The 573667-nt window shown below is 37.7% G+C and overlaps 14 protein-coding genes and 1 long non-coding RNA gene across 30 annotated transcripts; 10 read left to right on the top strand and 5 right to left on the bottom strand.

The window, feature by feature from the left end:
- Positions 1 to 105413: 105413 nt before the first annotated feature.
- On the bottom strand, positions 105414 to 119400 carry sdhaf3 (succinate dehydrogenase complex assembly factor 3). Of its 2 annotated transcripts, none has more exons than XM_049476425.1 (3): positions 119164 to 119400; positions 118873 to 119051; positions 105414 to 105702 (listed from the first exon to the last, which is right to left on the bottom strand). In XM_049476425.1, the coding sequence occupies exons 2-3, from the start codon at positions 119047 to 119049 to the stop codon at positions 105508 to 105510; spliced, it is 372 nt and encodes a 123-aa protein (XP_049332382.1). In that variant the 5' UTR covers positions 119050 to 119051; positions 119164 to 119400; the 3' UTR covers positions 105414 to 105507. The 2 variants fall into 2 exon arrangements, with proteins under 2 accessions (XP_049332382.1, XP_049332383.1); XM_049476426.1 differs by having other exon boundaries at positions 119310 to 119395.
- Positions 119401 to 122550: 3150 nt separating this feature from the next.
- Positions 122551 to 141479, top strand: c1galt1a (core 1 synthase, glycoprotein-N-acetylgalactosamine 3-beta-galactosyltransferase 1a). Of its 2 annotated transcripts, XM_022683089.2 has the most exons (5): positions 122599 to 122642; positions 123377 to 123421; positions 123716 to 123879; positions 138591 to 139249; positions 140906 to 141479. In XM_022683089.2, exons 3-5 carry the CDS (start codon positions 123741 to 123743, stop codon positions 141056 to 141058), a joined length of 951 nt encoding a protein of 316 aa, XP_022538810.2. In that variant the 5' UTR covers positions 122599 to 122642; positions 123377 to 123421; positions 123716 to 123740; the 3' UTR covers positions 141059 to 141479. The 2 variants fall into 2 exon arrangements, with proteins under 2 accessions (XP_007236516.3, XP_022538810.2); XM_007236454.3 differs by lacking the exon at positions 123377 to 123421 and having other exon boundaries at positions 122551 to 122642.
- A 576-nt stretch (positions 141480 to 142055) lies between these two features.
- Positions 142056 to 177732, bottom strand: col28a1a (collagen, type XXVIII, alpha 1a). The gene is made up of 35 exons (XM_007236460.4): positions 177594 to 177732; positions 176605 to 176752; positions 173500 to 174062; positions 171438 to 171458; positions 170448 to 170507; positions 168424 to 168477; positions 168267 to 168311; positions 168152 to 168178; positions 166802 to 166846; positions 164521 to 164565; positions 160894 to 160947; positions 160725 to 160793; positions 160551 to 160619; positions 158819 to 158887; positions 158651 to 158719; positions 157237 to 157305; positions 157031 to 157099; positions 156883 to 156951; positions 155465 to 155536; positions 153777 to 153845; positions 152678 to 152749; positions 151907 to 151975; positions 151625 to 151693; positions 148669 to 148737; positions 148503 to 148571; positions 148317 to 148385; positions 148147 to 148215; positions 147983 to 148051; positions 147707 to 147787; positions 147435 to 147470; positions 147307 to 147343; positions 145587 to 146141; positions 144099 to 144256; positions 143191 to 143479; positions 142056 to 142504 (listed from the first exon to the last, which is right to left on the bottom strand). The coding sequence occupies exons 2-35, from the start codon at positions 176723 to 176725 to the stop codon at positions 142332 to 142334; spliced, it is 3543 nt and encodes a 1180-aa protein (XP_007236522.3). The 5' UTR covers positions 176726 to 176752; positions 177594 to 177732; the 3' UTR covers positions 142056 to 142331.
- A 7053-nt stretch (positions 177733 to 184785) lies between these two features.
- rpa3 (replication protein A3) lies at positions 184786 to 188773 on the bottom strand. The gene is made up of 4 exons (XM_049476424.1): positions 188529 to 188773; positions 186752 to 186826; positions 185119 to 185230; positions 184786 to 185027 (listed from the first exon to the last, which is right to left on the bottom strand). Exons 1-4 carry the CDS (start codon positions 188625 to 188627, stop codon positions 184948 to 184950), a joined length of 366 nt encoding a protein of 121 aa, XP_049332381.1. The 5' UTR covers positions 188628 to 188773; the 3' UTR covers positions 184786 to 184947.
- A 1347-nt stretch (positions 188774 to 190120) lies between these two features.
- Positions 190121 to 215839, top strand: umad1 (UBAP1-MVB12-associated (UMA) domain containing 1). Of its 2 annotated transcripts, XM_015602235.3 has the most exons (4): positions 190121 to 190338; positions 190563 to 190648; positions 202855 to 202940; positions 212936 to 215839. In XM_015602235.3, the coding sequence occupies exons 2-4, from the start codon at positions 190567 to 190569 to the stop codon at positions 213212 to 213214; spliced, it is 447 nt and encodes a 148-aa protein (XP_015457721.1). In that variant the 5' UTR covers positions 190121 to 190338; positions 190563 to 190566; the 3' UTR covers positions 213215 to 215839. The 2 variants fall into 2 exon arrangements, with proteins under 2 accessions (XP_015457721.1, XP_015457722.1); XM_015602236.3 differs by lacking the exons at positions 190121 to 190338; positions 190563 to 190648 and adding an exon at positions 200806 to 201137.
- Positions 215840 to 217674: 1835 nt separating this feature from the next.
- Positions 217675 to 279701, top strand: glcci1a (glucocorticoid induced 1a). 4 transcript variants are annotated; one of them, XM_049476423.1, is made up of 8 exons: positions 217675 to 218619; positions 244384 to 244535; positions 260794 to 260889; positions 268211 to 268357; positions 269745 to 269903; positions 270683 to 270893; positions 271171 to 271291; positions 272730 to 279701. In XM_049476423.1, exons 1-8 carry the CDS (start codon positions 218103 to 218105, stop codon positions 273055 to 273057), a joined length of 1731 nt encoding a protein of 576 aa, XP_049332380.1. In that variant the 5' UTR covers positions 217675 to 218102; the 3' UTR covers positions 273058 to 279701. The 4 variants fall into 4 exon arrangements, with proteins under 4 accessions (XP_049332380.1, XP_049332379.1, XP_007236518.3 ...); XM_049476422.1 differs by having other exon boundaries at positions 268208 to 268357; XM_007236456.3 differs by having other exon boundaries at positions 244381 to 244535.
- Positions 279702 to 299290: 19589 nt separating this feature from the next.
- On the top strand, positions 299291 to 407088 carry rims3 (regulating synaptic membrane exocytosis 3). Of its 9 annotated transcripts, XR_007438499.1 has the most exons (9): positions 299291 to 299480; positions 324577 to 324859; positions 388899 to 389040; positions 390343 to 390455; positions 391804 to 391905; positions 394362 to 394501; positions 394816 to 405300; positions 405400 to 405432; positions 405499 to 405688. XR_007438499.1 is itself a non-coding variant. In XM_007236457.4 (7 exons), the coding sequence occupies exons 2-7, from the start codon at positions 324610 to 324612 to the stop codon at positions 395026 to 395028; spliced, it is 960 nt and encodes a 319-aa protein (XP_007236519.3). In that variant the 5' UTR covers positions 299291 to 299480; positions 324577 to 324609; the 3' UTR covers positions 395029 to 407088. The 9 variants fall into 9 exon arrangements, 1 of the variants encoding a protein (XP_007236519.3); XR_007438501.1 differs by lacking the exon at positions 405400 to 405432 and having other exon boundaries at positions 394816 to 405135; XR_007438500.1 differs by having other exon boundaries at positions 394816 to 405135; positions 405400 to 405688.
- On the top strand, positions 370028 to 371067 carry LOC125799520 (uncharacterized). Its single transcript, XR_007438502.1, has 3 exons — positions 370028 to 370101; positions 370132 to 370221; positions 370252 to 371067. It is a non-coding gene; the product is annotated as an uncharacterized LOC125799520 (long non-coding RNA).
- A 2883-nt stretch (positions 407089 to 409971) lies between the features above and the next one.
- Positions 409972 to 466238, top strand: ptp4a3a (protein tyrosine phosphatase 4A3a). Of its 2 annotated transcripts, none has more exons than XM_015602237.3 (6): positions 409972 to 410091; positions 445093 to 445618; positions 449421 to 449513; positions 456269 to 456399; positions 463278 to 463352; positions 465090 to 466238. In XM_015602237.3, exons 2-6 carry the CDS (start codon positions 445514 to 445516, stop codon positions 465205 to 465207), a joined length of 522 nt encoding a protein of 173 aa, XP_015457723.1. In that variant the 5' UTR covers positions 409972 to 410091; positions 445093 to 445513; the 3' UTR covers positions 465208 to 466238. The 2 variants fall into 2 exon arrangements, with proteins under 2 accessions (XP_015457723.1, XP_015457724.1); XM_015602238.3 differs by having other exon boundaries at positions 409985 to 410091; positions 445096 to 445618.
- An 11452-nt stretch (positions 466239 to 477690) lies between these two features.
- LOC103032085 (CD209 antigen-like protein C) lies at positions 477691 to 482057 on the top strand. The gene is made up of 8 exons (XM_049476419.1): positions 477691 to 477897; positions 478759 to 478896; positions 478980 to 479057; positions 479249 to 479332; positions 479464 to 479535; positions 481045 to 481199; positions 481371 to 481492; positions 481602 to 482057. Exons 1-8 carry the CDS (start codon positions 477816 to 477818, stop codon positions 481765 to 481767), a joined length of 897 nt encoding a protein of 298 aa, XP_049332376.1. The 5' UTR covers positions 477691 to 477815; the 3' UTR covers positions 481768 to 482057.
- A 6686-nt stretch (positions 482058 to 488743) lies between these two features.
- Positions 488744 to 492383, bottom strand: LOC111195557 (cyclin-dependent kinase 5 activator 1-like). The gene is made up of 2 exons (XM_022683434.2): positions 492267 to 492383; positions 488744 to 491241 (listed from the first exon to the last, which is right to left on the bottom strand). The coding sequence occupies exon 2, from the start codon at positions 491007 to 491009 to the stop codon at positions 490377 to 490379; it is 633 nt and encodes a 210-aa protein (XP_022539155.2). The 5' UTR covers positions 491010 to 491241; positions 492267 to 492383; the 3' UTR covers positions 488744 to 490376.
- A 5766-nt stretch (positions 492384 to 498149) lies between these two features.
- LOC107197126 (CD209 antigen-like protein E) lies at positions 498150 to 502188 on the top strand. The gene is made up of 8 exons (XM_049476421.1): positions 498150 to 498286; positions 499063 to 499200; positions 499279 to 499368; positions 499528 to 499611; positions 499692 to 499760; positions 501128 to 501282; positions 501546 to 501655; positions 501785 to 502188. The coding sequence occupies exons 1-8, from the start codon at positions 498211 to 498213 to the stop codon at positions 501945 to 501947; spliced, it is 885 nt and encodes a 294-aa protein (XP_049332378.1). The 5' UTR covers positions 498150 to 498210; the 3' UTR covers positions 501948 to 502188.
- A 21892-nt stretch (positions 502189 to 524080) lies between these two features.
- LOC125799518 (C-type lectin domain family 6 member A-like) lies at positions 524081 to 529556 on the top strand. The gene is made up of 8 exons (XM_049476420.1): positions 524081 to 524224; positions 526568 to 526705; positions 526807 to 526896; positions 526973 to 527056; positions 527160 to 527231; positions 528481 to 528635; positions 528804 to 528913; positions 529043 to 529556. The coding sequence occupies exons 1-8, from the start codon at positions 524143 to 524145 to the stop codon at positions 529203 to 529205; spliced, it is 894 nt and encodes a 297-aa protein (XP_049332377.1). The 5' UTR covers positions 524081 to 524142; the 3' UTR covers positions 529206 to 529556.
- Positions 529557 to 542879: 13323 nt separating this feature from the next.
- Positions 542880 to 560018, top strand: LOC103022032 (C-type lectin domain family 4 member F-like). The gene is made up of 8 exons (XM_049476418.1): positions 542880 to 543001; positions 546908 to 547045; positions 547131 to 547220; positions 547297 to 547380; positions 547485 to 547556; positions 548808 to 548962; positions 559328 to 559437; positions 559545 to 560018. The coding sequence occupies exons 1-8, from the start codon at positions 542914 to 542916 to the stop codon at positions 559705 to 559707; spliced, it is 900 nt and encodes a 299-aa protein (XP_049332375.1). The 5' UTR covers positions 542880 to 542913; the 3' UTR covers positions 559708 to 560018.
- Positions 560019 to 566231: 6213 nt separating this feature from the next.
- Positions 566232 to 569313, bottom strand: LOC111195567 (C-type lectin domain family 4 member E-like). Its single transcript, XM_049475297.1, has 4 exons — positions 569104 to 569313; positions 568774 to 568928; positions 567027 to 567139; positions 566232 to 566913 (listed from the first exon to the last, which is right to left on the bottom strand). Exons 1-4 carry the CDS (start codon positions 569294 to 569296, stop codon positions 566751 to 566753), a joined length of 624 nt encoding a protein of 207 aa, XP_049331254.1. The 5' UTR covers positions 569297 to 569313; the 3' UTR covers positions 566232 to 566750.
- Positions 569314 to 573667: the final 4354 nt, after the last annotated feature.

Here is a 573667-nt window from a genome sequence, read left to right as displayed (position 1 = left end):
TATCGAAAAGCAGTGTGTAAGACTGGTGGAGGAAAACATGCCAATGCATGAAAACTGTGAATAAAAAACAGGGTTATTCCACCAAATATTATTATTTATTATCAATCTATTATTATCTATGATCCGGGTAAACATTCCAGCATCTTCTGAGACTTAAGACGTGAGGATGCCACATGTTTTGGGACTGGTGATAATAACATAAGACTGACAAACTGACTGCAAAATGAAGGCATTCATAAAGATACTGGAAAAAAAATGCATGCACCCTCTTAACCCTCTCAATTGCTGTGCAGCTGTTATTCTCTAGACGTTAATATTATTAAATAATTTATATTAGTTTATCAATTATTCAGTATTAACACTCAATGTTTTTTTGAGGTATGATATGGAAGAACAAACTTTGGTTCCCTAAAAAAACATGGCCCAGTTTACCAATAGCATATTAACTTTAAGAACAGCTTAACACAGTAAAAGACAGCTCATTATGATGCTTGCTTGACCAAGAAGCTTTTGAGAAATCCACCCTACAGTATGTTGGTTGCAGGTCTGAGGTGCAAACATACTCCACTTTACCAATTTAAATGTGTATTTTTTTCACACTTCATATACTTCACTCTATACTGCAATACTGCATGTTTTTTTATTGAACAAAATTTGTTCTTCTATGGCAGGGGTGTCAAACCTTATCTCCAAAGGGTCAGTGAGGTTACAGGTTTCTTTTGAAGCAACCGGCAGCACACCTGATGCCACTTGTTTAATCAATAGGTCAGTTTTATTATAATGGTCACATGTGCTTCTGCTTGGCTAGTACGAAAATCTGCAGCCACATAGATTTGCTGTAGCTCAGAGTAACACCCCTGTTTTATCCCTGCTAAAAAAAATTCCAGCTCAGGAAAAGCTGGTCATTCAGAAAGACATGCCAAATGCTGGTTGGCAAGGTCGTTTCTCTAGCTTTTGACCAGCATAGAGTGGGTTTATTCTGGATGACCAGCTGGTCTTTAGTTGGATATTTTTTGTCTACCAAGAATTACTCAGTATCTACTATGGATTATTCAGTATCTACTATGGATTATTCAGCATCCACTACACACCTGATCCCATTTCTTCAACTAATTGTTGAGTTTTCAAATAGCTAATAAAATATGTGCTTCTGCTTGGAATGAAAACATGCTGCCATACCAGCAATTTGCAGTTTGACACTTCTCTGTTCTATGGCACTGCTTATTAAACATATAAAGTTCTCTATGATTTTTTTTCTTATTGACTACAACACAATAAACGTAACATTTGCTGTGTTAATTAAAAACTAAATGCCGAATTGTTAAGTTTCTATTGTTAAATACTTGGCATCTATCCAGTTTTCATTACAAATCATTCAATAATTGTTGTGATTGATTTAGTATCCTATATGATCGAACATAAATGATTCAGTTCAATCTATTATAAACTGTTTAGCATCTACTTCTTTTTTCCAGTATATCTGCAATTAACTGTTCAGTTGTTACTGTAAATTATATAGTAAATTCTCGAATTCTAGGGTTTCAGTATATATTCAATATATATTTAATTTATTCGATTTTTAGGTTGTTTTTTGCTGAACACATATGAGCTGAAAGCATTTGCTGTTTTGTTTTTATATCACAGGAGGTTCATCTCACCTGTACAGTGTGATAGAGCTGTCAGCTTGTAGTGGCTTTGATACAGCTGTAAATAATGTTTGAGGAGAAGAGGTCGGTGACCTGCGGAGATAGCTGATTTCCATTAGAAAAGAGACTGCTGCTCAACAGGCATATCCCCAGCTCAGTGATGTCCCTGTATTTAATCATGTCTTAATGCTATATGCTAATGTTATTTCACTGTAGAGTAGCCCAGCACTTCTGATGCAGCCATTAATGTCATTATTCTAATGAAGGATGGGTCTCTTGAGATGAAGTTTGATTATTCCACTCTTGAAGTACTTGCATAGGTTTCAGAGATCTATAGATATAAAACAAAACAGTACTGAATGACATATGTCAGTGTATTTCATAGAATTAAATATTTGTTGCTTAAATATGGTTCAGTTTGCACAAAAAGAATATGATTTTATTATCTTTGACTTGTAACAACAGCGGAACCTTTTGATTGTTTTATGCCAAAATTTTTTTTTAAGTTATTTAGAATATATGCACTATATAATAGAACATTTTTACACAAAATCACACACTATTTAAACAGTCACAGAGCTTTTATATTTTACATTTAACATATTTCTTTATCTGTTTATTTAGCAGGACAGCATCAAAGCAGGAGAGAGCAAGAAGAGAGTCAGGTTGAGGCAACAGCAAAGCAAACATCAGGGAAACAAAAGGAAGAAATACAGAGATGTAAGAATGAATGGATTAATTAAAATCTTAATTAACTTATATAGCCCCTTTTCTAGAAACCCAAGGACATTTTACACTTTACACATACTACACACACACACACACACACACACACACACACACACATATTACTCAACACTCTTCCACACAGGGTTACATTCAATACAAGCACATTCCTGATTGTAGAAATAGATCCCAATGACAGGTCACTCCATGTATTGTGAGTAACAGGATTATTATATCTGGATTAGAGCAAGTAACATAAGGTGTAAATGCACCCCAGACACATATACTAAAAAAATACTAACACAAATCTGATTACTCAAACCCCTTCATGTGGTGATATGAGATGCATTTGAGACACATGATATAGCAGTGTAAACACATCTTTCTCTCTGAGACCCGCTTAACAACCAAAACTCCTCTCAATGCAATTATAACACCTGTAATAATGTCAGCACAATGAGCAAATTGGCATGTTTTGTCCCACACAGCAATCCGATTACAGTCTGACTGAGCAAACACATATTTGGGTACCAAGTGTACAGTGTATTCTTTGACATATTTGACCAAGTGTATTTATACCCCTTGAAATTTTTCACATTTTGTCACTTTACAACCACAAACTTAAATGTATTTTAATGATATTTTAAGTAATAGACCAACACAAAATAGCACACAATTGTGAAGTGGAACGAAAATGATACTTGTTTTTTAAAATTTTAATAAAATAAAAATCTGAAAAGTGAAGAGTCTTTTGCAGCCTTATCACTACCCAGTCACATGATACTAGTCACATGAAATTACCTGTTGTAAACAGGGTCAGAAAGGAAACAGAACAAAACAAAGCATTTAAAAAAAAAAAAATTGGCAAAAGCTCATACAAAAATGTTTTTAGACTAGCCACTAACAGGAAGGTTAAGTTGGAAAGCTTTGTGAGCAAATTTCTTTCGCCCGCAGTGCACTTTTAATTGGACGAATACAAGACACTGTAGTGCCAAACCATTCATAGATGTATGGAGGAGTATTTTATAAGATTAATTTTTTGTACTTCTGGTGAGCACTTTATCTGCTGCATTGTAAATGATTTGTAGCTTCATTAAAAAATTCTCTGAGTATCTGGCCACGAGCACATTTCTGTAGTCCAGCATTGAGACTGAAAATGCACGTTTTTAATTTCTCAACTATTGTCTCTAAGGTCTTGACGACTAACGGGAGGTATGTGCATGTAAGATCTTAGAAGCATCAAGATGGGTAAAAATGGGTGTAACCGATGCTAGTTTTTCAGATTTTTCGGGGTTAAACATGCTAAGATGCTTAAAAGTAGTTTAAAGACATAATTAAGAAGACCTTCATCAAATACACTCATCATCAAAAAGTAGCTTCACCCAAAAGAAAGTGTCATCCTGTAGTAATCCATCTCATCATCTCATGCAGGTAATATTTCTGTAGATTTGGTAGTAGAGGGGGATAGATCTGATGATGTGGTCGGCCACGGCATAAAATCTGTCTGATCAGTCTGACCATCTGCATTTACCGCTTTGTTGCGTCAACACATTATAATGAATCCCATTCATTTCAATGGGAAGCATTGGTTCCGTCAGATGCAGCACTGCAGTACATCATGGGTCCAGTGCAACAAGTTTGGGGAATGTGGTGCAACAAAAAGTGGAGCTGAGTCAAACTATATGCAAAATAAATTCTATCTAATCAGAAGAGAGCAGGTGTTTGTTTGATGTGTGTCCTCAGTGCAATGTATGAAACAAATGTTCCATATTAAAATGCTTCGCTGAAGCTGCAGAAGAAAAATTACTGCCGTTTCAGAGTTCCCTGTTCTTTATGATCCATTTCTGCCAAATTACAGGAATCAGAACTCAGATCAGCGTGGCGAAAAGTTGCAGAGATTGTTGGGGTCTCTGGTGGGTTTTGAAAATATTATAAAACGCTGGAAAAAAATTAAAGGCCACTTGACACTATTTATAGGTATATGTTTGTGTAAAATGAGCATTGTTGTTTTATTCTATAAACTACAGACAACGTTTCTTCCAAATTCCACATAAACATATTTTCATTTAGAGCATTTATTTGCAGAAAATGAGAAATGGCTGAAATAACAAAAACAAATCAAGCAGTTCAGCTTGGTTTGATGACTTGTGATCACCCATCTTCCATCTTGATTACATTCCAGAGGTTTTTAATTTGGTAAAATCATTTTTTTGTATATCGTTTAATTAGAAAAAAAATATATGCTGCTCATTAGATAGTGTTATGGAGCTCAATCTATCTATTAATCTTTAAAGATAATAACAGCAAAAGTGTGAATATTACCCTCCGGTAAAGGAACTGATGCACCAGTAAAGGTCAAAGGTGCTGGATTTGCAATGCTAATCATCCTGGTCATCAGTGATAGATTGATAGGACCCAGGGCCTAGTGGTCTGGTTTAAATGACTCATTTACACAAGCGCGACTACTCATTCAATTAGAGGAGCGGAGAGCCAGAAAATCACGATGAAAGAAAGAGCGATGAAAAAAAGACCAGAGGAAGAATCGATGTGGAGGAAAACTGAATTAAGCAGAATTAAGAGTGCACTGGTGGGCAAATGTGACGGAGAGTTAAGCAAGATGGAGATGCAAAACACTGTCGAGCCTGAAGTACATTTACAGTACCAACCTGTTTATTACAACCCCAGTTTTGATGAACCTCCAGGGCTTCATGAATGCTCAATTTCTGACTATAAGACAGTATTTATTGGATATTTTTGGATGGTGGACTCACTCTCCATGTAGAAGCTTTACACTGACATGTGTAAAAACCTCAGATACACCACACTTCACACTGAAACTCTTGTACCAGCACTACACACACCAGTACTATTAACACTACTGTGCCAGTGTTCCTGCTGTGCAAAGAATATTTTACCACCTGAATAAAATCTGCTCAGCACCATTCCTATGGTCAGAAACTGACAAACGATGAATAGGTTGAGAGGGGCTGATAAATTATGCAGCCGTACATGAACATCCTGGACCTTAATGTAGGAGGACGTGGTAACAAACTAGCCTGTGGAGTGCAGCTACAAGGTAGGTGTTTCTTATGAAGAGGCAACTGAGTGCACAAACCTTAAAATAAGCCCAAATCAAAGCTTCCGTACACTGTGCAGTGCAACCTGTCAGAAGGTGTTGTTTATATTCAGGTCAATCTGTAGGAAAATCACAGGGAATGAATTAAGAGTGCAGCTTCATCGTTCAGGCTAAATTAGCACCATTTCAGAGAGCTCTAGACTCTCTTTAGGTTATGATAACACTCATCCTGAGTGGAATTAAAACACTCGTACATTTCTACATGGTTTAAGAAAAGCAGGATTTTGAAGTGGTAAAGGCTGCTGTCTGTAGATGTCATTGCAGGTATTTATTTCCTAAAAAAATTGAACCTAACACATGCAGCCATTAATTCTCTGTTTTTGCCCAACAAGCTGAAAATACAACAGGAAAAGCCAAAATAGTACAAAACAATGTGTTACACCCATTAGCCCATGTTTGTCATGTTTTTTCTTTTCTTGGTCTTTTCTTTTTCTGTATTGTATTCTTGCTTATGTGTGGTTGCTTGTTACTCAGCCCCCTTGTTATCTTCCCCAGGTGTTCCTTGTCTGTGTACATTATATACCCCGTGTTTTCCTTTGTTCACTATAGAGCTTTTTTTTTACCTTTGTTGTTTGCTTTACCCACAGTTGTGTTTTGTTTGTTCCCACCGAGTTGCAGATTTGTTAACTTTAGTTTGTTTGATTTAATTTTTGGGCCCTATTTTAGCAATTTATAGGCAAGACGTCAATTGTGCACCATGCAGCTAGATATAGGGCTTGTTGGTGTGTCTTTATCAATAAAAAATATGCCTTGCGCAGCTCAATATGCACAGAAGGCATGAACCAATTCTCTTAATCTATCATGGGTTTGTTTTAGAAGTAACGTGAACCTTTCCTTAGGTGTCCTCTGACTTAGGTGCATTTGTATTTTAACAGGGCAGGGCATCTCAGAAGAGGAGGGTGACCTGCACGTTCACGATGTGAGGGTGTGTCAGCAGCTAATTTAAGGGAACAGCAATGTTATTTTATTTTGCATTCTGTTTATTGTTAATGTAACATGTGTTACATTAATGTGTGTGTTTAACAAGTGAGCGTGTACGCCGCACCTGTGTGGCTAAGAAGATAGGTATGGACGGGTGTCGATTGATTGTTGTCAGGGTTTGAATCAGTCAGTGGCACATCTGTGTTTTCGGACGCTAAAATAGCAACACGCCACGCCCATCAGTGTAGATATATTCCTAAACTCCGACACTATTTTTTTTTTTTAAGTTTTGAAAATAGACGGTTGACGGGGTGTATGATAGCAATGAGCATTACGGTGCACCTTGCGCAGGGTGTAAGGTAGGGCCCCTTATCTATTAGTCCCTGCTAGTCCTTTGTTGTTTGTTTTATATTCATTGTTTTTTTTTTTGTTTTATAGTTTTTTGTAGATTTTTTTTTTTTTTTTATATCATTATGAATGTCAATAAAACCAACTTACACTTGCATCCTGCCTCCAACTTGTTACATAATGTAATGACTAAATTTAAAATAAAATTTTAACTTGATTGTCATTTAGATTATACAGCAAGAAGCGCATAGCTAAATGAGATTTTGTTTCCTCAAAGTGCAAATATAACAAAATACATACACTCTAGACATTTCCTAATTCCTAATTTTAGATAGGAATTTTATTATACAGTTATACAGGAGTTCTGGGTGGTTTCAGCAGATGAGACATGAACCCGGAGCCCCCTTGCAGAGCAATGACTGAGCATGAGTTAGAGGAGATAGAGGAGCTGGGGCTGTTGTGGGCGGTGAATTTTAATTACAAGAAGGTGAGTGGTGAGGAGGTGAGGAGCAGTTTTATAGGGTGTTTAATATTTAAGACGAAGGGTTTGGATGTTTTCTTTCTACTTAACTTTAGATTGATTGCTGTGAAAACCACACTAATGTGTTGTAACAAACCTATCTTCTACACTCTTATTTTACAATAGAATAAAACACACTTTTTTCCACCCTATGGTGGACTTAGCTTAGCTTAGCTCTGGTTGGCTGTTTTATGTAACTGCAATTGTTCACAAAAGCCAATTAGCATAGCATAGCAATGTTTTGTTTTTAGCAGAGGTGTCAAGCAGGGAAGTACAAATACTTTGTTACCTCATTTAAGCAGACATTTTGGTTATCTATACTTTAATGAAGTAATTCATTTTTAAACTTTCCAAGCAACGATTTACTTCTACTCCTTACAATTATCTGAAATTTCTCCTCCTTACATTTTAAAAATAGCCTTGTTACTCCCATTTCATTCCAGCTTGTTTTTATTACGTCTTTTTCTCATAAAAATCGCTCCATCCAGAGTGAATTAGATTGTGGTTGGATGAGAAGTACAAACATTTACCATTCCGACACCCTACTGGTTTATATGATACATCACGCCTTATATATTTGCAATGTACTGAAATGTATTTATTTTTAATGGGCATATATGCATCCTAAACACTTGGCTCAGCTTGAGTTGATACTTCAGCTTCTACAGAGGTATTTTAAGCTCTAGTATCTATACTTTTACCTAAGTGATGAATTTAAATACTTTTGAAAACTTTGGTTTTTAGCACTGTAACAAGAACATTGTCTGTAATCATTTTTGTAATTATTCCCAAGTTAGCTATAGTGTTTCTGTACTTTTGACTTTTTTTGCATTTAGCTGAAAACATTTGAATTGAGTTGAATTGAGTGTGCTTTTAGCTTAGCACTGAGTTGTGTAACTGGGTAAAATTGTACTTTAGTTCTTGAATATAGGGATTGGACTGTGGAAACAAGAATCTAAAAACACAACACTACGTAAGAATACAAACTGAGAAAGAGCCATTATCACATCGGTGGGAATTTGCCAAGCAAAAATTAGTATCTTTCAATATTTTTATCTAAACTGTGAATGGTGCAGGATTTTGGCATTTTATTCAAATAGATGATCAACACCTGCCGGCAATGCAATGTGAATAATCATGCAATTATACAACAAACAACTTGATTGCAAGATCAGAAGTCAATGTTTTGGCAGTCGAACCAAACGCTACAATTATGAACACAAAGCCAGCCTTCTTTTCACCATGTTTAAAATGCCCCTATGATTAAAGCAAAGTCCACACTCATCATTTTGTATTGTTTATTATTGGTTATTTGTGTTGATATCATTTTAAAACAAGTTCTGAAATGACCAACTGACAAATCTTATAATCTACTAGAGGGTGGTGTAAGAAAAACAAGTTCAAAGAAACTGATCAAGCATCTCGTCTGTTTGGACATCAATAGGTATTATTATTCATCCATCTACCAGATGACTGGAGTACTTTCGGCGCTTTCAGTGCTTTTCTCAGCACAGTTAAATTGGTGGGCCCTGTACTGTAATTTGTAGCAAAGGCAGAGGAGCTGCAGTCTGAAACTATATGAATACTTCAAAGAATGGAGATCCTACAGCTGCACGAAGAGAGTGATTTTTTTTGGACATTTTAAGTAAATAAATCTATTTTGTAGACAAGATCATAAAGATTGCTTTTTAAAAGCAGCAGGTAGAAGCAGCTGAAATACAGGATAAATCACATGAACAGCACAAGCAAAACGTTTTAAGTATAAGATCAGACAGCATACATGTTTTTTTTTCACAAAATCATAAAGTCAGTTGACTAATTTGGTAACATTATTATTTATTATTTGTTTTGAAAAATGCATTTTGTGATGGATAAATATAATAAGAAATCATTAACCAAAAATCCAGCCTTTTTATTTATATTGTTTATATGTATTTTATTTAAAAACCTCTAGAATGTAATCAAGAGGGAGACATATGGTCAAAAACCATCAAAGCTGAACTGGTTAAATGTTTGAGTCAGGAGTGGCAAAAGGTCAAACAAAAGCAGTGTGTAAGACTGGCGGAGCCAGTTTTGATATTTTGGCCATTTCTCATTTTCTTCAAATAGATGCACTAAATAACAATATTTGTATTTGAAATATGGGAGAAATATTGTAGTAGAGTAGTATATCAGACAGCATACATGTTGTATACAAATTTTTTTACAAAATCATAAAGTCAGTTGACTAACTAAATCATAAAGTAAGTTGACTAATGCATCACCGTGTACTTACAATTTGGTAATTCTATTATTTTTTTTTTTTTTTTATTGTGCTGAATGAATATAATGAGAAATCATTAGCCACAGACTTTTTATTTATATTGTCTATATGTATTGAAAAACTTATGAAATTTACTCAGAAGAAAGATGGATGGTCAAAAGCCATCAAACTTGGCTAAACTGCTTAAAGTTTTGAGCCAGAAGTGGCATAAGGTCATCCAAAAGCAGTGTGTAAGACTGATGGAGAGCAAGCCAAGGTGCTCCTCTTGAGGTAAAACATTAGCATTGTTTCTAAATGAATATGAACTTTTTTTCTTTGTAGTATTTAAGGTCTAAAAGCTCTGCATCTTTTTTTATTTCTCATTATGTGCTAATAAATGCTCTAAATGGCAATATTTATATGTGGAATATGGGAAATGTTGTGATATATACTAATACATGGTAAAATCAGAAAAACTGATCATTTTCAAGTGATCTATTATTTTTTTCAGGAGCTGTATATACAGAAAATAAATACATGGCTAATGCATCAATCAAAATAGAAGCCTAAATAAATAAAAAAACATGAACAATAAACAAATTCAAACAACAAGTTTCAAAGCTAAGAGAAAGGAGCTAACAGCGAGAGACTGAAACAGACAGGCAAAACACAGTATATAGCGCTTTGTATAAAATGGACAGGTTGGAAATACTTACATATACGCAGATTTACTGAATGAAAGGTTAAACAAAGTTTAAAAGATTTAAGAAACACATATTTGTTGCTCTGCAATGTGAACAAAGTGAAGTGATATGTAAAACTACGCAGGATAATAATGCACTAACAGTAAATCCTGTTTAATGATCATATAACATGAACTCCCATAAGTGCAGGATGCAGGAAGCTGTATTACTACCTACTCTAAATTCAGCCAACTCCTCTACTACTATTATACGGCCAATTTAAAGGCTAATTCAGTACATCCAACCCCTCCTCATGCTCTCTGCTCTCATGCCATGTCTGGAGTAGTAATAGGGGTCAAAAGGTCTCTGCTCACACCCACCTCCTGAACTACAATCAGTGCCAAAGGATGTTACTAAACACAATTACTCAGTGTAATTCACTGCCCCTTAAAACTGGATTGGGTGAACAGTGCAGTCTTCTGAGAAGACAAGGACTGAACCGTATAGTTGTTTATTATGAGCATGATATTGGCCTTTGTAATGCTTATGTAAGAGTGCGTCTAGCAAGAGCGCTCTCTAATCAATCACAGCACATTTGCATTTTCTTTGCATTCGTGCAATTCAGCAGACATTCGTATCTGAACATCTCCCTAATTAGTGTGAATAGGTTTGAGATAAGATAATGCTAGAAAAAAGATTCAGTACTGATTCCTAGATCCAAGAACACAGTATCTGATGGTGAGGATACATGTACTGTACTGCACCTGATACCTATACCCAATGCAGGATGCAGAAAAAAAATAAAACTAAGTACAGTCATAAACGCAGTCATTTTGTGCAGAATTCGTGTATAATTAGGCACTCTTGAAAGAGATGGGCCTTTTTGCAATTGAAGAGAGTGAGGTACCCTAAGTCTAAGCTGTTTGAAAACATAGGACAAGTTTAAAAGGTAAAACCCTCTGCGCCTACATACAAGAACAAAAAGTACAAAGCTATATAACAAATCTTATAAAGGCTATAAGGCTTATAAGGGCTGTATCTTATATTGAGGTACAACAGAGAAACTTTCAAAAAGACTTTTTTATACCCATGTTTTTTATGCCAGTAAACATTATAAAGATTATAAACATTATTATCAACTGAATATGTGTCAAGAACATGATGATCCGCTTAGAGGGAGCAAAATTGGCCCTGCTCCCTCCGGGTGGGTAGATGGCGCTCTCTCCCCACATCACTCCTAGGGTAATATCCACAGCACAGGGCACATCTGTGAGCTGATGGACCGGAACCGAGTCGCTGCGCTGTCCTCCAAGTGCGTTGGCTGCTAGGCAACGCTGCATCAGCAGCAGCTCAAAAAGAAATGGTGGCTGACTTCACATGTTTCGTAGGAAGCATGTGTTAGTCTTCACCCTCCTGGTGTGTTTGGCCATTACTAGTGATAGGGGGAGTCCTAATGAGTGAGTTGGGTAATTGGCTGTGTAAATTGGGGAGAAAATGGGAAAAATTAGAGAAAAAAAAAAAAAAAAAGAACATGATCAAAAATTGTCTGACTTTCAAATGAAAAATGTATAATTAAAATATATATTGTTTGTTAGTACAGTGATACAGAATACAGAATGTACCTTTTGGCTGGTTAAATAGTACAAAATCTGTGCTTCCTGCTGTTCGGAAAGACTGTGTACTTTAGAGGGAACACATCTGACCCTGTGAAGACCAATATTATACTTTAAAGGGTACAATTATGAACGTATACCATTGAGTACAAGAAAGTCCTTCTATAGTACCTCTGTTTTTTATGTGTATAGAGAAATGTCTGGATTCCTGCCTTCCACACATTTTACACATTTCAATTTTTAGCTAAGTAGTCCACCATCATGATCAAATGCTCGCAGAAATAAAAGGTAGACACCAGATTTGTGAGTGTCAAAGGAGGTTTGTGACAATAACAGAGTGGCTAGTGTGAACAGAACAGACATGGGCCAAGCTCACGACCTTAACCATAAACACAAGTAAGGTCAAAAGCCAGAAAAGTAATCAAACCAGATGACAAACCCAAAGGGCAAAACCAACAAGGATAAACAATAAATAGCAAATATTAATACCAGGCTGACACAACATCTGAAATAACAAGTGAGATCATTCTGAAATAGAAAGGTTGGCAATACTTCGCAAAAAGTAAGAGAGCAAATAGAGATGTATTTAAATACAGACATGTCTGCAATCAGCTGAACGGATTCTTAACCTCAGGAGTATCCATGATTGGTTGATGGTAGGCACATGACAGAGACCTCTGAGGGAGCGTAGTCAGTAGATTTTACAGAGAGAGTAGAGAGGCCAAAAAGTGTTATAGGAGGCCAACCAGGAGCAGCAGTTATATGCAGTTTTTGCAGCTGAAATATTCACCAAGTTAATGTCAAAATATGGTTGGAGGACAAGACCACAGTGAGGACTTGAAGTTCTAGGGATGTGCTGCTGTAGCTGGTGATCTATCTCAATTTTCTTGATCTCTATGATACAGTAAAACTACAAGCTCTAAATTCTCTAGAGTTGGTGGTCTACCATCCATGGTAGGATGTCAGGCATACATGCCAAGAGAGTGTTGGAATGTGGGAAATAAATCTTGAGTTTAGTAGAGGTTATGTTAGTAAAAGAGTGGCAGTTTAATCAATGATCACATAATGCCAGCAGGTTGAAGGGTATTTTGAGGGAGATAAAAATAACACAAATGTGGAATATTACTTACCGTTTATTGCGTAGCCCTACACAATGTCCTGACAAATTTCCATTATGCTCTCCATTTCAGTGGGAGGTAATTCTTAAAAAAACAAAAACAAAAAAAACATTTCAGAGGAGTCAGACAAGTCAAACGAGCACTGGATATTAATCTACACAGATTTCTCTCTCAAAAGCTGTTTATTTGGGTGAGGAAAGCACTTCCGTTTATTTACAGCAAGCTTAGATTCCCAGATTTCCACTAGACTAGAGCATTAGCATTATCCGCTAACCGCTAGCGCTACAATGAAGAACCCTGAGTGTTCTGGTAACCCAGTGGTTCATCCCACATAGGTTGTTTTAACAAGGTAAACACAGACTACAGTCCGATATATTTGCCTCTGAACAGCAAAAGAACTAGCGCTGTGGTTAGTGGCTAATGCTAATGCTGCTCCAGCAGTGCTGGCCGGGGTTAGAAGCAGGGTACAGGCTGATAATACTCACCTCTAAATGGAAAAAGAGCTAGTGCTTAGCACGGTTACATGAGGTGCACTGGATTATAAGGCGCCTTTTTTCGAAAAATTAAAGGATTTTAAGCGCGCCTTATAGTGCGAAAAATACAGTAACCTAAATAGGAGGTTCATATGTATTGAGCCCTGTTAGATTTTCCTTCCCTTTACTATAAATCTACTAATGCTATTAATCATAAACATTCTCATATACTGTACGTTTCACACTAAAAGTACCAAACCATTCAAGCAATATAATGTTTCAACCATGTGATAGCACTGAATTTTAATTACACTTCCCTGACTTTCATATCTCCTATGCAGGCATACGTCACTGTCTTTTGCAGTTGTGTACATCATTCAACGTCTTCACAAAGTTCCGTTTTTTGCCAATCGATCGCAGCACTGAGTGACTTTGAGTTGGCACGAAGTTTTGTTTCAGGCTGGTTCATGACATACCTACACTGAAAGCATCCAAACAATTCTGAAAACAATTCGTCCTTTGTCTCTGGACAATCATGTTTTTCAGACACAATGTCCTTTACTGGCTTTCTTTGACTCATTTTAGTGAATGGCTCACTGGCTTGTGCCTTTTATTCTGTACGCCCTCTGGGAGAAGCAAAGGAGCACCAGTTTTCATTCAGCCCCCTGGACAGTGCCACTTAGCCTGGTTTTAATTAAGACGGTCCACTTTAATAGCATTGCTTGTGGCGGCACAGTGGCAGCACACTGTGCCAAGTGTAATGAGTGTCTTGGCACAGATTCACATATCCTTTCTTCTGCTCTCTGCCTTCAGTACTGTAGCAATGCCACGCGAACCACCGAGGACTGTGACCACCAGTGACGACGGTTTTGTTTATATTTTTAGCCACTGCAATACAGGTGTGTGAAAAGATCCTCAGTGACAGATGTTGAATGTGTCTAATTTGTTTGGCATCAAAGAGATTCAAAAAGAGAGGAGCATAGTCTAACACAGTTTATGTTCTATGCTGATAGACGCTGGGTGGTCTAAGAAGTTCCTCTACAGTTCTAAAAAGTTGGACAAGTTTTTGGACCTAATATGTTTTTTTTTTTGTATTACAATTGAAGGAAACATTAATAAACAATTAATATAATATATATATAAACTTTAATTTTTTTATTTTTTATTTATGCATGTCTCATGTTTGATCTGCTGAAATCATTCTACACTGCAAACCCACAATTAGTTTGAACTCTTATGAATAAAGTCTGTTTTACTGTATGTAAAATTTGATATTTCCAAACATTATTCAACCACTTCAAGTTAGATAAACATTTGTGGCCAGGTATACAATCAAATTGAATATTTGAGTTGAATCAACTTATTAAAATGAAATAAAAATAGTTAAGTCTGTTACCATTTGCAGCTTATTTTCCATTGACTTCTAATACTTGGTGTGTTCTCCACTTTACTCTAGTTTTTGACACTCACTGTCAGTGTGTTGTCATTCCCCCAGGCTAATTTAGGTAAACTTTTAGATCATATATTATTTTAGATATATTGCCTTAATGTTGTAGGCTGTAAAACCAAGCTAAGCTGTTGACTCTGTGTTGGCTGTGTTCTATACCATTCTCTCTTTAGAATTTTTAGCAGTATTTTAAATCTATAGTTTAGTTAAATTAAAGTAGAATTATTGTAAAAAGCAATTATTTTTTTTTTATTGTTTGAATAAAGCAAAAATAAAAATAAATTGAACTAAGTTAAATTAGATTTTAGTATATATTACTTCAAATGTAAGGCAACCGGTTTGCTCTAATTATCTAGGTTTAGAGTATATGGCATGGGTGCCATTTTGCAGCTTAACTGCCTCTCTTCTCTCTACAATCAGTACTGTAGCAATAGAATGCGACCACCGGTTACTTTTTACTTTCAGACACTGAAATACAGGTGTGTGAAAGGCCCTCTAAGGCAGATGCTGAATCTTTTACTGATCAAAAACTCAAACTCTGAGCAAAAATGATTTTATTTATTTATTTTTTTTAAATCTAGTTCATCAAGGTACCAAAAGTAGTTATTTTGTGGTATCACTCATAGAACTGTAAGTGCATAAAGATATCATCTTCACCAGACTTTCAGGATTGAAGCTCAAAGAGACTAAAAGGGACCTTAAAACACTGCTGCGCTCAGAACTAGAACATTGGTGTACAGACCAGTAATGAGTTTATCAGTGATCGTTACAGATATGTGTGAAAAGATTCCCAAAGCAGCATTTTTAAAAAGCCTAAGTGCTCTGCGCTGGTTTATCATTTGCAAATGTAATTTCCCTTTCACTGATAAACAAACCCGAATGAGTCTATCATGAGGCTTTTCTTTTGCATAATTTGCCATAGCTGTGTTCTCTGGGTATTTTAGGAGTTTTGATGAGCCTTGTCACTAATTCACTGAATCATTCTGGTTAGCATATGCTTCAGAGATATTATTTACCTTTAAATCATATGTAAACTTAGCTAAATATGACAGTTTAACCTCTTAAATGCATATTTTGTAATTACATGTAAAGCAATGCAAACTGGCTCAGTTATTTCCAGAACATATTGCAGAAAAAACAGGAACCACTGGTGATTCTGTGGAATTTAAGAAGTTAATGTGAGATTTGTGAGTATTATTTATTTATTAATTTTCTCAGCTCCAGGTACATCATGTACATGAGTATTATATCATTAAAGGAGCTGTTTCTTTAGTTTACATTGGATTATGCTAGGTTAATATTGCTAACAAACGGTAAACTTCAGAACTGAAAACAGATTTCAGAAAGCACTCTCTGCAAAGTCTCTGAAACAGCTTAAATCACATTCAATTCATTTGTTTTGTGACAGATTAGCATGTTTTAGAACATGTCTTAACTTATGTCAGTCTATAAATATATAATAAAAAACTTTTCCTAAACTTGGTGACAGTCTACGATTAGTGATTTGTTAGCAATGTTAGCTTAGCATCCTCCATCTATCAATCAATATAGTCCTTGTGAAAGTTTACTTTGAAATATTTATTTCCAAGGTTAAACATTAAGATCCTATGATATGATTTTGTTAGTTTAGCTCCTGATTTATTGTTGGTCACAGTTGTAAATTTTAGGCTTAAGCAATTTATTGTACATAATATGGATTCAATGAGACAATAACAGAGTACAACATAATTTAATTGCTATGCTGATTAATACTAGTATTTCCTCTACAGTTCTCTAAAGCTAAACCAACTACATTTTCATTCAAAACTTGTTGAATAGAAGTTCCTAAATAGTTCTTGTCCTTGATGTACAGTTCGGAAACCTTAAAAACGCTTTTCTCTGTTCTGAACTACTAAAACATTCTTATGGAAATTAAAAGTGATTCTTTTGCATAAATACCATCTTTTCAGCGTAATTTCCATATATTGAAAATTTTTAAATTGTAGCTTTGTATGTATAACTATATATGCCCATCAAAAAATATTTTTTTAACTATTTTAAAACAGTGATATAAATTTAATCTAATTCAAATTAAACATTCAAGAGACTTTTAAAAGTCTGTTTAAAAGTAAAGTAAGTTTAATGCATTGTCTTATTTGTCCTTGAGTCATTGTTTCAATAAAATAGCATCACTTTTACTCGAATACGGGCTGAAGCTACTCCTCTGTCCCTGAGGATGTGATATGATGTCATTGTCCCCTGCTCAAGTGGAGGCCTGCGTGATTAAATAAAGTCACCGGCTTTTAATGCAGGGAGGGACTATTTTGCTGTCCTGAATGGAGAACACCATCAATCACGTCCAAACTAACTGCGCAGGAGATCCTTCCGACATTACTGCCTCAGCAAGAGTGGGGTGGGGATTGTGCGTGTGTGTGTGTGCGTGTGTGTGTGTGTGTGTGTGTGTGTGCGTCCGTAGTTCTGTCTGCAAGTAAGACTGTGTGGAGCTTATTTCCTGAATGGGGGCGCAGGGGAGGGTGTGTCTGCATCTCTGTCTCATCCTGCAGCTATAGGGGATTGGCTCATTACTCTTATTTGCGTCATTAGGAGAGGGGGGGGAACCAAGGGTAGACACTAATACGGACCAATTACGTACTCTATGAAAAAACAGGGGTGACATCAGGATGTTCCCGACCTTTTGAACAAGATCGTGCAGTACGACACGACATAGATTTGATGTGGAAGAAATATTTCTAAAATGTTAACTCTAGCTCTACTGGCCACTTGGCCACGCCTTGGTGGTATGCCGTTAGAGACTGTAGCTGGGGTTGGGCATTAAATTTTACAATTGTCAATAGTAGTCAGTAGAATGCTAAAAAACTGCATGGATTATAGTCTGACCAATATATAGATTATGCAACATATTTTATAGTAAGCATAGACAATTTAACAAGCATTGAATGGTTAATACATAAACATTACAAAAAGAGGTCTTTAGTAATATGTATCTAAGAAAAAAATGATAGCTTCATAATTTGTGTACATTTTATTATGGTTTTGCAATACAATGCAATGAATGCTCGGGTGTAGCACTTTAAAAAAAAAATAAAATAAAATGTGCTTTGAGTGATCCCAAAGAAAAAAAAAACTTTATTCTATTAGATCCATGAGTGAAAAAGAGATTTATGAGTATGTATAACCTTTTTAAGGTTTAAAAAACCCTTTTGCAAAATGTAAATGTTCTCTACCAATGTTTTTTTTTTTTTTTTTTTTTTTTTTACCAGCGTTGTGTATAACTCTTAAAAGACTCTCATAACTGTGGCCTTCAAACTGAAGCACATCACTTGTAAATACAATTCTCTACAGATCCACACATAGAAAGATTCTTCCGGGAGCCGAATCTGTTTTTTTTCTGGCTCTGTAAAAAATAACTCAAATAACTCCACAATGTTCCCTATACACATTGGTATTCAGTAAAAAAGTGATTGTTTCCCAAAGACGTCTAAGCCCATTCCAAACGCAAAAGATTGGACAGGACATTGTTTTACTTCTTATTGATAGATATTTTTATAAGTCCATTTTTTAATGGTGTAGGAAAAATGCATTTTTAAACACGTCCTTGCTTTTGTTAAAAAAATTGTTCTTGAGATATTTTACCTTCACATTTGAAAAGCATTGAGAAGTGAGAGCTCTCACAGATATTAGGCCTTTTGTAATAAGCTTGAGCCATTCGCCATTCGTCATTCGCCATGTGTAAACAAACATCTTGCACAAGGCTGTTGAGGCAACCTGAATATTTCTATCATTCCCTACATTCATATGTCAAATGACAGCACTCAGTATGGAGAATGTTTTCAATATTCCAGCACCAGTCATAACTCCAGCCTTGACCTCTAAAAAAAAAAAAGTCTGAAAGGCTCTTTAAAAATCAAAAGCTTGCAAAACGTTGCATCTGTAAAAAAAAAAATAAATAAATAAACTACACAGTTTTCTTTTCATGTGACTACATGTGACTAAATACACAATCACATAGGTATTTTTGGCTTTGAGTGAAGGTGACTTTTCTTCATGGATATTCTATTGTATGTGTAATGGGATTTCAATTAATATTCATAATCATCTCACCATCATATATCATTATCGTTCATTATCAGTTCATTAGCGTTCATTATCAGTGTTGCCAACTTAGCGACTTTGTCGCTATATTTAGCGACTATTCAGACCCCCTAGTGACTTAATTTTTTTAAGCAACTAGTGACAAATCTAGTGATTTTTTGTGGTGTTATTGGAGACATTTTTGCTCTTCGGTTACAGTTCTCAGCGAACAGTACGTGCTGCAGTGAGCCCCGTTTCATAACACTAACAGTGCAGTCTCTCACAGTCAGAGCACACCCACAGTGCTCCACGTCCAAACTGCAAATCAACTGCGCATGCCCACAGCCGCCGACTGACTGACCCCGCCCCATATTTATGGAGCAGGATGTAAATATAAATGCGTCTTCAGTGTAACACGAAAAGAAATCACTGAATTTAACTCACACAGTCCCATTCACAAACGTTGGCTGTCACTCACCTCATTCGCAGTGTCTGCCTCTTTTTGAAAAGCTAAACATCTAGCTAGCTAATTGTGGAAGAGGTTTGAAACTAAAGAAAACTTTAAAAAAACCCAAACAAACAAACAAACAAACAAACAACCCTTTGCCGTTCCCAAGCCTGGATAAAGGAGGAGGGTTGAAGGTAGGAAAGCAGCTCATGCTAACTGCTACTCTTAGGCTAACATTTAACAACACTGCAAAAAAACTGATTTATGTAATCTACGTAAAAATGATTTATACAAGCATTAAAGTCATATAGTTATTTTGAGAAGTGACTCAAATGCAATGTTGTTCATTTGTTCACAGTTCATTTGTAGTTCTAACATATTTAGGATGTTTTTTACTCACATTTTTCTCTACCACAACTTATTCCTTTACAGCTCCAAAACATGTGATATGCAAATTAGGGGATGGGGCCATTTAGCGACTTCTAGCGACTTTAAGGACAGCCATTTCCTTACTCATGAGTTGGCAACACTATTCATTATATCTAGGTAAAAATTATAACCTTAAGTTAATAAAATGTAAGTCAGTGGTCTCACATTAGACACAACTAATCAAAGAAGGACCGCCTTAAGTTGTGTCTGTCGTGGAGCAAACATGCAGGTTTATCTATCTAAACTGTTAGCATGTGTAACTAACATTCCATTCGCAAGCAAATTAATAAACTGCAATTTTACTGTAGAAACGATACACTTACTGTAAAGTAGAAAGATATGGAAGTTAAGGCGATGATTTTAGTGAGGTGTAAATATATACAATAATAGTGCTAAACTGCCTGTGAGAAAACCGAATTAATTTGACATGTATTTTGTCAAAAATAAGATCATGATAAAAAGAATGAATATATGGTTACAATCATATTATTCACTTACATATTGTTGCTGTCCAATGAAAAAGAGCAAGTTGCAAAACAGCAACTTTACAGGGGATAGAAAAAAACCTTGTAAACTTTCAATGGAAGTCAATGTAAAAAAAAGTTTATTGTAGGTAATTTTAAAGAGTTCCCATTGGTTCATTCATGTAAGGGATATATATTATCTGTTCAAATTATGTACTAAAATAAAAATCGACAAAAATGGAGATAAGTGTCTTTCATAGGACAGCGATGATATGGTCTTTCTCACATCCAATAGGATTATTTGCTTACATTTATTGAAAGAGAGATAGAAAGAGAGAGAGAGAGATAGAGAGAGAGAGCATAGGCAGCACCTGACTTGTTTCAGCGTAGAGCAGATAACTGTCAGGTAATGTTTACATTTCTGTATTTCTCCCACCGTTTAGGTTGATTTCCCTTCCTCAACATTAAATTTGTAATTTATTTAAAAGCACAGGTCTTTCTGCACCACCTGAAAGCAAATGTTTCAGATGTTTCAGTGTTTCGTGTGTGGACTGGTCAGTGAGTCAACAGACAGTGGACATATTTATTCGATTACTGCAGTTGTTTTTACAGAATACAAAATGTCATTTTGAAAACTGCATTTAAAAAATTGTTTTTTTTTTTGTTGTTGTTTTTTTTGCAGAACTTGTGTCCTGACAAAGTCACAGCCTCTAAACAAAAGGTTTCTATATTATTTTTTTCATTATAGGACTATTAGTACATGCAGCAAAATCCTCCCAATGACTCTTAAATTATTTCTTAATTCAGATGATCCAGTGATGTGTACATAAAAATAAAACGTGAAAGACGTTTGTGAATGTGCAGAATGTTTTCTTTTTCTTCAATCAACAAATAGTCTTTACATAATATCACATTTTTTTACCAATTAATGTTTTAGCCTATAACCATCCAAGCTAAGAATATAAGCTAAGAATATAAACTAATCTTTTAATTCACTATAAATGATTAATATGATTCATTTTTAAGGTCTAATTATGTTTTAGAAAAGTTTATTATTTGGAGTGTGTATGCCGCATTGATTTAATATAAAGTTTAAGAAAACAAAGTATAAAATGTAAGTAGTCAGTATTAGGTTAAGGTTAAAGAAACACGACTTCAAGCATGTCCTGTTGAAAATATGATATCCAAGCTGCAGTGAAATCATATGCTGCGGCGGGTCATTTCAGTTGAAAAGCCTTTTTTGTAAATGTAAAGTGTAAATAAGGTTTTGGTGTTAGGTGACACTGACATTTACATTTGACAAGAATGAGCTTCCCCTGCTTTGACCCCTACGGCGTCCCTTCCTTTATTTCCAATTTGAATTCACCCAGGCATCGTCATCATAAAAGAGAACGTGTTGCATGTGAAGATCTTTGATCAGTGCTCTTTTGTGTAAGCACACACTGTTGCTACACATTACCTATGTTCCTGTAAGGCTGCGTTCACATTACAAGCCACATTGCTCAAATCTGATTTTTTTGCTCAGATCGGATTTTGACTGATCACATTCAAAAACTCCTCACATGCGCACATTGATACGTGTATGAATGTCAACTTCTTCACCAACAGCAAAAAACTTTATATTTGATATATCTGGTGCTGAAAGCGCTCCTGTTCCTTCCACAGCTCCAAAGGAGGCTCACAGTCTAACAACTACACTACCCAGAACACACCACCCGCTGACATCACACACACACCTGATCACATGACACATCACCTGTTTCCTCTGAAAAGTCCGGAATACTGATTACCTGCACTATAAAGGAGCACACCACACACACACCTGTTCCGAGTATTGTTGGTTCTTGCTCATTACAAAGCATTTCTGATATCTTGTCTTTGCCATTTTTGTGTATGACCTTGCTTTTTGTTTTCTCGACGCCGATTTTTGCCTTTGCCTCTGATTTTGGATTTTTCGTGTTTGACTTGGACTGTGCATCACTTCTGCCTCTTGGATTATCTCTGCTGCTGGGTATCTCGTGTATGAACTCTGGACTGTTTCATGGTTATGGTATGGTTTTGTCTACGTGGTTCCTGTTAACGGTGATTACCTTATTTTCTGTATTGACCAACGTAATACCTCTGTTTACTTTTAATAAACGGTTTTACAGTATCTGTACATGTCTGCGTTCTGTGCCCACCATGACACGTAGCTTTCTAAAGGTAAAATAGATGCGTTAGCAGCTCATATGTGGAACATCTTTTGCTGGAGTGGAGAGTAAACAGCTGGTCTGATGTACATGCTCAGGTCGAGGAGGAGAAAAAAGGCCAGACAGTTTGCTTTTGCTGTTTTTACAGCTATAGCTGCACAGCTGCACCAAGAGATGTGTGGGTACGAGAGAGAAGCATGCGTTAACGCAAAAATACGCATGTATGTGGTTTGAATACGTATCCGATTTGGGACGGATTTGACATGTTTACACAGCCATGAAAAAAAACTGATCTAAGCCACATTGAGAAAAAAATCCGATTTGAGTCACTTTAGCCTGGTAATGTAAAAGTAGCCTAAAGCACCACATGGTTGTCAGTATACCTATACATTGTAAAACAGCCATTTGTACTACAGCACAACACTCTCTGGACACTTTTTTTTTTTGAGATGCAGCATTACATTACATTACATTACATTACATCACATTTGGCAGACGCTTTTGTCCAAAGCGACTTACAATGCAGCAGTGTTGCAGTTCTTGTGAAATCTGTGAAAATATTGTAGAGCTGATACCTTCCTCAGGAAATGTAAGAAAAAAGTACCAAACCTTTAGATTACAATGTTTTTTTCTGTTAATTTTGCTTCCACTCTCTGTTTATACTGAACTGAGCATCTTCAACAGGAAGAAAACATTTTGGTATGGCAGTGTGCATAGCAGAGAAACAAGATTTTCCAAGGAAAAAACCCTAATGAAATAAACAAAACGTCCCAACGTTGGATATGTCACAGAAGCGAGTGATATGGAATTAATAACACGTGAAATTACAGATAGGATCATGTGAAACAAAACCTTTCGTGCTGATAAAGCAAAGCATATGCAACACAATTTTGCAGGAAATGATGTCACCATAGTGAGTATATTATTACAAAATGCTTTGATGGAAACAATATGCTAGGCATCAAAAATCACAAACATTTTCTCATGCATTTTCATTTTCATCACGACTGCTCAGCCTTATACTGTATATCAGCACCACATAAACTTCTGAGAACACTACAACATTACTGAAACTGCTGTACTGAGAACAGACCACCGCCATAGTAATATCTGGACAGTGGTCAGAAACTGTAACCTAATATTTGAATAAGGTGGAAAGAGGGACAGAATGATCAAATGAGCCACAGCAGATGGATTACAATTTGTAATTGTATACCTTTATAGTGGAGCTGATAAAGTGTTCTGTGAGAGGAGGTATACGGTAGATGTTTATAACAAATGTGTGAGTTTTTTTTTTTTTTTTTTACTATGTCACAGGTAATATGTCACAAAACAAAGCAGCTCAGAATTTGAGGTTAAAGAAGTTTGGCCCTCGTTCACATTTTTCTTCTTTGAGTTACAGAATACAAGAATCTTCAACAATGATAAAATGCCACCCAAAGCTTGCGTAATATATAATTGCCGGGCAATTTTCTATTCAGACAATGCAGCAGAGACAAATTACCAGTTATAAAGTGACTAATATATGGCTTACTTTTTTAACTAAAAAAAAGCCTTTTAAAAAAGCTATTCTCAGATCCAGAGAAAGACACTAAATGATTCAAGCGGTTAAGCAGGTCATATTTTACATAATAGTACACGAAACTGAACTGTAGTGTAGTTACACAACATGTGTACAATCAGGGTCTGAGTTTTCAAATGCATAAAATAGATTGCATATTTATTAAATGAAAATATTTTCAATTGAATTAAAAATAAATTCAGTTGAATGTGTATTGGATCTGATAGTTCTGATATATGTCACTTTTTTCTTTAAATACTAAGGGCCCTATTTTGGAGATCTATAGACGAGCCGTCAACAGTGCACCACACAGCTAGATTTAGGGTATCGATGTTTCTTTGGTATCGTGAGGATGCAAAAAAGTACGCCTTGCACAACTTAAAACGCGCAAAAGGCATAACCTAATTATCTTAATTAATCATGGGTGTTTTTTGGGTATATTGGGAAATAAACCAATCAGCGTGTCATTCCCTTTAAGAACCAGGTGTGCTCTGACTTTAGCACATTCGTATCTTAACAGCAAAGCGTACTGTGCACCTAAGCAGGTAATTTAAGGTAATGTTATTTTATTTTGTATTCTGTTTATTTTTTATATAAAAGCTCGATTTTCATGCTGCAGCACATCCTTGTGTGTGTGTAAGGAGTGGGGGTTTATGCAAGCTGAGCATGTACCTCACAGACAGTGCATCTGTGTAGCTAAGATAGGAATGGATGGTTGACTATTAACTAGGGGTGTGACGAGACACTAATACCACAAGACGAGACGAGATACGATATTGGGTTCACGATAACGAGACGAGACGAGATTTAAAAATAAAATTTTAAAGAAAACTTTTTTTTTTTGGACAAATCATATACCACAAACTTAACAGACTGGTTTCTCTCACACATTGATTTTATAAGGAATAGAAATAAGAATAAAAAATAGAAATACAACTTTTCTAGGTCTTATATAGTGCAAACAATAAGTGCAAACTACAACCAGTCATATTAAGACTATGGTTTGTGTTTTTTTCCTCCTAAATCTCTTGTAATTTAACTATGCATAACCATAACCAGTCATATTAAGACTTAGCTTGAAGTGTAAACAGAGACAGAACATGTTTTTTTAAATACAGTACAGAGTTAAGGGATTAGTACAACTGCCTATGAAACAGTGGTAACGCTTTCTTTTACAGTACCCTAAGTTCTAGGTATTAACTAGGTAATAGTGAGGTACAAACTCGGAAGTACTAAGTAATTATCTTTGGTAACAAGATGGTAAGTACCAGGAAAGTCTTGCCTAATTACACTGAAACGTCTAGGTATTAATCAGGTAATAGTGAGGTACAAACTCGGAAGTACTAATTAATTATTTTGGGTAACAAGATGGTAAGTACCAGAAAAGTCTTGCCTAATTACACTGAAATGGAACTAGGTAATAAACAGGTACATGGGTGGTACAAAGTCCAAAGTACTAGGTAATTATGTTGGTTAACAAGATGGTAAGAACCAGACAGTTCAATTTAATTACACTGAAATATCTCACAGGTTCTAGGTAATAACCAGGTAAGTGTGAGGTACTAACCCCAGTAACATGATGATAAGTACCAATACTGTTCATTTTAATCAGTCTCTATTTATTTGACTGAGAAATCCCTAAAAATGAATTTAAGGTTTATAGAGTGGAATTCTTCACTAGGAAGACAGCACAGGAATGGAATACTTGGCCATATGTTTAAAGACATTAGAGCATGTTACAAGGTTTAAGGGTGAAAAAGTATACCATAAGAATAAAGTGTGTATTTACCCCCTTTTTAAACATAATTTGTAGAATAAGGTCTTACATGTTAAATATATATATATATATTTAACTTATATATATATATTAAAACTGCTTAAAAATCAGGGTTATTAAAACTACCAAATATTGATTTCTGAAATCTTAAAACATTATTATAGTTGTTTCTAAATTAATATTAACTGCTTTTGTTTGCATTATTTGAGATCTGAAAGCACTAAAGCATCTTTTTCATTATTTTGACCATTTCTCATTTTCTGCTCTAAATTACAATATTTTTATTTAGTATTTGGGAGAAATGTTGTCAGTAGTTTATAGAATAAAATAACAGTGTTCATTTTACTCAAACATGTACCTATACATAGTAAGATCAGAGAAATAGAAAATTTGAAGTGGCTTGGAAGGGTCAATGGGGCGAAGGCAAGCTCCTGCCCGCAAGCTGCTTACCCCAATAAAAGCTGTCCTCAGCTTTCATTGTATATATATAAGTTCAGTAATGCATGCTTGGTTGTGTCAAAAAAGAGATAAATAATAAACAGTAAACAGTTCTGTTTTGTTTTGAAGTTGTATGTTGTTCTTTTTGAAGTGCTTATTTGTTGAACTACATGGTAAGAACTGAGTAAAACCAGAGAAATAAGCTCTGCTCTCTTTTACAGTCCTTTTACTCCTTTATTAAGCAGAAAGTTCTGTTAGTTACACAGTGTTTTACATGGTACTTACAGAAAGTTGTGTCACATTTAAGTAGTTATTATATATATTTTAATATATATATATATATATATATATATATATATATATATATATATATATATATATAATAACTACTTAAATGTGACACAACTTTCTGTAAGTACCATGTAATATATATTCTTTTGGGTTTCTGAATGGGTTTTTGTATGTGAAACGTGAAACATCCAGTCCTGTAGGGGGAGCAGTGCCAGGGGGCGGGCGCTAGGCTGTGGCTTAGGTGAGCAACAGGAGATGGGTCTCAGATTCAGCTGAGAACTCACACTGGGAACACCGTGTCTTCTCTGTATCCAGGTGGGGAAATATGTGGAACTGTGCAAGTATAAATGTTTCCAAAGCACTATAAGAGGGATATTTGAGTGTATATGTTCGTTAAAAGGTTTTGCTGTGTAATATGAGCCGCTATGGTCTTGTGTGTTGGTGGACGCTCAGCATCGGGGAGCATTCACTCCCGCGGCCCGCTAGCCGCGCGCCTGGCCGGCGCTCTTGCCTTTGCCACTAGCATTAGCCACTGCCCCCGCTAACAGCGCGCCTTACCGGCTCCGCGCTGTTATTCCTCTCGCTCTTTCGGTCGCTAACTTCGCTCTATAACCGTGTTTAAGCCTGTAATTATCTCTCGTGTGTTCGCGCTCTAGTTTTAGCTATTTTCGCTCGGTAATTGTGCCCGTGTGTCGCTGTTTCTCAAAGTAGCTCGGGCTAATTTCGCGCCTTCATTCCTATTGTTTCTCTATACATTTACGCTAGCATTAGCAGTCGCTGTTAGTTAAATACATGTTTATTAAAAGTCAAGTCAATTTTATTCTCTTTTTAAGAGCCAGTTTGGCCTTGTTAAAGTAAATATAGAGCATCTGCCAACCACAATAATGAGTTATTACAGCTAGATAAGCTACAGTTTAAGGTTTCTCTAAGTAATCATGTTTTTATACACTTTGTTCAAGTTTTATACTTTGGTCAATTCTATACACTCTATGCAGATACAAATATTAGAAACTCTGCTTAAAATGAGATTTAAAAGCACTAAGATGTAGTTAGTGTGCTCAGTAAAAGTTAAAGGTGTTTTTGGTAATGTAGTGTGTTAATATGAAAGAAGTTTGAGTATTGGTATATGTATGCATATGTAAATGTATTAATATAGAGTAGTATTTTTATATTCATATATATATATATATATATTTTTTTTTTTTTTTTTTTTGTAGAAACAGTATTAAGGGGGTTTGCTGATTAAAAAGTAAAGGTAATATGTACTGTGATATACAGAGTTTTGTTAACTGAAAAAAAGTAAAAAAAGGATTCTCTGTGAATGTATGTAAAATGCAGATGAGATGCAATGTGTATGTGAAACTGCAAAAGAAAGAGAAAAGAGACCAAAGTAAAAGTGGTTTAGTTTGTGTATGTTGTTAAATAAAGAGATTAAGCTGAGAACTCACTGGAAACACCGTCTCACTGTGTCTTCTCTGTATCCTGTATTCAGCTGATCTAGGCCCTGCTCACCCGGGGTCGCAAACTGTTATAGCCTAACCCACGCCTGGGGAGTGTAACAGTTAGTGTTTTTACATGGTACTTACAGTAGGATGTTCTACAGAGGGTTATTTGTTGAACTACATGGTAAGAACTGAGTAAAACCAGAGAAATAAGCTCTGCTTTCTTTTACAGTCCTTTTACTCCTTTATTAAGCAGAAAGTTCTGTTAGTTACACAGTGTTTTACATGGTACTTACAGTAGGATGTTCTACAGAGGGTTATTTGTTGAACTACACGGTAAGAACTGAGTAAAACCAGAGAAATAAGCTCTGCTTTCTTTTACAGTCCTTTTACACATTTATTAAGCAGAAAGTTCTGTTAGTTACACAGTGTTTTATATGGTACTTACAGTAGGATGTTCTACAGAGGGTTATTTGTTGAACTACACGGTAAGAACTGAGTAAAACCAGAGAAATAAGCTCTGCTTTCTTTTACAGTCCTTTTACACATTTATTAAGCAGAAAGTTCTGTTAGTTACACAGTGTTTTATATGGTACTTACAGTAGGATGTTCTACAGAGGGTTATTTGTTGAACTACATGGTAAGAACTGAGTAAAACCAGAGAAATAAGCTCTGCTTTCTTTTACAGTCCTTTTACACATTTATTAAGCAGAAAGTTCTGTTAGTTACACAGTGTTTTATATGGTACTTACAGTAGGATGTTCTACAGAGGGTTATTTGTTGAACTACACGGTAAGAACTGAGTAAAACCAGAGAAATAAGCTCTGCTTTCTTTTACAGTCCTTTTACACATTTATTAAGCAGAAAGTTCTGTTAGTTACACAGTGTTTTATATGGTACTTACAGTAGGATGTTCTACAGAGGGTTATTTGTTGAACTACATGGTAAGAACTGAGTAAAACCAGAGAAATAAGCTCTGCTTTCTTTTACAGTCCTTTTACTCCTTTATTAAGCAGAAAGTTCTGTTAGTTACACAGTGTTTTACATGGTACTTACAGTAGGATGTTCTACAGAGGGTTATTTGTTGAACTACACGGTAAGAACTGAGTAAAACCAGAGAAATAAGCTCTGCTTTCTTTTACAGTCCTTTTACTCCTTTATTAAGCAGAAAGTTCTGTTAGTTACACAGTGTTTTATATGGTACTTACAGAAGGATGTTCTACAGAGGGTTATTTGTTGAACTAAATGGTAAGAACTCAGTAAAGAGAAATAAGCTATTTCTTCTCTGTTATCAGGTATTGACCTTTTATTTTCAAATCAAATAAATAGAGACTGATTAAAATGAACAGTATTGGTACTTATCATCATGTTACTGGGGTTAGTACCTCACACTTACCTGGTTATTACCTAGAACCTGCGAGATATTTCAGTGTAAGGAAACTGTATTGGTACTTATCATCATGTTACTGGAGTTAGTACCTCACACTTACCTGGTTATTACCTAGAACCTGCGAGATATTTCAGTGTAAGGAAACTGTATTGGTACTTATCATCATGTTACTGGGGTTAGTACCTCACACTTACCTGGTTATTACCTAGAACCTGCGAGATATTTCAGTGTAAGGAAACTGTATTGGTACTTATCATCATGTTACTGGGGTTAGTACCTCACACTTACCTGGTTATTACCTAGAACCTGCGAGATATTTCAGTGTAAGGAAACTGTATTGGTACTTATCATCATGTTACTGGGGTTAGTACCTCACACTTACCTGGTTATTACCTAGAACCTGCGAGATATTTCAGTGTAAGGAAACTGTATTGGTACTTATCATCATGTTACTGGGGTTAGTACCTCACACTTACCTGGTTATTACCTAGAACCTGTGAGACATTTCAGTGTAATTAAATTGAACTGTCCTTGTTCTTACCATCTTGTTAACCAACATAATTACCTAGTACTTTAGAGTTTGTACCACCCATGTACCTGTTTATTACCTAGTTCCATTTCAGTGTAATTAGGCAAGACTGTCCTGGTGCTTACCATCTTGTTACCCAAAATAATTACTTAGTACTTCCGAGTTTGTACCTCACTATTACCTGGTTAATACCTAGATATTTCAGTGTAATTAGGCAAGACTTTCCTGGTACTTACCGTCTCGTTACCAAAAATAATTACTTAGTACTTCCGAGTTTGTACCTCATTATTACCTGGTTAATACCTAGACATTTCAGTGTAATTAGGCAAGACTTTCCTGGTACTTACCATCTCGTTACCCAAAATAATTACTTAGTACTTCCGAGTTTGTACCTCACTATTACCTGGTTAATACCTAGATATTTCAGTGTAATTAGGCAAGACTTTCCTGGTACTTACCATCTCGTTACCAAAAATAATTACTTAATACTTCCGAGTTTGTACCTCACTATTACCTGGTTAATACCTAGAACTTAGGGTACTGTAAAAGAAAGCGTTACCGAAACGGTCACGTGTAGGATTTACTTACAGTATTTATATATGGTTTGTGTCTTGTTGGTCACTCTGTTACCCTTTATTGTTTTCACTGGAGCCAAAATGCAGCCAGACATACAACTTAAAAGTAGCAGAAGCATCTTCTATATCAGGGGTATTTAATTATATTAAATAATTAAGTGCTATATCCTGTAAGGTTGTTCACATTGAATGATGTAAAAATATAGAAGAAGAAGAAATGCCTCTCAGGACAGATTTTGTTTACATTTATCCCGTCTCTCTGTCGCGCTCGGCGTGACTAGTTTCCGCCCGTTCTCGTTTTTCCTATTTTTAAACTGAGATAATGATAATCAGTGGTGCGTGAAATAACAGCAATATGCGGAACTGAAATATAAATGTTTCATGTTAAGAGGAAATGTAGCAGAACAATATGAAATTAATTACAGATAATTTTTACTCTTTTTATTGGAAGCACATTGTAGTGTCTCACTTTAGCAATAATGACCATGCATTTCAATTTGCTTAATCAAAATTCCCTGCTTGGCTAGGCTGGACAGTCTTGCTTTTAGAATATTTTTCTACAGACACCCAGACATACAGACAGACACAAATTGACATCATTTTAATGCATATTACAAATACATGTTAAAGTAGAGTAAAAAGTGTACTTTTGAATTTATAATAAAAATGTCACACGTAAAGAAATCAAGCATTTGGTCAATTAGGGTGCTGACAAGTGTTATTCTGCTTGTGTTTAGTATATTATTATTATATGTTTATAACTTTATAAAGAGGGTTTTAATAATTCCTTATAATATCTGTTCATAAGAACATTGAATATACTATTAATAGGCATTTTAAAACCTGTCTTTATGATGTCACATACTTGTGTGTCACTATACTATAAGTACTTATGATTTATAACACAAACTGTCATTTATTGTCCTTGTAAGGTATTATGTATGCTATTTAATGCATTGTAAATGCACCCATAATGCATAAGGACTACAGGATTTATAGAAATATAGAAAGTTTAAAAAAAGGAATGCACTATTTGACCAATATTTTCCTTTTAATATATTTTTTATCGCAAAAAAAAAATGTTTTTACACTTGTTTGACATAATTTGAATCTAGTCTTAATCTTTTAAAGTTTTATGATAAATAGATCAATACAAAAGGTGTTGTAAAGAGGTAGAGTTGGTATACAGTGAATAGCTCTATTTGAGTAATATTATAATTTATATTATGGCAAGAACTACTCAACTAAATAAAGAAAAAAAATACCTTAAGAATACCTAAATGAAGGTCAGTCAATCCAAAAACAAAAAATCCAATTTTTTTTAAGTATCCTTAAGTGCAGTCGCAAATATGATCAAAATCATTACAATGAAACTGCAAGTTAACATCACCACAGATAAGAGCTGCCTAAATGCTTCACATTCTACAATTTTTTGTTTTACACTTTTAAGGTTACAACATGATTCCTTAAGGGTTCCTTCATAGTTATTTTGCTGTGCCACTGGCTGCAACACAATTCCAAAACATGATATCTCTATAGCCGTGCTCAACAGCTTAAAATGCTCCACTGAAAACCTCGGATGCTGATGTTTTTGGTGCAGAACCATGAGAAGGTAATACCTGTATAGAAGCTGCTGCACAGTAGAACAGTGCATCACCAGTCCAGAGTCTGCTAAATCATTATGTAGGCCTTTTGTAGTTAGTAAATGCAATTTACTGTACAAATTGCCCCCAAAGTTTTATATGACACCCTGTATAACTAATTTTCATGAACCTTGATCAGTTAGATGGGTAGATAGACAGGCAAGAAGGTTGTGTAATAATTTAATTTGGTCTGAGAGCTCCAGTCATTCCATAGAAAATGACTGCCCGAGTTTTTACAGTCTTATGGCCTTCACAGATAACTTTTATTTTTTTGTTCTTACTGCCAGAACATTCTGTTTTTTTGCTATTGGGAGGCAATGAGTATTCTAAGGAACTTAATACAATTTCTGTCTAAATAAATCCCATTCCTCAGCTCTAAAGCCTGTTTTTTTACTGCTACTGTATAATATTTTGTTCTTCTTCTGCATCAAATACTTCTACAATTCTTGTACTTTTTAATCTTCGTGTTTCTTCTATATTCCGGTTGTTTCTGCTATAAATCTGCTGCTGGCCTGATCACTTATACTGATAAGCACTTATACAATCAATGCAAATTGATTCTTCTTAATAAAAGGACTCTGCACATGCATCCTGCTCCAGGCCTCATTCTTACAGCTACACATGTGTCTGCAGACAGCCCCCATGAATGAAAGACACTAAGCAGAGGCATCAAGAATACTAAAGAGCACATGCTGCTGTAAAAAGACCTTCACCTTTAACATTACATTATCTTCTCCTCTAACTCAGCAAGACTGATGAATATATCAGCTCAGTTTCCTCTGCTTGCTTCTAGTGTACTGAAAAACATATGTATAGAATTTTGCTTTAAAAAAAAGACCGGTAACACTTTATAATACTGTTCCATAGTTAATAGGTAACTAAGAATGAACTAAGCAGTAACTAATTAATAGTGCTGCATTAACACCTAAATATTTTATATTAACTACCAGGGGTAGTGAATAATTACTCAGTAGATAGTACTGAACTAATATTTATAGTAGTTCATTATTAACTCCACAATAATTACTGATACTTACATATCTCCCAGAGAACTACTTACTAATAATGTCTCATTTATAATAACTATTCATTAATTACTACTCAAACATTAACATTAACTACTGAAAACCCTTACATGCCACCTGCGGAACTATAGATCTAAATCAGTCTACACAAACAATTATTTGATCAGTGGTGATATTAAAGGCATATTTGAAGCTAGTGACACCATTTGTAGTAGTAGTGTCAGTAATTGCCTTATTATCCTCATTATCTTCCAAATATTTGCAACATATAGTAAAATACTACAGTGTGTAGTAGTCTGCTTAACCCACATTTTGGAAAGGAAACTTAATATTATTACATAGGAGACATGAATTATATTCTCCAGAAGGCATCTAAGACTCTAAGACTGACTTTATTTTGTTTTAATGATCACTGCTTTAATTTTAAGCACCAACCTTATAAACGTTCATATTCAGCCTTGCAGTCTCACATACATTTTGAGTGCCCATTATTAGGGTAATTACGGTAATTCCACAGCTCCGGACCACTAGCCTCTATCAGTGTGTTTATCTGCTGCTGCAGGTTATTCTATCAGTGGTGATATTAAAGTCAGTGACATCACTTATCATATATTAACCTTACTTACTTACATAGTATCCTCAATATCTTCCCAATGTTAGACACACTGAAATGTGCAGTAGTCTGTTTAACCCCATTTTCGTAATGTTCTGTCAGTGTGTTACAGGTGTTTATTCTAAACCTGTGCTCTTCTTACATACAGCTTTACTGTAGGATGTGTCCTACATCCTTATTCTGGGGGAAATCATGTTTTAATGAATAAATATTTGTGTTAGATAACAGACTAGGTGTCCCTGTGTTCTTCATAGATAATTAATTAGGTGTCCCTGTCTTCTTTTGTTGTGAGTTAACAGCAGCACATGATAACTCATTACTAATAACTGAAGAGTTACTGTGTTCATCTTTAGGAGTTACTGCAAATCATATCACAGTATTATAAAGTGAGAAACATGGTAACTAATTACTAATTACTGAGGAGTTACTGTAGATCATGTCACAGTATTATAAAGTGAGAAACATGGTAACTAATTACTAATTACTGAGGAGTTACTGTAGATCATGTCACAGTATTATAACCCACCCAAGATAACACGCAGCGGCCGCTCCGGGTCCGTTAAATGGTGCTTTTGTGTTACTATTTGTCGTTTTTTCCGTTTATTTCCTGCAAATATGTGCATCGGAACACCCGTGCACATGTTCTACCACCGCCAGACCCTGCTACAGTGGAGAAATCAGCCAGAAAACACGCTACCGGACGAGGTTCTGCAGACGCTACTTGAGCTTAGCCTGCTAAGAGACCCAGGCCGCCAGCCCGCGGTGTTTCCTGACGCCGGAGCCCAGCGGAAGTGCCATCGCAAGCGGTGCAAGCGGAAGCGCGGAAAGAGAGCCGGGATCCGCGCGAGGCTAAAGGCTAGTCCTAGCCGGCCGGCTATACCATCGCTCTTTCTGGCAAACGTCTGTTCCCTTGACAATAAACTGGACTACATCCGACTCCAGCAAACAACCCAGCGTGAGTTCAGAGACTGCTGTGCTTTGGTTTTTGTGGAATCATGGCTGAACGACAACATTCCGGACAGCGCCATTCAGCTAGCCGGGCTAACCACGTTCAGAGCGGATAGGAGCGCGGCTCTATCCGGGAAGACCCGCGGTGGAGGCGTGTGTGTTTACATCAACACGGAATGGTGTAACAACACTGTGACTGTCGCCAAACACTGCTCTCCGCTGGTGGAGTTCCTGATAGTCAAGTGCAGACCTTTTTATTTAGTACGGGAGTTCTCCGCCGTGCTAATAGCTGCTGTCTACATCCCACCCAGCGCTAGCATTGGTGCTAATGCTAAAGAGGCTCTGTGTGAACTCTATCGGTCTATCAGCGATCTGCAGAACAAACACCCAGACGGACTGTTTATTATCGCCGGAGATTTCAACCACGCAAATCTCAAGTCAGTGCTCCCTAAATTCCATCAACATGTGGACTTTGCAACGAAAGGAGCGAGCGCGCTGGATCTTGTTTACACAAACATCCCCAGCGCGTACCGGGCGGAGCCCCGCCCCCACCTCGCTTTCTCGGACCACATGTGTGTTTGGCTGACTCCAATATACACCCCACTCATCAGACGCTCCAGACCAGTTCAGAAGCATGTGAAAACCTGGCCGGCAGGCTCCATCTCTGCCCTTCAGGACTGTTTTGAGTGCACTGCATGGGACATGTTTAGGGAGGCTGTTACTGAAGGCGATTCTGTTGATTTGGAGGAGTATGCAGCATCAGTCATTGGCTACATCAGCAAGTGTATTGATGATGTCACTGTCTCCAAGACCATCACTTCACATCACTCCCAAACCAGAAGCCTTGGATGACTGCTGAGGTACGTGCGCTGCTGAGGACCCGCGACTCCGCCTTCAGAGTGGGTGACAAGGTGGCCCTGAGGAGAGCGAGAGCCGACCTGTCAAGAGCCATCAGAGAGGCAAAGCGCGCACACGCCCAGAGAATCCACAGCCACTTCAAGGACACGGGTGACGTGCGGCGTATGTGGCAGGGCATCCAGGCAATCACCAACTACAGGACAATGCCACCGTCCTGTGAACGTGATGCCTCCCTCCCTGATGCCCTGAACAACTTTTATGCACGGTTTGAGGCACAAAACAACACGATGGCGAGAAAGACCATGCCCAAGCGGACGAGCAGGTGTTGTGCCTGACTGCAGTGGACGTGAGGAACACTCTGCGCAGAGTCAACCAACGGAAAGCTGCAGGACCAGACAACATCCCTGGCAGAGTGCTCAGGGAGTGCACAGACCAGCTAACAGATGTTCTCACGGACATCTTCAACATCTCCCTGTGCAGCGCCACTGTCCCAACGTGCCTCAAGTCCACCACCATCGTTCCCGTGGCGAAGAAGTCCACAGTGTCCTGCCTCAATGACTACCGTCCCGTTGCACTTACACCCATCATCATGAAGTGCTTCGAGAGGCTAGTCATGAGGAACATCAAGACACGACTGCCCTCTTCACTGGACCCCCTGCAGTTTGCGTATCGTCCCAATCGCTCCACGGACGATGCCATCACCACCACCCTTCATCTCTCCCTCACCCACCTGGAGAAGAAGGACACTTACGTCAGAATGCTGTTTATAGACTTCAGTTCAGCATTCAACACCATCATCCCACAGAACCTCATCAGGAAGCTAAGCTCGCTCGGCCTCAACACCCCTCTCTGCAACTGGATCCTGGACTTTCTGACGGGGAGACCCCAGTCAGTCCGGTTAGGGGGCAGCACCTCCAGCACCATCACACTGAACACTGGGGCCCCCCAGGGCAGTGTCCTGAGTCCTCTGCTGTTCACCCTGCTGACTCATGACTGTGCTGCAAAACACAGTTCTAACAGCTTTATCAAGTTCGCCGATGATACAACCGTACTGGGTCTCATCACCAAAGGCGACGAGTCAGCATACAGAGAGGAGGTGCAGCGGCTGACAGACTGGTGTACAGTCAACAACCTTCACCTGAATGTGGACAAGACAAAGGAAATGGTTGTTGACTTCAGGAGAGCACAACACACCCACTCTCCACTCAACATCGACGGGTCCTCTGTGGAGATTGTTAAGAGCACCAAGTTCCTTGGTGTCCACTTAGCAGATAACCTCACCTGGACCCTGAACACCAGCTCTACAGCCAAGAAAGCCCAGCAGCGTCTCTACTTCCTCCGGAAGCTGAGAAAGGCCCGTCTCCCTCCACCCATCCTCACACTCTTCTATAGAGGGACCATTGAGAGCATCCTGAGCAGCTGCATCACTGCCTGGTTTGGGACCTGCACCGTCTCTGACCGCAAGACCCTCCAGCGTATTGTGAGGACAGCTGAGAGGATCATCGGCGTCTCTCTCCCCTCCATCACGGACATTTACACCACCCGCAGCATCCGCAAAGCAACCAGCATTGTGAATGACCCCACCCATCCCTCACACAAACTGTTCTCCCTCCTGCCTTCGGGAAGAAGGTATCGCAGCATCCGGTCCAGCACGACCAGATTCTGCAACAGCTTCTACCCCCAAGCCATCAGACTCCTCAACTGCAGAGACTGAACTGATGGTTTTTCTGTACATACACACACACTCTTACCCCACTTACCCCAGAAAATGGAAAGCACTAAAAACCCTACTACCTCACTGGACTCTATTGCACACTGTGTAATAGAGGTAATTACTACCTCACTGGTCTTTTTTGCACACTTTTTGCACACTGCATAATTTGCACACTGTCTTGTTATTTATTATTCTTTGTCTGTATTGTGTTGTATTGTCTGTCTGCACTTTTGTACTGTTGCACTATTGTTCTGTCTACACTGTGTCTATGTGCACCATGGTCCCTGGAGGAACGTTGTTTCGTTTCACTGTGTACTCTGTATATAGCTGAAATGACAATAAAAACCACTTTGACTTTTGAAGTGAGAAACATGGTATCTAATTACTAATTACTGAGGAGTTACTGCAAATCATGTCACAGTATTATAAAGTGAGAAACATGGTAACTAATTACTAATTACTGAGGAGTTACTGCAAATCATGTCACAGTATTATAAAGTGAGAAACATGGTAACTAATTACTAATTACTGAGGAGTTACTGTAGATCATGTCACAGTATTATAAAGTGAGAAACATGGTAACTAATTACTAATTACTGAGGAGTTACTGTAGATCATGTCACAGTATTATAAAGTGAGAAACATGGTAACTAATTACTAATTACTGAGGAGTTACTGTAGATCATGTCACAGTATTATAAAGTGAGAAACATGGTAACTAATTACTAATTACTGAGGAGTTACTGTAGATCATGTCACAGTATTATAAAGTGAGAAACATGGTAACTAATTACTAATTACTGAGGAGTTACTGTAGATCATGTCACAGTATTATAAAGTGAGAAACATGGTAACTAATTACTAATTACTGAAGAGTTACTGTGTTCTTCTTTAGGAGTTTCGGCAAATCATGTCACAGTATTATAAAGTGAAACACATGGTAAATAATTACTAATAACTAGAGAGTTACTGCAGATCAGAACACAGTATTACAAAGGGAAATATACATTAATAATAATAATAATAACAATTAATAATAATAATAATAACACATTTAACCTAGTTAACTAACACACACACATTTAAACTAGCTAACACACACCCATTTAACCGAGCTAACTAACACACATTTCCCCTAGCTAACTAACAAACGCAATTAACCTAACTTAGCTAACACACATTTAACATAGCTAACACACACACAATTCCCCTAGCTAATTTAGCTAGCTAACTAACACACATTTAACCTAGCTAACTAACACACATAAACTATTTAAGTAAAATTAGCTAGCAAACGAACACACATAACCTAGCTAACTAACACATATTTAAACTAGCTAACTAACACACACATAACCTAGCTAACTTAGCCAGTTAACTAACACACATAACCTAGCTAACTTAGCCAGTTAACTAACACACACACATAACCTAGCTAACTTAGCCAGTTAACTAACACACACAGAACCTAGCTAACTTAGCCAGTTAACTAACACACACAGAACCTAGCTAACTTAGCCAACTAACTAACACACACATAACCTAGCTAACTTAGCTGGCTAAAGCTAACTACACACACAACTTAGCTAACTTAGCTAGCTGGCTTACACACATCCTAAAGCTGTTTAACAACCCACAAAGAGTCCTCCTCTGATCCGGGGGTAAAATCAGCTGGAAAAGATCTCAATATCTTGATTACTAGTTTATTTTCAATCAAATACAGAAATATGAAAGCAGCAGAGTTTCTCTTAATCCTCCTCCTCCAGCAGCAGCAGCAGCACAGCAGAGAATTTACACGAAGGACCAGGGGAGCTGCGTCCGCTGTGAAATTACCATAATTACCCTGATAGTGCGCAGTTCAAAAAAGTTTGTGAGACTGCAAAGGCTGAAGATGCACTTTTATAAGGCTGATACCTAATATTAAAGCATTGATTATTAAATTATTACAGTCTTACAGTCGTTCTTAGAGTCTTAGATGCCTTCTGGAGAACTTTAATTAATATCTCCTATGCAATAATATTACGTTATAATGTTTTTTTCTTCCACACTATTTTACTAGTATTTTACTATAAGTATTTTACTATATGTTGCTAATATTTGGAAGAAACTGAGGATAATAAGGTAATTAAGGTTACCACTACTACAAATGGTGTCACTTGCTTAATTCAAATATGATTTCAATTAATATGCATTTAACTTAAATATGCATTTAGATCTATAGTTCCCCAGGTTTTCAGTAATTAATGTTGATTTAAGCAGTAAGTAATGAATAGTTATTATAAAGGAGACATTATTAGTAAGTAGTTCTCTGGGAGATATGTAAGTCTCAGTAATTATTGTGGAGTTAATAGTGAACTACTATAATCATTAGTTCAGTACTATCTACTGAGTAATTATTCAGTACTCCCTGGTAGTTAATAGAAAATATGTAGGTGTTAATGCAGCACTATTAATTAGTTACTGCTTAGTTCCTGCTTAGTTACCTATTAACTATGGAACAGTATTATAAAATGTTACCAAAAGACCTATATCTGTCCGAGAAAGATTTTGCATTAAATATTTTGAAGAGTGATATTTGCGTTACAGTAGATACTCCGTGTAGCTTGAATACAAAAGCATTTACAGCATCAGAAGATGATCAGTTTAAAAAAGGTTTTAAAAGGTTAAAAAAAAGAATTCAGATTAAGAAATGGATTGAAAGTAATAAGCTATCATTCAGTTTAAGAAACAAGGTTTAGAATATTTGGTTCATGGAAATTTGGTCTGTTTTAAGATGTTTACTTATTAGGGAAGAGCTCAGTGTGGATTGTGGATGAGTGTGGAACTGAAGAGCTCTCTAGGGAGCTTGCTTGACATAATTGGCAGTTATGTGGTTTTATTTAGTTTGTGGGGGTTGTGTGTGTTTATGTGTTATATTTGATTGTTAAGTTTAGTTGAGGCAGTTTCACTCGTGGGGCATTATTCACCCTCCTGATGTTGGATGAGTGGATACGAGCCTCAGTCAGTGGAGCCACTATATCAAAAGAGAATCATTACTCCTTGACAGTGATTTCATGCTCTCTACCTCTTTACTACTTAATCCACACCAGTGATGTTTTAGTTTAATGGCTAGATAGTCCCTCTTTAAGAAATGTTTAGTTTAGAAATATGTCTGCTGAAATATGATCTGAAATCATCACAAATTCTGCATGTATTTAATTAGCAACATGTTAATTTTATTGGTATTATTTATACAAGATATTTAAAATATATTTGTAAAAAAAAAAAAGCATGTAAATCTTTGCCTTTTTTGCATGATAAGTAGAAAGATTTTTTGGCTCTTTTTGTCGGTGTGCCTCCTTGCAAAAACTGTTCTAATTTAATAAATTCCTTTAGCAGCATTTTCAAGATATAATCTTTCTCGAATTGACTTAGATCGAATATATAGATCTATCTATCTGCCCTATACCTGAGGTATCAAACCAGCCCCAAACCCTGATACTGCCAGACCCATGCTTAATAGTTAGTGGTTAGTGTGTTAAAAAGATTTTAATTTGAACCAAAATGTTAAACAAATGATCAAACTGCAATTAACATAAACATACAATATATATATATATATATATATATATATATATATATATATATATATATATATATATATATATATATTTGGAGTGCATTACATACAGAACACAGCATTCTTCTTATATTGTTCATCACTGGAACAAAATTGAGGTCTGAAAGGGTTAAGGTAGTCTCATGGTAGTCTCATGGTTCGATATAAAGGTTAAAGCTATTATTTCTTTGGACTCTTTATGCACTAGCTTGTGACTTTTGTTACTCTTAAATATTTTGGATACATACTTGTGACATTTTAAACAGGTTATGATTAAATCAACTTGTGTTTACTTCCATCAAAATTTTATGGTCTGTTTCATTGAAGAATTCCAGCCTGTGTTTGTGGACATGCCTTTATCACTATAAACACTGCTGTACTAGCTTCTATTTTATTATATTACTTTATATCCCTCTGTTCAAATATGTTCATTTTATTTATGTTTTAAAGCTGAAATATAATGACTCCAACAATGTGTGCTAAAGGAGACAGCTGCACTACAGATGAGGCAACACACAACCTGTACAATAAAACCAAATCATATTGTAGTTGGAAAACAAGAACTGAAATGATAAAATACAGTAATAATGTACTGTAATGTACAGCAATACTGCTATTATTGACGTTGAAATGATTTGTGAAAAATTATTTTGTGTGAAACCAGAAACACCAAGACAAACAAACATATGCTGTGTAAGACAGTGAGGCTATCCATGTAGTTTACATGATTATTACAGTAATCTGGAGTCTATTCTCTTACCGCCTCATAATAATGGCAGACTATAATTACAGAGCAGTGTTTGTTTTCTGTGCGACTACATCATCAACCAGGCAAAAAAAAATCCTTCTCATATCCGCAGCTATCAGCAGAAATGGTTATTTAATTTTGTTCTGCACACATTACAGCAAGACAGCAGCCCAGGTCATTTAGCTGAGGTACCAGAGATTTACACATGACTGGAACAAATGACATGTTTGAGGGTTTTCTTATTTTCTTTACTAACAGCAATATATGTTTTATGGCCTTGCTACTGAGAAACTCATGATTCAGCTCTCATTTAGGGTGTAACTGATTACAATTATTGACTTTGGCTGTGAGTCTGTTCAGTTTATGATACAACAGGCTAAGATACCAATAAAGACCAAGAGGACTTAGTTTCTGGTAGGATTATCTGCAGAGTTGTGGTCTTTTATAAAAGAGGTTAGAGAGTAACTGTATAAAGTAAGAGGTCAAACAGTGGAATGTGAGTGGAATCTAATGTAGACATGTTCTGACCATTCCCTGACATTATATATTAAATATGAATAATATATTATTAATGAACGTGCAGTGGTTTATGCATTATTAAATCACATGTGGTTGATATTAAACTGGACACTAGACTACACCCTTTAAACACAGGAGTACAGTTTTAGCTGTGTGACCTGCTTTAGTTCATGAATAAAGATAACAGTAGGTTACATGCTGTCAGAGACTATTATAGATTACTGAACAGCTCCACTTAGTTTGAACAGTTTGTATTATGATCCTTATTTGATATAAATTTTTAGCTATTATTAGCTACAATATTCTTAAAGCTTCAGCTTAAGACTAATGAAACAAACTTTAGGCTTCAAGTTTATTAACCATAAAAAAAATGCTCAGATTGTATTTTACCATATTCACATTAATTAATATTTATGATCTGTGTCTGTTTGTAACATGAGTGAATGTGAAATCTGCAAAATTGAAATTAATCAGGTTTATTGTCACAGCACATTAAGTTTACAGGTGAGTGAAAAAATGCAACAAATCCAAAAAATATAAGAATATGTAGAGACTTATACCATTTAAATGAGTATTATTTTAGTAATATTTTTAATAAAAATACAAAGACCTTGATCAGAAATAACATTTACACACGCAGCTAATGTTATAAACACTAAACTTACCCTATAAACATACAGTATTGCACTATTAACTATAAAATAAACATGTTTACGTTTCTGTTTACAGATAAGAACTGGATTAGACTGAAGTTGTGAGTGGGAAGAAAGCTCTTGGTGTGACTGTAAGTAAATTGCAGGCTGCATATGGGGCGAAGATTTAAAATATTTTGTAGCAAGACAGATTGGATAAGTTTTGATGCACTGTGGTGTTGGAAACTTTAGTTTAGTTATCCAGCAGTATTAGCATAAGCTGCTAACCGCACTAGCTCTTTGGTTGTCCAGAGGTATTATTGGCCTGTAGCCTATTGCTAACCCCGGCTAGCACTGTTAGAGTGGCATTAGCATTGCTCGCTAACTGCGCTAAGCACTAGCTCTTTTGCCACTTAGAGGTAAGTACCATCGGCCTGTAGCCTGTTGCTAATCTTGGCCAGCACTGCTAGAGTAGCATTAACATTACTTGCTAGCAGTAATGCTAATGCTCCAGCCTTAGTGGATATCTGGAAATTTAGGATTACTGTAAATAAATAGATATAGATATATAAATACATTTAACTCACCCAAATATACAGTTTTCAGGAGAGAAATCTGTGTAGATTAAGATACAGCGCTCATTTGACTTGTCTGAATTTTTTTTTTTAAGAATTACTCTTTTGTTTATTTAACTTAGTGAGGGCACCTGCTGGGTTAGAAGGAAAACATTACAACATGCCTGTGTTTCATAGAGTCCCATAAAATATGCCTTATAATCTGGTGTGCCTTGTGTATAAAAATAGACCAGAAAATAGACGTTTTTTTGATAGTGAACCTTGTAATTCGGTGTGCCTTATAGTGCAAAAATACAGTAAATTTGAGGTAAATTCTACATTAATGGTTCTACAAATGGATATTTGAGTGTTGCTATAGCAGAACCATGTTTAGCTCTTTTTTAGTAGGCTCAAACACCTCTAAAACGAGTCAGAGCTAACAATCAGCACATTGTGGTGCTGTTGTTTGGTCTGTATGTTTATATTAAAGGCAAGGTGCTAGACTAGTACTGTCTGTATGTGTATAAGGTATATGGCAATGTCCCACTCATAACTTGTCCTGTGTGTAGTCAACCAATCAGCCATAGTTATTTTTATTTTTTTTCTGAAGTAAACAAGCAGGTTCCGATTCAGGGGAGAGAAAAAGAGTTAAATAGGATTTCTTCAGTCGCAGAGAATGCAAATTGATTTGGATTTTTTCTCGGCTTTTCTCAATTATTCTTCCAAATATCTGCTGTAATAGAACTGAACTGACTGCTGTAGAAGCTGGATAATTCTTTAGGCCACTTCTGGTTAGTAAGAAACCGAGCAATTGCTTGTAAAATATTACTTTTAGCACTTGTTGATTAGATTCACATGTTATCCTCCAAGTTAAGCAATCAGGCAACAATTTACCTTTCTTGCTGCTGGTGCATGAGAATAAAAAATACAACAAAATGTTAACATACAGAAGTACATTTGTAACCAACAACAAAATAACTGAATGGCTTGGAAAATACATCAGAGAACTGTCAATTAATCCTCAAATGTGACCCAAACTGAAAGGACATCTGAGAAAATTCATCTTTTCCTGGACTGTGGGAGGGTTTTCCTGTGAAGCAATAAAAGTCAGGGTCACTTTAACACTAAAAACAATTTTGGGACTTTTCCTCCCAGGGCTATTTTCTTGCTTGATGGACAAAAACTCAGCTGGGCATTTAGTCTAATTAAACATGTAGATTAGTGCTGGAATGATGATGTCTCTGCGGAGGATAGGTATTATGCCTCTTTTGCTGCTGTACACCTGGCACTCCCCTCATTTCTGGAATATTTTGTGAATAACATTTACATTATTGAGAATTTCAGGTGTGCAGAGTAGATGTTTTAAATGAAGTTGATCCTAATTGCAATAGCTGGTGTGTGTCAGTGATAATGCACTCAAAGAGAAATAGAGTGTGGTCAAAGTTTTTAAAAAATGCATTCTAGTCTAAAAGCAAGCATTTTATATTAAATGTGTTTTCCTATAATATAAATACAGACATTCTGCCCACCAACAGAGTTTGCAGGTTTCCTGAATTGGCTAGCATTACCGCTACTGTGAGATGATTGGTTGGTGAGCTGATCCTGGAGATATAGGAAGAGCATGTTTAAAAGGCTTATAACTGAAGTTTAAAGCATTAAAAAATGATGTCTGTGGTGCTGAAATGTTTGATATAGTTTTGTGTTGAGGACATAAGCACAAATTTCAGTATAAAACTGATCAGACATTTATAAACTCTGATTTTGCTCAGTTGCTCCATATGAACCCATTCATGTTGGACTCATTGTTAGTGCGTATTTTCCTCTACAGAGATTATCTGGCATGGTTTGGTTAGTTCTTGTGTGTATAGCTCTGGCGTGTCTCGTGACGAAATGTGCTTCTGGAGAGCAGCCAAGTGAAGCCTGCTAAAGGTAAATACATATGATCAGTAAGATAAGTGTTGGCAATCAAGCTCCGGCAGTTAAAATGTTCAAACAAAATGCAGTCATACAGCCAAACAGTATTTGGGTGCCTCCATTACATCTCTGTTTCACTTTTGCTAAGCGTATTGATCCAGCATGCGTGATCAATAATCTGTCACTCGGCTGACCTTCATAAATTGAGGGAATCTATGATGACTGTGTTAGGGCAACGGTAGCACAGCATCTCTGTTTTCTCTGTTCTGCCTGCATTAAGATGATACACCTGTGCCAGCAAGCTGTCTTTGTCGCATTAATATTCAGCGCATCGATAGGCTAAGATACTGCCAATCATATGCTGTTGATCATACCCTTGATTGGACCTCCGTTCATTTGTTAATTAAATGGTGTTGCTCTGATGGATTGCTGCTGTAAATAATGATTTCTGCTTGGCTCTTAGCAGAAGGGAGGGATGTCTGTAATGGATTGATGCCCGGAAGACAATAAGCTTTTACATGAGCTGTAAACTGTCTGGTCTTTTGGCTCTTGTCTGAGCAGATTTCTGGACATTTGGAGCTGGTTGTATCTGGAAGAAAAATTAACTGGTATATCAATATAACAAAGATGCTTCTGAAGTAAGAATGCTGCAAGATCTATCCTGTACGTTTACTTGAACTACAACAAGGCTTCTCACAGTCAAGGAAAAAGAGATATATTAATTCAGATGGATTTTAAGTTGGGTCACATTGGCTTCTTTTTAAAAACATTAAAGCAAAAAAAGAACAGGGAGTGTTGTTGGTGCAGTTTTCCTTGATTTGAGAAAAGTATTTGACACAGTCCATCATACCATTTTACTAAACAAATTAATAACTTTCAACATATGTTTCCATTAGCAGTTAAATGGATAAAGTCTTTTTCAGAGAATAGAAAGCTATGTGTATGAATTCGTAACTCAACATCCAGATACCTGGATTATGAAGCTGAAGTTACCCAGTTTATATATTAATGAGCTTCCAAATATCTGTCCCCCTGGTGTAATTTGCCAAATGTATGCAGATGATACAGTTATCTATGTGAATGCAAATGATAAACAAACAGGCTACAAATTATTCACTGGTTGAGCAAATCTTGCCTACATCATTGATATACAGTCCCCTCCAAAAGTATTGTAAATCACTTTATGTATGCTGTAGACTAAAAACATCAACATATTGATATGACACAAAAAAAATCACATTTCAGCTATTTTCAGGTGTTTACAACTGAATCTATCTTGCCATAAATGTACCATTTATTTTTTATTGCCAAACAAGTTCTTAACCAATTGAGATGGAATAGAAACAAGCCTTGACAAATCTAGATAAAAAGAGTCACATTATCACCATCATTGTAATATTTTGGCTAGGTTTGGTCTTTAAAGCTGGGATAATTTGGTAAAGATTTCAAATTCAGTACTGGTCTTTTTGAAATGGTTTAGTGCCTTCAGTGCTAGAAATAAGAATATGTGTTTAAAGACACAAAAGGCGCTTTTCCACCAGCATGGTGCCGGTGCCAGGTTCCCGAAGGGTTCTTTGAGTTTCCACCGCAAAATCACAGGTTAGCACAGGAAGCAGCTTAATGAATAAACTGAATCAACAGTGCTCCACCGAGAAGAGCAGCACAAGTTTTAAAAGGAGCACGAATTCCGCTGTGCTGTTTTCAAATCGCCCCCCGACTTCTGTTGATGCCCACATTCACATACATAGTAAGTGACTCCTTAAAGCAGTGGAAACACAGGCCGGTTCTTAAAAGGTTCGCAGGAACCGGCTCCGGCACCGGCACTTTGTTGGTGGAAAAGAGGTAAAATAGGGTCGACTAGGTCCTCTATAAGAGGTGACTGCACTGTACCATTAAGGAAAAGTGTTTTTGGCCAAAGTGCTTTTTCCTTCCGTGCACCACATGACTGGAATACTCTTCTAGCTGGAGTAAAAAGGGTTAACATCTGATGGGTTGTTTTACAGAAGTAGCACACAGATTTGTCACCATGATGTTTGATTATATTTTATGTAACATGTAATGTATGTTTCACAACCTTCCCAGAGATTATAGATGAAAGTTAGCCAAATTGTCTAAATCTTGCACCTTTACATTATAAAAAGATGATGTTGATGAATGTGTATTGCCCCTGTTATTGAAATTAATTAATACAAATTTAAAAAATGTAAGTAACCTCTCTCTTTGTATGTTAGTATTCCATAAATACTGTAAGTATTTTAACAATCTTGGAATCCTGCGATCCTTGAAATGTTCACTAGCAGGAATGCAATTGGTAGAAATGAGCTGTAAACTGACTGGCTGTCTTTTGGCTCTTGTGTGAGCAGATTTCTGTAAATTTGGAGCTGGTGATATTAGATAGTTCAGAATGTTCAGAAGGTGAATGGGCCCATCGTGGAAATGTTTCTGAAGCAAGAATGATGTTGGATGCACGCTGCCTGGATTTTCACTACACTCCACCTACAGTAAAGCCTTATCCTCCGGCAAGGCCTAAAGGCAGCCATCCTAAAGTCTGAGCAATGCTATTTAGTCACGTAACTGTTTGCTATTTTTAATCCAGTTTGCAGAGCTCCCACATAATCTAATTCTTGCAGCACTTTGCGAAGGCCTCAGTTCATTCGGCCTGAGTGTTTTTGCATCCTCCTCTTTCATGAGCTGGTATATAACGAATGCTGTCAACGTAAATCACTTTTTGGTGCGGCTCGTTTTAAGCCGTGTGTGGAGAGCGAGTGGGAGAATTCTCATTACTTAGTGTGGACACCATGCAGCTGCTGCTACCTCACTGAAGTGACTCATTATTGGCTCGCGGAAGCGCGGAAAGCAAGCAGCTGCGTATTTTTTGATAAGGGACTTCTCCCCTCAGGTACCTTTGCTTCTCTGACAGTCATGTTTGTCAGAGACGTCCAGTTATGTCACCCACGACGAGAACAAAGTGGGCGAATAATAATGTTCCCAACCTCCTCTTAAAAGCGGACTTAATAATGCGAGTTCAGTTCCAACATGAAGCCATTTAGGGAACTTTCTGTCCACAGCTAATGATATCACTAAGACCGCACGCCGTAAGAGTCTCTGCGAATTTATTCGCCTGCACTAAACAAGCAGTCCTCTCTCTGCTCTGATGCAAAGATTAGACAGATTATGCAGAAATGTGGTGCGTTTTGTTCCAGAGGGAAACAGAGTCGTTGGCTCCATTAGCATCGAATACCATCTCCCCTCACTACTGGGTAATTACATTAGGAAATATTATTCATTTCTGGTACAGACACCCTCACACCCCCCACCCCCACCGCGCTTTCATTCTAGACAACTGCGCTTACACTTCCACACGATCCATAAAGCTTTTAAACTGTTAAATTTTCACTCGCATGATTGAAGATGTGTACTGCTTCTTGCTCAAGTGCATTCAAGTGCGGTTTTACACCACAATAATAATTCATGCTTTTTAAGCTTCAGCTATTACTGAGCTATTTATCCCAACAACAGCTCTAAAACACACTGATATGCCTGAGTCTGCAAGAAGTGGAGACTTTTAACTTTTTTTTTGTTTGTTTTCTACAGTGTTATAAAACAGCTCCTCCCCAGTGATTTTCAAGAGGATTTTGAGGAGAAACAAACAGAGTTTAAGCCAGTAGGTCATCTGGGTTTGGACGCTCAAGAGCATTTATGCAGTACTGACTTTTCCAGCCCTTTTCCCTCCCAGGGGTTCTGGGTGCCAAATGTATTAGGAACAGCCAAAATGCCTCTATATAGTACTGCAATTTAGTTGCAAATTTATTAGGTACAGTCAAAAGGCATCTATATAGCAGTGCAAGTGGTCTCTTTGGCTCTAACAGAATCTTTTTCATGTTTTTTTAGAGCCCATGATGAATGGATCATCTACCAGACAAAAAACATTTAAGCATCAGAATGAGAGCAAACTTTAAAGTTGTCATGGTTCTATTTAAAACCACTGCTTTTACCAAATAACCTCTATGTACTAACTTCTCACTGGTGGGCATGTTATCAGAAAAGTCCATAATATATGTGGACATAAGTGTAAGTAAAATTGAACAAGGATTTTTAATGTCAGTGTCTCCAACTCAGTTTAAAACACATAGGGATTAAAATGTGTTTGTATAGAGATTATTGACAACTGATTAAAAAAACAATTATTTTACTTTTAAGTAGAATGTGCTTTTGGTTATGTGTGTTTACTTCACAGAATATTGTTGTACCGTTTTGTACCCAGATCAGTTTTCATCTCCCATTCTTGTGCCCCTTGAAGAATGTTGGTTCTGGTTCTTCTTGCAGAAAATGACTGCTCACCTGCTCTAATGAACTGCAACCTTGGCGCAAGCTACAGTTGAGATTGGGGGTATGACTCTCTCTATTTAAGATCTGAACCCCCTCAAAAGGGGAAAAGCAATAGTTTAAGGGGGAGGGGGTGGCAAAACATTTATACACACTTCTTACCTATATTGTTAAACATTACAATAAATGTACAGTACTATGCCTGGAAAAATCTTGTAACACAAATTCGCACACCCCTAAGGTGGACCTTCTCAATTATTCTTACCTCTCATCTGCCTGCCTCACTTATATTATTGGTCACCTTATCATTTAGCATCAAATTTTCATTCCACCTTAAATGCTTCTGCAGTGACACAGACTTCAGGCTGCATATAATAAAGCACTTAACATCTAATGTAACGGTCACCTTTTTAAGGTGGAAGAAGTCAGAGCTGTTTGACACTCAGCAACCCAGGTTGCCTTTCTTACTACAAAGTTTGCATAGTGGGATATACACATACCTTTAAAAGTGACATTGACTTATAATATTACCTTAATTATGTAAATAATATTTCTAATTTAAAAGCTCCAATGGTATATAGGATTGTTTATAACCCTAAACATTTCACATACAAAATGCATATTATTTATCTGTGTCTGATAAGCAGTGTAGACATCAGCAATTACAGTAAAGTGTGCTGTCTTAGACATCTCATCTACAGTATATAGATTTTACTGAACTGATTCTACTCATGATTCCTTATCTTTCCATTCATCAGGTCAGTTGTTGAGTTGAGTGTTTATTGGATTTTTTGGAGCTCATTTGGACATTGATTTATATGGAAAGGCTGTAATACCACATCTGAAATAGCCGCCAAGGGAATCACATTTATTTTGGAGGGATTTAATGTTCTTTAAGTGAAAAACACATTAAATTACTTTTTAGAGCGGGGATAAGATTTATCAGCAGGATTTCGTTCAACACAACCTGTTTCAATGCCTTTAGATGGAGCTTTCTGAGGAACAATGAGTGAAGGATATAAGAAAATGTGGGGGGAAGCTTAGGGTGGGGAAAATGGCTCAGCACAAGTTGTTTACTTTTGTGGGGGAAGGGACAAGATGATATGTTTCCACTGGGTTTGTAGGGGTCATTGCCAATTGGATAAGAGCCTCTGGCCTTATGCCTCCACTGTGTGATGCTAATTTTGTTATTTAAATAAAAAATATATATTGCAGTTGTGCAGAGTTATATGGAGCCTCAAATATGGAAGAGACATGGAAGAAGCATAATGTATTACATGTTGTTTATTCAATAAATAATTTTTTAATGATTTAATCAAGATGAAAACAGAAACATTTTAAAGGGGTGATTGTAAAAAGTGCTTACAATGCCTGGTAAAGGGATGGAAGTAAAATTTCAACCTAAACATGATTAATCTAATGTGATTAATCTAATCATAATTATGACTTACTATCTCATAATTATGACTTACTATCTCATAATTATGACTTACTATCTCATAATTATGACTTAGTATCTCATAATCATGACTTTTTTATCTCATAATTATGAGATAAAAAAGTCATGATTATGAGATAGTAGGTCATATTTATGAGATAAAAAGTCATGATTATGAGATACTAAGTCATAATTATGAGATAGAAAGTCATAATTATGAGATAGTAAGTCATAATTATGACTTAGTATCTCATAATCATGACTTTTTTATCTCATAATTATGACTTTCTATCTCATAATTATGACTTTCTATCTCATAATTATGACTTAGTATCTCATAATCATGACTTTTTATCTCATAATCATGACTTACCATCTCATAATTATGACTTACTATCCCATAATTATGACTTTTTCTATCTCATAATTATGACTTAGTTGAGGACGTTTTTTTTTCTTCAGGTGGCGGAAATGGGCTTCCATAGAGTTCTAAGATCAGACTGTTTGTGTCCAATTATTTGTTTTTGTTTGCTTTGCCAAATGTTTCTAAATGAGAGTTGAAAAGTCTGATCTCAGAACTGTGCTCGTTGTCCACATGACAAGCTTTCTACACTTAAAAAAAACTGCCAAACTTTGTAACTGTTTGTGAAGAAAAAACACACACTGTTTCTTTGCTTTATTATGTATTGTTTGTATAATTTGTCCAACCATTAATATTTGTGGAATAGAAAGATATATAAAATACCTGGGTTTGCTGTTTCATTCATCATTTTGAAGAGGCACAGGTAAAAAGTGCCTGACTATTACAGCAGCGGATGATGACTTGAACATCTCAAAAGCTCAAATTCTTTTCTAAATCATTTGGCTCGTTTGATCTGATCTCCCAACAGTCCGACATTTCCCATCACTAGAAACATTTCCTTGGGCTCAACATCTCACAAACAAAACCCAGCCACAGTCCTTGCAAAGGCCTTAAAGAGCACCAGACAGGAAGTGTTGTGATGTCACCTCCTGCTATTTTGGAGGGAAACCTGTCAATAAAAGTCCCCCCCAAACATGCATAATAGTTTGCCCTTCACTGAAAGAAGACATGGATTGCATCCACCACAGCAAAACCATAGATAAGTATGTGTTCCTTCCATCTTATAGTAGTAGTTCAAAAATATAGGTGTACCTCAAATTAGGTTATTGTTGAAAAGTTACTTTATTTTAGTAATTTAGTTTAGTAATGTGATAATCCATCCAAAAATGGTTCTCCAAACAATCACTGGTTGTGGAAACTTCACACTAGACCTCAAGCAGCTTGGACTGTGTGTCTCTCCACTCTTCCACTCCACTGTGTTCTATTTAGTTTAAAGTGTTTTCCCTGAAAAATCTTACAGCCCTTCATGTTTCCCTCTGCTGACAACTTTTATGGAGATGTGGATTTCATTTTCCAGCAGCACTTTGCACATTGCCCACACTGCCAGAAGTATAAATTGGTCTTGGATGTAATCTAATTTTCTGAGACACAGATATATGGGCTTCCATTGCCTGTAATCCATAATCAACAATAAAATAATTTATTAAAAATTAAACTTACACTTTTCTGAGATGCACCTGTAGTTTGCTAATGCACATCTGTACAAAAATCTGGCCAATAAAATATCAAATATTCAAACTTAATTATTGTATTAATTCTAATTAATTCTAATTATTTTCTTTTCCTGCAGGTTTTACTCTCCTCCTCTTGGTGGTGAAACTAAAGCAACAAAACTGCTCAACAATAAAAAAGATTTTAACAAATGTGCCTATGTGTCTAAAATGTCCCTTTTTTATTTCATGTCTATATTAAGGTAAAGTGGCAGATCATAGTTCTGTCACAGACTCTTAAACACATTCTGTCCAGGAGGCCACAGATTCCTATCCTACTGTGTTCTAATCCTTGCAAGGGGCATGGCAAAAGTCATGGGGTATAATACTCATTTCTGTCTCATTTGTGTTTCCAAATGGCCAAAAAGGTCAGTTAATACAGGGAAAAATCTGAAGGCATATTGAGACTGTATCTCTGGGGTCCTAATTGTAGCTGTGTAAACTAACCCTGCTAAGTGAATTCTGTACTTTAGCCTGACATGTTTTCCCTGTAGCATACTGTACATAATGCTTCCTTTTATAATTAAAATGTTTACTGTGATCAGCTTGAACTACTTCATTCTACAATAAGCATGTTTTAGCACATTGTCTCAGCTTTATTAATATTAAGGGTCAATGTGCAGAAACACTGGTTTGATTACTGTCAAAACTCACTGATGTGATGAAAAAAGGGGGTAATTTTTATATATATATATATATATATATAATGTATATTTAACTACATAAAACTTCTTTTTCTGTTTTTTCTCCTGCTCTAAAAATAAATCTTTTTTACAATAATTATAGACCCCTACATGGACTTAATCAGAATTTCAACCTTGATGACCTAATGGATGAAACTGCGAGCAAAATGAGCTGCAATTTTCCAAAACACAGCTGTAATTTTCCAATTAAATGAGTAACAACACAAGTAACTGATATTTGATAAAATAGAGGGTATAGAGGTGCAATAATTGGACACTAAATGATTTCTTTTAGCCAATTAGATCTTGTCTGTTTTTTTTTAACCACTAAATATGCTCACTGCCAAAAAGAAAATAATGCACCAAGAAGAAGTTATGGAAAATGAATGATACTTGATACAAAATGAGAGGTGGTTGAGCATGGAGGCATAGCAGGTCCATATGGCACCCTGCAGGACACATGCCCATAGATGTTGCAGCTTGGCCTGTAGATCCTAAAGCTGGTCGCTCAGCTGGTCCGAAAAATGCCTGATTGGCAAAAATCTGGTGATCAGGCAGACCAAGGAAGTGGAAAGCAGTTTACAACACCACTGCAAATGAAGATGACTGTGGCTGCAGATGGCCTAGATTACGGGTAATTCATTAAAACAACCATCCTGCTTCTCTCATTTTAATTATGGCTGTCATTTGAGCTAAATGTCTTTGAGTACATTGTAGACACATGTCTAGCAGTCATAGATTTTTCACCAGGAGGTACACTACCCAAATGTAATTTCACTTTAAGTGTGTTGGAACTACACTGCCTGGCCAAAAAAGGTCGCACGCACTAATATTTTGTTGGACCGCCATTAGCTTTGATTGCATCATGCATTCACTGTGGCATTGACCACTGCACAAAGTCTTCTCCAGCACATCACAGGTTAAGGTCTGGACTCTGTGGTGAACACTCCATGTGTGAAAATGATGATCTCATGCTCCCTGAATCACTCTTTCACAATTCCAGCCCCATGAATCCTGACATTGTTATCTTGGAATATGCCCGTGTCATCAGGGAAGCAAAAAATCTATTGATGGAATAACGTGGTCTGTATTCAGTATATTCAGGTAGTCAGCTGACCTCATTCTTTCAGCACATACTGTTGTTGAACCTAAACCTGACCAACTGCAGCAACACCGGATCATTTACTTTTTTTTTGGCCAGGCAGTGTACAATGACATGTATTGCAATAATTAATTTGTTTCAATGTCAGCATTGATGTATTGATATTAATACTGATTGATTGACCTCTAATATTATACACGAAAACAAAATTATAAAAGAAAATAGCTTTCTAAAAGAGCTTTTGTTTTTCTGCATATGGTAAAGTGATGGTTTGGAAAGATACTTTTTTACAAGTCTACATCTGATTATATGCACTGTTTCTCTTCAAACTCATTGTAATCCCTAGTACAAATTGCTCATTAGATGAGACTTGTGGGTGACACCTCTGTCTTCCCTGCAGATGGTTTACTTTTGACAACAGATGGTATGTAAATAGATGTGACAGTTCACCAACGCGTTGTACCGTGCGGGTTGTGTACGACCCTCATCTGCTGGGAGGAGCTGTGTACGTCAAGAATTATGCTTTGTGTTTGGTAGTTATTGATTAGGTTTTTATAAAAAAAAAATCCTAAAAGCTCCTCAGCTGCTGTAGCACATTTAAGACCTAATATGAATCATTATGTTCAAGGCCGAGCTGTTCTTGAGTAAATATTGATTGTGCTCTTTGCACATGTGCATGTTTAGCTGTTTTCTGGCACCATATATATATATATATATATATATATATATATATATATATATATATATATATATATATATACGGGGCACATGATAAGTCATGACAAATAATTGTAGAAAATAAAAAACTAAATCAAAGTTTGTTTGTCACATGCATAGTCATACACTGTACAACTAGCAGTGAAATGCTTTGGTGACTGCCTGAATACGTAGAAAATATCTGACAAATAAGATCAAATGTAGAATGTAAATAGAATATATCAAATATAAGCTAAATCAAATATGTCAAATAACATAACAAGAAATAAAATGTACTTCCTGTATCATCAAATAAGAATTCGTCATTATTAAGAGTAGCTAGAAATGTTTGTAATGGCTTTTTTTTATAAGTTTAGCTGGTTCAGACTAGACAGTACTGTTTGTGCTTGTCTAGTTTCTTTAAAAGTTACTGTACTTTTCCTGTGAGTCATGATTTTTCCTTTCTGTCACTCAGTGACAGTAAATATGGTTAATGGTCAGTTCTGTTTAATCAAGCTTCTGGTAAGCAGAAGGGAAAGTTTCTAAATGTTCCAGGTTACTTAGAAGTAATAGAAGTAAGCAGAATGCCAAACTCTGTTGTTCTAAACATATATAAGTTCTTAATGCTTCTGTGATATTTCTGTGTCACATCTGACACCAAAGTCTCTTCTATTCCAACTGCACCTGTGTCTAACAGTGATCTCCCAGCTCTGGACTCTATTGTCCAGAATGCACCACACACTGACATCCCTTATTCATTTTCTCACATGACACCTCCCAGCAAACAATCACCTGAATACTGACTTCTTGGTCTGTTCACTCATTATATATACCCCTTCATTTCAAACACACTGCTGAGTATTTGATTGCTTCCGTCTGTCATTACAAAACGTTTCTCTTGCCTGTGCTTCTGTTTACTCTGTGTATGAACTTTTTTTTGTATCTACAACTCTAAAAGTCTGATACTATGTTTTGACCCAAACTGTCTCACTCTCTTTGGTACGTTTGCTAAATTATATTTTTGTTGTTTTTCTTGTCTTATTCCTTGCCAGGCCCTGACATTCTGTTTGGTTTCTAGAATAATCTATATAAATTTACAGATGTGGGTAGTGGCTACTTACTTCCTACATTAACTTAATTCTGTGTATTTACACAAAATGTTGCAAAATGTGTACTTTACCAATATGTTTTAAATTTATAACCATAAAGATAAATAGCTTTTTTATATTTTTTAATTAATTCTTACATTGAGACATTCTTTATATTCTTTAATTGGTCATACACCTCACTTTGCATTTTATTTTAGACCAAATGGGTCCAACTGATTTAATTTCTGACATATTTACAAATAATTCTTGTACATTCCAAGTTAATTTTGTTAACTTACTTTACTTATGTGTTAATTGAAGAAAATTAAGGAAAAAGAGCTACAGTTTCTGAGTTTTTCCTTTATTTCAGGGGTGTCAAACTCATTTTGGCCGAGGGCCACATTGGCATATTGGCTGTCCTCCGAGGGCCAGATGTAACTTATAAATATAAGAAAATGTAACCAAATGTAATATATGTAAATGAATGTAATTACTCCTTAATGTTAAATAACTCTCAATATATTATTTATTCAATCAAATATTACAGTTGCATGGAAAAAATGTTTGCTTGTTGCTCTATTAACATAAATCCTGTTATGAAATCCAAAAACTCCATCAATCAAGAACCAAACTATACAAGTGAATAGAAATGACATAAAATACAAGTTATATTAACTTTGATCAAAACGTTTGATACTGAAAAGAGGCTTAATTAATATAAAATCAAAAATTGTGAGCTGTGACAGATTTAGCATTTCCTCATCCAACCACTAGTGGGAGCTGCAGCAGCACAAGCCCACAGTCTTTACTGAGTCAGAGCTACAGCCCAGCCACGGGCTACAGGACTCAGCTGAGCCAGTCTGGAGCGTTTTTAAAATTTTAAGTTCTTCTGTGTATGAAATAAAATAACCCCACTAACCGGATAATACAGCTCTCTACAGTTCATATTTCAGCCCAAGCAGCTAACAGCAGCAGTTTAGAGCAGCCATCCCGGAGTCACTGCTCGGATTACATTATAAACAGGTCAGTTAGCGCGCTGCTAACCTCAGGATGTTTATAACTACGGAGTTTAGTGGACACACCACGGCTGCAAGGTTAGACTGTTGAAGAAATCAGTAAAGGCTGGTTAGATAAGTGATTCACCTCCTCGTCCTTTGCTGAGGTGAAACTGCGACTAGCGATGTCACAGTGATGTTTATTAACCTCATTAAAACAGATTTTATCAGCTATTGTCTTATAAATATTTACACATAATTTATATCTCTTCTAAAAAGCGTTTATTTTCGTCAGTAACACAAAATGCATACCGGTCTTTCGCCTTGAAGCACAGCCGTCCGTCTGCATCAACTTTTCTTTTTCTGGATATTATGGGATAAACATGTCTCAATTCCACCCGCGAAGTTACACCTTCCCTCCGGCAGGGTTTCCACATCAATGACTACACTGCCGTGTAGTGGCAGTAAGCCGTAACTTTGCGGGTAATACATTCGACAAGCATTGTGGGAAATGTATTTTTTGGTCAAAGAACGCTTCTGACCTATTTATTATAGACACTAAGATTTTACAAGCTCTCGCGGGCCACATAAAAAGACGTGGCGGGCCACATTTGGCCCGCGGGCCTTGTGTTTGACACATGTGCTTTATTTAAAATATTGCAGATCTTTTTAGTTTATACATGCAATTATCTACAGGAAAAAGTAATCCCTCCTAAATTAAATCAAATGTATTTATATAGCGCTATATTTTTTACAGCTGATGTTGTTGCAAAGCAGTTTACAGAAATGTGGTAGAAGCACAGAGAAACAGACAAAATGCTGAACATACAACCCCCCCCCCCCCCCCGCCCACCACCCCCCAGTGAGCAACAGAGGCAGTAAGCAAACTCCAAAAATTATTGGACAATCAGGTAATCCTTAAAAGGTCCTAACAAAGAAATTAGTCTTTAGTCCACCCAATCCTGGGACATGTGAGCGCCTGATTTAAACACACAAACACTAACATCAGGTAAATTACACCCATAAAATAATAAAATCACCCGAACATATGCCTCATATGCCATAACATTAATGACATCAATCAGCTCCCTGAAGCTCCCCAAAGTCCCATAAAACTCAGACAGCAGCAACACAATGAAAATCACATAAAAAAAATATTTAATATTTAATATTTATCACAGTTGAATGAGTTCGATATCCAGGCATTTTGAGCAAGGCCCTTAACCCTCTCTGCCCCAGGGGCACGGCAGCATGGCTGACCCTGCACTTTGACCCCAACCTTCTAAGATAGGATATGCAAAGCAGATTAGTTTTGTTGCACTGTAAGTGTGATGTCAATAAACCTTCGTACCTAGAAGACTCTAAGAACCCCCTCGCTTCCCAAAGGATTGCAGAGAGTGTATCTCTGTTTAAAGTGAATAGGTGTAGAATCTCACCTCGTCTTGTTGTTCTGCACACAAAACACAACAACGCAGCAACAGCTTTAAACAGTGATGAAGAGGGACTTTCCTATCTCGCGTGTGAGATGTGTCTGAAATACCATTAGTCTAATCCCAGAGAGGAGCGCTTCGGATTCAGCATGAATGATGAATCCATCAGGTGTCTGTCACAGGGGGGTTCCTGCTAATGTGTTTCTGGCTGGAATGTGTTTATGAAGGCATCAGGGCTGTACCTTTTAGCCATTCATTTAGTAGAAACAGCCACAGAGCATGAGACAAACTTCTAAACCATTTGGTTAATTTGGCTTTGCGCCAGACGCAGAGTGAGGTAATGTAACGAGAAAGAACATGAAGCAAATGTGCTTTGACATCATTTTACTTAAAAAAAAAAACATTGTTAAAATAACTGCAATGCTTCACTGACTTGTAATAGGGAGAAAAGCATCCATATCTCAGGGCGTTTTTATACCAGCACTGTTTGATTAAAACGAATTCTGGTCCATTTGTAACTTTAGTGCGGTTCGATTGAGCAGGTGTGAAAACAGCTATCGCACTCGGGTGCAGATCAAACAAACCAGAACGAGACCACCTAGAAGAGGTGGTCTCGGTCCAGTCCCAAACGAACTCTTAAACGTTGTGCTTTTGGTGAAAATGTGCTCCGGTCTCGATCCGACCCAGGACTATTAAATATAGTCCATTTATTTGAGCTAAACTGATGATAAGGCGCCGTTTAATCTGATATATTAGCCAGATAACACTAATTACCACAGCTATTAATAAACGCTGTGTCCATGCACACGCGCTCTGTGCTGTGTTCACTGCTCACAGCTGCGTGACTATGTTTACTATGTATACATCTGTGCTGCAAGTCCCATCACTGTGTTTGAAAGCGCAGCGTTTCAGCGCTCAGTGTTAAAGCACAGATATTCGCGCTGGAACACAGAATCTTCTCGCTATTTTTACTTTTTTCGTATGTATGTTTACTCCCACGCCAGACAGTTCTGACCAATCAGAGGACACAGCCTGCTCACGTGGCTTATTTGTGCGCATTTCGGTGCGATTACATTTATGTCTGTGTGAAACCAAACCAAACAGAGGGAGAAAACGCTCCAAGTATACGAACACATCAACTGATTCAGACCAAAGAAACAAACTACAGGTGTGAAAACGCCATAAGTTACTCAAGGCTTGGCATGAAGGCAGCTTTGTGAAACAGGCAGAATATCACTGTATCACATCAGTCCATATCCTACTTTGCTACTTTCACTCTAATCCCTGGTTCGGGGCTTTCAGCTTGTCCACAAATGCATGTGTAAAGTGAGTGTCCTTTAGTGGTGTCTGTAGAGGGAGCCCAGGAGCAAATTGTACCATTACTGTTGCTTTAAACTTTGTTATTTAAAGCTAGATTTAATTCACCTTTACACTACTACTCTACATACAGTCTGCAGATTACATTAAGTGTAATTGCTAACAATGCATACAGTCCTCCTAAGGAGTCTGAAAAATAAAATACATTAATAAACATATATTAATACCATTTATTTCTAAAAGTTTTATCACTTTCCTTATATTGAAAAAAGTAGATTGAAGTATAATAAGCATTAATATGTTATATTGCACTAAAGTGTTCTTGTAGCCACATTACTAATCAGTATATTTAAAGAGTGCTAAAATGGAACAACTTTTTTGTGCTTATTATATGATTGTACTTAACTGTACTCAAATGGAACTATTTTAAATATACTTAAGTAGCATTTAAACATAGTACTTTATGTATTTAACCCCATATATTAAATATGCTTACAGTAAAAGTAAAATACATTTAATGAATATCACAACTGTATATTAGGAATGTACTAAGAATTGATGTTTGATATATATTTACATTAGAGTACAAATATGCTTCCTGTCTTTTGTAAGTAGCACACTTCTAGTATAATTTGTTAAGTATAAAATATATATTTTAATATACTGTACTACAAATTTTGACGTTTTACAAATTTACTTTATTTTTTTATTAATTAGTAGAAGTAATTTAATTTACTTTCTAAAAAGTTACATAATACATTGTTCTTTAAGTGAACTACTATAACAGTTGTTTTTAACATGCTTTGCTAAAAATGTACAAAAAGAAATTTGGAAAAAAGTATTAAGTTTAAGTATTGAATTGCATTAAACTAAAAGTGCACTTCATAGTAGTCTATTTTTTAAAATACACTATATTTTAACATACTTTTTAAAAAGTATGATCAAAGTTTAGTATTTGATGAAAGCAATTTTTTTTATATATATTTTAAGTAAGTACATAAATATGTTAGTATATTTACAGCATACTTAGATATTTCTCAATATGTTTAAAGTACAATTAAGTATATATTTTTTTCACCAGGGTTGCATAAAGTGTTTATCACAAATTTCCTATTGATGAATGATCATCCAATGCAAATAAGTATAAAGGCTCCGAATGGATCTCTAAATGCATCTTAGCACTCTCTTAGATACAAAGTGTTAATTAGCAACCTGTGTTTAGTGTTACTATTTTAACACTAAGGTCAGAATAGCACAGCATTGCTCTGACACTGGGTGTGTAATCTTTGTGTTTAAGGTAACATGCAGTCTGAGACAGAAGTAACATAAAATGTGAAAACAATATGTTGTTTTTGGACAGAAGCAGCTTTAACCAAGGGAATTTAAGACAAATAGAGATCTATTTATTTCATAAATTCACCAATTTCAGAAAAGTACATTGTGCTGATTAGATTATCCATGGGCATTGAATCAGGTATATGGGAAACACTGAGGTCATTTTTCAGGCGTATGGTGTTGACACCACACTGCAGCTTAAAATTCCCATTAACTGAGTTCTTTACCAGGAAAATATCATTACCCTTCAGCTCCTACCTGGCAGCCTGCCTGAAACACACTTGTCTAAAAGCTCCCTTTTCCCCCTTAAGACTGAAATTGTGGAAGTAAACTACATTAAATGTTACTCTAACCCAGTCGTCCCCGTGACTCACTGTGCACGCTTCTTACCACAAGCATTACTTACAGATCTTTCACTTACATCCACGTCGACGCAGATATAATGCTTGATGTGGCAGAGACAAAAGACGTGGGTCTTTTCTCCATTTTGATGCCTGACTGGAGCAATAGCTACTTCTGCATTTATCAGAATCCTCGCTCTTCTCAGCACGCTGACGTATTTTGTCTTAACCCAATGAACATCAGGAAGACAACAGGAAGGCCTTGTCAGGCTGCTGAACTAAAGTGTCAAGTTCTCATCAAACAGAACAATAAGAGATTGCAGTTTTTACAGAGAGATTTTGAAGTGAGATGAGAACTTTGACAAGCTTTGCCTTCTAAAATCCTTTGGTTGAAGTGGCCAATGGAAGCTTTCCTCCTGCACTGTAAAAGAGAAAGACACAAATAGGTCATGTATACATTTAAAGCTGTATGTGCACAACATTTTAATTGTATAGTTGTTTTAAAGTACAGGATTTTTGCCCTGCTCCTTTTGAGACGCTTTAATAATGTAAAATCCTTAAAACATTTATGGCACTATCGAGGCTTGTTGCGATGCTCTTTGCTACCTTACACCCCAAAAATTTTCATGCCTTGTACCTGTGCCGTTAAAATAGCGTCGGAGTTTAGGAATGAATCTACATCAATGGTGCTCATTGAGCTCCATTGGCTACCAGTTGATGCTCGCATCAAATTCAAAGCTCCTACAATCGGCTACAAGGTGATGACAGAACATCTCCTTCCTACCTGCACTGATCACTCCTGAAAGCTTATGCTACCTCCCGGCCGCTGCGCTCCTCCAATGAACGTTTACCACACAAAGCAATCCAGACTGTTCTCATACAGAGTTCCCCACGCGAATGTCGTCTCCGCATGAAGTATGCCGAGGCCTTTACTCTCCTGACACCTCTAACTACCTTCCACTACCAGATCAGTAGAATCTCTCGCTATCTTTAATAAACTCCTGAAGACAGAGCTCTTCAAAGAGCACTTACTCTCCTAACACCTCTAACTAACTAACTACTTCTAACCTCATTTCCTTCTTCCCCTCCTTTACTTCTCTATCCAATTATTTCCCTTTGACCTCCTTTAAGCCCGATCTAAAGATGTTTTTACCTTTAACTTCCATTACTTTTGTACTTGACTATTGTAAGTCGCTTTGGACAAAAGCATCTGCCAAATGTAATGTAATATAACATGAATGGGCATGGTGGTCTGGAAGTGAGGTGTGTTCAGTTACATTTCTGGTGCGTTTCTATTTTGGCGGTGGAAAACACAAGTGATCCCCAACATTCTTTGCTCTCTGCAAGTTATTTTGCTGAATGCAATCAAATTACAACTTACAACAATGCTTCACAATCTAACAGAAAGCATTTCCTGCACAGTAGAGACAGTTCTGTAAACAAAAGTAGGATAAACTCTTTTTAAATAATGAATGATCAGGTGTCTCAATATTTTTTTGTCTTTATACATCAGGTCATTGTCTTCTTTTTGTACATTTATGTGACTTTGTGCTGGTAGAAATTTGACCTGTATTATAAAATTGTAAAAAAAAAAAAAAAAAAAAAAAAAAAAAAATTCTGGTAGCAGGGGGGCATGAAACTGTAAAAAGAAGATAATTTACAAAACAGTAATTACTATTTTAAAAAATCCTCTGGAACCTCCTCTTAGAGTTTTTGTTGATCAGAAAACAGTCCTATTAGATCAATTAGCCTATCAGACCCATTAGATCAAAATACATGAATTATCAGTTGAATATAAACCTCAAGACACTTTATTGTCACAATACTTCCAGAGAAAAGGGAATGTATTTGTAATGTAATGTGTTAGAAGTAATGTCACAGTGTAGATACTTGAGTACCCCTGACATACAGTATAAATATGCAAAGCAGTTTAATTTGCTGTTTTGCATCTCCTGTCCAGTGGGAGAAGAGGATATTCTGCATGTATAAACTGGGCTGGATCAGAAACGTCTTTTATCTACTTGCCTTAAAAGAGGCAGCTCAAAAACAGCCTGAGGGAACGAGTGTAACTTAACTGCCATAACCTTCCAATATGACTGCATAAAACAAACTGTGAGATCTTTCAGCTGCATGGAGAGGTTAGTTAAAAACTTCGTGAATGGGGTGATCCCAGTGGCATGGTGATATGTGCTATTCTGGGAGCCTCACTTTCTATGTGTTGGTCACATGGTCACCAGCTGGGAATCTGACTGGATAATAACAGCTCTTGTCTCGTTAGAAATAAAAGCTTTAATTTGCCCTCTTCTTGTTTTCGATACGAACTGCAGGATAGGCCCTTCATCAGTTCCTTAATAACTGGGTTTGCCTATGACCCTCATACACACACACACACACACACACACAAACACATACAAGATCCCCCTATACACACCATCCATCCACCCACTCACCCACTCAAACATGTAGACACACTTAACACACATCATAATGTTCCCGATAAACCAACTCACCATGAAACCGTGTGGGAAAAACTGCACAAATCATCTGGGTAAATTGGAATGTGTTAAACTAGATAACATGTCTGTCTCTGTGCAGCTGTGAAAATAGGAACGCTGCTTTCGTCACTGAGATGTTTTAAGTCACACTCCTCCTAAAATTTGCTTGGCCCTGAAATTTAGACTTCATGCTGGTGGAGGAGTTCTTATTTATGTTCCAAAATTAGGTTGATTTTACCCACATTTAAGCCAAAGACAGCTGTATGTGTAGCCTAGAGCTTAGAGCTTAAAATCTTTGCCCAAATCTGACCCGACCCGAGGCCTGACCCGAACTTGGGCCGGGTCGGACCGGGATTTCCCACCACTTTCCTTGAGCCGGGTCAGGTCAGGCTCAAGAAAATAATCTGTGACGTGTCTGTTTTTTAAAGTTATTTTTATTTTATATAAAGCTATGGCATGATAATTACAATAAAGGAAAGTAACAAATCAAACTGTGTTTTAAAAAAAAGTTGCACAAGTGTGCAGAGCACTCTCCACTTGCCCGTATTACATACTTGACTTGTAATTACACAACTCTGGGGCTCACACACACGTGAGCTCCTCCACTTGTGTAATTCTCCCTTTCAAATAATATATTTCATTTTAAGTCTATTTTATAATTTGCCCTTTCAAATAATATTTTTAGTTTTAAGTTAATTTAGGGTCAGGCTTGGACAGAACGTTCACTGTGTCATATTTCGTACAGGATACAGACACTCACAGGTACAAATAAAGTGGTTGTTTATTACAGGCTTGGATGATACAGTAGTAGTCGTAAACAAAAACAGTAGAGCGCCGGAAAACAGTAGCCACGTAGACAAAACCATACCATAAATGGGAGACAGTCCAGGGCTCATACACAAGAAAGCCAGCAGTAGAGATAATCCGAAATGCAGAAACGATAAACAGTCCTGGTCAAACACAGTAAATCCACAATCAAAGGTACAGGAAAAATCGGCGTTGATAAAAACAAATACAGAGATAGTAACGCTTTGTAAAGTGGATAAACCAAACAATACTCGGTACAGGTGTGTGCGTGGGAAGCCCTTAAATAGTGCAGGTAATCAGTACTCGGGACTTCCTGGAGGAAGCAGGTGATGTGTCACGTGATCGGGTGTGTGCGCGATGTCAGCGGGTGATGCGTTCTGGGTAGTGTAATTGTTTAACTGAGAACCTCCGTTAGAGCTGTGTGGGAGAAACTTTCAGCGCTTTCAGCACCAGACGTGACACACGGGATCATTAGACAGTAGTTTTTTTTTAATTTAGAGTATTCAGAGGTGAAATGAGTTTTATCTTTTTTCTCTTTCGAAGGCCCTGCATTTGTGTTCCCTTTTTTTTTGGGGGGGGGGGGGGGGGGGGGGGGTTGGGGGGGAGCCTTTATTTGCCAAATTGACAGTTACAATATCACAAAAAATTGCACATCATTTTATATTTTGCCTCCATCATGATCTGCTTTCTCTCACTCGCTGAACAAATCCCATCCGGGAGGGGGGAAAAACACTGCCCGCCCACACTAAAAACTGATTGGCTGTCTCACAGACTCTTTGCAGAGAACAGGCCAATCAGAACCCTCTCTATTTTCTCTCTCTCCTTCTCACACGCGATTAGAGAAAAAAAGTCTGTCGCCTGTATGCGCGTTTGGGGCGCTCGTTCTGAATTGCGGGAGATTATATGTGACTCGCGGGCATCAGGGAGCCGCTACTGAAATGTGGGAGACTCCCGCAGCTTCAGGGAGACTTGGTTTGTCTGCAGTAAGAGATATATCAAAAATAAAATCCAGAAAACTACATTGTATATATTATATACATTTATTTGCATTTTGCAGAGAGAAATAAGGATTTGATCCATTCGGCAAACAATAATTGGTAACACTTTATAATACTGTTCCATAGTTAATAGGTAACTAAGCAGGAATTAAGCAGTAACTAATAAATAGTGCTGCATTAACACCTAACTATTTTCTATTAACTACCAGGGAGTACTGAATAATTACTCAGTAGATAGTACTGAACTAATGATTATAGTAGTTCACTATTAACTCCACAATAAATACTGAGACTTACATATCTCCCAGAGAACTACTTACTAATAATGTCTCATTTATAATAACTATTCATTACTTACTGCTCAAATCAACATTAACTACTGAAAACTCTTACATCCCACCTGGATCTATAGATCTAAATCAGGCATATTTGAATTAAATGCATATTAATTGAAGGCATATTTGAATTAAGCAAGTGACACCATTTGTAGTAGTGGTAACCTTAATTACCTTATTATCCTCAGTTCCTTCCAAATATTAGCAACATATAGTAAAATACTACAGTGTGTATTACTCTGCTTAACCATCAATTTTTGGAAGAAAAAAACAACATTATAACGTAATATTATTGCATAGAAGACATTGATAAAAGTTCTCCAGAAGGCATCTAAGACTCTAAGAATGACTGTAAGACTGTAATAATGTAACAATCATTGCTTTAATATTAGGTATCAGCCTTATAAAAGTGTATCTTCAGCGTTTGCAGTCTCACAGAGATTTATTTTACTGCGCATTATTAGGATAATTACGGTAATTTCACAGCGGATGCAGCTCTCCTGGTCCTTCGTGTAAATTCTCTGCTGTGCTGCTGCTGCTGCTGGAGGAGGAGGATTAAGAGAGACTCTGCTGCTTTCATATTTCTGTATTTGATTGAAAATAAACTAGTAATCAAGATATTGAGATCTTTTCCAGCTGATTTTAACCCTGGATCAGAGGAGGACTCTTTGTGGGTTGTTAACCAGCTTTAGGATGTGTGTTAGCCAGCTAAGTTAGCTAAGTTGTGTGTGTAGTTAGCGTTAGCCAGCTAAATTAGCTAGGTTATGTGTGTGTTAGTTAACTGGCTAAGTTAGCTAGGTTTTGTGTGTGTTAGTTAACTGGCTAAGTTAGCTAAGTTGTGTGTGTTAGTTAACTGGCTAAGTTAACTAGGTTATGTGTGGGTTAGTTAGCTAGTTTAAATGTGTGTTAGTTAGCTAGGTTATGTGTGTTCGTTTGCTAGCTAAGTTAGCTAGGGGAAATGTGTGTGTGTTAGCTAGGTTAATTGTGTTAGCTATGTGTGTGTTAGTTAACTAGGTTAAATGTGTGTGTGTTAGTTAGCTAGGTTAAATGTGTGTTATTATTATTATTATTATTATTATTATTATTATTAATGTATATTTCCCTTTATAATACTGTGACATGATCTACAGTAACTCCTAGAGAAGAACACAGTAACTTCTCAGTCATTAGTAATGGGTTACCATGTGCTGCTGTTAACTCACGAAAAAAGAAGACAGGGACCCCTTATTAATTATCTATGAAGAACACAGGGATGCCTAGTTCGTTATCTAACACAAATATTTATTCATTTAAACATGATTTCCCCCAGAATAAGGATGTAGGACACAGCCTAGAGTAAAGCTGTATGTGAGCCATCACTTCTACTGAGCACATCTCCAGGAGGACTGAAGGAGCACAGGTTTAGAATAAACACCTGTAACACTGACAGAACATTACAAAAAATGGGGGTTAAGCAGACTGCTGCACATTTCAGTGTGTCTAACATTTGGAAGATATTGAGCATACTAAGGAAAGTAAGGTTAATATATGATAAGTGGTGTCACTGACTTTAATATCAGCACTGAATAACCTGCAGCAGCAGATTAACACACTGATAGAGGCTAGCGGTCCGGCGCTGTGGAATTACCGTAATTACCCTAATAATGGGCACTAAAAGTCTGTGAGACTGCAAGGCTAAATATGAACGTTTATAAGGTTGGTGCTGAAAATTAAAGCAGTGACCATTAAAACAAAATTGAGTACAGTCAGTCTTAGAGTCTTCTGGAGAACATAAATAATGTCTACTATGTACTATGGGTTTAAGCAGATTACGACACACTGTAGTATTTTACTATATGTTGCTAATTTTTGGTAGATAATGATGATAATAAGGTAATTAAGGTTACAAGGTTACTACTACTACTACAAATGGTGTCACTCAAATATGCCTTTAATATCACCACTGATATGAATTGTTTGTGTAGACTGATTTAGATCTATAGTTCCCCAGGTGGCATGTAAGGGTTTTCAGTAGTTAATGTTGATTTGAGCAGTAATTAATGAATAGTTTTTATAAAGGAGACATTATTAGTAAGTAGTTCTCTGGGAGATATGTAAGTCTCAGTAATTATTGTGGAGTTAATAGTGAACTACTATAATCATTAGTTCAGTACTATCTACTGAGTAATTATTTAGTATTCCCTGGTAGTTAATAGAAAATATTTAGGTGTTAATGCAGCACTATTAATTAGTTACTGCTTAGTTACTGCTTAGTTACCTATTAACTATGGAACAGTATTATAAAGTGTTACCCAATAATTAATACTTGGTGGCAAAACCCTTGTTGGCAAGCACAGCAGTCAGATGTTTTTTGTAGGCGAGGATGAGGTTTGCGTACATGTCAAAAGGAATTTTGGTCCACTTCTCTTTGCAGATAATCTCTAAATCATTAGGATTTTGAGGCTGTTGTTTTGCAGCTCTGAGCTCTCTCCATAAGTCCACAATATTAGATATTGACTGTTCATTTTTTTGTCAGTGGGCAAACTTACAAAATCAGCTCCGCGGTACAGTTAAAAAGCTCCGCGCGACAGTATGTGAGCTCCGCGGTACAGTTAAAAAGCTCTGCAATGCCGCTCTGCCTCTCCCTATTAGGCTACAGAGGGGTGTGCATGCTAAAATCTAGTGTAGTATCTTCTCTGCTTCTTACATAATTATAGCCTATCTAACGTTCCACACTTAACCTTGTGGCTGTGTTACATTGATGAGTGTTTTCCAGTTTTAACAATGTCTTTCTTTTAGAAATTAATTCAGGATTAGTTAACCATGCTAAAAATTAGCCATTCATTATTGTGGCACTGTCACTATGTTGCAAAAAGATTTAATAAGGAACCTAAGTTTATTGTTTTAAATAAATGTTCTGTTTAAATTGTCCTTTCATCTTTTTATTTTCTCACATAATTTAAACAAAATGTATAGGCCATGCGAATTGAAAAATTGTTCCAGAATCGAAAATCATTTCTGAATCGAATCATGACCCCAAAAATCGGAATCGAATCGAATCGCCAGACAATGAGAGATTCGCACCCCTACTAGTCAGTGAGCTAGTGAATTAGCAAAAACCACTGTACACCAAAAAAGGCTCAAATTGGCCTCAAACAGAAAGCTCCTAAACTGATCAATAAAGTGCTCCTGCTTAGGATTCCACTCACTTCCCTCTTCATCATCCCAGAGTGGAGAGCCATGGGGGATATGAGCGGCCCCTCCCTCCATCCACTGCTCTAGCGTTCACACTTAGTCGTCAGCAAGCTGTGCAATCCAACCCACTCCATCCAGATAAAAGATCAGGCGTTTTACAGCTTTCAGCTTTTCAGCTGCAATACAATCTCGATCCGTGGCAGATATTATCCAGACTAGCCATTTAAGCAGAATGTGAGGACTGCAGTAACACTGCACTAATATTGTATTTATGATAGTTATGGTTATGGCTTTGTTTATGGTTATCGTTTCTACTTTCCTGATTCAGAAAAAGAAAAGATCAGACTGAGACTCAGACTTCAGCAATAAAAAGAGAATAATAGATATACATTATTTCATACTTTACAGATGTTAAAAAAGAAATTGGGTGTAAAATGTATTGGTTTGTAGTGAAACATGATAATGAGTACGAACTTTTGTTGATTAGCCCACCTCCATTCATCCCCAGCATTCCGAAATATACAGCACTTTTTAGCCGTTGCTCCCAACAGGCTTACAGTGCTATTGATAGGGGCATAGTGTTGCACATGCAAAGAAATTGCTATTTTTATACCATTAACAAATTCAGAGTAGCTCCACACTCTGAAAAATCAAATAAGGCACAGAGAACTTTGAAAGTGCACAGGTAGTTTATTAAAAATACATAATCAGCTACCAGGATGATGGGATGACAGAAGGTCTGCTATTAAAAAACTGAAAGGTTGAGGTTTGGTACCTCAACTAACCCTCTGTGGCATGGTGTTGCTTTTAGGCAACAAAGCATTTTCTGTCCTTAAAATGTGTTTATTATTATTGTCTTTCTTACAGTATACTTACAGTATTTTTTTCTTTTCATTTGCCACAGGGCAACATTATGCAGTTACATATTAAGTCAGTACTAGATAGATGGCTAGATGGATAGATAGAAAGCACAGTAAGAAATATAAAACTGAAAAATGAACTATGCCTTATAAGATAAATAAAAAAAATGCTGCACCTATTACAGTGTATATAATATATACAATACAGTAATATATACAAGAATATAAAAAATACAAAACTATATATAGTATGAAAGAACAATAACCATTGATAGAAAGTAGTGCAGTAATACAGAATAAATTAAATATAAGGGATAGCAGGAGTCAGCAGGTACAACAATACTGAATAAAAATCTGTGCCAGTATTGTATTTAAGTTAAGTGTAAGTAGTGTCCAGGAGTGCAGATATATATGTTGTACAGCGAGTGAATATAGTACAGATAAAAATGGCTGTGGTTTAAAAAACATATAAGACTCATTTCACATCTGTCCTCCTCTCTCTTCCACTAGGAGGAGTTGAAGAGTCTGATGGCTCTCGGGACAAAGGATCTCTTGAGTCTTTTTCTAGAGCAGCTCTGTGACAGAAACCTGCCACCGAAACTGCTCTTATTGTCCATAAAGATGGTGTGCACTGGGTGACCATCATCATCCATGATGGAGAGCAGACTGTGCAGTGTCTTCCTCTCCGTCACTGTAACCAGCTCTAGTCCACTGTAGTCCAGCTCCACACCATATTGACAACCACTGGTTATAATAAACGTAGCTAACTTGTTAGGTGATGTTTGATGATGATTAATTCACACCAATTAAGACATTATTAAACATTACAACATTTTAATGCTTAAGAATATTGTAAATAAGGTTAATTATAAATTGAGACATTAGTTAAACATTTTAAATGATTAATAATGTCTTAACTAGTGTCAATTAATAATTAGTTGAGACATTCTGTTGTAAGTTCTGTAAACTTATGTCTTTACCAACATTTATTGTGGAACCAAAAGTAGTCATTTTATGGCAACATTCCAACAAACACTCTTTAACAGCTTTATTTTTTTTTAACTACTCAGTTCTCAGTCCAAGTTCTAGTCCTACCAGATACTCAGCGTAGGTTTGTGTTTCTCCTGCTTTCACACACCTGACTCAACTTCTCGGGTAATGATGAAACCCTTCATGAGCTCACTCCAGTGCCGAGTGTGTTAACAGTGGAAAAACAAAAACACTCATGTCATCACACACACACACTGAAAATTGCTATACGCAGTAATACAGTAGGTGTACACAATGTTGCCATAAGCAGAGACAGTAGTTGACAGCATATTTTCTGTTAAAATGGCTTCAAAAATGAATAAACTACAACTTTTAGTTGTCAAGGTGTAAGCTGTAGACTAAACACAACGACAATAGAATATTTTATTTTCCCATTTTGATCTGATTTCCATTCCCAGGCTGTGAAATTTCTTTTTCAGACAGACTTATTGTCCAATCATACTTTATACATATAATACAATATTCTCTTGGTATAGGAGTGTCATAAGATCACGGTAGGGATCAAGCTCCAATCTCTAAGGGATGTGATGGTGTTAAAATTTTACCCAGATATGATATGTTGCCCAGCAGGACTCATGATAGTGAAATTATAAACCTATAAACACTTAGAATTTTAATGATTAGCTGCTGTGACACTAGTGGAGTGTATTCGCAGTCTGGCAGTTCTTTTTAATAATCAGGGGAATTGGTTGTTCTGAAATTGCCCTGGTGTGTGCCTCTGTGTGTGTGAATGAGTTTGTCCATATGTGTAAATTCGTGTATGTCTGCAAACCTGGTACTCAGTCTTGGGTGAACCCTTGTAATGTTTTCTGCAGTCTCCAGGTGGACGGTTGTTTCCGGTTAAGAGTATGCTGTATGTACAGTGTATCATAAAATGAGTACACCCCTCACATTTCTGCAGAAATTTAAGTATATCTTCATGAGACAACACTGACAAAATGATACCTTGACACAATGAAAAGTAGTCTGTGTGCAGCTTATATAACAGTGTAAATTTAATATTAATTTAATTTAGTTTCCGGAGGGAGGAGATCATGCTCTGCTTCAGTATTTCATATTACATACTGGAGTTAATGTGTTCCTCAATGAAATGTAACTCCCCAAAACCTGCTGCATTTATGCAGCCCCAGACCATGGCATCCCCACCACCATGCTTGACTGTAGGCATGACAGACTTATCTTTATACTTCTCACCTGATTACCGCCAAACATACTTGAGGCCATCTGAACCAAACACATTAATCTTGGTCTCATCAGACCATAGGACATGGTTCCAGTAATCCATTCCCTTTGTTGACATGTCCTCAGCAAACTGTTTGCAGGCTTTCTTGTGTACAGATTTCAGAAGAGGCTCCTTCTAGGGTGACAGCCATGTAGACCAATTTTATGTAGTGTGTGGCGTATGGTCTGAGCAATGACAGGCTGACCCCCCTCCTATTCAATCTCTGCAGCAATGCTGACAGTGCTCAAAGACAGCATTTACATGTGAAGTGAGGTCTATTCTGAGTGGACCCTGCTCTTTTAAAACACTGCATGATCTTGGTCACTGTGCTGCAGCTCAGTTTCAGGGTGCTGGCAATCTTCTTGTAGCCTTGGCCATCTTCATGTAGCGCAACAAATCGTCTTCAAAGATCCTCAGAGAGTTCTTTGCCATGAGGTGCCATGTTGGAATTTTCAGTTCAAACCACTATACGAGAGTGTGAGAGCTGTACTACAAAACTGAACACACCTGCTCCCTATGCACACCTAAGACCTAGTAACACTAACAAGTCACAAGATATTTTGGAGGAAAAATTACAAGCATTGCTAATTTTGGACATTTAGGGGTGTAGTTTCTTAGGGGTGTTCTCACTTTTGTTGCCGGTAGTTTAGAAATAAATGGCTGTATATTGTGTTATTTCAAGGCAAGAATAAATTTACACTGTTGTATAAGCTGCACACAGACACAGAGGGGTGTCCTCACTTTTGTGTTACACCATAACTGTCTGCCAATTCTTGATCCAGTTTACTGTGGTATAAGTGCTGATTGTAAAATCTCCATGGGTTTTAGAAAGTTGTTATTTAAGTGTATCTTCTATTGCTTAATTCATTCATAATAAACTCCTATGAGTTTGTCAGTCACCGTCTGTGTTAGCTGCTTATCTTTGTATTTATTTTCCAAAAGACTGTTCACTTAAGATCTTTGGCACAGCATAAGTTTTGAATTAGCAAGAAAAGCAAGAGAAAACATACGATTGCATCTTCTTATTGCATTCATCTTTCATTGTCCATCTTTTCTAAATAAAATAGTTAAACACTGATATATCCAAGGTTTTTTAATCCTCTTGACAGAAACTGATATGTGTCACATATTGTTATATAATGAAGTCATTAAGCTTATTGCTTATTTCCTGATTGAAAGAATATTGTAATTGTTCACAAGATCATCTTAAAACATAAAAAAATGGAGATTTGGTACAATTTAGCAATATTACACTTTATCTCATTTCATGTCTAGCTACAGCTATGCCGTGCTGTGATATTTCCCTGAAGTGCTGTGCTGTCAGACTCTGACTCTCCGCAGTGGTCTCGTTTTGCTGCTTTGTGTATGCGTGTGTTCATCATGTGAGGTGGAGGAAGTCAATAATAAGAGCAGGAGCTTATTGTAGAATTCTCAGTGCAGCTGCAGTCATGCCGCGATCAAACTAAAGAGAACGCAAACTTCTCTCAGGTGGAGGGAGAGGTAATTAATCTCTGCAGATGTAAAGTGCCAGTCAGAATTTTAGTCATGCTGAGAAATGACACAGAATACAGAGTCCAGAGTGTCTGTTCTGACTATGGTTATCTAACATGAAGCAATGAAGTAACTAATTGTTTATCTGTTTCACTGTACATCTTACAGATAGTGTAATGTACAGTCATTCAGGGTTACCATGGTACAAACTATGCAAATACACCCTCAAATGTACAGTGGACATTATTTGGGGCAAAACAGAGGACACATAGGACCCCCCATGTAAGTGTCTGCCATGGTGAGGATGTTGTGTCCAGCGTGGGAACAGGGTAGGGGGTGTCTTCAGCTTGGCTCGAGTTGCAAAGATATTTAAAAATGCAAATGTGTCGTGGAAAATGTGTGTGATTTTACCAGTGATAACATGTACATGGAGGTACAAATAGAACAGTGATGGCAAGAAGGTGAAACATAAGACAGAAAAGATGCTTAAAAAGCTAAAAAAAATCCTAACATAGGTTGTATGTTGACTGTAAAAGCAAACCTTGTAAAATCCTACAGGAACACCCTTTTTACAGCCAAAAAAGGAAATGTTCATTGTATTGTTTTGTACAAATATGTGTCATCAAATATCAACATTGTTATCAAAACATAGGTGCTCTAAAACTTCTAAGACTCGCCCCCCACATTTTAACTTACTAAAGCTATTGCTGAGTTACTTCACATGGTGGCGCTAATTAAAGGAATAAGGTAAACATGTGGTGAACAATATCAGCTGTTAAATTCTGTGACACTTCCTAAATTTATTTAGTCTCGTAATATTATGTGTCAGGGTGGGTGCAGGGAGACGAGGAGGCGGACGCAATTGCAAACAAAAAGGGGATTTATTACAAAACAGACAACAAATACAAAATAAACATGGAATAATCTGAAAACAAGGCTGAGGAAACTGGGGAACACATGGACCACTAACAGACGTAAAAACGTACAAGGATCGACACCGGGGAAATGGAACACGGACCTTAAATAGAGGTGCACACACACAGGAAACATGAAACACCTGGGACGAAGGGGCGGAGTACCAAAGAACACAGGTGAGTGGAAAAACACAGGCAGAACACAGGGGCACGGGTCACGTGGGACAACACAGGCACGAGGACAGACAGGGAACAGGGCCAGGACCTTACATAACCCCCCCCCCTTAACGCGCAACTCCCGGGGCACGAAAAACGAAACCCCAGGAGCAGGTCAGGAGAGGGCGGAAAACAAAGAACAAGACAAGACAGAACTAGGACGGAGACCGGACAGGGAACTGGACATGAGACCGGACATGAAACGGGGGCAGGACCGGGAACGGACACTGGACGTGGGGCCGGGCAGGGAACGGAAACTGGACAGCAGACTGGACAGGAGACAGGGATGGACACTGGAACAGGGACTGGACAGGGGACACAAAGGGAGACGGAGACTGGACAGGTGACAGAGACTGGACATAAGGCTGTACTGGGGACTGGACACTGGACAGGACAGGAGACTGGGGCATGACACTGGACACAGACTGAGACTGGGACTGAACTGGGGATGTAAACGGAGACTGGACGAAAGACTGGACAGAGGGCTGGACAGTGGACAGAGACGTAGACTGGACAGGGGTCTGGACATTGGACAGGACAAAAGACTGGACAGGGGCTGGACAGTGGACAGAGACATAGACTGGACAGGGGTCTGGGCAGGGGGCTGAGACTGGACAGAGAAGCGGACAGGGGACAAGTATGGGAGAGTAGACAGGACAGGACTGGACAGGGGAACAGGGACCATAACAGTGACGGGGACAGAAACAAATACAGTGACTGGGACGGGAACAGAAAAACCACCGGGGACAGGAACTGGAACTGACACAGATACAGGGACCAGGACAGGGAGAGACAGGGGTACAAACATTGGTGGGTGCCCAGGACTGGCTAAAGTCTGTGTGGAAGTCCAGGGAGCCAGCCTGGGCATGGTACTGGGATTAAAGTCCGGGGGCCTCGGGGCAGGCCTGGAAACCCGGGGCCTGGGCCCAAACAATGTTCGGGGAGGTGCAGGTGCTTGGGCTGGAGCCGGAGCAGCTGGAACTGCTGGTGCTTGAGCTGGAGCAGCTGGAACTGCTGGTGCTTGAGCTGGAGCTGGAGCAGCTGGGACTGCTGGTGCTTTAGCTGGAGCTGGAGCAGCTGGGACTGCTGGTGCTTGAGCTGGAGCTGGAGCAGCTGGGACTGCTGGTGCTTGGGAGAGCGGCGCGGCCGCCACTGAAATCTCGGAGAGCGGCGCTGCCGCCGCTGCAGTCCGTGAGCGCGGCGCGGCCGCCGCTGAAGTGTCGGAGCACGGCGCGGCCGCCACTGTAGTCTGGGAGAGCGGCGCGGCCGCCGCTGAAATCTCGGAGAGCGGCGCTGCCGCCGCTGCAGTCTGTGACCGCGGCGCGGCCGCCGCTGAAGCCTCGGAGAGCGGCGCGGCCGCTGCTGCAGTGTCGGAGAGCGGCGCGGCCGCCGCTGAAGTCTCGGAGAGCGGCGCGGCCGCCGCTGAAATCTCGGAGAGCGGCGCTGCCGCCGCTGCAGTCTGTGAGCACGGCGCGGCCGCCGCTGTAGTCTGGGAGAGCGGCGCGGCCGCCGCTGAAGTCTCGGAGAGCGGTGCGGCCGCCGCTTGTATCATGGGGTGCAGCGTTTCAGACCTGGAAGCCGGCCGGGCTGGAGAGCTGGAAGCCGGCCGGGCTGGAGAGCTGGAAGCCGGCTGGGCTGGAGAGCTGGAAGCCGGCCGGGCTGGAGAGCTGGAAGCCGGCTGAGCTGGACAGCGTGGTGGAGCTAGCAGGCTAGCTAGCTTAGCTGGAGCTTCAGAGAGCGGCGCTGCCGCCGCCGCTGTCTCGGGGAGTGGCGAGGCCACCGCTGAAGTCTCGGGGAGCGGCTGAGCCACGGGAGTCACGGGGCGTGGAACCTCAGCCGCGTGCTTCTTGACGCGGGGGTCTCGGAGCGCGAATGAGTCGCGGGGGTCACATGGCGTGGTGTCTCGGTCGCGGGATTCTCGGAGCGCGGCATCTCGGCCGGGAAAGTCACCGAGCGCGGGTAGAGTACAGCCCCTGGGGGAAACGGCAATGGAGTACGGGCTGGTGCGGGGTAGAGCTCCTCTTCCTCCTCGGAGCTGCTGGGAGCGCAACCGAGGAAGTCCCACGGCTTCCGCTCCACGAGCCTCGGGTACTCGTAGGTTTCACCCAACCTGAGACGAGTCCCGAGGCTCCCCGCACACACCCGCAGCGCCCCCCCCCAAGCAAATCCTCCCCGGAAAAGGGATCCTCCTTCGGCTGGCGGGACCCCTTAGAACGTCTACCCCGAGGCCTGTGGCGTCCTTTAGGCCTCGGGGATTCCAACGCCGGGGTCCCGCATGCTGCATGGCGGATCGCCAACCTGGAGCCGGTCCACTTGTTTACTGCGTCCATATTAGGTCGATACTTCTGTCAGGGTGGGTGCAGGGAGACGAGGAGGCGGACGCAATTGCAAACAAAAAGGGGATTTATTACAAAACAGACAACAAATACAAAATAAACATGGAATAAACTGAAAACAAGGCTGAGGAAACTGGGGAACACATGGACCACTAACAGACGTAAAAACGTACAAGGATCGACACCGGGGAAATGGAACACGGACCTTAAATAGAGGTGCACACACAGGAAACATGAAACACCTGGGACGAAGGGGCGGAGTACCAAAGAACACAGGTGAGTGGAAAAACACAGGCAGAACACAGGGGCACGGGTCACGTGGGACAACACAGGCACGAGGACAGACAGGGAACAGGGCCAGGACCTTACATTATGGTTATCATGGGCAACATATTGTGAAATATCGTAGCATGAGATGCTTTGTGTTTTCCAACCTAAAGTTCAGAAAAAAAAGAAAAAAATCAAAGGTACAACAACGTCCATAAGATTCAGTTGTATATTTTAACGCTACATTGCCTTTGCACAGGCATTTTTTTATGTATTCATATATGTATGCATTTTACTGGAGCATTCAATGCACAGTTGATCCAAGAAAATGTATCTATATCTGAATTTTCCTGTTTAAGTCATTATTTATTCATTTATTTTACATTATTGTTTATATACTATTAAATACTTTATTAAGATAATACATTTATTAAATTGTTACATTGATGTTGCAGAGTAGGGTTACAGAGCAATGTGTGTATAGGCAATTTTATGTAATGTCACACAATTTATTTCATAATACAGATTTTGAATACAATTGGAATATTGTTGGTTTTCATTTACCCAATATTAGGAATGCACCAAATATTTAGCAACCAAAATTATTATGGACCAAATAATTTATACCAAACAATAATTGTATGAAGGAAATTAACAAATACCTGCAAAAAAGCATGTTTTTTTATGTGCATTCTTTACAACATCATTTATTCTTTTTATAGTCTTGCATCTTAATATATTTTTCACTTTTTTGGGGGCGAAAAAAAAGTTTTAAATATATTAAAATATTTTATAATTTCGCAATATACATTGAAAATGTATTGCAATCAATCATTTTTCCAGTAGCCCTATCACAGATTTCTCTAAACATTTATTTCAATTTATAAACATTCTTAAACATTTATAATTACACTTAGGCGTAAATTAATTTAGAATATTTGCAACAAATTTCAACTAATTATTAATTGACACTGGTTAAGACATTATTAATCTTTTTTTTTTTACCTAATGCTTCAATTCATTATTATCTACAGTATTAAATGTAGTCATGTTTAATACTATCATAACTAGTTTCAATTAATAATTAGTTGAGACATTACCTAACCATTTAACAATGTAATTATTACTGTTGTAAGAACTGCTAATTGAGATACCCTTATTGTAAAGCGTTATTCATGTATCAAAATGCTTCATACAGCATGAGCTGTATTCTTGTTACTGGATTCCAGTAAGTGATGAGGTAACACAGCATGGTTTCTTGGAAGCTGTAAAGATTGTGTTTATTCTAATAATATTAATAAATTTAATCTTAATCAAGGATGAATGCTGTTTTATCATGCTGCATCATGGTGCTTTTTACACGCTGCCATGGTCCCATGTCATACAAATGCCTTTTTTATTTGTTTGCTCCTGCCCTTCAAACAGCCACAGGTAATAGGAAATGTGGGATTTCCTAGATCCAAAGAGATTATCCTCTGCAGTATTGCTCTGAATAACCCCTTTTTAGGAGTGTGCAAACACGGCCAATGTTTACTGGACACAAGTGACCTAGATATAGATTACACACTGTGCAATTAAACAAGACAAATAAGTACAATTCATTACATTTCCACAGTGATAGTGATAAATGACCCAGCCCTTTAGGTAACATCTATATATGGGGTTCACACACCTTATAAACACTCCTTTATCAGGAAAGGTTAGATCCACATCTGTGTACATAAGTCAAAAGCTTGATCTGCATGGTCCTGCAGATCTTTACTCTTCCAAAAATTGGTCTGGGATTTGAAAGATGGCCACGGGGCATTAAGCTGTGTTTTCATTGGTCCAGCAGTTATTTCCTCTGGAATAACAGATCGATAATCTAGAGGCCTTTTAAACTCCCATTGGACTCATGCTGGCTAGGCCAAAAGGACCAGGCTGGACACAACTGACATTATCATTCCCTGATACCTAGAAAAACAGGCCATCTAGCATTTAATCTGACACAAATCAAGGTCTGAGTGTTTCAGGTTGAAGATTAACTGTAACTGAAAAAAGAGACACTTAATAAAAACAGCACATTCACCTACAGACCAGTTTATCTTTTTTAAAATAATCTGTCTCTTTCAGGTTAAATGAACTGATCAGATGAAGATAAAGGAGGTGATGGGGTGCTGGGGGGGAGCAAGGTTGTTATCCCAATGCTAAGGTGCAACTGGGAAGTATATATACTGTATTTTTCACACTTGAATGTGCACTTAAAGATTCTCTAATTTCCTAAAAAATCGACATTGAACCTTATGTACAAATTTTCCCAATCAGGTTGTAAGGAGAGGTAAAGCCACTCCGCTTAAAGTACAACTTTATAAAGCAGTTTCAGTGAAGCTGCTAACCACGCTAATGGCTCTTTCGGCGATCAGAGGTAAGTATATCCCACTGCAAAACAAGCTACGTGGAACAAAGTGCCCTGAGTTACCAGAACACTCTGGGTTTCTCTAAGGAGGATGTCATATTCCAAAATGTTGCTATTTCTTAAAAACCTTTATGATGATCAGGTGTGGAATCTAGTAGTCAGGTGACTGAATGTCAGAGCTGTTTCTCAGTGGTTGGAGTTGAACACATGAACAAAAGTACAGAGGAAGGTGGATTGTGGGAAATGGAGTCTCTAGAGTTACAGTAACAGGAACAATGGGGAGGCCTTAGAGCATGACACTCAATACAATTAATACAATTAATTACAATTAATTTATCTCTTGTCATTATTTTTAATCATTTGATTTAATTTATTAAAGTTCAGTGCCAATGTTGATTATGTAAGCTTCTTTATATTAATAGTTTTTAATTTATTAACTTGTACATTCACACAGTACAATAATACTATAACAGCTATATACATTAAGTATATATGTTTTTTATTTAGATTTATAGTACTAACAGGGACTTTGAACCTAAACTTTTCAACCACCTACACACTTGGGTTACTTTAGTATTACAATAAACCTGATTTGATTTGATTTAGTTTGATTTGAAGCCTGTAGGTTCCAATAATGTGTCTTTATACTGACCTGCTTTCTTTCACACATAAGAAAGAGCTCATCACTTCCACTCCAACCACTAATTTGACGCGTTCTAAGTCATGGATAACCGCATGGTTTCCTCTTTGTCCTTCAGCGTTAAGTCTGAATGATGCTTTTTTTCATGGCTAATTTCCACGTCCAGCTCCATCTATAGTTCATTTTCATGTCAGCAATGTGTAATTTCTATAACTTTCATATTCTTTTGTACCTAATCACACATTATATGGCCCTCATGTTGTTTTAGTCTGTTCTCTGATCGACCCATTTTTTTTTTTCGGTTCAGTTCATCTGGCGCATGCTCTTCTCTGGCATATTTTCTTCTTCAATTTTATTTAAGCATGTTCCATCTTCTCGTGTCCTTGAAGCAGAGCTTTTGTCCGTGTGTGCATGTCTAACATTGCAGCACTAGGTAAGGACAACTGGAGCTTTTTAGCATTTTGCAATACATAGCTGTTATTTGGGAGACCTTGGGGATCTATTTTAGCGATCTATAGGTGAACTGTTAATGGCAGACTGTGCAAACCGACTCAGTGCTCGAAACACACAAAAGGCAAATATTAATTCTCTTAATTAATCATTGGTGTGTTTTGGGCGTAATATGAAATTAACCAATTAGTGTTCCATTTATCATTCCCTCTAAGGCAGGTATGTTATGACTTTCCATGTTGACCTGGGCATTCACGCTGTGAAGGTGCACCAGCAGCTTATTTAAGGGAACAATAATGTGTTTTTTTTTCTTTATTCTGTTTATTGTTGAGAAAAAAGTTGAGTTTGCGCTCTGACCACCACGTCCATCGGTGTAAATATATATTCCTAAACGCTGACACTATTTTAACAGTGGGGCACAGGGTGTGAAAATAGACTGTTGATGGGGCGTAAGGTAGCAACGGGCATCACTTTGCGCCTTGCCAGGGGGTATGATAGGGCACAAAGTATCAGCACATTTGTAGTTTAGACAAATCTTACACTTTAAGTAAAAGTAACTCTCAAGCATGCATCTCCCTCTCTCTTTTTTCTCTTTCACCTGGGGAAGATAATGAGAGAGCTGTGTAACAAATAAAACACAGGCGGGAACAATCAATAGGTGGGGCTATACAAGAAAAACAAAAATACAGCCATATGCTAGAATTACATGGTGAACAAAAATATGAGAGCTGTGAGAAACACAGAAATTGACATCAGCAGGAAAAAAAAAACATTTTGTTTTCTGTAGAAATTTTGAGAAAATATGTATAATATGTAAATTAATTTAAACAGGGGTTCTAAACTTTTGCATACAACTGTACAACTGGAGGGTCTTCATCATAAAAGACCATTTAAGCATTGCTTCTTTGATAGTCTTTGTCAAGGTTGAAGAGTTGTCAAGGTTCTAACTGTTGTATTTACTTACAATTACTTTCAATTTCCTTGGACTTTGGATGTATAGTGTCAGTTTCCCAGGCATTGAGTAAGACTACTCAACTTTTGTACTTTAAATTTCTGGTGAAAGCAGGTTGAGATTTTATAGCGAAAGAAAAATAGAGTAAAAAAAACTATGCTTAATCCCTGTTTGGGAAACTGACCCTTTGTGTACATGTGTAAAACATGTTAAAGATCTTTTTGAAACATTTAAGTCAAAGTACTTGTGGATCATTTCTACTGATCAATTAATTATAGATTTCTGACAAAATACAATAGACAAAACAACTGCCAGATGAAAAAAAGCAATACAAGGTTTTTGTATCAGAGAACTCCAAAATTCCATACCACCAAATTGATTCTTCTGGACAGTTCATGGAGGTTTCTGTGGTTAAAGTCCTGGACACTGGGTTTATTGACACATACTCTATTCCAGAACAGGACTAATGTATGCAGATGTAACCGACAACTGCTAATGACATTATTTTTCCAAGCTTCACAGATTAATTAAGAGAAACACATGAATATTCATAAACACAGAATTGCACCTTCATGCCAATACACAGAACAGCAGTTGGTTGGGCACCTTGAAATGGCCTTTCACTGCAAGCCTATGAGAGAAGCATTCAAAATGAAGAAAGACGTTTTGTGCAGATCACCTCGGCCCCTGGAGAGGAACACAAGATGGGGAGGTTTTAATGAAAATTCGGTGTGAATATGGACTCAGGCTTGTCAACACAACAGCAGTCACAAAGGAGCATCTGGGCTTTCATTCTTTACTAGAAAAACAGCGGTTCTGTGTGACATGCTGCTATTTTCACAGGCCTCAGACATATATTAATTAACTTTTAACTTGATATACAAAGGGGTTGAGCTGTGGCTGTAGCCGTAGCCCTTTACTGACAGCTAATGCTAAATAAGCTGTTGTATTAGCATTAATTCGCATATATTATTGTTTATTGTGTGTTTTATTGAGCTGTCTATTGTTTTGTTTTATCTAGTAAACTGGATGTGCTTTGTGCTTGTGATTGACTATAGTTAGATGGTATGTATATTCGCAGTTAGCTTATTATTTAAGAAGCGTCAAACTGGATATACCTGGACATAGAGATGCCTTTTGTTTGGAGGTAATAAAGGCTTCTCATACATAAGTAAATAAATTAATTAATGAATATTAATTTGTACCCTATGGGGGGGAAAGTGGACAAAACAAAAGCAAAGTAACTGTAACTGTAACGGCTTCTGGAATACCCTCTATCTCAACTGACTCCAGGAACTCCCATTCACATAGTGCATGTGTTTCATACTGTCCAATTAAATTCTGCCTTTCTAGTCACCTGACTATTAACTGCTGTATTCACCTTTGTTTGCCCCTGTACTTTGTGAAGTATTGCCAACACACATGTCATTGCATACTGGTCATTTCCTGTCTGTTTAGGTTCTTTTTTTTTTTTTTTTTTTTCGTTATTCTGATTCTGGCTGCCATGTTTGATGATTGTCTGGTTTTAACAATTATGAATCCTTTTTTGGTTTTACAAAAGATGAGCTAGTCTTGAGTTGTCACTAGAGTACTTCTTATTTTTAAATAAAATATGTTCATATTTTTTTTTAATAGAAGCTATATCTTTTAATACGATTTGTAGTGGCATGTTTTGTTCCTGTATAATGCAAAACCGGTACTAAAAATCATAAACAAATACCCTTTTTACATTTTAGTCTCTTACACTTATACTCACTTATATCAAGAACCATCAGTGTATTATAATATGAGTGAAGACCATAAGACGGGGGTCTTACAGGAGGACAGGGGACCTATAAACCTGAGCTGGAAGACCAAAGCCCTCACTGATAAGTGGGCTATAAAGCTAGAACTGAGAGACATAACTAAGTTAAAGGAAAGATATGTGATCACATATATCAGTTTTAAAGTCACATTACAAATAATGATTCTATTAATCATATTGGTTAGAAAATGGTAAAATAAAAAATGTATTGTGTTACATTAACCCATATAACTGTCATGAGTGGATTAAGGATAAATATACGTAAAAAAAAAAAAAAAAAGAAAAAAAAAAAGAAAGGCTAACCAAGGTAGAGTTATGGCTTATAACTTAATTTTGAGTGATGGTCCATGTCGTTATTCCCTTCTACTCAGTACTATGTAAGCATTCATTCTCACTTCACCTCCCCATCTCTCTCTTTTTTCACCTTTATTGTTTCTTGCAGAGAGGCTTCAGCTGCATCCTGCATCCACAGAGAAGATGCCTTAAAACCTCAACACAGTAGTCCTCAGAGTTCCACTCTCCACTCCAGTACTAAGGGGCATGAGCCTTATTTGCTGCTAAATACTCCTTAGCATCTAAAACCTCAAGATTGTATACAGTTAGGCCCATAAATATTGAGACACCACACTGGAGTGTTTTGAAATGAAACAAATAAGATTGTAGACTTTACAGTTTAATTCAAGAGGATGAACAAAATGTCTTTTGAAGTATTTAGGTAAGGTAAGGTAAGTACTTTTTCTCATTTCAGTGGCTCAAAATCAATTAGACAAATGAACTTTATCATAAATAAAATATTATTGTTCCTTTTTTTTGATAATCTGTTGTAGGCAATGACTGCCTGAAGTCTGGAACCCATCGACATTACCAAACACTGGATTTCCTCCTTTTTAATGCTTTGCCAGACCTTTACTGCAGTCACTGCTTGTTTATGTGTCTTTCTACCTTCAGTTTCTACCTTTATTAAGTAAAATTCTGCTTGACAGGGTTCAGATCTGGTGACTGACCCGGCCACTGCAGAATATTCCACCTTTTCTTTCCACTCTCTTTTTTAAAAACTCATGGCCTGGGTTGCTTTCACAGTATGTTTTGGGTCACTGTCCATCTGTCCACAGTCCAATCAACATTGCTGCAAATCCCTGTACACTTCAAAATCCATCTTCCATCTTCAATATCTGTCTTCTATTTTCAATTAACACTAGTGGCCCAGTGCCATTGGAAGCCATGCACACCCATGCCACCACCATGTTTTACAGAAGATGTGGTGAGCTTTGTATCGAGCCATGCCAAGACTTCTCCATACTTTCTTCTTCCTATCATTATAAGCTATAGACTGATCTTAGTTTAGTCTGTTCAAAGAATGCTGTTCCAGAACCTGGGTGACTTCTTTAAAGTTTTTTTGGTAAAGTGTAATCTGGCCTTTCTATTAATGATGTACAGGTTGTGGTGAACCCTCTACTTTTGCTCTTATTAAGTCTGGTCTTTATAGTTGACTTAGATACTGAAACATCTGCTGCCAGGAGAGTGTTCTTCACTTGTGAAGGGGTTCTTTTTCAACATGGAAAGGTAAAAAGGGCTTTTTGAGTTCCCATGCTCACCACTGTGCTCTTTTTCACCAGTACCAAACTGTTGATTTGGCCATTCTTAACATTCCCACTCTCTTCCACTGATTTTCTTTTTTTTTTTTAGCCTAATTTTTTTTTACAAAGCCTCCTCATTTCAGGGGCTCAAAAGTATTGGATAATTTGTCCAATCACTTTTGAGCCCCTCAAATGAGAAGGCTTTGTAGAAAAATGACCGTAATTCCTAAATGAATTGAATAGTTTTGTTCAACCCCTTGAATTAAAAGTCTACACTTGAGTTTTATCTCATTAGTTTCATTTAAAATCCAGTGTGTCCAAATCATGAAGATTGTGTCACTGTACAAAAATGTGTGGGCTTAACTGTAAATCTGCAAAAAAGCCTCTCTCTAATTCTTACAGAATAAACTAAACCGCACCTTCTTACACCTTAGCCCATGTTTTTTTGTTTCCTGTTTTGCATCTTTGCTTATCTTCCTTAGTCTGCTTGTTTCTATAGCAATGTGCTCAGCAGTACATGGCTCTGTTTTGTTTCTGTGTTGACTCAAGCCCATTTTGATGTCATTGATGTTCCCACTCTTCTCATTTGTAACCCAACCCCCTCGTTATTTCTTGTCCGTGTCTGTGTATACATACCTCATGTCTTTCTTTGTTCTGTGTGAAGCTTTTGACCTCAGTCTTGCTTGTTTCTACCACAGACTCTACCACAGTGTTTGAGCATGCCTTGATGTTTGATCCACAGTCCAGTTGTGTTTGTTCCTGGTAAGTTTCTGGTTTGTTATCTTTAGTTTGTTTCAATCCGGTACACACCTTGTCGCAGAAGCCACTTGAACCTGCAGCAGGCCCACAGTAGTTTTATCTGTATTGGTGCATCTGCTTAACACACTGCCGTACAGTATTTTCTGCTGAAAGACATGCGTGTAAGTGTGTATGGGCGACGGGATTGGGATGTCATGGCCACTGATTGGCGTGTCAGTCAAAGGAGCGACTCCATTCTCCACACTGCCTACTCGCATTATACTCCTGATTACCGGAGCCCTGATTGATTCTCGGCTCCTCTCTCGAGGGGTGATCCTCCACTGACCTGAGGCTAAGCAGCCGTCACAAGACAAGGACGACAACTCTCTGAGGAAAAGGGTGTCATTAGAGTCACCGCACACAATGCACGACTAAAAGCAGTCAGGAGCTCGCAGTTACCAGGAGATAATTTACGGCTTTGTGTCTGTCTGATTAGAGGAACACTTAGCTAACTTCAAAATTAGGAGGAAATTAGTTGAGTTCTACTTCTGATATAGAAGATCAAAGACTCATCTGCATGAAATAATCCAGAAAATGTCATTTTTATTAAGCTTTAAATAGTCAGTCACCACCAGCCTTCCATTTCTTACATGTATGAGCAATCACAATGTATGAATTAAGTGGAATTATACAAGATGCTGCATGATCTGTTAAAGATCATTCGGGTTTTTTTCACAGCTTCAAAAGTAATTGGAAAGTTGATAGACGAGCAGTTTCATGGCCTGTTGTAGCCTGTTCCTTCATCATTTCACAACAAATAAAAAAGATAAAAAAAAGGTCTGGAGTTATGCTGAATTTGCATTTGTTAGCTCTTCGTAGATACTCTTACTATGCAGTCAAAATAGGTGTTGATTAATTTTTTATAAATCATCATTAGGGTAAAAAACTAAACGCCTTTATCAAAGAAAGAGAACAAATTATTCAGAGAGATAAAAAGACCCATAAGACCCATTTCTTAATATTGATACCAAGTTAAAAATGTAATTAGATAAATTCAGTAAGCAGCTCATTAGTGTTTTTTTTTTATATCATAATATCATACTATTATAGAAGTCAGGTCAAAACTAGTTGTATGGAGCGTAAAGCATTTAATTAAAGCTTTTTTTATTTTTCTCCCCTTTTCTCCCCAATTTACAAGGCCGATTACCCAGCCTACTTATTAGGACTCCCCCTATCACTAGTGATGCCCCAACACCAGGAGGTTGAAGACTAGCACATGCCTCCTCCGATACATGTGAAGTAAGCCTCTGGCTCTTCATCACAGCTCTGAGAAAAGCGCAGCGACTTGGTTCCGACACATTAGCTCACAGGCGCCTTGTGCTCAGAGACATCACCCTTTGGAGTGATGTGGGGAGAGAAAGATAGCACCATCTACCCAGTCAGAGAGAGCAAGGCCAATTGTGCTCTCTCAGGACTCTGGCAGCTGATGGCAAGCTACGTGCGCAAGATTTGAAGTTGCAAATTCCTGTCATAGTGGCAGCGCTTAGCTCGCTGGAACACTCAGAGCACAATTAAAGCATTTTATATGGATAAATAGTTGGAACATGATTTAGTTTTATCTCCAGCACTATCCCAGCACTTCTATATTGTGTAAATGTAGAGGTAGAGGTTAGACGAACATCTTTTAAATGGTCTGCGGTGTTATCTTTAAATCAAAACATCTTGGATAAGCAAGTTCAAGTCTTTATTGTGACTTACAAGACACACGAGTAGTTTAACCTCCCAGTTTCTTTTGTCTGGCTTGAGAAACAGCAGTGCTTGCTCTGCTTGTAAAACAGTAACAAATAACAACTAAATAAGTAACAGCGCCCCCTTTAGTGTAGGTGCTGCAATAGCTCTGGTTTCTCATGTTATCCTACTATACTACAGTCTGTGACACGTCGCCATGTGCTCTTTTGGGTTAAGAATGGCCAAAACAGTCTGATACATTCCTAAAAAGAAAAAATGCACTGGGCAACATCAAAATGTCTGGGAGGCCACACAAGATAACTAAAGTAGTAGGTAACTGATTTCAGTCCTTGATAAAGAAATTCCAAAGTCAAGTCAAGAAAACTCTTGAATGAAAACTGATTCCAAAGTTCCAACAAAATTTTCAACAGACACAAAACATGCAAAATCTAGTAGAAAGCTTTCCCAGAAGAGTGGAAGCTTCTATAGCTGCAAAGGGTTGGTTAACTCTGTATTAAAGTCTGTGGATTTAGAATAGGATGTCATTAAATCTTAGTTGGTGTCTCAATACCTTTGTCCACATAGTGTAAGTTGCCCTCCCATCTGCTTCCACATACAGTATGTACTCCATTTACCACAATTTTTCATTTTTCCCCTAAACCTTCTGTCATGTGTTCATTTTTAGCCAATTAGAGACACATACGTTCCCACATTCCCAGATACCTGACTATTAGATTCCTCTCTTCCACTCGCCTATTAATCGTTAAGCATCTGATATCTGATATAGGCTACCTGTCTGTTTGAACTCCAGCTAAGCAAAGTATTGCCAACCTTTTCATTGGAACCAAGGATTATCTCCTGTGTCTGTTATCAATCATTACAAACCCATTTCCTGTTTCTCTGTCTTATTTGTATTTGTTGTTTGGTTCTGACTTCTATTTTATATTTTGGCCCTGATCTGCTTTATGGTTTGTGGTTTATGTTAACAATAAGCTTCTCCCAAATCTATTTTGTTGCTTGAGCTTTGTTATTCATTCAAATTAAACCTGTCTATATAAAGAAAACCTGTAGATAATCTATGGTGATAGTGATCAAAACAAATACAGTGTGACTACGTTAATAAATATTGCATTTAATAGATTTTATGTCATATGTTATGTGGCTCATATGTGGTTAATATTTTATTGATATAGTCTAGCGTAATTATTCTAAAAGAGTGGCTGGGTCTTTGCAGGGTAAGATCTGCTGAGACCCAGACGGGGAGTGTATGTCTAGAAACAGAGTCATAACTGTACATGTAAAATGAGTTAAGTAATTTATTTCATTTTCTCTAGCCATATTCTCTAGTTATAGGCCAGTCTTCAAACTGAATGAAATGAAAGTGGCCCTACATTTCATTTAACAACAGAGGCAGTCTGAATAAGACCACATTAGAGCGGCGGCTCCACTAAGAAGCACGGCTAAATAATTAAGTTTAAATTATTGATGCTTTGGCCACCTACATTATGAACGTTACTGTGTGGCGTACTGTTGGAGGGGGAGATGAGAGTAATGAATGAGAATGGAATGGAATATGCCAGCTAATGCACCGCATTCAGAGAAAGAAAAGAAACCAGCGGGAAAAAGTCAATGTTTTAGTGGTTATGTGTGGAAGAGATATGATATGCAGATCTGCTAAACATCAAAAACCCTTGTTGCTGGAGTTTACAGGAAAAAGAGTATCTGTAGAGCAAGGCCAGAGGACCTAATAGAACCACATTTAGTTCCTTTAAATATAGTTATACAAAGGTTGTTGGTATTTTACAACCAATTTTAAATTCAATTAGTGGTGTAACTAGAATGTATGATAATAAATGAAATTTATTGTTAAATTAATGAATAAACTGTTATAATCTTAAACGTCTCCTTCCACTAAAATCAATTATTTCTTTTTTGTGAAATACTATAGATCTCTGAGTTGTATATCATCGCTGCACAGCAACGGTACAGGAGAGAGAAAAAAACCTTGTAAACTTTCAATGGAAGTCAATGTAAAAAAGAGTTCATTTCAGGTCATTTTGAAGAGTTTCTATTGGTCCGTTAATCAAGAAATGTTGGCACAGTGTAAGGGACAGTTTGTCTGTTCAAATTATGTAGTAAACTAAAAATCGACAAAAATGGAGATAAGTGTTTTTCATTGGACAGCGACGATATGCATGCTGCATATGAAACTGTTTCTCAGCCTCCACTGTCTGCAGTAGCTAAAAAAAAGAAAATCCTCAGAAATACGAGTTGATCAGAGAGACGTTATGGTGTCGACGTCAACCAGTGAGTTCATGGCCTCACCCACCTCGGCTCAGGACCGCCCACAGGCGGAGCTTACAGCTTTTATTTACAAAGCTAGTCAGCATTAGTGTACGTAACTGTAGGTTTAAATCGGATCTCCAGTTGATTCCACGTTTTACTGAGACTTTAAATAAACACTAGGGAAGCACGGTTTGACAAGTTAGCACAACTGGATAGAACACCGAGCAGAACACTGACCGTAAAAGCGAGTGCCTTTTGCGTCAGATTTTATGATACAGAGCAGACTCTGGGGCTTGGCATTAAGTAAAGTTTAAGGGTTAACTTTACCTAGCACTCAGTGCTATATCTTTTTATAGCTAAAGGCTGTATCTCTGAATACAGTCTGTAAAATAGACTGTTGGGGGAGGCAGCAGGTTGCATTTTCCATTGCAGTGCTATTAGCCAGTCAGAGACATTATATTTAAATATAGCCAAAACCTGTCTTTCTTCAGAGACCTATAATTCAGTGAACTAAAGCAGGGCTATACAGAAACACCTAAGCCCTTTTTTTTCCACAAAAAACGGCTCACATGGCATTCATTTACACTAGAGACCAAAACTAGACATTTTAAAATGAATAAAAAAACTTAGAATGAGACCTTTAAAATAAAAATTACCTTAAAATTGTTTATTTACTTGTAAAAACTATTTAGTGTGTTGAGTCATCACAGACCCCTTATGCTCTAAGATGTAGTACAGTAACTACAATTAAACAGTCAGAATTACGCTACTGTGTCCAAACCAGCCTCATTAAGGAACATTTTCCATTTCTGTTGAATCCAAAGTGTTTCAATAACAGGAAGAGCAGTTTCTAATTTTGAATTAAAAGCAGTCAAACTGAAGTACTTTTTTCTGCCTGGTCTGACTGTAGGTTCCGGCTGAGAGAAGCTGAACAGGGTCGCCTGGTTTTGGTTCGTATATAAATAGCTTCATGAAGAGTGTGCTCATTAGATATTTATAACTTTGTACTTACACGTCTTCTTCTTTCATCTTTTTTCTTGTGGGTATATGAATCAGTTATCATTTTATTCACCAGCTTCATGTGGCTCATTTAGAGTTGTTTGGTTGCTTTGCAGATCATTAACAAACTAAAAATATAGATAAGCAAGCCAACAATGAAAATGCATTTTTAATCATCGTACCACGCTTAATAACACTTTGAAAAGTGTGGACTATGGCCAGGATAATGGTTAGGATTAGACTTTGTTCTGAGGTTAGGATTAGAATTAGGGTATTGTTATGTTTTGAACTGAGGTTAAAGGACAAACTCGGTGTGAAATAGACTTCAGGTGTAGTGAAACACAATAACACTTATATTTACATTTACATTTATGGCATTTAGACAGAGCTACTTACAAGATTATTCATAGTACAGAGGTTGGCCAATGTAGTGTTAGCAGTCTTGCCCAAGGACACTTATTGTAGCACACCCAGTCACACCCAGGCCTGGAATTGAACCCCAGTCTCCCACATGATACCTCACTGGCAGGCAGTGGTGTTATCCACTGCACCACACCAACCACCCATTACCACATTCAGGGGTTGGACAATGAAACTGAAACACCTGTCATTTTAGTGTGGGAGGTTTCATGGCTTAATTGGAGCAGCCTGGTGGCCAATCTTCATTAATTGCACATTGCACCAGTAAGAGCAGAGTGTGAATGTTCAATTAGCAGGGTAAGAGCACAGTTTTGCTCAAAATATTGCAATGCACACAACATTATGGGCGACATACCAGAGTTCAAAAGAGGACAAATTGTTGGTGCACGTCTTGCTGGTGCATCTGTGACCACGGTATCCAGGGTAATGTCAGCATACCACCAAGAAGGATGAACCACATCCAACAGGATTAACTGTGGACGCAAGAGGAAGCTGACTGAAAGGGATGTTCACCTTTGTTCACTCCCAGCATTAATGACTTCATTTCAAGCTGGCGGCACCTGGAGAACTGCCTGAAGGTACTGTGTGTGTAAACAACTATCTGTGCACTTTAAATTGTCTCAGTGCCTCATTTCAAATGTCAGGGCCTAAGAAATCTAGCAATAAAGTGTGGAGTGGTAGGTTTCCCAAAAGTTTCGTAACGCTATAAACTTTGCAAACTCGTACTTAAGATTGATCATTAATTAAAGGGTGTTTCCTAAACCCTTACATAATTAATGTACTATGTGAAGTCACTCGCAAATTAGAGAAACAGCAGTTTATGGTTTTTAAATTGTAGTATGATTGTAACATTAACTTAGTCATTTTTGCTTATTTACTTAGTCATATGTCTTTACGAGTATTTTATCAATGCCTAAGTATATCTGTTTGCTAATTGAATTTCAGAATATGTATAATGATATTGATTACAATTGAAGTTTTTTAGACATAATCATGAATAAATATTGTATAATTGGCAGTGCAATTATTCTCTTTGCAAAACTCCTTGGGAAACACTCACAGAACTGGTTCAGTCTTTTCTCAGGTCATGCCTTAGTTTGTTAATTATTTGCTAAGATTGATAGTTTTCAGGAAACCCACTGCAGATCAGTAAGAGGAATCAACCTTGAAGGAAAAAACGAGTTCTTCATGTTTGAAAATGTAAATAAACAATAATAAAAATTTGCAACAAAACGTTTGGAGGAAAATTATGATTTTTTTTTCACTATATTTTGAAAGTTTCAAAAAAATATTTTAAAAATTCTATTACATTTACAATTAGATTTTTAATAACGATTTCTTATCAAACTTGAAACTTTTTTATGTAACACTTGAATAGAATTCCCCAGGATTTAGTTAGTATAAAATCAGGCACAACATTAACAAAAATTCTGACCTGTTGTTGAAGTATTTACTAGTTTAATTTTCTGCAGTTCTGCAACGGACAATTGGCATTGACTCCTTCGTTAAAATGGTAAAATAATGATCATTACCAGTCTTAAGTTATACTGACCAATGAAATGCAGCCAGACACAGAGATACAGGAACAGGAGTGGCCTGAGGGTTGACATAATGTTAATAGGCCTGAAAAATGGCATTCCTTCTTATTAAACTGTGGGTGGTGTTATATTTCAAATGTTGACATAATACTGTGAGAGAAAAAGAATAAATGCTGTGTTAAATGAAAGGGTTGTTTTATAGCACAGTGTGTATGTGGGTTGATGGGCACTTAACTTATCATAATATAACTTGGACATTTAAATACCACATGTAAATATACAGCTCTGGAAAAACAATTAAGAGAGCACTTCAACTACGGACAACATTTCTCCCAAATTTCAAATAAAAATATTGTATTTTAGAGCATTTATTCGCAGAAAATGAGAAATGGTTGAAATAGCAAAAAAGATGCAGAGCTTTCAGACCTCAAATAATGCAAAATTCATATTCATAAAGTTTTAAGAGTTCAGAAATCAAAATGGAATTGAATTGAATTGAATTGAAGCATCTTGGCATGTTCTCCTCCACCAGTCTTACACACTGCTTTTGGATAACTTTATGCCACTCAAGCAGTTTAGATTGGTTTGATGTTTGTGATCATCCATCTTCCTCTTGATTATATTCCAGAGGTTTTCAATTTGGTAAAATCAAAGAAACTCATCATTTTTAAGTGGTCTCTTCTTTTTTTCCAGAGCTGTATGAGCAAGATTTTTTTTTTATTAGGATGCCCAAATACCTTAATATCTGTAGAAACTGGAACTAAATCCACCTGAATTATTATTGCAGAGAAATGTTTAAAAAAGTATTTCATGTTGATGAAGAAAAAGAAAACACTATAAACAGAGTAAAATGAATGAATGTGCCATTTTTAATGCAATCATCCAGTATCACCTAAACATTCTACTCTTTTTAATTTCACATCAAATATCCGCTTTTATAATCAAATTAAATCCTCAGTCCAGAGCTAATATTTTGAATCAAGTCTTTTATCTATCTGATTCTGATATTGTTGAGCGTCTTTAGTGGAAAGGGTGGTCGTGTTCTCTGAATAATGTGGAGTGAGTCATCTCGCCTTTTCGCAGTGGATCGTGCTCCACAGTGTCAAACTGCAGTTCATCCTCCTATTCAGCAGACATGAGCTTCTGTAGCCCTGCTTTTCACACACACTGAATACAACTCGAGTACTTGGCAAATAGAAATGAGGCAGTCGTGATTCCACTGATCACATGGGGGAAAAAAGCAAAGCTGAACACTTTGTGTTTAAATGTTTTACTTGAACTTCAGAAGGAGTCAAATTAGGTTGCGTACAGTTATCTGAGGCTACAGGTATCTAAATTAACCACATTAATATTCACATAAATACACCTCATATCCTGCTTAATTTCTTGCCAAGGACAGATATTGTTGGCTTATATAGTATCGGTGAGTTCTACCAGCTTCAAAGTTTCTTTAACTCAGTGGAGAGATCAATGCAGAAATGATGAAACTGACTTTGATGAATTACACTGAAGTACACTCTTAACCCAGAATACACTCTGGCTGCGTCCCAATTGTGTACTATATTGTAATGTTAATAGTGTGGGTTTGGCAGTTTAGTACACAAAATATTACCGTATAACTAATTTTCATATGATAAACCTAAAGTAACCCTTACCTTACTTATGTAGAAATGTTGTCATTTATATTTTAGTGCAGTAATAATTTTTAAGCCGACTTTTTACTTGCATTTCTTACATTTTCACACCATATTATCTGAACTTTCTACTTTTTACATTTAAAAAATAGCCTTGTTACTTCTATTTCATTTCAGATTGTTAGTTTTTTTTTCGGCTTCTTATCATTAAAAAAAAAACGTATCCAGATAAATCTCTCCATCCGAATAGAGTGAATATGATTAGGGTTGGAAGCAGAGAGGTATAAATATATAACAACATATTGGTTTATATATATATCAAATAACTCAGGCTTTTTATTCAAATAAAAGTGTAAAGCACTGGTTTTCAAACTACTCAAAGTATAATAGTAAAAGTAAGGTAGGAGGGAAAATATTGTAGATCATAGATATTTAAGTAAATATCATTAAAGGGGACACATTGTGCCTCTTTTTACACAAGTGAGAATAGGTCTATGGGCTCTACAAAACATGATCATGACGTTTTCTGCACAAAGTCACCAGCTCTGTTCTTGCCAGTTTTAGTCTCTTTGAGAATGAGCCATTTAGGGGCTCTATTTTATGTAAATATGCTTTTACTGCCCAAACTATTTTTTACCACATGTTAAAGTGAGCTTATGAAAAATGGCAAAACACAAACAAAACAGTTCATGCTTAACTGCGATAAAACCATAAAATTACAAATTGGAGAGTAGGTAAAGATCCCTACCTCGGAAAAAGTCTGCTGGCTAATTCTTCTATGTAATGTCTGAGGTTCTCAACTAAAATGATCAGTTTCTTTAACTGATCTATTGGATGGGGATCTGCTTTGATAAGGAATGATGAAGAGGTGGTGCTAGGGTGAAGAGGTGGTGCTAGGGTGGTCCTATGCACGTTTCCTTATTGTGACATCATCATGAGAGCCCATAGAAGCACATCAATTCTGACACCAAAATATCACAACAACTTATTCACAGAAAACAAGATTTTTTTCATGATTGGAGTGTTTATAAAGGCAGTTAAGAATCAAGTAGAAATACAAAAGCAGTAGTATTTTGTCTTTGTTACATTTTATATTATATAAATATCCAACTCACCATATTTGCTTCTCTTTACATTAGGAGTTAAATCATCCTCTGTTGTGCCCAGGTGTCGAACGCCGCTTTGGTTTCTCTGAATGAGGTGATGAACAAGCCTTATGAATAATGGAATATGAAAACAGATTGACAAAATTGATTTGTCAGTAGCGTGCACTCATGTCCATTGACAGCCTTCCTCAAAATGACCAGGGACATTTTTACTGCTCCAGTCTGTATTTCTCTGCCATTTTTTACAGCTGACTTATTTCAGGATATTTCAGGAAGACAGAATTAGTGCCAGACTGATCGCTGTGTCAATCCACGTCCATGTTCATTTTCAAAAGAAGAGAAAAATCCAGTCACAGAACTACACAGTGTACCCACAGAGCTGCAGCTGCCGGAAGGAGCTTGATTAATATTTTTTATGGCAACAGTACAATAATAGAATAAAACAAGAATAAAAACATCTGTATGATTGTGTAAGAGTTCTATAAGATTTGCTTGAATTAAGTTTGTAATATATAAAATATACAAAACATCTTATCTTAACCATTTGCTGTGCTTTTCTGGAGGATGCTTATTATATCCAGTTCCCATTCAGCACACAGTTTATTAGTAAAAAAAAAAAAAAGTATACAAAATCATACGGATACCGATATTCACAGTGAATCATTCACAAAAAATAGATATTAATGAAGCTGGATATTAATATTTTCACAGGCCAATAGCATATTCTAACTAATGCCTTTGTATTGCTACTAATTGTACACAGCCAAACTATTACTTACTATTTCGTAACTTTCTGAGACTTTTACACTATATGATCTACAGTGGCGTGAAAAAGTATTTTGTTTTTGCTTTATATCATACTGACATTTCAGATTAACAAACACGTTTTAATATCAGACAAAGATAACCTGGTATATAAAAAACAGTTTAAAATAATTATTTCATTTATTATGAAAGAAAATCTATGTAAAAAACTTAATAACTTGGTTGTATTACCCTTGGCAGCAACATCTGCAATCAAGCATAACCAATAAATGGCAGAAATAAAGCAGTAATAGGGCAAATACTTTTTCACGCCACTGTATCGTTGTTTGGTGTCTATTATAGACTTTTTATGAAATTTAAATAATTTGTTTTTTGCAGCCTTATGATCATATAAAGATGTTTGATGTGAAAGTTACTGTATCAGACTGACTGATTTGATGTATAAAACGTATTGTATATATAACATATCCACACATATTTGTTACATAAGGGGTATATATTCCAACCATATATATTAACAAAAACAAAAATGCAGAGAGAAGATTAAAAACCTTTATTTTTTACATTAATCAAATTCAGGCAGTTTTGGACCATTTTTATTGATTCTTTCATTGTTTATTAACTTTGATACTGTGTCAAGAACATCTGTCAGATTGTGCAAAGAAATAATTGAAAAGACAAATATGGATATACAATTTGTTTTGCATGACAATATGGAGCTTGCTAGCAGAGGCGTGCAGACATAGACATCAGATGGTGCTAAAGCACCACCAACTCTACCCTTTATCAACCAAAGTGCCCTTTTGAAACTTCGTTTTTTTTTTTTATATATATATTATTATTATTAAGATTTTACTGAGGCCAGTTTGAAATGATCTTTTGAAAACCTAAGCGATTAAAAACGTGAGCAAGGCACACTGGATGCGCTGCAGCAGCAGTTCAGTTTAGCGAGTCTTCAGCACAGCACGCACGACAACAGATAAGCTTCTTCTCCCCCGTGTCCCACCAGCCAGGTAACATACACATCAAGTAAAATTGGACCGTTTGCCCTCTAAGCCCAGTGAAATCATTTTGTTGTGCAGTAAAATGTCTCATACAGCACCAAACTACTATGTATTTTATCAGTTGGTGGTGTAAAATTTTTCCATTGAAAACTCATGTTTAGGGAATGTTACAAATAAAAGTCAAATTTCATTTAACATGTGCGTGTAATTTTTTTATAATGAAGTGTTCCATGGGCGCTAAAAAGTGCCCTTTTTCCCCCTTGAGCACTTGCCCCCCAAAATGTCTGTGCACGCCACTGCCTGCTAGTAGTAGAGATTGGAGTATGTATGTTTATGCTAATAGCAGTCCACTTAGTTAGACCTATCAAACAAAATAAATGAACAGGTTCTCTGGAAATGGAAATTGATCTTTTTTTTAGTTTACAGCTTTTCAGGCTGGAACATCACTACTATCACTTTTTTTAAATCTAGTGAAAAGTCTGAAAGGGCATTCACCAGACACTGCAGACAGGGGGATCCTGCTCAAAACACAAGGGGTTTTCTGTATATCTTGTTCTGCAGACACAGGCCTGACACAAATGCCATGTAGCTGATGGTGGTTCAGGAAAACTAGGCATTCCTTGGGGTTTTCTTTGCATTCACACTGAAAGGTTACACCACAGATTACTGAATAACGTCCTTCTCACAAGATGTATAATATCCACATTGTCTGTAATCTGCATTCCACCACTTCTCTAGCTCCTGGTCCACCAATAGACCACTATTGATTAATGGAACAGGAGAATATTTTATTTCTGTATTCTGCTCCACAAGCATGGCATTGAATACCACTCTGTCTTTGGCCATCGATTTTTGTCCTTTCCCTTTTTGTTCCATTCTTCTTGGCTGTGAAAGCGTGGGCTGAAAGGTTACTACACATGCCCTGGTGTTTCATCTCTCCGGGGTCGTGTCCTCAGACAGAAGCCGAGAGATTACTCCTGCCTCTCCTCCGATTCTCTGTGGATGTGAGCTCTCTTTTCTCACCTGTCACCAGCCGTGCGGGAAGGAGACCTGCTGCTTTACTCACCGTGACTCCATTGATCTGGTGTATGTGTCTTTTTCAGTGAATTTTGTGCAATTTGTTGTCTTGTGTTACACTGTGTACGATTGGACATAGAGAAACACTTAAAGGAGAACTCCGGTGTAAAATTGTCTTTGGGAGTAGTAAAACATGATAAAAAGTACTTACCTTTGTTGAATAGCACCTCTGTTCTCTGGGCATAATTTGCCCCAATAAGTTGCTTTTTACACTGTTATCCAGGCTTAAAGTAGCTGCACACCTACTTGGTAGAATCTGAAGAGCCCTGACATTTAAATCGAGGCATTTAGAACTTTAAAAGTGCTGCCATCACTGTACTGGTAATGACAGACATATATACATAGACTCCGCATAGCCTGCCTCATATGGCAATGCAGACTCTATGTATATATGTCTGTCATTTACCAGTACAGTGATGGCGGCGCCTGGAGCTACTAAGAAGCACTATGGGATGTAAACAGTGTTTTTAATATGCTTCTTGTGCACTTTCAAAGTTATTAATGCCTCGATTTAAATGACAGGGCTCTCTAGATTCTACCAAGGAGGTGTGGAGCTACTTTGAGCCTGGATAAGAGAGCTGGGCAAAAAGCACAAAATTACTGTATCTCAGAAAGCTGTAGGAGAGTGGAGGAGGGCTAATTAACAAAGGTGGGTACTTTTAATCATGTTTTACTACACCCAAAAGTCAATTTTACACCAGAGTTCTCCTTTGAGCTCCTTTTAACCTAAATGTTACATCAGTAGGAAACAATTGTTTAACACAATTATTCTTTAGGTTTACATAAACGTAATAATGGAAACTAAACGCCACTGACAGTAGTTGAGAACAGGTAAATGCAATTATTAAAGTGATTACCCATTGGCTTCTGTTATAAACAGTATGCTTTCTGTTGTCTAAAATACAGTACGTGGTTAAACAGCCACCTCATGTATATCATTGCATATGCAAGATCAAGAAATACTAATTAGATCTAAAGATCGCTGGTTCGAATCTCCGTCATGCTGCTTGCCATCGGCAGCCGCAGTCCCGAGATAGTTGGCCTTGCTCTCTTTGGGTGGGTAGATGGCGTGCTTTCCCCAGATTACTCCCCAGGGTTGGTCAGCACAGGTGTCTGTGAGCTGATGTATCAGAACCGAGTTGCTGCCCTTTTCTCCGAGTGCGCTGTGATGCTACTTGGTAATGCTAACATTATCAGCAGTTTTAAAAGAGGCATGTGCTAGTCTTCACCCTCCTAGTGTTGGGGCATTGCTAGTGATGGAGGAGTCTAGCTGAGTGGATGGTGTAAACCGCTTATTTAATTGGGGAGAAAAGCAAGGTCAAATAAAAAAAAAAATAATACTGATTTAATGCACTTATTTTTGAATCTTCAATATATGCAAACGAGCTCATTTCTAATTTCCTTGCACTGTACTGTATCTCATTCAAGTAGTCTGGACTAAAATGTATCACTTGTCCTTGTCACTTTAGCATAAATGGTCCCAGGTAAACCAATATAGAATAAACAAGCAGATGTAGATGTAGATGTTTTTTGTTTTTTTTTGTGATGTCAAAAAACATCTATGAATTACAAAATTTGGTCATTTGAAAGAGGATACAGATACTTTTCACATGTAGATTGTTAATCAGAGGCTTGCATTTTTAATTAATATAATAGTCAAATATTATTTCATGATCCGCACAATACTTTAATTTACTGTAATTCTGAATTTTATATCTACAACCCCATTTATTCTACAACCCCAAATCAGAAAAAGCAGAACAGCATAGAATATGTTATTTAATATCTTTAAAAAAAATGCAGCATGTGGTTTTGCACTGTACTGTTGGGATATCTTGAAAGCAGCATATGTTTCTCCAAGATCTCAAATGTTCTTTTCTGTATTAATGCTGCTATCACAGAACTGTACTGACACAATTCCATACCATGAGGAATCCTGGCTTTAGGATTTCTGCTTTGAGGAAAAAAATGTCTGGATAATAGATGTTCCTTTTCATGTTTGATTCAAAGCTCACAGTGTATAATTTATTCTAAAAAAACATACCAAAAAGAATACAGATCCTTCTGACCCCAACACATTTTCACTGTGTGATGGTCCAGGTTAGATGCTGGACTTCTTCCTTTGAAGCTCTTCCATGTATTGAAATCTAACAGGCATACAGCTGTTTATGTGGTGGTGAATGAAAGCTTGTTACTGCAGCCGACCGCTTTCTCACCTACACATATTTTCACTGGAGCTTTTGAGAGCCAAACAGGACCATGAACACTGAAGTGCTATCAACAAAATCAACCACCTTCCCACTCAAGTGTATCTATTCAACATAATGACATAATTCTGCCGCTGCGGGCTGGGCGCACTGTTTAAAGTGGTAGCAATTATATGTGTGGAGCCTAGGTCACATCGGTTACCATGAGGTTTGAATCATATTGAGCGGTGGAGTGTATGCTGAGTCTCCTGTATGCACCCCCTTCATACCCACACCCACATCCACACATAGCAGCTCATTCATTTTGGAATAAAAAAAAATCCTCTAAATTGGTTTGTTTGCTTGAGTAAAGCAGGCATTAACCAGCGCAGTGTAGGTGAAAGCTCAGTGCAGTGTGGTCTGATCCTTTCTGACAGGTCTAACTAACAGTGTGAAGCTCTAAAGGCTGTGCATAGTATATATACGCACACAAAAAAGGGCAGACTAACAAGGTTTCATATTTCAGGCTCTTTTATAATTTAGTTAAAGTGTAAGAGTCTTTATTGATTTCAGCTTTTTTTTTTTCCTTTTGCTTCTTTGGAAAGTAAAGTGCGACTCCAGGGATTAGCATTAACTTCTTACCTGCCTTCTAAGACTACTTACCACAAAGCTACAGTGGATCTCATATTTCAGTTTTAAAAAAAACATGATTAAACTGGTGCATCTAAAAAAAAAAAAACTAGAATATCATTAAAAAGTTACTTTTTGTTATAGTAATTCAGACTCTCCAAACCACCAGTCCATCGGTAGGACCATAGAAAGAGTGGAGAGACAAACAGTCCAAGCTGCTTGAGGTCTACAGGTGCTGGTCAACGAATTAGAATAATTTGAAATAGTGCAATCATGAAATTCTTTGAATGCATTTTTTGTGCAGAAAGCAAATCAGGTGTTCACCGCACCTGTCCTACTCGTTAGACTAATCACAGAACTAGTTACCTGGAAAAAAATTTGCTCAGCTGAGCTTTCCAAAAGGCCCATTTAGGCCATTTAACAGTGACACTGTTGTTTTATTGAATTAGAATAATGGAGAAACCGTTTCATTGAATTAGAATAAATGCTCGAATTTTTGTTTTCTGTGAAGAGTATTCCCTGTGCAGTATAAAGTCAGGGTTGAGTAGAATTTCTAAGTTGTAAAATCAATCATGGGTAAGCAGCGCGACCTCTCAACCGGAATAGTGGCTCAAATTCAAGCCCTTCGCCGACAAGGCTTGACCCAAACTAAAATTGCTGAGCAGCTCAGCATCAGCCAGTCTTCCGTCTGCAAAGCTCTCAAGAAAAACTGCAGCAAGCGCACCAACTGTTCCGGCGTCCGAAAAACTTCTGCTCGCGACAACAAGCAGCTGAGAAAGATCGCAGTCAGCAACCGGTTCAAGTCCACTTCCGAGCTCACCGACTTGTGGAACAAGCAGACCGGCGCTGACGTCTCCAGATCAACCACTTACCGTCGTCTGCGCGAACTCGGCTTCAAATCTCGCGTTCCAGCAGTAAAACCGATGCTGAACAAGAAACAAATGGAGAAACGGCTGAAGTGGGCCAAAGAACACGGCGAGTGGACTGCTGAAGACTGGCAGAAAGTGGTCTTCAGTGACGAATCACGCTTCTGCATCTCCTTCGGTGACCAAGGTCCTCGTGTCTGGCGTCGTGGTGGCGAAACCTACAACCACGAGTGCGTGAAAAGATCCGTCAAGTTTCCCCAGAGCGTTATGGTCTGGGGATGCATGTCCGCTCGAGGTGTAGGGAAACTCTGCTTCCTCAAGAAGACTGTCAATGCTGCCGTATATCAAGATGTTCTGGAAACGTTCCTGATTCCGACTGTTGAGGAACAGTTCGGCGAAGAAGACTTCATATTTCAACAGGATCTAGCACCGGCTCATGCGGCAAAGTCGACCAAAGATTGGTTCACTAAAAAACAGCTTGAAGTTTTGGCATGGCCGGCCAACTCGCCTGACCTCAATGTCATTGAAAACCTTTGGGCCATCGTCAAGCGGAAAATTTCGCGACAGAAAGCCTACTACGCTGGACCAACTGAAGCAGAACATCGCCACTGCCTGGGAAGCTGTGAGTGCGGAAACTTGCGACAAGCTGGTCAAATCGATGCCGCGGAGACTTCAGGCAGTCATACAAGCCAAGGGGGCAGCCACAAAATACTGAGAAAGTGATGATTGTAATTATAATAAAAATTATTCTAATTCAATGAAACGGTTTCTCCATTATTCTAATTCAATAAAACAACAGTGTCACAGTTAAATGGCCTAAATGGGCCTTTTTGAAAGCTCAGCTGAGCAATGTTTTTTACAGGTAACGAGTTCTGTGATTAGTCTAACGAGTAGGACAGGTGCGGTGAACACCTGATTTGCTTTCTGCACAAAAAATGCATTCAAAGAATTTCATGATTGCACCATTTCAAATTATTCTAATTCGTTGACCAGCACCTGTAGTGTGAAGTTTCCACAATCAGCAATGGTTTGGAGAGCCATGTTATCTGCAGATTTCATTTTCCAGCAGGACTTGACACACTGCACACGCTGCCAAAAATACCAATTGGTCTTATATCATATTAAATTTTCTGAGAGACAGATTTATGGGTTTTCATGAGCTATAAGCCATAATAATCAATAATAAAATGAATAAACACTTAAAATAGATCACTCTGTGTCTAATACATCTATATAGTATACAAACTGAATTACTAAAATAAAATAACTTTTCAATTATATTCTATTTTTTGGAGATGCACCTGAAGTAATAAAAGGAAACAAAACTGACAGGAATTAACAACAAAAACACAAATTTTCCCACACACTCTCTAATGGGCACAAATATGCATATGCTCTTGCAATCTTAAAGGGAGCACATGTTGACCTAAGATCTCAGTGCATTGTTTGCATTAATTCTGCATCACAGAAGTGTACTGACTTTAGCCCATAGCGTGACAGAACCTGGCTATTGGACTTGCTGCCACAATACACTATTGTGTAATGGTTCAGAGCCAAGCAGTCAACATACAGTACCAGTCAAAAGTTTAGACACACATTTTATTTAATGTTTTTATTGGCTATGAAGGAACACATAAGGAATCATTTAGTAAACTTAAAAGTGTTAAACAAACAAAATACTCTGTAAAGCATTTAGTTGCTCTTATCTGAGGGGTTGTTGACTTGTGGTTTGTAAGGCTGGTAACTCTGATGAACTTATTGTCTATCTTTTCAGGGGTGGTCCTAATGAGAGCCAGAAATACAAGAAATTAACTCTTGACGAGTTCAGCACAGCTAAACGCCATTGCAGGTGACACTGCCTCATAAAGCTGACTGTGAAAATATAGCCAAGGTGTGCAAAACTGTCATCTAAGCAAGAGGTGCCAATTTCTGGTTTGTTTAACACTTTTTTTGTTTACTAAATAATTTAATGTTTTAATAGTATGGATAAATTTAGTAATAATCTACAATGCAAAAATAATAGTAAACAAATGATAAAATAATAAAAAAAGACGTTTGACAGGTACTTTACTTCTGTTCTGGACAGTACATATTTTAAGTTTTTGTTGTGAACGTACCTTTATATAGTAGCACTCTGTTTTTGCACAGTGGTGTGTGTGAATGTAAGCCCATATTATATACTCCATTTGAGTGATCGGACGTTGCAGGTGCTCAGTATAGGTTTGTGTCATTGTCCTTTACACACTGAAACTGTTTGTTTCTTGCACTGATGTCTTTGCCCTGTGCGTATCTATGTGATGTGTGTTTACTTGGTGTGTAATTTCCTGTCTTCAGCTGCTGCTGCACATAAATGTTCTCTTGGGAAGTTCAACCAATCATTTAATTATCTAATAAAAACTAATAATAACCATTATATTACAAATTATATTTTAATCTTGCCTCTCAATAATTACAAGACCCTTGCAACAATTAAGATATCAAACTAAAAATAACACTATTAAGGACGTTACTTGATTAGCGAGAAAAAAAACTGGAAAGAAATATCCGGGGAGATGAGGCCTTGAACTCGGCCCATGTGAGAACATTAATATAATTACACCTCCTTAATAGCAGCTGGGATGGGAAGGCGAACAGTACTTAAGTCCGAATATGTCCCACTGGGACAATTCCACTAAAGAGCTGAAGCCTCTGCACTAATTCACTCCTCCCTTTCAATATTGGGGGGAAAAAAGCTCACTTAAATGTTCTGGATATAAAAGTGTACATCATTTCAGCACGATCGCACAATTATTGATTGAACAATGGAAATAACCAAACATAGGCAAAATAAAAGTGTTGATGTATTTCATTCACATGGATATGATGAATAGATTTAAAAGCAGGTCAATTTTGTAAAGCACTTTTTTTAAGCAGTTTTTATTTTATGTTGGTGGGCTGTCCTCCTGGATGTGGAACTGTCGGTTGGGTTTGGTAGACTCCAGCATCAGCTCATACAGCTGGCCGATCTGTTCGTCCTGAAAGTCTTTCAGCTTCTGTTCAGGTAGGTCAGTCCCAAAAGCAAGCTTTTTGTTTCCAACTGCCTCCAGAACCTGGGTCTGTAGGGTATCTCTGTAGTTCTGCAAAGAGAGAAGATCACAGATCAGACCAGACAAGAGTAAGGGTTGGCAAAACAGCAAACATAACACCAAGTCTGGACTCATTTGCACAATAAATTATACATAATGTGTTTAAAAACGTTTTTGTTTAGTTGAAACAGAATATGATTGCACTGGTAAAAAAGTACTGGCACATTTAACTTTAAAACAGACTGTTTACTTCCTAAGGTTATTATTATATGGAGATCAGGTAAATTGTATAGTGTTAAATACCCCAGAAAACACTTAGTTGATATGTATGTGTGTATTTATTTATGTGGTATGTAAGTTTGTGTGTGTGTGTGCCAAATATGGATTGTGCTGGGTAAATGCTGTAGTGCTCGATGCAGTTCTCCAGGTGGATGGTCATTTCCGGTTGAGAGTATGCTGTGCACTAGTGGCTGCTGGCTGGTGTGTGAATGAGTGCTGAGTATAAATGGTTGTGTGTAAAAACATGATTTTAAAGCATCATTGGGTTTTTAGAAAGGCGCTATTTAAGTGTCACTCAATAAATGAATAAATTCATCCATTTATTTATTCATTCATATTAAATTATAAGAAAGATCAATGCAATCCTAACAATAATTTTAATAACAGTATTTCACAAATAAAGTACTTCAGAATAAACAAGAATCAGCAATTTTTTTATCAGCATTTTGTTTTTTTTCCCCAAAATTTAGCACCAACTACCCACCCAGATGGAACAAGGCCAATTGAGCAGTCAATCTACCTAATGTCAACTTCAGTACATTACATGTAGCTACGTTTAGCTACAGCAGATAGAACCTAGCGTAAATAACATAGCTACTCTCACCTAGAGTACATAACATCTAATATTTGCTACGGAACATCTAGCTATTTTCAGCTACAGCAGATAACATCTAGCTAATGCCAGCTACAGTACATAACATGTAGCTACAGCAGATCACATCTAGCTAACATCAGCTATAGCAGACATCTACCTGATGTCAGCTACAGTACATAACATGTAGCTACAGCAGATCACATCTAGCTAACATCAGCTATAGCAGATATCTACCTAGTACATAACATGTAGCTACTCTAAGCTACAGTACATAAGCTCTTGCTAATACTGGCTTCAGAACATCTAGCTATTCTCAGCTACAGCAGATCACATCTAGCTAATGCCAGCTGTAGCCGACATCTACCTTATGTCAGCTACAGTACATAACATGTAGCTACTCTCAGCTACAGCACATAACATCTCACTAATATTAGCTACAGAACATCAAACTATTCTCAGCTACAGTACATGTCATCTAGATAAAAGAACTCCTAGCTCATACAACCTAGAGAACATCAGCTTGAGTAGATGTTATTTAGCTAACGTCATGCCCTTACCAAGATGTTTCTGCCAATTCACTCATTTCCGAGTAGCAAAGTATTTACAGATTTAATTGCAAATAGAAGAACAACCACATTTAAAACTTCTGTAAAAACAAACCCAAACCATGAATCCAGCAAATGGCTCTATCTGGTCTATCTTTATAAGGTACTCTTTTTTGAACACTGAATATGCAAGTATATACGGTAATGTGATGAAGTTGGTCTTTTATTGAAAAGCAGTGTTTAATATGCACGTATATATATGTATTTTAAAATTATGGTTATTTATTACAATATATACTGAGACTGAATTTATGGTTCATTTAAAAAACAGTTATCGTAACAGGTTACTTGAGCACCGGTGTTCGTCACTCGCTCGTATAAGCACGTCACAAACACAGAGAATTCATTTTACAGAAACCAGTATTGATTTACCATAAAAGATTCCAGCTATATTTATTTATTTATTTAATGCTGATGGATTTTACTGCTTGCGCCATGAACTGCTGTGGCACATCGCAGGTCCTGAAGGTCATGTGGAGATGGTGTAGGTTTGTAGGGGTTCATCAAGGTATAATGGAGGTCAGAACAAAATGTAACCCCCTCCTCTTATGTCACTACTCCCTCAATTCAGCAATTACTACTCCCTACCAACCCCCACATCTATACTCTTTTACAAAGCACAGACTGTCCAAAGACATCAGCAGCATGCATTTGAGACTTCACCGTACGCTCAGAATACAGATGGGAGGCTTGCTTAAATCTTATGTATAAACTTTTAAGACCTTAGATATGTTAAAAACATTTATTTTTATAATATCCCAGCCAAACACCAATAAACAAAGTCTACAACGTTTATAGCTACCGGCATGATGAGTCCAGCAGACAGAGTGACGCCAATTATTGTCTCACTTAACCCAGACCTCAAATAGAAACGGCCGTGGCTTGAAAATTACACAGAATAGGCGTCAATCTAAAGCCTGTGTAATAAGCAGACAATAGCTAAGCATCTGTTTACAGTTCAGCTAAAATACCAAAGTCCTTAAAGGCAAGTCATGCGTGTATTTCCAATCATGCAAGACCAGCCTTCCATTTGTTTGAATGGGGAAAGACCAAAATACTGGAAACCAAACATCGAATTACCATTTTTCACATTTAAGAATATTTTTAAATCATTGATAAATGTGATAAAAACATCAATAAGGGTTCTATTTAATAAAGTGCTAAAAAATCTCAGCAAGCTGATTGGCTGTTTTTGCTGAAGTGCGGGACACTGTGATCGGCAATATGAAAACTTCCATTCCATTCCCGCCCGCGATGAAACGAAACCGACCCTAACCGAGCGGATCTCGGCTGCGCTCCTCTCTGCACCTAAAACCCGCCCGCGATGAAACGAAACCGACCCTAACAGAGCGGATCTCCGCTCCGCACCTAAAACCTCCCGCGATGAAACGAAACCGACCCTAACCTGCTCGTTTTCATCGCAGGACATTTTAGATGAAGAATGAGCGGATAGTTGAGGGAGGCAGGTCTAATTCAGTGGTTCGGCGTTCAAAGGTTTGATAAACTTCAGACTTCAGCTTGCTCCAAATTGTTCTGGAGAGTGGAGCCGACCGGCAACAGTAAGACATCCTTTCATCCACCTCAAGCAGATTCACTACACACAATATCTTCTTTATTCTGGCTAAAACAGTTTTGTAGTTTATGTTGTATCTAAGTTATTTATAGTTGTTATAGGTTTGTTTATTTGACAGGGATATCATGTTCCCTTTATATATATGAAGGCTTTTTGTATTCCCTATTCTGGTTGAAGCACTTTTGTTTTGATCTGTTAAATATGTTTACAAAAGAATAAGAAGCTCTGCCTCTGTTGTAATGTAAAGTTATTTATATTGGTGATGTGTATATAGGTTATAGGTTTATGTTTGACAGGGATGTCATGTTTTTATTTTGCTACATTCAAATAAAAGTGAGCATCGATTTATTCTGATCATTTTTTATTTATAAAGTATTATACAGTTTTTGTGAGAGGAGGCTTTAAAGACTTAAATTAAAAAATTCAGACAGTAGTGTACAGATTTCCATTGCTGGGATTCTTAGCAGTTTTTCTGAGGCCTTCAAAGTATTTATATCGATATCGAAATTATATCGTATCGAAATTAAGGAATATATTGTGATATAAATTTTGGCCATATCGTCCAGCACTAAGTATAACAATAAAGAAAATCTTACTAACTTTGCCAATTTACTGTCTAACTAACTTTCATGTCTGTTCAAATATTTGGAAAGTCAGACCAATATCACATTTAGAATAGCACTATTTATTGAAGATGCTCTAAATTAAACAATAACATAGCAATCATAACCTCTGATTACTGGCTGCAGTGTTGTATATTAATATTTGCTAAGTGGAGTCAATGATGTGTACAGAGACACTGTAGTAAAATGCCTAAGCCACGTGTATTACCGTTTATCATTCACTCAATATACAGCCCAGGAAAACGTCTGGACTATCAGTCATTGCAATGGACCAGTTAAAAATACAGGGCAATTACAGGTAGGGTACACCAAACTCATTCATAAAAATGCACACAAAACAGAAGGCTTTCATCCGTATAGTCATTCACGGAACATCTTCGAATTTGGATGCAATTCAATTTAGAAAGAAACAAGCCATTTGTCTGAGAGGCTTCCTCCCCTACATAATGTAATTACGCTGAACATTTGCCAAGCGGCTATATTTTAAGAACTGAAGGGATTGTTCAAAGGCAGGCTCTCCGGAGTTCATGAACTGAATATAAAGGATCAGCGTTTGTAGTGATGTAATCAAACAGCCCATTTTGTTCTTGTCTGGAGTACGCTGGCTTTCCCAAGGGCAAAGTACTTAAACAGCTCTTTCAAGTCCACGCCCTCACCACTAAGCACAAACATCTACACCAAAGGACCATCTACTGAAGAGACTGCTGTGCTGGTTTGGTAACATCCAACATCATGCTGGAAATAATTATTCTCAGGAGAGTTAGTCATTCTCTATTTTCATGCAATCTGAAAATAGTCTATAGTGTATTTATGTATTTTATCTACTCCTCGAGGTTCAGAAGAAGTTTGTTTATGCAGCTAATGAAAGGTTTTCGGTTGAAAAATCCTGTTTATGAAGATACATATTGGGATTTTTCCAACCTCTCAACATACACATATATAGATGCACAGCGCTTGCACAGTTCATGAAGTACTTTTGCTTTCTTAAATCAAAGTACATCACATATAGTTTTTAGTTGATGGTAGAAACACTCGCTAACTCACTCCAATTACAATCACTTTCGCACCAGCTGCTTCTGAATAAAAAAAAAAATAATTACATGTCCCTTATTAACAGTCAGAAATGAAAGCTTTAAAAATAACGATTTTTTTCTATTTGAAAAATTATCTGGGAATGAAAGAAAAACAAAATGAAGAGAGATTCATTGTTCACTTTGCAGGACAAATTCTCAATGACAATGCAAATGTTGCGAGTAAAAAGACTATTATTTTTACACCTTTGTAATTCCACACAACAAATTTATAAAGTTCTTAATTAAAGGGTAATCAGTATCAGGTTAATATCTGCAGATAACACTGCGGAAAAAAATATGAATAAATCTAATCCTGTTAAAAATCTATCCTGAAGGAGCACACAATCACACAGTATGACATTGTAATTTTAGCTGTTTTTCATCCTGTGGTGTAGTCGAGTGTTTGAATAGTCTGAGCAAATTAGTCTTCTGATAAATAGAAATGTTCATTTTGAAAATACCATTTCCATATCCACAGATTCTCAAGATTTTAAAAGGAAAGTATTTTTGCCACCACTAGTACTGATCATATATAAAAAAGAAATAATAAAATAAAAATGCTGTCAAACTGAAGATTTTTTTACTTGCTAGTTGCCAAAACATTTGCATTTAGTCGCCATAACTTTAATTGGCTAATACTTTAAGCCGATACATATTTTATATGCAGATATATTTGAAGATGTCTAGAAAAGCATAATCATATTTCACTATTTTAATACTTTAACATTTTAGCCATATAGTAATAAATATCATGCTGAATATATTTTAGGAATTTATATGCATATATACTGATTTTGGCCCTGGCACATATCACCAAGTCCATAAGAAAATGTTTTATTTTGCCTGTATCCTCAATATATTAGGAAATGAAGCAATGAACATGTTACTTAAGACTTTTGGCTCTAATTTGAGTGGTTTAAAAACATTTACCATTAACCATCTACTGTTCTTTTTAAATGTAGTCCCTCTTTTTAAACAGGTCCAAAACAAAAGTATCTGAAGAAATTACATTTTCATAATTATAAAAATATGTTTGTTTCGTTTTTTTGTTGTTGAATATATAAAGTCTTAAATAAATGATCACCACTTACTGAGATCTACCTTTCTTTAGATTCTTTGCCAGGCCTTTTAACATCTTTAGTTGCTGCCAATGAGTCTTTCTAACTTCAGTTTTGTCTTCACTAAGTGAAAATCATGCTTGATTGGGGTTAGGGTTGAGGTCAAGAAACTGATTTGACTCTTGGGTTGCCTTTGCCCAAGCATTTTTACAGTTTTTTGTTTTTATTCTAATATTACCTTCAGCAGCCAGATCATTAGATCAGATCAGATCAGATCCACACAAGTGACTTACATTTTACTGGCACACATACAGGCCAATGAAATTACAGATCCTCCATCACGTTCGACAGATTATATAAAATCAGATCATAGACCCTTATCTTCAAATCATGCATTTATCAGAACCAGGCAGGCTTATAAAAAAAATGTCTTCTAGCAGGCTAATATAGAAAAAAAAACTCCATATTTACATTATGAAGGCATATACCTTGAATGTGTTCTTGCATTGTTTACATGTGATGAAGAATTTTTCCTTCATTTAAAAAGAAAAATTTTGGCCCCTCAGTCTGCCGTGGTCATTCAGGCCTTTGTATTGCTGAGTTCTCCGGTACATTCTTTCTTTACAAGCATGTAATAAATTGTGAAATTGGTCACTCTTGAAATTTCTGCTATCTTTCCCCATCATGGCCACCTTCTTACATTCTTACCTTCTTGGACCATATATTGCATTTTTCTCTGAATAGCTTTCCCTCTAAACAACTTTTATCATTTTCTAAATTGTTCAAGATCTACTGTGGCAGTTTTGAAGCAGGAAAATTACAAAAATTGCCACTGTGTGGAAAAACATGAAACATGGTGTATTGTATTCAGCCTACACTTGCTATATTACAGTGATTTCAAATCAATCAATGATTGTATTTTGAAAGCAATAATTGGATGAATCTCACTGATTCTATAATCTCTCATAGTACACTGTATAACTTTGTATCTTAAATTTTATTGTAATTATCTGAATATACCACCTCAGGACAAATCAACAGACAACTGCTTGTTACAATAAACTACACATAGTGTACAAAAATCTTGCATCTGTTGAAAAGTTGGTTGTTGAGGTTTTATTGCAATTTATATATCTAGACAGAGCAAAGTTGTTCAAATGTTGTTCAATATATTTCGCTACATATGTATTAAATTAGGTGTTTGTTAAGTTAAGATGCAATAAGAACTTTAAGAATAGGCAGGACAGTCGATGAGGATGTGTTTTATCGTTAGCGGGATGTTTGTTGAAAGGTTAACATTATTTTATAAATTGTACTACATTATATTATTAAGTGTTTATGTAAAAAATAGAAACATATAACTACATCATGCACAAAATAAGGTTAGTAGGGGTGGGAATCGTTTACTATCTCACGATTCGATTCGATTCCGATTTTGGGGGCCACGATTCGATTCAAAATCGATTTTTGATTCAAAACGATTTGAATTATAAAAATTTCTGCTTCTGGCTTATGAATCTTATTGAAAAAAAAACCTCCATAATATACACTGGTCCTGGAGCAGGTAATGTGTTACAAAAACAATAAAATGTGCAGGAATGTGGGTCCTCAGTGACAGAGGAATCACTGGGATATCACAATGACGTTAATGAACAATAAATAAATAATAAATAACACTGCTTTATTACCAGGCTACTAGCGGTGGTGTGTAGGTGACGCTGCTGGGCTGATGTGATGATAGCAGTGGAGCGCTAAAGTTCAGGAGCAGCTGCTGATTAACTAGTTAATTTAAGGTCGTTGTATTTCTTCAGAAAGGGGGCAGGAGGTGGAGAAATTAATTCATATGGTCCATTCCTTAATTCCTCTGTGATGAGGAGCTGAAATTAGCTCTGATTAGCTTATTGTATTTTTCCGTTCCGCCTTAAATGCTGCAGCCCGCTGCCACCTGTAGCGTTATTTAAGGTGGAACTGGAAAGTTAGCTAGTTAGCTAGCTAACAGTTACTGAAACTAACTACTAGCGATCTTTTTTATGCTTGTTATGAAGCATTCTGCCATAAAACATTGAAACTACACGTTAATCTAATGTAATATAGGGCTTGTTCTGCCATCTTACCGGTGATTCTCAAACACCTACGCTCTGTGTGTGTCTGGAAGATCTCCGTTTGAAAGGACAAGCGCTATCCCCAGGGTTGCCAGGTCCAACAAAAATACCCAGCCCAAAATCCAAAGTCTAAAACCCGCCCCTCAGAATCGATTTTGGGACATTTTAAATCGATTCTGAATCGTAGTAAATGAGAATCAAGATTCTTATGTGAATCGATTTTTTGGCACACCTCTAAAGGTTAGGGTAGTAGTTTTTCAGTAGTATTTTTCTGAACCTCCAGACCGTTTGCTGCAGGTTCTTTAGAGTCCATTTAGCTGTCCCAATAAGTTAATGTTCCTTTCGCTTGTCTGAATCAGTAATGTGGTCAGTCACCCTGCTCCATTTCAAAAGGCCCCACCCAAACTTCTACATTAGTGGCCAAGAAGCTGATTCTTGCCTCTTCCCTTACCTCTATTTTTTATTTCTCATCCCTCTTTTCAAACCTGTGTCTCTCTCTATGTCTCCCTTTCCTTCACTCTTTCCTGCCATGCTTTACTCTCTCTTTTCCCTTCTCCTTTTTCCCCCCATTTTACTCTCAAGGGAAAGCTTGTCTATTGCAATGTGGCAAATTTATTAGGCGAGGAGAAGTCTCGTGGGCCCTCTGCAGTAACTGGATTAGGGCGAACACTCAGTGCTTCTAATCGCATTTCAAGACTCGCTCTGCGTCTGTGCCTGGCTCCACCGCCCTTCCGTACTTTTCCTTTTTTCCCTTTTCTTCCACGGAGTGCTCTGCAAACTGAGATGGTGGTGGTGATTCACCCGTTTCTTAATGAACGAAGAGGAGGAGTCCTGAGTGGCCACTTCGCCAGACCCTTACTAGAATCATTCCGGACCTAGTCTTCCTTTCAGTGACCACCTACAGATGTTTACATTCATGGACAGCAAGCCAATATGTTGCTTTAAACATACTCGTGAGTGACTCATTTCTACATTATTGTAGAAGTGTTGTATCCCCCCTTTTTTGACCCCCTCCATGTTACAAATCAGGTCTGAAAATCTAGCTAAAGAGGGAGAAAAAAGTGCTGTGCCAGCCGTGAACAATGCCTGTGCCATTTAGGCTTGAACAATGACTGTCTGGGAGATTGTCACAAGTAGCTATTTATGTGCCGTAACTGTGAAACTAATGGAGGAAATTGGGTGGAAAACTGAAACGTTCCTCCCATCCTGTCTCTTTCCCATTTATAGTGACAGAAGATACAAGGACCATGACTCCATGACTCTTCTTTTAAACAAACACCATCATTAGAGCAATTAGGAAAATCATTTACATCTACTGCCACGTCAAGGTCAATGTATTTCACATCTGAACATTTTGACTGATTTAGTACAATACATTGCCTTTTAACCTAAAAGAGCCCATGGCGATATGTGTGACAGACCCTTTAAAATCTGTGTAAAGTTCCTTACAGCACTCTGTCCATCATTTTAACTCATGAAGTTAATTTCACTAGTTCTTATACGATTTCTAGAACAAAATATAAAAGGTATAAAATAGAATACATGGATTACATTAGAATTTTAAATGTCCCCACACTAAGGTAAAAAAAAATAATGAGCTGCTTACTGGATTTATTTAATTTTAAAATTGGTCTGAGTCTGGGTTCTTATGGGTTAACATTAATTTTAACTAACACGGTTTGACTATTCTCTGATTGTAGACTGTGACCTGATTTTTTTTTTCAATGAAAATCTAGCTAGACTACTCTGGTACACCTGGTTTTGCTAACACTATTAGATGGCAATGATGCAAAACCTGTTCAAACTAGATGTGCACTCTGGTAAATGACTGTAAACATGATCCAGATGCCAGTAAAATTACAGTTTCCACTGATTTGGCCAGTTGGGTCTTAAAATGGTCTAGTGCTTATAGGACTGTGTTTTCTTTATTGATCACAGTTTTTCATAATGGTTATATATACAGTATACTGAACCTTTGATGTTATCAGTTTTATCTCACTAAGCGGCTATATTCATACTGCAGTGTACACTTTGTTTACATGTGTGATGTGGGTTACAGCAACTTGATCTACCTCGACACACTACACCTCACCACTGAACTCTTCACTGCAGGCAAAATCAACCAAATCACATCACTACATACTACATATTCTCAACAGACAGTACTAGCTGCACATTAATCCCACCTGTACATACTTGTATAAATTGTGTTTATTGTCTGTGTATATTGTAGTTTTTGCATTCGTGCAACTTGTTTTTGTTTTGCACTCATGTCCTTCTATCACTGCACAGAAGATCTAGCGAACAGGGTTTCAACTTTCAACTTTCAACTTTGTACAACCCAGTATCAATATAATGACAAAAAAAGTTGAATTGAAATGAATATGTAAATGTACAGTAATGTTTTATACCAAAAGATGGCATTACAATTGCCCCTTTGTTTCTTTCTCCTTTTGCTGATGCTCCCCCATTGAATAGCAGATGAAGAACAACATGATTTAGACAGTGACTGGGGTAATTTCCTCTTTTACAGAGATTATTCTGTTATTTTATTCATTTTTATTCATATTTTTCTGCCTCTTTTGCTGAGAAAATAAGATTAAATTACCTGTTGTTTTTTCAAAAACTCAGTGCTGCTCTGATCATTTTAGTGCTATTTGCATTCGCATCTCCCTCATGTCCAGGCAGAGGTCACTTCACAATGGAAAAGAGGGTTTCTGACCAATGCACCATGCTCTGTTTAGTGTGCACTTCTCCAGCCACCAAACAATGGAAGCGTCACACAATCATTTACTCAGTTTGGATGGTAGAACTCTAAATCCATCCTCTTTACACTGGGGAGAGCAAAACATGAGGAGGAAGAAAAAGTAAAATAGAAAAAACTACTGATATAGAGCATTATTTTATACACCTGCACAATACATTTTTTTTTTGTTTTTCTAAAAAGAATGTGTAATTGTTAGGGTTTTATAATTAAGGACAAGTAAAGGTTTTTATTACATAAACCCTACACAGCAACGCAGCTAACAATGTTAATAAACCCTGAACAAGGACCACATCCAGTCCACATCTAGCCTACATCTAAGCTACAGTTGGCAAAATGTTAATACTATATCTAGTAAACAATCAACAAAAAAATTGAAGTTGGTCACTTCTGATAGTTATCATTTAAAGGTGGCCAAGATGCCCTTGTCCGGGGTTTCCTCCTTTCCAGGATTTCCCTACAACTTTTTACATACATTTTGCAGGCCACTACTGTAATTAAAATGTCATTCATAGTCCCATAGTCCCATTTATATGTGAAAGCATTTCTTTTCTAAGTTTAAACTGCATATCATTATCCAAAATTACACATATCCAATCATCCTTATGTACAAAATATATATATATTTTTTTAATTGGAGTGTTGGTGGTATTCTAATATATTTCTAGGGAGTCTACATCAGTACAATGCAATTAATGAGCTGCGGCTTAAACAAACACAAGTTATAAGTCAAGTTATAACTGTAGCTCGAGTACAAGTAATCAGTGCAGCATCTGAAAGGTGTTGAAGGACATAATGTGGTGCATGGTGCCATCATGTGGCTAAAATAAACTTACTTCAATACTAAAATAAAGAAAAATGTCAGATACACAGCAGAATGTATGGAAACTGTATGTCTAGTGCCAGACAACATGCTCATGTGGGTCAGGGCTCACAAATGCGGTAGGCTATGTGGGCTATATGGGTTCCAGGTAGGCACTAACTCACAGTGGGTTTGTACAGACCTCCCCATGAGGCCCCATGAATACAATAGCACCTCAATCCCTCATGGGTCCTGTAATTTACAGTACTGTTTTTTTACAGTAATGTTTTAACAGATGGCATTATAATTGCCCCTTAGTTTCTTTCTCCTTCTGCTGAAGCTCTCCAAGAGAGAAACAGGTGAAGATCAATTTTTTTTAAACATGATTTGAAGAGGGACTGGGGTCATTTCCTCTTTATCAGAGGTTATTCTGTTATTTTACTCAATTTTATTTATATTTACTGAACATCCTCAGAGAGCCCCACAGCACAGTTTGTAATAATGTGTGATCATGTGACCTTATTTACAGAAAACAGATATGCTGCAATGTGTGTTTTTATCACGATAATAATAAAACACATAAATAAGCTGCTCGAAATATTAGAAAATAGAAAGAAAATGAACAAAAATAAATATTGCTTAACATAAAACAATTAATTGGTTAACAGCTTACAGCTGGTCTGCAGTAATGGACATAAACTGAACTTTGGAAAAGGACGCATAAAATGAGAAGGTTAAAAAAAGGTTAAAAAAAAGGTTAAAAAAGGGCTGAACAGATTGTGCAACTGCACTTGTTACTGCAGCATTTACACACAGCACATCCACACTTTTATCATAACTAGAAAAAAACACACAGAAACATAACTCTTTTCTTTCGAGAAATTAAAGAGGAAGTCAGAGAGAAATTAGTACAGTTTCCTATACATTCAAAAGTCTTGGAAACTGGAGAAAAGTGGAACAGGAAGAGTCAGGTCTGGCTGACCCACATGGCAACACATTCAGCTCAGTTTTACATAGACTAAAGCCCTTTCTGGAAGGGATTAGTTCCTCAGGGGGATGTCTGTGAAAAATATTTCACACTCCTACTCAGTGATAAAACTCTTGCATTTTTAGGCTTTTTTTCAGTCACGTGACATCGTGTTCAGTAGCTCCTCCATTTCCACTCGCTATTGTGTTTACGTGGATCTCCGTGGAAACCAACGCCCAAAGTGTAATTACAGTGCGTAGCTGTGGACAAAATGCAATTTATTAAACATGAGGTGACGAAACTCAGAGGTGTGCGTCCGGACAGGACTGAAATTACTGGAGGACCACGGAGCTCAGCGAAAAATATTAGGTAATTCAGCCTGTAATTTTCTCAGAGGATGTCTGAGAAAAACACGTACATGGTCGTTGCAGGACACCCTATAAAAGAGAAAATTACCACAGGACCCCCTGAGAAAGTAATCCCATCCAGATAGGGTTTAAGTCTTAGTTTCTGCAGTGAAGTGAAGAATTAGAGATCTGACAGGTGAAGTGCAGTAATTAAGTCACTGCTAAGATGATAATGATGAAAAAAATCAGCTTGTCTGGGCTATGCTTCACAGCTACTGGACTACTAAACAATAAGGGTGTTTATAAACTTTTATAAGGTATTTTATAAGGTATTCATATAAATTTCAATTTTTTTATAAATATTAACAAAGGGGTCTAAGCACTTAGAGGCTATTCAGGCCCCACGTGGGTGTGATATAATCTATAACCTTACCTCCCATTCCTTCATGAAGTGTTTGGCAGCTTCTGGAGAAGCAGATTTGTGTCTGTGGAACTCATCCTTCACATACTGATCTCCAATGGCTCTGAGGTCAATGGGCATGAAGCGATGCAGCAGCAGGATTCTTTTATAGAGAGAGCGGACCCTGGATACATGAGCTGGACTGGCCATAGCTGCGGGAGAAGAGTCGCTAGTAACCCAGATTCCCTTTATTCAGAGGTTTAGAGTGTAAACACTGTTAACTGACCGCAGTAGTACTGGTAGTACTGTGAGTACAGGGAGTACTAGCACATGTTAGCTTAGCAACAACTCTTCAAATGCCCTTCATAATCATTTAGCGGCTTTTCCAAAAGTGTAAAGACCAAGCGCAGCCATTAAAACAAGAAAATAAAGTCACGTGGGTACAAAAAACACATATACACATAAATTACCGGCTACAAAAAGACAGTCTCACGCAGGTTTACGCAAGTCGTGTCCTTGCTCACAAACAGAAGCAGAAGCTTCTCTACTGTTATTTTTGTTTTCCGCCGGTTTTCTGACACGACACGCCCTCCTTCGCTGCCATTGGCTAAAGGAGCCCTGCCTCCAGCGAGGTGATTGGCTGGTTAGACCACCATTTAGGAGAGCAATTTTTTTGCAAATTATTTTAGTAAAATATATATATAAAAAGTATGTTTTTTTCTTTAAAACATATGTTAACCTTTTTAACCTTTTTAAATATTAATAAAATAAATAAATGAAAATATGATCTAATTTGGTCTATATTTTGTCATGACACGATATACATTTTTCATTATTTCATTATTTTATTTATTTAAATTGTTTTTTTTTCTTGTTATATTATTTTTCTTTAATTTAATTTTGATTTTGATGTTTAGTGAGAAATGTCAAACTAATGTGCTTAGTTGCATTTGGTCTGTATTGTTTGATTGTATGATTATAGTACTTGACCCCATACTTGCACTATCATACCCACTTTAACTCCCCCCTACAACTGTGACTTTTAACAACTGTATGCACCCATTCAATTTACCACTATTTTTTATACCTCTATATTTGCACTTTTGTTCTATTTATACTTGTACTGTCATTCCCTCTTTAATCCTCTAATCACTATTGCACTGTTGTTTTGTGTCTCTTGTCTCACGTATGTCAATATCTGTGACCTTGTTGTATTGTACATTTAGTGTCTTTCATTCTTTTAAATGATATATAATCTTATTTTTTGTACTTGCTGTAACTTTGGGAAGGAGAGTAACGTAATTTCAATGTCCTGTATATATAAAGTACTAACAATAAAACTACTTGACTTGATAGCCAATCACAGAGCAGGTGGCGGACACCACCAACCAATCACATCACAGGAGACCAGGCTTCTCGGAATACGGGTGGATATAAGTAAGGTTCGCCTCGGTGGTGTTTTATATAAAGGACCTGGTTAAGCATTACTGCCCTCTTGTGGTCTAATGGTAACCACACATGATAATAATACTATTCTAGACTTTTAGATGTTTGGGGGATTAATTAAATAACAAAAAATATTTTTAGAATAACAAAAAATATATATTTTTGCTGAAAATACATTGGAACTGCCTGTTGCTGGAATACTATGAAACGTTGCTAGCTTAGCTAACAAGAAGATATAAAGGCTAAAACACCCAATTTTTTGGTCATAATTTGCATCAAAATATTTAAATATTAATATTAATTTTTACTTTTAGTGCTGTCCAGAGTAAGATAAAGTATCGCCTTGCCAGTGGGGAACAGGCCAGAATGCAAAAATAGTTTGGATTATATATTTTAAATAATCACTAATACAATACAATATCTAACAGCTAAAAACAGTAGTCTGATTCCTAATCACTGTCTGTAAAGACATTTGTCTGTAGGTCATACCTGTCAAGTTTTGGACTTAAAAATAAGGGAAATTTTCCATTCACCTGCTTCGAGTCGCCCACCAACCCAACCGAGGTTCAGAATCCCTTATATTTTAAGACAGGTTTACAATAAATCTAAAATAACCAACTGGGAACCTTTAACAAACTACAATTAGATTATCAGAATCTGACAGGTCTATCTTTGTTGACACTGAAATATTGTGGACATTCCTATATATGTAATTCTTATACTACAGCCTAAGTAAAACCCTTTTCTAGACATGTACATGAAATCATCAGCTTTTACAAAAAGGACATGGACCAGATATATTGCATAAGTAAATATTAGTCCAAAGGGGCCTAAACAATTAATATTTTTATTAATACTTCTTTCTATTGATCAATTCAGTTAATTTCAGCCCTCTTCACATTTTCTCTCTCTCCAGATCAACCATCTCTTCTGCCCCTTCTAAATAATAAATTACACCACAATACTCTAAAACTAGCCCCGAACTAATAAAATAAATACAGTTTCGTTCATTATAGCTTACAGTAGGCCTGCAATCCTAAATTAATAAACACAGTTTGAAAATGAAATAGTTATTGGCTAATCAGGGCAGGTTGAGCATCTAATTGTAGAAACAGCGTCATCATAGTTTACATGTTTAGCTCCGTTACCTCGCTGTTTATCCAGATATGCTTTAACGTCAGCTGCTCCGACTAGCTCTCACAGCGAGGAGGGCGGGGCTTTCCTACAATGCGCTCCGCAAAACCAGGAACCTGATTGGCTGTTTCACCTGAAAGGCGGGACTTTCTCCTTGAACTGGCACTACCATTGGTTAAGAGACACAGTGACCAGTGCCCTGTCGCCTCAATAATAAAGTTTTTTTTATATATATATATATATATAATACGGGAAATTTACGTGAAAATACTATTACGGGAGGACGGCGGGAAAGAGGAGTAAAATACGGTAGTTTCCCGGCCAAAACGGGAGACTTGACAGGTATGCTGTAGGTGGCATTAGTTCATGTACTTAAGTGAGCATGCTAAAGCTTAAAAAAGCGGGCTGCATCCCAATTATGTACTTTTCACATTTAATCTTAACAGTGTGAGTTAGGCAAGAGAGAACAAAACATATTAATGTACTAATCTGTTTTGTACTAACAGGAAGCTGTTGTCACAGTTGCGTGTTGTTTTAAAAGCATTACGTTTTTGCTGTATTTAAAGCAGCTGTGTATAAAAAAAAACTAGAGATCCAGACTTGAAAGTACTCTGTCAAAAATGTGACTTGAGATGAAGTTATAGTGTTTTTTAAACATCAAACTTAAGTAGAAGCACTAAAGTATTCAACACTTTTTTGTACTTAAGTATTGCAAGTAGTTTATTTTAGAATTTTCTACTCAAGTACTGAAAGTAAAAGTACAAGTATTGTGTTGTGTACTTATTACAGAAAGAAAGCAAAAGTTAATAAGGTGAATATCATATTATTTTTATATTATTTTAAATGTGTAGACTACAGCCAACTCACAACGTAGTGAAGTACAATAGTGAAGTAGTTTTACTTTGTTACTATACATCTCTGATTAAAAGTATTAAAATATTTTATTAACAAATGTAAATATTTAGCTACATGTGTTTGTTACTAGATTAAGTTATTGATGAGTAATGAAAATATGCATGTGTTGCCACAGCTCTGGAGGGCAGACCTTGTTTTACATATGGCAGGTTATTTGCTAAAGGTTTGTAAAGGCAGACTATGTAGACAAACCTTTTTTTACTTCCTCTAAGTACCTGCACTATGGGTTTGGCCACATTATAAACAGTCTTTGTGCCATGTCAGTCCTTCAGACGCCTGCCTCCTGGAGACATGTCTGTGAAAACCTGGTAAGTTTAACTGAGAAATTACACTTTCTTATTAAAAACATTTAGCTTAGTAATAGCTTTAGATTCTATTTGTTTTTTATTATATTATATTATTTTTTATGTATGCTTTATTACTTGTGTGCTGTAAATAACTTTTACCTCATTCAGGGGATGTGTGCAGTCATTTATAGCTTTCTTTTTTTTTAACACTGTTTGCTATATTATGTTGGGGTCAATCTGGAGTAAAGTGAACATGTGAAAGTAAATTATCTGTATGTAGTTAAAAACAAGACTTTACTCAGTTAAAAGTAAGAAATGGTTGTATATTTGTAAATCTTTATTTAGCTTACAAATTGCAAACTATATCGCAACCCATCAAGACCAAGGATTTTTATTTGAACAATCAAATAAGATGAGCATTGGATCAACAGTCATCAATCGATTAAGCAATTAATTAAATATTTGTTTTTTTTATTATAAAAAAGCTGAATTACATTGAATTGCGTTTTTTTCTAAGCTGATTTTTTTTTTGGTACATATGTTCTCTGAAGTCTGAGAACAAATTGTGTATAATTTTTCAAATTGACAAATTGTATTTTATTGTATAGTTTTGGTATAGTCTTATTAAATATACTGTTGTCTTCAAAAACCATGTATTTTCTTTTTTACATAATTTAAATTGTTCTTTATGCTGTATTCAAATTTTATATTAAATAGAAAAGCTACAAAATTACTAAATTAAAATATTTTTACAGTGACTATCATGGAAAGTAAAGTTCCTGGTTCAGCTGGTTGATCAGGTTAGCGCTTGACAATGCACATTATTCTAAAGATAAGTATATTGATAAAGCTCCCGAAAAGTCGCTTTACATTGTATGTACATGATTCCAGATACTGTAAATGCTCCTGTTGCTTCAATAGAAATTCAACAAATAAAAACCTTTAAAATATTAAAAACATGTTTAATCAGGAACCTGAGTTCTGTTAGATGTAAAAATATACTCATACACAAGTCACATAAAGACGATGACATATTACTAATGCTTGGTGATACTAATAACTAATACAAATATTTTGTTTTTGTTTTGTTTTAGGTCTCTTAGGTTTCTGGGTAAAACAATGAAACACTCATTCCCTAATTTCCTCTTCTTGGGTGGAATAGCGGCAGGATTTTTTATGCTAAATACTTCCATAAGTTTTTTGACAACTAATAAAGTAAATGAAATTCTATCTCCCATAACTCCTATTACAAATGTAGGTAAGTGACACATTCATTATCTTCTGCAACAGAAACTAATGGTTATCTACAGTCTGCACACCAATATACATGTCCCACACAGCATTTGTTCAGTTACCACAGACTGTAAAGTCTCCATGTGGTTAGAAACCTGCAGACTCAAAACACACATAATAAAAGTCAATGAGCAGTTATTTAAGCAAAACGTGAAAAGTTCAAAAACAGATAAGTGCTATTTAAACATAGCTTTATTTGTTTTTGCAAATTAACTTGTCATTGATATCTTCTGTTAATGTAAATGTTTAGCATAAATGTATCAATTCACCAAGTTCCTGCCTTAAATCTCTCATTTACAGAGCCTAGTGATGTTTTATTCAGTGATGTGAATACGGAATTGCTAATGCTGATAGTGCTGAGGATAGATTATTTTTTAATATTTAAAAAAATTGGGATTAAATCTCATAAATAACTTACTCTCTCTCTCTCTCTCTCTCTCTCTCTCTCTCTCTCTCTCTCTCTCTCTCTCTCTCTTCTTACACATGCACCTACACACTCACACGCACACAGCTGATCCTGTAAAGCATTCATTTCCTCATGCTGAACCTTAAGGAGAATCTTTCTTCTACCTCTTTTATATTTTAAAAATAGTAAAAAAAAAAAAAACAATAATAATAAAAAAAATAGTAAAAAATAAAAAAAAACATTGCATCATGCATGTAAATGTGTTTTATTTAAAACATAATTCTTGTCATGGTCATACGTGATATTTGGACAGTGACACTTATCTTAAGTTATCTTTTTACACCACCTTTGTGAATTTGAAATGAAGCAGTAAAGCTGTGATTACTGTCTGAAATTTCAGCTTTAATTCAAGGAGTTCAACCATTTGGAACTGCTTTTCATTGTTGCCAATGCATTCCTTCTTTTTAAAAGTATACCATATTGCTGAATAACCCATTCCTAAAGTGTTCCTGTCTCTCTGATATGTTTGATTGTTTGTTTGTTACTTTCAGAACCCTTTCTGTCCTTCCAAAATAGTTTCACCCAGAAGGAAGTGTCAGGTTGCAATGGTATTCGGAAAGAATGTAAAGGTTAGCAGGAAGAAAAAAATAAGAAAATTGTGACTGATATGGGAAAGTTTGAGCTACACATATAAAATATGTATAAAATATGTGTAATGCAACATAGCAGCCTATAGAGGTTCCTAATAATGTTGTGCAGCTTAAATATTCTGATGCAGGCTCTGAAAATACTGTAGTAGTGGTGGAACTTTTAATCGGGCATATGTCTTGCAATGTATGCGGATGAACAATGTCCTGTTGGAATAGCAGCACAAAGTTTAAACACTCACTATAAATTTATAGAGGTGTTTTGTTTTTGTGTTACTTAACTCGTCAATGCACTCCTTCTTTTTTAAAGTGTACCCAATTTGTGAATAACCCATTCATATAGTTCCCATGTCTCTATGATAGGTCTGATTCTTACTTTCAGTTTATTAACAATCCCATGGGAACAATCATTGGCATCATCACCTGTTATATCAACATAGTAGAAATTCTCATGAACAGCCGCCAAATGCAAATTTGGAATAACACTCAAGTCAGACCTTGTATCTGTATAATTCATGAAACATTAAAGCAGGGGTGTCCAAACTTTTTTTGTTGGGGGCCAGAAGGATAAATATATTTGAAGTCACGGGCCACACTCTGTAATAAAACAAATAATGAAATGTACCAATTTAAATAATACTTTTTTCCTGATTATTTCATTTACACACCATTTTACTTGACTTACTATCTTTATCTTTGACAGTGTTGTGTAAACTAAGATTTTTCAAATTGATGTTTAATTTCATGATGTCTCTTAATATTAAACTCCTTAATTGTTTTTCTGCGCTAGAAATGCGCACCCTCTCCGCTTTTAGACTCTTTGGCCCGTTTTTCTGCGCTAGAAATGCACAGCCTCTCCACCTTTTGACACCTAGTTCAAACTTTGAATCTCACATTATAAAAACCTCCTTAACAGCGGGCCAACTTTCATTCTATTTCTAAAATACCTCACGGGCCGCTCCAAAAAAGGAAACGGGCCGCAAATGTCCCGCGGGCCGTAGTTTGGACACCCTTGCATTAAAGGGTCTTTAGGTTCTTTAGGTTTCTGGAAAAAACTTTAAAATTCTTGCTCTCACGTTTTTTTCTTTTTAAGTGGAATAGCACTGGGAGTTTTTATACAAAATATTTCCTTTTTTTTCACAACAAAGCATATAATTGAGACCCTACTGTAGCGGGCTCAGTGGTTTAATACCTGGTGCTAATTGAGATGTTGAAATATTTTTTAATTGGGCGCCAGTTATTAAATTAATTTAATTAGATTAATTAATTAATTAATTAATTAATTAATTAATTAATTAATTAATTAATTAATTAATTAATTAATTAATTAATCAAATTAATTAATAACACAAGACATCTCAGGGTGTGGTTTCTACAGGTGACAGAAATTTTCATAACCAAGTTATCCAGAAAAACACACTGAAATGACAGGTTTTGTAAAATAAAAGTATTTATTAAATCACACAGATATGAGTAAATAATTCATTAAAAAGTCATAAATGTAGCCATTAGCTATCAAATCATAGTGTAGAATGATAAATGAGAAATAAAAGAACAAACACGTTATAATGCTGATATGAAAGGAATAAAGATTAATATAACTATTAAGTGAGTATTTCTAAATAAGGGTCTAAGGCATTTTAAGTCTACGAAACCAATTCTTATTTCCAACCAAGCCACTCAAAATGAGTCATCTATACTAAAGACGCTCTATTAAAGACCCGACCAAACCATGACCAACAGACACCATCTGCCGAAAGATTAAACCCAGCTCTGCCTTACTCTGAGTTGTTGAAGTGGGCCTTGGTGACATCCGCCTGGGTTGGTCGTCTGCTGCTTCACCCCGAAAAAGGATCACGTGAGCCTGTCTGCAGGGTGGTTTGACTTCCTGTGTCAGCACGGAGCCCCATGAGAACCCACAGGGAAATCCCTTCGCTCTCAGGTGGCTTGCTGGTGGCCTCCGGACCGCAGATTTCTGGGTTGGATCTGGCGGATCTCTTTTTCAGCTGTACTTTAGCTAAACTTAGATGGAATAATGCTTGGCTTCGTAGATTGTAAAATAACCTTAGATATTTTAACTAGGATAGCTAATATTAATATACTTGAAGATTAAATGCACTAGTCTAAGAAAACTAACTTAAGATGACTAAACTAACAGTCTATCCTTCCTCCATCTCTGGGCTCCCTAACCTCTCTCCTCTAACTGTTTTCCTCAACTCATCTTCTCCAACTCCTTCTCCCACTCCTTCTCTAACTGCTTCTCCTCCAACTGCTCTGACCTGAACTCCCAAAACTCAACTGGCAACTGAACTAAAACTGTGTCTGCCCAGTTTACTATTAGTCTCTGTGGCCTGTTTGGCCCCTGAGCTATGATTGGCCCTGTGGCCCAAATGTCTGTGTTTTGATTGGTCTAGGAGCAATTTCAAACTTTGGTGGGGATTCACAAAGGGCCATAAACCCCCCCCTCCTCACATGGTCAACATGCTTCAGCATTTTTCTAATAGATCAAACCAAAAGAAAACTCAATTAAACAGTGGATCAAAATACCTTTTTCAGCATATCAGTTTGTGAGGATAAATTCAGGAAACAAACAATCTTACAATTGAATCACAATAAATGTAATATATATATATTTTGCCCACAAACAGTTTTGTAATACTCAAGATAATCTTAGGAATACAATGATGGATGGTACTCTGTCAGAAAGAGATCAAGAGTCATGTTATTATTTAAACCCAATTAAATCACTTAAAAGATAATACATGGTTAAACCACTGATAACCAAATAAAGCTAAATTATCAAATGCTAGTTAAACCTTGTTGATTCAGACTTGAATGTGTAGGAGAATTTAATCAGGACACATCCAAACACATATACCATATACCAGACACATATACCATTATCTAGTAAACATTCTATAAAACACCTTTTTTATATAGTCAATATATATGTATTTTAAGCAAAATCTTCTCAGTGAGAAATTCCTCTTCTCTGCTGAGTGTTTAGATAAGCGGCTGGTCCTTGCCTGTCTGAATTTACGACGGTGGGGGAGGTTGGTGAACAGAGAGAGAGACACACTTACAAACGGTCAATGGAATTTCCAAGCTTAGAACATTTCTCTTAATTTCATTAATCTTATTTCTAAGTGATTGTAGAAATAACTAGGCACAAACCCCTAAATTGGTATAATATTTGGTGAATTAACAATTTCCAAGGAATTAATTAAGTTTTGACACTCTCTTAAGTCCCGTAGTCCCGTCCTTGTCCTGGTGATTGTGCTGTTGGCAAAACCACAATTGTGCACAGTTCCAGATGTTTAAACATTAACGGTCCTAAATCCAGATTTACGACTGACAGCGTCTGAAGGAATGTCAAAAAAGAATTTAAAAATGTTTACCCTGACTTGCATTTAGGGTTCTCGAGCGAGGCTGAGTGAAGAAATAGTCAGGAAATGTCATTTTGAAATTTAAGGCTGTTTGAAAAAGATAACTCCAAGGCTTTTAGAGTGTTCTGGGGGTTGAAGTTCCTTATAGACCATAAAGTGGGGGTAGTGTGTGTGTGTGTGTGTGTGTGTGTGTGTGTGTCCAAGCGATGCAGGAATCCTCTGTTTAATCCACTACATTCCCCCCCCATCGATCGATGGGCCACTGGACGTTGGGTCATCGGTCGATGTCAACGTGGATTTCTGTAGACAGAGCATGTTAGGGTACATCTTTCATGCAATTGGTGTCTTGTTGGTCATGCTTTCTTAAGACAATCTACTACAAGGTCGCTGACAGAGTTTTTGGTCTAAGGGATATACAATTTCTCTGATGATCAGTTTTTTGTTGTAGCTATTGGCTTTTGGTTCTGAATAAAATAGTTAATTTAATGTGATAGTGTGGCAACAAGCATATGAAAGGGTCACAAATAGTTTGCTAGCTATTTGTTCCTTTATAACTTTATCAAGACAACCTACCCATAAGGTATGCTTCAATAATTAGCCACTACTTAGTCAACAATTGAGAACAATATAGCGGAGCAAACGTAGTCAGAAGGGAAACAAAATATGTTTTGGGCACCTGAAGAGAGGAGAAAAAAAAAATTGGCACCCCCCCTTCTCCACGTATTTATTATACTGCTATGCTAATGGTTTGAAATGGTGATTCAAACTCTAGGTTTAACAAAATATCCAATTTGTTGTGGGTTATGCTACTCGGATAGGTGAGTTCCAGACAATGAATGTGTGGTACGTTCTCAATTTAACAATTGCGTCAGGCCAGAAAATGGTGGACAATGAACACTCAGTGTGTCTAAGTATTTGGCCCAGTATTATGATTTAACCTAGGGCATTATTGGTCCCGACTTGTCCCATGGGGCTTTTGCATAGTTTAATTGGGTTACAGTGAACTTGTTTGAGAATCAGTTTAATAAAACACTGACGATGCGGGATTTGGTTCCAGATGCGAGGCAGTTTGTCTGCCTTTGCCTGAGGACCAAACCAATGAGACCTGAGCTCGCGAATTGTTTTGCCAGTGCTGTGCTGGGACCTCACCAGTAGCTTGTCAGCAGTGTAGCACAATGGTTGGTATCCAAGCGTGCTTTTTCCCAGTTTTGGGTGTTTCCGCAGTTCACCGCTAGAACGGTGAGATATACCAACACCTGAGAAAGTGTGGTTCAGCGAAAAAGTTGTGGCCTGAGCCATTTCAATAGGGTCTGGGGGACGTCCCCCCCATCTGGCAAATGCACCTGCCACAGTGATGAGACGTTTGTTCCTTCGGACAAATTTCATGAGTCTTTCGACCCAATCCATTTGTGGAATTGGCCATATACCACACAGATCTTCTGAAGATTGGGGCTGAAAACACACTAGCCTTTTTCCAACAAGTGGCAGATATGTCAATTGTGGGAATGCTTGGTGTGTTTCCCCCATCATTTTGTGGTCCACCCATGGGTGATCGAGGGCCTGGGCTAGGCTCTCCCCCCCATGGCGCTGAGGCACCACGAATGAAGATGAAGCGTGTGTATCTGGGGCATAAACAAACAGGCCCTTGAGCATCCTGAAAGACGCACAGTAAGTGGCAAGTGGATCAAGGTGAAATGCCAGTGTTCTGAAAGAAGTGTTGTCACATGCACCAATTGTCATGTTAACTTTCCATTTGATCTGAGCATTCCGAAAAGCACATCCATCTGTGTAGATGGTGGGAATGTTTTTACATTCATAAGAATCCAAAGGACTGTGTTTGTCTGGAACCACTGGTGCAGGAACAAGAAGAGAACAATCCTTTTGGTGCACGAACAGAGGATCACAGTTAGTCCGTGGCAAGGAACCTGCAGGTGTTCTGTGAACAGCTGACTTGTCAGCCCATGGAACAAAGATTTCACCGTTGACCGTTGTGTTAAGAGTGAATGACTTTCCAGCTTTTGGGTTGTACTCATCTACAGCCGTAGAGGGAGTCAATGCCCATGAACAGGTGTTTTGTTTTAGAATCATGGTAGGGGATTCTGAGGATGGTGGTTTCAGAACCCTGACAGTGAGCTTCTCATTGATTCCCGTGGAATTTGAAGGTTCAATGAGCTTGTGTGGCTCAATGTTGCTAGCAACATGATAGCATTGAACTCTATCCTGTGCCTTAGGACAGGGCAGGGGTTCGCAAACCTGTGCCCAGATTCTACGATGCTGAAAGTCAATCAATGGTTTGAACCGGTCAAGGAGGTCTTTGCCAAAGAGCAATGGGACGTTCTCCAATGGAGAAATGTGAATTGGATGGGTGAGGCTCATTGGACCGATGGCAACGTGCACCAGGGCTGCAGAATGCAGAGTGATACCAGTGTGCGAATATGGTTGAAGGTGAAGAGCACACTTTTTCAGAGGTATCTTTTTGTTGTTTCGGCGGGCTGTCGCCCTCACCTGGTCAAAAAGTGAATTTGACATCAAAGAAATGTCTGACCCTGTGTCCAAAAGAGCTTCATACCCGAACACATCTTCCAGCCTGGTGGCTAGATAGAATTTTGGTGTTGAACCTTTCTCGGTTAAGAAACCCAAGAATTGTTTAGGTGGTGGGTCCTCCAGGCTGAGGGAAGGAGCTTCCTCAGTGTGGTTGTTTTCAGCGTCTGGCTGTACAACCCAGGCTGCATTGGGGTGGATGGATTTCGCACCCCCCCAAGCAGGTTGATCAGGAGCTTGGACAATTGGCAAGAATTCAGATTCAGCATTGTCCTGCTTGCGTATTTCGTCACGAAATTGTCTGAGCAGACTGCCGTCTTTAGTGCACAGGTTAGTTGGATATGTCTCATCCTTGTGCCCTTTAGGTGGACACCAACGTTTGTGGTGCTTTGGGCTCTTTCTCCTGAGCGGAGATTGAAGTTTGCTGGAGCTCTGTGCTCGAGCATGGTGCTGTGAGTGTTTGTCATTCCACTTGCGTTTTATCCTACCTTTCCTTCGATAGGAGGGCTTTTGGTCACTTTGCTGGGCCCAATGTAGGGACGAGCGACGCCAAGAGTGGAACACTCTCTGGTTTTTGTGGTTTAACTGGGTCTTAGGTGGCATTGGAGCCTTGTGTGCCCCTTTTTGCTTGACGTGGGAGGACTGCTCATTAATTATCAGGATGTCATTTGACTCTGATTTTTTATTAATGTTTTGTTGGAACTTAGCAAATCCTCTGAGAGCCAAATCACGCAGCTGCCGGCTTGTTAGCGTACGAGGGCAGGCTGCGACTCCAAAAGAGTGACTGGTGGAGGGATGGAGGTTTCTCACGAACAATGTTTTGAAAACTTCCTCTTCCTCCATTCCAGGCTCATTTCTATAGCCGAAATAAGCTAGCCTGAGGCGGTGATAGTACTGTAGGGGTGTTTCCTGGCGTCTCTGCTTAATTGCAAGAGCTGCAGCAAGGCCGGTTTGAACAAGGTTGTTGGAGAACTCATTCTCCAAAGCCTCGCAAAGAGCAGGATAGTCTCTCTTAACCTGGGGTGGTTGGCGCTCAATGAAACGTCCAACTTCCCGACTAGAGGACACCTTAATGAGGTAGATTTTATCATCTACCGTGGCCTTGGGGAAACGGCGTAAGAAGAAGTCAATGTCGCGAAGATACTGGTGGACATCATTAGAACCGTCCGGTTCTGGTTCAAAGCGTGGGATGTTACGCGCAATTTTGTCCAAGTCTCTATCAGAGGGTGCTTGAGGATGCACAGAGGTCCCATGTGGCTGGGAACGCTGAGTGAACCTTGGTTCTACTGGCGCTTCAGCACCTTTAAGGGAGACTAGAGGGATTGTATTTGTGGATGGTTGTTGCCTAGGATCCGGAACCCCAGGGGTTCCTGATTTACCAGCTGGATTGATGGGGGAGTCTCCCTCCATCATCAGCTCAAATGTTAACTCTGTTTGGTCTCGAGTTAATTTGACTGCATTGTTAGCATGTGCTAATTCAGTTTGTAGCTCAACCTGTCTTGCAATAGCATGTTTTAGTTTTTCCTGTGACTGAGCTGCAAGTTGGGTAGCTATGTTGGCTTCCTTTTGAAGCAGCTGCACTTCGGTTTTTAGGTCTCTTTGGTTCATTTCAGACTGTACAGTTTTGTTCTCTAGGTCTGCAACTCTATCATTTAAAGTCACAATCTCTGCTTGGAGATTTTGAATGGTTTTGGAGGAAGCAGCAAGTTGATCCTGTGACAACAGCAGTTGTTTCCACAGTATTAGGGAAATCGGATCCACTTGTTGCTTGCCCTCAAGGATTTTAGATACACACTCATTGAGGCTTTTGGCAATTAGTGCATGGAGACCCCCACTGTCCATTTGTTGGACTGGGATGGTAAGTCCTGGGGGTAGACCAGCTGTAAGCTCTAAAAGAGCTTTTTCGGTGGCACACATTTTGATTTACGTAAAGCCCGTGGAATCAAACAATTTTGATGACAAACAAGTTTATTTTATGTTCGAGTCAATTAGCATTGTGCCTTTCCTAAGAAGAAAATCTGTTAAAAGTGGGCGACCTAAGGTTACAATTAGTAGATTAATTTTAAAAGAATAGTTAGATTTGTTGTCAGTGATGCTAGTGAACAGTTTAATAACTGTAGGGCACTATACACAATGTCTAAATCTAAATATGGGTATAGTTATTAACTATGTACAGGATGGGAGAATTTAACTATGTATTAAGCACAGGTGTGCTGGGTATATGGTTGAGTAACTGATAACTGGATAAGTTTTTTTTTTTTTTTTTTTTTTTTTTTTTTTATGGTTAATCAATTAATTAATTTCAATTAGTTATTAATAATTGATCTTAATCGATCAATAATTAATCTTGATTTATTTGAAGATGGTTGAATTAAATTGAAAATAATTAATTAACAAAAATTTAATTAACTTTACTTAATCACATTGATTAAAATGACCAGTTAATTATTTTATGTTGTGATTAGTTACTCAATGGAGATAGCTATTTAGCTTGGTTCAATGTAACATAAAGAGTAATGTTTGAGAGAGCAGACCTGAAATTTTAAATTAAATTAGATTAAATGAATGCAGTTATTTGTTTACTTATTTACAAACCATTTAACCCAACCACAATGCAAATTCCCTTTATTAACTTAACAAAAAGTTTGTTTGAAATTGGCACCCTCTGGCGACAGAAACTCTAAATGCACTCTACAGGATGATAGCAATTACACAAATACAACACCAGGTGGCGACACAGCTATATGGCTAAGTGGCTCCCTCTGGTGGTCAAACAAATGAAATGCACCTTTCTGCACTGTATGCAGTTAACCAAATCAAACACCAGATGGCGATGTGGCAGTGTACCCCCCCTAGTGGTGAGGGGTAGTAAAACACCCTTTGAGTTTGAGTGTAAATAGTCAGGCTGTCCACCAGATGGTGGCAGAGGCCGACTGGTGGGAGTGGTCACGCCCACTGATGATGCCACGTTAAGGACCGCCCCTTGGGTCTGGGACCTGGTCAGCAGATTTGACTGACTCAGTCGACTGTGAATAGCAGAGGAGAAGGACACGGCTGTCCGAAAGTTTAACACAGCAGCAACACACTTCACAAGATGAGCAAAGAGGATTTACATCCTGGCGTGGTTAGTTTAATCACGCACACAATAAACTTCCTGCCACTCAGGGTGGTGTTACGTAAAAGTTAGCTACTCTTTTACGCACGTGGAAGTGTCCAGTACTGCAGGATTTTACGGATTTCGCGCAAAAACCGGCAGTTTTAACTGGAGCGCGGAGTCGATGAGCCGGAGATCCGCGACTCAGACCTGCGCGAAGGCCTTATCAGATCAACACTGGCAAAATATGTCTATTTTGCCGGAAACAGTTCGAACTTTATGTAAGTACACACGTATATACACGTATATACACCCGGGTTTAAGGTTGCCCACACACGGCGGTGTGTCAACCAAGCTTATTTTACAAATAAGAGTAATGTTTTCAAGAGCGCTCGCATACCACACACATAACTGTACACGTTATACAGACACACAGGGGACCGTGCGCGCGACGCGCACACACAGCGGGGGACTGGCCAGTCCTGAATTGTAAACAAAAACACGTGTGTTTCTAACACGCTGGGTTTATGCAGTTAACTCCAGCTAGGCCAGCTAGCCAGCAGCTAACGCATTTAATAATAACAACAAAATACACTTTATTCTGCAACTTACAGCGCTATTTTCTGGAACTGGTTATGAAATGTGTATATATTCTGGTCTCGCGGCGGAGAGCCAATAAGAATATAATCCTGCCCCACGTTGGGCGCCAATTTTGTAGCGGGCTCAGTGGTTTAATACCTGGTGCTAATTGAGATGTTGAAATATTTTTTAATTGGGCGCCAGTTATTAAATTAATTTAATTAGATTAATTAATTAATTAATTAATTAATCAAATTAATTAATAACACAAGACATCTCAGGGTGTGGTTTCTACAGGTGACAGAAATTTTCATAACCAAGTTATCCAGAAAAACACACTGAAATGACAGGTTTTGTAAAATAAAAGTATTTATTAAATCACACAGATATGAGTAAATAATTCATTAAAAAGTCATAAATGTAGCCATTAGCTATCAAATCATAGTGTAGAATGATAAATGAGAAATAAAAGAACAAACACGTTATAATGCTGATATGAAAGGAATAAAGATTAATATAACTATTAAGTGAGTATTTCTAAATAAGGGTCTAAGGCATTTTAAGTCTACGAAACCAATTCTTATTTCCAACCAAGCCACTCAAAATGAGTCATCTATACTAAAGACGCTCTATTAAAGACCCGACCAAACCATGACCAACAGACACCATCTGCCGAAAGATTAAACCCAGCTCTGCCTTACTCTGAGTTGTTGAAGTGGGCCTTGGTGACGTCCGCCTGGGTTGGTCGTCTGCTGCTTCACCCCGAAAAAGGATCACGTGAGCCTGTCTGCAGGGTGGTTTGACTTCCTGTGTCAGCACGGAGCCCCATGAGAACCCACAGGGAAATCCCTTCGCTCTCAGGTGGCTTGCTGGTGGCCTCCGGACCGCAGATTTCTGGGTTGGATCTGGCGGATCTCTTTTTCAGCTGTACTTTAGCTAAACTTAGATGGAATAATGCTTGGCTTCGTAGATTGTAAAATAACCTTAGATATTTTAACTAGGATAGCTAATATTAATATACTTGAAGATTAAATGCACTAGTCTAAGAAAACTAACTTAAGATGACTAAACTAACAGTCTATCCTTCCTCCATCTCTGGGCTCCCTAACCTCTCTCCTCTAACTGTTTTCCTCAACTCATCTTCTCCAACTCCTTCTCCCACTCCTTCTCTAACTGCTTCTCCTCCAACTGCTCTGACCTGAACTCCCAAAACTCAACTGGCAACTGAACTAAAACTGTGTCTGCCCAGTTTACTATTAGTCTCTGTGGCCTGTTTGGCCCCTGAGCTATGATTGGCCCTGTGGCCCAAATGTCTGTGTTTTGATTGGTCTAGGAGCAATTTCAAACTTTGGTGGGGATTCACAAAGGGCCATAAACCCCCCCTCCTCACATGGTCAACATGCTTCAGCATTTTTCTAATAGATCAAACCAAAAGAAAACTCAATTAAACAGTGGATCAAAATACCTTTTTCAGCATATCAGTTTGTGAGGATAAATTCAGGAAACAAACAATCTTACAATTGAATCACAATAAATGTAATATATATATATTTTGCCCACAAACAGTTTTGTAATACTCAAGATAATCTTAGGAATACAATGATGGATGGTACTCTGTCAGAAAGAGATCAAGAGTCATGTTATTATTTAAACCCAATTAAATCACTTAAAAGATAATACATGGTTAAACCACTGATAACCAAATAAAGCTAAATTATCAAATGCTAGTTAAACCTTGTTGATTCAGACTTGAATGTGTAGGAGAATTTAATCAGGACACATCCAAACACATATACCATATACCAGACACATATACCATTATCTAGTAAACATTCTATAAAACACCTTTTTTATATAGTCAATATATATGTATTTTAAGCAAAATCTTCTCAGTGAGAAATTCCTCTTCTCTGCTGAGTGTTTAGATAAGCGGCTGGTCCTTGCCTGTCTGAATTTACGACGGTGGGGGAGGTTGGTGAACAGAGAGAGAGACACACTTACAAACGGTCAATGGAATTTCCAAGCTTAGAACATTTCTCTTAATTTCATTAATCTTATTTCTAAGTGATTGTAGAAATAACTAGGCACAAACCCCTAAATTGGTATAATATTTGGTGAATTAACAATTTCCAAGGAATTAATTAAGTTTTGACACTCTCTTAAGTCCCGTAGTCCCGTCCTTGTCCTGGTGATTGTGCTGTTGGCAAAACCACAATTGTGCACAGTTCCAGATGTTTAAACATTAACGGTCCTAAATCCAGATTTACGACTGACAGCGTCTGAAGGAATGTCAAAAAAGAATTTAAAAATGTTTACCCTGACTTGCATTTAGGGTTCTCGAGCGAGGCTGAGTGAAGAAATAGTCAGGAAATGTCATTTTGAAATTTAAGGCTGTTTGAAAAAGATAACTCCAAGGCTTTTAGAGTGTTCTGGGGGTTGAAGTTCCTTATAGACCATAAAGTGGGGGTAGTGTGTGTGTGTGTGTGTGTGTGTGTCCAAGCGATGCAGGAATCCTCTGTTTAATCCACTACACTACTGAAATAGGAGCTTTTTACCACTACTATTACACATGGTCTACGTAAGTTACATAATTATTTATTTTCTGCAAAGGAAAGTGATCATTATCTACAATCTGCATACCAACAAGTAATACGTCAGCATTCCTTTTAGCTCCTTTTTATCATTTTATGTCATGAAACAATGAGGGAAATGGCAATATTTAACTTTTGTTTCCAATAGTCTAATTACTTACTTACTAACGAAGAGACTGTGACTAGGACTAAACTTCCTTAGGGATAAATGCCCTAAACTCTGCCATTATGATCGGGAAATCGCTGGTTTAAATCCTGGTCATGTAGCTTGCTATCAGCTACCAGAACCCTGAGAGAGCACAACTGGCCTTACTCTGGGTGGGTAGATGGTGCTCTCTCCCCACATCACTCCAAAGAGTGATGTCGATTAGCACAAGGCGTCTGTGATCTGATGTGTCAGAACCGAGTCGCTGCTCTTTCCTCCAAGTGTGCTGTGATGCTACTCTGCAATGATGCATCAGCAGCAGTTCAAAAAGAGGTGGCGGCTGACTTCACATGTATCGGATAGGCATGTGCTAGTCTTCACTCTCCTGGTGTTGGGGCATTACTATCAATAGGGGGAGTCCTAATTAGTGCGTTGAGTAATTGGCCGTGTAAATTGGGAGAAAAATAAGACACAAATTATAGAAAAAAATCAAAAGAAGCTAATAACCTACACTTTATTAATTCGCTTGCTTTATTTCTAAACTATTGAGGTGGTGGTGTACAGAAGCTACAAACATTGTGACGCTGTCTAAATACTAGTGAATATGGGGTGGATAACCCAAAGCTTTCTTAGCACAAACGTGATTTTTATGAGGTTGAACGAGCATCAGGATCATGATCTTAATGCTGAGATGCTTTATTAGTGTTTGTATTTTTTCTACACAAACAAATTTAAAATAGGAAAGTGTAGAACAGTCATGCTAAATGTCTAGCAATCTATCAAAAGTCAAAAGTAAATTTGCTTTCATTTGTATTTGCACTTCTCATCGTCTCATTCCAACTCTCGTCGTATTCAAATGCTTCTGAAATGTTGTTTGAAGTTGATATTTCCTTCCAGTAAGCAGCTATGTGCGTGTGTTTATGATAAAGGGTGAGGTATTTTACACCTCTATCCAAAATCTAACACGCCCCATTCATCATATTGATCTAGCTTTCCTGAAAGCATTAATTAGGTGTATTAGGAAGGATTGATTAGTGGATGTAGCTATAGTCTGATGGGAGGTAGCTCTTCAGGAGCAGGCTTAGTGAGCATTATCTTTAGGATTTATCCATTTCTGGTCTGTGTGTTTATCTGTATGTATTTTGTGATAAACTCTGATTGTAGGTCAGTGCTCCCTGTCCGTTTCCTGTGTGGGAGCAGAGTTTAAAAACAAAGATGTGGTCATAATATTTTTGTTCAAAACATGTTTTGTTTTCTAACATGTTGTTCTTTTTTTATTTCATATAGACATAAGCGTTGCCACAAATCTCACCCAGAGAGTCAGGCTGTTATGTTGGATTTTAACAGCACCCCAGTTCCTGGAATCTAGAGCCAAGCATGTCAATGCTGCCTGGGCCAAACGCTGCAATATAGTGCTGTACATGAGCTCAGAGAATTCAGACTTCCCTACAGTGAAGCTCAATGTGTCTGAGGGCCGAGATCAACTCTACTGGAAAACCATCCGGGCCTTCCAGTACCTCCACCAACATCACCTGGATGATGCGGACTGGTTCCTCAAAGCAGATGATGACACGTTTGTTGTTCCTGAGAACCTGCGCTATTTGTTGTCAAAATACAACACAGAGGATCCTGTCTATTTAGGCCGCAGGTTTAAGCCATTTATTGCTCAGGGTTACATGAGTGGTGGAGCAGGGTACGTCCTGAGCAGAGAAGCACTGCGGAGGTTTGTGGCGGGACACGCAAGCGGACTCTGTACTCACTTCTCAGAAATTGAGGACATGGCTTTGGGCAGATGCATGAGGACCATGAATGTTTCACCTGGTGATTCCAGAGATTTCCTAAAAAGGCAAACCTTTCACGCTTTTCCTCCAGACAAACACATGGATAAGCTGTCGCCTAACAAGTGGAACAACTACTTTTTGTATGAATACTACAAACATGTTGCGGTAAATATGGTTATATGATATATAAAACTGACCCCATTTTCCATATATTTGCATAGTCAAACAAAACATATAATTTGTTTTTTCAAACAAACAAAATGTTGAAAAGTGTGTAGTAGGCCTGTGCTGGTGACGGAATCCTCTTTATATCTTTTTAAAAACAATGTGGAAGAAAAGGTTAATTGTAAATACGGTTCCAACACACTGCAATTCAATCCTTAAGCAAAAGAACAAAAGAGCATTCACAGTGTGGCCGCTATACAAGATTCGCTAAAACAAGATTCAGGAGATTCAGCAGTTAGCTTTACTGTTCCTTTTGCTGTGCATAAAACAGCCTTCAGCTATTTCAGCAGAGTAGATTAAAGCCTTTAAATTGAATGTTTATTTTTAAATTGAAGGTGATGAAAAGATACAAATTTGCCCGATTACTCTGAGAATGTAAATGAAGTGTAAGTCAGTCACTTGTGGATATAAAATAAACCTAATCATTATAAATACAATATAATAAAAATAAACATTTTTAAAAAGAGGCTACCCAAACATCTAAGTTAAAAACCAGTGAGTCAAATTATGAGATACAAACATGGCATAGGCAAAAAAGCGCAGTGCAAAAACAAGCGTAGATGACAGACATGCAAAGTGCAACCAGAGTAAACAGCCAAACACAAAAGACAGACATTAAAGAGAAATACTTTCAGTATCATTCACTGAATGAGTAATATTGAGATTTATACAACCTCACAAGCTGATTGGTTGAGAAGTTTCCTAACCGTGCTGATATTTGTGATAACAGCACAGCCTTCTCACACTAAGTCTGTATTACTCTGTGGACGCGTTGCTGAGTTCATCACCTTCAGCAGCAGCAGCAGCAGCAGCATTAGCTTAGCACAGGCTAGTGCCTGCTGGCTCGTAAATCCATCAGTCACCTCGGCCGCAGTCTGACAGCTGAAACTGTAACCAGCCAGGCTAAGCTAAGCTAAGCTCATGCTGCGCTAAAGCAAACTTCACCAACCTAACCACAGTCCTGCAGGCGCAGCTGTCCTGCCAGCAAGCTAACCACCCAGCAAACAGGCAGAAATGCTCAGAAATGTGCAGCTTTCATGTGAAGACGCCTCCGCTGAGCAGAAGAGGAGAGTTTCAGAGTTATTTCATGGCCCTAATGTTTACCAACCCTTTACTAACCCCCTTAATCCCCAAGTTTGATTTTAAGCTAAAGTTCATGGTGTTAGACTGTATAAACCATATGCCATTTTGTAGATACAGTTCTGTTATAGTTTACTTGTTGTGGAACCACTTTTTGGCAGAAGGAACAGTCCGTATTACAGCATATTTAGCATATTTATTATCATTTTTTATTTTCTTTATTCATTTTGTAAAAAAGAAACTTTTGTATAAAAGGAATAGAACAGTCAATATTATGTGTTAGCAGGAATAATATCACGGCTGTGAAGATCTACGACGTTTATAAAGTCATTAGATCAGAATTGTCCAATCTTACCTGTAAAGGGCTGCAGGTTTTCATTTCAGCCACTTTCATCCAGCTACTGTTTTGATTTTGTTATTGGCCTGCTGACATAATGAATCAGAAAGGCTAAAATCTTAATCTCTGATTGTCCTTGTTTTAATCACTGATATTTTGTTGGTTTGCTTGCGTTCTAGGGTCCTTCATGCTGCTCAGATTTTGCAGTGTCCTTTCATTACATTCACCCAGTGGAGATGTACACCCTGCAGTACTTCACCTACCATCTCCGCCCGTATGGATACAAGCACAGACTTGGAGCAGAATTTGCTGCACATAATAAAACTGTATGATATTCTCTGTCTTTTTTGTAGTATTTATCACTGCTTTTATGGAGATGCGGATTTTATTTTCCAGCAGGAGCAGCCTACACTAAATAGTTGTGTGTTTCTATTTTTTTTATGTATACATTTTTTATTCTCCTTTTAGGCCCACTCATATAATTTTTTACAACAAAAATGTACTTTATTTATTCTTATATGAATCCATTCATGAAGGCACTTAAAAAATCCAATAGTAAACAACTTAACTGATGAAATGATGCTTTCTCCCATCTGTAACGGACTGTTGTAGTAGAAGAAGAAGAATATGAATAATAATGGATATTTTTCTTACTATTATTGTTTAGTTACTAGTAAATGTCAGATCTTTTTATACAATCTAAATACTGTATATGTGTATCATATATTTATTTTATTAAATTGCAGAATAGGTTTTTGTTTATTTACTTTATTCCCATATATATACAACTCTTTGCAATACAACTTTACAGAGATGTGGACAATAACTGATAACTAGCCCCATTGTTATACTGCCAAAACAGACATGAACTAGAGAATCTGCATCTGGATTTTTTGTTTTACACACTCAACATCCATTCATATGTTATGATATTACACTGAGAAATAATGTAACTACAGCATACATTCATTCATTCATTCATTCATTCTTTCTTTCATTCATATAAGATATATAGTAATGAACACAGAAATACATGTGTGGTTTTCAGAACACTGATATAGCATTTAACAAAAGTAATTTTATAGTTGCACATAACCTTAATCTGTTTCTGGAAAAATGATAAAACAGCACCTTCATTTTTTCCTGTAAAAAATATTATACACAGACTAGCTACAACACAGTATACTTTACACATTTACCATATAGTTACAGACCAGTTAATAGCATTTCCTAATAAAATATTGATAATATCTTGGACAAATTGTATTTACACGGTTTAAGAATAAATGAGTAACTGTAGGCACTTGTAAACCATATTATACCCATTCATAAAAATGAAAGATTTTATTTTTATAAAAAGTGTAAGAAGCAAACTTCTAGAAATGTGAAGTCTAAGCCTTGTTAGTCATTTAAACCATATTTTTAACCTGGTGGCTAATGCTGGCCTTGTTATTTCCCTCTCAGACGAGAAAAAAGAAATTAAATAGTTCACATATGTGTACAGTGCATTCAAGTCAATATAACCTAAAAGTATCCACAAAAACTGCTGCACTGAAAATGATGACTCGTAAAGAACGAGACACCTGGAGCGTGGCGAATGTTCGGTTATGTTCGTACACAAGTCTTCTTGCAGCTGTCATGTGATTCGAAGCGGTTGCTGTTGCCCTGGCAACCACCATACCAGAACTGGGCGCAGGCATTGGCTTCTGGGTCGTAGTACCAGTATATCTCGTAGTTCCTGCATGGCCCAGGGTCTAATCGCTGCCTACAGTTTGCGCCTGTAAATGAACACACATCATTTTTCCCATCAGTAGGTTATAATTAAACCCTACAAGATCGCAGAGAGAATAGGCTGGGTGTGTTGAATGCGCAGTATTTACAGTATTGCACAAACCTGATTTACAATACACACACCCACAAGCATGTGTGAAAATGATCGTCATTATTTTGTACTCTATTATAATAAATACAAGTGAACAATGCACTGTGTCTGCTGAAACCAAAGGATGGTTTTCCAAATTATATCAATACCTTAACTGCTACTCACCCTGATTTTGGCATGCCATAATAATTACATCATCAACTTACAGTACAACATGTGCTTAACTTTAACTCACACTGTAGACACTGGGGAGCAGACCTGGCTCGCAGTCTTTGCTCTTATTCATTCCAAAGGTGCTGTATCAGGTTGAGATTGGGCCTACTGCATGTCCAAAATCTCTTATCATGCTGAAGCATTTAAAGTGTCATTATATTATTTTTTTATTCATTTTAAAATGTCTAGTTGTGGTCTCTAGAATGAATGAATGCCATGTGAGTGTTTTTTTGTTCTTCCATAGACCCATAGATTGAAATAATGCCATGTGAGCTTATTTTTTTCCATAGATCTATAGAATGAATGAATGCCATGCAAGCTATTATTTTCCATAGATCTACAGTAACAGATATTATAGGAGATGTGTACCTGGTATAAAGCTGTCTGGCTGTCGGGGGGGTGGTGGAAGCTGTGGAGGGGAGCTTCTCTCCAGGTCATGCATCCAGTTACTGGGGGTATGTTCACTCGGACCCATCACAGAAACGGCAGGTGACTGTAGATTGGCTCTGCTCCTTGATGATGCTGCTGCGAGCTCATGGAGCTCGCTTGCTGGCCCCTCAAAAAACACCAAACTTCTGCCATTTTCAATTTCATTATCAGCACTGCCATCGTCTCCCCGAGGAGGAGAGGGAGTCTTGGGCTTCAGTGGGAATTCAGGCTGGAGGGAACAGAGATGTGTTGAAGTTAAATCCGGGATAACTAGTTGATGGGGTGAACCTTTTGATTTTAAACACTGGTGATGCTGGTAACATGTTATCTTGTTTTAAGTTACTTACAGAAACATTAACTAACTATTAACATAACTATTTTCCGCATTCATTTGTAAATTAAATCACTGTCAGAAAAAAATAAATGCAAGAAGGACTGTACAAGTAAGGAAGAGGCTAAAATGTCATGGATTAGAGGCTAAAAGGCAATGCTAGAAGGACTGAATTAGAGAACAGGAGCTAAAAGATAATGCTAAGAGTAATGAAAACAGGAGAATAGCTGATTAGGAGGACTGGAAAATGAAGATAAGGCTAAATACCTGCAACTCCACCCACCCTGTTTTATACAATAAACTTTCACAGGTGTATGATAGTGGCGTTAAGCATGACTGTTTACGAGGTTGGAAAGCTGTAGTTAAAGTCATTTTAAATCCCCGCTCAGAATTGTATGTGATATGTTATTTTGTAAGTTGGCAAAATATCCAAATGTTATTTCAAATAGGTGAAGGTGCTTCAGTTGCTACTTTTCAGTGTGCTGTAAAATATAAACAATAGACATGTTCCCCTCACCTCTGTGCCAGCTGTGTGGAAGTTATTATCATAAGTAGATGTCTCTGGACTCTCTAGTGTGGGCTCAGGGCTAAGTGGGAATAGACCATTCCGATCTGGACCAAATAACCCTCCATCACCATGTTCACAGATATGACTTAGTAACTTACTTTCCAAGGCTGTGAAAACAAGGAGTGTAGATTTAGGTATAGATACAGCAGACATTTTTTTTAATTAGCAAGTGCTACATTGTTTGTTTGAGCTATCAGTAATTGTCCTATAAATCAACACTGGGTGTGTCCTATTGCTAAACTGTAAAAAGTAAACTTGCAATAAGTGTTTTCACTGATCTCATGTACCGTATTTTTCGGACTATATAGCACACCGGATTATAAGGCACACTATCAATGAACGTCTATTTTCTGTTCTTTATTATACATAAGGCATATCAGATTATAAGGCACTTTAAGTGACATCAGTAAGGATGCATATATTGAAGTGAGTGTCACCATGTTTCCCTTTTAATGGGGAAGCTGGAGAAAACATCCAAGTTAAAAAAACTGCAATTCTTTAAAAAAAAACATTTACTTTTAAAATCTACACATATTACTCCAGAAAAACCCAAATGTTTATTTGGGTGAGTAAAGAGCTTACGTTTATTTATAGTAAGCTTAGAATTCCAGTATCCAGGGTGAACACGGTTGGCAGCATAGCCAGCTGTGATTAGCAGTGCTAGCCAGCCCCAGTTAGCTGCACTACCCAGCCTGGGTTAGCTGCATAGCGAGATGCGGTTAGCAGCGCCAACATTGTCTCGTTAGCTAAGAAGCTTGTAGCTCTGTTTACACCAGCTAGTTAACGTTAGCTATCTTCTGTAAGTAACTATAGGTTTAAAGGTGGATTCCGTGTTTTACAGAGACCTTAATATACATTATGGGAGCATGGTTTGACAAGGCAGCTCAACTCGACAGAACACCCGTCAAAGCGGGCACTGTTTGTGTCGGACTTTATGATATATAGTGGACTCTGGGGCTTTGACGTGGTTAAACTGTCCAATCACTGAATCACCAAGTCAGAGGTAAGAGTTTGGTAGCATTAGTTTAGCTGAAAGAAAGGTTATTAATGCCTCTGCTCGCCCCGCGGCATTGATAACATTCCTTTCTCATGCAGCATCAGCGTATCGTTCCTAGGTTTCATTGTGGTGTGACTGGTTTCGCAGCATTTCAAAGGCTGGCTTTTTTTATGTATCTGTGGCTGTCAATCTGCTATACGTTTGTTTATTAAATAGCACATGTTGTTTTTTTGATATAAGTGTTTCTGTTTTTGTTGTATTTGTAAAATGTAGCACACAGTGTTTTAATGTCATGGTTTTAATTTGATAGCCACTTTTAATTCTTGGCCACTGTAAGTACTTAATATTTTATACTAATAAAATACATTAGGATAGATTCCTGACTGAATGACTGAAAAAACAAGTCTAAATTTTAAGTGTTTAAGGGTTTCAATACTTACTGGACAGGCTGATAAAGTCATTGATCAGGTGGACGTGCTCCTCATTTGGATATGACGCCATGTAGTTCATCTCGTTCTCAAACTGCTGGTACCGTGGGTCACCACGATTCATCACTCCAATAACGAATATCTCTATGTCGGCAGCGTGCGCCTCTTCTACAGCTTCGCCCAGCGGCACTCTATCTCGTCTGTCTGCCAGTCCATCTGTCAAAACCACAGCAACCCTCTTGACCCCTGGACGGGAGGCCTGGAAGAGGCCTGTGGCACGGCGGATGGCACTGCCCGTGAACGTGCCCTCTCCCAGGTAGGGCATGTTTCTCACTGCGGCCTTTACTCTGGCCTGGTCAAACAGCTGCAGCAGGTCGACCACCACCATGTCTATGTAGCTGTACACCACCACCCCTACCCGGGTAACCTCTCTGCTCACAGATACACGGTCAACCAGCGAGTTTACAAAGTCTTTCACAACCTCGAAGTTCTCTGGGCCCACGCTCTCCGAGCTGTCAATCACAAACACCAGCTCCAAGGGACTCTCCCTGCACTTCAGACCGCAGCCTGAAACAACGAGACATACAGAATCTGTCTAAAGCCTGGATACTCTAAAAAAAGCTCTTTTTGTACACACTGGAAGCCTTATTGTTCAATTGAGATTTTTTTTATAGATAGTATCTTCCAGATTTTATGCTTTGTGTAGAGAATTTAGATCCCTCTCTAAAATGTCTTCTTACAACATTCTTAAAATTGAAGTAATACAATACACTGCAAAAATGTTATCTTAGCAAGAGAAATTCCATTAAATCTAGTCTAAATATCCTATAGCTTTGTTGTTTTTAGACTGTTGATTTTCAAGTAATTTTTATTTGTTTATAATAGTCTACTGAACATGTTTTCTTGAAAATGGCTTAATTATGCATTGTGTCTTATATCAATCAATCAAAAGAGATTATCAATGCTACAAAACATATATAACATTCTCAACATGGGGAAACTAAAGATTTAGGAGAACATATATTTTTTTCCAGTGTAAAAACTTCAAACAAAATTCAAACTTCAAAAAAGCTTCTTTATACTTACACATACACATAATTTTACAAAAAGGGTTTAAATAACTATTGCAGCACCCTTATTTTTAAGCATGTAAACATAATTCCTTTCAAAAGAGATACAAATTTGTTGCAGCTAATTTTTGAACACTGGCTGCACGATAGATTTTTTCTTACTGCTGGTCTAAGCCACAATTGTAGTCAAAATAAATAGAAAACATAGAAAACATAATACAAATAAAATATATATTTAAATTAGTAATGCATTAATACATTTTTATCAACCAAGTGCGAGGCTGGGTGAGTAAGTTTCACCTTTTTTAACCAGCGTTTTTTTTTTTTACAGCCTGTTAACATCTCGCTGCATTTATAAACTTTCTGATGTCTCCGGGTTCAGTGGGCTCTAAGGAGCTCGGGATCAGCAGGCACCACTGAACTTGTGCTGGTCTTAGCAGCAGTGTAGGGCAAGAAGCGTGACGTTAGTCCCACCAGAGCTCTGCTGATTCTTACAGAGTACTTCATAAATTAACAAAGTATGGTTTTCTGAGCTTCTGATGTTTAGAAGGTTGCCAGTTTACCAGTATCAGTATTCATGCATTGCTTATTTAAATACAAAACTATATAGCTGATTCTAATTAACTATAAACAGTTTGGCAGGTGTGTGCATGTGACATTACCACAGATTTCCCTGATTATTTTGATCACTTCTTCTCTCTGTGGGGAAAATTGAAAATAAAATCAGTTCTGGATCAGACTGAAAAGTTTCTTTAACAGAACATTCTCAAAAACTGTGCTTTGCACTTACTGAGAGACCTGGGTCCCCTTTCTCTCCAGGTTCCCCCTGCAACAAAAACAGTTATAATATGAGATTTTTCTATAGTATTTTTGGGGTTGATACAGTGACTAAGACAGTTATTACAAGATAAGTCAACTAACATTTTTCCAGTATCCAGCTCTTTTTTCACAAGATGATGATTGTATCAACAGTTATGGTCTTGAGTAAACAGAGAGCACCATTTAATGCATACAGATATCAGATATATATATATATTTTTCTCAATAGAACAATAATAATACCGCTGGTCCTGTTTGTCCAGATGGCCCAAAATCCCCTCTGTCTCCTTTTCTCCCACGTTCACCCGACAGACCTCTGTCACCCTGAACCAATTGAAAATATTTAGTCTTTCAACAGCAACAGTTGTATTTATCCACACAAGTGTGGCTCTTTGGTCAGAAGTTGGCCACTGGTCAAGGGCTAGAGTATGGCTATCACAAACTGGGCATTGACAGATGTTCCAAATTAGGTAAGTGTACAGTGATGCTATGATGCATTAAAAATCATCTTTCTAGCACCTTCTCTCCAGGGAGGCCGTCTCCCGGGGGTCCTCTTGGGCCTGGTGATCCTTGAAATCCTGGCTCCCCCTGAAATCTCAGGTACCGTTAGTCAAGAGTCTAAAGGATTACCACAAACCCTTTAAACTTTCAATATCAATAAAGCTAATGGCTAACAGTCTTACCTTTGGCCCTTGAATGCCCTCTCCAGGTGCACCTGATGGACCTGGAGGGCCTTGCTGGCCAGTCGCACCCTTAAAAGTGATCCAACAAAAACATTATAGGCAAACATATTCATTCCTCTATTAACCTAAAGAAATAATAATCTGAAAGACTTTTCCTAGTGTTGACTCACCTTTGGTCCAAAAAGACCTATTCCAGGTGATCCGGGAGGGCCAGAAACCCCAGGTATTCCTCTCTCTCCCTATTAACACACACATTATTTAGGTTATGTTAAGGTTTATAGTTTTCAGAGAGTTCTGAGAGTGTTGTTCTCAAGTCACAGTTGATTATGGTTAACAGGAATGCCATGTTTCAATACCTTAGGTCCTGGTATTCCTTTGCCTTCTGGGCCCATTTCCCCTGGTGGTCCTCTCAACCCTGGAGGTCCCTATTGTCAGAAAAATAGGAAAATTAAGACGAGATTACAAAACATAGATTTTCCCCTCTTATATTACCCTCATATTTCTTAGAGCGTTACTACACACCTGAACCCCAGGGAAGCCCTCTCCCTTTATCCCTTGTGGCCCAGTTGGCCCAGGTGGTCCTCTGTTACCCTAAAAGAAAGCCAATAGAGATATAAAATAATCCCAGAAAAGGCTTTAAATGCATCTTGATAGTCTGTGAATCTGTGCATTAAGCAAACAATCTTGCCCAATCCCATTTCACCCCTTGGCCCTACCACTTTGCCCTACCCCTCCTTTTTTGAATGTGCACGTCTAGGGGTAGGGTGTCCCGATTCTTGTTAGGCTGGAGGGGAGGATGAAGTGTTAGGGCTACATGACCCTTCAAAATCTTATTTTTAGAGGCACACTCCAAATCAAGGGTATAAGAGTCGCTGGCAAGATGGCAGCTAAAGCGAGCAAAGAAACACAGAAATGTACATATTTTGTTTACTAAAATTATATAAGATATACTATTTTACCATAGTTTTATGTGTAGTTTCAATGTTTTATGGCAACTTTCTTCATAAAAAATAATACTGCTAAAAGTTTGTCTGTCATTTAGAGCATTTATTTGCAGAAAATGAGAAGTGGCTGAAATAACAAAAAAGATGTATAGCTTTCAGAACTCAAATAATGCAAAGAAAGTTTATATTCAAATTTTATTCAAATTTATATTCAGAAATCAATATTTGGTAGAATAACACTGGTTTTTAATCACAGTTTTCATTCATCTTGGAATGTTCTCCTCCACCCGTCTTACACACTGCTTTTGGATAACTTTATGCCACTCCTGATGCCAAAATTTAAGCAGATCAGCTTGGTTTTATGGCTTGTGTTCATCTATCTTCCTCTTAATTATTTTCCAGAGGTTTTCAATTTGGTAAAATTAAAGAAACTCATCACTTTTAAGTGGTCTCTTATTTTTTTCCAGAGCTGTATATATTAAAACAGAAACTAACAGAAATCCACATATCTTTTTGTAACCATAAAACATGCCAACACATCTTAATTACAAAAAAGAGCATACAGTCTATACAGTCATTGGTTCAGAATCACTCATCTTGTCATCTTGCATAACAAGAAAAAGAACTTATTACCAGTGTTGGGAGTAACGGCGTTAAAACTAACGGCGTTACTAACGCCGTTACTTTTTTCAGTAACGAGTAATCTAACTAATTACTATGACTGTAACTATAACGCCGTTACCATTTCCGACACCCCGTTACTGCACGTTACTTTAGCTGCTCTATGAACTTTTTTTTTTGAACTTCGCTTTGCCCTGCCCCTCCTCTTTCGGGTGAACTTGAGCTTCTGGCCGCTGTGCCTGTGGTTTACGTGGGTTGGCGTGGTGAAGTGAGGCACAATTGTGACGATTTGCGTGCTCTAATCAATTCAGTGATTGCCGTGGACAGCCCAAGTTCCGAATTAAGGACGTTAAGCTCTTTTTAGCTGCTCTGGTTTTTGTGGTGCTGCTGCTTTCTATTTTAGAGCTTAGATTCTCTGCCCGAACACGACCTGACCCGAGGACCGACCCGAAATCGGGCTCCTATTTTTATTTTATATAAAGCTCTGGTGTGATAATCACAATGTTGCTAAGTAACCAATTATTATTGTTCACTGAAGCGAACGAAATAGCGAAAACTGAAAGTGAAAAAACATTTGTGTTAACTGAATCTAATAAAAACGGTAATTAAAAGTAAAAAAAAAACATAACTATCTCGAACTGTATTTTGTGTTTATAAAACTAACTAAAACGAACTGAAATTACTGATAGAATACCCTCATTTTCGTGTTTAATTTATTTATAAGCGCTGTTGTACAGCGGAGTTGTACAGGGCGGTGTTGTGCCGAGCGCGCGGCACCTCGTGGTCCGTTAGTTCTTGTGCAAAGCGCTCGCGCTAGCCGCAAAATACGACAGAAAACACTGAGAAACTGCAGAACTATGTATGGGATTACAATATGCGTGCGAGGCAGATGAAAGAGAAACAGCAGATACAGTGTGTGAGAACATTTACCTGTGAGTTGTTTATATCTCTCTCTCTCTTTCTCTCTCTCTCTCTTTCTCTCTCACGTTTCTTAGATTGATCTCTCTGATGATATTTGTGAAAACTAATAAAAACTAGCAAGCCCACCCTAAAAACTTACTGAACAGAAAAAAAATGAAAAATGTAATCACGTAGCTCTGGGCGCACGTGAACGCCTCCGCGTTTGACTTGCAGCACTGTGTTTAGCTGTTCTTAAAAATCATTAAATTAAATAATAGTTCTATGCTTTTATGTTATAGTGTTAATTAACATAATTGTGATTATATTTCGCTCATTCAATCAGCCCGAAAACAGACAGTTTATGGGGCGGATCGGTCGGGCTCGGGCTCATAATGACAGTTCATGGTTCCGGCTTGGGCAGAACGTGCACGGGCTCCGGCTGGGTCGGGTCGGATTTTTTGGGCCCGATCTAAGCTCTATTCTCTTTTGGTTATATTAATACCATTTAGATTGTTGTTTTTGTCCATTATTTTGTTTTGTTTATATATACATATTTCCTTTGAGTGTGGCTTGGTTTGTTTAATTTCATCCCCAGACGCGTTTTTCCGTTTTTTCCGTTTTTTTCAGTATTACAAGTTTTAGTAATTTTCTTTGGTTCTGTGGAGAATTTCGTTTAGTTTTTTTGAAATTCGTTAGATTATATTTTTGTCAACATTTTGGGTTCATTTTCGTTTGTTATTTCTCTAATAATAATAGTAAATGCATAATTGATTTCCTTTTTTTGACGGGCGAATAATAAAAAGTAACGCATAGTTACTTTTACTGGTAACTAATTACTTTTATAGTGGAGTAACTCCGTTAGTAACTCAGTTACTTTTTTAGAGAAGTAACGAGTAACTATAACTAATTACTTTTTCAAAGTAACGTGCCCAACACTGCTTATTATATCCTAATTTTAGGCCAAAATGCCCCTTTAAGATTAGTGACATATCCCTTCTCTTAGAATGTGTTACCTTAGGCCCCGCAATTCCAATGCCAGGCTCTCCTACTGGACCTGGTTGACCAATGGGACCTAGTTCACCCTGTCAATAAACACAATGAACATGTTATAATGATCACATTATAAGCACACCAAACCCTCCAGTGCGGGGCTCCACTGAAACTATAAGGAATAGTAAGTATATAATAAGTTGTATCATGTGGTAAAGTAATGTAAATGTTTACTGCAGAATGTAGACCAATAAGACAATAACATATTAGATAAAGATAAGATACATGAGAAGGATTACCATTACCTTTGAACCAGGCAATCCACGACCAGGAGGGCCAGGCATCCCTGTCATACCCAGACTACCGGGCTCTCCCTAAAACACACAATATATATAAAACATTAATTCCATTTAGTATGTCAGTCAATCAATCTATCATTTCTCCCTCTCTGCAAACATTTTTAACATTGTCATATCTTTATCTTTTCAGCCTAGCATCATTAACACTATTTGACAAATGAGACAAATTATTTTAAATGTACACTCATTATATTTATGCAATGCTAAGAAAGTTTAAGATAACCAGGGGCAACAAATGGCATGGAGTTCCTACAAGTATTCTCCCATGATCCAAATATTCCTGTTGATAGCATGTCCAACAGCGTCCTACACAAAAAGCTTTTTTTTTTAAAAGTTTACACTCTTTACCTTTACCTTAAGATGGCAGCATCTGGAGATTGTTATGCTACGGGTTTTAATAAGCTTCTTGAGCACTTTTAAAGTTCTTAATACCTCGTTTTAAATGTCATGGCTCTCCGGATTCTACCAATGAGGTGGGAAGCTACTAAGCTTGGATAACGGTGTAAAAAGCAATTTATGCAAGGCAAAATGCCCCATATGATCCATTCTAAAGCATGTTATCACAATTTTACACTGGAGTCCTACTTCAAACTTAGTGCTGAGGTCCTCCAGGAACACAGTCTGATACACAAATGAAAGAGATGACATGACAAGTTAAAAAGATGAGCATGACATTAAAACTCAACATTCTCAGAGAACAAAGAAAATGTGCCTTACTTTAGCACCTGATGGTCCTACAGGTCCAGTAGATCCAGGGAAACCTCGAACTCCACGGTCACCCCTATCACCCTATAGGGAAACCACCACAGTTCATATTCATATTCATTGTGTTTTTCCCACTTTAAATCATTAAAATCTACCCCCAGAATGTTCATTTTGAACTTTCTGTGAGCTGCCTTTTTCTATTATTGTATGAGATAAGCTCTGTGTTGTTTCTGTGCTGGAAGCACTTTTATAGTTTATTAGCTTAATTTATAGCTATTGTTAACAAGCTAAATTTAATTTAAATTATCTAAGAGAATTTCTGCTATGTTTTTTTTTAAAGAGAAAACTATTAAAAAATATTACTTTATGCATTAACAAGCAGTTGAACCCAGATTGACTATGGCACATTCAGTGTGTTTATTTTGTTTATTTGAGTTGAAAGAACTGACTCTAATTTCCAGTTTTTATACATGAAGTAAGTGCAGTGTGCTTTGTCTTTAATAGAACTTTAATGGAAATTTGTGTTTTTTTAATTTCTAGGGTATGTACCATTTTAATGTAACACAGTTACATCATGGTCTTAGGATATATATATATATATATATATATATATATATATATATATATATATATACTTTATTTATCCCAGAGGGAAATTCTGGATTTTTTAATGTTAAATAGAATATTTGCAGATCTTCTATTGTGTCCATTGTATTTTTCCCCCCTAGTTTCCCCTGCACTCTGCCCAGCTCCATGTGTCTGCTTTAAAAAAAAATATGCCAACATCCCTCTTTTCCCTAAAAAGGAAATCCTGGATAAAGGCGAGCTATGCAACTACAATACACAATAGAAGAACAGCAAATATTTGCCCTAAGACTGTGATGCAACAAGGTGTGTAGGGTGGCAGTTGGAATTTACGTCTCCTAAATGGATATAAAATGGCTTTTGCGAAATGGATTGTTATGCAACTTGCAGGAAATGGATCAGGATACGTCAAAGCATGCGTAGTAGTTAGGAACATGACTAATACAGTCCTTTACTTTTGATTGCCTTTGTTTAGTGGGGATATGGGAAAGTATGTAGTAAAGTATTACAAACAATGAAAACTTGCCTTTTCCCCTGGAAGTCCTATTCCTGGTCCACCAGGAGCACCTTTTACCCCAGGTAACCCCATCTCACCCTAAGGTTAAACAAATCCAAGGACAACAAGTGAGTTAAAAACACACACAAACAGAAGAAATTATACAGTCTGCAGTAAAAGAAATGACTTTTTAAAATAAGACTGCCTTTATAAACAGTTTATAAATGTTTACAATTAGTTTATTACTGGTTACTAATTAGGTTGTAAATGCTTTAAAAATCATTAATAATCAGTTATAACACATACATAGAAAGGGCAACAATGACCTGTTGTTTGCCAAATAGTGAACCCACAGCCATCTATATTGTTGCCCTTTCTATTTATATGTTATAACTGATTATTAATGTTATTATCAGATTATTATCTGCTTCTTGCAGACCTTTTATATCACTTGCTGTTGTGTTAGAAATAAATATGTGAAATTACACATGCATTATCTGTATGCTTAAGAGAAAAAAAAACCTAAAAAAGGGCTAGCGACACCCCTGGGCACCATGATGGCATTAGCAAGAAAGAAAAGGCCATGTCTGATGGATACAATTAAATTACTGTCAACTACTAATTGTTATGTGCTTTTTGTACAAAACAGGACCTAGATCTCATAGCATGACAGACCATCATGAACAAAACAAGCCACCATTCGAAACTGTGGGAAACCGAAGAGCAGAGCCTATTCGAAGGTTCAAAAGCGTTCTTAAAATAAAGTAAAAGCTCAAAACTTATACAGCTATACATCGTCTGACGCACAGCCCCTAAGAACAGCTCAAAAGCAAGCAAAAATTTCAAGTGGCACAAACTAACCCAAGCTCAAGAGCCATTATCAGATATTTTCAGCTTAGCAAGCGCTAATGACAAGTCAGCATACCACAGTGGTCAGAACTAAAGAATGTAAGCACTCATGCCATGTTTAAACTGAAAAATTGCTAAGTCATTGGTTGTTGTTGTTGGGAATTTTAAGTCTCAACAGACCAGAGCTCAGAAAGATTAGATCTTTCCAAGATTAGATCATTGCCAAGAAAGATTAGATCTTATCACATAGTTCTTATCATTACAAGTTTGACTGGTCTTCAAAAACACGGTCATAAAAACATGTGAGAAGTAACAGAATATGTCACAAGGTGAAATGAACCATACGAGATGTTTGTGTGCAGGAAATGGTCCGATCAACCTAAAGATTTTTTTTTGTATTCTTTCTTTCAGGTTTCGCCACACACAATGTATTTTACAGGGGTTTGAACCATCATGTTTTACTATGTCCTAGAATTCCCAAGCCTTCCTATGAAGTCCTCCCACTGTACCCAAACCTGTTTGGTTTGATAATGATGTTGCCCTTGCATTAAGGCTGTAGATCCAGCGGTTCATGGATATAGAGAAAGGTCATCCACACCATCACTCTGGTTTTGCGTGTATTTGCAATTGTTGCCTGGGTTTCAGGGTGCTTCCGTGTCTGTGTTACCGCCTGCCTCTTTCCTATTAGTTAGGCTGTAATAATCTGCTCTCTAGCCACCTTCATGTTTTCTGTATATCACACTGTATCTCCAAACAGAACTAATCACCCTGCCTGCTGTTATATCCATAACATATACATGTTATATGCATATATCTTATCAGATGTATGCACACTATAACTATATAGTTAATAAGTGAATTGTGCCTACCTTTGGCCCTACAGATCCATCTTCTCCTGGGATACCAGGAATTCCAGGAGCGCCATCTGGTCCTGGCTCACCCTGGAAAACACATAACATTTACCTATTTTAACAACAAAACTGGAATTTAATGTAAACTATATCATTACTGTCACACAAAAACCTTGCATCTCAAATGTTGCCATGTTTTGCCAAAACAGAGACAGAAATGCTTTGCAATAATTTGAAACTAAAATTCCACTGAAAGTTAAGAGGTTAGAGCTTAGATCAGGCCCAAAAAATCCAGCCCGACTCAGCCCAAGCCCGTGCACGTTCTGCCTCATCGTCCCGTGCTCATCGTTCTGCCTCATCGTCCCGCGCCCTAAACTGTCTTTGTGAGCCTGAGCCTGATTTAAACCTGATATTTTTTTATTAAGTAGAGCGTTAAAACTGAGCTTTTTAAAAACATTTCCAGGCCGTTTAAATGAGTGAAATCAGTTCAGAATGATGTTAATTAACATTGCAACACTGAAGAAGCATAGACTTATTATTTAAAAACAATGTTTGTTAAGAACCAATCTCTCTGTCTACTTTAATATAATTAACAATGTTTAGGAATATAAAACACTTTCTAAACAAACACATTTTTTAAAGCATACAGCCTAAGTGCAAAAAACAAAAACACACTGCACACTTATTAAACCGAAATAGACCAAAAACTATAACATTTACAATGACTTTCGTCTACTCTATATAATATAATTAACAATGTTTTAAAATATAGAATACTTTCTGAGCAAAATATATATATATTTTTTATTTTAAGCATATAGCCCACGTGCAAAATACAAAAACAGCAGTAAGGCTTGTGCTGTCTTTTAGCTGTGGAATGATAGGAGCATGCTGAATTAACACACTCTACGAAGTCAACACATGTGTTGTTAACAGCTATCAACAGCTTAATTCAGTCCATGCTTCTGACTTTCCTTTGCATTGAGCCAAAGTTAGCTTACCGGATATAATTTTCCTCCTCACTTCAGAAGGCTCCATTTTGTTGGCCTGGCTAGTCAAGTAACATTCTAACTTGTGCACCTTTTTATTTAAAACTCAGTTTGATTTGATTCAGAGATACAATGTTTTGCATGAAAGTTAATGATAAGGAAATCATTTTCATAGGACAAAATGCAATGGGTCAAATAGAATATATTAGCACTAAAAAAAGAAGGGCCATGCTCTTAGTCTTATAGTGGCACAAATACAATAGCATGTAGTGAAATGTAAAGGTCTTCTTCATGAAATTGCTTTGCTTTCTTACAATGTGTTTTACTGATTAGTTACATCACACATTTATATGTATAGAGGAGCAAAGGTGACAAAAATGCTTACTTTTAAAATATTCAGAATTTTAGATTATAATGTTATAATATACGCAGTGTAAAAGTCTTTACTTTTGGGCCAGGTTCTCCCACTCCTCTTTCTCCTGGTTGTCCGTGTTCACCAGGAAAGCCCTGGTCCCCCTGTAAAGAACCAATAAAATATGTTCTTAAACAGACACTTTATGGAGAAAAAATGTTTTTATTTATTTAAAGCACTTGCCTTTGGTCCCACAACGCCCACACCAGGAGTTCCTCTGGGGCCTTGTGGGCCAACTGGTCCTTGGTCACCCTGAGTAAACAATTAATAGCTGTCAAAATAGATAGTGAAACAAAATGATAATCCTATAAAAAATGAAAAGAACCACTTAATCATCTAAAAGGTCTAAGTACAGAGGAACCATAAGAAAGGTAAAGTTATTAGATTGCCTTTTCTCCCTGGATCCCAGCTCCAGGAAATCCCACTGGTCCTGGCAAACCTGGAGCTCCAGTGTTTCCCTAGAGTGCAGAAAGAATAGAATTTAAAGTTCCCATTTCATATTTATGAGGGTTCCTCACAACTTCATCAGATATTTTTAGGTATCAGATATTTTTAGATATGATAAGGCCAAGAAACAGGTGCTACAGGTCTAACATACGACTTCTCATTTAAGGGAGCAATGTGTGTGGTATGGCTGTGGTGTGTAAGTGGTAGGGCTGTAATGTGTGAAGGGCAGGGATTTAGTGTGTGAGTGGAAGGTCCATTGTGTGCGAGGGGCAGGGCTGTAGTGTGTGAGAGGCAGAACTATGGACTGTGTTGGGTAAGGTTTTAGTATGTAATTGGCCAGACTATAATAACAATAAAAATATAATAATGGTTGGGCTGTTGTGTGTGAAAGGTGTGTCTGGGGTGAAAGAACCAGTTTTTGTTAGGTGTGGGACTGTGATGTGTGTTGGGCTGAATTATGGTATGAGACAGTGGGGCTGTGAAGAGGTGTTGTCTGTGAAAAATCTAATAATCTTTTCTAACTCAAATTTTCCAGAATCTCAACTCAAATTTTACTGCAGAAGTCTGTAGTCTGTAGAAGCAAAAAAAGGGAATAAAATAGGTTAACAATTACTCTTTTTCATTAGTATAACAGTCTGTTCTTTTAACATCTATTTCCCACAATTCACAAGAAATGTCTGTACTTTTTATTCACAACATTTTCAGAACAGATAAGTTTCTGAAAAGTAATATATTAATATGTTTTAGAGCTGCAGACAACGTCATCGCCTTGTATACAATGGGTGTACAATGGTCGAATATAAAGATATTTAGGATATATTGCCCAGTTTTACTCATTGCTGACACTGCTGTTACTGATTCTGATACTGATACATACTTCCAGAGCTGTATGTATGATATATCTTATTTAAAGACGTGGACCTGAGTTAAATGTAAGCAACAGACTATTAGTATTAATCACATGCTTATGATGAGAAAGCACTATATTACCATATTAACCATGTATAATCTAAATATGAAACTTCCAAATTTAATATGGGCTGTTAGTTTACATTCCTCAAAAAATAAATAAATACATAAAATGCTATTTGTATGATTCAGGTGTTTCTGCACTTTTGCATAAACCATTACTTACACTCAGTGTTTTTTAGTTACATTATTAAATTATTTTTAACTATATACATTTAGGTATGTGTACTTTTATTATTATAAAATATTTGTTATTTTATAATTATGAAACCTGCAGACTTCTGCAATGTCTAAAGAAAATGGGTCAAGCTTCTAGAGTGAATGGAGAAAGCCCCAGAGTAACTGTTGCCTAACATATAAGGTCAATTATCAGAGAAAATATCCTACCTTTTCACCCTTTATGCCTAACCCTGAGGGTCCGGGTACACCCTTTGGACCTTCATAACCTCTGTCCCCCTAAAAAATACAGGTCAGCAAAACAAGCCACCGTTACAAAAGTAGAACAGGTGTTTATGGTGCAGCTGGATGGGAAAAAGGGAGTTAATAGGTACTTACCTTGGGTCCTGGTACCCCCTCACCTGGAAAGCCTTGGTTTCCCTGCACTCCTGGTGGTCCTGGTGGACCCTTACAAAGACATATACTTAATTAGTAATATCAAAAAATACAAATTTCAAAGGTGTCATTAAGTATCAGAAAGCTTTAATCATGTGGGATCCAAGTTTCTACATTAATAGTAAAAAGAATTGTTGCACCCAGAAAGAATTACTGAGAGGAATGAAACTTGGAAGGGAGTCGAGCCAGAGTATCCTGGAGTGACTCAGAATGAAAGCGGATCATCCTTAGTGACATGTCCAACTTTACTCTTGGTGGAAACAACTGGTGAGTATCAATTTCAATGGTTTGTTGTCATAAGTCACATATCCAGAAGGTCTGGTGTCATGACGTGGGCTTTTGTCTTCATTACAGGCACTTTGATAGCCCCGTGTTACATTAATAAGATCCTGAAACCAGTGGATCCCACATTCCAGTGCAATATTCCAAAAGGAGAATGCTCGTTTGCATATTGCTGCATATTGCTATGCCATAGCCATGATCTATCCCCAATTAAAAATGTGTGGGGAGCTAAATGATGATCAACACTCCACCCTGCCACAAGGTCTATAGGAACTGCATGAATATTCATGCTGCATGGGAATGAACACCATTAGGAACCTTCCACAACTTGCATTACACGTGTTACACAAGCATTACACACTACCGTATTTTTCACACTATAAGTTGCACTTAAATTCCCTTAATTTTTCCAAAACTTGTCCGTTGCACCCTATGTATAAATTTTACCAGTCAGGTATTAAGTAGCAGTAAAGCCACTCTGCTGAAGTACAGCGTTATAACTGAGTTTCAGTTTAGTATTAGCATTAGCCGCTAAACGCTCTGAATGCTAGCTCTTTGGCCGTTCCAAAGTGAGTGTTATCGGCCTCTAGTCTGCACATTTACCATGTTAGAACAAGCTACATGGGACAAACCGGTAGCTAATATTGATCTGGCTTACTGGAACACTCAGGGTTCCTTAGTGTAGCAGTGTATCCACTAGCAGTTAGCCGCTAATGCTAATGCTCCAGCTTTAGTGGAGATCTGTAAATCTAAGCTTACTGTAAATAAATGGAAGTGCCTTACTCACCCAAATAAACAGTTTTCAGGAGAGAAATCTGTATAGATTTACATCCAGTGCTCGTTTGACTTGTCTGACTTGTCTGAAATGGTTTTTTTTAATTACAGTTTTTTTCTTACTTAACTTAGCTTTACAGGTCTCGGTAGAGACCTGCTTAATTTAGAAGGAAAAGATGGCGACACCCCTGTTCCTACTACTAGTTACTACAGTTGCATTAAAGTTGCAAAATAGACCAGAAAATAGACATAGTGCGCCTTATAATCTTGTGCAAAAAATATGGTACTTCTAAATGTGAAGCAAGAGTTGCCCATACAGCTTCCATACAGCATTATAATCTGACTTCTGAATATAATTTTTTTTTTAAATATTTCTTTAATGACAAGTGTAATTCATACATGAATTAAAAAAAACACTCATTCAGTGACTATCACAAAGTATTTATTGTAATATTTATTGTAATTATTGTATTATTAACTGTAGGCCCACAAATAGAGTTTAAGGGTGTTATGTCACCTAAGAATTAGGAGACAGCAGGGATATGTCTCACTCTAGTGGACATATTTAACACTCACAAGTTTTGAAAAACAACAGAAAAGCACCAGGGTTATAACTTACAGGTAGTCCAGGCTCTCCGACACCAACTAGGCCAACTGGACCGGGTCTGCCCTGATTCCCTTTATCTCCCTAAAAAAACAACATGTAAAGACTAAATAACAAAGGAAGTAACAACACAATAAAGTCATTCATTGCAATCATTAAATTCCAGGCTGAAATTTTAGAACTGCTAACCTTTGGGCCAGGAAATCCAGTTCCTACATCCCCTTGTGGCCCAGTAGCTCCAGTCGGTCCACGGTCACCCTGAAGAAAAAAGACACAATTGGTCCAACATAATTTTTGTGTCTAATATTTATGTAATAAAATGTTCTCAGGGTAAAGGTGCAGTAGCTAAAGCCTTTACCTTAGGTCCAGCTGGACCCTCTGGTCCAGTGTCACCAGGGCTACCAACAGAACCCTGAAATACATAGACACAGATAACAGCAGATAACAGACATGCATCATAAGCATGCCAAGAGAGTGCAACAGAGCGTGTCATTTCACAAGCATCTGAAAGAATTTGACCTGTTGGATGCCCTGATAACCAGTTCTGCTCAACGATAGGGATCAAGTCTATTCTCACCTTATCTATATCTTGTTTTGATTCTCTACCTCACAAGAATGAGCATTGCATCTCACCTTGAATGTCATATCATTGTTTTAATTTCCTCCTGTAGAAGATTCAGGGTCATCAAGGCCAATATAGCCAGACATACATTTCTTAAACCAGAGTGGACTCTTGCACTTTTCTCTGTAGGCCAAAATATACAACCTATCCTTCCTGGGTTATTGAACATGCCAGTTATTGTTTTGATTAATATTCTTTTTATAATGCAGCACAGTTGCCTCCGGGCATATCTAACTGGAGAATGTGTCTTCGAATCATATGTCTCTCTATTTGTAACTCATGGATTTGTGCGTCCTTCTATGTTTTTGTGTGAAACTGACCAATGGACATTCAGTTAAATCCCTAAAGACTTACTTTGGTATTACTTCATTTGGATGGTCTATTATAGATAGATAGCCTCATAGATGCTTAACTAACATTCATCTGCATGTCTATTAAATGCAACTGAACTCTAAAGTGAAAGTTAATAATTTTCTGTTGAATGTAGGGGTTAATTTTAGGGTTGATTCATGGTTTAGGGTTGGGGTTAGATTCTATACAGAATAAATTACATTCAGGAGTTAATCTGCATTTAATTGACATTCAGCTGAATGTTAGTTAAGACTTTTTGAGACATCTATAATGGACCATCCAAAAAAGATGTTACCCTAACAAAAAATTCTAATTTAAGAATGAGGTAATGTTAAATACAGTCTTTCACTTAAACTGGCTTTAAGGGCTGGGATAAAATATATATTCAATGTTTACTCATTGTCTAGGGACTATAGATGTGAGTCACATACTATCTCAAGATAAAATGCCATAGAATATGCTGTACATTTTCAAAAAGTAATCTATGCCATATTAGTAGAAAGATATCAATACAAATGCTTTAGATATATCAACCCCAGTGAGATAACCTCACTTACGCCAAACCCTCTATTGGAGTGGCCCATAATTGTCTAACCACCCTTACTGTGTGCCGTAACTGTATAACTTTCCTTAATGTGGTAAATTCGGCTATAACCTAGCCTGATGCTCATGATGCTCACTGATGCTCATGATTTTCTCCTAAATGATCTCCTAAATGGAATCTCATAATTTCCTGTATTGTGACTTATAAACTTCGCTTACCCTGGCGTAGCTTTCTTACTTCTCTTAGGATGGCCCAAAATTCTACAACCTCCATATTCACTTTCTATATCCTTCTTCTGTTCACTGTTGGTCAAAACTCTATAATGTCCTTTACTGTGGTTTATAACTGTACAGACTCTCTTACTATGGCCCAAATCTCCTTTACAGTGGCTAATAATTCTGTAACCTCCCTTATGGTGGCCTATGACCAGAGGTGTCAAGTACAAATACTATGGTACCTTACTTAAGTAGACATTTTTGGTAATTCATTTTTTAGATGAATATTTACTTCTTCTTACATTTTTTTTACACAATTATTTGTCATTTATACTCCATACATTTTAAACATAGCATTGTTACTCATATTCCATTTCTGACTTCTCATCTTTCAAAAAAAAAAACAAGAAAATCTCTATCCAGAATTTGAATTTGATTGTGGTACCATTCCAACTCCCTATTGGTTTATACACGATCCATCACACCTGCACACGTCACATCACACTCCAGCAAGAACATAGCAGACATATGTAGCCTAGTATAAAGATGATCTGTGACAGAGACTCAAGCAAAATGTCCCAGCTATACTTTATTAATATATTTGCATTGTACTAAAATACATATTTTTTTAATTGCCATTTACATTTTAATATAACATTATGTCTTTTAGAAAAATGGGTTTTGGGGAGGTGGGGTAGTGCACTATAGATCCATGTGGCACAGCCTAAGTTTTTATCCACATTATATTACTTTTACTTTTATACTTAAAGTAGTGGAGTAAAAAGCTTGAGTTGATCTTCAGCGTCTACAGAAGTATTATAAACTCTAGTATCTAAAGTTCTAAAGTTCTACTGAGTAATGAATGTCAATACTTTTTTGCCCGTGACTCTCTATCCTTCCTTATTGTGACCTATAACTTTGGAAGAGGTTGGGCTTTTCTCTTTATGTTACTCATATTAATTGATCACTTATTAATTGATGCAATCAAATTATTTACTAAAGAAAAGGATGATGTGCACTCGCTGAAGCACTGTTTGTCAGGAAACTGCCAGCTAAGACTGCTTACCCGAGGAAAGCAGAGTGTGTGTGGGAACTGGAAGCTGGATCAGGCCTATCTAAATCCAGATCGGGTCAGAAAAAGCTCTGCCTTGGTCATGCCAATGCCAGAGGGGCACATATTGAAGGAGCAGGGACCTCTCTGCTCATGTTAATCCTGCCGGACAAAGTGTGCCCTCAGAGAAGAACAATACAGTTTAGGCTGCTATCCACAGCTTTAGCTACGCTACATTACCATCAGGATCACACCTAATCCCGGGTTCACATTCCATAAGTGCAGAGATGGGAAAGCTGCTCAGGCTTTGGGATCGATTCCATACATGCATCATTATTTCCTCATTATTGCAGGGGTGATTTACACACTCATACACAGATCATGTCAGGGATGCACAGACACTTCCTATTTCTTGTTTGTTTAGGGCAGAGCATGTTTTACATCAACTAGAAGGAAACCCGTAGAGGCATCTATATATTTAGGGAAGTTCTGTTGATTTTACAAGAATTACGAAAATGCATATCTAAAAATTTTGATTCATCTGTAGTTCACTGTTAAGTTTAGTTGGGAAATGGGTTAAATTCTTGAATTCGCAATGAAGAATTTTCCATTTAGCCAAGTGACCTCTCCCACTGTTTAAGACTTGAACTGGACTGAAGGTCTTACATACTAGATTAGAGTAATACAATTATGAATTATCAGCTTAATCAATCAGTTTTGTTTTTATTTCCAATAGATTGGATCAAATGCATATATAAAACAACCCCTTAAGCCTTCTGGAGGTTTAAGATATGTCTCTGATTGTAAATATGAGCAGAAACCAAATTTTAATTTTTTATATATGTTTCATATACTGATGGCTGTAAGCTTGTTAGTGCAAACACACTACTAAAATCTTATAGATTTCATACATGAATGATTATTTCCCTTATTACTGTGGGAGGTGAGTAATAAATTATTGTCTCATTAATATGAGTGAGATTGAACTCAGCACAGCATTATTATTGCAGTGCAAATATCTTGATGAGTCCCTGCGGGAAAAGCACAGCCCACATTAACCCCATCACTGCCAAAATATAACCGTGACACTACACCGTCTACACAAGCATGATACAATTACAAGATAGATGAATAGACAGACAGACAGAAAGACACATAGATGAACATCTGACTGAACAATTTGATGTTTGGTGTAAGGTCACCTGCTCTCCTGGAGGTCCACGAGGTCCTGGTGGTCCATCTACTCCCTAAAGAAAAATAAGAGAATCAAATCACAGGCTGTGGTGACCAAATTTAAATAAATTTTGTGTTTTATGTACTGCAGGGCTGTACACAACTGAAAAAATGAAAAAAAAAAAAAAATATATATATATATATATATATTAGGGGTGTCACGATCTCGATATTTTATCGAAATCGATCGAAATGAGGTCATGGTCTCGAGTATCGAAGTCAAAACGAGAATCGACGATCCCTCCCGCGCGCGCTACGCAAATGGCGCAGCGCGCTACGCAAATGGGGCAGCACCAACACAGCGCATCCTATTCATGTAAATAGAGAGAGCCCGCCCTCAGTTCGGCTGTGTGAGAGGCAGAGAACAGCTGCCTTTCAGCCACGGAGGAGAAACTGAAAACGGACTTATAGAATTAAAGAAAGGGCTCTCAAGTTTTGAGTGTCGGCGGGAGTGTGATCACTGTTTTTTTATCTGTGCAACGGGGGAGGGGGGGGGTTGGGGTGCGCACAGGTTTTGTATCTGTATCTGACGGAGGGGTGGGTGCGCGCAGGTGAGAGCGTGTGAACTCGCTGAAATGCGTGTGTCAGTGTGACTTGAGAACACTGACTATAGATCACAGTCAGGTGGATTAAAAATCTTAAACTTATGATTGACTACACCTGTTGCTTTCCATTGAATTAAAAAAACAACTTTCTCTCAGATAAAATTAATAATATATCTTTCTTAAAGAAAAAAACTTGTAATTCTCAGGGACCGAGTCTTATTTTTCATGTTTAACTGTTATAGTAGGATAGAGTTCAGTTTGTTAAGGCTTTAATTGTTCCTATTTTTTTATTTTTTTTATTTTATTTTGCACGTTGCAGTTTTAATAGTGCACACTGTTGCTACCAAAAAAGTCACTAGATTGCATTACCATATATATATTAATAAATAATAATAATAATAATAATAATAATAATAATAATAAATAATATATTATTTAAATTTTATGAGGCATAAAATAATAAAATGTAAATATATAATAAAAAAGAAAATCGAGAATTGAATCGAATCGTGACCCTCAAATCGGAAATAAAATCGAATCGAGGATTTAGAGAATCGTGACACCCCTAATATATATATATATATATATATATATATATATATATATATATATATATATATAGTGTAGCATAAAATCAACATGATTTCATCTAAAAGTCATATACAGCTCTGGAAAAAATGAGAGACCACTTACCAAATTGAAAACTTATGTAATATAATGAAGAGCCATCAAACCAAGCTGAACTACTTGGAATTTTTGCACCAGGAGTAGCATAAAGTTATCCAAAAGCAGTGTGTAAGACTGGTGGAGGAGAACATGCCAAGGTGCATGAAAACTGTGATTAAAAACCAGGGTTCTTTTTTGTTATTTCAGCCATTTCTCATTTCAGCAATTAAATGCGCTAAATGACAATATTTTTATTTGGAATTTGGGAGAAATGTTGTCCGTAGTTTATAGAATAAAACAACAATGTTCAGTTTACTTAAATATACACCTATGAATAGCAAAATCAGATAAACTGATTTAGAAACTGAAGTGGTCTCTTAATTTTTTCCAGAGCTGTATATTGTACAACTCAAGCAACCATAGTATAGTGTCATGTTGCACCATAGTCTAGAAGAGGGTTATTATACTGCATGTTAAATTGCATATATAGCCTCATAAAATTAACCTTGCAATCTTATCCTACACAATGGCAGTCGACAGAAAAACATTCATTGCTTATGGGAGAAAGCGATTTGTAGCCACAACACAGTGACAAGCGGCAAGTGACAAAATGAGTTCCGATTTTTCTCAACTTTAAAAAAATGATTACAACGTGGTAAAGTGACATTTTACGCCAATAGGCCAAACAAGTTCTTCACACTAATCACAGCCACAATGTGCAGCATTTGCTCTGTGAAGTTTTGATTCCCATGTGTCTCTAGAGAGTGGTTCTCTAGATGACTAGAGGCGTATAAAAGCTGTTTTTGCTTTTTTTGTTTTATATGATGCATTTGTGCTCAAATACAGGGGTAATTTAGAAAAATTAAAGCTTGGGCCAAAGTAGTGGATAGCTCAATAGGTGCTATCATGCTAACATGCTAACACCAACACCAACAGCATCGAACACACCCACAAGAGACAAACATGGGGCAACACACACAATTTGTCGCCTGCCAATGTGAATGCAGGGTTAGCTCTGGAAAATGATTAAAAAACCTACTTGATCTCCTTTCATCCCCATGACGCCACATTCTCCTCTCTCGCCCTGCAGTACAAAACAGAAAGAGAGAGACAGAGACAGAAAGAGAGAGCTGTAGTCTCATGGTTATCTGACATTATCTCCACATGGTACAGCAGCTACACAGCTAACTACACTAGCTCTGGTCATTTCATGATGCCACTGCTTGAACTTAAGAGTTAAAATAATGAAGCCTGATGCTCCCTATGCCTAAAATATAATTCAACATTTACTGCAATGTCTTCGAATTAATCTTATCTGTGCGATATTTGTATACGTAATGCCTATTACATAAAGACACTGTGTGTTAAAAAGCCCTGGTTGTCTGCTGGGAGATTAATATTAGAGTGATCTAAAGTCTGTCTCTAAGTAATTATTTAAAGAAAAGCAAGAAGCCAGCTGATGCTTTTTGATTTAGTAATGGATATGTCTTGTTTTGGGATATTTCCACATCAGTTCACTATGTTCATTTATTTCAATCCAGTGTTGCCTTAATTTTTCACCAAGATCTTACAGCATTGATGATGCTAGAGTCTGACCACTGCACATCACCAAAGATTCTCAATGAGGTTAAGATCTGGACTCTGTGGTGAACTCTCTCAATCCATGTGTGAAAATGATGATCTCATGCTCCCTGATTCACTTTTTCACAATTCCAGCCCCATGAATTCTGGCATTGTCATCTTGGAATATGGCCGAGTCATCAGGGAAGAAAAAATCCATTGATGGAATAACCTGGTCTATATGCAGTATATTCAGATAGTCAGCTGACCTCATTCTTTCAGCACATACTGTTGCTGAACCTAGACCTGACCAGCTGCAGCATCAACCCCACATCATTTACTTAGTTAAATCCAGGTGGCGAATTTTGCCAGGTAGTGTATTACTTAAGCTGTACTGCAAATAGTTTGTAGTCATGCAATTGTACAGTTTACAACATGGTTTTAAATGGCATCTTAATGTTTTTATTTAATAGCTTAATGACTGATTGAACTGAGCAGACACAATAATAGGGTATTAATACAATTATAAGTATAAAATTCCACTTTAAATTAGTTTGACTTCAAATGAATATCACAATTATCATTTAACCTCAATTACAATTAATAAGTGATTATTTTAATGAGTGACATTTTTCTTTTATGGTGTTTTGAATTATTCCCCATGTTGTTTCTGTTTTGCAGATTGGGCAGGGTGCAGTCTCGTGACTACACAGTTGGTTAGATTAATTTTCTTTTTCTGAATAAGAACAGTTGTATATATAAAAATATACAGATACATTCAAAATTAATTCTCAATACATCAATACATAAAAAAATAAACAAGACTAACCTTTTCCCCTGTAGCTCCTGGTCTTCCCTTTAACAGAAGGAAAAGCCACACAGTGATTACTAAAAATGCCAAATAAATGTCAAAAGGGACACTTATAATAACATCCTGATGTTACCTCAACACCTTCCATTCCCGGTCGTCCATTCAAACCAGATTCCCCCTACAATAAAAACAAAGAAAAACAAAATCAGCACATTTTCTCTAATTTTCTACAAAATATATTTTTCTAGACCTGTACTGCAATGCGAGATGTGAGTTAAATCCGAACTTACTTTGGATCCTTTTGGCCCAGGAGGTCCAACAGGACCTGGATTGCCAGGTTTTCCCTTGAATAGAGAGAAAATGGTAGAGAAGTTCAATATTGTTAACTATTCTATGCTGAAACTGTCTAATCATGTCAGTGAAATGGGTTGAAATAGGTATAGCGCATCAATGTTTCAACATCTAGTGTAAATCAGAGTTTAATTACATATATCAGCCTGATGTAGTAGGCATAGTAACAAAAAAATAACTGTTACTGGTACATAGAATCATGAAAATCAAATAACAAACTAATTTAATTTAACTAAATAGGCAGATGGGAGGGTGGAAGGCTTCAATAATGATGTAAAAATATCCTGCAATTATCAGTAAGGCTTGTTATGTTCAATCATTTTTATAATTCTACAATTATATTTTTTTATTGTTTGTAGTTTTATGTATTTTACTTTAGAGTGCAGACTAGTTTCCATATATTGTTAAGAAGCTACATTAAAATTCTTCTTGTTTAAAAAGTAAGGGATTTTTGTTAAAAAGAATACCTTGCTGACTGCTGACCTGCAGGTACAGTCTATAAGCAATGATCTCAGACTTCTTTGTCCATACTAATCCTCGGCCTTTGAACTTTGACTCCTCTTTTGCACACACACACCATGCACCTTCATTCTCTGAGACCACAGGCCCAGAAGAAATAGGGTCTTTATGCCTCTCAGCACCTGCAACACTTTCCGTGTGGGAAATACTGTCCCGTCCTGACTGAGCCTCAACCAGAATCCACCTGCCCTGCACTGTCCTAAAACCACAGCTTTCAGAGCGACACGAAGATCAGACCAAATCACGCTTTGCTCTCCTGCCAAATCAAACATACGCTTAGTGTGAGGATTATGCACCCTTTTACACAAATCAGTGTGTGTGAAGATGAGGTGAGAAACATTGTGAATTTCTCCTGTAAAGCGTTTGTAGCCGCTTAGGTATTATCCAAACACCGAAATGCCATTCTTTCCACATCACATATTACACACCTCACTGCAGAACGAGCTGATTTTCCCAAAACATTCAAATAAAGCCGTCTATGAGAATTAACCCTCATCCTAAGAAAACATCCTAAGAAAACAAGCAGAGATTCAACATGATAACTTTAAAAAAACAATAATCTTGAAATGTCCTGTAAATGTGATCAAAGGATGTGAAATAATTAGTTACATAAGTGAATTAGTGAATAAGTGGAAAATAAGGGAAATTCACACAGGTAACAAGTGTTTAAACATATTTATTTTAGGAATTTAACTTGCATTTGCCATATTACTAAATTTTTTTGTACATTAAATTACGATACTAAGTGGTATTTTTCATTTTAGAATAAAATACAATTCAATTCAGATCAATGAAGTATCTCTCTCTCTTTCTCTTTCTTTATTATGCTTTAAAATGTGTAGTTGTACTTATTTTTACACAGGAAACCAGCAGTGCATAAATTGCTGTTGCCAATGTATAAAAAAGTTTTACAATAATAATCCTAAAATGTCATCACAGGTAACGCTTGCCACAGCTAATGTCAAAAAGCATAAGTCGCATCAGAAAAAGATCAAACAAGTTTGATTTTCATGGCATTTGTGCAAGTAGGGGACCACTGCTACCAAAAAACACATCAGGGCAAGACTAAAGTTTGCCAAAGAACACCTAGACCAGTAATGGAACCATGTGCTTTAGAAAGATAAATCTCAAATCTTGCCTAGTTCTTTAAATAGAACAGACTCCAAAATCATTTCTCTAACCTTGTTCTTATTATCTTCAGGTCTTCTGCAATTCAATTGCTTTTTACTTTGGTCTATAATTATATTACCTCACTTTCAATATTGGTAAAATAAAGACAAAATGTTATGAAAAAAGACAAATGTTATGCTTGTATGAAGTTCATAGCTGACTGTATACAGGCATTATATGGAAATGTGAGTACCATCTAATCAGTCTGCACATTAAATTAGCAAGAACTTAGAAGCTAATGTGGTTAATTGAATGGAAAATGCGTTTGACTCACTTGGTTTCCTGCTGGACCCCTCTCTCCTTTGTCACACAGACAGGATCTAGGTTGGGGACACTGCAACAGAGACAAAAGCTGATCAATCAGCAGCAGAGTTCTTTCATGAACAGTCTGACACTGGAGACTAACTAGGTTAAATGTCACTGTTAAAAATCACACAGGGGTTTTATTCAGGCATAATTCCTATAGCCTAATAAAAGCCCTTGATTAAGACTTTGGATAGATGGAATGAAGATGGGCATGGGTCAGCAGAAAATGCTGGATGAATCCAATCTGGTCCAGTAACAGATCTACTATGTGTTTCATTTAGCCGAGTATGAGCATTTTAAGTGTACAACTAAAAAGTTAAAATGGCTCATTTTTGAATTTCAAATCAGTATCAGCATTATGGAAGTACGGTGGTATCATGCCATGTCTATACAGATCTGGAAAAAATTAACCACTTTTTTTTCTGAACCAGTTTCTCTGATTTTACTATGTATAGGTATATGTTTGCGTAAAATGAACATTGTTGTTTTATTCTATAAACTACAGACAACACTTTTCCCAAAATATATTTGCAGAAAATGAGAAATGGCTGAACTAACAAAAAAAGATGCAAAGCTTTTAGACATAAAATAATGCATAGAAAACAAGTTCATATTCATAAAGTTTTAGGAGTTCAGAAATCAATACTTGGTGGAATAACCCTGGTTTTTAATCACAGTTTTCATGCGTATTGGCATATTCTCACACCGCTTTTGGATAACTTTATTCCACTCCTGGTGCAAAAGTTCAAGCAGTTGACCTTGGTTTGCTGGCTTGTGATCATTCATTTTCCTCTTGATTATACTCCAGAGATTTTCAATTTGGTAAAAACGAAGAAATCCATAATTTTTAAGTGGTCTCTTATTTTTTTTTCCAGAGCTGTATGTCATCTATGGCTAATTTTTCCTATCTCTGTAGCATGAACAACATAGTGTTTTCATGAATATAAAACATACTTACCCCTAAATTAGCAGCTGCTCTCTGTAAAATAATTGGGAGAAGACTGTGTTATTTACAGTACAATGCAAAAAACACTCAGTATAGATTACTAGTGAAAGTAGTAATACAAGGAAGGCAAGAAAAAATTAGTTGTAGATCGTAAAACTTATTGTAAAATGTAAAATGAAGTTCTTCTTTAAAGCTGGGTATGGCCGTGCTAACACTGCTGTTTTGACCAGCCCAGTGAACATTTTACTTGGTCTGATTTTTGTGCACATATATTAGTCTGTATGGCACCAAAGCAAGAAAAATGTTCCAGTCTGCCATAGTTATTAAATAAAAGGCCAGTGACACAATGTGATTACTAGGAGAAATCACTTCAGAAATGGCTTTTGACCATGCACCTGTCAGTCCTGATGCTGTCAATCTGCCTGCTCTGAAATTTGTACTTAACGACAAAGATTCCAATTTCCAGCATGCACACCAAACTTACACTCCGGATTCCCTGACTCCCTGATCACGTGATAGTATGGCGTTCCCATTTCACAAGCTTCTGATTGCCCACGCCTTGTCTTTCCTGTATACCCCTCTGTTTTCTCTGTCCCTCACCGTGTACTGAATCGATCTTGCTTGCTCTTCTACTAAGCATTTCTTTTGATTGTTTTTCCTTGTTACCAACCTTGTTAGCTGATCCCCTGCCCTCTCAGCAATAGGCCTGGGTATCGTAAATTGTAACCAAAAAATACAAAAAGCAATAATTATTCTCAAACAATGTATTTATTAAACAGCCAACATGAGTAATCTCATTCTCATACTGTCACTAAGAAAGGCTCCATCTTTCTGGATCTTTTTTGAACGAAAAAAATGAGCATGTTTTTTAAGAAAAAAAAAAAAAACAACAGCATAACTTATGCTTAAACTTTAAATCTTTTCTCTAAGCATATTGCTGGATACATTTAAGATTTTGTTTTTAAGAAATATCAGCATTTTATTCAATTATATTTATTTTAGTGGTGTCAATCACTTAAAAATGAATTCTAATCGTGTTTGGCCTTTTCATGGCACGTTTCATGCAAAGTATTGAAAGTAGGAATCTTTTTAGTTTGGTCAGAGACTTTATGGTATCGAATTTCGATACCCAGCCCTACTCAGCACATTAGAAAAGCTGATCATTGTGATAGATTGACATGAGCATGCGAGGGCAGGGTATACTAAGGGGTGGACAGCCAATTAAAGTATTTTTTTGTTTTAGATAATAAATAGAGACAGAGTAACAAAACTAATTCTACAACCACTTTGAGGCGCAAACTCACTAGGTTTAAACATCAAAAGTGTCATCTATCAGCACAAATGGCTATTTTTTTTTGCACAAAGCACTTGCTTCACCCAAATGTGCATGTGTGTATGTCTTAAAATGATTACAGAATTTGCTAACACATTAAGTGTTGACTAACTAACATGAATTAATGCATTAGTTACCATAACCAAGATATGAGGTAATACATTAGCAGTGCTTTAATAGTGAAATAAGTATACCTTAGTGAAACCCAATAATGCCTGTTAATAGCATTATTAACATCTGTCAACCATTACTAAACACTTAATCATCTTAACAAATGCTTCACTCGTAACATTAGTTTAAATACATTTCATGTAAGAGTAACAGTAATTAATGTTGTTCCATGTTTAAATCACCTAAGCACTGTTTTAAGCAATGTATTGTCTCATGTCTTGTTCATGGTAATAAATGCATTAATTCATGTTAGTTAATCAACACTTTTTTGTAAAGTGTTACCCTGAATTTTATTCTGTAAATAGGTAATTTCTGGTAATAGGTAAATTATATAATTAGTAATTCTTTGAAAACACACAAACATTTTTTTCATTTATTTAATACAAATGTTTTTTAAATCAGTTTTTCCACTTTTCTTATCCAGCTGATCAAATAAATGAAGTGCATCAATTTTCTGACAATCATGTGAATGATTTAAAAAATGCCACTCTCCGAAATCTCTTCTGCAATTTGAGGCCTGATCTTCTATTCACATAGTCAGTCTAGTGGTCCTTAATTGTCTGCACTTACCAGCTCAGTAAAGAGTTTTTCATCCAGCTCAGGGTCCCCAAGGTTGAACACATGTTGCTGCGCGGGGGCACTGGCAATGGACCTCAGCCTGGCAAACCTCTGGCCGTCTCGTGACTGAGGGGACAGCCCAATGGCGAACACTCTGATGTTGTGGTTTTTGGAGTCAGCTGTCGCCGACAAAGCACTGGGGCTGCGTGGGTGGTCTACACCGTCTGTAAACAGCAGGACAATACGCACACTGCTGCTTGCTGTCTCCCTGGCGAACAGCTGGGTGGCGTTGGAGATGGCATATGCCGAGTAGGTGCCTTGCCCGATGAAGGACATAGCAGCCACCCTGCTCTGAAAGACATCCACGTCCTGCCAGTCACGGAAGTTGTGCTCCACAGAGACGGTGCTGCTGTACTGCATCAGGGCCAAACGAAGTCGCAGACGCCAGCCGGCCACATCCAGCTGCATCAGTTGCAAAGCAAAACGTGTCACAAACTCTCGCTGCTTCTCAAACTGTGCCATAGCCGTCTCAGAACTGTCCACGAGGAAGGCCACCTCCACTGGGCAGATCAGAGCTGGATAAGAAAACAAATTGTCAGGAGATGGAGAGAGGCTTTTACTGAGTGCATTCAAATAAAGCAGTGGTTTTAATGAATGTTTCAGTCTACATCTGAAACTATTGGCTGCTACATTTCTACTTTTCTAAGAAGGCTTAATGTTGGAAGACTATTTTATTATGTAATTCATTATAGTAGTAGAATTATAGTACGTTTTGAACACAGCCACAACAAACCTGTCCAAAGTGGAGGTTTGCTGTTTGTTTTGCCCAAATGTCCAGAACCAGAGTGAGAATCACTGATTTACAAACTTTAATACTGTATGGGCGTAAATGTAACTTATATGACATGGCTTTCTGTACACTGAAGATGTCATGAAAATTTATTATATCCGCTCATCTAAGCAATAAAGCATTTTTTTCTGCTCTTAACAGTAGCAAAAAAAAAAGACTGAAGTAAATATATAGTTCCGATAGCACTCCTGAGATACATTTGTTATGAAAACAGCTAGCACTAGTATTTATCTAACAAGTTAATTATATAAATGTGTGACCAGAAAGAATACCACTGCTGAAGCAAATTCATAAACAAAGTTTTGAATTTCATTTACGTAAATGGGAGCGAAAGAAAGGAAATGGCATAAGTTATTTGCTGCACTCTTAAAAACTATAAACTCTACCTCAGTAACTGCTGTGATTATATATGTTCTATATGTTACAGTATGTCACACATCTCTGCACCTTATCCCCACTATACACTTTATTATACCGTATCGGTACTGCACTGTCCTGTCTTTAAATTGTCTCGTCTTTTGTATTTATTGTATTTATTGTTATTTAGTGTTATAATTTTATAATTTTATGTTGCACTGTCGTCACTCCTGCACTTTATGTTGTCTATTGCTTGTGGTTCTATGTTGCACCATGGTTCCGGAGGAACGTAATTTCATCACACTGTGTACCTGTACTCAGATGTAATAACAATAAAAGCCTCTTGACTTGACTTGACTTGACTTATCTAACTAGCTAGCTAGCCCTGCTGAGGTGTTTGTGTCTGCTGGGATTAAACAATGTTACAAGTTAAATAAATAATTGCATTTTTGTAGCTAACTGTTTTTTGCATTAAAAGGCAAGACAAAAAACATTTAAGCTATATAGCTTGGTTACAGTATTTTATGGACTATACTGGACAGTAGTTTCCCTTCTAATTTAGCAGGTCTTGGTGCTTGGGAGTGAATCCTTCAACAGACTGTAATTACTACACAGATTTCTCTGCTAAAAACAGTTTATTCAGGTAAGTAAAGCACTTCCGTTTATTTACAGGAAGCTTAGATTGCCAGTATTTTTGCGCGGTTAGCAACAGCGCTAGCCACAGTTAGCAGCACTTAGCACAAGTAAATGCTGCCTGACAGCGCTACACTGAGGACCCTGAGTGTTTCAGTAAACCAGGGTGCTATCAGCTAGCAGTTCGTCCCATGTAGCTTGTTTTAACATGGTAAACATGCAAGCTGCTCCAGCCTTAGTGCTGGGAAAAAAACGTCAATGAAAATCCTGTATAAAGCTGTACTTCACTTCAGAGTGGTTTTACTGCTCCTTAAAACCTGACTGGTAAAATTCATACATAAGACGCACCAGATTATAAGGCGCACTGCTAATTTTTGGAGAAATTAAATGATTACGAAGTGCGCCTTATAGTGTAAAAAATACAGTAATTTGTTAAATGGTGAAAAACGTGGTAAATAATGCCAGTTATGTTGACACCAACATACATACTGGAATGCTATTTGAATTAAGATAGGTTACATTATGTGAATTTGGCATTTGCATATATAACCCAGTGTCCACTGAACATGTTGGCATTTTCTGTGAACGCTGAACTGAACGACTCTCAACGTTTACAAATAATGTGAGTCTCGTTCACTCCCTTGTTTTATGGAGAGCCTGCCGACTTCATATCTCCAGCATTATATCAGAAAACCACTGCTGAATGGAGCTAGATAGCTAAAAACACCAATTAAAAATATTAACTATCCACTTAGTCACAATATTCCTTTAGTTTTCTATGGTTGAATGATGTATTTTGCTACAGAAAACTTACCTGTATATTTCAATTTGTCTACAGCAAACAGGTTTTAGGTGGTAAAGGCGCTAGCATTACTGTTACAGTGAGCTAACAAGTTGCTGGAATTACAGTCAGAGTCTGTTTAAAAGGTCCATAACTGGAGTTTAAATGCTTTACAAGTGTCTGCAGTGCTGAAACAGTTGATAGTGTTCTGTGTAGAAGACATGAGTACAACTTTTCATTAAAAAGGTATATGATATGTTTATTTTGGTAGCAACAGTGATTGTGGGGTGGTGACTGATGGGTAAAAGGGGGGGTTTGTTAAAGTATAGCTGCCTATTTATTAATGGGGGGGGGGGGAATAAAATAATGTGAACTAGTTAATTTTTGGAATGATGAACTTATGAGTGTAAATTTGTTAATTTAGGTTTGTATGAACTAAACTTTGAACTTGTTCTTTTTAAATGTGAACTGGAATAACACGGTATAAACTTCTTACTTTTTGCTTCATTTTTGACGACCAGGTTCTCAACCTTCTGTCTGCCTCTCCGTCTGCTCTGTCCTCTTCCCCTCCCAGAGAAAACCAATAACAGGACACAGAGCACCCAGCCACACTGCATCCTGAGCTCTGACACACACCTGCAACCCTGGAGGCACAGCAAGCATTCAGTTTTTGTCTTATTTCATTTAATCAAAATAAAATCTCTCATTTCATTAAAAATCAAAATAAAATCTCTCATTTCATTAAAAAAAATCTAATTTCATTAAATCTCAAATATCTAAAAATGCATGTTCTACTGTTTGCTTAAAAATGTTAGTTGTTACTGTGTATTGAATACAGCAGCATAACAACAAACCAAGTCTGAGGCTGCAGCGTTTGCGCAACCAACACTAGAGGGCGCTCTTTCAACGTTTCCTAAACACTGATTCTAAGTGCACACCTTTTCTAATGCACAATATATTATTCTGAGACGTTCTCTCAAAATATAAGGTTTCAGACAAAAAAGCTCACTTACACCTGTATTATTCGTTGTCTTGTTATAATATACAATATACAATATCCACCAAAATATTTATATTATGATTAGCCAGCTCCTATTAGGTAGAAATATTCTCTTAAAAAACATGTACACAGTAGATTCAAAATATGTATAACAACATATTCAGTCAACATTATACGGTATAAGCAGTTAAATGTTTGGACATACATTCTCATTCAATGTTTTTTTTCCCTTCCTTTATGTACTTAATATTTACATTTTTCAAGATTGTGGATTAATAGCAAAGAATTAAGGGACCCATATGGAATTATGTAGTGAAGTTAAAATGATCTAAAAAGTTTGTTTACCACTTTTTGTTTACAAAATAATTCTACATGTGTCCATGGGTTTACGTTTAAAATTTAATTTACAAATATTTGACTGGTACTGTATGTCATAACTCCACTGATAAACCAGACTGAAATACTGCAGCACAATGAAAACTTACCTTTATCTAGAATAAAGTGTGTTAGTTATGTCCTGAATAACTCGTTCATCCGAGTTAAGTGATAATCCAGAGAGTGGGTTCACTCAGAAGCAGAGAGAGAGAGAGTAACTGAACAGCCATTCAGCAGTGAGGTGAGGAGCAGAAAGGGTTATTATAGAGAGTGCGGAGAAAATTCCCATCAGCGCCATGAAACAGCGCTCCTAGTGGCCGAACCAGAGAAGTTCTGATTTCAGCTCTGACCATCTTTTTTTCTGCTCATGGAAAATCTATTTCAGTGTCTATATCAGTGACTTCACAATGTACTATTCGAAATCTGTGTAATAAGTTTAACTGATACAGCTTGGTTAATCAAAAGCTTGGTGGTCAAAGCTGGTCAGGGTGATTTACAAGACAGGTCTATGTGAAAGCATGTCTTATACTGGTTAAGACAAACACGGTTGGTTAGGCATTATTAGTTGTCACCCATTTAGATTGTTGTAGTGGTCAAGCTGGTCATATCAATTTGGGTGGTCAAGCTGCAACATTAAAAAGCAATTGGCAAATTAGACAAAACACATTTAAAATAGAGATGTAAATGTATATATGAAACAAAAACATCTGCCAATGGGGTAATCTAATTTTTCTTACGAAGATTTCCCAAGTAATCATAAAATTTCAAAATGAGTAAAGTAAAACCTAAATCAATTACAAAATCACAATTTGGACACAAGAATCATAATGCCTTGGCTAGTTACTTTTTATGTTGAGTTTTCTTTATAGATTTAAAATCCTCATAGAAAGTTAAAGGTAGAAAGAAAATGCAATAGAGTGAACAGTATGGCATACAGCACTGATGGTAAATGTCAGAAACTGCCTGGGGACACACCCAGTATGCAAACGAATGGTGCCATAAGCCAATAGAAACAGACTAAACTGTGGAGTTGATATAAGATTCAACATAAACATCTCTGTTAACTAATTCTCATACACTCAAGAATGTCTATGCATGGCACTATTTCTCTATATTGCCCTCCAGTACTGTGTGTGTATGGAGAAGCTGCTGGGTAAACCAGCTATTGATCAAAAGTTTGGGGACACTGCTCTATTGACACATTTGCATTCTACCATTAAGCAGCACCTTAGCAATGATGTAGCAACCACAATGGATACCTTAGCAACCAGTTACTAACATCATAGCAACCAATAGCAACAACTTAGCAACACCATAGCAACCACCACAGGTACCATAGTAACAGCTTGCAACCACTTAACAACACAATAGTAATTACTTAGCACATCATATCATGACATGGGATACCATAGCGACTGGGGGAGCCATTCCTTTAGGAAACGCACTTTTCTAGTTGTCAATTCTCTCAATTTCTATGGTCAGTGGCTATAGACACAGTGCTTTTCTGTACAGTTTTATTAAAAGTGTTTTAACACGTTTCTTTCAAAGGAAAAAGCCACAACGATGCTACTGTGTGTATTTATCTGTTAATAAGTAAACATTTTCCAGTGTGTTTTCATACTTTTAAATAGGCACAAACAGCAGTAAGGAAAGAACCTGACAGTGTGGTATCTGATCTAAAGCTAAGCCAAGCCATTACATGTGTAGTTAGAAGTAATGCACTGTTAGGATATGTCCCATTTCTAAACTGTACTTAAAATGTCACCAGTAGAACTAAACCGTAAAACTTCCTTCGCTGGAGGGTGAAGGCCCTGCTTGAGAATTTACTCTTGTGATGTGTGCAACACTTCCTTTATTGAATGAGAAAGATGGCTGTTCAGTAAAGAATGAGGTTCAGAGTGGAAATGGATGTTTTTCCCATCACTCATGTAATGAGTCTTCTGACAAGTAAGATTCCAAATGCCATGAATTCCAAATGCATAAAAAGAGAGTGAGAACTGTACTACAGTTATTTTTGTTGTATAATTTCCCTTTATTTACACATTTAAAATTCATAGTGCATATTACAAAATTAAAAGTAAAACTATTAATTTATAGGTGTCCTTGCGTTTTGCTGTCCAGCCATTCACACAAATTCACTTATCTATAAACAATAATGTTATGCCGCATTTATGATGTAATGAAGAGGTTCTTATGCCTTCAGGGGAGTCGAGTGCAAAAATTGATGATTTTTTTGTTCTCTCCATGTTTCACAGAACCTGCCAAAGAATAACACGTCAATCTTGTTATAAACTTTAAAAAAAAAAAAAAACGATTTGAGGGTAAAGGCAATTATTTGAATTATTATTATTTTAGGCATTGGTGAAATAAAATTTAAACTGTAGATTAAAAAAAAATCATCAATAAAATGGGATTCACTATCATTATCGAGTCAAAACCACAAATTTTTCAGTTCTCTATAGAATTTAGAAAATCTTAATAACAGGGATTGTGGAGTCCTGTCCAGCAGCTTAGTCTGAAATATTTATTTGACCACATCACAAGATCTGTATGATGTCAGTAGATTTCTACTACTAAATTCTACTGAATTATTTAGAGAATATATATAAAAACCCATTTAGAACACAATTTGTATCTATTTATTTATCCTTATATCTTGAGTCTTTTCTGCACATGGTCTAAATGCAATTAGTGCTATTCCCAGCAGTGCACTGAGCAAATCAGATCTCAGTTGATGTGTATTACATACCTACGGTATGTTTGCAAAATTCTCATGTCGTAATACTGTAATGCCATAAATGCCACAGTGTTGGTTCAGGAGTTAATCCATGTCTTTGGTAAAGCCCTGGCTGGGCATTGTGCTGTGCAGCCTGGTGTCTACAGACTGGGCTGAGTTAAAATAACAGAGCCTGACGGCAGCGGCCATGCTAGCGCTGGGACAGTTTTGTGGGAGGGAATTTCCTGGCTCAATTCTTCTCAGTGATTCTGTGAGCAAAAGGAGAAGAACAACAGGCAGAGGAAGTGTTTACGGATCTTATGAGTTACATGATGATAGGCCAGCTGACTGGACTTCTCTCATACTGACCATACTGTTGTTTGTGTTACTGTGCCTTTAAAACTGATACATGTTAATGACCTTAGTAATGACTTTATTTAAAAATGACTTCAGTAGTAATGACTTTACTTAAAAAAAAAACAGCTCTGTCTGAAGGCTGAGGCTAAGGCTGCTAATCAAGCCAATCTGCCAATTCTGAAATAACGTAGCATGAAATGCAATGTGTTGCAAGGCATAGTGAGGAATATATACTTAATTAGCTAAATGTTTGAGCTAGAGCTGCATAACAGATACAGAGGTTCAAGGGTTCAAACAAGATCTTACACGGACCTGTGACCTGAGAAAGACTTTTGCCTTTTATAGGTTTGTTTAAATGCAGTTTAGTGCAAAATGATTACCTAATTATAAAGCCTACACATTGTGAATATTATGTTATTTGTTGACCTTTATTGGCCTACCATTTTTATTTGGTTACTAAAAATATTAAGAACATTCATAAAATATACTTAATGTTAGAAAGACTTCAATTTCAATTTCAACAAACCATGTTACTGACTTTATCATACTATTTAGGCCTATGTATTTTTATTATCTTGTGTATTATCTTAAGTATTACACATTTCAAGAAGGCCTATTCGTCTTGAAAGGGGTCACGACCTTAAAACACCTGGATTTTGCTGCATCTTTATGGTCTCTAAATGCATCTCTAAAGGTGAGACATTTTTAGCTTTTTTCAGCTCAAACACTTTGGGAATGGCACATAGTCAGATTCAGATCTCAAGCAAAATTCCACAGAAATACAGCCCAAGGCATATCATCCAGAGACGTCAAGGCACATGCAGCTGGTGTGACCTTATTTTTCTCTTTGCCTTTGAGCGTGTGTACCAGCAGCAACTGCAGTAGCATGACCCTCAAACTATTAAACTTTACTCAGTATAGTGGAAGGAGAAAAACACAATATCTGACTTCAAAGTCTCGTGTATATATCTGCTCCGCTGCTGTGCGACACCGGGAGACAGTTTTACTTCTCCACGTGCTTCTGCTCATGACCTGCAGGGATGGAGTTTTGTTGAACCCGTTCGCTCCATTTGTTAAATATGTCAGAAAGCGAAATGGAAACGCTGGCCGTGTCACAAGTCAGACAGGACGGCTCATGCAGGGCAGGACACACCTGCACACATACAAGTGCCGAGAAAAAGTATTTGTTTTTGCTTTTTTGTCATACTTAGATTTTTTCTAATATTAAACAAACTATAATATCAGACAAAAACACTGCATGGCCAAAAAAAGTCGCCACCTGGATTCAACTAAGCAAATGATGTGGGGTTGATGCTGCAGTTGGTCAGGCTTAGGTTCAGCAACAGTATGTGCTGAAAGAATGAGGTCAGCTGACTACCTGCATATACTGAATATAGAGCAGGTTATTCCATCAATGGATTTTTTCTTCTCTGATGACACGGCCATATTCCAAGATAACAACGACAGGATTCATGGGGCTGGAGTTGTAAAAGAGTGGTTTAGGGAGCATGAGATCATAATTTTCACACATGGATTGTTCTCCACAGAGTCCAGACCTTAACCCCATTGAGAATATTTAGGATGTGCTGGAGAAGGCTCTGTGCAGCGGTCAGACTCCATCATCAAACTGCAAGATCTTGGTGAAAAATTAATGCAACACTGGATTGAAATTAAGAAATTAAGGTCAGTCAATCCAAAAAATTCAAGAACTTTGAAAGTATCCTCAAGTGCAGTTGCAAAAAAAAACACTCAAAAAAGTTAAGATGAAACTCTCATCAGGTATGCCCCAGGAAAAGAAGACCAAGAGTTTCCTCTGTTGGACAGGATAATTACCAGCCTCAGAAACGAAAAAGTTAACAGCACCCCACATACAAACCACCTAAATGGTTTCTTTAACACATTAACATAGTTCATTCAGTGTTCCTTCAGTATTAATTTAAAATGTAGGAAAAAAACTCCATTATAAAAATAGTGAAAAAGGGATGATGATTATGGAAGCACTAATGACACACTTGAGCCAAAGCATTGAAGACCCCAATATGTGCTTTGAAATGACTTTCTATCCTTTCCTGTCTATTCTTCCACTTTGTAAAGAGAACCGAATGCACTGACCACCCAAGATCCCACACCTCAACATCATTGAATGTGAAGAGAAACAGAAAAGGGGAGAAGAAGAAATGCTTTGGGGGACCGTACAAACTCTCCCTGCAGATATCTGCAGGAAAATCAAAGTCGAAGTCCCCCAAAAAATACAAATAATAAGGTACTCTCAGATTTTTTTAACAGAACTGTATGTTTTCCATGTGGCTCAGGATTGGCGTCTGGAAGACGTGTGGTTGGTTTCTAACTAAGGGAAGATAGAAAGGTGTTTGTAAGCAACACATCGTTGACTGATTGCACCAGGGAAGATGTGTTTCCTCATAAGGAAATGTAAAACAACTTAAGATGTTAAGTGGGGTTAATTACACTGACAAATTAAACCTAGACTCTAAGGCTGGTTTCAGAAGCAAAGTGGAGAAAAATCGCTCTACCACCATCCTTCTCACAAGCAGTGACAGACAGTAGCATTAGGCCTGGACTTGCAGTAATATGGCAGCTGCTCGGCCTCGGGCCACTTCTCACCAACCCAGCGAACATCAGAGTGAAAAATTTTCTGCCTATGATACGAAAACCTGCACTGTGCTATTAAAACACACTCCCGATCATTAGCTGCTACAGTTTACGATGGCGATTTTATCAGATGAAGGTACTGTAATTTGTGTTATCACCTCAGGAGTGTGGAACATGATGACTTAATTGAGGCTTCACATGAAAGTATTTAGTATCTTCATCCCCACCAGGTGGTTTGTCATATGAGGTGATGGATGTACTTAAGAAATTCATTACTTTTTCCACAGCATACCAGGTTCCTTTTCTAGGAGCGAGGCAAACTTTCCTGCAGTTGCTTAAAAAAAGAGCCACTGTATATTCCGATGACATAATCCCATAATCCCATACAGTTTATGTGTTGGAAAAGACAAGATCCAGTCCTTTACTGAAGCAAATTTTAATTTTGTAATGCCAGTTCTGTATCTCTTAGTATAGAAACTGCGTGTGAAAAATAAAAGAAATGCTAATTTTACTTTTTAACTGCATTTAGTTAGTAATCAGTGCAATCTTTTGAGATTCTATAGTCTAGTCTTTTTCTTGTAGCTTATCTCTTATGCCCCATATAGGAAAACACTGCACTGATTTTAGACTTGATAAAACACAGTGGATCAACACCAGCAGATGACATTACTCTCCAACCCATCACTGACTCTCAGTAAATTTAGCATTTCATTTGGAAATCAAGGAATCCGAGTCAGGAGTGGAGAGACACACAGTGCAAGCTGCTTGAGGTCTAGTGTGAGATTTTCACAATCAGTGATGGTTTTAAGAGTCATATTATCTGCTGGTGTTGATCCACTGTGTTATATTAAGACCAAAGTGAGTGCAGAGTTTTCCTAGAAAATCTTACAGCATTTCATGCTTCCGTCTGTTGAGAACTTTTATGGAGATGCGGATTTCATTTTCCAGCAGGACTTGGCACACTGCCAAAAGTACCAATTGTTTTTGTCCAATATTATAATTTTCTGAGACACTGATCTTTTGGGTGTTTAATGGCTCTAAGCCATAATATTCAACAATGATAAGAAATATACGCTTAATATATAATCACTCTGTGTAATATTATATAAAACGTAAGTTTCACATTTTGAACTGAATTACTGTGTAATGTAACTTTTCAATGATATTCAATGATGCACTAGTATATTAATTTGCAAGACTCCTGAGAAGGTTCAGCTTGATTTTTTTAAAAACCCACTCAGAAAGATCTTAAAAAGATACCCGAGGTGGTAAAAGGAAAACAGTCACCACCAAAAATGATTTTCTTCTGGGGTTTCTGCTATTTATCATTTAATATGTATGTAAATCTTAACAGACACTGGTTGTTTAGGAGAGTAATGAATGTCTATATATATTTGTGTATTTATACCCCTGATTTACATTACAATCACTGTTAAGAAATTTAAGCTTGTAAGTTTCACACCAACCACCCACTAAAGGAACGTTTACATCTTAATTCAATTGAGAAATAGTATTTAAAAAATAAATAAAAAAATAAAAAAGAACTACAGGATTTTTTCTTTTTTCAATTTGGACAAAACACACGTCAAAAAAGAAAAAAAAATCCACAAATAAACATGTAGCTTTGAGCAGACAGCATTTTTATTTATTTATGTAACAAAACATTCAACTGTTAAAAAATTAACAGTTTCAACTTATTTCCATAGAGAAAAATGAAGAACACAAATAAGCTAAACACAGGTAGAACAAAAACAACAATAAAAGAAGAGTTAAATCACTTTTTATCCACTAGTTGCTCCAAATGGGTAATACTGAGAAAAATCTTGAATGACTTTGAGGGCCTCGTTGTACAGCTCCAAATCTGGATGGAGGAAATAATAAGGAAGTGAGTGAGCTGTGAGAAATTAGGTACTGTTGGAGAGTTACATAATAATTCAATATGATGTGCTTACCAAAACTAATCCCCTTTTCCTCTCTGAACATGGTGTATGCTGCAGCCATGATTGTTCCTTTGTTTGACACCATGCCAATAACTTCCACAATTCCGCTCAGCTCTTCATCCAGCTGAAAGATCAAAACAGGAAATTAATGTGAAATGTCTTTAGTCTCAGAGCTGGAGTCTCAATAATTATTTAAACAAACATGAATTAAAATGAGAATTTCTTTAAAAAAAAGAAAAAGAAAAAAGTCTAACTGTTTGGTTCAAACTGTTCTAATAAAGTGACCCCAATAAACTCTCCTGGTCAAATAGAAATCAATGACTCGGTTAGAAAAAAAGAAAACTAGCAGTGAAAACTAAAAACATAAATTATAGACACATATATTTACTATAAAACTAACAAACCTGACAGACAAAACTACTGTTAACACCCTTAAACTGATAGAAACCACAAAAAAAAAAAGTCTGTAATCATAAGTAAATTCCATATACTGTCAAAACAAAACTCCAGTGGTTTTAAAATGGATAATGTACATCATGCTCATCATTAATAAAATATATTGCTAAATATTATAGCAATTTGATGAAATGCTAATCACAGTATACTGATCTGAACAATACATACAAACATACATACACTCATACTTTAAACAATACATAATACAATATAATTCAGCACTTACGTACAGTAAGGATGCGAAACATTTCATAAAATAATCATAAACTCTAAGAAAGACTAACAGTCAATCACTTTGTCCTGTTACGATAATTACACTATTGATTTATCACACAATATATTGACATGTACCAAATATTGCCTATATAAATATTGACAAATTATTTTATTGAAATAATTTCTGCCACTATATATTTTCCAAACAAAAACTGTTAATGTGACAAGTCATACAAAGAAATACACAGTGACTGTAGTATGAGAATAAAGATCAACAGTTAGTTGGACTTAGTTGCAATTAGTCAGTGGCGAATACATCTTACTCCACAATACCCTACAGTTCATCTTTATTAGTTCTGTACAGTTTTAAACACTGACTTTTCTATTAACTATTACCCATGGTGAGTTAAATTAATGCAGAGAGCTGCTGAGGTGAGTTTGAACAGGCTTTACTTCTTCATTAACATTACTAACATTAGTTAAACTGACATTAGCTGGATAAGTGTTAGAGATACTGTACACTGTCCACTTCATTAAAATTTTAAAAATATGTAATAGTTACTACAGACTATAGTTACAAAAAAATCTTTTTAAACAATTATTTCAGGGAGGTTTCTCCTTGGAAAAAAGTAAAATAAAAAAGTGAAAAATAGATACAAGTATTCTAGAATCTCCTGAAAACAACATCCAGTCTGTGTGAATGTTTCCTATAATATACTTTGTAATTTTAGGTTTAATATAGGTACATCAAACTATCAAAATGTGCCGCAAAACTGGTCTTGGGGCCTAAAGGTTTAGCTGTCCTTACCAGTAGGAAGTACAAATGGAGGGCATGACAAAAATAATCACGACTAATCATACCAATAATCGACAATCATCAGTTAAATTAACCAAAATAGTCATTAATTGCAGCCCTATTTTACACTCATTTAATTAAGTGTTTCAGCATCTGCAATGAAATAACTGCACCTACTGGTTCGTTGAGTTCCACTGATGCCGTCTTTCCCTCTCCGTCGGTCATTGTGAACGACTTTCCAGTAGGATGGACCTTTTAAAAAGAGGACATACATTTTAAGCAAGGTTTTAAAAGCAACATACATTAGAATGACACAACAGAGTGAAGGCTGGGGGGAAAACAGCCTTTACTAGATGTTAGGGACTTCGTGAGGATTTGACACATGCAGTGTAAAATACGGCCAATGTGCGCCACCTAGTGGCGCTTCTAGAATAGGGGGAAAACAGTTTTCCATAGACACAAAACAGTAAGGTAAGTACATAAATAATACCTTTGACATTTCAGAAGATAATCATATTGTAGGGTTAAGAGGAAACCTTGAAGAATTTAACACAGTCTCTCAGCTGTCAGCTCTCTATGTACTCTATGCCAAAGCCTGTCACTTTATGTTAAATATACATAACTAAAAAAAAAAAAAAAAACAGCCAATAACAGCTTTGACTCCTCTGGGACAGCTTTGTTAATCTGACCTCATTTAGCCACAAGAGAGCATCATTTCCTGTGTTTCAGTTATCTAATGAATAAACTTAATAATTAGGTGAAAAACACACATTACATTTATACATTTAAATGTTATAAAATCAGAGCTGGTCCATTAAGAGTTGTGCATTTTATTTTACTTTTTCTGAATCACATAATAGAAATGTATGAGCCTTATTGTATTTCTAATAAATACAATTTTAAAACTTCATATACACAGGACCTGTCAGTACCAGTTTGGACTCTATTGAAAGCTATTCCAGGTGACTCTAGATACTTTAAAGAATCTAAAATATAACACGCATATTCTGGTTTGTTTGACACATTTTTGTTCAATAAAAAAATCGGTATCACTTTAAAATAAGGTTCCTTTAAAAAGGATTTATAAACAGTGTACAAAGGAGTTGGTTATTAAGTAAGTTATAAAAAAAAGCAGTTACAACATGTAAATAGGAAGGGCCACAGTGGCCTATTGTGTACCAAATAGTAATTCCAAGTACACTTTTATACTGTTAAACCTCAGATCTTACTAGAACTAGAATCTTACTTTGCCTTTTCCATCAGTCATTATTAACATTTTGTTAATATTTTTTTAATTTTACTATAACAACATATTAAATGACTAAACTGAATTTCTATATTATTTTATTAGATATGTTTAAAAAAAGTTGTTTTTACTGTTGTCTTTCTATTTGTGTGTTGTATGTCCTTAATGTTTTTAAAGTGTTTACAACTTGTAAAATGTATAACTATTAAAAAACTCCTTTATAAACCCTTTATAAAGGATCCTTATTTTACAGTGGTACCAGCAATTCCATATGTTTTCGTCATAGTATGGATGACTTTAGTATTTATATATACAATTCAGACTGGTACTGTTGTCTGACTTTTTAAATTTAACTAAGAGAGGACTAACAATATTCCATTGCTGTCACGATTGTATTTTGCTTCCATTTCCCATTTTGTTTAATGAGAACACATTCTGATATAACGTTACTAATTCTGACTAAATTTCAGAAATCTGCATTAAAATAACTGCCCAGCATTACGCTAGTTCACCCTGTCTTTATCTGAATACACTGAGAAGCTGCGGGGAAAGTCCTGGACGTTAGTTATAGTTTAGTATCTATCGGGGCAGTCCTAGTGATTTTTTCCTGATTCACAGCACAGATAAATTATTTACTGCTGCTAAACACTGAAGTCTGATATCTATTAAAGTGATTAAAGAGTCTGATAGCACCCGCTCACTCCTCACCTTCTCCACTCGTCCTACGAAGCACACCGGTCTGTTGACGTGCTGAGAAATCATCGCCGCGTTTATCCTGCTCTTGGGAGACTCGAACACGCCCGTCATTTTCAGCGGCTTAAAGAGGGTCTAAATCCGTATTTCAAACTAAATAAACTTAAACTACTGCCTGAAAAAAAACACTGCGACTCACAAACACAAACCGCGCCAAAAAGATGTCAAAAATTATCCCGGGAAATTCTGACGTACTTCCTTTTTTGCTTCACGTGTTTCCGAGCGGGTCAAAACCCGGCTCAGCACTTTAGTTCCTACCCGAACATAAATTCACAATGTGGCTGATATTAATGTTATTAAACTGTTTTTACCGTCTATAAAAATTATAATGACAATTTAATGGCAATAATATGGAAATAGTCATACTACATCTACTACAGCAACTTTACTAAATGTTTTGCCTTCTACTGGAAATTATAATACAATCTTGAATGTGCTCACTTTAGAACTATATATAAAATTTAATTATATTAAATAAAACATTATTTGCATGTATAACCAATATGTGCTGAATAAAACATGTTTATGTATTGCTGTTTTGATGTTAAATGCACATGCTTTGTATGTATAACCTATTTTTTTGTTATTAAACAGTTTTTTAAAACTGTTTACTGTAGAAAAAAGAAAATATGCAGTTGCGTTTGCTTTGCTATTTTAGAAAAATACTTTTCTACTTTTGAAATGAAAATCCTAGACAAGTTGTTCGTTACTATTTGATACTTTAGCCAATTAGTTCTTTTTATCTCCAGGATACGGTCGCGGGCTCCCTCTAGCGTTTACTAGTCATTTCGGATTAGACGAGGGAAGTAGGAAGTGGGCAGGTGTTCTGTCGAGTTGTGCTACCTTGTCAAACCGTGATACCCTAGTACTATTTATTGATTAATAAGTTAAACATGCAAAAACAGCACCATATTACAAACATTATTAAAAAAAACTCTCAGTAGAAGTCTAGGTATGATATGTGGATAGGCTAAATAAATGTATCAGGTTAAGTTAAAAAGTTAAAGGCATATACGTGATTAGAAACCGTTTTTATAGTGTTATAGTTTATTATTATTCTCAACTGCTATTTACATGCAGGTTGTGTAATGCGCCCAATAAAATCTTTAAGGAATTATCATGAAAAACGTGAAAACATATTTAAAAATGTTGGTCGGCGCATGCGCACTGTCCTAAACAAGCACATATCGATGGGTAGCAAAACTCGACAGAACACCGTTTCAGTATTTTAGTTCCTACCAGGAACTAAAAAAACGTTCGTAATGTGGTCTAGGTTAATATTTTTTTAGTTTTTTTCATCTATACAATTGTAATGAAAAATAAATTACAATAATTAAGTTATTTGGAAATAATCACACTATATATTTACTAAATGTTTTTTTTTTGTTTCGTTGAAAGCTAAATATTTTCTAATATAAATATTTTAGTTTTAGACATTTTAAATATATATTAAATTATACATAAGTATCATGTGTATTTAACATCAATATTAGAGTAAATCATTTTTTTTTTTTATCCAGCCTCTCCGGGCTCTGTTTCCAGTCGGACTGTAAAATTGAAGAGTCGGAGCAGCTGGATGTAAACAGAAAAAAAAACTTCAACAACTTTTTAAGCTGTAAACTTGCCGTAAAATGCGAAAATATTAAAATGAAGGGATAGAGAGTGTCAGCGGAGTGACTGTATCAGTCTGTTAGAGTTATATCAGTTTAATTAGTTAGACCAGGTTCGTGTTTTTCTGTAGTTAAAGGAATCAGAGCGGTTCTGGGTGAGTGTTGAATGTCATGGTGTCGTGTTTGTTTGTTCTCACTGTGTGTTAGTTCTCTTTAAATCCTGTTAAACTCAGTGTTTTACTCTAGTTTATGTCGTAAAACGGTGCAGTTGTACTGATATAAATGAGCTCATGTGTTTGATTATCCTCTGTTTAGCAGACATAGCTAACAGTGGCTAAGCTCACTTGTTAACCTGACTCTCTTTCTGTTTCGGTTTTAGGAAGATGTTGAGTTTCTTCGGGTTTAAGAAAGACTCGACGAAAAAGTCTCCGACCGAGAAAGATTCAGATGGGTTCGTTATTATTGGTGAGTTTTATAGTTTAAGGACTGGTTCAGAATTGAAACAATAAAAGTCGGCCGTGTGCTGTAAAATGAGATTTCTGGAAAGGAAGTGACTCATTTTTCAGTTTTATTTTTTTTTTGTCAGGAAGGATGTTGAAAAAACACTTATATAAAAAGCTCAAAGGGGACTAAATGTTAATGTGAATTATTAAAAAAATCGCAACTGAATAAAAAAAAGTACGTATTTTTGCCCAGTCGATAAAATAATAAATACATTGCTTAAATCCGATTTTTTGCTCAGATCGGATGCGCACATCGATACGTGTATAAACATCGCCTTCTTCACCAACAACAAAAAAACGACATATTTGAGTGACGGCTCGTAGCTTTATTAAGGTGAAATAGATGCGTTAGCAGCCCATATATGTGAAGAATATTTTGCTCAAGTAGAGAGCAAATAGCTCATCTGAAGAACATGCTCAGGTCGAGGATGTAAAAAAAGGCCAGTGGTTTGCTTTTGCTGTTTTTGCAGCTATAGATGCACAGCTGCACCTAGAGATGTGTGGGAACGAGAGAGAAGCACGTAGCGCATGCTTAAAAGCATAAAGACGCATGAATTCCGATTTTACCGTTCACATTCATGCCACATGTTCACGAATCGGATACGTATCCGATTTAGGACCACATATACAACTGACTCAGTTGACTGATTTGGCACATTCACACAGCCATGAACGGCTACATTCTCATTACCAGGTTGAAGTGACACAAATCAGATTTTTTTGCTCAGTGTGGCTCAGATCTGATTTTTTCATGGCTGTGTGAACATGCCAAATCCATTTTTTTTTTCAAATCAGATTTGAGTCACTTCAGCCTAGCAATGTGAAAGTAGCCTAAGTATTATAAGTTAAACACAATTATGTGAACATTTAACCTATCTAATTACTACACACCTAAAAATAACTTGCTTACAATTGATAATGTGTGACTAGTTTCTCACTGGAGTGTATATCAGAAAAAAGGTTGTAGAAAGAAAGAGAAACACACTGTTAGGTTTCCTCTCTGGTGCAGTTAGGGCTGGAAGTTGAATTGAATTAACGTGATTAATCTAAGTACTGTTTTAAAATGTGTTAATTTACATATAGAAGCTGTTGTTTTACAAAAACAATAATTTCAGTATAAAAGAACCAGTCTGATTTAGGGTAAATCTACAATTTTTGTACAGTTGCATATAGTTTTTATTACTTAGTTGGGCTATATAAAACTGTTAACAATAAGTAAATTATTTGTATAGGTCAAAAAGCTGTACTATTGCCATAAATCATTATATCTGAAGTGATGCTAAAATATTATGTTAGATAAAATGACAAAACATGCAATGAAGATGTCCTTTAGCTATTTAAGTTATTTTTTGGATGTTAATGTAAAGATTTTATAAAAAATAACTAAACTACATAAATACAAAATAACATTTACCTGTCACAATAATTACATTATTAACATCCCAATCATTTTTTTCTCACCTTAATACTACATGTGTGTACTTACTAAGGAGGTCCCATTATTGTGACTGAGCCAGTTTGTTCACTTTATTTTTAAATAGTTTTATTTTAATTAAATGACTATGTAAACAAATATGTAGACAGTTTTTGTCCCATTTCTGAGCATTTGTAATTATTAAAACTCCATTGCTCTTTAAAAGGGTATAATTGCATTATTATGCTATTTTCATATCATTTAAAAAAAAATGCATTAAATGGTCATATATTGAGTGATATTGTTTATAGCAGCGTCCAAATCTAGATATTTTTTCTGACTTGTATTTTTATCAGTTTTCCAAGGTGTAACAAGGGGAAACAAAAAGACACAAAATGGATTTAAAGCTGCTTACAGGCTACAGTAATATCTAAACTTTTCTTATATCAATGATTTATGGTACTCCAACATAAAAGCAACAATAATTAATAAAACGGTACAAATATTAACAGTGAAATAGGACTTAATAGGCGTTTCACATTCAAACTTCAATCTTCAATCTTCTATATACCTCTATAGAAGCCACAGTTTTTGTACAATTTTCCAAACATAGTTATTGTGATAGACCTAGTAGCAGTTTTTAAGAAAAAACACAGCAACGGCTGTTACTTAAGATTTTTATAGGATAAAAAACTACAGTAGTAGTTCACTCCTTATGTTTTGGCTTCTGTATATAAGTAGTATTGTAGAAGTTGTTATTAAATACAAGAACAAAAATATATTTAATGTATATTTTTGAATGGTAGACTATATATCTAACTACCGGTATAGTTTGCTTTGTATGCTTGTCTGACAGGGTTACTTGAGGAAAAGGCAGCACAAACACAGGTCTCTAGTTTCATGTTATCCCCACCTGGGTAAGCTGGGCAGGTCCCCCCTTAGGAATACAGTTATACATCAGTGATACACACTTGCCATAAGAGGGCAACACAGTAGTGCTTTGTGCTTCAGCAGAGAATCTGCTGCCCATTGTTGTAACTCAACGCTGCAAATGAAAGGAGATAAGGCAACGTTTGGATTTTCTCAGTGCTTGCACTTGGAGAGCCTGTTCTCCTTCCTGATCTATTACTGTATGTCCTTCACCCCGTTTTCTATATAGGCCGCTGCAGAAATCTCACATTTCCTTCAGGGTTCAGAATCAGGGCAGTCCCAGCATATGAAACACTGTAAATACACCAGTGTTTCAAGCCTTCTTACTAAATCATCACTGAAGCTCAGCGTATTTTCCTGAAATCCAAAGCTCGGAGTAATGAAAATGTTGATTATGGGGTCGGGTCTCCAACTATTCCGGGCCCCTCTCTGCAGAAAGAGTGGCATAATTTTCTTTTCATCCTGCGGCTTTAGGCCTGACTGCTCGGCGTGGAGCAGACACAGCTGGCCGGGGGTCCGTTTGTGTCTTTTGGCTGGGGAGCCAACAGGATTGAGAACCAGCAGCTTTCTCCCACATGAAGGCAACATACTAACTTGGTCCACAGGCATTTTGGGGCCTGTTTTTCCAGACACAGATTAAACCCAACCTTGGGCTAAATTATGCTGTGTCTAGTGGGTCTCTACTAAATGTTTCTTTCTAGTCTAACACCCAGACATTGTTGTCATGGTTTAAATGGGCTGGTCTGGTAAATATGGCTGTGGAAAATGCAACAACAGCTTAACTAATGCTTCCATCTTATGTTTAGGCCTGTCTCACACTTTTACTTCTAAATTAAATTAGAATGCTTTCCTAGTTTGTGTATGAAAAATTAAATAATGATACATTTTAAATATAGTATCTGTCAAGAATATAAATATGGTAAATTTAATCTGTTTGTATCATACTTAATTTATTATATTATTTGGAATAAACACACAGATTTCACCTATCAGAATGTCCAAGTTCCGAGTAGGAAATTTTAACTGGAATGTACCCAAAGATCAGATTTCCTACTTTAAAAGTCACAAGAGCATTACCAACCCTGAGTTCACTACTTCTCATCAACAACAGTAAACGAAATAGTATTACACAGTTTATTAGCACTTCTATCTATTTGTGTTTCATTAAATTACACCGACACATATTAATGTCTGTCTGTGGACATGTTTTGAAGGCAATTAGATGTGCAAAATATCTTCAGCTAGTATCTAGCAGCTAACATAACTTAGGACAATGCAAAAAATAGTATAAAACTTGGGACATAATCAGTGAGGCATATTTTGACTGGATTTGCAATAAAACAGTATTGTAGTAAATGCAGGAACACAAACCAAAGCGGTATGCGTGGATGATTAATGTGCCTTTTTTAAAGAGAGCTCAGACACCGTGTACCTCCTGTGATTCCGGCAAGGATGAAACCGAAACTTCACATGAAGTAATGCTTTTTTTTGTGATTATGTGTCATTTACACAGAGCAAACTGTTCAGACAAATTTCAGATACAGATATATGTATTTGGGACACTTTCACATCCTGTGTGCATGTAGCCTAAATGTCTATGTGTGGCCACTACATACACTCGTGATCAAATCGACAAAGACTACTTACTGCTGCACTTTAAACATGTCCTAGCAAATATGAGATGTAGATAGAAGTTGCAGATAATGGTAAGAACATTTGCTGTTTGATGTGATTCCTATGAATTTCAATAATTGCATTTATGTCCCTTTTTATTTCCATTTATTTGCCTCAACCGATAAAAGCACACCCAATACGTGTTTTGCATGTTGTGAAGTAAACATATGATTGTGAAAGATAACGACTGTGAAAACCAATAGTAGGCAGTCTAAATTTGTGTGGCAGTTGTGTAATAATTGTGATCATCCTTACTGTGTTCATGCTTGTGCCATATGGACAAAAGTGTGTGGACACCTGCTCTGCTAAAATTGATTCCACAATGTTAATTGTGGGAGTGTAACCATCTGTGCTTCATTAGTAGCCTCTAGTCTGCATGGAACATTGCTTTGAGATTTTGATTGCATTCACTCATGAGAGTAACAAGATCTTAGGTACTGATGTTGGGTCATTAGGTCAGGAAGGCCGGTCAGACAGCCCAATGCTGGGGTACTATATAACTTTATACTTACCGTGGAAAGTTGAGAAAGCAAAAACATTCAAGGCAATTTACTGCACCAGATTTTTGAGGCTAACTCAAACTTCTAAGTTTAGGAAAAAAAAACAGAAAGTGATGCCAACTTAAACTCTTTAGTACAGACAATTCATTTTTCATATGCATAAAAACGTTATTATTAAGTCTCACTAACTTAAAAATTCACTTTGTTTTGTTGGCCTATGTATATGTCTTATTGTCAGTCATGTAAGCTTGTGGTAATGCAAAAACAACCAGCTGGACCCAGTCAGCAAAAAGTCACATTGAGCAATACAAAATACAGTAACTCACTGTTATAGCCTTTAACACTGAGGCAAGGCTGTAGTTAACTATTATATAACACGTATATAAATCCCAGAAGAGAGGCAGCAGTAGCATGTGGAGAATGACTACACACTGATGGTGAGTGAGAGATGGGAAGACATGTCCAATATGCTTATAGCGTGACCAATATCAGGTGAAACCCCTGCATAATTGCTCAGTAGACCCTGTTTAACTATCAAGTCAAACTGAGCATGTGCAGTAGTGCAGAGTAGTTGGCTTGGCCCCAACTAGGGTTCAACTACAATTTGTAACTTTTGTCAACACAGATTATTTAGTTAGACCAACTTCTAACAAGAAATTAATGATGTAAGTTGAGGCAATTAATTTGCTATAGTTTACGGTGCAATTCAATATTTCATGTTCAGCTGACCTAAAAATCACATTAAGGAGATCAATTTTAAGGAGATCATTTTTTTATTTTTATACAGTGTGCTTGTTGTTGGACATGGTGTCTTTTTGAGCCCTTTAGTAGATGCTTCACAGCATCCTGTTCTATTGGGCATTATACAAGCTATGTGGCGTGAGTTCAACTAAACATCTGTGTCAGCAATGGTTGCACTCTAAATCAGCTGAATCTACTTACTATAAAGAGGGTCGCAGTCAATCACTGGCCTTGTTTTGCACTTTTTTTTATGCCACACATTTCCTAATTCAAGTTGCTGCATGTATTATAACTCAGTGCTTTTCTGCAAGGTTTAAAGTATCATATTCTCAGAACACTGTAGCTGTGAATTCTTTTAAAGATGAACAGAACTGCACTACTTTCATTAACTGTAAACTATCAGGCTAATGGTATGTAGGTCAAACCCGAACGTATATTTCAACTGGGTTTAATGTGCCACAAAATAACAGCCAGGATGACTGCTTGCCTCTGTCAGGCTAAGAGAGGCAAGCCGATTCCAGATCTCCTGCTGTGAAAGGAGAGAGATATTCAGGTAGAGGGCAGCAATTAATGGAATACGATCAGGACGGAGGGAGTGGAAGTCTGGAAAAAAGGTTTTCCTTGTGCTTCTCAGTTCCACCTACAGCGTGTTATTTAGGGGGCAGTCCGCTGTGAAATCCCTTTAGGGTGAGAAATAAAGAAAGCAAGCAGGAAAGGACAGCTAACCACGTGTTTGTTAGAGGTCGTAGACTCACCAGCGTGGCTCAGTTTCAGATTACATTTAACCCTGGATTGGTGCTCTGAGGAAACGTGTCTGATTCAGGAACAGAGCTTGAAGAGAATCCTCTTTGTCCTCCTGTGCAGCTATACAACAAATGCTTCTGTGCAATTTACACTACATCCTTGCACTTTGTCAGGAAAAGCATTTAGACTTTCAGCTAATCTTTAAACTTTATTACAATATTGGCATTTGCAATACTGATATTGCAGAAGTGTTCTGTGTGTAAATGAGGAACTGACCTATTACATAGTCCTTCTTTTTTCCATCAGCGTTTTCTCACCAGTTTAGTCATTTAGTGACACTACCTAGAACTTCCCTTTTATAAGACTATCATGTGTTTCCTTATTTAAACCTAGATCTTTACACATCACATTGCCAAAAAAAATAATTCAGCTAAATTTTAATTACACGAAAAACAGTTTCTTGCAATAATTTACTAATTTTATTTGATTGTAGGTAGTATGAACACAAGACATTTTATGTTTTAGGTGTTACTAATTTATCCTATTTCTCTTACAAGCACATCTTAAGATGTGGAACAGTACTGGGTTTACAATCACATTTTCCATTTCAAAAATCTGCACACATTCTCTGATAAAAACAGGTTAGGACCCTCCTTTTCTGCAGCCATGCCTCTGTTTTGTGTGCAGTATTGTCTAGTTGAAAGATACAAGGGCGTCCCTGAAAAAGGAGTGGTCTTGAAAGCAACATATGTTGTGCTAAGATCTCAATGTACTTTTTCTTCAGATCCTGGCGTTTGGACTTCTTGTTCATAACAGAATGGATTGTCTTTTTCATCTTTGGTCCGAAGTTCATGGCATCCATTTATTCAAAAAAAAAAAAAAAAGTCTGAAATTCTAATTCTTCAGATCACAAAACAAATTTTCAATATGTGTTGGTCAATTCCAAGCCTAGAAAAATAGATGGAGATTTTAGACATAGTTAAAATAAAGCTTTTTTTTTTTTGTACAGTAGAGTTTTAAGTGGAATATGTGTAATAACTTTGTATTAAAGGTCTCCTTCCTCTAAAATCCACTTGTTTTTGTTCTTTGTAAAATACAGTAGGTCTCTTTTTGAGTTGTATATGTGGCTATCCCTGGGGTGGATTTTTACTTTACGGACCTGGACTACCCACATTCGTGTGTTAAGTAAGTTTACATAGGATCTCCGGTGGATTTCGTGTTTTACAGAGACTCTAAGAATTGGTCACTGGCTGAAGTGCACTTAGCAGGGCATTACACATGTTGTAAAGTAACATATGACATTGCAAATTTATTAGTGGTAAAATGTCTTTATTTTAAGTAAAGCCTCACAGTGCTGTTAGCCAATTAGAGGTGATATTTTGGTGAGCAAGAGCTGAAATCCGATCGTTTTTCCCTGCCCACTCCTCCACCGGACTTAAGCAGCATTATACCTGATCACGTTTTTTTCACAAAAAACAGCTCATCTGGCATTTAATCATACTAGAGACCACAACTAGACATTTTAAAATGAATGAAAAAACGATGGAACTTTATGGAGGTTTGCCAAGTCAAATGCTTAGAAGCTGTTTAAATGTGTAAAATACTGCTATACGGATATTTATTGGGTAAACATGTAATCTAGTGTGTTTTGGCACTTTTGGAGAGACAAACCAAGTTAAGTATTTCTGCTCCCAGCACTTTTGTAGTGCAGTGCTACTTTTTATAATAGACGTTGTTGATCTATTGTATTGAACTAATCAATGCAGCCATAGTGTGTGCCCCTATTAATCTGACACAGTCTTAATAGGCCTATATTACTAGTTGTCATTTTTGCTAATGTTATTTTTTATTTCCTTAGTGATAATCTTTTGAAATTTCAATAGCAAAATTGTAAAAGAAAAACATCTCACTTTGATGTTTGTGCTTTAATACGGTTTAGCCTCAAAGGCTGCTCTGTGTACAGGATCTGCAGCTGACGTTTTTAAGAGGAAAGACTCTTAAAGACCAACACAAAGTGCTGGTGAAGTCGTGAGCAGCTGTGCCTCTTCTGAGGTTTCATATGTGTATTCCTCCCTAGATCCCCTCCACCCCAAAACCAAATGAAATTTGAGGGTTTGGATTTTAGCCAGTTAAACAGTCCCTTGAAGGCGTGAGTGTATTTCCAAAACAGAGCATGTTTGATTACTGTGAATATGATGATCTGAAAACAGAGCTGCAACTGAATTTTCACACTTTACTCTGTAACTGTGAAGTCGATGCTGAAGTGTGCATGCTGCCTACTAACTGAAGAGCCATGATGTAAGACTGGTGACATTATGTGTCGCTGAAAAGCTTCTGAGAGAGTCCTCTGGAACTTCCATGGCACTACACGCAGTGTGCATAGGGTTAAGTGGATTAACTCAGTGACCCAAGCAGGACATTTGACCCTGTTCCCGGTCAGCATTGCTGTTCCTACTGAAGACTAAATATTTAGATGCCCTGAGCAAGAGAAAGTTTCGGCAACTTTTAATGCAGCTTTTTTTCATAAAACAACAGCAGTTATGCCTATGCTTATGTGTTTAATCGGTTGTTCCTCTCTATCTTTTTTCCTCTCTCTCTCTCTTTAGAAGAGTTTACAATACAGCGGAGGATAAACAGCGTGCCATGTAAGAAGCACGGCCGCTGCGTTCTCTGTGGTTGTGGTCCGAAACGAAGCTATGTTAAATGTGCTGACAGGATGTAAAGGGGAGAGTATAGACTGAGCTTACTTTACATTGCATTATTTATCTGTGCAGCAGATAACGTTCTCTTGGGGCTTTAACAAGTTTATAGTAGGAGTCTAACGATGCACTCATGATTCAATATATAAAAAATAAATAAATAAATACATTTGACTGACAGAAAATAAAGAGACCTTTACTCCTTTCCTTTCCTTTAAGTGTATAAACAAAGGTAACTGCTCCCTGTACTGTTCTAAGCAGTAAACAAACTACGGTGCTGTTTTATTTCTCAATTAAACATTGGTTTACATTGGCAAACTAGAGTGAAATTATCATTGTCTTAGTGGACAGTAACAAAGAAAATATAATTTGTTACTCTACTTAAATAGGTTTTTGATTAATTTGTTTTTATTTTAATTTGACATTTAAAATCTGTATTTAAAATTCAATCATCTTACTTTTCACTCCACTTCATTATTGGAAATTTGTTATTGCACTTGGCTAAATGTCGTCTATCCTGGCCTAGAAGACAAAACTTGTAAACTGGCCATGGTGAGCTCCTCCATCCCCCCCCCCCCCCCATAGTGAAAAAACGCGCTTATGTGATTGGCTTCAGTCAAAAATGACTGACAAATCCTCCACCCTTTGCTTACGCCCACTGGTTCTTTGGCCTGCGCTAGCAGAATTTGTGAAATCTTGTGTTCAAACATTATGCAAATGCATAACATTTCATAAACACAACATGAAATCATTTGTTCCCACCATGCACATCATGTTTTTCATCACAAAGCATTGTGCAAAGATTCTTTGTTAAACCTTTAGTTTGTTATATAAAAAAATGCTTTTGCTGCAGATTATGTAAGCTGGATTGTGGAGAGAAAATGGAGACTCTAAAATCTGTGCCTGCTTTTCTAAATGTGGCTGACAGGAAGGGCATAGCTGGATATAAAGAGGCAGAGAGAATCATTTACAGAAACTTCAAAGCACTGCATCTATAACCTGAAAGAATAAAAACTTATGAATCTGAGTGAGGAAATTAATTTAATATTTTCTAAAACTTTTATAATTGCAGTGTAAAACCCTGCGTGTAGTATAGTTTTACAGTGTGCAGATGTGATGCATGACTTGCATTGTTTTGCCCCACCTCACGTTGTTTGCTCCATCCTGATGTGACTGAGGAAATGAGCATCTAATCCTGGAACATCATTAAGCCCTTTGCTCTGTATTGGGGAAGGCGCTCGGGTCCTGAGGCTCATCCGTGGAGCTTTTTGCTCGGGTTTGCCTCCATGGATACCGGAGAGTCTAGTGAGTCTGCTGGTGGAGAGATGTTTTGGTGAACACAAACTCACCAGAGATAATTGCTGTATTGTAAGCAGTGGGTTGAGTCACGGTGTATGTAGACCCTAGAGGATAGTGTCTGCCTGGGAAAATCCAGACAGAGATGAAATCAACTGAACGAAGGACAGAATTTAGACTTCAGATTTTTCCGGTCTTGGCCTTGCAGAGTAAAACCATGTCTGTACAGACACAGAGGACGTGTTTCACTGCACTGAGAAAAGTATTTACAAGAAGACGTTCCAGATGATTTTAAGTCATATATATTTTTGAGTCTGCAGAGGTTCGTGTGTACGTGGGTGGTGTAGAATTTCCAGTCCCTCTGACAGCAGTGTGCTGGTGGAATGGGAAATTTTTCCTTGGCAGTCCGGAAGTGTTGCAGTGTTCCGTTAGCTGCCAACAAGAATTTTGTCCGTAAGTACGCAGGAGAACTAATGCGGGATAAGCCATTAATGTGATCAGATAACCATTTGTTAAGCACAGATAATCCACACTGTTGACCTGGTTGCAGAAGGAAAATATATCTGCTGTTGTTGTGAATGGCTGGAGATTTTTTTAAATTATGTAAATTATTATAGAAGAGTTTAAAAAGATTTTTTTTGTTTATAAAGGTAAGTCATTTTGCTGACTTGAGAAAATGCTGAAATATTAATGTTATTGCTGGATATTTAGCTATTATTTACCTGAACCACTGCAATATTTCCAGAACCTGCCTGTGTTAAAAACATGTGTTGTAGTGTAATCCAGGACACACAACTCACTGCTAAATTATCTGTTAGTTGCATAATATGAAAAAATATATATTTATATATATATATTACATTTATTTATATATATATATATATATATATTTCCGCATATTACGATTCTAATATGCCTAGCAGTGTATAAAAATATATTTAAAAATATATATTCAGTAACCTGAATCAAAACTGCTTTTTTAATTGAATTAATTTATGTCCCTTATCATATTACACACTAAGACAGCATTCTTCCTATGACCTGGGGTGTGCCATATCGTATTGTATGCGATAATATTGCCAACATTTTTGAATATCGTTAACAATATTAGACCCTGAAGTATTGTGCCTTATCACCCACCCCTAATTATCACATCAGGGTACTACTTTATTGCCGTTTTTAGCAAAGGAAAAAAATTACACTGTTCTCATTTTCTATTATATATCTACTAGAGACAGATTGTATCTGTCTATTATCATTTATTTTACTTTAATATGGATATATGGAGATTTTTGGAGTGTGTTATTAGTATCATGACATTCTGGATCATTGACTTCTGTTACAAATCTTATCATTAACATATCATATGGTATGCAATAATCCTATTTTATTTTCATTTTGTTGCAGTAGTGTATTCTTTTTTTTTTTTTTTATTAAATGTTTTGTCATATCGCCAAGAGTATCGTTATCGTGAAAATACCATTAAATATCGTGATATTATTTTAGGGCCATGATGCCCACTTCTAGTGTTGACTTTATGCTCTAGCAGGTGAAAACAAAGATTTAGGGTATGTCAGTGTGTCTTTGCTATAGTAGGCTTGAAATGTGCAAAAAGGCATGTACTAATTCTCTTAATTAATTAATTTAGGGTGTAACGTGAAATAAACCAGTCAGTGTGCTCTGACTTTCAATGGTGCATTGTTCGTTTATGTAAAACAAGTCCCCCACGCGTTTTACGTACTTGTGTTGGACATGTGCGTGTGTTAACAATTTACTTCCAAAATAGCAATGTAAGTCTGTGGCGCACCTGTGTTTTCTGTTGCCAAGATATCAATACGGCAAAAATTAATCAGCTCACACCTCACTTCTAGACCACCATGCTCAACTGCAGAGACATATTCATAAGCACAGTTGTTATTTACACGACACAGGTGCAAGGCCCACAGATATACATGCTTTACGCAGAGTGTAAAATAGAGCCCATAATGTTAACCAATATTAGTGTCACACTATTATTAAGAGAACATAATCTAGCTTAACTTGCTTATCATAATTGCAGAGGGTAGTATCATGTTGCTTTATTAAGTGCTGAAGTTCTTTAACCAAGTGACAGTGATTTTGTTTTTTTACATCTTTCTGTAAATAACCAGTGTTATAATTTGCTTTACAGGACAGACGTCCGAGGAACAGAGGCAAAAAATGCAGCGCACAAGCACTGTATATCCATCCAGCAGTGTTATTGTGCAACCATCAAAGGTGAGTTCCCTCCTATAATTTTTAACTTCATTAATATTTATTTAATGATTTGCAAAAAAATATTGAACGTACTAAAAATAGCTGTTCACAATTTATTACTTCTTGGGTCTGGTGTAGGGTCCTTTGGGTGCCAATTAACATTTTATGAATTCGGCTCAAATGTTTAATACATCCTGGGATGTTTAATCCATTCGGGAATATTAGCTATTCTACAGCATTGTGTACATTGGGCTTTTTTTTATTCATTTTACTGCAAACAGTGTTTAGACTGTCTGTTCATTTTTTAGGAGGTTGTTCTCCTGATTTTGCTTTGTTTCATCAGGTGATTTATTACAGGACTAAACTTGGCTAGTCCATAGAACATGTTTTCGTTAAACTAGACTGGATATTTGTACTTTAAACACAGTCAAGTTTAGCTGATATACAGAGTAATAAGTGACATATCTCGTATTTGTTTTGGCTCAAAAGAAAATTAAGAAAATTGTGTATGCCTTGACTATATGCCACGAACCCTCGGTTTAGAGCTTGGAGTAATTAATTCATTTGTGGTCTTTGAGTTAGGAGTGCACAATATGGACCAAATCTCATATTGTAATACATTGCTATTGTGTTGCAATTGTATTATGTTGTCTTTGTCATTTTGCATGTTAGATGTTAGATTATTTGGAAAGCTCAGGAGACAGAATTTAGTCTTACAACTTTTATATAATCCAGTATGTGCTAGAAAGAGACTCATTAGACAGAGACACCACTAAAGGGCATGATTTACACATGCATTTCTGGACAAGCTGAGGGATACAGAACTGACAGCTGAAGTAAATGAAGCATGTAGACTGCCATTACAGATTTTAAAGAAAAATGACTTGCTTGTTCACCAGAGTTACGTAGTGCAGTAATCATCATAAATGCCAAAGCTGGAGTGACCATGATGGAGCCATAATTCTCCTGTTTACAAGTTAGTTTACCATCACAGTGACTTTTTAGGCTATATAATGTAAAAAAACACATATAATGCTGCTTTTGTATGCAAATATTAGGCATATATATTATAATGTTATTATATGTAGGGATACTGGTAAAAACATTTGGGATGAAGTGGGTTCCAATTACTGCATAGAGTCCCTAATGTAAAGCATACAGGAAATCAGCCTGCATTTTTTGACCAATTTTACTTAAATCACTTTAAAAACACTCACAGACTGCTTAAGATATTCATATATTAAAATAAAAAATATATATATATATGTATAATTTAACAGCATGCTTGCATTTTCAAGCCTTTTGAAGTATCAGTATCATTAAAACCAGTAGAGCTGAAACTAATAACACACCATCCTAAATGTGCCGTTTCTCTGGCATAATCAAATTAATAAAGGAAGCAGCAGGAAGCCATGATTACGATGTTCTTACACTTCTTGGCAAATTCACCAGAGCTGGGATCAGTGGTTCTGCGGGGAGCAGAACAGAAAAAAAGGCTTTGAAGACTCTCTCTCTCTCTCTCTCTCTCTCTCTCTCTCTCTCTCTCTCTCTCTTTCTTTCTCTATCTCTCCTTCTCTCTCTCTGTTCCTTTCTCTATTCTGCTGGTCTGGCTAGGCTCTCGCACTGCTGTGTGGATGGCAGGTGCTGGGTGGCTGGACTCAGGGGCCAACACATGCCGCTGTCATTCGCCACGCTGCTCTCTGCACTGTGTCTCCGACCATATGGCTGATGAAAGACGGGCCCTCGCTGGGCTTTGACTTTTTATACTATAGGGTTTCATTACAGCCTCCGACATTGTGCAAATTAGAAGCTTTTAATCATAGACTGGACGTGACAGAGCAGGTGTTTGTTTCTGTGTGAGTGTGTGTAGGTGTGTGTTTGTGTGTAAAATAGAGAGGCTGAGATCTGCTGGATCTGCTTGGCAGCAAGGCCCTGAGTAAGCATAACAGATTGCTCTATGATCTGTTTTCCACAGGAAGACATGTGGGAGGGAAAAAAAAAAGAGATAAATAACGGCAGATTTTCGTCACTTAAGTCACAAATTAACACATTGAAGAAAAATAATAAACCTTAAATGGTGTTTTTGTATCCTACTGATCGTATACTTTTTAGCACCTTCATGTTACTTGTGAAGATTTGACTTAATAGACAGACAGGGAGACAAATAGATAGATAGATAGATAGATAGATAGATAGATAGATAGATAGATAGATAGACAAATCTATTATCCTTATCCTACTACTACACACGTTTGATAAACTCAAACGTTAAGGAGTCCATAATGAACTATAATAGTGTGGTAATAGTGAGGTGTTATCAAAGTTACACAGTGCAGTTGTTGGCACTCATATTGTCCCCATTACAAGTCAGTCAGTGTTCTCATACAGAGTTCCCCAATGGTGGAACATACTACCTTCCACTACCAGAGCAGGAGAATCTCTCGCTATCTTTAATAAACTCCAGAAGACAGAGCTCCTCAAAGAGCACTTACTCTCCTAACACCTCTAACTAACTACCTTCCACTACCAGATCAGAAGAATCTCTCACTATCTTTAAGAAACTCCTGAAGACAGAGCTCTTCAAAGAGCACTTACTCTCCTAACACCTCTAACTACCTTCCACTACCAGATCAGGAGAATCTCTCACTATCTTTAAGAAACTCCTGAAGACAGAGCTCTTCAAAGAGCACTTACTCTCCTAACACCTCTAACTAACTACCTTCCACTACCAGATCAGGAGAATCTCTCACTATCTTTAAGAAACTCCTGAAGACAGAGCTCTTCAAAGAGCACTTACTCTTCTAACACCTCTAACTAACTACCTTCCACTACCAGATCAGGAGAATCTCTCACTATCTTTAAGAAACTCCTAAAGACAGAGCTCTTCAAAGAGCACTTACTCTTTATTTAACACCTCTAACAAACTAACTACTTCTAACCTCATTTCCTTCTTCCCCTTCTCTACTCCTCTATTCCATTATTTCCCTTTGACCTCCTTTAGATGTTTTTACCTTTAAACATCTATTACTTTTGTATTTTACTATTGTAAGTCGCTTTGGACAAAAGCGTCTGCCAAATGTAATGTAATGTAATGTAATGTTAGTTTATATACTAGTATAAACATTTATGATGACGGGCTTGCAAAATTCTGGGCTTCCAAGTTTTTAAGATTAAAGATTTAAAGTTAGAAATACGATTGTAATTGTGAAGTAAAATTAAGATCATGCTAAACTATATGTGCTTGTGTTCATTGCTGACATACAGCTGCATCATGAACGTAAGAGTTCACACTTGTCCATGTGGTGTGTGTGTTACTTGCCAAATTTGCCTACAGATTTGCATCAGATTTCTGTCATTTGTATGAATTCTACCAGTCAGGTATTAAGGAGCAGTAAAGTCACTCTGCTGAAGTACAGCGTTATACAGTTTCAGTGAAGTTTCTCCAGCACCGAGGCTGGAGCAGTATTAGCATTAGCCGCTAACCACAGCGCTAGCTCTTTTGCATTCAGAGGTGAATATATCGGACTGTTGCCTGCATGTTTACCATGTTAAAACAAGCTACTTTGGGTAAACCACTAGCTGATAGCACCATGGGTTACCAGTACACTCAGGGTTCCTCAGCGTAGCAGTGTGGAGCAACATTTACTAGTGCTAAGCTCTGCTAACCACGGCTAGCACTGCTGCTAACCGCGCAAATACTTGGACTTCTAAGCTTACTTTAAATAAACAGAAGCACTTCGCTCACCCATATGAACAGTTTTCAGGATTTAAATCTGTGTAGATTAATATATAATCCCTCTTTGACTTTGAAAGAAAATGTTTTTAAGAATTGCAGTTTTGTTTTCTTGATTGGGTTTTATCATCAGAATAATTAATTGCTTAGATGATACTGAGTACACTGGCATGTTGCATGGGCAGATTAAGAATGACTAGCCTAGCACAGGATGTTTTCTTTTTTACTCTCCTTTGTCCCAGTTCTTCTGGAGAGAATGTTACATAATGGAGCACAAACTGTAGACTCTTGTGGTAGTATTATGTATGTAGTGGTGTGTGACAGCCCCGGAGGAATACACTGCCTCCTTTAATTGCAGGATAATGAACATTTCCTGCTACATATTCTTCTCATCCTGATTTGTATTTGACCTCAATTTCTTACAGCTTAAAATCTGTCTTTTGCAGAGCTGCATATGCCTGAGGGGGACTTAAGCCATTAACAGCATTAACCCCAGTCCCCAGTGTAAACAGACATGCAGCATTATGTAATGCATATATATCTTTTACATGTTAAATGGACAGCAACTGGAAATCAGTTGAATTCCTCAGTAAGCTGAGACACAATAGCTGGCCAGCTGCCCTGGATGACTTGGTCCCTTGTGGCATTAGTCTGTTAGGACATGTTAGAACATGTTTCTGGACAATCTCTGTTTGTCACCCTAATAGGCACATTTGTAATTAAATTAATGTAGTACTGGTGACTTATTTTAGAAAGCTTTGCACAATGTCATCCTAAATGAGTGTAGGGAAAAGTGTACCCTGGCACAAAGGGGAACTCCAAAATGCTGCTCAATTAAATTTAATTAAATTCAATGTACACAGTCTTGGTTCTTGGTACACAGTGGGTTAGATGTGTAAGTCACAGTAGGTCCTATCAGTTACATATTTGGCTGTTAATTTTGTATGCCATAAGCCCTATCTACATGGGCTTAGTTTCTCAGGGGGACGTCTGTGAAAAAAAATTCACACTTCTACTCAGTGATAAAACTCTTGAATCCAGACTGCAATTTAAAAAACAGGAGGTTCAGTACATTTTTTGGCTTTCTCAGTTATAGGACATCGTGTTCAGTAGCTCCTCCATTTTCAGTCGCTGTTGTGTTTATGTGGATCTCCATGGAAATGCACACCAAAAGTGGACAAATAGCTATTTTAAATAGATAATTCAGCCTGTAATTTTCTTAGAAGACGTCTGAGAAAAACACTTACATGGTCGTCCCCTGAGAAACTAATCCCATCAGGATAGGACTATAATCAAACTAGGGCTAAAACCTTGCACTGCTATCTAACGGTCAGGGTTATGGTTATCAATTATTAGTAGCAATTGACTGACACCAATCTGACATGCAAACTAATTATTAAAAATCAATAGTGTTTTTTAAAAATGTTCTACAGGCCATGTGTGCTACAGAACATTAACATTAATCCAATCACACATGTACCTGATCAATCTTTACCACAAATCAGACAGTATTTCTGTAAATTCCACCCACACAAAATTGTGCAATAAATAGTTGCAATAAATACAGTACAAGTCAAAAGTTTGGACATTCCTTCTCATTCTTTTTTTCCTCCTACATTTGTAAACTAGTACAGTGGTCATTCAGACTATAAATGAACACATAAGGAATATAGATTAAAACATTACTCTGATGGGACTATTCACTGTTTACCAACTCTACCTCTTCACAACTTTACAACTGATGCGCTCAAACACATTAAGAGCAAAAAAAATCAGTAAGTAATTAACTCTTGACAAGTTCAGCACAGCTGTTAACTGAAAGCTACTGCAGGTGACTAGCTCATAAAGCTAAATAATATGCAAAGCTATCATCTAAGCAAGAGGTGCTACTTTGAAGAATTTAAAATATAAAATGTATTCTGGTGTGTTTAACACTTTTTGGTTACATTTGTTTATGTTTTTTTCTTCATAGTTTGTATGACTTTAGTATTAAAGATTTTAAATGAATGAAAAAAAAAAACTGAGTTTAAGACATGTCCATACCTTTGACTGGTAGTGTATCTAAAAACCTAATAGGGGTAACAGATTCACATCGGTTGGGAAAGCCCTGCTGCAATCTGCCAAGTGACTACTGGTTGTTGCCACATTGCTTTGCTCCTTACTTGCATGCAGGTAAATGTTGGCAACTTTGTTACATCGCTAAATCAGCCTACTTGGCATCGTGTTCTATCACCAGAAGTCGGCCATTCTTATTGAAATTTAATTTCCTCTGACCAATGTGTTGCCTAGCATTTGATGTCCACTGCCAGTGATAACATGGAGTGAGTAATTAGAGGGAGAAAGGTCATACTACCCACCCAAAAAGAGTAAGCTCAGTGTGGCCAGCAGCACTGAAACTCCCCCTCTGGAGATTTTCTCAGTTATTGTCCCTGGTTATTTTTGCTTAATTTTTTTTTATCAATAGTCTAATAGTCATTCCCTTCTGTGTCATAAATGATGTATTTTTGTGAAATACATGTCATATTCAGAGAAACCACATGTTGAAAAGCACATCTGCACAGTTCCTGCCTGTGCTGCCGAAGTTAGCAGCAAACGTCTTTAAAGTCAGAGACGGCACCCAGGCACTTCCTTCCTTAGGATGTTGCAGGGCTCTGTACCACGAAACCTCATCCACTAGCCTTCCACTCTGAGACCTGCAGCAGGATTTATCAGCTCGTTTCATGATCACACTGATTAAAAGACCAGATATTTGTTTAAACTGGGACAGGGCTGATCTAAATAATGAATCGTACTCTGTGAGAAGCCTGAAAAGACTTCTGACCTACATTGGACAATGTAAATCACTCTGGCTCATTGCTTCCTGACAAAACCACAGAGGTTTCTCACATAGTAATGTATCGGGGGTGTAATGATTCACAGATTTTAGATTTGGGTTCAGTATGATTATTTGTTATGTCAGAAGATCAGAAAAATGAGAAGATATTTCAGTTTCTATCTATCTATCTATCTATCTATCTATCTATCTATCTATCTATCTATCTCTATCTATCTATCTCTATCTATCTCTATCTATCTCTATCTATCTATCTCTATCTATCTCTATCTATCTCTATCTATCTATCTATCTATCTATCTATCTATCTATCTATCTATCTATCTATCTATCTATCTATCTATCTATCTATCTATCTATCTATCTATTATATATAGAGAATTCCTGACATGGTATGTTAGTATGTGAATGCTTGTTGTTTTATTAGTACATTTACTATTATAAAAAAAAAAAAAAAAAACATTTTTAAAGTATTTATAAGATTTCAGATTTTATGTTATGCAGCTTTCCCCTATAACGTGTAACGATGCACTCTGCTCACTATTTGTTTAACGATTCATTCTTCATGATTTTTTTCTTTTTACTGATATTTGGAACACATTTAGAATACAATTTTTTTTGTATTATTATTTCTTACCTTTAGAGACAATGCCAAATGCTCATTGTTTACAGCCCTGATAATTTTCATAATTTTCCTTTATAAATCATTGGTTGTAATATGTGATAAAACATGTGATAAAGAAATAGAGTATAAATCAGGATTTAATGGGTTTATCTGATCTGATAACTCAGGCCAGCATTGCCTTGGGCATGTTTACAGGTAAACACTAGAATGCTTATTACAGCAGCTTCTGTGAACAATAAAGAGTCCTGTTTGGCCTCTTTTTCTTTAGTTTTCTTTTTTTTTATCACTTGAGTGAAACACTGACCTGGGCACCTACTAAATCTGATTAATTTTGGTTCATTGTGGTTGAGATTATATTTGTAGAACCACTGTGATGTTCACATTTCTAACCTTATTAATCAGTATTGATTAATCCGATTTGCCTAGCATTATGGTTCAAATTCATATATATATATATAGAACTTATCTCAACATAAAATCTTAAAATGCAGTTGCAAAGACATCAAAAATGTTATGATGAAACTGGCTCTCATCAGGACTGCCCCATTTGCTGCACATGTTAAGTTTAGTTACCAGCCTCAAAAACAGCAAGTTAACAGCACCACAGATATGAATGCTTTACAGAGTATTTTGGTTTGTTTAACACTTGTAATTTATCACCTGTTTTATTATGTGTTCCTTCATAGTTGGGATGACTTCAGTATTCATTTACTCAATGGAAGATAAAAGCATTCAATGAGAAGATATACTGCATATATCCATAAAAAATTAGTTATTATGACCGGCCTCAAATCTGATTTAAAAAGATTGGACTTGCACTTGCACAAATTCTGATTTGTGTCACATTAAGGTATGAAGTCAGACTTAACGCCTATATTTTTACAATTTCTTTTATAGCTCAAAGCAAGAACTGCACTTCCTTATTTTTGGTCTGGTCAAACCCTCAGAGCTTGGCCTTTTTAAAAATAGTCTGTTGTTACATCACAGCACTTCGAAGAAAAGTCACAATTCACAAATAGTAATGGATAATAGGCCTCCAGCAGAAAAGCGTGATCATTATAATCATTAATGGGGACAATTATAGAAGAAGGTCAGTACATAATTGTGTTGTTTACTTAATACATAAGTGGTTTGTATTACTGTTTTATGTTTGGATGATACAGTCTGTAAAAAAATGGCCATGTGTGATACAGTGCAGGACTGAATGGAATACTGCTACCACCAGCCCTTCTTCCCACATTTTTCACTCCTGTTCTTAGGCTACATTCAGACAGCAGCCAAACTGGTCTAAATACACTTTCCTCAACAAATGTTATGTTTAAGTCTGTTTGCACAATTCGTATTATTAATCCATCTTTGGTTTGTGTCCTTGTTGTCCATGTTAAACAGTTTTCAGCCCTTTATATTTTTTTTTACCCTGTGACCACATCCTCCATGATTGCTCATTTCTGCAGAATGAGTGTTTGCCATGTAAGCCTTTTAATATAACTTGAATAGAGACATCGCCCTAAATATTAATGATATGTGTTATCTCACTATCCTGCTATTGAAAACCTCACTGATGTTGTCCATTTTCCCTTTTTCTCAGTGAATGTCGAGTAGGAATGTTCAGACTTGCAGATATTTATCAGATTTTAATTCCACATGTAACCAAAGTCAGAGTAAAAATAATGATTGATTTTGTTTTTGCTGTTCCACTGCCATACAGACAACATCTATGTCACATATGACATATACGGTCTGATTTTGGACAGTGTTACCTTCTTTGTGTGAACATAGGCTTTGACTTTACTTGTAAGTTGCCAAGGTTTACTTTATCTTCACATTTCTCCTGTATTTTAACGGTTGTTAGTGACACTGATATACAAGTCTGTATATTTCTGCTGACACAGATAATTTTTTTTTTATATAAATAAACATTATTGGCTGATACCAATCTAGGAACATAATACAGGAAGATAATAAATCCTGCACCTATGATCTGGGGTTACAGATATAGCCCCTCCCCTATGCTGTACTCTCTCACTCAATCACTATTACCTGCACGGCACTAGTAACCTCCTACACCTAACAGTGCGCGTCCACTAGCACTTTTCTTCAACGCAGGTCGCCGTGCCGGATCTCTCGCCTCGCCGCGTGTGGGTGTGTCTGTGACGTTTTTAAATTCAAATGAATCAACAGATGTAGTCAATTATAAGTTTAAGATTTTACAATTACAACACATTACACCTAACCTTCCCTTCACAAATACACTACTGCCACTATTAGAGCTTAAAACTCCAGTCCGGCCCGAGGAAATTGATGGACATCCTGGCCCAACCCGGCCTAAGTTCGGGTCGAGTTCGGGCAAAGAATATAAGCTCTAGCCACTATGACATAAGCTCTTTACAGGGGTCAACAGGTCATCAGGTTTCACTGAATTAGGCCCATATTACCTTCAGAAAGCTCAGCAGTGAATTCTGGCTCACTGCATAGAACATTTACATGATTACAAAACCTTGACACCACAATTCCAATCTAACATATCTTCTTTAAAAACTACTATGCTTTAAAATGAGAATCTAAAACTAGGCTATGATGCTTGGACTAGTTAAAAATACAACCCACGAAAACAAAACACAAAACTGGCATCAAATCACACAGTATGAATGTGTGTTGTTTTAGGTTAGATTTATTTCACTGTCAGATCAGATTCTTTTCTTCCTTAGTATCCAATACAGCACTTGTGACTTTTTCAAGATAGAAGAAACTGAAGGATTCATATTATTTTGATTAGTTGATTAATTGACTAACAAGCAATTTCTTTCTATTATTTGTTTCTACAGTCATCAAATGCAGGTGTGAGCAGAGCTACAGAAGCTGTCCAGTCTGTTCCAGTGGTGCCAGCTTCTAAAGCCTCTACAGAACCACAGAGCACAGAAGCGGCACCGGCTCTTCCAGAGCTTCTGGGAGATATACCATTTACCCTAGCACCACATGTCCTGGCCATGCAGTCCGGCCTGCCCTTCATCCCAGAGTTCATCCTGCCTCGAGACATCAACGAAAACCTGGCCAGCTTCTGCTATGACTTTACTCTGGAAAACTCAGTCCTCTATGAGCCATGATCTACCCATGAACTGTGACCGCGACATCAGTGAAGTGCCCATCAGCCTTAGCCTCAGATTTACTGGTTACTTGCTAAAAAGGCTACTGTAGCAAGCAGTACTGCAGGTCTGAATCATGCACTTAATATGTCTTATAGAAAGTTGCTTATGTGGTTTCTGTTACTGTATCACACATACTGTTATCTATAATAATATATCTGTGTCAGAAACCACATAAGCAAGTTCAATAGATAGATTACTGAACAACTCAATATTTTCGGTCTGCAGTTAGTGCCATGGTAATTGGTGGGGTAGAAGCTTTCATTTCTTTTTAGCAGCATTAGCTTTGTAGCTCCAGTGTAAACAAACAACCGATCTGAAGGGATTTGAGGGACAATGTGATTATTTATACTCAGACTTTAAAAAATGAGAGGTCTCTTTTTGGATGATTTAAACCTTTGGAGGTAAAAAAAACAAGTATACGATACCAAGTTCTAATAGCAAGAGTGTTCTTCTCTATGTACTCAGGATTTTTCGAGTTAAGTAGTAGCTACAGTTTATTGAACTTTTAAAACATGGCATGATATTGTTTAAAAAAAAAGAACTTCTGTACCATTAAATGGTAAAGATGTCAACAGTTAGAATAGTTTGGCGTGAAATGCTCTGTTCCAGGGAAACTTAGTCAGAATTATTCAAAGTGTGAGAACTGGAGATATCTGTATGAAAAAAAAGGCTGTGAATAACGCTGATGGTTTTAAGAAAGGTTGTGTCTAAAATGTATTGTTCAATGCAATTCATTGTGGCTCACTTGCACATTTACACAGCAGGTAAAGTGATCCAAATCCAATCTTTTTTTAATGTAACCTACAATATATTTGACATATTTCTGATTTAGGCCACATTCACCTGATGTGTGAATGCAACCCTACGGTATGTGTGCAATAGCTCTTAAGCCTTGATGCATCTTTTTCATTTCAGTGGAGAGATGCCGCATGCCTCGGTGCATGCTGGGTTGCATTGTGCCGAATGCAGCCTCGCAATCCAGCCAAAATTTTAGCAGAGCTCAACTTTATTCAAATAAATCTAGCCGTCAGACTGCATCCAGCCAATCGGGAGGAGTAGGGTGCGACCTCGCACACATACGAGCTTCTCACACACAGAACAGGTGCCTTTCAACCTCATTAGAGAAGCTGAAAATGAAATATGGAATAGATTGCAGTCAGCTTGATTAAAAACTACTTCACTTCTGTTCTGCTTCATTTGAATCCTATAATGTCACTCACAAACACACCCATGTGGCGAGCAGAGATATCCGGCAGGGTGGATTTCGTGGGGAAAATAGCGCTAGTGGCCACGTACCGTTATTCTCGCACTCACTTGTGCATGCCTAGCAGCATACAAATGTTCCACAAGGGGGTTCGGTTAGCAGTGCTTGTTTTAGTCATGAAGATCCATATTTCCCATTATTCCCACCATAACTATAAACGGAAATGTAAATAAATGTACATTCTTTGTAACAAACACACCAAATTTCACACCAAACTTATTCTAAATTACTTGGCTGTGTCAAAAGTGTTGAAGAAACATGAAGAAATTCTGACAATAATAAACTAATCTGAATTTTCACTTTATTTATTTATACTGCATGAAAAAGCTATGTGCAATATATGGACTGTTTAAATTTCAGGTGTTCAAAGACACTATACTGTAACACATGCTTACAAACATCTTTACTGTTAATAATGTTACAGACCCTTTTGCAAGGTTTGACATATTTTTTCTTTCTTTTCAGCTCACTGTTGATTCATGTATTGTCACGTTTCAGATCTGGTTGTCTTTATCACAGGAACCTATCAGTAATCTCTTGCAGGAAATTAGAAAAAAGATGTGAGGTCTTAATAATAAATATATGTTATGTGAGATTTTGAAGGCCTTATTGTAACTCTTTTGAATAAGAATTTCTGCTTTCCATGAATTATTGCCTGTGTATATTTTTTTCCACTCTGGGTGTTTGGCCTCACACTGTCATTGTTTACTGTGGATATTTTATGTCTTTGTTTATGTGTACATGTGTTTTGAATTACAAAGGAGTATTTGTTTTGGACTCAGCATTTTTCCTCACTCTTCACTTTTTATCAAGAATTGCAGTGGTGTTTATTTTTGTGGAATCCAGAGGTTATTAAACCAGTACACATTTTCACTCGACCCCATCTCACAACACCTAAGGACAAAGCGTGCAAAATTATGAGTCAAGCAAAAATGTGGACTGTCTGGAGGGCCTTGAAGATGGGTTAGAGAACCACGGTACCGCACCGAGGCATTCTGGTGTGACTGGCTGGGTGTCAATGGTATGCATGCTGCTATTTACAAGTTACCCTCATGGAAAATGAGCAACAAAGGAGTCGTATAGGTTTTTAAATGCTTCAAAGCTGTATTTGTGGTGTCTCTTATTCCTGTATATCAGCCTACTTCTTTGTGGTTTGAGCATGAGCTCTCACTGTTTGCTGTACGAAACTGAAACAGTCTTTTTTTTTTATTATGTTGAATTATGATATGTTGTGTCGTGTATAGTTTGTAAACCCTGAATTATTTTCTTCTAGAACCTACTTTAATGAAGTTACATAAAGAACTGATATTGCAGTAGGACTTGCTGGTTATTGTGTTTGTTTTTCTTTGAGTTTGGATTCACAAAAAAAAAAAATTGCACGTAATGGCTGTAAAATTGTTATTATATTATATAGTATTCTATTCGTACACATGTCTATGACCACAGTACCCTAGTGCCAATTTTACACATCATAGCACTCCCTCTTACGTATTATTGCTTTTGGTATCCTTTCTTATGACTTTGCTCCTGTCTCTTAGGATGCAAAAAAGACTAAAATCAACCAGAAATGTGTGTGCCAAAAATACGTCCTTCACCCAGTCATCACCTTCTCCACCTGCTGTTAAACACTTACATCCTATTTTTAACAAGCTTTCCACACGAGCATGCTTTAATTGAATCTTTACACAATAAAACAGTTCAGTTAACTTGTAATAAGTATGAACTGAATCTATCCACAGAGTCAGTAGGAGTGTAGCCATCGCTCATGGCATAACAAAAAGTCTTTTGCATAGCAACTGTGAATGTCATTATATTCTTAAATGCAATTTTTAGAAATGTGGCACAGCTATCTTAAGTTTTCCCCCACCATTAGGAGATCTCAGCACAATCTTTTCCTCAGACTGTTAACCCACCCACTCAATTGCAATGCACCCGACATGATGATGGTAAGGACAAGTACATGCCTTCTCTGATAAGTGTCAGACACTGATTCTTTTTGAGCTGATACATCAGCTAACAAGTGCCTGATAAGACCAGCATCACATGTAGTGATGAGGAGAGAGCATGGCCAATTATGCCCTCTCAGACTTCGGCTGCTGATGGCAAAGCAGCATGACCCAGGATTTGAACTTGTGATCCTCAGGCCATGGTGACACGTGGAGTCTTTGCAGCTACATAGAGCCCTAAACTGTGTAATACACTTTGAATTTAAATTAAATTCTGTGGTCTAGTTGGGCATAAAGTTAGTCCTAGACAAAAATACACAAATAAATACTTTCTCTGATTGACCATTAGCCAACAGATGTTCTAGAAACTCCCTGTTTGTGTTAAACAGTTATTTCAAAACATTTATTTCAGCTACCTAAACCTACAAGTGATGGCAGAAGACCATTAATTCAGCTTTAGTATTTAAGGGACACAAATGGTGTCCCTTAAATAAGTGTTTGGCCTCCACAATCTTCTGACCTAAACCCAACTGAGATGATGATGTGGGATGAGCTGGAGCTTCACAGCATGAAGGAAAAGCAGCAACTATTGTTTAGCACCTCCAGGAACTCCTTCAAGGCGCTGAGAAAACTATTCCAGGTCACTTTACCTCATGAAGACACTGAGATTAAAATACCAAGAGTGTGCAGATCTGTCATCAACGCTAAATGTGCTTCTTAGAAGAATCTAAAGTATAAATATATATTTATGTGTTCCTGTAGAGCTTTAATATAATTGTCAATATTAAATTTCCAATATAAAAATAATTAAAAGAAAGAAAACATTGAAAGAGAAGAGGTGTGTAAACGGTACTGTATAAGTATATTTAAAAAATAATAATAATAAGAGAAGTAGGACTTTCCAAAGGCTGTTTTTGAAACATTACTTGTAGTTCTAGTGTTTTGAAATGTTTTGCTTTAAAAGCAGTAAAGGTAAAGCTAATTAACTTGGTTTTAAGTATCTATTTCTCCCTCCGTCTAGAAGCTTTTTTATTTCATGCTCATCCTGAACTAATGCCTGTTTCAAACAATCCATTGGCTCCTTATCAGCCAATCGTAGGGTCTAGCTTAATCCAGCCTAATTATTATTCATTCTGTCCGCCAATCAACTAAGCGCTTGTGGTCTGAAACTCCGCCCCCGTCCCTCAGCTACTGCTTGTCATTTGGAGCGCCGTAAAGCTGCAGGGGTGTTCAGACTGTCGACTCGGGATTACTTTTTTCTTCTGTTTAAACTTTTTTCTCCTCTCAAATCGTGCCTTTCTCACCCTAAAGAGGAGTATCGCTTATAACTTCTCATGAAGTTGTTTGTCACATCGGCAATGCAGAAAACGTGAAAAGAGCACTTTTTTGTGTATTTTTCTTTCCTTTTTTTGCGGAGAAGCGAGGCATAGACAGCCAGGAAAATGTAGCTTGTTAGTTAGCTTCTTTTATCTTTAAGTTTTAACAACTGCAGTTAAAGCAGAAGTTGATGTTATATATTTGTTCTATATAATTGTAACCTATATACATATATACATTTAGTTATAATAATACATGTGATCACACGCTGGAGCTGGTTGGAATAGTATAGTGTAGTGACAATAGTATAGTGACAATTATGTCTGCAGCATCATCATCATCACCATCTCCATCATCATCTGCCAGCTCGGCTCAACTCGATCTTCTTCATCATCATCAGCATCATCATCATCATCAACAACACCACCACCGGGCCAAGCGCAGCACCACCGGCTCCCCCTCCAATCCTTCATCATCATCGTTATCATCATCTCCATCATCATCATCATCCTCATCCACCAACAGCAGCCGCTTACAGCCCATCCGCGCCACGGTGCCCTACCAGCTCCTACGTGCAAACCAGCCCAGCCCAACCCGATCCCCTTCCTCCTCCTCCTCCTCCTCCTCCTCCTCTTCCTCCTCCTCCTCCACCTCCATCTCACTCGGTAACACCACAGCACCGAAATCCTCCAGCTCCGTTCCCGCCAGCTCCAGCCCGAACCCGGCCGGACCAGGCGCCGCGGAACCCGGGCTAAACCCGCGGCTCAGCCGCTCTCCACCTGAGCACCAGCGGGGCTCACCTGAGGAGGGACGTCCTGCCTCACCTACATTTAGAGGTACATAAACATTGAGAGCTAAACTATATATATATATATATATATATATATATATATATATATATATATATATATATATATATATATATATATATATATATATATATAGGTTAGATAGCTTAACTTGTTTATTTTACTGTGACTATTACTATGTTGTTGCTATTTTGTTTGTTTTTACTGTAAAGGAGAATCTTCATCAGCATTAACTAGCTTTAGTCTTAGTCTCTCTCTTGTTTTAACTGGGTCACAGTGTTGGCGGAGGTTGTTTTTCTACGCCTGAATGACAACAATCCTAGGTTATAGGTTATATCTGTAGCTAGTCAAATATTTAAAGAAAATGGGACACCGGTGTTCTGTCGAGTTGTGCTACCCATCGATTTGTGCTACTTACCGGCTCTGCGCATGCGGCCAACTCTCATTTTTACTGCTTTCATGTGTTTTATAATAATTTGATAATTTGTTGTTTTTTGTTTCCCTCGGGTGCATTGTACAAGCTGGACTCACTGTCACAGTTTGCTTGAGTGTTACAAATGTAGAAAAATTAGAATAAAAATAGAGTAAATAAAACAAACCAAAAACGATTTCTAATTACCTAATATATTTAATATAAATATTAACTTTATCTTGATACAGTGATTAGGCCATTCAAATTTCATACCGAGACTTGTACTGCGAGCATGTTGTAATAATTTGTATTTTACCTTCAAATATACACTAGGGTAGCATAGTTTGACAAGGTTGCTAAAATCGACAGAACACCGGAGCATCTGTTTATCCGGGGAAATGTTGGAAATATTCTCATTCTAGCGTATCGTGGCTAACCTAGCTAGATTTATAGCGTTATAGTTACATTCTAACCTAATATCTGTTTGGTTGACAATTTAATCTTTCTCTCTGTTATAATGATATTTGCTGACTGGTTTATGACTAGCTTAGCTAAGTTACGAGGCTAATTTAACTAAACGGCGTTTAATCCACCAATATAGACGTGAAACGTTGACACTGAGTGTCGACTGTCTGTAGCTATGAATTGTCATTTAAACAGCTAAAAGCTACGTCTGTGCTTTCTGTATCATATTGGGATACGAGTTAGCTTAGCTTAGCTAGCCAGCCATCCAATTCAAACCTCCTATTTGCATTTGCTAAGGCTAGCAAGCCTGCCTTAGCCATGTAAACATATTAGCGTTAGCTAACCTAGCTCCCCTAGCTAATAATGTTTAAAAACGTATTTTGTTTTATCATGTGAAGATACATATCTAGCTTACATTTCTTCACATCTCATGGGTGGGTGTAAGAGGGTGCCTGGCTGGTCAGGAGGGAGAGGACCAGGGCGCCCCTGTTTACAGACAGAAAGATGGAGGGGTTCGTTAGAGCAGAAGGCCTGGTTACAGTTTAGATATATGATGATATATGATGCTGAATATTTCATGCATTTCTCACTGAAATCTTCTGAGTGTGTGTTTTATATCTGAGATGCAGCAAGACTCTCTTTTAGGGGTTGTCATGGTCTTTACAGTGGTCTATAGGAGAGTACAGAGAAGAATCTAGCCTAGTAGTTAGCTACTGTAACTACATACTAAACCAGGCCCAGCTGTTTTGGAACAGTGCTTGTTTGGTAAACCTGCTGGTGTGATTAAGTGAACCGCATGCATTGCTGTGATATTATCATCCAATAATTCCAGTATTGGTCTTCAGGTATTTTCATGGCACATTTCCAGGTGCAAGTGGCTGCCATTGATGCTCACCTTTTTAAAGTCAACCTTTTTAACATAGTACAAATTATGTTCCAGGTTGTATGGTTACAAGGTGTATATTATAAATCTATTTAGTCCATATATGAAGCTACAAAAATCCCTTGTAAACTCATTCATTCATTCATTCATCCATCCATTCATTAGTTTTAATCTAAATTTATGTTTAACATATTTACATATACAGCTCTGAAAAAAACAATGAGCTTCTTTGATTTTACCAAATTAAAAACCATCTGGAATATAATCAAGCCATCAAACCAAGCTGAACGGCTTGAATTTTTGCACCAGGAGTGGCATAAAGTTATCCAATAGCAGTGTGTAAAACTGGTGGAAGAAAACATGCCAAGATGCATGAAAGCCAGGGTAATAACCGGGGTTATTCCACCAAAAATTGACTTATGAACTCTTAAGACTTTATGAGTATGAACTTTTTTTAAGGTCTGAAAGTACTGCATCTTTTTTTGCTATTTCAGCCTTTTTGCATTTTCTGCAAATAAATGCTCTAAATGACAATATTTGTATTTGGAAATTGGGAGAAACATTGTCATTAGTTAATAGAATAAAACAACAATGTTTATTTTACTCAAACATATACCTATAAATAGAAAAATCAGAGAAACTAATTGAGAAACTGAAGTGGTCTCTTTTTTTTTCCAAAGCTGTATATCTTCGCTGTCCAATCAAAAACAAGTATCTCAATTTTTGATGATTTTTAGTTTACTACATAATCTGAACACACAAACAATTTTCCAAAATGACTTGAAATAAAGCAGTAACGAGAGATACAAAATTACTGTTAACTCATACTCTTTCTACCAAATGTGGTGACCTTTGCTATTTCTATACTCTGTTATTTATATTTAATTTCATTACCATGAACCAGCACATGAGAAAAAAATAATATTAACCAGTTATATAAGGTTTCACTTTGCCTTAACACCACCGCCCCGCCATCTGGTGTCTTAGCTAGCTACATTGGGCTACATATGGAAAACGCATTATGGGTTTCAACTCCAGACATTATGATGTTATTTATGAGTGAAGCTGCATGATTGAACTTAGCCAATAATGGCAGGAACGTCCATATTATTAAGAGATTCCCACCATAAAAGTCTGGAGTCTGCTCCGAGTACCAACTACAAGTCTGTAAACCATTCTACCAGTAAAGCGTTTCTAATGTGTATTGATTTGCATGAATATAATGACACTTTTCTTGCTTAGCCTAATGGTATTCCCCTTCTTGGTTCTCCTGTTCTCTGAGACTCTCAGAGAACGTGATCTCTCTTGAGCCAAGGGGGTGTTCCTTTTCCATGTCCAGCTGGAGCGCTTAGATGCGTGTTTATGTAGTAAAATTGAGGAGTGACCATTGAACCAGTTTTGCTGTAATTAGGTAAGCCCTTCCTTCCAGTTTTTAAAATCTTCACCGTATTGCAGTGCAGGCTTTAAAATGGGGCCTTTGTATTGGTAGTTCATTACTTAAGGCCCAGCATTGCTGGGTGAGTGTTTTCTTCCCACAGAATACAGACTAGATTTGATTTACTTTGGCTGTTTTGATGCAAACCTGCTGTTCTGCACTGAGGGCTCAAATTTGGTGACTTTGCTTGATCACATTTAAGAAAAGCTTTAGAACTGCAGCTGAATTTTGATTATATATTGCAAGGAATGCTACTTAGCCAATGGCTAATATAATCTTCAGCCTCTTAATGGTTAGCTGAAACCTATCCTGTGTTGTGTGCATTTTAGGCACTTTTTACCTGCAAATTAAGCTAAGCTTACTAAGACTTCTGTTAAGTTATGTAAAGCTAAGTTAAGTAAAGAAAACTGTAATTCTTAAAAAAAAAAAACATTCATTTACAGTAAGCTTAGATTTCCAGATTTCCACACCAGCTGCAGCATTAGCAATAGTGGCTAACTGCTAGCGCTATGCCGCTTGACAGCACTACACTGAGTAACCCTTAGTGTTTCGATAAGCCAGGGCAATATTAGCTAGGGATTTGTCTCAACAAGCCTGTTTTAGCACAGTAAACATGCAGGTTACAGTCTGATATACTCACCTCTGAACAGCGAAGGAGCTAGCGCTTGGAGCAGTTAGCAGCTAACGCTGCTCCAGCAGCGGTAGCTGGGTTAGCAGCAGGTTACAGGCCAATAATACTCACCTCTGAATGCCAAAAGAGCTTGCGCTGTCTGGTAAAATTCATACATAAGGCACACCCGATTATAAGGCACACTGACGTTTTTTAGGGAAATTAAAAGATTTGAAGTGCACTTTATAGTGCGAAAAATACGGTATCTATAGCAATCAATCGTGCATAATCAAACCTGAAATGTAGTGTGAGGCACTGATATATTTGTAGCTTTCTGGCTAGGTTAACATTAGCTAGTAGATTACAGATCCAAAGCCAGATGTTTAATTTCATTTTTTAATTTTCTACCCTACACATCAGTCCATCCAGGTGTCTCTCAGATTTTTGTAATTATTACCTAAATTTGGTGTCTGTGGTACTAAGTTAGCCATAAGCTAACTTCACAAGAGTGAAGCTTTCTGTATGCAGTGAATAAACATTCCATGCCAAACTGTTTTTGTCTGGAAATAATACTGAAATGGTTGCTTTCTGTACGCAAAAACATTCAGCCTTACAGTGGAAAGGAATCTATTGATGCTTGGCATCCATATCACCTTGCTTTAGAGTATAACATTTTGAGCAGCTTTCTTTTAGACTGCTAACGCTCAAAAACCAAAGAAGCATAAGAAATCTTAAACAAAGCAATTTACATCTGAGGCAAATATAGTGTTAGACGTTTTGCTCAAGGACTCTTTTTGGTGTAATGTGTTGTGCTTCTCTAGCGGGGAATCCAACCACAATTCTGCCACAAGGATGTATTACCACTTCATAAATCACCAATGTGGAGCACTACTTTTTGGATAAAAAACAAACACTCCTTGCTGTAAGAACTGAGAAGCGTGTAAAACATGTAGGCATGACTGATTTGATTAATTATCTCATACATATTGCTGATACCTGTTGAGGTCATGGCTTGATGCCTTTTCAGGAAAACTTATGCCACATTTTTTGTCTTTCAAGATGAAATTGCTTTTCTAAAATCCACCACAATTAAAACTCTGTTGTGAAACTCTGTGATTTCCTGTGCAGAATTGCCCTTTTTGGAGCTTACAGTGTTACAGTGAGGTCTTTTCTAGATATGCTAAGTTCAGTGCTCATTGTACTGGGCTGAGTGATGTACTTTTGAGAGGGGTATCTGATTAGTGCTGTTAAAAGTCTTTGCTCAGCTTCTTTCAAAAGGAACATTAGTTGGACAGGAGGTGTGTATCTAGAATCTGCAGTGTATCTAGAATAAGGAACTGCAATGTCTAATGGATGATCAGACACACACAACACTGCTTAATTGTAAGCCAATTACAAATTGATATGAAAATCAGTAGAAACTGATACATAAAAGACTGATTCTTCCTTCTCTTCTTAAAATAATAATGGTAAACACATTGGAAACATCATATTATGCTGCACCTGTTAGCGTAGTATGCTCACAGCTGATTTCAGTTATTTTTGCGCCACCACTGCTGAGCACTGTTAATACATGCATGTCCCCTTATCCCTTTCAGACCTGAATTATATTCCAGTGAACAAAAGTAAAATAAACATAATGAAAAGTCTTCTAAATCAAGGCAAGGGCAAGGCTAAACTACTGTTTCAATGGCTTGTAAACTTGTTAATTGGCTGGTTAATGATCTAGGCTGATAGATAACAGGTCTTAATTAGTGTTACGTGCAACAAAACCTTAAAAATGGATGCAGGGTCTGAAAGGGTCTGGGAATACAATATACGTAAATTGTTATCCAAAAACCACATAAATTAACTGTTAGCACAAAGTGTGGATTATGTTGCATTGTTTGCTGAATAATATGAATATTCTATATAATATCCTAAAAACAACCAACAAAACCTAATTTACTATCTTAAAATTGTTTAGGATGTGGCTTGCACACATTGAAACATGACATATTTTGTAAAATGTTGGAGGGTCCGTTTACACAAAGTGTAATATATATATACACAGTTATACAGGGTGATAACAATGAACCCAGTAGTGTAATGGGCAGCGCTACTTTACAAGAGATGGCTCATGGGCTCTGTGGTGTTGTTTGCTTTAATTGCTTTCAGACGTCATAAAAAGCAGAGTATGTTCGTGGCCACGCTCGGCCGACACTGGAAAGGTCCCATAGAAAGCTGCAGATGCAGAGCCTCGGACGTGGGTTACATTCCATCACATGACCTTTCCTGAAACTTTAAGAGGTGACCTCATCCGTAATGCCAGACGCACCCCATCAACCAGCTCTCCCACACAGTCAATACCTTTCATTCACAGCTCCCCCGGGCACTGTGCAGCGCTCGGCTGGTGAGGGACGGCGGAAAGCGCTTTGGTTCATCCTGATTTGTTTGCAAACACATTCATTTCTCAACACATCATTGCAAGTGTGTTTACTTGGCTTGCCATCTGTTTCGCAGTTCTCTTACAGTCATCTGCGTTGCTGAAATATGCTCAGTACACAGTGTAAAGGGTGTGTACATTTTTCCCTCCCCAGTGTTTGTCTTCGCTTTGGTGAGACTTCTGGTTAACCTGAATTCCCCTGTAAGCAAATTTCCTCCCAGTAGATGTGACTTCGTCTGGTGAGGATTCAGCTTTGAGCCAACATTTATCCCATCTGAGAAAGAGGACTTGTTTGATCATATGTGAGGTGTTGTTCATCAACAAGAAGAGATGATTCAGTATTATTGTTTTGCAGAAATGAGAAGAAAAGTATGAGGCATTTTACAGTGTTGAGTCTGTAATCCTTGCTCTGATGACTGAGAGGAATTTAAAATACTGTTTCTTGCCAGTTTATTCTTGCATAACTACTTTATCATGGATACCTATTATTAACTTGTGGAAAACTGATATTGCCAAAGGCCCCAGTATGCAACAATAAAAGATTCCAGCGTTCCAGTTTAAAAATGACGGTATTAATGGAGAGCATAAAAATACAAAAAACATAAATCTGAAAGTATATAAATTTTGTTGGAGTAATAAATCCTTAAATGGTGTTGGTATAGGTTAGTGTTGCTCTCTTCTCATTGTGTCATCTCAGTATGAGCTGTGTTAGCAAAATGTAGGAATTGTAGCCGGATAGCTTTTAGCCTAGCCCCGACTTTCATCCCTGAGTACAGGCAGAGACCTTATTATTGAGGGGACAAGCCCCTGATTGCTGCATGAATGGGAGCTTGCTGGTTGTACAGAATGTGGGGGAAAAGTCAACATGCTAGTGGGAAGCCCCCCTTCGTTTTGGAGATCTGCTCAGACGCAATAACCAAAAACAAGCTGAAAATTCAAGTTTTGTGCATTATTGAGATGAAGGATTTAAAATATGTTTCTGACATGGTAATCTGATGTTCGGTTTCCAGTATTTTGGTCTCACCCCATTTAAACAAATGATTACAAAGCTGCTGAGTGAGCTGATTAGCTTTGATACAGCTCATACAGTGAGTAGCTATTAGCGCAGCAACACAGAACAGTTTTTCAGTGGTTTTCAGTTCCACAGCATTATACAATGTAGTATAATATAACAACATTAATAAGTGGCACAGGTTAGTCACAGTGCTAACAGGCACAGCAGCTGGGCTTAACAGAGTACCACAGGGCAGCCACAATGCTAACAGGCATAGTAGCCGGCAGAGTGAAGCAAGTTAGTGTTTGCTTTTAAATGTGGAAATGCTGCATAATAAGAATGAAATTAATAAATAAATAAATAAATACCAAAGCAGAAGTGAAGCTAATGGCATACAATTGATTTGGCCTGGTGCATTATCATACTTTGTGCATCTCTCTCTCTCTCTGTCTCTCTCTCTCTCTCTCTCTCTCTTTCTCTCATACACACACACAATTACATACACACTCTCTACTGTCTAAAATATACTGGGAGAACCTCACTGACCCACACACTGGTGTTTCTTAATAGATTCAAGATGGCTTGGTTCAGGAGGTGTTAAATACAGACTGCTTAAGCACGATTTAGAAAGCAAGCTGACTTAAAACGCCTCCATTACATAACCACGGCTGTCACACTGCACGTGTTACACAAAAGGGGAAATTTTGGACTATACTTTGCAGTCTGATGCAGCTGAAGATGGTGGCTGTGGTGGTCTTACAGTGTGCATTTTAAAATAAATGTGCTAATGTGCTACTTTACTAATGGATTCCTGTAGTGTTGCTATAGAAAAAAAACATGTTTCTGCATAGGCTTGTGAAGTGTGAAGAACATATTAAATTGCCACAGAACATTTGTATTATTATTTTGCATACTTTAACTTTTTAAAGTGGTTCTTCACTCTTTCATATCTTTCATCAGATTCAACATAGATTCTACATAGAACCAAACCTTCTAAAGCATTACTTTCTAGCACCTTTACTTTTAAGATTCAGCATACTTTTGCACAGGAGTACAACGGAATTGAATCTCTGCATTTAACCCATTTGTGGCAATGAGCACACACAATTACACTAGTGAATTGGGACTTAAGACGCATCCAGAATGCAGGAAGTACACCTTAATGATACGCTATATAGAACAGTTTCCAAAAGTTTCAATAAAGAACCCTTTTTTTACCAGGCAAAGAACAATTTTATGCATCCAAATGTTAGAACAGTCTGGTTGGGGAATCTGTTAACATGAATATTCATGAATATACAGCTCTGGAAAAAAATAAGAGACCACTTAAAATGATGAGTTTCTTTAATTTACCCACCTCTGGATTATAATCAAGTGAAAGATGAATGATCACAAGCCATCAAATCAAACTAAACTGCTTGAATTTCTGCACCAGGAGTGGCATACAGTATCCAAAAGCAGTGTGTTAGACTGGTGGAGAACATGCCAAGATGCATGAAAACTGTGATAAAAACCAGGGTTATTCCACCAATTATTGATTTCTGAACTTCTAAAACTTTATGAATATGAACTTGTTTTCTTTGCATTATTTGAGGTCTGAAAGCTCTGCATCCTTTTTATTATTTTAGCCATTTCTCACTTTCTGCAAATTAATGCTCTAAATGACAATATTTTTATGTGGAATTTGAGAGAAATGTTGTCCGTAGTTTATAGAATAAAACAACAATGTTTATTTTACTCAAACATCTACCTATAAATAGCAAAATCAGAGAAACTGATTCAGAAACTGAGGTGCTCTCTTAATTCTTTCCAGAGCTGTATGACCATTTCTGACTGTGGCCTTTGTTATCAGTTCCGTTAGACCTGCATTTTTGCAGCTCTTGCCGAGCTGTCAGTTGGAGGCTATTTTTTTGTATCTTGTGGTTTTATGTATATGCTGTTTCACAAGTGTAGCTGAACGGTGCCGATAGCTCTTTTATCTGTAGAGTAATTACATTGTGGGAGCGGGAGCAGCAGCATGACCCTGCACTGAACTGTTATCACACCCACTCCGGGGGTGGGAGGGGTGTAAAGGATTAGGACAGAGTAGCTGGCCTACATCCTCCATCCTCCAGTGACATAACTCCAGTTCAGAAAACAGCCAGTTCCTATAGCCTTTTCTTGTGATTGTTAACTTTTAGGAATATGTCAGACTAATATGGAAAATATTGTTCCAGGACCAAACTCATGGTCTACCAATGAAACAGCTCTACTTTCTGGGAGCCACACTAGGTAAGCTAATGCTAGTACCGGTATTAAATCTATAAGCAAGTGCAAAAAAGTTCGAATCCAGTCCAATCCTTATCAGACATATTGAAACACTACACACTCCCACTGTGTAATTTGGCTTTGTTGGCTGTATGTTTAAACCATTTAAGCATTTTAAGATATTTAAGACGATTTAAACTTAACTTAAAGGTGAAGAGCTATAGCTAGAAACAGCTAATTTTTAAGTGCTGGAAGTTCTTCATCCTTCTGAAGAGCATAAGTAAATATTCACAGTTTTTTTTTGTTAGATAGAGATTTCTTGGAACCTAAAAGGGCTACAAGTTGGATGCAAAGTTGGCAACCTTTCTTCTGAACAGGTAATCACTGAGCTTCAGCTAATTTACTACCACTAGTAGGGAGGAGCATTGAGGCTGCAATGATTAGTCTGTATCATAGACAATGTTGATTATTTAACTTTTAATTAAATTATTTAAATTACAAATTTCATTGTCAACTAATTGTTTATTTGTAATAGTACTTACTAACATATTTACTCACTGAATATCATTACTTCCCACGTTTAAACAACATCTAGACATATAAATGCCTTTTAAATCTCATGTTCAGCCGGTTTTATCGAAAAATAATCATCATATTAACCGACTACTAAAATAATCATTAGTTGCAGCCCTAATTTTAAGTGAGAATTGAAGATGGGTAAAGTGATCTAGACTAGTGCACGCTGATCCCAATAAGTTACACTGTGCTAATATGAACTGTTATCAGTCACACAGTGAATGAGTAGACATTACATTAGCCAAATTACAAATATGACAAATTGTATTGCGAGTTTCGATACAACTTCTCAGTTCAATAGTATTAGAAAGGCATTGAACAGTACATTACATTTAACAGCTTAGAACAAATAAGTCAGTACTGACAAAGTGTCACTTGTAATTAAACTGCATTAAATATAAGCAAGACCGCAATGCAAAGACACTATCTGTCCTCTGAAAATACTGCTTCCTCTTTACGTCCAAATTGGGTATTAGGAGGAAAAGCACACTACCCATCTGCACAGACTAGCTTGGGGCTAAACGTGTAGCCTGTGGGTTTGGCATTACTATAAAACTGTATTATTAAACATTAATATATTCACATATGGCATATTTTCAGACACTTCTGAAACTGACTAATTTATCTGATTGAGGTAAAGTGCTGTGTTGTTCTGACTTGTGAATTTTATGACTCAATACATTTAATTACACTGGCATACATATTTTTAAAATTATTTTTTTTAATAATTTTTTTTTTATTATTTTAAAAATTATTTTTAAAAAATGTTAAAAACTTAATAAAATGTAAAGTTGTATGTGGCACACTCTTAATCTCCATATTGCTTGGTTCTCCCAGTTTTAGCTTATCCTTATTTATCCACTTCACTTATGTCCCTATGTACAAAATAAAATGCATACAAACAAGATATAAACTTAGTTATTTGGCAAAGCAGACAAATAATTGCAGAGGCATAAACTCATGCCTAACATGAATATTGTACTCTCTTTCTGTTATTTACTGACATTTACTGAAATGAATAAAACCACCGAAAACGTCAGTACTGTTTTATCTCTTTGGTTTGTGCTTTTTTTTGTGTGTGACTTTGTACAGGAATGAGTATTAAAGCTATTTCAGCTGTCATTTCAGTGGTAACAACAGGATGTCACACTCCCAGAGGAATATATTTGCGATGGGTTTCTCTTTTTTTATGTCAGATTTGCAGAAGCGATACTTGTATTGATCTTGTGCAGACCGCATTTGAATATGGCTGTTTATAAAGCTTCTTTTATTTGAACCTGGCGAAGCGTGCAGATGTTCAGCCGGGGAAAGAGAAAGCATGCATTGATGCACTTACAGTAATGTAAAATATAGACGCTGGGCCTGTACCGATGGTTCTGATCAATAGTGGGCTGTGCTGTGTGGTGAGCTGCACTGTTCGCTGTGTGAAGTTGGTCAGAATGAATGAGTTTAGTCTGCTGTTTCCCGGACTGTTGACATGACTTCACGGTGAAGTTTGAGATTTCGTTGTTTGTTGCTATGGGTGTTATTGCTGCCTGCCCTAATTAGCATGCTGCGGCGAGCACAGCTTTCCAGGGACAGGGAGTTGTCAGCCTCTACAAACATGGAGCCATATTTGTGTCAGCATGTCTCCTGGTGCCAGTATTGATTAGTTTGATGAGCCTTGTGATCGGGGCTAATTGTTTTCTTCTTTACCTTAGTTTTTTTTGTGTTTTCTCATTTTTCAAATGCAGCTGCCGACTGTAGCCATGATCATAGTAGGCTTCTGTTGGTAAACTCTGACATGTGAATCCAGCCCACATCCAATATCACTGCAGCTCTGTGGGAGGCTTATTGTAGGGGCTTATTACTCACAGGAAGCTGCAGTTCTTTGTTCAGCCGCTGGTGCATGGATGCAAACCCTCAAAAAGCTAAATCAGCATTTTTTTTTCCTTTTTTTGTTGACTTACCTGACTTGTATGTTTTGTAGAATGAGTTTTAGTTTGATCTAATCAAAAATAGCAGGTGAGAAAAGTGATGCAAACCACGATCCGTCTAATAGGAGTGGTCAATATTAAGTGAAGCACTGTTCAGTTTGTTTGCAGTGTGACAACTTCTGGACTTTTGGACCCCAATACAGAAAATTGAGGCAGGCTTTCCTTGCCACTCAGCAATCGAAGAAGAAAATCAATCAGTGTTGTGCCAAAATCCAACTTACCTTTGTGTGCATGCATGTTGGGCAGCAGTGTGGGCATAACAGATTAAGCTGGTAATTATTATATCCAGACTTCCCAAGTCTCCCAGAAGTCGCGGAAGTCTACGGCATATCAATAACGTCTCCCTAAGGCCCAGATAAAATCTCCGGGAATCTATATATCGTGCTCCAAGTCTGGGTCCAGGTCCGGAGGTACCTCCCTGAAATTAACTTTTGCAACTTGGGATGTCTGCTGTATCTACTGTAACTGCAGATTAACCCTTATTTATAAATCCGCGCGGGAGGCAGAATTCGGCACAAGTCCTGTAAAGGGTACTCATCCAATTTACAACATTCTACAAACCAATCAGTATACAGTATAGAGAGACACGGCCTAAATTGATGATGGCAACTGGATGTAGAAGGGTCCTTTAAACCGCTCACTAAACTGCAGTGTGAAACCAAACATGACTGGACTAAATGTATGCACTGTAACTCAGCTATGAAAAGTCCCTTAGACCCATTGTAGTGAGCCTGTGAAGAACAACCAGTCTAAATTAATTGTGTTAATAGTGTGATTATAGAAAAAAATCATAATCTAGTCAGTACTCTAGTCATTACTCTTAGACATGTCTTCTTAATAAGCTCAGCATTCCTCTTCAGTAAATAGGCAGAGTTCTGTTCTGCTGCACAGCACATCATACTTTTTCTCTGTAAACATAAGACTAACAGACAGACTGCCGAAGAGCAGAGCGTGTATCAGCGTCCCTCAGCGCTAAACCGGCCGAGCGAGTTGGAGCCCCGTGAAGACGTTACTGTGTTTTTGAGGGGAAAAGTTCACATTTGCATATCCCCTGTATCTTAGTTACTTTTTGTTTCCTCGTGTGAAACGCTCTCCGGAGCCCAACAGGACCCCGACTGTGCTGGATGTTTTACAACAGCGTCTGTGTTTCCTGCTTTCCAAATCAGCTTCCACATTTGCAACTTTGATGTTGTTGCATTTTACACGTTCTCCACTCGTGCTAGCTGTGTTATTGGAGCTTTATGGTGAACCGGTTTGCCTGTGGCAGCTTCGGAGTTCCAGAAAGAATCAGATTCTCTTTGGAAAGGAAGTGTTTTTGATTATGATTGAAATGAGTAGAAGCTGAATGTGTGCCTTGTGTTGTTCGTGTTTACGTGGGATTGTTTGTACTGTACACACAGAGGACATTCATGCACACTAGGAGCTTAACTAGGAGCATATTATTACTGTCCTGCAAAATCACAAAAAAATTGTGTTATATAGAAATGTCATAATTAATGGACCAATAGAGATGCTCCAAAATTACTGGAATAAAATGACTTTACACAGACTTACATTAAAGATTAAAAAAAACTGTAAAGTTATCATTTTGTAAATGCTAGGTCAAATAACAACAATGTGTTTTGATGTCTGATGCTATTTTTGATCCTGAGGGCATGTACAGTTTACATTTTTGATCTGTTTGGGGAAAAAAAAAAATCAGTATTTTTTTTTGTTTTAGAATTGCACATATACTCAAATCTGTTGACAATGTCAAGACAGGGGCATTTGTTTTCAAGTCAGCCATCCTAACTATAAAATGCTAAAGAAAACTCTGTATATGTTTTCAGTAGGCGTGATCTATTGCAATGGCTATAAAAATGAATAGATACTGTTATTTTTCTTACTATAAGGCACACTAATTTCCCCCAAATTGACAGTGCGCATTATAATCAGGTGCACCTTATGTATGAATTTTAACAGTCAGGTTTTAAGGAGCAGTAGTTGTAAGTCACTCCGCTGAAGTACAGTGCTATACAGGAGTTTCAGTGAACTTTCTCCAGCACCCAGGCTGAAGGAGTATTAGCATTAGCTGCTAACCACAGCACTAGCTCTTCCAGCACTCAGAGGTGAGTATATTGGACTGTAGCCTGCACATTTATGGTGTTAAAACAAGCTACGTGGGACGAACCGCTAGCTGATAGCGCCCTGGGTTACAAGAACACTCAGGGTTCCTCAGTGTGGCGCTGTTTGGCAGCATTTACAGTTGCTAGCACTGCTGCTAACTGTGCTAAAATACTGGAAATCTAAGCTTACTGTAAGTAAATAAAAGCACTTTCCTTGCCCAAATAATCGGTTTCAGGAGAGAAATCTGTGTAGATTAACATCCAGTGTTCATTTGACTTTGAATAGAAAAGAAAAGAAAATGTTTTTTAAGAATTACATTGCAATCATATCCTCAAGCAATGCTCCAAAATCTTGAATATAAGAGCCACATTTAAAATACTGTTGGTTTAGGAAGAAGCAGGTGTCCAAATAATTTTGTTCATAAAACATACACTAAATTTGAAGTATTCACTATTTTTTTCTGCCGGGTTTGTATTAAACCCACATGTGGATTGTGCTGAGTCTGACATGCCATTTTCACACCTGTCAGGAAACAAGCTCTACCTCTGAGGTGCTTTGTTACAGTTTAGCCATTGAAAAAGTGTATAATTTTTTTATTCGAGGCATGAGCACCCACACCATTAAATGCCAAAGACCATCCAGCACTCTGCCCACCCACGCTCTCTCTCTGTTCACCCGGGCAGTGATCTACTTAAATGTCACCTATCTCACATATGGTACTAGTAGAGTATAAAAGCCTACTTTCAGTGCTGCAGAGGGGAAAAACCTGTGTGAAAGACATTTTCATTTAAAGCACCCAGTTCACTGGAAATTAAATCAGTTTTATTTAAAATAGCCTTCATTGTTGTAAACACTGAAACATTGTTCGTTTTTAAATGCACAGTTCATTTCCCTGTCTGTTCAGTTCGTGTATGGAAACTAGACTTCAAAAACACTTGTTTTGTAGTTTGTAGAGTAAGGCAGAAATCCACAGTAAACACACACACACCAAACTACATCTTAACCTGGAAAAAACAAGTGCAGACTAGTTGAGTGCCGATAAACCTCTGAGAACTAATTTATAAACTAATTTGGAATCTTTAAATATTGTTTTCCCATTGGTATCAGGAATATCAAGAAAAGTTTTTATACATTACATTTTTATTTGTCCATATTGTACACCCAGCCAATATATTCTTACAGCTCAAATAACCCCAAACAATTGTTTCAGGTTAAGAAAGGCAGGAATGCTTTTCTTAAAGAGAAACATGAGATGTGGGTGCTTTAAAGGTAAAATAGTCTCTCTCTCTCTCTCTTTCTCTCTTTCTCTGCCTCTCTCTCTCTCTCTGACTCGAGACTCGCGCACTCTCACTCGCTCTTGTCCCCTACTGTGAGGGTTAGTCTCCTGTACTCTGCTCCGAGGGCTTTTGGCAGGAACTTGCGGTCCTCTCTCCATCTGCTCTCAGGAAACCATAAAGGAAAAAAAAAAGATGTCCAGTGCCAAAGTCTGTGGTACCAAATGCCATCCGCATTCAGGCCTCCCCACTGTGAAGCACTTCAGGCCAGTTGGACAGAAAGCCAATCCAACCTCAACCACCTTATGTGTAACAAACACGTCACATGATGCAGCACTACACCTCTCTCACCCTCCCTCAGTGTGGCCTGGATGTACAGTGTGCTGGAAGACTATCTGGAGCTGCTGCTGCTGCTGCTGCAGTGTTTTTTTTTCTGCTACTGATTAAAGTTAAACAGGGCTCATTTTCTGACATAAAGCTGTAAACAAACCTGACACACACTGAAGTGTGGTGGATGTTTCAGTGAACTGCACAGCGTAACTAAGCCAGCAAAAAATAGAATAATACGCCAGATTGAGGATGTGTGTTAGTGACTCACAGCTCTTTATACAAATACGTGATTTATGGTTGAGGTATCGTTGTATGTAAAGTCTTGCTCTTTCTTGTCAGAAAGAAGAAACAAAAACTATGCTAATCACTCAATAGTTTCACAATTACACATTGATATATTAAAAGAGTAGTAAGCAATAGTCAAAATTCTTGGTAGGCTCCAGACACAGTGCAACTCTGACAAGCATGAGGTGGATAAAATAAATGAATGAATTAATTAATAATCACAGAGAATAATTATTCGGGAAAGCAGAGGTCCAACATGGCTTGGTTTATGATTAGATAGACTGTAGTTAATCTGTTTCTATATATACTCTATGGGTGGTGGGTCATTCTCAGCACTGCAGTGATACTTACATAAAGGTGGTGTGTGTTAGTTAGTGTGCATCATGTCAGGTCAAGAGGTTTTTATTGTCATTACATCTGAGTACAGGTACACAGTGTAACCAAATTATGGTCCTCTGGAACCATGCTGCAACATGGAACAACAATACAATAGACAAAAGTGTAGCAAAAGTGCAACATAAAACTATACACTACAATAAATACAAAAACCAGAGCAGACGAGACAATATAACAGACAGGACAGTGCAGTACCGATACGGTATTATGAAATTATTATATAAATCACTACAATTTCATATATATATATATATATATATATATATATATATATATGGATAAGGGGCAGAGATATGTAACATACTGTAACATACATGATCACTGCAGTTACTAAAGTAGAGTGTTTATAGTTTTTTGGGAAAAGCAGCAAATGTGTTGTGCTGGTATGAGTGATTTAGACACAGCAGTGCTGCTGGAGTTTTTAAACACTGTGTTCACTCACTCTTACGTAGCTGGTACAGCTTGTAGATGTAAGTTCAGAGACAGAAGCTCATTTGTTGCTGCACAGATTGGGTTGGTCACATCCTCAACTTAGTACTGTCAGATCCACTTATACCAGTATAACACACACTATTATACCACTGCCATATTATTGTTATTATGCTACTCAGAATGACCCACCGCCCACTATTTGTTTTAGTTTTGTGGGGTCCTGACCTTTGAAAAACAGGGTGAAAAGTGAATAATAATGTATACAGAGAAACAGAGTAACCACAGTCTGAAGTACAAAGTGCTCCTATATGTTAAGAGAAGCTGGAAAAATGGAACTGCAGGTGGTTTTAATGAAGTGGCTGGTCAGAATTCTTCTTTTATTTTCGTTCTCAAAACCTTTGGCCTTATTTGGTGTCATTACAAGGCTAGATATAACCAGTTATTCATTAATTTTTTTGATAAGCTTTTAGCATGGTGGACTGTTAGCCGTGCTGGAGCTTTCACTGGAGAGTGCTGAAGACATGTCACACATTCAGATGGCTTTGTGTTAATCAGGCCTTTTAGCCATGTCTGATGGGAAGGCTGAGTGTGTAATGTTACAGGACAGGCTTATTTCAAAACTTGTGACATTTTTAAGGTGTGCTGTGGCTCATGCTGTAATTTACACTCTCCTGCGTCCTGTTCTTTTACCAAACAGTCATGAATGAATCGTTGGGTCTGGTCTTATTCAGGGAGAGCCAAAACGAATGCAGTTTTTCCACTAAAGGCCTGCTTCACAACATCTCTCTCAGAGCCCAGTTTTGTCATCGTCCACTTCTCTCCAAACAGTGTCTGCTTTCAGGAAGTGTCCTTTAGCAATTTCCTGAGTGCGAGGGGTGAAAAGCCCAGTAAATCAATGGAAGAGAAAACGAACTGTATTTTAATGAATGGTATTGTAAAAGTGAACTTTGCTGCACGTTCTTCCTGCTAAATTTGAACCTCAAAGGCGTTTGCATTTTAGACAAAGACTGAATTCATCATAATGGCCATGGCTAAAACTGTCCACTGAAAACACACCCATAATCCTCTGTATTTTCTCCAAATCACCCTGCTTGTGGTCGTGGCAGCGCTCCATTTTCCATGCTGCTCCAGAAGGTCACTTGTTCACCTTTGAGACATGAGCTGTCTTTCTTCAGTTTTCTCAGATCTTAAGTCAGTTTCTTAAAAAAGGAAAGTGTTTTGCCAAATTTGGCGTGTTTTGATGGGCTCTCAAGCTAGAACTGGGAAATATGATGATATTTTTTATCATTCTTGTGATAGATTGTGTCACAGTGCTTTTCTGAGCATATTGTGGATGACGTTAGTATTTTAAGACCAATGAATGACTGTATGCATCAGTAAATGAGTATAAACAGGAATAGTTAGACAAGGGTTAGACAACAATTCAATATAAATATATATTGTTAAAGAAAATGTTTCAACAACTGTGATTTTCTGGTAGTTCAGTATATATTACTTTCAAAATATGTCACTCTGATTGATGTTCATTACATGGCATGTTGCTAGAGCAGTGTTTTGGCAAAAATAATTTTTGCAATATGTATCACGATACAGGAGTTTTGATTATATACAGTGGTTGGACAATGGAACTGAAACACCTGTCATTTTAGTGTGGGAGGTTTCATGGCTAAATTGGAGCAGCCTGGTGGCCAAACTTCATTAATTGCACATTGCACCAGTAAGAGCAGAGTATGAAGGTTCAATTAGCAGGGTAAGAGCACAGTTTTTGCTCATAATATTGCAATGCACACAACATTATGGGTGACATATCAGAGTTCAAAAGAGGACAGATTGTTGGTGCACGTCTTGCTGGTGTATCTGTGACCAAGTCTTTGTGATGTATCAAGAGCGGACATTACCCCACGGTATTCAGGGTAATGTCAGCATACCACCAAGAAGGACAAACCACATCCAACAGGATTAACTGTGGACGCTGCAAAAGGAAGCTGTTTGAAAGTGATGTTCGGGTGCTAACCCAGACTGTATCCAAAAAAACATAAAACCACGGCTGCCCAAATCACGGCAGAATTCCATGTGCACCTCAACTCTCCTGTTTCCACCAGAACTGTCTGTCGGGACAATAAATCATGTGGTCTAAAACCAGGTGTTTCAGTTTCATTGTCCAACTCCTGTATGTTACAATATTATAGTTTAAACACACAACATGAACTATTGTCTGACACCATTCTTTACATGTAAACTAATATTTAAAAACTCAATGCTATGGAATTAAAAATCTATATATACTATTGCAAAACAGATTATTGTGATACAATAGGATAATGATAGTTTCTATCCCCTACACCTTACTTGGGCTGTGAATTGGCAAGAGCTTGGCAATATGATATGCATCACAGTACTGAGGCTAAAATTCAGTATACACTGCCTAGTCACAAAAGTCACTCCCAGAATTAAACTAAATAGATATAAGAACCTTCCGTTTGAAAATGACTGCGTAGGTGATTATGTTTTACCTGGTTATTTAGCCCTAACTGATGCAGTGAGTAGCTTCTTGTGTGTTAAACAACTATGTAAATGGACACATCTTGTGCTTGTGGAAACAATGTAGGCTATATCTGTTTTAAAAGGGTAAAATTATTGGCATGCATCAAGGAGTGAAAACATCTAAGGAGATTGCTAAAAATACTAAATCCGGGTTAAGAACTATCCAAAGCATTTATTAAGTGGAAGGACAGTAGAGAAACATCTTTAAAGAAGAAATGTAGACCAGAATGCAATTGGTCTCGCCATAGATCTGGCTACAAGTCCATCTGATGACACCAGAAAAACATTAATTGTTCAAATGCAAATATTATGTTTACAGTTAAGAAAATAAATATTCCACTGGTGGCTGTTTGTCGGTCTGAATACTATCGATTTGAACAAAAAACACAATTCTGCTGAATAGCTTGTACTTCTCTCAAATAGAACCCTCTCTCAGGCTGTGGAATCGTTTAGCAGGCTTCTGATGCTCTAACCACTAGTGGTGGGCAGCACGACTACACTGATATTATCATTCGCATGATAACTTGTGTTGCAATAAGCTTTCCTGAGTATATCATGTACATTATCAGCATTATTTTGCAACACTGAACAACTGCATGCATCATAAAGACCAGTTCTCATAGGAACTCCATGCCATAAAACTGTAGCCATCAATAACAGCATAGTTTGTGTAGCTGGTTGGATGTGAGCCTCAGGTTTCTAAGGTTTCATTCTTATAACTCTATTGATGGCTGTTGTTACGTCTAGCAATGCTGCACAGTTCTCAGATGTCATCTTGACTTCCACAGTTCCCCTGAACTGCCATTTCTTAAACACATTCTGCATTTTAGAAAACTCTTGACTATGTTACGCATATGGGCAGGTAGGCTTTGATCATTTATATTTTCAGATCTTTTGACAGTTGCTTAAACAAGCTTATGTTTAGTAAGTCAATACTTTATATCTCTCTTTGCTCAGTAGTATCGTAGCTCTTTAAACCGTGTGCAAATCTCACTGATACTGAATGTGCTTCAGCATTTTTTATTTATTTATTTTTTTTGATCACACAGTGATCAGAAGTTCACACCACAGAAACGTGATGACGATAAGGTGATTGCAGTGGGCTGCAAGTTGCAAAGCGTTTAGCGGCTGAGCCGACTGAGGGTGTTGAGCTTAAAACAGCCTGCTGTGTTAACCACAATCACATATGCAGCGTGATCACCTAGTAAGCACTGGAATACAAGCAGAGCCAAAACAAAAGCATTATTTCGTGTCAGGTGAGGTGTTCGCAGTATGATTCACTCAGTCCATATGTTCAGTTGATTCATGATACGAGCTGCAAGATGTCATATTTTCCAGTAGAACATTACACTGTCTATATAACAAACCGATTCACAGTAAGGAGATTATATGATTTTACATTCTCAACTCACACTTTAAATTAATTATAAATACTAGGTTTGTAATTCATTGTTCTCAGGTGCAGTTCACAGAGTGGTTCACAATTGAGCATGCTTGGTTGAAACGGTTTGCTCTGTCCAGATGTTAAATTGATCAGTAATATTAGGTTCATGATTCAACATCCTCAGCTAAAAGGATATTCTCAGCCCTAGGGGTGGGCGATATGGCTCTAAAATAATATCACGATATTTCAGGGTATTTTTGCGATAACGATATACTTGGCGATATAGGAAAACTAAAATAATTAATTCATTTCAGGAATACAGTATAACAGTATAACAGAATAATCATAATGTGGCAAAATAAATAATATAGCATAAAATAATATAATGCAGCAAATAATATTGCAGAATATTTAGTGCATGCATATAAACTGCAAACTAAAACAATTATACAATAAATCCAACTAAAGCTTCACAGTAAATAATAGACTACTTTTAAGACAGAACTGCCCTATTATCACGATATGGATTTTTAATATCATGATATTTCTGTGTCACGATATATTGTATACGATATAATATTGCCCACCCCTACTCAGCCCCTATTTTAAACCGATTTATGAAACTGGGTTCATGATTCAACATTGTCTCAGGTGAAGCGATACTCTTGATTCACATTTTAAATTGATTCACAGTGCTCAGATCAATATATAACATTTTCAGGGGGGTAAAGTACACTTAATTCACATTTTAAATCGAATCACAATACTGGTTTCATGATTCTTTCTCACATGCAGTTATACATTTGACCCTTAAAGTTTCAAAACAGTTCTCAATTTTACATTAATGGGTGGAATTTGGTTTATGATTTAGTATTATTGAGTAAAACATTACACTCAGCCCAGTTTATAAAATTATACATAATACTAGGTTCATAATTCTATAGTCTCATAATATAGTAAAGTCTTATAAGAGAATGATTTACCATTCTTTGGTGTAACAAATCGTAATATATAAAGTAGGGCTGCACAATATTTGTTGAAATGCAATATGTGCAATAATAAAAAATGTGGGAATTTTGACTTCTTCATAAATCAATGGTCCAACATGCCATGGTTTTAATATTGCCCTCTGGGTATCTATATATAAGGTAAAATTTATTATATTGGTCTGATCTTGTCTTCCTCTGGTAGTTTTATTAATGGAAAATGAGATTTATATTCAATTTTATCTTAACTCAAACAGCCAAAAGCCACTTGATGTTGGATTAAATTGCCTTTTATGTAGGTACTGGGAGGTTAATCAAGTTCATTTGTTAATTTATTGTTTTATTGCGATTTTAATCACATCACATCACATTTGCTTCTGTCAGAAACCTGAAAATAATTATTTTATATGGCAGTGATATTTTACAATTTAAATCTGAAATATAAAAGGAGGTTATGTTTGTAATATAAAAGCTACATGTAAACTCTAAGGGGGCTACTTACTATTTGTAAAAATAATAATAAATAAAATGATTTATTTACAAATTAAATAAACTGAAGTTATGTAAAAATCGTAATAGAAAATAACTCATATATTTGAAGAATATCAAGATTTGTTTTATTTATTTTATTTTTTGTACAAAATATCGTCCAGCCCTACTTTCATACTATTGCACATGAGAACATTGTGATGACTATACTGAAACAATATATTGTGCAGGTTTAATATCAAACAATAATTTCTGTATGGTTAAAATACCATATACCAGTAAACATTTCTCAATTGCATGTTGCAGATAGCTTCAGTGATATCACAGTTGGAAGGAGCAGTATCGCAATAACTTCGAGCAGATGATTTATTATGCATCCCTGTGTCGGGTAGGTGGGAAGTGGATGGCCATGGGGAGGGCTCGCAGGGGTTTTTAGTGTGGCGGTTGTTCTGCGGTGATGGTGGAATGCGGTGCTGTTAGGTTGGCGTTAGCTTGAGGGCGCAGCTCTGTGTTTGCCTCGCCGGGTCTTGCTTTTCATGAGGAGCCAAGCGTCGTTTTCTTCCAGCAGTCCTGTTTACACAGATACCTGAGGCAGAGTGAGGAGAGCCATAAAGGTGATCCGGCTCCTGCTGTGTGTGCACAGCTCCTCGGATGAGGGCAGGGGCGTAAATATTGTCGTTTCCATGGTGGAAAAGGCAGGTGCCGTGTTTGGGCGGCCGTTGGCTGAGTGCACGGCCTTGACCCACTTTCACCCGGCTTCTCTGGGAGATGAGGATGCATCCCATGTACTGCTGGATAAATAATATTGTTATCATTGTTGAAATCCTAATGAAAATGTAGGGGCTAAGTGCTGCCACTATGATCAGGAGATTTCCGGTTTGAATCCTGTTTATGTAGCTTCCCATCGGCTACCGGAGCCCTGACGGAGCACAATTGGTCTTGCTCTCTCTCCATGTCACTCTGAAGGGTGATGTCCGCTTCACAAGGTGTCTGTGAGCTGTTAGAAACAAATTAGAAATAAAAATACATATTGTGATGGTGGTATTCTGTCTCAAAAGCAGTTTATTTTGTGTTTATTGTGAAGCTGTTTGTATATTTTTTGCAGTTTATATGAACTTAATATTCTGCACTTTAGTTTTGTGGAAGATTTCTTTGTTACATTTTATTCTGTTATAATTATCTTATAAATCAGACTTTTGGGATACATATTTTTTTTCTACTAAATCTTTAAGAATATTAAACTGTGTTCCACAAAAGCACTGAAAAAAAGTATGAGGCAGGTCCTGTAAGGTTTTTCTGCTATGTACTGGTCAAGACCTACCAAAAGGTGCTCCAAATGCTCCAAGACAGGGCAATCAGGGAACTGGCGACAGGATCATGGACACCCATTGCTCACATCTCTCTTGGGGACAAATACTACAATATAGCCTCAGAGCTCTTTAGGAGTCCATGCCTCGAATAGTCAGTTTTATTGTGATGGCACATGAGGATCAAGTGCTGCTAATGTAATGGCTGATAGGTGTAAAGTTAGTTGGTATTCAGCAGAAAATGTTGGCTCAAATATCTGAGGGCAAATAGTGTATCTAATAATGTACCTAATATGACCGCTGATGTGATGTTAACTGTGAGTTTTGTACTGTGGGGTAGTAAAGTTTGAACTTGTTGGCCTTGTTTTAGATGCTCTTCTTAAGTGTAGAGATTCAATGTAACATTGTTATTTAAAGCATAGTATCTTTAAAAAAAAAGGGATCTAAATAGATCAGCACTCAAGATTGCTGAATCAGTATAAAAAAAAAATTGATAGAAATTTGGTTTGTATTATAAACAGTATGCTGAGCAAACTACAAATATCATCATACTCACAGAGCAATATTAGTCCTCTTTAATTTGGATATTTTTATATAAAAACAAAACAGAAATATGTCTTTTTGAGAAAGTAGTAAAGAATGTATTTTGGTGTGTTAAGATCTTAAGTTCTTTGATATAGAAATAATAAGTACGTGACTTTGGTGGGTTTACACACCTGTATGAGGTTCAAAATATGTGACTCGTACTGTACATTTTTCAGCTATGCCAAGATTAATACATTTTTCTATTCTAGGGCACCTTTTATTGTGTTTAAAATAAATAGATAGTGTATACACTGAGGCTGATACGTAAATCTATTAACTGTATTAGGGTTGGGCAATTCATTGAAAATAAAATTAAAACGATATTTGAAACCTCTAAATGAATTAATTGGGCATGATCTAAAACAACCAATGCAATCTTGTCTGTTATTTCATTTTTTATGTCAATAGTTTCTTTTTAATTCTATCCCCTGTGTGTGTGTGTGTGTGTGCGCACGCATTTTGTGTGTGTACATACATGTGCGGCTGTTCATCCACTGTCCACCTAAAAAGATAATATTGTGTGTAGTCACTTGGCACCTGCTAACATGGTGCAACAACCAGTGCAACATGGAAGCAACATTAAAGCAAATCAAATAATGAACCTTAAAACTAAGATCAATGTTATGTATGCCTTTCATTAAAAAGCTTTTTTTACTAATCATAATCAAGGTAAAATAATCAAATAACTGTGAAATTTATGCAATACTGCCCAGAACTGATCTGTCATTTATATTGTAGAACATTCCTTTTTTTATTGAAATGACAAGAGCATTGTTGAGTTTGGTTGAAAACCTTCTGCTAGAGGGTTCAATGTAAAACATTTTAAAAGTAGTTCTATGTTTAGCACCAAAAATCACTTGTTGTTTACAGTACATGTCAGAGAATCTTTATCAGTATACTCTATGAAAAATGGGTTAAAAAAATAGAACTGGGAAAGAGGTCTTTGACTCATAACAGTAGTGCAACTGAATGTGTTACTATACTGAACCATAAAGAATGCCCCCTTTTTGAGTACACAAATTCAAAAAGGCAAATATTGAAATGGCAAGTTCCATATTGCACATATGGAACTGAATTCAACTTAGTTCAAGTAGTTCATGAACGTTTTGTTTACCAAAGTTCAAATGTATCCTAAAAGATACATTATCAACCTTAAGATCAAACGCTTTCCCTTTAAAAAGTAGCGAAAAACAATTGCAAAGCAATGTAGTGCATATTTGACCTTTATCTACAGGTACGGAAACCAAGCCGTACCCTTGAGATTACCTCCCAAGTGACAAGAGGGGTAACACCCCGGTAACAGATTTGTACTGGTTTGTTCTGAGAGTGTAGCAGCCCATCGCTCTCTTGTTATATTTCAGGCATGACTTGATGTCATCCATCACCATTAAGCGTGTTCCTGATGTGAAGATAGCAGCTACACCTGCTGGATTAACAATTAACTGTACTGTTGTAGCAAATACACCGTTTAAAGCCTATAAAACGTTTAAATTGGGTGCTGTGTGTTCTTTGCTATATTGCACTAGATTACAGTTTAGCTGATGTGTTGGAAGACATGTAACACCTTTGTCTCTCTTCTTTTTTTGTCTTTCTTTCCTCCCCTCCCATCTGTTCTCTCTGCTTTCTCTTTCTTTTCTCTTTCTTCAGCAGTTGAAAGGTCGAAGGCTCAGCAGGTGCGGAGTGCAGGAACTCTCAGACGGACTTCCTCACTGGGCGCAATCACCGGGCCTTACCTGACTGGCCAGTGGCCGCGTGACCCCCATGTTCACTATCCCTCGTGTATGAAAGACAAATCCACGCAGGTAAGCTCACCACACATCTCTGCCTGATAACCCTCAGCTTATCCATAGCTGTGTAATTGTCGCCCCTATCTGAGAGGCCTGGCTTTTTATACGTGTTTGCTAACGTTGGGTAACCTGTGATTGGCACTTACTTACACTGCTTTTTTCTATTTTGTTTGCTGTGTGTGTGTGTGTGTGTGTGTGTGTCCTACTTTATTCTATTATTTGACATTATTCTTAAAGCTGCTTTTCTGTAGATGTCACTCATCAAGCATAAAGCAGAAGTTACCAGAGTTCTTAATGCCTCTAGAGAGGAAAATGGTGACAGCTTTGAATAACAGGCCTAATATTTTAGCTAAACAATGTAATATATTTTACAATAGGCCTGGACAATAATTCGATATCGGTATTTATCGCGATAAGAAATGTTTCAATAACGGTGATATCATTTTTGTGCTATATCGATATGTATTGTTTACAGAATCTGTCACGGACAGCCGTTTTTTACCGCCGTCAGTTCACTGCAGAGCTGAATACAATCTGCCTCCGTAGCCGGAGTGCGTGATGATGTAATCACACAGGCATGTAGCCGGCTAGGCTTGATATGCTAGGCTCGGGTCCGCTCCGATCCACTCTGCATCTAAAATGTCCCACAATGAAGCCAAACCGACCCTAACCAAGCGGAGAGTGCAGCCGATTAGCAGCGGTAAAACATCATCTAATCTGTTCCACCACCTCAAGCAATTCCATTACATACAAGCTAACTTCTGTCTGTGCTGGTATTTCATAGCAGAATTTGGGTTTTGACTCCCTCTGTCAGCATTAACTACACAGTAAACTATGATAATATAGTAGTTATTGTAATTTTTAACAAGGAAAATACTTACGTTTCTGAGGTTTTTTTTTTTTTGGTCGGTTGTGCTTCTATCTTGCCAGTGTTTTTATAGCCCTCTGTTTTAAATGTGTGTCTGAAAAATATCAGTTTGAAGCCCTAACATTTCCTCTTTTTTCATGCTGTATGTGAGCAGTGAATAATGGGTAACCAAGAGTAACAAAGGATTTATGTGAAGTGTCCTCCAAATCACTCCATATCACTTCAAATACTAGATGCACTTCTAGACTATATATGAAGGATCCTTCAGTTTGGAAAAGTCTTCTGTGACATAGTGCCCGAGAAATGCAGCCCACCTTGGCATTGGAACACAGCTAGTTCAAGAGAATAGCACTCAGGTTTATCAGGTCTCCCATGTGGTTCTTTATCACACAGCTTTATAGAAAACAAAAGAGGAGTTATCTAAGCTCACCAGGCTAGGAAAGGTTACAAAATATTTTCTAAAGAGTTTGGCGTCCAGCAGTCCACTGTGAGTGTCTAAATTCTCACCCAAAAATCTTCCAGCCAAACTTTATCCAAGATTGTGGAAAATTAATAGACCTTGCAAAAGCAATCTGTTGTTGTTCTGTGTGTTTCCGGGCTGTAACAGCTGTGCTACTTTTTATCCATTTTGTATTATGTCTTTCTATCTTTTTACTCTCTGATAAATGACAGTGTGCTGTTAAATTCTCTAATCATATCTTTTTAAAAAAAAGCAAACTATTTCTAGCATTTATATTTCTAACATTTGTATTTTAGCTTGTGCTAGGCTAATTTAGTATCGGTGCTAAGCTGTGCAGTGACCTTGTAGTTCAGCTTTTCTGTCTGTCAAGTGTTTGTGGTGTAAAAGAGACATATATAAGCACTAAAGACATACTGACGTTAGCTGTTTATAAGCTGATGTGGAGAAAATAATCTGCTAAATGTTTAGCACCTAGCCAGGAAAACCTGGCCAGTGCATAATAATGCTCAGCTTGTGTGCTTTAGTGTTTGTGTGCTGATGTAGAGCCTGAATAGATTAGGTGGTCAGTTCAAGTCCAGTTTGCTGATTATAAATGTAATGTTGTATTTTTTTATAGTGTTGGATGTGCAAATGAATTGTAGATTAATACCAAGTAATCCAAATAAAAAAAAAAAAACATGGAATTATTTAGTAAACAAAAAAAATGTTAAACAAACCAGAATATGTGTGTATTTTAATAGTACCTCTTGCTTAAATGACAGCTTTGCACATCATGGCTGGATTTTTCCCAATCAGCTTTATGAGGTAGTCACCTGGAATTGCTTTCAGTTAACAGCTGTGCTGAACCTTTCAAGAGTTAATTAATTAATTGATTTTTTTTGCCTCTAAATGTGTTTAAGAGCACCAGTCAATTTCTTAAAATGAGGATACTTTTCAAATAACACCAAAAATGTTATGATGAAACTGGCACTCATCAGGGCCATCCAAAGAAAGGAAGACCAAGAGTTACTAAAGTTCATCACAGTTTCCAGCCTCAGAAACCACCCCAGACAAGAACCCACCTAAATGCTTCACAGAGTATTTTGGTTTGTTTAACACTTTTAAATTTACTACATGATTCCTTATGTGTTCCTTCACAGTCTGGTTGACTTCAGTATTAATTTACAATGTACGAAAAAAAAAAACACATTGAATGCGAAAGTGTATCCAAACTTTTGGCTGGTACCGTAAATAAGGCAAATTTTAGATAATTTGTTTTACTCTCTACAGCTAAATTCTGAATTTGTTGAATCACTGTATTCTTATCAGTCTTAAGAGTCATTTCCAGACAGGCCAATCAGCTGCCTTTTTTTGTCGCTAATCATTTCACAACTTAACTACTGCAACTATCTCTTAGCTGATCTTCCTGTGTGTCTCACCCTTGCAGCTATTCCAGAATGCGGTGGTATGACTTCTCTTCTGTCTTATTTTTAGCTATGTTACTACCCTACTGGGTTCTGAAGTAGCTGCCAACGATTTAGATACAGGAAACTTAGAATCTGCTATCAGATTGAAAACCCTGATACTGGCTAATAAACCCCCAAAAAGTGCCAGTCCCTTACAAAAATGTTAAATATTAACACTTTTTTTTTTTTTTATTACATTGCATTTGGCAGATGCTTTTATCCGAAGCAACTTACAAATAATGATGTACATTTAGCAATAGAGGACAAAGAAGTTCAAGGCATAAAACTTTTTTAGGCAGAGCTTAAAGGAGGCCATAGTGGGATAGAGAAAGTGAATTAGGTTAGAAGTAGTTAGTTTGTCAGAGGTGTTCGGAGTGCTCTTTGAAGAGCTCTGTCTTTAGGAGTTTCCTAAAGGTAGTGAGGGATGCTCTTGCTCTGGTAGCAGAAGGCAGCTTGTTACACCATTGGGGGACTACCATATTTTTCACACTATAGGGCGCACTGATTATAAGGCGCACTATCAATAAACGTCTATTTTCTGGTCTATTTTTATAAATAAGGCACATTGAGTTATAAGATGCATTTTATGTTACTCTAGTAAGGAACAGGTGTCGCCATGTTTTCATTTTAGTTCACCAGATCTTACCACTGGGTGGCGAGACCTGTAAAGCTAAGCTAAGTAAACAAAAGTGTAGGCCCTGCCTAAAAAAAAAAGCATTACAGATTTTGTTAGCAGCAGACTACAGACCTGATAATACTCCCCTCTGAATGCCCAAAGAGCTGGCGCTTAGCACGGTTAATGCATATGCTGTTCCAGCAGTGCTAGCTGGGGATAGCAGCAGGCTACAGGCCGATAATACTCACCTCTGAATGGCCAGAGAGCTGGCGCTTAGCACGGTTAATGCTTATGCAGTTCCAGCAGTGCTAGCTGGGGTTAGCAGCAGGCTACAGGCCGATAATACTCACCTCTGAATGGCCGGAGAGCTAGCACTTAGCGCAGTTAGTGGCTAATGCTAATACTGCTGGAGAATTGAAATGAAAGTCCTGTATAACGCTGTACTTCAGAGGAGTGGCTTTACTGTTTCTTACGGGTAAAACTAGTAAAAAAAATAAACATAAGGCGCAACAGATTATAAGGCACACTGTAGATTTTTGGAAAAATTAAAAGCTTTTAAGTGCGCCTTATAGTGCAGGAGAACAGCCTGGATTGCTTTGTGTGAATGTTTGGCAAAGCTAGGCGACGTTTGCTGGAGGAGTGCAGCGGCCGGGAGGTAACATAAACCTTTAGGAGTGCAAGTTGGAAGGAACCTTTTGTTAATAAATCCATGTTTTTTTTTCATAGTTTGGATGACTTTAGTATTAAAGGGTAACTAAACCCACTGATTTTAGCTGACTCCACCCTCAGCTCATGTGAAAATGCTAAAAAAAAAAAAAAACGGGAGGGGCACTGCAGTGATGTATGGGTTTAGGGGCAGGGCAGAAGGAAGAACTGATTAAGCTGAGCTGCAGCAGCAGCAGTATATATGTTCTTGGATTTAGTGCCTCTTTAATCTACTATGCAAAAAAACTAAACAATAAAAAAAAAACTTAACTTAAGGTGTGTTTAAAATTTTCACTGGACCGTATGTAGCTGTCAGGTTTTTTTCAAGGTAACAGTACTGAATGTTATATGTGGCCGTATCTAAGCTCTTGTTATTGGTGAGTATTTGGGCTCTGCTTTGAGTATATCAGCAGCTGGTGCATGATTCAGTGATGAATGGGACAGTTTAATTATAATTATCAGCCTGGTACTGGAATTATGGCTTGCAGTTGATCATTACGTAGCCTATTTTTGGTTAATAGTGTTGTGCTGTTCCATTCTTTTTGACTCAATCAAATGAAACATGGTGAATAATAGCACAACCCCTAGATTAGGGGTTTGATTTGTAGTCAGCTGGAAAGGTCTGTTGCATTGCATTTATTTATGTTCATAAAGGGCTTTGGAAAAGTGCCTGCTAAAATGATTACATAAATGTGATTTAATATGTTTCTATGGATATATTGAACTCTTTAAATGTGGAGCTACCTGACACATGGCAGCTTTTGAAAGCATTTAAAGCTTGATAAAGCCAGGGGTCTACATTCTCAGTCACACCCTATTGATTCCTTTTCTGTGTGTTGGAGTGTCATGGCAGAATGAACACGGCAGGATCACATGGCATCATATTAAGTCTCTCTTTGTGTGCTCTGATGAACGGAGGATGTCTGTGGCTCAGGTTCAGGATATCAGCACAATGTAGGGCATCTGGACCAGCCGCTACAGACAAGCTGCATCGCTACTGTTGCACTGTCTGAGGAGACACTGTTAGATATTGTGTCTGCAGGCTGGATCTAAGAATGCATTGATATGAAGTTTCTGGAATGATGTTTATCAGTAACCGTCATTAATCTTTTCCTGCATTTTAAATTCACACAATAAAGCCTCTAAAGATGGATCGCTGGTTAATTTTACATGGCCATGACATAGCTAAATAATGACAGTATCATTTTACTTAAGGGCATCAATTTTAAAGATACATGCCATCTACATCATTATTTCATGGCAGCTTTTATGACAAACCTACATACACTGTTAATAATCATTTTTGTAAAATAATTTTGTCACATTTTATATTGGTCTATGTCAGTTGTTGTTAAAGACTTATGTGGGGGTTTTATAGATCGTAATGAATGCTACCCTTTAGTAAGTGCTTGCTAGATGTTAACTAGTGTAGCTAATGCTAAATCCTAAAAGCTAAATGTAAATCATCTGATTGTGGTAACTAGATATTAGCTGCTGTAACTGATGTTAGCCAAATTGAGACCCCCCCCCCCCCCCCCCCAGCCGATGTTGGCTATATTTTAGCTACCGTAGCTGATGTTAAATTCTAAAAGCTAAATGTAAATCATCTGGCTGTGTTGTTAACTTGATGTTAGATATTGTAACTGTAATGTTAGCCCCCCAGCTAGCTGATGTTAGCTAGATTGTTGTTCCTCTGGCTGATGTTAACTGCACTCTAACTACTTTCATCAGTGTGCTGTTCCTAATGAATTGGCCAAATGTGGCTACAGATAAAAAAATAATAATAAAACCCTGACTGTGTCCGAAGTTAAGTTAAGTGAAACTTAATTTGAAGTGATGCTCTGTTGTGCATGCATGCTAGGATAGTGTAAAACATTCAGAAAGATGTCATATATGGGTCACATTAAAAGATTGTGTGAACAGCCTAAACTAAATATTTTTTTATATATTTTTTTTACCTGTTGTGTGAACGTAGCCAAATAGACCTTGTGAATCAGGTTCTAATCTGGATCAACACTGTGTCTGGCCCAGTTTCCCAGAGGCTTATTAGCGTTAAGATAATCTTAGTAGTTAGAGAGATTGTTCATGTGATGATCTGCTATTTACTTAGGGTCATTTGAATGCAGAATTTGTAGATTTTTTTTTTCTCCTTTTTGATAAAAAATGCTTCTACATAGCACCAATAGGGATTTGACTAGTGTTGATCTTGATTTTTGAAAATTTCTTAACCTTGTGTTTTTTAGTAATGTTTAATTGACCTGCTTATGAGGTTATGATGCACATTTAAGATTTTAGCTGCTGTGGCTAATCTTAGCTAGATGGTAACTCCACTGCCTGACAGCTGCTTTAGCTAAGGTCAGCAAGCTGCTGACCCAGGCCAATCTTTTTATTTTATTTTATTTGTTGCTCCACACTTCATTGGTAGAATTTTGAGAGTCCTGAATCATACAGTGTCAAATACAACATACAATCTGCAGATACACTACACTAACTATTGGAGTAAAAGCTTTTATTACTTGTAAGCTACATTAACTTCATAGCTCCAGTGTAAAACTAAAGCAATAAACCTCAGACACCAAACATGTCCTGCTGTTTAACTGCATTTGGACTAAGTGGGGCAGTTTTTGACTGCACTGCATGTTTAAACAGCATGCAGGTCAGATGTGGGCAGGTGCTGACTTTACTGAAAAGGTGGTTTACCCTCACCTGCCTCCAGGTGTGTACCTGGTCACAGATCAGTGCACTCCCACAATCCCACTCGCCACCTGTTGCCTCTGTCAGAGTGAGATTTAGCACCTGCGAGAGTGCACTGTTTTCTGAAGGCAATGACCTTTTTGACCCTCTGCACACATTAACCAGGCGCTGCCTACCGGCCTCACAAAGCCCTGATTGTGGCAGCCCGTCTGCTCGCTCCTGTTCTACAGACTTCCAGAGTCTAATGTTTAGACAGAAGGTCTGCTTCTGGAATGCTTTCTTCTTTATTTCCTCCCTTTTTCTTTTTTCAGTCTCGTGTTGCATGTCATTTGACGGCTGTTGGAAATCCGTCCTGATGCCGCCTAATGGGAAAGTGTAGCATTGTTTAGCTGGACGTGTCTGAACATGTCTGTTTTCAGGAGGGCATGTTTCAGCATGAGCTTCTGGCTCTAGTGCGCAGGGGTTTTCAGGGGGAGTGTCTGTGTGTTGGCCTTCATGTAAGATAAGGTAAGCTAGACTTGTTACGATAATTGTTTTAGATTGGATAATATATTGTCTCAATAATAATGACAATAAACCATATAATTGTAATAATAATGTAAAGATATAATGATGATTATAACAACATAATAATACAGATATACCCTTGTAAAGAGGATGTATTTGTATATAAAAATAAAAAAGAATAATTTTATTATTAAGAATATTTAGGCAGTCATTACAATAATAATATCTTTAAATATCCCAACTATACAAATAATTCATAAACTAAACTAAATCGATATAACAGCTTGATAACGCTAATGAGCTGTTTCAGTAAGATTTTTTTTTCTACGGAAAATCGACAGTGTAATTATCGTGACAGGCCTAACTTTAGCTCAGTTAATTTGCTTTTGGTTTATTTTGCTTTGTTTTGTGAGAGAAATATTAATATATTTATGCAATTTAGTAAACCAATACAATTTAGTACATTAATATCCAGTCGGTTAATATACATTGAGCAAAATGCTACATATATTTCAAAGATGAGTTGATTCTATTTCAATACAGACGGCTTTATGTATATAAAAAAGTAAATCAAAAATGAACGTATCTAAAGCACTTCCACTATGATCAGGGAGATCGCTAGTTTAAATCCTGGTCATGTAGCTTGCCATCAGCTGCCGGAAGAGCCCTGAGGAAGCACAATTGGCCTTGCTCTCTCTGGGTGGGTAGATGGGGCTCTTTCCCCTCATGATCACTCCTAGAGTGATGTCGATCAGCACAAGGCGCCTGTGAGCTGATGTATCAAAACTGAGTCGCTGCGCTTTCCTCTGAGTGCACTGTGATGCTACTCGACAATGCTGCATCAGCAGCAGTTATAAAAGAGGCAGTGACTGACTTCACATGTGTCGGAGGAGGCATCACTAGTGATAAAGGAAATACAGCTGACTAGCAGCTGAATGGGTTGGACCAGGGACTGTAAAAAAAGATGGACGTCGTGTCACCTTTCCCATTCATTCAATGAAAATGAAGCCAAAATCTTCCTCCATGTTGGCGATCCTGAAACCCGAATCTGCGCAGTAGAGACCAGAAGGGAGAAAGACTGTAGAGAGACAGCCTACTCATTTGAATAAACCCGCCCCTGAGGGCTGCCTCGAGGTCACAGGCTGCAGAGCATAGCGGAGCGGAGCTGACGGTCTGTTATTGGTCCCGCCCATAAATAGCCCTTTTACAATAACCACCTTTTTTTAACAGAGCTGAATAACATTTTTAAAAACGAATTCTGTGGGGATATAAAAAATTGACAATATAAGCAGAGGTTACACTAGCTGTTGCATTTAAATAATGGAGGTAGAATTACAGTATATTTTTAAAAAAGTGATTGAAAGTTGTCTGTTTTACATTTCTAGCAGAGCACTCTCTGATTTCCACTAGGGGTCAGTAACATACATTATTCACATCCTGCAACAGTGTTCTCTTTAAAGTACCAGTGTGGCTGCAGGTTTTCATTCTAGACAACTAGCAGCACACCTGTGTCTGCTTGTTCATTCATGTGAATAGCCTTTAAACAACTTATTACATGTTCTTCTGCTTGGCCGGAATAAAAACCTGCATTCACGCTGGCCTTTTGTGGTTAAACTAGGACACCCCCTGCTATCTGGAGTCTAGGGACTGGACCTTTATTACAGTAGGGCATGAAAAGTTAATGTACTATCTGTGGTTCTTGTGCTCTACCTATTTTCCACTGTAATGGCCCATGCCATGAGGAAATACTGTCAAAACAATGTCAGAAATGCTTGGTTTCTTAATTCAGCTCCAAGAGAAGTAGGCTAACGCACACTTTAAAAGTCTCCTACCAAACAAATCAGTCCAAAATTATATTACATGAATTGTCTACTGCAAAAAAAGTGATCGTATCTCAGTTTTAATGAGCAGCACTGCTTCCCTTAAGTACCTTAACCCTTTCAGACCCTGCATCCAGTCCAATGGACATTGTATTTTTGATATAATTATGTATTGTGTTTATTATAGAATCTTTTGTTGCACATAATACTATTTGATATGTGTTGTCCATCAGAATAGACCGTGAACCCACCAATGAACAAGTTTATAAACCAATGAAACAGCAGTTTGACCCCACCCACTGCACTGGAAAAACAGTAGAACCGGTACTAGAGCCATTGAGGCAAAGTAACAGCTAATTTTCACTGATTTTTAATGTAATTTATTATGCTTTCTAATCATGTTAGTTTACTGTTTAGGGATGGTTCATGAAATAAAAAGGTAAATCTGAAATATAAAATACTACACACAGGCTTCCAATGCAATGAAACAAAAAAAAAAACTATTAATTTTTTTAATTAATTGAATTTATTTGCTATATAGATTTTATAGTGGAATATTAGTTAGAGTCTTCTTTTCTGTGCATTACAGAAAGAACAGAACAGCATTGTTACATTTTTTCGATAACTGAAGATAATTCAGGTCTGAAAGTTTATTGTTGCTGCATTATCTATACAAATTTAATAATCCAATCTGTCTCCACCAACTCTCATGAGTGAGGAACTCTGATTAAGCATTTAGCAGTTGTTTTGCAATTCCAAAATCAAGTGATTGTAAATGTTTGCACAGTCTGGCTAGAAATTATGTATACTTGTGTTATTTCTGGGCGTTTGATGCTCATTCCTGGCTGTGTTATTTCTGATGTTGCTTTAAAAGGCCTGGTTCCATTTGAACTTCAGGTTATGAGACTAGTGAAGGAGAGTCACTCCAAGACATCTCAAATTACCTCGACAAATGTAGTCAAAAGTATTGCTCATTCATTCATTGTTTCTTTTGAAATAAAGATGATTAAAAATAGCTTTTTTGCTGTCGTTGGACTGACTGCCTCTACTGTCAATGGAAAAGTCTACTACTTAATTTTGGAGCATTGCTGTCAGGATTTGAGCAAGATATTTAAAACTGATACTTGTTGACTTATGCCGGAAAAAGACCAAGCAATGCTGGCCGTTCTACTACAGTGGTCCATCTTTAGTCATTCTATCAAGCTAGAAATGTGTTGTTTCTGGGTGTCCGATGTTCGTTCTGGCCGTGTTATTTCTGATGTTGCTTTAAGAGGCCTGGTTCCACTTGAACTCCAGGTTATGAGACAAGTGGAAGAGAGTCACTCAGAAACATCTCACATGACCTTGTGCATCCTGTTTTCACTACTGCTCACAGAAACCAAAGCCACACAGGCTCTGCTCTGCTTACCAAACACACATGCACAGAGTAAAGATACCCCCTTACACATCTGCAAATCTAGCCGACATGCTCTGCTTTACTGCATTTTAATTAAGATTAGATCTGATACCTGTCCTTGGGAAGAGTTTTACTAGGGCAGCACAGAATGGACAAAACAGTGGTATTTTGTTTATGCTGTTACATTTTACAGTTGCTGTACATATTATATATAATTCAAATTACTAACCAATAGTGTTTCCTGATTGTAGATTGGCCTGCTGTATTTGAAAACGTGTATTATGCACTTCTGTTCAATTACACTCTATTAATACATATTAATACTTGGCTAACACCTAAAAAAGTACTAATTTGGAGCAGTGATTGGTCAAGATGCTTACTATAAATCAGTAAAAAAAAAAACCTCTGATTGGTTAGAGGGTTATTTAAAGGGCTTTTGTAATATTAGTATTGACAAGAGTAATTTCACCATAATCAGTGTACTGTGCAGCCCTGATGAGTTTTAGTTTAAAATTTCAATATTAAATAGTGTCTGCAGGTTTTTTATTAGACCATGTCTAGTAGACTGAATATTTCTCCATGCAGGGACTTATTAGGAATGCACGATAATGTAATGAGAATGAGAATTGTATCTGGCAACGGCAATGATGGCATTTTTAGAAGCATTGTGTAGACCGATGTCTAGATACTTTAAACTGATATTTGATGATGTATGCCGGAAAAGGACCAAGCGATGCTGGCAATGCTGCTACAATGGTCCATCACTGGTCATGCTACTTTAAAATTCATTGATTTAAGTTTTACTAGTTTCAATAGATCTATTGTTTTTTTTTTACACTGCTAATTTAAAAAAGGGTTTACAGGTGTGAACAGTCTATGTAGGACAACTTTGCTAAATAAATGTAAAACCCAAAAATGTGAAAACAAATTTTTCAAGAGACACCTTTCAATGTATTGTTTGCATACAGTTGGTTGAAAGCTAAAATGTACATTTACAGTTCTGTGCAGATGTTTTAGGCACCAAAGCAAATAACACTAATACATTCATCTCAGCAATATGAGTGTTGTTATCTGAAAAAAGCACCACATATGATTTGAATGCAATCAGATGCAGATGTAAATAAACATACATACAGTAAAACGTAACAAGGATTTCTAATTTTTAACTAAGTAAGTTATATCCTGTGAGCCAAGCTGAAGAACAAAGTGTAGTTCCACATTTCTCCTGGATGCCCACAGCCAGAATGTGTTTATGTTCAGTTCCATCAGCAGCTTACCAATTTACCAAACCTAATGTTAATATGATAAGAACTAGAAATAACTCTAATTAACTCAGATGAGGAGAGATTAGGAGATGTTTAACGGAAACAGGGCTGTAAAAGCACAGCTTTTTGTAAATTTGCTGTTTGTATTTATTGTAATGCTTTAGAGTTTTAATGAGCTAATAAACACTTATTTCACAGATAAGACACTTATTCTTTACTAAAATTCCAACAGGTGCCTAAAACATTTGCACAATACTGTATTTCTAAAGGTATATTGGGGTGTTTTTTTGTAGTTATGTAATTGTATGTATATTAAGTTTAATTATTAAGAAATTAGAGATGCTCGTATTTTTGACGGATTTGTACCATATTTTTGTACCATATTTTTCGCACTATAATGCGCACTATCAAGGGACATCTATTTTCTGGTCTATTTTCATACATAAAGCCACTGAATTATTCTAAGACACTACAAGGAACAGGGGTGTTGATGTTTTCCTTCTAATTCCGCAGGTCTCACTGCTGGGTGGTGGTGGAGGGAGTTGCTAACTAAGTTGGGTAAAGCTAAGCTAAGTAAAGAAAACTGTAATAAAAAAAGACTTTCTTAAAGTCAAATGAGTGCTGGATTTTTATCTACACAGATTTCTCTCCTGAAAACTGTTTATTTGGGTGAGTAAAGTGCTTCCATTTACTTACAGTAAGCTTAGATTCGCATCTAAATTTCTCCAGCTAACCGTTAACTCCACATGACAGAGCTACGCTGAGGAACCCTGAGTCTTCCGGTAAGCCAGGGGGATATTAGCTAGCGGTTCATCCCATGGTAAACACGCAGACTACAGTCTGATATACTCACCTCTCAATGGTGAAAGAGATAGCGCTTAGCGCGGTTAGCAGGGAAATAGTGGTTAGCAGATAATGCTAATGCTACTCCAGCCCCGGTGCTGGAGAACTAAACTGAAACTCCTGTATAACTCTGTACTTCAGCGGAGAGGCTTTACTGCTCCTTACAAACTGACTGGTAAAATACATACATACATAAGACACTGAATTAAAAGGTGCATTTTTGGGAAAATTAAGAGATTTTAAGTGTGCCTTATGTGCGAAAAATATGGTAATTGGCATATTTCACATCATGAACTTGAATGAGATATTAGTGTGGGTTTTTTTTTTTGCTGAAATGGGGACATTGGATGATTGTGGTTTAGTAGGTTTATGACTGAGTTTTATCTTTTCAGTTATAAGTAGGCTGGGATAAAAATAAAGTAAATTCATATTGTCTTTTTCCAAGCTAAGTGTTTTGGCAGCAATGTCTGTGACTGAAGCTGTGATCAAATGTGTGATAGTTTGAGTGAATTTGTTAATGTCTTTAGGTGTTGAGTTCAAAACATACTCAGAGCTGTGATCCAGACCTAGATCAAGACTAAATTTAGACTGTCAAAGTCCCAAAAATGGGACTACAGCTATGACTGTGTACACTAACGGCCTATTAACAAACCTTACTGGTTTGTTGTTAGGGATTGTTGCACATATACTGCCCTGTTCAGTATAAACAGTAGGAGTTTTTAATTAATAGACGGTAGTGATTGATTAACCCTCCTGTTATGTAACGGGTAAGACTGACCCGTTTTAAAATTTAAAGAGCTAGGAAAAATAGTTAAAAGTATTTTTTTTTCAATATAAAAGTTCTTCTGCTTGCCTTAATTAGTGTAATCAACATTGTTACATATAATATGAAAATGGTTCATCTCACATATTTGCAACAACTAGAATTAAACCAGAATTGCAATATGTTTCATTCTTATGTAAAACTATTTTTTCATATATTGGTCTTTCTTTCTTTTTTTTTTTTTAATTTTATTTCTAATTTTTTCCCATTTTTCTCCCCAATTTACACGGCCAATTACCCAACCCACTCATTAGGACTCCCCCTATCACTAGTAATGCCACAACACACCAGGAGGGTGAAGACTAACACATGCTTCCTCCGATACATGTGAAGCACCGCTTCTTTTCGAGCTGCTGCTGATGCAGCATTGCCGAGCAGCCAGCCAGCGGCTCGGCTCTGGTACATCAGCTCACAGACGCCCTGTGCTGCAGACATTACCCTGGGAGTGATGTGGGGAGAAAGCGCCATCTACCCAAGGCCAATTTTGCTCCCTCTGACGCCGGCAGCTTGATGGCAAAGCTGCATGAGCTGGGGTTCAAACCTGCGACCTCCTGCTCATAGTGGCAGCGCCTTAGACCGCTGGACCACTCGGCGCCCCATATATTGGTCTTTCAAAAGTAATAAAGTAGTGAAACATTTTATTAGTTGTTTTTTTTTTTAGTACAATTTTTGGGAAAATCATTCCAAGTAACTGGAATGAGTGCCAGTAACAGTAGTGACTTCCAATAACAGAATTGAGTTCCTTTAACAGGAATGATTTTTTTTGTCATAAATTTCAATTATTTGAACATGCAGTCAGCCATTTCTTTCAAATAAAGGCTTCCTTGAGAGAAAAGCAAAATAATTAGTGGACTTGTTTCTAAACATGCCTTTTAAATGTCATACGTTTTGTAACCACCTTCAGCTTAGAAACCTTAGAAACCTCTTAAGATTTAAGGCAGTTTTTTCCTCTGTTTGCCTGGGTAAAGAAAGGGATTACTATTGAAATACGGTACCAGTCAAAGATTTGGACACACATTCTCATCAATGTTTGTTGTTTATTTGTATAATTTACTAAATTGTAGGATAATATATTAAAAAACATAGAAACTATGAAGGAATATATTTGCAATTAGGCAGCAGACAAAAAAGTGTTTGGCATCACAAACACCTGACATAAAAATGAGAAGGTGTGTGTCCAAACTTTTGACTGGTACTGTATATTAGAAGACTCTGCTTCTGTACTATTTACTAAAGGCCACCTTTTGAGCTGTGATGTTTCATCTGTAGATAAATGGAAGGAGTTCAGTGTTTGTTTGGACCGTATGCACCTCTGGCCATTGCTGCAGCCCAGCCACCACCCCCCACCCCCCCCCCCCCCCCCACACATACACACACACACACACACACACACATATACACATGCACACACACAGTCCCCTTGGTCTTCGTAGGACCACAGAAACCATTTTAAAGTCTAAATACTTAAAGCCTGTGGTAAGTTTTGCTGCCTGTGGTTTACAAGCATCAGAATAAAAAAGAGAGATGTTTCTTCTTCCCCTCTCCTCCTGCCTGCATAGGTCATCCCACAGGTCACTAATAGATTTCGGTTACTTTTTATAGCTAACCATCTGCCTGGGCATATGAGCGGTGGCATTCCTCAAGCTCTCTCAGGTTCATTCACTTCATACTTTAGTGTTAAAGTTTGTCAGTTGGGTGTTGGTACCTTTTTACTGCATCGCTACATACACAGAGGTACAGGGGTGGGACAATGAAACAAAAACACCTGTCATTTTAGTGTGAAAATTTTCATGGCTAAATTGGAGCAGCCTGGTGGTCAATCTTCATTTATTGCACATTGCACCAGTGAGAGCAGTTTGTGAAGGTTCAATTAGCAGGGTAAGAGGACAAATTGTTGGTGACCAAGACAGCAAGTCTTTGTGATGTATCAAGAGCCACAGTATTCAGGGTAATGTCAGCATACCAGCAAGAAGAATGAACCACATCCAACTGGATTAACTGTGGACGCAGGAGGAAGCTGTCTGAAAGGGATGTCCAAGTGCTAACCCAGATTGTATCCAAAAAACATAAAACCACGGCTGCCCAAATCACAGCACTCTCCTGTTTCCACCAGAACTGTCAGTCAGGACAATAAATTATTGTGGTCTAAAACCAGGTGTTTCAGTTTCATTGACCAACCCCTGTATATTAGTGTTCACTATAGACTTCGCGCTTACTCTGAAATTGTTTACTTAATTAAGGAAGGATATGATTTTAATCGTTTTTACAGTATATATTGGTACTGACGTGAAACCCAGGCATTGCTTCACCTTCAAGCCACATGTAGTCATTTGGCTTTTAATAACCAGTCCTTTGCACTTGTTCAAGCCAAAAACCAGACTAGATTCCTTTCAGTAAACAATAAAAATGTACTGAAAAACAGCTAATCAGATCATTTAGACTACAAAATACATAGTCATAGTGATTTGTATAAATTTGATGTAATGCAGGGATTTTGTATTGATACCATTAATGTTGGATCTGGTGTAGGGCTGCACAATATATTGTTATACATTGTCATCGAGATGTGCGCAATGCGCAATAGTCACATAGCAGGATTTAAGGCAATTAAATCAAACACGTCATGTTGCACTGTTTTGCAATGTGTTTATTAAATGAGATGGTTTTCTTTTGGGTGAATGTTTTGCAGACAACAATAATACATTGTAATAATGTTTATTAATGCTATATTCCATGTCAAAATACTTCTTAATACTAAATCCAATTCCAAATGGAGACTTTTCTTTAATTGATTAAATAACACATTGTGCTGTTGTGTTTTTTTTTGTCAGACACCTGGATGTTGGAGTGAAGAAACAAGCGAGGGAGAGCTGAGGAGCACGCACCAGCGCTCGGCGTCCTGGGGCAGCGCTGACCAGCTAAAAGAGGTACAGGAGTTACACCCCTACTGCCCACACATACCAGATGTGAAGGAATGCATTGAATGCTCATATGGGATCATTTCTGGTAACTCAAGTCTAGTATAACATGGGCAGTATTAAAGCAGCATTGTTGTAAAAAAAAAAAAAAAATTCTTCTTTATCCTTATGCTCCCCCTACAGTTGGGAAGCAGTATTCTCACTAAAAGAGTTAGAACTAAAGAAGGATAATGTTGCACAAATTTCTGCAGTGTTTCAAGCGTTGTCCTACTTGCTTTACCAGAGTTACAAGTGCAGTTAGCAGCACATTAAGTGCGGAGTAGAAACAATATAGACAATATTGTCTTTGTTAACAGTCAACAGAACATCAAAAGGTAAGGTAGGGTTTAGGGGTGTACGTTATGTTAAAAAAAAATGATGTGCAATAATAACACTTGGATTTACCAATATCTATGTGAAACATTTAAGAATTAAGATAAGGCACATTAGTTTAGTTAGGCTCCTCAATTTTTTTTTACCAGTTGGCTAAAAAGTAGCTTGCTTGTGCGGTTCACTGTGGACCTCTACCTCACTTCACCTCGCTCTGCCTCCAGTCTGATTATGTCATGTGATCACAGTTTAGTACGGTTTAAGGTAAAAGTACATACACACAATAATACACACAAGCTTGTGCATCTGTAGACAGAATGCCTACCAGGTATATATACCAGATGCACGATGTGAAGTGTGTGTGCACAATATGAAGTGTGTGTGTGTGAGTGTGGTAAGCTTAGAATCTGTGGTCATCCTTCCTGCTGCTATTCATGGAGCTTTCGTTGTCACAGAAAAGCTGAGAGCAGCACTTTTCACTCTGTAATGATCTCATCTTGTGCTGGATAAAGCTGCTCGTATATAGAGCGGTCACACTCCGAGAGAGGGAGAGGGAGAGGGAGAGAGAGAGAGAGGGAGCGAGATAGGAGGTCAGATATAAAACCCTTTTACCCAGACCCATCTTCCCCAGTCTTAACCCCCCCCCACCTCCAAGACTCTCTGCTATATATAACTTCCTGTGTGGCCTCAGACATCCCGCGCCACCAGCAGTATGCTAGCATAGCACTAGCTGCATTGGCAGCAGCTTTATCACAGACACTGGTCACCACCCGGCCCGCACAGCGAGCGAGAAGATAAGCCAGTCCGTCCAGTAACGACCCACTTCCTCTTTCACCCCCCCACACAATTTATGGCCTCCTCATCTCTGCTCCTCCAAACTCCCAAACAATAAAGCCTGCGTGGACGTAAGGGCTGGGACAGTAATGTGTCCACTGAATCATCTGTGTGAGTGTGTGTGAGTGTGTGTGTGAGTGTGTGTGTGAGTGTGTGTGTGAGTGTGTGTGTGAGTGTGTGTGTGAGTGTGTGCGTGAGTGTGTGCGTGAGTGTGTGCGTGAGTGTGTGCGTGAGTGTGTGCGTGAGTGTGTGCGTGAGTGTGTGCGTGAGTGTGTGTGTGTGAGTGTGTGTGCGTGAGTGTGTGCGTGAGTGTGTGCGAGAGTGTGTGAGAAGCTTAAATATATAATAATAAATTATATAATAATATAAATAGATATTTTTTTGAAAATGAAAAGTGTATACTTTCTCATTCAGTGTTTTTTCCTACATAGTAAATTGATAATGAAATCATCCAGACTTTTAAGGAATAAACTTAAAACCAAAACACTCTGATGGCTGGTAACTCTGATGAACTGATGGTCTTCCTTTTTCTGGGGCAGTCCTGATGAGAGCCAGTTTAATCATAACGTTTTTGATTGGATTTGCGACTGCACTTGAGGATACTGTGAAAGTTCGTATTGACTTAACACTTTTTTGTTTACTATTCAATGTTTTTTCTTCATAGTTTGAATTGGTGACTTAAGTATTAATCTACAGTAGAGAAAATTTTATTTTAAAATTATTTTCTTAAATGACTTTAAGAAAAAAAACAACTTTTGACCGATACTGTAATTAAAATGTCTAAATATTTTATGTTTTTTTTTTTTTTTATAGAATGTGTCTTTTATAGAAGTGTCAGTAACACTTTATGATAAGGGTCACAAAGAACTACTTACAACAGTAATAAACACTGTTAAATGATTAAGTAATATCTCCAAAAATTATTAACTGATAACTGATACTAGTTTGAATGACTATAGTATTAATCTACAATACACAAAAAATAATGAAAAACCACTGAATTTAAGATGTGCCCAAAATTTTGACCAATACTTTAATTGAAATGTCTAAATTATTTAAAATTTTTGAACAAATTATTTAACTTATCCGGACAGTACAGTGGACATGGCAAAAACACCAGTGTATAAAAACTACATGAAAGGGAAGCTTACTGTTCCTCTATATTTGTAATAATGTGTTAATTCAAAGTAATTTTTTGAAAAATGTATTAATAAACAGCTTGTGTATGAAATTTAAACAACTATGCTGCTACACAAAAAATGCACATTTATATTGATATAGACTTGAGAGAGGTAGCACACTCTTATAAGAGTTTACAACAGAGGCAGATACATGCGTAATCGATAAATCTATAAAAAGCTCATGAGAGGGTTGTGTGTGTGTGTGTGTGTGTGTGTGTGTGTTTGTGTGTGTTGGGGGGGTTTGCAGCTGTAGTAAAAACCTCTTGCCGTTTCTTTACTTAAACGCTGGCATTTCTCAGTATAATGGTTAAGCTCTTCATCATAGTCAGATGGTTTCTTTATCTTTAAACCCTTAAATAATATCATGAGTACTGTTTTATCAGGCACAAACCACAGATAGCTTTTTTTCTCCCCATGAGCAAATCATCCCATGACTGCTTTTATTTTCAGGGTTTGTGGGGGAAAATTATCTTATTACTTAATCATTATGTCAGGCTAACAGCATGCTGTATTGTTTATAGTCCTGTTACTCTCACTACTATTGTGTATAAGGAATAGCCGAATTTACAAAAAAATACCTTAAAAGAACAATAATATAAATTATTTTTGGCACAATATATCACCCAAAAGAATAGTGGTCTACTTTAGAGGATGTGGCTTTTAAAGGATGTAACTTAAACAAAACCTGTATTATTGAACTGAATTGCTAGTTTAAGATAAGATATTGGAACAGAACAATATTCATTATTTTACATCATATTATTATTTTACAAAAGAAAAGTGTACTTAGAAATTGGAAACAGGTTTATGTTGGCCTTAAAAAGATTGGGTGCATGTGAGCAGTATACTATGCTATGTTTAGCTCAAGCTATCTGTGTGAAAAAAAAGGCCAGGGTGTGAACCAAAGCAAAGGCCTAAAGCTTTGACTATGACTCAGCAGTTATTTTAAAAAAACATCTCAGTACGAAAACAGGGCCTATATGAATGATTGGGTGTAAACTAAAATGGCTAAAGTAATTCACACCTTATTCACTGCTGCTGTTGTTTCTAATCTCAATGATTACTTCCTGAGAGCAAACCCCTGTTAGCAGTGTGCTTTGTTTAGCTACTGTTACTATAGTGAAATGAGCAAGTGTTGAAATAGTCACTAACCAATTCTAGCAGTAGCTACTGTAAATGTATAAGAGCAGAACGTGTCCAGACATGTTTTGGCATATTTACAAAACAATGAAAGTAGACGCTTTGCTAGAATGACTGATACCAGTAATGATTCTTAATGTGTGAAAAAATGTAAAAATGTTTTATACTTTAAGTTCAATTGAACATTTCAAGATTTTTTCTATTTTTTTAATTGTTGCATTTAGTAAAATAGTTGTGTAGTAAGATGTGCAGAGTTTTTTTCTCAGGCTGAAGATGAGTTTTGGATCTACTTTAAATGTATTTATTTAAACCATGTTGGTGGTTTGAATTACACAAACCAGTTACATTTTTTTTTTTTACTTAAACCAGTAAAAGGTTTGTTTGTCAGTATTAGCTAATACACAGTCCAGTACAGTCAGATTTTTTTTCTTAACATTGGATCATATTGGAGCCTTTTGGAGTAGAGCTTGCAATAATAAGTATTTTGACTAATTTCAATCAATCAACCTTTATTTTCACTCGGTGTAAAAACATTGAGGGTGAACCTCATTTACAATGTTGCCGAGCCTTTATAACATCAAAGGGATTGAACACATTTAATAATAATTTAGAAATAAAAAGAAATAAAATAGAAAAAAATATATAAAAAACAAAAGAAGTACTAATTTTAAATCAACATTTAATGAAAAAAAATATATATATATATATATATTTTTGTTGTTGTTGTTTTTCATTAAATGTTGATATATATATATAATAATTCTAAAATACCATAAAAAAACAAATTTGACACATAAAAAGTAAAAAATGTAGAACATATAAAATAAGTAAATAGATAATAGTAAAAGTAAAGTAAAATGTTACAAATTATAAGTGATTAAATTAATTATATAAAACTAAGAACAAGAATGAAAATATAAAACATTAAAATAAAAAAATTAAAAAGTAATAATAATAATAATAAAAGTAATAATAAATAAACAAACAAACAAACAAAAAAAAAAAAAAAATATATATATATATATATATATATATATATATATATATATATATATATATATATATATATATATAAATAAAATAAGAAAAAAGATAAACTAATAAAAAGTCATTTAAAACAGTCACAGGCTTTTTGATGGTGACTAAAAGTTAGAAACTAAAAGTTTAAAATAATTCAGTGATCCCAGCAAGCTGAGCTTTAATGTTTCCTGTAGTGAATTTAGCACTGTAGCTAAAAGGAGATTTTCCCAGTTCACTAAAAACTCTTGGTACCTGACAGGTGATCCAAACACTGGAGCGAATCTGATATGTATTATTATTAGGTTCCATTGCAATAGTATAAGTATGCATTATTAAATTAGTTTGATAATAAATCTCTAAAAACAAAAGAAACATAAGATTTAAATCTTCAAATATTGTTTACACGTGTAAAGTGCTGATATTTAGTGAGTAAATATGTAATCTGCAGTGTTTGGGCACTTTTGAAGACACAGACTAAGTTAAGTGTGAGGGAGCCATTTATCGTTATCTCCCATTGCGCTTCTGTTCCCAGTACTGTAAAATACGGTACTCCTAAACATTAACAATTAGTCGACAGATTTAAATAATCAACATTTTCAAATACAAATAAACTAATAGCCTTTTTTGTTCTATAAAGTTCTATAAATACTGACTATAGTCCTTTTGTTTCTCTGCATACCTACTCTGCAATTTTCAGTAGCACCACAGAGCAGGTATTACTTAAGTGGTGGTACTTTTTTTTACGTGGGTTGGGTCAATTTTTAAACATCTCAGTGTCACTGCTGGACTAAAAATAGACATCCATCCAGAAATATCTGGCCAGCAGCGTCCTCTGGCCACTGATGAACTAAAAGATGACATGATGATGATTTGTTGCTGACTTAATATCTACAAGGTGGAGCATCTAAGTAGGAGTGTCTAATAGAGTGGACAGGGAGTGAACACGGTGTTTAAAAACTCCAGCAGCACTTCTGTGTCAGATCCACTCATACCAGCACAAAACACACACTATAACCAACACACACCACCACCATGTCAGAGCAATGCACTGCTGAGAATTACACACCACCCAAATATCTTAAATCCATCAATTTAGCATATAACTAAATAGATCTCACGTTACCATATTTGATATACCAGGGGTTTGAGTGACTATAACCTTCATACATACAGTCATTTCTCAGTAAATTTCTCATGTTTTAACTTCGAAACAGCATCTAGCACTATCTCCTGTCTACTGTCAAATTTAATCAGCTGCTGTATATCTGTGGGTGCTATACAGGAACTTGCAGAACTTAATCGTTATCAGAGAAAGAGGGCTGTAGAGAACGCTAAGAGGTGAAGACCTGCAGCATCAGCAGTCCCTGAGCAATATTGCAAAATTTGTCAAAACTTGCTGACGGCTGTAGCGGCAAGTAAAAAGAAAAAGAGTGCGATTGATATAAAGATGATAAAAGATCACTCTGCCTTCCTAGTCTACACCTTTTAAAGCAGCAGTCCTTAAGTTTTATTATTTATTTATTTTTGTATTGAAAGTAGATGTATTCCTAAGTGAGGAATGGGTGCTTTAAAAGTACTCTACGTAATGCTCAATCCAATTACATATTCTCACCAGAGAGATCTTTAACTCCTCAAAACATAGAGATTGTCGTATTAAAAAACAATGATGCAAACAACATCCATGCCACATCTGGTTCCAAAAAGTGTGTCAAAGGAAATTATTATTATTATTTTTTTAAATGTTCAAAAACCTTCTTCATAGAATCTTTAAAATGATGAGAAAGACTTTTTTTGTGGATGTTTGACACAGATGTAAGATGTAAGAAGTTTAAAACACTTAAACCAAGATACATTTTTGGTTAAATGTTTACAGACAAATTTTAATGTGTTCAGATGGCCCTCTTTTGTACAAACACTATTGCCCCTATCGAAGAGCTGTATACAAGCACACTGTTCAAGTTTAGGATAGATTTGACAGGGTTAGAATGGAGTTATTATCTCAGACTGTAGGAAGTGTAGTGGTTTAAAAAAAAGAGATCTGATGATAAAGAAGAAAAAGCAGATTTTCCTGGTCATGGCTGTGGTAGGTCCAGTGCTGATTTAAAAAATAACCCTGTTGGTTTATTGTTTGTATAGAGATGCTCTCATTATTGCTGTTCTCTCTTTGATTGTCTTATAGCGACCCCTAGTGTTCACTACTAAGTTTTAACACTTAGTCATGAATAAAATGTAAGTTCAGTGGTGTTAAACTATTAATTCGGCATCTGTTTAAATAGGAAAATAATCACTAAAATATAATAATTAATGCCTAATCTGTGGAATTAATATACAGCTCTGGAAAAAATTAAGAGACCACTTCACTTTCTGTATTAGTTTCTCTGATTTTGCTATTTATAGGGATGTGTTTGAGTAAAATTAACATTGTTTTTTTTTTTCTATAAACTACAGACAACATTTCTCCCAAATTCCAAATAGAAATATTGTCATTTAGAGCATTTATTTGCAGAAAATTAGAAATGGCTGAAATAACAAAAAAAGATGCAGAACTTTCAGACCTTAAATAATGCAAAGAAAACAAGTTCATATTCTTAAAGTTCAGAGTTCAGAAATAAATATTTGGTGGAATAACCCTGGTTTTTAATCACAGTTTTCATGCGTCTTTGGCATGTTCTCCTCCACCAGTCTTACATGCTGCTTTTGGAGAACCTTATGCCACTCCTGGCATAAACACCATCATATCTCTCTCTGTCTCTCTCTCTCTTTCTCTCTCTCTCTCTCACTAGCAGATAGCGAAGCTCCGGCTGCAGCTCCAGCGCAGTAAGCAGGGAGGAAGTCGCCTTAGTAAAGACGGCAGAGAGCTTCTGTCTCCTCTTCACTGCTGCATCATCACCACCACCTCTCACAGCACCATCAGCACCGCCAGCCAAGCCCCGGTGAGCACACACACACACACACACACACATATACACACAAACCCAAAACAAGCACACTACAGTCATCTGTGACAGCCAAAACACAGAGAGCACTCGGGCAAACACACTCAAACATGCACACTGACATCATCACTACGAGCCAGAACACTGTGAGCACATAAGAACACACAACCCAACATGCTACCACAATCATTGCCATCATTGCCAGCTTATCAAACACAAAACACTGTATTTCCATCTAATCCTAATGCACAGTTACTATGCCTGCTAAGTTCAAACAACCTACAAATTCAGATAAAGGCCTAGTCCCAGTTGTGTACTACACACTAATACTGTGGGGTTTATACTACATCTACTAATCTTAATAGTGCATATTTGGCAGGATAGCCTCATATGTAATAAGAATATTGTATTACTTTTGTTTACGTTACTAATACTGCTTCAATATTGCATTGTGGGAAAATAGTGTCCATTATTACCACTCAAAAAACAAGTATGAGTACACAAGAAATCAGAGACTGTATTTTGGATATTTGTGTAACTTTCACACTTTTATCTATACCACATACTACATTCATACGTGTTGCTATTCATACCTTAATTATTCCTCTTTGACATATATATATATATATTGTCAATTCACAGAGTATGACAAAATTAAGTAGCACTCACATAAGACAGCATGAAGTAACACAATACAGGAAAATGATAGATCCTGCACCGATTACTAGAGTTATACATGAATTTAAAGACATAAATCTAAGATATAGTACTAAAATATTATACTCTAAACGCTATATGGAAACGCTAAAAGACGTTTATAGTAGTTTGAAGTAAATTTTGGCTCATTGTCCTGTTATAGAACCCATAATTTTAACAAATGCTTTGACATTTGCATTTAGGATTTGCTGGTATTTTGTACATTTTCCTTTCATCTGTGCAATATTGCCTCTGACACTTGCAGCAGAACAACCCCAAATAATAATAAATCCACTACCTTTCATTACAGTTGGCATGCTGTTCTGTTTTCACATGTCTTTGCCAATTGTGCACAAAGAGTTTTTGTTTTGACTTCATTAGTCCACAGCACTTGTTTGCATATTTATACACAGATTGTTGTGATTAGGCTGCAGGTACTATTTCTTCTCATCACTAATTCATTAAAGTGAAAACTTGGAGTGTCCAAACCTTTGCACTGACGAAACAATTATATTAAAAAAAACAGAACTATGTATTAGAATTTGGTCAAAATGTTGCTTTATATATTTAATTTAAAATATTATGTAACTAAGCATGGCCAAATTTTAACATACAAGTTCCTTACAATTAATTGTTTAAAATAAAATCCAAACCAGAATGAATTTATTAACACTTTGTGCATACACAGTTCCTGCAGTCACCCATGTCGAAGCCGGCACAGATGCCACTGTCCAACATCACTGTGCCGAAGCCTTCCATCTCCAGAGTGCCCAGCAGTATGGAGGGCATCAACCACGAACTGGAGAAGGTCTTCATCAAAGACAATGGAGAGAAGGAGGAGCTAAAGGTATACACACCCATACATACACAAATATATAGTAAATATAGAAACTCCTGTATTCATACACAGCTCTGGAAAAAAATAAGAGACAACCTCAGCTTTTCCTATTCATAGAAGTATATGTTAGAGTAAAATGCACATTGTTGTTTTATTCTGTAAACTACGGACAACATTTCTCCCAAATTCCAAAGAAAATATTGTCATTTACAGTATTTATTTGCAGAAAATGAAAAAAGACTAAAATAACAAAAAAAATGCAGAGCTTTCAGACCTCAAATAATGCAAAGAAACAAGAGTTTTAAGAGTTCAGAAATCAATATTTGGTGGAATAACCCTGGTTTTTAATCACAGTTTTCATGCTTATTGGCGTGTTCTCCTCCACCAGTCTTACACGCTGCTTTTGGATAACTTTATGCCACTCCTGTTCAGCTTTTTTTGATGGCTTGTGAATATTCCTCTTCTTGATTATATTCCAGAGATTTTTAATTTGGTAAAATCAAAGAAACTCATTATTTTTAAGTGGTCTCTTTATTTTTTTTTTTTCCAGAGCTTATATTTTTCAGAGATTATATATAAACTGACTAGAATATGTAAGACACCACACCTGGTCACTTTTAGTTCTCGTAGTGTCACAAGTGATGGTGTGCTGGGATATATAATATAAATAGCCTTTTTTGCAAAATAAAAAAAAACGCTTAGTCAATGTATCCTGAAAAATTATTTAACATTAATTGTGATTCACACCACTGCTGTAATGTGAAGTTTATTTTTTGTTCTGCTTCCAGGCTCTGGAGGTCCCTGATGGCCGGCGAGCTCCATTTCCCCCTCAGCAGCGCAGCAGCAGTAGCCGCAGTGTGGACACTCAGACCCCCTCGGTACCCGGACGCTCCAGCAGCTGCTCCAGCCTGTCTCCATGCCCCTCACCCGCATGCCCACCAGGATCACACGACGGCAGCCCATACTCAACAGATGAGCTACTTGAAGACCGAGACAAAGGTCAGCCTCAGACTTCTGCAGCAGTAATAATGCTTGAGAAGATCTGGATTTATTCCTTCCAGAATAAAGAGAATACACCAATCCACTATTACGTTAACATCACATGTGGTGGTCCTGTGTGAGCCTGACCATTGGACTACAGTCTGTAATTATAAAACTACACAGTGCACGGATGTGGTGCAGGGATGTGGTGATGTGTTTTTTTTATTGTCTGAACTTGTCTTGTTTGTTTAAATTATTAAACCTTGAAATTTGGTTTTGTGTTTCCTGTCTTCAGACAGTGGCAGCAGCTCCCCACTACCAAAGTTTGCCTCCTCGCCCAAACCCAACAACAGCTACATGTTTAAGCGGGAGCCTCCAGAAGGCTGTGAGAAGATTAAAGTGTTTGAGGAAATGACGTGAGTTCATAAAGCTATTTATTTCTAGCTCTGACAATAGAACTGTTTCTAAACTATTTCTGGAAATAAACAGATTAATTACTGTGTAAATACATGAAACATGTTACTGTATCATGAGATCATGAGATTAGGGGTGTAACCGCACACAAAAAAATACATAAGGCTTAACCCAGTGTTGTTTTTATTATTATTATTATTTTGAACAGTCTTGCAAGTTGCAGTTTATTCCACCTAGTGTTGTATAGTTTCCCTGAGGTAGTGCTGTTAAGCAGTACAGTGTAATTGTTCGCATGTTCTGCTTATTTCTGTATACACACACACACACACACCTTACAGCTGTCCATAAAGTTGCAAAGGTCTGAATATTAGATATACTAGTTTATTTTCAGTTAATAAATAATAAAGAAAGAAAAGACCAATCATCACTGTATGTTTAAATGTTTTGTTTTGTGGACACCCCTTCTAATTGAATGCGTTCAGCTGCTTCGCTTTGCCCCCATTGCTGACACAGATGTGTAAAGGCAAATAAAGCTCATCTAATGCATAGACCAGAACCAGAATAGAAAAGAACTCTCTACTTGTACTTGTAAATTTATTGTTTTTACCCTGAAATATGTAATATGTAATATGTAATATGTGCATTCTCCAAGCAACTGTATATATAAACATTTATATATATGTGTATATATATAAATTCCATATATACACCTTGCTAGCCGTGAAATAAAAGCAGCAAAAGCAGTTTTTGTGGACAGTTGGTTGTTTCACAGTATCTGAATATTTTTTTAAATGATTTCTTTTGTTGAGTTACCCAAAGTATGAAGTAACCCAAAGTATGAAAATAAATAAATCTAATATTAGAATTAATAAATAAATAACTAAAACTAAGCACTAATAAAAAATAAAAAATAAAATAAAAAACAGCAAACCTACTTTTAAAAATTAATTAAAACTAACTGAATTGGAGGAGAAAAAGTAAAAAAATAAATTAAATTAAACTATAATGAAAAATGTAAAAACTATTATAATCTTGACTCGGACTTTACATTACATTACATTGTATTTAGCGGACGCTTTTTTTCAAAGCGACTTACTGACCTTATAGAGGCCAGAGGGGTTATATTGGGGTAGAGGAAGAAAGAAGAAGGGAGCAGGGAATGAGGTTTTTAAGTAGTTAGTTAGTTAGAGGTGTTAGGAGCGTAAGTGCTCTTTGAAGAGCTCTGTCTTCAGGAGTTTCTTAAAGGTAGCAAGGGATGCTCCTTTTCTGATAGCTGTAGGCAGCTTTTTCTGCCATCTGGGAATTATGGAGGACAACAATCTGGGTTGTTTTGTGTGAATGTTTAGCAAAGCTAGGCCTGGGGGTAAGTCTTCAAGAGACTTGGGGTATCTACTTATTAAAATATGTTAATTTTTATCCGTTTTGTTCTTTCTTTTTCAGGTCCAGGCAGTCAGCTGCTGTCCCCCTCTTCTCCTGCCCTGACAAAAACAAGGTGAACTTCATTCCCACCGGCTCAGCGTTCTGTCCGGTCAAACTGCCCGGCTCCCTGCTGCAGCATTCTGCCTCACAGCCCGAGGAGGAGGAGGGTGATCCAGGGGCCGGCCCCAGTTCAGAAGCACCCCCTGTCTACGCACCGTTCCACCCCACTCAGGTCTCCACCAGCACCAGCACAGACGACCCACCAGAGTCCCCCGCCACATCTCTGTCCCAACAGCAGGAGGCGCCCTCGGAAAGCCCCGCCCCATCTCAGAACTATTCAGTTAGCTAGATTTGCACGGAGCTGGTCTCTGTTGCTCTTCACTAACCCTTGTCCCACCACAGGCTGCCTAGAGGGCCTCTATTCACCCACCCACCCACATCCCTTGTCCTCTCTGGAGGGTTGATTCCCATCTTTGTGCTGAAAACTCCACTGTCTGCATGGCATAGCAACAAGGTCCCAAACACACAGAGAAACGTTCCAGTACAATCCACCTTCATGTCCACAGCATTCTCCTAAGCACTGTTAACTGACAGGGATGAACGTTGAGGTTAAAGTGTGGAATGATGTTGCGCTTTCTGGAAGTGTAAAAGGCTGTAGTTGGAGCAGCATCAGGAGAAGCTGTTTGTAATAGTTTCTATATAATTAATGCACAAATACAGCGCATGAGTGGATGTTGGTTTTACGAACCTCAAAATATGCAAGTGAGAAATTAAGATCACTGTCTTAAAAGAAAGAACGAATGAGCTGTCTTTTTAAAATCTTGTCTTATTTACAGTCAGGTTTATAAATATCTGGACCGCGTGCACGAATTTGTCATTTTTCCTCTGTACACCATCTCATTTTACCTGAAGCAGGATATGTACACATTCAGAATTAATTGCATTAGTCTTTGCAGAAGCCATTTTTAGGAATTACAGCCATTTTCCATAGTTTTGTCATTTTCTCAGACTGTTGTCTTGGTATTCTATGGCAAATTATTCAGATAAAAGGTTGGAAGTTGTAAATTGTAAATGTACATTTGGTAGCTGTTCTCAGTGAAACTTTCAGTGTGCTGTCTATATTGAGGCTGTAAGGAAAAAGAAAACAAAGCGGAATTGTTAGTAGCGGTTAAATAAAAAAAATGAAATATCATTGTAGAAGTCTACAATTTAAAGAAACCAAAATAAAAATACATATGGAGGGTTAACTTCTACTGTTAATTAGTCTAACAGAAAACATGTATATACAGATCTAAAAAAAAAAAAAATAAGAGACCACTTAAAAATTATGAGTTTCTTTGATTTTACTAAATTAAAAAACCTCTGGAATATAATCAAGAGGAAGATGGATGATCACAAGTCATCAAACCAATCTAAACTGCTTGAATTTTTGCACCAGGAGTGGCATAAAGTTATCCAAAAGCAGTGTGTAAGACTGGTGGAGAAGAACATGCCAAGATGCATGAAAACTGTGATTAAAAACCATGGTTATTTCACCAAATATTCACTTCTGATCTCTTAAAACTTTGTGAATATGAATATGAATCATTTTCTGCAAATAAATGCTCTAAATTACAATATTTTTATTTGGAATTTGGGGAAAATGTTGTTCATAGTTTATAGAATAACATAACAAGGTTCATTGTACACAAATATATACCTATAAATAGTAAAATCAGAGAAACTGATTCAGAAACTTAAGTGGTCTCTTAATTTTCTTTCCCAGAGCTGTATATAAAGCCTCTCTAATTTCAGACAATTATTTGGTTGACTAATAATAATATAGTATAATCCAGCCTGTTCAGCATGGGGAAGGAAAGGAAGTGCATCACATTATCTGTTAAACATGGTGGAAGATGACTGCTGATAAAAGTTATTTCTACTCAGATTCAATAGTGCTTTACAGTACAGATAATTCTCCAAAACATACAGTGAAAGCAATACAAGGACACAAAACGATGAAGAAACTGCATGTTCTTTAATAGCAAAGTCTGCCACTTGACTTCAACCAATTTTAGCAATGTTTTTTTTTTTGTTTCTTATGAAAAAAAAAACAATCCTGAGTTAAAGCATATCAAGGAAATGGACTCAGCATTTGGTTATGATCATGGGTTCGAAACTTCAAGCAGCCATGTATGGCATATAAAGAGTTTGCCCCCACATATCATACGTAGTCTTTATATTTATGATTAAATTATCTTGTCTAATTAATTTCTAAGACTTAAAATTAAAATTTAATTGAGTGACTGTGTATAGTATATATAAATGGCTGTAAACGTATTGAATTAAAGCTGAAAGGCTACACTTTCATTTATAAATCCTTTGAGTTGGTGTACAGTGAGAAAATTATGCAAATTGTCACTGTCCAGTACTTAAACCTTACTGTGCATCATTTGACGTTAAATTTGGTCACATTCCAAACATTTCACTTCTTCACAGATATCGAGATATCGTCAAGCCCAGGGCTTCACTTCCTTTCCTGTCAAGCGATTGAACCTTAATTTAGCAGAGCGCCCTGCGTATCGTATCGGCATTAACAATCATATTGCGCAATGCTGGAGCCTCCTTTTCAGCTTCAACACGGTAATGCTGGCGTTCGGTGGGGAAATACGTTTAGAAAAGGTTTAGTTGGGTTTAGTTGGGTCAGCGGCATGCATCTGAAACTGATTAAACTAAACATCCGCAGTATGAATAAGCTCTATATGTATCTATATCTATAGATAATCTATATTATCTAAAAAAAAAAGGAAACAAGGCTTGTCTGCATTGAAAACCATATATTACTTTACGTATGTTATAGAAAAGACGAAAAAAAGAGATTATACTCTTCAGAATTATGTTTACACTCTGTCCAGGTTTTGTAACTTTTAAAACATCCAATGCAAAAATAGAAAAAAAAATAGTAAAGAGTAAAATGTTCATATATAAAAATGTTCATAAATATATAAATATATATATATATATATATATTGCCACAATTATTGCACAGTATCCGTTTATAACCTAGCTTCAGGTGTGTCACTCGGAGTCTAAACTCAGGTAATTAGGAATGTACTGTGTATCCATTCAAAAAAATTAAACCCACGTCTCCCCACATCACTGCATTTTCCATTTGAACCGGTGGAAATGGTTCCGGAGTTACTCGTGACATTCCATGTTTGGAGGAGCAGTCCTGAATGTTTGTGAGTCTCGTAGTGTCACAGCAGTTTTAGACGGATGGAGGAGTGCCATTGATCCACTGGCAGCGTTCTGAGGCGAGCGGGCAGCATTCCTCCGTGATGGACGGGCAGATGCAGCCAGCTTGGCATAATCTCTAAGGAACACAAATCGATCTATAAGGAACAAATTTGTAAGGTTGACAGTATCTGCTGGTGTAATTGCCGTCCCACATTGCCTCAGATGGTTGTAAGTGCATCAGGGCTGCTGCCTCTTGGACAGATTGGGAGTGGGATTAATGATGTGTGTGTGTTTGAATGTATGTGTGTGTGTGTTGTGTGTGTGAGAGAGAGAGAGAGAGAGAGAGTTAGACAGAAAGAGAAAGAGTTAGACAGAAAGAGAAAGAGAGAGACACTGTGACAGAAATGCAGTAATAGCAGGAGTTTGACTGCATAAAGAAAGGCCAGTTTCTGAGAGTATTCATTTCTGTGCATTATGATGCACATTAGGTAAAAGGGTGTCTTCCGCTTTAGTTGACTACACGAGTGCCCTTTTCCACATCAAGTCTATTCTAATCTCATTCAGTCTGATTGATACAATTGTTGTTTCAGGTTTCGCTGAAAGCCTAGACTGTTCCAGTGTTGTGCACACGGTACAGGTGCACTATATAAAACTGTGTGTAAAACAAACAAAAAAATGAGTTTGTCCTGCATGGCTCCTATTGCTGTCTTCGTCTACCAGCCTGGAGAGGTTGTATTTAAAGGGAAATTTCACTGATTTATCCACCAGGTTTCTGCACAATTCTGTCAGCGAGATATAAACAGTCATTTAGATTGGGGTTTGGTGTGTAATGGTTTGTTGTGGAAAAGTTTAAGATACATATATAACCAAATGATAGCAGAGAAGTCACATGTGTCTACTAATTTTTACAGCTCTGGAACAAAATAAGAGACCGCTTAAAAATGATGAGTTTCTTTGATTTTACCAAATTGAGCACAAGCCATCAAACCAAGCTGAACTGCTTGCATTTTTGCACCAGGAGTGGCACAAAATTATCCAAAGATGCCAAGATGCATGAAAACTGTGATTAAAAAACAGGGTTATTCCACCAAATATTGATTTCTGAACTTTGAATATGAAGTTGTTTTCCTTGCCATTTCTCATTTTCTGCAAATAAATGCTCTAAATAACAATATTCTTATTTGGAATTTGGGAGAAATGTTGTCCGTAGTTTAAAGTATAAAACAACAATGTTCATTTTACTCAAATATATACCTATAAATAGTAAAATCAGAGGAACTGATTCAGAAACTGAGCTGGTCTCTTTATTTTTTTCCAGAGCTGTACATACTATTGGAAGATGTTAAACTAGTTGCAAATCTTAAGAATTAAGCTGTAATGGACCAAAATTAGAATATCCAATATTCAAACCAAGTTTTATGTTTTTGTTGTAATGTGCTCATAGAACTGAACCATAGTTCTCTTGATCCAGACCAAGATCTCTTTATTCGGTTGAAACAAATTGTGGTCATAAGTGTGGACTGTGCTTTCTGTGGCACCTGCTATTTTGATTTGGACAGAACTGAAAAGTCTGAAGTACCAGACCAAATAAGGGTTTTGTTGGTTGGTTCAGATGGTCAGATCAAGAAGTTTCAGGAAGCTGAGACAAGCTAATGTCATTTATGAAACAATAGAAGAAGAAAAAGAACAGGTGTGGTGATAAAATATGACTTCCCTTTGCATGCACAGGTATCACACAGCAGTATGGATGAAACTGATTGTGTTGGCGATCACTGTATCTACTGTAACTGTAGATTATTCCTTATTTATAAACAGAAACAAATCTAAGTGATCTAAGACTTAACTTTTATGCTCATGCACACAAAGGAAGTAGGATATTACCATGGGAAGTCCAACGCACGTCTTTCTACAAACCAAATAGTGTCAAGTATGGAGAGACACAGCCCATGTATGTAGGTGCAGACAACAGAACTCTTTAGAGCTCTTTATGTTCTTTAGTGCTCTCACTAAACCAGAACTAATCAAACCAAAGGCACAGTAAACAACGAATGTTGGTTCAGATTTGATCCAGACTTTCAGGTGCAAAAATGCTCTAGATTTCTTATTAACAGATTGTTTCACACCAAACCACTATAAATTACGTGTTTAAGTCTTAGCCATTTTATTCATTAATCAGAAATGTAGATAAACCTGATGTGATTTCCCTTTATTGCAGGTATTGGGCTGTTTTATTCATGTCATTGACTATGAGTGGGCATTATTTTCCCATTCATGACCACATCCACAAAGGTTTAATAATACACCTGCTGTTTTCTTCTACATTTCTCTCACTGACTTTGATAAACTGTATCTGTATAGTATTGACCAAAACCGACAATGTTCAGTTATTTAATGGAAACCCCACAATTTTATTGTACGCATTGACTTTCACCTGGGTGACCGTCTTGTTGCATTTTAGACAAAGACCCTGTTTACACCTCGTCACTTCATTATCTGTCTTTTTGTATCAGGATTATATTATAATAACATAAAGATCAGAGAGTGTGAACACACCCAAAACACATTTAAAATGAATACAAAATGTGGATTTCTAAAATCACTTGTTAAAGGAGTGCATCCATCTCTCCAAGAACCGTTTGTTTAACAACCACAACCCTGCGTAGTACAGTCTGACATAATTTTTTTGCAGTCTTTGTGCATGCTAGTCAAGTGAAGCGACCAGGTGTGAACAGGGTCAAAATGGCTTTAAAAGAAGTGATGCAAGTAATGTTTTTTTCTTTCATTCTTTATTCCGCACCTTACTATCGGTGATCAGTAGTTTATTTAATGATTCATACTGCTGTTATTTTGGTTAACTGAATAATGTGTGCAATAATATAAAAAGGTTATTTGTCTCATCTAGTAGGGAAAAAGGCAAACAACCTAATTGTGTTTAAAGCTGAAGTTTTCATAGTTCATCATTCCATTGGAAGAGAACGAGCAGCAGTTCTCCATTCCAGGTTCCAGGTTCAGTTTTGGTTCTGGAGTCGAGTCAGCATGCAGCCTATTGAAAAAGCCATCAACCCGTATGGAAACCAGCACTGGTGGTGGTGTGGTGTGACCAGAGCACATTGCTGGCCTATTGCTGGCAAGCCATCGTTTATTTGCATGAATATATGAGTCCGCAGGTCAGACGAAGGTCAGTCTGGGCTGCTCGTCCATTCGCCCACAATGGCAATAAATTACTGGGTTGTTGTGACCACTGTACCAACCGTTTGAGTGAGTGAGTAAATGCCCGAAATGGTGGCAGAGCTTTCTTTGCAAGAAAGTTGAGGACTGTTGATTTTACAGGGGGCAAACTCTCCATGTTAACAATATTTGGAACATACATTGCCGCGCCCCCTCGTTGAAGAGAGCTTTTGCGAAACAACTGTTTGGAAAAAAACACTGCACTTAAAAGCTTTGAACACACTCCTGTCCTCTGTCCAGCCCTGTGTTCTATAGTGATCACTCTTGCAAAGTTAGACTATCATTAATGTCAAGAACGTTTTTTTTTATTGTTTTCTCAAAGCCTTGTAGCTTTTACTTTATTATAGCCGTTTGGTGTCCTGTGGCACAGGCTGCTGAGCTTGCATAGAGTTTGTACATATGTCTGATGTTCGTGTCTGGTGACTGTCCTCAGCCGACAGTATAAAAAGCCACAACTTATTTTCTTTGGCCTGATGTGGCTAACTGTTTCATATTTTTCAAAATAGAGAACTTGTGTCTTATTTAAATAAAGTTATTAGCAGAACCAAATCATGTTTCTCTCTGATTATTCATTCAATTTTACTGTATACAGAAATGAAATGCCTTAAAATTCATATGGTTAGAAACAGGTGCACCACACTGCAGATGATTTTGGAGGAGCCTGTTGTAGGTAGGGTTGCAACGGTATGAGATTTTCACGGTATGATAACCGTCTCAGAAAATACCGCGGTATCACGGTTATCACGGTATCACAGTTTGTTACATATATTATTATTTTTTTGTTCAATTAACTATTTATTGTAGAAACTACACCGTCAGGTGAAGGAAACCATGTTTTTCCACTACTCTTAAGGGCATTAAGAGTGTATATATAAAAAAAAGTTGGTATATAACCAGATACTGCAGAAAGAGGGGATTTATTTCTGACATGATCCTCACAATAGAGATTTCTATTTTAAGGCTTTCACTACTTAAAACCTTCAACATATGAAAAACAGGCACGTCAGAATTTGAAAATGAACGCATGTAAATGAATGGCGTCTTTCACATCCAGTCCGGCCAGGACCTTTACACGGACACGTGAATCCATCGTAGCACGCACTTCACGCCTGTACCTGCGTGCCCAAATTTCGGATAACTCAGCGCTTTTGCGGGCGCTTACCGCATGGGTTATGCACGACTACAAAGAGGTTTTATTTATGTTCAGATTAAAATTATAAACTGAACACATACTTTGCGCTGCACAGCGGGGTGGTGTTCTCGGAGATGGGAGAACAGGTTTGATGTATTTCCTCCTTTAGCTGTGACTTTACGGCCACATTGATTACAAGCTTGTTGATTACAAGATTACAAGTCTGTTTTCGGGCTGTTTGAATGAGCGAAATATGATCAGAATTATGTAAATTAACACTAACATAGAAGCATAGAACTATTATTTAATTAAAATTATTTTTAAGAACAGCTAAACACAGTGCGGAGAAGTTCACGTGCGAGAGAGAGAGACACAGAGAGAGAGAGAGAGATTTGCGTGTTCTGATGTGAGCTACTCACAGGTAAAGGTTCTCTTTTATCTCCTCGTGCTCATTTTAGTCCAATTCATAATTCTGCAGTTTCTCAGTGTTTTCTGTCGTATTTTGCGGCTAGCGCGAGCGCTTACAACTAACACCGCGGGCCGCGAGGTGCAGCCGTGCTGCCGCTGTTATGCCGAATCCGACTCCCTGCTCAATCCGACTCCCGCTTCGCGGACAGAATCGGCACAACACCCCCCGCTGTAGAACTGCGGTAGTGAAAACAGTGCTTATAATTAAGTTAGTTAAGTTTCAGTTTTCGTTATTTGGTTCGTTTTCATTAACAATAATAATTGGTTACTTAGCATTAACATAGTGATTATCGCACCAGAGCTTTATTTAAAAATAAAATATATAATTAAAAAACAGATGCCTACATCTCAGACTATTTTCTAGAGCCCAACCCGACCCGGCCCGAGGAATGTGGTGGGAAATCTCGGCCCGAACGGACCCGATTTCGGGTCGGTCCTCGGGTCAGGTCTGGTTCGGGCAGAGAATCTAAGCTCTAGTCTGATGCACTTTCTGCCGTTCTCACCGCTGTGTGCTGAGTAGCTGAAGCGGAGCAGAGTTGCGCATGCGCGGGTGAGTTTCTCCGCTGGCTTGCGTTTTACCGGTAATAAGCAAACACACACGGTATGATAACCGTGCATTTTAATACCACGGTATACCGTGAAACCGGTTACCGCTGCAACCCTAGTTGTAGGTAAATCTCAGCTGTTAGTTTGGTTGTTAAAGGGAGTGGTTCACTGTGGCCAGATCCTGAGATTCTAATTCTGCTGTCCGTAAGGTAATTTATACAAGTGGAAAACATTTTTAACAACTGCCAACATGACCAGCTCAAGTTCAGGCCAAAAGCATGATGTGCATTATGTGTAAAGAAGTCCCAACAACAATCAGTCCTAACAATCAGTCCTACTAGTACCTCTAGCCACAGATAATGACACAGCACATACACAATCCTGACTCCCAAAAGTTCCTCGGCATGTCAACCATACACACATACACTGCCTGGACAAACAAACCTAGCCAAAAAAAAAAATCCCAAAGATTCTCAATGAGATTAAGGTCTGGACTATGTGGTGAACAATCCATTTGCGAAATTGATGATCTCATGCTCCCCAAATCACACTTTCACAACTGAATCCTGACATTATCATCTTGGAATATGGCCGTGATCATCAGGGAAGAAAAAATGCATTGATGGAATAAGCTGGTCTATATTCAGTATATTCAGGTAGTCAGCTGACCTCATTCTTTTAGCACATACTGTTGCTGAACCTAAACCTGACCAACTGCAGCATCAAATCCACATCATTTACTTACTCTATTTACTCCAGGTGGAGACTTTTTATTGGCCAGACAGGGTAATATACAAATATACATACACACACAGTCACACACACATACACACAGCCTTTCAGCTTCTTTATAATATAGTGTTTCCTTTAGGAAATCCATCATATCTAGCTATAATTATTTTAAACAAATATAAATAAAATAGTGTTTTAGTAATTTTGCTCCCATCTCTTATTATTGTTAAAATGAAGATTAAAATGCTAAAGATAGTAAATACAATTCTATTTTTATTGTCCAAATAAGCAAATTAGCTTATTATGATGGAATGGCCAACTGATGTAAGATCATACTGAGGGTTTGGGAAGTGTAAATTTAATGTAAACCGGTAGAATAAACCTAATTTGCATTTTATATTATTTTATATTTTTATTTGTGCAAAACTGTTATTTGTTGAAACACAGTACAAGCCAAAAGTTTGGACACACCTGCTCATTTAGTGTGTTTCTATATTTCTTTATTTACTTTATTTTCTACATTGTAAATTAATATTAATCTACATTGTAGAAAATAGACATGAAATTACGTAGTAAACAAAAAAAGTTCTTGTCCTCCGCAATTGTCTGACCTAATCGTAACTGAGATGGTGATTTGAGGTGATCTGGAATAAGATGGAGCTTCACAGCGTGAAGGATAAGCAGCAACTATAGTTCAGCACCTCCAGGAACTCCTTCCTTCAAGACGCTGAGAAAACTATTCCAGAAGACTCTACCTCGTGAGATTAAAAATAAGATTCAAATACTAGAAGTGTGCAGATCTGTCCTCAAAGCTAAAAGTGGCTACTAAGAAGACTCTAAAGTATAAAATATATTCTAGTTTAACACTATTTCTTTACAAAATAATACTGAACTTATGTATACCTTTAATGTCTTCAACATTAACTTTACAATGTCAAAAAAACATAAAGAGAAAGAAAACACATTGAAAGAGATAAGGTTTGTCCAATCTTTTGACTATCACAAGCTTACAGTAAAGCCTGTAATTGTAATGATTTTGTGTGTTGATGTTTTGCACAAATTTAGTGGTCTTCATTTAATCTCTTGAGTGATGTTAAATATAAGTCTTGCATTTAATTTTCCCATATCGTCCATTGTCTATAATTAATGATTAATGTAGCCTTTATTAAAGTAAATAATGAAATCATTTTCCTAACCCACAAAACTATTACTGTGTGTGTGTGTGTGTCAGTGTCAGGGGAGTGATAAAAGAGTTATTACTCTTGGATCGGGCTCAGGAGTGTGTTGGAATTTAAGAGCGAGTGTAAAGGGGAGTTCATGCCCGACATTATCCCCCACAGACCTTCAGCAGGAGAGCCTCAGGGCTGCCAGGCCTCTGGGTTTCACCTCGGCTCCAGCGCTGGAGATAAATCACATTTATGTTTATTAATGGGGCTGTCCGTGAGAGGAGAACAGGCCCATCAATAACACAGACTGACAGAGGAGGAGAGAGCCTCTGCAACCTCCAAATGACTTGCAGATTAAACTGAAGAGTGACATCACAGTTTTAGTTTTAGTTTTACTTCTTATGTAAGTAAAATCATAATGGTTGTAGTCACTGTAATTTGATGCCAAAATAGTTTTACATTACAGTGACATCACAATGGTGTGTCTTTATTTATGAATGAACAACAAGTTTGAAGAGTTTGATTAACGACATCACAGTAGTTTCAGTAGTTTTCTTTGTTTTTCGTTAAGTTTTAGTTGTTTTCAGGTAAACAGGTGGATCCTCTGAAGGAGTTTATCTACAGAAGTCTGTAACCTCGAGATGTCTTACAGCTCAGCTCAGGAAGACGCATACACACTCACCTGTAAATTTATACATTATAAGACTACAGGTGTGTTTTAACATCATTTTAAACCAAAGAGTTTCATTTGTGACATCACGGTATTTGTGTTGTGCTGTGATGTCAGTAATGTAACTTCTTATGTAAGTAAAATCATAGTGGTTGTGATTATTTGTAACACTTTTCAGTAAGATTCACAATTAGCATCACATACAGAAATAATAAAAATGGTTAAAAATGATTCAATAATATCTCAACTTATTATTATTATAATTGACACTAGTTATAACATTATTAAACATTACTAAATTGCAATACTTTATTAATGCAGTAAATAATGTTCAATCAATCAACCAACCTTTATTTCCACTCAGTAATACATTCAGAGTAACCCTTATTTTTTAATGCAGCCGAGCATTCACACAATTAAAGAGAAAATAAGTTTAAATGATAAAAACAAGCAAACAATATAAGATTGAATTAAATAGAAATCAAATAATACAGAATAAAAGGATATGCAGACTAAAATGTAAAGCAATAAAATAAAGATTTAAATTATTATAATAATAAAATATAAACACAATGAAAGAAATAGTAAAGTAAAATAAAACCAAAATTATATAAAAGGTAAATGATGGAACTACAATAAATAATAATAAGAAGTTAAAAAAGTATAAAAATTAAGAGGATGAAATAAATGAAATAAAAAGGTAAAAGGCCAAAAGTAAAACCAGTAATGAAACAAATAAAAGGATAAAACTATTAAAATTAATAAAAGGGCTAAGAGGTAAAACTAGATAAATTAGATAAAAAAGAGAATTTTGATTTCCATTCAAGAATATGCAGATAAATTATGGTAATCTTGTTTTAAATACAAATTCAATTACTTTTTTCCTTTTAAAACACATTATACAGAATATTTGCTAAAAAAAGGACCATATATTAGGACACAAATTTAATTATTTAGTTCTTTTTTTGTGACAAGTATATCTGTTCAAAGGTTTTTGGAGCTTAATCATGATCACTTAGGGCGTGTAGTTGTGTAGTAGTGTCATGTGAGCAGCAGAGGGAGCCAGCATATTAACTACAGGCTAACACAAGCCCTAATAGAGTTGGCCTGATGCAGCTGGAACAAGGTTACATCCTGACCATTACAACTAGTCTTTAATTTTCTCTAAATACCATTATTTACTACAAAAAAAAAAAAAAAACCTTAGTTGTGTGACTTTTAGTAGTACATGCATTCTCCGTTTTTACAGAGGATCCATATTGGATCCACAACACTGTCAGTCCAACTTGGTTCCAGTAAAAACACAAGTACAAATGCATTCAGAGCCCACACCCACCTGGAAGCCACCTTCCCACTCTCCACAGTAGGCTACGGTTACACTACAAGCCACATTGCTCGAATCTGATTATTTTCTCAGATCAGATCTTGAGGGGTCACATTCACAAAGGTAAGTGACCTGTATCTGTGTGTAAAGTGAACGAATCTGTCCCTGAAACACCTCACATGCGCACTTTGATACATGTATAAATGTCGCCTTCTTTACCAACAACAACACACGTTATATTTGTTGCATGTTCATCGATCGGATTTAGGACCACATTGAAGTGACTCAAATCTTATTTTAAAAAAAAATGAAGGTTTGGCACGTTCACATAGCCATGAAAAAAATCAGATCTGAGGCACACTGAGAAAAAAATCTGATTTGAGTCACTTTAGCCTGGTAATGTCAACGTAGCCTTCGAGTATTCGTTTGGGGAGAAAATGCTCAGATGTCATTTAACATGTCTGTTTACAACCCTGTTATTTTTCCTCCTAATGAAACACGCTTGCATTACTAGCAGGGCTTGTAGGACTTCCCATAGATTTAATATTTTTTTGTGACGTTTAACTATTGTGTCATCTCAGCACAGCAAGTGAGTTTGTAGCTTTATTATCTTTTAGCTGGATTAGCTTCGAGCCACAACATTATTGGTTAAAATAATAAAATTGTGTGTGGTTTAGTTTTTGAGCTACCATAAGCTTTTAGCCTATTATGAATCCCTGTTTGCTCCCCTGGCTATACTTTTCTACCTTATGGAGAAACTGTCACTTCCACAGTTACTAGGCCTGTTCAAAAGTAATTCCCATAAAAAAGGGGGCTAGCGATGCCGCTGGTTGTGACATCCAACAATAAAGCATTGAAATGCTCCTGTATTCAGACTGTAGTTGCTGGGAACTCTGAACCTCCTCCAAATAACCCCTCAGTAACCTCCCCCCAGGTTCCCGCCCATGGCTGCTGCAATGTAGAGGAATTGTTGACAAAGATGCTGTGTTGTTCAGGGGTTAGTCCTCTGTGAATGAGAATATCGATCACATATTGTGGCCCCTACATAGTTTGGCTGAGCAGAGACATTCTACTGCTGTTTCAGGGCTTCTGCTGATGAAACGGATTGAAATCTAGCTGATGCAAGGCCTGCGTGCTACAGTTGGTCACAATAATGTCCATTTGCTTCGGCGAGTGAAGCTACAGAAGTGATGACAGTTGGGAAAACGGTAAAACGGGGATGTGGTGCTGCTGGGAACATCAGGCTGAGTGAAGTTTACACGCTAAATACAAACTAATATAGATTATAGCTTTTATTTTATTCTGACAGACGTAATGGGGTCTTTCTCTTATTGAGTTCATGGCCTAAATGACCTAAAGTTCTTGCTATAGTGGCAGAAAAGAGTGATTAAGTGTTTTCTAGGGTGCCCCTTCAAGCTATAAATTATGATTATGTGCCTCTAGATCATTAATAGTTTGATAATGTGTCTTAATAATGGGTCGCCCAACTGCTCCTTGGGTCTTCTATGACACCCACAGTGTCCTAAAGGGTGCCAAGGGGATGCAGTGCTAAATAAGGTTCTCCTACACATAAAAAAAAACATGGTGCTGCCCAACCAGTAGATTATATATAATATGAGGCCTTTTAGTTTGTTTGATGGTAACTGTATTTGATAGTACACAACAAAGTACATTCTTTTCAGTGATGGTACAAAATTTAACTTAAACTTCTAAAATGTCTATTCCATCCATTTATGTTTTTAGTTACAGCCACGCCCAATCTGTGCAAGCCCCATTTCATGAAGTATGTTCCCTTTTTATTTTTCTGCCCCTGCCTTTCCAATAGCCCCTGGTTCTAAGTCCACCACTGGTTACAATACATTAAATACTTTTAAATATATCTAAATTTACATCTCAGATAGCAGCTACTTAGCTGCTGTGCACTATAGTGGACAGCAAGATTGGCCAGCAGACTTCATCTGATGGAGGGATCTGTACCTACTGTCTGTGACCATTCAGCAGATGAGGGAGGTATGCTCAAATAATAAGGAGTTTTGTGCTTTTATCACAGTTAAGCAGCTAAGCATGAACTAGCTTATTCGTGTTTTGCCATTTAGCACAAAGTTACACTACAACAGCTAATGTGCATAAAAGTGACAGAGCCCTTAAACGGCCCATTCTGAAAGGGACTGAAACTGTCAAGGATAGAGCTGGTGAGATCTTTAGAGTCTTACTGTAAGAGTGATTTTCTGCAAAGAACTTCATGAACATATTTTGTATAGCGCATAGACCTATTTGTGTACCTAGTGTAAAAAGAGGTATATAATGTCAAGTCAAGAGGTCAAGAGGCTTTTATTGTCAGTACAACTGAGTACAGGTACACAGTGTAGTGAAATTACGTTCCTCCGGAACCATGGTGCAACATAGAACAACAAGCAATAGACAACATAAAGTGCAGGAGTGACGACAGTGCAACATGAAACTATAACACTAAGTAGCAATAAATACAATAAATACAAAAGACAAAACAATTTAAAAGACAGGACAGTGCAGTACCGATAAGGTATAATAAGTGTATAGTGAGGATAAGGTGCAGAGATGTGTAACATACTGTAACATATAGAACATAATCACAGCAGTTACTGAGGTAGAGAGTTTATAGTTATTGAGAGTGGCAGCAAATATTGCTGATAGGAATAAAGACATGTCAGCCTCTGTGTGCTGAGTGGGTGTGTGTGTGGGTGAAGTTCAGTCTTTGTGTGTAAGGGGGGGGGGGGGTTCAGTTCAGTTTGTGTGTTGGGTGTGTGGTGGGTGGGGTAAGGTTCAGCTCTGTCTCTGTGCGTTGAGGAGTCTGACTGCCTGGTGAATGAAGCTGTTGCAGAGTCTAGTAGTGGAGGCTCGGATGCTCCTGTATCTTTTGCCAGAAGGCATCAGAGCGAAGTGTTTGTGTGAGGGATGAATGGGGTCGTCCACAATGCTGGTGGCTTTGCGGATGCAGCGTGTGGTGTAGATCTCGGTGATGGAGGGAAGAAGTCCCCTTTGAAAAACAATCAACATAATTACAGTATAAGCCTGCAATATATGCCTACAATACAATATCCACAAAAGACCCTATACTGTACAAAAAATGAATTTATATAAAATGGGTCTCAATATGAAACAATAATGTTCATTTGCTCCAGTGAGTGAAGCTACAGAAAGGATGGCAGTGGAGAAAACAGTAAAACAGGATGTTGTGCCACTAGGAAAATCAGGTGCAAACTAATAATGCAGATTTTAGCTTTTATTTTGTTCGGCAAATTTCATCCAGCTTCTGTTCAATCTTGCAGTTATTACTGCCTGTTTCCTTTACCACCTCTTCCTCATAAATGATGCAGAATCTGAGCTATTTATCTGAGCCATGTAACGAGATTACCCAGTAACCGGGGCTTTTGCAGAGCACTGCAATTTTCACTGAATGCAGAATGCTTTCAGCCGGCAAAACAGGAAGAACAATAGGAGTAGCAATTGTTTTCAGGAGATGAGAAGCCATGAGAAGATGCAGACCACCCAGCTGCCTCCACCAAGCAAAAAAAAAAAAAAAGAGCTCGGTTTGCTTGTGTGTGAGATTGCTGCTGCCAAAGAAACTGGTTAAAAATGACAAAAAGAATCTGACGTACTCAGTGAACTTCAGCATGAACTGCATGCTAATCAGTGTTTTGTCCCCGGAGGAGAGCTCCACGACAGCATGCGTCGTTCTTGGATATTAATAACTCATTTTCACATGGGTCTCTTATGAAACAATATGCCATGTCAGGGTATCTAGTGGGAGAGTATGGTTTATTTTTTGGCAGCAAATGCAAGCAGCTCGCATTTTTATCCCTTTTTCTCTAGATATTATTTTATAAGTCATGCTATGTAGACCCACATGGTTATGTGCTCAGCTGTTAGGAATAGGAATACATTGTACCGTCTGAACCACTGGAGAAAAAGTGAGCAATGAACTATGAATCCTCCTCCAACATGTTTGTCAGGTCTATTTTAAAATGCTTTTAGTGACTCACAATACACCCAAAATGTAGGACACCTCAATGCAAGCGGCTGTGTTAGATCATTCCCTGGATCCTAGAAAACACACCACTGATGTTCCGCAAGCTCAAAGCCCCATCCACACACATCCAAACCATGCAGGCAGCCAGCAGACGGCCCGTTACTGGCAGCAGACCAGAGGGAAATGATCACTGTTTCCTGCTTAATCTGATTTCATCTCGCTTGGGATTTAGCAGAACAGAGCTACAGTAGGTGTTCTGTTCAAGGCCCATTAAATACCAATGGCAAATGAATCATGCACTCTATATAGACCCCACATGCTTTCAGTGTTTATGAAATATAGATAGGACTTTATACACAGACAGGATATTATTATTAATACTGTTATTTATACTAATCTGTATAAATAAATGTGTTTTTTTTTTTACATGTATTATGTATGTATTATATTGTGATGTCACAGTATTTTATAACCAAGTGGCACAGTACGGTAAAGTTTTCTTACATTTACTCAATATTTTTTCAATTGCACAAAATACATTTTTTTAATTTTCAGACACATCTTAAAGGAGAAGGAAAGCGCTAAGCGATTTATCGGGGCAAATTATGCCTTGTGTCACCCAGTCTGAAGGGTGTTTGGACAAACTGGTAAACTGTCTGGATCTCGGAACGCTGTGGGAGAACGGAGGTGTGCTATTCATTAAAGGTAAGTACTTTTTTATCATGTTTAAAACCTAGTGTTTTAATTGAAACCACTAAAATAATATAATAGCATTTTACATTCATTCTTTTATTTACATCTAAATATCCACTATAAAAACTTGCATCTTAAGAAGAACAAGTGCGATTAATCGCAGTTACATCACAGAATATTGTTAAATCGATTGACACCACTATTTATTACTAATACTAGATTTTGAGTGTGAAATTTACCATATACTTCATTGTTTGAGTATGGTTAAAAAGGACAATGTTATCCCACAATGCAAGGCAAAACAGAAAGGGAGGCGGCCTTCATGCCTAAAACAATTGTGGATAACGATGCTGGTGCAATGCAGACAAACCAAGTCTCCCTGAAGCTGCTGGAGTCTCCCGCATTTCGGTAGTGGCTCCCTGATGCCCGCGAGTCACATATGTCACCGGGGAAAGGACGCACACCAAATGACAAAAGAACTTTTTTTGGGTATTTTATTCTGATGTAGTTGTATTTAAAACAATACAAATAAAATTAATACACTGTAAAACACTAACTTAGAACACAGTACAGTATTTGGTAGTGGCACTAATTACAGAAAATTAATACCATTAACAGAGCTATTTTTATATTTGTTTTTAAGCTCACCTCGATTTACTCAGCTTTACTCAACAAGATTTGAGCATTTCATCAAGTGAACTTGGACAAACAGCTTCTGTAACCCAGAAAAATACAAGGCTTGACCACGAGGAGCACACTACCCCACTGAAACAATGCCATCTGCCCGCATCTGGTTGTGATTCATTCAAAATACATGTTTAGAAAGGCAATATAGGCATCTACTACTGTTATAGGCCAACTAAACGTTATATTGTTCAGTATTTCCTGATTTTTACCTCTTATTTCATTAGGATGGCTCTGGATGGATCCTAAAATGAAGCACCACCATGCAGCTTGAGCCTCCTTCTCTACCATGCTCTTAGCTCCTCCCTTTCCTCTGACAACACTTCTGATTGTGTTTCTTAAAGTTACAGACACACATTTTAAAGGTGTATTCTCAATTCACCACCTGGCTACACATATAATCTCCCGGAATTCAGAACGAGTGCCCCAAGAGCACACTGCACACAAACGTGCACACAAGCGACAGACTTTTTTTCTCTAATCGTGTGTGGGAAGGAGAGAAAGAAAACAGAGAGGGTTCTGATTGGCCTGTTCTCTGCAAAGAGTCTATGAGACAGCCAATCAGTTTTTAGTGTGGGCGGGCAGTGTTTTTCCCCCCTCCCGGACGGGATTTGTTCAGTGAGTGAGAGAAAGCAGAGGCAGGGCCTTCCAAAAATAAAAAATATAAAACTTATTTCACCTCTGAATACTCTAAAATTAATTAAAATAAAAGTAAAGTTTCGTTATCCTTTGATGTGTGTGCAAGTTTTTTTGTTCGTTTTTTTTTGGCGTGGGGGAGGGGGGACTTGGGATGTCTGGCAATGGTAATGGCGGCTGGATAACTTTTAATCACATTCAAGTACAGTATGTTGGCATGCAAACGGTTCATCACTTGCTGATAATATTAAACTTGTTACTACATTAATATTTTGTGTACTAACCTTCCAAACCTGCACTATTAAGTTTAGTGTATAGTATTTACCTCAAAGTTTTTATGTGTAATATGCAATTGTGGCACAGCATTGGTCTTTGTCTAGATGTTCTATGGTAATCTTCTTGGAAAAGTCTTGCACTGATGATAAACTGTAGGGGCCAGGTTCTAATAACCTGGCAGATTTTGAACTTTTGTGGCATGCTTAAAGCCTAGCTGTTTTCTTGTGCAGTGGTATGCTGCCAGAAAGGTCCAGACTCCTGTAGAGCGGAGACGAGTTAGTCCTCCCTGACCAGCAGCCTTCTCCACAGGGAATGTCCTGGTCCAACTTCCTCAGGCCTTTAATGTCCTGAGGAAGGTTATGAGGCCGTCTAATCCAATAGAACTCTCTTTCCTGGTGCCTCGTCACTCCATCTAGATCCTCCTAATCCATAAAGCGCTACAGCTGTGTCTGTGTGTTCGTTATTATCAACAGTGTAGGCTGTACAACTGTATCCTGTACCAATGAATGGCATTAGAACCGCAGCACAAAGTGTTCCTCACACAGCCATTATACAGTACAGTCTTATAAATCAAGTAATGTTTTCTATAAACTGAAGGCCAGGCTAACACTGTCATTTTCAGAGGATGCATACAGAAGTCTGTGTACAATATATAACCAGTAGTAAGTTATCAGTCAAAACAGGAGCAACGTGGTTTGTTTTGTAACTGTAAACCAGTGTTTTCCAGCTTCAAGATAAGCTGTATGTTTTTCTGCATCTGAGCCATACCATTATCTAATTATTAGCCAGTTATCCTTCCTGAGCTGAATCAGGTGTGCAGCTCATGGGGATCTACAGGACTGTAGCTGGGTAATACTGCTGCAGGCTGCTGACTCTTTACATTATTATTTTGTGTGTAAATAATTAAATCAAACCTCCCCATCCTCTTACAATTGGGTAACAAGGTTTTAAATATCCAAAATAAGCAGTTCTATTCCGTGATTCTACTGCGCACAATAAAGCAGGCAATATGCTTTTATCAATAGTTATATGCCAATAAATCATACATTCACACATCCCCTGTGTTAGTCAATGTGTAGTCAACCCACATAATAGTCAATATCAATATGACGTGCATTTTGTGTCTGCAGAATGTTTGTTTAAATGAAATACATGTAAAGACATTTTTGCAGATTTATTCTGAATAGACACATTACGGTATATACAGTTGGGGAGGTTGCCTTATCTACAGTGCTGCATGGTTAAGTTAAATAAGTCTGGTTAAGTGGTTACATATAGCACAAAATAACTTCCAGAGAAGATATTTTATCACCAGGATACCAGGATACCACCAAAGACCAGATTAGACCATCTAAAACCATCTAAGTGTAAGTTGTATTTCATTTTGGCCATATGTTGAGTCATGCTGATCTAGTGTGGTTTTGGTTGGTAATCCTGATCAGTTAGTATGGTCAATTTGGTTATATTAGTCTGTCTTGTGTTTTTTCCTTTTTTAGTCCTTTCTGCTCCTGTCCTCTGTTCTCAATTTTTTGTTTACCTTCCCATGTGCTTCTTACGCACATTGCTCTGCCCTGTCATCTGTAAGCCCCCTTGTCTCATCTGTAACCCCACCCCCTTGATTCCTGCCCTAGGTGTTCCTCATGTCTTCGTGTATATAAGCCCCTTTGGTTGAGTGTTCCTGGTCAAGTCTTTTGTGTGCTATGTTTGCTGTGTGTTCCATGTCAGATTTGTTTGGTTTTAGATCTTAGTGTTTATCCAATTTTTCTGTTCCTTATTTTCTTATTTTTGTTTAATCTGTGTTTTGTTCTTGGTAATTTACTTATCCCTAGTCTTCTGTATTCTTGTTTTGCGCTATTCCTACATGTGTTTTCTTTCTGTTTTGCTTATGTTTATTTTGTTTGTTTATTAACGTTATATCTGCTTTTACGTCTATCTGCCTCAGTCAGTGACATAAGACAACACTCAAGTCAAGTCAACACTCAAACAAAGGGACTTATATGCACAAAGAGGGTAAAGAATACCTGGGGAAGGAATTAAGAAGGTGGGGTAACAAACAAGACAGGAGGGATTACAGATGTCAGGGCAGAGCTTAGGTGGAGACAAGACCAAAAACAAAACAGAGCCATGTGCTCAAGAAGCACATGGGGAGAAAAACAAAACAAAAGAACAGAGGACAGGAGCAGAAAGGACCAAAAAAAGGAAAAAAAAAACACAAGACAGACACAGGCTAAGGTGTGACACCAACATGATCAAGCTTGATTATTATGTTTATTTTGCTTGGTCCAGTTAATAACATTTGTAAACCAGCTAGATCATCAAACTCTGGTTAAGATATAAGCTGGTCAACCAACTTAATCAGTTTGATCATTTTGAGATGGCCATGCTGGATTTTTCATCAAGATATACTCTAAACATTTGGAAAGGGAATTTAGTGTACATGTTTAGTGAACTTGTCAGCTTAAAACAGATTTACAGGACCTTTGACATTTTGACCTCAGACAACCTTGCTCTAAGAATATATTAGTAAATGTATTTGATCATTAAATATGAGAGGTGAGCAGTACACTGGTAAAACCTTTCAGGGACATGTTGCCAGATTTGTTACTTTATAAATACACTACCATTTCAAAACATCCCAATTTTTGCCATGTAAGTGCTTCTGGAAAATCTGGAAAACAGACACCTTCTGTTTCCATTTCTACACCTTCAAAAGACTCTTGGAAACTGGAGAAAACTGGTACAGGAAGAGTCAGGTGTGGCTGACCCACATGGAAATACATTTAGCTCAGTCCAACATTGGACTCAGTCTGAGTTTCAGCAGTGAAAAGAAGAGTTATAAGTCTGACAGGTAAAGTGCAGTAATAAAGTCATTGCTATAATGAGAAAATAAACAGTTTGTCTAGGTCATACATCACTGCCACTGGACTACTAAAGAGCAGCTATCACATTCATCACAGTCCACCAGACTGAAAATCACACTACTCATTTATTAGTTCAGTGGGTTTATGGTTATGGTTATTGCGCTCTACAACAACTCATTTAACTCAACAATTAATTACCAGGCTTGGTAATTAGGTGTGTGTGTGCTGTCCAGACATTATTGGGATGGTGGTCCACTCTCACATGGGTGGATCCACCGCCAGAAAAAATATCCAGACAAAAGCAACTCTGAGGACAAAAACTGATCACTGAGGAAAGGAAGGATGCGGAGGATGCCTAGAACAATTTGCTGAACAACATTCCTTCTAGATGAAGGAGCTTGCATTCAAATTACTTATACTATGTTGTGGAAGGCAGCAAATATAATATTTTTAAGTTACTAAGGAATATAACAAACATGCTTTGTATTTAATGAACCTTTGACACCAGGTAATTGACTACAGTAATGAGTTAATTAGTGCTCCATGGACCTAATCCCCAAGGATCTGTGCTGGACTTAAGCCCCTCTGGGACCAGAGCTGGACTCTACATGATCTCAGCATTGCAGATCAGTGGCTTTAATTTAATCAGGTAGCAGCTTCACCACTGGGAATAAATAGGTCAGGTGTTGTCTATTGATGATTACCAGTCACTAAAAGCAGGATCCTTCCTATGTTCTGACCAGCCACACCCCTCTTAAAATGATTGTGCAAGGATTGGCCTGAGCTTCCTTTGTTCACAGTTTTTTTTCTCCACCAATATTGGCATCTGAAATACTGATCGGTTTATTTATTTTTTTATTTTTTATTTTCTCCCATTTTCTCCCCAATTTATGTTGCTAATTGTCCCACCATTCAGCTGCTACTTAGCCCCCATCACTGGTGCTGCCTCCTCCGACACATGTAAAGCCAAGCACCGCCTCTTTTCAAACTGCTGCTGATGCAGCATTGCCGAGTAGCATCACAGCGCGCTCTGAGAAAATCGCAGCGACTCGGTTCTGATACATCAGCTCACAGACGCCTTGTGCAGATTGACATCACCCTTTGGAGTGATGTGGGGAGAGAGCACCATCTACCCACCCAGAGAGAGCAAAGCCAATTGTGGTCTTTCAGGGCTCAGGCAGCCGATGGCAAGCTGCATGTCAGGGATTCAAACCAGCGATCTACAGTTGAGAGTTGCAGTGTTTTAGCCTGCTGGACCACACAGATTGGATTATTGCGTGTTACGCCCAAAACACACCCAGAATTAACTGAGACAATTAGTACATGCCTTTTGGATGTTTCGAGCTGCACAAGGCATAGATTTCCCGTCGTTATGACAGCAATGACATGCCCTAAATAAATCAAGCTGTGGTGTGTGGTGACATACACACACATATATATATATATATATATATATATATATATATATATATATATATATATATATATATATATATATATATATATATATATATATATATCTCATCACAAAATGGGGTACTGTGGGTTTTAAAGCCTAGTTTCAGTAGTGTTTACAGTAGTGTGTAGAAATTGAGCTGTAAACAAAATAATACCTGTAATATTAAGATAACATTGTGAGGCTGGAGGACTTCTTGTAGTCAATCAGTGTTGTATTTACCAGTGTTCTTAACCGCTGGTAAATGATAAAATTGTTTTGACGTTTTTGCATCCTGGAGGCACTATATTTTCATTTTACTCCTGTTTCTCCAGTTTTATTGCTTTAAAGACTAAAAGTAAATATATTTCTACTACTTTCACTGCACAGCTCACAGCACCTATACCTTAAACATGGCGCTTTGGTGATATTGTACGTAGTAAACTCACGTGACTGTCAACGACCGATTGGCTGGTAGTTCACAGAAAGACCCACCCAAGATGGCGGCGCGTTAACACGCAGCGGCCGCTCCGGGTCCATTAAATGGTGCTTTTGTGTTACTAATTGTCGTTTTTTCTGTTTATTTCCTGCAAATATATGCATCGGAACACCCGTGCACATGTTCTACCACCGCCAGACCCTGCTACAGTGGAGAAACCAGCCAGAAAACACGCTACCGGACGAGGTTCTGCAGACGCTACTTGAGCTTAGCCTGCTAAGAGACCCAGGCCGCCAGCCCGCGGTGTTTCCTGACGCCGGAGCCCAGCGGAAGTGCCATCGCAAGTGGTGCGAGCGTAAGCGGAAGCGCGGAAAGAGAGCCAGGATCCGCGCGAGGCTAAAGGCTAGTCCTAGCCGGCCGGCTATACCATCGCTCTTTCTTGCAAATGTCTGTTCCCTTGACAATAAACTGGACTACATCCGACTCCAGCGAACTACCCAGCGTGAGTTCAGAGACTGCTGTGTTTTGGTTTTTGTGGAATCGTGGCTTAACGACAACATTCCGGACAGCGCCATTCAGCTAGCCGGGCTAACCGCGTTCAGAGCCGATAGAAGCGCGGCTCTATCCGGGAAGACCCGCGGTGGAGGCGTGTGTGTTTACATCAACACGGAATGGTGTAACAACGCTGTGACTGTCGCCAAACACTGCTCTCCGCTGGTGGAGTTCCTGATAGTCAAGTGCAGACCTTTTTATTTAGTACGGGAGTTCTCCGCCGTGCTAATAGCTGCTGTCTACATTCCACCCAGCGCTAGCATTGGTGCTAATGCTAAAGAGGCTCTGTGTGAACTCTATCGGACTATCAGAGATCTGCAAAACAAACACCCAGACGGACTGTTTATTATCGCCGGAGATTTCAACCACGCAAATCTCAAGTCAGTGCTCCCTAAATTCCACCAACATGTGAACTTTGCAACGAGAGGAGCGAGCGCGCTGGAGTGGCAGGGCATCCAGGCAATCGCCAACTACAGGACAATGCCACCGTCCTGTGAACGTGATGCCTCCCTCCCTGATGCCCTAAACAACTTTTATGCACGGTTTGAGGCACAAAACAACACGATGGCGAGAAAGACCATGCCCAAGCCGGACGAGCAGGTGTTGTGCCTGACTGCAGTGGATGTGAGGAACACTCTGCGCAGAGTCATCCCACGAAAAGCTGCAGGACCAGACAACATCCCCAGACCAGCTGACAGATGTTCTCACGGACATCTTCAACATCTCCCTGTGCAGCGCCACTGTCCCAACGTGCCTCAAGTCCACCACCATCGTCCCCGTGCCGAAGAAGTCCACAGTGTCCTGCCTCAATGACTACCGTCACTTACACCCATCATCATGAAGTGCTTCGAGAGGCTAGTCATGAGGAACATCAAGACACAACTGCCCTCTTCACTGGACCCCCTGCAGTTTGCGTATCGTCCCAATCGCTCCACGGACGATGCCATCACCACCACCCTTCATCTCTCCCTCACCCACCTGGAGAAGATGGACACTTACGTCAGAATGCTGTTTATAGACTTCAGTTCAGCATTCAACACCATCATCCCACAGAACCTCACCAGGAAGCTAAGCTCGCTCGGCCTCAACACCCCCCTCTGCAACTGGATCCTGGACTTTCTGACGGGGAGACCCCAGTCAGTCCAGTTCGGGGGCAGCACCTCCAGCACCATCACACTGAACACGGGGGCCCCCCAGGGCAGTGTCCTGAGTCCTCTGCTGTTCACCCTGCTGACTCATGACTGTGCTGCAAAACACAGTTCTAACAGCTTTATCAAGTTCGCCGATGATACAACCGTGCTGGGTCTCATCACCAAAGGCGACGAGTCAGCATACAGAGAGGAGGTGCAGCGGCTGACAGACTGGTGTACAGTCAACAACCTTCACCTGAATGTGGACAAGACAAAGGAAATGGTTGTTGACTTCAGGAGAGCACAACACACCCACTCTCCACTCAACATCGACGGGTCCTCTGTGGAGATTGTTAAGAGCACCAAGTTCCTTGGTGTCCACTTAGCAGATAACCTCACCTGGACCCTGAACACCAGCTCTACAGCCAAGAAAGCCCAGCAGCGTCTCTACTTCCTCCGGAAGCTGAGAAAGGCCCGTCTCCCTCCACCCATCCTCACACTCTTCTATAGAGGGACCATTGAGAGCATCCTGAGCAGCTGCATCACTGCCTGGTTTGGGACCTGCACCGTCTCTGACCGCAAGACCCTCCAGCGTATTGTGAGGACAGCTGAGAGGATCATCAGCGTCTCTCTCCCCTCCATCACGGACATTTACACCACCCGCAGCATCCGCAAAGCAACCAGCATTGTGAATGACCCCACTCATCCCTCACACGAACTGTTCTCCCTCCTGCCTTCGGGAAGAAGGTACCGCAGCATCCGGTCCAGCACGACAAGATTCTGCAACAGCTTCTACCCCCAAGCCATCAGACTCCTTAACTGCAGAGACTGAACTGATGTTTTTTCTGTACATGCACACACACTCTTACCCCACTTACCCCAGAAAATGGAAAGCACTAAAAACCCTACTACCTCACTGGACTCTATTGCACACTGTGTAATAGAGTAATTACTACCTCACTGGTCTTTTTTGCACACTGCAAAATTTGCACACTGTCTTGTTATGTATTATTCTTTGTCTGTATGGTGTTGTATTGTCTGTCTGCACTTTTGTACTGTTGCACTATTGTTCTGTCTACACTGTGTTTATGTGCACCATGGTCCTTGGAGGAACGTTGTTTCGTTTCACTGTGTACTCTGTATATAGCTGAAATGACAATAAAAACCACTTTGACTTTGACTTGAGTTCACGTTTTCCACCAATAGGCCCCGCCCCCTGCACTACTATTGGCTCAGCGAGGGTTATGTTCTAGAGCGGCAGACGGCTTGTATTTGTAAATATCAGCAATATCAACTCTAACAGCCAATTGAAGCGGAAGTGGGCGGGGCTTGTCGGAATACGGGTGGGGAAAACAGTCCCGCCCTCCTCTCAGCACCTTCACTGCTGTCCGCGGCTCTCTGTGTGTGTGGATGCAGCTGAGCGGAGCGTTCACCACGCACGAGCTTCAGAGCAGCGGAACCACCATTATAATAACAACACAAAAATAATGTCCAACCCAACGATACGAGACACGCACAGCCTCATCTGACAACCCCCGACCACACCGAGTCTCAGCCACAGCCTCCTGTTCACCGGTGAGTGCGCGTGTGTTTGTGTGTGTGATTCAGATTTTTGCATCAATTCCAGTATTGCAGTATTAGTGTATCAAGCCAGTGTAGGATTCTCATTAATGCACTGAACATCTGCATTTTTCCTTCATTGTCGTTGGTTTTATCATTACTGCTGCTGCTGCTACTGGAAATGAACCAGGGCTTGGCTGCAGTGAACTGCCTAAATAAATATGCCATGCATTTTGTAGCACTAAGGGTGGTTCAGTGATGCTGCTAGCATTGCACAGCATTCTGGCACTTCTTCACTGTGGTGCAGGCTTGGTGTTTTTCCACACAGCTGATCTGGTTCCTCTCCCTGTCCTCTGGCTCTGTGTCTTTTTTGATCTTCTGTGATCTTCAGACTTCACTGTCACTTACTTCTGAAGAGCATTAATGCACGTGAGATTATATATTTGTCATCATGTTCTACAGAATCATCATGTGTTGTTGAATCCTGTTGAACATAATGAACTCAGCTGGCCAGTCCAGCAGCCCATTAGTCATGCAAAGATCTTCAGCTCTAAGCTTGTCCATGTTAATTATAGGCACACTGGTGCAGTAGCTTACTTAGGAAAGGAGGGTTCCTGGGAACTAAAGATGGCACAATTACCGTTATTCCTTATTTCTAATATTTTCCTTTGAAAGCTACTGTGCTTTAATATAAGCGTTTTTTTTTTTACATATTTAACATTAAGAAAGACTGTCACCTAACAGATATGCATCCTGCATATCTATAATAAATATGAATAAGACAATAAGAAAATTCATCACATTACCTGACACACTCCTAGGGCATCACTTAAAGATCAGTTTAAATAGCGAATGTGGTTTATATCAGACCATGTTTATTAATAACAGTGTGTTATCTACATAAGCAAGTTACAGAGCAAATTTTCCAGTGTTAAATTGGCACAGCTAGTGTTAAATTAACATTGTAATTGAACTGAATTGAGTTTAACACTACTACTGTTGATTTAACACTGATACACAGATTTAATGTGTAGACTATATCCTACGTATGACAAAAATGGCAACTTTACAGAATTACAGTAATATTGTTCAGGGGAGATCAAAGTAAAACAGTAAAGCATTTCTATTAATCTATTCATCATAAAATTTGTTTCATAAAAAGAACCAAGATTTCAGATTTAAATGACATCAAAAACCAGAAATGGACATATATTCTATTGAAAAAAACTTTAATTTTGCATTACAATTTCCAAACCTTTCTTATGTGCATTAGAATTTTGTTTGTGATTGTGACATATCTAAACAACATGTTTTAATTATCTGTCCTGTATTGTGTCCTATTTAATGCAGGTATTTAGGGCAGTTATATACTTGATGTTTACCTCTGTGGATATCCACAGTCATATCAGAATATTATGAACCCCTTCTTGTTTATACTCTCGTAATCCACTGATATTGCTTCATTGTATCAGCTTTACTGATCATGAAGCAACACTTTGTAGTTCTGTAATTTCAGAATGTAATCCTTCTGTTTCTCTGCATACTTTATTATCCTTCTTTTATTCTGATATTCATATTCAGTGGACTTCACAGAGAAGGTATTATTTATGTGGCGGGGGTGGGGGGGTCATTCTTAGCACTTCAGTAACACGGTGACATGGTGGTGATGTGTTACTGTGTGCTGTGCTTTGTAATTTGTGTGGATCAGACACAGCAGTGCTGCTGGAGTTTTTAAACACTGTGCTCACTGACTGTCAACTCTTTTAAACAGCCTGGCTTGCTACTTCACCTTGTAGATGTAAGATCAGAGACAGAAGCTCTTCTGTTGCTGCGCAGTTTGTTAGTCCTAGTCTACCAAAAGAACTCTGTGATTCCATTGAGGCTTGTAAGGACCTTGGTGCTTTTTAGTGAACCAGTCTTTGTTTGCACCAGTTTTAGAGGAACAAAAGAAATGTTACAGAATAGAGGGAGTTGCACATGGCTCTCTGTTCATGTTAAAGAACCTACAATTCTTTGGATCCAGCTGGGAATTAACTTTTCAGTTTCCAGAAACTATTTTTTAAAATTATGTGTGCAAACCAGAATGGAGCCTGTTCCATGTTAGTGGAAATTAGCTTCAGTATGTGTTGGTTTTACTCTAGTCCTTCATCAGTTGTCACATGACATTACCCACTGGGTGCTGTTATGTATGCCTGTATGTTTCTGGTTGGTACACTGTTCTCAGTCAGCACTCAAACTGAGGTGTTTAAAAACTCCAGCAGCACTGCTGTGTTGGTTCTGCATCTCATGAACGTGTTATGTTAATGTGCACAATGTACAGCCGTGATGACCACACATGCATGTACTGAAAAGCTAGTATATTGCAGAATTTAGGCTAAATAGATGGATTCACACTATTTGACACCCCCTCTAATGGTAAAGTAGCATTCAGCTACTTTCAGTTGCACAGATTGTGACAGAGATGTGCATATGTGCAACCTAGAGAAGTAAGGTCAATAGAATAGGACTCTATTGAGCAGATTAACCATGTCTAATAGCAGGTGTGGGCTAAAGGGGTGCAAAGCCCCTAGCAGTAAGCTGTGGCACAGTAGAACTGTGTTCTCTGGAAGGACAGTGCTGCATCCAGTACTTTTGAGATAACCAAACTAAGGCTCTTGTTGCTGAATGCACTCAGCTCATCACAGCAGTACTCCAGAATCTAGTAAAAAAAAAACTTGTCTGGACAGTAGAGATAGTCTATCCTTCTTTTACTTGAGAAACTATCTTTTAATACCCTTAATTTCAGATAAAAACAGGGAATGAGCTTCCATTGCTTCCAAGGTATTTAAGCCACACTTTTCCATACAAAATCAAATGCAATGTAATGAATGAAACTATTGCTTTTTAACTACAGCTAGGGAAGAAGCCTGTTTTTCACATTTGTTCCCGATTCGGTTTGCCTATTCCAGTAAGCGGTGGATAGTTAGTTGGGTGGTTTTATTGTGATTCTGTTGAAGCTTTAACACAGCATGATGCTTGTCAGGACGATGGAGTGTTAAACACTACTTTACCTCCTCACATCTCTTTTACACCCTTCACTGCTCTAACTACGCCATCCATTTTCTGAATTCTGGGGAAGGAAATGAAAGAGTGGGATTTATGGAGCGGATCGCCGCCGCCAGACTGTTAGCCGCTGAAGTACTGATGGTGGGTCAAAGGCAACTGGAGGTTTAATGGGCCGAGAGAGCCTTCGGGTCAGGTAGCGTCTTTATGAATCTGCTGCCTAAAGGCTGCGCAGCTCTGTGTCGTTCAGGGCCATTACAGTGGGTGCAGGGGCTTGGCACTGAATAGCCTTAAAAGAGGGGCTCTGCCAAAAATGAGATTTACATAGTTTTCTCCCTTTCACCTAAATGTAGTCAAGCAGCCAAAACATATTTGCCCTCTGAAGTTTCGAGATTTTTGTAGTCTTGGAGTGAAGCTATCAGTCGTCACACACTTGCATGGTATCGTGGAGCTGTTCATTAATCTTTAATAGTCTTTCTTATGTGGTTTTGAACACTGTATGTCTTACATATATACATGTAAACATAGTGCACTTTAATCCACGCTTCTAATAAATGAACAATAAACAATGAGCAATGAACCTGCTGGCACCATTCCAAGCCTAATGCCAGGTATAGGCTAGAGCGTTCACTGGAATGATGGTGTGCCATCCAAAACTTTAGGAATGAGCTGGAGAGTTGTCAACTTGACCCCCATTAATGCTTTTTGCACTGAATGCAATTAAATCCTAAGAGTAAAGCTCCACAGTTTATCTACTAGCTTTTTCTGAACCAACAAAAGCAGGATAAATTCTCATGATATATCCTTGGTTTTAAAAGCAATATAATCATTAAATTAAAAAGTGTCCCAATACTTTTTTCCATACAGTGTAACTGCGTCACAGAGCGTCAAAACCACATGTAAATAAACTTTGTTAAATACAAACAGGCTGGAGGCGATTAGTCAAAAATGTATCAAAGCAGAACTTCAGGACTTGCAACCAATGTAACCTTATATAGATAAAACAATTGAACAGTTTTGAATTATCTGTCAATGTAGTTTCAGTTTTAGATTAAATGTTTAAATAACATCTATCTGTGCTATTTTATATATGAATATTAATATTTTAACTTGTATATTTTATGAAGTATAGTATGTAGTTTCAGTTTTAGATAAAATGTTTAAATAAAATCTATCTGTGCTATTTTGTATATTAATATTTATATTTTAACTTGTATAATTTATTTTTCAAACTACAGATATAAGAAGATTTTGGCAAATATGGTACCTGAGATGACAGCGCTGTTAGCACTGTTAGCCTAGCATCCTGTTGTAAACAAAAGAAGCACCATTCACATATAAAACGTGTCTTGGCTGACTGACTGCATCCTGAGTCAGTGATAAAATAAGTTAAACATATTTTTTGCTCAGCTATTCCTTTAAAATCAAGTGTTTTATTTGCTCTAGATGATTGAATTTTGTTTAATGTCCCTAAGTACTTCATTGAGAGGCTTGTATGGATTGCTGTGTTGTTACACTCTTATGGCTAAGCTTTGAATACTTGCAAGCTTCGTAGCTCCCGGGCAAAGCTAAAGAACACTTGTGTAAACTTCTATTACTTGTTAGCTACATTAGCCTCATAGCTCCAGTAAAGCAAAGTAGCACTTTAACTGGCTAGCCTTGCAGTTACACTGCCAGACATAAAATGTATAGTTATTTATTTTGTGAAGCTAAGGCTAATAAAGCTAACAATAAGCTAATAGAGGTTTATAATATACATTCTCAAAGAGCATGTGTTGACTTCATGCTTATAATTTCACACTCTCCTCAAACTGTGTGGAAGAATTTAGTAATATATTGTTAATTAATAAATGAGCTTATATTTCTTCTCTGCTTAAAATTCCATCTCAAGGATACATTTAGAATTTTGTATTAAAAAAAAAAAAAATAAAAAATAATAATGTACTCGACTCTAGGTGGAATAATTAAAGTTTACTTTTTGTACTTATACTTACATTTTTACTTGCTTAACCTGTATTTTATTATACTTTGAAAAAAGTAGCCTTTTTTTGGCAATATTAAGTTTTTACTGGTGATGTACATAATAAAAAATATATGTGCTTAGTATTATTTTAATATACTGTGCTTTTTATGATAAAACTATACTTTTACCAGGTGTTTCCTAGGAGCCTATGTTTCTTGTATGAAACTGTACGCCAGTGAAATTTGCTACCAAAACATTCATTTTGTGTTGACAAATTAAAACTGTCGTGATAATGAACTTTTATGTGTTAAAATTATACGTAAGAAGTTTACTTTAGTTAGTTTAGTGTAGTGGGTAAAATAACTCTAACAGCTGATGGTTGCAGCAATGAGATTTTTACCAGTTTATGTACACTCCTTAAAATGAATGTGATGTTAAATCTATATTTTAATCACACTTTTAATTTTTAATTTAAGATTTTTATTGGTCAGTTGGACAGTTTGCACAAATATACTCAAATTGTATTAAATAGTGCCAAAAATAACATATGACTCCTCAGTATAAATATAATACAAATTTATATAATTTTAATTACAAACAAGTAGTACACAAACAAGTACAAACTAGTGGTTCCAAAATAACATAACTTAAGTACCGACCAATGTCAGCATAATTTAAGTATACTTTTTTCACAAGGGAAAACAAGCATAACCAGCAAGATCTGACCATGCTCTATTTTAGCAGCAAGGTTGTTTGCTAAATTAGCCTGGTACCTCTAGGGCAGAGTAATTAGAGGAATAATAGTAATAATTGCTTGTTTTGTTATTATTCACACTTGCTGTAGGTCATTACATGCTGATTTAAATGTTATAAGCTGTTGTGCTGAAGTGTTTACTTACCTCAAGCAAAGGTCAAAAGTCCTGCGCAAGTAAATATCAAAACCTCGTTCAGGGCCTGAGAGAAACACATCTAAACAGACAAACACCCCACGCACCGAAGCACAGAATAAGCAGAAAAAGGCTGAACGTTAAGAGTTTGTTTTGTCAGTCACACATATTTCCTCAGGTGGCCTGTGTTGGCCTTGTAACACACGGCCCACACACACTCTGAGAATCAGGGTGATGCTGTTTCTCTGAAATATTTAATAGAACTGAAGAGGCTCCTACAAGTGAGAGTAAGCTGACAAATGCAATTGCCCTGACCCCCGGGGAAAGGCCAGCGTCTGTCCTCGATGTTTCTTCCGTATCCAGCTGCCAGTGCAGTGGTGGGCCTGCCTGAGACTTAAACTGATCAAGGTTAGAAAACTCAGTTAGCCTTCAACATCATTGTTCTTCTCTGAACATGGGTTTCCAAATTGGCTTCTATCACTGCTGCTGTGATTTAATCTGAGACGAGATTGTGTTCAGAAATTCTGACCTTTACCTGTTACCTCTTTACAGATTAAATCAGATTCCTTGACTACAAGATACTTTCTGTGTTTGTCTTTTTATTAGGGTATTTTTTGTGTTATGTTGATCTTCTGGGGGTGTATTAAAAAGTTGGATTCCTCATTTAAACCGTCTGGGGTCCACACAATCACTGGCACATCAAATCCAATGTTTGTTGTTTTTTATATTCAAATTTATTGCTGGAATGACTGTGTTACACTAAATAGCTAAAAGCATTGACATTTAAATGAAATTTCACAAATTTTTACAATTGTCCACGGCAAATTAAATAAATTAAATAACTACAAAGTTATTCAGGGTGGTTTGTTATTTTACAGAAACAGGCTTGTGGGTTTTAACACTTAGGTTGGTTAAGCTAGATGCTTGTTTTTTTTCTGTAAAGCTGCTTTGTGACAACTTTTGTTGTAAAAAGTGCTATACAAATCAAACTGAATTGAATGTAATTGAATTTAATTTATATTAATCATATCTGCATGATAGTACAGTGCAGTTTAGAATGTAATTGGTGGATTTCTGTGTCTGTCTGTGTTTTACATTAAATTAATTAAAGATACATGCAGAAAATTTACTTATAGCATTAGAACTGAATAGTAATAGTAATAGAATTGTATATATGTAAAAGGATTGTGAAATCAAGCCTTCTAAAAAAATCTCAACTCTGAACATGAGGTGCATATAATTTATTCAAAAGGACAGAAATTTCTACAAATACAATTACAATACAGATTTCTACAAATACAATAAAATGGCTGGCAACTTTGTGGACCCCAGTGGTTTAACCTGATGACTGGTCAAATGTAAAATAAAGGTATAAGAGATGCCCCTATTGGACAGTTCTGATTTTGGGTTTAAATTAGCCACTTTTGTCTCAAAGCCTGATTTGTGAGGCCTCCAGTCCTCTGTCTCTCCCACCTAAGATACTTTAAGATACATATAGTTTATTACTGGAATGACTGTGTTACACTACATAGCTAAAAGCATTGACATTTAAGTGGAATTTCACAAATTTTCACAATTGTTCACTGCAAATGAAATCTATAAAGTAATTCAAGGTGGTTTGTTGTAAAATCTACTGTTTTACAGAAACAGGCTTGTGGGTTTTACCACTTCATGGCTGAGCTAGATGCTTTCACGTGACACTAAAAAGCACTTACAGCTGACTGGGGCAGCTCTAGCAGGGAAAGAAAGTTTGCCTACTGAACTGTAGAGTACAGCCAATTCTGCTGCCAGTCTATTTTATGTCTGGGGAGACTGTAGGGGTGCATTGTTCACTGCATTTATTTATTTTTTATTAACTTTTAGCTTGGTGTTTAAACACAAGAATTTAAACACATGGATAAGAAGTGTCGCCGTGTGTTTGATATGTAGTTTATATAAATAGTAATAGGAAATTCAGTTTAAATCCCAAAAGATATGAGGGGTAACATAAGAATAGATACTGGGAGACATGGTAATACATTATAATAATAATGAATATTAAAAAAAAAACATTATTTATCATTTTTAACTTGACAAAACATGGGATAGAAAAAAAGGGGGGGGGGCTTGTCTCTTTCTCTCTGTCTCTTCTTTCTCTATGTGTGTGTGTGAATGTGTGTGTGTGTATTATCCTTTGATCTGGTTTTCTCATATCGCAGTTTAGATTGAGCTGAAGTGCTTTGGTTTGGAGTAGTGGACCTCTCTGTTGCGAGTGAATTGCTCTGCCTCTCTGAGTGATAATAATCATAAGACCCCCACTCATGCTCCTTTTAAATGAAAATCAAACGAAAATAAAATGCTGCAAGGTTTTATCATATTGATGAGTTTGCTTTGGGCCTGTGTGGGTGTGTGTGTGTGTGTGCGGCCCAAGTGGCTGTAAGTGGAGGTGAGAGGAGAATAATTGGCCCGGGAGGCCATTCAAATGGTGCTCCAGCACATTGCCTCTTTGTGAACCTTCATAAAGACCGTATGTCCTCTCGGAACACAAAATTCGCCAGAACAAGGTCCTATGCAGTGATCCATGTCCACTAGGCACATGCGGCTACTTGGAAAACTGGGTCAAGCAGTCCCTGGTAAAGCAAGGGCTGTTTTCTCACAAACTACAGTGTCGGGGTAGAGGAGACTGGCCGTGCCGTACCTTACAGACCTGTACTGACACCACTGATATAAAGCTTCTGTCTAATAGAAGAGAACATAACATTCTTTTTCATTCATTATTCAAAATCCTTTACGGGTTGGATTCAGAATCAACATTTGAGAACAGTCCCTTTCAGTGACGAGTGTCGTGAATTTTTTTAGTCACTGGCATTCTTTTTTTCTTGTTGAAAAAAAAAAAGCTCAATTACAGCATCTGCTTAAATCAAGAACACCCTCTGGAAGCTATCAGTGTCAAAGTCTACAATCAGGAGAGGCCTTTCTGTAAATAGAGAGAGTTTACTTTAAGATGCAAACCATTGATAGCAAATAAAACAGAATGGCCAGATTAGCCTGTGCTAGAAAGCAGCATCTTTAAAAACATGCCCAGTTCAGTTCTGACCAAGGTTCTTGTATCTGTCTAAGAATAAGAAAAAGTACAGGGAAGAAGAAGAAAGTCTCATGTTCTAAAGCATGTCACATCTTCTGTCAAACATGGCGGGAACACTGTTCTGGCATAGGCTTGTATGCATGGCAGTAAATGCATACATTTCTACTCATATTGAGCAAATGCTTCAAAATCTATATTACAGCAGTTCACAGTACAGATGGATAATGAGCCAAAACATACAATTGGAATGTTCTTAAACCTTAAACAACACCTTTAAAATTGTTGTGGTGCACCACTGATAAGATCAATAGTGTCTCTCCCATTGCTACTCTTGGGCTCAACGTGCTGCTAACTGCACTATGTATCTTTGGTGAAGTTGTCAGGAATCGCTTGTCAGAACTGTGTAATCTTGCATAATCTGATTCATATTTATGTAAAATCTGATTATATTACTCTACTGCGAGAGTTAAAGCTTTTTTTCACGTACAGTAACAGTTAGTTATTCATGACTCAGCTCATCAAAAAATGTGCTAGTGTGTCCGTTTTGAGTGGTGGCTCAAAGCATGAATTCCACATCTTGACTGTATGAGGTGCATGATGCTGCTTCCAATGGCATAGTCAAGCACCTGACATCAACTTAATTTAACATGCTTTTCATTTACTGAAGACAAAACTGACAAAAGGCAGAAAGGCTCACAAACAAACAGCAAATTAAAATGGCCTGGCAAAGAGTTTTAAGAATGGATGCCCAAGGTTACTGTTACTGTGTGTGTGTGGGGGGGGGGGTGTCCATAATTTTCTTTCCTAAGACTTACTTGTAAAAGAAAATATTGTATCAGTATTAGGGATGCACAATGATATCGGAATGATATCAGTTTTAGCCGATTTTTAGAAACATTAACATTGATTTGATGCCTGGATTTAGTCGATACTTCAAACCGATACTTGCTGATGTACTTATTTTATGCTGGAAAAGCAAATGTATTTATTGTATGCTGCAAAAAGGTCCAGGCTATGCTGGCCATTCTACTACAATGAACCAAGGCGGATCAACAATATAACATTTTTCACAGGAGACTCTTTGCATTTTATTGTTAGCATACAGGTGGTTGAAAGCTAAATGGAAAGGCAAATAAATGTTACATTTGTTTCTAATGTTATACTGGGGAGTTATATGTGTGCATATCATTGACAGATATATACATGTGCAATATCAGATATCAGCATTGGCCCACAGCAATTCACACATATATATTACGTTATTAAAAAGTGCCAGAATTTTCAACAAGATTTGTCCAAAAGTCAGTGATCCAACATGCCATGATGAATCCTAGAGTAAAATCAATTACAGTTTGCACATATATGCCACGCATGGCATTGCATATCTTGCTATTTGACTATTTATTTGACTATATTGCCCAAGGACACATTGTGATGACGATGCTCAAATGATATATTATGCAGCCCTAGTCTAGTTTAGCCAGGACAAAAATAACATTTAGGAGACTGAAGAGTAATAAAGATATTTAATAGCATTTAATTATCATCACCAGTCATATTTTTACAGTTCCGTACCCTATTTTATTATTTTATTACATTACAGAAGAATCAGTTCACAGTTAACCCAGATGATTTTAAAAAGAAGGACTCATCAGTACTGTAATGTAAAAGGCATCCTCTCTCGGAAGTAGTTCAGCAGTGAATGAAGTTGCTCCGTCAGCCTCCGGCTCCCCAGCGGACAGACCTAAATCCGGGGGAGGTGAAAGGGTCTCCATTAGTCACTGGAGAAAATGGGCCAGGCCATTTGTCACTGCCCCGTTAACCCACTTCCCCTCACACAGACGTCTTAATGTGGCCTGTGCTGACCACACCATCTCCTTATCCCTCGATTGACAGTGACGAAGATAAGATGAATGAAATGACCTTTTTAGACTGACTTTGACAGAAATGTGTCCTTGGCTGATGTGATAAAGCCCTGCTCTGTTTAACAGTCTTGATCACTGTTGTCAGTGTGTAGTCGTTTTAACAGTTTCAGTGAAAGGAGAGAAATGTAGTGGGGTTGTGCCACGTAAAAGCACCATATGATTCATAGAATTGCAATTTCTGTCCTACTTTTAAGATACTCTTATAGGTTTAATGTAGAATGATTTTTACCCCTTTTTTGTCCAGGAAAGACTTTTCTAACACTTTAGATTAATAACTTTATATTCTGAATTTAGAATTCTTAGGCTTATGTAGCTAGTAGGACATGAATGCTAATACCCCTCAAAATAGCAGTGTGCTAACTGCATGCCTAGCTCATCACACACTTGTTGAATAGTCTCTGTACAGTCTATGTTTACAGTTATCTGTAAACATGGAGGAATGCTATGCAGTATATACACAGTCAAGTCAGGACCACCACAGATCAAGTATTATTTGTGTGGTGAATTATTCTCAGCACTGCAGTGACACTGACATGGTGCTGGTGTGTTAGTGTGTGTATGGCTGGGACAAGTGGTTGAGACACAGCAGTGCTCCTGGAGTTTTTAAACACCTCACTGTCACTGCTGGACTGAGAATTGTCCACCAACCAGATATATCCAGCCAACAGTGTCCTGTGGGCACCGTCCTGTGGGCAGTGTCCTGTGGGCAGTGTCCTGTAACCACTGCTGAAGGACTAGAGGATGACCAAACAAATTGTGCAGCAACAGATTCAGACCTTGTGTCCCTGACTTTATATCTACAAGGTGGAGCAGCTAGGTTGATAGTAGTGTTTAATAGAGTGGAAAGTGGGGGGACACTGTGTTTAAAAACTCCAGCAGCACTGCTGTGTCTCATCCACCCATACCAGCACACACACAAACACTAACTAGCACACACCACCACTATTTCAGTGTCACTGCAGCGTTTAGAATGACCCACCACCCAAATAATAATTCCTGCTCTGTGGTGGTCTTTTATTTAAGATATCATGTAAGAAGAAACATGTATGATGGAATATTTCCATAAATGGCAGTTTGCTCAGGATTAATGTAATCTGGGGGTGTTTTGTGGTTTGTTTCATAGAATGTGGTGCCAAAATCTTCATTGATGCAGAAGCATGCAGGCCGTTCACATTATTGGTGGAATCAATGAGATACATTACCTTGTGGCAATCCTTACATTACCCCACTTCACCGTGTGAAATACAAAAGGCCTTAGTCAGAACTGTTCTTAAGCAGTCTTTGCATACCATTTTAGCATAAAAAAAGCATTAAAGCACCAAAGTATTGTTTTTTTTTGGTACTGTAGAGAGATTTTAATACTGTTTTAAGCTGGTTATCTAAAATATGCAAACTGGTTATTGTCCTATTCTAAACCCTAACTCTGGCCTACAAGGCAAAAAACGGACCAGCTCCTTCATACTTGATGGAAATGGTCAAAGCCAGATCTGTACCAAGAGCTCTTAGAGCTTCCAGTACGACTCGACTCGATCCACCATCCCTCAAAACCCACAGGAAACAAACATCCAGACTCTTCTCTGTGCTGGCACCAAGGTGGTGGAATGAACTTCCACTGGATGTCAGAAGAGCAGAGTCCCTCGCAGTCTTCAAACGTCGACTGAAGTCTCATCTTTTTTAAAAGTTTTTTAAAACTAATCCAAAAAAAAGGTTCCTAGGGTTCTAAACATGATCAAGCTCTGTGTATCTCTTGATCCTAGTCTACAAACTAGCTTTGGATATTTGAAGTAACATCGAAGCACTGTTGTAAGTCGCTCTGTATAAGGGTGTCTGCTAAATACCTTAAATGTAAATGTAAATGTAATACCATGATACCCATAATGACTGTTACATTCAGCTGAAGGAATTAAGCTCAAGCTTGTCTCATTTTACTGGTATCTGTTTTTTAGTCTGATAGATTGAATAGCTGCTTACCCAGGTGAAAACGCACCCTGTACTGGTGAACTAGCTGGTTAAATAACTCCTAAGTTGTTAGACCAGTTAGACCAGATTCAGTTTGCCAGGCTTTTTTCAGCAGAGTATAGTGTTCTTTATACGTCCTCAGCATTATTTGATTTTAGGTGTTTTACCTGTTTTGATAGTTTTAGAGATAATATTGGATTTTAAAATGAGTTTTATATTACTTACTTAATTATCTTAATTTTATAACTTAATTTTGGCTGTGCTATCGTTTTTAAGGAATTTGATCTCCATTAACTAATATCAGTACTGGCCAGTGTACTTGCCTGAGTGTATGTGTCAACCTATATGTCAAGTCAAGTAGTTTTAGTAGTTTTTATGTGGTACATAAGAAAGTGTTATCATAAGTGATATAAATAGTATACCAAATGCTCAGGATTGATATGGATCAATAGAAGGGTGTTTTTGACAGGCCTTTGAAAGATGACACAGACACTGAACGTTTCTTGTCACATTTTTGAGGTAAGGAGAGGAAACTATAGCTGTAATCAGTGAAGATCATCTGATGTCTGAATGACTTTATTAGAGAGGCCATCTGACTGTCTGAATAGGCAGATGGCTCCTTGAAATGGCACTTCTGTGTCTTGAGCTTGAGCTTTTTCCGTGAAGGACACACACACACACACACACACACACACTCACTTCCACTTCCAGTGCTCACGCTCACCAGTACTCCATCAGAACACAGCCAATCAAACTGTACTCCCAGAAACTTGTCACAGAATCATGCACTTTATTTCCTGGACAGCTTTTCTGCCTGTGATCACACACACACGCGCACACACACACACACACACAAACAGTGAGAGCAGAGTGATGGAAAACACACCAGGTGTGTCTGGCCTTTCTCTTAGCTGTGTCATGGCAAGAGCAGTGCAGCAATCTTACACACATACGCACACACAGACCAGTGGTAGCTCAGCATAGTCATAGCCTTTCCACATGATTGATTGTTGCTGTATATATAGACTCAAGTATATATATATATATGTGTGTGTGTGTGTGTGTGTGTGTGTGTGTTTGTGTGTGGTCAGAAGTTTACATACTCCTTCCATGGACATGAATATAAAAAAAAAACAAGAATTTTGATGTTTTATGTTTTCAATCAAAAACAGGATCAATATAAGTATACATGCAGTACAAGTAATTTTTGATAAGTCACTAAGCAAGTTGCATCTTGAGCAGACCCTTTGGTAGCCCTCAATAAGCTTCTGACCAAATTCTGGATGGCAATTTGATCACAGTTCCAAAGCATAATGCTACCACCACCATGATTAACAGTTGGAACAGTTTTGTTGGGGTTGAATGTGTCACCTTTAAACAGTGTTCCTGCTGTGATATTCTGCCATTGATTTAAGGATTATCCCTTTGATGTTGTACATGCTTGGCAACATTGTAAATGAGGGTCACCCTCAATCTTTTTCCCGAGTGAAAATAAAGGCTGATTGATTGATTGATTAATTGTTTGAATAGTCAGTGTTTTTTTTGTTGTTGTTGATGATTCAGTCATGAACAGTCATGATTCAGGCAAGAGAGGCTTGTTTTTTTGGTCAATTATAAGATTGTAATTCCAGAGTAAGGTGCACTCCTGAAATGTTTTTGTGATAGCTTCTTTTCATTCAGACAATGCAGCTCTGATTGTAGTCCAGTGGAGCCTTAGAAATGGCTTTATGGCCTTTTTAGGCTGATAGATGTTTTTCTTTTTCTTTTTTCTTTTTCTTTTTTTTTTTACTTTTTCTGAGATATTTATGGACCTTTCTGTGCTGTGGCATGATGAACAACCTAAACAACCCGTTCACTCCCTAGTTCACTGATTAAAGGCCAAAAGTTAGATTAAGATTGATTGATGAACATTATTTTTGATTCAGTAATGGTCATAGATTGATTTGCTCCAAAGCAAAGCTAGCAGCAACACAAAGCTGGCCAACCACAACTAAGCATGACTAATATTAAATGTAAAATACGGTATGGTGGCCAAGATTTGGTTAATTATTTAGCGTACCATTAAAGAGAATATTTACAAGTGAGTGGCCAATTTCTTAACCACATTGATCATCAAAGACCAGCTTAGAACATCTGATGTCTGTGCTGGATTTTTCAGCAGTTTTTTTTACCCCATCAGTTTTACTTCATTACTGCATTACAAAATGCTGCCACTGTGTTATGGAATATTAGTGAATGCATCGATCTGTTTACTATTTCTGTTTCCTTCTAACATGATCTTTCACTTCAAAATGTAAGAAAAATGTTATGTCAGTTGTGACAGCCGTTCTTATGACATAAATACATGGTAAATGCTTTGAGGTAAGTGTGTGTTGATATAGGTATGCAGTTAACACTAAAACAATATATCTATAACAAGATGAGACTCTCTCTTGAGATGTTTAGGTTAGGGAACGCATAGGTGAGCATAGGTGCCTAAAGTGTGGCCCATGAGAATATTAGAATCGGTTCACCAGGGGTTTATCCCAACCTCTCCCTTTAAAAATAAAAAAACAACCAGCATACATAACAAGCTCAAGTCCCCAGTCAACCTCCAACACTGATAATAGCCTCTTGAGACAAAATGTTGTGGTATTATTCTTATTCTTCTAACATTTTCTCTGTATGGACCTTTTCAAATAGAGTTTTTTTTGTGGACAATACACTACCCCAGAAATTCGTGCAATAAACTATACTATTGATAAATTAAGACTATTAAATGCCACTGATATAATGATAATATAATAGCATAACAAATGATTTATAACAAAAAACATTTTTATTAATCATAGTTTGGGAAATATATATTTTTCCTTCACCTATAGCAGACCGCACTGTTTGTATGGAGTCATAGTTATTCAAGCTATTGCAGGACTGGCTAAAATACTGTTCACTGTTCTATTGTCACAGCTTAGCCCATGTCTGTCTTGTGTTTCTCCCTAATTTGGTCCCATGTGCTCCTGCCCTCTGTTTACCTGTCATGTGTTTTCCAGCCATGTGCTACTGTTGTGTTTTGGTCCTGTCTCCACCCTAGCCCCACCCTGTAATCAGTTATTTGTAACCCCGCCCCCTCTTGATTGATCCTCAGGTGTTTCCAGTTTCCTGTTCCCTCCTCGTGTATATAAGCCCCTTTGTTTCAAGTCTTTCTTGTCTAGTCTTTAGTTGCTTTGTTTGCTGTCAGTAAGCTTGTCAGGTTTGTTTTGTGTCTCATGCTGCTTGTTGTTAGGGTCCTGTTTTCTAGTTAAGTCTTTTTGAGTTTTGTATTCCTTGTCTAGTTTTCATAGTTTAGTTATCCTTGTTCATTGTTTATTTTTGTTTTACGTTTCCCTACACGTGTTTGCTTTCAGTTTGTTTTCAGTATACTTTTGTTTATCATGTTTGTTTGTTAGTTTATTAGTTTGTTTATTTTATTAAATATATATTTCTGCACTTACGTCCAACCCTCTCATCCGTAACATCTATATGTGAACACATATACAAATAAACACTATAGAGGATATTGCGATTATCATATATTATTAAAATCATGTCAATTTCTTATACGATAAGTCGATAATTTAATTAATTAATTCATTTTTTATCTTCCTTTGAAGCTGCATCACAATTTGTAGCCGCAATCTGTAGCCACAGTTTTCCCAATTCATTAGTAAACCTTTCCCAGATTTGTGAAAGCAGCCAAGGAGTCAAGCAGAACAGCAAATTAGTCAGTTTAATTCAGTGAAAGGAAAACTCTGGAGATGGTTAAGAACTAAAGGCTGAATGTCCTCCTTGACAACATGGAGATTGGTTGACGTCCTGCTTTTGTGATGCTTCAAATATAAACCAGGCTTTACTCTCTGCACAAATTATGCTGAGAAAACACCCTTAATTACTATTACTGTTACAACTCCCTTGGGGCTATGTTAGGACCCCTTGGGGTGGTGACCACAGGGTTAAGAACCCCTGCTCTCATTCTTAACCTCATGTGGTGGCAGGTTTTCGTTCCACACCTGATTCCAGTTGTTTAATCAGCTAGTGCCAGTCTTCAAATTAGTGCTGGACGATTTATGCGACTAATTCGGTTAATTGAATTTTCAAATGGAGTAATCACGATTTTACATACAGACATTTTATCTTTTTAATCTAAAATTTCTGAAAACACTCCTCATTTCTGAAGTGATTATCCATCTTCCCTTGGTTACTGGCGCCTCCCACAAACCAACGCGCGCACAATTTCTAAACATTCTTCGAGGACTGAGCTCATATAGAAAAGACTTCAGCATTCGCAACACAAACACCAAGTTTGATAAAGCATATATTTAGCTGGAAATAAAATCTACTGTTTTTAAAAGGTGCTGCATCATCGCTATCCTGTGAGAATCCGTGATTAATTATTGAAAACAATAATAATCGCTCATTCAAAGTTTCTTTTTTGAACCCGTTAAGTGCATTATTTCTCTACTTTTAGTCACAAACCCACATTCTGAAGTATAATCCAACATCCGTCATTGTGTGAGTTTCTCCACAGCTTTGTAGACACGAGGTCAGCACGTGATATGAATGCATATATATATATATATATATATATATATAGTATAGTATATAGTAGAGGGAAAAAATCTAAGTAAAAATAATCTAAATTTAGTTTTAAGTCATAATCGCCCAGCACTTCTTCAAATGATTGGTCAGTTATAGAGGGGTCTTGATGTTTGGTTGGAATGAAATTCTTCAGCCACATCGACCCTTGGCAGACAAGTTTGGCGATCCTACTGTTAAAGAGCCACAGCATTAAGCTGCAAATAAATAATAAACATGTAAATTTGGTTGTGATCTGGAGATTGTGTAGTGCAGATATGCTCCGTTATAATGGCCATAATACAGAGCATCTTACTGACGACTGGATTAGGGTATGTAAGGTGGCTCATTAGACAGTAAGAACCCACTCTTCTCTTCTTTCTCCTTCCTTCTCCTGCATGTGACGTCCTCGTCTCTGTCTCTTTCCCTCCCTCTTTATTCTCCCCGGCTCTAACTCAGTCTATTTTTCCTCATCTTCCGCGTCAGTAATAGAATTATTCCCCAACTCGTCTCTTCTTTTCCTTCCAGTTCTTTCTCTGTTGTTCTCGTTTTCTCCTCCTTTCGCTCGTTTGCGGCTGAGAGATGGAGGGAGCTCTCCCGGGATAGCGAAAGCTCTTCAGCTCCGGTAGAAGAAAAAAACACAAATCCATTTTACAGCTGACACCAATAAGAGTCCCTTGCTACCTTTCTCTTGCTTTTCTTCTCTTCTCTTCTTTTTCCCCCTTCACTCTTTCTCTCACTCTCGCTCGCTCATTCTGTCTCTTCCAATGGAGGGTGTTTTGGTTACTCAGCGTGCGCTCGACTCTTTTAAGCCGTATGCTCATCATTATTAATGACCCCTGTGAAATGTGCATAATTTAAAAGAGCTCGTACTTTAGCTTTTGATGAGGCTCTTTTCTTAGGAAAACAGGAAGCGCAGGAAGTTTCTAGGAACCTGTTGTGAGACAACTGGTCATTATTTCTGGAAAACTGCAAGTTGGATTGTATTGTGCAGATTCCAGCATATAGTAATGCTTTATACTTAATTGGTTCTTTAATCACTCTGTGGGGCTTTGCTTTTGCAATTGACTTTCTTTTGTTTTCTGCTGATGCTCTTCCATTGTAGAGAAGAGAGATGCCAAGTTCTACCACACAGACCAAATAAATGGTGGAGAGATGTTCCCAAAGCTATCACTGTTTGGTAATTGTGGACATGCTTAAAATGCATGTACACTTCTTCTTTTTTTCACTTTATTGTATCCCTACCCCTTGTTTTCTTGTTTTCGAGTGTAAGCCTTCCTCTTGGAACAGAGTTACTATTAAAAGGGGTGAAATCCTGCCCCTAAGAAATGGAACAACCCTTCAAGCACCCGATACAGATATAGTTTATAGCAGTGAAGCGCTAAAGTTCAGCAACCTAGCTGCTGGTTAGCTAGTTAACTTTAGGGCTTTGTATGTCTTCAGCAAGGGGGCAGGTGATGCAGGAATTAATTATTACTATCCATTCCTTAATTATTCTGTGATTAGTTGCTGTTTTTATTAACTTTTCTTTTCTTTTTCCATTCCACCTTAAATGCTGCAGCGTCTGCCATCTGTTGCATCATTGAAGGTGTAACAGGAAAGTTAGCTGGCTAGCTACTAGGGGTGTGACGAGACACTAATATCATGAGACGAGACGAGACGAGACACTATACTGTGTTCACGAGAACGAAACGAGACGAGATTTAAAAATAAAATTTTAAAGAAAACGTCAAAAATGAAAAATGGCTTGAAAACTAGAGTTTTATTTGACAAAATCATATAACGCAAACTTAACAGACTGGTTTCTCTCACACATTGATTCTATAAGAAATAGAAATAAGAATAAAAAATAAAAATAAAACTTTTCTAGGTCTTATATAGTGCAAACAATAAGTGCAAACCACAACCAGTCATATTAAGACTATGGTTTGTGTTTTTTTCTCTTAAATCTCTTGTAATTTAACTATGCATAACCATAACCAGTCATATTAAGACTTAGCTTGAAGTGCAAACAGAGACAGATTTTTTTTTTTTAATACAGTACAGAGCTAAGGGATTAGTACAACTGCCTATGAAAGAGTCACGTGTACAATTTACTTACAGTATTTATATATGGTTTGTGTCTTGTTGGTCACTCTGTTACCCTTTATTGTTTTCACTGGAGCCAAAATGCAGCCAGACATAACACTTAACTTAACTGTTTTTTGCCCCGCGAGACAGGTTTAAGCCTAATGAGAAATATCGTCCGTTTTAATCTTGCGAGATCTCGTGCCACGAGATCTCGTCACACCCCTACTAGCTACTGAGACGAACTACTAGCGATTTTTCTGTGCTTGTTATGAACAAAAGGTCGATAAAACATTGAAACTACACTTTAAACTATCGTAATATAGTTATCAACACTACATCCAGAGCAATATGTTATTTTTTTTTTACTCCGTCAGACATGCAGCAGAAATCAGCAGAAATATTTTTCACAGCATCATAGTCAAAATGGAAATTCTCCATTCTCTAGCATTTCTAACACCTTTCAAACTCTGCTTTAGTGTGCAAGTGTGTAAAGCACAATTCTCCCAGGACCAGGGTTGGGAAGACTTGGGAAGACCTTAAAATCCACAGGACACAAACTCTGTATTTGTTTCAGCAATTTGAGGAAATTTATGATCCAAAAAATGTCATTTTAAGTCACAGTAAATCTTGTAAAAAAAAAAAAAACTGTAAAAAAAAAAAAAAAAAATCCGCAAATGTTTTCTTGTTTTTTACAGTGTTTGAATGGTGGGGGGATATTTTTCTTCCGTCTGCTTATACAAACGTTTTAGTGCAAACATCCTTTAGCCTTCATTTCATCTTCAAACATCAGTTTGAAACATTAAAATAAATGAAAAATCTGACCAATCATTATATTTTATAGGATATATTTGTGTTTCTATATTGTGGGTGTGGGCAGGTGAAACACTACAAGAACGATTAACACATACTTTTGTTATTTCAACACACGTGACAGACTCAAACACATGGCGTGTGAAACCAAGAGCATTACAGATGGATAAAGTGCTCTGGATGTGTGTGTGTGTGTGTGTGTGTGTGTGTGTGTGTGTGTGGATGTGTGTGTGACGGTGAACGAACAGGAGTGAGCGTGCTGGGTAAAAGTGTGTGAGAGTGCCTGCAAATTTAATGCGCCCTTGGGTTGTGAGTTTATTCTTGCCGTTCCAGTTCCACAATTGGAGGAGAAGGCAAGGGGCACATTTAGCTTTCACAAGAAACCCTCAGATAATTTATCTTATTCAGGGTTTTTCTCAAAGAATTCTCTACAGTTTCCTAGGAGCTGTGTGTTTGTGTGTGGGCCAGTGTGTGTATTGTTGTGGCATGTATTCCCTTAAGACCAAACAGTGTCACTGGTGACAAATGCCCCTCTCACGGACGAATACGCTACCAGGTTAAGGTTATCTCTTTTCTCTGAGGTTATCTTTGCCTTTTCCTAGTAAAAAGGAAGAAAAATACACCACAGCGGTAGCAGCCAAAAGAGTCCGGACTTTGTTATTACTGAAATTCCATCAGTCTGACTGGTGGGTTTTCCTGCTGAGCTTAAAATTCCAGTTTCTCTCTCTTGCCCACTTCTTTTTAATTTCATAAAAAAAAAAATCTTCCGTTGAAATCTTAACTTAGCATTTCCAGTGAATCTCCAGTTTTCCCTTTAAATGCATCCCTAATGAAGTAAAATGTGCATGTAGGTACTTGACAAATAGAAGTGCAACTAATATTTAAAACAAATCTACTACTAACTTTTTAATTTTATGAAATTTCATAGTTTAAAGTTTAAATTGTCCTGAATTGCTAGTGTTCTCCAGAATTTTTTTTTTGTGCAATTTTATAATCTTTTCTCTCAGTCTTGGACATAAATAATTATGTGATATGACATTGCTTTACATTATATTATAATTATATATTTAATTTAGGGATGCACTGATATGGGAATTCTGGGCTGATTCTGATGCTGATATCTAATATTACACCTGTATATATCTGACAATGTCAATACCGATATACACATTTAAAATTTACAGAAAGAATAAACATTGCGGTAGGAGTTTCAAAACCAATGTACAGTTTATTTGACTTAGATTTTAGCTTTTAACCAACTGTATGCAAACAATAAAATAAAATGTCTCTCCTGAGATTTTTTTTTACTTACATAGACTGGTCACAGCTTTCACCAGGTGAAATAAAACAATGGATCTATTGAATGTAACAAAAATAATAATAATAAAATAATAATAATAAAAATCAGCTTAAATCAATTAATTTAAACTAGCACTGCAAGTGTCAGCCGATTATAGTCCTTTTCTGACATACAATAATATGATAATTTTACAAGTATCAGTTTGAAATATCGGCTGAATCTAAACATTAGTCTGATGCCAGTGTTTTGAAAAAAAAAAGTTATTGTTCAATAACCATATAATATTGATGTCAGCATTCATCTCCAATTTCCTTCATTGTGTCCATTTTAAAGCTTGCCATACATCAATGACCGTGCACATTTTGCTAACTCAGTAAATATAGTGTTTTATACCATATGAACTGATTTTTAAATATAACCATATATTGCTAACGTAAACTTGTTTAAAATAATGCTGAGTGGTCCAGCGTGCTAAGCGCTGCCACTATGATTAGGAGATTGCTAGTTCGAATCCTGTTCATACAGCTTGCCATCAGCTGCCGGAACCCTGAGAGAGCACAATTGGCCTTGCTCTCTCTGGGTTGGTAGATGGCACTCTCTCCCCAAATCACTCCAAAGGGTGATGTAGATCAGCACAAGAGCTGATGTATCAGAACCGAAATTGGGGAGAAAATGGGAGAAAATTGTGAAAAAAAAAAACATTCAGGTGATTTATTCTATAAGTTTCAGATATACATATATATCTATATTCATATTACATCACACCCCAGGATATTTAGCATATTTAACAAAATAAAGCACATCTTCCATCTAAAAGTGAACACTTACATCAAACATTCTCTTTTGCATTACTGACATTATTTGAGGAAAAATGCATCCTAATAAATATTTTTACTTGATTACGACCTCATGTAATCCACCCATAAACACCGAAAGTTGACTGTATCTTTAAACAATCTGAAAGATCTTGGACATTGAGATAATGACTGTTAAGATCCTCTGACTGGCTGCTTATCATAATTAGGTTAAGAGTGAACTGGGAGATGTTTTATTGTGAATGTAACGCCCTACCTTCACAGCCAGTGCCTTTTTGAACCTTGACACATGGGGAGGTTTGTGCAACTCAGCCAGGAAAAAGATCAAGCGATTCAGTCACTTGGTTGAATTGCTTGGATCAATGGCTAAAATGCTATCAAGGGCAACAAGGCACTGGCTCTAAAGGTAAGCTGTTAAATATACCAGAGGTGCACGCAGAGTTAACTCCTGATTATGATAAGTGGCCAGTCAGAGCTGGATTAAATTTTGGATTAAAATTACAGCCTCCAAACCACTGAAGGTACCACAAGCATCTCTACAAACAATTGTGTGCAAATATAAAACTCTGGAGAGCACACAGAAACACTGTATAACTTAGAATGGAGGCCCAGCTCAACTTTCTGTGCTAAACATAACCTGAAATGCTTTTGATTGAGCACTTAATCATTTTAAAATTTAATAGCAGCAGTGATTTCAGTAATAACTGATTAGAGAATAGGAAAAAAAATCATTGAATGGATGTACTTATGAAAATGTACAAACAAGCAAACAAATGTTGAGATTAAGATGAATTGCATTGTGATTAGTGCAGTGATTAAACTACACATTTGCATAATTATGGTTGTGCATTACAAAGCTTTATTGTCATCTAATTTACATTCTTAATCTTCTACTTTTTGTTGGATTTTTATATATGTTCACTCTCTGACTCTCTCTCTCTCTGACTCTCTCTCTCTCTCTCTCTCTCTCTCTCTCTATATATATATATATATATATATATATATATATATATATATATATATATATATATATGTGCATCACTAGTGAGGAATCCTAATGAGTGGGTTGGGTAATTGGCTGTGTAAATTGGGGAGAAAATAAAAATGGGATTAAAAAAAAAAAAATATATATATATATATTTTTTTTTTAATCCCATTTTTATTTTCTCCCCAATTTACACAGCCAATTACCCAACCCACTCATTAGGATTCCTCACTAGTGATGCACCAACACCAGGAGGGTGAAAACTAGCACATGCCTCCTCCGATACATGTAAAGTCAGCCACTGCCTCTCTTCCAACTGCTGCTTATGTATCATTGCCGAGTAGCATCACAGCGCACTCAGAGGTAAGCGCAGTGACTCGGTTCTGATACATCAGCTCACAGACAGCTTGTGCTGCAGACATCACCCTTTAGAGTGATGTGGGGAGAGAGAGCCATCTTTCCACCCAGAGAGAGAGCAAGGCTAATTGTGCTCTCTAAAGACTCAGGTAGCCGATGGCAAGCTACATGAACAGGATTCGAACCAGCAATCTCCTGATCATAATGGCAGCTGTTTAGACCACAGCACTACTTAGTTTTCTACATATTTACTTCCAAATAGTTCTACACAATCTTGTTTTGGTTCTGTTTGTATACCAACTGATTTTACATAATTGTACCATAGGAATGAATGGGGTGCAAAAGTGTTTTCACCCTTCAAATGTAACAATCATACTACTTCACTTGTAAAACCCAATCATTAACACAGGGTACCTCAGTAACCACTTTGCAACACTATGGCAACACTTTTTAAAAAGAGACATTCACTCTTGAGTTGATGAATGCTCGATTTCCGTCTGTTTATTTTCAAAACCTGACTTTATCAAGACATGTCTTCTCATTAAATGTTTTTAATTTATATTTTTTCTCCACATTGTAAATTAATACTAAAGTCATTCAGATTATGAAGGAACGCATATGTAATCATGTGGTAAATTTAAAAGTGTTAAACAAACCAAAATGCTCAGCATTTAGGTGGGTTGGTAACTCTGATGAACTTATCCTTTGCAACAGAGGAAACCCTTGGTATAGCTTTCCTAGGGCGGTCCTGATGAGAGCCAGTTTCATCATAACGTTTTTGATGATTTTTGTGACTGCACTTAAGGATACGTTCTTGAAATTTTCGAATTAACTGACTTTATTTAGTTGAGTAGTTTCTTGACATAGTATGGATTAGAACATTACTCAAATAGAGCTATGCACTGTATACCAACCAACTCTAGCTCTTCACTTAACTTTACAACTGATGCTCTCAAACAAATAATTAACTCTTGACAAGTTCAGCATAGCTGTTAACTGAAAGCCATTCGAGGTGACTTATACCTCATGAAGCTTCAAAACGTTTTGCAAAGCTGTCATCTAAGCAAGATGATATTTAAAGAAATCTCAAATAAAAAACATATTCTGGTTAGTTTAACACTTTTACTTGTTTACTTAATTTAGTTTTTTTGATAGACTTTAGTATTAACCTTAAATGCAGAAAATATGCAACAATTAAAAACCATGAAAGAACACTGAATTTAAGGTGCGTCCAAACTTTTGGTGCGACTGATACGATATGTGTAACAAAGTGTTAAAGCTGTAAAAGCTGAGCAGTGAGTGTTTATACTAAAGCTGTTGGTGTGTTATCTCTCCCCGCAGTCTGCCCCCCTCTCCAGAGGCCTGTGTGAGACCATGATGCTCAGCAGCTCAGTGGAGGTGCCCAGCCCTGGGGGCATGAGTGTGGCAGCCTCCCGGAACGTGGTGCGCAGCTCCAGCATCAGCGGCGCCATGTACAGCCTGGAGAAAAGCCCCAGCAGCACAGGGCCCGACGCCACCAGCATCGCGGGAAACAAGAAGCGCCGCTCCAGCTTGGGGGCCAAGATGGTGGCTATTGTGGGGCTGTCCCAGTGGAGCAAGAGCACACTGCAGCTCAACCAGCAAGGTATGGGATGTTGTATTTCTATTGTTTATTCGGCTCAGTTTAGTGTCATGATGCGTTGGACCGTAATGACTATAATAAAATGGGCAGTTATGTTAAAGGGGACATATTATGCAAAACCCATAACCCATTGCGTTCTTTTGTATTTGCACTTGGGCCTCGATTGCTACTTTAAACACTTTAAGTAAGAAAAACATCCATTTGTTTTCTGTGAGTCAGTTGAAAGATTTTGGTGTCAGGGATCTATAGTTTCTATGAGACATTTGAATGGCTGCCTTATTCTGACATCACAATAAGAAAACTTAAAGACAACACTTAGAGAGCAACCCTGGCAGAGCATCAGACAGTACAAAGCAGGACTGGCCAGCAGACCTCGTCTGAAGGAGGGATCTGTATCTACTGTTCATGGCAATTCAACAGATGTGGAAGAAGTTGAGTTTAGTTTTGAGCTTCTATTACAGTAAAAAATTAACTATCGGAATGAGCTAACACTAATGTGTGGTAAACACTCATGGGGCGTGGCCAGCAACAGCTTATATAAATAAAAGTGACAGAATTTTTAAACAGCTTATTCTGAAAGGATCTAAAACTGGCAAGAATAGAGCTGGTGTGAGAGTTTGTGAGAGTATTTTTTTTTGTGCAAAGAACTTCACAGACATATATTGTATAGCACATAGATCTTTTTTTAACTTGTGTAAAAAGAGGTATATATATGTGTCCCCTTTAAGAGTTTTCTGCCCAAATGCAGATGGGGTACCTAGCTTTGCTTGTGCACCAGCCACATGTATAGTCTTTTTTTACATTAGCTTATTACTGTAGAGTGCTCAGCTAACCCGTGCAGACCCAGGTAGACAGAACATTCAGAACATCCAGGATGCATGATAATGCCAGATGAGAACGGGGTCATAGATCGTTTAGAAGGCTGCAACGATCCACTTGTTTCCCCGACAGACAGTTTCCACCTCCTATGAAATCTAAACAGACTATCAGCAGGAACAACACCCCACATCACTTCACACTGAATGAACAACCGAACTAAACTACCACAGGCTTAATATATAATCAAATGCAGATGTGTTCATGATTGTGACATCACAGTCTCAATTAATTCAAAACAGGCTGTTTTTTAAAGTTTATTTTCCATGTTTGGGATATGAGAAAGATAACAGATAAACTAGTCCTTTAATGAGCGGTGCAGTTTTGTCAGCCTTTATCTTTCCACCGTTCCTTTTTCATTACGGGTTTGTCACTCGTCTGACTCTTTCTTGTCAGATATTTTTCACGTCTTTCTGAACTCCATGTTCTTTTTCGTCTTGTCCTCGCTCTGTTAGCTCCCCTCTCCATCACTCCTGTCACACGGACGGGTCAGTGTGACTTCTTCATTCGCACAGTGGCTGCTGTCACGTCTTCGTCTGTCTCATTATCTCCCTCTTTCCTCTCTTCAAGCCGTGCTCCCTTTCTGCCCTCTTGTATTCTCTGTTCTCACCAATATCAGGCACTTTCAGATGAGCTTCTTGTCAGAGACGTTGGATGTATTCGTGCTTGTTTTGAAGTGTCTGAAACTTATAATGTGCAGAACTGACCGTTCATTCACACTGTTGATTTGTGATGTGCTTTCTGAAAGATGAAATGATGAGTGTTGCATTATTTGGTACATCTTTTTTTACAAGTTGTTTTTGCTTCCCTGTTTCCTATTATGTGTCTTTGGAATCGCATTGGTAATTTAAGTTGTGTATCTCCAATTACTCAGCACAGACTAATGTAACAACACTGATAGTTAATTGGCTAGATAATTAGCATTCTCCTTCAAGCGTGTTCAGCTGTCCAATGATGTTGCTTTATCAGATCAATGTGAAAAGATGCAGTTGGTTGGATTTGTGTGGCTCAGAGTAAGCACATGCTAGCCTTCATCCTTTCAGCCCTGATAGCATTGATAGAATAGGCTCTAGCTAATGGATGGGAATTAGAAGTTACTAAATTGGTAAGAAAATTGGAGTAAAACAGGTCAATAAGCAGTAGATAAAAACAACTGGTTACAGTTAGTAGAAGTAACCATATATTAGTATTTTTGGCAGTTTTTTTAAATGCTACCTTAGTTAGCTAACTTAGTTAAGTAAAGCTAAGCTAAGTAAACAGAACTGTAATAAACAAAAGACTTTCTTCTAAAGTCAAACGAGCGCTGGATGTAAATCTACACAGATTTCTCAACTGAAAACTGTTTATTTGGTGAGTAAAGCGCTTTCGTTTATTTACAGTAAGCTTAGATTCCCGAATTACACCAACACTAGGCTGGAGCATTAGCATTAGCGGCTAACGGCTTCAGCAGTGTTAGGTGGGGTTAGGAGCAGGCTACAGGCTGATAATACTCCCCTCTGAATGGAAAATAGCAGTTAGCGGCTAATGCTAATACTAACCTGAAACTCCTGTAGAACACTGCACTTTAGTGGAGTGGCTTTACTGCTTCTTACAACCTGACTGGTAAAATGTATACAAAAGACACACTGGATTAAAAGGCGCACTGACGATTTTTGGGAAAATTAAAGGATTTTAACAGCGCCTTATAGTGCAAAAAAATATGGTAAATAAATACATTATTCATTTTTCATATATACAAGGTAAAAAATGAATAAGCTTTTTAAGTAACTGTCTCTGTATAGCCCCAAAAAAGACTCAAATGACCTTTTCATAAGTACTGTATAGAGCCTTTTTTACTAAGTGTATGGTGTACAGTATAATACATTTCTTCAGAACAACTTTACCCACCAAAAATATCCAGCCGACAGCGGCACACAGAAGACAGCAGAACTGATACCAAACTTAAACACACTGAAATGGCTGTACAAGAACAAGAAGGAGAGCAGTTAATGGAACTTGTAAAGAAAACTAAAAGGACTGAGTCTGCTCATTATTACAAGGTCTATAAAACATACATTAATACATCCTGCATTTACGTTTGTGTAAGCTGTTATGTAGAGAAAAGTGGTCCTATTTGTTTTTTTATGTGTCTTAAAAAGGTATTAAAACGTATGGACTTTGCTTTAAAAATTGTACAACAACCTTGTAAATACGTAGACCTATATAGATCCCCACATGTTTCCCACGTGTTGCTCCTAACATTTTTATTTAGATCTTACTCTCTGTAAATCTAAAAAGCCACTGGATTTGTGACATAATTCTATCTAAAAAAAATGTTGTCTTTATGTATGGCTGCTTATACTGCTTTCACTGTTTGCAACATAGATTTGTTCATAGGTGAACATAATGCTTTTTGTCTTCATGTGTGTTTAGTGTCATAATTCTGCAGCTGAAGCCATCTCCTTTTGTTAATGGGGTGGAGGGGGTGGGAGGCGTTTCTTGACGCATAATTAGCATCTTCCCAATGCCGCAGTGCCATACTTAACCAACAGGTGTCTTTCACGATGCCGGGGGGAGATAGTCGAGGTATACCCATAAAGCGCTGCGAGAAACCCTGTAAAAACAAGTCAGGTTTTTGTCTGATAATAAAAATCATTTGTGTAGGTGTTGCTGCATAGTAGAACAGTGCACCACCACTCAAGGGTCTTTCATTATTTCTGAAGTTTTTTTTATTTTATATATATAGGAGTTTTGATATGTCTTCCAGCAAATTCACAAGCTGTTTCTGTTTCTTTTCTTTCCTAGTTTTTGTGTTATTTGCCATTTATTTTGCAAATTATCATATTTTTCTCACTATAAAATCAACAGTGCGCCTTATCTGATGCGCCTTATGTATGAATTTTACCAGTCAGCTTGTTAGGAGCAGTAAAGCCACTTCAGAGTTATACAGGAGTTTCAGTTTATCTCTCCAGCACCAAGACTGGAGCAGTATTAGCATTAGCCACTAGCTCTTTCACCATTCAGAGGGGAGTATTATTGGCTGGTAGTCTGCTGCTAACCCTGGCTAGCACTGCTGGAGCAGCGTTAGCATTACCCACTAACACTGCTAAACACTAGCTCTTTTGTCGTTCAGAGGTGAGTATATCGGACTATAGCCTGCTGCTTACCCCACAAGCACTGGGGCTAGCGCTAGCTCTTTCGTCATACATAGGTGAATATATCGGACTGTAGTCTACGCGTTTACTGTGTTAAAACTAGCTATGTTGGACAAAACGCGAGCTAATATCGTTCTGGCTTACTGGAACACTCAGGGTTCCTCAGTGTAGCGCTGTTGGGCCTTAGTGGAAATCTGCAAATCTAAGCTTACTGTATAAAATCGAAGCGCTTTACTCGCTCAAATAAACAGTTTTTAAAAGAGAAACATGTAGAATTAGCTTTACAGGTCTTGCAACCCAGCAGCAAGACATGCTGAATTAGAAGGAAAACATTGCTGTTGACACCCCTATTCCTTACTATAATAAGGAACGAAAAATAAGGAATATGGTGAAAACTGTGGAAAACTGTGGAAATGACTACCTGAAAGAAATTTGAAGTGTTTTCCTGCTTATATAACTCTCCTGTTTTGCCAAGCTAGTTTTGGACTGAAACTTTGGTAAAAGTTTTGTTAGAGCTTCAATCTTTTCCCAACCATGCAGCTCTTTTTTATACAAAATTGTACAAAACAAAAATAACACACCAGTTTTGCTTCAAATGTTGAAAACAATATTTCATTTCTTTAACTCTACGCTTATAGAATATCAGTTCGTTTTCTACTCATCTAACTATTGACTGTAACAGAAATTTTGACCAGGTGTGCTTAAACTTTTGCATGTTACTTTAATTTTAAGGAAAGGGAACATTGGCATTGAAATAATTTAGCTGAATCAAAGCTTTGAGTTGTAGCAGTGAATTGCATTGAATGGCTTTGTTGTAAGAGGGCTTTGTGGATTTCACTGGGCTGGACCACTGTCTCTGGAGGGGAGTGTTGTTCTTCTTGCTGTTCTCCTGAGCCCTGGACCCTGACTCCCCGTGGCATCAGTGTAGCAGTGACTGGGTTGTGTTATATGTGCTCCTGTGAGAGTTACAATATTGTGTAACTCTTAACTCCAGTTCCAAGTCCAAGTCTAATGCCAGTTCCAACTCTAACACCAGTGCCAACATTGGCCCACTAAGACAATCCAAACAGTCTGCTCTTCTTTTGCTCTTTTAATATCTATTAAAATTAATTATCTATTAATATCTATACCATTAACCACTCTGTTCTTCTTTCACGCCTCAAATCTTCACTCAATATCACAGGTACTGCCCTCTGTTGGCTAAGGTCATACCTCACAAACCGCCAACAGTTTGTTAATATTAACAACTGCAGTTCTGCTACTGCTCCACTATCCCAAGGCGTTCCCCAAGGCTCGGTGCTTGGTCCACTACTATTTATACTTTACATGCTTCCTCTCGGTAACATCATTTGTCAGCATGGCCTTCACTTTCCTTTCCTCCGCTGAAATCCTGATCCACGCTTTCATTACATTTAAAATTGACTACTGCAACAGCATTCTTTACGGCACATCTAACAAAATCTTAAATAAACTTCAATATATTCAGAACTGCGCTGCACGTCTCCTCACTCGTTCTCCCTCCCGCGACCACATTACACCTGTCCTCCAACACCTTCACTGGCTCCCTGTCACTCATCGTATTCAATTCAAAATTCTTTTATTTACTCACAAAGCTCTCCATAATCAGGCCCCTCCCTACCTCACTGACCTGCTTCATTATCATACTCCTTCCCGTTCACTTCGATCATCTGACGCCAATCTACTCTCCATTGGTAGAACCTGGGGCGACAGAGCCTTTTCCATAGCTGCCCCCTCCCTGTGGAACTCTCTCCCAAAAAACATCAGCGACTGCTCTGATCTTCCCACTTTTAAATCTCTCCTCAAAACTCACATTTTCAGATCTGCTTTCAACGCCTGATGCAACATTTCTGTGTGCCTCTTCTTTTTTCCTCTCCTCTCCTCTCCTCCCTTTTTCTTCATCTGTTTTTAACTCATTAAATTAAATTTTAAATTTTCTATCTTTTATGCATTGATTGTTTTGCTCTATTTGATTTCTATTGTATGGTATTGATGATGTTGATGATGATGATGATGTTGATTATTTTACTATGTATTTTCATATTGTGTTTTTTTTTTTTTTTTATGCAATGTAAAGCGTCTTTGAGTATCCTGAAAAGCGCTATAAAAATAAAATGTATTATTATTATTATTATTATTATTATTATTATTATTATTATTATTATTATTATATATCCCCAGAGTAGTGTGTGTGTGAGTGTAGCTACTATTACTGTATAAAAGAAACTCAACACTGTAATATACTTTGCTGTAAATTAACTGTGGATTTAAAACCGTGTACTTTATTGCAGGTAAATTAACAGCTAATGCAGCTGAATGCAATCAGATCCTCATATCAATGCTCCAGAATCTAGTCAAAAGCCTTTTCTGGACAGTATAGACAGTTACTCCACCAACAGTTGATTAAACAAACTATTTAATACCCTTGATTTTGAAAAGTAGTCTAAATACATTTATCTGTTAAGAGTTTACAGTATGTTTTATTCATATTAACACTTTTCATTTCCCATTGCTTTACATCAGAGGTGCAGCAAGTATAAAATGGCACATTAAACAGGTGAAGGTGCTGCATGAAATGCTTTGTAATAATAATATTGTGCTGATATTGTTTCTAGTATTAATTTTGCAGGTAATTCCATGTCAAATATTTGCTGAAGCTGAATAGAGAACAGCAAAAACAGAGCATGTAAAAAATAATAAAGTATCTTTGCACATAATGTAAGCAGTACAAGTACACTGGACTGGACTGCACCACCTCGGCAGGAGCGCAGGCTTTGGCCATATGGGGGATGATGAAATGGATGCAGAGATACTGGGGTATATTTTTGGAAGATGAGATTTTCATTGTTCATAAGATTTACTCTTTTTTTTAATAATAGGTATCTGTTTTATAAAGTACATGATTATCAAAGCGCCACCAAATTAAAGGCTCTTTTTTACTGCATTATATTGCATTTTACACTAAAATAAAAATTCTTTAAAACGTATTTATAAGAGGAATTTTTTTTTTTTTTTTTTGGTTCCATGTTTGAAAAGAGATTAGCGAGTGTGAATAAGCTTTTAAAGGTCAAAGAATCTTTACTCAGTGTAAACAGTCTATAAAGGTACTTTTCAGAATTATATTAGATATGTAAGTTTTTTAAACTATACATTTAAACTATTCTTTCAATTGTTTTTCTTTTGCCTTTAGAGACTTTCTTATTTTGAGTTTGGTTCCATTAGCCCTTGTCTCCTGTTGAGCCTTGGTTCCTCTCACTGGTTCTCGCTTTTGCTTTTACATAGTTTCTCTTGTTGAGTCTTGGTTCCTTTCAGTGGTCCATCCTTAATTTCTTCTTTTAGGGCTTGGTTCTTCCTTTAGTCCTTCGATTATTTTTTTTATTTTGAGTCTTGGTCTTCCTATTGTCCTCAGAGAGTTCCTCCTTTCAAGTTTCATTTCTCCTCAGTGGTCTTGTTTTCCCTCAGGGGATTTCTCCTTTTGAGACTTGGTTCCTCTCACTGGTTCTCGCTTTTGCTTTTAAAGAGTTTCTCTTGTTGAGTCTTGGTTCCTCTCCGTGGTTCTTTCTGTTAATTTTTAGAGAGGTTCACCTTTTAAGGCTTGGTTCTTCCTTTTGCCCTTAAATACTTTTTTATTTTGAGTCTTGGTCTTCGATTTTTCTCAGTGGTCTTTATTTTCCCTCTGGGAGTTCCTTCTTTTGAGTCTTGGTTCCTCTCTGTGGTTCTTCCTGTTATTCTCAGAGAGTTTCTCCTTTTGAGTCTTGGTTCCTCTCTAAGGTTTTTCCTGTTATTCACAGATAGTTTCTCCTTTTGTGTCTTGGTTCCTCTCTCTGTTTTTTCCTGTTATTCCCACGGAGTTTCTTCTTTCAAGTCTTGGTTCTTCTCTGTGGTTCTTTCTGTTATTCTTAGGGAGTTTCTCCTTTACGAGTCTTGGTTCCTCTCTGTGGTTCTTTCTATTATTCTCAGAGAGTTTCTCCTTTGAGTCTTGGTTCTTCTCTGTGGTTCTTCCCGTTATTCTTAGAGGGTTTCTCCTTTTGAGACTTGGTTCCTCTCACTGGTTCTCGCTTTTGCTTTTAAAGACTTTCTCTTGTTGAGTCTTGGTTCCTCTCAGTGGTTCATTCCTAAGCTCTTAGAGAGTTTCTCCTTTTAAGGCTCGGTTCTTCCTTTGGCCCTTAGATCATTTTTTTTTTATTTTGAGTCTTGGTCTTCCTATTGTCCTCAGAGAGTTCCTCCTTTCTAGTTTTGGTTCTCCTCAGTGGTCTTACTTCCTCCCTTCTTCGGTGATCCTTCCTTTTGTCCTTAACGTTCTTCTTTAGAGTCTTTGTTCCTCTCTGAGGTTCTTCTTGTTGTTCGCAGATAATTGTTATTTTTGAGTCTTGATTCTTTTCTGTGGTTCTTTCTGTTATTCTCAGATTTTCTTTTTTTGAATCTTGGTTCCTCTTAGAGGTTCTTTATGTTGATTTCTTTCAGTGGATGATTTCATTCTTTTCAAGGATGAAAAAAAAAAGAAATGAGGCTTGGAATAATATTAATTTTCATGATCAAAATACTCCAAACGGTTAGTTTTTTTTCTGTTTCACTGGTTGTTCATAGATTGTTTTCTCTTGAAATCTGATATCTTTACTGAACACTCTCATTTATCTTCCTCTTTTTCTCCCTTTTTTATCTATGTATCTCTATATCTATATAGTTTTCTCTCTCAGGCTCTCTCCTGCTGGCTCTCTTTGTTTCAGTCTAAATTGGCCCGTCAGTACTGTGTGTTTGTTTGTGTGTGTATGTTCGAGACTGGCTGACCTTTTCAGAATGCTGTTGTCTCCCTTCTGGGTGGAGGCCCTGAGGGGTGGCACCAGTGGGCCGGTGAAGGGGATGAGGAGGGGGTCGGAGCGAGCGGCCGCTCTGTGTGATTCACCTGTCCGGGGCATCGGCACATCACTTCAGCTCCTGTCTGCCCTTATCCTGCTCCACTGCCTTGCTCTACTTTGTCATTTGACCACAGTCTGGACGTTAGCTGAGGGTAGAGGGGTCAGCAGTGATGCATTAATTGGAGTGTACAGAACTGCAGGTAGTTCTGCTCTGCTCAGATTTAAAAATACTTGAAATTTGCTCCTCAGGTTCTCCTACAACAAACGGTAACGTTGGGTCTCATCTGATTGTAGCTGAGCCCAGTTTAAGACATTTCCTGTATGTAGGATATTTGTATTGTTTATTTGTTGTATGCAAAGCAGACAAAGCTTGTATTGTGTACATCATATAGCATCACTTGACATGAGATTGACTGTACAGACATTGAACTTATATTTTTCATATATTTATCTTTAACGGCATTGGGTTGGCATCTAGCTACAGTAACTTAAAACCAACAACTTGTTAATTCAGTGTCTAATAATTAGTGGAGTTCTTTGATTAATCACGATTAATCCCATTGTTTCTTTTTTTAAAGACTAAGCTTTTAAAAATTGGTATTTAAATGTCAACACAATGTTTACATTTTAACAAATTATGTTATTTTGGCAAAATTAAATTATGTGTATATTAGTAGTGTCAATCGATTAAAAAATAGTTGTATTAATCACAACAATGTTCAGTGATTAATCATGATTAAAATCATTAGTAAATAAGTACTTCCTTGCATTTTTGGGAGATTGACAAAAATGTTTAAGATTGTGATTAATTTTTAACGCTTTAAAGTTTTCAGATTAATTATGTTTTAACATATTATTGTTGACAGGCATATTTAAATCCATAGAATTTAAAAAAACACCCAGTGGTTGAAATGTCTTCCTCAGTGTATGGCCCTGGAAAAATGAACGATTGCTGTAAAAAAAAAAAGAAGTCACGTCAAATTAGGGAGATCAGGGGACAATTTAGGTGATATATGGAAGAGGATTCAATTAAAAATGTATTTTAAGATTGATGTATGATGTCAAAGTGTTTGATGGTGTACCAGCAATAGCACCATTAATGTGTTTTTTTTTGTGTTCCACTGCAACTGTCATTTTATGTTATCTTAACTGATTTTATTTTTATTTATTTATTTATTTATATTTTTTGTTGTCTCATTGTTATTGTGCTGTGAAAATGGTATGTGTTTGAATGCTATCTTTGGTTAAAAAAGCAACAATAAAAAAATCCATATAATTTTACATTTTATAGAGGTTAACATTATGAAGTTTAGCAGACATTAACTTTTGGTCATCATACTGCAAAATACTGATAAGCGTTGGTATTTTACATCAGAGAAACATCGGTATGTGACATTTGGTAAACATTGGATTTGGGTTATTTAACATCATAACTTCTTTAAGCAATATCTGCATTATCTGATGTCATCATTCTATCTCAAATTATCCTGACAGTAAATTTTGGCTAAACTGCATCACAAACTACTTTCGACTGTATAAAAACATCTGTCAACATTGGTGGCTAGCTGGGCACCAATCAAAATCTTAGACAATGCATGTGATGTATGAATCGTCATTTTCTTAATATATAAGTAATGAGTAACATTTTGGTACAGTATGTACAGTACAGTACAGTACAGTATGTCATCACCATCCAGTGGATTTATTTATATGATTTAGAAAAAAAAAAACAGATCAGAACAGGTTTAATTACTGTATTGATGTATTATAGTAAAACTCTGTTGAGCTAAAACAGATAAAACATCATTTATCACACAGCTTATTCGTCGATTACTGCCACCTGGATTGGTCACCTGAGTGCTTAAGTAGGCTAACTGTACACATTCACAGATCAGCGTTGATGGAATTCATCACTGAGAACCGAGAGAACATGGTTGGGTGTGGATTAGGAGAGTGTAAATAAAAGAAACAGTTGGACTGAATGAGAGGATTACCTCATCGCTGTTCCGCTGCCAGTGAACCACAAGCCAGAGCATATGGGCGCCTGGCTCTGCCACGCTACAACATGACACCTCTACGCTCCAGCGGCTTCTGTTGCCAACTGGGCACCTACTCCACCCGCTCCGTCTCCATAGCGACAGCAGGGCTGCGGCGCGTGCTCCCCTGACCCCGTGGTCCTGATGAACGCGGCTGTCAGAAAGAGCTTGCCGTGTTTTCACCGCAGGACTTCTGAGCGCTACGCTGCGGCTAATGAAGAGGTCCTTCTATATTTAGAGACATTCAGACAGAGAGAGAGACATTGAGGGAGAAAGAGAGAGAGCAAGGGAGTGAGAGGAAGAGAGAGAGTCGTATAGTCCTCAATATATACGGCAGGAGAAGGTAAAACACTTCTGAAATCATGTATCATGTACCAATTTACTTTAACATACTTATCGGTAGGTGTTTTATGGGCTATACTAATCACATTTGATTTTTAAACCAACCCCATTTGATCATTGATCATTAAACATCTCCAGTAATAGTATCAATAACACATCATTAGTAAAATGTGCTTATGAACAACATGTCACATGACTATTGTCATGTACCTTGAAACGTAAAAAATGTGTGTGCATATATGCATGCATTGGTTGTGTCACTTATCTGTTGGCATGGACACTTCTAGCCAGATTTCGTTGGTCACGATCATTACTAAATCACTACTAAATTACTATCCACTGTCGGTGGTAATGACTTTGACTATAACTATGAAGTATTCTTGGTACACACGTGTCCCATGTGTTAAATGGCAGTACATTTCTGTTATATCAGCTAACAGATGCATGCACTGTGGCTAGTATTGCACTGAGCGTGTGGGTGAAGAGAGAGGGCCATCTTACCCAACCAATGAGAGTAAGACCAATTTTGTTCTCTAGGATTTGTTCAACAAGGATAAATGTCGTAAATTGGATCTTGTTGCGAAGACTTCCATCCAGTAGACTGATAAATAGGAGTACAAAGAAGCTTTACTTGTGCATGGAGGTCTGCTTCATTCAATTATCACACCTGTGCCCCAATTATGAATATGTTGTACTTCAAAATACTAAATCTTAGCAAGTGAAATTTTCTTAAATTAAGGCAATAAGTCTTATTTTCTTCTCTGAAAAGACTTTTGGTCTTACTAAGCATTGTAAGTGTTAGATTATTTTGCTTATTTTAGGAATAATTGTCTTAATCATTCTTACTTAGAATTTGTACCTTATTTTAAGTAATTTGAACTCAAAATAAGCACAATCAAGCAGCAATCAAATTATTCTGATTCTTGTGTCCAAAAACAATGACTTTTTTGCTTGATTTAGGTGTTACTTCACTCATTTTGAGACTTTGCCATTCCTTTTTGTAAGGAATCTTGCTAAGAAAATTTTGCTTAACCCATTGGCAGATTTTTTTGCTTAATATACGTATATTTGTCTTAATTTGCATATATTTTGTCTAGTTTTTGCCAGTGGATTTTTTTGCAGTGTATGTAGTCTAATTTTATGGTCTGTTGAGTTTATAGTAATTTCTCAATTATTCCCTTAGCTGTAATGAGTGCTTATCCCTTCCTAAATTGTCTGTCTTTATTGTTTAGAACTTACAGCGGGACAGATCCAGAATAGCTGGGCTGCATGTTGCCTGAATGTGAAGCTTGGGGGTTCGTTCCTAAACCGGAAATGTTCCACCAGTTTAAATGTAGCGCCTGTGTGGACAGCTGATCTCACACACCTCCTAAAAGTTCATCTGGCTAGATTGGCTGGCTGGGTAATATTATTAGCTAGCACAGTAATATACATCTTAAATTATAAAGGCAATCTCTACCAATTTTGTGAATCCATTAACAATGAAGTACGGGATCTTTGGGGAAACTATGGAAGGTTTGACCTCTATAAGATTACTTTCTTTTTGAAAAAGTGCATTTGGGAACGCAGTAGTGAGGCAGCATTGCTAATAACCAGTGGTCCAACGCTACTTCCGCACCTCACAGCTTTGTTTTGGTAGATGATGGTGACGTAGGTGAATAAAGCGCATACATCCAGCTATGCTTCTTGTTTCTCTCTCTCTTTCTAAAAACAGATAAGGGAAAAAAAATCAGGCCCATCTTTAGTTGTTGTTTTTTTGCTTGAAACACAAGCAAATCTGGATGAACCAGTCCGTAAGATTTCCCTAAATTAACATTCACTAAAAAAGCTCTTTTCCCTTAGATATGTGGAATTGTATTTTTTAATAATTTCTGCCTGGCTACAGGCCCAAACACCACATAACCTGTTGCATTTAGCCTCCAACACCAGTGTCTTGACTTTGCTCTCTCAGACATGAGTTATCATCAACACTTGTGTCAGTTATTTAACAGCAGCTGCACTGAGTAATACTCTGAGGATCTGCAGTCAAGCTAGCTAAGCAGAGGTTAGCTTAGCGAGTGGGCGAAGTGCAGAACTATCACGTATCATGAAAAAAACAATCTGAAAATGTTCAGCTTTTTGTTCTTCCTGTCTGTCACATTTGTAACACATTCTGATGGTTTAACTTTTAGTAAATTATTTATATAAAAGTGTGCACAATAAATTAAAATTGTGTATGTGATTGATTGTTTTTTTAAATAATACAGAACAGAATCAGATGGTCATAAAGCCACATGCAGTAAATGCTGGACCATCTGCACTGCTTGCACAGGTAATGATCCTCCCTGTTCGTGGTAATACCATATACCATTGGAATATTTTGAGATATTGTAAAAAATTAAAAAAAAAAATAAAATAAAATAAAAAAGTAGATTTTTGAATATAGGATATAGGATAATTTTCCTCACATTCAGGCCCTGAAAACAACCCATGGATTTTCTCACTTTAAATAATCAAATTTAAATAATCGACTAATTATTGCAGCCCTATTATTGGCTGTTGCTTTTTACTGGTGTGTGTAATACATGTAAAGTATTCCTGGGTTTCTAGAAAGGCACTATATAAGTGTAACTTCATTAATTCATTCATTCATTCATTCACTCACTTGAGACAGCACTGTTTTTTTATTCTATTCTAAAGTCCATGCTTCTGGTCTCTACCTTATCGGAGAGCCTGTTGCATTCTGCCCGGATTCACTGGTGGCCAAGGCATGTCATTACACACCAGACGACTGGCTGATCGATTTATTGATCAAGAAGGTCAAAGCAGGTGTCACCTCCACGCTGCATTCCACATCACTCTCCAGCCGGCTGACAGACACTTAATTCACAGCCGGCCTAGCGAGACAGGGCATGTAAGCGCTGACTCAAAACCATGACACTGTGCTTGGCGTCCAATTTCAGCGTGTGGAGCTGTGTTTAGTCTGCTCGCTCCGTGTTTCATAAATTTCTGGTTTAGTTGTCTCTGAGCATTGTGTCTGGGCCAAACAAGAAATACGTTGTCTCATTGCTTTTACGGCTTCCGCAGAAAGAAACGGATGACTCCAGTTCTGCACTTATCACCCATCCCCTTTACAGCTTACTACTCAGAAATATTGCTAAAGAGATATATTTATAGAGAGACGAATGTTGTGCTATTCGACAGAATCCACTGGCGGAGACTTTATTTCTGTAGGTTCTCGTTATATCTGCTTGAGTAACAGGTATACAGTGTAGGCTGACATTTCTCCTCCGGGTTTGGGGTCTATTCCAGGCTGTTTGGAGCGTGCGGAAGAGCTCGCGAGCGCACACTGAAGCGGCTTTGGCCCGTAAGCGGTGACTCATCCACCCACTATTCCAACCCTGATCTCCTGATGAGCCCTGGGATCCTAAAAACAACTCAAACACACACACAGCATTCTGTTCTGAGTCCCTTTACTGGAGCTTGGAGTGTTAACTCAACAGCAGGCACTTTAGCACAGTCAGTGTAGGGTACAAGCTGATCTCTTTATTTAGAAGTATTACTACACACTGGATAAAACAGGGAAGTTAACCTGTAATTGTACTGGCATTAGCTGATGCAATCATGAGCTCAAATATGCCCAAATTATTAAACTATAATTACAATCAAATTTGTAGAATTACTCAGTAAGCAACTGTGTCGTCTAATGGTTAGACAGAAGCCTGGAGAGGCGTACAAGCCGGAGTGTCTTGCACCCACTGTGAAATTTAGTGGAGGATCCGTAATGATCTGGATGATTCAGCAAGGATTCATCTCCAGACCTGAACCCAATTAAAGACTTCTGGAATGTATTTAAAAGGAAAATCACAAAAGGATGATCACAAGCTATCAAACAAAGCTGAACTGCGTGGTATAAGGTCACCCAAAATCAGTGTGTAAGACTGGTGGAGAGCATGCCAAATATGAATAAATACCTTGTTAAAAAAATTTGGGTTATTCCAGTACATATTGATTTATAAACTGTTCCTCAATATCACACACAGTAGTATTGTTCCTAAATTAATATGAACTTGTTTTCTTTGCATTATCTGTGGTCTGAAAAAAAATCATTTTTTTGTTACTTTGACTTTTTTTTTAATTTGGGAAAAATGTAAGTAGTTTATAGAATAAAATAACAATGTTCATTTTACTCAAACCTATACCTATAAATAGTAAAATGAAAGAAATAAGAATAAACCAACTCACACAAAAACTAAAATGGGTTATTAAAATACATTTCTATATATATTCAATTTTAATTCACTATTTCACTTTATATTTTAAAAACTACCAGACCCAGCATATAAAACTGAAACTTGTCTCAGCCTGAACCCGGCGGGGCCGAGCAGGCGGTAGCGCTCTGAGAGTGTTTGTGTATGGGCAAGATTCCCTGTCACTGGTGTATGTTCACACTCAACTGCCAGCCAGTTTGTTCATTTGTTCCTGTGGTTGATGCTCCAGGCCCACTTGATGAAAGCACCCAGGCCATGGCTGAGAGCGCGTCTGAAGTGCCGGCTGTGCCAAATTATGTGTATGTGTGAATGTGTGTGTGTGTGTGTGTGTTGCAAGTGTTTTCTCTCAGATTGTGTCCTTAAAGTACACGCTGTAACTGACACGTAATTAAATCAGTTATTAAGAAGCCCGAATCACGCAATATTACTCTTGATGATGATGCATGTGGATGTTAATTCAGCGTAATAAGTAGAGATCTATATAAAGCTCTGGAAAAAAATTAAGGAATCACTTCAGTTTCTGAATCAGTTTCTCTGATTTTGCTATTTATAGATATATGTTTGAGTAAAGTGAACATGTTTTTTTTATTCTATAAACAACAGACAACATTTCTCCCAAATCCCAATAACAAAAAAAGATGCAGAGCTCTCAGACCTCAAATAATGCAAAGAAAACAAGTTCATATTCATAAAGTTTTAACAGTTCTGAAATCAATATTTGGTGGAATAACCCTGGTTTTTAATCACAGTTTTTATGCATCTTGGCATGTTCTCCTCCACCAGTCTTACACACTGCTTTTGGATAACTTTACGCCACTCCTGGTGCAAAAATTCAAGCAGTTCAGCTTTAAGTGGTCTCTTATTTTTTTCAGAGCTGTATATATGATCTAAACAGTATTGCAGTATTAAATCAGTTGAATTGAATAAAAACAATGCTCTGGTGAGAATTTTGGTAAAGAAACTACATCAGAACATGACCAAAACTCTTAATGATCAAAGACATTAGGTAGTGATGAAAATAACATAAATATATAAGCAAATAAACAAGACTGGGTCTGTGTGTGTGTTAATTATACCTTTACACATTAAAAGCAGTGGACTTAAAATAGATAAAATAACTTTTTGTATAAAATGTATATGTTTTTGAAGAACACACTTATGTTCTTTTGAGAACATATTCATAATGTATAAGATCATATTTAGACCAAAGATAGATGAAAATAGATTTGAATTCATATCTTTTTCTGCATATTAAAAATAATAGACCTAAATAAACAAAAAAAAAAAGGTACAATGTAAATAACATGACACTCAGGCTATAGCTTTCTCAGTTTAGAGTGAAAGTTTAATAAAATGTATATGTATAAAAATACATTTTATTTAATACATTTAAAAAACTATAATCAAAACAATGTCCGGATTCTTACAGAATGGCCAGTAGATTAGTGGGATATTCCAAAAGCAGCTGCACTAAATAAAATATTTCTCACGCTTGTCAGGTAAATTACATTAATTCCAGTATTGTTTTTCTAGTTTTATTTTGTAAGACACATTTGATTGCTTCACTCATTGGCACTGTTAAAATTAAAACAGAGCTCTGCCTTAAGCTGGCAATTTCTGCAGTGCTTTAAAAATAAGCTCCTCTGGCCTAAAGACTTCTGTTGCCTCTGTGTTTTTTTTTCTTGGCTGCCTGTTTGTGTTCATTTGTCGCTGGAGTGAGACCCGCTATTCTCTGCTTTATTGAGCTGCCATTAGAGTCGACGTAGTGAGCGCGGTCTGTGCCTCAAAGTAGCGAGATTCGGTCCAATTATGTTTTTCAATAAAACACACTGGCAGTTATTGATCCAGCAGCCGTGAGACCCTCTTGAACGTCACTGTGATGCTATGAGATCTGTTTGTTAGGCCTGAGCTAAGAGGCAGCTGTTTATATCTGACATGAGCGTCTGCCTGCTATCTCTGTAAAGTCTGCGGGACGATCTGACGGGCTGTTCCCGGCCGTTTGTCGCCGTCCTCCGCTCCAACCCTGGCTTCTGTGTGTTGACTCAGTTGTGTGGCCTGCCAAATATAATCTCAAACACTGTGAGCTTTTTATCTTCCCTCAGCACCACAGTATGTGGTGGTTTCATTTCTTTTCTTATCACTACTGTGCTTACTTCTTAACCCTGCCCCCATGCCTTCCCATTTGATTTCTCAGCTCTCCAAAGCTTTTCCTTTCCCCTTCTGTCTGCAGTTCATCCTCAGGCAAGCCACAGCTACAACAGCTAGTGTAGCTTTGCTGTGTTAAAGCCTGAGGAAGATGCTGTTCTGAAGTGCCTGTCAATCTCCCAGTCATGCTGAATGACAGAATAGATGGTGTTCTGTTCTGACAAATGTGAACAGACAAATAGTGAAGTGAAAAAGAGGGTATTTATAAATAGTAAACATGCTTGGATCCCAAGGAACACTGTTAATGAACACACAGCTTGGATTTCTGAATGTGGATTATAGTGTAATTTTTCAAACTATTTCTAAAAAGATTTTGGCTGCCATATGTTGTCTTACCAGTGATTGGTGTGTGAATAAGAAGCAGTTTCTCCTTGGTTTGTTTTTTTTTCTTGTGTGAAAACAAACCAAACCAAGGAGAAACTGCTTCTTATTCACACACCAATCACTGGTAAGACCACATATGGCAGCCAAAATCTTCAACAAAATGCATCACAATAAACCAATAGAAAGCATTCTCTTCCCTTTGATTGGTTAGACCTATCTGGGGAGGGATTAGAAACTAAATACAGGAAAAAGGCCATGTGTTCTGGACTAGTGCGCATTTCTCTGCAGTTTTAACTTGCAGCAACGGGAGAAATGGCATTTATTCATCACTCTGGTGATTATCATGAGAATATATTATGGAGGTAAAACTACAGTTGTTTGGCTGTTCAGTTTAAATTTGTGGTCTACAGCTGATAGCTAACTGAAATCGAGGTCAAATCACATATTCACCACAAAATGTATAGAGTTTGTTTGGGACCAAACCGAGGAACCTGGAGTCTGATTTAACTGGACCCTGCACCCTAACTTTACCTAGACTCGGAAAGCTACTGAAAGACATTCCAAGCGATGACAAACTCTGTTAAAGTCTGCTTGCAAGCGCTCCTGACAACTCCTGATAACACCCCCTAAATGATGTTCATCCCCAACAACCCAAGAACCTGTTGCCATTGTTCACCCAGGGAATAACCCCCTGTATCCCTAACAACTAAGACCCCCATGTTAGGAAGTGTCTTCCCCAGCACCTTGACATTGAGTTCCATTTAACCCACATAAAAGTTAAGGTGTGAAAATTTGAGTTAAAAGAAATTGGGACCACCTTTATAGAGTCCTCCCACAGCTTACAGCAGCTTCCTGTTTTTAACGGCAAGGCAACTCACTCGGCAGCCATCTTTGCTGTGTTACAATGCACAATTCTGGTTATATCCACTCTTTCCACTCAAGTTTTTTTTTTTTTTTTTGAATGTGTAGAGACCAAAATACTCTAAACAGAAGGTCAAATTTTAACTAAAAACTCATGAAAATTTGTTGATTCTTTGGCTTCTAATGACTTCACTTGCGCAGATCTTCCCATCAAGGTGGGACTTCCTCACTAGAATGCTGAAAGAGGGGATGGGTTTTTCCTTGGGCGGATGCTGGGTTGAACATTACGAGAACTCCTTTGTCTCCTCATTAAGCCACATGAAATGGTGGCTACATGCAGTTTGGATAGCATGTATGCTAGTTAGCATAATAGCTTATAATACTTTAGTTGATGTTGTCAGGTAGTGCACCCAAGGTTTCACATTTTACATTTTTAAGGCATTTTTAAGATATTTTTAAAAGCATTTATATTATTTCTCTGATTCTAATGAAGTGATTTGCAGACATTTCTGGGTCCTGCACAGTATGTATTTGCAACATGACCATATTTTAGGTGAGAGGTTTGCTGTTTATGTTAGCTATACAATTACAATAGCATTAGCTGCTATAGGTTTTGCTACATTATCCTAATTCTAATCTGTTCTTTCCACATTATTCTTGCTTATATTGACAATCTAGGGTTAGGAATGTTATTCATTTAGTTGTTTCACATACATAAAATACAATACAACAACACAGTCATAGCCAAAAGCAGCTAAATCTCACTAAAAATCAGTAGTCTCACATACCATCTAGATTTTGAGAAGCTTTGGGCTCTGACGCGGTGCAGAGCGGGTCTGGGAATTAGGAATGTCGTGGTACAAAAGCGCACGGCAGTGCCAGCGAGCGCTAAATATAGCCCAGCAAGTGACAACGAGTGAAAGACGCGCTCACAGAAAAGGCCAAACAGAATGAATCACTGCAAGCCAGCAGTCTGTCTAGCAGGCAAAGATAACTCCCTGAGCCTGGGATCATATTAGCCTGGTCAGCTTATGGCAGCATGATCAGGTCAGCAGGGGCTTAGCACTGACAGGACATGAGGGAGGAAAAAGAAGCATTTTTGTGGCTCTTAGTGGCAAGACAAGGACATAGATGTACATTACTGTGACTATCTGACCCTCAGTACCTCCCCAGATGGGCTTAACCACAGGTACAAGCACTGACCCTTTCCTTTTTTACTCTGGCTAGCAAGATTAACCTAGCCCTGACAGCTCTGTCATATTTTTTTAATATGTCTTTTTGAACATACAGCTCTGGAAAAAAAAGAGACCACTTAAAAATGATGAGTTTCTTTGATTTCACCAAATTGAAAATCTCTGGAATATAATCAAGAGGAAGATGGATGATCACAAGCTATCAAACCAAACTGCTTGAATTTTGCACAAGGAGTGGCATAAAGTTATCCAAAAGCAGTGTGCAAGACTGGTGAAGGAGAATATGCCAAAATACACAATACACATTTCTTATTTTCTGCAAATAAATGCTCTAAACGACAATATTTTTTAAAATTTATTTATTTATTTATTATTTTATAATTTTATTTCAGATTTTTCCCCATTTTCTCGCAATTTGGATATCCAATTGTCCCACCCCTTTGTGCGTCCCCATCACCGGTGACGCCCGTGACCCTTGGAGGATGCGGACGAGCACACGCCTCCTCCGACACGTGTGAAGTCAATCACCCCTTTTTTCGAGCTGCTGCTGATGAATCATTGCCTGAGCAGCTAGCGCGCTCGGAGGAAAACACAGCGGCTCGGTTCCGATTCATCCGCTCACAGACGCCTCGTGCCGCCCAGCGCCACCTTAAGTGTGATGGGGAAAGAGCTCCATCTACCCACCCGGAGGGAGCAGAGTCAATTGTGCTCCCTCTAAGCACCGACAGCTGATGGCAAAGCTGCATGAGCGGGGGTTCGAACCTGCGACCTCCTGCTCATAGTGGCAGCGCATTAGACCGCTGGACCACTCGGCGCCTAAACGACAATATTTTTATTTGAAATTTAGGAGAAATGTTGTCCGTAGATTATAGAATAAAACAACAATGTTCATTTTACTTAGACATACCTATAAATAGCAAAATTGGAGAAACTGATTCAGAAACTGAAGTGGTCTCTTAATTTTTTTCAGAGCTGTATTTAAGTATATAAATATGTAGTAATATTCATTTGCATTGAGCATTTAGAGGTGAGACATAACTATTAAAACAAAGAAAACAAAAAATACTTTTCAAGATTATTTTCAAATGTAATAAACAATAATGTACATTTCACATGAGGAAAAAAGTTAGGACACCTTATTGCCTTATGCCTTATTAGCTGGTATTTTCCCTTTTGGTTAAAATAATCTTACAAAGACATTCCCAGTAATCATGGAGAAAGTTTTTCCCAATCCTCAATACAGAATTCTTTCAGTTGTGTGGTTTTTGAGGGGGTTCTTGCATGTGCAGCTCATTTCGAATCACTGCACAACATCTCAATATGATGTAAAATTTTAACTTTGACTTGACCATTTCAGAACATGCCATTTCTTCTGTTTGAGCACCCTCTGATAAGACTCATATCGGATTCCAGATGATGAACAGCTTGCCAGGGCCTACTGCAGGAAAGCAGCCCCATGCCATGACATTTCCATCTCCATGGTTTACGGTTGCTAATGAGAATCTTGTGGAATTTAAGACTTTTTCTTTACAGAACTTTATTATTATGCTCTTGCTGGTTTTGCTGGACAATCAGCTTGATTTTGCTGGCCCTTCTGGTTGAGCAGATGCTTATGATGTATGTGTACTGGTAATATACAGTAGCTATACCACAGTATGACAAATGTGTTGTGTTGTTTCTCACTGTCAGCTTCTGTGTTTTGGGGTAGAGTGGCTCTACTTTCTCTGTCCAATACCAGCTGGATAAATGGCTGATGTTTTTTCTCTCAATCACTCCATCTATCTCTCTCTCTCTCTCTCTCTCTCTATGTGGTTGGCAGTAATAGCCTTGCCTACCTCTGTGCCGCTTAGCTCTGAGAGCTCCTCCAGCGTAAGGTATGCTTTTAACTAATTTGTTGACCGAGTGTGAGAGGAGCGCTCAGGCAGAGGCCGAGGATCAGCCTTTGAAAGGAGAAAATTACTGAGAGGCTGAGTGTGTGAGTGTGTACATGAGTGCTTCTACAATACAGCCATGTGGTCAAACTACTCCTCCCCTCTACTGGATGGGCTGCAGGGGCACACGGATACGGCAGACGAGAGTGGACCTCACAATCACGACTGAAAGAAAAAAATGAACTCTGTTTCTCCATTAGCCATCCTGTGCAACTCTGTATTTAGACTTGCTCTGTAAAACTGGAAGGCTAATGGCTGAGATAGAGAGGATGTTAGAATGACAGAGATTGTATGCTCGAACACTCCCAGGCCACGACTGTTCAGACTTTGTAGTAAAACCAAAGAAAAACACAGCTATAAACATACTGTACAGCTCCAGTAATAGAAAGGAAGGTGCCTTTTTTTACCAAAACAGCTCCTTAATTTCCTTAACCTGAAAGAATAAAATAATCTGTGCTTCCTGAGATTAAGATTAGGATTTAGAATGTTCTTATTACGTACAGATGATCAAATGTACAAACCCAAATCAGAAAAGTTTAGAAAATTTGTAAAATCCTGGAAAAAAATCTGTTTCTTATATTTGCATTGACTTTATTTTCACTACAGAAAGTATGAACCCAAGTTATTTCATGTTTTGTCTGTTTGACTTTCTGGCCTGCGTCCTCTAATTCTATTTTCCACCACTGAGCAATTTTGACTACTGTATTTCACAGACTATAAGGTGCACTATCAATGAACGTATATTTTCTTGTCTATTTTCATACATAAAGTGCACTGGGATATATTAACATTTTAAACAACAATAGGCAGGCAAGGCAAGGCAAGTTTATTTATATAGCACCTTTCATACACAACGGTCATTCAAAGTGCTTTACAAATTAAAAAATACACAGAGAAGTCAAATAAAAAACATGTAAAAGAATAACAGTAAAAATGGAAATAAAAACTAAAATAAAAAGAAAGCATGATTGATTCAAACATGATTAAAACAAAGAGAAGTAAAATTAAAACCATGTAAAAGAACAACAGGGAATTGGAAATAAAAATAAAATATGAATAAATAAAGCATGAATATAACATGATACAAAAGTGCTGTTACAGAATAAAAGTGGGCGGAGCTGCAGTGTTTTAAGCTAAGCTGAAAGCCTGATCAAACATGTAGGTTTTCAGTCTGGATTTAATAGTAAGGAACAAGGGTGTCGCCATGTTTCCCTTCTAATTTAGCAGGTCTTGCCCCTGGGGGCGCCTAAGTAAACAAAACTGTAATTCTTAAAAAAAAGCACTGGATGTAAATCTACACAGATTTCTCAACTGAAATTATAAGGCACACTGTTACTTTTTGGGGATTTTGGGGAAAATGAAAGGATTTTAGAGCGCCTTACAGTTTACATTTACATTTACATTTTTGGCATTTAGCTGACGCTCTTATTCAGAGCGACTTACAAAGTTATTTCTCTTACAGAGGTGGGTCAATGTAGTGTTAGGAGTCTTGCCCAAGGACTCTTATTGGTGTAGTGCAGCATTCAGTCACCCAGACCTGGAATTGAACCCCAGTCTCCCACATGGTGCCTCACTGGCAGGTGGTGGTGTTATTCACTGCGCTACACCAACCAGTACGAAAAATGCTGTATGTCTTACTGTTTTTTTTCCCTTACTTATCTTTGTGAATAGATTGGTTTATATAGTTAAATCTCATTAATAAGAAGTAAAGAATATTTATGAAATGTATGGACAAACATGCATATTGTTGCTACTGTATTTGTCAGTTTATATAGCTGCAGTTGTTAATTTAATGGTAAGTTCTATATTCCTTTGCTTCTCCTGAAGAGGAGAATAGAAGAGGAAAATATGTGGTCTCTTGTTTGCTACTGTTGTAATTGCTGGAAAGTTATAGTAATGGTTTGTTTGAGTTGTCGAGGAGAATATAATGTTTGGTGGAGTAGTAGCGGATGCCTCACGCTGTGGGGAACTGTTGTAACGGCTGCTGGGAGAGCGAGATGAGTACATTATGACAGGCTATCGATTACAACCCTGAATCATCTGCTCGTATCTCATTTATGATTCACTCTTAAGTCTTTGAAAGGAGAGCTAATATGCAAATACTCCTGGACCCCATTTGACCTCATTTAAATGATAGGACCCAATGCGCTGTGCCTCCACACACATCAGCGACTTATAGCACAAACATTACTTACTCTTTTTTTCTCTATATATGGACATGTTTCTGAAACAGTGGCTTATTTCCTCAAACACTGTGGAGGAACCCTTGAGGGCCTCGTTCTGAGGTATGAGCGGCGGGCGATATTAAGGGGCTGTGATTTTTGGCTGTGGCCGGTTTGTGAAGTGTCGCCTGCTAAACAGACACCTCAGATGCATCTGTCATGTGTAAGTGTACAGAAGTGTTGGAGACGGGTTTCAGCAGAGGCACTGCAGAACTGTCTGAGGGGGTTCTGAGAATTTGGGGAACTTAAAGAATTTCATTTTACTCCGGTAAACCAACACGAACATTAGTCGTTTTATTGCTAAAATACTTGGCTGTCCAACAAGGTGCCTGGTAAAAAAATAAGGATGTGGAAAAGAGATAAACCAGCAACACTTAATGAATACAGAATAACAAGTTTTTTAGTTGTAGTTAGACTAGGTATATGGGCTATACAAAACATGTTCATAAAGTTTCAGAATGAGCTGTTTAATGGCTCTGTCACTTTTATGTAAATAAGCGGTTGCTGGCCATGGCCCACCTATTCCATGTTTGTGATGAGCAGCAAGATGTAGATCCCTCCTTCAGACAAAGTCTGCTGGCTAATCCTGCTGTGTACTGTCCACAGTTCTAAAAGCACAAGATACTTGGCGATTGTTGTTGGGACATGCACATCAAAAATGACATGGAGCCACGCACTTCATCTCTCTTTGGCTGGGAGAAAGTGTAAGGATTTGTGTTGTTCTTTGCAGCCAACAACACAACACTTCATGTGTGACTTTCTTTAGCCTGTTGCCATAGCGTTCAGCTTCTTATGCACAGCGCTCTTAAAAGGGGTGGTTATATGCAAATGGATCATTGAAGCACATGATTCCTGACACCAAAATCTTTTAACTGATTCACAGAAAATTTATAGAAGAGTAGAGAGTGGAAATATAAAAGCAATCCATTTCAAAAAGTTTGTTTTTTCTGGCTTTGTGTTAAAAGAAGGGGTTTGCAAATCGCATCATACACAATAATATCATCAATATATCACCCACTCCTAATTATCTCATCAGGGTACTACTTTTTTCACTGTTTTTAGCAAAAGAAAAATTCAAACTGTTCTCATTATATATCTACTAGAGACAGATTATATCTGTTCAGTATCAGGATATATGGAGATTTTTGGAGTGCATTATTAGTATCATGACATTCTGAATCAAATCAGACAATATTCTTGTATTTTAAATATAATATATTTTGATATTATTTTAGGGCCATATCGCCCTCCCCTAGTTAAAAGTTTTGTTTTCATATCAAATGGAAAAAAATGTATGCAGTCTGATGCAGGCAATTTCTGTGGATTGTATTTACTTCTTGTTGTTAATATTTGTATTATTTTATTAGTTATTATTTATTGATTTATTTATTTATTTGTTTATACTATTCTAACTACTTTTTGCATTTTATCTGCCTTAATTTTTACTGTGTCCACTTATCTTGTTTATATTGCTTTTATTTTAATTTTCTTTCCTTTTCTTAATTAAATATAAATTGTTTGTTTTGAATGCGTTCGCCATTTAGTTTCTTATTTTGGAATAACTTGAGTAAAAAGATCTTATGAATAAAAAAAAAAAGGTGTGCTGTGTAAATGTTGACCCAATAACAATTAATATTGCGGACATTATTAAAAGTATGGACATTAAATGTCCAATAAAATGGTATAATGTATTAACTAGTCTAGAAATGCAAAACAGGATCTTGACTGATAAAGTATAAGTTTTTGTACCAATAATATTATGCCTTATTTCTGTTATTGGAATAAAATAATTGGGTATAACATTCATGACTGTCTTCTGCTATAGCACTGTAAGTACTGTAAGGAATGCTATTTATTCCTTTATTTGATAAACCAGTCAGTAAATCAGTATTAAAGGCATACGTGTGTGTTTTGTTGCTGATGTTGTGTCTGTAGCTTGTAGGCGTGTGTGTGTGGCTAGGCTGGATCCTGTGCTGATGAAGTGCTCTGCGGACTGATAGCTCTGATGGTGTGTGGTAGCAGAATCTCTGTGGAGCTGAGATGCTGATGTGGAGCTGATAGGTTGAAAGACTGGGTCGCTGCCTCTGACGGCTGACGGAGTGCTGTGATGCGGCTCTGTGGTGCTGTTACTGGGAGCGCCTGCTCTCTATGGTAGAGAGAATAGTAAGTGGTGTTCTGCACTCGTCTCTCTATCGTATGGAGAACGAGTGAGTGGCACTTTGTCAATGATCTCTGCTTGTAAGAGAGAGCAACCGAATGGTGCTTTGTACTCTTTGTATTTAAGTGATTGTACTCTGTTAGTACACTTCAGTGTTACTTGACGGTTGTGTACTTTAGTGGAGCACTGTTGAAACTGAATGATTGTCCTCTTACTCGGTTATATTCCCGAGAGATGCAGTGTCACTAATGTGAAGCACCACTTTTAAACTTGAGAGAGTTACAAACCTGGTGAATGCAGTATGTTTCATTTAGGCTGTCAGTGTATTTATCACAAATCACAATGGTAGTGTTTTTTTTTTTTCCCTTTATCTCTCCAGTCAAATCACTGCATTCATTTTTCTTTTTTACAATTGCATTTATTATTTAATTTGTATCAAGATACCACCATCATTTTGACAGAAATCTGATTGTTTCCATGCTGTAACGTACTGTACTTTGTGGTAGAACTGAACGATACACTGCTATGAACTGGAATTGTATAGTCATTAGCAACGAATCCAGGTTCTGTTTGGGTTTGTATGTGTACAGTTTGGTTTGTATATGGAAGCGTTAAGGTGTGCACTTCAGTTTCTGCGCTTAATCTTCTGACTAATGTGGAACAACACTCTACTGTGGAGCAACACTTTGTCCCAAGTACTGGTGTGGTTAGCACGTTCACCTCCCAGCGCTGGGGTCTTGGGTTCAAGTCTCTATCTGTGCGTGTAACGGAAGGGAGCAGATGGGAGGCGGACTTAAAAGTGGGTAAGACAGACTTTAATGCGTAAATAAACAAGAAACAAACCAAAACAAACCAGAGATAATAGTAACATAAATAGACAGGAAGGCTAATAAAACAAACTAGGAGAACAACAAGGAGCTAAACTAAACAGATAATAAACAAACAGGGCTAGGAATATATACAAGGGATAAATACGTAAATAAACAAGGAACTAGAACAAACAAGAGAATAAACAGGGAATATAAACTTAACACAGAACTAAGGAACGTGGGAAGACAAACGACAGAGGAAGATGCAAAGACCGAGAGCAAACATAGACTAAGGGAACCTATAAATAGTAACATGAAACACTGAACACCTGGGGAGACAGGTACCTAGGGGCGGAGCTATAAATTACACACACGTGACGGAAAACTACTGGAAAAACACACTAGGAAACGGGGGAAAAACACAGCGAAAGGGAAACATAGCGAAGACGTGACAATGTGGAGTTTCCATGTTCTCCTCGTGGCTGTCTGGATTTCTGTTGGTTTCCTCCCACAGTCTAAAAACATGGAAATTAGATATGTTAAATTGTAAAATGGATTGGCACTGTCAACTCCTCAGTGCCTGATGCAGTTCTCCAGGTTTCCAGTTGAGAGTAAAGTGACAGGCGACCATTCATTTCCTATGGCAGGCACAGCGACTGTGTTTCTGCCCGCGCTATCTGCTTGTGTGCTCCAGTCGCCATACTCAGCCCATGTGCTCAGAGCTAAACTTCTCAGGGCAGGCTTTGGGCTAAGCCAGTAGCCAGTTGCTAACTGGTTTGGGTGGTGAGATGCGTTTTAAAATTGTCATGCGTCCTGTCATTACTTTCCCACCGCACTCCGCAAATTTATTTGGAGCTTTGATTTGGCACCCCCTCTAGTGCAGCGCCCCTATGCATCGCATATGCTGCATACCCTCTTTTTGTGTGAGTGTATGAGTGTGTGTGTGTGTGTTTGCATGTGTCTGCAGTGCAGGGATGATCGGAGCTACAGCTTTAGCGTGAGGAGGGGGGCATATGGCACGTGCACACACTTCACACTGCGGAGACTCAACATTTACACACACACACACACACACACACACACAAATGCACATGCACTAATGCACATGCACACTTGTAAGCTTGGAGCCAAGACCAGTGAACTGCTTGCAAAAACATGAGTCTCACACACACACACACACACACACAAATTCGTACACAAACACACACTCACACAGAGTTACAGTAATTTGGAGCTGAAACCAGTGCAATGCTGGCAAAAATAAAAGTTTGACCTCAAGCAGTGTTATGTAGCATTTTCATTTCCTATGTCAATTTCATATAAAATCCTATAAAATGTATGTTTTTATATGTTTATTTGACTTTCCATGACTGTTCCTTATTTATATCAAAATATTTTTCTTAATTTAGGTCGATACAATATCATTTTAACATCAATATGACCAGTATAAAAGCCACCGCCTGTGGTGTACTTAATACTGCACTGATAGTCAGGGTCATATGGTGACATATTATATTAGCGTATTTAAAGATAACAATTTTCTTACGATACAATAAAACATCCATTTGTTGTTCAGCTCTAATCTATGTATTGCAATATTATGATGTGCAAAATGTATAATTTCTCAAAACACAGTAAAACACAGTATTTTAAGGAAATATAAATAAATTGTCATTTTTCTTACAAATTTTAGAAAAAACTAAATGTTATTTTTAAATATTCACTGTTATTCATAAAATCTGAGTAAAAGAAAAGTTACATTTATGAAGCAATCAGAACAGAGGGATCTGATGACCAAGTACAACAGTGCTAGTGGGCGGGGTTTAAACAACACAAATTGAACCACAGTTTGACACCAATCTTTACAAGTAAATTAATAATAAAAAAACAATACTGTGGTTTTGAGAATCTATACAGTATTGCAAAAACATAATATTAGCCAAAACTTTGATATATAAATATATTCAAAAATCATATCGGTGCATCATTGTAATACAAAGCTCTAGTTCTGTAGGGAAAGTGGTAAAAGAGTCTAAAAACAGCTGCGACTGTGTTGTGAACAGTTGGACAGTAGAGCTGCAGAGTCACTACAGCAACCAGAAACACTGAACTGCTCACTCACTGCTGCTTTCCCCAGTGGGGTCGTGCCAGATTCGCAGTCTTCCTGCCAAATTGGGTTAGTTTGGAAATGCAGTCTTTCTGCACTGTTACGAGCGAAGAATGACAGTGATGGTGAATGTTTTATGTTGAGGCATTTTAATGCATATTTTGGAGCGAGTTTCAAACTGTTGTTCGGGTTTTGAAAACAATGAGTTGAGTGTTCACATGCACTTCATAATCTGATCACTGCAACATTTTAGTTGGTCAGTAATCTGATGAACACGTTTACATGAATTTGGGTAATCAGGTTTATCCTAGTATTGTCCTATTGTCAGATTGTCCTAATAATGTCACAGGTTTAGGTTGTAAAAAAGGCTTTAAAGGGGTTAATGTGATCTGAAACACACACACATACACATATACACACACTCACATACACAGACAGAAGTGTATATACTACTAAACCAGTCTGCTGTTACACTGTTATCAAAAACAAGTACACAAGGTCTTGCTTAATGTAATCACACACACACACACACTCAGACACAGAAACTCAATTGCGCTCCAACACTCCCAGCATTCCCGCTGCACTAGAGCTCCCACAGGCTGCCATATGTGAGGGGTGCTGAGATACGGAGAAGCCAAAACAAGGCTCTATTTCTCTCTCTCTCTTTCTCTCTCTCTCTCTCTTTCTCTTTCTCTCTCTTTCTATCCTCCTCTCACAAAACAGCTCTCTCTATCATCCACCCGTCACCCTTTCTCTCATTTTCCCCTTATTTCAAGCCTCTGATCATCACCAAACACCACGCACTTTCAGCAGATCTGGTGGGATCATGCGTTCCACTGCTTAGTTACAGCTTTTACCTCAGAGCATCACCCACAGCTACAGGTTGAGCATTCAGTATTCAGCTTCAGAAATAGAAAGCTCAGAAAATAAAAACATAGAGCCTGTAGACATCGAACACCAGTGGGTCGCACTGTCAAATTAAAAATGCATAATCATAAGAAGCAGCTGATTTGCTGTTAGGCAGCATAGCCATTATTTTTAAGCATGTTTTTTAAATAGAGGGATACACAAAAAATTTAAATAATCTCCTGGGTTATAAATGAACATGCTAATAAACTGAATATCCTTGACAAAAGAGAGTCAGAGGTTGTTAGAGGCCATGCATTCTGTAATTTGTTTCAGTTATACTTTGCAATTTAGGACGACCTAGATGGCAGTTGATTTGTTGAAACACCCATCCTGTTTCTCTTAGTCTGTTCATCCACTTGGAAAAGTCTTGTTGAGTGCGTTGTAGAGGAATGTATAACAGACACTGATCTCTCAAGAGCTTAGTGCTGGACAATTTTCACGATTAATTTGAATTACAGTTTTAATGCGATTTTCAAAATAGAGTAATCGCAATTTTACATACAGACATTTTATCTTTTTAATATAAAATATATCTGAAAACGCTCCTCATTTCTGAAGTGTTTATCCATCTTACCTTGGTTACCAGTACCTCAAACAGACCAACCGTTGGAACAGTGCTGGAATTTTTTTCGGTATGCGCTCAAACACCCAGTGGGATAAAGCAGATATTTAGCTAGATATAAACTCGCTTCTAAAAACTGCAGCATCATCTCATAAGGATTTGTGATTAATTGTGGAAAACAATAATAATGGCTCCTTCAAAGTTTCTTCTGTGACTCATTTAGTGCGTTATTTCTCAATTTGTTTTTTTTTGTCACAAACCCACAGTATAATCTGTCAGTGTGTGAGTTTCTCCTGGGCTGTGTGTGTACATTAGGTCAGTGCGTGATAGGAACACATGGGCTTGTAACCAGTATTTTGACTCATTGAGTCGACTCATCCCAAAGAGACCAAACACCAACTTTTTTATTTAACAGGTAAACCTTGTTTTGAACCCTTTTTGTCATCTGTAGTTTGCTTTTTCGTATGGGGGAAAATAATCTATTATAATCACAATAACCCTGTTTTTTTAATCACAGTTTTTATGCATCTCGGCATGTTCTCCTCCACCAGTCTTACACACTGATTTTGGATAACTTTATTCCACTCCTGGTGCAAAAACCCAAGCAGTTCAGCTTGGTTTGATGGCTTGTGATCATCCATCTTCATCTTGATTATATTCCAGAGGTTTTAAATTTGGTAAAATCAAAGAAACTCATAATTTTTAAGTGGTCTCTCTTTTTTTTAGAGCTTTATGTAATGTAAAATCTGATGGTGTCTTCAAGAAGCCAGAGTGTTTCTCAGAAGCAGTTTGCAGTAGCTCTGCACAGACGGTGGATTTGGCCTTCCATTCTGCTGTAATTAACCACTAGGTAATTATCCCTCATAACTCAATCATCTCCAGTGAAAGCCCCCTCTTCTCCCAGACTATGGACCATTACTCCATCTCGCCTGCCCCGAAGCTTCCCCTAATGCCAGCTGACATTTAGATACCGCCTCATTTCAGACGGGTCTGCAGCGGGGCTTTATCCTCACACTAGGAGACACACCAAACATTAAAACAACACTCTGAATGAAAACACAGTACATATCCTAACCTAACAAAGATTATTTTAACAGATTTTAGTAGAACATTGTTCTCAGAACAGGTATTACTCATCTTTCTGTGTTTCTACAGCAACGTTATCTAAGGCTTTTGACAATATTTGGACAGGTATTTCTCCAGATTCCGCATGAAACTGTTCTTTTTTTTCCTGTTTTTTTTTATAGGGAATGTGTTTGATGACTCCCATATTATTTGAAACTCTCTTTTGAAGGCTGAAATAGAGCACTATTTTAATGTTATTCAACTCACAGAAAGAGGTAACCAGGCTAAACTACAGCCTCCATATGGTGGGGTTAGTTATATAGTTAACACAATGTACAGTATAAAATTAAAGCAGTAAAAATTTTTGTATTGTGTTTAGACACAGATTGAGAAATGTACTGTGCAAGAAATAAATTATACTCATGAAGCTTGTTCTAAATATAATTGTTTACCAAATGTTAAACTAGCGCTAGGGATTATTAATTATATTAAAAGGACCTTTAAGAATGATATTTTCTGTAGTAACTCCCAATATTATCAGGATGTATCATCAGGTATTTAGGGAACATGCTGAGTTTAAGCACTGGCAGCTCTTGTCAGCAGAGCTTCGGACAGTATTTTCTTATTTGAACTCTGTCGTGTGTCATGGAAATCTGTGTGGGATGTGTGAGCCTACGAATCTGCCCACCACCATTTCCCCAGTCCCATTTCCACACACAGGGTTGGCAGGTATAGACAACAGCATGCAAACAGTGTGTTGCCTCCATGGTAACAGGCGAGCTGGCTATTTTTCTGATGTACAGGTAATCACTGAGCTTCAGTAAGGTTGCTAACCATAACTAGGTCATTTAACACCACCACTAGCATAGTAGAGACGGATATTTTGGACCTTAAAACATCTATTTTCAGTGATCAGCTACAGAGAATGTTCAATTAATTGTGACACTGATTTGAGGTCATATTACACAGGACTAATGCACTAATCAGCAGTCTTCAGAAACCCCTTAGAACCTTTCATCTGTTTATTTGGGATTTTTGGACTAAAAGAGCTTTAGTCAGCCTGTGAATTAGCAGTAGTTTGAAAAAAGTACTGTTGAATAATGATTTAGGTAAAGCCTGCAGAGCCTGTGAATCTCATTGCTAATGGCATAGATTTCATAAAATCTGCTTTTGGAACATAAAGCAAATTGATTTAGGATAAGAATAGCAAATAGGTGGGATTCTCTAATTACACTTAAGCCTGAAATAAATTAGTTTTTTAATAATGAACTGCTACAGTCATTGTACATCAGCTTACTCTCAGATTAAACTGAATCAATATTTTGGAACTGACTCTTTTTATAACAAATCCTTTGGTTCTTCTAAATAAAAAAAAAATACCAATGAAAACCAAACTTCACTCAGAATGTACCCAATATTTTTGATAAACAGTGTAACTCTGTTTACTGATGATTGAGTTGAGTTGTTGACAGTGGCTGAACTGTAACCCCTGTGTGAGGACAAGGCACCATGACAGCTTGGAATTTAAAAGATTTGCAATTTGCATCCTGTGCCAGCAGCATTTGATTGAGTTGGTCTTGCTTGCTTTTCCTGCGTCTTTAGGAGTTCTTCACACGGGTCAGGAGAGGGAAGCTATGCTTTCCTGCTCTCTGCAGATGGACAGCATGGAGTGAGCGGGTGTGTGGTCGGTGCCAGGGCTGGAGAGCCTTCAAAATACAGCATTAAGCCCAAAGCATAGGCCATAGCATCTGGTCAGAATGGTGAAAGTGGAATTAGGCATGTTATGCTGAGGCCAGCAGTGAATGTCCAAGTGTTTTTCATTTAATGTTTTATTTTATATATACTTTTCATAGACATTGCATATAATGAAACAAATTAAAATGACATGAAATAATAATAATAATTTGGACTTTGGAGTTTTTATCAAAAATAGAAAAAGTAAAAACAAATGGTCTTGGTTCAAATCTACTGAACCATGGTTCACTTGCAATGTAAAAACATTTTTACACATCTACTGTAACTGTAGATTAACCCCTCTTTATATCTGCACAGAATTAGTTTCTCAAATATTTCACACTACTCTTCTTGTGATAAAACTCTTGCAGCAGCTCCTCCATTTCCACTCGCAGTTTTGTTTACAAGGGTCTCCTTGGAAACTCGTGCTCAAAGTGTAATTTCAGTGCTTGGCAGTGGACAAATAGCTATTTTATTAAACGCGAGGAGACGAAACTCAGAGATGTGTGTCTGGACGGGACTAAAATTATAGAAGGACCACAGAGTTCAGTGAAAAACAATAGTGAATTCACCCTGTAACACATATACATGGTAATTTGGGAAGGGAATAAAATCACAGAGGACCCCCATAAAAGAGAAAATTACCCCAAGACCCCATAAGAAACTAATCCCGTCCGCATAGGGCTTTAGGCGCGCTAAACTCCCCAAGACTCTCTCCCCTTAAATTGACAAAAATACCCTCATGGAACCTGGTTAAAATCTTGCTAAGCATTCTCATAAAGTTCTCTGTTAGCTGAGAAGCTACAGTACCTATTGAGCCGTCCTTTACTTTCTTACATGTCTCTTTATTTTTTTTTTAACTTTCCCAGTATATGCATCATATAAAATTGAAAAATAATTAACAGTGGATATGAATCTCTATTCTGTGTTCAGATTTACACTGTTTACAATATGAATGAAACATGGTAAGAGTTAACAGTTTCAGAATTAGTTAGAATTAGTCTGAATGTCGCTTCACTGCCGCATAATTAATTTGCCTAAGGTTGAGAAAATCAGAACTCGATTTGTCACTCTGTTACTAAAGGTGCCTTGTTTGGTCCGGACTTTCTGACCTTTCAGTTTGTTCCGAACCAAAGAAGCAGGTGTGAAAGGGGCTGCGAGCCACGGTCCAGACCAAAGAGAGGTGGTCTCGGTCCGGATCTTCTGAACCATGGTCCGGTTCGCCTGCAGTGTGAAAGCGCTTTTCTGGATGGTTCGAACTTTCGGACCAATTACAGGAAGCTGAGCAGGCGTTCCTCAACAACGGCAGCAGAAGATGAAAAATAACCGTTTTTTTTCCCTCCTTATCTGTCGGCGGCGATACAGTTGCTTCAGGACAAGCACGTTCGTTTGGCGAATTTGAACCAACCTGTGCCTAAAGTTGCTGCTGCTGGTATAAAAACCACAATAGCAGCACTACTATGGAGATTAAATGGATCTTTTCATTCATTTTATTCTTATCCTGGAAAGGCTTTCCACCGAATGAACCACCCGTGAATTATCAACACGCCAACATCAGACGCATGTCCTTCTAAAACCAATCGGCATCAAGTTAAGGAAAACGTATCACACAAAGGTCTTTGGTGCGCTCCCTAAACTGCAGTGTGAAAACAATAATAAGCGGACCAAATATATACAATGTAGCAACACATGAACCTTGGTTCGGACCACGGTCCGGACTTTCAGGTGTGAAAGCACCCTTAGACTTGTGTGCTTGACCCCAAACATTTGCACTATTACTAGATACTAGATACTGTGCTATCTAGTATTCTAGCAGCCCCACACCTGCACTGTGTGACCTGAGGTAAATCCATTCTGTGTGTTTATATATGTGTATGTGTATGTGTGTGTGTGTGTGTGTGTGTGCATGTGTGTGTGTGTGTGTACATGAAAGAGACCTGGCTGAGTGTGTGTTCTGTATATGGCCACGAGAGCTCTTCTTTAATGCCGCTGGATCGTTATCTTTGAAGATGAAAGGTTTGATGGTATAAATCAGAGCACTGCAGGACAACACACACACACTCAAACTCAAACACACAAACACACACACATATAACACGTGTGTTCCCACTTTTACAGTGACAGGCAGCAAAACTCATCTTTCAGGACTGCACTCTTAGCAGCCTCCTCTTTAGGAGCCGGTGGGCTTTTTTTATCGCAAATGATGCACTCTTCCTGAAATCCAAATTGGGAACGGGTGGGTTTGCTGGCTGAACTGTGGGCTGGTTGCTTCCATAAATGACTGCTTGGTTACTGTTGCTATGCACCGTGTGATGCAGCCTGAGCAAACGAGCGCAGCAGAGAGACACTTGGCACTAAAACGGTAATCTATATTATTCTGAACAAGACACGGAGCTGAACTTCAGCTGCTTCATCACTGTCTATTAACAGATTCATGAAGAAACTCCTGCTGTCTAAATCCTAACTTCTTAAACCCTTGATCACGAGCCTTTACACTAACTGCTATGATTTGTTCAGGATCTTCCATGGATTCTTTAATATTGGACGTGAATCATTGAGTTGAGCAGTTTAATCATTTTGTGTCTACTATGAATCATTTAGGACTTTTGGTTCACACCAAAACGGTAGCATTACAGTAAAAATCGCATCTGTTTTGGTATGAAAGGACTTGTCAGGGTGCTGAATGACTCACAGTGGAACCTTCACACTTCACACCAAATGCAACATGTTGTTTGTCTTCTGTGTTCTGTAAACAAGGCTATAAATATATGTCCTTTTTTGTTTCTCTGCCCGTTGTCTGCCTTCTGCTCTCTTTTATCTGCTGTCTTTTAATTTTCCTCTTTCACACAATTGCACGATAGCAAGGAATGCTTATAGTTTACACTTCTGTGTGGACATAAACAAACTAGGATGCACCTAGACAAACTTCAGATCTGCTTTGGAATCTATATAATAACTTTAACTTTTGTTGTTCATCATATTAACTTTACCGTTCTGCTCTAAACAACATGAGCTTTTCTGCGGTTGTCTTCAGACTTATTTGATTCACAACCATGAAAAGTTTAATCACTCCATTTCATATAGAGCAAACCATCTACACATACACATACAGACATATAAATAATACATATATTTATAAATACAAATAAAATAAATAAATAATAATAAGAAGAATAATAAGAATAATAAGAATAATCATAATAATAATAAAATAAAATAAAAAACAACTCTGCATTTGAGTCCACCTCCCCCACAACACCGTAACACATTCATCTTTTTTCTACAACTGTGGCTAAAAAATAATGTTACTCAACTGTAAAAAAGCCAAAAAAGTATCAATAAATCAATGGTACAATCTGCTAGTTACCATAAAAGATAATATCAGTTACTACAACAACATCTAGATCCGGTTCATATTCTTGAAATGTATGTATCCAGAGCAGATCCCTCCACTTATCTGTTTGTTTATTTATCAACTCTCCCTCTTCCTTCAACATGCCTGCTCAATATTTAATATTAAAATAACACCCCCCCTGTCTATTGTCTCGTCCTATTGTACATTGTTTATTTGTCTGTTTTTAGCTACCTCTTTCTTTCTATACTTAAGCAATGATACATGAGAGAGAGTGCCTACGACCGCAGAACAACAGTGACAATATTACACGTTATAGCACGAACCTCAAGTGTATTATTGTGATTATACCACAGTTCCATTTTATTGCTTTATCGTTTATTGAAAGATTTTAATATAAACAGGATGAGAAAATAAGATCTGTTTGGTTATAAAAACTCAGCGAGTTAAAACAGTTCCATTGCTGCTCTGTTTGTAGCTGCGCTGTTTGGCTTGTAAGTGCTGGATCAATGCTAGGTTACCTGTATGTGGCGGAGTAATACATGTAGAGCTTCGGTTACAGTGCATTACCGGCTGATAACGGCACTCATAAAACGCCTCTCAGCCAATCACATTGCAGTGTCGGAACTAACTGTGGTGTAGTGTTACATATTTGTGAATCTGTATATATGTATATCTGTATATTCCTCTAATTTTGAACAAAGTGGGCATATACTGGAAAATTCGGTGACAATGACAAAACATTTAGTCTTAGTAATTACAATTGAGATGTTGAAAGCTTTAAATTAATTTATTTTTTCACAGAGTTCTATAAAGCAATAAGGACGAGTCATCTGAATTGAATTAATTAAACACAATTTAAGAAGTGTTTTGTATGGGTGTGTAACTGTAGGTAACCCTCTCTCTCGCTCTCTCGCTCTCTCTCTCTCCCTCTGTTCCTGAGCAAAAAGGGATGAAACCTTTCAGAGTCTTATATAACCATCCAAACACACAGCAGACTGAAATACTGCAGCTCTAACACACTGTGACGTAGGATTCGCTTACGTAGACACATGCACAAACAAACCCACAGAGTCATGTGTATAAACATGCGTAGACCCCCCCCCACACTCCCACACACACATACAGCAAACACACAAATGCAAAAATGGACCCACACACATTTCAAGAAACACACACAGACAAACTTAATGTAAACACACTTACCTATGAGAACATACGCACATACACACATATATTTACCCAGAATCACCCTGAAGTTATACCCTTTTTACACCCATTTATTAGAAAATAAACATACCCTCTCCCACACTATATACAGCTCTGGAAAAAAAAATAAGTTTCTTTGATTTTCCAAAATTGAAACCTCTGGAATATGATCAAGAGGAAGTTTGATCATCACAAGCCAACAAACCAAGCTTAACTGCTTAAATGTTTGTACCAGGAGTGGCATAATGTTATTCAAAAGCAGTGTGTAAGACTGGTGGAGGAGAACATGCCAAGATATATGAAAACTGTGATTTAAAAAACAGGGTTATTCCACCAAATATAGATTTCTGAACTAATAAAACTTTATGAATATGAACTTGTTTTCTTTGTATTATTTGAGGTTTTAAAGCTCTATCTTTTTGTTATTTCATCCATTTCTCATTTTCTGCAAAAAAATGCTCTAAATTACAATATTTTTGTTACAAATTTATGAGAAATGTTGTCCGTAGTTAAGTGGTCTCTTAATTTTTTTCCAGAGTTGTATATATATATACACACACCATTTTATGTATTAGAACACAGAGGCTGTTTTGCACCACCGAGGATAGCAGACTGGCCTAGACCTCCACCACCCCCACCTCTCTCCTCCAGGGATGACATTACCTATCACTGAGCCACAGAAGAAGAGCTTTAATTAATACTCTCTAAATGTCAACGAGAAGAAAACCCTCTCTTACTACAGTGCAGCTCCTGTTCCCCGCCGTTACATAATGGGGTAATTTTAGCTGCTTGCTGGTATAGGCAAGTAAAAGACATAAAGTAAATAATAAAATAATGAATACTACAACACACTCTGTCTGATTTTATGTTTTTTTTAAGTGATACCTAATAACTAGTTTAAAGTACACAATTTTAGCCTGTTTTTTTTTTATTACCAACTGTGCAATTATTGGGCACTCATTCAGATGTGTAGTGTGAACTGCTGAGAGACACTCACCGAGCTGATGTCGAGTGGTCCCTGGCTAGTCACACATGCCTGGGAAATATTTAGCATGTTTAATATCTGACCCAGTCGGTCACTGGGAGTCAAAAGCAGCAGCTACCTACAAAAATTATAAACTACTTGTTCTGAGTATACCTTTAATTTTAATTATGGTGGAGTCATGAACGCTAACCTTAAATGAGGAAAGTGAGGCCTGCAGTTTTTTGGATTATGCTGTGGAGTCTTTTGTGACCTCCTGGATGAGTCATTACTGCGCTCTTGGGGTAATTTTTGTAGACCACTTTGCCACATTTTTACTTTTTGTGGATAATAGCTCTCACTGTGGTTTGCTGGAGTCCCCAAACTTTAAAAATGCTTTTAGAACCTTTTACAAACTAGACAGATATATTTTAGTTAATTTCTTTCTTATTTGTTCCTGAAGTTTTTGTATATTGTCATGGGATCTAGTTTTTGAGTATCTTTTGGTTTACTTTTCTTTTGTCAAGCAGGTCTTATTTAAGTGATTTCTTGAATGAGAACAGGTGTGGCAGTAATCAGGCCTGAGTGTTGCCAGAAAAATAAAATTCAGATGTGATAAACCACAGTTAAATGATGTTTTTACTGGAGGGGAGCAAACACCGGCCATGTAGGTTTGGATTTTTTTCTCCCTTAATAATAAAAAACCTTTATTTAAAAACTGCATTTTGTGTTTATTTGTGTTGACTTTGAGTAATATTTAAATTTGTTTCATAATCTGAAACATTTAAGAGTGACAAACATGCAAAAAAAACACTTTTTGACACCACTGTATATTTGGTGTGGGTCCCCTTTAAACGCTTGTATTGGAGTTTCTGCTGGTCGTTCCTCCCCTCGAAATACTGGCGTTGCAGGTTTTACAATAAGCATGTTTAAAGCTTGTTGTTTTATACTGTGTGTAAATCTAGTATCAGCGCTGATACCAATACCAGTATAACTGCAGACATGTGACCAGTATCGTTGCAGCCCTAATTTAGGAAAGCCAGGTCCTGCCATGCTACAGCACCCTTGGAGCAAAGAGGGTTAACGGCCCAACACTGGCAGCTTTGCAAAGCTGGGTTTTTGAACAAGACACCAAGAATGTCTTGAGTAATCAGCTGTGATGTTTGGGATATGAGGGGAATGATTTAAATAGATTTTTGGTCCAACTGTCTCTGTAATATATAGTATAGCTGTCACTACAGCGCTGTTTTAAAGAGAAACACTTTTTTGTGGATAATATCCACTTTACCTTTCCGCAGCATTAAAAATGTATCAGAAGATTATTTGAAGTATCTTAAAGTGTCTCTGTTCTGAACAGTGGATTTATAGACTCTCTGGAGAACACTCTGCTTTCCATAATCAGAATCATCACATCAACACAACATAGAGAGAGAGAGAGAGAGAGAGAGAGAGAGGGAGAAGTAGACAAAAAGTGACAATAAAAGCGAGAGAGAATAGTTTTAAAAGGAGAAAACAAGGCAGAGGCAGAGAATAAAAGTAAAAAGTTCAAATAGATTAAAAGATGGAGAAACAGAAGAGGTAAAGCTGTAAAGAAAGAGTGAGTGAAAAGAGATAAAGACAAGATAGTGGGAGAGAAAGAAAGAGAAGAAAGATAGGAAGAGAGAGAATTGAGTGAAGGAAAGGGAAAGATAATGGAAAAAATGAAGAGAGCATAAAACCAACAAGGTAATGGAAAGGAAAGGAAGGGGAGAGCTAAAAGAGGGACGAGTAGAGAGAAAGAATGATGGAGAGAAAGAGTTTGAGAGAAGCAGAGATGAAGAGAGAATGTGAAGAAGAAGTGGTGATGGTGATGAGGATGATGGTGATGAAGGAGAGTTGGGGAAACAGAGAAGGCACATGAGCCCAGCGCTCGCAAATCTTGGTGCAATGCAGAGAGCATCGTCATGGAAACGGGTGGGGAGAGAGAGTGAGAGAAACAGAGGGAGAGAGAGAGAGCGTGTGAGGTTGGAGGATTACGGAGGGAAAGAGGGATGAGTGTAGAGCTGCATGCGGTCAGTCTGGAGTGTGGGTGGACAGAGGGCTCAGTGGTGAGCAGCTTTAATAGTACAGGCCACAGTGAGTTAATGGCTATTAAAGCTGGAGACTGGGGCTCTTTACTGGGATTAGGGCTCAGATAGCTTCATCTACAGGGTTCTCACACTCAGGAAACTGATCTGCAAGAAAGTGCGTGAGCAGGTCATTTTTGGGAACAAAAAAGTTATTCTGGTTTCTGTTTATTTTTGATGTTAAAGTTAGGTCTGTGTGTGGCTACATGTCCTTGGGTGTCCGTTGGGTGTGTAACAAATTCCTAAATTTCCTTCGGGATAAATAAAGTATCTATCTATCTATCTATCTATCTATCTATCTATCTATCTATCTATCTATCTATCTATCTATCTATCTATCTATCTATCTATCTATCTATCTATCTATCTATCTAACAAGTGGGAGTGTACATTCATGCACCTGCATTGCCAAGATAGCAATGAACATCTGACTGTTGCCTGTTGTCGTGGTTTTAATCAGTCAGCACACCTGTGTTTTTTCATTGCCAAAATAACAGTTTGGCAGAAATGAACCTAAAAACACCTCACCTCCAGACCACCACACCCATCAGCACTGACATAGTCGTAACTTCCGTTGCTATTTAAACAACTTAAAGCGTGAAAATGTAGGCAGACTGTAGTGAGACCACTTTCCTACACCATCAAAGGACAGGGACTAGAAATAGCAAAAGATCTGACATACTTTAATCCACAACAGCATTAAAAAACAAGTTTGTGAAAGTCAGCAGCTCAGGTAACAACACCTTGTGGCTCAGCTCAACCCTGAAACAGGTCATAGTTTTACCTGTGAAGAGAAGAGTTGGAGCTGCAGGTTTGACAGATGGAATGGCTGTAAGAACATCATTACTAAGATAAATAAATAAGAAAAGTAGGATTTGTTGGGCTTTGAACAGCTTTGGAAAACAATAAGAGACCACTCATCAGAAATAATGAGTTTCTTTGATTTTACCAAATTAAAAAGCTCTGGAATATAATCAAGAGGAAGATGGATGATCACAAGCCATCAAACCAAGCTGAACTGTTTGACTTAGCAGTGTGTAAGACTGGTGGAGGAGAACATGCCAAGATGCTTGAAAACTGGTTATTCCACCAAATATTGATTTATTTGCTCTTAAAAGTGTGTGAGTTGTGTCATTGCAGATCTGACACTGTGTGAAATAGGCATTACAAATTTACCCGTCTGATCTTATATCAGTCCCGGCCCCAGTGCTGCCATTAATAACTGCATATATAACTGTGTTATGGAGCAGTGATAATATATTTGTGTTGAGGACATGCCGAACATGGCGAGAGCGCTTCACCCTCCCACACACACACACATACACACATTTGAGTGCTGAAGTAAAAATAGATACTCTGCTTCATTGTGCTCATTCAGAGCCCTGAGACTTCATCAGTTCATCTCTCTTTTTCTCTTTCTCTCTCTCCAACTCTTCTTCCTTACACTCTTTTACTGTTACTCTTTCTCATGCTGTCTTAATTACTGTCTCTCTCATCCTCTCATTCCTACTGTCTCTCCCTTTCGCATTCTCACTCATTCTTTTTCTCATTCTGTCTCACACTCTCACTTGCTGTCTCTGTCTCTCACTTTCTCTTTTTTTCTCTTTCTTCCATACTGACTCTTATGCTGTCTCACTTTCTCAGCCATACTCTTTCTCACTCTCTCTCTCATATTGACTCTTATTCTGTCTCATTCTCTCTCACTTTCTCACCAATACTCTTTCTCATTTCTCTCTCTCATATTGACTCTAATTCTGTCTCATTCTTTCTCACTTTATCACCCATACTCTTTCTCATTCTCTCTCACTCTCTCTCACTTTCTTTCTCATACTCATTCTCTTTCATATTGACTCTTATTTTCTCATTCATTCTCACTTTCTCACGCATACTCTTTCTCATTTCTCTCTCTTATATTAACTCTAATTCTTTCTCACTTTCTCACGCATACTCTTTCTCATTCTCTCTCGTATTGACTTATTCTGTCTCACTCTCTCTCACTTTCTAGTGTATGCTCTTTAATTCTCTCTCTCTCTCTCTCTTATACTGACTTTTATTCTGTCTCACTCACTCTCACTTTCTCACCCATACTCTTTCTCATTTTCTCTGTCTCATAATGACTTTTCCTGTCTCACTCGCTTTCACTCTCATTTTTTTCACTCATGCTTTTTCTTATTCTTTTTCTAATTTTTCTAATTTCCTCTTAACTTGTTGTTTGTCTCCAACTTTCTCTTTCTCTCATACTGACTCATATTCTGTCTTACTCTTTCTCACTCTCACTTTCTCACCCATACTCTTTCTTATTCTCTCTTCCTGTCAAACTTACTGTCACTCTCTTACTCTCTTTTTCTTATTATTTTTGCCTCATACTTTCATTCTCACTTTTTCTCCGTCTCTTTCATTCTCTCTCACTCCCTGTTACTTTTTTCACTCTTTCGTGTCATCTTTCTTTGTCTGTCTCTCACTCTCATACACACTCACAATTTTTACTCTCTATTTTACATCCCTTCTCTCTCTTTTTCTTTTTATAAATGCATACCTCATATTTTACCTTCTTTGCATTGTCATGTATGTGCAGTTTTTTGGGAAGTAGTCACATTAAAGCTACAAAATTAGCTTTGCAAATACACTAGTATGTCTGAACTGTTTATACAATCATAACAGTAGGTGTTTGTGTTATGATTGCTTTCACATCTTGATGACTTGAGGCTCTGTAAATGTTTTACTGTCCTAAAAAGCCTGGAGAATTTATTCATGCTTCAAGTTTCACGACCCCCTACATGGACCACCTACAAAGAAATCTGCCTAAAATATCTAGTGCTGATTAGTTGTGTGTTGTTTGGTGATGAGGGGGTATTTTTAGCTCTAGATAATCTAAAATGTCTGCTCGCCCCGATATCTGTCTCAGACGAGGCTGTTGCCACAGATACCAGACAGAGTGATGTCCAGCATCCAGGGCTTTTCCCTCTGAGACAGCGCTGCAGGCTGAGCGCAGGAGAACTACAGCACAGCCACAGGCATGTACAGCCAAATTCACATCCAGCATCTGCAATACGCACCAAGCAAACCACTCACAAACTGATCTTCTGTATAATCAGGCACTATAGATTACAATAAGCATAAATCAGGAGAAATAAAACATATTCCTTGCATACAAAAAACTTTACTGGGAAATTCTACCTCATACTTTTACTCACTGGCCACTTTATTAGAAACACTTATTTTGTATTGGCTACTTTGTTTTAAACACCTACCTTGTGCTTCCAGTCACTGGCCACTTTATTAATAACACCTACCACCTTGTGCTTCTACTCATTGACCACTTTATTAGAAACACTTATTTTGTATTTGCCAATTTGTTTAAAACACCTACCTTGAGCTTTCATTCACTGACCACTTTATTAGAAACACCTACCACACTGTGCTTCTACTCACTGGCCACTTTATTAGAAACACCTACCACCTTGTTATTTTACTCACTGGCCACTTGTCAGGGGTGACCCAGGCAGAGAGACGAGGAGGCGGACGTATGTGCAGGTATGGCGAGAACTTTATTAAATAAATATAAACAAATAAACAAAGAACAGCGAAACAAACCAAAACAAACTAGGGAGACTAGAGAACATAAATAAAACAAACAAGAGATAATAAGAATAACTAAACTAGACAGGGCAAGGGAGTAGACAAGAAAACTAAACAGGGAACTAGAAAATAAACAGAGATAAACACAGAACAAGGGACTCGGGCTAAGGCTATGGAAACACTGAGATCAGAACAGGGGCACGGGTCACGTGGGACAACACAGGCACGAGGACAGACAGGAAACAGGGCCAGGCGTGACAGAAACCTCCCCCTAAACGCGCAGCTCCCGAGGCGCGTAAAAACAAACCCCGGGGGCTGGCGGCAGGGAGAGGCCGGGGAAAACAGGAGACCGAATGGGAGACTGGACAGGGAACTGGACAGGAGATGGAGACAGGACAGGGGACAGAGACTGGACAGGGAACGGACACTGGACGGGGAACTGGACAGGTGACGGAGACTGGACGGAGAACTGGACAGGTGACGGAGACTGGACGGGGAACTGGACAGGTGACGGAGACTGGACGGGGAACTGGACAGGTGACGGAGACTGGACGGGGAACTGGACAGGTGACGGAGACTGGACGTGGAACTGGACAGGTGACGGAGACTGGACATGAGACAGAGACTGGACGGGACCGGACATGGGAACAGGGACTAGAACATTGACGGGGACGGAAACAAACACAGTAACAGGGACAGGAACAGAGAAACCACCGGGGACAGGAACTGGAATGATCACAGATACGGGGACCAGGACAGGGAGAGACAGGGGTACAAAAGACATAGGTGGGTGCCCAGGACTGGTAAAAGTCTGTGGGGACAGCCTGGGCACATAACTAGGGGCAAAGTCAGGAGGCCTAGGAGCAGGCCTGGAAATACGGGGCCTGGGCCCAAACATAGTACTGGGAGCTGCAGGTGCTTGGGCTGGAGCCGGAGCAGCTGGAACTGCTGGTGCCTGAGCTGGAGCAGCTGGGACTGCTGGTGCTGGAGCTGGAGCAGCTGGGACTGCTGGTGCTTGAGCTGGAGCAGCTGGGACTGCTGGTGCTTGAGCTGGAGCAGCTGGGACTGCTGGTGCTTGAGCTGGAGCAGCTGGGACTGCTGGTGCTTGAGCTGGAGCAGCTGGGACTGCTGGTGCTTGAGCTGGAGCAGCTGGGACTGCTGGTGCTTGAGCTGGAGCAGCTGGGACTGCTGGTGCTTGAGCTGGAGCAGCTGGGACTGCTGGTGCTTGAGCTGGAGCAGCTGGGACTGCTGGTGCTTGAGCTGGAGCAGCTGGGACTGCTGGTGCTTGAGCTGGAGCAGCTGGGACTGCTGGTGCTTGAGCTGGAGCAGCTGGGACTGCTGGTGCTTGAGCTGGAGCAGCTGGGACTGCTGGTGCTTGGGAGAGCGGCGCGGCCGCCGCTGAAATCTCGGAGAGCGGCGCGACCGCCGCTGAAATCTCCGAGAGCGGCGCTGCCGCCGCTGCAGTCTGTGAGCGCGGCGCGGCCGCCGCTGAAGTCTCGGGGAGCGGCGCGGCCGCCGCTGAATTCTCGGAGAGCGGCGCGGCCGCCGCTGAAATCCCGGAGAGCAGCGCTGCCGCCGCTGCAGTCTGTGAGCTGGTGCTGGTGCTTGAGCTGGAGCAGCTGGGACTGCTGGTGCTTGAGCTGGAGCAGCTGGGACTGCTGGTGCTTGGGAGAGCAACGCGGCCGCCGCTGAAGTCTCGGAGAGCGGCGCGGCCGCCGCTGAAATCTCGGAGAGCGGCGCGACCGCCGCTGAAATCTCCGAGAGCGGCGCTGCCGCCGCTGCAGTCTGTGAGCGCGGCGCGGCCGCCGCTGAAGTCTCGGGGAGCGGCGCGGCCGCCGCTGAATTCTCGGAGAGCGGCGCGGCCGCCGCTGAAATCCCGGAGAGCAGCGCTGCCGCCGCTGCAGTCTGTGAGCGCGGCGCGGCCGCCGCTGAAATCGCGGAGAGCTGCGCTGCCGCCGCTGCAGTCTGGGAGAGAGGCGTGGCCGCCGCTAAAGTCTCGGAGAGCGGCGCGGCCGCCGCTTGTATCATGGGGTGCAGCGTTTCAGACGCGTGCTTCACGGGGCGTGGCATGAAAAGGTCCGACACTGCAGTACTGGAGCCCGAAGCTGCGGGTGAAGTAAAAACCCGGACTGGATTCCTACTCTCTTGTGCAGAGTCAGGTGTGAGGAGAGCGGGGAAAGTCTTTGGACACGGCTGACTCGCCACGCAGGGGGTCTCGGAGCGCGGTTCCACTGCCACCGTGGAAGGAAGTAGCGGCAGGCGGGCTGGTGCAGGAGGATAGTCCTCTTCCTCCTCGCTGGACGCAGGTGTGAGGAGATCGGAGTAGTCCCAGAGAAAGGACTCCTCACAGCCTGCATCCAAGTCACCCCCGTCCTCCTCGGGGGGAGGACCGAGGCTGACAGCACACACCCCCAGCGCCCCCCCAAAATTTTCCCCGCTCCGGAGGGAGTCCTCCCGCGCCTTGCGGGCTTTTCGGGCCTGTTTCCTCCGAGACTTTTTCCCCTTATGAGTCTCGGTGGGCACCGCTGAAGCTGGGTTCACGGGCTCCAACCCGAGGAAAGGCGCCGGGAGCGGGTCATCGCCCCGGATTCGCTCGACGAGGAGGCGGAGAAACTCCAGGTCCGCCTTCCGAGCAGCATGCCACTGGTTTACGTCCATTTGGTCGGTCTTTTTGTCAGGGGTGACCCAGGCAGAGAGACGAGGAGGCGGACGTATGTGCAGGTATGGCGAGAACTTTATTAAATAAATATAAACAAATAAACAAAGAACAGCGAAACAAACCAAAACAAACTAGGGAGACTAGAGAACATAAATAAAACAAACAAGAGATAATAAGAATAACTAAACTAGACAGGGCAAGGGAGTAGACAAGAAAACTAAACAGGGAACTAGAAAATAAACAGAGATAAACACAAAACAAGGGACTCGGGCTAAGGCTATGGAAACACTGAGATCAGAGAAACGCAGAGGGACAGACAACGGGAGACAGTGCAAAGACCGACAGAGGACAAGTAACAGAGGAAGTCTATTTAACTAAACAGGAAAAACACTGGGAGTGGAAACACCTGGGGAAGGGGTGGAGCTACAAATGAGACATGAGGTAATGGAAAATCACAGGCAGAACACAGGGGCACGGGTCACGTGGGACAACACAGGCACGAGGACAGACAGGAAACAGGGCCAGGCGTGACACCACTTTATTAGAAACAACTTCTTTGTGCTCTCTCTTACTGGACACATTAATAGAAACACCTACCTTGTGCTTCCACTCACTGACCACTTTTTTAGAAACACCTACCTTGTGCTTCCACTCACTGGCCACTTTATTAGAAACACCTACCTTGTGCTTCCACTCACTGGCCACTTTATTAGAAACACTTATTTTGCCAATTTGTTTAAAATACCTACCTTGTGCTTCCAATTACTGGCCACTTTATTAGAAACACCTAGCACCTTGTGCTTCCACTCACTGGCCACTTTATTAGAAACACCTACCACCTTGTGCTTTTACTCACTGGCCACTTTATTAAAAACACACACCCCCTTGTGCTTTTACTCACTGGCCACTTTATTAGAAACACCTACCACCTTGTGCTTTTACTCACTGGCCACTTTATTAAAAACACACACCCCCTTGTGCTTCCACTTACTGGCCACTTTATTCGAAACACCTACCACCTTGTGCTTCCACTCACTGGCCACTTTATTAGAAACACCTACCACCTTGTGCTTCCACTCTCTGGCCACTTTATTGGAAACACCTACCACCTTGTGCTTCCACTTACTGGCCACTTTATTAGAAACACCTAGCACCTTGTGCTTCCACTCACTGGCCACTTTATTAGAAACACCTACTTTGTACTATAAAGACAATAGCCCTATTATTACACAATCTATCAGCCCCCCACTACCTTGTTTGTTATTGGTCATTTTATGACCACATGACCTATAGTCTGGATGGCAGTGTGTGTGTTGTGTTGAGTGTATCTGGCACAGCACTCTCCAGCCAAGACACCGACCACTGATGAAGGACTAGAGGATGACTAATACACACTGCGTCTCAGCAGATGGTACCCAGTCTCCACAGTGGTCGGTGAGGGTCTCACTGGTGCAGTTTAAGGGTGTGAGGGTCTAGCTGTTCATCACTTGTTCACATATGTCACTGTAGCTGTGTATTTGCCTGCTGGCCATGCTGGGAATGTGCTACTGGTCCTCACGGGTGTTAGCCCTCTGCTCAGGGGGTGGTTGGTGTTATTGTAGCTGTAATTAACACCTTTAGCCCTCACCTTTTACTTAAACCCTGCACAGCATCCACTATAAGAGCTGTACTGTGACTGGCTTTAGCCACTGAACTGGATTTATTCAATAATTAATTAATGAATTATTCCCCTAGATTAGCCACCTACAGCAGTTCAGGTCAGGTGAAACATTCTCTGTATTTGTGACTGTAGTCTCTAAACTGAGTCATTATTAGTATGAAAGATTTTTACAGATTAGTCCAGTGGAAAGTAGTTTGGGATTTTTTTTTCAGTTTTTCCAAAATTTAAAAGAGCAGTATCTAATGTTTTAGTTTTCTTTTTAATCTGATTTTAAAAATAATATTCCAAATAACCAGATCAGTGCCTGTCTGAGCCTCCCTGTCATAATATTGTCATATCCTTGTCCTGTTTCCTGTCGTTTCTCTTCCATGCTCGAGTTTCTCCCTATGTCTGTTTACATTTACCCACGTGGTCCTGTGTGTACTTTTGTGTCTTCCCCCCAGGCCTGTGTTCCTCATGTGATTCATTTATAGTTCCGCCCCCTCGTTACCTGTCCCCAGGTGTTTCCTGTTCTGTCCAGTGTATTTATACCCCAGTGTTTCCGTTTTCCTTTTTTTTGTCGGTTCTTGTATATGTTTGTGTCAGTCAGGTTATGTGTTCCGTTTTTTTCTCAAGTTCCTATGTAATCCGTGTTTCTTTGTTTATTTTGTTCTTTGATTGTTTATTTTTGTATTCTTCATAAATATTACTCGCATTTATCGCCGCATCCTCTCCTTTTTGCTGCAGCCTGACAAATATATTTGTTCTAAAATGTTCTGGTAGGTTTGTTGGATGTAGTTGCTCTTTACATTTTAATAAATATACAAAGTTACCAATCAATATACTCAAAAACACAGACTATTACACAGAAATAGATTTATATTAACCAGCATTAAGAGTACTCAAGCAATGTACTTGGTGCAATTACACATTCTGACCAGCAAGGTTTCTAAATCAAATTCTCACAGCAATGTTTCAGGATCTAGTAAAGTCTTGGGCAGTAAAGTTACTTTAACAAAAACAGGATACACTTTTTTTTTGACACCCTTGGTTTTATATAGTGTACAATCAATATAGTGCATAATTTGGGTTTTGTATGTTATGTTGCTAATGGTAAAATACTTGAATATATATAAACCTTATTTGGGAACTGTTTCACCATGCAGCACCCTGAATGTACCCTTCCACCATTAATGGATTTTTAAAAATATATTTCAGGCTGAAAAACCTTCCTCTCTTACCTGTGATGAAACAAGGCCTCAGGCATCAGGCAGTATATCCATTTTGTGTTTGATAAACATCTGTGCAGGAGCTTTTAGATGCATTAAAGGGCCGGATAGTGCAGGATAGTTTGTTCAAACCTGCTAAACCTGGAAATTAATAAATGAGGTGAAACAGGTGTGTTTGAACAGGGGAAATTGAGGCTACGCATAAAACTCTACTGGTGTCTGGTTCCAGTCTCCACAGCTGTAAACAGTTTTGATGTTAGAATAGGACGTTTCACACCAAACCACTCTGATTATTTTTTATTATTATTTCAGTTGTGAAAAAAAAAAATCTGGGGAATTCTACCTAAAAAGTGGGAACATTTTCCCTTTGGTTTGGTTTGTTTCCACACAGGGAATAATAATTCAATTGCACCAAAAAGTGTAAAAGGTCATAGAACATCTAATAGTTGGGTCAGATCAAGGTTAAATCACATTGTCATTACAAAAAAAAACTGCACCTTCTCTCAGTCTCCACCTTCTCTCAGTGCAGTTGTTTTGATCCACATCTGGGTGATATTACTGTGTTCACACCTACCCAAATGGACTAAAATGTGTAGATGTGAAATTTTGTCTGGGTTCAGTTTTTACAACTGTAAACAGTTTTGATGTTAGAATATAATCTTTCATATCAAATCACACTGATAAACAATATGTATTATTGTTTCACAATTGTTGACAATATATAAAAAAAACTACTTAAAAATGATTTCACTTTAATTTGAAATAACTGTCAACCCTTAAAATGAATTGTCATAAGATAAACCTGACTTTTGTCAGGTTTTGTTTGTAAATTTGGATCATTTTCCCTTTTCTCTTTTGGTTTGGTTGGTTTTCACAGAGGGAACAACTATATGATGAGGTTTTATCTGCTTATTGCTCAGAGCTGTCTGGCATGGGAGAGAGTAGAAGGTCCTATTTTAAAAATCTACGTAAATTCTATGTAAAAATATTTTACTCTGATTTTAAATGACTAGCACCATAAGATGTTTGTTTGTGATTAAACCAAGACCATCTCCTCTTAAAGGTCTCAGTGGTCCATAACTGGGGGCAATTACTGTGTTCACACCTGCCTAAATGAATCAAAGGGTGAAAACGAACCAGAGTGTGATTGAACTAGACTGAAATTTGCAGGTGTGAATGTGCCCTTAGTTACACATGAATGAAATCCTGGGTGTAAACTGGATCGTGAGATCACAATTTCGTTCCACCTCATGTACCACATAAGATGCGAATGACAATAAAATCTCCTTGAATCCTTGAATCCTTGAATCCTTGAATTTTGTGTCCAGGACATACTTGTTTCTCCTCTGTTGTTCATCTTTCTTTTCATAATTCCATATGAAACATTTAAGGTGCTATACAGTAAAACGACTGTATAAGACCATACGTGTGTTTTGAAACTACTGTAAAATTTTTCACAATATCTTTGTCCCTTGTATTTCATCATTAAATCATTATCATTTTAATTCCTAACGTGTGTGTGTGTGTGTCTATATGTGAGCATATGTGCTGCTTGCTGGTGCTCCTGCAGTGTGACAGGTCACAGACCACCCGAGGGAGAGTCATATGCAGCTAACTGTTAACACCTCCCTTTCTCTCTCTCTGCTCCTCTCTCTTTCTCTGTCTCTGAGCCTCACCCTTTAATATTTCATCAAACAGCCCCACAGGACTCTCACCCGCTGCTCTGGTATTTACAGTGTTCCAGGAGTGAGGGAGGGAGGGAGAAAGAGCGAGAGAGATAGAGAAGGAGAATATTGGGTGAGAGAGAGAGAGATGAGTAAAGGTGTTTTATCTGTGTGATGAAATGCTGTGATTGAAGCACAGACTGTGCGGAGGGATGGTTTTGCCTCCCTCCAGTGCAGAAACATTAAAACACAGACAGTGTGACTGAGGCTTTTACTGGGGCTGTTAATCTGCCACCGCACAATTAAATAACAGTTAGAATCTACTTGATTTGTTTGGTACATTTAATTATTAAAAAAACACGTGTAAATGTAGCTGGAGGGAAAATAGACAGTAAAAAAAAAGACATTTGTGAATATTACAGTACATGAAGGCAGTTTATTTTAATATGTATTATTTTTTAATAATAATTACATTACACCCCTAACTTTTAAAATTGATGCAGCTCTGATTATCTTTACACTCCTGGCTGCTGATTAAAAAAAAATGCATTTGGCTACTTTAAATTGTACCCATTGCAGACACAGAGGCACACAGAATTCTATTCTATTCTATTGACAATAGAATAGGACCCTGAAGCATAGGCTAAAACCGCTGTATTTTTAAATGCTGGGGTGAACAGAGGTGGGTTAGTAAACAAAACTATAATTCTATTTTCTTAAACATCAAAAGGATGTAAATCTACACAGATTTCTCTCCTGAAAACTGTTCATTTGGGTGAGTAAGGCACTTCCATTTATTTACAGTAAGCTTAGAGCTTAGATTTCCAATATTTTAATGTGGTTAGCAGCGCTAGCCAGCTGCGGTTAGCGCTAGTAAATGCTGCCCAGCAGCGCTAAACTGAGGAACCCTGAGTGTTCCAGTAAGCCAGGGTGCTATCATCTAGCGGTTCGTCCCACGTAACTTATTTTAAGACGGTAAACACGCAGACTACAGTCCGATATACTCACCTCTAAAATGGGAAAAGGGCTAGCACTTTTAGCGGCTAGTGCTAATGCTGCTGCACACCGATTTAGTGCTTGAGAACTAAACAGAAACTCCTGTATAAAGCTGCACTTTAGTGGAGTGACTTTCACTGTATCACTGTATTTTTGTAGATTCTGACAGTTTCACGCTATATCACAGTATTTTTATTTTATCTTATTTATTTATTTATTTATTTTTGCATGACTGGGCTTTTATATAGGTTTGTAAGTTACTTTACTGTTAGGAGTACATATATTATAAAACATTAAGGCTTTAAATTAAGGCTTTAATTGCTATTGGGTTTACTTTGTTCCACAAAATTACACAATATATGAAGAAATCTGACTGATGAATGGAAACAATAGACCTTAAAATGATATTACAACAACTGTAACACAGCTTCTTTTTAAATTGTTCCTTAAACACTATAAATGGACCTAAAATAGTAAATGTTTAAGTATTTAAAATATATAACTTTTAAAGCTCTATTACACTAGTCAGACACACATTTAATATTATTTTATAATGTTTTTCTGAAGACAGAAAAGGCATTACAGTATTAAAATCAACCACAGTTCCCTTCTTTCTTCAGTTAACAAATACATTCAATTCAGTGTCCTTCAATCTACAGTATTAATATATTTAAGAGGGCTATAGTTTTAGGCAGTTTAATCTCTTGTGCTGAATAAATTACACTAAGATGTCCCTATACTTTGGTCCATATAGTGTATAAAGGTCTAATTATATGGAGAGATAAGATGCCCAGATGAAATGTTTTAGGGCAGTGGTATTTAAGTGATTATTAATTAATTAATTAAGTGTTATTTGAAGAGAAAGTACTACTACAGTGCTTCTAGTGGACCATAAAAATAAACACAAAAGCTGATGTGTTTGTGAATTTGAGACAGGTCTGATGCTCGTATGAATCACAGCGTGGCTTCAGTGCTGCCTTTCATCTCCTCACGCTTACTCACCACTCACTGTCTGCTCAGCGCGCAGGTTTAGTAGATGTATTTTTAGCTGCATTCAGGTGTTCAGTTGTTATATTTGAAAAGCCGGTGCGTGAATCGTCACTGGCTCCCCGGTTCCATGGCAGTGCGAGTGAGTAAAGCAGGAATGTCTCAGAGCACTCAAACTGAACACATTCTTAAGAGCTGATTGTATTGACTGGGCCTTGATCTGCTGCTGCTAGCAGAGGGAAACAGAGTTATTTTACACCGTGGCTCGGCTCCAGTGCACTTTTGATACACATCCATTTTATTATAGGTGTCTGAATTGTTTTATGGTTTAGTTATTACACTATCATCTTTGTTTCATAGCAGAGGTGGATTTGTAGGCACTGTGAAGCTTTTAGAACACGTCCCTGTAGGGCTGAGGCTTACTGTTGTGATCTGTGTGGAGACAAACTGTATCAGCACAATCTTATACTCTGGTATGTGTCTGTTAAGTCTCAGTGCTGTTTTTTTGTGCTGTCCTATATTGGGCTTTACTGTGCTAGATTCTGCGCTCCCTCTGAAACTGCCCTCGCTGGCCATTTCCACTACCAGAAATATTGTTTAGGTTTATTCATTAATTTATTTAAAATTTTACTCCATTTTCTACCTAATTTGGAAGGCATCCGTTTATGTAAACCCTTAATGCCCCCAACACCCGGAGGCACAGATACAATCAGGTTCACACTACATGGCTTTCTGAGTCGTCAGTCATTTTGCTGTTCACACTACACGACTGGTTGTGCTGAAATCATGAGATCTTCGGTTGTTGAGACTTTCACACTACATGACTGATCGGCGACACAGGGTTTTTCACAATTTTTAACTGTGGGAAATCGCCGACTCACCTGGCTGCTCTCCAGAAACACGTTTATTACAAAAACACACCAGAACTAAACACACGAGAACTAGTGATGCCATGCCAGATAATCTCTATAGAGGAGAATATGCACCTGCAATGAGTCCAACATGAATGGGTTTATATGAAACAACTCAGCAAAATCAGAGTTTATGAATGTCTGACAATTTTTATACTGAAATATGTACATTTTTAGCTTTTAGCTCTATTTACCCCATTCATAGAGGACTCACTTGCGGGCTCCCTCTAGAGTTTAACAGTCATGTACTGATATAGCAGGAGGAACAGAAAGTGGTCAGACTCTCCATAAACAACTCTGGTAATGCAGGGGATGCGTTTTTGACCCGTGGTTCTCTCTTTCTCTGTTATTCCATTGGCAGTATGTAGCCACTGCTCCTGACTCCTAGTCGGCGACTGGATCAGATATCTAGCATGCCAGATATTTGCCAGGCGTCTGCAACTGGTCGGTGATAAGTCTGTGACGTCCAGTGAGCATCTTTTAGTAGTTAACACTAAGCGTCTGTGTAAGCGCAGAGAGTCGCCTGTTTTTGCCGCTGATCAACGAAAAACTGTCAACGACTAAAAAAAATGTGCTAAAGTTGTGTAGTGTGAAACTGCCATAACAGACACCTGTTCTATCAGTGATGTGGGGAGGAAGTACCACACCTAATCAACCCACCTCAAGAAAGAAAGTCCAATCTATTGGACTTGACAGCATCTTGATCTGGGATTTGAACCAACCTTCAGTGGCAACAGATCCACAGCATGGGAGATGGTACAAACAAGTGATTATATAAAAAGAGAGAGAGAGAGCAACTGTCTAAACACTAGCGGCTCAGCAAACCGTAATTCCAGTGGGTGGGACTTGAGGTTCAGTTCGTCCCCCACGTCGCCAGTATCAACATAAAAGCAACTTTACAGGAGAGAGATAAAACCTAACTTTCCTAAAAACTAACTTTCAATGGAAATCAATGTAAAAAGGGTTTATTTCAGGTAATTTTGGAGAATTTCTATTGATCCATTTATCAAGATATTTTGACACAGTGTAAGGAACAGTATGTGCAGTATGTACAGTATGTATTTTTTTAGTAAATTAAAAATCAACAAAAATGGTGATGCTTGTTTTCCATTGGACAACGATGATATGTGGTTTATGATACATCTCGTATAAAAACAGTAACTTTGCTACAGAGCTTCACAAGAGTGCACTTTAGGTTGTGTTGGCGCACAGCCTAAAATGCCACTGCTGGTGTGTGTTTGTAGTAATCCTGTGTGTGGTGTAGACTCAGTAGTAAACTGATCGAGCAGTAGTGTGCTCTTCTCCTGTATGAAAGTGTAAGCCTCCAGCGTTAGGCTGCCAGATCAGGGCATTATCCCGTTCTGATCCAGGAGGTGATTATGAAACCGTCTCGCTCTGCTATAACACACACACACACACACACACACACACATGCACACACTCTACATCACCTTCAAGATGTCAGCTTTCAGCTGATGCCATCAAAGCCCCCAGAGTGATGAGCCCAAGCTTTCCATCTTCTTCTTCTCTTGGCGTCATCACAGCCTCAATCTCCAGTCTCCAATCTCCCTCCCTGCCCTGCCGCCTTGCACTGCTTCATCAGTCATCATTCATCAGTCCGTCCCTCTATCGCTTAGGGAGCAGTAAGTAAACTAGGAGGTTGTAAGCAGAAGATAAACATTGCTGCCTTGTCAAAAAAAAATTGTAACTCATGTTATTATTTGTTATTAATAGACCAATAGGAATGATCCAAAACAACTATGCAATTTCCACAGGTTTGCATTCATTTTGAACCTTTTCTGTATTGCTGCATTCACACCACATTTAATTGTTGGTTTGCGCTTGCTGTGGTTTGATTTAATTTTATGCCGTGATCAAGAACAGGGCTGCAGCTGACTAATCTGCTGTTTATTTATTTTTTGATGGGTACATTAGCTTTTCATTGAGCCTTTTTTTTTGTTTCCTATTGTTGAGGTTCCCGATCCAGTTCATGTTTTGCTGCATCTTGTACCGAAATAAAATTACAAAACATGCTATAGGAGACATGTTTGTTAATTTCAGGAAATTCTACTTTGTGCTAACCTCTGTGAATTCCCCAAATAAGGGAATCTCAATTGTATAATTTCTAAGGGGGCCATGGTGGCTCAGGTGTTAGAGCACAGCACCATTATGGACAAGATTGTGGGATCCATTCTTGTTGATTTTTAGGCCACCCCTTAACCAAGGCCCTTAATCCTCACTTATGTGATATTTATTTTATATATGGTATGGTCTACAAAGAAAGCCACACTCCATGGTTTCGATTTGATCACAACATTGTTTGTCCTCAGGCCTCAGGCCTCCTCAGGAGAACTGGAAATGAACTTTCAGTGAAATGGACTCGAAATGGGTGTATTAAAACATAATAAAAAAGTACTTACACTTCCGTTCTCCCACAGTTTTCTGAGAACTAGTATTTTGGGCAATTTGCCAAAACAGGCTTTAAGAATGGAGCATCCCTTGCACCTTCATTGGTTGAATCCGGAGAGCCAGGCCATTTAAAACGAGGCATTTAGAACTTTGAAAGTGACAAGAAGCTTATTAAAAAGCACTGTTTACATCCCATAGCGTAGGTTAATCTCTGGGTGCCGGCATCTTAAATTTTAAGTCACAATAAGTCAACCGTCGAGCATGAATTGTCATGTCTGGTGCTGAAAGCACGTCTGTGTCTCCCACATCCAGCTCTATCTGCGATTCTCACAGTAACAACTACAATACCCAGAACGCACCACTCCATGACACAACACACACTCCCGATCACATGTCACGTCACATGACGCCACCAGGAAGCCCCGAGTACTGATTACTCAGAGTATTTAAGGACCATGCTCACGCTCACACCTCGCCAAGTATCTGTTTGGTAAATCCTACAATACAAAGCGTTTCTCTTGCCCTTGCTATTTTCCGTGTATGATCCTGTTTTTGTTTTCTACCGACTTTGATTTTTGCCTGCTCCCTTGTGTTGGATTACCGTGTATGACCTGGACTGTTTATTGTACTTTGGATTTTTGCCTAACCTGTGATACTGCCTTTCCGTGTATGAACTCTGGACTGTCCTCCGTTTATGGTATGGTTTCTCTACACTGTGCATTTTTGGTATTGACCCTGTTTCTGTTGACTACCCCTGTTTACTCTATAACTTTAATAAAAGTTATTTTATTGTATCTGCACCAGTCTCCTTCCTGTCTGGCCCTGACAAGATACTCGGCCGTAATGACAGAGACTGCGGATACAGAGTCTATTAAGTCTGGTTTGGCTAACCAGGGTCGGCTTTTAGGTCAGCACCAGCAAACGCTCGCTGGTGTGACCCAAGCTGTTGACGAGCTAGCACGCCACCAGGTTAACCAACAGCAGCAGCTAGCCGAGATTATGAGTCACCTCCGGGGTTTGTCCACCCAGAACCCTAGCCCAGTGGTTAGTCCTGTAGCCAGCCCTAACAAAACCACTACTCCCTTTTTCGCTGTGTGTAAACCCGAAGTCTATGACGGAAACACTGAGAAATGTAATGGGTTTCTGCTCCAGTGCTCCGTGTTTTTTAGCAACTCACCTCCTGCTTCTGATAAAGCTAAAATCGGGTTTATAATTTCTCGATTGTCTGGCAAGGCTTTGGACTGGGCTACAGCTATTTGGGAGAACATTTCTGTATCCAGCTACGACACTTTTTTGTCTATTTTTCGCAGCGTTTTTGATCATACACGCTATGGGCTATCTAGTGGAGAGCTTCTGATTACCTTGAAGCAAGGTAAACTATCTGTGGCAGCCTTTGCTCTGGAGTTCCGTACGTTAGCTGCTAGCAGCGGTTGGAACGACCCTGCTCTCATCTCCATGTTTCGACACGGACTTAACCCTGAGATTCAAAGAGAACTTGCATGCAAGGACGACTCACTCACCCTGGATCAGCTGATCGCTCTGTCTATCCGTCTGGATCAGCTCCTTTCCCGTAAGCCCAAAGCTGTTAGCCACACTCCTGCGGTTCGCCCTGCACTACTCCAGTCCGGGAATCCAGTTCCGGAATTTGCGCCTGCACCCAGCCCTGAGCCCATGGACATCACACGATCCAGACTATCCGTCGCTGAGAGGCAGCGTCGCATACGCCTTCACCTGTGCCTCTATTGTGGTGGTCCAGATCATCTAAGGGCTAACTGTGAACTCCGGCCCAATTCTGCTCAAGCGTCTGCTCTGTGGTATGTACCCCTGTTTCTAAACTTAAAGAAAAATGTTTCGTGTTGCCTGTTATTATTACCACTCCAACGGATGTTTTTTGTGTCTCAGCGCTTGTAGATTCTGGGTCGGAGGGGAACTTTATCAGCCTGGATTTGGTGGAGGAGCACGCCATACCCACGAAAGTTCTCTCCAAGTCGATCTCCATCCATGCCATCGATGGAGAGACTGTACGCTCCAAACCTGTGACCCTGCAGACTCTTCCTCTCACCCTTCAAGCCAGCGCTCTACATGTGGAACAGCTCTCTCTCTATGTGCTCCCACGCACAGAACATCCACTGGTTTTGGGAGCGCCATGGCTAAAGACACACGACCCCGTCATTTCATGGAGCCTGGGAGACATCACTGCCTGGTCTCCTTTCTGTCGTGAGAACTGTTTATCTTTAATTTCACTCTCTTTGCAATCTACCTCTGTCGAAAGCCCTAATTCTGTAGATACCCCTGATATTCCCTCCGAGTACTATGATTTTTCTGATGTGTTTAGTAAAGCTAAAGCTACTGAGTTACCTCCGCATCGCCCCTATGATTGCTCTATTGATTTAATAGAGGGTTCTGTACTGCCCAAAGCTCGTGTGTACCCATTGTCTCGTGATGAGGAGAAGGCTATGGAAGAGTATGTTAGTGAAGCTCTTGCGCAGGGTTTCATTCGCCCATCCAAATCCCCAGTTGGTTCAGGTTTCTTCTTCGTGAAGAAGAAGGATGGGGGTTTGAGACCCTGCATAGATTACAGAGGCTTAAACGACATTACTAAAAAGTTCGCTTACCCGCTCCCGTTAATCCCAGCAGCTCTCGAACAGTTACGTAATGCCGTGTACTTCACCAAACTCGATCTCCGTAGCGCTTATAATCTCATTCGCATCAGGGAAGGTGACGAATGGAAAACGGCGTTTTCCACCACCAACGGCCACTATGAATACCTGGTCATGAGCTACGGTCTCGCTAACGCCCCAGCTATATTCCAGTCGTTTATGAATGACATATTTCGCGATCTCATTAATCACTCTGTTGTCCTTTTTATAGACGATATCCTTATCTATTCACCAGATCTCCCCACACACATTCAGCATGTCCGCCAAGTTCTCCAACGCCTGAGAGAACATAGTCTGTTTGCCAAAGCCGAGAAATGTGAGTTCCACACTCAAAGGGTCACATTTCTCGGCTACGTTATCAGTTCCTCCGGTGTCCTTATGGACGATGAGAAAGTAACTGCCGTTACTAATTGGCCAGTGCCCCAGACCATTAAAGAACTCCAGCGATTCCTTGGCTTCGCTAATTTTTATAGGCGGTTCATCCGTAACTTTAGCTCCATTGCTGCGCCCCTGACTGCTCTCACTAAGGGGGCTGCTAAAATCCTGAAGTGGTCAACCGAAGCAGATCGCGCTTTCAGTGAGCTGAAAGCTGCGTTCACTTCAGCCCCTGTACTTAGGCACCCTAATCCCGAGTTTCCCTTCGTAGTGGAAGTGGACGCTTCCGAATCGGGTGTTGGCGCGGTTCTCTCTCAGCGTAGTGGGTCGCCACCCAAATTGTTTCCTGTAGCCTTCTTCTCACGCAAGCTTTCCCCTGCGGAGCGTAACTATGGGATAGGGGATAGGGAACTTCTTGCTGTGAAATTAGCTCTAGAAGAATGGCGTCACTGGCTGGAGGGGTCCGTTCATCCGTTCACTGTGTATACTGATCACAAGAATTTGGAATACCTCCGCACGGCTAAACGACTTAATCCGAGACAAGCACGTTGGTCTCTTTTTTTCTCTAGATTTAACTTCTCGATCTCGTTCCGTCCGGGAAACCGTAATACTAAAGCTGATGCGCTGTCCAGGGTTTACAGCACTGTGGACAGCGCATCCCAGCCCCAGGAGGCTGAACGCATTCTTCCTCCCTCTGTTCAGATCGCAACCATTCAATGGGAGTTAGACGATCAGATTCGCCAAAGTAACGCTAATCAGCCCAATTCTGAGGACTGTCCTCAGGGTAAAACGTTCGTACCCGTTCAGTTTCGAGACAGGCTCATCACCTGGGCTCATTCCGCTTTAACCTCTGGTCATCCTGGTGTCACACGCACGTTACAATTACTCTCTGCCCGTTACTGGTGGGATTCTATGCGTGCTGATGTTCACTCTTTCGTTACCTCCTGCTCTGTCTGTGCGCAATGTAAAACGCCTAAAACCCTTCCAGCCGGTAAGCTACTACCTCTCCCTGTACCTGAGAGACCTTGGTCGCATATAGCGGTTGATTTTGTTACTGATCTGCCTGTATCTGAGGGTTATACTACAGTTCTCACTATTGTTGATCGTTTCTCTAGAGGGGTTAAATTTATTCCATTCCCAGCTCTGCCTACTGCCTTCCAAACTGCTCAAGCTATTTATATGCATGTATTTAGACACTTTGGTATCCCCGAAGATATTTTGTCTGACCGTGGTCCTCAATTTACTTCTCGTGTGTGGAAGGCATTTTTTGAACATCTCGGTGTACATGTCAGTCTCACTTCTGGGTTCCACCCTACATGTAACGGTCAATGTGAGAGGGTTAATCAGGAACTCGGGAAATTCCTCCGCACATACTGCTTCAAACATCCCACTGATTGGTCACAATACCTCGTCTGGGCTGAAATAGCACAAAACTCCCTAGTTAACACTACCTCTGGCCTCACCCCCTTTCAGTGTGTTCTGGGTTTTCAGCCTCCTCTAGCTCCTTGGACAGCGGTGTCCACTGATGTGCCGGCTGTGGATGAATGGATGAAGCGCAGTGAGCAGGTGTGGGAAGACACGCATCGTAAAGTCTCTGAGGTACTGCGCGTGTACAAGGAGCGTGCTGACAAGCACCGTGGTGACAACCCAGACTACCAACCAGGAGATCGGGTGTGGCTCTCTACCCGGGACTTTAGGTTTGAGGGTAGTTGTAGAAAGCTCCTGCCTAAGTTTATTGGTCCTCTTAAGATTTTGTCACGTATTAATGAAGTTACTTACAAGGTGGAGTTACCCCCTCAGTATCGTGTTAATAATTCTTTCCATGTATCTCTCCTCAAGCCTATGGTCCCGGGTCCGCTCGCTGACGCTGCACCGGCTGATGTTCCACCCGCGGCTGTGGAGGGGGAGGGGTCGTCCACGTATTCTGTCCGGGAGGTGCTGGATTCACGCAGACGTGGGGGTGTACTCCAATACCTTATCGATTGGGAGGGGTATAGTCCGGAGGAGCGTTGTTGGGTGGCTGCCAAAGACGTGCTGGACCCTGCCTTGCTCGTGGAGTTTCATGCTCGTTTTCCTGGTAAGCCTGCTCCTAGGCCCCGTGGACGTCCCAAGCGTCCTCCGACCTCCTCTGCTCCAACTCGTCGGGTTTCTCGCTCTGGTGAGCCCCGTCTGTCTGGCACCTCCGCTCCGACACCTGCACCTCCCGCCGGTACTCCCTGTCCGCCGGGTGGTCGTCGCCGGGGTCGGCCCCGTTCTGCCTCCGCTCCGGGCCCTCAGGGGGAGGGTACTGTCATGTCTGGTGCTGAAAGCACGTCTGTGTCTCCCACATCCAGCTCTATCTGCGATTCTCACAGTAACAACTACAATACCCAGAACGCACCACTCCATGACACAACACACACTCCCGATCACATGTCACGTCACATGACCCCACCAGGAAGCCCCGAGTACTGATTACTCAGAGTATTTAAGGACCATGCTCACGCTCACACCTCGCCGAGTATCTGTTTGGTAAATCCTACAATACAAAGCGTTTCTCTTGCCCTTGCTATTTTCCGTGTATGATCCTGTTTTTGTTTTCTACCGACTTTGATTTTTGCCTGCTCCCTTGTGTTGGATTACCGTGTATGACCTGGACTGTTTATTGTACTTTGGATTTTTGCCTAACCTGTGATACTGCCTTTCCGTGTATGAACTCTGGACTGTCCTCCGTTTATGGTATGGTTTCTCTACACTGTGCATTTTTGGTATTGACCCTGTTTCTGTTGACTACCCCTGTTTACTCTATAACTTTAATAAAAGTTATTTTATTGTATCTGCACCAGTCTCCTTCCTGTCTGGCCCTGACATGAATAGTAAAAGTTTTTGAGCAATAATTATTTAATTTGTTGTTGATTCTTTGAACTCTAATATCGACAGTAACCAGATATTTTCAGCAACAGCTGGAATTCATGCATTTCAGTAAATTAATTTTGCAATCTGATCAACTATTGTAACTTTTTGTTTATGCTCGAAGGTTGACTTATTGTGACTTAAATTTAAAAAGGCGGCACCCAGAGATTTACCTAAGCTATGGGATGTAAACTGTTTTTTGATAAACTACTTGTGCAGTTTTAATGTTCTAAATGCAGATCTCCAGATTCTACCAATGAAGTGTGGAACTACTTAAAGCCTGAATAACGGTGGAAAAAACGATTTATCTGCAGGCGCAAGGCATGCCCCATATCATCTATTCTAAAGATACTGGATCTCAGAAAGCTGTGGGAGAATGGAGGTGGGCTATTCAACAAAGGTAAGAACTTTTTATAATGCTTAAATGCACCCACAGTCCATTTTTACACCAGAGTTTTCCTTTAACTGTGATTGGTCTTGAAAACAACCTTGTTTTTCTTTAAAACAGGTTCTGATTATGATTGGTCCATGTGCTACATACAGTACGGTAGTTGTCTACTGCATACTGCACTTGAATCTTCACCATAATTTTTGTATGAGAAGAAAAAGAGTGTGAATTACCCTTTAACAGGTTCCTAACTGGTGTCCATTTTTGGTCTCAGGGGGTCTCAGAAACCAGCTCAGCTCTGTATATATTGCACCTTCTTCACTCTCTTTTATCAGAGTGTAATTCTGATTGTGTGTGATGCTTCAAATCAGTACAAGCTTGTATTTCTTGCTGTGCTTTATTTGATCATGTTGCTGTTTTTTTACATTCCTGCAGATGGTGCAACAAAGAAGCTCCGCAGCACCATCAGGAGGAGCACAGAGACGGGCATCGCCATGGAGATGAGAAACCGTGTCACACGGCAGGGCAGCAAGGAGTCGACAGACGGCAGCACCAACAGTAACAGCTCGGATGGAACGTAAGTATTAGTTAGTGTAACTAATGTATTGATTATAGTTAACATATTAAGTAATTGATTAATTAACTATGTTAAATATTGCAGTCAAGAACAGACTGCACAAGAGAATATTTTGGGTGAAATATTAGCAATATGGTAGGAAAACAGGAGTTATATGAGCAGTTAAAAGCGGCAAAGCTGCATGTAAATTTAGAGCTTTTAAAAACAGATGGAAGCTAATGATTGGTCGAGGTAAAGGTAAGGGTTCCACACCTGTAGTTTGCTTCTCTGCTCCAAATCAGTTAACACGTTTGAAACATTTCCCTTGATTGCAGTTTTTGCTGTCAAGGGCGGCACAACCAAGTTATTAGATTTAGGTGGGAAACACTTTTTTTTTTTTACACAGGGTTACCGTATTTTTCACACTATAAGGCGCACTTAGAGCCCTTTAATGCTGGAGCAGCTGCTAACTGCGCTAGCTCTTTTAGCGTTTAGAGGTGAGTATTTAAGATTGTAGCCTGTGCATTTACTGTGTTAAAACAAGCTTTAAACAAGCGTTAAAGTTAGCCGCTAATGCTAATGTTCCAGCCTTAGTGCTGAAGAAATTCGTAAATCTAAGCTACTGTAAATAAATGGAAGTGCTTAACTCACCCAAATAAACAGTTTTCAGGAGAGAAATCTGTATAAATTAATATCCAGCACTCGTTTAAAAGTTTTGTTTACTTGTTTACTTTGTAAGCTTAGCTTACCTAACTTGGCTAGCTCCCTGCTGAATAAGAAGTTTCTTATAGTGTCTCTTAAAATGCGCCTTGTAATCCAGTGCGCCTTATGTATAAACCAGAAAATAGACATTCGTTGATAGTGCGCCCTATAATACGGTGCGCCTTTAGTACAAAAAATACGGTTCGGATACATTTTTTCCCTTAATAAATGAATTATTATTTAAAAACTGCTTTGTCTTTTATCTTTGTCTGATATTAAAATGTGTTTGTTAATCTAATAAATGTAAGTATGATAAAAAAAGCAAAAGTCTACTTATATACAGATCCAGATATTTGAAGCACAAAACAGCTACAGAAACAGATATTGGCAAACCACTGCATTCCTAATACTGAATAATAGAGAGAGTTTTTAAACTGACGTGCTGACAGAAACTCTTTCTCGTATTTGTTGACTATCTACTCTGATGTGAGGCAGAAATTTAATATGTAACAAAAGGCTCTTGATTTTTTTTATCTCTTGAAATTTTATCTCTTCGAATCAGCCCTGTTGCAGTGTTTAGCTTTAGAGTAAATATTAAAGCTTCTATATTATGCCCAACAGGTTTATCTTCCCCACCACTCGTCTGGGACCAGAGACTCAGTTTAGTGACTTCCTGGATGGACTCGGCCCTGCACAGATAGTGGGACGGCAGACATTAGCCACACATCCACTGGGTAAGTCTCAGGGCTTTTTCTATTGGTAATAACCTGGCAAAGCGATGTATATCGTGATAAGGAATATAATTCAATATATTGCAATTTAGTGCAATGCTAAAGAAAGAAAATACATATATTGCATATATTAAAAACTGTTAGAATATAAAGAACTCACCATATGCATTAACATATAAAACAAAGCATTCATTTGAATGCATCCCTTTTTTTTACAGGCATTTACCAAAAATAGTTTATTTTTTAAGAGAATATAAGAGAATATATGTTTAAAATACAAGAGCAGATTTATTTTTCAATAAATGTTCTGTAAAAAATACAGTCAAAATCTTTAAACTTCAAATTCTATGAATACTGTGTACAACATGTCTATCTAGTAAACAGAACACAAAATCACCCACTATATTTGCATGCTAACTATCAATTAAAGAACCATTTAGGATTATATTTTCTGTAGTAACTCATAACATGATTAGGATGTATCATCAGATATTAGGGAAACATGAGTTAAAGCACCAACAGTTCTTTTCAGCAGAGCTTTTCAGCCAGTATTTTTTTATTTGAACTGTGTGGTAGGTCACAGAAATCTGTGTGGGTTGTAGCCTCTGAACCTGCCCACTACCATTCCCCCCAGTCCCACTTCCACACTCTGGGTTGCCATGTTGCTAGCCACCACCACTTGCATAGTAGAGACAGGGATTTTGGACACCTAAATGTATTATATTATAAATGTATATTATATACACTGTGTGAATCTGGAAACCCGCATGTACTTGGCGGATTAGCAGTGTTTGGAAATTGGAATTCTGTAGGCATTTCACACACTTGCTCGCATTTATTACTTATTGTTCCTTTAATAATCAATACTGTGTTTTTCAGAGTCGATACACTATTGCAAAACATAATCTCTACATACTGTAAACCACCTGCAATCAGAAGAAAGAAATTAAATATGACAATGAATATGAATATATTATTAAAATAGATCAAAATGGGCATCTGTACACCACTTTGCATATACTCAGCTCATGCAGCATCAAATTGTGCGCAGTGGATGAACTCATATGAACTCGCTTATATATCCTGCAGAAACAAGTCAGATTCATTCTCAGCCCATTAATGATTTATACCAGATTGTTCCAGTTCTTTGATCTACACCTTTAATTATGTCTGTTCTTATTCAAACTATTACAGCAGATATTTTGGCACAACAATAAAGAAACATCACTTACTTCAAAACAATGCTAGCATACTGTCCTGTGCTGCCACCTGCTGTTCATCTTTATATACAGTGTAACACTATGGTTCAGTGTATAAAGACGAGTATAAGCCTGTCTCTCTGCTTTTGTAGGAGATGTCCACATTGGAGTCGTGGACAGAGGTGGTCAGATCGAAGTGGAGATCACTCAGGCCAGGGGTTTAACCCCTAAACCTGGCTCAAAGAACATTCCAGGTAAAGTATGAATGTTTGCTCTCATATGTATAGTTTATTAGAAACTGTAATCTTGTTCTTCCACTATTGAGCACAGTAAAAAAAACACAGCCCAAAGCATCTCACTTTGTCGCAACTTTGTAGAGCAGTGACCGATAACAGAGGGTATCAAAAGAGAAAAGGAAAGAAATGAAAAAAGGAAAGATAAGAAAAAATGAAAAGAAAATACAACAGGAAAGAAATCCAAGGGGGTGTTTATGAGAAATGAAAACCACCAGCATAACCTAAATTGTTAGAATTAAACAAAGTGAAGAAAAAAAGAGAGGACAGAGCTGTGCTTCCTTTGTTCTACACCTCAAGACATTTTTCTCCCATATCTCTGCCTGCTCTCTTTTCTTTGAAGTTCCACAAACACACCTATTTCAGTTTCAAATAACTATTTAAAAGTGACAATATAAAGAAATATTGAAGCATATTTATAAATAATTAATCAAATAAATAAATAATAATAAATATATCTGTGTAAACATGTCAGGGAGCGTGAAGGAGGGACGAGGAGAGCGGATGCAAATGCGAGAGATTTTATTAAACAATAAACAAAAGACAAAAATAAACAAATAAACTGAAACTAAACTGAAAACAAGAAACACGGGACACAGAGACGCAACCATAACAGGCTAACAAAGCACAAGAACCGACACGAGGGAAAGGGAGCACGGACTATAAATAGTGTAACACACACACGGGAAACAGAAAACACCTGGGGCTAAGGGGCAGAGTAACAAATGAACACAGGTGAGAACAAGAAACACTGAGGAACACGGATCACGTGGGAGACACACTCACAGTCACAAGCAGAGACAGGCACAGAAAAGGTAAATAAACACAGAAACACGAGAACAGACAGGGACCACGTGACAGAACCCTCCCCTTAACGCGCAACTCCTGGGGCGCGAAAAAAACAAACCCCCAGGAGCCGGTCAGGAGAGGGTGGAAACCAAAAAAAAAACAAAAACACAAGACTAGAACAGAGGACACCTGAGAGGAGACTGAGCGGAAAACAGGGACTGGACATTACTGGGCAAAGGGACCGGAATGAAAACAGTAATAGGGACAGAAACAAACACCGTGACAGGGACTGGAACAGAAAAACCACCAGGGACAGGAACAGGAACATAGACAGAGGATCGCCGGTGAAGTCCGGCTCGGGACCACTCAGGAACCAGGGCGGACAAAGGCATGCGGGAGGCAGAACTGCCCCTGGAGGCAACGGCCGACGGGCTGGTGTAGGGAGGTAATCTCCCTCCTCCTCCTCCGAGCTGGACGCAGGTGTGAGGAAGTCTACATAGTCCCAGAAATAAGACTCCTCACAACCTGCGTCCCTGACAACACGGTGCGCCCCCCCAAAAAGTGCTCCCCCCTTGAGAGGATCCTCCTCTGGCGAGCGGGAGCGCTGAGAACGCCGCTGCCGTCTTTTCCTCCTCCGGCGCCGGCTAGCTGAGGAGTTAGGAGAAGGCTGCTCCTCCAGCACGCCGCGAGAAAGGGAGGTGCGGCGGATCGCCAATCTGGAACCCAGGTAGACGCCACTCGCTGCATCCATTGTTGGGTCGGTTCTTCTGTCAGGGAGCGTGAAGGAGGGACGAGGAGAGCGGATGCAAATGCGAGAGATTTTATTAAACAATAAACAAAAGACAAAAATAAACAAATAAACTGAAACTAAACTGAAAACAAGAAACACGGGACACAGAGACGCAACCATAACAGGCTAACAAAGCACAAGAACCGACACGAGGGAAAGGGAGCACGGACTATAAATAGTGTAACACACACACGGGAAACAGAAAACACCTGGGGCTAAGGGGCGGAGTAACAAATGAACACAGGTGAGAACAAGAAACACTGAGGAACACGGATCACGTGGGAGACACACTCACAGTCACAAGCAGAGACAGGCACAGAAAAGGTAAATAAACACAGAAACACGAGAACAGACAGGGACCACGTGACAAAACATATATAATTAAAATAAAATCTTCCATTTTGCCCTTCACTTGGATCTCCAACATCTCCCTCTCTCGTAACAGTGATGCTGTATCAGCAGCAGTTTGAAAAGAGTTCTTTATATGTATTAAAGGAGGCATGTGCTGGTCTTCCCCTTCCTAGTATTTGGGGTATTACTAGTTATAGGAGAATCCTAATGAGTTAGTTGATCTTGTGTGATGAGACAGGTGAGATGAGTTGGGATGAACTGGACTGCTAATGGCTGTTCAGCAGCCTAATGGCCTGTGGGAAGAAGCTGTTTTAAAACCAATTTAATCAGGTCTTGCTGCTTTTGTAAGGTCAGAAACTGACCAAAAAGCCTATTTAGCAAAATCTGCATCAGCAGATGTGCTGCTCTAACTAGAAGTCTCTAACTGTGCAGTCTCTAACTAAAAGTACAAATCACATTTTAAACCTTTATTGTTTTTCAATTGCAGCAACGTATGTGAAGGTGTATGTTCTGGAGAATGGCGCATGTCTGTCCAAAAAGAAGACCAAAGTGGTGAAGAAAAACCTGGATCCGACCTACCAGCAAAACCTGCTATTTGACGAGAGTCCCCAGGGCAAAGTGCTGCAGGTAATGAACCACAGTACTCTATGCTAACCTGTAAAAAGGCATAATATAGAAGTTTCCATGCTTTGTGTAAATCTATCTGATTCAATTACATTGATACATTCCAGTGGTTTTGTCAGATCTGTAGCTCATGGCCTCATTAAATACTGCAAAGCTAAGTAGCATGTGAATCAGTTTGGCTAATACATTAGCCAAAAAAGAAGACTATGTAATTTTATTTATGCTATGCTCCATAAGCAGTAAAAAGCAGTTCAGGTTACATATGTGAGTCTACACAAACATCATACACAGACTTCTAATGAACCCCTGCCCACTAGGTGATCGTGTGGGGTGATTATGGCCGCATGGACACCAAATGCTTCATGGGAATGGCCCAGATCCTGCTGGACGAGCTGGAGCTGACGTCCATGGTCAGCGGCTGGTACAAGCTCTTCCCCACATCCTCTCTGGCTGACCCCAGCATCGGCCCGCTGACCAGACGCCTCTCACAGTCTTCTCTAGAGAGCGCCACCAGCCCGTCCTGCACCTAGAGATGACCACAGGCCTGACCAGGCCAGGCCAGGCCGTCCCACAAGTCTTCTTTCTGTCTTTCTATGTCTCGTTCTCTTTCTCTACTCTCATAAATACACTTCCCCACACACTCAACCCCTGAAAGCACACACACCTTCTGATATACACTACTGTTCAAAAGTTTAATCAATAATCTTACTGAATTTTTTTATTATTTTATGTAAGGTAATAACATAATGTTACAAGTAATTGCAGATGTAGATTTAATGGGAAATCTATGTTTGCAGGATACACTAAAACACAAGATATAGAGGATTTTGTTGTATGAACAATACAACTATTAGATAAAGCTTCTTACCCAAAAAATGGAATTGGAAATAAATGTTCAATAATAAAATAATAATAATAGTATATAATAAATAATAATATGCTGTAAATATCTATTTGCAGCTATTTCTTTTTTTCAGCCATTTTTAAAAAATAATCTACAGCTTCTTCCTGATTTCTTTTCTGTTAATTATTTAAAAGCTATGAAGTAGCACTAGAGCCCCATATTGTATAAAGTTCTATGCAACTATATTAATTTTAAAAAGTTCATATCATTCAAAATTGAGTTTACATTTTTCATAATCTGAAAGGTTTTTATATAGAAAGTAAACCTGAGTAAACTTGGTTCTGACTCCCCTATCCATGCAGTTTATATATGGAGACTAAGCTTAAAAAATATATATGACTGCTTTCAATATATCATAGTGTCCAAACAACATTAATGTATATTTAGTATCTGTCTATTTAGTCTACACCCATTCAAGTTATACGTTATATAGTTATAAGTAGTTCTACAAGAAAGATATGAGAAATGGGAGATGTAAAAAAAAAAAATTTGGTTCATAAACCCACAAAAGAACCTATATAACAGTATTGACTATTTTAATAGGATTAAAAACATTGATTTCAAACTTTTGAGCAGAAGTGTATATTGGTTTAATTTTTACACGGCTGGAAAACAGCTACTACTTTATACTTTAAAAAGAAACACTATGCCACACCAACACACACACACAAGCTATGTTAACCAGCAAAAACACACAAAAGGCCCACAGTAAGATAAGCTGTGACTTGCAGTCTGACTTGCAGTCGGCGTTCAGCGCACACACTGATAACACACGGGCATTGGAGACTAATCCTGAGAAACATGTTCCACACAGAAGATGTAGCATCCATGTTTACTCTCTCCGTGAAGAGCAGAAAGGAACTTTAGTCTCTCTTAAAACCCACCCAGGCTCATTCCAAATACCAGTTTCTCTTTCCTTTTTTCTTAAACTCTCTATGCCAAACCTGAGAAAAGTTTATTTTTAAAACCAAAGCAGTTCTTATTATCTGTAGTGTCTGTAGATCATGAATATGTAGCAGAGTCAGTGACTTAGGTGAGATGCAAAAAATTTGAAACTCTCATTAAATCAATTTCAGTCTGTGTTGAAACTCACAGTCACAGTCCAGAGTTATTTTCAGGCTTGATGAAGTTGAACCAACTAAGCTGCTCTAAACAAAACCTATTGGTGTCTATTTCCCAGATATAGTGTGGGGGGTGATTATTGTATTTTTCAGTTTGTTCTTACACAGTAAATTTGCCACTAATTTAACTGTATTGATGGTAACATTTTCACTCTCACAGTGTTAATTTTACACTGTAATCAGAGAAAAGTTCCCACATTTTGCCATTTTAGATAATTATATCTAGTGAATCTAGGGTCTACTAGCAAATACATTTTTTTGTTTTAAGCTTTATTTATTAAAATAAGTAAAATTAACTGAATGAATGGATTTGTAGGGATTTAAAAGCTTATTTCTAGAAAACATTTGACTTATTTTAATTTAATTAAATTAGTAAATATTAGAATTTTGCCATTTTTAATTTATTTTACATTTTTTAAAAACATTATAGGTGAGACCATTTAAAAATAAGCTAATATATTTAAAAATACTAGAATAAAACATCTATAATGAGAAAGAATCCTTACTACAAACCTATTGTGACACAATCTCAAAATTACAAATATGTAATTTTCACATATTATTCTCTACAATTGATCCACATTGGAACTAATCAAAATGCAGTCATTTTGATTACTTGCAGTGGAATAAATACATTTCCACCACATATTTTAAAAACACAGCAGCGGTTTTCTTCATCTTTATCAAGGGTGCCAATGATTCTGGTGACTGTAAATACACACACACACATGTACACACACACATACACATTCTTCTAAAAGGTAGGGCTCAATCTCAGTCATCAGGTTTATTTAAATGCACATAACTTCTGTTAAATACGGTAGCATAAAATTATACGTTAAACAGAGCAAATTAATATATATATATATATATAAATATTTAAATATACCTAGTTAGATTATATTTGTGTTTCTGTATTTATTGACTGCATTCTGCACGTTTACTCACAGCCCTTGTTTAACACACAAAAAAAGAGGAAAAAAAATCAAGTAAAGTGCTGTTTTAAGCTTGCCTTTAAAATACACACATATATAAAGATATATAGATGTTACTTTATTTATTTTGCTAATGTTGTAAACTTGGAGTTTCTTTTTGACAAACGCTGATCTGCACTGTAGAGTAAAAACAAAAGGAGGGTGTTTAATCCTCCTGTTGGGAAGGAGAACCAGTCGTTCGGTGGAAACAACTAAACCAGCAGCTCGTTATGAGATGCGCGATGGGTGGAATGGAGTAAAGGACTGGACAGTGGACTGATCTGATCACTGCTGGTTAGTAATGTGACAGTGGCTGTGGAACAGAACGGATACGGTTGAGTCGGCAACTCTCCTTGTGTGGATGACAGTCAGAGGCTTTTCTTTCTCTACCAGCATTTGGATCTAAACTTCTCACAGGCCATTATCTGCCCTGTTTCCTGGCATACTCAGGAGCTCATGAAGACAACAACAACAGCCACTGCAGCAGAAACCTACAGAGACTGCACTCAAACAAGTGCTGCATTGAAATGGCTTGATTTGTAACTTTACATCATTTCCACATGAATAAAATACACCATATTATGCGTGTAAGTAAGTAAATCAATAAACCTAAAGGGAATTACCACCACATTTTCAAAATTTACGTAGAACTGAATCAGTATGAACTGGTTGTTAAGAGTGGGTTTGGTTTGAAATGGTTAATTGAATAGTAGATAAACATACAGTCTTATATTCACACTTTGCAGTAGTAGTGATGAGAACCAGGGTCACCATCTACATCACTTCTAATTCATATACTCCTACATTCACCTACAAGTTCAATATTTAATGTAAAAAAAAAGGTAAAATAATGTCAAATTGTACAGCACAACACCCTGTATTTTAACCTTCCACCAGAAATTGATTAGAAAATACATTTTTGTATTAAAACGCATAAGCATAGTTTTAAACATTTATTAGGGACATTTTCCAGACAGGGACTAAACCTAATCTTGGACTACACAACATATTGAATAGAGCTTTTCTATTGAAAGTAAAAATAGTCTATGACTAAAGCTTAATGTAATACCTTTCTGTAATAAGCGACTTTCTGTTTCTACCAATCCACTCTAATGACTGTTTATTCTTAATTATATACCTATTTTAAAGTTCTTAAAAAAATAACAAAAAAACAAACAATTTTGCTTTAAAGGCAAAATTGTGTTGGTGTAATATGTATTTTGTATTTATGTGGAAATAATGTGCAAGCTTATCATCTTTTTCTGAGTAAAATGAGTTTGAATGTAGAGCACCTTCAGCTGGACCAGAATGACGGACCTCCTCAGCGCACAAAATGTGTTTTTGTTGCTTGAGCTAGTTAAACATTGGGATTTATCTACGGTTCTGAAGTGAAACGGATCTAAATGTCTTCTTGAGCCAGCTTTTGGCTCCGCAGAGACTTCACTGAAGACGTTTCTTCTCTTTTTGGTGTTTCCTCTTTGTTTTTTGCTTTTTGTTCTTAAGACTGGATAGAAGTCAGATGTTGGAAGTTGGATGGTGAATGACGGTTCAAGTTTGCCTGATTTCCAGGCAGGATTTCCAGGAGCAGTCAGATTGTACAAGTGTTAATGATGAAACGTACTGTATGGAGAACTTTTGGTTTTTGAGACCTGCTATCATAATGGAATGAAAGTCATCTCACATAGCATCATTCCATTGCTTTTTACTGTTTCTCCTGTTTCTAAATATGGAGTTTTTTTCTCATATACCTAGAGGGACTTTCGTACCTCTCTGGTCCCAGTGATCCAGATTTGGGCCTGCTTTTTTGTTTTTCTGCTTTTTCTGTTATTGCTCATGTTATTATTGCAGCTGTAGCAAGTCGAGCAAAGATAAATGTTTGAGCTGGTTTGACCATGCTGATCATTTGCCAAAGCGCTTATCAAACATGCAGCATTTCGTTCTGTAAATCTGTGACTCTTAATGCATGTCCCTGCTCTCTGATATACTCGTTTTAGATACATAATGTATGTGAGTGTGTGGGGGCGTGTCTAATTGAACCAGTGCACCCACTCTGATCTTAATAACGTAATAACTGTTTGTAAATTGCATTTCTGGAAATGTTCCTGACTCCCTCTCAGGAGAGAAGGCTGGTGTTAACTATTTTTAACATTTCTTTTAATGTAAGCATGTCAAAAAGCCATATCCACAGTTTAATGCCCATCCATAATGATCTGTAAACACAGACGCTCTATTCATTCCTGTTTCACATTCATCACATTCATTTCCTGTTTAAATCCTTACACATGGCTGCTCTCCCAGTCATTAGTGAAGGCTTGTTCACCCCAGCTTATTCACATCTTAACACTGAACTCATGGTTCATGATTTAGGATTATTTTTCATTCCTCATATCTTGCCAAAGAGTGGACTTTGGGACAGAACTGTACAAATACTATGTTCCCACTGATGTTTTTGCTAAGATTTTCTTTTGGGTTCAATCCACACAAACTGCCCCAATCTATATCATATCAAATCATATACTGGATTTGCAGGAGATAAAGCATTGATTTAACAGTTGTTTAATTTATGCAATCATGCAAATTATTGCTGAATTATCCAAATGAATGCTTCAAACTATATGGAAGTAATTAAAAAAAATGATCATGTTTTAATATCTAAAATATATTGTTTAGCTTAAATTGTTTAGCTTCATTTTATGTTAATTAGAATATTGCAATATCTTTTTATTTACTACCTATTTTACCTTAAGTCCTGAAGGGCTTCTTTGTCTCTTCATATTCTGTAAGACACAATGGGCCCTATCTTACACCCTAAGCAAGGCGCATTGTGATGCAAATTGCTATCTTACACCCTGCCAACAGTCTATTTTCATATCTTGCACCTGCATTGTTTAAGTAGGTACATTGATTGTGAATATATCTGAACTGATGAGCGTGGTGGTCTAAAAGTGAGGTGTGTTCAGGTACAAGCTGCATGTGTGTGTGCACATTTATACACACATTTATGAACAGCGAAGTATATTAGACGGCATTTGAAATCTGGTGGGGCAAATTAAATAAAATGTTTGGAGCATGTTTGGAATGTCTGCACTTTCCAAATCTTGTGTGGTTGCATAATTTCAACTGAAAATGATTTTTTATATATATATTCTTTGATAAAATCTGTGTAATGATATTTCAGGCCCTGGGAAAGTTTGTGTGGAAGGACTGTAGTATTTTGTTGATCTCTCTGTTCTCTGATCTTTTGTTATGGACAGGTCGATGTTTAAATTGAGGATGAATGCTGTACATATCTGTGTTAAACTCAGACCACTTGGGTAACAGTACCACAGAAATGAATGCACTGTACTTTGCACATTTCATTTGCACATGTTTCTTGCTTTGTGATTATCTGACAAAGAAAAAACAACAATGTAAAACTATAGAATTTAACAGAGGTTAGCGACACCTGAACTAAAACAAGACACAGTTCCTTAGATTTATTGGACAGTTTTGGCAGTTTGCCCTGGTGTTTCTCAGCATTTGGGATGAAAAGTTTTCTCAAGTGGACAGATGGACGGTATAGACCTTTTCATGAGGAGCTGGCTGCCATTATCTGCTTTCTTCTCTATAAAAATCCTGGATGTTTTTATCGTTCCTCTTGTAAAAGTCAGATAAGAATCAAAATGGCCGGAGTCTTGAACTTGACAATATTTTGGATGGAATATAACTCTACAGTCATGTTTTCTGTGTTAGTATTTTATTTTCTGTGTTAAAAGACTCAGAAAAAGAAAAGAAAACTTTCTCAGTTTTGTATTCGCTCACGTTTTGATCAAGTAGCGCCTTTCTGACCAATGAGCAACACAAGTCTGTGGACGGTGAGAAAAAACAAAAATCTTAATTCAGACTAAAGATTTCTGGAGACTGTTTGACTGTATTTAAGACAAACGTACACAAATGTATACACAGCTGAATGTCCTGTCCTTTGTAAACTCTATGAAATGACTATTAGATCTTGATATTTTTCCATGTGATTTTTATGTAAACTTATGAGGTTGTACAATTTTGTTCCTTGTGTGTAAAGGAAGTAGCTACACAATCTTACTGGTCTTGCAGGTTTGCAGAATGAAGAGTGCTGAAAAATGAATGCATGAACATTTGTATCCTATTCAGTTCATTTCTTTTTCCAGTCATGGTGAGTGGATTAGTGGGTGGGGCTATATATCTAAATTAAGGGCAAAGGTCATACAGATTTTCGCTCCATCTCTTCCTGCCTCAGTGATTCCTGCCATTTTAATATATTTAAGTTTTTTTGTCGGCTGAGATTTCCTATTTCCTAACTCCAAACACAAATCTGTACCAACATTTATAAGGCAACATATGAGGCACGATTTTGCTTTTAAAATCAATGTTAAACATTATACCACTGGAAGTTTCCAGCTGTTTTGTGTTATGTTTAGTATGTTTCGTGTATGTTTTGAGGTAAAATGCATTTTGGACTTTTCATTTGTTATTAATTTTATGAAGGCAAAAAAGCTATGTTATTAGCCAATTTATAACTACAGACTTTATATTTGCTGCCAAACATTTAAAGACACTTATCTCTTCAAACTATTTTATTTGTCATTTGTCATTACTAAGATAATAAAGTTGTGGTCATCACTTAAATAGGATGTGAGAATAGGCAGATTTTAAAAATGTTTTTAAATTAGAAATTAGATGTTTTGGATTATAAGAAGCACCAGATTATAAGGCGCACTATCAGTAAACATCTACTTTCTGGTCTGTTTTCATACATCTGGCTAACTGGATTATAAAGTGCATTGAGCGGCAATAGTATTGTTTTGCTATGTTTCCCTTCTAATTCAGCAGGTCTTACTGCTGGGGGCACCTAAGTAAAAAAAAACATTTTAAAGTCAAACAAGCTCTGTACATAAATCTACACATATTTTCTTCTGTTTATTTACAGTAAGCTAAGAATTGTAGTATTTTGTCCAAGGACAAGCGCTAGCCATGGTTAGCAAGTGATTAGCCAGCCCCAGTTAGCAATGCTAACCAGCCATGGTTAATGCTAGTAAATGCTGCTTGATGGAGGTAGACTGGCACTGATCAGATAGCGGTTCGACCCATGTAGCTTGTTTTACACGGAAAACACGCAGGCTACAGACTGATATACTCACTTCTGAACAGTAAAAGAGCTAGCACTGCAGTTAGCAACTAATGCTGCTTAGAGCTGAAAAAAAAGCTTCTCTGAAACTCCTTCATTACGCTACGCTTCAGCGGAGTGGCTTTACTGCTCCTTACAACCTGACCACTATAGTACATAAGACGCACTGTTTATTTTTGAGAAAATTATAGTGTATTTTAGACTTCATTCATTTGTTATTAATGTTATTGAGCCAAACAGCAGCTAATTAGCCAATTTTTAACTACAGATTTTATTAAGCGCTAAAAGGTACTTTATATGTGTTGCCAAAAATTTAAAGACAATTAATTTATCAAACTTTTTTATTTGTCCGTTTATAATAATTAACTTAGTAAACACAGCTTAATAATGAAAACTGTGTCATGACAAAATATAGTTAAGTTGTGGCCATGACTTAATAAGATGTAAGAGCAACATCATTCATTATATTGTGCCCAAGGATGAGACAATTATTTTGTTGTCATTACTCAGTAATTAAATGAGAGCATTAATTTGTTACCATTGTTAAGAGGTGGGAATGAGGTAATTATCTTGTTGACATTTATTAGTAGGATGTGGGAATAAGATCATTAGTTTGTGGCCCTTACTCAGTTAATGGAAATAAGAACTTAGTGAGATGTGAAAATGAGATAATTTATTTGTTATGATTGCTCAGTAAGGAATTAATTAAATAATTTGAAAGACTTAATTATCATATTCTAATGTCTTACTAAGATGCTGCTGTCCCCAAGTTAATTATCTCATTCCTGCACCTTGCTAAGTCATAGCTGTAAAAAGAGTCTAGTTACAGTGATTTAATAAGTTGTGGCCACCAAGTTTCTTTAGGTGCTTAAACCTCCTTTGTGCCAAAATGTTGGAACCAGGGGATCAGCACACAGCTGCTTTATTCTAGCTACACTTCCACAGGGATTTTTTAAAAGTAGGCAAGCTTTCAGCAAACCTTTTGACAGGCAGGGAAGTACCTTAAGCAAGGAACCTGGAAGGGTTAGGCTATATGACGATTGGCAGATGTGTGTGTATGTGGTTTGAGTGGCGTGTGTTGCTAGGTGACACCAGCATGACTGCCAACAGCTGGAGGATGATCCTAGAGCACATGGGAAGCTGGCAGGCGGGCAGGGCTGGAGCGAGATCTGGGCCGGTTCGAAGAGCACACTTTAGGGATTAGGGCGAGTTTTATGGGAATGAGGGCTAATAGGAGTGAATCTGCTTGTGATATTGAGCTGCATCTGACTGGCATGTGGTCTGTTTACCACTTTAACAGTTAGGTTTGGGTGACGGATGGGGCATTTTATTTTCTTGTGTCTGATGGATGGAAATGTAAAGTGTTTGCAAATGTTGCTTTTTGTGTATTTCGAATTTTGAAAAATGTTATCTTCATTTTCACTCGTTTTGTCATGTAGAAAAAACACTGATCTGACTTTTTTTTTGTTAAAAAAGTGAAGGTCACTGTATGAGCTATATTGAGATTTTATTTTATTTTTTTAAACAAAGCAAAGAGTTAATAGGAAGTGTTCTATTGGCGGCTGGCTAATGGTAATTGCTTGGCTGAATTCTGCCTTTGAATTCTTTTCACGAGGGCTTGTGATGTCAGTTGCCTTACTTTATTTCAGAGATGTGTTACAGGCATGTAATGGCTTGTGCATAACTTTTTAAAGGCATATGTATTCTGCTGTAATGTACTAGACCTGTCTGTCTGTCTAACAAAGATTTATGAATGTATTTCCTAATATATTTCTTATAAGTTAAGTCTTATAAGTTTATTAGCTTGAGCCGAGGTTATTTTGGAGCCGTTGTGGGGGGTTCCTCTTGGGAAGGTTTTTTTAGGCCCATGCTACACTGTTTTTTAACAGGTTTTGTGAATGAAGACTGAACTGCAGCTCTGTTTTGATGTTACAGATGTGTATGCTTAAACTGTTATGCAGGAATGAGTAACTTTAACTGTCTGCGGTACAGCTTTGAACTCCAAAAATGGCACAGTAATGCAGCTGTTTACATTTACCACTGATTAAACCTTTACTAAAGTGTGTATATTTGGGGTAATATCAGCATAGGTAGGAGTATAAACACTACTACTGTTGTAGCATGAGTTTGCCTTCCATTTTTTTTAAAGTCTTGCACATTTTTTGGAAAGCACCTAAAGGGGAACTACACTGATTTTGTCTTACCAAATTTTATGGAAAAAATGAAAATTTCTGCATAACTCAGTGGTTGAGATGTAAACACAGTGGTTTAGAGTGGGGGGTTGGTGTTTATTGAAATTAAATTAACCTTTGGATTTTACTTGACTGAGATAAATTAAAGATTAGAATTTTATCTCACTAATGTCAAACTGGAGCTTTGAATTTTACTTCACTGAAGTAAACTAGAGCTTTGAGTTTTACCTCACTGAGGTAAACTAGAGCTTTGAATTTTACTTCACTGAAGTAAACTAGAGCTTTGAGTTTTACCTCACTGAGGTAAACTAGAGCTTTGAATTTTACTTCACTGAAGTAAACTAGAGCTTTGAGTTTAACTTTACTGAAGTAAACTAGAGCTTTGAATTTTACCTCACTGAGGTAAACTAGAGCTTTGAATTTTACTTCACTGAAGTAAACTAGAGCTTTGAGTTTTACCTCACTGAGGTAAACTAGAGCTTTGAATTTTACTTCACTGAAGTAAACTAGAGCTTTGAGTTTAACTTTACTGAAGTAAACTAGAGCTTTGAATTTTACCTCACTGAGGTAAACTAGAGCTTTGAGTTTTACCTCACTGAGGTAAAATAGAACTTTAAGTTTTACCTCACTGAAGTAAACTAGAGCTTTGAATTTTACCTCACTGAGGTAAACTAGAGCTTTAAATTTAACTTCACTGAAGTAAACTAGAGCTTTGAGTTTGACCTCGCTGAGGTAAAATAGGGCTTTAAGTTTTACCTCACTAAGAACTGTCAACAGTTCTTAATTTATAATGAAGCATTTCACATTAAACCACTCTGATTTACCTTCTTAACATCTTTATCATAAATCTTTTTTTTTTTAAATTATGTGTAGTTTCTTTTTAAATACAATGTGCAAACATCAGGCCTGCACTGAAAAAGTGATACATTACAATTATTTGACTTAAAATGTATTATATGCTCAAATTTGTCTTAATAGTTTATTGCATTCTGCAATGATTGTGTTGATGTAATATATTTACCACAAACAAAAATCTAGGCAAGTGCAAGCCTCTTGAATCTACATAATCTATCTAGTATGTCTCATTATGAGATTGCTAAGCATTTTTCCATTGCTTAACTTATTTATTTATATTTATATATATTTACTTGTTTATGTAAACCGAGAAAACATATCTTATTGTTTTGGGAATTGTTTATTGAAAAAGTCAAGTTACCTGTATTATAACTTGAGGCAAACAACATGTTCTGCCTATAGAAATGGACACTAGGAAACAAGTAAAATATGTCTAGAAATGGGTCACATAATCATTCTTCCAAATTACAACTTAACATGAGAAATATTACAAATGTGACTAGATTTAAGAGGAGGTTTGCAGCGCTTTATCAGTGTGAAATTGGTTCACACACTTTATTCAGTGCAGCCCTTTATTCAGTGTGGGTAGCTTTTGATGGCACACTCTTTCTAGCTGTGTATGAATATGATTTGCACTAGCATTGGGATCGGAGGGTATGATTTTTGGCACATTATCTTCTATCAGGTTGAACATCCCAGTACTGACTGGTCACTGGTCCAGTTGTATAAGAGAGCAGAAGTGATCTATTATGTGCAGTCTGTGTCCGCTTGTCTGTGTAATGCTGCAGTTTGCGACTGATGTTTCTGTTTGGCGTCTTCACGCGTCGGTCATCTTCCTTCCTCACCTCTGCAACGTCCCTCACTGTTAGTAACAGCACAAGAGACTGAAGAGGCACCAGAACACAGCCTGTTATAGAAAGCTTAATGAGGTTAAAAGTACAAAAGCGGAGGCCATCGTGAGAAATGTAGCTTATTTAAAAACCACATCGCTTATCTTCTGTATTCAAGTGACTGAAAATGAGCTGGTCTGATCAAAAACAATGAAACCCCTGTAAAAGAAAGGTGATTTGTGTGCTTATTGGCCACTATTGTTTATTGTTCCAGAGAGGAATGGATGGGTGGATAATGAACCGTAATAGAGAACAGTACAGAAATGGAAACTGTAATTTTATACTTGTGCTTTGTAAATGTTTTCTATGTGCAGTATTTGATAATGTAAAACTGGTATTTTTGTGGTTTGTACGCTGGGGACTTGATTATTTAAGGTGCACGTTGTTTTTTAAAAAAAAAGAAATCTCGGAAAGGATAAAAAAAAAAAAGCCATTTTGAAACTAAAGCCTGTATCTGCATGCCCACTGAGTGCTGGAGGATGGAAATCAATAAAGTTTTATTTGAACCAGCTTTTCTTCTCTCTGTGGATGTTTTGTGTAATGTATTGTGTTCATTACAATATTTATAATTTGCTTTAGCAAAGTGTAGTCTATAATTAAATATTTTTTTTTACTAATAGCATTTTAGATGCTTTGTATGTACTTAACTAAAACAAATTATTCATAAAATAACATTAACCCTTCACTGTTCTGCTTAACATTTTGGGTAGAGCACATTTTAGGTCAATATGTGATGTTAAGTAAATGGTAAAACTCAACTCAACCTGATTGTGCCATCTCTACCTGTCAGTAGAGGCATGTAAGGATACATACACCCACTAGAGGTCGCTGTGTCTTTTAGTGGTACACCTTTTTAGTCCTCACCCACAAATCAGGTAAGCATATTGTTTTTAAAGGTTTTTACTAAATGTAATTATGTAACTGTATACAATTTTGATTTTGTATTTCTTTTTTTGTGGAGTGTGTTCTCAAACATTTGGTAGAGATGTATATTTCAAACTAGGGTCTTTAAAAACAAAACAAATACTACCTCAAAAAAATACTTGGTGAGGATGTGAAACAGTTATTCCCAACCCTTAACCATAACCCAGTACTCACTCGTATTATGAAACCTAATCACAGTCCAAATTCTTATCCTAACCTTAGTATTGTTCAAATAAATGGGTTTTATTACATTTATTTGAACAATATATAGAGGACCAAACTGTAGTATTCTAATAAAGTGAGATTATTTTGTATTATTATTATTTTCTATTTATATTATTTATATTATAATCAGATAAAAAATGTTTTTTTATTTATTGTAAAATAATAGTAATAGTAGTAGCAACAATGATTTTAACAGGTGTGGTAATGGTGGTGATGTGGCAGTTGTGGTTATGAACAAAGTGTCTGATATATTTTGCAACATCACAACACCAGGTGGCGCTGTAATATACATTTCACATTTCAGTCTGTAACACTGCTTTCATCTCACATTGAAAGATCAGGAGTTATTTTATACATTTATTTTGGCCACAGATATTTTAATCACCACCATTATAGCACAACACTAGGGGCCATTGTATTGATTAATTAATTAATTAAAATAATTGTATACAAATTAACTGAATAACTTTAGTTGACTAATGACTTTAACTGAATAATAAATAACTTTAAAGGGGAGATTTTTTTAAAAACCATTTCTAGACAAAGTTTAGACCTGCTCTGATTCATATTTATTTCTGAATCCACTTACATGTAGCATTAACATATATAATATGATCTGATAAGGTGAATGACATTTTTTTGCCATTATCTTCACAAATTGTAGCGTAACTTATCATAAAAACACTATTTTAATAAGAAAAACAGAAATTTGACCAGTGGTACTAAAACTCAATTTTCCCATACAACTGCAATGTAATGTATATTTTACAGAAGATGAAAACACTCTTAAAAACGTCAATATAAAAAAGGTCAATATAAAATATTTTATTCCAATTAATTTTAAAGCATTTATACTGGCCTAGTGAGCATATTTCATATTGAACACAATGGAAATGAAAAGGATTTAAAAAACGATTTGTTAAAAAGGTAAAAGAGCAAATGGCATTACAATGATTTTATTATTAATTGAATCTCTTAACTGCCTTAGTAACAAAAAGCTGCGTCCACTATAAAGTTTATAAAGGAGTTAAATTTGCTGGTTGATAAATGAGATGTTTTGTCAGTATAAATGTTTTATTTAGCTTGTAAAACATTTCTGTTTGTATGGTTTAACCTTCTTGGACGTCCTTGTTTGTGTTATAATGTTGTATGAAAATAATAAATAAAAATATAATAAATAGCAATACTACTACTACTACTACTACTACTACTACTACTAATAATAATAATAATAATAATAATAATAATAATAATAACTAATTAAATTCCACAAGAAATACATTAAAAAGGGTTTACCTTTACCATATTTTATTTGTGCAGTTTTTCTCAAACAGGATCATTAGATTTAAAATAAAGTTGACAGTTAAAATAAAAAATGACATATTTACATTGTATGTCTACCCTGTAATTCGATTTACCCTGTAGAGATTAAGAAAAATAATGTTCTAGTTTTTCAGAATGTTTGGAGCAAAAATAACAGTTCTGATATACAGCTCTGGAAAGAAGAGACCACTTAAAATGATGAGTTTCTTTGATTTTACTAAACTGAAAACCTCTGGAATATAATCAAGAGGAAGAGGATTGATGATCACAAGCCATCAAAACAGGCTAAACTTCTTGAATTTTTGCCTCAGGAGTGGCATAATGTTATCCAAAAGCTGTGTGTAAGACTGGTGGAGGAGAACATGCCAAGATGCATAAAAACTGTGATTAAAAACCAGGGTTATTCCACCAAATATTGATTTCTGAACTCTATGAATTTTATGAATATGAATTGTTTTCTTTGCATTAGTTGAGGTCTGAAAGCTCTGCATCTTTTTTGTTATTTCAGCCATTTCTTATTTTCTGCAAATGAATGCTCTAAATGACAATATTTTATTTTGGTGTTTGGGAGAAATGTTGTCTGCAGTTTATAAAATAAAACAACAATGTTCATTTTACTCAAACACATACATATAAATAACAAAATCATAGAAACTGATTCAGAAACTGAAGTGGTCTCTTTTTTATATTTTTTCCAATGCTGTACATCTGTACATTTAGCAAATTTATAATTACATGGGTATTATGTAGGGCTTTTAAATGTACTTCTCTGATTTTAGTATAAATTCAAAACGTGTTATTATTATTATTATTATTATTATTATTATTATTATTATTATTATTATTATTATTATTAACTCAGCATTAATCTCTCTTTTCTTTGACGTGCGCTGTGACGCGACGCTGAAGCCGAATCGTGGGCGGAGCTTAGGAAAAAAGAAAACGGGTGAAAAAAGCGGCGCTCTCACGTGGAGAGAGACTGTGTGATTTTTGAGAGGCGTTGAGAGACTGCAGCCTGCACTCTGGAAACATCTATATAGAGGTGAGTAGCGGCGCGTTTCTCTAAAAACGGTGGATATCTAGAGCGGTATAAGTGGTGTGTGGAGCGGTGGTGTGGGTGTTGGGGGAGCTGGGCGGATTTCTGTGTGTGTTCACCACGTGAAGAGGCTCAGCTGCTGCCGGCTTTTCTATCAGATCTCCTCCGCTACAGTCTGAGAAACTGAGAGCGATAAAAACTCACTGAGAACTGAGGAATGGGTTTTTATACTGGGCTGATCTGAAGTCTGGAGTCCTGGTGTTTATAGAGATGCAGAGATCAGAGCTGTGAACCCTCTCCACTCAGACTCTTAGCTCTCCTTTAGGATCGGTTAGCCAGCCAACACACAGAGACACAGAGAGAAGCACGGCAGAAAACAGCGAGCTTCATCCTCCACATGCCGAAAAAAAAGAATCAATTCATAGTCTATTTTTTTCTTTCCTCGCCTCTGAATATACAGAAAGAAAGAGGAGCATAGCGCTGTTAAATCAGTTCTCCAGCCCAACTTCCCCGCCCTGAACTCCCCCAGCAGCAGCAGCGGCCATGGGCGGGTGATCTGTATCATGTGTGTGAGACGGCTCCGCTCCTCAGGATTAATCTGGGGGAGATCCTCCACAGGACCACAGCTCAGACCGGAGTCAGCCTGTGAAGTTCTCACAGCAGTCAGTCACCTCAGAAATCTCATCTAGAGCTTTCTCTATCCAGGGGTTCACCGATCTGAGATCTGTGAACCCGTTTGGATTGTGATCCACCGCTGATATGTGCATACACGTGTACATTTAAAATTATTATTATTTTATTTTAACACGCAGTTATAATAACGCACTGTTCAAAAGAAAAAAAATAGGAAATAGGCATTTCCATTAAATTATCAATTATTTAAAAAAATAAAAAAATATATATATAATAATAATAATATTTGTGAATGTAACCGTGTTTGTTGTATAATAATACTATATAAGTTACAACTATTAGCATTAGCATGTGGCTAAATTTAGGAACGCACGACAATGATAGTACAACCATGATTCCCACCATTGTATTAATAGCAGGCTCGTTCTCTAAAAAGCTGATGAAACTGTATAAACATATTTGTATAAATCCTACCACATTTTAAAATGTTTTAAATGTTTAGTTTTGGCTCATTCCCTTTCCAAGTTCTGCAGTTGAATGCTAAATTTTGGCATTGGTCAACAATATTTGGCTGCAATGTTATTGCAGTTATTATGAAGCATGTGGTGTAAAATAACACTTTATCTGTTTGAATCATGTGACCTTTTACTGTCATGGATAATTGTGATGGATAATTGAACGAGCAAATGGTAAGTAAGGGGGAAACCATTGTTTGTTAAAACTGTACACAAACTGTTTACAGACATTTAGTGGAAGTATTTAGTGAAAGTATGTAGTGGAATATCCATGCTTGTGCTTTGGTGAAAGCATGAATGGCATCATAAGTAGTTACTGGCACTGATAGATAAACACTACGTATTTAAGGAGGGCAGCAAGAGCTTGAGTATTTAAGAGGCTCTTGAGCAGCCCTTGCTATAGTCATAATTCTGTAAAATTGTTCTGTTGTTAACCTGAAAGCCAGTAAGTATTTTTCATTGTAGAGCTGGTGAATGTTGTCTTGTTTATTTTTTTCAAATGGCTGAAGTCAGCTTTTTATTGGAATTTTCAGTTCCACCTTAAATGGAATAGAAGTTTCATAATTGAAGTACAAGTAGGGACAGAACTGGTCCCTGCAAGAACAGAACTGTTCTTAAGGTGGAATAGGAAAAAATGTTATGTTGCTTATCCTAGGCTACAGGTGCTAAAGGTCGAAATAGTAGCATTTGTTTTTTTTGATTTGTATAAATATCTAATGTTAATTGTCTCACTACATCCGTGATGTTGACTAAAGCATAAACATTTTAAAAGGTTGAAACAAGGGGCATTGGTGGCTTAGTGGGCAGAGCACCAGGCTCTTGATGTTGGCACTTAACCCAGGCATGTCTGTGTTCACTGCATGAGTCCGAGGTGGAGGATTTTTGGGTGTTAAGGATGGGTTAAAGGTGGAGGCCAAATTCCATCTGTGTCTAAATAAAACACTTACAGTGGTTTTATTTATTGTTAGCCTCTGCTTATGGCTACTACCACTGCAGGAGCTAGACAGGTAAATGAGGTCAGACTTTTTTTTCTCACAAGTCTTAGGTCATGAGATTCAGTGTTCCAGAAATAGCCATGAGAAATCAGTAAAACTTAAGCTAGCCACTGCAGGACTGGAGTCTTAATAAGTACTCATTACCTTCTGCAGGAGATGCGATGTTTTTTCCTAGTGAATGATGTGGCAGTACATTTCAATTTTTATTTTCACAACTTACTCTTGGTGGTAATAGAGTTGGGTGTTCAATTTGCGGATTCTCATAATTTTTGCTAAGATAATCTATAGAGAATTACTGACGTTATTTGCCTTGCTGGAATTTGTGTCTCATTGTCTGTAAGCGTATCTGTGACTTTGTTGGCAAATGAAACAAAAAAGCCGGAAGTAAGCATTCATTTTTGTATATTTTATATATATATATATATATATATATATATATTTAATGAACATTATTCTGAAAATCCAGGTAATGCTTTTTTCAGCGTTTCCTAGAGCTAGACAGGTAAATGAGGTCAGACTTTTTTTTCTCACAAGTCTTAGGTCATGAGATTCATTGTTCCAGAAATAGCCATGAGAAATCAGTAAAACTTAAGCTAGCCACTGCAGGACTGGAGTCTTAATAAGTACTCATTACCTTCTGCAGGAGATGCGATGTTTTTTCCTAGTGAATGATGTGGCAGTACATTTCAATTTTTATTTTCACAACTTACTCTTGGTGGTAATAGAGTTGGGTGTTCAATTTGCGGATTCTCATAATTTTTGCTAAGATAATCTATAGAGAATTACTGACGTTATTTGCCTTGCTGGAATTTGTGTCTCATTGTCTGTAAGCGTATCTGTGACTTTGTTGGCAAATGAAACAAAAAAGCCGGAAGTAAGCATTCATTTTTGTATATTTTATATATATATATATATATATATATATATATATATATATATATATATATATATATATATATATATATATATATATATATATTTAATGAACATTATTCTGAAAATCCAGGTAATGCTTTTTTCAGCGTTTCCTAGAGCTAGACAGGTAAATGAGGTCAGACTTTTTTTTCTCACAAGTCTTAGGTCATGAGATTCATTGTTCCAGAAATAGCCATGAGAAATCAGTAAAACTTAAGCTAGCCACTGCAGGACTGGAGTCTTAATAAGTACTCATTACCTTCTGCAGGAGATGCGATGTTTTTTCCTAGTGAATGATGTGGCAGTACATTTCAATTTTTATTTTCACAACTTACTCTTGGTGGTAATAGAGTTGGGTGTTCATTTGCGGATTCTCATAATTTTTGCTAAGATAATCTATAGAGAATTACTGACGTTATTTGCCTTGCTGGAATTTGTGTCTCATTGTCTGTAAGCGTATCTGTGACTTTGTTGGCAAATGAAACAAAAAAGCCGGAAGTAAGCATTCATTTTTGTATATTATATATATATATATATATATATATATATATATATATATATATATATATATATATATATATTTATATATATATTTAATGAACATTATTCTGAAAATCCAGGTAATGCTTTTTTCAGCGTTTCCTCCATATTTGAAAGATTTTTTTTTGTGTGTGTGATGCCTGTTTGATGTACTAATCTACTTTTTCTCAATTAGTTAGACACAGCACAGTAGCCATACTTTGTGACACTTTGCATAAAGTTAAACTCTGCTGAAGAGTTGCATGCAGCAGCTCTCTTCACTCAAATAAATAGGTTAAGTCAAGGCGAAATGGCAAGTGTAAATGCAGTTTTGACAGAAATGTAATTTTGTTGCTGCTGTTGCTTGAAAGGGCAGGTTTAAGAGGTTCACATTTTTGTTTTGAATTCCAACTTCACGATTTAAATAGGGTGCAAGAAAATATTGGTCATAGTATCGCAGTAGTTGGTATTATACTGTGTCATTTCAGAAATGTGTGATTTAACAATTTCTGCTTGATCTGTGATCGAATCTCTGCCATTTGCAGAGAAAACAATAACTAATGTAGAGGATTTGTAATGGTTTTGGTATTTGTTTTTAAATGTAAGGTTGAAGTGAAATGGCAGGTGTAAATGCACAGTTTTGGTAGAAATTTCTATATGCTGCTGCTGTTGAAAGGGTGGGTTTAAGTTTCACATTTCTTTTATGAATAGCAAATTATATTGGGTGTATAGTATTGCAATACTGTCTTCAAAAACACTTAATGATTTGTTTACATGTAAAGTTTGGTGTAAGCCAGTGGTTCATCAAGTGCTGTGTTTTTTATGATAGTAGTTTTCTTCTGATTGGATAAACTGTGAACTCTTTTTACTCAGTGTTCTTTTTAATACTACGAGAATTTAAACAATTGCATTGCATCACCTTGTTTACAGTATTGCAATATATTGCAATAAATTGCAACCCCTGTTTCAGGATGCGCATCATATCGCCAGGTACTTGCCAATTCAAAGCCCTAGATTTAGAGGTAGATCTTTGTGTATCCCTATTTGACCCACATCCATAAGACAGGCTGACCGAAAGAGAGGGATGTTCAGTTAATTTCAGCTGTATTCCTTCTGTTAGCCTCAATTTCTTGGCTTTTCAGAGAGATTTGCTTTCAGTGCTAGCAGTTTATGCTCACAGTCGCAATAATAAGTCTCTCGGCACTGATCCCACATGCGGTGAGAAAAAGACCAGTGGATTCTCAGGACCAAGAATTCTATGGAGCTTTCCCCAAGAGGGTCCTGAGCCTCAAATAAATACTTCCACATGACCTTCTGTCCCTGTGCCAGAAAGAGCTGTTTCTGCACTCCCGATGACGTCCAGGAACTCTTAAGATGTCACTCTGAAGATCGGTGGTTCTTATTGCGGTCAGGGGTTTGGCCAGGGGGCTCCCCTTATTGTGAAATTTCTTGGGATTATTTCTTTGCCCTGGGCTGGACCCAATTAAGCTTGACCACAAGCACATACTAAACCAGAGAAAGGGCTCCAGCGTGTCTTCTGTCAGTCTGCAGAATGATGTTAAATTACTGATATTAATGAAGTCTGATATCTTAAATGACTTAGAAGGTAATAATTAAGTGCTTAGAACGTATTGAACAATGTGTGATGTTCTAGATGAGCTTCTGTTGGTGTTTTGATGAATCACAAAATTTGATGTGACCAAAAAATAGGAATAATTTGGGCTCAAATAACAGCAGCTGATCTTAAAGCCTTCATTGTCCCTGTGTCCTTTAAGCGCTGTAGATAAATATTCTGATGTGACATCACCACCAATCACCACAATTCACTATGAGAATATAAAATGGAATTGATTGAATTCACAGATGGAATATCTTCAAATGAGCAACCTTTGGTCCTCACAAAAAAGTGACTAAGCGATCTACTCCATGTTTAAAGATCAATAAAGAGCAAAGAGTTTTGCCACCTCACTCTGTAGATAAAAAATTGAGTTTTTGTTGCATATTGCTCAGCTCTAACGATTTCTGTTTGATGTGTGATCTAATCTAAATACAATTTTCAGACACAAAGTTGACTAATGTAGAGGATTTTTGACGACTGCAAAATTCCAGAAGAATCAAATCATATCTGCAGGTTTTGGTATTTGCCTTTAAAGTGGTTTGCTATTGAACATTGAACAGAAGAGAAGAATGTTCAAATAACACTGGACTGCTGTGACAATTCTGTACAATACTTCATAGCATCTGTGTTTCTGACAAGGATCAAACACTCCTAAATAAGCAATTATTAAGAATTATGCATGTATTGAGTTTCCCCTTCTGAAGTCTCCATTGCTCTACCAGCCGCTCGTGTTCAGTAAAACTTAGCCAGATCCTCTTTTAGAGGCTGAACATGTGACGTAAATACGCAAAGACGCGTGATGTGGCCAGAAGAACTCCCGCGAGAAGCGGCCCGACACCCCAGTTTTTAGAATGAATATATTAGGCTTAGCAGGGATGGTCGTTCCACAACACTGGTACCATTAAACACAATATTTTGTCTTATCTTCATTCAGAAATGCTTCTGCTTTCAATTTAGAAACAAAATAATATGGACTGCCACTTTAAGTACTATGTATATATACAGAATGTTTACTCGTATTAAGTGGTAGGTATTGCCAAAAATAAAGCATCAGTTTTGGTAGCGAATGTTCACTTAAGGTGTTTTCACACCTGTAGTTGGTTTCTTTGGTTTGAATTATTGTTATTATTATTTTTTTTTTACTTGCAGCATTTTCTCCCTCGGTTTGGTTTGTTTTCAAACAGGCTCAAACTTAAACGCACTAAACTGCGCCCCTATCCAACCACCTCTCGCGGGTCGTATACAATTGTTTTGATTGAGTGCAATTACTGTTTTCACATCTGCTTAAACGAAACGCACCAAGGATGCAAACGAACCAGAGTCTGTTTTAACTGGACCAAAAAGTGCTGCTGTAAAAAAACCTACATAAACTAAATGCAACAGCATTGAAAAATCATATCATGAATGAAGGCATAGCGGAAATGTTTTCTATATTTGCGCTAATATGTTTGCTGTCATGGTGTTTATCTTAAAGTTCTTATCCTAATCGCTGTGTGTAATTCAGTCCATGTGGTGCGGGGGTTGCCCTTTCCATCCAGTGGATAGAAGATGGAAGCAGGCCTGTTGCTCATGTTGACAAGGCTGGCAGTGGAAAAGGCCACAAAGGTCTAAAGGCTTGAGTAACCGTGACCTCCGTCTCATCCTCAGCCGCTCGGGCTCCAGTCAGAAGCCTGGCTGAATCCGCTCTATCCTGAAGATCTTTTCTTCCTTTTTCCTCTGTGGGTTTGGGGCATCCGTCCTCTTCTCTCGTGTGTGATGCTTATCACCCTCCACAAAATGGGCTTAAATAAACAGCCTGCCGTCGGTGTCTTTGAAACCCCGGGCCAAGATCGATGGCCATCGCAAAGCAATTGACCCCAAAGCAGTTTTGGTCCCGTAATTGGCTGCAGATAAACAGTTATTAGCCACACACTGTTGGGTTTGGGGAGCTCTGCTGTACGGTACTGAAGTTTGTCTTCTTGTTTAGTGGATTTTCTCGATGTTTAAATAAGTCCGGTTCTTGCAGTCCAGACTTTGTTAGTAGAATAGTAAATGAAGTCTAAAGACTACAGTCTTAATATTTGTTTTTGTGAATAGTTTGGAAAAGACTGTAGTGCACACACATTTAAAAAAAAAATACCATGAAAACACTGTATATAACAAATATAAGTATATACAGTCTGCAATGCAATGATATAAGTTACCTTACAGTGCTAGTATGGGTTCATATGAAGTCGTCATAGTTCTTTTTTAAACCTTTAGCTTTAAAAGCTAGTTGTGTACTACTAAATGAAATATTTCAATGACTCATTGTAGTGTAGATCTCTCAGTTAAAAACTAAAAATATATAGTATACAATAGGGGTGGACAATATTATATCGTATACAATATATTGTGACACAGAAATATCGTGATATTAAAAATCCATATCGTGATAATAGGGCTGTTCTGTCTTAAAAGTAGTCTATTATTTATTTATTATTTACTATTATTATGAAGCTTTAGTTGTATTTATTGTATAATTGTTTTAGTTTGCAGTTTTTATGCATGCACTAAATATTCTGCAATATTTTTGCTGCATTATATTATTTTATGCTATATTATTTATTTTGCCACATTATGATTATACTGTTATACTATTATACTGTATTCCTGAAATGAATGAATTGTTTTTTTTTCCTATATCGCCAAGTATATCGTTATCGCAAAAATACCCTGAAATATCGTGATATTATTTTAGAGCCATATCGCCCACCCCTAGTATAGAAGCACGCTTTAGAGCTCACAGGAGAGCTTCCAGTATGGTCTGTGGCCAACTTTAGTGTTTGTTTGTTTGTTTGTTTGTTTGTTTAGATGAATAGGAATTTCCACTAGTGAAGCATTATTTGTACACTTGGTGTTGGGTTGGAGGGTGAATAAGGGTCTCAGCTACTGAGCCACCAATTTATGAGAGAACCACTGCTCATTTGATAGTTCTAAAATGAAATTTGCCGAACAGCACTGTAGACTGGTCTCTTAACTTCAGCCCCAGTGACACTACAGTACATTGGTGTGAACATTGGTGTAGCCCTGTAGAAAATCACTTTCCATAGTTAAGAATCTGAGTTTTGGTATTCTTAGAGAAAAATGTTGCATGGAATGTTTTGAACACAATCTAGAACTATAGGAGTTGCTGGTCCTTCATGCTGAGAATTTTGCATGCTGTTTACATGGTGAGTGTGAGGGTGTGCATACTGGTAATATACAGTTTTAGAGCTGAAAGTGCAAGCGGCTCGAGTTACTGAACACTTATTCAGATTCAAAGCAGCTTGAATGGCGCGACAGCAGTGAGTAAAATATTATTAATGGATTATATCTCAGACTGGATGTGGCCAAACCTTTAAATATATCACAATATATTTCTTAATTTTAATTGAAAATATATAATTCTGATTTTGATGTAAATAATAGAAAAGCCACAGAAAAAAACCGCCAGGCATGTACCTACAAACTACTGTAAAATGAGTTTGACAAATTATGTAAGGCATCCTGTAATGTGCTGAAACTAATGATTATTTTGGTAGTCAACTAATCTAACAGTTATTTTTCTGATTAGTTGATTAGTCAGCGATTATGCCTTCCACCTGTGCTTGATGTGGATATGGCTCCTGTTTCTAGCTTTCTGTATCACTTTAAAACTAGAAATAGCTAAACATGGGATTAAAATGCTGTTCAAATGACATGGAACAAAGGAAATGACTCTTTAAATTTGGAAAGTGCTGCTATTTAGTGGGGAAATATGTAATCTGTTGTGTTTGGGCACTTTTGGAGATGCAGGCTGAGGTGATTGTAAATTGTGGGAATGAGCCACCTAACCTTCTCCTATTCTGCTTCTATCCCCAGTTCTGTACTTTTTGCATTATAAGGCACACTTAAAATCTTTTAATGTTCCTTAAAAATCATCAGTGCACCTCAAATTCTGGTGCACTGTATGTATGAATTCTACCAGTCAGGTTGTAAGGGCAGCATCGAGATTGGAGCAGTGCTAACATTAGCATTAGAACAAGTGCTAGCTCTTTGCCATTCAGAGGTGAGTATTATCAACCTGTAGCCTGCTGCTAAACCTGGCTAGCACTGCTGGAGGAGCATTATCACTAGCCACTAACCGCGCTAAGCACTAGCTCTTTTGCCGTTCAGTGTATATCGACCTGTAGCCTGCACGTTCCTCAGCCTACCACTTTCAGGCAGCATTAGCAGTTAACCGCATGGAAAACTGGAATTCTAAGCTTACTGTAAATAAACAGAAGCGCTTTACTCATCTAAATATACAGTTTTCAGGAGAGAAATCTGTGTAGATTAACATCCAGCACTCGTTTGACTTTAAAAGTGATATATTTTTTTTTGTTTGTTTGTTTTTTAACAATTGCAGTTTTGTTTACTTAACTTAGCTTAACTTTACAGGTCTCAACACTGCTAAAGTAGACGGAAAACATGGCGACACCCATGTTTCTTACTAGTGTCGCATAATGCACCTTATAAATCGGTGCACTTTATGTATGAAAATAAACCAGAAAATAGATGTTCATTGATGGTGCGTCTTATAATACGGTCCGCATTATAGTGCAAAAAATATAGTACTTTGTGTAGTGCTATTAACTGACGATTAGTCAACAATTAATATTTGAAATCGACAAATTCGACATTGTTGATGGTATATACTATTTTTTGCATCACTAATGTAATAAATATCATATACATAAAGTATCAGGAAGATCATCAATCACTGTTATTGCAACATTTAATACTGTGATATACTGATAGTAAGGTATTGTCCAGCCCTAATTACAACAGTAAAAATGAATAAAAGACTGTAATCATGAGTGTATGATATGATAATCATTTAAGTTTTGAAAAGGTTCTCTCTGTTTATAGGCTGTCTATGTAATCGGTCTAAAACTGTTTTTATGACTCAGTTGTTCAATGTTTTTTTTAATACTGTTTTTAAATACTATTGAGATCCACCCTACTCTCTCTCTCTGTCCAAAACACATAATGTAATGTAGTTTAGCACAATAACAATAACATTCATCATATTACCCAGCCCAAGTTAAAACTGCTGAGACACTCTTTTCTCATCCCGTCATTGAGCTGGCTGGGTGGATTCTGGTGGAGAGGCTCAGAGAGTGTGTTTTGTTGTTTCGCTGTTTGAGATTTGTTGCTTGTCTTTGCTGTATGTTCTCATGAGACCAAACCTCATTCATGAACTTTGGAGCTGAGATTGTTCCACAGAGTTTTAATGTGTTTAAATGATCTACACATTAGAGCTTAGATCCGATCCCAAAAAAAATCCAGTGCGTGTTGCACTTTCTGTCCGACTCTGACCTGGCCCGCCCCGTAAACTGTCATTATGAGCTCAAGCTTGTTTTAAAACCTACATTTTATTAGTCAGTAGACTTACACACTGACCTTGAAAAACTTACTTGACATGTAAGAACATCATGAAAAATATTTCCACCCAGAAGAAAGTGTCTTATTGCATTGCTGAAGAATTCTAAAGAAAAATAAAAAAGTTACCAAGAACAATAAATGAAGAAGAAAATCTAGAACGATATGTTTAGTGATCTATACATCTATACATACTAATTAAATAGCAGTTTGAATGGATGTAATTTTGTCACCTCGTTTGTAGTCCGTACACTGCTGGGGATTGTAGTCTTTGGGCATGACAATGTCTGAATATTTACGTCTGATTATATAGTTCTGTCCAATAATACAAAAAAAAAAAAGCTGTGACACTTTCATAAATGTGTTATGAAGAGAAAGAAAATAAAGATTAGATTCTTTTTAGCTTTCCAGAAAATTCAGGTATTTTTTACACTTTTTTTTTGTGTATCTTATGACACACAGTTTTTCTCTGCATCATTTTTATTGGCCAGTTGGGCAGTTTGGGCAGCTGATCTTTTCAGGCAAATAAATACAGACTTACAAAATACAAAATAAAACTGGTGCTTTAGTGTTGGTTTTGTTGTCTATGATTGTGATGGGTCAGATTCTCAGTGTAGTCTTCTTGAATGCAGGTCAGTGTTATTTAGTGTTAATGGGGCATGTCTAATCTGGTTTCCCATTGAGGGAAACTCGAGTAATAGCCTATAATAAAGCACGTCTCCTGAGTCTCTGCTATACGTTAAAGTCAAAGGTTTGGTAAAGTTATTAGAGTTAAGTAATAGCTTATGTCTTTACACAAAAAACAATGTTTTAACCTCCTGCAGACTACAGTCTTACTGATGTCCCATAAAATCCTATTCTCTTTTCTTCTGCTGCCATTACAGTGTAATGAATGTTGACGTATGCTTTTAATAAAGCAGGGTCATGGAGGCTATAGTGTTTTTGGTATGGCATTAGGGGTGGGTGAATAGTGGTGAGGAAGGACCAGTTTGAAGAAGCAGAGAAAAGAACAGCTTTTCCATTCAGACACAAAGAAAAGTAATCACCACACTCTCAAATGAGCGCAAAAAAGCTAATCTAAGGCTGGAAATGGGATTTCTCAGAAAACAAATTGTTACAATATCAGCTTCATGCTGCGGGTTCCTTTTTATTCTTTCAAATGGCAGATTATTGTTCTCATTTCATGTAGTGCTTATTAAAACCTGTCTAATTAATCCAGTTGAGGGCTATGGATGGCTGCTTGAGCATGCTATGACGTTAGTCAGGGATTTAAACCATTAAATGGAGGAGGACAAAAATGAAATCTCTTGATTTTCTTTTCTTAAGCTGTGAATCTTTGGCACACAGTGCTGAAAAAAAACACGTCCTGGTAATTTTTGAATTAGTGCAGATTATATATTATATTTTCTGAAAGTTTTGTTTAAAAGGTTGTGGATCAGCTTGAAAAGGGGTTGGAAAGTCAAAGGAAAAGAGGTTTCGCATAGTAGTTAATCTTCGCAGGAGAAGATAATCCATTTAAGAGCAAGGTTTACGAATAAGTGACAAAAAGAACCCAAGAATGGAATTGAAGGAACTGCAGGCCACCCTTGCCTAAGCTAAGATGAGCATTCATGACCTTAAACATAAAACTGCTGAAATCATAGGTAACCAAGAAGTTATATAGTAAAAATGCTTGTTTCCAATAGTTCACCAAGCAACACTTGAATGAACCGGAGAGTTCTGGAACCGCATGCACTGGAACCTTTTGGCCAATGTGAGTCCCAATGCGTCTGGTTAAAACCATTAAGAATTGCATACCAGCTGTGTGAAGCATGGTGGTGGTAGTATGTTGGTTTAAATTGCTCTACCATATTGAGACGCTAATTAACATCTATGGAAAGCTTTAGGTTGCTGTTCCAAAAATGGTCTAAATAGCTATAGAAAGAAGAAAAGTGGGCAATCACATTTTCACACAAGGTAATTGACTGGTAAATGTCTTTTCTTAACAAGTACATAAATGGCTGTTGCAAAAAAAAATATGTGAATGAATTTTAGATTTGTAAAATAAGATGCTATGGAATCTTTTTGGCCGATGTGAGTCCCAATACGTGTGGTAAAAACCAGTAAGAACTGCATACCAGCTGTGTGAAGCATGGTGGTGGTAGTATGGTGGTTTAAATTGCTCTACCATATTGAGACGCTATTAACATCTACGGAAAGCTTTAGGTTGCTGATATTGTTCCAAAAATGGTCTAAATAGCTATAGAAAGAAGAAAAGTGGGCAATCACATTTTCACACAAGATAATTGACCTGGTAAATGTCAAATTATAAAATAAGATGCTATGGAATTTTTTTGGCTGATGTGAGTCCCATTACGTTTGGCAAAAACCAGTAAGAACTACATATCAGCTGTGTGAAGCATGGTGGTGGTAGTATGGTGGTTTAAATTGCTGTACCAAATAGAGGCACTAATTAGTACCTACAGAAGGCATTAGGTTGCTGATATTGTCCCAGAATGGGTCTAAATAGCAAAAGAGAGAAAGTAAGAAAAAGAAAGCATTTTCACAAAGGATTATTCACTGGTAAATGTCTTTGCTTAACAAGAGCATAAATGCCCAAGAAGTTCACCAGTGGAATTTTTAAGTTTTAATGCCTTTGGTGAAAACCAGTAAGAACTGCATACCAGCTGTGTGAAGCATGGTGGTGGTAGTATCATGGTTTGAATTGTTCTACCATATTAAGGCGCTAATTAACATCTACGGAAAGCATTAGGTTGCTGTAATATTTCCAGAAAGGTTCTAAATAGCAATAGAAAGAAGGAAAGCAAGGACACTCACATTTTCACACATGATCATTGACTGGTAAATGTCTTACAAAAAGGCTTAACAATTACACAAATACAGTACACAAGTAAACAAATTAAAGTCACACTGTTAAATTGTGGAGTACACAGTAGCTCACGGGCGTGTACGTGTTCATTTATGGCGCAGGAGTAGATATGTGGCGGAAGTAACCCACATTAGTAATTCAGACTATGAGGTCCTCACTTGGATCTGTCTGACCTTTTCAAGCTCTTCTGTGACTGGACCTTTCTCTCTGCTGCAGAACACAAGTGTCGGGGGAGGACTTGATTGGGGAGTAAAAGTCCCTGTGAAGTCCCACTGCAGGATGTTAAGAGGGTAAAAGTTCTAGCACTGGGGTATATGCATGGCCAATTTAAAAATTCTCCACAGTAAGAGATTTGAGATTTGCGGCGCTGTGGCCAATTGCATATTTCTGTGTTTGACACTCCCCGCCCCAAGCTTCCACAAAGACTTTCCCAGCTGAATTCCTTCACACCAGCATTTTGGGTCGCAAATTGAATTGAATATATAGACACGGCGGCTTTAGAAAATTTGAGTCACGCAAGATTAATGGGAAGCAGAGGGTTGGATTTTTTAATGAGAGAAGTTTTTGCGCTCTTTCAGATATCGTATTTATGTCTTGCAGTTATGTTGGATAGCATACTTTACAAGCAAAGTATGCCTCTGAGAAGAGTGCGAAAGAAATTAAAAAAGCAGTTGGAATAGAGTTTGAACATGGTCGATTTGTAGACCACGGGGAAGTGGAGTGGTTTTATCAAAGTATTGCTTGCCATACCAGTCGTGTGGACATTACCGTTATAGCATTATGATTTACAAGCGACAGAGTATATAGAAGAAGGCACACACCAGTGAAATTAAACATCTGGGAGACCTCCACGAACCACAGAGAGGAAGAACCGATGGATTGCACGAACATGTACTGAGATACCCAACAGCCTTGATGGCAGAAATTTAGCAAGTAGTGATGTCTTTCATTATTTATCCTATTAGTGCCAGCAGCATTGGCAGATGGCTGCATGACTCAGGACTATATAGGATTCCGGTGTTTGTCTTTGTGGAGTCAGTATGGTCAATGGCTTCTCTACAGTAAAAGATTTGAGATTTGTGTTGCTGTGGCCAATTGCATATTTCTCTGATTCTCACTCCCTGCCCCAAGCTTCCACAAAGACTCTGCCAGCTGAATTCCTTCACACCAGCATTTTGGTTCAGAAATTTAGTTGAATAGTGCCCGCACCATTGGCAGATGGCTGCATGACACAGAATTATGTGCATGCGGACCATTATGAGGACTGCCCTTAACACCAACGTCACCAGTGTGTCATCTTCAGTGACTAATCCAGTGTTTGTCTTTGTTGAGACGACCAACAAATCCCTGTGTAATGTCACTGAGATCAACGGCAAAAATGTTTTTTTTTTTCATTGTCACACGTTCAGAAGGTCTGGTGTCATGGTGTCAGTGTGGAGCACTATGATTGCCCAATGTTACAATGAAAAGATCCTTAAAACCAGTTGCCATATATTTTTCTGAACGTGCACGCTATTCAAGCTGCAAGGGATGGATTTTTGCAGGACACCATTAAGAACCTCTACAGCTTCTTGCTAGACTTGTTGGAGCTGACAGACGAGTTTCATGAGCTACTGTTTCTTATGTAATGGGAGACACAGCATATTTTACTGCAGTACAATGGTTGAATTGGTCATTTTTGGAGAATTATTGAGTGTTTCTCTGACAAATTAGCCCCCCTTTCCTGAACTAACCGAACTGTTGTCTTTCCTCTTATTTTTTTTTTTTTCTACAAGCATGAAGGCCCAGCTGCAAGTCTCATACAGGAAACCCTCTGACATCAGAATAACATCATTGTGTTGTTTGAAAACTCCCAGCTGCAGAAGGAGCTTGGATATTAGCTAGAACAAAAAGCAAAAATAATATGATTATTTAGTTTTAGTTTTAATGTGCAAAAGACAACATAGCATGGTTTATTGCTTTTTTTGTATCATGCTTCATATTTAGACTGTAAGAGACTGTAATGAGAGATGTTAGCAGTATTTGCAATATTTATGAATTCATTGATTATTTTTTTAAAGGTTTTCTGTGAAGTTCTATCAAATCACTATTTTCTAATGCCTGGAATTAATACTAAAGTATGACGAGAAGTTGTGGTCAGTTATTGACGACACCATGTTGTCTTCAGACTGCAGACTTGGTGGTGTGGGGGATACTTTGGAGACAGGATAAGGGATTTCCTGTGTTGTGTTGTGTTCCCCGTCACTGCCCTGCCAAATTTGGGCATTCCTGACCTTTTCTACATGCTGTTAGAATAGCGAGTTCCTGCTCTCCGCTGATTCAGAGGAAGGCCAGGTTATTCTGCCTCAGCCTCTTCATGTTATTGGAGGTTAGTGGTCTGTGACTTGTTGAGGCATAAACACACAGTCAGTCTGATGTTTGTCAGGGAAAAGCACCTGTTCTACCACCCTAACATCCTGTGTTGCACTTTACAGCTGAGCGATCGGGTGGGTTCTGAAAACAGAATGAGTAAAAACACCTCAGGGTAATTTCTCCTCGCCTCGGATGGTCTCTAAAAGCGGCGCAGCCTATCGCTGACTCAACTTGAGGCTAAAGGTAGGCGTCTGGCACACCGTAACACACGTAACAGCTCGTAAATTGTTCATAAAGCTCATAATTAGCCGTTTGGGGATTTGTCAGGAGATATTTTGGCGCTGGTATAATTTTGAAGGGCTGTGTTTTTGAGGTGTTCTGTGTTTGTTGTTCTTCTACAATCTACCGTCTGTCTTGGAACTGCAGTGGGACCTTTGCCATGAGCCTCAGAAACGTGAGAGCTTTGCTGACGAGGCTGACGGTGTGCTGCTAGAGCTGACCTGACATTACGTGTGCATTAAACAGCTGTTGTGCGTGACCCGCTTTATTTCAGACTGTACGTGTCAAGTTGGTCATCCTGACCTGAGAATTTAAAGGCTTTCCATGACCGTCGCATGTTGTGCAACCAAATGGAAAAAGCTTACTGTGCTGTACCACCTCAGCCAGTAGTTATTGAAAAGTGCTTTGCTTTTGTGTTTTCTGTAATCAGAACCTGTTCATGTAATGGACAGTGTGCAGATGGATAGAAGAAATAGTGGAAAATCACATGGGAAAACTTTTCAGCAAATAGATAGAACATCAAAAGCTTTTAGGAGGCCCTGCAGCAGATTTTCTAATGTTCTGTTCTCTCACAAAGAGAGATGCTCATTCTGGCAATTTTTATATTCAATTAACCTTAAAAATGACGAACCCAAAAAACTTTTTCGGCGAAATTAATACAAAGCTGTAGGATTTAAGTGCGAAGAGCAAAAAGAAAAAGTCACTAGTCAAAAAGTTACTTTAAAAGAAACGCAGCACCTTTGCACTTTAAAATTAGTCTGTGGAAAATACTCTGCTTTGATCTTTACAATCAAACAAACAATTCTTCGAGGCAGAGAATCCCTCAATCGTATTTTTTAATTGAGGAATTCTAATTACTTCAGAAATTATTTCACCTGTATATGCATGTATGTATGCATGCACTAGTGCATTTCAAAAAATTTAAATATCATTAAGAAAGTTACTTTATTTCAGTAATTCTGTTCAAAATGTGAAACTATATATATATAGATGTTTTACACACATAGAGTGATCCATTTTAAGTGTTTATTTTTTTGTTGATGATTATGGCTTACAGCCAATAAAAACCCAAAAATCTGTGTCTCAGAAAATTAGAATATTATATACTTAAGGCACTGTGGGCATGTGGGCATTGTGCCAAGTGCTGCTTGAAAATGAAATCTGCATCTCCATAAAAGATGTCAGCAGAGGGAAGCATGAAGTGCTGCTGTAAGATTTTATGGGAAAACACTGCTCTGACTTTGGACTTGATATAACACAGTGGATCAACACCAGCAGATGACATTACTCTCCAAACCATCACTGATTGTGAAAATCTCACACTAGACCTCAAGCAGTTTGGACTGTGTATCTCTCCACTCTTTCTCCAGACTCTGCTTCCTTGATTTCCAAATAAAATGCTAAATTTACTGAGGGTCAGTGATTGTTTGGAGACCGATGTCATCTGCTGGTGTTGATCCACTGTGTTTTATTATCAAGTCTAAAGTCAGTGCAGTTTTGTTTTACCATAAAATTTTTTACAGCACTTCATGCTTCCCTCTGCTGACAACCTTTATGGAGATTTCATTTTCCGGCAGGACTTGGTACACTGCCCACACTGACAAAAGTACCAGTTGGTTCTATGTAATATTCTGTTTTTTGGGTTTTCATTGGCTGTAATCCAGAATTATCAACAGTAAAAGAAATAAACACCTAAAATAGATCACTCTGTGTGTAATACATCTTTTTAATACATAAGTTTCACAATTTTTATTCAATTACTGAAATAAAGTAACTTAATTATATATTCTAATTTTTGAGAGATATTAGTTTGGTTTGAGCTGAGGAAACACAGAGTGCACTGTAACTTAACGAGTGTGATTTGTTGGTAAAGGACGATGTGAAGGGCTGGTGGTGATCTCATCCTCATTGGTTGCTTTTGGTTCAGGATAGGTTTAGGCAGATTTTAACTGGATCTTCTGACGTATGAACGTGTTGCTCTCTAGCCTAAGGCTTGTGTACTGCAGGCCTCTTCCTGTTTTGCTGCACAGAGGGACCTCCTCAGCTGCTGGCTGGTAGCTATCAGTAAGGAATGTCACTGCAGGAACCATGGGGGTTCTCTGGGTTCATCATGTGACCATTTCCTTCAAATACTGTTTTCACACTACAAGATTATAGTCTCCGGGTTGGTATGTGTGGCGGGATCTTTTACTTATCAGGTTAATACTTTCTCAGATATTGCAGTTGCACTGTTTATTCGCTGCTTCATTTTTTGAGTGTACTAAAGTTTTTTTTTTATAGGATGCTGTGGGGAAAAAAAAATGAAAAAAAGTGATTACCAAATATTAAGATCAAGAGTAAGGCTGCGTCCAGAAACCCCAAAAGTTGCTCCTTTTTCCTACAGATCCTCCTCATCTCCTCTGTGTAGTGCTGGGCGATTTTCATAATTAATTTGGTTAATTCGAATTACAGGTTTAATGCAATTTTCAAAATGAAGTAAATTTTATATCTTTACAGGCATTTTATACTTTTAATCTAAAATATCTGAAAACGCTACTCAAGTGTTTACCTGCCTTACCCTGGTTACCGGTGCCTCCCACAGGCTAACGCGTGCATACTTTCTAAACATTCTGCTCCGTCTGAGGACTGAACTTGTGCTGAAAAAACGGCACTGTTAAAGCACTTTCAACACAGCCACCCGGTGGAATTAAGCATATATTTACCGTATTTTTCGGACTATAAGGCGCACCGTATTATAAGACGCACTATCAAAGAACGCCTATTTTCTGCTATTTTTCCATACATAGGGCGCATCGCATTATAAGGCGCGTTAAGTGACACTAGAAAGGGTGCCTATATCAAAGTGAACAGGGGTGGCGCCATGTTTCCCTTCCCCCACCGGGGGTGGTCTCTTGCCGGTGGAGCGTCTCAGTATATATAAATCTAGCTCTTTCAAAGTCAAACGAGTGCTGGATATTAATCTACACAGATTCCTCTCCTGAAAACTGTTTATTTGGGTGAGTAATGTGCTTCAGTTTATTTACAGTAAGCTTAGATTTCCAGATGTCCACTAAGGCTTGCTGCACCAGCGTTAGCATAGCTATCCGCTAGCACGCTAGCTAGTCCCCTAAACTAGTAAAGTTAACCCAAACTTAAACGACAGCGTTACACTGAGTAATCCTGCGTGTTCTGGTAAGACAGTGAGATATTAGCTAGCGATTCGTCCCCCGTAGCTTGTTTTAACACGGTAAACAAGCAGATTACAGGCTGATAAAACTCACCTCTGAGAGAGTTAGCGCTTAGCATCTAGCTAATGCTAGCCAGGCAAAGCAGCACAGACTTACAGGCCGATAACTCACCTCTGAACGGTGAACGCTTAGCGATTAGCATCTAACTCTAATAATACTGCTCCAGCAGTATTAAAAGTACTAAATTTAGATAATACTGATCTCTGAACAGTGAAAAAGCTAGCTAGCTAAGCGGTTAGCATCTAGCTAATGCTATTGCTGCTCCAGCCTCGGAGCTGCACGGCTCTGGACTCTGTATAGCACTGAAACTCTGTATAACGCTGCACGGAGTGTGTGTTTACTGCTCCTTACAACCTGACGAGTAAAATTTAGATAATACTGATCTCTGAACAGTGAATAAGCTAGCTAGCTTAGCGGTTAGCATCTAGCTAATGCTATTGCTGCTCCAGCCTCGGAGCTGCACGGCTCTGGACTCTGTATAGCACTGAAACTCTCTATAACGCTGCACGGAGTGTGTGTTTACTGCTCCTTACAACCTGACGGGTAAAATCCATACAAAAGGCGCACCATATTATAAGACGCACTGTCAATTTTTGTGAAAATTAAAAGTTTTTAAGTGCGCCTTATAGTCCGAAAAATACGGTAGTTTGAAATAAATCTTACTGTTTCTGCAAACTTATTTTTTGTTTTTCGCAGGTAAACCTAGTTTTGAACTGTGTTTTTCATCTATAGTTTGATTTTAAGTAGCGAGGGGAAAAAAGCAAACTGAAGAAAATGAGAACAAAATGAAAACTGATTTTGGCTTTATCTTTTCACCTGTCTGAATACTGAAAGAGACCAAAAAGCTGCTTAAAATCCTCCTCAAAGCTTCTTTCCGCAGATGCTACACTAGAGTATCCTACCCAGGAAGCTTTTTAGAGATTTTGTAGACATTGCTGTAGGAACACCCAATTTATTGAGTTTTGTCATATTGTATAGAAATGATAAAATTTTATAACATTCCAAAACTGACATGACAGTAGAACATATATAATCACTTCTTATGAGCAAGTATAAAACACTTCAAATACTTAAATGTTTAGAAATGGTTTATTTTCTCTGCAAGGAGCTGGAGTTTAATCATCCACAATTATCACAATTAAAACGATAGCTGCATGCGGCAGCTGCGATTGGCTGGGCAATATTAGCAATGAGCTGAAAGCAAGTGTTGTGATTGGCTGAGTTTATCAATAGTCAACTTCCTTTAAAAAAGGCATCAGCTGTCCCATTTCCCCAATTACTGCTCCTTTTCACCATTCCTCCTCCTCCTCTCCTTTCCTCCATTCCTCCACCTTCTTCTGCAGTAGGAGAGGAACAGTAGGAATAAAGGGGAGGAGTAGCACACTTTTTTTGGATGCAACCTAAATCTAAGGGAAGTGTAAAATAGTAAGTTTTTATTTGTGATGTCCATTAGTTTATAGATCTATAAATCTATTTAATTCTTCATGTTTTATTATTATTATTTTTAAAATGTATCCAGTGTTCTCAAGCCCTAAATGTCGTTTTCCCTCCTTTAACAACTATGGTGGTCCCATTCCAGAACACTGATGTTAAAAATGAAGCTGTTGGGTCAGAAATGTGTTGTGCTGAACAGAACATTCATAAAATAAAACCTTTGAAAAACATGACCTTCAAAAAGCACACCAGTGGTGTTTTACGGTGTTCCTCAGAACACCAGCAGTTAAAGGCTCCTAATTTCCCACGCTATTTACAACAGCAGATGATCCCGAGCTTTACCTTAAATGCAAATTCCATGCAACGACCCATGTGCCTGCAGAACACGCGGCCCATACGTGAGAAGTCACACGTACACAGAGCTCATGTGTACGTCTGTAGTATTTTCATGCTTTTGAAATTCCTGGGAGGCCATCAATTATATGGATGTGTGTGGCGTGTGTGTTTGTGTGTATGGGGAGGGTTGGTTTGTGGGCATGGTGTAACAGATTTGCACCCTGAGGGGAGAGAGTTTTCAGCTGCTGCTCTGAATTAAGTGTCCCATTCACATCAGCACAACAAGCCCATGATGCTGTTCTATGGGTTGCCAGGGAAAAGACCTCACTATTATGCAACATGTGCTTTGTCCCACCTCTCTCATTTAATTTCATACGTTCCTGAGCATTTATCACCATGCATCAGATTAGAGACTTACGTAAGCCTGGTTTATCATAGTGTGCTGGGCAGTGATGAAAATAGCTGTACCTGTATTATCAACAGTGATTGTGTTTTTCCTGTTTTGGATAGTAAACATTATTGATATGAATTTTTAAACATAAATGAATTGTTCAGTTGCAATAACCGCTCACTTGACGTACTTACCATATTTCTCGCACTAGGATTATAAGGCTCATTTTAAGAGACACTATAAAGAACTTTTAATTTGCCGCTGGATTGTGGTGGGGGGGGGGGGGTGTTTGCTAACTAAGTTAAGTAAAGCTAAGCTAAGTAAACAAAACATTAGCAAAAAAAAAGACTTCCTTTTAAAGTCAAACATGCGCTGGAAGTTAATCTACACAGATTTCTCTCCTGAAAACTGTTTATTTGGGTGAGTTTAGAGCTTTAGTTTATGTATAGTAAGCTTAGAATCCCAAAAAGGCTGAAGCGTTAGCATTAGTGGCTAACCGCTAATCCTTTATAACGCTGATTTCAGCAGAGTGACTTTACTGCTCCATACAACCTTACTGATTAAATTCATACATAAGGCACACTGAATTATAAGACGCACTGAAGATTTTTGGGAAAATTAAAGGAGTTTAAGTGCATCTTATAGCGTGAAAAATATGGTAAATAAGGGACTGATTAGATAAACTGGGTACTGGATGGAAGCTGGAAATACATTAAATAGCATTAGTGTGCATCTGCTCGCATCCCTGTAAAACCACATATATTCATTTTTTAAAACAGTGTGTCTGGTTGATCCCAGGAGCTTTTTTTCTTTTCTTTTTTTTTTTTTTTCTTTTTTTTGTGGCTATAACAGCTTTTGCTGGTTACCTGAGCAAAATCAGATGCTGATGCAAGAGCTATTGCGAACATGGAGATATCAGAACTGCAAACTCAGTCAGCTCATGCATTAATAGTTAAAGCAAAAAAATGCAGAATTAGAACTAAGGACAAGAGAGCTGGTTAGATACAGACAAGAGGGCAAAACAGAATCCTCCCTTAAGTCACCATATTCATTCATGCTGAAAACAGGCTGCACCACAATACACATTTTAAAAGTACTGTTTAACATACTCTGAACAGTTACACTTTCTCACCAAAAATTTTGCAGAGAGGATTTGGCAAATTTTTCATGGACACAACCCACAGAACTCTGCTGTAACATTCATCCCACAAAATGCATGTTTCTTATCAGAGTGAGTGATATGGCCCTATAATAATATCACAATATTTTTTTTATCTGAACGCTTGTTCATTATACATGTGGCACTATTGAAAATGAATTTTAACAGGCTTTCCAACAGTATAAGATTCATTGCTACAAAGAAATAATCTACCAAACACAAATTTGCTTACTTTTTTTTTTTTTAAGATAGATATCTGCCGATGTCTATACCTATATGCACATGTATAACTTGCAAAAACACCCTGGTATACCTATATAACTTTAAAACTGATAAAATGAACTTTAAATGCTTAAATCAGTGGATTTTAAAATTGCCCAGCGAGTGTCAGCCAATAGTAGTAGTACAGCCAACTTTGCTTCATCCTTTTCCGGCATTTAATAAATTCCTCAGCAAATCTGTTTGAAATTTTGTCCAATATATTTCCGATATCAATGTGCGTCCCTACTCTGGTTTTAAATCTAAGAAATCCACGTGTGTTTGGCTTTTTTTTTTTCCACTATGAGAAGACACCTGCACTGTGGGTCTGAGAAAGAAGCACTCTTACTGAGAAAAGCAAACCAGCAAATCAAATGGATATGTTGATGCTGTTCTCAGAACAGTAGTTTAATCAGAAGGCTTGACTTTTATGATCAGAACATTCCCACTTAAAATACTTTTGACAAAAAGTACTTTAGACTACCAGAACACTCAGGGTTCCTCAGTGTAGCTCTGTCGGGTGGCATTTACCTGCTAATTTAACTGATAATGCTAATGCTGCAGTGGAAATCTTTTGAGGAGAGAAATGTGTGTAGATTAACATCCAGTACTCGTTTGACTTGAAAATATATATATTTTTTAATTGCAGTTTTGTTTGCTTATCTTAGCATTACTTAACTTAGTTAGCTACCCTCTCACCACCACCCAGCGGGGAGAACTGCTGAATTAGAAGGACAACATGGTGACACCCCTGTTCCTTACTAGTGTCGCATGATGCCCCTTATAATCCGGTGTGTTTAATGTATGAAAACAGACCAGAAAACAGATGTTCATTGATAGATACCGTATTTTTCACAATATAAGTTGCACATCTCCCAGAATATCTTTATCACAAAAATACCCTGAAATATTGTTGTATAATCTAATGACCACATCCCCCACCCCTAATACACACTCAAACATCTGATATTAGAGGATAATGAGGCTTCTGAGTCATTTTCTCTTAAATATGTTCTTATGTAATCAGATCTTCATTTCTGGCAGTTTGACAGGTCTTTACAACACCATGTACATATGGAAAAATATCTAACTAGAGCAACGGTGGTGTCAGCTAATACATGCCGTCTACTGCTGATATCATGCCAGAGACTGATATTAATCTCACATTTTCCAGCAGATGTCATGATGCTGCTTTTTCCCTGATGAGCAGCTTAGTGGATCCAGATTTAATTACAGATTTTCCATTTCTCAGAATGATAGTCTTTCAAACTAACTTCGCTAAGCAAGACTGTCTCGAAAAGAACCCCTCTTTACACACAAACAAACACGCATACACAAGCTTGTATCCAGCCGTCTGGCTCCTCTCAGGCTAAATGCATCACAAGGCAGCTGCTTGGCCTATTTTTAATATGCAGGTCGCCCCAGACAGAGCAACAGGTCCACACGCCTCATCACTGTAAGGTGTTTGTGAGTGACTCTGCTGGAAATGGCCTCAGTCCTGCCTCGGCTAAAGACAGCACTTTGGGCGTTCGCTGGACTTGTTTGTGAGCACCTTTGTGGTCACAGCAAAACAGTCCCATTTTTCACAACCTCGTATTCTGTCTTTCACCAAAAACTGTTAAGAAAAATATTTGGTCCAGATCGTTCAGCGTCCAAGAATAATGTCTGAAATGATGAGTAGACGCAAAAAAAATGGAGGAGGCAACATTGCAGCTCAAGTGAAGTGTAAAAACAGACTTCTCATGACTGCTTGGTTAAACATGCTTTTAGAGAACAGAGAACATGCTTTTTTTTAAGTGACAAATCAGCAATTATTAGTTGCCAACATGCATCATGATACCCATTTTTAAAATCTCCCATCTTCTATTAAAGCAGCAATGCACTAAATGTTTTTGTATTAATTAGAAACAGAAGTAACAGTCATCCTGAGTGAGGTGGACACAAGGTATTAGGGATGGGTGATATTTAAAAAATAAATAAATAAATAAATAAAAAAATCTCCATATTCTTTAAATATGAGCCACTTTTAGATCTTACATAACAACTTATTTTTTTGTTATTCTTAAATAAACAGCACTACCAAGTGATGTGCAAGCTACTGTTTCCTTTAAAAAAAAACAAAAAAAAGATTTATTTTATATATATTAAGCTTTTATATTAAACACTGTGAAAACAAACTCCTTGTGTTTCAGTTGAGGAAATGAGAATTCTTTACAGGTTTCTAACAGTGATTCCCACTGGAAGCTTCTATACATAAAGATGTTCAATCTCCATTATCCCATTTTGAAAATTGCAATAAAACAGTAATTTGATTAATTTGATTTACCTCCCAGCTCTACAAGGTATTATCTTGCATGCCATTAATGTGCTTCTGTCAGTATTACTGCAAAGCCAATAACAACGGTCTGGTAGGTCACGTCTTTCAGGCAGCCTTTTCTGGTTACCTAAGCAACCGCATCACTGCTAATGGCACTGGCACAGGAGCAACTGCAAACATGGAGATAACCAGAGCGTCAAACTTGCTTTTCTCATGCACATACATGCAATTGTAAAATGTATTATTAACTCCGAATTAGTTAAAAAGAACAAGAGAGCTGACAAGCTAAGGGAAAGTTCAACAGCTTGAGTCTTCGCTTAGAATCACATTTAGAATAAATAAAAATCTAATTTGCATGGTCTCAAGTATGCTGAATTTAGAAAATAATAGTAGCACCAATAATGGCTTAGAGTCCTCTAAGCTGCCACTGTTGTGCCCTTGAGAAAGGCTTTTAGCTTTTTCTAGTCCAGGGGTGCATGTCTGACTCTGAGCTCTATGCTGAGATAATATATGTCTTGTACATCTGAACTTAAAGATAAATCATATTTTCAGCATTATTGCGATATAAGTATACACAATAAACTCTCAATTTGTATTACCTCATGCATCAGCAGACATAGCTCTTCACACTGCAGACTGTGCTCATGTGACATAACGAGGCTGGAGGTAGAGCGAGGCAGAGTAAGGTAGAGGTCTTTCAGAAACACACATACCAAACAACTATTTTTTTTAGCCAGGGAAAAATGAGTGCAGCCAAGTCAAGTGCAGAAAAGTCAATGAGGAGCTTAACTTAATTTAGGATTTATAACAGGACATACAACATCTTTATCATACGTAAGATGTTTTTTCTATATTGACATCCCTACTCTACATGTACAGTATTATAGCAGTAATGGCGCTTTCTAAATTATCCATTTCCACAAGAGGATTTGGCAAGTTTTGAAAGGCTCTGTGTGGTTTGTTGTTGTACCCTGGTTTTGTACATTTCGATCCATTTTGGTTGTTTGTAGAACTTTCAATGCTTGATTGTGAAATTATCAGAATCATTATATTATTATTATATTATTACCCTACTCCAAAGCAAATGTTAGCTGTGCCTCTGTCCATCAATCTGCCAGTCCATCATTATAAAATCATAACAGCTAGAATGCTAAAATGGCTATCTTTCTGGCTCTGTCTGAGCAAAAATAGCAACTGTTAATAGACCTGTTGAATACCAGGCTCAGAATTTTAGGCAGCAGATGCTAAGAAACACGGCCCCTGTGTAAATAAACGTGCTGGATGGGTAAGCAGGGCTGGGTAAAAAGGCTGGCTTAAAATTCATATCTGCATTAAAGTGAGGCAGTCTGTTTGTCTGTCTGTTCAAAATAGTAGAGGGAATGGTTCTATGTAGAATCAGCACAACTTAAAGAACAGTACTTTTAAAAATCTATATAAATGTATTTAAAATGCGTTTGCATGGCAGCAGAAAGTTATTTAAAGCAGCATTATATACAAAACGTTCTGGGTCTGACTATAAATGTTATACAACTTTTACATATTTCAACATATTATTTGCTAAGGTTCTAAGGTACTGTATTTTTAGCACTTTAAGGCACAATTAAAATCATTTAATTTTCCCAAAAATCACTGTGCCTTTAATTTTCCAAAAAAAAAAAAAACTTTATAATCCGATGCACCTTATGTATGAATTTTAGCTGTGAGATTAAATACAGCGTTATACAGGCGCTTCAGTTTAGTTCTCTAGCACCGAGCCTGGAGCAGTATTATCATTAGCTGAGCCTGCTAACTGCGCTAAGTGCTAGCTCTTTCGCCGTTCCAAGAGTATATCGGACTGTAGTCTGTGCATTTACTGTGTTTAAAACAAGCTGGGTGGGTCAAACCGCTAGCTAATAGCACCCTGGCTTACCAGAACACTCAGGGTTCCTTAGAGTAGACCTTTCGTGCAGCATTTACTAGCACTAGCAGTTATTCGCTAATGCTAATGCTGCTGCACCCAGCCTTAGTAAAATTGTGGAAATCTTTTGTTTCCTTAGCTTACCGTACCTTACTTAACTTAGTTACCCCCCCCCCACCACTACCCATCAGTGACCTGCTGAATTAGAAGGAAAACATGGTGACAGCACTGTGCCTTACTAGTGCTGCATGAAGCCAGTGCATCTTATTTATGAAAATAGACCAGAAAATAGACGTTTTTGCAATAAAATGTCGCTTTAAAGCAACAAAAAGTGTTCCATTGTTGCAAGTAAAAGAGCAATTATTTAGGTACTATAAAACACCCTTTTTTTCTAAGAGTGTATATCACACACTATACTGAGATTTACTTAAACCCGGCATTAAGATGACTTGCCTGAGTGTCATTCTGTGAGTGACATTTCTCTTAAATATGTGAGTTTTTTTTTTTTTTTTTACATGTGTGTTACCTAGCAACAGCCAGAAGTCCCAGCAGTCCAGCTTATAATGATAGTTAACTGGTCTTCCGTAATCATTGGCACTTGCACACTAGTGTGAACATCTCAGGGTACAGCTCTATCTTGTAACTAGGCTGAATTACCTACTGTTTTTCGCTGAACTCTGTGGTTCTTTGGTAATTTTAGTCCCGTCTGAATCCACCGTAATTACACTTTGGGCACGCGTTTTCATAGAGATCCACATAAACACAACAGTGAGTGGAAATGGAGGAGCTACTGAACGCAATGTCACGTGACTGAGAAAGCCAAAAACTCACTGGTCCTCCTGTTTTTTCAATTGCAGTCCAGATGCAGGAGTTTTATCACTGACTAGAAGTGTTCTGTTCAGTGCAAGTGTTGACTTCTGTTTTAGCTTGTCAACAAATGCACGTGTACAGCTGTTCTCGAGGGAGAGTGTAAAGCATGATTTGTATTCGCAGTAGTGGAGTTAAAGTGAATTATATTTCTTAAATCTTGGGGGAGCTCAGTTTAAGGAACGTAGTTAGGGAGTGGGAGGTATTAGTGATGGAACTTTAGGTTGCATCAAGTGTCCAAAATATCGTAAATACTTTACAGGTATAAAGCCCTGTCTACATGGTTTTATGACGTACATCCCAACATGATAAGATCACGTGAAAGTATGAAGTGGATTGGTGAGGGGGTGGGTGGGCTTCTCTGTGCAGGTGGTCTCAAGGGTCTGCATTTTCTTTTCAGCCTGTCTGATTCCTTATAGCAGCAGAACTGAACCAGCCAGCTTCAGGCCCCTAATGAGGGCCTCCCCCACCCCCCTCCTTGAGAAATCCATCTTTTCCCTTTTTTTTGCTGTCAATTAAACTTTATTGCCTCTCTCTCTCTCTCTCTCTCTCTCTCTCTCTCTGTCTTGCTCTCTCTCTCACTCATTCGCTCACTCGCTCCCTTGTTCTGCTTTTTTTCCCCCTCTGTGGTTTATTTTTAAGCACTCTCATCCAAAAGTCCCAGATGCCCACAGCAGCTCTTAACATCATTAGTGCAAATATTTACTTGTTATTTTGCTCTTATGGGAAAAAGCTGGGTAATTGTTCAGTGGAAGAAGACATGCAGTGCCGTCGCAGCAGCATCGCGGTCAGTCTGTGGCTCAGGAAGGGTCTGGATAAAAATCTCCATGCTCGGCTCGGTGCAGGGGATGGACACCACAGCAGTTTGTTTTCCTGATCTCAACAAGTGTGTGTCTGTGTTTGCAGTGACTGGCGGTTGCCCCTGTGTACGGAAAACGGAGCTGTTAACCCAATTAACCTCCTGGCACCTTAGGGCCCGGCTCTGTTCCCCTGCAGACACTGCTCTTCTGTTTGTTTGTCATCTGGTGTTCTCAATCCAGCTGATTGAGGTTGATAACTGTACTGTACTGTACTATACTGTGTTATACAGGTGGGAATCATCGGGCCTCTCATGATGCAATGTAATCATGATACGATGTAATCATAACACGTTGCCCACGATAAAGATGATATCACAATACTGTGATACTCCTATATATTGCAGAAGAAGCTCTGTAATTTTGATCATTTATTAGTTTATTCATTTATTAGTCTATTTTTTTTAGATGAATCATGTATTAATCTAATGATATAAAAATGGCTATTAACAAAATGTATTTAATAAACAGCCCTGAAAAAAATACCACTTAAAAATTGAGTTTCTTTGATTTTACCAAATTTAAAACCCCTGGAATATAATCAAGAGGAAGATGGATGATCACAAGCCATCAAACCAAGCGGAACTGCTTAACGTTATCCAAAAGCAGTGTGTAAGACTGGTGGAGGAGAACATGCCAAGATGCATGAAAACTGTGATTAACAACCAGGGTTATTCCACCAAATATTGATTTCTGAACTCTTAAAAAAAACTGTATAAATAAATGAACTTTTTTTCTTTGCATTATTTGAGGTCTGAAAGTGCTGCATCGTTTTTATTTCAGCCAATTCTCTTTTTTTTTCAAATAAGTGGTGCAAATGAAAATATTTTTATTTGGAATTTGGGAGAAATGTTGTCTGTAGTTTATAGAATAAAACAACAATATTCATTTTACTCAAACATAAACCTATAAATGGCAAAATCAGAGAAACTGATTTAGAAACTGAAGTAGTCTTTTATTTTTTTCCAGAGCTGTATATATACTAATATATTTAACAAGATATTGTTTAGACATGAAAGATTTTTGAGAACTAATGTCGTAATTGTAAAAGGAACACACAGCCTACCGTTATTCAAACATGGCTCTTCAAACCATCACTGACCATCAGTTAAGACCAGAGTCTGGAGGAAGAGTGTAGAGACACACAGTCCAAGCTGCTTGAGGTCTACTGTGATGGTTTGGAGAGACATGTCATCTGCTGGTGTTGTTCCACTTTGTTAAATCAAGTCTAAAGTCAGTGCAGTTTTTTCCCACAAAATCTTACAGCAGCACTTCATGCTTCCCTCTGCTGACAACCTTTATGAAGATGCAGATTTCATTTTCCAGCAGGACTTGGCACACTGCCCACACTGCCTAAAGTATCAATTGGTCTTTTATATAATATTCTAGTTTTCTGTGACACAGATTTTTGGGTTTTCATTGGCTGTAAGCCATAATCATCAACCATAAAAGAAACAATGCATCTATTTAATGAGTTTCACATTGTGAACTGAATTACTAAAATAAAGTAACTTTTCTATGATATTCTAATTTTTTGAGATGCACTAGTAGCTCTAACTTTAGCAACACTAGCAAGTAGGCAGGCTCTTTCTAGCTTGCCTGTTTACTTCAGGATCATATATGATGTGCTGCTCAGTCTGTCCAGCAACTGAAGTGAAAATATTTGCGTGAACTGTGTAACTTTAGCTTTAGCTTCAACTCTGAAAGCTTTTCTTAAAAGGGTGGGTGGACCTTTTCCCAAAGGAGCTCATTAAGAGACTCTTCATCCATCTCATGGTGTTTTTTTTTCCGAGTGCCTTTGTTGCTCTGATTTAAGACAGCGTTTCTGTGAAAAAGCTGTTTATATTGGAGGGTGATTGGCCTATCTTTAGCATTCTGTATTCTCCTCCAGTTAAGCTAGCATACTGCCCATTGTGCTCCAGTATGGCTGCATTCTGTTTTGTTTTTCTCCCAGTGCACAAAAACAAAGAAACAACCAGGACAAAACCTCATGCTGAGACATGAATCTTCATGAGGTAGGATGAGAAGTGGTGTGGGGAATAAACACAGGGTTTAGTGGCTTGCTGATTCTTTTCAAAAGTTGGCAGAAAAGATTGCAGGCTCTGGTTTTAAATATTTGAAGGTAATTGCTGGTGATCTTGTGGCAGATTTGGATTGCATTACCATTTCCTAGAAGAATCAGGATCCAAGCAGCAAAACATTCATTTAGCATCTCTAGGAATGCACACCAAGCATTTCCATTGCTTAGGTTTATAAAGTCATAAGACTTTGTAAAAGAATTTGCTTGATTCTAAATCCTCCTGACCTAGAGTAAAAATGTCTGATACATAAACAACCTCCTTTCACTCCATACTATTACATTTCTCCCATATATGACTTTAGATTAACCCATTACTGATTTTTACTTGATTATGGTGATACTGTGTATGTTGGGGGGTGGGGGGTGGGGGGGGGGGGATGGGAGATTTACAGACTTTTCTGGTAAGAATATATAGTGTCACCAAACATGCAGAACTTTTAAAATACTTTTAACCCATAAGAGCCCAGACCCAGTTTTTCTTTAATATTGATTGTTGATTATTGATTGATCATTATTAAAACTTTAACCAGTAACTTAAACAGCTATTTTTTTTTGTTTTCTTACGGTGATAAAGAGGGCACTTGACTGAATATTTTACAGTTAAAATCTAAATAAAACACAGATGACACACATTTCATAACCTTTATTTTAATATTTTGATTTAGAAATTGTCAGAACTAGTAATATGAATGAAAAAGTGTCAACATTTTTAATTTGCTGTACTAAGAGGAGTTGAACACTCTTATGGCCTGAGGGACAAAATACCTTCTGAAATCTGTCCATGGAGTCAGATTTTCTTTTATATATAAATATTGTATATAAATCTTTATTTGTTTATGCTCGTTGGCTGATCTTTAGTTTGTGTGAGCACTTCATATTGAATAGATCACCAGAAATGCTTGAAACCTGTAATAAAATCTGATTGCATTAAATTACATTGTGAGTTGATAATAGGGCTGGCCCGAATAGCGTTTTTTGAGCTCCGGATATTCGGCACTGATTCGAAGCGAATATTCGAATATTCGTTTTTAAAAAAAGAGGTAAAAAAAAAAAAAAAAAGCAAATCACGGCCCCTTTAATCCACTGAAAAATGTTCAATTTGCTCTGACCGACGAGACATATTCACCCCGGATTTTTGGTGTTTTTATCCCGGATTTTTGTGTTTTCACCCCATATTTTTTCTGTGTTTTTAGCCCAGATTTCTTTGTGTTTTCATCCCGGAATTTCTGCTGCCCCACACCGAGGCTGCTGCTGCACGGTTTCTCCGCTGCGCAAGCCAGCCCAGTAAATTGCTGTTTGTGTTTTCACACTTAGGCTATTTGCTTAAAAAAACAAACAAAAAAAACGTTTGTTCAGGAAGTATTTTATATTCTTAAACATTGTTGATTATATTAGAGGACAGTCATTGTAAACTGTACTTGGTCTATTTCGGTTAAAGGATTGTGCAGGGCATATTACTGATTTTGTATTTTTGCACTTGGGCTATAAGCTCAATATTAAATATTTCGTTTGTTTAGAAATTATTTTATATTTTTAAACCATGTTAAATTATATTAGAGTAGAGGAAAGTCATTGTTAATGACGTTATTGTACTTGGTCTATTTCGGTTTAAGGATTGTGCAGGGCATAGCCGTATTACTGATTTTGTATTTTTGCACTTGGGCTATAAGCTCAATATTAAATATTTCGTTTGCTTAGAAATTATTTTATATTTTTAAACCATTTTAAATTATATTAGATAAGAGGAAATTCGTTCAGACATCATTTTTGTAGGTCAGGCTTTTGTAACCGATTTAGCCCCTACTGTTGCCACATTACCCCTTACGTTTTATCATATAAATCAGTTTCGAAGAGCCTGCATTTTTTTTAATCATGTATAGTAGAGGTCTGCGCGAGACTGATTTTTAAACCCACTCTTCCACGCTCCCGCGTTTCTGTCTCGTTACCGCGCCGCAAAAAAATTGCTTCTTTTAATCCCGCGCCCGCCCGCCACATACACATTTCTGCCGCTCCCGCCCCACGTTCCTAATATAAATTAAATAAACTACATTTAATGCTTCAAATTTACTTATATATTTATTAAAACAGCAGCGCTGAATAGTGTGGTCCCGTTCCTTACCCCAGTCCAAACACCATCGGTGTGTGCGTGTGTGTGTCGGTCCATCCTGCGCGTTGAGAGTTTTCTTTAGTTTTTTTTTTTTACAATTATTACAGTTTTCTTAACTATTTATTAATTTGCTCCCGCATCGTCTGGATTAAACTCCCGCTCCAGCCAATAACAGTTCAGTTCTGTCCCGCGCGCAAGATATTCTGACGGGACCCGCGAGAACAGAAGTGGTTAGAGTGAGGTGGAACTCTGGAAAGGAGAAAAAAAACGAATATCCGAATACCAAAATTAAAAACCGAATACCTACTCAACGAACGAATATCCGAATACCCGAATATTCGGGTCCAGCCCTAGTTGATAATGCTTTTGTTATTACAATGGAGATGCTTGGTTTGGACAGCAACAATAAGCAGCTGGGAATAGAAAGAATAGTAAAGATTCCTGAGGGGGATCAGAGAGGGCTTTGTGTCGTATCGTCTTCATCTTGTGTGAGCTACGTCAAACGTGAATCAATTAAAAGACTGAATGTGTAATGGGTGCTTTGATGTGAGACATAAAAGCCTCCTGAAACTGAAACTAGGATATGGTGGCTGCTGTCTGTGTAGTAGATGTAAATCATCCTCTGCTGCTTCAGAAAGCAACAGCTGATCTGCAGGTCTGTGTAGCCTGTGGAGAGCTGGAGAATCCATTTAGTTACGTTTAGTTATGTTAGTAGCTACATGTTTAAAGTAAGACTGTGAAATATATTGTAAATCTCTATACATTCAGAAACGCAGCATCGATTCTGTATACGAATTATTAGTTTGCGTAGTAAGCTTGCTGGCGGACAGTGGTTCAGTAAGTATTGTTTGAACCCCAGCCACTAGAGGGCAGTGTGGTACTTTGTTGTCAAATCCCACTGTTCTGATTAGATAAAATGTAAACTTTTTGTTTATTCAGATTATCTATTGTAAATATGATTTTTCTACTACAGCAGTTTTCTTCTAAAATTAAATGATAAAAATGTCACCTTGGTTACAGTATTGCATTACAGTAATACATTGTGATATATTGAATTGTAACCCCTGTAACAAGTTTCATTGATTAATTCTTGCCAATATTTAGCCGAACCATATATTCGACATTGATTTATATAAGATATAAAAATGAGCAGGTAATATAATATTGGGCCTGCTACACAGGTTACCGTTACCAGGTTAACATATATATATATTTTTTTTTCCCCCCCAAAAATAACGTTTATGGAAATACTGTATTTTCCGGGCTTATAAGGCGCACCAAATTATAAGGTGCACTATCAACAACCATCTAGTTTTTGGACTATATTCATAAATAAGACGCACCGGATTATAAGGCGCATTTTGTGACACTAGAAAGGATGCTTACATTGATGTGAGCAGGGATATTGTCATGATTTCCTTCTGAAGGGGAACCTGGGGAAGCACCTGGGGAATTAAACAAAAACATTAATTCTTAAAAAACGAGGGCTGGATGTTAATCTACACAGATTTCTCTCCTGAAAACTGTTTATTTGTGTGAGAAGTGCGCTTCCGTTTATTTACAGTAACCTTGGAATTCCTGTATTTTGTGGGTGAGCCGCATTTCCCAGCATAGCCAGCTCCGGTTAGCAGGGCTAACCAGCTCCGGTTAGCAGGGCTAACCAGCTCCAGTTATTAGAGCTAGCTAGTCCTGATTTGCAGCTCTACTCAGCCCCGGTTAGCAGCGCTAGCCAGCCCCGGTTAGCAGCGCTAGCAAGCCCCGGTTAGCAGCGCTAGCCAGCCCCGGTTAGCAGCGCTAGCCAGCCCCGGTTAGCAGCGCTAGCAAGCCCCGGTTAGCAGCGCTAGCAAGCCCTTTTTAGCAGCGCTGCTTTGCTGCGGTTACCAGCTTATTGGATCATCCAGCTCTCTTTAAACTTAACAAATTATGTGTGCTTTCCAGTCAAAATTAAACCTCTTTCTCTTTTTCTTTCTTTCTTTCAGCAGCTGCCAGTGTTTGCTGTCCTGTACTTCATGGCGTTCCTGCAGAGGGCTGGAGATTACTGCCACGCTCAACATTGCTGCTTTTAAACTGGGGAAGGATGCTCTGCGCTGGTCTCTGCACACTGTGAGGCGTTACTGTCCCTGCTCCCGGCAAAGCCACTGTGAACTCCTGGCAGCTGATGGGGTGATTTTTCTGTTCCTGGCAAAAGGAAGCAGTCATAGAGGCTTGTTTAGCTAAGGGAATACGACTCAAGGACTGCCGAGTTTCTCGCATGAGCCTGGTTTTGTTTGGATTTTAATATTAAAGAAGAATAAAATACACACCAGCAAAGTTTGGACACTGCTGGAGATCTAGAGAGTACAATTAGTCACTTTAGTCGATACAGTTTCTCCTGAAGTTTGGACTTTTACGAGAGACATTATGGCCCGGATGAACAGGCCAGCTCCTGTGGAGGTTCGCTACAAGAACATGAGATTTCTGATTACTCACAACCCCACCAACGCCACCCTCAGCACCTTCATTGAGGTGAAGGATTTTACTTATTTTATTGCATTAATTACAACAAAGTTGACATACGAACATCGTTCACATTAATCTGACCCTTTTAATAAATTATTCAGACAAAATACTGAGGTCATGCTCATATATTGCACAATAAATCAATAACAGATTATTGTAACAGGCCTAAATATTGATGTGAATATTAGAAAATGAAAGTATGAAATAAGGATCTGCTGTCTGATCTTAATGTTTTGATCTCAATCACAAAATGTCTTCAGTGTATTATTAAAGACAAAACCAACTTATTATACAATAAATGGGCATGACCTCAATACTTGATGTTTGTTTACATATCAATGAACTTTATCAATATTGTAGCCAGTCTCGCAATAACCAGGTAGTCACTTTCAAAATATTATTTATTAAAAGTTTATTGTTCTTGAGCTCCATGTGGTCCAGCACACTAATGCATGATCAGAGGAACTTCGGTTTGAATCCTGCTTGCTGCTTGCATGCTGCTTGCTATCAGCAGCTGGAGGCAGAGAGAGGATCATTGGCCATGCTCTCGCCGGGAGGGTAAATGACACTTTTTGCCCACATGACCATGGTGTTGTCTGTAGGCATTTGCTGGCTGATGCATCTGAGCCAAGTCGCTGCGCTTTCCTCTGAGCTGGCCGGCTAATTGGAAATGCTACGTCAGCAGTAGTTGACTTCACATGTTTCAGAGGAGGCATGTGCTTGTTGGGGGATTACTAGTGATGAGAGGAGCACCAATGAGTGGGTTGAATAATTGATCTTCTGAATGGGAAATAATTGGGATAAAAATTAGATACGAATATTAATAAATAAATAAAGTTTATTGTTTTTTAAATGTTTGTTGTTACATTATTATACTTTTAATATTATAATTATATTTGTGGCATTAAATGGTCTGACAATAATGATAATAATATTGTTATTGTCGCAGTTATTTCTGAGACAATATATTATCTAATATTATCCTGTTTTATCAGATATCAGCTCATTAGGGGTGGGACAAAATATCAATATCGTGATCCATATGTATAGTTTTCATTTGTTATACATTAACGATACAATGTTTTAAATATCAATATTTTAATTTTATAACATGGTGGCTAATCAAATAAATTAGGAAAACCTGCGACAATGAATATTGATTGTCAAATTCTGTGAAACGAAGACCATTAAATTCATATTAATAATCCTGGTATTTGCTTATTAAGCTTATTCTATCCTCTTCAGTTGTTGCTATCTATAAAACATGTGATGTACATTTAAGCTCTGCACTTTCTATGCCCTCCTGTTTCATTCTGCTTTAACTGAATCACTGTTTTCCTTTTGGCTGAGCTCGCTCTCGCATTCGTGCTCCCACACAAACACACACACATACGCGCACATACACACACACACACACATACGCACACATACGCACACGTACACACACGTACACACACATACGCACACGTACACACACATACGCACACATCCACAGAAATATGTTTTGGCAGTACATCTCTGCTCTGTTCACATGCTCTATCTTAAGAAAACTGTTGGAGAGCCCACTCGTTCTTATCTGCCTGAGAAAGCGTTCGCGTAACACTGCATCTGCAAAGCCCCCGTTGCCAGGGCGACCTGTCCCTGGACTGCTGTCACATGGCAGGCGAGAAGGAAAGCACGGTGCGATCTGCTGTCTCTGCCACATGTAGAGCGCATGCAGTCACTGACAGAAACCTCCATTAACTCATGCAGGCCTGATGTGTTTTCCTTCCTCAGCATGAAGCTGCTTTCTCCCTTCTTTTGTTTCCATCTGAATTATTGTGATATTTTTTCTCCACATTGGAATGATTGACTTGTAGAAGGGGGAAGGGCATCTCTGTCAGTCCTGCTTTGGCCCCTAGAATTCTGGCCTCTCTCGAAACATTTGCATTAAAGATGAGACGGCCCAAAATTATATCAAAATGTGGTTCTTCGATACAGTATGGTTCCTTTTTTTGCCAATCAAATCCAAACCACATTTCTTGTCATTTTATTTCAAATTTTATCCCATTTTCTCCCCAATTCGCTAGTTGCATGAGACGACGCTGCCTGTTTCCGGTCTACGACTGGTAGGCGGAGTCATTTCCGCTTTTCAGCGCCGGTCAGCAGACAGTATGGCTTTCTACACGCGATCTCTCCAGGACTTACCAAAAATAACTATAAATGATGTACAGCGCCCAGGAGTAAGAGAGAATATATATATATAAATATTATTTTTGATCTATTTTTAAGTTATTCCCTGTGTCTAGACCCTCTGTAAGTTATAAATATATATAATGTATACTGGCATCGGGATATATATATAGTTGTTTACTATTGTATATCCTAAGTTTCAAACAGTTCAGTGTGTGATTAACCCAGAACCCATTATTTATAATATATTATATATATATATTTTATATTTATATTTTGTATATATATATATTTTATATTTATATTATATATGTATTCAAAACTGGCTCTGGATTCTTATGGGTCAATTTATTTATTTTTATTGAATAAGCTTGTAAATATGCCTTAAACTTTTCATGTGACCAACAGTAATGAATTTTATACAAGAAAAACTGGCCCATTGCCTTCGTTATTGGAAATAAAGGCATGAAATAGTATTGTTGTTGAATTTAATTTTTTTAATTTTATTATTAAAATATAACAGTTTGGTATGTTTCCCAGTGTCTCCAAATTTTTATAGAGGATCCTTTAATTATAAAAATAACACAGTCAGTTTTTTTTGTTTTGTGTTTTTCGTTTCTCCTTAACTTTAAAAACACTCATGGTCGCTTTCACTCTGTACTCCTGCCGGCAGTTCTCCCCACAACAACTCCAACCGGAAACTAGTATACCTACCACTCACTACCCGGAAGTTAGGTGGCGCCATCTTGTGCACAGAGCCAATTTGGAGGGCCAGTTACCCAACCCGCTCACTAGGACTCCCCCTATCACTAATAATGCCCTAGGACTGAAGACTAGCACATGTATTACTGGGTAGACAGCATGCTCAGAGGAAATCGCTCTGAGTAACAAATCTAAAATATCAGCTAACATATGCCTGTGCTCACCAACATTATCTTTTTTTTATTGACTTTTTTTTTCTCCCACATTTTTCTCCCATTTTCTAATCCTAACCCTAACCCAACCCACTTAAGACTTCCCCTTTCACTAGTGATGCCCCAACACCAGGAGGTTGAAGACTAGCACATGCCTCCTTTGACACATGTGAAGTCATCCACCGCCTCTTTTAAAACTGTTGATGCAAAATTGCGGAGTAGCATCACAGCGCACTCGGAGGATAGCGCAGCGATACATCAGCTCACGGATGCCTTGTGCTGAGCGACATCACCCTTTGTAATGATGTGGGGAGCAAGCCACTTGTGCTCTCTCAGGTCTCCGGCAGCTGGTGGCAAGCTACATAACCGGGATTTAAACCAGCGATCTCCCGATCATAGTGGCAGGGCTTAACCTGCTAGACTATTGAGAGCCCTTCTGGAAAATATTTTCTTTAAACTGTGCATTTTTATTGTCTGTGCATCTTTCTTCTTATAAAGTTTTTGTCTTCTGCTGGCTCTTTTGTTCATCTTTTGTTTGATCAGCAAACCTAGCAATGAAGCTCTAACAAACGAAAGCTAAGCTCTGTTGAGCAGCAGTCTGATTTTAATGCAATGAGTGCCAGAATTTGCGATGCATATAACAGTGTGAACAGTCCAAATCTCAGCAGATCCGATTTAAAAAAAAAAAAAAATCTTATTGTCTCAGTTTTTTTTTTTTTCAGGACCTGAAGAAGTACGGAGCCACAACGGTGGTGCGCGTGTGTGAAGTAACCTATGATAAAACCCCCCTGGAGAAGGATGGCATCACCGTTGTGGTGAGTGTTTGTACTGTCCCACTATTCACACCTCGCTCCACAGAGAGAAAGAGAGCGAGAGGGATGGGAACAGTGAGTTCTCTGTGAGCTCGGCAACTGTTATCAAATAGTCACAGACCTCACGTAGCCGGGTTTTTTACACATACACACACACACACTTGTACGCTCGTGTGCTGGCTTCGTAACACAGGGCTGTTCTCCTCCGAACTACTACACGTGTTTCTTATTACCATCGTCAAAGTTTCTCTGTTGCCATGGAGGCAGCACTGCCTGGTCTGTCCATGTGGCCTCCATTTCAGCAGACCCCCTGCTATTTTTTTTCCTTTTTTTTCTTGTTCTTTCTCTGACTTTCTCACAGTGAAGCTACTCAGAAGAGGGAAAAGAGAGCGAGAGATTGAAGGCAAGCTGTCCAGACTTTGCTGCCTTCTGTGAAACTGAAGGAAACATGGACTGGGCTGTAATATACCAGCACCACTCACCACTTCTCTACTTAAACGTTAAGCAGCAGTTTAGACAAAAATCATACTTGCACTGTTTTTTTTCCCCTCTTTAACACTAATGTATTCAGTCAGCTGAGACATTCTCAGGGTCTTTTTACACAGAGTACAAATTATTCATACATAAAAATGGATAACAGAACAGAGGAGCATCCAAGTGGCCCATGGTCACTCTGAAGGAGCTGCAGAGATCCACAGCTCAGGTGGGATAATCTTTCTACAGTACAACTATAAGTCGTGCACTTTACAAATCTGAGAAAAACACCATTGTTAAAAAAAGACATAAGTTTGCCGCAAACATGTGGAAGAAGGTAATGTGGTCAGATGGGACCAAAGTAAAACTTTTTGGACTAGAAATTTTAATACAATACATTTATTGGTCTGTAGTTGTAAGGTAACAAACTGTGAAAAAAGTTCAAGGGGTATGAATACTTTTGCAAGCCACTGTGCTTGTGTTCTAAGCCCAGATGGAATTAAGCCTCTGCTTTTATCCCATCCGATCAGTGAACACACACATACACACTCAGTGGTGTACAGTGAGCACACATGTACGAAGCAGTAGGCAGGTAGGCAGCCATCACCTAGGGATCAGTGAAGGTAAAGGACCTTGCCCAAGAGTGAGAGCTTGCAGAGCCCACTGAACCACCACAGCCCACAGCTCAGTAGCTCTCATAAAGTTCCACTCTTTCTATTTCTTTGCTCATTGTCTGCTTTTTGCTCTCTTTTTTGGTTCTCTTTATGCACTAGTCGTGATACAATTAGTGAGGTTTGTGGTTATTAGCAGATATAAACAGGCTAGGATACACTCGGATATCTATAACATTTGCAGAGCACTGTATGCTTTTATGATGCTGATTGCTGATGCTGATGTATATTGATTCTTTTTTTTACTGGTACATTTAAACATCCAATTAATTAAAGCTTAAGGAAACTTGGTAGGTCACATGGTTTACACATACGTGCACTGTTTCATATGTGCACTGGTGATTTTAATGTTTTTATTTGTTTCATTAATATATTGAGTAACCAATTATTAACCTTTATGTAGCGCAGGGTAGTACTTTTACATTTATTTTATAATTTTACAAACTCATTTATGAATAATGCAAAATATTGCTTACTATTGTTGTTGTCAAAATTACAGAGAAATGATCAAGTTACTGTATTGGCCTGGGGGGATGGGAGAGGGGGTACAGCGAGCATTTAAGTGGGGGTATTTGTGCTCATAAAATGTTTTCAAGGTTGGCAGGTCTGTACTTAAATTACTTTTTTAGTCTGCTAAGAGAAACACAGAGCTGAACAAGTTTCTGTTTTTATCGGCCCCAAACTAACCCATACTCATGTCTTACACTTACTCTCTTTAAAAAAAAAAAAACACTTCGGATTGGCTTTGGGTAACACGTTACTGTAGAGGTGATTCATAAGACAATTAACATGGAATAACATAAAAGCTTATTGCTGAAATTAGTGATCACTGAAACCTGTTGCACTAGGCCTGTGTAACACGTATAGAAGTGTTGTGTAGCTTTATGAATGCTGCCCTACAGGGAGGTCTTGTGTTTTGTTGCTTTTAGAGTGTGTGTATATATGTTTGTGTGGGTTTGTTTTTAATATTTTGTATGTGAGGTATGTAAGCATGTTTTTCTGAATGTATCTGCACTAAGAGTGTGTGTACCTGTTTGGCACTCCAGGGACCAGAGCCGTTTGGTACACTGGTTGCTGATGAACAGGACCCTCATGGGGACAATCATCAGTGTTGTGTGTGTATGCGTGTGTGTGTGTCTGTGTTACGAAAGTAAACACAAGAGAGGGTTACGTCTGTGCCTTTGGAGCTGAATACCTTTTTAGTTTAATGAGCAGCTAGATCACACTGTGCATTGTTCAGGGCCTTTAATAATCCTGAGTGTGTGCCTGTTTTCACTTTTCTCTCTGTGTTTGTGTGTGTGTGTGTGTGTGTGTGTGTGTGTGTGGAGTGAGAACCTACTACCTTATTTGCAAAGTAGGCCAGGGCTGTTTATCCGACCTAAATGACATCACTGGACTTCTGTGCAAAAGCTCCTAGACGAAGTGGACATGGGCAGAAAATCTATTTAACGCTGAGGTTGTTGAACTAAACTGGTAATAATTATTATGCAAACTGATATTCTACAATTCTACAATAATTATATCAAAAGTCATTAATGAATAATTTATTGTGATTGCACATTGCTTAAGCATACCAAATCCAAACAGGGCAGTGCTTCAGGCCAAACTCTAGTTCACAGCCATAGTGACCTGCAATCCCATGTATTGTTGCATTTGCCCAATCCATAGAGTTTCTGTCCTGACCTGTTCCTTTAGGGCAGGTAACTGATCTTTAATAGCTAAACACAGCTACACACTCATCTGTTTGTCCTTTTTTTTAATCACTTGTTCCTCTTATTCACTCTCATTAATTTTCATCCACACCCAAGGCCTAGTGTTTTATTTGCCTGAAGGCCACAAACTGCATGCAGGCCATACAAACCTATGCATCATCTCTGCAATATAATTTAAAATCCTAAAGTCAGATTTTAAAAAGTCTTTGAGAAGATGCAGTGGACCTACCAACGCACTGCAAGTATTTTTACCACTACCGTAGGGGTGTGCCATATCGCATCATACACGATAATATCGTCAAATTTTTTAAATATCGTGAACAATATAATACCCTAAAATATCATGCCGTATCACCCATCCCATTTCCCATTATATATCTACTAGAGACAGATTAAATCTGACCAGTATTATTTATTTTACTTTAATCCTGGATATATGGAGATATTTGAAGTGCATTATTATTACTATCATGACATTCTGGATCATTGACTTCTGTTACAAATCTGATAAAATTCTTGTATTTTTTAATATCTTACTTAGGCGTGTGCAATATTATATTGTATGTAATAATTGTTTTGATTGAGTGTATAGTGTATTTTTGAAATAATTTTGTTTACATTTTCATATAGCCAAGAGTATCGTTATCGCGAAAATACCATGAAATTTTGTGATATTGTTTTAGGGCATATCGCCCACCCCTAAACCGTAACTTTTTTTTATAAGTTTGTATAACTACCGTATTTTTTGGACTATAAAACACACTTCAAATCCTTTATTAAAAAAGTGTGCCTTATAATCCCATGCGCTTTATAATTCTGTGCGCTTTATAAGTTTTATACGTTTTATGTATAAATTCTGGTTGTGCTTACTGACCGATTTTAATCTGGGTTTTAATACGATTTTGTTAAGCTACGAAGTCCCACCGCTTGATGAATTTTCGAAGCATTACGGCTACCGTAGTCAGAAGCCTCTCACAATAGTACACTGATAATGTCAGGAAAACATGATGACACCCTTGTTCACTTTAATGTAGGCATCCTTAGTAGTGCACTTAGTAATTGTGCCTTATATTCCGGTATGCCTTTTAGTCTGGAAAAATACGACAAGTGGACAATTATGTTTTGAAATGTAAAAAGGGGAGGGTCTCTAATGCACAGAAACCACATATCAAGCTTTTGCATGGTTATCAGGTGGGTGCAAGATTGAAGTCTGGTAATGGAATTATCACAGTGTTCTTATAAAGATATGAAGAAAGTCATTTGATTTTAACAGCCAGCTGATATAATGATTAGGTCATACTTAAGTCAAGTAGTTTTATTGTCAATACTGCATATGTACAGGACATACAGAAAATTGAAATTACGTTACTCTCCTTCCAAATTTTACAGCAGGTACAGCTAATAGATATAGTAAAAGAAAGAATGGGAGACACTATGTGTACAATACAGCAGGGACACAAATAGACATACATGAGACAGAAACAAGGTGCAGTAGTGGTGGGGGAGAAATAGATATATCAATATAAGTAAAAAGATATAAGATATATAATCTAAAAGAGTGGGAGACACTAAATGTACAAAACAACAAGACACAGTAAACATAAGTAAGACCAAATACAATAGTGCAATATTGATGGTGATTGAGATGGAATGACAGTATAAATAGAACCCCTATAACGGTAGTGCAAATATGGTATAATAGCTTAAGGCTGGTAAAGTAAATGAGTGCGTAAAGTACATAAAGTTCACAGTTTTTGGGGCAGGTATATGATCTCTGATTTTCTTTTTTTTTTCTGTGGGAAAACTTGGTAGAGCTCTGACATTTAAAATGAGGCATTAATAAAAAAATAAAAAGCACACAAGAAGCTTATTAAAAAACACTGTTTATAACCCATAGCTTTAGCTAATCACTTAGCTAAAAAATGGTAGATTTGTGATTATTATAGGTTTATTTATACTTCCTCAGTACAAATAAATGCACATTAGTTGTAATGGCCGGCTGCTGTGCCAGAAGGCAGTCTATGTGGTGTCTATGTATGTCTATGCACTTTCATGATCAGTACCGTGATAGTGGCACCCAGTAATAAGCTAAAGCTATGGGTTGTAAACAGTGGATTGTAATAAGATTCTTGTGCACTTTTAAAGTTATTAATGCCTTATTTTAAATGTCGGTTCTCTCCAGATTCTACCAAAGAGGTGTGGAGCTACTTTGAGCCTGGAGTATGGTGTGAAAGGCGAGTTATTGGGACAAAATATGCCTCGAAGCAGCTGTTGTACAGAGTGCTGGGCAAAAAGCACACATTTTTTTAATCTCGAAAAGCTGTGGGAGAGCGGAGGTGGGCTATTTAACAAAGGTTATTACTCTTTATTATATTTTACTAAAAACAAAGTCAAATTTAAACGGCTAAACAGGTGTAGTTTAACCTTATATATATATATATATATATATATATATATATATATATATATATATATATATATATATATATATATATATATATTACCTTTTTTTAGGTGTGATAATGAGTTAAGCTTTCCATGATTTGTCCTTTGGTAGAAAGATGGCTCAACTAAACACTGTTGCAATTAAAAAATTGCTTCTGGAAACATGTTTAGAACCTAAACACCAGGATTTACAGCATAGACAAAAAATTGTGGGAAACTTCAAAGGTTTTTATCTGCCCTCTTTTTTCCCCTTCAGTTTTTTGAGATGTCACACATTGTCACTGCTGACTGTCATGTCCCTCAGGCTTTGCGTGTGAGTGTGTTAAACACTTGTGTGTGTTCTTTCACTCATCAGTGCAGTGATTGTAGTGCTGCTGGCCTGTAATTGGAATGCCTGCTTATCTGTATCTATTCTGTGAGTAAGCCCTGTAATCAGAGCTGCGCCTCTGCCCAGTTTCTGTGTCAGGTCTGTGTGTGTGCATGAGTGTGTGTGTGTGCATGCCGGTGCCTGTGTGGATGTGCTGCTGTGTCTGTATTGGTCCACACATGCCACGTTGCCCCTGACAGCTTGGCAGCATCAAGGGCCTCCAGTGCCAGTTTGGATGGGTGGCCGAAATTGTTTCCGAGCAGAACTCTGACCTCTTTATGTTCACCTTTAGGTCAGAGGTGCACGTGCATGCCGACACTCTGTTATCATGTGCTACAATCTGAGTGATGCCTCACTAGGGCTAAATATGTGTTGATCCACATGGCCTACTACAACTCCTCCCCACCTGATGGAACTGGTCACAGCCTGATCTGTACTCAGAGCCTTTGTGCTTTAAGTGTGATGTGGCTTGACCCACCATCTATCCGAATGCATCATAGGGCTAAACATCAACATAACAGCTGTTTGTCCAGAGTACATTTGTTAAAATTTTATACAAATAAATTTTAAGATACAGCTATGGAAAATGTGAGTTTCCTAGATTCAACCAAATTAAAAACCTGGAAAAAATTACCTGAAATATAATCAAGAGGAAGATGGATGATCACAAGCCATCAAAATAAGCTGAACTGCTTGAATTTTTGCACCAGGAGTGGCGAAACAATTACCCAAAAGCAGTGTTTAAGACTGGTGGAGGAGAACATGCTAAGATGCATAAAAACTATTAATAAAAACCAGGGTTATTCCACCAAATATTGATTTCTGAACTTCAGTCTGAGCCAGCAACAAGTGAAATTGTGAGTTATTATTTGGTGTGTGTGACCAGCTGACCTAGAATTTCAAGTCAATAATAAATCAATAAATAAACCAAACTGTCAAGATATATATAAGAATTATGGCAATCAATCAGTCAATAAAGTTGTTTTTGAATGCTGTGTGTTTACTACATTGTAAAGCTATACTACACAGTAGCAGTAAGTGCCTGGACTGCTGACTCTTAAGGTGTTAATGAAGTGTCTCTCTCTACAGGACTGGCCGTTCGATGATGGCGCTCCTCCTCCAACTAAGGTGGTGGAGGACTGGCTGAGCCTGCTGAGAAGACGTTTCATGGAGGAGCCCGGCTGCTGCGTGGCTGTGCACTGTGTGGCCGGCCTCGGAAGGTCAGTCACTTTTTTTTTTTTTTTTTTTTTTTTTTTTTAGCTTTATAGATTAGGTGGTACCACTTTAAAATAAGACTACCATCATAAAGGGTTTATAAGTGGTTTACAATTAGTTTATTAATGGTTACTAATTAGGTTGTTAATGCCTTAAAAATAATTAATGATCAGTTATAACACATATGTAGAAAGGGTAACAATTAACTGTTGTTTGCCAAATAGATAGATAAACCTACAGCCATCTATACTGTTGCCTTTTCTACGAATGTGTTATAACTGATTATTAATGATTTTGTATTTGTATTGTATTGCGTCCGTATTCCGAAGTCGCCAGGTTTACTGTTTTCACGCCAAATACGGCTTGTTTAATAAACTCAGGTGAAAATTAAGGTGTGGTTGAGGTGTGCGTTTTATTGGACTTCTTTGTATTTAATTTATATTTATCGTGGCCACCAAAAAGCCTTACTTGCCAACTGTTCAAAATTAAAAGCCCATCCTGTGCTGGGCTTTAAACAGATTTTGGACAGCTTTTTTTTTTTTTTTTTTTTTTTTTTTTTTTCGTCAGGACCTGGCAACCCTGGCAGCAGCTTTTGGTTACTTGCTGTCTAGTTTCTCACCATCACTCCAAAGACAACTGAATGCAGCACTGTATGTGGGATTTAAATGCTGAGAGTATGATTAAATGTATTAAATGTACAACCCTCCTACGGTGTGTACTGAAGCGTCAACAATGAAATTCCCTTTTGGCAAATTTGATAGTCCACGTTGATTATGTTGACTAATGGTTGCCTTACTGACTAGTGCTCAGCCTCACTAACATGATAACACCTCACTTAACTTAAACAGGTGTAGGTGTTCACAAGTTATTCCCTGAGGCAACAAGTCATTGTTTTTTTCATGACTTGTATTGTCATTGTACTTCTTGCACTTCTTTATATAGTGTGTCATGTTCAAAATGTTCTGATTGGACTACCAGAAATGCAGTTTTGAATCTGTGCAGCTGTTTTTTTTACGACTGGTTCCTCTGTAAAGTCGTTCTTCTGGAGATGCTAGGTTTTTGCAGGACCAGGCATGTGCAGTAAGCTCAGAAAAGCATGGGAGATATAGAAAATTCAAAGGGTTCTAACCCTAATGACATGGCTATACGAGCCATGTGAGCTGTGATATAGCTTTAGAGGGCTTTGGGTTCATACATGTTCACCTCCATGGTGCCCCATAAGCGCCAGCTTCCCTTTCGCTGTGCCTCGAAACTTAAGCCGGAGAAGAATGTGAACCGTGCGCACTATAGAACGTAAACCTCTTTTCTCTCAGGAGGCTGATCTTTCTCTAGTGACCGTGGCCAATCTGGATGAGTCTCCTTGGCCTCGTACCATGTCTCACAGCAGGCCGCGAGAGATTCCCATTTGAAGACCTGAAAGTGGAGCGAGAGCTGGGCCAAAGTCAGCAGCTCCCACAGCGCTTGCTCAGCTGCGATGCTGCTGCCGTATTATTAGAGGCACTCGGGCGAGGGACGAAGACAAAACAGGAAGTAGCTTTTTATGAGTGGTTGTGTTTACTGTCCCTCTCCAGCGTGTGCTTTCCATGACCTTCCACGCGAGGCTAAGGTCTGTCCCATATCCGGGGGGCGGAGGCCGGGAGGGTTTCACGGAATCTGGTCTTCCCCGCGGTTTTGAACTGGATGGTGGGAGAGCAGCATCAAACCAATGCCCCTTCTACAATTTCCCATAAAGTACTTTTAGGGTGGGATTTGTTTTGCCTTGTGAGATGGAGTCCAGTATTATTTCTAATTTTTTCCCCCAATTACCCAGCCCACACCTTAGGTCTCCCTTTATTATTGGCAATGACAGATCAAGACCAATTATACTCTCTCAGACTCTGGCTGCTGAATGCAAGCAGCATAAACCGAGATTCAATCAGCGATCTTTGGATCATAGTGGCTCCTTAGACCCAATTTATACCTCTGCGTCAAACCTACGCTGTAGTCTATGCGTCGCCACATAATCTACGCCGTAGCTTGACATGTATCTCCCTGGAAATGTAACTATGCGACGTGGACATTAGCAGCTGTGATTGGTCCGCTGGGTCTCGCGTTTCCTCCCACACATTCCCACCTTTGCGTTTTAAAACTGCTGAGTGTCACAGAGCCACTGATATGGATACGCGTAGACTACGGCGTAGGTTTCGACGCAGAAGTATAAATTGGGCTTTATTCCTCTAGACCACTCATTTTTGTAGAAGAATACTACTTTTATCTGCTGTAAAATGCTACACATAAAATAATACCAAATTATTTTTTTCTATGCTGTAGCTGCAGGTGGTAAAATTCCATTTCAGCATCTTTTAAACTAATTTTTACCTTAATGTGGCATTGACTTTTCCCACAGCTGTCATTTTTTAAATATAATCACTTTCATGTGTGGTTTTAAATCTGATAAGTATCTGATTTGTGGCTTTATGTCCTTAATCAAAAACGCTTTGATTCAAATTCATATCATGGTTGTCATGCAAACTTTTGTATGTCCATTTTTGTGTTTTCTTACTTTTTGACACTATAAATGTAGCAGTTATGTTGTGTCACGGTTTCATAATGAGCAAGAAAATGGTCTAAAATGACTTTTTTTTTTCTTTCTCTTGGGAAGTCATTTTGGAGATGCAACTAATGCCCTAACTGGATGAGATTAGTTTCTCAGGGGGGACATCACACTTGAAACTTATGTGAAACTTATTTTACACTTATGATATGACTGCTCAGCGATAAACCTCTTGAATCCAGACTGCAATTGAAAAAAACGGAGGACCAGTTTGTTTTTTAAGGCTTTCTCAGTCACAAGACATCACGTTTAGTAGCACCTCCATTTCCACTCGCTGTCGTGTTTATGTGGATCTCAGTGGAAACACGTGCCTAAAGTGTGTGGCAGTGGACGGGACTACAAAGTTTAGTGAGAAACAGCAGGTAATTCAGCCTGTAATTTACTCAGAGGACGTCTGAGAAAAACACTTACATGCTCAAGGATTTATTGTTGTCCATATTGTTACCATAATCATCCAGTGTGAGCAGTGTGGCAGCAGTGCCTAAAATGAAGTTGGTGCCAGAAGTAACTAAAAAAGCCATAAATGCATCTTCGCCTTCTCCTCTATTGATGAACAGCTCAGACCTGCGCAGATATGATGTGTTTGTGTTGAAGGCTTGTGCTGCATGTTCCTTCGGTTGTTATTGTCTCAGAGTTCACACTAGTGTTTTTCTCTACTGGGGTGTGTCCTCATGTGCTTTCTATTATTCAAGTGTGTATCTCAATTATCAAAAACAAAGACCATTAGAAAGACTGAATTGAAATGGTTTTGGGATACGCAAGTGACATTCTTGCTTGTTTGAGAAAGATTAGGAAAGAATACTTGGGGAACAGCTGCAGTTATTCAAAGTCATGAGCTAACAGTATGTATAGGTTGTGTACGTCTGTACAAGTCGTGAGGTGAACAGACATTCAATTTCCGAAGTTGTTTGGGCATTTAATTGTCCTCGATCCACAGTGTCGCATGTATACCAGGAACACATCATAAAAGACACTCCCATTATCGTAATGGTAATGATCCTGTTTGATGGCATCTGGCTTAAATTGTCCATGTGAAAAGGCAAGTGACTGGCAGAAAGATAAAAAACCTGTTTCTAGTTGAGATGAGAGGGGCTTTTCTTGAGATTGATAACTTTGAGTTAGTTGATAGCAGTGTTAATGTTCTCTGTCCTTTTTTAATTGAAGCCCAGTGCAGGGCAGCCCAAAGAATCAGGGATCATTTACATATTTTAAATGTGTTCTTAAGCTAAAATCCACTTTTTGTTGTATTTTGTGAAATACAGTAGGTCTCTCTGAGTTGTTTATGTTGTATATGAAATTCTTCCTCAACCTCCAGTGTTCAGAAAAACGAGTCCATGAACAGCACAGCAGTTTGTTCATGTGTTATTTGTGCAAATATCACATCAGTGTTATTTGATTTGCCCAGTAATTTAGAGGTAAGGAACAAATGGTTAGCATTTGTCTCTGTAGCACCAGTGAAGTACAGTTGCTATAGGTAGGTGTACATTTAAAACAGTTTTGTTCACATTAGTTAAAAATAACTGCCTGGTGAGGTGGATTTTTACCTTCTGTACTTGGATCTCCAGTGGATTTTGTGTTTTACAGAGACTGTAAACTGAGGCTGAACTGCACTTAGCAGGATATGTTGTAAAGTAACATATGACATTGCAAAGACTATTATTAGTGTAAAAATGTCTTTATTTTAAAACATTTCTAACTGTTGTCAGTCTCACTGGTGCCGCAGTGCTGTTAGCCAATCAGAGGTGATGTGTTTGGAAGTATGAATATTCATGAGCAAGATTCAAAATCCTATCCTGTCCTATCATTAAGCAGCGTTATATCGGATAACTGGAGCATTTTTTTTTAATACAAAAAACAGCTCACATGGCATTCATTCATACTATAGACTATGCATTTTAAAATGAATAAAAAAACTATGGAATGAGACCTTTAATCTTAAAGGCACAGAAACCAAAACAACCTGTTTAATGCTGTATAAAAAAAGGTTTTAATGTATAAAACTAAAACAAACCAAAAGAGAATTTAGGTCTTTCCCTGTACAGCTTTTTAGGCTGAAACTTTTTTTCTGCTTGTTACTCCTCAGCATCATGATTTACATACGAGAGTACAAGTGCAGCTCATTTTGAGTTAAGTGCACAAATGTATGTACATGTGCCTTTCCGTTAGGAGCCACACACACTGCACATCCAGAACAAAAGGCAGCGCTGCAAACGATGACTGTTTAAAAAGAGAGTGACGTGAGGGTGGGCGGAGGTCTATCTGTACTCAGCGCGTCTTTAGGGCGGTAAAATCCCGTCTCTGACGTACTTCTTTCCCTCCCGCAGGGAATCGAACTCCCCTTTTGAAAGAGTGCCAATGTTTTCTTGGCCCGGCTTTATTTTCCTCCAATTCAGACAGCAAACACTTTCTTCAGCACTTGTGCTTTTCCCCACCAGCCTGTGAAAGAGCGCTGAGGCAGAACACATGATGAAGTGTGTATGTTAGACAGTGCAGCTTGACTGGTGGGGGAAATTACTGTTTTGAAATCTTCTCGGAAGCCCAGCCTCGCTCCAGTTCTTAGAAAGCCTTTTTTTCTGAGGTTTGAGAGCATTGGAAAGCTAAACATATGCTTAATGTGCTCTCTGTGATGCACTGTGGACCATGACCCCACAGCTCCACTTTATTTACAACAACGAGGAAAATAACGTACTGATAGTTAATTAGTCATAGCTTAGCTTTAAACCACAGACATATGTTTCTCTTCTGTACTTTATTTGAGTTTGTACTTATATAAAAAATAATATTATCCAAGTATCAGTATGATGTTTTGAAATACTACATTTATTCTGTGTTCAGATAACACTTCTGATTGCATACAAAAAAAATTAATTTGCTTTTTTGTGCATATGATATTATATTATATAAGTCTATTATTTACTATATAAGTCTCTTCTTGGTCATATTGATGCAATCTATTGAATGGTAATAGCTGTATCATGATGCATATTATATCGCAAGTTCTTGCCAATATATAACCTTTATATTTCATAAGTGGACTGAGGAGTGGAGGAGTGAAAGGACATTTTTAAAACCACAACCAGGCATGTCATAAAGTATCGTACACAATAATATCGCCTAAACAGCTGATAATAAAAGTCCATATCACAATATTTTTGAAAAAAGTCTATTGTATATTTGGTTTTACTTTATTTTTAATTATTTTATTTTGTTATAATATTATTTTATACATGAGCAGGGTTACCATCCTGAAATATTGTGATATTTTACTATACTTTTTTTGCTATTTACTGTATTTTTGTTTTTGAACTAAATACTAAACACTCAATATTTTGTGGTAGAATATTGTTGTTACATTACTTTATTTTTATATTTATTTTGTTACGTTATTATTATTATTATTATTATTATTATTATTATTATAATATATACATAAGCAGCTATTTCCAAAATAGACCAATTTTTATATATATATTTTTTTTACGGAACTCATATTTAAATAAATAAAATTCTAATATTATTTTGTTGCATATTTGTTTGTTGCATGTAGTATATTCTTGAAATTATCAAGTCAATTTTGTCAAATCACCAAGAATATTGTCACAAAAATATCCTAAAATATAAATACCATTATGTACAAGAAATTTTATTTTTTAATTAGTTTAATTAATTTAATTTTATTTTATAAATTTTATTCACATGCTCAAATCTCAACTGAATTTTTCTTTCAGTTATTGGGTGAATTCTACAGATTATAGAACTAATTACCAACATCATTATCATCTCCTGTTCTGCACTTAGACAGTTGTACTACCCTGGAGTCACGATTGTTATCAGTTTTAATAGACTAAAAAAAAAAAAAAAAAACAGTATCTGCTTGTAAATTAGAGCTCAAGTCATTTTGTTTAAACAGGCTTTTCAAATATAATCATGTTAATAATATTCCATTCTCAGCTGTCTTATTTCTTAAGCTCACACTACAGCAACTTTCAAAGTCACATGTAAAATGAAAGTATTTTGCCATGATTTGTCTTGTTCTTATACATTTTTATTCTCTTTCTCATATATATATATATATATATATATATATATATATATATATATATATATATATATATAATGATATATTGCCTCATCAGCAAGGCTTTAATGCAGTTTAATAAGACTATATTTATTTTTTTGAGTACATGGCATTTGAGTGTGAAAGTACAAATCAGTGAAAATCTTTGCCCATAGTAACAGATTAGAGGGTTGTGTCCCATTTTTAAAGAGTGTGTTTATTCCTCCTCACAGGGCTCCAGTGCTGGTGGCCTTGGCTCTGATTGAGAGTGGGATGAAGTATGAAGACGCTATTCAGTTCATCAGACAGTAAGTGCAGCTCTGTCACATTAAACAGTACACACACATATATGTGCAGCTACACCAGCACTGAAGACATATTCTTAACCATACCTCGTCTTTATGCTCTGAATCAAATGGATTTAAACACACTTTTCCAGAGGTTGAGTCATTCTGTCTCGTTTCAATTATAGACCTAGGTGAGCCTGTTCTGTTCAGCAGCACTTGACACTAAAAATTAGATCAGAAACATACTGCTGTACAGTCTGAACACATGGAACAGAAAAAACTGAGAGGCTGTTCTTACAGTCTATTTTCAGAATTCAGGAGTTTTAGGCAAAGATCTCAGTCTCTAGCTGTACAGAGCTGGTAGAAACATACCCCAAATGACTTGCACCTGCAGAGAAAGGTGGCTCTACTAAGTATTGATATAGAGTGGGGGCTAAATACTTGCATGTCACACTTTTTAAGAGTTTTATTTGATTAAAATTTTAAAAATTATGTATCATTTTTGTTCCACTTCACAATTATGTGCTATTTAAATCTCAATAAAATACAAGTTTGTGGTTGTAATTTGATACAATGTGAAAAGAGGGTAGGAATACTGTTGTAAGCCACTGTATGTTATTTTTGACTCCACTAATATAAATATACCGTTAAAAGAATATAAATGTTTTTCACACTATAAGGCACACTTAAAATCCTTTAATTTTCCCACAAATTGTCAGTGCACCTATTAGTCCAGTGCACCTTTTAAATTTTACCAATCAGGTTTAAGGAGCAGTTAAGCTGAAGTCCAGCATTATAAAGGAGTTTCAGTTTAGTTCTCCAACACCGAGACTGAAGTAGCATAGCATTAGATGCTAACAGCACTAACTCTTTTGCTGTTCAGAGGCGAGTATATCGGACTGTAGTCTGTGCGTTTACCGTGTTATAACAAGCTATGTGGGGCGAACAACTAGCTAATATCACCCTGGCTTACCGGAACACTCAGGGTTCCTCGGAGTAGTGCTGTGGATGCAGTGCATTAGCAGCTAACTGCTAGTGGTTGCCGTTAATGCTATAGCCATATGCTATATGCTATAATGCTGGAGAAATTCGGGAATCTAAGCCTACTGTAAATAAACCATTTTCAGGAGAAAAATCTGTGTAAATTAACATCCAACACCCGTTTGACTTTAAAAGAAAGTCTTTTCTTACAGTTTTCTTTGCTTAGCTTAGCTTTACTCAACTTAGTTAGCTACCCCCCACCACCACCCAGCAGCGAGACCTGATGAATTAGTAGTTCCTTATAGTGTCTCTTAAAATGCCCCTTATAATCAATTCTGTGAGCCTTATGTATAAAAACAGACCAGAAAATAGACGTTCATTGATAGTGCGCCTTATAGTGTGAAAAATAGGGTAATTTCATTTTGCCAATCTTACATTATTTGTTAATTGCATTTAAACATGCACTATTAATCACTTAAAGTATGATTAATCATTTATGATTAAATGTTGATTTAAGAAACAGATTAGTCACAGAATGTTGTGATAAATAAGATTAATTTTTGTTAATCAATTGACACCACTAATTTCTTTTAATACTTTATATTTTTTATGCATGCAGCAATGTCTCTGAGGAGGGTATCTTGTGTACCACAGTTTGACAACCACAACCAATTTGTGATAAGTTGGTTAAATTGTACAGATTCTATAGAACTGTAAAGAACATTTAAAAAAAAAACACTGGGATTTGAAATGAAGATTTCTGATCTGATTTCTCAGGAAGCGACGAGGGGCGATAAACAGCAAGCAGCTGACCTACCTGGAGAAGTACCGGCCCAAACAGAGACTGCGCTACAAACACCCGCACATCTTCAAGAACAAATGCTGCATGATGTGAACCTGCCGTCGAACCTCCATCATCGGACCTGAGCTTATCTGGACGTTATGGACCACATGGGCCACAGTGGATGCACTTTCGCTGACCTGCTAGCATAGCAGGACCTGAATAAACGGTCTGGTTAAATCCCCATTGGTGCCTAACACTCCTCACTCTCACTGTGGAGTGAACACTGCCATGCCTTTCTGAGATGTCAGGATGCTCTGCAGGGCTCAGTGCCTCACCAGGTCAATATGAAGCACCAAAGGTAGTCTTTGACCTCGTAAGATGCACCAGGACTGACACTCCAAAAAAAAAAAAAAAAATGCCTCAAACGATCATGATGGGCTGGACTGAGCCAGCTGATGTGAAGCCAGTGGGAATTGTGTGTATATGTGTATGTATATATATTTCTTTGCAACTCTTTTTTTTCTTTCTCTCCTTTTCTCAGTCTGCCAGGATTCTCAGGTCTGAAGTTTCAGCCATCGCTCCTCTCGTCCTGTTCTTGATCTCGGCTTTACTGTAGACTCGTGCCCCAGGCGTTTAGGCAGTTTGTGAGTAGTGCAGTAGTAGAACTGGGCCGAGAGGAGCTGGAGAAGGGCTCGTCTGAATTCTCACTCTTTCTTTGGACATGAAATCTTTGCAGCGGTTAACGGGCAGCAAACGAAAGCTTCTGTGAATTTAATATGGAAATTGCTTGTATACTACATGCTTTTGTTTATGTGCTTAAACTTTTTGTCCTCGAAGTCACTTTAATGTTAAAATGTAAAGCCGAACATGGCTAAACTCCATTACAGCAGTCGGTGGCTGCGGGCCCTCGATACTGTTGATAATAATGCCTACACATGCACATACAGGTCAGCTGACATCCCATATCGCACCAGTGGCCTTGCCGAAGGCTGACGTACGCTGGAGAGAACATGAACTGGTGTCTGGATTTGAGATACCTCCCTCTCTCTCTCTCTCTCTTTGCTTTTGAAAGAACACGTACCTCCTGCTGTATAGAGATGATGATGATGATTATGATGATAATAAAGGCTGTTTATGGATCATTCTGTCTTGCTTTGATATTAAGTGACCTCATTATGTAAGAATATAAATATATGACTCATGCCCACTTCTGGTCATTTTCATGTTCTACAGTGGAGCTCGCTGTATATGCTGCCATCTGCTGGACAAGAGCATGATGCACATAAATATCCAAGACTGTCTGTGTGCAGCAGGGGCTTCACAGTGCACATGCACCTCCAAGCCCCAGAAATGCACTCTCAAGCCCCAAACCTTCAGTGGCCAATAAAATTGTGTGTGTGTACGTGAGCTTGGGAATGCGAGGACATGTGTGACGGTGTTATTAGCATATTAATTAGCAAATACAGTGTATTGTATTTTAGATTTTCTTGTAAATTAAATTGATTAAATTAAATAAGCAGATAATTCATGCATTCATTTCTTATTGTTATACAACAGCACATGACTAGGTATTTCAACGTGAAATACCTGATGGACTCAATAGCATAACTAGTATTTTAAGCTAACATTTTGTTGTAGAAATTCTTTCTGAACTAGTGTTACAGAATGGAAAACAAAATACAATTTTAAAAAGATTTAGTTTTATCTCCAGCACTAACCCAGCACACCTAGTATTATGTAAAAAAAAGTCAGAATATGACACATTCACACACTTTTATTAAATGTAAAGGTATCAACATTTCAGGTAGATTGTTTTAGCTTCTATGAGTAGCTAGCTAGCTAGCGTTAAGCACATTTTGAAGCGAAATTGCGACATGTCAGTTATAACAGTAGCAAGAAGCTAACTGGTTAGGTTGGCTAACTAGCTTACCTAACCACTAACCAAGCTAACTCGCTATTTACAGCGTAACAGTAAGACAAAACATAGAGACTATCGCTAAACACATTTAATATTCATGGGTTTACCTAACAATGAGTCCACCCACAATGCAACAACAGGTCTCGTCGCTGGGTGGACCTGTAAAGACAAAGCTAAGTAAACCAAACTGTACTTAAAAAAAAACATGTTATTTTAAAGTCAAGCGAGCACTGGATGTAAATCTACACAGATTTCTCTCCTGAAAACTGTTTATTTGGGTGAGTAAAGCACTTCGGTTTATTTACAGTAAGCTTAGATTTCCAGATTTCCACTAGTGCCGCCCGACAGCACTAGCCTGAGGAACCCTGAGTGTTCCTGTAAGCCAGGGAGATCTTAGCTAGCGGTTCGTTCCAAGTATCAAATCAAATCAAATCAAATTTATTTGTATAGCGCTTTTTACAACAGGTGTTGGCACAAAGCAGCTTTACAGAAACATGATTACAGGACAAAGAATCAGGCAAAACATTACACATAGAAAATACAGAATACAGAACCCCCAGTGAGCGCGGAGGCAAGGAAAAACTCCCTCAGAGCTGCAGGAGGAGGAAGAAACCTTGGGAGGACCAAGACTCACATTAAAGGGGGGACCATCCTACCACTGGTCAAACGGCTTTTAAATAGAAATTTAAAAAGTCTTTTATACATCTATATAGGTTTTATGTACTCAGGAGTGTAATAGCGCCACTAATGGCTTGGATGTAATCTGTAGTGGAGAGTAAGATGGTCGATGAGCAGCTGATCTGTGGTGGTGGTGGAGAAGAGCTGACTTCAGAAACTTCCATCAGTCTGGCCGGACAGGAGACGCGAGAGCCTGAGGGTCCAACATCGGTATCGGGTCAGACAGGTGGGCAGTCAGTAACTCGGAGGAAGGCAGAGAGATGGAATTAGTTTTGACTGGATTTATGCAAAACTGAGAATATTAAAACATTATCAGAGTGTGGCAAATGACTCCGGCAGAACTGAATAAAACAGCCTAACTAAAGGCAGAGAGCCAGAAGGTAACATAGACATGGAGGCACCCTGAAACACCAGCATCCACCCACTCCACCGTCCACAAACCTGAGTGACCGTGTGCAGTGGGAGAACAACAGCACCAGCATCTCAGTTTACCACAATTTCCTCTGTCCATGAACCCCTGAATCTGCAGCCTTATCTAAAGGGAAAAACATTAATTACCAAAAGCTAAACTAAACAAGTAAGTTTTCAGTCTAGACTTAAAGATTGAGACTGTGTCTGAGTCCCGAACATATTCGGGGAGATTATTCCAGAGTTGAGGCGCTTTATAAGAGAAAGCTCTTCCTCCTGCAGAGCTCCTCTGAATTTTAGGAACTACTAATAAACCAGCACCCTGAGATCTGAGTAATCGCGGTGGTTCATAACAGGAGATGAGGTCTTGTAAATACTCAGGAGCGAGCCCGTGTAGGGCTTTATACGTTAACAGGAGAATTTTATAGTCTATGCGGAATTTGACTGGAAGCCAGTGCAGTGCTGATAGTACTGGACTAATATGGTCAAATTTTCTAGTTTTAGTAAGGACCCTGGCTGCAGCATTTTGAACTAGCTGAAGTTTATTTAAGTTACTGCCGGAACATCCAGACAGTAGCGCATTACAATAATCTAGCCTTGAGGTAATAAAGGCATGTACTAATTTTTCTGCGTCATGCAGTGATAGGGCATTTCTTAGCTTGGCGATGTTACGGAGGTGTAGAAAAGCTGTTCTAGTAACATTAGATATGTGTTTATCGAATGCTAGATCTGAATCTATGATAACTCCAAGGTTTTTAGCTGCTGAACCAGGCGTGGCTGAGAAGTCAGCCAGATTTAGCATTAAGTCTGATAATTTATTTCTAGCAGCTTTGGGGCCTAATAGGAGAACTTCTGTTTTATCACTATTTAATAGGAGGAAGTTGTGCGACATCCATGATTTTACATCTTCTACACAATCCTCGATTTTCTTTAATCTCACTCTGTCATCAGGTTTGGCTGATATGAAGAGCTGCGTGTCATCCGCATAACAATGAAAATTCACATTGTGTTTTCTAATAACTTTGCCCAGTGGGAGCATATATAATGTAAATAATAACGGTCCTAATATAGAGCCTTGTGGAATTCCATATCTTACCTTGGTATAACTGGAAGACATATCATTTATCCTCACAAACTGATAGCGATCGGTTAAGTACGATTTAAACCATGCTAAGGCAGTTCCGGTTACACCGACCATGTTCTCTAGTCTTTCTAAAAGGATAGTATGATCTATTGTATCAAAGGCTGCGCTCAGATCGAGAAGTATGAGTAAGGAAACACAGCCTTGGTCGGCGGCTATAAGTAGATCGTTTGTTATTCTAACTAAAGCTGTCTCAGTGCTATGATAAGGCCTAAATCCAGATTGAAATTTTTCATAGATCTGGTTTCTTTGCAGGTAAGAGCAAAGTTGTTGGGCTACAGCTTTTTCTAAAATCTTAGAAATAAAGGGTAAGTTTGAAATAGGTCTATAGTTAGACAGTACACTAGGATCAAGATTTGGTTTCTTGATCAGAGGTTTAATTACAGCTGTTTTAAAGGCTTTGGGTACATGGCCCAGGGCGAGCGATGAGTTTACTATCATTAACAGAGGTTTAATTATATCTGGCAGTACCTGTTTTAATAATTTTGTGGGAACAGCATCAAGTGTGCAGGTTGTGCTGTTTGAAGAGGAGATAATTTTCTCTAGTTCTAGCTGTGGAAGTGGGTTAAAGACTTCCAACCTAACTTCAGTAACAGAGTTTTGTTCTAGATCAGCCAGACCAGATGATAGAGAGGATGTAATATTTATCTGTTTAATTTTATCCCGAATGTTTTCAATTTTACTATTGAAGAAGTCCATAAAATCGTTGCTGGTGTAAATGGCTGGAATCTGAGGTTCAGTACCTGCCTGGTTTTTAGTTAATTTGGAAATAACACTAAAGAGAACTCTAGGATTATTTTTATTTATCTCGATCTGTGAGGCCAGATATGCTGAGCGGGCTTTATTAAGTTCTTTTCTATATTTAACAAGACTGTCTTTCCACGCAGAGTGAAACACTTCCAGTTTAGTTGATCGATATTTACGCTCTAAATTTCGTACTAACTGCTTAAGGTACGAGTTTGATCATTGTACCACGGTGCGAGCTTTTTCTGTCTCTCTATTTTGTGTTTAAGGGGTGCTACAACATCTAAGGTAGAGCGAAAGGTATTTTCTAAACCTTCGGTTAGTTTGTCTAGTTCTACTGGGTCTACAGGAGAGTACATTAGAGTTGATAAGTCTGGAAGCTTACCTGTAAATTGTTGGGCTGTAAAAGGCGTAATTGAACGTTTTACAGAGTAGCTAGGGGATGTACGTATATTATGACTAAGATGTAATTTAAATGAAATAAGGTAATGATCTGAAATTGCAGAGGTTTGAGAACGAATATGTGGGTTATCTATGCTCACACCCAGGGTCAAAACTAAATCCAGAGTATGATTACAGTAATGAGTAGGTCCTGTTATAGTTTGAATAATACCAACTGAGTCTAAAATCGATGTGAATGCCTTTTTTAATGGATCATCCAATTTTTCGAAATGAATGTTGAAGTCTCCAACTATAATCACTTTATCATTACTTACTGCTAAGTCTGTGACAAAATCACTAAATTCTTTTAAAAATTCTAAATAGGGCCCTGGTGGTCTGTAGATGTTAATTAAAGAAAATGCATTCTTTTTTGTAACTGGATTAATTATACTGGTGTAAAGAAGCTCAAAAGAAGTAAAATTTTCATAGTGTTTCTGATTGCTAACTAAGGTACTTTGGAAAAGTATGCAGACCCCACCTCCTCTACCGGACAATCTCGGATTGTGTATATAATTATAGCCTGCAGGGGTGGCTTCATTTAATGCTACATATTCATTTGGCCTAATCCAGGTTTCTGTCAGACACAGAACATCGAATTTCTGATCAGTTATCATTTCATTCACCAGAACTGCTTTTGAATTTAGAGATCTAATATTAAGTAAACCAATCTTTAGGCTTGAAATGTTAGTACTACAGTCTGGATATGATTGTTTAATATAAGTTAAGTTATTTAGATTTACTGTTTTAGTTTTTTGATGTTTTTGTTTGACTCGGGGGACAGACACAGTCTGAATACATTGGTATCTAGGTAACGTCTCTTTGCAACTCGCAGACGGTCGGTTAAGCCTCTCTGTCTGCGGCCTGGTCCCGGCTCTGGATTGTCAGCAGCTTCTAATACTACTCTGCCGACTAACTAAAAGACTATGAGCTATGCTGCATGAAAGTAAGGCAGCACCCTCCCGCGTGGGGTGGACACCATCCCTACCTAAAAGACCAGGCTTGCCCTCAAAGTGTAGCCAGTTATCTATAAAGCCCACATGATTTTCTGCACACCACTTGGACATCCAGCGGTTCAGCGAAGAAAGCCTGCTGTAAGCTTCATCACCACGCCTCATTGGGATGGGGCCAGAGCAGATTACCTCCTCGGACAGCGTCTGGGCCTGTTTAATCACCTCTTTAATATTAGCCTTAGTTACTTCAGACTGCCGCAGACGAATATCATTGGCCCCTACATGAATTACTACCCTCGAATATCTCCTATTCCCTAACCTAAGGTTGCCACTAATGTCCGGTGCTCTGGCTCCCGGTAAACAAGTAACTGTTGCCGCTGGTGCCCCTAAAGGAGTAGCTAATTTCACGTGTCGGACGATAGAGTCTCCTATCACCAGAGTACCTTTAACAGGCTCCTCAGTTGGTGCTTCACTGAGCGGGGCAAACCTGTTTGACACGTGAACTGGGGGAGCGTGGTGTTCAGGTGGGCTGGCTGTGGCCTTTGCGGTAGCATTAGCCTTAGCCTTTCGACTATGCCGCCGAGACGTTACCCATTCGCCCCGCTGTGAGGGCTCTAAGGCCGGAGTCGAGGGGGTACTAACTCTCCCTGAGACACCCGGGGCTGCTAACAGTGAATCCTGCTGTCTATCCCTTATTAAACCCCGGACGTGCAGCTCTAACTTATTCACCTTATCCACCAAGGAGCTAACTATCTCACACTTAGTACAAATACCACTATTGTTACCAGTATCGGTGGATAAGGGATCTAAGCTATACATGCCACACTCTAAACAGGTGTAAACCTGAGCAGAAGCCATGGAGAAAAAAAGCACTCACCTTGTTTCAGTTGAAATTAGAAACTTACACAAACAAACTGCAGCAGCAAACAGCTAATCCAGCAAACCTGAGGAAAAAGTCTATAAAAGTAGACTGAGAGTGGATTAATAGGTGTGTAGAGCAAAGAGGAAGCAGACTAAAAGTGGATTAGTAAGTGTGAAGAGAGTAAAAGAGAAGAAAACAGAGAAAAGTGTAGAAGCTGAAGATTAAAGCAAGCTTTCAGCAGCAGAGCAGCACAGCAGCAAACCAGCACAGCAGCAGACCAGAGTAGCAGGGAGCAGAGCAGGGAGCAGAGCAGGGAGCAGAGCAGGGAGCAGAGCAGGGAGCAGAGCAGGGAGCAGAGCAGGGAGCAGAGCAGGGAGCAGAGCAGGGACAACAAGTACCTTGTTTTAACACGGTAAACACACAGACTACAGTCCGATACACTGACCTCTGAACAGAGAAAGTGCTAGTGCTCAGCACAGTTAGCTGCTAAGGCTAATTTTGCTCCAGCAGTGCTAGCCAGGGTTAGCCAGGGCAATACTGCCCTCTGAACAGCCAAAGAGCTAGTGTCTAGTGGGGTTAGTGGCTAAAGCTAATACTGCTTCAGTCTTGGTGCTGGAGAACTAAACTGAAACTCCTATATAACACATTAAACTATGATAAAGTGCTTGTCTTAATTTTCAACAATGAAAATAAAATTTGCAGGTTTGTTTTGTCGCTTGTGCCGCCATCTTGATTTTTTTCCTAATACCCATAAGTGTGCACCAGAGAACTGGGACTGGGGCTAAAGTGCTTGCACGTAATGGTGGTTTTGAATTTTTAACTGGTATTTAATGAACAAGGTGCTTGAATTGCGGGTCATGCAGAACAGAAAACATAGATTAGACTGGTAAACTAGCAGGTTAACCAGCGCTTATGGTCATGCTGAAAAAAATTTAATTTCTTTGCCACTGATTCAGACCTACAGTGGGTGAGAAAATAACATAAGAGTATCCTTTATTAGTCCTACAGTGGGATAATCTGCAGAAGGTGGTGTATAAAAATGCTTTGAGGCAGAGTTATAATCAAACGAATCTGCAAATGTTTCCAGTACAGACTAAGTCAAATTATTTTTGTACACAATTAAAGTGGAAGTGGTCCATGTTCTTCGGTTCCTTAATGACATGTTTATCAGTTTTCAGCAGAAAGCCACATTTGAAGAAGGTGAACACCAGCTTAATTCTATTTATTTCTTGGTCATTTCTTGGACTTTTTTGGCTCTATTACAAGTTCTCTTGCTTGGTAAATATTAATTTACCAATATTTTTATTCTATAATGTTAGTCACCTTCTAATATGTACATTCCTGTAAAACATGCAAAACTGATAGAATGCTTTTAAAAATGTCAAATTAAACATACTGTATTAGTGATTAAATATTCCAAACACAAAAAGTAGATCATAATTTTGTATTGTATTTATTATTTATTGTAGTTAGTGCTATGATCGGTCACACCACATGATGTGGGGTCGCTCCAAATGACCTTGTGTGGTTAAGAATCACTTTAGCAAGATTAATAAACAATAAATTATATACAAAAAAGATTGTATATATGAACTGGGTAAGATTTCACAGAACTGTTAATAACAAAACAATCTTTGTATAAAAATCTCATCACAAATGAAGGTAATTAGGTAATATCCTGGCTGTTTACTTCTATAACTAGCTAAAACATTTTTCCTGAATATGTCTATTTATTTACATTTTAACGTGTTGGGGGGTTACTTTTCATAACTTTTGTACACAACACATTTTGTTTTATTTATTTTTTCCCAATAATGTATGTTAAATTCAATATATGAAAATTAAGTGTGTATTAAAAAGTGTAAACATTTTTTGTCTGATTTAGTTTTGCACCTATCTGTATATCTTGCAGGTGGGCAACAAAACAGGCACTGGTTAACACTATCTGGGTTTTGTTTTCATCAGAAACTTCCTGTCACACTTACAGTTTTTCTCAATTGGTTTGGCTCATTTCTTGAAACTGAGATGACATTTTCAAAATAACATCGACAAATCCCCAAACTAACTTGCGGTTCCTCACAACAGAATGGCATTTCTCATTGCTTTCATCACATTTCAAATGCTTTGTACATGTCTCAAGCACTTAGTATATCTTTGCAAATGGTTATGTACAAGTAGCCTGCACTTAACACAATCATCCTACATTTAGTACATTTTCCAAAAGAATGCATCTAGTTGATCTATCTTAATTGGTTGGTTCTCAGTGTAATGGTTGTTCTCTCCAAAACATGTCAGTACAATTTCATAGTATAAGTCATCATCTGCAGAAAAGTCGGCTCAATTGTCAAAATAAATTAAGAAATTGTAATACAATATAGTACACATATTTTGAAACATTTCATAAATTAATGATAATCAGGTGAGTGGGTAACAGGTGAAAGCAGGTTTTGAAGAGGAAGAGTGTCCCACATTACAGGTGACCAATCCATCAGTTTGTTACCTGAGAGTTGTTGTATATGATTTTGAATGCTGGCATTGCTGTATATATACAGCTTGGCCTGGTGCTGTTACTTTGATGCTTGTCCTGTGATGATATAACAGGTGATCAGTGTAGAGGATGGCTCAGGCATTCTTCCCATGGTGCATTGCTAAAGAACACATCAGATGCGATGTTGAGGAGAATTTATGGCCAAAGAGACTGCAATGGATGGATGGCCAGGCAGATGACCAGGAGAGAGAGGGGAGTATTCAATTTTTTACTGTATTGCATTTGTGACTTGACTGTTTTTTTTACATACTGTAATGTATTTTGTTTTGTTTTTGCAGGTTTTTGTATTTTGCATACATAGTATTTTTGATACATTTTCCTTAGTATTTTTTTTCTTTTCTACCTACAGTAATGTGTAAAGATGTACTTGTAAATAAAAATAGTTAAAATTTCCTCAGCAGAATGAGTGCAGTGTGTGTGGTGTTAAAATTGTATTCCTTTAGCTAGACCTCTGCCATAAAGACAAAACATCTAAGCATTTTGACTTGCAGTACACAATGCCAAAGGGACAATGCATTTTGGGGCACTGATGATTTGTGTGAGAAAGGAAATTAGTTTTTAAAACACATGGGTAGCGATATGAGCATGTGATGAGGATCCATGTAGTTGTGCTGCACCGTCCAGTTTATTTTGACAGAAGGACGAAATGAATGAAAATGTGCCAAAGCAATTGAGAAGGATCTATGCCATTTTAATAGTACTGACTATTTATATGGGAGAGGGACTTCATTTTGAAGCAATTGAGCAAAAGAGTGAACGTTTTGGGAGACATATGACATTTTGCTGGTTATCTGAAGTGTTGCGAAGAACTGTAAGTCTGTTTGGCCAATTTACCTTATAGTTATAGGAATGTCATCTCAGTTTCAAGAAATGAGCCAAACCAATTGAGAAAAACTGTAATATAAATGTGCTCACCACATTCTCACCTCTTATTGTGAGAACCAATATCCTCACAAAGTGTTCTACAACACCCTGAATTCAGTGAAATACAGACTAACTTCTCCAAAATACTTCACCTTCATGTGCAGTGTGTAAGCACCTTGAAGCCTGTGTGTGGCCACAGCAGCATTTAAGGTGGAATGGTAAATTCATACAATGTAAAATCTTCATGTAGGTGGTTTACTAAAGGTGATAAAGTAATGTCAAACTCAGATTTGAGCTGAATCGATTCATTTGAATCACATTGCTTTGAAGTCTCCATCAAAATTAAAAAAGCAACTGAGACTGTCCCAAAAATCTGATCTCTGATCTCAGAACTGTGTTAGTAGTCAACATAACGCATGACAAGATTTCCACACTTAAAGAACAGAAAAACATGCTTTATTGTTGCTTATAGTTTGTCAAACCATTAGTGAAATGGAAAGACCTGGGGGCTGTTCCACGAAGCGAGCTAACTCAGTAAGTCAGGCTTTTTAAGACGAGCCTGGCTCATTTTGCTCAAATTTCGGTTCCACGAAAGAGGCTAGACTTAAGCCTCATTCAGTTACTACAGCAAAATATGCGTTTGTACAAACGCTTAGCTTAGCTTAGCTACAGCACTTCTATTGGATGAGCCGTGTGACGCAATAGCCTTGCGGGTGGGAAACAAAATCAAGGAACAAGGTTCCGCCACGGTTTTATCCAATAAATAGCAGTGGATGCAGCAGATTATACAATATTCGTATACATTTAATTGAGTATTGTACTGTATTGGAACTGTGTCTGCACATTGCAATTTATTGGGTCAATCTTAACAAATTCAGGCCAGTGTAAAATGAAATACAGTATTTAATTGCTGTTATTTTCCAAAAAGATATATTTGCATAAATGTTATATCACAATAACACATTTATTAGTATTAATGATGCCCGGGTAGTTTTGATAAAAATATTTTTAATATATTTGTAATTCCATAATTCTTGGTCAGATTAATTCAAGTGTTTATACAACTGATATCAATTCACATATGTGATCATATTTGTTCTATATAAATGATATAAATGTTTGATAAACTTAATGATGCAAAACATGAATGGATATAGACAACTACCTTACCAATATTTGTATACAGGTGAAATAAATTTGCAAAAAATTGTAGGCTATAAAAAGAGCAGCCAACACTGAAGATGTAGGCAGTGATTGACGATGGCATGCCTATTTAAAAAGACAATCCAGGAGGGATGAGGGAACACGGGTAGTGTGCAGAGCTTTCAGTCTTTCACCTCCAAAGTAATTCTGGGACAGAACAGATCCACTGTTAAATTTAAAGCCATCAAATATACAAAAAAGATTCTAATGAATTCTGTAATAAAAAAATATAATATCTGAGAAACAACTTAACCTACCCAGAACTTAAGGTTCTGTTGCATGGGGACAGACAGGACCAGGATGTCCCTTCTTTAATTCCTGCAATGATGGGACGTCTGAGGTTTTGTTCTAAAGCAAGGTCTTCTGCAGGAGTGAGGGCTGCTAAAGGAGGCCCACCACCAGTAGCAGCAACAGCTGTTTTCTTTCTGGTTGCTAAAATATTTCATGCCGTTAATTTATATCATAATACACACTAAAATATGTAATTTAACATTTTCCTGCACATTAGACTAACCAATTGGAATTACCATTCTGGTATATTTTTATATTTAACCTTGACCTGCTGCCATGTTCTTTTTATTAAGACCACATGTCCCTTCTTATAATAGTAAATTAAAACACATTTTACGTTTGTCATTTGTAAATATAAGCCTTTATATTTTCATTTCATTCATTGCTCTTTTTTATATGTGCTATTATTAGCTTAGCTCAGCAAATATTTTAAATTAATAAATAGTAACACACATATGCTCCTCTGCTGTCTTTAAATGCACTTTTGAAATGTCTGTGTGAGTTTATAAACACTATGATTGTTGATGCAAAGGGACCAAATAAATCTTGTCTCAGGCATCACACTGGGCCGGCTCAAAAACACACTTCCTGATTGTTCTCGTATATATAAATTTGTTACAGTTCCTTCTGTCAGGGAGTTCGAGGTGGTGGTGTGCTGTGAAGATAATAAAATGGACCATGTCTATGGAAATTATGATTTGGAGCTCTCCTCAACTGATGGAAAAAACAGAGGTCCCAGTTCACCCGTTACAGGTAGTTGGCTGTGTGTTAATTAGATGTGCTTTTGTATATAAATCTCTTTTGAATGTCATATATACATAAATACATACATCAATGATTCTTGAGAATTAAAAAATTAGTCAGAAGGTATATTATAGAGAAATGTCTTCGCTGTTCAGACATGTACAGATGCAGCCTCCTAATTTAACATTTTTTTTAAATAAAAAATAGTTTTTCCCAGTTATGACTGTTTTTGTCAACACTGTCAGACACACTAAAAACTAATTATTTTTAATTCATTGCTATTTATTGGGATATTTTTGTCAACAGCATAAGACAGGAAACCTGATGGCAGTGACAAAAACCTCCTTTCACATGATCTGCAGGAGTTCTTTACATTAGCCATCTTGCCATATATATTTTTATCATAAATAAATATAATAATTTTGTGTATAAAACTGACAGTGGGGACTTTTTGTGGTTGTGACAAAAGCAGTGTCCTAAAACATGAACAAGTTTAGAAGAAAATAGTTAATGTACAAGAGCTTGGGTGATGTTGGGTGATGCAGTAGATCTAAATGTTTAAAAATAGGGTCCCCGGGAATGTAGTTGATCTTGTAGTTTCCTGATTTTATTGCTTTTTTTTATACATATTTGACGGTGGTGATGAATATGTGGCACACATTTTAAGCAACTACTAAAAAAATATCGTTTAAAACGTACCGTAGTGTTTAATACATATTACAATGTACTCTTTTGTGTGGTATAAATATTTTTCAAATCAATTATTACTTTATTTTTTAATAAAGTTAAAATCTCCTGTCTGAGGACAACTGAATTGTAGGCAACTCTAGAAGGTGACTCTTGTATCCTTAACCAAGTGATTTCTTTCAGACATATCTGGACGGAAAAGACGCTCATTCAGAGAGAGGGATTCTCATCTTTCTCCAAAAACCCTGAAGGTTCTTTTGGTTGTTCTCGGCTTCCTCCTGCTCTGTGCTTTGGTGGCACTCTGTGGTCTGGGGGTCCTGTGTGAGTATCACTCGGCTTCAGTCTCCAATGCATTTGCAGTGGTCCTGAAGATCTACTCAACTTCTGTTGTTCTCTTTTAACAGATTTCAATAAAGGAGTCTCATCTGAATTATGTGTCGGTGCTCAACAAAGAATCTCAGTTCAGCTACACAATGCTACAGGTAATAGGTCTGAAGAGTTTCCTGTTTTTGGTCTTGAAGTTTTATCTGATGGTTATGAGACTAATTGGCTAGACATGCACTTTATGTCAGCTCTGCCAGTCATCAGGCTTTATAGAACCACAGTTCCATGTGTAACTAACATTTTGTATTGTTGTTGCTGTTATTAAGCTTGATTAATAACCTGCTTTCAGATGCAGCTAAAGAGTTAAAATCACATTTGGATCAGGTTCAGGTGAACTATGAGAATGCTTTAAGACGTATTGCTTCCCTCAATGGTGAGTTTACACTGGTTTTCTAAATATGTTGGATTTTTATGTAGCCTAAAGAAAACTGATCAAACTAAAAACAGTAAATCAAAGTAAAGACAGTAGAGCTGAATAACTGAACTGTTTCTTTTGTGTATCAGAAACAGAAAGACAGTGTGAAGCTCTTAAGGTCAAGTATCGCCAAGTTCATGAAGTCTTCTCTACCTGCAGTGGTAAGATAAGGGATTTGCACCACTCTTACTAAAAAACCATCACAGATGATAGATCTGTTTAACAATTTACCATATAAATTACATTTTAAGAACAAAAAGTACGCAGCAGTAAAACACTCTGAATGATGCTAAATGATGGATTGAGCTTTAAATATAGGAAAGACAAAAAATTAAACAGCTGAATACAAGAAAATAAAATTATGGTGGACTAAAGGAAAGGCATTTATGGACTGTTGACTGGATGAAAGTGATGAACCCTGAATTTGCATTGGTGAAAGGGATAGTGCAGTACTGGCGCTGTCTTAATGAAATATATAAAGATTATTTATTTAGTTTTTTTTTTAATCCCATTTAATAGCAACGAGTGGTCCAGCGGTCTAAAGCGCTGCCACTATGAGCAGGAGGTCGCAAAATTGGCCCTGCTCCCTCCGAATGGGTAGATGGGGCTCTCTCCTCACATCACTCCTAGGGTAATGTCCACAGCACAAGGCGTCTGTGAGCTGATGTATCGGAACCGAGTGCTCGGCAATGCTGCATCAGCAGCAGCTCAAAACAAGCTGTGTCTGGCTTCACATGTATCAGAGGAAGCATGTGTTAGTCTTCACTCTCCTGGTGTGTTGGGGCATTACTATTGATAGGGGGAGTCCTAGTGAGTGGGTTGGGAAATTGGCTGTGCTAAATTGGGGAGAAAATGGGAAAAATTAGAAAGAACTTTATAAAAAAAAAAATCCCATTTATTTGTGATATGCCTGGTAAAGCACCACAAGAGATGGCCATAATACATCAAAATTACAACAGCACTCAATGTACAGATGTACACTGACATTTTTTTTCCTGACAATTACCTAAAAATAATATTGGTGATCATCTATCAGGATAATGTATTTTACCACAGAGCAAAAAAAAAATGTTTTAGGTTTGGTTATAACCGAGTCCTCTGAAAAGAAAAGAGCATACTACCATGTCTAAAAATCTGACAACACAAGTGAGTACTTTGCAGTGAACTTGGCCAAATTGTGCCCAAAATATCAATTTTTTGAGTAACCACCATTACTATCTAGCACTGCCTTAAGAAACAGAATGTACATAAAACAGCATAGGCAGGCTTGAGCTGAGTTTTATGTATGTTATAATTTTCAGGGCAACAGCTCCATATGTAAAAAAATACATACTGTATGTAATAATATTTATATTAGAGTATTCATATTATCATTATTTATTTATAGAAATAACCGTAATATGCTACATTTAAAACTAGTGTGTTAAAGTTTTCAATGCAGATTTCAATGCACTGATCTCTAATAAAAACCTGAAACTTGATGGTCCCTGAAATAAACAACTGAAATATGTACAGTAAATAAGGTGAAGAGCTTGCATGAATTAAAATAACTTAGTGATAACTGATAATCATCCAATACTCATTTACATTTCCCATTATAGATAAAATGACCACATTTAGAATGAAACCCTCATCTGTTCATATTTTGTTGTGCATTTCTTCAACATAAGATTATAAGAATTGTAACCAGTGTGGAGATGGCTGGAAGCGCTTGGGTGTAAAGTGTTACTTCTCCTCCACTGATTTCCTGAACTGGGCGAACAGTAGAGATCGCTGTGTTAAGAGCGGAGGACATCTGGTTATAATAACCAGCCAAGCTGAGCAGGTGAGTGGAGGCATCCTAATTTAATTTTAATTTATTTTCTATACAGACATCCAGTAAATTTACATATAAATATAGTAACTATACACAGGTTAGGTACTATATAAACAATACCTATTACAAAACTATTCAAATTTAAACTGCGTTTTCACTGCATGTTACTTTATATATTAGACTTTTCTGTCCACATTTCTTGGGGGCGTTGGACGACTTCACTGGATCGGGCTGAATGATTTGGAGACTGAGGGAAAGTGGATGTGGGTAAACAACCAGCCCCTGACTGAGACAGGAGTAACGTAAGAACCATGTTCTCTCATACAGTTTACACACTCCCATGGTTGAGAGTTAAAAAAAAAAAAAAAAAGGCAAACTGAACACAAAAACAATCTTTTTTTAACTCTACAGATTCTGGCATAAGAGGAAGGGGAAACCAGATGAGCCTGATAACTGGAAAACAGAAGACCCGTCAGGAGAGAACTGTGCTATAGTGCAGGATTTAGGTCCTGGTGATGGTACAGTATGGGCTGATGTGCCCTGCAGTACAACGACAAAATACATATGTGAAAAGTAAAATACATATTGTGTGTTATCCAGGTATTCCCACTTTTTATCAGTATTGGACCTGATCATATTTTCTAAATGCGTGTGTGAAAAAAATAAAATAAAATAATAATAATAATAAAAATTAAGTCTGGCAGAAATCTATGTACAAGTATCCATGTTTGTGCTTACATGCCTCTAAGTCCCAAGAAAGATATAAAAAAGCATTTAATTATTTTTTTTTATTAATTCTGTCACATTGCATCTTTTGGAAAAACACCCAGCTCAGAGTTTATTTAAATTCAAATAACTTTATCATTAATCAAGTTATCAAACATAAACCTTATTAAAGTAGTAATTTTATGAGCAGGTCATTTCTGTTAGGAAAATATACAAAATGCTAGATATTTAGTATTTTTTTCTATTATTTATTTATCCAATTAATTCCTAAGTTTAATAAGAATAACCAGACGTCATATTACAAAGCATCTTTTCTTCACTTTGGAATCAATAGGAAAAAAAAAAAAATATATATATATATATATATATATATATATATATATATATATATATATATATATATATATATTGCATAAAAAAAGTAAAATTTTCTTTATTAATGGGTTTTCTTAAATTGTGCAATTAGGGTTTCCCCATCTTTCCTCAGTAACTTCTAGACTGTGCAATAAATAAAGTCTAAACATTAGTATTCGTGTTAGACAAATAATCCTGCTGTCAGTTACTGTGGACACGTATTTCTGAACAACAGTAAGTATTGTTTTATTCATTGAATCCCTTCTTAAGTTTATTCTACTGAATGAAAATTTTACACACTTTGTCCAGGGCAGTGTTCACTTTCTGTAGAAGCAGAGACTAATGGCACTGTGTCGATGCACAGCCTACAGCAAACTTAGCAAGCTAGCTAACTAAGCAAATGCTCTATAAACACTACCTGTCCTATGTTTGATCTTGCTCACACTGACAGCTGAACAAATTGTGAAGTTTTATGATTGTTTCTGGATTTTGTTGTACTATCTTTTTGGCTGCTTTTTTGCACATTTTGGATGCTCTCTTTTCAGTTTGGACTCATTCCTAAACTTATGTTTCTATTGTTCGAGGCTGATGAAATCAGGCTTTAGGTTGGTGGAGGCGACATGTTATGCTCTTTAAACATAGACAGACATATGGTATGGCATATTAATGTGTATAAATTAATACATTTCTATTAATATGTACATACATACACATATGTACATAAATACACACATTTTATATATGTATGTCTGTGTGTGTTTGGTGTATGTGTGTGTGAGACCACTTCAGGTTCTGAATTATTTTCTCTGATTTTGCTAATTGTAGGTATATGAACGTTGTTGTTTTATTCTATACTATACTATGGACAACATTTCTCCCAAATTCCAAATAAAAATAATGTCATTTAGAGATTTGCAGAAAATGAGAAATGGCTGAAATGGTTGACAGCCCTATACAGTACAGGCCAAAAGTTTGGACACACCTTCTCATTCAATGCGTTTTCTTTATTTTCACGACTCATTGAGAGAATGCAGAGTGTGCAAAGCAGTAATTAAGACAAATAGTTGCTATTTTGAAGAAACTAGAATATAAAACATGTTTTCAGTTATTTCACCTACTAATTAATTAATTTATAAACCTTGTCTGTCATTGTTAAAAAGCATAATAAAGAGTATTTCAGCATGAAAGCTCTTTTAATGTGTAACAGGGTCCTGAATCACTGTGTACACTGTGTGTGCACTACACTGGCCTCCCTTTACTGTTGTAACTGTAGATATGTCAGTGGTAAAACCTCCATTAAATTCTGCATGTTACTGAGGTAATGATCCATGATAACAAACACTGTGTAAATGGACATGCTGGGAAAAAAAAATAAGAGGATCTGGGCTGTGTGTTTAAATAAAATATGCATAAATATACTAATGCAAATATGCAAAATGCATATTATATATTTTAATATTTAAATTATTTGGTCGGTTTTACACAATGTAAATTTGATCAAATGTATTCTTTTGATTTGATCTCCTGCTGTTGAGATTTACCTGCTCAGGCTCTAATGAACCTAATGTATCTAATTGTATTCACTGTATTGGAACAACTAGTTCTGTATTGTACAATAGGCACATATCTACATCTATTTTAGCTGTATCTTTGAAATATTTCAGTTTATTAATTACCAACTAAAGAGTTTTTAATTAGTTATAAGAAAATAAGTTACTTTTAAGCTTAGTTTTTTTTTTTTTTGCCTGGATGTTTTAAAATGTAATATTGTTTAATATTGAGTATTTTAATGAAACCCTTAGTTTTTAAACATTTCTTGTCACAGGACAGTCCTCCGTTCACCATTCAGTGTCAAGTTTGTCTATTAGTCTAGATGGAAACAGGGGTCCACGAGCACATAGTGGATTTTTTTTTCGCCACCTGTTTTTTCTTAATCTTTGAAGTGTCTTTTTAAAGGTTCTGACAGGTAACAGGATGAAATAATGTCCCATGACATTTATTTTTAACCCTTTAATGCATCTATGCTAATTCCGAACCGGAAAAAAAATATTAAGAAAATGGCATAGCTCCTTGAGTTAACAACCTATACAGACAAATGAACACACTTTTCCATACAATTCTGGGCCAAGGAATTTTTAAGTTTTTTACACATTTTGACATAATTTTGGGACAAAAATATAAAGAAATAGCAAAAAATTTTAATTTGCCTGTATGTTTTCACATTACACTAAAATCATGTGTATTAAATAAAAAACATCTTGGGTTTTTTCTTAATCTTTGAAGTGTCTTCTTTAAGATTATGACAAGTAACAGGACAAAAAATGTCCTGTGGGGCTTATTTTTAACCCTTTACTACACCTATCCCAATTTCGAACCTAAAAAAATATGTAGAAATTGGCATAGCTTCTTGAGTTAACAACCTATACAGTCAAATGAGCACACTTTTACATACAATTATGGGCCAAGGAATTCAATAAAATGGTCATTTTTAAGTTTTTGACACATTTTGACTTAATTCTGGTACAAAGAGATAAAAAAATAGCAGAAAATATTATGGTTGCCTGTATGTTTTTTACATTAAACATTATATTCACATTATGAAAAGTCTACTTTTAGATCCTGACAGGTACCAGGATGAAAAATGTAATAAGCTGTATTAGTATAGTGTGGTACTAATAATTTTAATCCTCATTATCACCATTGAAGAGATCATCAAAGTCTATCTTTTAAATCTCTGTCCCTTCCTCTTGATCATCTCAATCTCCAATCAATTCGGTCTCTTCTGCTCTTGCAAAAATGTCAAGAGAAGGAGGGAAGATGGGGCAAACTGACCAGACCGGCTCCAACACCCCCTCTTCCATTGTCTTCTCCCAACCCGTACCCTGATCGTAAGGGTTTGGCCTTTCAGATTTTGGCTGATCGGTCCTTTTATAGCAGGAAACCCAGTAGTTTACTCTGTCTACTTTAAAACTTGCATCCAGGGCTCTGTTAACACCCACCATCTTTTGCAGCATCTTGGTTCTCATAGCATCAATGGAGGTCAGTTGGCCAATGGACATACAGAACATTATCTCCTGTTGGAGCTCATTGCTGTCCTGCCACAATGTACCAAGCTGCAGCTTCTTCAAGGGAGCTTTGCTCTTAAAAGAACACTGGTGCAGCGTAGTATCCCAGAAGCGTGCTCCAGTATTTAGATCCCGGAGCTCCAGCTAGCTCAGAGACATTCACTAGCTCACTATGCAAGCCAGTTCCATGTGGAGGTCCAGTGGAGGTACAAGACAACACGGGTGTCTGTCTCCTCCTGGTTTGACTGCAGGGCGTGGATCTCTGAAGCCTGAACCCTTAACTAAATGTAAAAAAATCTACACATACCTGTATATTGAAGACGCTACAATTCTAGCGTTCCATTCAAATGTTTTTATAGCATTTGGATATGTGATGACAGCTAATGTTAAGCAACGATAACTATAGTCAACTTACTTGGACATTTGTTAAAGTTAGGATCTCATATCAACCCATACCACTGCCCTCACTTCTCTAGCCCAGATGCTGCCTCATTGCTCCCCCAGACCTTGAGAAGCAGATCACATAGCTGCTTCTTATTTACCTCATTGCTAAGAAAGCATTTAAAGTCACAAGATTTGTGGGTGTATGGGCCACCAATTATGACTTTCTCAGTGGAGCCTCATCTGACCCTCTCCTGGGAGAGGGTCAGATGAGAATCCCGACGCTACCAGACAGAGTCTGTCTGGTAGCAATCTGTGGAGATTAAGTCCTGCTTGAGAATCAAATGGTTTAAGAGCTGCAGATCTCCACATGTTGGTTGAAGGTTAGTCATATGGAAAAGAGCATTGACATCTAGTATGAAGAGTGCATCCTTAGGGTAGGTGACCTCCGCATCTCTATCTTGAAGGAGACGGTGGCCTTGATTGCTTTGTGTGCTCACATTAGTGCCAGAAGACTTCACAAACTTCATGAAAGTTTCCTCCATGTTCCTCCATCTTTTCCAGTACAGAGAGAGCCCCTGGGATTAGAGATAGCCCCTAGCTTGATGTAGGTGGGAGAGGCCAATGTTGGCAAGAAATGCCTCAAACCATGTTAGGTATCTGTATGGATATGGCTTAAAGCCAGCTTTACATAGTGGCAGGTCAGCAATGAGCTCCAACAGGAGATAATATAATGTATGTCCATGGTCAACTGACCTCCATTGATGCTGGAAACTTTCATGAAGTTTGTGAAGTCTTCTGGCACTAATGTGTGCACACAAAGCAATCAAGGCCACCACTGAGGCAGCATCTCGGCTAGAGAAGTGAGGGCAGTGGTATGGGTATATGAGATCCTATTGCCTAACTTCAACAAATGTCCAAGTAAGTTGAAAAAGGCTCAGACCATAGTTATCGTTGCTTAACATTAGCTGTCATCACATATCCAAATGCTATAAAAACATTTGAATGGAACGCTAGAATTGTAGCGTCTTCAATATACAGGTATGTGTAAAAATTTTTACATTTTGTTAAGGGTTCAGGGTTCAGAGATCCACGCTCTGCAGTCAAACCAGGAGGAGACAGACACCCGTGTTGTCCGTGTTGACCCGTGTGCTCCACCAAGCTGTAAAGTGGGGGTACAAGTACAGTGTGATGAGGACCCCGAACATCGACATATTACTGAACCTGCTTTACCATGTCAGCAGTGTCAACCTTACCATGTTTCTTGACCATGGAACTGGCTTGCATAGTGAGCTAGTGAATGTCTCTGAGCTAGCTGGAGCTCCGGGATCTAAATACTGGAGCACGCTTCTGGGATACTACGCTGCACCAGTGTTCTTTTAAGAGCAAAGCTCCCTTGAAGAAGCTGCAGCTTGGTACATTGTGGCAGGACAGCAATGAGCTCCAACAGGAGTTAATGTTCTGTATGTCCATTGGTCAACTGACCTCCATTGATGCTATGAGAACCAAGATGCTGCAAAAGATGGTGGGTGTTAACAGAGCCCTGGATGCAAGTTTTAAAGTAGACAGAGTAAACTACTGGGTTTCCTGCTATAAAAGGACAGATCAGCCAAAATCTGAAAGGCCAAACCCTTACGATCAGGGTACGGGTTGGGAGAAGACAATGGAAGAGGGGGTGTTGGAGCCGGTCTGGTCAGTTTACCCCATCTTCCCTCCTTCTCTTGACATTTTTGCAAGAGCAGAAGAGACAGAATTGATTGGAGAGGGGACAGATGATCAGGAGGAAGGGACAGAGATTTAAAAGATAGACTTTGATGATCTCTTCAATGGTGATAATGAGGATTAAAATTATTAGTACCACACTATACTAATACTTTATTTTTAGTACATTGTTGGATTTTATCATCAATTAGTTCTGCAGCTTATTACATTTTTCTTCCTAGTACCTGTCAGGATCTAAAAGTAGACTTTTCATAATGTGAATATAATGTATAATGTAAAAAACATACAGTCGACCATAACATTTTCTGCTATTTTTTTTATCTCTTTGTACCAGAATTAAGTCAAAATGTGTCAAAAACTTAAAAATGACCATTTTATTGAATTCCTTGGCCCATAATTGTATGTAAAAGTGTGCTCATTTGACTGTATAGGTTTTAACTGAAGGAGCTATGCCAATTTCTACATATTTTTTTAGGTTCGGATTTGAGATAGGTGTAGTAAAGGGTTAAAAATAAGCCCCACAGGACATTTTTTGTCCTGTTACCTGTCAGAATCTTAAAGTAGACACTTCAAGGATTAAGAAAAATCTCAGAATGTTTTCATTTAATGCACAGGATTTTAGTATAATGTGAAAACATACAGGCGACCATAACATTTTCTGCTATTTTTTTTTAAATCTCTTTCTCCCAGAATTAAGTCAAAATGTGTCAAAAACTTAAAAATAACCATTTTATTGAATTCCTTGGCCAAGAATTGTATGGAAAAGTGTGTTCATTTGTCTGTATAAGTTTTTAACTGAAGGAGCTATGCCAATTTCTTGTTTATTTTTCAGGTTCGGCATTGGGATAGATTTAGTAAAATGTTAAAAATAAGCCCCACAGGACATTTGTTTGTCCTGTTACCTGTCAGAATCTTAAAGAAGACACTTTAAGGATTAAGAAAAATCTCAAGATGTTTTTATCCAGTGCACATGATTTTAGTATAATGTGAAAACATACAGGCAAATTAACATTTTCTGCTCATTTTTGATATTTTTGTCCCAGAATTAAGTCAAAATGTGTACAAAACTTAAAAAGCACCATTCCATTAAATTCCTTGGCCCAGAATTGTATAGAAAAGTGTGCTCATTTGTCTGTATAGGTTGTTAACTTAAAGAGCTATGCCAAATAATAAATATTTTTTTCAGGTTCGAAATTGGGATAGGTGTAGTAAAGGGTTAAAAATAAGCCCCACATGACATTTTTTGTCCTGTTACTTGTCATAATCTTAAAGAAGACACTTCAAAGATTAAGAAAAAACCCAAGATGTTTTTATTTAATGCACATGATTTTAGTGTAATGTGAAAACATACAGGCAAATTTACATTTTTTGCTATTTCTTTATATTTTTGTCCCAAAATTATGTCAAAATGTGTAAAAAACTTAAAAATAACCATTCCGTTAAATTCCTTGGCCCAGAATTGTATGGAAAAGTGTGCTCATTTGTCTGTATAGGTTGTTAACTCAAGGAGATATGCCATTTTCTTCATATTTTTTTCCGGTTCGGAATTAGCATAGATGCATTAAAGGGTTAAAAATAAATGTCATGGGACAATATTTCATCCTGTTACCTGTCAGAACCTTAAAATAGACACTTCAAAGATTAAGAAAAAACAGGTGGCGAAAAAAAATCTACTATGTGCTCGTGGACCCCTGTTTCCATCTAGACTATATAGCCTGATCCGGTCCTGACAAGTGTCCTGCAAATAAAGTTCACAATTTCACTGTTTGCTAAAATTTTATTTTGATATAACAATTATTATTAATTTATATAAAGATTCATGAACATTTGAAAATGAAATAATATTATATAAGATTATTTATTAGAGTTCATAAAAGTGACAAAACTGGCAACCATATTGGTCATAAAGGTGCTCTGCATTTCAGTGTTGAAATATAAAATTAAAATCTAACATAAATCCAAAATTATACTAGCAAATGTTATTGATTACTGAAAGTTTTTATTGTCCCGACATTTTCATACTGATCAGGACTAATATTAATTTCTATTTAAATAAACCTAAATAGCTATTTCCGTGTCCGAGCCCCTTTTGAGCAAGCCAGTGGCGACAGTAGCAAGGAAAACTCCCTCAGATCAGGAGGAAGAAACCTTGAGAGGAACAAAGACTCAAAAGGGGAACCAGTCCTCCTCTGGTCGACACGGGACAGCACAAATAAATATATAATAAAAACATATATAGCCATTGTTTATCCTGTCTGTGTGTCTTGTCCTCATTTGATGTCCACTTCTAGTATCCAGTCTGTTTCATCACTGCCCATGTTTCTATCTATGTTAGCGTCCCTGTTCTGATCTTGGAGCCTCCCTGTGTCAATCAGTCTTTTTCCTATTCTATCTGTCTGTCCTTCACAAATCTAAATTTCCTGCAGCAGCAGTTCCTCTCCCACCACATATGCTGCCCCCAAGCTGGAGCAGTGAATGCCATCATGTGCTGCCTCCAAAACACATGAAGCCAGACACTGCAGCTTTATGAACTGTCCCTAACGACACTTCACTGGACAACTGGATGTGTTTGGAAGTTTCCTGCCCTGACATCTGTCCAGTTTGTCAATTTCTTTCTAGTTTCCCAAGCTAGGTCCGGTTCTGTCCAGGTGTCCTGCTAATGTGATTTAATTTGGATCTTCTCCTAATAATTATTGGTTGGTATTTCTATTTTGTTTGTATTTGATAGTGTAATCTACTCGTTTTGTTATTTCTTATTTTAGTTTTTATTTGTTTAGTTTCCTTGCCTAATACTATGTTACACTTGCTGTCTTTATTCCTAGTAGTAATAGAAATTATTTTATAGTAAAATGTGTTTTCTAATACGTGACTTGATAGTAAAATATAAATATTAAAAGTTAAAATTGCTAGTTTTTTTTTTCTTTTTAATTCCAATCCTTCAATGGTCCGTCCTGTTCTTCAGGTCAGAAATGACCTGGGCGAAGACAGATGGCGAGATGTTGATCTGCAGCATCTTCTGGCTCATGCGCGTGGCGATGTTTAAGGCGCGCTTCCAAAATGCCTGCCTGTTGTCCTCCCTGATGAAATGCCTTGCTGGATAGCCTACCTCAGGGCCAATGTATGCATATGATACATACAGGCAGGTGAGAAAAACCGCATGCAGTTCCTCCACGCTGGCCACCTCCGCTGAGACAGTGTCACGGCACAACATGTAAAGAAAGACCACGGTGCCCGAGCAGATGAAGGACTCCCACTGAGCTCTGGCCACGGTCAGCGCCATGTCCACTTTGTGTACCCAGAACGATGGAACATTTGGAGAAAGAGCCTTGATGAGTCGACAGCGGCGACACAAAAACTCTCCTACCAAACGCAGCAGCTGGGGACAAAAGGCATTCCTGATGAACATCCTGTGAGTAAGAGCAACAGTGAAAATCTTCCTCCTCTTCGCTGCCGGTTCTTCAGGAGATGCAGGATCATGTGTCTGCGGAGACCTGGGCCTCTTCCTTCCCTGGGTCTTCTTCTCCTCCTCTCCACGGAAGACATGCTGAACATGCTTCAGTGAGATGGCCATGTTGATGATGAAAGTGGTAAAAGTGAGTGTGAGTGTGTGGTGTAGAAAGAGTGTGGTGTGTAAAGTGTATAGTGTAGAAAGTGTGTGGTGTAGGAAGTGTGTGGTGTGTAAAGTGTGTGGTGTGTAAAGTGTATAGTGTAGAAAGTGTGTGGTGTAGGAAGTGGATGAACCTGTTGGTGTAGATCTGGATGAAACGGAACTCTGTCTGGATGAAGGTCAGTTAAAGTGGAACCTGTAAAGAAAAAAATATTTTCTTGTCAGATGAGTAATTCAGTATTTACACACATTTGAAATGTTCTTCTGGACCACATGTTCATTCTATTGCTACATTTATTCTAACTTTGCAGAAAAAAATAGAAATTGTTCTGTCTGGTCTGGAAGACTGTGTAACAACATTGTATTCCAAGTCAATTTGTCACATTTCAATTGGTAAATTTATTATACATTTTTGACATAATAGAGACAAGTGGCAGATTCAGATAAAAAAACATGAAAATTGGACAGTGCAGTTCATGACAGCCACAATATTTACACACAGTCTGTCTGTTTAGCCCCACCCAGTAATACTGAAGTTATTAAAACATACGAGCACAATACAGAGAAGCCAATCAGAACAGAGATCATTTACATATACCGTAACAATCTCAAAGGAACTTTAGATAACAGGTTGTTTAATTTAAAACAAAACAGAGAGGCTGAAATATTATGCAAAATGAACTGTAACATACATTCCCAACAGCGTATGGTAAAAAAATAAATATGAGCTAAATGAGGGATATGGAACTTTTAACAGAAAGGCTTCCCTTTATTTAAAGTTGAATAAGGTCCCTCAGGTTGGTGGCAATTCTTTTTTCTTGTTATGGTGCAGCTCGGGATTAATTTACTAATCTAATCTAATTAATAGATGATGAATTGTCACCATATTCTAATAAAGCATCACTATAAACTCACTTCCGTTCACACAAATTATATTTACACACAGATAACTTACTCCTTTATACTAAATTGGGCATTTTTTCTCGTTTTATAATTATCTTTTTCCAATAATAATAATAATAATAATAATAATAATAATAATAATAATAATAATTAGATGAATAATAATAAAAAGAGAGTCTTCCTGCTTTAATAGCTGGAGTAGTTAGCTAGTGTTATCCTGTGATTAGCCTGTAGCTAACGTTTGTTTACATTTTGGTTTGCTCCTCTTATTAATAAATAAATTAAAGTAAATGGTATAAAAAGTGTATTAACACTCACGGTGTTGTGTGGATCACCAGCGACTCACAGTAGAGCCACTGGTGAAGGTGTAGAGGTGAGTTGTAGAGCTGAGTTTAGAGAGCAGTAAAGCGCAGTGGGATCTCCAGTTCAGTAAAGCACTGGACTGATCAGATACAGAAGCACAGCTGTTTTAATAGCGCTGCCATGGTAACCACTGTTTACTTTCAACACAAACACACTAACAGCAACTAGAATTAAAGTCATATATATTATTATTATTATTATTATTATTATTATTATTATTATTATTATTATTATTATTATTACTACTGGACTATTATTTTAATAGAATGTTTTATAAAAATAATTGTGTGGCTTGGATTGTTGTTACATTGTGGTTACATTGTTTTTGTGTGTGTATATATATATATATATATTTTACGTTTTATATATATATATATTATATATTTAACTTAAATAATAATAATAATAATGTTTTTATTATTATTATTATTATTATTATTATTATTATTATTATTATTATAATGACATACATATAAAATAATATATCCATGTCAATAAATAAGATGATAAGACATGTAATAAAATCTGAGGTATTATTATTATTATTTTTATTATTTATTATTATTATTATTATTACATTATCATTTTAATAAAAAGTATTCATTTTTGTGTCGTTTTGATTCTTATATATTTTATAACTGGTTAAACAGCTTTTTGTGTGTGTATATATGTATACGTATATATATATACGTATATATATATATATATATATATATATATATATATATATATATATATATATATATATATATATATATACGTATATATATATATATATATATATATATATATACATATATACACACACACACACACACACACACACACACACACACACACACACACATTTTTGCCAAATGTTTCTAAATGAGAGTTGAAAAATCTGATCTCAGATCTGTGTTAGTTGTCAAAATGAAACGTCAAGATTTACACACTTTAAAAGAACTGCAATACATTGTAAATGTTTTTGTGGAAAAAAATCATTGCTTTATCATTTATTGCCAAATAACTGACCGCTGTTTTGGATCTTTAAAGACAAACAGGTAAAGTGCCTGATTGCCCAGCAGATGTCGCTGATGATTTAAACATCTCAAAAGACATTTTTCAGAATCAATTGGTTAATTTGATTCGAGTTGGACTACCCATCCATATGTTCTTTTTACGATCAGTGTGCACAGCGTGGATCCGCATTTTTAAGAAAGTTTTCACCTGTTTTAATGGTAATTATGCTTTAATTGGGTGCATTAAACAACAAAATTAATAATAAGACCATGAAAAATAAAAAAACAGGTTCTAATCTCCCATTTTCCATTATCTGTACCGTGATATATTGATTTAGCATTTCCAAAAATCATACCGAGACCTCTGCCAGGAGCATTTTTTTTAATATGGTGCTCTTTCTGGTATTTTTAGGTTTAAATGCACACAAGGGTAGCACGGTTTGACTCACCTACCAGCACCAAACTTTTCCAGGCCCTCTACCTCCTGTCTCCCACGCTCCATTTCACAGACCAAATGCTGTGTGACTATCACTAATGATCAGGAAGGATAATGTGTGTCTCAATGGAGTTACATTCTTTAAAAAAATAATCACTTTTTTGTTGTTGGTTTTATATATATATATATATATATATATATATATATATATATATATATATATATATATATATATATATATATATATATATATATACACATCACTGAACTTTCTTGGAGGTGTTATGGATATCCTGGACTGCGTCCAGAAACGTTTGCTACTGCTCCTCTCCTACCACATAAAAATGTGGAGAAATACAGGAGAGGTAGAAGAGAATCAGGCATACTGGGGGAAATGGGACAGCTGATCCCTTTCAGATATGATGTTGGCTACTAGTGAACTGAGCCAATCAGAGCACTTACTTTCAGCTCACGCGAATACTACCCAGCCAATCACAGCTGCAAGCAGTCAGCACCAATACGTTCATCTTTTTAATTTTGTTAATTGTGGATGTTTAAATTCCTGCTAATTGCAGAGAAAATACTACATTTATTGTATAGTTATTAAATATTTCCCAATCAAATAAAAGTGGAAGCCTTGTGTTTATTTATATATTTATGTATTTTGGACAGGCACTAAGATGACACCACAAAACCAGTTTCCAGATATGGAGGATGGGAGGAGGACCAGTATGGATTTTTATTTTTATTTCACCAGGCTAGTCATTAAGAACAATGTCTTATTTACAATAACAGCCTGGCAAGCAGCAGAAACCACTTGAGGAACAACATAAAAGCAACAAACAATCTAATAAACAGAAACATACAAAAAAAAAAAACAATAATGCTAAAACAGCTAAAAGCATGTGCATGTATCAGTAAAAAGCTCTTGAACACATTTTTTAAATTGTGAAATGAGGATAAAAGCCTCTAATTTTAGAGTTTTTTGTAATGTGTTCCAGTCTTCTGCAACAGATGACTGAAATGATAATCTGCCAAAAGTAGTATTTGTTTTGGGAATTTTAAGCTGAATGGTGCTGGGAGAGCGGGTGTTGTATGTAACAGGCAGTGGTTGGATCAGGTTCTGTAGATAAGGTGGTGATTGGCTAAGGAGAGTTTAGTAGATAAGTGTGAACCAGTGTATACTGCGATGAGTGAGTAAAGAAGGCCAATTAACCAGAGTATAAAGAGAGCAGTGATGGGTTCTAGAGTGAGCATTTGTAATAAAACGAAGAGCAGAATGATACAGAGCGTCCAGCTTCTGTAGGGAACTTTTACTCGTCAGTCTGTAAACTGTGTCGCCATAATCAAACAGGGGCAGCAGAGTCATCTGAACCAGAGAAAGCTTGGCAGCCTAAGTAAACGATGAGCGATTTCTGTAAAGAAAACCAAGTTTTGCCCTGACTTTTACTTGTAAATTTGTGATATGATGAGAGAAAGATAATGAGCTGTCTAGCCAAATGCCTAGATACTTATACTTTGTAACATGTTCCAAGACAGCTCCTTCCTTGGACGTGATTTTAAGGGTTGAGTCAATTAAATTACCCTTCCGATCAAACCACATAACCTTTGTCTTAGAAATGTTCAACGACAGTTTGAGCTTGGCAAAAGAATTTTGAAGCTGAGAAAAGCCGTCTTGAAGTATGGATAGTACACAGAGGAACCAGAAGCATACAGGATTGTATCATCTGCATGCAGATAAACAAAAGCGTTGCCGGCACAAAATGGAATATTATTAATGTATATTGAGAACAATGTAGGTCCTAATATTGACCCTTGAGGGACACCTTTTGTAACCCGGCATGGAGATGAGAGAACATCTTCTAATTTCACACTCTGTGTCCTAGAAGACAGTTAAAAAAAACTAAAAGGAGGAACCTTTTTTTAACTCAACACCTTGTGAAAGTGTTTTTTTTTGTACAGATAAAACAGAATTTTCTTAGCTCTACCACATACCAAAACACTGCTCGCATACAAGAGGTGTTTAGAAAACCATGCCTATTATCAGCAAGCGACGCTCAGCCGCAGCATAATGCAACCACAATTGGCCAGCATCCAGCAGAGCGGCGAGCAAACTAAGCACATGCTGCATATCACCTGCATTGTGAAAGCACCTTAAAGTGTAAAACATAACGTCTGCGACCAGTGTTTTAGTGCGTGGTGTAGCTATTATCTGTATGAGTGTAGGAAAGTGTTGTACAGCTTAGGGGATTTACTAATCATTGATATAAGTCATTGGCTCATGTTTTTTGTTTTATTGTTTTTGTTTTATTTGGACTACATTTTTTTCTTAATCGTATGTGTTCACTTCACGCATTTTGTGCCACAATACCGCTTGCTGTAAGCATAGGCATGGAAGCACAACACTTTTCGCACTGCTCTGCAGCAAACTACTCAGGCGCTGTGGAAACAACTGAACCCACCTGCAAGACATAACCGCAATATGCACTTCTGGTCACATTGTTTTCTTTTTATTATTTTGTAAGTGTAAATATGTTTAATGCTTTAGAGAAATCACACATTTTTAAACAACTTATTTGTAATTTCTAACGTTTGTACAAAAACTTTTTTCTAAATAATGGCACCTGTAAAATAATGTTATATTAAATGTTCTTATTTTCCCCAATATGTTAAGAAAAATAACATTAACTAACATTGTTTTTTACAGTTGTCAAAAAAATGAAAAAACAAAAAGGTCTTGTTAAATGTTCCCCTCTTATTTTCACTTTGGAAGTCAACACAGTAAAAAGGTCGAAAAGAAATATACCCAAACTGAGTTCTCTCTCAGTTGTAGAGAGCATTGCCTATTTATTTAGTTATTTATTTGTTTGTTTGTTTATGTTACATACATAAAAAACAATATATTTGACATGCCATTACTTTTAGCAAAAGATTTTGTATATTTTTGCACATATATTCTAAAAAATATAAATGTGTTCACCACATTTCTTTTTGTGAGCAACAATAACCTCACAAAGTGTGGTAAAACACCCTGGATGGATTTTGCTGGCAGTGTGTTTATGTCTCTTACGATTTAGCCTTGAGTAACTCTCAAAATACCCTAAATATTTTTTTCTTAACATATACAAATATTTACTAACACAGGATATACTTTAGGATCCATTTGTTTTATGGTCACAGTACATGTGTAATAAGTAATGTGATAATTATAATTATCATCTATTCCAGGGGTGGTAATTCTGGACTTTGTGTTTACACATGATTGTTGCTTGTATCAGCATACAGCAGAGATTGGGTTCAAACTCCTATGTATCTTCTATATTCTTCCATATAATTCTTAGCACATGTTTATTTATTTGCCTTATTTTCTTTTCCTGAGTTGTTTTGTCTTTTATATTCTTTTCTCTGATTAATTAGGAAAACTGGAATTATGGACAAGTAGTAATTTGAGATCACCATGTACTTTAAAGATAACAAGATTTGTGTGTTTTTAGTTTTATTGAAAACTATCAAAAAACATTATCAAAAAATATAATCAATAAGAGGTTATTTAAATAACCAAATAGAAAAAAAATATGGCTCCATTTTTGGGGCCCAAGTATCTTCTTTTACATGAGCCGGTAACCACCAGCTGTAAGTGAGCTGTAAGCCTGTTAATAAAGAGCTTTTGAAAAAGGGTATGCTGTCTATTCCTGTATTTTTTTCGAATATTGCATATCAAGATTTCAAAGACAGTAAAGTGACCCTCCTTTACTTAAAAAAACTGTAATTTGTAATTTATCTGCAAATCAAGCCACGTATTGAGAAATTACAATATTTAAATTACAGTAAAATTACTTTTGTTTACTCTAGAAGACATTTTCATGCTGTACATTTCTTGAATAATTCTATCAAATAACTTAATTACACCGTTATTTAAATGATGTCAACCTTCAAATAACATTTTATAACTATTTACTAACAGAAAAAAAACATGTAATTTATTATACTTTGACTGTAATATTACAGAGAACATATACAAGGTAAGGCTGTAATTTTACAGGAAGTCATTGTTAAATTAGGTACGATAATTTTCTGTAATTTTATGGTAACTGTTTGGCAGCTTTTGTTGCCAGATATTCTACCGTTTTTTTACGATGTTTTTTAAGTGTAACTACAATGGAAGTGTTGCTGATCAGATATTCAACTGCCACAGTAAAGAATATTTTTCAAATGTTAATATTTGCATTTTTTCTTCAGATTTCTTAAAAACCAATATCAGAATTTAGTCCTCCTAAAAATTATCCTAAGAGACCCTCCCATGAGGGTGATATAGGAAGTGGAAGTGGTTTTTTATGTTTGTATGTGAAGTTTATGCCTGTGCATGTTGAGAATTTAATTTCCTGTTGTTGTAAATAAGTGCTTCACATGTCCTGATATCATGCCGCGTCAGCCAGCGTTCATTTAAGATAGAAAGAAGAAAATGGACTGCATCAGTGCAAATGCGGAATTTAAGCTCCCCAAAACTGGAAGAAAAAGAAGAGGTTTCGGGTCGCCAGGTACAGGTGCCATTATTGGATTTGTTTTTTTATCTGTTCATTAATTTATTGATTTATCTGCACACTCCAGTGAACAGCCATATATGAAACACTTTCTTTAGCCTTACAGATTGATTTTTACCTCCTCGTGGAGTATGGTTTTGTTTGAATGAGAACAAATACTTTAAAAAAATTGTTTGATTATCCAAGTGTAAAAATCCTCTATGGAAAACAAAATACTTTCTGATTTTAACAATATAATGCCAAATAATGTGCCAAAGAAATAAAAATAATGATCCTATGGAACATCCAAGAGTAAGTTCCGAGAGAGAGCATGTAATGGACCAGTGGTACCATAATACTGTGTTAATTATTATTTCAATATTGTAAAATAAAAACTGTATGGAAAATAGCCAGATTTTCAATTTTGAGGTAAAATGGCTCTTCATCATCAATATTATAAGGTAAACTGTACATATTCAAAAAAAAAGTGAAACATGGGTCCCTTTTTTAACTGGCAGAAATTAATATGCAAGTTACTTAATTTCAAGTTACTTAATTAGTCAAATTATATAAAAAAAACATTCTTCTCAAACAAAGAAATTTTTAACCTATTTTTAATCTGTTAGTACATTTTTTTTAAAATAGGAAGACAATATTATAAATGCACTTAATAACAAAATCACTCTTTGACCTACATTATTTTTATATTTTTCATTAATGTTCTTCTGTCCATATTTATGGTTGTGGAACACTTATATTCTGTGTTTTCAAAGTAACCAAGCAATTTCTTTCAGGTGTATCTGAAAACACAGGATGCTTTTTCAAAAAGAGGAATCCTCCACATACTAAAAATACCATGAAGTTATTTCTGGTTGCCCTCTGCCTCGTTTTGCTCTTTGATTTGGTGGCGCTCTGTGTTCTGGGGGTCCTGTGTGAGTATCACTCAACTTTACTCTATAATACATTGGTTTTGTACCTTTTCCTTCATCTCTGCTTTTCTATTTTTACAGATTTTAATAAAGGAGTCTCTTATGAATCATTAAGTGATCAGTTTATCAGCACTGTGGAAAACCTGTCAGTTCAGCTACGCAATGCCACTGGTAAGAAATGTTTGCTTTTTCTTGTTATACAGGAATGTCTTTTAGAGGCTATTGTGAGTTAACAATAATATTAAAAACAAAATGTTAGCGACTTATGTCATTAATATTTTGTTTTTTAAAGTTTGCTGTCATCATACTTATCTACCGATGTGCTTTCAGCTGCAGCTGAAGAGTTAAAATCACAACTGGATCAGGTTCAAGTGAACTATGAGAATGCTTTAAGCCATGTTGTTTCTTTAAATGGTGAGTTTTTACCAGTTTTCTTAGTGTGTTCTTAGCAGTTTTCTTACTGTGAGAAGCCAAACTATTTTATTTTGTATCAGAAACAGAAAGACAGTATGAGGTGCTGAAGCTCAATCGCACGGTCCATGAGGTTTTCTCTAACTGCAGTGGTAAGATGATATTTTCTGATTATACTACTCTTACAGCGTCTAGCAAATCACCACTGCTATTTTCTTTATAGCAAAAGAAAAAAAAATCACAGATTTTATTAATTATTTTGACTTCATAATACATGTCTATAAAAACATAATTAATGCATTTGTTTTTTCAATATGAACTTGAGGAAAGATGTATGGATTCATATAATCCTGAGGAAATAAGCCATTTGTAAAAAATATTTTATCTTAAAAAAGGCAAATGACTCGGCTGTTAATGCCAGTTTACACTACAAGATTTTAGCCACAGTTTTCCCTTTAAGTACTGTTTTTGAAGATCATCAACAAAATAGATAAGTCAGCAAATCTGTGTTTTTCTGGATAGATAATATTAGGTTAATTAATATTGTTTTCCTTTGCTAAAGTAAATGAATCAGGCAATGTATGCCATTATAAAAATTAAAGGAGTTAAAATAAGTTCAGGTTGTAGCTCACCACACCATCTACAGTTAAGCGGATGGGGGAAATCCTAATACACGGAGTAAAATAAAATACAGTAAACTGGTGTACAAATTGTTCATTAAAAATATTACACATAAAATAAAAGACAATCCTTTATTTTTAATATGAATTAAAATTTCTTTTTTTTACTGCAAATATTAATCAGTAATACCAAAAGATTAACTCAGTAGTAATTAAATAGGTTTCAGAATTAAAACAGAGCTTTTGGGGGGGAAAAAAAGAATAAAAGGGGTAAATTTGCCCTTGGCAAAACCACTTTACACTAAAAAAATTTAAACTGAAATAAATCACCACAAACCAAAAATAGATACCTAAAACTACAGCCCATCACAATAAGCTTACACATGCTTAGACGAGTCGCACCTAGCTTAACAGGGTAATAATAAATAAACAGGTTCTGCCCGTTACATACAATTAGAAGAGAATTTAAATTTCATGTATTTTATTATCTGCTTCAAGCATACAGCTCTGAATATCTCTTTATATCTCTCTATTTTAAAAACAAGGGGATTAAAGTGATCAAGGCATTCTGTGAGTAATCACTAGATGCTAAACGAGTGCCATTATATATTAATATTTATAAATATTTAAAAAGTTAGCTCAGAACACACACACACTGATTTTGTGCCCAGAACAGTGTGCAGACATATGTGGTGTTCTGGGGAGCAGTGAGGATTAAGTGCTTTGCTCAAGGACCCAACAGCAGCAGCCCACTAAACCTGAGTGTCAAACCCACATTGTCCAGTGCTGTAAACGCTGAGAAGATTCACATCATAAATCCATCATGAATGAAAAACGGATCAGAGTCTTTTTAACAAATGTGTTTATATTTTGTTGTTTGTTATTTCCTTTAACATTAGAATGTCAGAAGTGTGAACAGTGCGAAGACGGGTGGAAGCGTTTTGGTGTAAAGTGTTACTACTTCTCCAATGACACACTGAACTGGATGAACAGTAGAGATCGCTGTGTTGAGAAAGGAGGACATCTGGTTATAATAACCAGTGAAGCTGAGCAGGTAAGTGAAGGCGTCCTAATTTAATTTTGAATTCTTTTTTAATATGGGTTTTTATTTGAATGTTATATTGAATTATATTCTGACTTAGAAAAGCATGTTTCATCTAATGCAGGTCTAAACCACATTGATGCATAAATATAATATTAAGTATAAGCACTAATACAAATTCTGATACCACTGGAATCAAAACTTCTTACAAGGATATTTACAGTTGAACTACTTTTCACTGCACTAAAATAACTTCATGTTAATTTATATGTTAGAACTTTGTAAATTCAAGCGGAGAAACTCACTGGATCGGGCTGAATGATTTGGAGACTGAGGGAAAGTGGATGTGGGTGAACAAGCAGCCCCTGACTGATACAGAAGTAACGTAAGAACCATGTTCTCTTACACAGTTTATACACTGCTTTTAGCTGCATTGCTTTCCATGGTTGAGTTTCAAATAGAACAAAGTGAAAATGAAAAGAACACAGTCTAACAGTCTTTCTAACTCATACAGATTGTGGTTTAAAAGAAAGAACGAACCAGATGAGCCTGATAACTGGAAATATGAAGATCCTTCAGGAGAGAACTGTGCTAGTCTGGGGAATGAAAGTGGTGACACACATTCATGGTTTGATTCTTCCTGCAGAAAACTGAAGAAATTCATCTGTGAAAAGTAAAATACGTTATCTTTATTTTATCACGGTACTTCAGCTTTTTATCAGTGATTAAAATGTGGCACTGGAGTGCCAAGTGTCTGCTTTTGAGCTTCTGAGTTTGAAAGTGCTTCATGTTTAAATTTAAATACATTGCTATAGACAGTATTTTGTAATAAATGTGTTTTTTAACATAACTTCTTCAGTCCATTGCTGCTTCTGTCTCATAAATTCAAGTAAAGTGGAATATCTTTAGTATATACCATACAAGGGCGTAGGAGCGGGCTTGATATTGGGGGGGACACATTTGCCAATATGAACCCAAGCCCACCCAATAGTTTCCTAGAACAACATTTGTGGAAATTAGTTTTAATTAAAAGTAAATTATTATTATTATAAGGTGATTTTACAACCTAAACATGTTACTCCACATTACAGTTACTGTTGTTAGAAAAATTATGCATGCAATGTCTGAATTATATACATATGACAAAAATTATCAGTTATCACCTAATATTTAAAATAATATTGTCAATTCTGTCGTATATTTACATTTTCTCCTGCACTCTTATTTTTTTTCTACTGAGAGCTCTTCTTAAGATGTTGTCCTTTTATGTAAAAGAATGTAATTACGTTTCATAGAGATTTTTATAAACGTCAGGATAAGTGGTCTTACTGTGAACTACAAATGAACAGGGGTGGGTTTCCCGAAAACGATCAATCTTAGGGAATAACGAACGAACTAACGAATGACGTGAGTAAAGAACGAGCCAGTTCTGCGAGTGTTTCCCAAAGAGCTTCGCAAAGTGAAAATTAACGAACGAGGTTAAAGAACGTCTTTGTTGACTCCTCCCCCGACACAGCGCGCTCAATCGATCCACAAATATCGATTCAACACTGCATATATGCAGTATTTATTCACTATTAGACCATAAAAACGTAGAACTGTGTTGTAATCATCAACATTATACATATTCTGAAATTTAAATTACAAAAGGATGTACTTTGGCATTAATAAAATACTCCTATAGATACATATGACTAAATAAATTATAAAAAATCTAATCTATTTTAAAACATTAAACTTTTCTTACTTTTTTAAAATTATTATAGTTAATATATATTATATTAATAGATATTATACTAATATTATTAATAGTAATATTGATAGTAATATTAATGTATTATTGTTATTATTATTATTATGAATAATTATATAAAAATAATATAAAATATATAAAAAATAAATTATATAAAAATAATATAATAATACTTATACGTATGTACCTGTTTTTTTTAAACCAACCAAAATATGTTTTATATACACTCGGCTCCTGCTCATCCTAAATCACTCAGTTGAGTTTAGGTCAGGGGATTGTGAAGGCCATGCACCTTTTTGTTTACTAGACAATTCCATATGCGTCAATTAATCGTTTTCATGGTTTTAATATTAATCGCCAATGTAAAAAAATAAAAAATAAAATAATTAAATGAGACGTGTCCAACTTTTGACTGGTACTTATATATTTGCGAGTTGACACACCCCAGAGTTTGCCCAGATGAACGGCCACAATATTGGTTAGAAGCACCTGAATAAGGAATAATATTAAATATTACCTGCACATTCACTGATACCCTTTACAATACGTGTAGGTGTGATTAAAGACACCGCAGGCGTCCCCTGCACCGGACCTACTTTGCAGCTTTGCTTAAACCGTGAGCATCATCTGCAGGAATTCACTGATTGCATTTCTTCCAGCATTAATGTCAAGAACTCTAGCATCGCTAATCTGGATTTTAATGATTTATTCGTGGGTTTGATTGGTCAATTCCAATATGCCCAGTTATACTACAAGCCACAGACAAAGTTGGCATTATAATATAATATAATATAACATAACATAACATAACATAACATAATATAATATAATATAATATAATATAATATAATATAATATAATATAATATAATAATATTGATAATTATATAATAATATAATTGATTATAATTAATAGTAATATAATATAATTGTTCAACCACGGAAATAATATTTTTTCTTCTTCAAAATTGGCGGTCCCTGGTGTTTAAGGTGCTGAACTGCAAGTCGAGATGCTCTAAAGAAGCTCTTTAAGAATAACGACTGGGTCAGAGCACTCGTTAATCTGCGAGCGAGTTTACGTAGTACTTTAGTTACGCACGGGTTTGGGAAACACTCTTTAATTAACGATCAATCTTAAGTACGAGTTAACGAAGTTCTTAGCGTTACGAAGCTTTCGGGAAACCCACCCCAGAAGTCACGTTACAGCACTGTTTCTCAACCCAGTTCTTATATATTCTACTGCATATTAACAATGTTCTGCATATTCTAGAGCTCTCTCTGGTGGATATACATGATTAATTTAGGCTCCATAGGGGGGCTAAAGGATTTTAACAGGTAAACTCAGTAAATGACTGTTTATTAGCTGATCAGGTGGAAAACACTAGTTTAGGGCAGTGATCGGGGTTAAGCAACTGCTTTAAACTACCAACTTAAAGTACTGTACTAAGTTCTGGCTATCCTCTACATCCAGCTTCTAGATAACTAGTTAGTTAAATCAATTTTCGTTCATTATAGCTAAGTCCTGTAATCCTAAATGAATAAACAGTTTGAAAATGAAAGTGATTAGCTGATCAGGTACAGGGAAACATTACATATATAGTTTATGTTTTTTCTTTAACCCTGACTCCCAATCTAGCTAATTCCAAAGATAAGCTTACACACTCTCACAGCTGCAGTTTATTAATCACAGTGAGTTTAATCTGTGTGCTGATTCAGAGACGTGTATTTTAACCAGCTATCAGAAACATATCATCACAGTTTACGTGGTTAGCCTATCGTTACCTTTTTTTATTTTAGTAAAATCTCCGTATATCCATCTCTGTTTTAAAATCAGCTGAAGCTGCTGCATCCCGATCCCGCTGCTAAATCTCACAGCGAGGGGGCGGGGCTTCCCCAACAGCAAACTGCCTCAGCTCCGCGCGCCGCAAAACCAGCAAGCTGATTGGCTGTTTCTACTGAGAGGCGGGACTTAATACCTGAACCAGCTCCGTGATTGGTCCGGTCTGTCTCCTCATTAATAATACAGCTGATCTGAGCGAACTGATGTCATTTTTGGGGGGGACAAATCCAGCTGTTTCTAATATTGGGTGGGACATGTCCCACCCATCCCCCCCGGTTCCTACGCCTATGATACCATACCTGTCAAGTCTCCCGTTTTGGCAGGGAAACTACCGTATTTTACTCCTCTTTCCCGCCGTCCTCCCGTATTAGTATTTTCCCGTAAATTTCCCGTATTATATTAAAATTAAAAATGTATATTATTGAGGAGACAGGGCACTGACCGCTCTGTGTCTCTTAACCAATCATGGAAGCGGTTCAAGGAGAAAGTCCCGCCTTTCAGGAGAAACATCCAGTCAGCTTGAAAAGGAGGGTCAGTGTGGGGAAGCCCCCGTCGCTGTGAGTTCAGGGAGCTAGTCGGAGCAGCTGATGTTAAAACAGATCTGGATATACGGAGATTTTTCTTAAAGAAAGGTAACGGTAGGTTAATCATGTAAACTGTGATGAGATTTTTCTGATAGCTGCTTAAAAATACTCGTCTCCGAAATAAAACACACAGATTAAACCTTTTAAAATAAAAAAAAATTACAGCTTGTGACTAGAAACAACTAGAAATGTGGAGAGGACCGACATTAACTGAACTGATCAGGAGTGATCAAAAGAAAGAAGTATTAATTAAAAATTATTGATTGTGTATACCCCTTAGGACTAATTTTTACTGATGGAATATATGTGGTCCATGTCCTTTTAGTAAAAGCTCATAATACTATTTTTAGGATTTTTAATTTGGCTGTAAAGAATGACATATGTAGGAATGTCCACAAAATTTCAGATCCTGATAATCTAAATTTAGTGTGTAAGTGGTTCACATGTGGTTATTTTAGATTTTTTGTAAACCTGTCTTAAAATGGAAGGGATACTGAACCTTCGTTGGGCTGGTGGGACGACTTTAAGCGGACAGAGGAAAATATCCCTTATTTTTAAATCTAAAACTTGACAGGTATGGTATATACTGCAGTAGACCCTGCAGGATCATGTCTTTCATTTTTTGTGAGTTGTCACAAGCATTCTAACTGTAAATGTGTAAAACTATATTACATAAAATTACTCTAAACCACAGTTGGGCTTTTTTTTAAACTTAAACTGTCTTTTGTGTGATATATGATTTAAAATCATTGAAAACTTTTGCAGAAGAGTGGTTCAGTAAAACTTTTTAATTAAGACATTAAACAATTCATTACAAGTGGCATAACTAAATCAATAACAACCATGAATTGACACAGATTAAAAACTGCATGTTCTATTACAAAATAGAGGTATGTTTTAAGAGTGTTCTAAAGAAAATGTAAGCAGCTTTTTTATAATGTGTCTGAATACATATACTTTTTACACTATATTGCCAAAAGTATTCCCTCACCCATCCAAATCATTAAACTCAGGTTCCAATTACTTTCATGGCCAGGGGTGTATAAAACCAAACACCAACAGCAGCAAAGGCATGCAGATTGCTTCTACAAACATTAGTGAAAGATTGGGTCACTCTCAGGAGCTCAGTGAATTTCAGCACTGTGGTACTGTGATAGGCTGCCATCTGTGCAACAAGTCCAGTCATGAAATTTCTTCCCTACTAAAGATTCCACAGTCAACTGTCACTGCTATTATAACAATGTAAAATAACAGAGCAGAGTCAGTGGATGCTGACTTTCTGCAGAGTCAATCACTACAGACCCCCAAAGCTCAAGAACAGTGGAGAGTAGAGAGCTTCATGGAATGTAGTTCCATTGCCGAGCGGCTGTATCTAAGCCATACATCACCAAACACAATGCAGCTGAGTGGATATTTTTGGCAATATAATGTAGGTATAAAAAAATAGGACAAATTCCAACAATTTGCTGAATGTGTAAGGTCTCAGACTTTACAGCAGGATGCAAATGCCAAGCCATATAGAAAACTATCAAAGTTTAAAACAATACTAGGACTAGAAAACTAAAAACAAAAGATTAGCTAGACAAGACTAGAAAATACTAACAAAAGTAAACCAAACAGAACAAAGACAACAAACAATACAAAACCAGCTACACATTGGGATAAACAAAGCACAAAACACAACAAAGGAAAACATTAGGTATTTGTATAGCTGAGAAAACAAGGAACACCTGGGGAGGGGGGCTGGGTAACATTCTAGACACAAGTGTGAACACAAATTACAGGGTGGGTCTAGGGCAGGCACAAAACAACAACAACTACAACAAGTTAAAGAGCACATGGAAGGGAAAAAAAACAGCCTACGGATGATGGTAAAACAGACGGGCAAGAACACAAGACAAAACCAGAAAGGACCAAGAAAAAAGATACAAGACAAACATGGGCTAAGGTGTAACAGGATGATTAAAGAAAAGGCACAAATGTAATAATTGGTAAGACATAGCCACTCTGACCTATTCCCAATTAAAGAGGAGAAGAAAAAGAAATTTTATATTGAGGAATGACGTTTAATTTTTATTAAACCTCATCAAGCAATATGGGAAAAGACTAACTGATGATTTGTGTAAACTGGGTCTTCTGCTTTATCAAGAACATGTGGAACTAGTTTCTGTTGTTTTCATTAAAAAAATCCAATTAGGTCCATTGGTCAATTTGTTACTAAAGATAAGTGATTGCGTTTTGTGGTTCTGCTGCCAAGGTTTACTGTTTGCCCCCCAAAAAAATAATTAATCAGGTGTCTCAACAGTTTATGCCCATATACATGTATACACGGGTAATTTTGCAAGTTTTCCCATCTATAAAGAATAGACAGGTCTGTAACTTTGACCACATATACACTTCAATTATGAGAGACAGAATCTAAAAACATTTTTTTAGAAACATTTGTATTATTTTTTAATTAATTTGCATTAAACATGACAAAAAAAGCATGGCCAGTTATGTTCTTTCAGACTCCGGCTGCTGATGGATTGAACCCCACCAATTAATCTTTATTCCAGCTCTCTCTCTCTCTCTCTCTCTCTCTTACAGCTGCAAATAAAACTATTCTACACTACTGGTTAAACCCCACACCTACCTTATTTTATACTTTATACTTGACTTTCCAATACTCTGTCAATTGCAATTTTAATTGATCATGCACTAGACTTCAGGGACCTTCAGGTAAAACTAGTGATATGTGGTTGAATATTATTGATCTTATTAGAAAGCTTTTGTAACAGGCATCTTCACTTACATCATAATTTACTTACTTTTTTGTCTGCTCCCATAATTAACTGTGAAATTACCTTTCTTGCTGGTACTTACAAGTTAAAAAAAAACGGTTTCAAATGACAAAATACATAATGCTGGTAAATCTGGTGTGTAGGGGAACAAAGTATGACAGCCTGGCTGAGGAAGAGCAGCAGGTTTATCTCATACAGTAATCTGCAAAAACGTGCTTGTCAGTCTGTGTGCATGATGTACACTTTAATGTCTTTGGGTGGAACTGAGTGCAAAGCTTTGAAGACTCTTGACTGCCTCAAATCGAAACCAACTTTTTTCTATTTTAAGAATCTAAACCAACTCCTATCTGAGACATCTTGCTCAATTAGAAAAAAAATTACAACGTCCAATGTATTCAGACAGTCTAAATTCTAAATAAAAAAATATATATATTTTATTAGATTCGTTTTTTTTCTTCTTTAAAGCTTAAAGATAACATTTTCTTGTGACTGTGTGTCTGAACTGTTCAGAGAAGTGTAGGAGGTAAACAATGATGTTGAGATGAACTCAAGAATAAAGAATAAAGAATAAACACAAGAATAAACGTCCGAAAATGCTAAAGAAATTAAATATTTTACTTTTTCTTTTATAAGCCTTAAACAACCAATGAGATACCGTTCCATGTACACAGAGTTCTGGGTCGGTTATACATATACAGTATATACGGCTTGCAAAAGTATTCATACCCCTTGAACTTTTCCACATTTTGTCACCTTACATCCACAAACTTAAATTTTATTGAGATTTAAGGTCATAGACAAACACAAAGTATTGCATAAGTGTGAAGGGGAAAGGAAATATAATACATGGTTTTCAATTATTCATCCCCGTGCCTATATCAATACTTAGTAGAGCCACCATTCGCTGCAATTACAACTGTTGGTTTTTTAAGCGGTCCCTGAACAGTTCCTCTCTGAGCTCAGAACCGCTCGGCAAACCCGCAGTGGAAAAACGGCTTCAGTGTTTGAACTGTAATACAACATGTTTAAGTTCCATTGTTATTTTAAAGTTACTGAAGCTGAGGCTTTACAGAATGAAAGTTTTCCCTACCTGCTATTTTTTGGGGATTTTATAATAATTTGTATAATATTAATTTTAAAAAGCAACTCGTATGTTTATTATTGTAAAAAACAAAAATATAAACTATAATAAACATAAGAGTTGCTTTTTATTATTATTGTTATTATTATTATTATTATTATTATTATTATTATTATTATTATTATTATTATTATTATTATTATTACCACCGCAGACCCTCAGCTTCAGGTTCTGAGAGAGGATCTGTTCAGGTTGCTTATCACACGGACCGCTAATAAACCGAACCAGGGGAATCATTTAATGTGCGTGCAAAATACTTCAGTATCGCTTCAGAAGATTGTGGAGAGAGCTGGAATTAGTGCCATCATGTGGTAAAGCACGGAATTGCGCGACCCATCCTCACGCATATTCATACCGCATAAATCCAGATTTAGAACAAAACATTAAGAAATATTAACCCTTGTTGAAATGTATTTTTGTTTGTATGTATAACGTGTCAATGCTTTCGGTATCTTATCTTCTGCTTTATATGTACTGTAGTATTATTGTTATACTAACTTGTATAATACTACTGAGTATAATTTGATATTAAGATTTGTCTTCTTATAATAACAACAACAACAACAACAACAACAATTATTATTATTATTATATAATTATATTCTAATATAAATGTGTTTACCACCGCATTTCTTTTCGTGAGCACCAATAACCTCACACAGTGTTGTAAAACACCCTAGACAGATCAGTCTGAGCAGTGAAACACAAACTTCTCTAAAATGATGGGCGTTTTAGAGAAGTTAAAATCTCTGTTTTGCTGGTCATACTGATCTGTACAGTGTGTTGTAGAAAACTTGAGGTTATCGGTCCTCACGATAAGAAATGTGGTGAAGATTTCTGGTAAGAGAGACAGGAACTGTCAAATGACTTTCTTAACCATTGTCGGTCTTGTAGCCCACCTGCAAGAGCCATATGCAAAAGTTTAGGCACTTCTGGTAACATTAATATTTTTAAAATTATTATTCTGTAAGTGTAAATAAAACTCCGCCAAGGACGGTCCCAAGCCCGGCTGCAAAAGGAGGAGGGTTGGGCGTGGGGCTAGCTACCCCACCCTGTAAAAAACACTCTTGCTACAGAAACGCCAACAAGAATACTAACAGACACCATGGACCTGGGAGAAGATGGACCTCCAGCTGGAAGGAGTATGACGTCAGACAGTGAAAGCCAGAGTCATCTGGAAGCTGTCAGGCCGAAGATCATCATCTCTACCAGGACCACTACTACCATCGCTACATGGAACGTCCGGACCATGTACGAGACTGGGAAGACAGCGCAAGTGGCCGCAGAGATGAGGAAGTTTAATCTCACCATCCTAGGAATCAGCGAGTCAAGATGGACTGGTTCCGGGCAGAAGCGACTGACTTCCGGCGAGTTACTGTTGTACTCGGGACACGAGCAGGAAGAAGCCGCACACACCCATGGAGTGGCCCTGATGCTTTCCAAGCCGGCACAGAGAGCACTAATTGGGTGGGAGGCGCACGGACCAAGGATCATGACAGCCTCCTTCCATACAAAACAGAAGAGGATCAACATGGACCTAATCCAGTGCTACGCCCCGATGAACGACAGTGAAGAGGAGGAGAAGGAGAACTTTTACAACAGACTGTCAACCATCATACAAAACAGACCAAAGAGAAACATCGTCATAGTAATGGGTGACTTCAACGTTAAGATCGGCAGCGACAACCGAGGGTACGAGGAGATAATGGGGAAGCAAGGGCTGGGCGAGATGAATGAAAACGGGGAGAGATTCGCCGACCTATGCGCCGCAAGTAACCTGGTAATTGGAGGAAGTGTTTTTCACCACAGAAGGATACACAAGGCAACTTGGGTGTCACCAGACCTGTCGACGGAAAACCAGATCGACCACGTTTGCATCGGGAAGAAGTTCCGCCGCTCTCTTCAAGACGTGCGTGTCAAACGAGGAGCAGACGTTGCTTCCGACCACCATCTCCTTGTGGCCAGACTGAAGCTGAAACTGAGGAAAAACTGGACAGGGGGTTCCAGCCAACGACAGCGCTACAACACCACTATGCTGAAAGACAGCAAGAAGAAAGAAGAGTTCAGGCCACCCTCTAGATCCTAGAAGAACAGCTTGGAGATGAGACAATAGAACAGAAGTGGCAGAAAGTGAAAGAAGCGGTGACTTCAACATGCCAAGAAGTTCTGGGCCCCAAATCTTACACACACAAGGAATGGATCTCAGCAGAGACGTTACATATGATAGAAAAAAGAAGAGAAAGGAAAGCAATGGTGAACATAAGAAAAACAAGAGCAACCAAAGCAAAAGCACAAGAAGAATATTCAGAAGCTAATAAAACGGTCAAGCGAAGCATCAGAGCAGACAAGCGGAGCTACATAGAGTCACTGGCAATAGAAGCAGAAGAAGCAGTGCATCAGAACAGCACCAAGGACCTGTATTCCATCATTAGGAAACTATCAGGGAAGTTTGCCAAGCCAGAAAGGCCAGTAAAGAACAGGAATGGAGAGGTGATAGCAGACGAAGAAGGACAGAAGAAGAGGTGGATCGAGCACTTTCAGGAGATATTTAACAGGTCAGCTCCTGTAAACCCACCGGAGATACCGCCAGCTAAAAGCGACCTGCCCATCAGGTGCTGTGCACCCACGAAGGAAGAGATCCGCAGCGCCATCAAACAACTGAAAAACGGCAAGTGTGTAGGACCTGACAGCATCCCGGCAGAAGGCGGACATCGAGACCAGTGTGGAGCTCCTCCACCCACCCCTATGCAAGATCTGGGAAGATGAAGAACCACCAATGGATTGGAAAGAAGGCTACGTCATCAAACTCCCCAAGAAAGGTGACCTCAACTATCCTCCAACTATCGAGGGATAACGCTGTTGTCCATCCCAGGGAAGGTGTTTAACCGCATCCTGCTAAACAGAATGAAAGACGCTGTTGATCCACATCTACGTGACCAACAAGCCGGCTTCCGTAAGGAGAGATCGTGCACGGACCAGATCGCAACCCTGCGCATCATCCTGGAGCAGTCCCTGGAATGGAACTCGCCTCTCTATGTCAACTTCATCGACTATGAGAAGGCGTTTGACAGCGTCGACAGGCAGACCCTCTGGCGACTACTGAGACACTATGGAGTGCCAGAGAAGATCACCAACATCATCAGGAAGTCATATGAAGGAATGACCTGCAGAATAGTGCATGGCGGACAGCTCACAGATACCTTAGAAGTAAGAACTGGAGTGAGGCAAGGATGCTTACTCTCGCCCTTCCTGTTTCTGCTGGCCATAGACTGGATCATGAAAACATCCACAGAAGCGAAATGGCATCCAGTGGACGCCTTGGAAGCAGTTGGACGACCTCGACTTTGCCGACGATCTGGCTCTTCTCTCCCATACCCAACAACAGATGCAGGAAAAGACCAACATCGTTACTGAAAACTCACCTAGACTGGGCCTCAACATCAACAGAGGGAAAAGCAAGGCGTTCAAGACCAACGCATCCAACGAGACACCAATCACAGTCCAGGGTGAAGCACTGGAAGAGGTGGACAGTTTCACCTATCTAGGCAGCATCCTGGACAAACATGGAGGAACAGATGCAGACGTCAGGACCCGCATCGGTAAAGCACGAAAAGCCTTCCATCAGCTGAAGAACATCTGGGGATCCAGCGAGATCAGCGTTACCACCAAGATCAGGCTCTTCAACACCTTAGTAAAGCCAGTACTACGCTATGGAGCAGAGACCTGGAGAACCACCGTCACCACCATGAAGAAAATCCAGGTCTTTATTAACACCTGCCTCAGGAATATCATAAAGATCCGCTGGCCCGACAGGATCAGCAATGTAGAATTGTGGCAACGTACAAAGCAGCAGCCTGTTGACCAAGACATCCTTCAGAGACGCTGGCGATGGATTGGCCACACCCTCCGCAAACCTACATCCAATATCACCAAACAAGCACTTACCTGGAACCCCCAAGGAAAGAGGAAGAGAGGACGGCCTAGAAACACCTGGCGACGAGACCTGGATGCAGACGTTAAACAGATGGACAAGACATGGGGGCAGCTGGAGAGACTCGCCCAGAACCGCGATGATTGGAGAGAGCTTGTTGGTGGCCTATGTCCCAGACGGGACCACAGGCGAAAGTGAAAGTGAAGTGAAGTGTAAATAAGTATTATGCTTTACAGAAATCATGCATTTTATAACACAACTTCTTTGTAATTAAAAAAAAAAATTGTACAGAAACATTTTACAAAAATAATGGCACATCATGAATGCACTTAACTCTTATGGACAGTACTATGTAATATAACTTTTCATAATCATATTTATTCTTGTACGAATATCATTTTTACCTCATACTATTTACCCTCAAATAACTCTCAAATTACCTTTCATAGTTTTTCCTTAACATATCCATATACAGTCATATGAAAAAGTTTGGGCACCCCTATTAATCTTAATCATTTTTAGATCTAAATATGTGGGTGTTTGCAACAGCCATTTCAGTTTGATATATCTAATAACTGATGGACACAGTAATATTTCAGGATTGAAATGAGGTGTATTGTACTAACAGAAAATGTGCAATATGCATTAAACCAAAATTTGACCGGTGCATGATGGGCACCCTTATCATTTTATTGATTTGAATACTCCTAACTACTTTTTACTGACTTACTGAAGCACCAAATTGGTTTGGTAACCTCATCGAGCTTTGAACTCCAGGTGTATCCAATCATGAGAAAAGGTATTTAAGGTGGCCAATTGCAAGTTGTTCTCCTATTTGAATCTCCTCTGAAGAGTGGCATCATGGGCTCATCAAAACAACTCTCAAATGATCTAAAACAAAGATTGTTCAACATAGTTGTTCAGGGGAAGGATACAAAAAGTTGTTTCAGAGATTTAACCTGTCAGTTTCCACTGTGAGGAACATAGTAAGGAAATGGAAGACCACAGGGACAGTTCTTGTTAAGCCCAAAAGTGGCAGGCCAAGAAAAATATCAGAAAGGCAGAGAAGAAGAATGGTGAGAACAGTCAAGGAAAATCCACAGACCACCTTCAAAGAGCTGCAGCATCATCTTGCTGCAGATGGTGTCACTGTGCATCGGTCAACAATACAGCTCACTTTGCACAAGGAGAAGCTGAATGGGAGAGTGATGTGAAAGAAGCCATTTCTGCAAGCACGCCACAAACAGAGTCGCCTGAGGTGTGCTTTTGCATACCTTGTGCTTTTGCACACCTCAGGCGACTCTGTTTTGGTGCCCATACTTTTGCACCGATCAAATTTAGTTTTAATGCATATTGCACATTTTCTGTTTTCAGTCCTGAAATATTACTGTGTCCATCAGTTATTAGATATATCAAACTGAAATGGCTGTTGCAAACACCAAAATATTTAGAACTAAAAATGATTAAGATTAATAGGGGGTGCCCAAACTTTTTCATATGACTGTATACTGACTAGTGTTGTAGTACTCGAGTCCATCTCTCTGTCTCAAGACCATAAACGAGAGGTCTCTGTTTCAATTCATTCAAACAGACTGTCCGCTTAAAATGTGCATACAGATTGGCTAACAAAAACAAGCTACTCCCACTTTCATTCAGTATCCAATCAATGAACATGTTTAATTTTTAATAGTCAGATGTTAATCTAAATGTTAAATGTTTTTTACTTTTTCAGTAAGTGTGTGATACCTGATTGCTTGTATCAGTGTACAGCAGAGATTAGGTTCAAACTCAAAGTCTTTCATATTCTTACATTTTTAGTATATTAAAGTTCAATGTACATGTTTCTAACTTTGCTTTCTTTTCTTCTCCTGAGTTTTCCCTCAGTATCACTTTATGGACACTTAGTTAGTGCATCTGTGGAAGCAGAGTTAATTTAATATCATGTACTTTGAAGATACGAAGATTTGTGTGGGACAAAAATAGGCGATTTTTTTAAATGATCAAATTATATAATCCATAAGAGGTTATTTGAATGACCAAATTAAGAAAACCACTGATTTAATTTTTTAGGGCCCAACTATCTACTTTCACATTAGCCATTAACCACAGGGTACAGTGTGTTTTTAAAAATGTATTCTAAGCTGAACAGAGGAACCCACAAAATAGGCAAAGATTGCATTTATGGCCACTGCAATTTTGACCACACATTGTCTCAGCTAATTAAGATTACTAAGGTAGAATCTGCAACAGTAAGAACATGAACTGACAGTTATCACATGAGGTTTATCATAGAAACACACTACCAAAGATGCTAATTTATCTAATAACTATAGAACTACAATGGAAGTGGTGCTGATCAGATCTTTAACTGCTACAGTAAAGAGTTTTTTTTCTTCAAACTTCTTAAAAAACTAAATCAGAATTTTAACCTACAAATTTAGCACTTTGTGTGTGTGTGTGTGTGTGTGTGTGTGTGTGTGTGTGCGTGTACATGGTAAGTATTTCACTTCCTGTCATTGTAAGTATTTGCTTCACATGTCCTGATATCACTCAGTGTCAGCTGGTGATCATTTAAGATAGAAGGAAGAAAATGGACCATGTCTATGCAAATTCTGATTTTGAGCTCTCCACAACTGGAAAAACCAGAAGAGGTTCCGGTTCACCAGGTACAGGTGCCATTTCTTGGACGTGTGTTAATGTTTGTTTTTTTCCTGTTAATTAATTAGAAATTATTTAACAAATCAATTTATTGTTTATCCAAGTGTAACAATTCCTCTGGAATTTGTTTTCCTAAGGAAAATAAAATATCTTCTGAATTGAACAATAATGTGCCAATAAAATAAACATTAATAATGCTATGGAAAGTGCAAGAGTAAGTTTCGAGAGAGAGGATGTAGACTGATGTTCACCTAGTGGACCAGTGGTACCATAAGACTGTGTTATTGAGTATTTCAACATTAAGAAAACAAACTGTGTGGAAAGGAATCTGATTTATAATTGTAAGGTAAAATTTCTCTTCATCAATGATATTATGAAGAGAATTGTACAGATTAAAAAAAAAGGTGAAACATGCATTTGTTGTTTTTTGTCATTAACTACTTGGGTCCCTTTTTTACTGGCAGAAATGAATATGCAAGTTACTTACATTTTGTAGTAAAATCATTTCTATATCAATATCAAAGTAATATAAAAAATATAAAAGAAAATAACAAAATCACTCTTTTAAATACATTGTTTTTAAATATTTCAGTAATATTCCATGGCATTTGTTACAAACTGGACATCTTCTGTCCATAAACAGGGTAGAATGCTCATATTCTGTGTTTTCTAAAGTAACCAAAAAAAAAATTCTTTCAGATGTATCTGAACACACTGGACGCTCATTCAGGGAAAGGGATCCTCCTCCTTCTAAAAATACCCGAAAGGTTCTTCTGGTTGCTCTCAGCCTCCTCCTGCTCTGTGCTTTGGTGGCACTCTGTGTTCTGGGGGTCCTGTGTGAGTATCACTCAGCTTCAGTCTCTAATGCAGCTGCAGTGGTCCTGCAGGTCTACTCAACTTCTGTTTCTGTTTCTCCTTTAACAGATTTCAATAAAGGAGTCTCTTCTGAATTATTAGGTAAGCAGAGTGCTAGCACTAAACAAAGAATCTCAGTTAAGCAACACAATGCTACTGGTAAAAGGTCTGAGGGGTTTCCTGTTACTACACAATATGAAGAAAATATTTAAGTATATAATTAAATAAATTAAAACATTATTCTGTATCAAAATGTTATTATGTAAATCACTTTAAAATATGATCACCTTAAATACAGTGGCATGAAAAAGTTTGTGCACCACTTTTTTTCTTTATAAATCATTGGTTGTTTGGATCAGCAATTTCAGTTAAATATATCATATAGCAGACGAACACAGTGATGTTTGAGAAGTGAAATGAGGTTTATAGGATTTACAAAAAGTGTGCAATAAATCTTTTAACAAAATTAAAGAATTGTCGTTTTAGTTATCTAAATACCTTTAGCAGTAATAATTGAAACACAAAATTTATTTGGTAAAAAAAAACATTGACCCTTGACCCACATACACAGATTAATCCAATTATGAGAAAGGGTTAAGGTGACCGATTGCAAGTTTTATCTCCTCTTTGCTTCTTCTCTGAAGAGTGGCAACTTAGGAAAAATTATGGGGTAGGGAAAGGATACAAAAAGTAGGATACATAAAATTGAGTTTTTTTCAGGTGGAAGAAGATCAGAACATTCCAAGATAAACTCTTGCTACCCACAGTAAAATTTGTTGCACCAGGTCTGGATACTTCAACAAGACAATGACCCTAAACACTGCTCAAAATCTGCTAAAGCGTTCATGCAGAGAATAAAGTACTAGTTCTAGAATGATCAACTCAGTCCCCAGACCTAAATATTACTGAAAATGTGTGGTGTGATTCCAAGCAGGCTGTTTATGCCCAGAAACCATCAAACCTGACTGAACTGGAGATGATTTGTAAAGAAGAATGATCAAATATTCAAAATCCACCTTCAACCAGAAGCAAGACTCACATTGGAAGCTGTAGGAGGCGTTTAGAGGCTGTTATTTCTGCAAAAGTATAATCTGTTGAATATTTATGTTATTTTTCTGTTTACCTAAATTCTATAAATTTTATTTCACTTCTCAAATATAACTGTGTTCATCTGCTATATGATACATTCAACAGAAATTGTAAATTCCAACAACCAATGATTAATACATGAAAAATTATGAATATTAGCAGGGGTGCCTAAACCTTTTCATACCACTGCATATTGTTTTTTGAGCAATTTCAATGTCATGTTCTAACCTTTAACCTATAGTTTTGTGATTTACTGGCATTGGTGTTATTAAGCCTCACAAAATTATGAATTTTCAGCTGAAGAGTTAAAAGCAAGTTTGGATCAGGTTCAAGCTGACTATGAGAACGCATTACAACATATCGCTTCCCTCAATGGTGAGTTTAACCCAGTTTTCTAAGAATTTGTTTTTTTGTCTTGTTGCTTAAAGAAAACAGAACATGCTCAAACAGTAAAACAATGGAAGTAGAGCTGATAAACTGAACTTTTTCTTTTTTTTTAAACAGAAACAGTAAAACAGTATAACGCCCTGAAGATCAAGTTTAGCAAGGTCCATGAAGTCTGTTCTACCTGCAGTGGTAAGTGGTAAGGGATTCCCACCACTCTTACAAAACCCCAGACAAAAAGTGAAAAATCACAGAATGCAAAAGCTGAACATTTTGGCCTTGTGAAACATGCCTCCTAAAATGTTTTTTTTAAGATGCACTAATAGAGAAAATAAAAGAATCATTTAATGTAAGAAAGCATGGCCCCTACAAGAGCTGTTAATAGAAACCATAGAAAGGATTATAAATCTGCTTTAGGAAAGAAATACTGCATGTTTACTGTGTGGCAAACAATGTTGGTTGTTCCCAGTCAATCATATCAAATTTAATTTAATTATTAACAAAAGATAATGTGAGCAAAACATGTCAAGAGAGAAAGCATAATTTGCTTTAAAAATAGAAAATGTACATCAAAGCGAAGGAAAAAGATTTGTGAACTAGGTCAACGTCTGTGACAGAACTGTAAGAAATCTGCTGAATCATAAAAAGAGATTTATGTATAGTAAAGCCAAAACAAAATCACTAAAAGCTAAACAGAAGAAATAATTAAATTAATAAATAAATGAATACTTAAATTACACTGGACTAGAAATCCATCAACAGGAAGTAAGTCTGGTGGTTATTTTCAGAATGCTGTATTTTACCACAGAGCAAAATATGTGAAAGCTTTTCATTGGGAAACACATATCTACTCAGTGACACGAGAAACAAACTGATTGAGTGAATATTTATAGTGAAAGGTCTATGACTATCTTCATCCTGCCAAGCTGATCTGTCAACTACTGATTGAGGAAGTTGAAATGAGCTCTATGCCTTGAAGAAGTCTTTAAATCCTATACAAAATGATAACAAAGATTAAACAATTTAAATCACATTATTTAAAAAATGTATGTATGTGAAATGAGAATGTTCTGCTATTAAACTAAAATGTTCAGAGCCATATCTGTGATTTGTTTGCCGAGGGACCGGGGTATCATGAGACAATAATGTTTAGTGTTTTTCCGAGGCATATAGTACCATTTAAAACTTTGGACACACATCTTCTTATTCAATGTGTTTTCTTTTATTGTATGATTTTCCTAATTGTAAATTTAATCATTGAAGACATTATATATATATATATATGACACCCTTCTACAGCCGTAATCTGCCCTCCTTGTAAAAAGGGCCTATAAATTATAAGCAATGAGTAGGAAATTATATTCAAAATGATTTTATATTTTTTTATAATATTTCTAAAATATGTGATATTTAATAATAAATATAAAAAGAGCCTGTTTAGTGTTAATGACGTATATTAATAAATAATTTGTTTATTCAACAAAATATCAGAAATATCAGAAAAGGTTTAGATATAAATATCAATGTTAATTCCTGCTTTACCGTTTCACCAAAATATTTAAACACATGATCCTTATTGCTATACATTATCTTTTACTCACAGTGTTAAACATAAAGTCCAACGTGTATGCATTATTGATGTCAATTAAAAAATATGCTACGCAAAATTGAATCAATAGAACCAGTCAGTTTGGGGAAAACTGGGAGTGAGATTTTGCAATAAATACAAAAATCTTATTTAATAGAAAATTTTCCCTCACTTGCATATTTTCACACAAAGCAATCCAGACTGTTCTCATACAGAGTTCCCCAATGGTGGAACAAACTACCTTCCACTACCAGATCAGGAGAATCTCTCGCTATCTTTAATAAACTCCTGCAGACAGAGCTCTTCAAAGAGCACTTACTCTCCTAACACCTCTAACTAACTACCTTCCACTAGCAGATCAGAAGAATCTCTCACTATCTTTAAGAAACTCCTGAAGACAGAGCTCTTCAAAGAGCACTTACTCTCCTAACACCTCTAACAAACTAACTACTTCTCACCTCATTTCCATTTCCTTCTTCCCCTCCTTCACTCACCTATCCTATTATTTCCCTTCGACCTCCTTTAAGCCCTATCTAAAAATGTTTTTACCTTTAAACTTCTATTACTTTTTTACTTTACTATTGTAAGTCACTTTGGACAAAAGCGTCTGCCAAATGTAATGTAATGTAATGTAATGTAATGTAATATTTACACATTACAGTTTTCAAGAATACAAGAATGACAAGTCTTTTAAGTATTTTTTTTTTAACATAAGGAAGTCAGACATGTGGACTATGTGGAGAAAACTGGAAGCGTTTCGGTGTGAAGTGTTACTTCTTTTCACCTGATTTCCTGAACTGGATGAACAGTAGAGATCACTGTGTAAAGATAGGAGGACATCTGGCTATAATAACCAGCCAAGCTGAACAGGTGAGTGAAGGGTCTGTATACTCTTTAAAAATATTTTTTAGTTCAGAATACCAGATAAAATGTTTATTATTATCGATTGTACCAGTTTCATCATAGTACCTAGAGTACTGACATGTACTGTATACATATTTGAAATATACAGTATACAATTTTCACTGCATACTTGATTACAAATATGGATATGCTGGGTATTAATTCTAGTTGCCATGTTATTTACATTTGAACTATTTTTACTGCACGCAGATAACTGCATGTTAATTTATATATTAGACTTTTGTGTCTACGAGTCTTGGAAGACCTCACTGGATCGGGCTGAATGATTTGGAGACTGAGGGAAAGTGGATGTGGGTGAACAAGCAGCCCCTGACTGATACAGGAGTAACGTAAGAACCATGTTCTCTTACACAGTTTATACACTGCTTTTAGTTTATCATTATAGAAGCATTTACATGTCCTGCAATACAGTGTCTTCCAGGGTTTAGGAGAAATATTGATAGAAAACTATCGTTTTAACTTTACAGATTCTGGAATAAGGGAAAGGATGGAGTAAGTGAGCCAAATAACTGGAAAGAAGAAGATCCTTCAGGAGAGAACTGTGCTAGTCTGGGGAATGAAAATGGTGATTTTACAAAATGGTTTGATGCTTCCTGCAGTAAAGCGCGGAAATACATCTGTGAAAAGTAAAATATTAATCAGATGTAATCATGGTATTTTTAGCTTTTAATCACTGTTTAAAAAGCCTTCAGGAAGCATTCTCTCCTCAGGGAGAGGTTAGATGTGTCAGATTTTTTCAATTTTGACCTGATTTAATTTAAACGTGCCAGTATATATTTGCTATGTATACATTTATCAGTAAGAAATGTTCTTGCTCCAAACAGTATTTTGCAAGGAAATAGTCTTTTGTATCTCTAATGCTTCTCTAAAAATTCACACATGCTCTGAGTGATGAATTTGTGCTAGTAGGATGAAAAGGTGTGTTGATTTTGGCCAGCTCCAGCTCTTCCCAAATTACTCATCTCATTTGATCAGGTTTTGATCAGGGGACTGACTTCACATGTATCGGAGGAGGCATGTGTTAGTCTTCACCCTCCTGGTGTGTTAGGGCATCACTAGTGATAGGGGCAGTCCTAATGAGTGGGTTGGGTAATTGGCCGTGTAAATTGGGGAGAAAATGGGAAAAATTAGAAAAAAAAAAGAAAAAAAAAGAAGGTGTGTCCAGACTTTTGACTCTTACTGTAATTGTCTTATTTTCTAAATATATGTGTGATTAAAAACAACTATTTGATGGCTGCCAGAAATGTATGTACATGTACATGTTTCAGTCCCCTATGAACCAAGTAATAAACTTATTATACTTTCGCATTAAAATTCTGTCTTTTTTTATGGTTCTAATTTAGCTGGAATGGGTAAAAGAGGCATCAATCTCTAACTACAGTTGCTTTTACTAATTTTCTAAGAAAAAACACATTTAATAGATGGTGTTTTTATTTTTTATTTTTTAGCTTTAATAAGCGTCAGTCCACTGCTCCTCCAGTCGTCAAGGCATCTATATGTAAATGTGCAAAACTGAGACTAGACTAAACTGTGATTAAGTCTAAAAGTCTAAGCTACTAAATCGTTAATCACCTTTGGCTGATTCAAAAATACAATGAAGTGAGCTAGTCGTTTAAGACAGTATTTTATAACACAAATGAAAGCATGAAAGGGGCATTTTTCACACAGTGGCAGCACAAACCACTTTATGTACCAGGGACAGCCCTTTATGTACCTAATACAGATATAAATATAGCAGTAAAGTGCACAAGTTCAGCAATCAATGATTTTGATTCACTATGAACTGACCTTGGACTCTTTTACTATCCCTGTATGTTGCTGATTTGGCTACATTTTTGATATTGTCCTTCTTAATAAGGCGTCTTTTATTCTTTTAAAAAACTTTCCTTTACACACCCAGGCAATACCCCTGTAAGGGACAGAAAATAGTGAGATCTGTCCTTACTGGCTGTCCAGTACCATGCCTTGTTCAAAAAGAGCTAAACTGTGTTAGGCTGAATAGATAGACTGGCTATTGTAAATGTTCATAAATGGACCATGGACTGTACCCAGCTGGCTATTCCAACGTCACCAGACGTCAATTTCACATTGAATGTTGACCATGACATCAGATAACAAAAATGTAAGGCAGGATAATGTGTAATACAGTAACGTGCCTGCAGGAAATGAACAGAGGAGGGATGTTTATGATGTAAAACTCTAACAACGTCTATGTTACGTTCCCAATTAAAAAGATGTTAGGTCTAGGGATTATTAGGACGTAAACAAAAAGAAAGACTGGAAACAGTGGATGTAGTCAAAGAAAAGCCAGAGCTTTTACTGAATTTTCAGAAACAATATATTAACATATTTACAAACACAAATGAACAATAATACGACAGAACCACAAAACAATAATTAAATAAATCAGCTGCTCTTTTTAACTTAAAGGTTTAAGGTGGACAAAGGACGGTGCCAAAGAAAGGAAAATGATAAAAGTGTACTAAACTGCCTAACCCAAACTAAACTAACCAAACATACAAAAGTGGCACCCGCCCCTAACCTAGTGTGTATATACAAGCAAAATACCTACGTGGTGAAAAATGTGATGGGCCCAACTAGCTGTCTACCAGAAACCCAGTGACAGAGGACTATAAGGAGGGAGCAGCAGGCGAGGGTGACGGGAGAAACACGCACACACCTCAAGCTCACAACACACAACAACTTCAGCTCTATACTTCTCCCAACCTTTACCAATCACACAACCACCAGAAATATAATACAGACAATGTAAGCAGATGTTACAGTAGCTGTTACATTTAAATAAAGGAGGTAAAATTACAGTATATTAGAAAAAAAAACGTGATTGAAAGTTGTCTGTTTTGCCATTGAAACCCATGGGGATGGGTGGGGTTACACAGCTTTCTGAAACCGAACAGCAGGGGGCGCCCGACCTGTGGTGGCTTCACTTTTGAGAGACGATCCTCTGTGCAGCTATATACAGTCTATGTGCCAGACCTAGTTAGTGAAAGTGAGCGAGAGAGAAAGAGAAAGAGAGAGAGATCTATGTGCAGGTGCACGTAACAGTCTATGTTTTACTTGAAGCACTTTTTTAAATAAAGGTTTTTCATGAAAAGGGCCCCAAAATGTTGTTTTCCATCTGCTGTCAGGTTATCAAACTCTTAGTGCTAACCAGATCCTGCTTCCCTTTTAAGAATGACCCTACATAACATTACAGAATATTAGTGAAAGATGTGAGCTCTCAGTATCGAAAGGGAAGTGCTGTTTCTGTGTGTCTGGGCGTATTGGGGTAAATACGTTCTTAACATTTCCTGATACTAAAGGCAGTGCACTGAGGATTGAAATGGATCACATTTATGGAAATATTGATTTGAATCTCTCTGCAACTACTGGGAAGAAAAGATTTCCCAGTTCTCCAGCTCAAGGTAATTTGTTGGATGTGTTATTTTTGTTTGATTTTGTTTTATTAAATGTATAAACACTGTACAGGGCATAAAATAATTAGTAGCTATATGATATTTTATTCATTACCTTTCACTTATGTATAAATCCACTGGTCATTAATAAGGACTTTTTAATTTTAATTATTTTTACTTTAGACCTTTTTTAGATATTCACTGTGTAATTACTGATGCTTATTACACTGAAAAAAGCTCTTATAAATGAAGTGGTTGCTCATATTAACAGTAACATGAAAACATATCTCCCGTTATTGATGTATTATTGAATATATTGACTATTGTTAAACTCTTCCTGTAATTTAAAGCCATGAGTAAAACACAATCAGCCAATTACCTTAACTGACAACTTTTTTTCATAGTTGTTTATTTGCAGTTGATATGGAATACTGTTGGACCTGCGGCTTTTAAAATATGTTTATTTTATATAACTTTATGTAAAATTACACATGACATTACTGTATATGGGCAGAGGCACTGTGATAATTAGTCAAAGCATGCTTGTGATTACACTTTAAGAGGCATAGCAAATCAGTATCAACAATGACAAATTCAGATTTTTTATTCTTTGGGGCCTCTTTCAAGGTCTTAGATGCAGAAACATATTCAAATAATGAACACAAAAAAAAACAAGAAAATAAAGCTGGTTGCTATTTTTTTTACATAGCAGTATAAGCTACAAAAAGCAGGGAACAATTGTTAAAAAAATGTTAAAAAATAGGCATGGTCTTAAAAAAGATGTATTAATAGCATTAATATATATAACTGGTTGCGTCAGAGTGTTTAGATGCATTAAATGACTTTTTAAGGAAGTAGGGAAACTTTTGCTAACTTTTTTTACTGCATACTTTTACAGGATGACGTTTTTGTCTGCTTTTCTGGTTTCAGTTCACTTCTGTAAATGTATGTATGCAAAACATGCACAGCCAAGTGTGAAACTACCTAGTGTGATATATAAGTGTGAAACTCGCATATCTAATGATTTTAAACCCACCTACCAAATTTCACTGCTATCAATTCATTCTTTTTGAGTGCAACAATTTTTTAAAGAGGAGAGTAAATTTGAGAGGAATAGCGATCAAATTCCCATTACTCATCAACATGAGAAAGATTTGAGGACACACAGGTGGCGTATACTGACCTTCATAATTCAAGCATGACAAATCAAAGCACATTCACTGTTAAAGCAAACGTTTTGTACTAATCTTGGCACTACATTAGTTTGATAGCAACAGAGATGACAGATTTTAAAGCAGCTTGTACTATGCTAAACTGTCTAGTGGAGGATGCATATTTATTTTACTCAAACACACAAAAAAACCTTCATTAATCAAAGTTAGAAATGAGGAGAGGGGAGCTGACAAACAAACAGAAAAACAACACTATTTGACTTGCTATTGTAATATTGTTCTTATGAGATAGTTATCCTGACTAAGCCAGTGGAAAATTCTACATCATACACATATAACAAAGCTTAGATTTTCCAAAACGTAGATCCAATTTGATAGGTGTCAGAAAGCCCCTGCATCATTGAATCATTTGTTATGGCAATGTAAAGCGCTGCACAATTATTGGTCGGATATATTCTGCACAATTTCCTATTACAGCATCTTTTGTGTTCTACCCGTTGATATATCGCTTCCCAGATTTATTTTAGAATCCATTGGTTTTGTTATTTTCCTTGCTAGACATGTTCCTCCCACACACCATGCTTAGATCGGGCATTTTTTTTTTTTTTTTACATATTAAACTAGAAAAAAATAAATGCCAGGTAGGAGGCTCCACCAACAATGTGAACAAATTATGGAATTCTTTTTTGCCTTATGCTGAGCAATTTATGTAGTTCTGTAATCCCATTATAAACAGTTTTATGCTTTTTTAATTACCTGTTAATACAGATTCTCTTTAACGCAGGGGTTTAACATTTTAGTTAATTTACTTTATTTTTGTTTGTTTTTTTTGTTTTGTTTCTATTGAATTATATGTACTACTATCTTTATTAGAATAAATGTCATTATGTCATATTAACATTATTACTATTTACACTAGTATTTGTAATACTATTGTATATGTGTATGCATTTGTATGTGTGTGTATAGATATGTGTATATAGGTTTGCATCATGCATGTGTACATATGTACTAAATTATGGATATACATAAAATGTGTTTTTAATAATATCTGTCACACTTGTCTTAGTTCTGGTTGGTAAAAAAAGGATTTTTTAAAAGAAAAAAATCTATAAACAAATTATTGAAAAAAATTACCCATTTTCTGTGCTTTTTAGAGTAACCACGTCATATATTTCAGGTGTATCTGAACACACTGGACACTCGGTTAGAGAGAGTAACACTCCACATTCTAAAAATACCCTGAAGTTTGTTCTGGTTGCTCTCGGCCTCCTCCTGCTCTGTGCTTTGGGGGGACTCTGTGTTCTGGGGGTCCTGTGTGAGTATCACTCAGCTTCAGTCTATAATATATTGATTCTGTTCTATAAATCTGTATATTTTCCTTTACCTCTTGTATTCAGATTCATCTCTTTTTAACAGATTTTAATAAAGGAGTCTCTTATGAATCATTAAGTGATCAGTTTACCAGCGCTGTAGAAAGCCTGTCAGTTCAGCTACACAATGCCACTGGTAAGAAATATTTGTATCTCTTAGTGTCTCTTAGAGAGTTCGCTGTTATTATATTTAACCACCGATGTGCTTTCAGCTGCAGCTGAAGAGTTAAAATCACAATTGGATCAGGTTCAAGTGAACTATGAAAATGTTTTAAGCCATGTTGCTTCTTTAAATGGTGAGTGTTTACCAGTTTTCTTAGTGTGTTGATTTTTTCTCAAGCTAAAAACTAAACAGTAACAGTAGACCTAAGAAGCCAAACTATTTTTATTTTGTATCAGAAACAGAAAGACAGTATGAGGTGCTGAAGGTCAAGTATCGCACAGCCCATGAGGTTTTCTCTGCCTGCAAAGGTAAGATGATATTACACTTTACACTACTATGGTTACTGATCACACTACTCTTACAGCCCCTGGTAAAAACACTGGAAACACCACACTCAGGCTATTTTTTATAGCAAAAGAAAAATTGCAGATGGCAGTTTTTTAAAAGATGAACTTAAGGAAAAATGTATGGGTTCATATAAGGCTGAGTAAAAAATGAGTGGTTCACTTTGTTAACTGCATTTGTGTATTTTTTTTTTTTTTTTTTGCTGTTAATGCCAGATTTACACAACACGATTATAGCCTCAGTTGTCCAAACAAATCTACATTTGATTGCCACCGGCTCTATCAGTGTGTAAACTGGTAAAAGAGTCCCACACTATCGGATAATATGGCAGATTTTGAGGCTCTTGCTCTCTCCCCACATCACTCCAAAGGGTGATGTCGATCAGCACAAGGCGTCTGTGAGCTGATGTATCAGAACCGAGTCGCTGCGCTTTCCTCTGATTGTGCTGTGATGCTATTTAGCAGTGGTGCATCAGCAGCAGCTTGAAAAGATGTGGTGGCCCATGTATCAGAGGAGGCATGTGCTAGTCTTCCTGGTGTTGGGGTTATAGGGGAGTCCTAATGAGTGGGTTCAACAACAAAAAAAAATATATATATATTTTAAGTTATAGACCAATACAAAGTAGCATAATATAATCAAGTAAAAATCTGAATTGTGTCATGCAAAAGTATTCAGTATTCATCTTTCACTCCAATAACAGCTGTAAGTCTTTTATTATGTCATTACCAGCTTTACGTATCTAGAGACTGAGATTTTTGTCTATTCTTTGCAAAACAGCTCAAACTCAGCCAAGTTCTCCAATGCATCCCCACAGCATGATGTGTTCAGGGTGAAACAGGGTGTTATTTTTCACTGTGCATTTAGGCCAAATAGTTCAACTTTGGTCTCATTCGAACACAGCACCTTCTTCCACATGGTTGCTGTGTGCCCTACATGGCTTCTGCCAAACTGCAAATGACAATTCTCTTTCATCAATGGTTTTTATCTTGCCATTCTTTTATAGAGGCCAGATTTGTGGAGAGTGTGACCACAAATTAGCTCCTCCAGAGTGACTATGCGTCTCTTGACTGCTTCCCACATGACATGGTGCTTTAACTGCTAAGCAGCCGCTGCCCTGATGTTTATATCCATCATGAATAAAAAAAGGATCAGAGTCAAAATTTCCTTTTTAACAAATTTGTTTATATTTTGTTGTTCATTCTTCAAAATAAGAATGTCAGAAGTGTGGACAGTGTGGAGATGGCTGGAAGCCTTTTGGTGTAAAGTGTTACTACTTCTCCACTGACACACTGAACTGGATGAACAGTAGCAATCACTGTGTTGAGAAAGGAGGACATCTGGTTATAATAACCAGTGAAGCTGAGCAGGTGAGTACATTAACTTATTTTTTCTTCTTTAGTCTAGGTTTTTAGTTGAATGTTTTTTTGCAAGTCTGAACTACTCTGATGCTTAAACACAATGCTCAGATCAAGATGCAATACAGATTCTGTTACCACTGGAATCAATACTTATATTTATTAATATTTATATGTTAGATCTTTGTAAATTCAAGCGGAGAAACTCACTGGATCGGGCTGAATGATTTGGAGACGGAGGGAAAGTGGATGTGGGTAAACAAGCAGCCCCTGACTGAGACAGGAGTAACGTAAGAACCATGTTCTCTCACACAGTTTATACACTGCTTTTAGCTGCATTGCTTTCAATGGTTGAATTTTAAATGGAACAAACTGAAAATGAAAAGAAAACAGTCTAACAGTCTTCCTAACTCATACAGATTGTGGTTTACAAGAAAGGAAGGATCAGATGAGCCTGATAACTGGAAACAAGAAGACCCTTCAGGAGAGAACTGTGCTTGTCTGGGGAATGACTATGGTGACACACATTCATGGTTTGATTCTTCCTGCAGAAAACTGAAGAAATTCATCTGTGAAAAGTAAAATACGTTATCTTTATTTTATCACAGTACTTCCGCTTTTTATCAGTGATTAAAATGTCTTTAAATCAGCTTGTGTTCAGGAGATGTGGTAAGTGCTCGGTTTTGAGCTGATATAGTTTGAAAGTGTTTCATGTTTAAATTGAAATACCTTGCTATAGACAGTATTTTGTAAACAAAATGTTTTTTTTTTAACATAGTCACTGAAAGTGTATTTGCAGAGTAAAAGACCTACATTGTCTTGACCAACATTTTCCAATGTGTGAATGTTAAGAATATAATTACTGTCAGGGCCAGCCAGGCAATGAGAGCGAAATCCTGGGATGGATTTTTTACTTTTTGAAATGGGGGGGGGGGGGGGGGGGGGGGCAGAGCTCATCCGAAAAGAGTTGTTTTTGCATTTGATCCTTCCGAAGCCACTCGCTGCAGCTGGAGACGCATAACTGGGGTCTTCCTTTGCTTAACTTTCTCACTGGGTCTCTGTTCAGAGTGCAACATCTCACTCCACTTGTCTCCAGTCTCTTTCATAAAGCTACATGCATCTGGAGTTTGATGTGACGTAATAGAGGGTCTGACCGGTATATGTTTATACTTGTTATCCAACCACAAGCTTTCCGGATGACGCGATTTATATGTTTGTTTTTTCATGTACCGATAACTGCGTAAAAAAGTAAGGAGTAGACGTAAAAAGTCGTCTAAAAAACAATTACTCCACTAAAGTATAGATACCCAAACTGAGGTAACAAAGTATTTCTACTTCGTTACTCGATATCTCTGACTTTAAGATTAGACTTGTCTGGTCCCAGTAGTATATCGTTTAATATTGTGACAGAATGGGTCTGCCAGGCTTAGTTTTTCTGTTTTCTAACTTCCCAAAACATAAAATACCGTTCTGCCCCTGTTTAGTACTCACTATTTTAGTTATATGTTAGCTTGGCAATTTACATAATTTTCATATAATTCTTACTCTTACTGTAGGATTTTCCTAAGCAGAGACAGATACTTTGGACATAATTTTTCATACTTACATGGGGTAGCAGTTGTGGTTTCTGGCAGACAAAAGGATTGCAAAATGGTTTAACCTGGTCTTTTATAGGCCCAGGGCAAGTTGGAGCATGCCCAGTGTGGGCCAAGTGGCTTGACCTATCTTGAGGGGGAAAGATTTTCACCTATTTTTGTTTTTATACATTTTTTTTTGTTATAATAGGATTTTCTAAAACTGTTTAGAAAGATTTAGTAATGCTGTACCCATCTTTTTAAATCTGAATGTGGCAGATATATTTGTAAAAAAATTCTGTGTTTAAATATTTGGCTACCCCCTCCAATCTAAAATGGTATGTCCTTCCTAAATTAACCACTAGGGGAAGCCTATATAAGGAGTCAGTCTTCCATGGCTGAGAGAGTGGAAATAAGAAGAAAAACTGTGATATTGTGGATCACTGCTTTTGTAAAGATTGAGAGAGTGTTTTGAGGAAAAACAATTTGTGATGTTTTTGAACCTCTCTAAATTATATATATATACTTTATTTATTTTTGTAAATATATTTTTTCTCTTAATTTTTTCATCAAATTGACTTTTTCACCAAAGGCACCAATAAAAACACATTTGCACTAAACGTGATCAATGAAAAACAAGTGTCAATTTTTTATTTATTACATAATATGAACATACAAACTGTCCCTTACACTGTCACCAATAGAATTTCTCCAAAATTGCCTTCTCCAAAACTCCTTTTTTCCATTGAAAGTGTGGAAGGTTTTATCTCTAATGTAAAGTTGCTCATTAAACAGTGACAATACATACCTCATGTTTTCCCTGTTTTCTTTGCAGAGTTTAGTTTGTGTTCCATTCCATTACGAAGCTTTTTCCTCATTTATGGACTATTACCTTGCCTATAATTTTGATTCACCATGAACTGACCTTGTCCTTTTTGCAACTTTTGCCTCCCTTCCCTTTTTTGCTACATTTTTTGTATTGTCCTTCTTAATAAAAACGTATTTTACGCATCCGTGCTTGTCTTTCCCTTGCCTGGTTGTGACAATATTATACAGGATACTGTGATAGGCTGAACAGGTAAAGTAATGTCATTAATCTCATAAACAATCATGAATGGACTATGGACTTTATGGACAGAGTAGGGAGGATTATGATGTGAAATGATGTGAAATGTGATTATGTTTTACTTGAAACTTGAAAATAAATGTTTTTCATGGAGAGGGCTTCATAGAATGTTGTTTTGAATCTGCTGTCAGGTTATCAAACTCTTGTAGCCTGCAGCCCTTCTAACAATGAACCTACTTAACATTTGAGAAGCAGATTGACTCTTAATAGCATATGAAAGTTGCTGCCCGTGGGGTTTTTGAACGATGATGAAAGATAATGAAAAATGCTTCTCAGGCGAATTTCAGTTTACAGGCTTCCCCTGTCTCTCCGTCACATTCAACATGACTTTAGTTTCCGCCCGTTCTCGGGATCCCTTTCTCATTATAAGGCTTTTTTTCCCAGCTGTTGCTCAGCTTACTAACCGGGGCAGCGGTAAGTATAACAGACCGCAAACCTGACACCTCAGGTTCGAGCCCCGTGTGAGAAGTGGTGTGTTTATTTATTTATTTTTTCCTGGGTTTACCTGCTTCATTTTCCAAAAACAGATATTTTTTTTTGTGGCCCACCACGTAATGGCTTGAAAAATATCTGGCCAGTGGCCAAAACTAATTACCGACCCCTGCCATACACGATTAACATACCAGAGGTCATACACAGACAAGGGTCAGAGAGTAATCCAAAATCAAGGTTGTTAAATACAAAAACAGAATCGAAACACAGGCAAAGAGAACCGTGCTGTAGAAGGATAATCCATCAATACTCAGCACAGGTCAGGTGACGTGAAGTGAGAGGTTCATATAGGCCAGTCATCAGGTGTTAGTAATTTGATGATTGATTTCCAGTGTTGCAGTGTCATGTTGTGTCAGTGTGCATCCTGGGTATTGTAGTCCAGAGACTGCAGATCGGAAGAGACAGGAGCACTTTCAGCGGGGTTGTTTATTCGCAGTTGTCATGGAAAACAGTTTGACCTGCTGCTTTTAAAACATATTTATTTTATATAAGTTAATGTGCAATTAAACATGACATATTTATATATGGGCAGAGGGACTGTGATCATGAATTAGTCAAAGCATGCTTGTGATTCCACTTTTTACAAGGCATAGCAAATCTGCGTCAACAACGACAAATTATGGTTTCTTTGTAATGTATTTGGTTTTAATTGCTTTGGGCCATTTACAAAGTATTAGTTGCAGTGCAATAAACAAATACAAAAAAAACATTAAAACAATAATTTAAGCTGCTCTGCTAAAAGTGTTTTTTTTGTACATAAGCAGTACAAACTACAAAAAAATTGGTAGAAAACAGGTAGAAATTAAAATGGTAAATAATAGGCATGGGTCTTATTACAAATAAAAACAAGATTTATTAACAGCTGTAATATTCAACTGGTTGTGAGATATTAGTGTATAAGAAGGGCTAGGGTTGGGTGGAGGTATATTTATTGCTAGTAAATGTAGCCTGTGGTTTTTTACAGCTTCCTGTAACTGGGCGACTAGAAGGGCTGAGCAGAATACTGAATGCAGGGTAGTAGTACTGAATATACTCTATTTCTGTATTCTAAATATTTTCTCATACTCTGGACATAAACACAAAAAAATAAAGAAGTGTTGAACTGCAATGCGATTTAAATAGAAAATAAATGATTAGTTATCAGGAACAATAAATAATTAAACCATTTAGACTCACATGGGCAATATTTGTTGTCTACTATATCACATGTCCTGTGATAATACATTCCGCGTAGCTCTAATATTCTAACACAGTTAATGCAGATTTGGTGTGGACTGTTTAAAGTGCCTTTAATAAGTCTCAACCTGTATGGTGTGCAGTGTGTCCATTGATATCAGATATGCATCAATAATGGCACAATACTATTAAAAAAAGATTAATAGAATTAATAGATTTATTTTTACAAAGTCACATACAGAAATACAACAACTATAAAAATGCTTTTCTTGTTTTTAGACAGAATTTCATATATACATTCCTTTGCCTAGTGTCATGGTCAGAACAGAATAGCAGACAAGCGCAGATACTGATAAAAACAAAATGTGTTTATTATGATAATAAACAGATGAAATCAGGGTCGATACAGAAATAAGGGTAATCACCAGCAGACAGAGCAATGAAGACAAAACCATACCATAAACGAGAGACAGTCCAGAGTTCATACACAAACAATCCAGTATCAGAGATAATCCAAGAGGCGGTGGTGAAAGTACAGTCCAGGTCATACACAAACAATCCAATATCAAAGGCAGAGGCAAAAATCGGCGTCGAGAAACAAAAAGCAAGGTCATACACTAAGTAAACTGAGACAAGAGATAAGTAACGCTTTGTACGAGGATAACCTACAATACGCGGCGATGAAGTCTGTTTGGCGTGCACCTTTATAGTGCCAGTAATCAGTATTCGGGGCTTCCTGGTGGAAGCAGGTGAGGTGTCACGTGATCAGGTGAGTGCGTGATGTCAGCGGGTGGTGCATTCTGGGTAGTGTAGTTGTTAACCTGAGAACCTCCGTTAGAGCTTGGTGTGGAAGGGACAGAGGAGCTAACAGCACCAGACGTGACAGTACCTCCCCCCAAGGGAGTCGGAACGGAGCCGGAACGGGGACGACCACGACGACGTCCACCCGACGGGCAGGGAGTACCGGCGGGAGGACCAGACGTAGCCTCAGAGGTGACGGGCAGGCGGGGGTTGCGAGACTGGGAACCCCTACGCACCGGAGCCAAAGAAGAGAGTGAGCGCTTGGGACGCCCACGGGGTCGAGGAGCAGGCTTACTAGGGTGACGGGCATGAAATTCGGCCAGTAGAGCAGGATCCAGCACGTCACCGGCGGCAACCCAGCAACGCTCCTCAGGGCCGTAACCCTCCCAGTCTATGAGGTACTGGAGCACACCGCCACGCCTGCGTGAATCCAACACCTCTCGAACCGCATAGGTAGACGAATCCTCCCCCTCCACTGCCGCGGGCGGCACGTCATCTGGAACACCCTCAGCAAGCGGACCTGGGACAAGAGGCTTGAGCAGAGAAACATGGAACGAGTTATGCACCCTGTACTGAGCCGGCAACTCGATCTTATAAGTCACCTCATTAACCTGAGACAACACTTTAAATGGGCCAATATACTTAGGCAGCAGTTTCCTACAGGCCCCTTCAAACCTCAAGTCCCGGGTCGACAACCACACCCTGTCTCCGGGTTGGTATTGGGGGGTGGTACCACGGTGTCTGTCGGACTGCTCCTTATATTTCCGTAAAACCTCCGAGATTTGCTGATGCGTCTCCTCCCACACCTGCTCACTCCGCTTCATCCAGTCGTCGACAGCGGGGATCTCAGTGGATGATGCTGTCCACGGAGCTAACGGAGGCTGGTAACCCAGAATGCACTGGAATGGAGTGAGACCAGACGTGGAGTTAATCAGGGAATTCTGAGCTATTTCAGCCCAAATTAAATACTGAGACCATTCTGACGCATGCTTAAAACAGTACAATCTTAAAAACTTTCCCAACTCTTGGTTAACCCTCTCACATTGACCATTACTAGTGGGATGAAACCCAGAAGTGAGACTCACGTGTACACCCAAATGTTCAAAAAACGATTTCCATACCCTAGAAGTAAATTGAGGACCCCTATCTGACAAAATGTCCTCCGGGACCCCATAATGTCTGAAAATGTGTGTGTATATAGCTTGGGCGGTCTGAAGAGCAGTAGGAAGAGCAGGAAAAGGGATAAACTTAACACCCCTAGAAAATCTGTCTACAACAGTAAGGACAGTAGTGTAACCTTCAGATTCAGGTAAATCGGTAACAAAATCTACTGCTATATGTGACCATGGTCGTTCTGGAACAGGTAGAGGACATAGCTTACCGGCTGGAAGGGTTTTGGGTGTTTTGCATTGTGCGCAGATAGAACATGAAACCACGAAAGTTTGAACGTCAGCTCGCATGGTTTCCCACCAGTACCGAGCTGAGATTAGTTGTAGCGTGCGTGTAACGCCTGGATGACCGGACGTAAGGGCAGCATGTGCCCAGCCAATGAGCTGATCGCGAAACTGCTCAGGTACGTAAATCTTGTGAGGAGGGCAACCCTCCGGAGGTTGTGTGTTAGCTTGACTCTGCTGAATAAGGTCATCGAGTTCCCATCTAATAGCTGCTATTTTAACAGTGGGTGGCAGAATGTGTTCGGGTTCGGAAGCGTGGCATGTGTCGTCTGGGGAACTGAAAACACGAGATAAGGCATCAGCTTTAGTATTACGCTTACCTGGACGAAACGAGATCGAAAAATTGAAACGGGAGAAAAACAATGACCAGCGAGCTTGACGGGGGTTAAGACGTTTAGCAGTACGGAGATACTCTAGGTTCTTGTGATCAGTAAGAACGGTGAATGGATGTGCAGCACCTTCCAGCCAGTGACGCCACTCCTCTAGAGCTAGTTTAACAGCCAGCAGCTCCCTATCCCCTATCCCATAATTACGCTCCGCTGGTGACATTTTCTTTGAGAAAAAGGCTACGGGATGTAGTTTAGGCGGTGAACCACTGCGTTGGGAGAGAACTGCTCCGATACCAGTATTAGAAGCATCTACTTCGACTACAAAGGGCAGATCAGGATTAGGATGCGTGAGAATGGGGGCAGAGACAAAGGCGGCTTTTAACGCTTGGAAAGCTTGGTCGGCTTCAGGGGACCACTTAAGAATTTTGGTAGCATTCTTAGTTAACGCTGTAAGGGGAGCAGCTATGGTACTGAAGTTGCGTATGAAACGCCTGTAGAAATTGGCGAATCCTAAGAAACGTTGGAGATCTTTGATAGATTGGGGAACAGGCCAGCTAGTAACGGCGTCTACCTTCGAGTCATCCATAAGAACTCCCTGGGAGCTGATAACATAGCCGAGAAATGCGACTCTCTGAAGGTGGAACTCGCATTTCTCGGCTTTAGCATAAAGATTGTTTTCCAACAACCTCTGAAGAACTAGACGAACGTGCTTAACATGTGATTCGAGATCGGGGGAATAGATCAAAATGTCGTCAATAAAAAGGGTTACGTATTTCCCAATCATATCCCTAAATACGTCATTCATAAATGACTGAAATACTGCGGGGGCGTTAGCGAGACCATAGCTCATAACAAGGTACTCGTAGTGGCCATTGGTGGTGGTAAACGCGGTTTTCCACTCGTCCCCCTCCCTAATGCGGATCAAATTGTACGCACTACGCAGATCGAGCTTGGTAAAGTAAGAAGCCGTACGTAACTGTTCGAGAGCACATGGAATGAGGGGCAACGGGTAAGCGAATTTTTTCGTTATGGCGTTCAAGCCTCTACAATCAATGCAGGGTCTCAGTCCCCCGTCCTTTTTCTTAACAAAGAAAAACCCAGACCCGACAGGGGACTTCGACGGCCGAATGAAACCCTGGGCTAACGCTTCGGTGACATAATCATTCATAGCCTTTTCCTCATCTAACGTAAGAGGATAGACTCTAGCTTTGGGTAGGGTGGCACCCTCCACTAGGTCGATGGCACAATCATAGGAGCGATGCGGAGGTAATTTAGTAGCGTTTTCCTTGCTAAACACTTCTAAAAACTCTGAATATTCAGGGGGTACAACAATGGGATCAGAAACATCAGGACTCTCTACAGAAGTAGACTGAATAACTAAACTATCCAGAGCTAAACAATGTTCATGACAGTGAGCAGACCAAACCGTGATATCCCCATCGCGCCAGGAGACAGTGGGATCGTGGGTCTTCAGCCATGGCATGCCCAGGATAACTGGATGCTCGGTGCAGGGAAGCACGAAAAGTGGTAGTTCCTCAAAGTGAAGAGCGCTGGCTTGTAGAGTGATGGGCAGAGTCTGCAGGGTAACCGGCTTGGAGCGGACAGTCTTTCCATCAACAGCATGGATGGCTAATGGACGTAGAAGTTCTCTGGTGGGCACTCCATGCTCCTTAACTAGGTCCTGGCTGATGAAGTTCCCCTCCGACCCGGAATCTACAAGCGCTGGGACAGAGAGCATACCAGTAGGTAACACAATATTAACAGGCAAAGAAAAACATTTAGAGCGAAGGATTGTGTTGTGCTTACGTACCACTGTCCCAGGGCTGGAGCTTTCACAGGTCGGGTCAGGAGACCACACTCAGCCTTGAAATGCCCGGCCTCTCCACAATAAAGGCATAGGCGAAGCTGGATTCGTCGCTGCCGCTCCTCAGGAGTTAGCCGGGTTTTCTGGATATCCATGGGCTCTGGGGCAGGCAGCGCAGCTTTCTCTGGAGTGGGAGCGCGGGGCAGAGACACAGAAGTGTGTTGAGTGTGAGGACTGATCTTGGGTCGGCGCGAGAGAAGTTGATCCAACCGGATCGACAGTGAAATGAGCTGATCCAGGGTCAGGGAATCATCTCTGCAGGCTAATTCCCTCTGTATATCTGGATTAAGTCCGCATCTAAACACGTTGATCAACGCAGCGTTATTCCACCCACTACCAGCCGCGAGAGTGCGAAACTCCAGAGCGTAGGAAGCCACCGGCTTCTGACCTTGCTTAAGAGCCAGCAAAAGTTCTCCATTAGACTGTCCATAACGCGAATGATCAAAAACTGAGCGGAAAGTAGCCAAAAAGTCAGTGTAACTAGCCCCAGAAAGGTCTTCCCAAATAGCTGTAGCCCAATCGAGTGCCTTACCAGAAAGCCGTGAGATAATGAAACCGATCTTAGCTTTATCGGTTGTAGGCGGTGAATTACTGAAAAACACGGAGCATTGTAAAAGAAAACCGCTGCATTTTTCCGGATCCCCATCAAACAACTCCGGTTTAGAGACAGAAAATCCAGGCACAGAAGAGTTAGCGTTGGGCATACTGGGGGCAGCTAACGGGCTAGGGCTAGGCTCAGTTACGCCTCTGAGGTGAGCTAGCAGCTCAGCTAGTTGTTGCTGCTGCGTGGTTTGCTGGCGGGCTAGCTCAGAAACAGCTTGGGTCACACCAGCGAGCGTTTGCTGGTGCTGACCGAGTAGCCTCCCCTGGTTGGCTAAACCAGATCTAATAGCCTCAGTATCTGCTATCTGATTTAGTTTGGCCGCGTATTCTGTCATGGTCAGAACAGAATAGCAGACAAGCGCAGATACTGATAAAAACAAAATGTGTTTATTATGATAATAAACAGATGAAATCAGGGTCGATACAGAAATAAGGGTAATCACCAGCAGACAGAGCAATGAAGACAAAACCATACCATAAACGAGAGACAGTCCAGAGTTCATACACAAACAATCCAGTATCAGAGATAATCCAAGAGGCGGTGGTGAAAGTACAGTCCAGGTCATACACAAACAATCCAATATCAAAGGCAGAGGCAAAAATCGGCGTCGAGAAACAAAAAGCAAGGTCATACACTAAGTAAACTGAGACAAGAGATAAGTAACGCTTTGTACGAGGATAACCTACAATACGCGGCGATGAAGTCTGTTTGGCGTGCACCTTTATAGTGCCAGTAATCAGTATTCGGGGCTTCCTGGTGGAAGCAGGTGAGGTGTCACGTGATCAGGTGAGTGCGTGATGTCAGCGGGTGGTGCATTCTGGGTAGTGTAGTTGTTAACCTGAGAACCTCCGTTAGAGCTTGGTGTGGAAGGGACAGAGGAGCTAACAGCACCAGACGTGACACCTAGTGAGAAAAGTTTTCTGTTCTGTGATGTTCTGTTTTTAAAGTTATATATTTTCCATGTAGTTCCTAATAAATTCTATATTTTTAACAGTGAGTGTGAGTGCACTGGGCTGCTCACTAGCCTTGAACCTCGAGACACACGCAACATGTGTCAAAAATAAGAAGTCTTGAATCCAAAACCTTTCTTGGTTGTTTTATCTTTACTATGAATGGCTTGTATTGTAAATATAAAGAATGTGTGTGTGTTTGCTGACACCTAGCTGTATTATACTCAGTTGCTGAAATGCTATTGAATTTGTGAATATATAAAACATAATATATAATAGAGTTGTATGCATTTTGCATAATAATAATGGGTGTGAAATTGTCCCCAGTAAACACAGAGAAGGAAATTTACACACACAACATGTTAAAACACGCAGGTAAATTTTTTTCAGCTGGTGTTTTTGAGCCCCTACTTTTGGAATTTATGTGACACTATATATGCATTCAATCTGTTGTCCTCTGATCTACTCCCAGAGCATTCGGAGGTAAGCGTGTGAAATACCATGGTCCAATTTACTCCAATTGAGGTCATTGTGAACGTCTTTTCTACTTTAGACTAATTTTAGACATTGGTTTTATATACCTACTACTTCTAGGCTCTGTGCATAACTGTAGTGCCAGTACAGAAGGTGGCAGCTGTTCCACTGTTTCAGCTTCACTTAATTGCCTTCAATAGTTATGCAATTTAGTTACACACCTGCTTTTCAATAAACTGCATTTTAATTTTCTAAAACACTTCAACCTGCCAACAACCACTAAACACAATGGATAAATTAATTACGTACTCTTATCTTACCAATGTGTTAAATAAAAAAAATATTAGTCAACCTCCTTTAGGGTTAATACCTTTATTTTATATTTTCGACAGAGCTAAAAAGTATGTTTAGTAAAACAAACTAAACATTTACTTAAATTCTCAGTCCTGGGAGATGGCTGTGTCCTTCACGTCTTTGTGTTGCATGTTTCAAATATTCTGAAGCATTCATCTGTATGAAGCCCTTAGTAGCTGTCTTTTCAAATATCATGATCATCTTACATCTTTATCCACGTATCATTTGTTCAACTGATTCAATTGAGAATCAAAATCGAAAAACGCTATTTCGTATTCCAACATAAAACAAAAAAACTAACATATTTTTTTATTTGATAATCCAAACAAAAATGGGAAATTAAATAAACATTACACCTCAAATGCACACTGCAGTAACACGCAGTCATCCTTCATCAGTACTTCAAAGGATTATTTCATTGTGGTCATTTGGTCACAAGCCCAAACCAAAATGCAGCGGAAAATGCAGTGTTTAGATTCTCTGCCCGAGCTTAGTTTTTCTGCCAGAAAATGGTCTGTAAAATAGGCATGTTTTTTATTTAATATATTTAATATATTAATTTTAATTTTGACTTGCAGTGCTGTGTGTAACCATTCTTGATAAACATTTTTCTTAAATAGGTCTCTTGAGGTATGCTAAAGCACATTTGAACAAGCCAGCTTCATTTTGAAATAAGTTGCTGTGGACTGGTGAAACTAAAATTGAGTTATTTGGAGGGCGTTATGCATGGTGGAAAAAAACACAGCATCTTAGACAAACACTTGCTACCCACAGTAAAATTTTAATGATTTAAACTGTCAGGTGGGGTGCGGGAAGGACGAGGAGGCGGACGCAAACGCAAACTATACAAACATTTATTAACAAAAATGAACACAAAATAAACATGGAATAAACTTAACAAGGAAACCAGGACTGAGCATAACAGAAAAACATGAGTACCACTAACAGACGTAAAAACGTACAAGGATCGACACAAGAGAAGGGAACACGGACTTTAAATAGTGGTGGACACACACAGGAAACACCTGGGACTAAGGGGCGGAGCTACAAATGAACACAGGTGAGTGGAAAACTACTAAGACAGGAGACACAGAGGAGCACAGGTCACGTGGGGATATAACACAGACATGATACAGGGCCAGAAAAGGTAAATAAACACAGAAACATGAGAACAGACAGGGACCACGTGACAGAACCCCCCCCCCCCCTAAACGCGCAACTCCTGGGGCGCGAAATAACAAACTCCCAGGAGCCGGTCAGGAGAGGGTAGAAACAAAAAAAAAAAAAGAAGACAAGACAAGACAGAGAACACCAGTGAGGAGGCTGAGCAGGGAACGAGGCTGGAAACATTACTTGGGCGGAGGTAAAAACTGGGACACAGACTGGACAGGAGATGGAGACTGGACAGGGAACGCAGACTGGACAACGGGCACAAATGGAGATTGAGACGGAACAGAGAACGGGGACTGAACAGGAGACAGAACCGAGAACGGAGACTGGAGCGAGGACTGGACAGGTGACGGGACTGGACACTAGGCTGGACATTGGGCACAAAAGGAGACTGGACAGGAGACGGAGACTGGACAGGTGAAGTGACAAAAGACTGGACCGGGGACTCCACTGGAAATGGGGACTGGACATTACTGGGCAAGGGGACCGGGATGAAAACATTAATTGGGACAGAAACAAACACGGTGACAGGAACGGGAACAGAGACAGAAACGGGTACAGGGACATAAACAGAGATAGGAATTAGGACAGGGAGAGAGAGAGGTACAAAAAACACAAGAGAGTGTCCAGGACCAGCTGAAGTCTGTGGGGTTAGCCTGGGCACATTACTGCGGGCAAAGTCAGGAGGCCTCGGGGCAGGCCTAGAAACACAGGGCCTGGGGCCAAACATTGTTCTGGGAGCGGGCACAGGGGCAGCGGGAGCTGCTGGTGCTGGAGCAGCGGGAGCTGCTGGTGCTGGAGCTGCTGGTGCTGGAGCAGCTGGAGCTGCTGGTGCTGGAGCTGGAGCAGTGTGTGCTGCTGGTGCTGCAGTGTATGCAGGTTCCAGGGCTGTGGGAGCAGCATATGCAGGTTCAGGGGTGGCAGGAGTCGAGGAGCGCGGATGAGCCACGGGAGTCACGGAGCGTGGCGTCTCAGCCGCGGACATCACAGAGCGCGGCGTGTCAGGCGCGAGAGTCACGGAGCGCGCCGTCTCGGCCGCGGGCTTCACAGAGCGCGGCGTCTCGGCCGCGAGAGTCACGGAGCGTGGCGTCTCATCATGGGAGTCGGGATGGCCTTGGGAGCTGTGCGGCCGAGAGCCGGGTAGAGTACAGCCCCTGGGGGAAACGGCAATGGAGTACGGGCTGGTGCGGGGTAGAGCTCCTCCTCCTCCTCGGAGCTACTGGGTGCACATCCCAGGTAGTCCCACGGGCTGCGCGTCACCTGCCTCGGGTACTCATGGCTACTGCCTAACACGAGAAGAGACCCGAGGCTCACCGCACCAACCCGTAGCCCCCCCCCAAAGAAAATCCTCCCCCCTGAAGGGTACTTCTTCCGGCAGGCGGGACCCTTTAGAGCGCTCATTGAATACTTGACAATTGGCATAAAATGCATTGTATACACACTGATTGGCAAATTTTATTAAAGAATAGAATCACCTGGAAAACATTTCTGAGCCGTGTCCAACACTAGTAGTTATTTGTTAAAAGCATTTTTTCCCTCTTGTTTCCTAATCATTTTTAATGTTTTTTGTTATGACAGAAACTTAAATTTCTTCATGCTTTGCCAATTTGTAAATAATAAAAAAATAAAAATAAAAACTGTACATGCACCTATCTCTGACAATGAATTAACATCCACCGACTCCATTATTCAAAATGTTGTTTTTTATCTGCTGTCCGGTTATTAAACTCTTCTGAGTGCCCACCAAACCCTATAGCCCTTTTAAGAATGACCCTACTTAACATTAGAGAACATTAGTGAAAGATGTGAGCTCTCAGTGTCGAAAGGGAAGTGCTATTTCTGTGTGTGTTCAGAAAACTATTTCCTCTTGGGGGGTAAAAGAGTTCTTAACATTTCCTGACATTGAAGGCAGTGCACTGAAGATGGAAATGGATCACACTTATGGAAATATTGATTTGAATCTCTCTGCAACTACTGGGAAGAAAAGATTCCCCAGTTCTCCAGCCCAAGGTAATTTGTTGGATGTGTTATTTTTGTGTGATTTTGTTTTATAAACATTCATTAGCTATTAGCTATGGTTCATGTATAATTTTACTGGTTATTAATTATGACTTATTATTTTGCCTAGTTTAGTTCAGAACTTATTTAGATATTCACTGTGTAATTACTGCTGCTTATTACACTGATACAAAACTCATGTAAATGAACTGATTGCTCATATTAACAGTCCTATTATTAATCTGTTATTGAATAAATTGACTATTGTTAAATTCTTCCTATAATTACCTTTACTGATGTTTTCCCCAGTTGTTTATTTGCAGTTGATATGAAATACTGTTTGAACTGCTGCTTTTAAAATATATTTATTTTATGTAAATTAATGTAAAATTAAGCATGACATAATTGCATATGGGCAGAGGCATTGTGATAGTTAATTATTCAAAGAATGCTTGTGATTACACTTAGATGCATAATTCTGTTTTTTAATAGTTTGGGGCATCCTACAAGGTCTTAGATGCAGAAACGTATTACCAAATAATGAACAGAAAAATACAAGAAAATAAATAATAGGCATGTGTCTAATAGGAATAAAAAAAAGATTCACAATAGCAGTAATATATAACTGGTTGTGTCAGCTATGTGGATAAGAAGGGCTGGGGTTGGGTGGGAGTGGTCAGAGTGTGTTTGGCATACCTGTCAAGTCTCCCGTTTTGGCCGGGAAACTACCGTATTTTACTCCTCTTTCCCGCCGTCCTCCCGTAATAGTATTTTCACGTAAATTTCCCGTATTATATATATATAAAAAACAAAAATTTATTATTGAGGCGACAGGGCACTGGTCACTGTGTCTCTTAACCAATGGTAGTGCCGGTTCAAGGAGAAAGTCCCGCCTTTCAGGTGAAACAGCCAATCAGGTTCCTGGTTTGTAGGAAAGCCCCGCCCTCCTCGCTGTGAGAGCTAGTCGGAGCAGCTGACGTTAAAGCATATCTGGATAAACAGCGAGGTAACGGAGCTAAACATGTAAACTATGATGACGCTGTTTCTGAAACAGACAGATCAAACCGACTGTGTGCTTAAGAAAATACAGCTTGTGACTCAGTTAGCTTAACTTTACAATTAGATGTTCAACCTGCCCTGATCAGCCAATAACTATTTCATTTTCAAACTGTGTTTATTAATTTAGGATTGCAGGCCTACTGTAAGCTATAATGAACGAAACTGTATTTATTTTATTAGTTCGGGGCTAGTTTTAGAGTATTGTGGTGTAATTTATTATTTAGAAGATGCAGAAGAGATGGTTGATCTGGAGAGAGGGAAAATGTGAAGAGGGCTGAAATTAACTGAATTGATCAATAGAAAGCAGGCCCGTAGCCAGCATTGTTATGGGGGGGATCTTTTTCCCCCAAAAGTGGACTTCATTTGGCTCTCTACTCCAATGCCCCCTAAATACACGAGCACACTTCAAACCTTTTAATTTAGACATATTTTATTCATTATAAGTTTGTTGTGAATCTGTTGTTGCTGTCCTTATTTGTTCATCTGTTGCTCCCCACTGTTAACATAAATTTGATATAAATGTAAGTGTTACTCAAACTTCCTACATCTGTGATGTGACTTCATTGTCTGTCTCTGTTGCTCACCTCAGTTGTCTGTTGCTTTGTTCCATTGTCTCTGTTGCTGCCCTCCATTGTTTGTCTCTGATGTTGCTGTCCTTTATTGTCTATCTCTCTACTATTGACATAAATAGATAAGAATTACTTCACTATCGGTATTGTCATTAAAACTTAAACATGAATTAATAATAATATAAATTGAAGTGTTCTGTCTTATTCAAATCTTCCTACAACTGTGCTGGGACTTCGTTGCCTCCCCCCCTCCCTTCAGCTCGCTGAACTCGGCGCCTGATTGGCTGAGAGAGCTCATTTGCATACCGTCTGGCATACCGTCTGGTCATTAGATATGCGTGGATTCGTGGAGCGACCAATAATCCGCTTTTAATAACGCGTTAAAGTTGATATTGTTTTTTTCTGCCTCAAATTATTTAAAGCACTGTTTGGATATATGTGAGAATTACTGGTGACTGGATTGCGTTTTGAAGGTAAGAGTGTGGGGGAAGCGCTGGAGGGGGTTGGGTGTGTGTCTCGAGTGTCCTGAGGTAACTTAACGTTAAACACAAAGCGAAACACAAGCAGATTTAAACTCTAAACACAGTTCAGTAATCCGGAGAGGCAGACGGTTCGAATGGTGTATAACATGTCCGCATTCGATCAAATATGGACGTACGAAAATCCCAAATATGAAAATAATATTTCATAACTAGGCATATTTCGCCCTAAATGTTTATTTTCTGAAAGGAGATACGGCTAAATAGGCTAGATAACTGAAAAGCTTTAAAATGGCATATTGGGTGTCTATATTGAACCTATAAGTATTCATAAACACAGCCAGATATTAAATATGATATTTTTCTGGCCCGCCGGCGGGCTAGGGCGTGTTAAGAGGTTAACCCCCTTTTTACACCTCTATACTGTATTTTATATATGGCTTTAGGAGCAACAGGCATGTTGAGAGTAAAATACACCCTAGCTTGATCGTCAGCATTGCAAAGTGAGTGACTGAATGTTATTGTCACTTAACCTACATTTCTTAAAAATCAACTAAAATCCAGACTTTAGAGTTATCACAATAATAACAGTAATAATCCGGTGTTACATGTACAATTATACTATTGGGCTTAGCCGAGCCCGGCACTGTTAATACAGGGGAGTTGTAAAGAAATAGAAGCCTGCACTCAGCAGCTTACCGATTTTGGGCCTTTTTTTGAACAAGTCACCAATATTTTGGGACAATGTTACCGCCGTTTTCTTCCGTTTTCGCTCCTTGTCTTCTTTTTTACCCATTTTCTCAAGTAACTTTCCCCTGATTCTTATTCTTTCCACAAGCTAAGAACCGAAATGGGGGAATTGCCGCCACCTACTGGATTGGTGTAAAACAGTCTGAACAAAATGTGTAAAGAGAAACATTAACCATTTTTCTTACTCGTCACTACTCTGGGGGCAGGAGGGGGGTTGGGGTGGCTGAGGGGGGGATGGGGGTGGATCGAACGAACCCTTCGATCCCCCCTGGCTACGGGCCTGGAAAGAAGTATTAATAAAATTATTAATTGTTTAGGCCCCTTTGGACTAATATTTACTTATGCAATATATCTGGTCCATGTCCTTTTTGTAAAAGCTGATGATTTCATGTAAATGTCTAGAAAAGGGTTTTACTTAGGCTGTAGTATAAGAATTACATATATAGGAATGTCCACAATATTTCAGTGTCAACAAAGATAGACCTGTCAGATTCTGATAATCTAATTGTAGTTTGTTAAAGGTTCCCAGGTGGTTATTTTAGATTTATTGTAAACCTGTCTTAAAATATAAGGGATTCTGAACCTCGGTTGGGTTGGTGGGCGACTCGAAGCAGGTGAATGGAAAATTTCCCTTATTTTTAAGTCCAAAACTTGACAGGTATGGTGTTTGGAGGTACAGTATGGTGAGTGATGGTATAGTATCATTAAGGCTGCAAGGGAAAACCTGTGAAATCCCATAAAGTAAGGAGAGGTGAAAGGCTGGGACACCACACTTCCCTGGGCTGGGTCCAATGTGCAACCCTTATTTTTGGATGCAGAGTTTTGTCATCCTATATCACTTCACATAATTACATTGAAAATCAAAATATAAAATGTTTTTGTTTTGTATCCAGTTTCAACCACTATTATTTTTTTAAATGTGCAACATGCAAATAGATAGATAACACCTAAAGCTGTCGACGATCAAGACAAATGTAGTTAATCTCACACTGAATGAGACAGCCAACCTTTAGGACCAGTGCATGTAGTCTAATTTTCTGTAACCAAGTCATATATTTCAGATGTCTCTGAACACACTGGACACTCGGTCAGAGAGAGGAATCCTCCACATTGTAAAAATACCCTTAAGGTTCTTCTGGTTGCTCTCGGCCTCCTCCTGCTCTGTGCTTTAGTGGCGCTCTGTGTTCTGGGGGTCCTGTGTGAGTATTACCCAGCTTCAATCTATAAGAATCTATAGAATATTTTTATTCATCTCTTGTATTCAGATTCATCTCTTGTTAACAGATTTCAATAAAGGAGCCTCTTCTGAATCATTAAGTGATCAGTTTACCAGCGCTGTAGAAAGCCTGTCAGTTCAGCTACACAATGCCACTGGTAAGAAATATTTGTATCTCTTAGTGTCTCTTAGAGAGTTCGCTGTTATTATATTTAACCATCGTTGTGCTTTCAGCTGCAGCTGAAGAGTTAAAATCACAATTGGATCAGGTTCAAGAGAACTATGAGAATGCTTTAAGGCATGTTGCTTCTTTAGATGGTGAGTGTTTACCAGTTTTTTCTAGTGTGTTGATTTTTTCTCAAGCTAAAAACTGAACAGTAACAGTAGACCTGAGAAGCCAAACTATTTTTATTTTGTATCAGAAACAGAAAGACAGTATGAGGTGCTGAAGGTCAAGTATCGCACAGCCCATGAGGTTTTCTCTGCCTGCAGTGGTAAGATGATTTTACACTACTATGGTTACTGATCACACTACTCTTACAGCCTCTGGCAAAAACACTGGAAACACCACACTCAGGCTGTTTTTTATAGCAAAAGAAAAATCGCAGATGAACTTAGGGAAAAATGTATGGATTTATATAATGCTGAGTAAAAAATAAGTGGTTCACTTTGTTAACTGCATTTGTGTATTTTTTTTTTTACCAAAAAAGGCAAATGACTGTTGATTGTTAAATGCTGTTAATGTCAGAGTTACACAACACGATTATAGCCTCAGTTGTCCGAACAAATCTACATTTGATTGCCACCGGCTCTATCAGTGTGTAAACTGGTAAAAGATTCCCACACTATCGGATAATATGGCCGATTTTGAGGTTCTTGCTCTCTCCCCACATCACTCCAAAGGGTGATGTCGCTCAGCACAAGGCGTCTGTGAGCTGATGTATCAGAACCGAGTCGCTGCGCTTTCCTCAGTTTGTGCTGTGATGCTATTTAGCAGTGGTGCATCAGCAGCAGCTTGAAAAGATGTGGTGGCACATGTATCAGAGGAGGCATGTGCTAGTCGTCCTGGTGTTGGGGTTATAGGGGAGTCCTAATGAGTGGGTTCAACAAAAAAATCAACAAAAAAAATATTTTAAGTTATAGACCAATACAAAGTAGCATAATATAATCAAGTAAAAATCTGAATTGTGTCATGCAAAAGTATTCAGTATTCATCTTTCACTCCAATAACAGCTGTAAGTCTTTTATTATGTCATTACCAGCTTTACGTATCTAGAGACTGAGATTTTTGTCTATTCTTTGCAAAACAGCTCAAACTCAGCCAAGTTCTCCAATGCATCCCCACAGCATGATGTGTTCAGGGTGAAACAGGGTGTTATTTTTCACTGTGCATTTAGGCCAAATAGTTCAACTTTGGTCTCATCCGAACACAGCACCTTCTTCCACATGGTTGCTGTGTGCCCTACATGGCTTCTGCCAAACTGCAAATGACAATTCTCTTTCATCAATGGTTTTTATCGTGCCATTCTTTTATAGAGGCCAGATTTGTGTAGTGTGTGACCACAAATTAGCTCCTCCAGAGTGACTATGCGTCTCTTGACTGCTTCCCACATGACATGGTGCTTTAACTGCTAAGCAGCCGCTGCCCTGATGTTTATATCCATCATGAATAAAAAAGGATCAGAGACAAAATCTTCTTTTTAAACTAATTTGTTTATATTTTGTTGTTTGTTCCTCAACATAAGAATGTCAGAAGTGTGGACAGTGTGGAGATGGCTGGAAGCGTTTTGGTGTAAAGTGTTACTACTTTTCCACTGACACACTGAACTGGATGAACAGTAGAGATCGCTGTGTTGAGAAAGGAGGACATCTGGTTATAATAACCAGTGAAGCTGAGCAGGTGAGTACATTAACTTATTTTTTTTTTCTTTAGTCTAGGTTTTCTGAACTACTCTGATGCTTAAACACAATGCTCAGATCAAGACACAATACAGATTCTGTTACCACTGGAATCAATATTTGTATTTATTCATATTTATATGTTAGAACTTTGTAAGTTCAAGCGGAGAAACTCACTGGATCGGGCTGAATGATTTGGAGAAGGAGGGAAAGTGGATGTGGGTAAACAAGCAGCCCCTCACTGATACAGGAGTAACGTAAGAACCGTGTTCTCTTACACAGTTCATACACTGCTTTTAGCTGCATTGCTTTTATTGGTTGAGTTTTAAATGGAACAAACTGAAAATGAAAAGAAAACAGTCTAACCGTCTTTCTAACTCATACAGATTGTGGTTTACAAGAAAGGAAGGATCAGATGAGCCTGATAACTGGAAACAAGAAGACCCTTCAGGAGAGAACTGTGCTTGTCTGGGGAATGACTATGGTGACACACATTCATGGTTTGATTCTTCCTGCAGAAAACTGAAGAAATTCATCTGTGAAAAGTAAAATACGTTATCTTTATTTTATTTATCAAAATGTTTTTTTTTTTTTTTTTTTAAATAGTCACTGCAAAGTGTATTTGCAGAGTAAAAGACCTACATTGTCTTGACCAACATTTTTCCAATGTGTGAATGTTAAGAATATAATTACTGTCAGGGCCAGCCAGGCAAGGGGAGCGAAATCCTGGGATGGATTTTTTTACTTTTTGAACCTGGTGGGGGGAGGGGACTCATATGAAAAGAGTTGTTTTTGCATTTGATCCTTCCGAAGCCACTCGCTGCAGCTGGAGACGCATAACTGGGGTCTTCCTTTGCTCAACTTTCTCACTGGGTCTCAGTTCAGAGTGCAACATCTCACTCCACTTGTCTCCAGTCTCTTTCATAAAGCTACATGCATCTGGAGTTTAACGTGACGTAATAGAGGGTCTGAATGGTATATGTTTATACTTGTTATCCAACCACAAGCTTTCCGGGCAAAAGTACAGGGGACACAGATTGACTCTTAATAGCATATGAAAGTTGCTGCCCGCGGGTTTTTTTGAACGATGATGAACGATAATGAAAAAAAATAAAAAATAAAATGCTTCTCTGGCGAATTTTAGTTTACAGGTTTCCCGTCTCTCCGTCGCATTCATCGTGACTTTTGTTTCCGCCCGTTCTCGGGATCCCTATCTCATTATAAGGCATTTTTTCCAGCTGTTACTCAGTTTACTAACCGGGGCAGCGGTAAGTATAACAGACCGCGAACCTGACACCTCAGGTTAAATCCCTGTGTGAGAAGTGTTTTTTTTTTCCTGGGTTCACCTGCTTCATTTTCCAAAAACAGATTTATTTTTTTCAGAATCGAATCACAGGCAAAGAGAACCGTGTTGTAGAAGGATAATCCATCAATACTCAGCACAGGTCAGGTGACGTGAAGTGAGAGGTTCATATAGGCCAGTCATCAGGTGTTAGTAATTTGATGATTGATTTCCAGTGTTGCAGTGTCATGTTGTGTCAGTGTGCATCCTGGGTATTGTAGTCCAGAGCAGTGTTTCTCAACCAGGGTGCCGCGGCACCCTGGGGTGCCGTCTGGCTTCATCGGGGGTGCCGTCAAAATATTGCGCCTCACGTGCATATTTCCTTTCCAGAGTCAGCTCGTGTCGGGGTGTGTCCCAATTCACAGGCACCATACTCTGAAGGATGCGACCCACAGAGGCGGTGTATTACTGCGCAGCTGTGACGCAATCTGTCTTCGAATACAGCCTCTGAAGGATGCAGCCCCTAAATTGGGACACACTGTAAAGTTTTTGTCCCCCCACGCGATGCACGCGCTATTTTATTTCATATTCCGCCAGCAACACCCCTCGTTCTCACCTGAAGTACTGCGCCAGCACCCACCCCCCGTCCGTAAACTGGGGTGCCTTGACATCTCGCATATATTTAAAGGGTGCCGTGATAGAAAAAAGGTTGAGAAACGCTGGTCCAGAGACTGCAGATCGGAAGAGACAGGAGCACTTTCAGCGGGGTTGTTTATTCGCAGTTGTCATGGAAAACAGTTTGACCTGCTGCTTTTAAAACATATTTATTTTATATAAGTTAATGTGCAATTAAACATGACATATTTATATATGGGCAGAGGGACTGTGATCATGAATTAGTCAAAGCATGCTTGTGATTCCACTTTTTACAAGGCATAGCAAATCTGCGTCAACAACGACAAATTATGGTTTCTTTGTAATGTATTTGGTTTTAATTGCTTTGGGCCATTTACAAAGTATTAGTTGCAGTGCAATAAACAAATACAAGAAAAACATTAAAACAATAGTTAAAGCTGCTCTGCTAAAAGTGTTTTTTTTTGTACATAAGCAGTACAAACTACAAAAAAATTGGTAGAAAACAGGTAGAAATTAAAATGGTAAATAATAGGCATGGGTCTTATTACAAATAAAAACAAGATTTATTAACAGCTGTAATATTCAACTGGTTGTGAGATATTAGTGTATAAGAAGGGCTAGGGTTGGGTGAAGGTATATTTATTGCTAGTAAATGTAGCCTGTGTTTTTTCACAGCTTCCTGTAACTGGGCGACTAGAAGGGCTGAGCAGAATACTGAATGCAGGGTAGTAGTACTGAATATACTCTATTTCTGTATTTTAAATATTTTCTCATACTCTGGACATAAACACAAAAAAAAAAAAGTGTTGAATTGCAATGCGATTTAAATAGAAAATAAATGATTAGTTATCAGGAACAATAAATAATTAAACAATTTAGACTCACATGGGCAATATTTGTTGTCTACTATATCACATGTCCTGTGATAATACATTCCGCGTAGCTCTAATATTCTAACACAGTTAATGCAGATTTGGTGTGGACTGTTTAAAGTGCCTTTAATAAGTCTCAACCTGTATGGTGTGCAGTGTGTCCATTGATATCAGATAGGCATCAATAATGGCACAATACTATTAAAAAATGATTAATAGAATTAATAGATTTATTTTTACAAAGTCACATACAGAAATACAACAACTATAAAAATGCTTTTCTTGTTTTTAGACAGAATTTCATATATACATTCCTTTGCCTAGTGAGAAAAGTTTTCTGTTCTGTGATGTTCTGTTTTTAAAGTTATATATTTTCCATGTATTTACTAATAAATTCTATATTTTTAACGGTGAGTGTGAGTGCACTGGGCTGCTCACTAGCCTTGAACCTCGAGACACACGCAACATGTGTCAAAAATAAGAGGTCTTGAATCCAAAACCTTTCTTGGTTGTTTTATCTTTACTATGAATGGCTTGTATTGTAAATATAAAGAATGTGTGTGTGTTTGCTGACACCTAGCTGTATTATACTCAGTTGCTGAAATGCTATTGAATTTGTGAATATATAAAACATAATATATAATAGAGTTGTATGCATTTTGCATAATAATAATGGGTGTGAAATTGTCCCCAGTAAACACAGAGAAGGAAATTTACACACACAACATGTTAAAACACGCAGGTAAATTTTTTTCAGCTGGTGTTTTTGAGCCCCTACTTTTGGAATTTATGTGACACTATATATGCATTCAATCTGTTGTCCTCTGATCTACTCCCAGAGCATTCGGATGCAAGCGTGTGAAATACCATGTGTGGCGTGTGAGCGTGTGAACTCGCTGAGGTGTGAGACTTGAGAACGCTGAAAAAAGGGGTGGTAAAAAAACTTTTCTAGGTCATTTTTTCACATCCAATTTTGGTCCCCTGAAGGTGCAGACTATGACGCCAGATCAGTGAGGTGCAGACACTATGGCCCAATGTGCTTGGGCAACTGCCCTTTTGCCGTCCTTGGCTGATATTGCCCTTCTGAGGGAGGGGAAAAATAATATAGGCAAATATGATTTCATATTTCAACTAGGGTTGTGCCGATGGACGATATCACGCCCACTTTTTTGTTTTTCCAGAAACATGCACTGACCTTCTTTAGGTCTCCTTCACCTAAAACTTTAGCAGGGATTGTACAGAAAAAGATCAAATCAGGTATATGACTTAAATGAGTCAGGGATGAAAATTAAAATACCATACTGCTACAAATATGCCTAATTGGCATATTATTATATTATTTATTATTATTATATTATAATTAAGATATTATTATTTATATCTAGGTTACAGCTTGTCTTCGTTTTTTTTTCTACATGTCTGTATTAATTAGAGCAAATAGAATAAGCCTGCTCGTTGTGTGTCGGGAAACTTGCTCATTGTCAACCAGTGTTGGGCACCTTACTTTGAAAAAGTAATTAGTTATATTTACTAGTTACTTCTCCAAAAAAGTAACTGAGTTACTAACAGAGTTACTCCACTATAAAAGTAACTAGTTACCAGTAAAAGTAACTATTGACTTACTTTAAATTATGTAATTTCTATTATTATTAGAAAAATAACAAACGAAAATAAACCCAAAAGTGGGGTGGGGGTGCCCATTCTTCAGGTTAGAGCAACTGCCCTTCAAGATTCCTGTGCACGTCCCTGCGCCAGATGACGTCTTTTTCCGACGTCTCTTGCACGTTCAGTGTGGATACATAAATTTAAGATTAATTTTAGACATTGGTTTTATATACCTACTACTTCTAGGCTCTGTGCATAACTGTAGTGCCAGTACAGAAGGCTTCACAGCTTCACTTAATTGCCTTCAATAGTTATGCAATTTAGTTACACACCTGCTTTTCAATAAACTGCATTTTAATTTTCTAAAACACTTCAACCTGCCAACAACCACTAAACACAATGGATAAATTAATTACGTATCCTTATCTTACCACTGTGTTAAATAAAAAAAATATTGGTCAACCTCCTTTAGGGTTAATACCTTTATTTTATATTTTCGACAGAGCTAAAAAGTATGTTTAGTAAAACAAACTTAACATTTACTTAAATTCTCAGTCCTGGGAGATGGCTGTGTCCTCCACGTCTTTGTGTTGCATGTTTCAAATATTCTGAAGCATTCATCTGTATGAAGCCCTTAGTAGCTGTCTTTTCATATATCATGATCATCTTACATCTTTATCCAACTGATTCAATTGAGAATCAAAATCGAAAAACGCTATTTCGTATTCAAACATAAAACAAAAAAACTAACATATTTTCTGTTTTTTATTTGATAATCCAAACAAAAATGGGAAATTAAATAAACATTACACCTCAAATGCATACTGCAGTAACACGCAGTCATCCTTCATCAGTACTTCAAAGGATTATTTCATTTATTCATGACTGGAACGTACTTTATTTTTCGTTTGGTCACAAACCAAACCAAAATGCAGCGGAAAATGCAGTGTTTAGATTCTCTGCCCGAGCTTAGTTTTTCTGCCAGAAAATGGTCTGTAAAATAGGCATGTTTTTTATTTAATATATTTAATATATTAATTTTGACTTGCAGTGCTGTGTGTAACCATTCTTAATAAACATTTTTCTTAAATAGGTCTCTTGAGGTATGCTAATGCACATTTGAACAAGCCAGCTTCATTTTGGAATAAGGTGCTGTTGATTGGTGAAACTAAAATTGAGTTATTTGGAGGGCATTATGCATGGTGGAAAAAAACACAGCATCCTAAGACAAACACTTGCTACCCACAGTAAAATTTTAATGATTTAAACATTTTAGTATTTTTTTATTTAATTGAATCAGTCTACTTGTTCTCCTTAAATCTGCAGACGTTACAGAAGAACTGCTACTGTACTTTTTTTAAAGTTTTATCTAGAAACTTGAATAAATAAATCCACTGTGGATTTAGGTGTAAATTTTACCCTGTTGATTTAACAAAATTCCAATAAAATAAACCCCAAACATTTTGTTACAAAGCACTTTTTTGTGACAAAACTAAACTTTAAATTGAATACTTGACAATTGTATACACACTGTTTTGCTAATTTTATTAAAGAATAGAATCACTTGGAAAACATCTCTGAGCCGTGTCCAAGACTAGTAGTTGTTTGTTAAAAGCAGTGTTTTCCCTCTTGTTGCCTAATCATTTTTAATAATTTTTGTTAAGACAGAAACTTAAATTTCTTCATGCTTTGCCAATTTGTAAATAATAAAAAAATAAAAATAAAAACTATACATGCACCTATCTCTGACAATGAATTAATATCCACCGACTCCATTATCCAAAATTTTGTTTTTCATCTGCTGTCAGGTTATCAAACTCTTTTAAGAATGACCCTACTTAACATTAGAGAACATTAGTGAAAGACATGAGCTCTCAGTATCGAAAGGGAAGTGCTATTTCTGTGTGTGTTCAGAAAACTATTTCCTCTTGGGGGGTAAATAAGTTCTTAATATTTCCTGATACTAAAGGCAGTGCACTGAAGATGGAAATGGATCATGTTTATGGAAATATTGATTTGAATCTCTCTGCAACTACTGGGAAGAAAAGATTTCCCAGTTCTCCAGCTCAAGGTAATTTGTTTGATGTGTTATTTTCGTGTGATTTTGTTTTATAAATATTTTTTCCTGTCATAATCGATCAGTATGTCACACTGTACAGGGCATAAAATGAATAGTAAATATATTATGTTACTCATTAGCTATGGTTTATGTATAATTTTACTGGTTATTAATTATGCCTTATGACTTATTATTTTGCCTAGTTTAGTTTAGAACTTATTTAGATATTCACTGTGTAATTACTGCTGCTTATTACACTGATACAAAACTCATGTAAATGAACTGATTGCTCATATTAACAGTAACATGAAAACATCTCAGTCCTATTATTAATCTGTTATTGAATAAATTGACTATTGTTAAACTCTTCCTGTAATTACCTTTACTGATGTTTTCCCCAGTTGTTTATTTGCAGTTGATATGAAATACTGTTTGAACTGCTGCTTTTAAAATATATTTATTTTATATAAATTAATGTGAAATTAAGCATGACATAATTGTATATGGGCAGAGGCATTGTGATAGTTAATTATTCAAAGAATGCTTGTGATTACACTTTAAGACGCATAGCAAATCAGTATCAACAATGACTAATTCTGTTTTTTAATTGTTTGGGGCCTCTTACAAGGTCTTAGATGCAGAAACGTATTACCAAATAATGAACAAAAAATACAAGAAAATAAAGCTGCTCTGCATTTTTTAAATATCGGAACAAGCTACAAAAAGCAGGAAACAATTAAAATAGTAAATAATAGGCATGCGTCTAATAGGATTAAAAAAAAGATTCAAAAATAGCAGTAATATATAACTGGTTGTGTCAGCTATGTGGATAAGAAGGGCTGGGGTTGGGTGGGGGTGGTCAGACAGTGTTTGGAGTTGGAGTTAAGGTTGTAAGGAAAAACCTGTGAAATCCCATAAAGTAAGGAGAGGAGAGAGGCTGGAACACCACACTTCCCTGGGCTGGGTCCAATGTGCAACCCTAATTTTCAGATTTTCAGAGTTTTGTCATCGTATATCATTTCATATAATTACTTTGAAAATCAAAATATGATGATGTTTTTTTTTGTATCCAGTTTCTACCACTATTATTTTTTAAAATGTGCAACATGCAAATGGATACATAACTGCTAAAGCTGTCGATGATCAAGACAAATGTGGTTAATCTCACACTGAATGAGACAGCCAACCTTTAGTACCAGTGCATGAAGTCTGTGGTCTTCTACAACTTTCTGTAAATGGGGAACAAAAAGGATTGAGCAGAATACTAAATATGGGCAGCACTACATGTATAGATGTATAGATATTTTTACAGGATGACGTTATTTATATATATATATATATATATATATATATATATATATATATATATATATATATATATATATATATATATATGTGTGTGTGTGTGTATAAAACTTGCATATCTCATGGTTTCAAACCTACCTACCAAATTTAATTGCTATCGATTAATTCTTTTTGGGTGCAACTATTTTTGGATGAGAAGTGTAAATATAAGAGGAATAGCCTATTACACATCAACGTAGGAAAGGTTTGAGAATAACAATTACTCATTTTAAAGCAGCCTGTACTGTATTAAAACTGTCTAGCGGAGGATGCATATTTATTTTACTCAAATACACAAAAAACTTCATTAATCACAAGAGTGGAGCAGAAACACAGACAGAGAAACGATACTAGTTTCTTTCAAATAAAGTAATAAAGTTTGGCTTTGTAATATTGTTCTCATGTGATAATCAGTGTTGGGCACGTTATTTTGAAAAGTAATTAGTTATAGTTACTAGTTACTTCTCCAAAAAAAAAGTAACTGAGTTACTAACTGAGTTATTTCACTATTAAAGTAACTAGTTACCAGTAAAAGTAAAAAACTATTGCGTTACTTTTGTGTTACTTGCCCCCCGTAACCCCCACCCCCTGGCCCCCACCTTCTCAGAGCGTGTTTCATAAGACAGATGAATAGAGTGCACAACATCAAAGACAACAATCATTGCTTAGGTGGTTATCTCATCCTCCCCTCCCTTGTGACACAACGCACACACGCTTGTGCCTTTGTCTGTAGGCGTGAAGTAAAAAAAAATAATAATTAATTGAGCGGCTAAAGTAATGTGCAGTAACAGGGTGTCGGAAATGGTAACACCGTTAAAGTGACAGTCAGAATAATTAGTTAGATTACTCGTTACTGAAAAAAAGTAACGTTGTTCGTAACGCCGTTTATTTCAACGCCGTCATTCCCATCACTGGTGATAATTAACTGCAAAGGTATGATTTTAAAACCCACTTTTATAAGTTACAATGGGCAGTTTACAGTGTTACATTTATTATCTTACTTTCTTTCTTTCTTTCTTTCAGAAACTCTGTCCCCGCCTTTCTAATTTGGGGTTGTAGAAAACTCATTTTCTGTGTTTTTCTAGAGTAACCAAGTCATATATTTCAGATGTCTCTGAACACACTGGACACTCAGTCAGAGAGAGGAATCCTCCACATTCTGAAAATACCCTGAAGTTTGTTCTGGTTGCTCTCGGCCTCCTCCTGCTCTGTGCTTTAGTGGCGCTCTGTGTTCTGGGGGTCCTGTGTGAGTATTACCCAGCTTCAATCTATAAGAATCTATAGAATATTTTTATTCATCTCTTGTATTCAGATTCATCTCTTGTTAACAGATTTTAATAAAGGAGTCTCTTATGAATCATTAAGTGATCAGTTTACCAGCGCTGTAGAAAGCCTGTCAGTTCAGCTACACAATGCCACTGGTAAGAAATATTTGTATCTCTTAGCGTCTCTTAAAGAGTTCACTGTTATTATATTTAACCATCATTGTGCTTTCAGCTGCAGCTGAAGAGTTAAAATCACAATTGGATCAGGTTAAAGAGAACTATGAGAATGCTTCAAGCCATGTTGCTTCTTTAAATGGTGAGTTTTTACCAGTTTTTTTCTAGTGTGTTGATTTTTTCTCAAGCTAAAAACTAAACATTAACAGTAGACCTGAGAAGCCAAACTATTTTTATTTTGTATCAGAAACAGAAAAACAGTATGAGGTGCTGAAGGTCAAGTATCACACAGCCCATGAGGTTTTCTCTGCCTGCAAAGGTAAGATGATATAAGTGGTTCACTTTGTTAACAGCATTTGTGTTATTTGTGCCACCACCGTGTTTCACAGTGGGGATAGTGTGTTCAGGGTGATACAGGGTTTTACTTTTCAGCTACACATAGCGCTTTGCATTTAGGTAAAAAAGTTCAACTTGTGTCTCATCTGACCACAGCACCTTCTTCCACATGTTTGCTATGTCCCCTACATGACTTCTGCCAAACCGCAAATGGCAATTTTTGCAGTGCACAACTTATAGTTGTGTTGTGGAAAGATTGTTTCACCTCAGCTGTGGATTTCTGCAACTCCTCCACTTTAACTGCTGAGCTGCCACTGCCCCGATATTCATATCCATCATGAATGAAAAAAGGATCAGTCAAAATCTTAACTATTTTTTTTATATTTTGTTGTTCATTCCTCAACATAAGAATGTCAGAAATGTGGACAGTGTGGAGATGGCTGGAAGCGTTTTGGTGTAAAGTGTTATTACTTCTCCACTAATACACTAAATTGGACAAACAGTAGAGATCACTGTGTTGAGAAAGGAGGACATCTGGTTATAATAACCAGTGAAGCTGAGCAGGTAAGTAAACTTATTACAAAAAATTACATTTTTTTTCTTAGTCTGGGTTTTATTTGAATGTTTTTTTACTCAGACTAAAGCATGTTTCATCTAATGCAAGTCTAAACTACTTTGATGCTTAAACACAACACTCATATCAAGATAAAATACAGATTCTGATACCACTGGAATTAATATTTGTTGTACTTTTCACTGCACTCAAATAACTCCATATTAATTTATATATTAGATCTTTGTAAATTCAAGTGGAGAAACTCACTGGATCGGGCTGAATGATTTGGAGACTGAGGGAAAGTGGATGTGGGTGAACAAGCAGCCCCTCACTGAGACAGGAGTAATGTAAGAACCAACTGCTTTTGGCTGCATTGGTTTCCATGGTCGAGTTTTAAATGGAACAAAATGAAAATGAAAAGAACAGAGTCTAACAGTCTTTCTTACTCATACAGATTGTGGTTAAAAAGGCCGGACAAACCAGATGAGCCTGATAACTGGAAATATGAAGACCCTTCAGGAGAGAACTGTGCTAGTCTGGGGAATGAAAGTGGTCATACACATTCATGGTTTGATTCTTCCTGCCGTAAACTGAAGAAATTCATCTGTGAAAAATAAACTTTGTTATCTTTATTTTATCACAGTACTTCAGCTTTTTGTCAGTGATTAAAATGTCTTTAAATCAGCTTATGTTCTGGAGATGTGGTAAGTGCCTGGTTGTTTCACTGTTTGAGCTGATATAGTTTGAAAGTGCTTCATGTTTAAATTTAAATGCATTGCTATAAACAGGCCCTGCTATGGATTGGCGACCTGTCCAGGGTGTATACTGCCTTCCGACCGATGATCATGTCTTCCATGTTTTAGAAGTGGTCACAAGCATTCTAACTGTAAATGTGTAAAACTAAGATAAATGAAATTACTCTAAACCACGGCTTGGTGCTTTTTTAACTTAAACAGTTTTTTTGTGTGATATATGGTTAAAATTATTAAAACTCACATTTGCAGACCAGCGGTTTAGTAAAATCCTGAACAGAGACACTAAACAGTTCATTCAGTTCATAAACAGTTTATAAATGGCTGAATCAATGACAATTATGAACTGAAGCAGAATTTAACTTTATGTTTTGTTACAAAATACAGATGAGCATTTTAAGAGTATTCTAAAGAAAAGGCAGCTTTTTCAAAATACATTACATATAAAGTACAGATATTTTTTTCTGTTTTCTACATACAGACTGCAACTCAGGTTCCAGTCACTTCCAATGTCACAGGTGTATAAAACCAAACATCAATAGTTGTGCAGACTGCTTCTACACACATTAGTGAAACAATACTACCGTATTTTTCGGACTATAAGGCGCACCGTATTATAAGACGCACTATCAAAGAACGCCTATTTTCTGCTATTTTTCCATACATAGGGCGCATCGCATTATAAGGCGCGTTAAGTGACACTAGAAAGGGTGCCTATATCAAAGTGAACAGGGGTGGCGCCATGTTTCCCTTCCCCCACCGGGGGTGGTCGCTTGCCGGTGGAGCGTCTCAGTATACAAATCTAGCTCAAACGAGTGCTGGATATTAATCTACACAGATTCCTCTCCTGAAAACTGTTTATTTGGGTGAGTAACGTGCTTCAGTTTATTTACAGTAAGCTTAGATTTCCAGATGTCCACTAAGGCTTGCTGCACCAGCGTTAGCATAGCTATCCGCTAGCACGCTAGCTAGTCACCTAAACTAGTAAAGTTAACCCAAACTTAAACGACAGCGTTACACTGAGTAATCCTGCGTGTTCCGGTAAGACAGTGAGATATTAGCTAGCGATTCGTCCCCCGTAGCTTGTTTTAACACAGTAAACAAGCAGATTACAGGCTGATAAAACTCACCTCTGAGAGAGTTAGTAGTGTGTGTTTACTGCTCCTTACAACCTGACGAGTAAAATTTAGATAATACTGATCTCAGTGAATAAGCTAGCTAGCTTAGCGGTTAGCATCTAGCTAATGCTATTGCTGCTCAGCCTCAGAGCTGCACGGCTCTGGACTCTGTATAGCACTGAAACTCTCTATAACGCTGCACGGAGTGTGTGTTTACTGCTCCTTACAACCTGACGAGTAAAATCCATACAAAAGGCGCACCGTATTATAAGACGCACTGTCAATTTTTGTGAAAATTACAAGTTTTTAAGTGCGCCTTATAGTCCGAAAAATACGGTACACAGAATGTATATTCAGTATACCCACATTTTATATTGTCATCTATTGTCTGTATTTATCTGTCCCAGTATGGAGCCAAATCAGGGACAAAAGTTTTGTCCATTTGAAAAAAAAACAATGAAACTGAAAGTTTAAGTATTAAGCTTGAACTTTGAAAAATACAAAAATATATTCGAAATAAATATAAGTGTATTAAATAATTTTTCAGCTTGTATATAATTTTGATTCAATTCGAAAATAGTTTTAAACAATTTTTGTTTTTTTAATTTTCACTTTTTTTGTGTATTTTGATATTTGAGATCTTATATTTTTCAGGTGCAGTTTTTTTTCACAGTTTCGATTTTTTTTTTCAGGGTTCAAATCTTTTTTTTTACTTTCAGATCTTAGTTTTCAGGTTTCAGACTTTTGGCCCTGATTTTGCGTGTGGGCGTGGTATCATAGGAAAGGGGCGTGGTATACGGTTGAGGACCTACTCCGGAGGACCCTGTCAATGTGCCTGCGTGGATTATATATGTCTGTACGTTCTCCCTTGCGCGATGGCGTCCACTCCTCCTGGACAGCCTGCTGACTCCAGCACACAGGTAAGATATATTAGGTAACTTTAGTTATATTGAGCTGGTACACTACAGTTTATTAGGACACGTTTAGAGAGGATCTTGTAGGAGTTGGTCTTGTTTAAACTTTGAACATTAGCTAGGATTGATCCTTTTTGTTTAACTGAGTGGATGTCTATGGACATATCCAAAGAGCTCTCTAAATCTTTAGAAATAAGGGTGTATATTTATAAGAACTCAGACCCATTAGAAATTAGACATTCCACTGTCTGAAAAATAAATGTCCAACTAAAATTCAATCACCACAATATGGCCTAACCAAATGACCTTTAAATGAAAATGTAAAATAAAACTGCAATAAATCTAAAACCTGGCCATATCTTGCTCTACAGTACAGACTGGTTCTGTTCATGCCTTCTTCCTTGCTCTTGCTGTCCATGAGAGAGGTTCTGCGTGACCACATTTATGAGGCTCTGCGCAGCTGCAGCCACTGTCGAATTATAGTCGACTTTCTGAAATACCAGTACCCAGCTCAATATAACTAAAGTTACCTAATATATCTTACCTGTGTGCTGGAGCCAGCAGGCTGTGCAGGAGGAGCGGACGCCATCGCACGAGGTAGAACGTACAGACATATATATAATCCATGCAGGCACATTGACAGGGTCCTCCGGAGTAGGTCCTCAACCGTATACCACGCCCCTTTCCTATGATACCACGCCCACACGCAAAATTAGGGCCAAAAGTCTGAAACCTGAAAACTAAGATCTGAAAGTAAAAAAAAAGATTTGAACCCTGAAAAAAAAAAATCGAAACTGTAAAATAAAAATTGCACCTGAAAAATATAAGATCTCAAATATCAAAATACACAAAAAAGTGAAAATTAAAAAAACAAAAATTGTTTAAAACTATTTTCGAATTGAATCAAAATTATATACAAGCTGAAAAATTATTTAATACACTTATATTTATTTCGAATATATTTTTGTATTTTTCAAAGTTCAAGCTTAATGCTTAAACTTTCAGTTTCAATTTTTTGTTTCAAATTGACAAAACTTTTGTCCCTGATGTGGCTCCATATCCCAGTGCTTACCGATTATCAATTAACAAGAAGTTATTACTCTGTCACACTTTATTTTACACTGAAGAACTTAATAAATAGCAACAAACAAATTCAGATGAAGGAAAACACTAAACTGTGCTGTGTTTCAATACCACAGACCCAGAGTTGAGAAGCCCTAAAGTCCAGTGTTTCCTTTGTGAAAGGCATTTTCTACAATTATTTTAATCATTACAAAAACAAAACATGTTAAGATCTGGCCTAATAAGTCACTACATGCTTTTACAGCAGGAGTGTTTCTACTTTCATTATTTCTTCAGTTCAACAACAGAAATTATATGTGCAAACTGATGTTCACACATGCTATGCACAGAAAAAAGGTTATATAATCATAGAGCACACACTAAGGCACTACACAGTGGTGAACTTAATTTTGGCAACTCTTCTGAGAAGAGTGGGCAGTGAGACAGCTTTAGTCTGCAGACAGTTATTTGTTTGACTCAAAGGGCAATTTCTTTTCAAGTAATTGTACTCCTAAATGTTATTAGCTGTGGAACTACTTACCTTGCAGTACTCAAAACAGGACAACTGAAAATATACATTAAAAATGAATGAATACATATTAAACATGATTGATAATGCAGTCAAATTATTATATTTATTTTCACCCACTCCTTACTGTTAGTGTGTAAACTTAATGCTGGCAAATTTGCTGTGTAGTGGAACACAGCATAACGACGTGGCTGAGGCAGAGCAGCAGGTTTATCTCATACAAAACAACCTGCATTAAAGACAGGGGGGGTGGGTTAATGGGGGTGTTATATAAAATGTTTGCACACTAAATTAGAATATGTTTATGTTTGTTACTACCCTAAACGTTTGCGCTAGGGCGCCGCCATTTTGCCCCTGCAGCACTGATGACGTCACGGTTAAGGAAAAGAGCTTGTTGTTAATCAACAGATTAACTGTACAAACACCGATTTATACAGAGAAGCCAGCCAGCTGTTCCTGTAACACTAACTTTACTTGGTGCAGATGCCGTCACTGCATTGCCGTGCCGACTGCAACCGAGTGGAAATGCTGTCAAGAGGCTAACATGGACCGTTTTCTCAGAGATCTTCCCTGCAGAACTTTTCAGATGCTTTTCTGAGAGCGAAACGTTTTGGAGGTGTCTCTGCTCTCTCTGTACGTGAGGTCCGTGCAACAGCAGGTATTGCCATCCCATTAACTAATTAGCTTGTTTATATACATTTAGCTATTTAGCATGTAAAGTCCAGAGTTTATTAAAACTACATGATTTAAGTGGATATTGAAACACCCAGGCGCTGTTTACTTAAAAACCGTTCAGTTTTGAAGTTAGAAGGCTTGCTGGGTAGCTATAGCTTCGTCTAGTTAGCGTTGGCTTGCTATCTTAACATAGCTAACGTTAGCTATTTAGCTAGCTAAGTAGCTAACGCTAGCTATGTTCTCTTTAAACTGTCAGCCTATTTAGACTTTTGGTACCTCTCGCTGCTCTTCTGGGTGAGCGCGTTGTTTGGCTTGTTCCGTGCGGCTCACAGCTGCTGCTGTTACAGTACCTCCAGTCGGATGGTCCGTACATCCCAGTTGTTCAGAGGAAAAATTAAAACGGAAGAAAAAAGCCTCGGACTTCAGCTTATTTGTCCCGCGAGCAATTAGTGCTCCTGATTTAAAAACCCGCTCCTCCACATAGTCCTCGCCTAGAAAGTGCTCGCCACTAACCGGAGTATTCTCGAGCTTCAGCACCGCTAGCCACCGCTGAAGAACAGCTGTCCGCTTAAGTGGCGAGGTGTGAAAGTGAATCTTTCTCTCATTCTTTACCCTATACAATTTTACTACACACATTATTCAAAAACTTCAAAAATGCATAACCAATATCGTATCAGTTCAATAAAGAAAAGTTTCCAGTTACAGGACAATTCAGTTCTTTACACAACAGATTTCTTTTAGACTTTACTAAAAAAAACATTATATATTCATACCTGTCAAATCTCCCGTTTTGGCCGGGAAACTACCGTATTTTACTCCTCTTTCCCGCCGTCCTCCCGTATTAGTATTTTCCCGTAAATTTCCCGTATTATATTAAATTAAAAAATATATATTATTGAGGAGACATGGCACTGACCGCTCTGTGTCTCTTAACCAATCGTGGAGCCGGTTCAAGGAGAAAGTCCCGCCTTTCAGGAGAAACAGCCAATCAGCTTGCAAAGGAGGGTCAGTGTGGGGAAGCCCCCCGTCGCTGTGAGTTCAGGCAGCTAGTTGGAGCTGCTGATCTTACAACAGATCTGGATATACAGCGATTTTTCTTAAAGAAAGGTAACGGTATAGGCTAATCATGGAAACTGTGATGAGATTTTTCTGATAGCTGCATAAAAATACTCGTCTCCGAAATAAAACACACAGATTAAACCTTTTAAAATAAACAAATTTACAGCTTTTGACTCGGTTTAACTAGAAATGTGGAGAGGACCGAAATTAACTGAACTGATCAGGGGTGGAGTGATCAAAAGAAAGAAGTCTTAATTAAAAATTATTGTGTAGGCCCCTTAGGACTAATTTTTACTGATGAAACATATCTGGTCCATGTCCTTTTAGTAAAAGCTCATGATACTATGTTTAGGTCACCAACAGTCATTTTGCAGAATTTGTGCACCCTTTGTTCAATTTTAAATCCATTAAATAAATAAAAAATATATCATATAAAAGAGTGCATTTATTACAAAAAAGACATGAAATCTTTTTTTTTTTTTTTTTTAAATAAAAGGATTTTTAATTTGGCTGTATTAAAAGAATGACATATGTAGGAATGTCCACAACATTTCAGATTCTGATAATCTAATTGTAATGTGTAAGTGGTTCACTTGTGGTTATTTTAGATTTTTTGTAAACCTGTCTTAAAATGTAAAGGATACTGAACCTTCGTTGGGCTGGTGGGACGGCTTTAAGCGTACAGAGGAAAATATCCCTTATTTTTAAATCTAAAACTTGACAGGTATGTATATTTCAAGGACAGAAGCTTATTCAGTTTAATTATATTTAACGTCTTTGTGGGGACCTGAATGCAAAGCTCTGAAGACTCTTGACTCCCAAAAGCCTAGAAAAGAGAATTGGACTCTTAGAATCAAAACCAACCCCAATACGTCTTGTTCTAAAAGACCTTAGAAATTCTATTTAAGAGGATCTTTTTATTTAAATTAAAAATGAAAAAAAAAGATAACACCCAATGACCTCAGACACAGTCTAAATTCTAATTCAAAATAACGTTTTATTATTATAAGCATTTATACTTCTTAACAGCTTTAAAATAACATTTTCTTGTGAAAGATTGAAGGTTAGTCTGAATTGTTCAGTGACGTGTAGATGTAGACATGATGAGATTAACTCAAGATTTGAACACAAGAATAAAGTTAAGTTTTTTTTTTACTTAAATGGCTTTTATAGGCATAAAACACCCAATGAAACACCGTTCCATGTGCACAGAGTTCAGTTGGCAGTTATACATATATTTAAAGGACAATAAACATTATTTTCTTTACATTTTAAGGTTACAAAATAATATTGCTGTTTAATGGAACAATTATGTTTCTGCAACAGAGTAGGATAAAAACTGCTTCACAATCACATACTGCACTCTAGTGGCCAAAATTACTGCAGCAAGTACATTTCTTACTGATACATTTACACAACTTGTTTTTACACATTTAAACAAAATCTCGTCAAACTGTGAAACAGACTTTTCTCAAAATAAGCTGATTTTAAGATTTGTTTTTATCTGTGATAAGAAAAACTGATATACCATGTTCAAATCTGATAAGTATTTTACTTTTCACAGATATATTTCCTTGTTTTACTGCAGGAAGCATCAAACCATACTCTAAAACGTCCTTTTTCATCCCCCAGACTAGCACAGTTCTCTCCTGCAGGGTTTTCTTCTTTCCAGTTATTAGGCTCATCTGCTCCATCTGCAATTGTACTCCAGAATCTGTTAGAAAATGTGTTTTTTTAATGTTTAATTTTCCAATTCGTTGCAATTCAGGACATCTAAAGGTAAACTAAAAGCAGTGTATAAACTGTGTAAGAGAACATGTTTCTTACGTTACTCCTGTATCAGTCAGGGGTTGGTTGTTTACCCACATCCACTTTCCTTCAGTCTCCAAATCATTCAGCCCGATCCAGTGAGGTTTTCCAAGACCCGTAGACACAAAAGTCTAATATATAAGTTAACATGGGGTTATCTGAGTGCAGTGAAACTTTGTTTAAATATAAATAACCTCATAACAAGTGTTGACTTATTTTTCAGTAACGAGTAATCTAAGTAATTACTCTGACTGTAACTATAACGCTGTTACCTTTTCCGACACCCCCTTACTGCACGTTACTTTAGCCGCTCAATGAACTTTTTTTTTTTTAACTTCGCTTTGCCCTGGTTAACCCCTCCTCTTTCCGGTGAACTTGAGCTTCTGGCCGCTGTGCCTGTAGGTTTGCGTGGTTTGGCGTGGTGAAGTAAGGATTTGCGTGCTCTAATCAATTCAGTGATTGCCGTGGACAGTGTTGTGCCAGTTCACAGCTTTTCTGAACTAGTTCAAGTTAAGTTCCTACATGCTCAAAGTGATCGTTCATGTTCAAAGTTCACAATTTTAATTCTGAACTAGTTTAGTTCATTTCACTTTTTTGTGAGATATTCAAATAAATACTTTTTTTCCACACTACAAGCTAGAAATCACTATACATTCTTTGAAACTGCTCATTGTAGACATTTGCTCATGACACTGCAATTGTGGGTTTCTTACCAGGTGATGAAAATGTTAGGAGAATCGGTGTCGGTCTGCCATCACTTCCACTAGCCATTTTTATTTAAATTGCAGCGCTCTCTCTCGTTCTCTCTCTCTCTCTCGCGCGCGCTCAGCGCTCTCCGCGTCGTTGCCATTATGTTATTAACTGGACAACGTTCATTTACAGTGATGTCTGCCGTTCATGACACATACTGTGAACTAATTCACAGTGTGTGTGACACAAATGAAAATGAAAAATGTGTTGTGTTCAGTTCAGCGTTCACGAAAAAAATGAGCGTGTTCAATGAATGCATGCTTTTGAACTCGTTCACGCACAACACTGGCCGTGGACAGGCCAAGTTCCGATTCAAGGACTTTAAGCTGTTTTTGGCTGCTCCGGTTTTTGTGGTGCTGCTGCTTTGTCTTTTGGTAAAGCTGTTTGATCCAGCTGTTAAACTGTTATATTAATACCATTTTAACGGTCATTAGATTGTTGTTTTTGTCCATTATTTTGTTTTGTTTATATATACATTTTCCGTTAAGTGTGGCTTGGTTTGTTTAATTTCATCCCCAGACGCTTTTTTCCGTTTTTTCAGTATTACAAGTTTTAGTAATTTTCTTTGGTTGTGTGGAGAATTTCGTTTTTTTTTTTTTTTTTTTAAATTCGTTAGATTATATTTTTGTCAACATTTTGGGTTTATTTTCGTTTGTTATTTTTCTAATAATAGTAGTAAATACATAATTGATTTTCTTTTTTTACGGGCGAATAACAAAAGTAACGGGATAGTTACTTTTACTGGTAACTAGTTACTTTTATAGTGCAGTAACTCCATTAGTAACACAGTTACTTTTTTGAAGAAGTAACCAGTAACTATAACTAATTACTTTTTTTTTAAGTAGCATGCCCAAAACTGGCTATGGGCATTATACATTTTAAATATGTTTACAGTGCAAGGCAGTAATGTAGACACTACAATGACACTGGTATAATAAACTGAAACTGCCGACTATAAACAAAAAAACTAAAGACTAAAAAGAAATAAGAAATAAATGAAGACACCTTCACTCACCTGTTCAGCTTGGCTGGTTATTATAATCAGATGTCCTCCCATCTTTACACAGCGATCTCTACTGTTCGTCCAGTTCAGGAAATCAGGTGAAAAGAAGTAACACTTCACACCGAAGCGCTTCCAGTTTTCTCCACATCGTGCACATTTCTGACTTTCTTATGTTAAAGAAAATAAGTAAAAATTAACAAATGGGGAATTTAAATGTGGTATTTTTAATATACATATGATTAGCTTTTGACATAATTGTGGATTATACATTTTTTGTTAATGTTTAAATAAATTTGTGGAATTTTTGTAAAGTGGAAAGAGTGGTGGAAACCCTCATCTTACCAGTGCAGGTAGAGAAGACTTCATGGACCTTGCTATACTTGACCTTCAGTGCTTTACACTGTTCTCCTGTTTCTAGTACATCAAAAAAACAGTTCAGTTTCTCAGCTGTACTTTCATAGTTTACAGTTTTAGCTTCTTTACGCTGCAAGAAAAATCCCCAAATTCTTAGAGAACTGGTGTAATGTTGAAACATGGATTAAATCTCATAATTAACACACTCTTTATTTTCAAATTAACTCTCTTAAATAAAATATATTTAAACAAATAACACAACTACCCTAAAATATTAAGATAAAATGAAAGAAGAAGAAATTATAATTTTACAATCTAATACAATTTATATTATATTTTTTTTATATTTAACTATCCACTCTTTGAACTTTTTCCAAAATGTGATTTTAACTCTTTAGCTGCAGCAAAGCTGACCCCAGAGCGAGCGTTCTGGACCAAACCTTGTCTTGTACGTTAAAAATCTGCTGCCAACTAATTCAGAAACCTTCTAGTTTTGTATGTTGTCATTAATGTTTAGGTTTATGACCAAAAAAAACTTTGAATGAAGTGTGTTCAAACCTTTAAACAGCTGTATGAACCGTATCCACTCTGTACCCATTTTGAAACGAAAGCGAGGCTGGGGGATACGCTCCTAAACCGGAAGTTCCAAGGCAGTGAGGGAGCCGGCAGAATATCCACTAGTTAAAACGTCAGCGTCTGAGTGTACAACTAACCTCGAACACCTCCCTGAATGAATAGTGTAAGCAGGCAAAAGAATGGGCAGAAAAAAGGGCAAGATTCCCCAGGCTGTTTTACTAAAAGGCTACAGCAACCGCCAACACATTGCCGAGTAATGCCAGGTTCACATACTACACGATTATGGGCTAGTTTTTTTGTCGCCGACAAAAACTCTGTTTGGAGGGAAATCGGCGATCACTCGGCGCTCGCGCTCTCGCGTAGTGTGAACTACTGAAAGACGCTCGCCGAGCTGTCGCTGACTGATTGCCGACGAGTCGCAGACGCCCAGCAAATATTCACATGTTTAATATCTGGCTCAGTCGGTGACTAGAAGTTAGGAGCAGCGGCTACATACGTACAGCCAGTGGGATCACAGAAAGAGAACCACAAGTCCAAAACTACACCAGAGCTGTTTATGGAGTCTGACCACCCACCTGTTATATCATGAAATGACTCTAGAGGGAGCCCGTGAGTGAGTCCGCTATGAATAGGGGTGAATGGAGCTAAAAGCTAAAAACTTTAAGTTAAAAATAATTATGAACTAATTGTTCTGAATATTTTAGAAAGCAGAATAATGTATTTTACAAAAAAAACCGACCGTTTTTTTTTTTTACAATAATTTTTAAGTCTATCTTTCTTACTATATATAGTTGTTCAGTTTTTATTGAGGTACAAGAAAAAAAAACAATACATTCTCATAAAACTAGTTTAAACTTACCACTGAGGGAAGCAATGTGTCTTTGTGCATTCTCATAGTCATCTTGAACTTGATCCAAACGTGATTTTAACTTTTCAGCTGTGGCTAAAAAAAAACAATTAATTAGGATTAATAACAGTAAAAACTATGGGTTGTCATTCTAATGCTAGTTAAACAGACAGTCTTGATACAAAATTTTACACACAAAACACTTTCCGTGGCCAAACAAGCTTAAAGGATCCCTGATCTCATATGTACATTAAGCTGGATGGAGGGTTTCTTAAGGTGATCTTGTGTGAATGATGCACACAGAATATTTACAGGGGTTCATGCTTATGCCCACACTCATAACTACTAGAAGAATTATATGTACAATAAGAGGAAATAAACACATTTAAACATCTTACCAGTGGCATTGCACAGTTGAGCTGACATACCTTCCACAGCACTGTCACACAGATCTCTTATCGATTGAGAGGATACACAAAAAGATTCAGCAGAGACACCTTTATTGAAATCTGTTAAAAAAAAGAGAACACACCAGACTTGATATATCAAGCAATTTTATTGGGACCTATTTATTGGGGAGTAGTATAGCATATAGCCATTAATTTAAGGACTGCCCACATTGTAAAATATCCAACCTACAAAAGTTTCAATTACTATTTTTAAGCCTAGGGGTTAGGCCTACACTCAGCAGGAAAGTTGATAATCAGGGACACTACATTAGAGGGTAAAGATGAGTGATACTCACCCAGGACACAGAACAGCACTAGAGCACAGAGCAGGAGGACCTTCAGGGTTTTTTTTTTTGAAGGAGGAGGGTCTCTTTCTTTAACCAAATGGCCAGTGCGTTCAGAAACATCTGAAAGAAATCGAATAGCTAGTTAATAAAATACAGAACATTAATACTATTTATGTATTAGCTTTCATTACTGTCAAAGAGAGAACATTTAAAGGATCATATATTTGTGGTTAAGTGTCAACCTTATTATAGAAATCTAACCATTAATTGTGTTTGTCGTCTATTGTATCTGTTATATCACTATTGTTGGGAGGCCTCCATTTAGTTCTTTGTACTGACTCTCTTTCCCAAAAATGAGCTTTCTCCTCTCCCCCTTATTTTCAGTGATGAAATATTCAGACATTACATTTCTTCACTTCACTTATATAAATAAATAAATATATATATATATATATATATATATATATATATATATGAATTTTGTCAGTTAAATCAGATTTGGCTGTTCAACATAAACAGATTTCTACTGTGGGCGTTAATGGTCTAAAACAGGGGTGTCCAACTACGGCCCGCGGGCCATTTGCGGCCCGCGACGTATTTTAGAAATAGAATGAAAGTTGGCCAGCTGTTAAGCAGGTTTTTATAATGTGAGATTCAAAGTTTGAACGCTAGGTGTCAGAAACGGGCCAAAGAGTCGGAGAGGGTGCGCATTTCTAGCGCAGAAAATCAGGGCCAAAGAGTCTAAAAGTTGCCGTAATTAAGGAGTTTTATATTAAGAGACATCATGAAATTCAACATAAATTTGAAAAATCTTAGTTTACACAACACTGTCAAAGATAAAGATAGTTAGTCAAGTAAAATGGTGTGTAAATGAAATTTCAGGAAAAAAGTATTATTTAAAGTGATATAATTCATTATTTGTTTTATTACGGGGTGTGGCACGTGACTTCAAATATATTTCTCCTTCTGGCCCCCAACAAAAAAAAGTTTGGACACCCCTGGTCTAAAACAATGCCAAACCATGGAAATTCCTTTAAATATTCTGACAGTCACAACGTTAGTGGGAAAAGAAAATGGGTTTTACATACAAGATATTTTTTTAATGCTTTTGGTAAAGAATATAAAACTATAATCTTGTTGATCATTTGAATCTTTATTGAAGTGAGACTTGTTTCTACTGCATTTTATTTTAGTAACTGACTATGAAAATATAATTTACATGCACACATTTACTTTTACACACAAAATATTTTTGCACATTTAACATGGCAAACAGTTATATAATAATCTATAATAGCAATAACAAAATAGAATGTGTGCAGTAATGGCAAATTAAATCTTTTCTTTAGTAGAGCACACTGAGAAAATAAAATAGAAGAATATGTTAATATTTAATCTAAAGTATATATAAATAAAAGCACAGATAATTAAAACAGAAACTAATAAGAATACCTCTATCTGGTGAACTGGCACCTCTACTCATTCTATGTGGAGAGCTCAAAGCCAGCATTTCCATAGACGTGGTCCAATAATCTTCAGCAGCACCTGAAAATCTTTATCAGGAAAGGTGAAGACCTTATTTATGCCAAAACAGACAGGAAATGTGTTACAGAAAACTTTTAGGTTTATCACTGGTAAAATCTGTCTATGGTGAGGAACATGCAGTGTAAGCATTCAGTAGAATCTCTCCAGATCCTGAAATTGCACTTATCTGTCACTATCTTATCTTTCACTATCACTCTTTTTGCTGCCATCTCCATTTTTGGCAAGCCCTTTACCAACTTTAAAAGTCATGGGTATTAAATTGCTAAGTCTGCTCTTGCTGTCCAGGTACCATATAACACCAGGCAGATGATCTCTGAGAAGCAAAGATAAACAGAGGTTTACCAATCTGTGTACTGTGTATATACAATTGTGGAATTTTTAGAAAATGTTTTTTACTTTAAAATACTAAGACTTTAAATATCCTGCCATCTCCCATATGTAATATGCCTAAATGATTCAGAGAATCATTCAGAGTAATCCCTGTGCTAAAGGGACAAGGCACTGCAGTAAAATCAGCCATTATTTTTTTTACTGGAAATCAGTGCATGGGTTCAGGAACACTCCCATAAATTCCTGTGTGTGAACACAGTTCACTGTGCACTCCAGAAATGCAAGTTTAACCTGGGTTTCTTAATTCACTTTAGCGAAAACTGAGAAGATTTTATACCAGGCCTGACTGGATCTATCCAGTTGCATAACATATTAAATAGTGAACAGGGAATGGTATTTAATAGTCTAACTGATCAGTCCTCAGTCTGTTTTAAAATAAGTAATATATCATTCAGATAATTGTATGCATACTTTAGCCTTCTGAATAAAAAATGAAAAAAGCTAATTCAGCAGTAAAG

Source organism: Astyanax mexicanus, chromosome 3 (assembly GCF_023375975.1).
Source record: "Astyanax mexicanus isolate ESR-SI-001 chromosome 3, AstMex3_surface, whole genome shotgun sequence".
Taxonomy (NCBI): domain Eukaryota; kingdom Metazoa; phylum Chordata; class Actinopteri; order Characiformes; family Acestrorhamphidae; genus Astyanax; species Astyanax mexicanus.
This window is presented reverse-complemented; position numbering and strand designations above follow the sequence as displayed.

Excerpts from the sequence above, each read along its gene's own strand:
- rpa3 (XM_049476424.1), bottom strand. The coding sequence starts at position 188,627 with ATGACGGGCGTGTTCGAGTCTCCCAAGAGCAGGATAAACGCGGCGATG. Across the intron at positions 186,827-188,528 it reads TCGTAGGACGAGTGGAGAAG|GTCCATCCTACTGGAAAGTC; the intron begins GTGAGGAGTGAG and ends TCTTTTTAAAAG. Across the intron at positions 185,028-185,118 it reads GGAAAAGGGGATTAGTTTTG|ATTTGGAGCTGTACAACGAG; the intron begins GTAAGCACATCA and ends TCCTCCATCCAG.
- umad1 (XM_015602235.3), top strand. The coding sequence starts at position 190,567 with ATGTTGAGTTTCTTCGGGTTTAAGAAAGACTCGACGAAAAAGTCTCCG. Across the intron at positions 190,649-202,854 it reads AGATGGGTTCGTTATTATTG|GACAGACGTCCGAGGAACAG; the intron begins GTGAGTTTTATA and ends TTTGCTTTACAG. Across the intron at positions 202,941-212,935 it reads TTATTGTGCAACCATCAAAG|TCATCAAATGCAGGTGTGAG; the intron begins GTGAGTTCCCTC and ends TTGTTTCTACAG.
- LOC111195557 (XM_022683434.2), bottom strand. The coding sequence starts at position 491,009 with ATGGCCATCTCACTGAAGCATGTTCAGCATGTCTTCCGTGGAGAGGAG.
- LOC103022032 (XM_049476418.1), top strand. The coding sequence starts at position 542,914 with ATGGAAATGGATCACACTTATGGAAATATTGATTTGAATCTCTCTGCA. Across the intron at positions 543,002-546,907 it reads CCCCAGTTCTCCAGCCCAAG|ATGTCTCTGAACACACTGGA; the intron begins GTAATTTGTTGG and ends CATATATTTCAG. Across the intron at positions 547,381-547,484 it reads GCATGTTGCTTCTTTAGATG|AAACAGAAAGACAGTATGAG; the intron begins GTGAGTGTTTAC and ends ATTTTGTATCAG.
- c1galt1a (XM_007236454.3), top strand. Across the intron at positions 123,880-138,590 it reads AACTCCTATTACAAATGTAG|ACATAAGCGTTGCCACAAAT; the intron begins GTAAGTGACACA and ends TATTTCATATAG. Across the intron at positions 139,250-140,905 it reads AATACTACAAACATGTTGCG|GGTCCTTCATGCTGCTCAGA; the intron begins GTAAATATGGTT and ends CTTGCGTTCTAG.
- col28a1a (XM_007236460.4), bottom strand. The coding sequence starts at position 176,725 with ATGCAGTGTGGCTGGGTGCTCTGTGTCCTGTTATTGGTTTTCTCTGGG. Across the intron at positions 168,179-168,266 it reads CGGGAATGGAAGGTGTTGAG|GGAAGACCAGGAGCTACAGG; the intron begins GTAACATCAGGA and ends CTTCTGTTAAAG. Across the intron at positions 166,847-168,151 it reads CAGGAGCTACAGGGGAAAAG|GGCGAGAGAGGAGAATGTGG; the intron begins GTTAGTCTTGTT and ends TTTGTACTGCAG.
- LOC107197126 (XM_049476421.1), top strand. The coding sequence starts at position 498,211 with ATGGACTGCATCAGTGCAAATGCGGAATTTAAGCTCCCCAAAACTGGA. Across the intron at positions 499,612-499,691 it reads CCATGTTGTTTCTTTAAATG|AAACAGAAAGACAGTATGAG; the intron begins GTGAGTTTTTAC and ends ATTTTGTATCAG. Across the intron at positions 501,656-501,784 it reads CTGACTGATACAGAAGTAAC|ATTGTGGTTTAAAAGAAAGA; the intron begins GTAAGAACCATG and ends TAACTCATACAG.
- ptp4a3a (XM_015602237.3), top strand. The coding sequence starts at position 445,514 with ATGGCCCGGATGAACAGGCCAGCTCCTGTGGAGGTTCGCTACAAGAAC. Across the intron at positions 445,619-449,420 it reads CCCTCAGCACCTTCATTGAG|GACCTGAAGAAGTACGGAGC; the intron begins GTGAAGGATTTT and ends TTTTTTTTTCAG. Across the intron at positions 456,400-463,277 it reads TGTGTGGCCGGCCTCGGAAG|GGCTCCAGTGCTGGTGGCCT; the intron begins GTCAGTCACTTT and ends TCCTCCTCACAG.
- glcci1a (XM_022683088.2), top strand. The coding sequence starts at position 218,103 with ATGTCTGCAGCATCATCATCATCACCATCTCCATCATCATCTGCCAGC. Across the intron at positions 268,358-269,744 it reads GCACCGCCAGCCAAGCCCCG|TTCCTGCAGTCACCCATGTC; the intron begins GTGAGCACACAC and ends GTGCATACACAG. Across the intron at positions 269,904-270,682 it reads GAGAGAAGGAGGAGCTAAAG|GCTCTGGAGGTCCCTGATGG; the intron begins GTATACACACCC and ends TTCTGCTTCCAG.
- rims3 (XM_007236457.4), top strand. The coding sequence starts at position 324,610 with ATGATGCTCAGCAGCTCAGTGGAGGTGCCCAGCCCTGGGGGCATGAGT. Across the intron at positions 389,041-390,342 it reads AGTAACAGCTCGGATGGAAC|GTTTATCTTCCCCACCACTC; the intron begins GTAAGTATTAGT and ends TATGCCCAACAG. Across the intron at positions 390,456-391,803 it reads ATTAGCCACACATCCACTGG|GAGATGTCCACATTGGAGTC; the intron begins GTAAGTCTCAGG and ends CTGCTTTTGTAG.
- LOC125799518 (XM_049476420.1), top strand. The coding sequence starts at position 524,143 with ATGGATCACATTTATGGAAATATTGATTTGAATCTCTCTGCAACTACT. Across the intron at positions 526,706-526,806 it reads CTGTGTTCTGGGGGTCCTGT|ATTTTAATAAAGGAGTCTCT; the intron begins GTGAGTATCACT and ends TCTTTTTAACAG. Across the intron at positions 527,057-527,159 it reads CCATGTTGCTTCTTTAAATG|AAACAGAAAGACAGTATGAG; the intron begins GTGAGTGTTTAC and ends ATTTTGTATCAG.
- sdhaf3 (XM_049476425.1), bottom strand. The coding sequence starts at position 119,049 with ATGGCCAGTCCAGCTCATGTATCCAGGGTCCGCTCTCTCTATAAAAGA. Across the intron at positions 105,703-118,872 it reads ACTTCATGAAGGAATGGGAG|AACTACAGAGATACCCTACA; the intron begins GTAAGGTTATAG and ends CTCTCTTTGCAG.
- LOC111195567 (XM_049475297.1), bottom strand. The coding sequence starts at position 569,296 with ATGTTTCAACATTACACCAGTTCTCTAAGAATTTGGGGATTTTTCTTG. Across the intron at positions 568,929-569,103 it reads AGTCTTCTCTACCTGCACTG|AAAGTCAGAAATGTGCACGA; the intron begins GTAAGATGAGGG and ends CTTTAACATAAG. Across the intron at positions 566,914-567,026 it reads CTGACTGATACAGGAGTAAC|ATTCTGGAGTACAATTGCAG; the intron begins GTAAGAAACATG and ends ATTTTCTAACAG.
- LOC103032085 (XM_049476419.1), top strand. The coding sequence starts at position 477,816 with ATGGACCATGTCTATGGAAATTATGATTTGGAGCTCTCCTCAACTGAT. Across the intron at positions 479,536-481,044 it reads AGTCTTCTCTACCTGCAGTG|ATTATAAGAATTGTAACCAG; the intron begins GTAAGATAAGGG and ends CTTCAACATAAG. Across the intron at positions 481,200-481,370 it reads TAACCAGCCAAGCTGAGCAG|ACTTTTCTGTCCACATTTCT; the intron begins GTGAGTGGAGGC and ends TTTATATATTAG.